Below are 576,716 nucleotides of genomic sequence, written 5' to 3'. Positions count from 1 at the left end.
AAATAACACGAGTAGTGGCTGGCCCAAGAACCTAACTTACATGTGGCCTCTGTTATGCTCCTTTTGCAGTAGTCTGAGCCATTCTTAATTCCTATGGGATATAAATATTGTATAATAAGACATTGACAGAGACAGGTTACTGTGGACAGGCACCTCCTAGATCCACTGCAGGTCATGACATCTCACCAATGTGGAGAAAACTGTGTGTTTACACTGGCGAACTATATCTAGAAAGATAGTCATTAGTGCTGCCTTTTTGCTCTCTTCAGGTTTTTTGGATTTTAGGATAGGAGTTGCTATCAATATTTAAAGAAGCAAACCCCCAATTATTTAAACATAACAGAGGCATAATTGACTGATCACCACTGGAATGACAAAATTAAGACATTCTGCAATAAGATTCAAAAAACTCTTGTAAAAAATATTTCTAGGTGTGTTTTTTTCTTATTTTTGATAATGTAATATTTAAAAAATTATAAATAATTTAAAATGCATAATGAAATAGTAGGGTGAACCACACCAAATTGACGTTTTTGTAGATGAAGAACAATTTCATCTAGTCCAAGCTGGTATATAACCTGGAAAATATCATAGCTGATAGCAAATATAACATTGAATCCATGTAACCAGCTCCCAGATAAAGAAATAAAACCTTACCAGTTATGGCTGAGCCCTTCACCAAAACAATTGAATTCCTCAGCCAAACAGCCGAATACCCTTATCTGCATGCCCCTTTCTGATCTCAATTCTACCTCCCTATCGCCATGGTAATTATCTTAAATATTGTGATTATCCTTTTAAGCATTCTTTATACTTGATTCAAACGGTGCCCTTATGGCCTTTCTTGCACAGATTTCCTTGAGCACATGCACAAGAGTTCCCCTAAGATAACACTAAGGAGTGAAGGTATTGGCTCCCTGGATATTGCTGATGGTTCTGCAATGCGGCTATTACAATTTATATTCTCACCAGCCAGTTAAAACTTCACATGGCTCCACACGCATCACCACATCATTGCCAGGCTTCTTAATTGCTTCCAATGTGAAGAGTATAAAGTGGTCTGTCACTGTGGATTTAATCTGGGTCTTCAAGTTCACTAGTAAAATAATTAACTTATTAGGTATAAATATCGTAGTTTCCAATTTGAGCATAAACTCTATATTCACTCCAAGTGTATGAACTGTCTTGGCATGTCTGTGGGGCTAAAGAAGGAGATCACTTGAAATCTAGTTGAATATGAGTCCTGGGAATCTCTTGGGAGACAGGGAATTCCTATTCCTATGCATTCCTTATGCACACACCTAGCATAATGCCATTTGAATACTATCTAAGGGGAGAAAGTGAGTCTGGATATTGTTTAGGATGGAAGCCAGTGGTCCTCACCATTCACTTCTCTGGACCAGCCTTACAGACTCATGAATGAATCCTAGAAAGAGAGAGAGAAAAAAAAAAGCAGTTAAAAAAAGAACACTTTTGTTCACATCTCTAAGACATAGGAAGAACTTCAAGGACACAATGCTTTGAAGCTCCCACAGGAAACTGTATCACAAATTTCACACACCATGGCGCCTGCCATTTTTCTCTGCGTTCCCACTCTGGCCTCGGCCCGGGCTCTGACGATGACTCCAGGGCTGTGTGGGCCTGTCTGCAGCTAAGCCCACCCATTGCCAGGCCCATACGAAGGCTTCGGACAACGTACTCCCCACGGTTCTGTTCCAGAAGTGAAACTAGTTTGGCTTCTCCTTATATTCCCCTGTTCTCTGCTTCAACTTCTCCCTTTCCATTGCCTCCTATCTTTAACAATACAACAAAACCTCCCCTTACACACACTAGAAAAGAATATAAAACCAGAAGGAAAGGGCACGAAGCATCATGTTCCCACGTGCTTTGTTGTCATTTTTCTTTTTTTTTTTGGCTTTGGTTTGTTGTCATTTTTAGTGAATGTACCCAAATAAGCAAAACAGTAATTATGTTGCCTTAATTATGGAGATTAAGAGTATGAAAGAGAAAAGGAAAACAAACAAAAGAAAAAATAGTAAAGCTTAACATTTTGCTTCTGTTTGTGGTGATTCATTGCACTTTACATCTAAGACAACCCCCCACCCCTGCCATATAGAACGTAAGCCCTGTCACTGCTAGTAGCACTTTCTGTGTCCTTTGTGTCTTGGGGTCCTACACATGGCATCACACATCCCCTATAAGTGTTTGTGACTAGTATCACCAATCAGCACTTTGAAGTCCACATAACTAGGTGGATATCTTGAAGAATTCACTCTTACCCTTTTGGTTTTGCCTAAGAAAAACTGATTGCTGTTAAGCAAAGGAATAATCCAACATATTAGATTACTTTTTTTGGAAAGAAAGAATGGGAGATGGAAAAAGAATGTGATTAGTTTTTACTTATAAAAATAACTATGAAAACTTCAAACAGTTAACAAAGGCTTTCAAATAACAATGATAACTAACACTTTGGGGCATAATTATGAGCCAAGCACTTGTGTCTCTGTCTCTGTCTCTGTCTCTCTCTCTCTCACACACACACACACAGCCAGATGTTCAGATCTCATCTGCCTGTGAATGCAAAAGCAAGGTCGTTTAATCTCCCTTTAGTGACTTTGAGTCCCTACCTATTAAATTTTCTAAGAGTTGACTCCCAGGGTTCTCCTCCTAAATATTCTCAGGTTTTTTCACTTGTGGAGTTGGTTACTTAGACTTACTCTCAGCCCTACACCCATCTTTTTCCTCTCTACTCTCTAATGCTGGGACTAGGGTTTTGTAAACTGCATTTCTCAGGCTCCCTTGCCAACTGGCTTGCTGCCTTTTTGCCTGTCCTAATAGGAGGGCCTGACAGGTTCATAAGCAAGAAGAATGAAGAAGGCGTGTTTCTTTCTTTCTCTCTGTCTCTCCTCTATATTCTTTTCTGTCTTGCTGCTTTTAGCAGCAGCTCCTGAAGTTGCATCAATTTCCCAGAAACCAAGCCTTTGCCTCAGTGCCCCTTGTCCACAATCTCAGACTGGCTGACTGCCCCGGGCCTTAGTGCACCATCTCCTTTCTTGTTTCCCTAGCTAGAGTAGCTGTTTCCTGCTATTATTTATCTCTGGATTACCTCACTTCCCCATTTGACATCCTCAGCCCTTTCAACACCGTGTAACCAATTCCCTACATTAAATTCCCTCCATTTGAAACACTTAAAGTAGTTTCTATTTTTCTGACCGGACCTTGGCTGATGCACTTGTCTGTTAATCAGTCTCCTCAGTCTTCTGATGGTTTGCCAGGAGTGTGGGAACTCAGAAACATCCCTCCACACAAGACTCTGCAAATGTTTGGTCTTATATGTATGTATGGTACACACACACACAAACACACACTCGCGCACACACACACCTTAAGGAGTATTCTCAGAGGAGCATATCTCAGTATAATTCCTTTTATGTAAAAATGTACACACACACACACACACACACACATGTTCATACGGATCATCACACCAACAATTATCTCATGTCATGGTAGAGAACATTAATGGTTTTTACTCTCATTTTTTATATTAAAAATAGGTATCATTTCATAAAGCTATTTTTATTTTGAAAAAATTCAAATATCTTAAAAGCACATGAATGCATTATAAAAATTTATATTCATTAATTTGATTATATTAATTGGACAGGATATGTAATGTGAATAATAGGGGGTGAAATATCAGATACAATGTAAAATAATGTGACCACAATGTGCCTTTCTAATAGATTTAATAAATGTTTATTAAATTAATATCATTTTGTTTAATTTAATTTTATCATATTGTGTGTCATTGTCATTTCTTCTATTAAAGCATAAGCTCTCTTAACTTTGATCAATTCTACTCTAAGACGTCCTTGCATACATTAATCTGGTACCAATTGGAGTACACAGTAAATGAACAAAAGGCTTTGAGTCAAAAGAAAAGAAAGCACCAAATGTAAGACTGATAATTACCTCTCCTGGGCACCTGTTTTTCTATAACTGAACAGCAGGATACTGCATGACTCCAATGTCTAAGAGGAGGAATGAAGCAATTTCCACACAACAAGTTAAACACTGAGGGACTCCATTTTGCTGGTTTGTGTTGCAAACAATGTTATTTAAATGTATTTTTTATAGTGTGTTAATAACAGTAATAAAGAGGAAAAAATGACAACATACAACTATGTTACAACAAGCAGATGGTGGCTGGAGATGGTGCGTTCTCCAACTGTGCCTATCCTTTTCCAATTCATGATCAGTAAAAGAAATATACATTAGGGTTCCCGTGGTCTGCCATAATATTCCAACTATAAGGCTCAGAACACCAGTGTCTGACCAGATCAAAATTCTATACAATAATTATTTACCATTCTAAATTCAGAATTGTTAAGTAAGTGATGATTTAGAAAGTTCAAGAGAGTCATTCTTTTGGAATTATAGACAAAATTTGTCTTCTGCCTCTATTAGAAAAGACTAACCAAGGGCAATAATTTACAGGCATAATTTATTAGCAAAGATATATTTTTATCCCCCTCAAAATTTATTTGGGGATAACTTGTTTTAACGAACATCATAATGGAATAGATCAGTCATAAATATTAGTGTACATGTTTGCAATCTGGTTTATGGTGTATTTTTGCCAACATGAATTGGCACTACTCTTTAAAATCCATCTGGGGACATATTTACATTTGGGGACACATTTAGAAAAACATACACTGTACGTCAAATAGACTCACCCAATCATGGTGAATTTGTGGTCTGTGCTTAGCAATTGGTTTTATGCCATGCAAATCAACATCTTCTCTAATTATCTTTACAACATCTAGATTTATACATTATTTTTTTTTGAATTTTTGAATTTTATTTATTTTTTTATACAGCAGGTTCTTATTAGTCATCAATTTTATACACATCAGTGTACACATGTCAATCCCAATCGCCCAATTCAGCACACCACCATCCCCACCCCACCGCAGTTTTCCCCCCTTGGTGTCCATACGTTTGTTCTCTACATCTGCGTCTCCATTTCTGCCCTGCAAACCGGTTCATCTGTACCATTTTTCTAGGTTCCACATATATGCATTAATATACGATATTTGTTTTTCTCTTTCTGACTTACTTCACTCTGTATGACAGTCTCTAGATGCATCCACGTCTCAACAAATGACACAGTTTCCTTCCTTTTTATGGCTGAGTAATATTCCATTGTATATATGTACCACTTCTTCTTTATCCATTCGTCTGTCGATGGGCATTTAGGCTGCTTCCATGACCTGGCTATTGTAAATAGTGCTGCAATGAACATTGGGGTGCATGTGTCTTTTTGAATTATGGTTTTCTCTGGGTATATGCCCAGTAGTGGGATTGCTGGATCATAAGGTAATTCTATTTTTAGTTTTTTAGGGAACCTCCATGCTGTTCACTATCTATATTTCATAGTGGCTGTATCAATTTACATTCCCACCAACAGTGCAAGAGGGTTCCCTTTTCTCCACACCCTCTCCAGCATTTGTTGTTTGTAGATTTTCTGATGATGCCCATTCTAACTGGTGTGAGGTTATACCTCATTGTAGTTTTGATTTGCATTTCTCTAATAATTAGTGACGTTGAGCAGCTTTTCATGTGCTTCTTGGCCATCTGTATGTCTTCTTCGGAGAAATGTCTGTTTAGGTCTTCTGCCCATTTGGGGATTCGGTTGTTTGTTTTTTTAATATTGAGCTGCATGAGCTGCTTATATATTTTGCAGATTAATCCTTTGTCCATTGATTCGTTTGCAAATATTTTCTCCCATTCTAAGGGTTGTCTTTTCATCTTGTTTATGGTTTCCTTTGCTGTGCAAAAGCTTTGCAGTTTCATTAGATCCTATTTGTTTATTTTTGTTGTTATTTCCATTACTCTAGGAGGTGGATCAAAAAAGATCTTGCTGGGATTATGTCCAAGAGTGTTCTTCCTATGTTTTCCTCTAAGAGTTTTATAGTGTCCAGTCTTACATTTAGGTTTCTAATCCATTTTGAGCTTATTTTTGTGTATGGTGTTAGGGAGTGTTCTAATTTCATTCTTTTACATGTGTCTGTCCAGTTTTCCCAGCACCACCTATTGAAGAGACTGTCTTTTCTCCATTGTATATCCTTGCCTCCTTTGTCATAGATTAGTTGACCATAGGTGTGTGGGTTTATCTCTGGGCTTTCTATCTTGTTCCATTGATCTATATTTCTGTTTTTGTGCCAGTACCGTATTGTCTTGATTACTGTAGCTTTGTAACATTGTCTGAGGTCAGGGAGTCTGATTACTCCACCTCTGCTTTTTTCCCTCATGACTGCTTTGGCTATTTGGGGTCTTTTGTGTCTCCATACAAATTTTAAGATTTTTTGTTCTAGTTCTGTAAAAAATGCCATTGGTAATTTGATAGGGATTGCATTGAATCTGTAGATTGCTTTGGGTAGTATAGTCATTTTCACAATATCGATCCTTCCAATTCAAGAACATGGTATATCTCTCCATCTGTTGGTATCATCTTTAATTGCTTATAGTTTAGTGTCTTATAGTTTTCTGCATACAGGTCTTTTGTCTCCCTAGGTAGGTTTATTCCTAGGTATTTTATTCTTTTTGTTGCAATGGTAAATGGGAGTGTTTCCTTAATTTCTCTTTCAGATTTTTCATCATTATTGTATAGGAATGCAAGAGATTTCTGTGCATTAATTTTGTATCCTGCAACTTTACCAAATTCATTGATTAGCTCTAGTAGTTTTCTGGTGGCATCTCTAGGATTCTCTATGTATAATATCATGTCATCTGCAAAGAGTGACAGTTTTACTTCTTCTTTTCCAATTTGTATTCCTTTTCTTTCTTTTTCTTCTCTGATTGATGTGGCTAGAACTTCCAAAACTATGTTGAATAATAGTGGTGAGAGTGGACATCCTTGTCTTGTTCCTGATCTTAGAGGAAATGCTTTCAGTTTTTCACCATTGAAAATGATGTTTGCTGTGAGTTTGTCGTATATGGCCTTTATTATGTTGAGGTAGTTTCCCTCTATGCCCACTTTCTGGAGAGTTTTTATCATAAATGGGTGTTGAATTTTGTCAAAAGCTTTTTCTGCATCTATTGAGATGATCATATGGTTTTTGTTCTTCAGTTTGTTAATATGGTGTATCACATTGATTGATTTGCATATGTTGAAGAATCCTTGCATCCCTGGGATAAATCCCACTTGATCATGGTGTATGATCCTTCTAATGTGTTGCTGGATTCTGTTTGCTAGTATTTGGTTGAGGATTTTTGCATCTATATTCATCAGTCATATTGGTCTGTAATTTTCTTTTTTTTGTAGTACCTTTGTCTGCTTTTGATATCTGGGTGATGATGGCCTCATAGAATCAGTTTGGCAGTGTTCCTTCCTCCACAATTTTTTGGAAGTTTGAGAAGGATGGGTTTTAGCTCTTCCCTAAATGTTTGATAAAATTCACGTGTGAAGCCATCTGGTCCTGGACTTTTGTTTGTTGGAAGATTTTTAATCACAGTTTCAATTTCATTACTTGTGATTGCTCTGTTCATATTTTCTATTTCTTCCTGGTCCCATCTTGGAAGGTTATACCTTTCTAAAAATTTGTCCATTTCTTCCAGCTTGTCCATTTTATTGGCATAGAGTTGCTTGTAGTAGTTTCTTAGGATGCTTTGTATTTCTGTGGTGTCTGTTGTAACTTCTCCTTTTTCATTTTTAATTTTATTGATTTGAGTCCTCTCCCTCTTTTTTTTTTTTTTTTATTTCTTCAGTGATCTCTTGGTTATTTAGTAACGTATTGTTTAGCCTCCATGTGTTTGTCTTTTTTACGTTTTTTTTCCCTGTAATTCATTTCTAATCTCATAGCGTTGTGGTCAGAAAAGATGCTTGATATGATTTCAACTTACTTAAATTTACTGAGGCTTGATTTGTGACCCAAGATGTGATCTATCCTGGAGAATGTTCCGTGCGCACTTGAGAAGAACGTGTAATCTGCTGTTTTTGGATGGAATGTCCTATATATATCAATTAAATCTATCTGGTCTATTGTGTCATTTAAAGCTTCTGTTTCCTTATTTATTTTCATTTTGGATGATTTGTCCATTGGTGTAAGTGAGGTGTTAAAGTCCCCCACTGTGATTGTGTTACTGTCAATTTCCTCTTTTATAGCTGTTAGCAGTTGCTTTATATATTGAGGTGCTCCTGTGTTGGGTGCATATATATTTATAATTGTTATATCTTCTTCTTGCATTGATCCCTTGATCATTATGTAGTGTCCTTCCTTGTCTCTTGTAACATTCTTTATTTTAAAGTCTACTTTATCTGATATGAGTATAGCTACTCCAGCTTTCTTTTGATTTCCATTTGCATGGAATATCTTTTTCAATCCCCTCACTTTCAGTCTGTATGTGTCCCTAGGTCTAAAGTGGGTCTCTTGTAGACAGCATATATATGGGTCTTGTTTTTGTATCCATTCAGCCAGTCTATGTCTTTTGGTTGGGGCATTTAATCCATTCACGTTTAAGGTAATTATCGATATGTATGTTCCTATGACCATTTTCTTAATTGTTTTGGGTTTGTTTTTGTAGGTCCTTTTCTTCTCTTGTGTTTCCCACTTAGAGAAGTTCCTTTAGCATTTGTTGTAGAGCTGGTTTGGTGGTGCTGAATTCTCTTAGCTTTTGCTTGTCTCTAAAGCTTTTGATTTCTCCATCAAATCTAAATGAGATCCTTGCCGGGTAGAGTCATCTTGGTTGTAGGTTCTTCCCTTTCATCACTTTAAGTATATCATGCCACTCCCTTCTGGCTTGCAGAGTTTCTGCTGAGAAATCAGCTGTTAACCTTATGGGAGTTCCCTTGTATGTTATTTGTCGTTTTTCCCATGCTGCTTTCAATAATTTTTCTTTGTCTTTAATTTTTGCCACTTTGATTACTATGTGTCTCGGCGTGTTTCTCCTTGGGTTTATCCTGTATGGGACTCTCTGTGCTTCCTGGACTTGGGTGGCTATTTCCTTTCCCATGTTAGGGAAGTTTTCGACTATAATCTCTTCAAATATTTTCTCTGGCCCTTTCTCTCTCTCTTCTCCTTCTGGGACCCCTATAATGCGAATGTTGTTGCGTTTAATGTTGTCCCAGAGGTCTCTTAGGCTGTCTTCATTTCTTTTCATTCTTTTTTCTTTAGTCTGTTCCGCAGCAGTGAATTCCACCATTCTGTCTTCCAGGTCACTTATCCGTTCTTCTGCCTCAGTTATTCTGCTATTGATTCCTTCTAGTGTAGTTTTCATTTCAGTTATTGTATTGGTCATCTCTGTTTGTTTGTTCTTTAATTCTTCTAGGTCTTTGTTAATCATTTCTTGCATCTTCTCAATCTTTGCCTCCATTCTTATCCCGAGGTCCTGGATCATCTTCACTATCATTATTCTGAATTCTATCTCTGGAAGGTTGCCTATCTCCATTTCATTTAGTTGTTTTTCTGGGGTTTTATCTTGTTCCTTCATCTGGTACATAGCCCTCTGCCTTTTCATCTTGTCTATCTTTCTCTAACTGTGTTTCTTGGTCCACAGGCTGCAGGATTGTAGTTTTTCTTGCTTCTGCTGTCTGCCCTCTGGTGGTTGAGGCTATCTAAGAGGCTTGATGGGAGGCTCCGGTGGTGGGTAGAGCTGACTGTTACTGTCTCTCCCTCTTTTTCTTGATGAGTCTGGCTAATGGTTTATCAATTTTGTTTATCCTCTCAAAGAACTAGATTTTAGTTTTATTGATCTTTGCTATTGTTTTCTTTGTTTCCATTTCCTTTATTTCTGCTCTGATCTTTATTATTTCTTTCCTTCTGCTAACTTTGGGTTTTGTTTGTTCTTCTTTCTCTAGTTCCTTTAGGTGTAAGGCTAGATTGTTTATTTGAGATTTTTCTTGTTTCTTGAGGTAGGCTTGTATAGCTATAAACTTCCCTCTTAGAACTGCTTTTGCTGCATCCCATAGGTTTTGGATCATCGTATTTTCATTGTCATTTGTCTCTAGGTATTTTTTGATTTCCTCTTTGATTTGTTCGGTGATCTCTTGGTTATTTAGTAACATACTATTTAGCCTCCATGTGTTTGTGTTTTTTACGTTTTTTTTCCCTGTAATTCATTTCTATTCTCATAGCGTTGTGGTCAGAAAAGATGCTTGATATGATTTCAATTTTCTTAAATTTACTGAGGCTTGATTTGTGACCCAAGATGTGATCTATCCTGGAGAATGTTCTGTGCGCACTTGAGAAGAAAGTGTAATCTACTGTTTTGGGATGGAATGTCCTATAAATAGCAATTAAATCGATCTGGTCTATTGTGTCATTTAAAGCTTCTGTTTCCTTATTTATTTTCATTTTGGATGATCTCTCCATTGATGTACATGAGGTGTTAAAGTCCCCCACTCTTATTGTGTTACTGTCGATTTCCTCTTTTATAGCTGTTAGCAGTTGCCTTATGTATTGAGGTGCTCCTATGTTGGGTGCATATATATTTATAATTGTTATATCTTCTTCTTGCATTGATCCTTTGATCATTATGTAGTGTCCTTCCTTGTCTCTTGTAAGATTCTTTATTTTAAAGTCTACTTTATCTGATATGAGTATTGCTACTCCAGCTTTCTTTTGATTTCCATTTGCATGGAATATCTTTTTCCATCCCCTCACTTTCAGTCTGTATGTGTCCCTAGGTCTGAAGTGGGTCTCTTGTAGACAGCATATATATGGGTCTTGTTTTTGTATCCATTCTGCAAGCCTGTGTCTTTTGGTTGAAGCATTTAATCCATTCACGTTTAAGGTAATTATCGATATGTATGTTCCTATGACCTTTTTCTTAATTGTTTTGGGTTTGTTTTTGTAGGTCCTTTTCTTCACTTTTGTTTCCTACTTAGAGAAGCTCCTTTAACATTTGTTGTAGAGAGGGTTTGGTGGTGCTGAATTCTCTTAGCTTTTGCTTGTCTGTAAAGCTTTTGATTTCTCCATCAAATCTAAATGAGATCCTTGCCGGGTAGAGTCATCTTGGTTGTAGGTTCTTCCCTTTCATCACTTTAAGTATATCACGCCACTCCCTTCTGGCTTGTAGAGTTTCTGCTGAGAAATCAGCTGTTAACCTTATGGGAGTTCCCTTCTATTTTATTTGTTGTTTTTCCCTTGCTGCTTTCAATAATTTTTCTTTGTCTTTAATTTTTGCCGGTTTGATTACTATGTGTCTCAGCATGTTTCTCCTTGGGTTTATCCTGCCTGGGACTCCCTGTGCTTCCTGGACTTGGGTGGCTATTTCCTTTCCCATGTTAGGGAAGTTTTCGACTATAATCTCTTCAAATATTTTCTCGGGTCTTTCTCTCTCTCTTCTACTTCTGGGGCCCCTATAATGCGAATGTTGTTGCGTTTAATGTTGTCCCAGAGGTCTCTTAGGCTGTCTTCATTTCTTTTCATTCTTTTTTCTTTATTCTGTTCCGCAGCAGTGAATTCCACCATTCTGTTTTCCAGGTCACTTATCCGTTCTTCTGCCTCAGTTATTCTGCTATTGATTCCTTCTAGTGTAGTTTTCATTTCAGTTATTGTATTGTTCATCTCTGTTTGTTTGTTCTTTAATTCTTCTAGGTCTTTGTTAAACATTTCTTGCATCTTCTCGATCTTTGCCTCCATTCTTTTTCCGAGGTCCTGGATCATCTTCACTATCATTATTCTGAATTCTTTTTCTGGAAGGTTGCCTATCTCCACTTCATTTACTTGTTTTTCTGGGGTTTTATCTTGTTCCTTCATCTGGTACATAGCCCTCTGCCTTTTCATCTTGTCTATTTTTCTGTGAATGTGGTTTTTGTTCCACAGGCTGCAGGACTGTAGTTCTTCTTGCTTCTGCTGTCTGCCCTTTATTACATTCTTAATATCCCATTATATTAGGCCATTGCAGCAAAAATGGTGACATGGAAGGAGCTGACCTTTTCCATGCTTATAGCATCATTTCTGGATATTTACCACAATTGAATGTACCACTCTTTCTTACCTACAGGCTCCTAACATCCTCATGCCCCTCTTCATTTTCCCTAAGGAACCCTACACTATGCATTAAGTCTGATATAAGTTCACACCAAAGTGTAAAGGACTGCTTTGTATATACATATTATAACTGTGGGGCAATGTGTATTTAACTGAGCCTAAAACCTTAAGCCAGTCCCCTCTTCTGTGACTACTGCTACTGTCTCAGCTCAAACCCTGACAAGTTCTCATCTGGTCTCTGACAACAGCCTCCAAACCATCTCCCTTTCTCCATAGGCTGCTGCCCCTACAATCCAAGTCAAACTACACCAGTGTAGTGTTTTTAAAAAGAAATGCTCATCCTGTTACACATCCCTGCCTCAAAATGTTCTCCACTCAGTATTTGATAAAACTAAACTGTATCTAATTTTCTGACCTTATCCCTTCCTATACCACTCTTGCATCTTACTCATCTTCTACCAATTTCCAAACACTTCGCAGTGTTTCATGCTGACATGTATTGTTCAGGGTTTGTGTTTTGGTTTTTTTTTTGTTTCTGTCTGGCTGGAATAAATTCTTCCGTTGATCCATCGAGTGGAATTCTGTTGGTCCTTCAAGTGGTGGAGAGATGAATTGGGAGATTGGGATTGACATATATACACCAATATGTATAAAATAGATGACTAATAAGAACTTGCTGTATAAAAAATAAAATTCAAAAAAAAACCCCAAAAACAAAAACAAAAGACTTAACCCTAGTCTGAACTCCTCTCTGAAGCCTCTCTTGGCACCTCTTGGCTACTAGATAGACTGTAAGCCCCTCGAGGTCAGCAGCTATATCTTAAGCTGTGTCTTATATGACTTTGTATTCCCTACAATTGATCTTTATAGGTGCTTTACACATGTGTGTTAGTTGAATAAGCTGAAATAACATAATTGCAATTTTTAAATATCAAACATCGTTAAACCATAGAGGAAGCATTTTTTGTGATACGGAAGTTTCACACTTGAAGGCAAATATGTATAAGCTTCTTAAGCATAAGGCTAGTGTATAGAAAATCTGTATTCCTTACATAGATGCATCAGTAGAGATTTGCTAGGTGTCTTCCCAGCATGTATTTTACTTCTTTCTCCCTTTATTAATGATATTCTGGGTTTCCCAGCTGTGTGATTTGGATGGAATTAATTTGTATTCATCTAATGAGGTAAGCCTTTGCTCTCCTTCCTCTTAGAAGAAAATCTCATCCTTCTGCCACAGTGGTTGGTTCAGAAGTAGTCACAAGACAGAAGGCAGGCCAATCAAAGCCAATGAAAATCACTTCTGGGATTCTATGTGAGTTATCAGGAAAGTGAATTTTTGTTTCTGTGTGCATATAAGTAAGAACAGACATAACCCAAGGAAATAGAGACAATTACTCTGTAGCATGGAGAAAATAACCAAAATTGAGAAATTGGAGCCCACTATAAAGAGAATCCAGGTCTTGGAAATATGTATGTGAGCTTTGGACCAAAATGCTCTTAGGTTTTCATTCCTAGCCAAACATTCCTTTTTTTTTGTATACTATTTTTGTTTTTAGATCAATTTTATGTTTATAGAAAAATTACACAGAAAGTACAGAGGGTTTCCATATACCCCTTTTCCCCCGCACACAGTTTCTCCTATTATTAATATCCTTCATTATTATGGTACATTAGTTAAAATTGATGAAGTATTATTGATACATCGTTATTAACTAAAGTCCATAGGTTACATTAGGGTTCACTCTTTGTGTTGTGTAGTTGTATGCATTTTATCAAATGCGTAATGTCAGGTACCCTCCATTACAGTATCATACAGAATATTTCATTGCCCTAAAAATCCCCTGTGCCCCATCTACTATCATCCCTCTCTCCCCCCTGCAAACTCCTGGCAACCACTGATATTTTTACTGTCTCCATCGTTTTACCTTTTCCAGGGTGTCATATAGTTAGCTCACACAATATTTAGTCTCTTCCAACTGGCTTCTTTCACTTAGAAATATACATTCAAGATTTTCTATACCTTTTCCTGGCTTAATAGCTCATTTCTTTCTATCACTGAATCATATTCCATTTTTTGGACTTATCACAGTTTGTCCATTCACATATGTTGATGAACATCTTGGTTGCCTCCAAGTTTGGGCAGTTATAATAAGGCCACCATAAACATTCATGTGCAGGATTTTGTGCGGAATAATTTTCAGCTCAGTTGAATTGCAGAATTATATAATAAGCTTATGTTTAACTTAGTAAAAAACTGCCAAGTGTCTTCCAAAGTGGTTGTACCATTTTGCATTTCCTAGCAATCAATGAGAGTTCATGTTATATTAATCCTCACCAATATTTGTTTCCTTTAGTTTTTAAGCCAGATTTAATACAATTTTTTTAGATACTCATAACTGATAGAACTCTAACCAATAGAGAAAGCATAAGAACAAAAGTGGGAAAAATACACAGGCATAATATAAGGATCCAAGTCCATGGTACTCGGATTGGAATTCTAGTTCTTTCATTTATTAAATGTGAGATTTTGGACAGGTTAATTAACCTCACTGAATCTCAGATTTTTTATTGGTATAGAAAACAGGGGAAATGGTCTTCCCAAGACTGTCATAAACCCTGAACACAACTAACCACTTAACAATCAGTGTATTTAAGAAAATCAAGACTTAGATTATCACCCTGGAAATTAGAAAAATATAAGTGAGAAGAAATGGAAGCATATCATTAAATCTTCTTTTGTTACAAACCTCAGATCAGTTTTAAATCAGTTTAAAATCTAATCAGTTTAATTTCCTCTTTTGTGTTCTTTGCCAATACAAAATAAAAAATAAAAAAATTAGAAGAAAGTTAAGGCATATGTCTCAGAAATCTCTCTTCCAAAATGGCAGATCTGAGCTCTAGTACTTTTTGCTTGCCTCTGCCTGATTCACTTCCATGCATTTAGTGAACTAATTAATGAAGCATAAAAATATCAGTTTAGTATTCCTACATACTGATTACATGAAAAGTGGTGTCATCACTTTTAAGTGGAAAAAACATGAAATAAAAGTAAGATGATGCTGAATTTTTTATTAAATAGATTTCCTCTGCACAAATAGAGAAATTCATGAGGAGACATTTTACTCTTACCTCAGTACTTTGTGTGCATCTTTTCCCATGCCTGTCTAAATGTTCCCTTTCTTTTCAATATTTTTTTTTGTCTTCAAGAAACAGATCTTTATTCACTAATCTTCTGGCTCACTTTTAGGGTCCCTAGCCACAAAACTTCCTTATATGTTCTTTTACCTTTCTTAGGCCAAATATAAGAGTAATGTGGATGAAGTATTAAAATATTTCAATATGTATCATTTCTTTATTTTGCTTGAGGAAGGTCTTCAGCAGACGAATCATTCAAAATGCAATATCTATCAAGTGGATCTTTTTGCTAAGTATATCGTAAGAATTCCTGGGGAGTTACAAAGAACTACAGAAAAGAAAAAAATCTCTTTTTTCTCTATTGTTTTTGATGTTCACTTTTCTTAAGGATTCCATAAGCTCTAGCTACCTCTTTAAACTCACCCAAATAACTGTTGGTTTCTCATGCTTTCCTATTTCTATAAAGCTTATCTTTTCTTTTTTCATTTTTGCTTCCTCTTCTCTGCTAAACATTGTTTTATTTATTTATGCCCATTAATAAATTTGTAATTATAAAAATTGCTCAAGATCTAGATTATAGTGATAAATGTAATGCAATTCTGAAACATAACATAAGCAAGTCATTGCATTTTGAAAGTATATAGGTTGTATTCAGCCAAGCAACTAATAAATGTATTAAAATGTATCAACAAATAGTTACGACCCATTATGTGTCAGGAGCTGTTGCATTAGATAGGAGAGATACCAAGCTAAAAATAGTCCATTCTCCAACGAAGTTAAGAGTCTGGTAGAATGTGAACATACAAACAAGCACAGCAATACTGTATCAGTCAGTGTCTACCCAGGAGACTAAAAATCACATTAAGTACAACAGAAGGAATTTAATGCAGGGAATTCTTAGATGGGTGATAGGAGAAGTGAGAGACAAACAAGGAACAAGTAGGTAAATGAGAGATTAACAACAGCAGGAAGTCACTCCATCACCGCAAAAACAAAGGGGCCAGAATCACCTTACAGAAACGAACCATGGCTGACCAGCCAAGAGACAGAGCTGGAGCCATGGAGGAAACAGAGCTCCTGCAGGGGAAGCAGTCTGAGGCAGAGAAGGAGGGGGAAATATCTTGACTTTCTCAATCCTCCCTTTTGGATTTTCAGCCAGTGTGTTCCATTGGCAAATTGAGCAAATCCAACTGGGATCTAGCTGACATGGGAACCAGAAAAATTCACCCCACATCAATTAAGCTCCCCTCAAGACAGAGCAGAGCAAGAGAGAGACACAGAATAGCTCAGAGGGTCATTGAGCCCAGAAATAGCACGTATACTATGATAATAGTCTGAGCAAGGCAGAGTGGAGGCATAAAAGAACTGATCAATTCTGGAGTGAAAGGGGAATGAGCAGTGAATTCCTCATACTAGTATCTCAGAATAGACATCGCAAGGATGGAAGGAAGGAAGGGAAGGGAAGGGAAGGGAAGGGAAGGGAAGAGAAGGGAAGGGAAGGGAAGGGGGCCAAATAAAAGTCATTTAATCTTGAGGCTTTTTTTTTTTTTAAGTGGTATATACATTCTCTGTTTGTGAAAAAGCAATGTTAGCTATTAAGATGCAAACTGACCCAGAGAGAACATGTCTATGAGGGTAACATCTCAGGGCATGTCACCACCTGATAGAAACTGCTCTCTAATTTAGCGTCCCAATGGTCATGCATGAAGATAGAACAATAAAAGGCTAGCTCATAAAAGGGAAATTTTAAGATTTACCCTTTAGGTTCCAGGGGACTCCAGGAATGGTGGTGGTGATTCAAGCCCTATCAAGGAAACTTTCATTTTACATGTTCATTACAGTACGGTAATCTAAACCCACAAAGAAATCCAAGTGTCAAATCTTTTACATATCATAATTTGTTTCATGCTCCAAGCCTGGCAAGGATCAAGAAAAGAAAGGAAATTGTTGGGGGCATGAGTTGTAGAAGAAACTAAGTGAATCAGAGACCCAAAACTTCAGAAACCACATTGGAACAAGAGTCTTAGGCTATTCAGCACAACGCACAATAGCCAAGAAGAAAATAAACTGAGAATCAATAACCTCAAATTCTGAAATCACCTGAAAACGTTAAACATGATATTTACATTTCCTTTTCAATGCAATGCACAACAGGGTCACAGAGCCACATGGAAACCACAACCTGGGAAATTTTATCTTCCCTGACAACCTCACAAATCTTATTTTGCCTTGTGCCCAGACATTACCAGGGCTGTACGCATCTCTTGATGTGAGAAACATGCCCCTGAAAAGACTGGAATTAAAGGTTGTAGTGCTCTATAATTCTGTCTGCATGTTTTTATTTCATTTATGTGTTCCAATATCTTTTTTCAAGATGTACCTGTTAGAAGGAAACACAAATCAGTACTTTTGATTTCCCAAATTTACTGTTTATGTCTTTCTCTGTTTTTGCCTTCTAGTAGAGAAAAACCTAAATTCTCAAAAGATTAATGAATTCACATTGTCAAAAATAGTTTACTTGAGGCCAGCAGATCTTTCACTAAAAAGGGAAAAACATTCCATGATTTAATCCCAAATCTTTGAACTTTATTATTGCCTCCTTTGTATTCAGTTTGTCTCTCAAAATTGTCAAAAGCCCTAAAGTCTTTTTTTTTTTTTTTTTTTTTGGCCATGCCCCATGTCACGTGGAACTTCTGCAACCAGGGATCAAACCCATGCGCCCTGCGTTGGGAGCACAGACTCTTAACCAGTGGCGCACCAGGGAAGTCCCCTAAGGTCTTTTTGATGGTCACAAATACCCATTTAGAAAGCATTTTACTTAGTCAGTGGACAAGAAATGGCATACTAATATTATAACCATGTCTGCAAATAAGATACTCCAGGACTACCTTTGGATGACTGGGAAGGGTGACAGGGAGATTCCTGCTTTGAATAGACCCTCAATCTTATCCAGAATTTGTAGAAGAAACGACATTTAGGATATTTTAAAAGATTACTGTATACACCTAAAAGTAGGTAAAACAAATAAATGTAAGGGAAGCTTTCTCTAAGGATTCTGTTTCTCTGAAATGACTCAGAAGTGAGATTCACTACAGACAAGCTTTTTGCTTCAACAAGACAGGACCGTGTACTTAACCTGCAGTGTACTTAACCCAGAGGTTGTCTAGCTGCTAAGTTGACTTACCATTCCTATCTAATTTATCCTAGTGTGGTCCCCATGATTCAAATGGTTTGCGAGAGTACTACTGGAGGTCTAAACAATGTCCAAGAGAAAAGTGAACAAACTTTCTCAGAACCTCTTCCTTCAAGGTCATCATTCCAGCTGGTTCGTTTTCACCCAAAAAGCTGACCACTTTTAAAGAGATAGAAGTGGAGAAGAGGACAGAATTGCAAAAGATCACCTGGTTCAATCCTTCATACTAGTAAATGTCTGACACCCAGAACAAATTCTTAGTTTCTTGAAAACCTCAGAGAGGGAAGGGATGGGAGAGAAGGGAAAGATTTATTGAGCACCTAACAAATGTAATCTCAACATCTGCAATATCCCTTGATACCGAATTTCATGACCTTCACATTAAAAAATTTCTTCCTTGTGCCTAATTCTAATCTTCCTTCCTTTATTTTTACTGAAATTTATTATATTTTTGTGGTCCAGAATTATAGAGAATAACTGTTGAGCAAACCTCCTCAATTTAATATATGTACAGATAAAGACAAAAATCAAAACACCCTTTGTGCTTCCCTAAGCCCCCAAACCATGTAATCATTTTCATTCTTTTAAGTATCTTGTAATTTTCCATTTACACATCTCTTTAAGTATAGAAAAATAAAATTAAAAGATTACAGCCTTTGGTCTGTTGCATTCTTTTCTGTACACTAAATCAGGTAGGCTTATTTCCACAATGGCATCACATTGCTGACTAATTCAAAATTTACTCAACCAAGCCCTAGGTCCTTTCCTTTGTATTCTCCTGCACAGACAGTTCTTCCTCAAATTGTATTTATAATGTTTATATTTCTGTCCCTAAGTAACTGAGCAAACATATTGTGGTTATAGCCAGGGGATGTAAGGAATGAAAGACAACAGGTTTTAGAGAATCACATTGAGAATTACTAGTTCCCTCCAGCACCAAATATTAAGAACAAGTTTCAAAAATTTTTGGAATCAATTATGATGAATATGTCCCAATTATTTTTTTAAAGTCTCACTGATAAAAGGTAAAATCTTGAGCTGGTCAACAAATTACCTCAGCTGATCTTAGTTCCTTAGGGAAGAGATGACATATAGAGGGAATTAAGCTTTAAGGTAGCAAGAATTTGCCAAAATGAGTGAACAAATAAAAAGGGTTGATTAATCAGAATATCATGAATAAAATCTGAAAATACTATATAAACAAGTATAAATTTTGATATTTGGATGCAAAAAAAAAAGATAAGCAAGAGACAGAAAGCTAGCTCCTCTCAGCCTCTGGGTAGCTTTCAGTGGGGATGTTTTATATCTAGGAACAAATGATAAAAGACTCAGCCTGATGGGGCAGTGGCTAAGAATCCTCCTGCCAATGCAGGGGACAGGGGTTTGATCCCTGGTGCGGGAAGATCCCACATGCCTCGGAGCAACTAAGCCCATGCACCACAACTACTGAGCCCGCGTGCAACAACTACTGAGCCCACGTGCCACAACTACTGAGCCCACGTGCCACAACTACTGAACCCGCATGCCACAACTACTGAAGCCTGCACACCTAGAGCCCATGCTCCACAACAAGAGAAGCCACTGCAATGAAAAGGCCGTGCACCACAACAAAGAGTAGCGCCTGCTCACCGTAACTAGAGAAAAGCCGCGTACAGCAATGAAGACCCAATGCAACCAAAGAATAAATAAGTAAATAAATAAAATAAAATATATATGGAATCTAAAAAAAAAAAATGGTTCTGAAGAACTTAGGGGCAGGACAGGAATAAAGACTCAGACATAGAGAATGGACTTGAGGACGCTGGGAGGGGTAAGGGTAAGCTGGGACAAAGTGAGAGAGTGGCATGGACATATATACACTACCAAATGTAAAATAGATAGCTAGTGGGAAGCAGCTGCATAGCACAGGTAGATCAGCTCGGTGCTTTGTGACCACCTAGAGGGGTGGGATAGGGAGACTAGGAGGGAGACGCAAGAGGGAGGGGATATGGGGATGTATGTATACGTATAGCTGATTCACTTTGTTATGCAGCAGCAACTAACACAACAATGTAAAGCAATTATACTCCAGTAAAGATGTTAAAAAAAAAAAAAAGACTCAGCCTTAGATCAAAGCTAAATGGATATTCCCTTGGAAACAGGTACATGTCTCAATAAAATTCAATCTTTATAGGATATGTACCAATGTACAAGTGTAACCAGTTTTTAGAAAATCTTAATTATATTAACTATAAGAAATAGCCATTATTTTACCTAGTAGGGCATAAAAAATTAATAAGCAAAAACCTCAATTAAGTAGAGTTGAGATACCAGAAAGGGAGCTCTCACACCCTGTGAGGATAGCAGAGCCCAACAGGAAGAGGAAAGACTCTTCTTGCCTGGCAAGGACTCAGCCAATGAAAACCTACGGACTCATTGTTTGCTATAGCCCTCTCAGCTTCCTTTTTCTCTTTATAAAAGGGGCTCTTGTTCCCTTGGGAGTGGGGACTTGCAGGTGGCTTGCCATGGTTGCAGACCCTGAATTGCAATTCTCTGCCAATCCCAAATAAACCCATTTTTGCTGGAGAAATAACTGGCAGTCGGAATGTTGTAGGTCAATAAGAGTTAGTTCCAACATGCCTACTGAGACATCGCTTAATTTATTCTCATAAAACCTAAGTATATACACTTTTTTCCAGATTGGAATTTATGGGTACCTTACTTAGCAAACTGCTGGAACTCAAACTTTACTCTTTCTTTGACACCAACATTCATTTGATCTCACAAGCTCAAAATTTCAAATATTTTTATTCTTCCTTTATTCCATATGGTCAGTTGTCACCAAAGCTTGTCAAAGTTGAACTTGAGTTGTTTCTTTTCTCCAATGACCAATACATGTGCACCTTCCTAATCTCAATAGTCCGCTGATCGATGTAACATTTCTCAGGTGATCTTTTGACACTTGTTGATATTCTTTTTGCTGTTAGAGTGATTTTTTTAAAATATTCTTTTGTAGTTTTACTTTTTTACTTCTTTTTGACTTCTGTATCATTTAGGACATTGGGTTACAAATTACAGGAAACTCAATTGTGTAAGAAAACTTAGTCACATGATTACACATAGCCCCTTGGGAGACTAGGAGATGTAGTCTCCATCTGGGTAGCCACAGACAAGCTAAAACCAGGGTATAAAATCTGTTCATCACTGAAAAGATAGAGAGACACATCCTGGTATTATTAGTATCTTTATAGTCACACAAAAAGACTTTGTAATTGTTCTGTTTTGTTTTTAAAGGCCCATAGTAATAGTATCTTTAAGTTTAAGTATATAGTATGATTAGTCTAGCAATAATTTTTTTTAAAAACTTGCTCTGCTAAGGTTTAATATTCTGCCAAGATGTTCCTAGGCTGCCTCTGGAGCAAAAAAATAATTGAGCAATAAGAATTCTGGCCCGTCAATTACTCTTCAACTAAAATAGCACCATCTTTACCTGATATATATATAGAGAGAGAGAGTGAGAGACTCTATACCGCACGGGTTAACCATAGACATTTTCTCATCCCGGGATAGATAAGTATTCTTCTTGACAAACCTATTTCCATAACTTGAACAATTATGTTTTTAAGGTCAAATTGTACTGAAATCAGAAGATTGAAATTCTTCTCAGATTTTACTGTATAAGAGAGAAGAAAACTGAAAAAAAAATAGTTTGGTATGTATGTGAGAAATTTTTTCTACTTGGAATGTGAGAAGAGAATTTGTTAATTTGGAATATGGAGAAGAAAATGATTTATGGATAGGTACACTCAAATAATAAGAAAGAACAACTTTGGTCTGAACTGAATGTTATATCCCAATATTTTTTACCTTCCTGTTGAGTACTTACAACTTCCTATGAAGTCGTACAGTGCCGGTGGAGACAAGGAATGGTATTCTTTGAATTCCCCAAGCCTTTTCCACACCCATCCACTTAATTTTTTTTACATTTGTCTGCTACATGTTTCTTGGTATTTAGAATCTTAGAACATTTTCGGTAGACAGAAAGCTGACCTCCGACATCTAACACACAATTATAATTTCAGTTCCAAGTGAACACCCACTCAATCCCTTTGACAGTAATCCTAGCCAAAGCTTTAATACATAGGGTGAAATCTCCCAAGGCTAGAACGTTTTCTTGGCAGAGGGACATCAAGGGGATGGAAAATGCTTTGAAAGAAGGACCTAAGTTTTGTTTTGTTTTGTTTTTAATTTTTATACACTAAAGCTTTATCTTTGCCAAGCGCGCTTCTTCGAGCACTTTGGCAAAGAGCGCTTTGCCAGCCTGCAATGTCTAAAGGATAGAAAGTATATATTCTTATGAGATTTTGTTACAATGGAACTTATTAAAGGACTTCATGTGGTTTACACCTTCAGAGATAGCCAAAGGACCTTGGCACTCATATTCCCAACCTGGCTCCAGTGATCTTTGTATTCTTTCCCTTCCTCTCTCAGAATTTAAGTGTAGAATCCATATCACTATAATACTTTTACTCATTTTTTCTTGCAATTTTGCTTTTTTATTTGTGATTATGCTGTTTTTCCAGTTTCAAAATTTATATTATTTCTAATTTTATTTCTTTTGCATTTTATCAAAGTACCCATTAAATTCTGGTTACATAAAGAAAAATTAAAAATAAACCATCCATTTCTTGGAGCTGTATTGATCTACCATATTAACCCTGTGTGAGGCATTTCTTCTGGTCAAGTCCGGAACTTATTTTTCTATTCTAGCATTCATTTTCTTTGTTCTCTTAATTCTTGTTTAGGGCTTTCATAATAATAATTTATTAACCTACTCCACGTAGTTTCCCAGTACTCATTCCTTAACCCTTTATCGAGAAATCTGTAACTGGGTAGTCTTTGTAATAAAAAATCTGGGTGAATGTATAGTATGTGGTGTGACTGATGTAGGACATATTTTAAATTTATTTGGCCCCCTCCAAAGAAAAATATTTCATTTTAGTAAATTGTCTATGTTCATTAATGTTTCTACTCTCCTCAAATAATAGGTAAAACAATAGCTCTTTAAGGCATTGAGTCTAGAGAATCAGGAAAATTTTGTGAAGGGTAAGTATCTCTAGGTGATCAGTATCAAAGGTAGAGAAATGTTGGTTTCAAAAATCTTAGTCTTCAGTAACCCTACATCCTCCTTTTCTGAAACCCAACCCCTCAACTCCCTCACATGGCTTGAGGGCATAAGGATCGGAACAGTTCAAAACCACATAATTTGTGAAAACTAATTAAATACCCAAATAGCATTTCAAAGAGTGAAGATCAAAGATATGGAACTACAATCACTGGAAAATATTTTTCTTTTTAAAATAAGGCAAATACATTATGTAAAGTAAAATGGAAGCATCTGCTACTGTTGTAAATAAAAATTGCCAGGGAAATTAAAATATCCTTTGGCATGTTTACCATGTGAAACCATTGGAAAAATTCTGGACATTTTGTTTAAGATGGTAACATTAGGGTGATTATATGTATTGTTCAAGCTAGGACACTTGTAAGAGTGAAAGCGAGCAGTATTAATAATTAGGTTGGGACTGTTTCCAAACAAACTGAGACATATATATGATCATTCTAAAAATATCACTGATGAACTTTATACACTTAGATATAAAAACAGCCCATAATTCCATAACTATTTTTTAATAAAAATGTTAAAAGATCCCCAAATACACTAAAAAATGTAGAAAGAAAAAAAATAAAGATAAATTACAATGGAACTAGTTTCTATAAAGAGCACCGAAAAGCAGACAGAAGAACTACCACTACAGATAAACAACAAGGTCCTACTGTATAGCACAGGGAACTATATTCAATATCCTGTGATAAACCATAGTGGAAAAGAATATAAAAAAAGAATGTATATATGTGTATAACTGAGTCACTTTGCCGTACAGCAGAGATTGGCACAAGATTGTAAATCAACTATACTTCAATGAAAAAAAAAAAGAACTACCTCTATAATTAGTGTCCTAGAATAGAAAAGACAAATGGACAACTGGAATAAAAGAAGTGTCCTGATTTTTCCTTCAATTCAAAATAAAATTGAGAAATAAAATGGAGATAAAAGAATGGGGATTTAAAAGAATTTTAATCCAAGTCAACATGATAAAATTAAATAACAGTATGAGCTGATCATCTAAAAGTGTTGGTTATCTATCTGATAATTTAGTCATTAGCAATGACGAAAACTTCTATGGCATGAAACTTCGGGCTGATATACTTAAGTCCCCCTTTGTTAACAGTCTATACGCACTTCCGGGATACAAGCACACACATAATTTATCAATAGGCTTAAAGAGTTTTTCTTATTAACTAAAAGAGAGCTAAAATTGCATAAAGAAGGGAAAGTGCTTCTTATAAATATTCATAACCTAAAGCATTTATTCAATGACTGTTTTCACATGAAATAGGTTAGAATTTGTCCTCAGAACATTATCAAAGTCTAGTTCTTGTTCACAAATAACAACAGCAATGTTCCTTTACTTCTAAAAAAGACAGGCCATAAAGGTTGTAAGAATCATAGAATTCTATAATAGAGGCCGAATCATAATTGCTTTTAAAGCTGTAAATACAATAAATCTATTGTTAAGAAAACACTCAACTTAATATTAAAATGTATTTGGATCATTTATAATAGCCTAACATTTTCTAACCTAATGTACTACTCATAATATTAGCTCTATTTAGAAAGGCTTGTAAAACAAAACTACAATATTCATTTCATTATCATTGGAAAAAAAATCAAACATTTAAAATGACACTCTCACAAGTTATTTCTATTTGCAAGACTCTGTCCTTGTTTATATAGTCTCACGTGTGTTTAGCAAACTGTAAACAATTATTTCATTCTCTAATAAATAAATTCAAATTTATGAAAAGAATATTTATAAACCTGCTTAGATTCCCTATATCTTCTAACTCAATTTTTAGAACTAAGCAAAGCTAAAGAGGCGCTTTTTTTTTTTTTACTGTAAATGCTTTTCAGCAAACACTGATTTCAGAATTTCCTATGTAAAATCAGATTTTTTTTTCACACAGAAGCAGACAGAGCTTCTCATTTTTCACTGATATAAGGAAACAAAATATGTTCTATTTTCCCTAGCATATCAATATCAATCAGTTATTACTTCCTTCATCAGAAAAAAGATTAATACAACCCAACTCTCACAGAAAGCAGGGCAGAGCTATCGAGCTGGGAGTTTTTCTTAAAGATCAGTACACTTACCATAAGGTCTGAATGCAGATATTTTTCATCTGAAATCCTATGGTTTTGAGATCAAATAGGTTTTAATGCTAATAAACTTGCCAAGATTTTTTTGGTTTTATACAAATAATTAGCTGTAGGGTCTTGTGAAATGAAAATCTTTTTTTTTTTTTTTTAATTGTTTTGCTTTGCTTCGACTTTCAAATGTATCTTTACTTTGTGTTTCCACAGTACTGCAACTCCTGGGAATGATAAACCACCCGTCACCCGCCACCCTCCACCCCACACCCCTGTTTCTGGCCTATTTAAAACCTCCCTACGTTGCTACCACAAACAGGGCTGTGGTTAAAGCAGGCACGATTCGGTGGGACCATTAATTCGTTTGAGGCTATAATTTTTGTTCCAGTAACTAACACGTCATTAAGTTGAAATAGTTTCATTATGAAAGGAAATATTCACAGAGAATTTAACCAATGAATGAAAATTACTAAGTTTCCAACCAGTTTGATTCAGACTAAATGTAAAGCTTACTAATAAAATTGGTTAACGTTTTGAATTTTTTTAATTTTTTTAATCGTAGGAGAATGAAGACAGGAGGTATTTGTAAGCTTTCAAGTTTACCACAGTGAGACAAAAATGGCACATAAAAATACTTAATTACTCTTTAAAAATGTGTCAGCCTCTATTTTGTTGAAATTGAATCAAAATATATGCTTTGTTTTCTTTAAAAATATATATTTCCTGGGCTTTATGCTTTCATTTAAGCACAGAAATTTAGTCTTGTTTTATATCGTTCATTCATTCACCAACTATCTACTGAGCACCCACTTTGGTCAAAGCATTGAACTAGAACAGGAAGGCAAATAAAACCGTCATCTGTTCTCCCCTGGGGAACTAACGTTACAGGCAGTGATACAGAAATTACAAAACCAAAGTCAAGATTACTTCATTACAACCGTGATAAGCAATGTGAAGGTGAAGTCCAGGGTACTAAGAATGCTTCTCTTAAGAAAGATCACTTAACATCTGAATGAGCAGGTTGAGTTAGGTGAGGGAGGAAGATAGGAAAGATAATTAATTTAATAATTTAATAAGAATAGACATCCTAAGGAGGAAAATAGGCTGGTTCATTTGAGGAAAAATAAAATAATAAAATAAAATAAAATAGCTACAGAAACTGGAACACAAAGCACCAAGTAGAAAAGTGTGCTTACTGGGCTCAGATGGTTTGGATTCAGATCCTAGCTCCACTGTGACTTCCATGTTGTCTGATCTTAGAAAACTTCCATTTCCTCATTTATAAGATAGGGAAAGTAACAGTATTGACTATCGTTTTTGTAAAGATTAAATAGTTAATTATTTAATCTTAAAAGCTTATGGTAGTGCCAGGCACATAAGAAATGCTACAGAAATGTAGCTGTTTTTACTATTAATCCCAATTAGAGCCTAAATATCTATGATATTTATTATAGTTTCCTTCTCTCAACTACATCCTCAGTTATACAGTAGGATGAGAACAGGAATTCTTTGTATTCCCACAGTAGAAGTTGTACAATGTAAAGCAGATGGACATCATGGTTGAAGCACCAGCATACATTTTCAAAAACTGTTTGCAAAGATCTCTTAAGTTCCAGTTACAGGAAATTCAGGTTTTTTTGTTGTGGTGGCCATTGTAATCATTATTGTTTGGTTTAGCTAAACCAAGTCTTTACTAAACTAAGTCTTTAACACTGGGGAACATTGTTTTCTGTATCTACCAAGTCTAGAATTAAGTTTCATTATTATGGCCAGACTCTTATAGTAAAAATTCTTTTAGGTTTTTTTAAAACAGTGCAGTCATATGGTACAACAGTAGGATCCATAATAGAGAATAAGGCAATACAAACATAGGTACGTGTCTTTGAACCAAACTGTATGGTTTAAGCTTTAATGTTGATTTTCAGTTTTTGTTCTTTTCTTTTCCTTCCTTCCTTCCTATTTAATGTCTTACTATTTTTATATATTTCTTACTATGTAGCTAACACAAGCTATACTGTCCTTATTTCTTTTGAGTCTTGACCACTCATATTCAATTAGCTACTTCTTATTTTGTCTGTCAATTATTTTTCCTTTCCTGTCTTTGAAGACTGTGATATTTAGGGCCTCTCCATTTTAGAAGGATTAGCAAAGCCAGTTATTTTAATGTCACTTGTTATATATCCAGGAGATGTTTCCAGCCCTGTTCTCTGATCCGAGGTCATAAAGTTCTCACAAATAGCTTATAAATGCAGAATTTACTATAGAGACCAGCAAACCCACTGATAGTGATGTTCTTAGTCCAAGTACTTATCTGACATTCCTAGTACAACAGAAATTCAGACTCTGGATAAATCCCTTTATGCTCTCTTGGAAAGATTCCCAGCTTTACTGATGTTCACTCAGGAAGAGATTCAGGATTTTTCTAAATTTATCAGAAAATGAAACTACTCAGGGGAGTGACTACAATCCATTTATAGTCTGGCTCTGCGTGAACATCTATCCTGAAATCTGCCTACAATCGTGAAAGACTAAAAGTATTCACTCCTGAAGCCCAAATTAATACTTGCCTTATTTGGTTTCCAAATTCTGTGTTAGGGCTTTCAAATGTTCATTAAAGGCTTCCAAGACCCATATGGTTCCCCAGTTATCTTAATTTTAAAATATGCGATGCTTTATTTTATTATAGGCAATATCATGAACTACCTCATTCTTAATTGTTTGCAGTTCTACATTTTTTCCTGATTATAAAATTAATAATAAGATCATTATGAAAAATTAAGAAAGCGGAGTAACACACATCTATCTCCACCCACGTCCCCAAGAAGACTCACTGTATTTCAGCATATTTTCCTTCTAAATTTCTAATACTATTTAAACGAAATGAATTTTTTTCTCATGCATTTGAACTCCAGAAAAATAGTATTTTCCTATTCAAAATGAAATCTTTAAGAGTCTATATCCACCTGCCCTTCCCCTAATAGAACACGTTAATTTTTCTCTCATCTTTGCAGCATTTTAACATATAAAGAGGAGCATATGTTTTATAGTTGCCGCCATTTCCAGGGCAATATAGTTTTCCAGTTTTAAAAAAGTGCAATGAGAAAGTTGCATGTTAGAATCAATGACCCTCTTTAGATAGTAGGAGAGAAAAATGCCTTAAGTTGAACGAAGATACAAGCTAATATTCTTTCTAGATTTTTGCATTTTGAGAAAAAAACACATCATATGAAGGCACTAAGCTCTCCTTGACTTCTTACCTTACCAAAAAATTTGTCATTCTAGTTAAAACATATTTCATTATTCTGGGTTTTTTAAAGTAAAATTGCACACCAAGTAATTGTGGTTGAATGTGAATCCATCAATTCAGGGCTTTTTGTAAACACTATTCTAGCACATAATGTAAATATACACATCAAAATACTGAACAAACCATATTAAAATAACAAAAATAAGTCCCCTCCTCTACATTTGACAATGTAATGTTCATAAAAAGCAGTGAAAGAGAACTGATGAGTAAGCTTGAGAAAGATGATTCAATCCTTATAGGATCTCAGAAGAATAGAAGTCAGTTTTCAAAGTGAAACATTTGTTCACTTTTCCAAATTTTGCCAAACATTCTAGCCAGTTAAGTTCTCCTCAATTCCAAAGTATCACAGAAGCATTAACACTCTGGTCTTCATCTATCTGTCAGTGAGAATAACAAAATTTATTTCCTACTTCTCTGAGATGTACATTGTTCTTTTTTTATATTTTACTTTCTTTTTGAACTTTGAGGAAAAACTGCTTCATAAAGCTATATGACTGCATTCATCCCATATTCCCACGGCACTTAAATATATTGTTTAATCTATATTAATCTCATGTAATCTAAGAAAATTTTCCAATTAGTTTTCCAAATGTGTTTTTTAATCCTCTCTCAGTAATCCAATTGATTCTTGAAGAAAGGGTGGTAGGTCTTGCTTTTCTTTTGTTGTTCTTCAGAATGACGAAAAATATGTTCCATATATAGTAAGGACTCAGTCAATAAATTTGGTTAAAGGAAAAAACAAACAGTAGACTTAGGTAAGGAATGACATTAATATCTAATATAGTCAAATAAAGTAAATTAGCCCAGATAAAATTATTCTATGGGTCAAATAATGAACACACTATCATAATAATGGGCCATAAATCTCTTGGTTATGTCCACATTGACATTATACTACAGTATCAGTATCAATCTCTACCAGATCAAACTCTTATAATCAGTTTTATAGCTATAATATATAGCCAGTTGCCCTTTTAATAGGAAGAAATTAAAAGATATAAGTTTGATTTTCTGTAGTACCATTAAAAATATTGAACATCTAGAATGATCAAGATGTGAGACATCTTACTTACATTTGAATTACTGAGTTTACATACCTATTTTCTAAGACCTGACAATCGACCTCTTTAACGTGTTCAAGAAGAGCACAGCTATCCAAATATTGGTATCTGAAAGAAATTTTGCCTATGGACCTGACAACATTTGAATGCAGTAAAATCTTCAAAATTATCTTTACAGTAAATATAATAAAAAGTTTTATACCATTTCTTATCAAGTCTTTCAACATAGATCAATAGTCTAAGTAAAAACAATTCTACAAAGGGTCAATGAAATATAGCCTACATATGAAGTTCTCTGATAATCTGGTTTAATTTAAATACTAATTTTGAGTTCTGGATAAATTAAGAAAATCCATCAGGATTATAATTTATTCCAAATAAATTTGAGGAAAGTATTGGCTGGCTGTGAGATGACTGAAGATACAGTGTTGTCTGTGAGCTACAGAGGAGGATAATAATCTTCTGTACCCATCAGCCAAGTACAAAGTAGGTTTGCTCTGCTCTTGAGATAGTTGAAAACTTTAAAAGATTCAATTTATAAATAAAAGCCACTCCATTTTGGCCCAGATTTTATCCAAGGGAACATCCATGGATATGGCAAATACACTAGACAACGATTGTGAATCTGCTCCAATACAAATGGACTAGACGTCCTTGAAATTCTACATCATAAAAAGACATAAAGATTTTAACATGAAAAAAAATTAAGGAAGTATTACACAATTTCAACCCTGACTACTAAAAAAAAGAAAAATGAACAAAATGTCTCTAACATGTGAACCCACGTTAAAATATTTGAAAAATAAGCTTTCCTTTCAGTTGCTTTGCTGTCAATATTATAAGCTATAAAACAATTAAAAGATGGAGAATCTCTACTAAGTACTACAAGATGAGTTTGGGCAGAGTTAACTATTCTTTCGACCTGTTATTTGTTACCAGAACCGTCTCTCTAAGAGCTCTCCTTGTTCGGGAAAAGAAAGCCACATCACCTGTACATGGCCACACCAGCAAATATAAATTATGTAGTAAAGAAGTAAATTATTATCTATAGATTAGGAGGAAGTAAGTTCATATTAAAATAGATAAAGAAAACACAAGTTTGACTTTACTATTTCACCTTGACTTAATAATAAAGGATAAGTTAACCATTATAGAGTGTTTACTAAATATGTGGCATTGTGCTAAATAGTTTTCAAATAATTTCTCTTTTAATCTTTCTCTTTTTACTGAAAAAAGCCAATGGACAGGTGATGATACTGAGGTTCCAAAGTTTTATGTAAATTGCCCCAGGTTACAGAGTTAATAAATGGAGGAGCCAGTACCTGAACTCACAATGATGGTTTCTAGCGCTGGGGCTTTTAAGCAAATCATTGTGCAATCTCCACCGTGGGGTGACTGTGGACGTTCTCACCCAATTAAATGAAACTGAGAAAGCAAGGGGAAAATCCAAAAGCCAGCTACCTAAAACTGGGGTCCAAGGAATGAGGAAGTTATATGTGTCGTAACCTAAACAAAAGAGAGATCAGGATAAAACTTCAAGGCAGGCTTACAGGTAGTAATGATGGAATAATGCCCTTGGAGGAGCAGTGGTGGTGATGATTTGTTAGTTCTAACATTGTCATCTTGTCAGAGAGATGGACAAAAGAACACATTTGGGGAGCAAAGAGGAAAAACAATAGAAACAGGGTCAGATATTTCTCAGAGGAATTGATCCTTGAAGTTAAGAGAAAGAAGGACATTCCGGAGAAAGAAAAAAATCGGAGGCAAATGCAGGGCTTGATGAAGAAAATAATCCAGCAGCTTCAGGTAATGGGTACTGGGGAGGGCAACAGAGGGAGGAATTTCCTGAGAAAAGTAATATCAGATACGAGGCTCATTGAGCTGCTGAAAATAATGTTTCCACATTTGTAAATTAATCTCTCTAGATAACACCTTGTAATTCTAACACTAGAATTAAAGTAGAAAATTTATAAAATTTTTCTAAAGTGCCAGAGAAGTCTCTAAGAACATGCATGACTTTGAACTGGTTGTGGGAGAACTTAATAATGATCCATTTGATTGAAATGGTGGAGATAAAAGCAGACCAGAAAAGGCAGAAAAGAAACTGGATAAGAGAAAAATAAGAAATGAGATGAGAAGGCCTATCACTTTTCAGCCTAAAAGACAGAGTTAGAATTAAGAAAAGTTTGTTTTTATTTTTTATTTTTACAAGATCTGGATAAAACTAGATGATTCCATCTGAAGACAGAATTTTTAAATCATGAATTGTGGTCAGTGTTTTCTAACCTGAAATCTCCAAGTCTTTTGAAATTCATCATTAATTGTTGACTATAATTCAGCCAGTAGTTAATTAACTATTGCTTTGAAATTGCCATGACCTGGGGGCCCAACACACAATAGGCTGGAAACTCAATGCTGTGGTCTGCTTAGAGAAGAGCAAATAACCAGGACTAGAAAAGTGCTTACCAACCCAGAAGAGTTTTATTCACAAAGGGATAGCTGTATATGCTGAAATCTGGTTTCATTTGGGCTAACATTAATATCCAAGGCTTTCAATCTATTACTGGGCATATAGTAGCAAGATTTCCAGTTTACTGTGCTAACCAAGAGCAGCTACATGGACTGAACAATCATGGTTTGATTAGCAGAAGGGGAGCATTTGTCTTCCTGGGAGGACTAGCAACTAGACCAATATCAGTGCTGATGTTTGCAATCGTATCCACTGATTATATCAAGAAGATTCCTCCCCTATTTAGAGTGACCTGAAGAAATAGGTGAAACTGAGCCTGCAGAGGACAAAAGGCTCTGAGCACAATGAAAGCAGCATCTGTGAAGTTACTTCATTTTTTTCCCTCTTTTGTTATTTAATTCTTACTTTATTACTACTAAAACATCTATTACTAGTTTCTGCAGTTAGATAGTAAATTTTCAAGAAAGAAGACCAGGACTCATAGGTTATTGTACTCATTCCATAGCACCAAGCCCTTAAGTGATATTCAAGATAAGTTGATTAATTTGTGTAAACACAAATCCTCTAAAGAGATGAAATAAAAAGATTGTGACATTAGCAATATGGCAGAATAAGAAGCTCAAGACCCTCCTTTCTCCCACAGACAGTTATTCAACAAAAACATGTGGAATAATTGTCTTTATGAGAAATCTAGAAAAGAGCTCAGGGACCCCTGCACCCCAGGTGAGCATAAAACCAGTTGCTTCAAACCCAGTAGGAAAATTGATGGAGCCTTCTCATCATGAGCTCTCTCACATAATCAGAATAAAACTCCCAGCTTCTGGCTTCTTCACAGAGAGGCAACCAGAAGACTGAAGAGTGTACATCCAACTTTCTGACCTTGAGCAGTGAGGGCTGCTTCTTACTTAGAGCACGGACAGGACCCAGCACAAGCTAGATGCCTGGGGGCCACTGAGAACAACAACAAACAAAAAAGCTGGGCAGCATTCTGCTGCTCCAGAGGACACACAGTACAGCAGACACAGGCTGGCATAGCTCAGCATCTGCATCCTCAGGGGGAAAGAGAAGAGTGGAGCATGCCTTCAATGTTCCAGGCTTCCAGGGGCTGCTTGAGGGTCTGGTTCTGTCTACTCCAACTTGGGGACCTGATGTGACCTGACATAATCTAAATGCCTACAGGCTGTTGAGAACCAAAAAGAGCTGGGTGTCATGCCACTGCTTCAAAGGACCTGTGGTATAGCAGACAGATGCCAGAGGGTGCAAGAGAGTACAAGCTCCTTTGAGAAAAACAAACCCCCCAAAAAACCCAAACAGTGTATCCCTTTAATCAGGAATCTACACAAAGCACTTGTTTGTGTAGATTTGTAGTTAGAGACACATCCACAGAAAAAGTTTGAAAGGCCCCTAGAATCTCTATTCAGGCTGATGGGTGAAGGTCTTTCCCTGTGTGGAGCCAGTCCATAAAGACTGGGAGAGGTGACTGTTTTTTCAGATGCACGGGTACCAACACAAAATTATTGATACAAAGAACACGAACAGGAGGAAATGGCTCAATCAAATGAAAAAAAAAAAATCTCCAGAAAAAAACACAAAAGAAATAAGGTGTATGAATTACCGGGCAAAGAATCCAAAATAACACATAAAGATGGTCAAGCTATGGAAAATGATACATGAATAAAATGAAAATAGAGCAAATTCAAAAATGAAAATAGAACAAAAGAAAACAGCAATTTGGCAAAGAGATAGGAAATATAAACAAGAACCAATCAAATTTTGGAGTTGAAGAATACAATAACTAAACTGAAAATTGTATTCAGTGAGATGATATATTCCAAGTGCTGAGTGAAAAAACTGCCAACCAAGAATACTATATCCAGCATAACTGTCTTTCAGAAATAAAGGAGAGATAAAGACTTCCCCAGATAAACAAAAGCTGATGGATTTTATCACCACTAGATGTGCCTTACAAGAAATGCTAAAGGGAGTCCTTTAAGATACAGGGAGATCAGCTCCGTGCTTTGTGACATCCTAGAGGGGTGGGATAGGGAGACACAAGAGGGACGGTATATGGGGATATATGTATACAAATAGCTGATTCACTTTGTTATACAACAGAAACTAACACAACATTGTAAAGCAATTATATTCCAATAAAGATGTTAAAAAAAATAAAAAATTAATTAAAAGTAAAAAAATAAAAAATAAAAAAAGATAAAATGAGAAGATGCTAAATAACAACCCCAAAGCATATGAGAGTATAAAGCTTGTTGTTAAAGGTAAATATATAGAAAAATACAGAATATTGTAAATCTGTGATAGTGGTTGGTAAATCACTTTAATTCTGGTATACAAGTTAAAAGACAAAGTGTAAAAAGTAACTATAACTATAAAAATATACTAATGGATACACAATATAAAAAGATGTGATTTGTGAGATGAATAACATAAAGTGAGGGTGAGAGAAGTAATCTGTAGAATTTTTGTATGTGATTGAAGTTAGGTTGTCAAAAAAAACAGACTGCTGTAATTAAAAGGCATTTTTTGTAAGCCTAATGATAAACACAAAGAAAATATCTATAGAAATTAAACAAAAGAAAAAGAGAAAGGAAGCAAACTATGTCACTAAAGAAAAAAATCAATGAAACAAAAAGTAAAACAGCAAGAGAGGAAAAGGGGACAAAAGAGCTACAAGGCAGAAAACAATAAACAAACGGCAATAGTAACTCTTGCCCTATCGATAATTACTTTAATTGTAAATAGATTAAATTCCCCAATCAAAAGACATAGAGTGGCTGAATGTATTTTAAAAACAAACAAAAAAAAGGCAATAGAATACATATTCTTTTCCAGTACACATGGAACATTTTCCAGGATAGAGTATATGTTAGGCTACAAAACAATTCTTAATAAATGTAAGAGGACTGAAATCATATCAAGCATTTTCTCCAAGTACAAAGGTATGAAACTGAAACCGTGAAACTCAGATTGGGACTTGAACCCAGCCAAAACCCATACTGGGACTTGAACCCAAGTTCTTTTAACTGAGATCACACACCTGGTCTCAGGACTTAATAAAGCTCAGGTTCTTGATGTCTCAGCGCAGAAAGGATTCAATGAGAGACAAAGTGATAGGAAAGACGTGGATTTATTTAGACAGAAACACATTCCACAGACAGAATATGGGCCATCTCAGAAGGTGAGAGCAGCACCAGGGTATGGGATTGTCAGTTTTTGTAGGGGTGGGTAATATCATAGGCTAATGAGTGGGAGGAGTATTCCAGCTATTTTGGGGAAGGGGAGGAGATTTCCAGGAATTGGGCCACCACCCACTTTTTGATTTTTGATGGTCGGCCTCAGAACTGTCATGGTGTTGGTGGGTGTGTCAGCATATGCTAATGTATAATAATGAGTGTATAATGAAGCTCAAGGTCCACTAGAAGCCAAATCTTCTGCCATCTTGGACCTATTTCGTTCTGATCAGTTTATGTCATGTCCTCAGGGTATGTCATTCTTTTAAAGGTTGTGCCCTGCCCCCTTCCCTCCTGTTTCAAAACTAGAAGTTAATTAAACAAAGAAACCTGGAAATTTACAAATATGTGGAGATTAAACAACAAGCTACTGACCAACCAATAGGTCAAAGGAAAATATCAAAAGAGAAGTTTTAAAATACCTTGAGACAAAACAAAAATAGAAATATACCAAAATTTGTGGGAAGTTTATAGTGACAAATGCCTACCTCAAGAAACAAGAAAAGTCTCAAATAAAAAGGCTAATTTACACCTCAAAGAACTAGAAAAAAAGTAGAACAAATGAAGCCCAAAGTTAGTAGAAAGAAGGAAATAACAAAGATTACAGCAGAAATAAATGAAATAGACACTAAAAAGACAATAGAGAAGATCAATGAACTAAGAACTGATTCTTTGAAAAGATAAACAAAGTTGACAAGCCTTTAGCTAGACTCACCAAAAAAGAAAAGAAAAGAAAAAGAAAAAAGAGAGGACTCAAGTAAAATCAGAAATGAAAGAGGAGATGTTACAACTGATACCACAGAAATACAAAGGATCATAAGAGACCACTATGAAAAATTATACATCAACAAATTGGAAAACCTAGAAGAAATAGATACATTTCTAGAGACATACAACCTACCAAAACTAAATCATGACAAAATAGAAAATCTGAACAGACTGATTACTAGTAAGGAGGATGAATCAGTAATCAAAAACCTCCCAACAAACAAATGCCCAGGACCAGATGGTTTCACTGGTAAGTACTACCAAATATTCAAAGAAGAATTAATACCAATCCCTTCTCAAACTCTTCCAAAAAATAGAAGAGGAGGGAACTCTTCCAAACTTTTCCTTTTACTTAATGAGGCCAGCATTACCCTGATACCAAAACCAGACAAGGACGCCACAAGAAAAGAAAATTCCAGGCCAATATTTCCGATGAACATAAATGCAAAAATCTTCAACAAAATATTAGCAAATCAAATTCAAAAATACATTAAAAGGATTATACACCACAATCAAGTGGGATTTATTCCAGGAGTGCAAGAATGGTACATCTGCCAATCAGTCACTGTCATACATCTCGTTAACGAAATAAAGGGAAAAAAATCATATAACCATCTGAATAGGTACAGAAAAAGTGAATGACAGAATTCAACATCCATTTATGATAAAGACTCAACAAAGAAGGTATAGTGGGAATGTACCTCAGCATAATAAAGACCTATATGGCAAGCCTTCAGCTATCATACTCAACAGTGAAAAGCTAAAAGCTTTTTTTTTATACCACAATAAAAAAGGATTTAAAAAATCATAATGGAAATTAGTAAGATAAATATAAATTTACTGCCACCATTTTGGAACTATAAGAAGGGACTCTTCTAAAGTTTTGAAACAGTGAAATTAAGACAAACAGTAAACTGAACAAACTATTGAATTATGCTCAGGAATTTGCTATCTGAAAACGTAGTTCAGATGAAAAATATAAATAAGTTCAAGAATTATTTTACCAAATGAGCAGAAAATAACCTCAAATGAAATTAGTTGAAATTACAAAATTTTCCCTATTTGAAATTGAGATCACAGAGGGTGATATGATCTCTTAAAAAAATAAAATGAATCCCCTGATGAACTTGACCTCTGTGTAGTTTACTAATTTTTATCACAAAGTCACTTAACCAAGCTAAAAAAAAAAGCCAGGGAGAATAATACTGACACTAAAAGAGATGAAGGAAGGAAGGAAACTTTCCAGCTCTTGAAAATTTTATGCTCAAAAGTGCTGATGACACAGCAGGAATTAAGCCTTTATTTCTGAAGCCAGGTCTGGTTAATATTTCATGGAGTCACCTCTCTTCAGAAGTAACCATATTAATTCAGTGGCTACACTGAGATCTGAGAGCACACAGCTTCCTCACATACACACTTTACAGAGGTTCAGCTTCCTGTGAAATCTGCTGGAGCTCTGTCAACACAAGGGAGTCGCCCAGTGGAAGAGGCTGTAATGCCATGCTGGTAGCAAACAAAAGGAGGGAACATACTTTGTAGAACAGCCCCAGGAAAACTAACACAACCAACACACTCCAGAATCCTGTCAATCATCGAATTTCCATTTTTATTTTATTTATTTATTTACTTACTCATTTGCAGACGATCTCCCTTTCCAAATGAAGTTCTACTTGGAAATCCAATATATAAAGCAGAAAAAAGAAGATCTAATCTGTTTGAAATGGGAGGGGGAATACAGAGGTCTGCTTACTGAGCAGAGGTCTGGAACTCCAGGGCTTTCCAGAACATAGTCTGAAAAAGAATAGATATAAGCCATTTCTATGAAGATTTCAATTTTCTTTTTTTTAAATTTAGAATAAAGATTACTAAATATTTTCATATAAATGAAATAAACATAATATTCACAAAAAATTTTTTAAGAAAAGTCATCATTCCTGGTGGTCAATCAACTTGTTAGGTAGCTAATCCAGGGAACCTGTGGAATATAATACATAAAAAAATTATTTAGCTATTTAAATTTATTCAGGAAGTATTTAATAGCATCCCAGATCTACCAGGCGTGGACAGGTCCTGAGGATGTATAGACAGCTTGTAAGGCCAAAAGTTCAAAAGATTTTGTGTATAAAATTGGGTCACGTTGATTTAATACCACTTCCTAAATCTCCACATTTTGGGACCCACCAGCTTGATCGGCAGGAGCCCACTCTTTCTGGGGAGCTCCTCCCACATATTTCTGGAGATTCCTTGGGATGCTTTCCTGTGTCTACAGAGCATACCTGGTCATCTCTTCTTACCAGTGGGGTGGAACTCATACATACTGCTTAAGGCTCTAAGTCACAAAAATAGCAACCTCAATGATCCTCTGAAAATGCTGCTCCTATTAACTTACCCCTTTCCCCCACCTGCCCGTTTACCTCAAGCACAGCCTATGATGCTGCTGGAGAAAGGAGAAACTTTTCATTGTTGGGGTCACTAAAGCATACTGAGCGTCTATGGGCTTAATCCTCTGCAGTTCATAGGGATGTGCCTTGTCTCGCTGGCCTTGTGCAATGCTGTCTAATTACACAGGTATGATGAATCCAGGGCATGAGAGGTGGACTGTGCCCTGCTTTTGTTTTGCACTCAATTAGAGGGTGAGATGCAGCAGTTCAGCCTGTAGGTTAGGTGGAATGGAAATTCACCGTCACACTCTACCTCCTTCCTGGCTTAGGCTCCATCTGCACCTGTGTTAAGCACATCAGGAGCTGTTTCATGTGGGAGGATGGAGAAGAAAGAGGAGGCAAGAGGAGATAAATAGAATACGAATTACAAGGAAGGAAAGAGCGAGGAAAGAAAACCCTTTAGGATATTTTATAGTAATTAAAATGAGAAACAATGAAGATCTAAATCTTGTGGTAGAAGGTATTGAGAAGAGGCTAAGATTTGAGTAAGATCTTGAGAGATAATGCAGTTGAATTGAAAAGAGTACAGTTCATAGTCGAAACTTGTTAGTGTGCTTATATATGTTACGATATGTGGCCAAGATGATAAGAAAGCCAAAAGGATTTTTTTTTCAGAGAAATTACTCACAACATTTTTATGAATTCAGGAAGAAGCCCCTTTCTGGAAAACGATTATGATCAGTGAAACCAATGGCTGTATGGCTATAAAACCAACTCTTGGGTTCCTTGGAGCCTGGCTACTCAAAGTTTGGTCTGTAGACCAGCAGCATTTGGGAACTTGTGATTAAATGCTGAATCCTGAGGCCCACCCCACCCCTTCTGAATTGGGTAATTCATTTGCACATTATAGTTTGAGAAACACCACCACAGAGGACTAGGAAGGCAGGATTACTTTAAAACACAAGGGGCCCCTACAGAAACATACAACAAATATCACAAAGAGGAAGCTCAGGTTAGTGTAACCTACAGGGAAACCTAGCTCAGAAAAAAACAATCACATCTGCTAAATGCAGCATATAAATATCTTCCTAACTAGACAGATTTCCATCACATTCAGCACTAAAATACAATTTAACAAAAGTTTAAATGCAAAATGTGAGCAATTGATGTCCAGTGAGATAAATGAAGAAGTATATTAGCAAGGTAGCATTAACGTGGGCAAAATGATTTTAAGGAAGCAGCAGCAGCAGCCCCTGTAGCCACAAAACTATACAAGACAATATTACAACCAAGAAAAAAAAAAAACCTCAAAAATGATGGATAAGAGAGAAAAGAGCCAGGGCTAGGACTTTGCCTCTGATCACTCATCACTGGGTTATTCATTCTTAATGAAAATAGCACTTGATTCAAAATTGGCATGGCATCTGTATAATAAATGATGTAATTAGGTATAGATACATGTAAATAAACTGCTAAGTAAATCCAAGTATCATTTACCTTATGGCATTCCTTTAAGTTATTTTTTTTTCCAAAGGAAAAACGCAATTCATGTGCAGAATTTTGCCAAGTCCCATATTTATTGCTCCTATAGCAGTGTTTTTTAACCCATGGTCCCTAGACAGATCACCTGCAGAATCACATGAGAGCACTTTGTGAAAATCAGTCTCCTAGATTCAACTCCAGACAATGATTCATAATCTCTGGGGATGAAGCCTAATAATAGATATATTTAATAAAATGCCTAGGTGATCTTCCTTCATTCATTCAAATATTGCACTATGTCTGGCATTGGGCAATGAACAAGAAAAATACTTAATAACTGTAATGTAGGAAACAAAAGAACAGCCATTCCTACATAAAAGGATCAGGAATACCTCTCTCAGGAGATGACTTGGATCTCTGGGATGCTCAGCACAGATTCAGAGGGGACCAATTTCAGTAGGAGCATTGAGCCAATCCTAAATGTACAGGTGTTGCGTTTGTGGAGCCCCAGAAGCAGGGCTGGTGCGTTCAAGCATTACAGGAATTAGTTCTGGACATTGTCAGTATTCGAAGTCATCATCATAACCATCCAGAGCTGGGAAGGGGAAAGAGAAGAAGCTAGAAGGCATCCAAAACGGCCATCCATCAAGCACACAAGATTCCCCATTAGGATCCTTAGAGCTATTTCAGGGAAATGTAGAACTAAAGGATCTTTAAAGCAGGTAGAGAAAGAATAAGAGAAATATGATTGGTAACTTCACGTGATACTATTCTTTCCATCCCTTCACTTTCCAAAATTGCCTCTCTGTCCCTTCTCTTCACCCAGTATATCCTCAGAAACATGAGTTTACCCTGATTTATAGGAACTCCAAAAATTGATTCTTAAGGACCTTGTAATTTGAGGGTAGGAGCGAGTTTTCAGAACACCCTATTGAAATACCTGGGCATTAGATTTTTAGACTATATGGAAACATATTAGCCATAGAATATTAGCCTTACCTTGTTAAAGGGAGGAGGAAAACCATGTGGAAGATTTATCAGTGAGGTTTTTATCTGTGGACTAACTAGAAAAGATACTCATGACGACACATTGGGAATTTTCAATACCTTTTTCAGGGTAGGCAGATACTATTTACAGATTTATACACAAACCTAGAACTACTTGGAAAAATGTCAAAATGTCTACCCTAGCTCTCAAAAATCACCTTATACTTAAAAAATGAAGGCTTCTTCAGTGTTTTTTCAATACAGTAAAAGTGCATATATTTCTTTTAATTTTTTCTCTTCCTGTAAAAGTATTCAGTTGGTCAATATATTCTTGAATGGAGCCATATATTCAGAATTGGAGCATAGGAAAACTATATGAGTCACAGTACCTAGCGCCCAAAGCTAGAAATTTCATGAAAGAGGACAATGTGAATTCTTCTATCCTGAGAGTAAAAAACAGAAGCAAAATTACATAATCAGTTAGTTATATCTCCTTGGTACTATAATTTGTACCAAGGAGATATAACTAACTGATTATGTAATTTTGAGTAAGGGTGAGTCAGGATGAATGGCATCTGTGGTTGTAGAAGTAGATCAAATTTGTCAGAAAAGACCAAGAGGAAAGATGAAGGAAAAAGAGTTCAGTAATGGTTTAAATGATTATAAAGCAGGATCAAGAGGCTTAGAATGTCATTCTAAGTGGAAAGTGCCTATAAAAGGAGAAGCATCGCATTATTATCAAATGCATAAGAAACAAACAGTAATTCCGGGTAGTGGGCTCAAGTGCTATTTGAAATGAGGTACAACAAAAAAATGAGTGTATTTAAGTCTGCAGATACCATAATTGGGTACAAATCTTATATTTGACTGTGAAGAGATTTACAAAATCATCCAAAAAATGAGTGAGAAAGATTATTCCTCTTATACTGACATAGAAGTAAAATTATATTGTGATATTCTACTGAATAAAAGGTAATTCTATTTGTCAACTTGGAAAGAGAACTATAAAAGAACTGAAACTGTTTAATAAAATTAAAGAAACGATATTTTCAATGTATGCTGGGCTTCAAAGGAATAATATGGAAGAGACAATAGTGGCAAAGATGTGCATTTTAATGACCAAATGAGCCAGGAGCTAAACATAATAAATTTTACCATTATGAAACACATGACTGAAAAGTGAATAACTAAAACCAGAGAATTCAATTTTTTTAATAACTTAATTTGAAAATAATTAAACTGCAATTATATAAGATTTAGGTCCTTAATATGACACAAAAAAGCCTACATAACATAACTGAAACTATTTAGATGCTACTTAAAACCACAGTCTAGATATTTCTTTCTTTCACAGACTTATAAATACTGACATTTCCCATACACAACTGATGTGTTTTAAAATACTTATGAAGTTGAAATTCTTGACTAAATAGCTAGTGAAATTGCCTGAATTAACAAAATACAATGAGCAAAACAATCAAATACACAGAAGTGAGATTTTATTTCTACAAAACCTCAGATTTGGGACAAAGTATAACTCTTTCTGAGAACACTTTTTTAAAAAGCATTCTAGGATCAATTAGGGCAATGAAATAATAAGGATACTATAATAAATGGATTCAAAACACTCTTAGGGGTATAGTGTATACAGCTGTCCCTCAGTATCCGTGGAAGATTGGTTCCATATAAATGTGTATCTTTTGCGCAAAAAGAGGTACCTTTAATCAGGAATCTCAGGAGTGAAACAGCAGGAAGGATTATCAGCAATATTATCAGTTTCCCCAATTCTTTAAAATCCCAGGAGTCCCCGTCAATTTCTCCACTAACTTCTTGGATATTACTACTCTGTGTCAGGTCACTAGGAATGCACCAACTCCCGCTTTCCTCTCCATCAACTGGAGCTAATTCTTCCCCTAGTAATTCTAGTACGCCCCACCTCAGTCCAACTGAATCAAAATCTCTGGAGAAGACCCAGCATTTCATTTTTAAAATTCCCCCCAGTGATTACACTGTGTATCCAAGGTTGAGAACTAATGTTTCATTTAACTACCATTTCTAAACTTTATTGTGCATATGAATCACCAGGAATCTTGTTAAACTGCAAATGCTGACCCAGTAGTTCTGAGTTAAGGGTCTGAGAATCTGCATTTCAACCAAGCTCCCAGGCGATGCTGATGCCAGTACCTGGAGTAGCAAAGTGCCCTTTAAACTTCTTGGAGGAGGGAAAATCCTTTTTCCCTCCCCCTTATTTTGGTCCACAGAGCTAAGTGACCAGTTTAGCAAGCTTTTTTTTTCTTTTTTTATCTTATACTCCTCCCAAACCCTCTTTGCTTCTTTTGTCTCAATAGACCCTGATGATCCTTTTGTCTTGGAGCCTGGCTCTTGGAAAAATAATTTTCACTTGTCTGAGGGAAGGAAGGGGATAATATTCAAACTCTCTCAGAAGATAAAAGGCAATATTTTATCTGTAGCAAATGTATAGAATACAATCAAGACAGTGAAGTTTCCATGTTATAGCTATCGAAAAGCCCCTAGCCAGCCACAGTTTGTTCATTTGAAGGTCTTATCCTACATCCTGTAAGATATAATCATAAAAAGAATTTGCTACTGGAGAGAGAGAGAGAGAGAGAGAGAACAAGTTTATAATAGTGAATAACATATTTTTTAAAGAAAAATATACACTCTTCTGGTAAAACATCCTTCTCCCTTGATCTTTCCACCTCTCTCCCACCACAAACATTTTTAAAGTACCTTTATGATAGTACTTCTCAACTCTAGGTGAAAACACCGAAGGAGCTTTTAAAAGTAGCAAAGCCAAGACCCCATCTGGAACAATTGATTCAGTCTCTTGAGATAGAGTCTGAGATCTGTGATTCTTCCAATTCCCCACTCAAGCACACGGAGTGAGTTATGAATTCCTGATAGAGATGGAGAAGGAGGATATGCCACGGGCTTTTGGGCACCCTACATTTCTAGGCCTCCAAAAGGAACGGCTAATGGAAATTAAAGAGTAAACAAAGCTCAAGAGATTTTGTAACTGCATTTGATAAAATTCAATACTCAATTGTGAATTAAAAAAAAAATAGTGAACAAAAAATGAAACAACATTCTCTAACCTAAGTATTCTATCAAAAACTTACATCAAATGATAAAACTTTCGAAGTTTACCCTTCAAAATAAAGTATAATTTAAGGGTGGCCCTATTGCTACTGTTATTTACCATTGTCCTGAAGGTCCTAGCTAAAGAACAAAGCAAGAAATAGAAATAAGCATGATAATTAAAAAAAAAAATACAAAAAGCTATTATTATGTGCAGACAATATAGTTATCCTCATGGAGAATCTAGAGAGAAAGTTTTAGATCTATTAGACTTCAGAAGGGCTCTGGATATAAGGACAATATTTTTTTAAAAACTCAATAACATTCCTATTCAACACCAGTAACAGTAATTGCAAAACTTTGCAAAAACTTGAAAAATTACTATTAATAAAACCATGGATAAATTGTAGTACTATAATTGTAGTACTATATAATGGAATACAGTTCAGCACTATAAATGATAAATTATTGCTGTTTGTCATCATGGATAAATTACAAAAAATACAATTTTGGAAAGTTTCATAATAAAGCATTTCCAATGATACCATTTATTAAAGTTTATAAGCAAATAAATTAATAGTGTATATATACAATTATTAATACCCATGTAATTAAAGTATGTGCAGGTGAATGAGAACTGTGTTGAATTGAAACAGCAACTTCAAGATAACTATTGCCTCAGGTAAGAGAGGGGAATGAAATAGGAGACGAGTAAGAAAGACAGTTTTAGCTAGTGTTTGTAATATTTTATTACTTTAAAAAAAGCCAAGCGAATAGGAAACCAAAATGTTGCCTTTACCTTGAATATTTGTGATGTGATTCCCTGTGCCTTTTGGTATGCATAAGATGTGTTATGATAAACATTATTTTTAAAACAGCAATGAGAGATGTATGAGGATAACTGTGGTCACAGGGAATCACAGACCATGAAGAAGGAGGTGTTTTGGGCAAGAAGGAATCTTATCCTTTTGAGCTGCTACAGCAAAATACCATAGGCTTATAAACCACAGAAATTTATGTCTCACAATTCTGGAGGCGGGGAAGTCCAAGGTCAAAGCACTAGCACATTTGGTGAGTGGTGAGGGCCATCTAGCTATAACTTTGCATGGTGGAAGGGCCCTGGGGTCTCTAGGGCCTCTTTTATAAGGGCGTTAATCCCATTCACGAGGGTTCCACCCTCTTGCCCTAACCATCTCCCAAAGGCCCCACCTCCTAATACCATCACCTTGGGGGTTAGGATTTCAACATATTTATTTGTAGGGTGGGAGGTAGGGTAGGGGGGTGGATGGACATAAACATTCAGTCTATAGCAGAAGGTCTATAGTATCAAGGGACCCATTTGACTGGGTGTTAAAAGCTCAATGATTCATTCATCGACATATAAGTAGAGTGGATAAAACTTTGGAAACAAGTATCAGATGGACATGAGTTTGAATTTCTATTCGGTCACATATTAGCGTGTGGACATGGTTGGTCTAAACTTCACTAAACCTCCATCTTTTCATCTGTAAATGTTAGTAATAATAGTTCCTACTCAGGGGATTTATTTTGAAGATCAAATGAGATAATGTATATAAAGAATTTATTATGAATATTGGTGACCTAGTCATTTGCATTACCCCTCTCAGGCCCGAGAGAATTGATTTAGTGAGATAACCTTCCAAGTATAATAAATTCAATCCAATTGGGATCCATCTGTTCTTCCAAAGAATTTACAGTATCATTAGGGATGAGGAGTGTGGGAGAGATTCCGAGTCAGATAAATGGAGTTTCTTGTCCAGGCTCCTCCACCTAAGTGACTTAAATCGCTCTGTTTTCTTTCCAAGACTAAAACAATGGAGATAATAAAACATTTTTCACAAATTTGTCCTAAGTACTGAATGAGATAAAGTATGCAAGAATATCGACCATAAACCATAAAAGACTTGCCCAGTACATGTTCATCGTCTTTGGAAAGACAAGAATAATAGGAAATGTGAGAATAAATCACCAGAATGGTTAATCAAATGCCAAAGTGAGTGGTACAGATAAGTGTCCCAGGAAGAATATGGGTAAAGTGCCTAAGAACGTAGGATGTACTACCGTTTTGTTCTGGTAGGATTATTCCAAAGGTGTACTACTTCTCAAGAACAGGCAAAATCGCTAGTTTAACGAAGAAACAACATAAAACTCTTCCTTCATCTCTCAGAGAAGCTATTGAATTTTTTTCTCATTACCTTTGAGAAGCTTCTTCATCAGTCTTCTGAAATAGGACCCCTTGAGGCTTCACTCTCATATCTTACCTAGCTCAACAAACCCGTTGTCTTGTCTTTTCCTGTTTTAATCTGGAGGTTTCTGGGCATATTTGCCTAAATTTTCATGCCTCATTTGCAAGGCAGAAAATTGTTGTTCAATAAGGCTTGGCAACAGACTGCATGGGTGCACAATTAGTCTGGAATCCTCTGAAAGAGCTGAGATAACCCCAGCAAGAGAGGCTTATCTGGCTTGTTTTTACAAATCGAAAACAAGTTGCTGAACACGGGTTTATCTAAACCAGGAGAGCTACTTGAACAATTCAGATAACTTCCTAATTGCCAACCAACTTTCTGTTATTGGGAAATACTACACCAAGAGGCTGACTGTGTAAAATATGTGGAAATTTTCATCACGCATTTATATTCCGGCTAGAAAGATGATGCAGTTTAAAGAACAGGCAAGTGTTGAAATGCCATTGAAAGTGTACAAAGTCCCTGCTAGTCAAAAAGCTGTCCCAACTAGGCTCAAATATCAACAGCATTGTGACTTTTTGTTTTGCCTTTATCACAACTTGGTGTATAATGAGCCATTTACCTGACTGGGACGAGGGCAGTTGCCATTTCCCTCTTTTGTTTGAAAAGGTATGTTTCAGAGTCGTGTACTTGATGCTCTATACACAAGAGCTTTCTATTCGTGGTGTTCCCAGAAATCTCCAAGAAATTCGGAAGATACATTTAGAACTCCTCAAGATCAAAAGCTTCCTGTAAAAACTGAGGGGGTGGAGAGAGACTGGAATTCCGAAGGCTTCAAAGGAAAGGAAAAAACATGCTAATTTTCAGCCATGGAATTGATTACCAAAAAATAAAAGTGGTTTATCCCACCAGAGAGGAAAGGTGAACGGCACATGCTGTTTCCACACTTTAGCAAGAGGGATCCTACATTGCTAGGGAAATACCACAAAGGGGAGGAAAAAATATTATTATGGGAAGATAGTAAAGTAAAGAAGGCTAGAGTCTGACAGTGGGAAGAAGCAGATGCATTCCAGTGACGGTCTGCAGGAAGTTTAATAAAATGTTGCCTCAGATCTGGCAACTACTAAACATCAGGTCTAATTGAGCGTTTATTCGAGTCTTCTAACAGTCACAGGAACAAGAAACTGGAGGATAGGCTGAAAAGTAAAAATAAACAATAATGAGTCTTTTGTATGTGGCAAACTGCAGATTAAAACCAACTCTGCTTCTTCTGGGGGATTTCATTATGCAAAAGGACTCAGTTCCACACGAAATAGGACACTTTTTTGAAATCAGCTGGCAGTAAATTTGGATAATGAAGAAGATGAGCCTCTCGATTTGAATACATTTTTGAAATAAGAGTGACAAGAAGGAAAAATGGTGTCAAGAACAGAGGTAGAAAATAGCTAAATCATTTACCAACAGGAAGTTTGGGAGAAAACAAAATGAAACTTTTAAAGAAATCTGAATCTATACTTAGGAACTGTGAGACTCTTAAAATACCTGTGAAAGAATTTTTATCTGTGAAAAGTCATTCTAAGCCTCTTACGTGGGATATAAATTCTTAGCTTGAGTTCACTCTAGAATTCACATGTGGTTCAAAAACAAGACTATGGACCAGAAGGAACGTGTAACCTTAAACAGCTTACTTCATGCTCTGAGACGCAGTTTTGCTCTCACAGTAAAATGGGAATGATATTGATCCCTTGAAGTTAATGTGATGATAAACGAGAATATTTATAAATACTTTCACACTTCCTTGGCATATAGTAGATGCCCAACCACAGGAGTCAGTCATTATTAATATTATCATCACAGTCACCAGGATCTTGACTCACTTTGCCCCAGGACCTAAGACACAAGGAACTTTGCCTGAGTTCTGAGGGGAGGACCTATAATTAAACAGAAATAAAAACTAACAAATTTTCTAACGAATATTTTTCTAAAGAAAAATGGTTCAGTGAGAGCAAGCAGTGTTGACAGTATTAATGTTACGTGCCAGCAGGGTTTATTGCCATGAAGTAGGAATAGTGCCAAATCAGGCAAAAGCTGGTTAGGATGTTATGACACCAAAGTGGCTACAGGACAGGAAGTAGCCAAACATGGCATTAAATGTCACTGACTTCCTTGCTGAGAGAGTTCTCATTCAGTTCTTTAAGTTCCTAATTAACTCAAGGGGAAAGTATCAGTAGGTACTAAAACCTCTGCCTTTTGAACATCTCTCTAGCACTTACTAACCTCTCTGTTAACAAAGAGAGAGCAGACCTCAGGTCTAGATTTCTTACAGGTAAGCATGTCTACCTAAAACTTATTAACGTGATTTGTTTTCACTGTCTTTGTTCTATGACTGCCTTTTATTTATAACAATATGTTGCTTTTCCAATTAAAGTTAGTGATAAAAAATTTGCCTTCAAAATACACATACGTGCATAAAAATGAGTGTATATAAAGAAGAATATTAAGTAAATAATTGCTCAGCCTGTCACTAGTTGTACATTCTTGGTAAGATTGCTTCAACTTTCTATGCCCTAGTTTCTTACTTTATTATGGGGTAATAATTGTACTTACCTCATAGGGCTTTAAAAGGATTAATCAAATGATATATGTGAAGTGTTAAACAGAATGCCTAGTGTGTAGTAATACAGGCTCAATAAAAACTTGCTATGATTTCAGAAGTCAATTCTTGAGTTCCAAGCATCATTCTATGTAACCAATCTTCTTAACAGCCTGGTTATCCAAATTATCTCCTACTTAAAAGGGGTAAGTTAATATTATTATTAAATAAATAGTACAAAACATGTACATCCACATAGCCATACAGAGCTGTCAATTATTTCACTCCCAATAATTGATAGACTTTAAAAAATTCAGCAAGGCCATCCGGTATATCAGAAAAGAGGTTCATATAGCTATATGTGATTGAATGATAACCAAACTAACACCAAGCATCCCAGGAAACATACAATAATGCTTCTGAGGTTCTCAGAGGTTAAAGAAAGCAAAGAGAGAAATGTAATTAAAAATTAAAGATAAGGGAAAGTAGGGAATGGAAGGGCCCTAGCAAAGAATTCCTTCTATAGTATGTTAACAACTATTCAAATTCCCATGACTGCACGAAACTCTGTTGACCAACTCTCCTAATCCCTCAGATGAAATGGAGTGAGGACAGAGAGGAAGTTATCCCATGTGTTCTCCATGACAGAGTAGAGGAAGGAGCAGGTCTATCTCTAGTGCTTGTCAGGAGGCCCACACACCTTAGACCTGACTTTTTTAACTTATAAATAAAGCTAACAAGCTGATAAATAAAAGGTGTTTAGTTTTACTAACATGTTACCAACTCACAGAATTGACTCAAATTTAGACTTACTGGATTCTGTGAAGTTTCACACCAAAACATGAAGGTGCTGATAGATTCAACTCCTACACCTTCCCCCAATCTTTCCCCCTTTTCTTACCACCCAGACTGCATCCCTAACTGTGAAAGGCCTCACAAACACACGTGTTGTTAAGGACTAAATATTTGCATCCCCTCTTAAATTCATATGTTGAAGCCCTAAATCCCCCAGTGTGGGCGATATTTGAAAGCAAGGAAGTAATTAAAGCTAAATGAGGTCATAGGGTAGGGCCCTGATCCCATAAGATTAGTGTCCCTATAAGAAGAGCTATCAGAGAGCACTCTCTCTTTCTCTCTCTCCATCCCTCCCACTTGCATGCGTGCACACACACACATTGAGGAAAGGCCATATGAGGACATAGGGAGAAGCTGACCATCTACAACCCAGAAAGAGAGTTCTCACCAGAAATCAAATTGGTCCGAACTTTGATCTTAGACTTCTAGCCTCCAGAGCTTTGAGAAAATTAATTTCTGTTGTTTAAGCCACCCAATCTATGGTATTTGGTTATGGCAGCCCAAGCTGACTAAGGCATGTATAAACAGTCTGCACTGCACATCCAAGCTCTGTCCACACTCCCTACAAACAGCAACCCTTTATTCACCCTGTACCTGGGGATGTGCACCGTGATGACACAGGATGCCATCAAGAGGAGAGTCCTGTTCATTGCAGCTCTATTTACAATAGCCAGGACATGGAAGCAACCTATGTGTCCATTGACAGGTGAATGGATAAAGAAGATGTGGCACATATATACAATGGAATATTACTCAGCCATAAAAAGAAATGAAATTGAGTTATTTGTAGTGAGGTGGATAGACCTAGAGTCTGTCATACAGAGTGAAGTAAGTCAGAAAGAGAAAAACAAATACCGTATGCTAACACATATATATGGAATCTAAAAAAAAAAATGGTTATCAAGAACCTAGGGGCAGGACAGGAATAAAGATGCAGATGTAGAGAAGGGACTTGAGGACACGGGGAGGGGGAAGGGTAAGCTGGGACGAAGTGAGAGAGTGGCATGGACATATATACACTACCAAATGTAAAATAGATAGCTAGTGGGAAGCAGCTGCATAGCACAGGGAGATCAGCTCGGTGCTTTGTGACCACCTAGAGGGATGGGATAAGGAGGGTGGGAGGGAGATGCAAGAGGGAGGAGATATGGGGGATATATGTATATGTATAGCTGATTCACTTTGGTATACAGCAGAAACTAACACACCATTGTAAAGCAATTTTACTCCAATAAAGATGTTAAAAAAAAAAAAAAAAAAAAGAGGAGAGCCCTGGGCAGAGACCCATGCAGATCCTGGAAGCCTACTCAGAACTATTTGTCCAGGGAATTTAGAAATTATGAGTACCCAGAATGTGGTCTGAAAGGGTGGGCACCGGCTCTGGGGGAGCATGCACCCTTGACTCTAAGGAATCCTCACCTTACAGAGAGGAGTATGAATAAAGGAGGCCCAGAGGGTCCTCTCAATGATGTGGACCTAATGCTCAGGGTGTACATCTAAAGACTCAAATTTTATAGGTCTGTGGTGCCTCAGAGAAGTAGAATTTTTCCTTTTCAGAATCTCTGGTGATTCTGGCAACCATGGCCCATTGGAAAACACTGTTCTGAAGAGGAAGTATTGTGTAGTGGTTAAATGCATGGCTAAATGTGGTTAAATGCATTCTAATCCAAAATATCCAGCTTTGAATACTTCCCCTATTATGCTAGCCATGGAACTCTACACAAATTACTTATCTACGCCCGATTTCCTCACTGTCAAACGGGATGAATATAGTACCTATTTCATATGGTTGTTATGAGAATGAGATGAGTGAATATATATAAAACACTTATTCATGTGTCTCATTCACAGTAAAAAAAAATCAAGAAAAGTTAGTAAACATTCACTCCTGTTTGAAATAGCCATGGGTTCAGTGTGCAGGGAAAAAAAGTATTTATCAAGTCAATTAATAAACTGCAAGCACTGGATAGGTAAATATATTTCAGCCAATGTCTATTGTAAGGTTTTTGACAGATGAGAAATTTTAAACCCTCTATGTATTCTTCCTATATTCATTATCTTTCTCTTTCATTAACTCTCATAATTGAAAGTTGGTTTGAAATATGAAATGCAGTTGGGCTGCCAAGGGGATAAAATTGTTGCCTCTACATAGTGTGAAAGTCATTCTGTCTCTGGTATGTAAATTCCCATTAGTAAAAGTGACAAGTCCATGTGCACCTAGAAGAATTTCCCATTTCTAGGATTACCAAATAGCCCTGTGAAAGAATACCTCACTGCTTGTTTCCAGCATACTAAATTCCTAATGACTTTTCCCCCCATGGAAATGGCATGCTTATTCTTCCAGACTAAGCAAATGCTTATTCAGAACACAGATCTAAAAAAGCATGCAGGCTAATGAAATAATATTTCAGATCTCACATTTCCATGTGGCAGAACAGGAATAGAAAGAAATCCTACTAAAGCTGGTACTGACATTCCCAGATGTGCAGCCATTAACACATGCTAAAACTGGCTTTTTAAAGAGTCTATGCATTTTTCTCCAAAGGAATATAAAATATTATTCTCCAAAGCAGCCCCATAATGCTCTGTCTTCCTTAACTTAGGAGTTATCAAAGCAGCAAGAGATGTTCTGGAACATTGCCACTGTCATGAATGCCACGAGTGGGGAAAAAGGAAGATGATGTAAATCAGTGTGGTATTTATATTCCTTCTTGGTTCTTTTGAGTTCATACAGAACCATACAATATTGATTTAGGGTGGGATTAGCCCAAAAGTTGTCCATGCATCCCTGAAAAGTTTAGTTGAGGGCCTGTTTATGCTTTATTGTTTACTGCAGTCCAACATATTTCTGGTGATAAAGATGGGATCCTGTCAAAAAGTTTAGTGATAGTAAGCAGTATAAATCCACTCTCCAGCAGTACTGGTAAACTATTAAGCACAGCCTCTGCCTGGACCAGTGGTACATGCTGTGATTGAAATGACTCCTTTGGGGAATATTGAAGAATTTTATGTCATCCAACCTTTCAAAATGTATTAAAATGAAGTCCAGACATTATCATAATAATTTACATCACCTAGAGTCAGAAGCTATTGATTATTCACCAGAGAATGAAGCCACAAGGATCATCCCATAAAGCCTTAGGACCTTGCGATATTTACCACAGTATTCATAAATGCCAAGTCCAAGATAGGTTTTGATTCCAACTCTGGCTTATCAAAAATCATTGATGATATTAAACAAAAAAAATTTTTTAGAAGCTTCCTTGACAAGGTTTCTGAGCTCAGCATCCACTCTTCAGGACCACATTGAGTTCACAGGTGTGCGTGAATGTGCCAATGTTGAAATTTCCCAATAAGCTTACATTAGGCATAAGAATGTCTTAGTCATCACTATATCCCAACTCCTTAGTACCATAGCTGACTCATAATAGGCTTTTAATTAAACATAAAACTAAAAATATGATAAATTTCTATTCAATAGTAAAACGGCCATCATCTTTAGTGGTTCATACCACTAACTTTATTTTCATCGATATAGTTTTACTACAGGACCTTTCAGCAGATTCTTCAAATGGCAAGTTACACGGAGGAGTGCAGTAGACTGACTGCATTAACGCAGCCTTCCCGTCCCCAGTTCACCCGTTTCTGTGTCCCAGATTTCTGTCATATAAACTTATAATCTCCCCAGCTCTGGCGTAGGACCTGATTATGTGACATGATTTAACTAAATAAATATTTCGTTTATTGTTGTACGCCACTGAAGAGTTGTGATTGTTTGTTTTATGACATTAGCAACCGATCAGGGAGCTAGTTTAGTGCTCCTATATTTGGTTTGTGTGCTAAGTCTTCTGGAAAATAGCATTGACCTTTCTGCTCAAAAGCAGGAAAAGCAGAAAGTTTGTCATCTACTCCACCTAAGTCATTCCTAGCTTACAGCTTTTTGGTAAAGTTTTACATAATATGCATAATAATCTACTTTTCCACCTTGAGTATTCAGTGCCATACCAATTTTTGTTTAAAAACCTTACTTTCTGTTAATTTAATCAAACAAGCACAGTGAAAACTTTAGTCTGACTAATCGTACAGAAAACAGAATTTGTAAGCAGGCCATGCCTTTTTTTTTCTTTTTAACCTCAAAATATCTATACTGCTCCTAAAAAAAATACATGTAAGCATGCTACAAGACCGTGAGTGTGAAGTTGGAGATGTATGCTTTCCTTTCAATTGCGGAATGGGGCTTTTCCCTAAGAACAAGATGGCTCCAAGAGAGCCAATGCTCACTTCTCACAATAAATATCATCTTCAGAGTTAAATTATGCCCAAACTGACAAAGCAGCTTTAGTGGTCCCACAAGAGTAGGGCATCACAATTCTGTTTAGGAGATGTACTGATCATGAACTTGTATAAGAATTGTTTTTCCCTAAGCCAAGAAAAGACTCTTTGGCATGTCACCAAATAGTGCAGAAATGTCTTTGGCTTAGTGCTAAAGATTATAACAGACTCTGAGCTCTTTGAAGGTGTAAGCTGGGTTTTATTTGTCTGCTTATGCCAAGTATTGAGAAGGCACTTGGTGGAAGCTACTTAATATTTGCCAAATGAATGGCTAGATGATTAAACACATTCATCTCTGAAGGCACTTCTGAAACAGCCTGGTTAACCATCATGGGAAGGGTAAAATTAAAAAGGGCAGAGAATTGAAACTAGACCCATCTATGAAGATTAGGTATTTTGCCAATGTACTTTGCTCCAGGCCCTCGAATTTCAACAAGAATCAGTACTGTCACAACTTCCCTGTCAATCTGCATTTAGACAGGTGAGTACGCTACTGCATGTACTGCTCTTGGTTAGTTTTTACTAACTCTATTCTTTATCAGGAATCATAATTGTTCCTGCCTGTATAACCAGACCAGACTTATTCATTCATTCATCCATTGATACAGTGAAACCTATTTGTATGCTCCACGTGTTCTCCAAGAATGTTCAGTCAATTAGAGTATGAGAGCTTTAAACGAATAACTTTAAAACAAAATAGTAAGTGCAATGCCAGAGAACATTGGAAAAAAATTTACTATTCTCTAATTTCTCTTCAGCTGGAGACATCATGAACTCCTTATAAAGGAGGTGACATTTATGCTAAAACTTAAAGAATGAAAAGGAGTTAATTTAATTCCACACTGGGTACTTAACTATGTTGGGATATGTGAATACCACAGTGAATAAGAAAGATAAGGTTGCTTCTCTCATGTGGCTCATTCTCTAATGATGGAGTAATAGACAAAATTACAATTACAATATACTTCATCAAATACAATGATATTAGGAAATTATCAAACCTAATAAAAGAAAAAATTGGAGGCGATGGAAGGGACCTTGTCTTATTCCTCTTTCTGCTATAGAACTGATGCAGTGCCTGGTACATGGTTCAAACTACAAAATCTTATTACATGAATAAATGAAGGTCACAAAATCTGTATTGCAAAATTCAAGATTCACTGACTTAGATAGGCTACGATCAGCTAACTCAGCTTTAAAAATGCCCCTCTCATATGAATCTGAAGCAATACAAATGTCAGGAGAATTTTCCCTAGAGCTTAAGCATCCATAATGTAGCAAAAAAAAAACTCAATAAAGTATACTGTCCCTCCGTCTGAGTGCACGTGGGGATTGAAAAGGAAAAGGTACGTGAAATGGTAACAACAGCTCAGTCAGAAAACAGAAGCCATTCCAGATAGTTAAAGAAGAGAGACATGAATACAGGGGATAGACTATATTGGTAATTGAAGAGCTGAAAAACTAAGCAGGGGATTGTGAAGTCACCCAGATGTCATCAACAGCAGGAAGCTTCTACCACTTACTTCTAAGAATGGAGGGAACAAGGGAGCTGGAGCCTCCTGCTGGAAGGAAATAATTCAGTATACCTGGTGGGAAGCAGACCTCACTGGAAAGTTCTCCACCCACAGCTGAAGCCACAGAGGAGAATCATCTCTGCTAGAGACAGTACCTGAAGCACAGAGAGACAGAGAGAGGGGAGAAATCCTCTGGTTCAGTGGTGTGCTGATAATCAGGTTCTCCCTCTGCAAAATAAATCCCCAATTTGTAGTATTTGCCAATTTCCATATTGTAAATACTTCCAATGTCGTTGATTTCAAAGTACCAAGAATTAACAACCCACTTGAAAAATTAATGAGGATTTCACAATCTGTTCTTGCAGCCAGTATCCAGTGGTTTCAGCACACTGCCGGAGCTTCTTCCTGCGCTTCTACCAGAGCTTCCTTCCCTGAAGCCAGGGGAAGAGGCAGCCTGAAAAAAATGTATAAAACGTTCACGGAACCCGGACACAGCATTCACAGAGATTACCATGTTATGCTCTAAGGAGTGCTATTCCCACTTTATTCTTTGTGAATTTTGCCCCTGGAATTCACCTTTCTGCTCTACATGTGCTCAACACAAAAAACACTTCTATGTTTTCTGGATGCAGGATCCATTGAAAAATATACAAATAAAAGTAAACTTTAGAGGAAAGCTTTGCACTAGAATTATATCAATAAGGATTCATCAAGGTTCAGAGAGTGTAGGAAGCAAGTGATTTTTTTCTGACCACTGTAACTGCTAAAGTGGAATTCCACTTTTATGCCCTAAGGAAAATACTCAGATTTTATAGCCACAGAGGCTGTTTAATGGTGTTACATATGGACTTTCAGGATGCCCATGATTTATGCACTGTAGGAAAGGCTTTTCAAATTTAACTCAATCTCAAGTTATTCTTTCCACCAAAAGCAACAAGGGTATAAAACCATCCTGTGACTGTCACAGCCTGGCAAAAAAATTACATTAAGTTGAGACATGATTCATCCCATCTCCAGTTTTTTTTTTTTTTTTTTAAGGTAAAAGCTTGTCTTTGATTGCTATTTATGTTTATACCAAACATTCCTTCTGGATTTTTCTTTAGACTTTCAATAGTCTATGTCATGTATATTTAATCTCTCAAGAAGTCTCCAAATATGTGTCAGTGAGATTGTCCCTGCTCTTCATTCACTTACTCTAAAACACAAATAAATTTTGTCTGAAATTAAAGTGGTAATGGATTCAGTTTGGAGAAGGGTTTGTCTTCAAACAGTTGGGATCTGAAAACAAGTACTACCATTGATTTTGTTTTTAATAGCCATCATTTTCCCCAGACTTCCCCTGGGAAAGGATTTGAAAGTTGTCAAGGTTTTCCACTTATATTAGAGTGAGCAGTTCAATTCAGCTGTTTTTATGTCTTGGAGCTATCTGGGGGATTATTTTTATGCTATCCTAAAATGTTCACTATTAAGACAATGGGTTAGTTTTTTACATTATCATAGGCATACTACTTTCAATAAATATTTATTAATATTCCTATCTTAGAGAATGTGTAAAAGAAAAAAAATAGATATACAAAGATTTTTCTGATGTACCAGTTTGATGGAAGTGGATTGCTATGGGATCCGAATTCCCATGCATGACTAACAATGCAATACTCACAACTCCATAATAGACACTGGAAAGCTGAGCAAGAAGAACCTTCTGGAAACATAGGAGCTGGAGGTAGATAATATATTTTTAGATGGCAAATTTGTTCATCTAGTAATTTAAAATAATCAAAAGACATGAAAATGTTAACATTCGCTTTAGAGTCTTAAAAGCCAATCATCTGAGACTAAGGTTTGGAAGAGGACTTAAAAATTTAGATGTTCTTATAGGGGAGCAAAATTTGCCGACCCAAAATGTATCTCTTTGGCATGAGGATTAACTTAGGCTGATTTTTTTTATTTTATTTTATTTATTTATTTATTTACTTATGTCTGTGTTGGGTCTTCGTTTCTGTGCGAGGGCTTTCTCTAGTTGTGGCAAGCGGGGACCACTCTTCATTGCGGTGCGCGGACCTCTCACTATCGCCGCCTCTCTTGTTGCGGAGCACAGGCTCCAGACGCGCAGGCTCAGTAATTGTGGTTCACGGGCCTAGTTGCTCCGCGGCATGTGGGATCTTCCCAGACCAGGGCTCGAACCCGTATCCCCTGCATTGGCAGGCAGATTCTCAACCACTGCGCCACCAGGGAAGCCCCTAGGCTGATTATTTTAAAAAAATAGCAGACTCAGAAAGTTTTTCTTTTTACACCCCCGCCCCATTTGCCTAAAAATTTGAATAACGGACCTGTTCCCAGAATAGAGCTAGCACCAGTGATATCTACAAAAATTATGGGGCAGATGTGATAGGGGGAAACTTAGCAGAGTCTAGAGATCAGAGTCCACTCTGTGTCCCATTTTCTCTGCATGGCTAAGCAAACATTTATTTACCAATCATTTGCTTGTCCATCTCCATGTGAATTGCCTTCCTCCCCTTTGAAGTCCCAAACCCCTATCCCCAACATCCTCTTTTGTCTTTAGTTGAAGATGGTATTTAAGTTGAGGGCTTTGGCCATTTTGTTAAGTTACTCAGTTTTCCTGGTTCTCTCCCATGTGTACATGTAATTAAAATTTTGTTTGATTTTCTCCTGTTAATCTGTCTCTGGTCAACATAACTCTTAGGTGAGACAAAAGAACCTAGAAGGATAAAGGAAAAGTTCTTCTTCCTTGACATTCTGATAGATCTACTCACGATACTTGCACTTCTGTTTTCTGCTTTGAATAAGTTATTTTCTACCTAATGAACCACTATAGTTCCCAAATTGTTCATCAAGTGCCCAGAATAGACCTTTGATGGGGAGATGTGTGTGTGTGTTTGCACATATCCATTTGTTAGGTAATGTGCATGACCATGCTCATTTGCTTTTTTCCCCTCTAGGAATTCTTTAACTTTAGATGTTCTGAGGCAAGCTTTGTCAGCAATTTTCTATGAAACCCTAAATAATTAACTTAATGTACTTACAGTTTAGTTAACTTATTTACAAAAGGGAAAAATAATATTGATGTAGATAACACTTTTATTAGAGAAATTATCAAGGAAACTATTTTCCAGCTATCTGAGAAAACAAATTAAATTAGTATTCATTCAGAGTTTTTCAGAGACTTTCAAATCATATAACTCTCCAGAGTAACTAAGTCTTGACTTAGGCAAATGATAAAACTAAAGTAATTTTTAAAATGATTCATTCCCATAATTTATGTAGCTTATATACTGAAAAAACTAGACCAATTATCAAGTAGATAAATTATTACTGTTAGGAGTATGTTATGGAGTGGACTTCCCTGGCAGTCCAGTGGTTAAGACTCTACACTTCCAATGTAGGGGGCATGGGTTCAATCCCTGGTTGGGGAACTAAGATCTCACATGCTGTACAGTGAGGCCAAAAAAGAAAACAAAAAGTCAAGAGTATGTTATGAAGTGTATGTATGTTTGTTATGTAACACGACAAATGTAACTATTGAAAAAGATTCTATACCCCACCCATGATATTTTATTTTCAATTAAATTATGTATATTTCCACTGCTGTCCTTGTATTTTTTCTACTGTTATTTTTCCCCCCAAAAGAATCACATTTGTATGCAGTTGCAATTACTATTGGAGTTATTCTGAAATTTAATTCTAAACATGTGCAGGTAATATTACAACCATCATTTACTGAATTAAAACAGCTTTTCTGATGTACAACATCCCACAAATCTCCATCACAAAGAAATTCCCACAAGTGCAGAAAGGTAAAAATTCAAGTAAAATGTTATCTTTCTTTCAGGTCAACAGCTTTACTATTATTCTCATTCCACATCTCTCTTTTAGGTGGGAATTTTTAATACACCTAATCATACATTTATACTTTTCTCAGGTTTTCCTTTTTTAACTTTGTGTGTGTATTTGTGTTCTCTTTCAAGGCACTAGTCACCATGTCACACAGTAAGTAAACTTCAGATACTTATGTAGACATATAAGGTTGGGAATTATTTTCCAAGGATTGGTAGAGGAGTTTCCCTTCAGGGTTTGATTTATTATTTGCTGTTAATGAATAAATAATGCAACAAAATCATGAAAAACTTAAAATTTGTACGTCAAAATAAGTTGCCATTAAAAAAGTCCAAACCTTCCTTTGTAAAAGACTAACTTCTGGGCTTCTCTGGTGGTGCAGTCGTTAAGAATCTGCCTGCCATTGCAGGGGACACGGGTTCAAGCCCTGGTCTGGGAAGATCCCACATGCTGCAGAGCAGCTAAGCCCGTGTGCCACAACTACTGAGCCTGCATGCCACAATTACTGAAGCCCATGCACCTAGATCCCGTGCTCCACAACAAGAGAAGCCACAACAATGAGAAGCCCACACACCACAATGAAGAGTAGCCCCCGCTCACTGCAACCAGAGAAAGCCTGTGCACAGCAATGAAGACCCAACACAGATAAAAATAAATAAATAAAATAAATAAATTTTAAAAAAAAAGATTAAAAAAAAATCTTGACCAATACAGATACTAATTAAAATGCAATTAAAAAAAAAAAGACTAACTTCTACTTTGTATAAAAATCTGTAAAATACCAGAGGCTATATGAAAATCCCCACAGTGCTTTCTGAGAGAGAGACTTAAGCATAGCAATTATTGCATCGTTGGTGGTTACAGTGCAGTTAACCTCTCTTTGATATGTCCTTAGGCACAGAAGGAAAATTGACATAACCAAGATTTTAGTGTTTTTCTTCCTTTCTTACCTAACATCTTTGCATTAATAACTTTATAGTATGGGAGCTATAGTTTCTTTTCTTTTTTAACAGCAGAGGAAATGGGTAATATTAAGCATATTTAACAATTCATTCAATATGGATAATGCTTAATCAGAATGTTGCCAAACTACAGAATGGATCCTGTCTGTAAATAGCTCATACAAATCAGCTGGATAGCAGCCTTGACACAGGCTCATAGTCGAAGAAATTTCCAGAAACACAGAAAGTTTCTGTTCTTTATTCCTTGTCATTATCTATAAGTGTATTCCTGATCTTTGGTGTTTTAATAGCTAGACTATGTGTGTGTGTGTGTGTGTGTGTGTATATATATATATATATATATATATATATATATATATATATATATATATAGTCTTAACAATATTTTTAAAAAGCAGCCATACAGTAAAGAATTACTAGGCCCAAATGGAAGGAAAATTGAGGACTAAGGGAAGAAAGCTGGTTTGGAATCTGCTTTTGTCCCAAGAGGATTTGTTGATTCAGGAAAATTACCATATTTGTTTTGTCAGCTTCACAAAGAAGGGGGGACAGAAATCAAAGCCTGGCATGTATAAGGTGGAAAGCTAAGCAGGAAACCCAGCTGAATAGACTATACTCTTAAGGTGAGGATGAATCAGAAATAGTGTATCCCACATGGATTTATACTCAGATTTTAATCTTCCGTGTTGTTCAGGGATATATTAAACCTTGAAAATGTATTAAAGTAGTACTGGAGGCTGTGACCATGGTCTTCTAGCAGAAACAAATGTCAATCTTCTCTGGAGAAAAGTATTTCCATTATAGACTTCATTTTATTTCTGAAAAGATTTTTATCAAATACATTGTGCAGCACACAGACAGTGATGATGATTCACACAGGGAAAGTAAACTTTATGAGCAATAACCAGAACAAATAACAAACAAGAGCAACAAATCTGCATAGAAATCAGATTTGGGAAATATTCAGCCCAGATTATACAATAATTATATGTCTACATTTAAAGAACTAAGACAGTGACTATAAAACTATAAGCTATAAGAAATGACATCAAAGATTTGAAAACAAAATACATTTTCTAGTTATTGGAATAAATAACTAATTAGACAAGTTGTAAAGGGAAACTAGATACAGTTAGGGAGAGAATTACTGAATTGAAAGATAAATTAGAAGAAAATATTTTGAGACAAAAATTTGGAAAATAAAGAGGGAGGATAAAAGAGAGACTACTGTGAGAAAGTCAAACATATGTTTAATCAAAATCCAGAAGAAGAGAATGAGGATCAAATAAAGGCATTATTTAAGGAGAAAAGAGTTGAAATTTTTAAAAAACTAATTAAAGACATCACTACAAATATTCAAAAAGCTCCAAGAAATCCCAAGCATATTAAGTAAATTAAACAGTGAATTTACTTAATATATAATGGATTATATTAAATATAAGTGTACCACATATATAATGAATTATATTAAATATAAGTGTACTACATATTCTAGTTGAGTCACAGATTGCCAAACTGGATTATGAAAAAGGAAGATATAAAACAGAAGAATGCCGAAAGATTAAAAGTTAAAAGATAGAAAAAGAAATACCATGAAAATCCTAATAAAAAGAAGCTGAAATAGTGTCAGGGAAGATAGATCTTATGGAGAAATACTGGTAGAATTAAAAGTCACTTCATAATGATGAACAGGAATCAATCAACCAGGAAGTTACCTCAATTTTAGATTTGTATGCAATAATAGTATAGCCTTAACATATATCAATCACAATTGATAGATACATAGAGACAAATGTACCATTATGTGGATGATTTTCATACACCTCTCTCAATAACTGGTAGGAAAATCAGACAAAAAGCAATTAAGTATATAGAAAATTTGAACAGCATAACTAGCAATGTGTACTTCAGGAACATTGCTAAAAGTTGAGCATGTATCAGGTCATAAAACAATTATCAACAACATCAAAGTATTGAAAATTACACAGACTATGTTCTAAACTAGGGCATAGCAGAAAACCCTATGAATTTAGAAATTAAAAAGACTCATGATGCTATTTCTATTGCCTCTGACTAGTCAAGGCAATTAACAGTGGAAAACCCACAACTATCAGGGACATAACAAATTTTTTGTTAAATAGCAGAAAATCCTGATAAGTTTAGAAATTTTAAAATATACTTTTAAATAACCCAGTGGATAAAAAAGTAATTGCCATGGAAATTAGAAAACATTTGAAACTAAAAAATAATGAAAACTACAGGTCTCGATTCAGTATTTTTTTATTTGGCACAATGACATTTATTCTTTTTTTTTTTTTTTTAAATCTCTCACATTCCCTGATGTTTCAGTACCTCCAAGTAATGGAGAGTGCACTGTCTTAAATGATATATTCTGTATTCCTCTCTTCTCACATCTAAACTATCTCTAAATTTTGTCTCTCTTTTAAGTGATCCTTAAATCTGTCCCTCAAATCTGCCCACTTCTCTTCATCCTCACTGCCATTTTCCTAATTCAGGCCACCATTATCACCTCTCTCCTGAATTACTGCAACAGTTTCCTATATGGTCTCTCTGACCCTGTGTTGTCCATCACCAACCAGACTGATATTTCTAAAATTAAACCTAGTCATGTCACTTCCCTGCTTTTCAAAGAAGAGAAAAGAAAGCAAAAAAGCGTGTTGGCTTCCCATTTCCCATGGGATATAAACTCTTTAATCTGTTTTGAAAGATTTAGAAAATTCCCTCAATCCATTTACCTCTCCACCTTCATCTCTCACCATTATTCTCCTTAAGCTCTAAGCTTTAACCATCAAAATATTTAAATTTATCTTACTATACCATGTCTCTGAGTACTTGTATTTTCTGCACTTTCTGACAGCAACTCTTCTCCTAACGCATCCCCTTTCACTTGACTAGTACATAATCATTCTTTAAATCTTGGTTTACACTTCACTGCCTTTGAGGACCCATCCTTTACCTACTGAGCCTAGGTTAGGTGTCTTTCCTATGTATTCTCATAACATACCCTAACCTACCCTATCATAGCACTTCATAGACCATGTATTGAAAATATTTTCTTACTGGTCTGTATTTGTCCACTTGACTGTAATCACAAAAAGGTCAAGATTATATCTAGTTAATATTATAATCCCAGTACCTAGTACTATATCAAAAGATTGGATCAAAGGTAATACTTAGCTATATTATTTTTGAAAATAAATTTTCAAGTTTTTCAATAAAAGGCAAAAACTCTCAGATTAGACTTTCCAATTGTACAATTTCTATTGACCTGAATCCAATGCACTGACACTTTCTTCTGCTATCTCAAATCTACTATTCACCCCCTCTAGTGAATTATTAAACATGATTTAGCAAATTTTCAGTAAAAATAATGCATTATGACCAAGTTAGTTTTATTTCAGCAATGCAAGGGTATTTCCTTCTGTCTCCCTCTCTCCTCCCACTAAAATGTAAGCTCTTTTAGGTCAATGATCTTTGTTTTATAGACTGATGACCCTAGAATTGTAGAATAGGGTCTGCCACAATCTAGGAGCTCAATAAATACTTTTGAGTGGATGGAAGAGTAAGTGAATGCTGTGCAATATCATAATGAAAGTCAATAAAAAATAAATAAAATATATTGGCATTGCAGATGACAGTCAAGTAAACTGATATTTACGTAGTTTGACCTTATAATGCCATATATACATATGTTTATATATTTATTTAGCTATACCTTTTTTGGGGTTTTTTGGCCTTACGGCTTGCAGGATCTTAGTTCCCTGACCAGAGATGGAGCCCAGGGCCTTAGCAGTGAAAGTGCTGAGTCCTAACCTCTGGACCACCAGGGAATTCCCATAGTTAGCTATATATTTTGAGAGAGAAAGAGAAGGAGGAAGAAACCAACATGGTGGTATGGGATTATTATCTCTGTTATATTTATTTCTCTTTTTAAATTTTTCTTAAATTAGCATATAACTTTTATAATCAGGGAAATGTAAATATTAACTCTCACCTCCACTAGCAATGCCTATACGATCACTCAGTCTGATGGAAATTCTCGTTTTCTCTGATGCATAGCATACCTGCAGATATTTAAACCACTGTGAGCTTGTTAATCTAGCCCTGCAGATTGTTAGCTCTTTGAGGAAAACGGTCTTCCCTTATTTTTGTGTGTCCTCACTATTCTGTACAGGACTTCATTACATAAGCAAGCCTCTGTCTCTTGATAATATGTTTTCATTTCTCCAGCAGATGAACCAGTACAATTTTAGAACTTTCTTTTATTTTTTTTTAAATTTTGCTACATCACTTAACAAATAAATATTTATTTTTATATGCCCAAATTCTGATCCTTGAATTACTCATGAAATCCCATATTTTTATGCCTTCTCAGTAAGGCATAAATTAGCTGATATGGATATTTTTTTGTCACTCAAATCTCTTATTATAATAATTTGAATTTTATAACAAAAGCAATACATATTCATTGCAGGGAAAAAAGCAAATGTGTTCCACTTTGAAAAGAAAAATCACTGTTAATATTTTTGCATATGTTCCTCCACATTTTTCCTGTCATAGAATTAGATGGATATTGATGCTTATTTAGTTAGTTATTGCAAAGTTAGAATCATAAACCTGATTTTCCTATCAACAATATTTAAGAGTAAATTTTCCCATGTCAATTACATATTTTTATAATATCATTTTAATGGCTCTATAGTGTTCCTTATTATGTTAAACATTAATATTTATGTTTTTACTCTTCCGAACAACGTAGTTTTGTACATACTTGCTTATACATAATCTTAATTGTTTCCTTAGAAAAAATTCCTAAAAATGAAATTATTGATTACAATGGATAGGGATGTTTTAAATCTTTTTCCTAATGAATAGTTTGATCATTAAAAGTATTGCGGTATCGTGTCCTTTGACCAATGCTCTCATTTTCAGTGTTGGTAGAAAATACTGATCATTTTTAACACCTTTGTGAGCTTATTGGTGAGACATAAATTTTGATATTTAGATTCTCTTTTGAATGAGCAATATTAAGTTCCTTTTAAATTACTCAAAATCTAGTCAGAGCAAGTCAGAAAACATCACAAATAGTTTCAACAATCAAATATGGTCTGTTGATATGTAAGAGGTGGTAGGTCCACATGAAGAACTCTGAAATAAATCACAATTACATGGTGCTGTAAGTGTGTCCACTAAGTGTAGGAGCACAATTAGGTGCCTAATTATATGGAAAAATGTAATCTCATCCCAGGCAGGAGCCTAAGCCACAAAACCTGTTCCTACTTGAGCCATTGTGTTCTACAAACCCTGGGGCTCTACAGCGGTTTCAGTGCTTTGCAGACTTTCCACAAATTTGCCCCAGTTTTTACTTTACATCTCTGTCCTTCATGCCCAAGCTCTCTCATCCTCTCTGTCATATTATCTTCATTAAATTCCCTGTGTAAATTTTCTTGATTTCAGACCATCTGTTCACCTAAGTTGCCCACAAACTTACATAGTCAAATCCTGCCAAAAACAGCATTCAGAATTTGACCTCCACCCTGAGACACCTTTCTGATTAAGAAACCAGAGGTGTTTGGCAGAAGATTCCAGCTCTCAACCAATCCTTCCCACAAAAGGCTACAATTAAACAAAACTCTTTCCTCTGTTTAACTTATAACCACAAAGCTGTATCTTTAAAAGATTCATGAAAGTGTAGAAGACACAGAAAACATAGAACCATATGTTTCCCACTTTATTTTTAGCCAATGTGAAAAGCTATAGACTAGAAAAAAAAGTTTTAATTTGGGAAGGATATATGGTGCCCATGGTCACATAACTCCAAGGAATCAATGAATATTATTTCCTAGTTGAGCCCATGAGGAGTTTTTGTGGGGGAGGGAGTGATGGAAAGAGTTAAAGGACCAAAAGCATTTAGTCACTTAAACCTATCTACTAACTCCATTTTATCATCTATTTTCATTTTAATTTCACTGTATAATCTAATCTGAGATAATGCAATACTATGCTTGAAAGTATTTTATTAAACAACATATATGCCATTGTAACAAAAATATGCATATAAATTGAAATTCTCCATTTTATTTTGACTTCGTAAGATCATGAAGCTCTAAGTTAAAAAAAATAGAAAAAGTGTTATTTTAAGAGTCCAGTTAAATCAGGGCATAACCATATAGTGGGATACTATGCAGCTTAAAAATCAATGGTGACTCTCTATGTCTCTATAGACTAATATAGAGCATATCCTAAGATATGTCAAGTAAAAAGCAAGGAACAGAATAATGTGTTAAACAGAGAGTAAAATAAGAATTTATATGCAGATTTGATTTCTTAAGCAAAAAAAAAATACCCTCTAAAATATTATTAAGAAAATATGAAGTCATCACATATGATACTCATATGGTAGAGTTGAGATGAGACAAGGGTGGTTGAAGAATGTTCACTAAATAACAATTAATTCTGGGTTTTGAAACTTTGAATATTTGCCATACATACATTTGTGTGTGTGTGTGTGTGTGTGTGTGTGTGTGTGAGATTATTACTAATATATCATGGCAAAACACTCTGAAATATTATAAATTTTGATAAATAATTAATAACCAAAAAATACATTTCAATGAAAATGTATCACTTAATGAGATGAATGGGGCTGGATTTTTCCAATTAAATTACATATGTATGAATTAATATTATTTACCACTACAATGTAACAGGAATAATTCTACTCCTACCCTATTTTTCATGATATAGTTCATTTGCTGAGAAACCTTCTATGCAATACAGCAAGTAGATGGGAGAAGGAATTTTGTATGGCCATTGCACCCTTTTTTAAAAAAATCTCTACGTTTTATGCCAAAAATCCTATAGTGAACTATCATAAAAATTAAGTTTAATTATCAGATAATAACTGAATTAACTCCTCCTTTTACTTTGTTTAAAGCCAATAACTGGACAACATCTAATTTGAAGAATGATTTGTTACCTGGACTCTAATAATAATGTCATTAACTGTTTCAATTTTGTAGAAGCCTATAAAGATGCTGTAAAAAGTCATCAAGACTATTATTGATACCTGTTACTCTTTAACTTAGAGGCACTTTTTTAACACTAAGAAAGAGTTGAGGAAATAAAATTATTGTTAATGTCAATAACTTTTCCACTGTAATATTTTTAATGAAATAGTTATCTTCTCCCATGTTTTCAATAAATGTTCTTTAAAACCTTGAAGCTGCAGATTTAGTTTATTTAATTTACTTAAATGTCTTACCATATAATCTAATTGGAAAGGCTAATCTTTATTGTGAGATTCATTAGCCCAGTATGATTCACTTTCTGCCAGAAAATGGCTAACTTGTTATTTCTATTCAGATAAGCATATACTTTCTCTTGACAATGATCCACTGCTGATTACCTAATTCTAAAATAGATAAGGCAGAGACCCTTGCCAGGAATTTGTCATCTAGATTAATGGGTCACATAGCATTGAGTATTTCTTACCAAAGCATTCTTTGTGTTGCTTTTACTGTATTCTCATTCAGGAGCAATGCATTTTCTGACAGTAGTCAAGGAATGGAACAGGCAGAAACTTTGAATCAATAAAAATCATCACTCCTATTGTCTCACCCTGTGCTTTCTTAATTCAGAACATACTGATATAGACAAAATTACGTTGTTTCTCATATCACCCTTCACCCTTGAAATACACACATATAAGAGAGAGAAATCTAGGACACCATGGGTTTTGTTCCTTTGTATAAAGGAGGTTTCATTGACATCCTACAAACTGTCCATCTGTTTGGGGGCCCCTAGACCTTTTTACACCCAGGAGCAAAGCACCAAGAAAGATTCAGGATGCTTTATCTTTGTAAGTGGGGGAAAGGCAAGATCCCCCAAGCCTCACAGCCAGGCAAAAAAAAAAAAAAAAATCAACTGCAGGAGAGTCCTCCAATGAGTTTTAGTGAAGAATACATATGAAAGATGAGACACTAGAAATTGATTCCCTTAAAAACTTTTCAATTCATTGGAGAATTTTCATGTGCCCTGCGTGGTACTTGTCGGGGGACCTATCTCCAGTTTACAGCTCACTGCACCAGAGAACAGCAAGACACCAGAGAACTCTACCCAAGATCATGATAGTATGCAAGCTTCACTTTATCTTGGGGAGAAAAGAACGGCAAAAGAGGTGAAAAGCTGAGTATTTACTCAAAGTTAACTAAGTTATTTTGGGAGAGACCAAATTCTAAAATGGATGGTACTGTGCTTCCTCAGAGTGGCTAAGATGTTTTTTCTGTTTTTGTTGACAAAAGTAGAAATGGATTGTGAGCACACAAGCAAGTTGAGTCAAGTTTTATTTCTGCAAATTCAAGTGATTCTGAATAAAATTATCCCTATTACAGTACAGATCAGAAATGGATTTGGAGATGAATTTTACTGAAGACAATTTGTCCTAGGAGACGGGGGTCCCAAATGCTGTTCTATTACAGTCTACAATACTGAGGGGAAGGGGGAGGTAGGATTTAAACAATTTTTAATAACAGAGCTTTTTTGATTTCCCTAAGGAAATATGACACTCAAACACACCACACACACACACACACACACACACACACACACACACAACCTATAAAATGAAAGGTATTTTGGTTGAAGCCTGAGTTGAGAGTCCAGATCTGCATCCATCTGGCCTCCTCTTTGCCCCTCAGATCCGCTCTTGAGCCCCCTTCATAGAAACTTTTGTGAAATGTTGAGCCGTGCTGATCTCTTTATGGACTTTGAAATCAAACTTGCAGCAAAGTCAACTTTGAGAACATAGCTGAGAAACTCAAAAAAGTAAAAAAAAAAAACAAATGTTTTCTGAAGTAACTGATTCAGCACTAAAAGAGCTAGGGAGTCAGGCAGCCTGGATTTGAATCCTAGCTCTGGTATTTATGAGTTGTATCAATAACTTGAATAATAAATTTAATAAGTTACTAAACATATCTGCAACTCAATTAGGCCATCTATAATCACCTAGTTTACAAGATTATTAGAAAAATTAGTGATGATACATGCAAAGCACCTGATACACAATAGGTACCTGATACACAGTAGGGGCTCAGCCAATGATAGATAAATTGACAGGATTTAAATTTTTTATTGTTACATTTGACAAAGTTCCTTTCTGCATAGCTTATCAATTCATCCCCTCTTCAACAAACATGTCAAACTTCTTAAAGCTTATTTGACTGCCCTTATCTTTGGGATACAGGGAGAAAAAAAAAAAGCATATAAGTTCAGATTTTTGAATATTCAGGTAAAGAAAAGAATCTTAGGGCAGATGACTTAGGTCTAGAGAGAAAGGAGTGTTGAGTCATTTTTATACACTTCCAACATTTTCTCTGATATTTTAGAACCCAGTGAAGTCCAAGCCCTAAATGAGAAAGGGGAAGATGGATAGAAAGGGTCACACTGCAGCAAAAGTGTATTCATATAGGAAAGAAAATAAGAACTATCTTAATCTATAGCAGAGGGTCATCATAATTTTTGAAATCACCAACAAATGATTAAACTATCTTCCACATTCTGTATTTAATAAATAAAGTAAATAACCTTAGAAATGCCACAATCGAAATTACATTCCATTTTTTTAAAACTTTGGCACTTAAAGTTTTTGGTTTCTTTTCTCCAGAAAATCAATTTATGGGCCCTACATATTTACTCAATAGTGATAGGAAGTATTGTAGCACAGCACTGAAAAGTTGATGCCCTGTGGGCATACCACATGATTTCACATGCAGTCAAGAGTAGTCGAGTTCAAATTCTACCTACACTTATCCTTAAGTATGTAATTTTGGGCAAATTACTTTTAACCCTGCTAAGGTTTATTTTACCAATCTGCACAATAGGATTAATAATAATAATCGACAGGTTTGCTGTGAGAAATGAAGATTATCCAGGTGAAATGTTTAGTGCAGTTCCTGGAATATAGTAAAGACTCAGCAAATACAGGGTCTTAGTATTACTACGCTTGCTACTAGTACTGTACTGTACTAATAGTGGTAGAAATAGTACTAGTGATTGTTCTAACATTACTGGCATTGCTGGTGTTACAGAGTCTAAGCTCATACTGCTCGTCACATGACAGGCCAATAAATCAAGAGATGAGGTGTTGGGGCAAGGAATAGCGACTTTATTCAGAAAGCCCGCAGACAGAGAAGATGGTGGACTAGTGTCCCAAAGAACCATCTTAGCTGAGTTAGAATTCAGGCTTCTTTTATATTAAAAGGGGAGGGAGTGTGGCTGATTGTTGCCAACTTCTTGGTGCCGGAATCTTTTGTTTTTGCAGCTGTCCACATAGGTCTGGTTATAACGTTCCTGTAAACTTCCAACAAGACAATCGTTATTCTCTGTTCTGCAACTTTTTAGCTCCATATGAATGGAAAAGTGCTAAAACTTTAAAGGTCAGAGCCTTGAGAATGAGCTATCCTATATATTTTAGGCTGTAGGCAACATTCTTTTGCAAAAGTGCAGAGCCAGCATAACTAAGCACAGGCAACAGAGCACAAAGTTTAGAGCTAAAGGAATAGATTCAATATGGAGTCAGGTTTGTTTTTCTTTGTTACACTAGTATTAGTATTACATGTAAGTATTTCAATTTCAAACATTTCAGATATTTTACTACTGGTTCTCCAGCTACATTATAATTTTCTTCATAATAGGGTCCATTTATCACTTTTTAAAAATCTGCCATCATTCCTAGCACAGTTCTGGTCTTGTAGTAGGCACCTAGTAAATATTTCTTGATTGGATGAATAAGAATTCATTTGCATTTCAACTCAACTTAAAATAACACAGCTTCACATTTGATATCTTCTTTTACTCAACTCTGTGTTGCAAACAGCTAATTAGTGATGATATGGCACTGTTTGAGTTTTGGCAGACTATAATCTGTGGATCTTAATACAACCAACTGCCTAATTTATCTACATTGGTCCACATGCCAGGAAAATATATTCAAATTGAAGAGTATTATTTGGTTAAAGAAAATCAGAGGAACGGACTTGACTAATTATGACTTTTGGAGTCAAAAATTTAGCTTAGAAAAATGGTTCTATTGATGCTTTCATTTATACTGAGCTTTGTTTATGTCATAAATACTAAAGAAACAGTATTTTGCCCCCAGGGATATTCACAGGTATAGCATTAGCCAAGTAAACATGTCATTAGTTGTGGTAATGTGTTCAACATTTTTCAAAGAAAATGGAACAAAAACATTTCAGTTAAAAATAAATTTGAATTCTGATGTCCATGAAAATACCATTTTTAATACACAAACTTTCAACTGATGGGGCTTTTTGTGGAAAAATTCAGAGGAGGCAATCAATATATGCTTGCTGAAATATTTTTTTACTTTTCATTTCTACTCCACACAATTAAAATTAGATAGGTCTCTAACTTTAACAAAATGGGACAGTATTAAATAATACATATCATCTCATAGCTTACATAAAACCATGGTATATAGTTTTGTGTTTTGTTTTGTTTTTGGACTGACCAGATGTAACTGGTGGAGTTAAACCCATGTGAATCATCTCTCAGAATCTCTTGGAGTATTCAATTGCACCAAGCAGTATTATACTATAAAATTATGTAAATTGAATACATGGCATAGATATTAGGTAGATGATAGATAGATAGGACAGTTAATAGACTGATGGGGCATAGAGACAGACTTCAATAATTAATATAATTATTTGTAATAATCCACTTCCTCATGTCCTCTCTTCTCTACCCCGTATACCGTATTTTTTTTTATCTGTCTGAATACACTAGAGACAATAAATAATCAGGTATGTAAATACAAATTTGTATTATGTTGATTTTATGATGGAGAAAATAGCCCCAGGAAAACTAAATTAGATTTCTCTTTTCTTTTAAGGAAAGTACAAAGAGTAGAAAGGAAATTGATAGAGAAATCTTAAAGACAGTTGTGAAAAGAACTAGAACCTGTTTTTGACAAGCTAGAATGGATGATTCGATACAGTGGCAGACATTATTTATTGCCATTCTAATATCTATTCTACTCTACCTTACTGATTCTGTGTGTGTCAATAATATTCCTTGCCTCCCTCCCGGAAAACAGCTAAATCCCACAGTCTTTCTTTTAGCTAGGAAAAGCCAAGTCCTGATCAATGAGGTGGGTCAGTGGGACAGGATGGTTTAAGCAGGGAGGAACTTCTAGGAAGGAGACAAGGCAAAGGAAGAGACTCAGTTGATGTGTCCCTTTCTCCCTTTGACCTTATCATTCTTCCAGCCTTGAATGACGCTTGCTGGAGGGTATGATACTGGAGACACAATAGCCCCGTCACCACAAAGTGATGAGCATTAAGATGAAAGCCACATGATAAGGCTGGATAATGTCCATTAAAAATCCAATTTTTTTTTTGTAAAAGGCTCTTTTGAGGAAAAGAGGGGCACCCAGCAAGGAGGTTACTTTTGGACTATGTTCACCCCCCCACAAGGAAAAGAGAGTTCAGAGAAACTTCTTTTAATGCGAGACTAATATTCTGTACCTTCTAACAACCCTCATCCTCATTAGTTTTAGGTTGACTCATGTTCATCTTTAAATAAGCATGTTTGTGACTTCCTCAAGGAAACATTTCTGACACCTTAATCCAGATCCACCATTACAGACTCTCATTTTTCCATGTCATTTTTTTCTATAACATTTCTTGCAATTTAAAAACTATTTTATCATGTTTTTCTGATCATCACCCTGTTCTCCATCATTTATATGGGGGGAGAGACATTGTGCAGTGCATCCCTCTGTCCAAATAATATCTGACATATAATAGGTATGTACACATGTGCACTGTGTAGACACACTCTTTCTGTCTCCGTTTTAGTTGAGGCTTCTTAATGCCTAGAACAAAAGAACAGGTTGCAAGTGAGCCCATCTTTCTAGTGACTTACTAGACCACCAAAGCAGGACTCGCAAAGGTAGTGGCCAAAGACCAATTTGGGACACTTGCCCAGTAGCCATATGAAGAACCCCAAAGGGATACTGGAAAAGAATCAGATACAGGAAAGAGTTCTCTTTCACCTTTAACCTGTGGGAAGAGCTCCAAGAACACCACTGGAATGATTAATACGTGGTCCTTGGAGTTTGCAGCACACAAGACTGTTGTTTGAAACACACCAGAGAAATTGAATTGTAAGAGGCTATGGCTATCAGCCTGGTCTGGGTTGACAGTGAGGATGAACGGCTATTTCTTGCCAGGCTGGAATCATTTTACATTCTTTGCAAGAAGACTTCCTGAAATGATTACCTGACCTTAACATACGGGGTAGATCCTTCATGTACAGGGTAAGATGCCCAACCAGAGGAGATGAATAATCCATATCACAAGAGATTAGGGTGAAATAACATTCCTAGTGAGTCTGCAGAAATGAAAGTGTTTCATGAGAGAATAAGTCCAGGAGGATTTTTCCTATGTCTCACATCAACTTCCTACACTTGCCCGATCTCTAATCCTGTAAGAGACAGAGACAGCCTAGTGGTGAGAGAGTGGAAGAGGAAAGAGGAAAAGATGATGTAGCAAAACTCCCCTTCCCCCTGCAGTTTCCAGCCTGAAACAGATCCTAGCTGAGGAAACAATAATTCCCTATTAAGTTCAGAATTCTAATTTTACACTGGAATGAAAACAATAGTTACAAAACGAGACTTTTTGGGGGGACACTGAAAATGCCAAGAGGATTTTTATTATGTGAAAATTACTGGAAAAGTAGAGATCTGTCTCAAAATTTCAAGATGTGAGAAGGAATAAGCCTAACAGAGTGGGTTTGATCAGACAGTTGTAATGGGGGTGGAGGAAGTTATTTTCTATGAAGTTACACTCTATAGCAATACACTCTTTCAACATAATGGTTACTTTTGAATGAATGAAAAAAATGAACATAAATAGTCCTTTTGTCAATGTTCATTTTAATAATTTATTGTTGAATGGAAGTACAACATAGGATTTTAAGTGGCAATCAGCTTTTCTTTTGTGCCTTAAAATTATGTATAAAAATTAACTAAATTGATTATTTTTCTTGTGTTATAAAATATAATAGACTGCTATATTTACTGCATTAATGACACTGAAAATTTGCAGGGCATTAAAATGTTGCTTGTAAGCAGAATTAATAACTTGACTATCTAACTCTTGTCTAGTTTATGGCATACTACATAGACCTAGAAAACTATTACAGCCTTCATTAAAGTTTTAAACAGTTATGAAATAGCAATAGCCACCAATGGTTTAAATATTTTATGCAACATCTTTAATCGCCTCTTTATAATTTACAGTATAGATTGTAAAATCATTACAGATGTGTGTTAATAATTAATATGTAACATTATCTTCTTGTAAATATATGTCATGGATGCATTTAAATCCTTTGCTTGCAAGGTGAATAACAGAGTTTCTTTTACAACTGCTACACACATTTTAATTTTGTTTTAAACTTCTGTTTCATGGTTAGTTTTTCAGTCCAATTATTGTCACCTCTTAACCATCCTGATAACTACCCTTTGGATTGTACAGATAATCCCTATGTGGTACTTATTAGGACTATTCACAAACATTCAAGTTTTCCTTCCGGTTATGTGACATTCCCTTATCCATTCCCTTGGAGGATAAGCAGGGTCCTCTGACTTGCTTTGGCTAAAGAAGTACAAGTGGAATTGCTGTGTCACTTCCAGATGGAAATTTTAAGGGCCCCAGTGCAATTCCCCTGCTCTTAGAAGCATGTATCGGGATGCAACTTTTGTCAACCTGGGACCCTGCCTTAGCACGCATGCCCACCCCCGTTAGTCATGTAAAGTGAGTGAGAAATAAATGTTCTTATCTTCAGACCAAGCAACTTGGGAATTGTTTATTTATTCCTACAGCACAGCCTACACCAGGAAGTGGCAAAGTTTTTCTGTAAAGGGCCAGATAATAAATATTCTAGGCTTTGCAGGCCATAACATCCCATTGCAACTGTTCAACTTTGCTATTGAAAAAGCAGTTGTAGGGGGAAGAAGATACAGGAATAGGTGTGACTGTGTTCCAATAAAAGTTTATTTATAAAAACATGGTGTTGGTGAGTCACGTTAGGTCTGTGGGGCCCTAATTTGCCAATCCCTGGTCTAGCCTACCCTGACGGGTAGACAGTTGGCCTTCTGTATGTGTTCCGCATCCATGGATTCAACCAACCACAGATCGAAAATATTCTTTTTAAAATCCAGAAAGTTCCAAAAAGCAAAACTTGAATTTGCCTCACACCAGCAATTATTTACACAGCATTTACTTTGTATGAGGTATTATAGGTCATCTGGAGATGATTTAAAGGATATGGTTGTGTTAGGTTATATACAGATAACGAAGCCACTTTATTATAAGGGACTTGAGCATCTGTGGATTTTGGTATCCTCAGAGGTCCTGTAACCAATCCCCTGCAGATAGCAAGGGATGACTATAGTCTCATAATGGAGTAATAAAAAATACATGGAGGTTAACTTAAAGTCATGTATTTTGATTGATTACCCTGATTTATTTTTAATATCTTGGAATTTAAAGTAATAGTTCCAAAGAATTTTCAGATTCTTTGTGGTTTTCATTTTCCATGTATTTTCTAAATAGTATTAGGACTGTGTTTAAGTTAAATAAAAAATAAGCATGTTTATACACCCTTGAATTGAAATATTCAAATTACTTTCCTTTTTCTTGGGCTATACATAAATATCTTGGCAAGGTTTGGGAAACATTGTTTTACATTTCAATTATTCAATTATAGGAAAGTGAGCCATTCCAATATGTCAGACTTTATATCTGGATAGAGATACAAATACAAATTTGCCTGAATGGAATTAGCAAAAAAAAAAAAAAAGTTTATCAATCCAACAGGAAGTCTTTTCCCTAAAACTTAATGGTACTATACTGGTGGGAATATGGCTAAAAATGCCTAGGTATGTATTAAAAAATACATATTCCCGGGACTTCCCTGGCGGTCCAGTGGTTAAGACTGCCTTCCAATGCAGGGAGTGCGGGTTTGATCCCTGGTCGAGTAGCTAAGATCCCATATGCCTTGCAGCCAAAAACCAAAACATAAAACAGAAGCAATATTGTAACAAATTCAACAAAAGACTTAAAAAAAAATACGTATTTCCACTTACACACATTATTCACACACAAACAGTTATCTATAGGGAAAATGGTTAAAAAGGAAAATATTTGAGAAAGCATCATTTCTCACCAAGAAAAACTGTATACTCTGAATTCAATTAGTAAATAAAATCTAGATTCCTCTTATTCCTTGTGACTTATATTGATTTTTATTTTAATAAAATGTATTCATATTCTTCATTCTTTTCTCTCAGAGTAACCTCTTCATCAACATTTAAAATAAATGAAATGAAAATGTTAAAATATATGTGAAGTATTTAAGCATTAGTGTAACAAGCAACAGCAGATTTCAATGAACATACTACTTTTTGGCTATTAGACCTGTAAAGAAGTCATTATGTTTCATTCCACACAATTCAATGAATGGATTTTTGACAAGGCAAACTGTAATAATTCCTTTCGATCCATTACTTTTTTTTTCCATGTAAAAGCCTTTCAGCCTTGGGATTATTAGTATAGTAGATTTTTATGCTTCTAAAATTGTTGATGAATTGGCTGGCCTACAAGAATACTCACTTAAAATTTTTCTATTCATAAATGATAAAAAAAATTAGGTCAAGTTATAGACTAAATGTTTCCCAAAGTCTTTAATTTTCATTCTGGTAGTTGTGAGCAAAGGTTAACAAAAGGAACTAAAGGATTGAACTTTCTTCTTTGTGTGTGTGTGTGTGAGTGTGTTTAAATATAAACTATATAAGCATGTAAAATATGCATTTGCTCTGATTTTCTAGATTTATCCTAAAAGAAATATTTAGAGTCTGGTATTAAACCAGTCAACATTGTGGGTTTTAATGGAAATGTTGCCCAGTCTTTCATGTACTACTCTAAATAATTAAATATTTTAAAATTCCTGGTTTGGTTTTAACTATGTAGATACATTTATTCTACTCATTAGTGGAACATCGTATAACATAGTCCAAATTAACAAAATGCAAAGAATGTCATCCCAGCAGGAACCCTGGAACGTGAAATGGATTTCTATCACTGGAATTTTTGTTAGAGCTCATTTGGGTACTCTCAATATGCTGTAGCAGTTACTTTTATGGGCCCAGTTCTCTGGCTTAATCTTATGATTTTTCTCCATAGCAGGGTAAAAAGACCTTACAAACAAGCAATGTGTGTGGATGACTTGTTTTGTTTTCTTTTGATACTTTTCCCCTTCGGGCTTGATTTATAATTAAAATAAAGTTACTTACATGGAGGTCTTGAAATTTCCTCCATTCTTTTTTATATTTTAGAAAAATCCCTTTGCTTCTGAAGGGTTGAAAAATTCTTATTACTTGGGTTTAGGTAAATATGTTACCCCAAAACTGGGTTCCTCCTCTTGGTGGGTGTTGAGCCAAAAGACACAACCAAGGCAAAGAGCAGAAGAGAAGATTTATTACTGGTAGCAAGTAAGGAGAACACCATGGATTTTTCCTAAAGCAGTGTCTCCCCAAACAGCAAGGTTGGGGAAGTTTTAAGCTAAGGGTACCTGCATATTCATGAAGGGCTTGGGCAGTAGACAGAGCCCAAGCATCAGTTGATTGAAGTCATGAGGGTCAGAAAAGGTCAATGTTATCATCCCTTAGATTCCAGTTGATCTGGTGGTTGAGCGCCAGAGGCGGGACTTAAATTGAGACAGTGCTTTAGGCTAATCTTTACCATTGAAATAGAACTGGGAGTCTTTACAACTGATTTGTTACTCTTGGTATTGTTACTTCTCTTGCCTGATAAGTTTGTCCTTTTGTTCCCTTTGTTGCAGGTAGGGGAACCCCTTCCAGGGCCCAAGAGTGGGCTCTTGTCTAACACTTGGGAATAAGTTGTCTGAGGAGACACACATACTGACAGAGCAAAAGACTTTATCGGGAAGGGGTGCCTGGGCAGAGAGGAGCAGGATAAGTGAAACCAGGAGAGCTGCTTTGCCACATGACTCACAGTCTCAGGTTTTATGGTAACGGGGTTAGTTTCTGGGTTGTCTCTGGCCACTCATCTCGCTTGGCCCATATTTGGTCTGACTCAGGTTCCTTCCTGGTGGCAAATGCATCTCTCAGCCAAGATAGATTTCAGCGCAAAGGATTCTGGGAGGTTGGGGGACCTCCCTGGCTGTCCAGTGGTTAGGACTCCACACTTCCACTGCAGGGGACGCTGGTTCGATCCCTGGTTGGGGAAATAAGATCCCGCAAGGTAAGGTGCAGCCAAAAAAAAAAAAAACACGAAGGATTCTGGGAGGTTGGTAGGACAATATTATGGGCTGGCGTCTCCTCCTTTTGGCCTCTCCTGAATTCTTCCAGTTAGTTTTCGGCAGCACCATGTTCCTTATCAGTCAGGACCTCCTGTTGTGAGACAACTCATGCAAGTGGTTATCATTGTGCCTGGCCAAGGTGGGCAGTTTCAATCGATGGTTCCCTAACACTTTAAGATCATTAGTTACTGAAATCAGTTTAAGGATAAGCATTGTGCTCAGGCTTAGCTCACAAAATGGCTTAGGCCAAAAATGGTTTCTCTTATGTCAAGAAAGCCATGCCTGGTTCTCTTTCTCTGGGGCCCCTCTACCCTATTTGCTTACAAATATGTCTCCTTTATAAGACCTATTACTTTCTTAAAAACATAGTCTTCTAGATGGAAAAGATAATGTTATAAAGAAAACTGTGAGATATGTTATTAATTTTTAAACCACATGTTCTAAAGGAGGAACAGAATTTGTCACCCCAAAATATGTCTCTTTGGCATAAGTATTATTTTGAACTGATTCTTTTTTTAAAAACAGTAGACAGAGGAGAAATTCTGAAAACCAAGTATTGATATGTTACCCTTTTGTAAGAGCTATCTACATTTATAAGGGAAATCTCTTTTTGCATGGATGTCTCCCTGTTCTGTACCAGGAAAAGAAGTATGACTAAATCTCTAGAAACGCTTATCAATGGAGAAGGAAGTAATTTAGATCTGCATAACAACCCTACCCCTGTTTACTGTGTTTTTCCTGGTAACCTCCCATAACTGGCTTCACTCACGCACCCTCCCCCCACTACACACACACACACACACACACACACACACACACACACAAACATCTTTCTTTTGTCACTAATTGGAAATGGTGTCTAAGGTGATGACTTGGGTCATTTCAGGGAGTTACTCAGTTTTCCTGGGTATCTCCCGTGTAAACATGAAGTGTACATGTTACTAAACATCTGTTTATTTTTCTCCTATTTATGTCTTTTATTACAGGAGAGGTCTCAACCAAGAGCCTAGAAGGGTAAAGGGAAAATTATTTTTCTTCTCCTGCTGTTTAAATTCATACAGTATCTACTGACTATCTATTGTAAAAATAAAGAAATTAGTCTCTCTATACTTCCTCTTATTTTTCCTCCTAAAAATTTCCTGGGTTTTATTAGCTATATTATAATGATATTAATCTACTTAAATAGATTCAATAATCTCCACTAGTTCAATTTCTATGGCTTCTCCTTTCCTAGATTCTTTGTTTGATTCATCTCTTGGTTGAAGGATTTTGTTGTCAAGGTGTTTTTTTCAAGAAGGATGCACGGTGCTTTCTAGTCCTTCCACACTTGACACCATTTGCTTCTTACCCTTTATGCCTGAGCTGCAACAACAACAAAAAATGTGTAAATAAAATTTTTTTTCTCCCCTGAAAAATTTGAATATGTTGCTCTGCTACCTTCTGGTACTGAGTCCTGTGCACTTTTGGTAAGTCTAAGTTTTTCCTATTGACCTGTTTTTATTTTATTTTTTCCCCCTGCTTGAATGCAATATAATTTTTCTTCATTGCTGATGTGGAATAACTCTACCACAATATTTCCTGGTTTCCTTTTGATCTGAAGATTCAAGTATTCCTTCATTGCAGGAATATTTCCTTAAGGAAAATTTTCATTGTTATCTGTTCTATTTGTTCTGCTGTCTTCTGTACCAATTATAGTTTCCAAGTTATCTTCCATATCTAAATCTCTCTTTTATTATTTCTATACTTTTCTTCTTTGGAGTTTTGTTTTATGTGATTTCTCTCGCTGTTCAACTTGTTTTACTGCACTGAATATGATTTTCTTCCTGCATCATTTTGTTTCTCTTCCAATTCTTTCATAAATTTTGCCTTTTTTTTCTTTTCTTTTGTTGTATTCTTGTGTTGCCTTCATCTTTGAACCCTTGTATCTCTTTCTTGAGCAGTTAATTTAAGGTAAATCACATCACCTACAATTTAATTAAGAACTTGGAATAAGTTTGTCAGAATGTTTCTTCTGTGTCCTTGAGTAAATCTTTTTACAATGTATGTTTATTCTTTATGTGACTTTTCTGCTTTTTCCTTATGTTTTTTTCTTGCATTGAATTTGTGTTGCTTTGCAGCACCTTGGGTAGAATCCAGTGAGGACTACTGTAGGTATTTCAAACAGAGTGGATTCCAATACAAATGTATTGAGAGGGCAGGAAAAGCAAATGGGTGATGCCAGTGCTACACAGATCTCCCTAACTAGAGGAAACCACTCCCATCTCTAGGGCTGGAGAAGCAAATGGAAGAAAATAGTCTTACCCAGAGCCCATAAGTGTGCTGCCACTGAGGTTACTGGAGTGACAGTTCTGTCACTGCTGTGATTAGAGGTCCCACTGCTGAGGCCAATGCAGCCACTGCATTTGCCCACCACAATATGCTTGCAAACACCTTTATTGCAGGAAGCCCCAGTCACCTGCAAAATACCACTTACCGGAACAAAAAGTGACTTCTCCTTCCCTCTTGCCTTTTCGTCTCCTGTCAGTACCTCTTACTGGACGATCCTCACTAGAATCCACCAACAAGGGACCTGTGAAGTAGAGATTATAGGTTTCCAGCCCTCAGAAATACAGGAAAAAGTATAGAAAGACAAAGTGTGGCTGGGGTCCAAAAGACAAAACCGACGTATGTGGTATCCAAGCATAATTCTGGTGCTTTCCACTTTGAATTGTTGTGTATGTTTGAATGAGCACAATGTGGGGTGAAGCAAGAAAGTACGAACAGGTGTACATTGTAGCTCTGATCCAGGATTTCAGAATTTTTCCTTTTGAACATTTTCTCACCTAAACTACTCTTTACTTTTCTCTTATGTCTCCCTTCTGATTCTTTTTTCCTGCTGAAGAGGTTCGTGCATTTCAATTAGAACCACTTAAGTTACAAGCACTTTTTGTTGAAATGTGGTGATAATTGCTCCTCTCTCCCTTCTCTACTGTCCTTCTGCTTAAAGACTGTCATTGTGGCAGAGAAGACTAGTGCTCACCCAATTTCTACATCCTCCCCACATCCCCAGTCTCCTTGCTGATAAATGGAAGGCATGTAGCTCTTTACAATGACTGTGTTGTGAGCAGAAGTTATATATGTCCCCTCCTCAAAGGACCCATTCCAGATGGCAAAGATAAAAGTGAACAAGAGTTGTCCAACCCGTAACAAACTTTACACAAGCAAAAAATTAAGTCATTGATAGTTATGGGTTTTCCAATATTAATTGCCCTGACTCGTCAGAGACAACAGAAGTCGCATCATGGGTCTACGTCACATACTTGCTCCTCCAGCTCCATCATTTTCCCAGTCTATGGGTTCCAGCTAGGCTTTACAGGAATAGTTTTCACTTATCTTATGAGCCACCCACATTCTCGGATTTCATTGATTAATGAATAGACCCTTATGTAGATTTTTTTGCAGACAATTTTAGGAAAATATTTTTCTGCTCTAGTTTCAAGAAAGAATGTTCCAACGCTCAGTACTTTCCTTCGCTAATACTCAAATGTAATAGTACAGTATTACACAGTTTTTGTTTTGGATTTAGAGCCACCTCCCTGTATGACTGAAGATATAATTTTCTCCATTTTTACCCTTTTTGTCTGTTTGTCTTTTAAAAGATTTTTAGTGAGTAAAAAAGATAATTTTTTCTCCATCATTTGTAACACTTTCCTGCGATTTTGTACTAAAATTTTACATGTACTATAACACGTAGTGGACCATGTTGGTTCACACACGTTTTCCTTGCCCCTTCCCCTTCCCTCATCCCCAGCATAAACCTCACACCCAAAACAGACTAAACAAACATTCAAAGCAATATTTATCCCAAAATTATGATGAAATTATGCATAAGAGAAGGGTTGGAACCATTATTTGAGTAAATGAATAAACTAGAAATACATTTAGAAAACTGAGTAAAGTATATTTTTGGTATTTTTAATTTCCCTTCGAATCTTGAAAGAGTATTTCACAATTACTATGTTCATAAACTCTTTTGATAAGACGTATGGTCACTGCTCAGAGTCTCGCACTCCTCTCCATTTCTAGCTCTCAATTCTTTTCTTGTATGAACACTCATTTTGGTAGTTTTTCACACAATAGGCAGAGAGAAAAGAAATGGTACCAGGTTTCTATGGGCAATTTTTCAACAAATAACTGCTGTAAACAGGTCAGAGTTGTTTGAACAACAATTTTGCAATAGATAAAGTAATACAATCATTTTAAATCATATTATGTCATAAAGCCATGTTTTAATTATGTTATGTTTAATCATATTTTGACATGAAGCCATATTTCTTAATGGTTCATTGTTATGTTTATATTAAGCAAGTATATTTTTATTGTACTATATTCCTATAAAGTTTGTCAGTCTGTATAGATAGGAAAAAATAATGAAAGCAGGATAGAAACCTAGTAAAATATGACTCATATTTTATTATTAATATGAATATAAGGTAATATATTCATATTTATAAATGTTTATAAATATGAATATATTACTTAGGGAAAGTTGCTTTGGTTACTCTACATCTCATTTCATGCCTCAATATTTTACACCAAAGTAATTAAATAGTTAACTCTCGCCACAGCCATCACCACCACCCCACACTGCCATTTTTTTATTCTCAGCTAAAATTAGTTCTAGCCACCGCCCTGACACCCGCTCCTGGGACAACATCAGTGAGACAACCCTTCAAATGTTCATCTCATCACTGCCCAAGACTTCCCTGTCAGCACTTTGTGACGCATCCTGTTACTACTAGTATTATTTCTTCTCTTACTATATTACTACTATTACCATTGTTATGGAATTCATTGATGAGTTTAGCAAAAGTTGTTCAGGTGAAATAATGGGAGTAGGACCCAAAATCACAGTGAGCAGGAGTGAGAATGAAAACTGAGAAAACCATGAACACAAGTAAAAATAATTATTTTGAAAAGATTGGCTGAAAAGGGGTAGACAGGTATAATGGGAAAGTAGATATGAAGTCCTGTGTGGTTGATTTGTTAAAACTGAAGATACTCAAGCGTGTTTAAAAGTGAGAAGGGTTCCCTTGAAGGGAAAGGGAGGGTGAACACAGACAAATGAGAAAGTAAGAGTGAAATGTGTGGTTCCTGAAAAGGCAGGAAGGAATTCGATCGAAAGCTTCAACCCAGGAGAAGGGATTATCGTTAAAAAGAAGTAAAAGCTCTTAGTTTTCTTGGAGTGGAGGAGGAAATGATCAAAGCAAATGTGGGCAAATCTCTAGTTTGGCAGTGGTGAATGGAAGGATTTTCTGTAGGAGGTTGTGTTATCCGCTGAGAGTGACAAGGAAGAGGCGGTGCTTAGGATGTTTAAGGAGGATGGAAAATATACAAACTGGCCATAGAAAAGAGCAGATTAGATATGTCACCAGAAAAATGTAGGGAATGGTCAAGCAGTATTCAAAACCCATTTGAACACAGTGATTCCAAATTAATAATAGAAAATATGTGCTCTCCAGGGTGACCATCTCCAGTAATGCTCAGATGTTCTCAGTGGTACCTGCACTGACAATCTGAAGGGTTTTACCAGGAGGTATGAGAAAAAAAAAAAAGTATTTTTTATAATGGAAAGAGTTATAGAAACAACAACATAAAAATCTGAGCTGAATGATAGGAAAAATAAAGAAATGATTTTAAAAAATAGAGAGATGAACACACTACCATTTTTGAAGACGTGGATATAGCTAAAGTTGTAGATTAATTCATCCTCGACTTTCTTAATTAAGCAGAAGCCTAGATTTTCTATAAAGCATGAGATTGGGGATATAATATAACTTGAACCATCTTTGTAAAGTACAGGTTATCCCTTGTACTACATGAATTGTTTGTGTGAGAGCCAAATTCACAATTTCACACTAAAGTTTGTGTTTGTTTTTGTAAGGAGTAGGCATTAGAGAATTGTTTTTTAAATTTACTGAAATGCATGTTCTCAAATGCACATTTCCTAAATGAAAGCAGATAGCTATTTGTTGAAGTAATCACTAGTTCAAGTTAGGTGGCCTTAAGCTTTTCATCTAAAAGTTCCAACCAGCTCTGATTCTGTACATCAAATAACATTCAGCATGGGTATATACAACGCGTATATGGATAACTAACATTATATATGAAACCGCAATAGTACACATTCCTTTATAATGAAAGGCATAATTCGCTGTTTTAAAAAAGAACAAAAATAAACAAACACAATAAAGACATTTATCTCCAAGTTTAACTTCCTTGTATAATTTGACTAAGGTCCAAGATTATTTTTGTTTTCTTCCTAAATGTCCATGAGCTTCTTGAATAAAGTTAATAGTATTTTTTGAAGAAGTGATTAAGTTCCTTCAAAGGTAATATAAGATGCAAGAAATATCAAATAGAGGTTGTAGTATTCTTTTTATGAACAGATAATGAAAATACATCAAACTGCCTAATGGTTTCATAAACTATTTAAAAATATCTAAGATCCATTCTAAATTAAAGAAGTTAACTTGGCTGAGAAGAAGAGCTTGGATGGGATGATAAGAAAAAAAGAGTCATTTCTAAATATGTCATTTCTAAATAAATATGTCATAGGACAAATTTATTTCTTATCTTTGTCTATCAGATTCTTCCTACTCAAGTAAATGTCTGGAAAGCAGCCTAGAGAACTCAACCATACACTGTTTTGTCTTCTATCAATAGAATGTCTTTGTCCATTAATTCCTGAATTGATTTCTATAACCCTGGAGTTTGCCAAGGTAGCACTACATAAAACAAATGATTGAAATCTTGGATACACATAAAAATATTTGCTGGACCGGTTAGTTTATCTATAACCTGTTAATATCTCACAGTGTTCAGTAAATAGATTATGCTTCTGTTCAGTGAACTGGTCTCCACTTAATGATTTGTTTATTTAATGGAAGCCTATTGTTCTTCCTAGGAAATGTAATATATCAAAACAATATTTGTTTTGTTTTGTTTTCTATTTATTTTTTAACATCTTTATTGGAGTATAATTGCTTTACAATGGTGTGTTAGTTTCTGCTGTATAACAAAGTGAATCAGCTATGTGTGTACATATATCCCCATATCTCCTCCCTCTTGTGTCTCCCTCCCACTCTCCCTATCCCACCCCTCTAGGTGGACACAAAGCACCAAACTGATCTCCCTGTGCTATGCAGCTGCTTCCCACTAGCTATCTACTTTACATTTGGTAGTGTATATATGTCCATGCCACTCTCACTTCATCCCAGCTTACCCTTCCTCCTCCCCACGTCCTCAAGTCCATTCTCTACGTCTGCATCTTTATTCCTGTCCTGCCCCTAGGTTCTTCAGAACCTTTTTTTTTTTTCTTAGATTCCATATATATGTTAGCATACGGTATTTGTGTTTCTCTTTCTGACTTACTTCACTCTGTATAACAGTCTCTAGGTCCATCCACCTCACTACAAATAACTCAGTTTCATTTCTTTTTATGGCTGAATAATATTCCATTGTATATATGTGCCACATCTTCTTTATCCATTCATCTGTTGATGGACAATTAGGTTGCTTCCATGTCCTGGCTATTGTCTAGCAAAACTCTGACCCTCACTAGATGTTAGCCAGTTAGCAGTAGTGCATGCAACAGGAGAGAATGGATACAGCATATCCCCAGACCATGAGAGTTGGAAAGAACCTTAGAGATTCTCAGGTTCAACACCTTCATTTTATGTACAGGAAATTGAAATCTAGGAGAAGCGACCTGCCAAAGTTTGCGCAAGTACTTATAAACTGGACCAGGACCAGAGCTCAATTCTCAGACTCCACATCCAATATTCTTTCCTCCAGCTGACGATATAACAAGAAGAATACCATTTCTGCAACATATTAGCTCCAAATAATCTCATAGATAGTTTTGTAGCCTCTTCAACACATTGGAGAGCTAAACTTGGACATGAGAATTAGCACTACAAATATACTTGTTATTTTCCCATTCTGAAGATGTTATAGATAACATACATAAAGAGTATAAGTTTATAAACTTATAATTCAAATTTACATATAACCATCACTTAGTCCCCAGACAATTCAAGGCACCATGTCTACTGAGATTATAAATCAACAGAGTAGGAAGCAAAAGTGTAATTGTTTAAATGGTTTTCAACTATTTCTTCTTTATAAACTTATGATAACTTTTCACTTGTTTTGGCTTGAACAGTAGAGAGTATTATATATATTTCATCAGTTGCACTATACTCATAAGGTATTCAGATGAAAAAAGAATATGCTACATATTCTATCAATAGAATAAATAGATGAGATTTTAACTTTACAATCTGTTGTTATATGTGTGTAGATGGTGAACTTCATAGGGAAGAGTGCGACATATTTATGACTGTAACCTATATGTCCTGTTTCATCAACTTGGGTATAAAATGAAGTCTCGTTTTACATAATAGTGCATTAAAAGAGCTAAGATACCATACTAGATAAATTTTGGTTCTTCCTATTGTTTTCTGTGATGCATTCAACAGTTCCCTGGGAGTGCTTCCTAAGTCCTGCTTACTGTCAGTAAGTAGAGAAAAAAAACAAAAAATGTAATCTACCCACCAGAGGGTCCCAAATGTTGCTACGGTCATTAGTGCAACTACACATGGCATCACTGTTGAAAACAGGAGCTTCTGTAGCCCAAATTTTCTTGCCTACTGCTGGCAACATCCAGGCACACTACACAGAAATATATCACTGAAGCAATTTAGTAAATTCTCTGTCCTCTACTGAAAGATTTCATGTCATCTGAGCATGATTCATAACCAAAACCAAAGTCCAGTCAAATTTCTTTCTACTGGGAAAACAACAATTGGTGTTGAGGAAAGCACCATGACACTCTGTGACGGTAGTTTCCCTGTGTCCAGTTTTCAGGCTGTTGGCAGCAGAGCCTCTTGCCCCACCAATTTATAGGCCTGAACTGCTAATAGTTGGGCAGCTTACCCAAGACTTGTCTTTCAATTTACCCAAGTCCTGTCTACAAGGTCAGTGTGGCTGGAATAGGCAGAGTCTTAATTTCAAGCTCAGGATATGCCTGAAGTAGCATTTCCTCACAGTCAATTAGGCTTTGGGGTTAAACATGGACCATCAATCCTGGTGGCTCAGTCCTGTCCTCCCTAAAAGCCAACTCCTATACTTAACTCATTACTTTTTCATTCCCATGCTTCTCCCGTCTCCTCCTCATATCATTTTCTTTTCTCTCCTACTGAATCATTTCCAACACTATGCAAGTATAATATTCCAATTAATTTTTTTTCTCTCAACCCTATTTCCCCCTCCATTCACATATCAATTTGTTGGTTCTCTTTTATGGCAAAAAGAATTATGGATTCTAAATGTCCAAGAAAAGTCTTCTCTGAGGTGGCTTAATATCTATATCACTCGAGATTTTTAAATGGTTGTCATTTTTAATAGCTTTGCTCTCCTTTTAAAAAGAGAAAAAGTATAAGTCAATCTATTAGGTCCTGAGTTATGAAAACAAACAAACAAAAATATTGTATCAGATCATTTCTCTCATATGGATCTACGAAATGTTTAAAAAGGTAAGTGGTTGGAGTTCACAAATATGCTTATGGGGTTTATCTTTGATGCATTTTTGGAAATAAAATAGGCAGCAGAGACACAGTGTATCTGCCTTTGCCACCATCCCATCAACCCCAAGCTCTATCCTTTGCTTTTTTCATTCAATATTAACTAATATTTATTAAGAATCTATTGTGTATTTGACCTTATAATGTCTCTTGAGAGTACAGTAATAGAAAGACATGGTCTCAGCCCTGAAAGTCTCAAAGCTTAGACAAATAGATATGCAAATAGCATGTATAACTAGTAAGGTACAAAGTATTACAGGAACAGGGATCTGATATTTGCAGGATGCATAGGCATTGACCAGGAGAGGTAGTAGAGAAAGGGATATTCCAAGAGGAGAGAACAGCATTTGCAAATGCAAAGAAAAGGATAGGGCTGGACACCAAATGTGTAGGTTGTTTCCTATTTCTGGAGTATAAAACTTGAAGCAAGAATGGCCAGGTAATGGTGAACAGAAAAGTGTGGAGCACATCTTAACAGCCTTCTATACTATGCTAATTTGAATTTTATCCTGTCTGTCAGTCACTCACAAATGGACAAAGGCTCTGGGGAGAAAATAGAAGAATCACATGGGAACACTTTTCTAAATACACATCGTTACCATATGTGTTCTGAAAAATGTCTCAGATGATTGATACAGCATCCCCTCCTTTCCACCTAATTTGAAAAATCACTGCTGTGGATTCTGGACAGCCATTGACTAATTCTGAGCAAAGAAATGAATAAAGAGATTTGCCTCCTATCCAGATGTATAGGTCCTCCATGGCCACTGGGTATCACTTCTTACCCAATTCCTACCTTGTAACTATATTTACCACTTTGACCAATTCCCAGGATAGATCCAACTCCACAACACATTAAACAGAGATGCAAATATTTTGCAGAAAATTTCATAGGGAAGCTTGTTCCATACAATAGTAATAATAAAAAGTTCACAGTTAAATATTTCTAGTCCCCTCTACTGCCATTTTGCCATTCTTCCTCTTTCCTTTGTCCAATTTCTAAAAAAAAAATTCCTCAGTCATCCTGAGCAATTTAATTTTTACCCTCAACATGTGTACCCCATTCAGGATAACAAAAGTCCTGCAGCTATCATCTTTTTTTTCAATCACTTCCTCTGTTAGTCTCATCCCTCTATTCCAAGTAGTTTATTAAATTATTCAATTCTTTTTAAAAGGAGAGTTTCTAAATTAATAAATTTTTTTCTGTATTTTTATATATATTAGAAACATCAACATAATCATTCATTCATTCATTGTATCAACATTTCTCAAGTGCCTACCATATGCCAGCTTAACTTAATTCATAGCTACTATCTAGTTGTACATCTTGCCATCGCTATCTCTCCAAGTCATAAGAATGTTCTTATAACACTCTGTTTTTATAATCCTTGTAATTATTTCACATTCCTAAAGTATAATAATTTAATAACCATAGCAAAGCAAAAGCATCTACCTAGTTGTAAAGATTTCGTCTCAACCAAGGATAGATGGTTGAAAGTCTCCTCATGCCCTGTTTTCAAAATGTTGCACTGTCATTTTTGAAACTAATTTGGTGAGCCTCAGTGTAGGACATGGAGAGAAACTGCATTTACTCTGAACTGTTTCCTGGCGAAATTGTTTAGCCCTCCAACAATAAGAAATTACAGGAGGACATTGAATTACTCTCTACTCAAATCTAAAGTTCCAGTTGGGAATGTTTTCCTAAGAAATGTATTAATCTGAAGAATTCCATCTTCATATCTTTTATTTATCTAAGTCAAATATTTGAATAATACATCAAAACTATCCTTAAGACAAAGCATGCTTTTTTAAAACTCCCTTCAGACACAGAATACTTGTCTATTTTTTTGCATGTGATCCAACTCTGAAGAAACCTGCTTTGAGTTATAGGCAATAGATTTCAGGAAAAGAGATTATTTAAAACTAGAATTTTATGTCAGATTTTCATTGTTGTTGTTTTTGTTAAAATGTTATATAAATGAAGTGATTTTACAGGGTAATCACATCCATCAAACAAAGAAAGGCATTAGCAAAGAGAATTACACATTTTCACTAAAACACCTTAAAATTCATTGAGGACTTTTTTCCTCTCAATCAGTAGGTGCATGTATGAGGTGGGGGATGGAATATTTTAAAAGAAGTTATTTAAAATTCATTTTAAATTAAAAAAAAAAACTGACTGGGCATGTGAATTGCTTTATTAAATACTATAAACTCTTATCCTTGTCTGTGAAATATGCACATAGTATATGTAAGGTTGCCTGATTTAGCAAATAAAAATACAGGATTCCCAGTTAAATTTTAATTTCAGATAAACAACAGACAAACCTTTAGTGTAAGCATACACCCTGAAACATTTGATACATACTTATTTAAAAATATTTGCTACAGCCTGTATTCCTTCTGGCAACTCTAAGTACGTGAATAAAATGTATTGAGACTTTAAAGAAAAATAATTGGACAAGATGCAAACCTTATGTTGCTTTGATGTTTGCTGAATCACTTATAAATTGTGGGTCCATCCCATTCACGTCCTGGCATAATGTGTTTGTGATTAATTTTTAAAGTTTGGACCTAGAGATCTGACTGTTGTCAAGGTCACAGAATTTGAGCAACCAGGATACCATGAGCTTCTGTATTTGTACTGAATACAACACATTGACTAACTAGGAAAATCTGTTAGGTCTAATCTCATTGTCTTCACTCTCTGTTATGATTATTCATTACCACATTCCCTCTGAGTGGCATTGGAGACAATTCAGTTTAAACAGCAGTGTTGAATTCATTTATCTAATTTTCCAAAGCACCCAGCCACTTTACAAATTGTCCCTTACATATCTGATCATTCTTTGTTCTTTACCTTAACATTGTCCATTCTGTTTCTGGGCTCTTGTAATATCTTCCACTTGCCTGTATGCCTAGTCAAACTCTACCGCATCACTTCTTTTAACAATGATTTTACCTCTTCTAGCACCTTCTCATATAATCAGATAAAGATCAAACACTGGTGAAGGTACAAATACATGTGGATGCATAAACACGCAGACACAAATTGACACAGGTGCTAAAGATGGTCTAATACCCCTTTTAATTTTTCTCCCACTTGAGTGGTTTGAGGAGAGAGCATCTATGAAGTATCTATGAGCTTTGAAAATATCAGGAAGGAAAGGAAAGGCGTTGGTACAATATGTGGTAGATTATAACTGGTCTCATTTGAGTTTCTCTCAGAAATATATGTAAAAGATTTAAGTTATTTTTGGCTATAGAATTAGAGTTTTTTTGAATTGCAGCACTACTCCAAGATTGTACCAAATATCTAGGAGATTACATTCAGTTAACATCCTAAAAACAACGAACAGAAAAACAGATTTAAATGTATCTTATGCACAAGGTACTGTCCTAAGCTGTGTACATGTTCAATCGCATTTAATAGCCAAGATAGTTGGATAAAGTAATTTCTATCTCCATTTTAAAAATCAGGAAAATGACATTCAGTGAGGTTTCATAAATTTTCCATAGTCACATAGCACTTCGGATTAATGCAGGTGAAATACTGCATTAAGGTGAATTTATTGTAATTCTGGCACTGAGTTAGATCTGAGGTGTCAAAACAGAAGGAGGAGAAGAAAAAGAAAAAAGAAGGAGGGGAGGGGAAGGACAAGAGGAGGGGAAAGAAGAGGGGGAAGAAGAGGAGGAGGAGAAAGAAAGGAGGACGCTTGGCCTCCTATATCTTATAGTCTATTAGGGGCAATATATATGCAAAAAAATGAATATAATCATATATTATATTGTATGAAGATAATAAAGAATATACAAATGGCTAGTTTTATGGCAGATGAGGAGGAAGTACAGGAGCAGTGAAATATTCACCCGGCTATTGCAAGACAAGACTTTGAATAGGAATCCATTAATGGATGTGCATATGCAAAGGTTTGTGATTGTGAAACCAAGTGATGTGTTGGTGACACTATAAGTAGTCAGTAAGGTAAAACTGGAAAAATCATGAAGGACCACATGTGCATATGAAGGTCTTGAGTTGCAGCTGGATGGGATGGGGAGTGTAATACCTCATTCAAAAAATAAGTCCAAATGCCTCCATATAAAATCCACACTCCTAAGTCTGATGGTCAAGCCTTTGAAGAAACGGGCCCAGACTGACCTTTAAAACTTTATCCTTGGGCTTCCCTGGTGGCACAGTGGTTGAGAATCTGCCTGCCAATGCAGGGGACACGGGTTCGAGCCCTGGTCTGGGAAGATCCCACATGCTGCGGAGCAACTAGGCCCGTGAGCCACAATTACTGAGCCTGTGCATCTGGAGCCTGTGCTCCGCAACAAGAGAGGCTGCGATAGTGAGAGGCCCGCGCACTGCGATAAAGAGTGGCCCCCGCTTGCCTCAACTAGAGAAAGCCCTCGCACAGAAACGAAGACCCAACACAGCCAAAAATAAATAAATAAATTAATTTTAAAAAAATAATAAAAACTTTATCCTCAAGTACTCCTGTAAATATTCCTTTCCAAACATATTAGTCTACTCATTCTTTCACAAAATATGCCATGCATACTTCTTCCTCTTTGCTTTTGGCTGTCACTTTTTTGATACACTTAATACACACACACACACACACACACACACACATACATGCATACACACAGTTTCTCCATTAAATTCAACTTAAATCCCTCCTTCTCTACTTCTTTATTATTCAGTTACTAATGAGTAGCCTCTTAAAACATGGTTTTGATAACTAATACGAGAATTTCTTTTAGGAAAAGAATTATCTACTTAAAGAAAATACCTCAGTGAGCTGTTTGGCAGTGGAAGATTAAATTCTTAGAGCATGAATTGAAAGCAAGAAACAAAATCTTACTTGCTTCTCAGATTCTACTTCCTTTGAGAAGCCTTTAGTGTCCCCTCCCCACAATTTTGTCATGTATTCCTCTCATGTGCCCCCAGAGTACTCTAGATCAACCTTTAGCATAACACTCAGCAACTGTATTGTAATGATCGGTTGACCAGGCAACCACACTTCCCACTAGACATTTGAACAGGGACTCTTTGAGGGCAGAAACTTCATAATAATTCCTACTGTTCCTGTAGTGCCTGGCACATAGCAGGTGCTTACAAGCTGTGAATGAATGAACAAAAGAACCTCACCGGGACAGATAACAGTTCATGATTATATATACTAGAAGAGTGAAGGATCAATAATTCCTTGATGACAATATAGTAACTTGAGAACATTAATAGAACTTGGAAATTTAGCTAACAGACTTCCTCGGATAGTTCATATGTCAGAAGAATATCGCATTACCCACCCAAGCCATGTCACACAGGAGAGTTAATGACCTCAGTTGACATAAATAGGTCGTGAAGGCAAATTAAATTTAAATTAGTGTAGTTGTTAGTGACTAGCCTGGGACTGTCTGTAAAATGGTACCTGGGGCAGTAAGATGCTAAGGATGCCACCACGTTGGCCTTTAGGTAGCAGAGGGATAATCAGATGGAGGTTGTGTTCTGAACTTTAAGTGACACTGGAGATCCACTGAGATTAGTAAATAGGCTGAAAGTCAAAACTACTGAGATAAATAATCCCTTATCTCTTTAAGATTTTCACCAAACAGCCAGAATCCCAGTCCTTCTAGATGAATGTGATCATTATTTCTAATGGGCTTTAAATAACAAAAGCAGGCAATTTTTTTTGAATTTTAGATTAAGACTATTAACTCCTACTGGATTTTAGATGTTTATCCCTTTCATTTATAAAATCATTCATTCAGGTATTTATTTATCTAATGTGTATTGAGTAACTACTATGCACCAAGCACTAAGTGCTGGGAATATAATGATGAACCACAAACATATACTTGGTTTCTACCCTCAACAAGCTTATAATATAGCAGGAAAGACGACATGGAGTAAGTAATTAAAAATGTGAAGAAAAATTCTGAAGTAGTACAGATGGCTTGGGCAGTTGAGGTAGTGTGATCTAACCTAACATTTAATTAAAATTTTTGAGGAATAGAATAGGCTGGAATACCACTGGGAAACTCAGTTGACCCACCCGAGATAAGTTTAGAGGAAGCTATGCTAAATGTATGTTATTTTGCTGTCCTAGAGTTTGAAGGGTAAAACAAAACAAAACAAAACAAAACAAAATAAACCTCTCATCCTCATAGATAATTTAGTCACAGGATATTTAGGAGAAATGGGGGCAATTGGGTCAACTATTAAAGCCTCAAACCCTTATTTAATAGCTGAAAAGAATTAAGACCCTATGTGGTCATATGATGGGCTCCAGGATTACATGGCTCATAAACAGCAGAGCTAAAACTCAAATCCAAGTGTTAAGGCCCCTGAAAGAGTGGTCCCTGTGCATAGAAACTGAGAGGAAAGGCCAGTTAATCTTCTAATACTCACTTGGTTTATCTCTCACCATAATCTTTTAAAAATTATTTTGGTAGGGGAGCCATCATGGTCATAGGTTTTCAGAATTGGGGGAATGGAGGTGAGGATATAGAAGTTCCAAGAAAAGGGACACTGAAAAGAAAAAAAAAAAAAAAAAGGAAAGAAGCCCAGTGTATAAAAATAGACTGGCGGAGATAAATAATGCTAATTCAGGCAGGGACACAAAGGTGTCCCTCTTTCCTTTTCTAGTTCTCTGAGCAGTGGTGGCACAGGGGTGAGGGGGTGACAAGGAGGGGGATTAGCAGAGCTTAAACTCTCTCATAATTTCTACCAGCCTCTTAAGTATCCTTTAATAAGGACAATTGAGTTTCTCAGCCTTATGTCAAGTGTGAGTAAAAATATATGTAGAATGATTTACCTCTTTTCTTTCTTTTTAAGCTATAACAGAAAATCTAAATAGAAACTTAGTCTTTGTTACTCAAAAGCATTTTTCAAGACAAGTTCTCTGGCACAATTCCCTTCCTTCACTGCACACTTCCAATTCCATTGCTTTTTCAGGATACCGCTATTTAGAAATTTTGGAACACTCAAGCCTGCACCAGCAATGAGAGCTGGTTCCCTGGATGACGATGTCACGATTTACCTTGTATTTTGCACCAGTGCAGCCTTCTTTTGATTGAGCAGGCAGTCACTGACTGCTTTCTGCTTCACCCTGGATGACCCCATTTATGACCCAGACTCTACTTCCCGGCAACAAAAGGAAAAAAATGGTTATCAGTTTAAAGAAGAAGTTTGCTTTGACCTACTTAATACTAAAGGTGGTGTTCAGTCCACATGCAGCGGGGAAGTTTAGGGTCTTTTGTTCCTTGGTTTAATGTTTGACCTTTCCTTGATATCTCTTCCTTTAATGGGCTTTAACCTTTCCCTTTGATCTCTTTTCTTCCTTTGTAGAGGAGAGAAGCCAACTTCTGCTCACCCATGCCACTCACCACCCTTTTTAGCAGCTTTTCCTTTGGTCTTCACAGCAGCTCCTAAGGTATTGGAGCCTCTTCAGCAAGGCCCTCCCCCCAGACTGCCACCTTCAGAATTGTCACCTTCCTGATTAACACCTCCACCATTCATCCCCATTTCCAAGTACTTGTGAGAGGTTTGTTCCAAGAAGAGAGATGCTTTTGTGAAATTTCTCCCCAAAGCATACTTTACTGACCTTCTTTCACCACGTTTCTTTAACAGCGAGCACTATTCACCCAATAGAAATTCAGATGAGAAAATCATATGAAACCTCCACTGTGAGCACATTGAGGAACTAACTAAACTATTTCAGACCATAAAACATCACCTGGTGCACCGAAGGGAAACTGTAAAAACCGGACCTGCATTGACTGCTACTTGTTGTTTTGTGCAAAGCGTTTTCACAGACATTATTTTATAACCGTGTAAGGTAAGCAGGCCGGAAGAGAGAAGGCAACCAAGACTCCGAACAGTTGAGTGACCTAGCAAGGCTAAGGCTGATATCCCTACATCAATCATTCAACAACCAAATATGGCAGTGCCAACCGGTAAACAGCGGCTGCCTTGAGACCCCCTGAGTGCCACCCCACCTAGAGCCCCGGCCCCTCCCAGGACCTTCCATTCCTTCCATAATGCCTGGCAGTACGGAATGGGTATACTATGTTATGGTCAACAGCTCTGATTGTCAACACCCAGCATGTTCCTGCTGTTAAATGTGCAGTGTCAACATAGGACTACATTAAGCTAAATTTTCAGCTTTTTTCGGGGGAGAGGGGTGGTTCAGGGAGTGGGGAGTGGTCACAAAAGCAGGGTAGATTTCAGCTGCAAATCTTTGGGAATGCCACGTTGTGGTTAGGAATCTTCAACGATCTCTTTTTCCCTGCTCCCAGCAATAGTCAACATTGGCACAGACAAGTATGCCTGGGCCTTCTAGATAAGAGTTTTTGTCCTTAAAAATAGGTCATCCTTTGGTGTCTGAATTTTATTCGAGGTTCGCCTTGCTCTCTGGCGCTCTGACCTGGGTCCTCAACTTTTGTCTGCTGTCCTCTGCTAACGTGTGCCTATTACAACTCACTCTAGACCAGTGATCCGAGCTGCTCCCAGGCAAATGCCAAACCTAGCACTTGCGTACACATCTGGACTTAAACATTTCTGGGCGCTGATTATTTCCTTTATTTTACTGCTTGTTCAGCCAGGCTCTTAATAAGATTTAATATTTAATCCAGCATTTCTTTTTTAGGTGTTCGATAACGAGAGGGCGTTCTCGGACTCACTGGTCCTCCCTAATGCCAGAAGCAGAAGTCTTTGACCCATAATTTGTTATGTTGTCCTTTACTGGCTGCCAGACATGCCATACACAAACCTCAAGGAAAAAGGAACTTGCAGAATTGGCATAGAAAAGTGGAGTTACGTTTCACGAGAGTGCGTGGAAATGGACCCCAGGGGGTACATGGCTGCATGGGAGGCTGTGAAGTCACTGAAATTGCTCTCATCTGGAAAAGATGATGTGATCATCCGCCAGACACATGGGTTTAAGCAAAAGGAAAGTTTACACATTTATTAACTAAGGTTTTCTTTAGACAGAGAGAGGATTTAAAAAAAAAAAAAAAAAGCAGCAGCTGCCATGGGAATTCTAGTAAAAGTACATTACAGGAAGCGGGGACCGTGGTAGGCCTCAAGCCAAAACAGATTGGGAAGCACTAGTATAGGGGAAAAATGCACTCATCTCCGTTTGGAAGAATGAGAAAATTTGACTTTCCCCTTTGTGCCAGGGAATACATGTTCCCTCGGGGGCCAAAAGAGAGATGTTCCCTCCAGCTCCGTCCACAGTCACCTTTTCAGGCAGATTTATTCTCAGCCAAAGGGAAAGATCCAGCTCCAGCTGCAAGGTATTCTATTTGCCTGCTGCTAACAGATTTGTTTATTAAAGCAGAATTACTTGCTCTATATGACTGGAAAAATCTTCTAAGGAATGGGTAGAGCAACAGTATGTAGAAAACATCTCAAGCCTAGGTATAGATGAAATATATTGGAAAAGACAAACACCACGTATTAATAGGAGGACAATTACACCAAAAAAATCTGTTCTAAAGCAAATACTGCATTTGAATACTATTGCAAGCTAAGATTCCTCTCAAGCACAAAGAGAAAAAAAAAAAGGCCGTTAAAGGTCAATTAGAGGAAGAATTCTAGCACATCTGGAAAAATAAACTCATAGTAATTCATTCACACCCCCCCCAGAAATATTTATTGAGCTCCTGCTATGTGCTAAGCAATGTGCTAACAAATTCATCAGTGAACAAAACATAAATTACTATAGCTGGTAATATATTTTAATGTAGGTCTTTGTGGATTTCTAATAATTTTTCTGCCCCTAGACTACACCACCTTCCCTTCTTGGATTTCCCAGAGCTTTGCCCTTCCCTGTTCTGTGTACATGCATGCCTTTGTGGATTTTGTGGCCAAGAATAGTTTCAGCAGGTTCTCAATCTACATGTAACTGATGGAGGAGGAACGCCTCTGTCCAGCTCGCATGGATTGGCCTTTGTGCCTGTGAGCTTATGTTCTCCCAAAAAAGATGATTCAGGATAACGATTCTGGCACATTATCTCATTAGGCCTCCTGATACTAAATGAAGAAGGCAGTTGAAAAATAACACTCCATTTCACAAGAGATAAATCTGGGGCATGGAGAGGTTAAATAACTTCTCTAAATCAAACAGCCAGCAATTGGGCCTGGGACAAGGACAGAGATCTTTAAAATTCACATCACATTTTCCATCCCTTACATTGCACTGACTTTAGATTAAGTTTAAAGAATTCTGGCAATAATCAAGGATATACAAAGAGGAAAATATAAATTTAAAGAGAGTTGCTATTTCAGAATATTGTTAAAATTTGGATATTGTCAACACTAATCCAAGATACAAAAATTCCATATGGAAATGCATTTTTTAATGAATTCTTATTTTCCTTAATTAGAAAAAGCTGTAAGATTATATTAAAAAAATGTTTATGTTCCAGATGCCTCTTTTTCTCCTAATACTGATAATACAGCAACAAACAAAACTCCCAGAAAGTATTTCACAATATTATGTTGCTATCTGAGCTTTTAAAATTCAAACTTGGAAAATAAAATGCATAAAGGAAAAAAGCAAAGGGAAACACATTTGTAAATAACCTGGAAACATGAAGAAAAGAGATCAAGCCGAAACTGAATATCCAGCTGTGTAAACACATTTAGATACTTTAAAAAAAAATCTCAAATTGATGGTATTCATAAGGTCTTCCTGGTGCCAAATCATATACTTCACATTAATTCTTCTGTGATTCCACATCATTTCCACACTGCATCAGTCTAAACTGTCTATTTCAGATGGAACCACTCGAATTCCATGAATGTTTTTGTTTAATCAAGGAACACTGTAAACTGTTGTTCTTGGTCATACACTCTACTCTTAAATAAAAATAAGATTTTTGAAGATGAAAGATTGAGGTGTAGGTGCTAAATATTTGCAAATACTTTCCTTACTCCCAGAGATCTGAATTACAAGTAAAGAAGTGGAGACTTCATTAGTTTCAGTTCAAAAAAGAGTGCTAAATTCCACTATTTAGAGGCAGAACGGTTTTCTATCAAAAAAAATAAAACAAAATGACTAAAATAGAGACTTCCCAGAAGACTTCTTTACTACACTGAAAGTCAGTAACAGATCTAGCCACATGCTGAAATTCCTCTTCCAATTAAATGAAATGAATGGTAAGGAGAACCAACACAGCGAGTGGCATTGCAGCAGAGGTTAATTTAATCCTTGATTTGTAACCTTCATAATGATGATGAAAACACCTACTTCGAAGAAATTGATTACAAGGCAAATTCACATCTGAGTTCTAACAGATGTAACTACCTTAAAGAATCCAACACCTCTCTCACCCCCAACACCCTACTGTGGTCAGTAGAGAAGTGCCAAATGGATGCCAACCCATCAAATTTGAGAAACAAGTCTTATTTGTAAATTGTAAAAGGTTTATTTTTGATATTAGTTGGCTTAGAACTACACTATTGAAGCTAAATATAGTTGAAGTCACAATACTTACTACAAATACTGTGGCTATCAAGCTTTTTTTTACCTGTCTAAGGTGGAAGACTTCCTATTTCATGATTCATTAAATCTATGCTGGCATATTACACAAGTGTACTCAATAAAAATAACCATTTTAAAAAAATCATACAAAGGTAGGATTGCAAGCTTTAACAAATAAAACTTCATAGTGCCTAGTTAAATTGGAATGTCCCATGCAGTATTTGGGACATATTTATACTAAAAATATTATTCATATTTTTGGAAGTTCACATTTAAGTATGTGTACTGTATTTTATCTGACTACCCAGCTCAAAGCCTTCATAATAACCTATACTTCTTATAGCTGCAGAGAATGTGAGATTTGGGGCTGAAACTATTCATCCCAGAATTGTACTTTCTTAAATTGAGCAAAACTCAACTCGCTTCCTTGTCACTTTTAGATTTGTGATCAAAGTGGAGTGTAGGATGATTAAGTGAATGAACTTCTGAACAAGTATAGTGACTAGCTTTTTAAAATTCAACTTTAAAATCAAAGATGAAACTATATTTCTTTTTTTTTTTAATGGCCTCCAGGAGCTTTTTTTTTTTTTTTAATTTATTCATTTATTTAATTTTTGGCTGCCTTGGGTCTTCGCTGCTGCACGCGGGTTTTCTCTAGTTGCTGAGAACGGAGGCTACTCTTTGTTGTGGTGCGCGGGCTTCTCATTGTGGTGGCTTCTCTTGTTGTGGAGCACGGGCTCTAGGCGCACGGGCTTCAGTAGTTGTGGCACATGGGCTCAGTAGTTGTGGCTCGCGGGCTCTAGAGTGCAGGCTCAGTAGCTGTGGCGCACGGGCTTAGTTGCTTCGTAGCATGTGGGATCTTCCCGGACCAGGGCTCGAACCTGTGTCCCCCTGCATTGGCAGGCGGATTCTTAACCACTGCGCCATCAGGAAAGCCCCGAAACTATATTTCTTGTAAACAGTTAAGCCTTTTAAAATACGGCTTTAAGGATAATTTTAAGACTATTATTTCACAAAAAGAACAGTGTTAATGAAATCTATTCATCTTCTGAAAGGCATAAAAACTATTAAAATTTGTGAAGGAAAAGAGGGCAAGAACTGTAATGTGGTAGTATTGATCAAATAAAATGTAAAAGTTTATGCCAGCTCGAAGGGACAGATGATTATTGAAAATAAGGTTAGTTGCATTTGTTTATTTACAGAAAAGATTTTATCATATAATACATATTTACACATAGAATTATTAAATTTCCCTCCATATACTGGAATTTGGAATATCCATTATTTTTTTTTAAATATCTTATGTTGAGATACTTGGATCCATGCTTTAAACATCTTTTCTTAAGAAATAGCTTTATAAATTAGGAAACAAAATGCTTTACATTAAACACATCCAAGAGTAGTTATCAAAATAATTCAACAGACAAAGTAGTCAAAATACAAAGCCTATCAAACATAAAATTTATGCCCGAAAAAGTGTGCTTTCTTGATAACCAATTCAAGTGTGCGTTACCAAGTGGGTCGCTGATGCTTAATCCCATGGTACCCTAACTAGAGCCTTATAAAATTAATCTCAGCACTGTCCCCTTAGGGAATGGAAGGGGAAAAGCATTCACCCAACAGCTTTCATGCCCCCATGGTCAAGGGTGATCATACAGGCATCAATTCCACTACATATATGAGTTGCTCAGCCATGCACGCAAGTTGGTTTCAAAATCAAGTCCTAAAAAATAAATAAATAAATAAAATAAAATCAAGTCCTAGGCTTTAAGACACATATTTACCTATATTTCAAACTGAGGTGATTTTTGTCTAGTAATATGAGTTAGATTCATAACTAGATGATTATCTAAAGACTTTTCCAATTATGATTCTAAAATAAATGTATGAATAGTGAACTTAGTACAATAAAGAACATTTTAGTTGGGTGTTTTCCCCATTTACAAGACAATGAGCAAATTGATTTAATAAACTTGAACTCAGGAAGATGTCACCAAGGTGGCAGTATAAAAGACTCCAGACTCCATGCCACTAGCAGAGATCAACAATTAGACAGCTATCCATGAACAAAAACAGCTCTAGGAGAGCTCAGGAATCCACTTAAGAAACTTCAGCAAGACAGCAGAATAAAAACCTGAGAATAACCATACAGAAAAGGAAGGAAGAACAGCTTCATTTTGCCTGCACAATCCCTTGGGACTGCTCAGCACCAAGTGGGAACTTCCCAGCTAGAAAGCATTTCTCTCCCTAGGAGAGGGAGAGTGGGTCAACACCCAACTTCCGAAGCCTTTCAGGCACTACACAAATGCCCTGTTTGGTTTCACCGCACCCACCCAGAGACCAGCAAAGCTGAGATGCCCATCAGCTACACAGTGGAGTGACTGAGGTTCCCAGTTACCTGCTCTGCCAAGAACCCCAGGAGCTTCACCACTGAAGAAACTAATGGTCAGTACAGCTGCCAAGGACCCTCTGCAGATCTCACTCCTTTTTGCCCCACAGGTCTTCATGTTCTCAGATGCCAGCCTGAGTCTCTCCCAGCTCCCTCCCTCACCTCCACCGCCAGCCTGGGAGGATTAATACCATGCAGCCATCCCTAGCTTCTGCAGCTGCAAAAGGGCAAGAAAGCAGCCTTGACCCCTGTGGCTGACCCTCCCCACTGTGCCCTCCAGTTGTGCACTGGCATGCCCTTGGCCAGCTTTTGACATGGATCCCGTGCGAGTGCACTCTGACAGCCAAGGCTCCCACAGTGCTTGTGGTCTCAGCTTCTGCCCTGTCTCCTGTCACTGGCCTGCACCACTCGCCTGCATCCTTCATCTGTGCGCCTGTACCCCACCACCCTGAGTCATTCACCAGCCTGCACGCCATGCCCATGGTGAGACCCTATGACCACAGGAGAGCACGCCAACAGCCAGGGCTTCCACAGCTGCTAACGCACCCACAGGAGGCCCTGGCCCTTGCTGCTGGCCCTGGCCCCCGCCACTATGTGTGTGACTGCAGACACCCGCAGGTGGCCCACAGCTGAGTATGTGCACACCACTGGCTCTAGCCCATGATCAAACGGGATTTATCTCTGAATTGCAAGGATAGTTCAACATATGCAAACCAATAAATGCAATACACCACATCAATAGAATGAAAGACAAAAATCATAAGTATTTTAATAGCTGCAGAAAAATCATTTGACCAAATCCAGCATCTTTTATGATAAAAACTCAACAAAATTGGGTATTAAAGGAGCATATCTCAACATAATAAAGGCTATAAATGACAAACCCACAGCTAACATCATACTCAATGGTAGAAGCATTAGAACTGTCTGACTCCAAAAACCCAAGTGAGTAAATTTAGTAAATACCAAACTATTATGCTTCCTTAACAATAACATATTGATTTCCACTACCTCCTGTATAATTCTCTGTGAATTCTTATAAAGAATGTATCTGGTTTTTTTCTGATATAATACTACAAAATTTTCGCTAGGGCTATACACTTCCCCCCACCTTCCTCATAATCTCCTGGGCATCCCACAACTCTTGAGCCAGAAGGGATAACCTCCCCTACTGAACCACTTCCATCCTCTGCTTCTAGCCCCAAATGGTCTTTGAATATTAATGACAGCAAATTCTAAGTTTTGCATTTTAATGTTGCAGAGTTTAGCTCAATTATGTACATGCCTAATTTCCCTCCTCCCATATCTCTCTCTCCCTCTTCCTATGACTTTCTTAGTAACGAGTTTGTTTCACATAATGGCATCCTGAACTCCCAGAGGAGAGATACACTTGTTATACAACATCCCCTAACACTTTAGGAAACAGAATACCGATAGTGAGCAAAACAATTGATAATGAGTTTAGACAGCTGAGTTGTGGCTGTGTTTCTGCCTCTAACTACATATTTGACTTTGGATAAGTCATCTGAACTCTCTAATTTACCAGGATGTGTTCAACCCTGATATAGCTTCTCTATATGAAACAATACAGTTCTTATCTTTTAAAATTTGTCTTTAGAAGGTGACACATGGTTTAGGAGATCCAATTCCACAATGATTGATTTTCCACTTGTGATATTTATAATTAACAATGGCTAGAAAATCATACAAGAAATATCGAACATATATAATTCAACTTGTCTTCAAGTTGAAACCATTTAAATACAAAAATATAATTATGGTGAAAATGATTATATAATTGCAAATTTTCCCCAAGTTAAAAATGTTTATCAGAAAATTCATATTTTCCAGTGAGTTCTAGTTTGTCAATTTATAAAAGGAGTTTCATTCAAACTGGTAGATACAGCCTGCTTAAGCAAAGGAAAAAAATCTCAAAAGGGGTAAAAATACAGTGAAATTAATTTTTATTTATAATGTATTATTGAGTTCAAATGCAATTGTTTTAAAACTACATAATAAATTGGTCTTGCTGCTTTTAAGTTCAATTTTTGTGCAATTTAATTGTTTTTAAGTAATCGTTGCTAATTTCACAAGATCACTGACTCATTCATATTATTTTTCAATCCATACATTTTTAAACTTATATTTAACTTCTTAAAATATTCTCTGTGGTATAAACTCCAAAAATAACTCAGACCCTTTTTTCTACTTTAGAAAATGAATCTGTTATTCCATACATCACCAAATAGATGACAGAAATATAAAGATGAATAAGATATAGTGCCTGACTTTAAGGAGTGGTGAGTCAAGTGGGGAAAATATGCAAACAAACAAAAACTCAGAATACTATAACATTAATTCACTTAATATGTATTTATTGACCACTCAATATTTGCCAGACTCTGCTGTAAGTGTTAAAGTGATTGCAGCAAACAACAACAACAGAATCTCTGCTCTAACAGAGCTTACATTATTATGCAGAGAGAGAAAAAACAACAAAGTAAAATATACCTACCACATGTCAAGTGTTGATCAATGCTGTGGAGGAAAACCAAACAAAAAAAGGAGTCAAGGGATGGTCAAGGAGGGTCAAACAAAGACCCTAAATGGTCAGGGAGCTCAAGGGCAATGACCCTGAGACAGAAGCACTCCTGGTTTCAAGAAAAGCCTGACGTAGCTAGAGCTGGTTGAAGCTAGTGAAGTAATGGTAGGTCATATAATGGGTGTCCTTTGGTGATAGAAAGTGTATCAGTTGGCTATTGCTGCATAAAAAATTATCTTAAAACTTAACACCGTAACACAATCAATATGTATTAGCTCACAAAGATTTTGTGGGTCAGAAATCCAAAAGTCATTTAGCTGGGTACTCTGTCTCCAGTTCTCTCAGAAAATTGCAGTCAGATGTCTATAAGCACTGCAGTCATTTGAAGGCTTAACTGGGACTGGAGGATCCATTTCCAGGTTGGCTTACTCACTGCCTGGTAGCAGTGCTGGCTGTTTTCAGGATGTTTTATTTCCTCGCCGCATAGACCTCTCCATAAGGATGCTTGAATGTCCTCACAACATGGCGGGTGGCTTTACCAGAGAGAAAGTGATCTAAGAGAATGCAAGGCAGAAGGCACTGTGTCTTTATGACCTGCTCTCAGGAATCACACACCATCATTTCTACAACATCCTAATGGTTACATAGGTCAGCATTATTCAATGTGGGAGGAAACGACTTAAGGGCATACATACCAGGAGTCAAAAATCATTGGTGGCCATATTGTAAGCTAACACCTCAGTAAGGAATTTGGATTTACTCTAAATGACATAGGAAGTTATCAGAAAATTTTTAGCTTAGTATTCATATAACTTACATTTTAAAATGACTACTATAGTTCCTAGGTTGAGAATGGACAGTAGTGGGAAAACAGTGGAACCCAGGAGTTAGGAGGCTTTTGCAATAATGCCAACAAGATGGCAGATTAGATGGTGATAGGGATTAGAGGGTCAGAATTAGTAAAATATGGTTATATTTAGAATTTGGAGATGTTTTGAAGACAGATCATATAAGATTTGTTGATGACTCTTATGTGAGTTATTAAAAAAAAGAAACAAAAAGGAGTCAAGGATGAACCAAGATTTTCAACCTGAGCAACTAGAAATACATTTGGTACAATAGAAATATTTATTGATTGCTAATAAAATATAGATATAGGCTAACTACTCAATCTAGGAGAGTTGGAAAGGTCCTCAGGAAGAGATCATTCTGAAATAAATGGATAAATAGTAGCTAGCCAGGCTAAGAGAAAAGAGAACTAGTGGCAAAAGAACAGCATGGATAATGGCAAAGAAGAAAAAATATTATGGTGTGTGTGAAAAGAAACAAAGTAATTCTATGCTGCTGGAGTAGCTATTAATAAGGTATTTGGTGGGAATAAACTTTGATTTAAAGCATATCTTTTCCAGATGTTCATTTAACAAATCTTTTCTTTATTACACATTTAAATTCCAAGCACTCTACTAGTTGCAGAGGAAACAGTGATTAAACAAACAAACAAACAAACAAAACATTTATTAACTCTGCTCTCATGAAGTTTACGACCTAAGGTCAGAGAGAGACTAAGTAAATAATCAAAAAATAAATGTGAAATTACAAGTGTGATTACTGCTTCAAAGGCTAGAGGCATGGTACCACCAAAGTGAATAAAACAATGAAGAGACATCGTGAAAGACATCAAGAAATTGTTGTCCCTAAGGAAGTGATGCCTGGGCTGAGATCTGAAGAAAGATTAGGAGATGGTTCAGTGAAAAAAAAAGTGTGAGGGGCACAAGGAAGAGAATTTGAGGCGGAGAGAATAGCGTGTACAAAGTCTTGTAATAGATGGGAGTGTGGAATGTTTGTGGAAGAAAGAAGTCCAGTGGTGCCAGAGAATGGGAAGGAAGGCTATGAGGATGGGGCAAAATGAAGCTGGGGAGGAAATTAGGGCCCAGACCACCTCAGGCATTGGAGGCCATGTTAAGGATGATATATACTCTACTCTAAGAGCCATAGGAAGGCAAAGAAAGCATTTTGACAAAGAAGTATAGGTGTGGAGGGCCGGGACAAGATATGATGAGATTAACTTTGTGAAAAAAAACCTGGTTGTCTATGGAAAATAGAAGAGCTAGAGAAGATGTGGGAAGACTAGTTAGGAGGCCTGGTGAAGCTGATGTTATTTCCATGTTTTGACAGTAGAGGTGAGGTGATTAGAGGTAATGAAAAGATAATTCAAAGGTTTTTTAAAAAATCGGAATGGACATATAGATGTAGGCCATGGTGGTAAAATTTCTAAAAAAGAAGAAAATTTTTAAAAAGAAAAATTAAAGATCTGGACAAAAAAAAAAAACAAAACCAACTTTTGTTGAAAACGTTTTTCCCTAGCCAGAAGACCATTTTTACTCAGGTGGTGTATGTATATGGATGTGTGGTTTGGAGAAGGAATGACAGACTTTACTGGGAATCTAAGTAACCTCCAAGTCCATCTTAGAGTTACTGTTAGATCATTTGTGACTCACACAATGAGTAGATATTGATGTCATTTAGTGAAGCAGGACACTTTGGAAGAAGTTCAGCTTGGGGTTGGTGGGAAACCATGAATTAGATTTGGCATAGAAGACAGTTCAACATATAGCCTCCTTTAATATTTTGTAAATAACTACTAATTAAATAAACAGAACCCATAAAGTTTTAGAATCTTATAAAATAAACACACTCAATAGTTGATAAAATAACATTACATGACAACACTATTCTGACAAATATAACTCTATTCCCATTAGGGGAAAAAAAGGCAAATTGACCTGTGTTTTAAGGCTGCATTGCATGTTATATGTCTTGTCCATATATAACCCTGATCCTACTGATCTATTTTCAACGAAGCACATGCTTCTTGACTTCCCTGGTGGCGCCACGGTTAAGAATTGCCTGCCAATGCAGGGGACATGGGTTCGAGCCCTGGTCTGGGAAGATCCAACATGCAGAGCAACTAAGTCCATGGACCACAACTACTGAAGCCCACTCGCCTAGAGCCCATGCTCCGCAACAAGAGAAGTCACCACAGTGAGAAGCCCGCACACCGCAATGAAGAGTAGCCCCCGCTCGCCGCAACTAGAGGAAGCCTGAGCCCAGCAAAGAAGACCCAATGCCGCCAAAAATAAATAAATAAATAAATAAATTTATATATATAAAAAAAGAATGAAGATGCATGAAAAAAAAAGCAAATGCTTCTTATATATCCAATACTAGTAACAGATTTATATTAATTCACCTACAGTTTCATGGCTAAATGAATGGGCATGTTGGGAGAGGTAACTGTTGATATTCCGGATAAAATCTGGGGCCATGGTCAGAATACAATTATTTAACCTGGGTGTTAAACAAACCATGCTAAACTGCCCCTCTTCTCTTGTCACTTGCTGCTACTGCTGCTACTGGTCTGTAGGCCTGGGACCCAAGTATGAAGCTTGGCAATTGTCATCTCCTCTAACGGGGGTGGTATGAAAAAGCCACCTAGTAAAAGCAAAAAGCTAGCACAGAGTAATGTAATTTTGGCAGGAAAAAAAAATTTGTCATCAAAGGAAACCATTTGCTATGTCTCTTTCTACTCAGTAAGAAATGTAGGTCTTAGATCCTGGAGAATCTCTTCTTGGCTGGTTGCTTCCAGTATTAAGTGATGGGCGTGAGGCTGGGAGATTGGCAGAACCAATGAAATGAAATTATTCTGTGTAAGGAAAAGGGAGAAAAGAAATGCCGTTGGAGGTGGGAGACTCTTAGAGGCTGTGGGTATGAAGAGGAGGGTCAGGAGAAGCCAAAGCTTAAGTGTGGCTTTGGGAGAAAAACAGACTGAGAAGGAGAATTTTGGAATGAAATGTTATATACTAGGCAATGTAAAGCCTTTGGTCTTTTCCATAAATTCTTTGGTAAAACATTGAACGCTAACTGCCCTTTGGAATCAAAAAAAAAATTTCTTTGGAAGGAATAAAGTGTGGATTCCTGCTCCAAGAAAGTCTTGCGTGGGCAAGAACAGCCCAGAGCCTTCCAGCCCACATCGGAATCCTTCTCTTTACTGGATACAGAAAACCTTTTCCTGTGTCCCAGTCTCTCTGCTTAGAAATTGAGTTCCTTTTACCTTTTTTCTTTTCCTGAATTCTTAATTCTAGGTACACATCTGCTTCAGTTTCTCCCTTGTCCTTCGCAGACTCCCAGATATCCAGTCTCCTCTCCTTTCCTCATCTAACTCCTTAATATTCTTATTTCCTCCTCCTAAAATACCTACACAGCTCTCACCTGTACTTTGTCCTAATGAGGCTGCTTGCAAAGACAGTATGTCTTCCTGGCTTTTTGTGATCTGCAAGCCTACTCCTGTTTGCATCCGAGAAGGAGATCCAGCCAAAGGAACTTAGAACTATACTACAGGAGAGCATATTTTTACAGTAGCAGCACCATTATGATTATATTTTATATATCATTATTATGATGCTATTATCTAGTATTATTATAGATAACATGTGTCGGGCCCTTAAAGAACTCTAGGAAATTAGTATTAATAGTACTATGTATGCATAAGGAAACCAAAGCCCAGAGCGGTGAAGTAATTTGCCCAAAGTTACAAAGCAGATGCCGTATTCCAACCCAGGCATGTTGATGGCAAACTACCATTAACCAGTATCACCTAGTAATTCACATTTAACCATCTTTAAGACTCAAAAAGTTTTAATAAATCATATTTTTATTCAGATATAAAAATATAAAAAAGTGCTTATGTTTTGTTTTGCTTTAATAACATACAAGAGAGATCACACAAGCAGGACTGGAGAGACTTGGGATATCATGAAAAGAATTTCTCAGTAAATTGAAAAACAAGCATACATATCGCTTTTGTGAGAAAAATCCAAAAAGCTAAACTTAACCACATGGGTAAAATGTAAAAAGTTAAAAACAGACAGTCATAATTCATGTTGTCAGCTTTCAAAAATTTCATCTTAAACTGGGTATTGTAAACTATACTGTGATGTCTTGCAAGAACATAAAAAACGTTTTGATGGCCGGGAAAAAGTGAAGTAAATTTGAGTATAGTCAGTAGAATGAGGAAAACAAAGGTCAGAAAAAAAAAAGAAGGGGGAGAGGAGGAGGAGGAGGAGGAGTTTATCTAAAGCTTTTAAGTTCAGAAAAGCCTGGGGAAAGTGGTTGTGGAAACATGATTAATAGTGACAAATTGACATCATTGATTATGAAATTAATGGAAGTAGGAATAGCCTGTCTCTGAGCTTTTATCCAAAGATTTCAAATGTTTTAAAAGAGTCCCATGGTCAATTCTTTCCAAAGAGACTGATAAATTGAACATAATAAAAGCACAGATCAAGACCCTGTCAGCCTGCATTCTGGGAGCATTTTGCTCTCCCCGAAGGATGACCCCCTCTACCATGCTAGGAGTCTGAGGCTGACAGCCGCAAAACATTACACTGCCGCTAATGATCCTGAAGATGAGCGGACTCAGCTTCCAGCCTACCTTCCCAGTGATTTCCTGTGCAAAGAGAAAGTTAGCTTGGCAATAAATAACCTGTTTGCCCATAGTCAGGGAGGACTACTTGACAACCAAATGAATAGAGACTATTTTGAAAAATAGAGGAAAAATTACCCTTCACCAAGAAAAGACTGATAAATGAGATGCTTATACTGGTCTCAGTTAACCATTTAAAAAGTAGGAACAGCCTGGATAGATCAGTTGGTGGTTAGACATAATCTCCAAACCATCTGTAGTGTCAGGCTCTGAAAATATCCACAAGGCACGGCAAAGCAAAAGGTAAGAGAGGACATGCATGGCACAGCAGAGGAGTTTGTAGCCATACCTGGGCTCAGTTTTGTACCCTGCGATGGTATGATTGCTCTTGATTTTTCATTCCAGTATAAAACTATGGCTAAATAAATAGAATTTAAAGAGCAAGATGTCTAGATGTTGGCCCAAGTTAAATCTCAGTTACACGTGATAAAGGGAACCTTGCAGAACTTGAACTCAGGTTAACCCACTGTGGCTCTTCATTAGATGGAATCTTGAGAGATGGTCCTTAAGCCATGCAGCCAGGAGGAGTAAGATGGTTGGGAAAACATTGGTTGTGAGGGACTCTTTTGAGGAAGGAGACAAGCCAGTTTAGAAGCCTGGAAGCCCCTGGCTAGTAAGCTTAGAAGAGCATTTGGCAATTACAAGTCAGTTTAGTAAAATTGCGGTTCAACCCTCATGTTTGGAACCAGAGGGAACCTTTATCACAGGCTTTCTGCATATCAGTAGAGATTCCCAACGACTGAGCTGAATCTGTCTCCCATCTATTAGACATCAAAATAGGTTCGGCTTGACTGGCACTCTGTGAATGTATGCCTCAAAGGTTTGACCTTCTGACGTGGAAGAGGAATACATGCCATTCAACGTATGTCAGCCACACACTCCATGTGAAAATCTCCATAACGCTCTTGAGGAGATACAAAATATGAGTATGAATTGAATTAAGGACGTAATGATCCCCACCATAGCAAAAGATTTTGTAACGAAGCACTGTGGATAATATAGTAATTTTTAAGAAAGATGATGAGAAACAATTCCTTATAAATAATGAAAGGCAAGAAAATGAGGATTGTTTAAAATCTTCCCGCCCTGCCCCATACAACCACCATACACGCACACACACACACACACACACACACACACACACACACACACACACGCATCCCACCCAAACCCATGATGCATAACTGTAAAGCAAAAATCTGAGCTGTTGGGCAAGGGGAATAGAGAGAAAATGTTAAAGTAAGATAAAGATCTGACTCTTACACACTACTGAAGAGAATATAAATTGGAATGGACTTTGTGGAGGGCAATTTGGCAGTATTTATGAAAATTTAAAATGTGCTTACTCCTTGACCCAATAATTCTACTTCTAGACTCCTAATCTAGAGAAATACATTTGCACTTGTGCATAAAGGCATGGAAAATGTTCATTATATATTGTTTACTAAGCAGAAAACTGGAATCAAACTAACTATCAATAGATTAGTAGTTAAATTATGATAAATTCTCATAACAGAATACTGTGCAAAGATTTAAGTGAATAAGGAAGAAGTGTATGTTTTAATATATGACTCTCTCCAAGGCATATTATTAATTAGAACAGGAATAGAAAAGGAAAAGACAGAGATAGACAGATGACAGATATGTATCATAGTATGATTAAAATCTATGTGTTTACATTTACATGTTTGTTACTTATATGTAAATACATTGAACAAAAATGTGTGAAAGAGTGTTATCAGTGGGAGTTCCCTGGTGGACCAGTGGTTAGGGCTCAGTGCTTCCACTGCAGGGGACAGGGTTTCGATCCTTGGTCTGGGAACTATATAAGATCCCTCATGCTGCGAGGCAAAAAAAAAAATCTGTTCCTCTCCTCCAAACCTGCCTGACTACCTCCGCTTGGTCCCATCTCCCCCTCTTTGCCTCCTCTTTTAAGCAAAAAAAAAAAAGAGTGTTATCAGTGGTCATCTCTGGAGAGAAACATGGTAAAGGGAAGTTTTTATTAATCTTTTTATTTTATAAATGCCTATATTATTTAAATATTTTTAAAGATTAAAAAGGGAAATATTTTTAAAAATTAAATGCTACTGAAAACTTCAACAGGATCTGCTGAGGATACACAGTGATATAACTCAACACCCAAATCCCACGGGATGTATGTATCATGTCTTCACAGCCCAGAGGAAGCACTGCTTCACCTGGTCTTTACTCTGGGACCCAGACTGACCAAGGCAGGTCACATGTCACATGGTGGTGCCCACATTCTCTCCTGCTCCTTCTCTCCCTTGCACTCACTGTCTGTTCTCCAGTTAGTGCCAGAAACGTAAAAGATAATTTGAATACCTTTCTCTACTGAATTCCCCTCTTCACCTCAGCTGGGACAATTCAACCTCAAAACTCTCTCTCTGATTTCCCACGTTCACTCCACCCTCAGGGCACTCCCCTCATTTAAGAAAGCATCCAAACTTCCCTAAACCGTGCGAGTGTCTCCCACTTTACTGCCGCCACACTTATCTCTCTACCTACTAAATGTTCTACCTTGCCTCTGGAGTTATCTTTCTGGAAAGTTAATCCGATCATCAGTTTTCTCCGTAAAATTCTTCCGAGTCAGACTTTCACCTGAGGAGACATCCTTAACTCATGAAGGTGTTAAAGCTGTTTGTGATTTGACTCATCCTGCCTGACTTCCTTCTCTCTGGTTGTTCTTGAATAAAGACTTCACACCACTGCGGGAATAGCAAACTCTCTAGTGTTGTGTAGTGTTCTAAGCTATCTTTGTTCTGCAAATGTTTCATCCTCTGCTTGAAGCTCTGGTGCCCTCCTCAGGAACTCTTACTTCTCCTATAAGAATCAGCTCAAGGCTCTCACCATTTCTATCCCGGATAGTCTCACGCTGTTACAGATGTACCCTCAAAACCTAGGGCTTCTCACTGTTCCTGCATGCGTCACAAAAGATTCTAACTGCTAATTTATTTGTCTGCTTTCCCCATAAAGCATGTCTCACATTGTATTCTTGTGCCTAGCTCAGTACTTATAAGATTTAAGAAATGTGAGTTAAACAAACACCTTCGGTACAACTAAGGTGGGAAGGGTATAGGTAACTGTTCTATGTGGTCCCTGCTTGGCACGCTTTTTAAATCCACACACTTACCCTTGAGAGCAAATTGGATTCTTAGACAGGAATGTCTGAAAGATCATGCATCTTTCAGAATCCTGGTCAAAGTGGCCAGAAAGGAAAGGCAAATTCACACAGTAGTGGAGCCTTTTAAGTCTTTCACATTTTATTGATGGACAGACAGGTGCTTGCGTTTACCTTAGGTTCAGAAAAACAGTCAACTTCTTCCCAGTTCGAATAATTTTTCTCTTCTCAGCTCCCCACTTTGGCCTTTGGAGAAGTGAGCTTTTTTCCACTTCTTCTCGTCCATCAAGCAGAGAGAATTCACCTGATTGGTGAGAGCCACTGGTCAAGTCCCAGGTGTGGGTGACTTTTCCTCAGACACAGGAGGCAGGACTGGCTTTCTGCCCAGGGACCACGTGAGTCTTGCATTTCCGTTCTCCATCTGTAGACCAGCGTCTCTCAAACTTTGTGAGCACCAGAATCTTTTGGAAGACTTGATAAAACAGATTGTGGGCCCCATTCCCAAAATTTCTGATTCAGTAGTTTGGGGTTAGGGTCCAAGGACTTGCATTTCTAACAGGTTCACGAGTGATGTTGATACTGTGGTCCTAGGACCACACTTTGAGAACCACTCTGCTAGACAAAACAGGAATGGCTGTTTTCACCAATTATCCAGATTTCCACCATCTCTGTTCTAACATCTCCTTCTCTGCCCGGGCAGGTAATTCAAGTAAGTCTCTTACCTGTGCAGGTGATTTTTTAATTCAAAGACAGGCTAATAGGTTCATTTCCTTTTAAGCCTAAGCCATTATCCTCCCACACAGGATGAACAGTGAACTTTGTACTTTGGATGATAAAACTGTTGCTTAACCAACATTTGGCTTACTGTGTCTTTTTTGCAATTGGTTAAAACTCATAAGGGAGGTGGAGTAAGTAATTTGATAGTCCTCTAGATCTTCTCCTGGTCTCACATTTTCCTCTTCCATCCTTAAGCAACAGAGACATTCTCCTGCCCAGCTACTCAGAGGTGGGCACATATTGTGAGATTTCTGCATCTGTAATTTGCTAAGAATTCAAGCTTTCTCTAGTAGAAGGTCCTTGTATCAAAGTAAGATATTTCAATGTCTGTCTTCCTGTAGAAAGAGCTTTACGGAGCCTTTTTACACATGAAGAAATATTCTCATATCCTTATATCATTTACACTCCACTACCACCAAACCCTGACACCAGAATGCACATTTATCACAGAATTTTTTTTTTTAATATTTATTTATTTATTTATTTTTGGCTGTGTTGGGTCTTCGTTGCTGTGCCAGGGCTTTCTCTAGTTGCGGCAAGCGGGGGCCACTCTTCATTGCGGTGCGCGGGCGTCTCACTATCGCGGCCTCTCTTATTGCGGAGCACAGGCCCCAGACGCGCAGGCTCAGTGGTTGTGGCTCACGGGCCCAGTTGCTCCGCAGCATGTGGGATCCTCCCAGACCAGGGCTCGAACCCGTGTTCCCTGCACCGGCAGGCAGATTCTAAACCACTGCGCCACCAGGGAAGCCCCCTATCACAGAATTTAATATGAGAAATTTTTGACCAATTTCCTGGTGTTCAAGCATAATAATCATTTTTTTCTACTGTGCTAAAAAAATACGGATGGTAATTTAACAAATTAAAAAGAAAAAAGCAAAGCCTGCATTTTTTCTTTGTTTTAAATTGAGCTATAATTGACATATAACACTGTATTAGTTTTAGGTGTACAACATAAAGGTTTGACGTATGCACATATTGCAAAATGAGTACCAGAGTAAGTTTAGTTAAGATCCATCACCACATCTAGTTACAAAATTTTTTCTTGTGATGAGAACGTTTAAGACCTACTCACTTAGCAACTTTCAAATACACAATCCAGTGTTGTTAACTATAGTCACCATGGTGTACGTTACATCCCCAGACTTATTTGTCTTATAACTGGAAGTCTGTACTTTTTGACCACCATCACCCATTATATCAGTCTATTATACTTGCTGAAAAATGTGGGCTATTACATAGACTGCCCATGTACCAATTAATTCTTTTAAATAGAATAGTTACTATTTTCATGTGGTAGTTTAAACTGAGATTTTGTTGAAGGCTTGGCTAACATTGAAATCGATGTAGTGAAATTTTTAAATACAGATGTTCATTGCATTATTATTTATAGAAGTGAAAAACTGAAATGTCTTAATTTTCACACATAAACAACCATAACTATTTGTTGATAAAATGAATTATGGTATAGTGTTGTGTTGGGAAGGGACTGAAATTGAGAGAAGATGAACTAATGCTCTGCTAGGAGAAGGGTTTCTTGTGGTCTACGTGGTTTTGTCAACCAAAGTCACCTTATCACTTTTGAGACTGTCTTCAGGCACTGTCTTTTTTCACATGTAACACCTAAAAAGACACTTACAGTTGATCAGTGGGATCTATCTATAGCTATATATGTATATATAGGCAAATAATGGTACCATTTATTTTACAGTTCTGAGTTATTTTAGTTATTCTGCAGTTTTTGGCCTATTTAGAAAAAGTCTGATGAATTCAGTCATACCCCTAAGCTATTTCCCCTCCACCCTTTATTTTAAATGTAATGAGCCCATCTCTATCTTCTAATAATCCGTTCATTCTCAACTTGGAGTGGGACTGAGAATATTTTCCCCAAGGGAGTGAAAATTGATTCTTGGGGAGGAAAAATATTGTAGTTATTACAATGGTTTGTGACACTCCAAAGGCCACAGTAGAAAAACAGATACATAGTGCAACTGTGGTGTTAAAATTTCATGAGGTGGCTGAGCTTAGAAAAAAGTCTTCAAAAAGTCTCCTTATGGCATTAATAATGAAAAAGGCTATGAAATACTGCTCTAATATGTTGCTTCCTAGGTAAACTCTAATCCACTCCCAAGACTTTTGTGTTGCTGTTGTTTCTATAGCATTTATTGAGGACTTCAAGTAATGAATCTGAAATATCCGTATTATTATTCTGCCTATTTACAGATGAGGCATGGGGAATTTTTTAGAAGAATTTTAAGTCACACGCACAGTAAGCAGCAAAGCCAGTGTTCAAGGTCAAGCTGACTGAATCCAGAACTCAGGCTTCTAAACATGATGCTCTCATTCAATTCAAAGGCTAAAAGAACACAAACAATTCTGTAAATCTAGTCCTTTCCCTGAAGTTACAGACCCTTATATCTAACAAGCTAACTGTTGTACTGCTCTAATCTAAATCTGATCTACTTGAATTGGCAACTCAAATTTTTTTCTGTTTACTTAACTGACTTACTGAGCCATCACCGACATACAATAAACTGCACATAGTAAAAGCGTATCATTTGTTAAGTGTTGGCAAGTTATACTCTCATGAAACCATCCCCCATAATAAAGATAATGAACATATGCAACATCCTCCAAATTTCCTCAAATTTCATTGTAATATCTCTTTCCATTTCCTCACTGAGACCTATCCCAACCACAGCAACTACTGATCTGCTTTCTCTTGCACGTTTACTATTCTCAATTTTGTTCATGGCTTTTACGTAGATCCAGATTTTCATCTGTTATCATATCCTTCCATCTGCTGGATTTCTTGTAACATTTCTTGTAGAGCAGTCTGCTAGTAATTCTTTGTATCTATTTTGTGTCTAAAAAAGTCTTCATTTCACTTTTGTTTTTGAAAGATATTTTCACCAAGGGTAAAATTCTAGGTGACAATTCTTCTTTCATTGTTTTAAAGTTGTTGCTCCACTGTCTTCTGCTTGTATTGTTTCCAAGAAATCTGCCTTCATTCTTATCTTTGCAATTGTACAAAGTTTGTGTTTTATCTATGGCTATTTTTAACGTTTTTTTAATTAATGTTTTTAAGTAATTTTATTGTGATGTGTCTGTGTGGTTTCCTTCATTTTTTTGTGTGTTTAGAATTGACTGAGCTTCTTGAATTTGTAGGTTTATAGTTTTCATCAAATTTGAAAATATTTCACATATTATTTACTTAATATTTTTTCATGTCTCATTTTCATCTCCAATTTTACATATATTAAGCTTCTTGAAGTTGTCTCACAACTCAGTGATAACTCTGTTCATTTTATCTTTTTTTATTGGTTGCTTGTGCTTTTGGTAGCCTGTCTAAGACCATTGCCTAATCCAAGATCATAAAGATTTACACTTAAGTGTCCTTCTGAGAATTTTATAGTTTTTGCTTTTACATTTATGTCTTTGGTAGACTTTGAGTTATTGATAATTTTTGTATATAGTGTGAGGTCACAGTTAAGCTTTATTATTTTGCCTGCAATTATCCCCAAACTATTTGTTCAAATGACTATTTCCCCCATTTAATTGTATTGGCACTTTTGTTGAAGATCAATTAACCATAAATGTGAGGGTTTATTTCTTTACTCTCAATTCTATTGTACTGATCCATATGTCTATCCTGATGGCCATACCTCACTGTCTTGATTTCTGTAGTTTTGTAGTGAGTTTTGAAATTGGAAAGTTTAAATTCTTTGTTCTTTTTCATGATTGTTTTGGCTATTCTGGGTCCTTTGAATTTCCATATACATTTTAGAATCAGCTTGTCAATTTCTGCACAGAAGTCAACTTGGATTTTGACAGGAATTGCATTAAATCTGTAGAACAAGTTGGGGAGTATTGCCATCTTAACAATTGGGGAGTATTGCCATCTTAACAATAGTTAAGTCTTTCTATTCAAGAATATGGACTATCTTTCAATTGATTTAGATCTTTAATTTGTTTCAGAAATTTGGTTTGTAGTTTTCTGAGCATAAGTTTTGCTCCTCGTTTGTTTAATTTATTCCTAAGTATTTTATTTGTTTTTCATGCTGTTGTAAATAAATTTATTTCTTAATTTTTTGGAGGTAGCTTATTGTTACTCCGTAGAAATACAATTGATATCTGTGTCATAATTTTGCTGAGCTTATTTATTAGTTCTAACTTTTTTAGTAGATGCAGTAGAATATTCTATATATAAGATCATGTCATATGGTAATAGAGATAGTTTTATTTCTTTTTTTCCATCTGGATGTTCCTTACTTTATTTCTTGCCTGACTGACCTGGCTTAAACCTCCAGTACAATGTTGAATAGAGGTAGCAGGAGTGGACATCCTTGTCTTGTTTCTGATGTTTGGAGGAAAGCATTAAATCATCTTTCACCATTAAGTATGATGCTAGCTGTAGGTCTTTAGATACCTTTTATTAGGTTGATGAAGTTCCCTCCCCTTCCTAGTATGTTGAATGTTTTTATCATGAAGAGGTGTTGAGTACTGTCAAATGATTTTTGTACATCGAGGAGATGATTATATGGTGTTTGCCCTTTATTGTATTGATGTAATAAGTCATATTAACTTATATTTGTATGTTGAATCACCTTTGCATTCTTGAAATAAATCCCACTGAGTCATGGCTGTAAAGGACTCTTAACTGGTCTGTCTTCCCCAACCTCAACCTCCATCAAATCATCCTACTAATAGAGGTTTCTTTATAAAAAACAAATCTGATTTAGTAACACTCTTTTATATTAAACTCCTTTAATTTCTCTTTACTGCTTTTGGTGTAAAACCCAAACTCAGCATGGCATTAGATAATCCTTGATTATCTCCAGGCCTAGCAGGATCTCCAGGCTGACTGCATACCACTTCCTCTTTCCAAGCACCACGAACTGCTTGTAATTCCTCATATATACAATTTTTATCTCCTAGTTCATGTCTCTGTACATGCTTCACCTGGAATGGTTTTCATCATTTTTTCTAGTTAGCTGCTGATGATATATCAAACCTAATTTCAGGTGTATGTTCCTCCCAGAAGCCATTTCTCATGTTCACTCTCCCAGTAGGGGATAGTTCCCTGTCCTAGGTACTCGCTCGGTTTATCTCAATCATGGTATTTATTGTGTCATATCAAGATTATTTATTTAAGTGGCAGTTTCTGAGGGAGACAATGAACTCCTTGAAGAAGGAAGGGATCATGCCTTAATAATGTCTTTATTTCTGGTGCCTAGTACAGGTCCAGACCATAAGACATTTAAAAAAAATTTTTTTTTTCTTTGGCTGCACTGGGGCTTGTGGGATCTTAGTTCCCTGACCAGGGATTGAACCTGTGCCCTCAGCAGTGAAAACGCAGAGTCCTAACCACTGGGCCGCCAGGAATTCCCCCGACCATAAGATTTGTTGATGTTCAATATCTAAATGTATGTATGATGAAGGCATTATTATATAGTATACTTTAAAGGGTTGTAAAATTCCCAGATACTTATCATTGATTCTATTGCCTATATAGAAATTCTCTGTAACATTTATCACAATCCTAAGTAACTGTTTACTTGTGATATACTTAACATCAAATCTCCCCTGAAGGCAGACACCATTTCTGTTTTGTTCACCATTGTGTCTCCACCACTTAACACAGTGCCTGTATGTATTTGTTGAATGTACAAATGAATGAATAAATGACCATTCTTTTACATGAAGGAGTTATAATCAACGTATCCTTTTAAAATAAATCATACTTGATGGAAGTATAGTATTAACCTTCTGGATAACTTATCAACTTTTCCCCCTCAGATTAGTTGGTTTTAGCAGACTTGGAGTCCTCAAATCATTTAGTTTGACATGAAATTGAAATTGTCTAATTTCACACTTCAAGCATTTACTCTTCCGTTAGTCTATAAAAATAACTTACTTCAGGTCCCTGCTCTAAGGAATCTGTGTGAAATAACTCTTTAGTACATGAGATATGTATAATTATTGTGGTAATCATTAGAGCCTTGTCACTGAATATTTCAGTTTCCCTCTTGTGCACATGGTAGAATTGCACTATTGGCCTTGGAGCTGCATCTGGCCAGTGATTTATGAGGGGAAGTGATATGGGTGGCTTCTAGGTGAGCACACTTGCTGCAGACACCCCTCCTGCGCTCTTTCCCCTGTGCTAGATGACTGGCAAGTTTCCACATAGTGACTGCTGTTTCTACCAGGGTCTTTGAGTAAGCGTGATGAGGAGCAGAGCCCCCAGCTGATCTGAGATGGGCGGGTAGTGTTAGCAAAAAGGATCACCTATTGTTTTATAAAATTCAGATGTGAGGGTTTTTACTGTAGCGCAATCCAGATCAACATGACAAGTCAAAGTATCATCCCCATTTACAGATGAAGACACTCAGGTAGAGAAAGGACAACTGAACGGTTTCCATCACACCCCCCCATGATGTAGCCGTGTGGGGTTCCAATCAGGCAATCTCCCCACAGACTCTGTATTCTTCATCCCCTGCTTCACTGCTCTGCATTAACATTAGCCATCTTCTGGTTGTGACACTTTTCCTCATGAACCCAGAAACACACAGCTGTCTATATTCAAAAGGAGAAGTGGATAATAATATAAAGAACCTGTTTAATAGGGCCAAACCTCAGAGAACCATTTTTGTCTTCTGATTGAGTACTCTGTCATTTTAATGGGACAATCATAGTTTCACAAATCATTTGGTTAGGACAATTTCTGGGATAATTACCTTGTCAGTTAAATTTTAAAATATTGAAATTAAAGTTGAAGTTTGAAAATTATTCACAGCTTTTGCTTTCTCCTTGTTTTATAAAACCACCAATAATGTCCAGAAAGACATGTATACTCTGATACCGTAAACCCCAGTTCAAATGAAGTGTAATCAATTTTTCACAGTGGTTAAAAAGGCCCATGGAATAAAGCATATTTCAGCTGACTACAGAGGCAGGGGCTTATTATTATAATATAAAATGACTTTAATATATTTGCTGAAGCAAATTATTCAAAAAATTAGTAAAAATGATGTCTTTTTTTAAAAATGACCCTTTTTGATGCTTAAGCATTAATACACATAAATATGAAGTGCTTATAATTAATTACCGAGCTTTTTACATAGAAACAAAGTGCAAGAAAGGATATTAAGAAAGGATATTTTGCCTACAGTAGAGCAGTATAGCATGAAATCCCTTTTGGGAAGAGTCTAGGGCTACACTGCCCTGTACAACAGAAACCAACCACATGTGGTAATTTAATTTTAATAAAATAAAATAAAATAATCAGTAGCTCAGTTATACTGGCCACATTTCAAGTGTGGCTCTCAGGTAGGGACGACCAGCAGTATGATGTGAGTGAGGAGAAAGGCATGTGCCAGGAAGTCCAGAGGAGGGGAATTTTCAGTACTCTTCAGAGAAGTCATGCTAGAGATCATTCCTGACCTGAGTCTTGACACTCCAGTAATGAGGAAGACAGGCAAGTAAATGTGGGAAGGGCACTCCTATCAGAGGCAACATCATAAGTCAGGATGTAGACTCCGAGAGACCTCGCTGTGTTTGTGAAATGAGAAGCAGTGTAGTTCTCCTAGGGAGTAGCATGTGTGGAGCTGTCAAGATTGATGGGGGTCAGGCATTGAAGGCTTTACAATGCAAATACACTTGCGTTTTATTCTGTAAAATAAGCAGGAAGCACGAAGGTTTTAAGTAGGTGAATACCAAGGTCAGCTTTGCATTTTACGGAGTTTACTTGGCAGTTGTGTGGAGTATAAATGGAGTGTACCCTTTAAACTTGTGAATCGCTATATTGTACACCTGTAACATATAATACTGTACATCAAATACACTTCAATTAGAAAAAAAGAAAATGTCGAGAACAAACTTGGGTTTGGCAGTTTCTCACGTGTACAGTTTAGTGATATTGTTCCCCTGCCTTCTAAATCCTTGCTTAAATACACCCAATCCTTGACCCTTCATGATTTAATCAATAAGTATTTATTCAGTGACTATTACATTTAAAATAATTTCAGTAGGTATTAAACTGAAAAGAGGAAAGCAATTTCAAAGACTTTTAATCCTCAAATATTTCCCAAATTTTACTTTCTTTTTTGTTAAAACCTCTTCCCCAGGAGACATTTTTAGAGCCATTAACAAGTGATTCCATTTTATCTAAAACAAAATGCTTATTGAATGCTCACTATTACTAGATACAATGCTAAAAACTAAGAACAAAGAAGAAATGAACTCTGTCTTTTCTGACTAAGCGGAAAAGCTATCCTAATACAGTTTTACCTCCTCTTCTCTTCCCTGCCCTCTTCTGGTAGATATAAAAAAGTTTTCTAAAATAGACCAAAGGCAAGTAGTTGGAGGAGAAATTGTCTGTAATTAGCATCTGTAGCATCAGTCCCTTATTTAAAAAATAATGGCTAGCGTAGCAGAGATAGGAATAAATAATAGTGGGTGTGAGAATTATTTTGTTGTCATATCCTAAGAGAAATATTGAAAATATTCTCTGTCCAAAGGAGAATTTTTGGTACATTCCTTGTGCTTTGGAAAAGAAGGAAGCTACAGTGATTTACAAAATATACAGTGAGAGCAGGTAAATTCTCCTGAATTTTAGTCTTCTGTGACATTTCAATGAGACATCACTCACCTCAAAGCATTAAAAAAACCTATTTACGTTCCCCATAAATATACTTAGAATACCCTAGCTTTTATCTTTATAATATTTTTCCGTATGGGATTTTTTTTATAACTGATCACAGAAATCTTGAGTAATCTCAGACTTAAATTGTGGTGAATTTAATTTCTATTATAATTGTGGAAAAGACTCCATTTATGTTGTTTGATATAACTGTAATTCATAGCTCACAGGGAGAAGTAACTTTTATTTTTAGAAAGTATGTATTGTGGAAAGATAAAAATGTTTAACTTATTTTTAGATTTTTCTATATTTTGTTTAGAAAAATAACCAACTTTGGAAATGGGGCAAAAATAACTGCTTGAACTTTCAAGGCCATACTAAGCGTGATCTAAATAAAAGGTTTATTATCTTAAGGTTTATTATCATTCTACTCTCCAAGAATGATTACTACTATAACAAATATTATTACTATTTTACATCTTTATAAAGTTACCTTATAGAAAAATGATGATCAGTCATAATTATTTTTTTGTCCAGAAGAGATGCCAATGATTCTTACCCAGTAATGAAAATAACCCAAAAGGTTATGATCATTATTGTCAAATAGAACATGAAGCATATGCATCTAATTTAGCAATCTTATTTCATCATTCTTTTTTTTTCAGTCTTTCATATCCTTTTTTGAACCAGCTTTGTCATATTGCTGGTTCCCTCTTTAATGAGTTAATTAAAACTTTTGCTTGTGTTCACTCTGCCTGTGAGAATGATGTTTTTGTTGTTTGTTACATTTGAAGTTATGTTTTGACAATCTGAAAATTAAATAGTGATCTAGTTATTTTATTTAACATCAAACCCATCATGATGGAACTCCATACATGAGGATCCCATCTGTAAAGATGGTGCCCATAACCAACAGGATTTCTAGAAATGTGTGTGGATAAGGTCAAGTTGATTTAGTCATCTGGGAAATAGAAAATTAACAGGTGTCTAGAAGCTGCAGAGCTCAATTCTTTGTATGAAAAAATCTATATTAAGTGGTAAATGGCTGATTATATGTAAACTGACTTGCCAAAATGCAAAGTATCACCGTGTATTTATTTCTATTAATAAACATAGTCAATAAACAAACATGCCTTTAGGGGAAAAAACACAGTTTAAAAAAGGAAAATAAGAATCTCTTTGATGGCTGATTGGATCCTAAACATTCATTATTAGTACCTCAAGTTTTTGATATCATGGGAACTGTTTATAAAAACCTTCCAAGAATTCCATGAAAATTGTGCCCAAATTAGAAGTCAGCAAGTTAAAACAACTTTTAAGGTTATAACTTTTTGCTGTTTTCGTTATCTTTCGTGTCTTCCTTTCAGACCAAAGAAATTTAAAACATGACTCAATGTCTTAATGCTTATAAAATGTTGATTTATATTGCCTTGGTCCATCTCAAAATGATCAGTTATCAAAAATCATCACAGAAAATGGCATGTGTCAATAGGCAGTACTCTTTACTCTGGTGTTTATACCTTTAAGAAATATTGAAAATCTATTTCTATGTAAAAGACCATTCTATAACTGAATTTAACTAGCAACAGAACTGCATATTGGTGTTTGTCTTGAAAGAACAGTTCTTGTTAATTTAAAAACATTTTAGAGTTTGTTTTTGAGGTTAAAGTGGTTGGGGGCAGGAAGGTTAAAAAGAGGAAGTTTTAGCGGTTCAATACTTGAGTGCATGTGAGTATCGTCTGGCAAAGAGACATTCAGGAGTGGGCCTTGTTAAAATGATGCATTTATTTTGAAATTAATTAATTGAAATGAAAATATGTCTGCTCAGAGTCTAAGTTGTTAAGGCCCCTGATTTCAATCAAAGAAAATGCTCCTGGAGGTTGTGTTTGTATTATACCACACTAGTTTCATGACATAAGGTTTACAATGGCAAAGAAAACTATGCATCACGAAGAATCCAGTGTCTTCAAAAGCAAATGACAATTCATTTCCTTTTGGATGTTAAGATGCTAGTAAGGTGATAGTATTTGACAGGAGCATAGATGGCCAAGGACACAAAAGCATCAAGTGAGAAAGGCTTCCCCATGCTTTTGCTGTGGACAGCTTCAACCAAACATATCAAGGAAAGCTTAACTGTGGTCTTTAAATGTAAGACTGTGTGGGAAATCAGGCCCAGCTGGCATCCATTCAGAAAAAAAAATTTTCCACTGCATTTGAGAATATTGAAATTGCCATCATTGGTCAGTCATGTAAGGGGATCAGGCAACCTACTGTAATCATGCTCTCCAATGATGGTAAAGACTTACCATTGCCTATGGAGCGGCTTGCTTTAGCTTAAAGTTTGCTTGCACGCAGGAAGTGTGATTGCTGGATTACAGAGCACAGACAGCTGCTGTTTGGCAAGGAAAACTCATCGATAAAATTGCACTGCCTGATTGCGGGATTACAAGTTAAAGAGCTATACATTGTAGGAAAAACGAAACCAATTTCATTGTTTAAAACATCTGTGGGTCATCACTTGATTTCAGTTTTCAAGTTTTGATTTTTACCCTATTAGATATCTAAGGTAAGATATCAATCCTGAAGCGCTTTCTTAGAAGTTACACAGTTAACTAAGAAGTTACATGAAGGTTGTACTGTTATCAAATACCACAGCCTTTCCACCAAATATATTATCTCATTTTTAAAAGTCATAGAGGAATAATAATAGATGAGTTTCTCCTAAAATTTCAATAAAATTTTATTAAGATAATGGGAAGACTTTTTGTCAAGGATATTAAAATCAACAATGAAATGAAATGCAACAACTAAAGTTCAGAAAATACTCCCACATGAGAAAAGATTTATAATGAAGCAACCTTAAAACTTAATCGCTGTACAGGCATACCTCGTTTTATTGCCCTTTGCTTTATTGTGCTTGGCAGATATTGCGTCTTTTGCAAACTGAAGATTTGTGGCAACCCTCATGCGAGCAACTCTATTGGCACCAGTTTTCCAACAGCATTTGGTCACTTCATGTCTCTGAGTCACACTTTGGTAACTCTTGCAGTATTTTAAACTTTTTCATTATGATTATATTTGTTAAGGTGATCTGTGATCAGTGATCTTTGATGTTGTATTGCAAAAAGATTATGACTCGCTGAAAGTTCAGATGACAGCATTTTTTAGCAATAAAGTATTAATTAAGGTATGTACCTTGTTTTTTTAGACATAATTTATTGCACACTTAGACTACAGAATAGTATACACATAACTTTTACATGCACCAGGAAACAAAAAACTCATCTGACTCAATTTATGCAATATTCACTTTATTGAGGTGGTCTGGAACCAAATCCGCAGTATCTCTGACGTATGCCTGTACATTTGTGGAAAAATTCAGAAGTATGCACTCATTTTAAACCTCTTTTATGTCTTTTACTGGTCTTGCACAGTTCTGGGTCCAGAATCAGTACTCAACAAACATGAATTAATTCACTCAAAAAATCAATCACAGTCACAAGGAAAACTTAGTAAAAACCTGCCTTTTATTGGGGGTATCTTCAGGAATTTATAAGATGGTATTAAGAGAAACTAAGAATGCTATACTTCCTGTGGTGATCCTTATTAGCATAACTAAGTGCATGCTGTCTTTTTAAAAGTAGAATTAAGAAAATGAGAAATAATATTTTGAACTAACTAAACAAAATCAATATGTTGGGGGAAATTTTTATAGGAACAGTTTTTGAAGTGAGATTCAAATACCATCTTCAGTAAAGTGAGTTTTCTGACTTTACCCAAATATCCAAAAACACCACGGGGATGTAAGGAAACTATCTTTGCTTATTTAATGTATAAATTGCCTTGTTTCTGAATGGAGTGCTTTGGAGTTCTGACTCGAGTAATGAGAAGAGCAGTGCCACAAGAAAAACATTTCATCAAGAAAATCGAGCTTTCGGGGACTCCACAATCACATCCACACATGTACCGACATCTGGGCCTACATAGTCTGCTTTGCCAACTGTGACTATGAAGGTGAGAATTATTCCTTTCTTTTCTAAAGCCATCCTCTCCACTTGGGCATAAGATTCTATCTCCTTTCACCTACTCACCTATTAAAGAACTATTTTTTCCTCTCTCTGCTGAAGATGAATAAGCCTTCACCTAGCAAAGGAACGTGTTCTTAATTCGCCCACCTTAAAACAGAAATAAAAAACTTTCTACTGATTTCAACATCTGTCAGTTATCACCTTTTTTTGTCTGATCTTCTTTACAGCAAAGCTCCCCAGATTGTTTCTACACTCACTCAGTTCTCCAAACCTCTTCCTATTCTCTTACATTTACTCTATCAGGCTGTCACACCCACGCCTCCAAATAAACTGCTCTAGTCAATGTCACCATCGACCAGGGCCAGCTTCATGGGCATGTTACCAGTGCAGCTGCCCAGGGCCCTGAGCTTCGTTTAATGCTCTGATGTCACCATCCTGAAATTCTTAAATTTTGAACAATTTGCTCTGGGCCCCGCACATTATATAGACCAGCCTGCTGGTGGCCTTCACGTTGCTAAAGCTAATGGCCAATCCTCTGTATTTATCCTACTTGACCTATCAGCAGTATCTTCCAAGGTCAGTCACTCCCTCCTTCGTGATACATTTTTGTTTTCCTTGGTTTCCAAGGTACCTTGATTTTCCTTTTACCTCAGGGGCTCCTCCCTCAGTCTCTGTGTCTCCTTTCCCTGATTACAAGTATTGGGTATATTTTCTTCTCTAATTGTTTACTCCCTAGATTATCTCAGTGAGTCCCATGATTTTAAATAGCGTCTATATGCTAATGCCTCTCCAACTCCAAACTCTAGACTCATAGACCTAATAGTCTGTTGGACCTTTCTGTTTGGATCTTAGACTTTAGTTTGTCCTAAATTTAACTTCTTTCCTTCCACTCTCCCAACTTGATCAATCAAATCTGTTCTTCCAGTGGCTCAGACCAAAAATCTTAGCCTATTTCTTGACTCTTCTCTTTCTCTCACATGCTACATCCAGGCAGTCCAGTTGGTTCTACGTCCTCAAACGATCTGTGGAATTTTAACTGCTCTTCTGCCCCTTACATCTCTTGCAGAAATTACTGAACTAGCTTCCAACCTGTCTCCTGGTTTCTCTCCTTTTATGATTTATTCCATAAATACCTCCCCTGATTTATGCCAAGCACAGGAGAGTCCCATTAAAACACAAATCAAGTAAGACTCCTCTGCTCGAAACACGAAAATACGTCCCTGCTTCATACAGAAAGAAAGCCACTATCCTCGAGGTGGCTTACGGTGTCCTAAATGATCTGCTTTCCTCCCACCTCAGTGTTTGTCTCTGAGTGAATTTCTAAATACTCTCCCCGTAGCTTACTCTGCCTGAACCACAATGGCCTCCTTGCTCTTCCTCAGACTCACCAGGTATACTCTCTCACCTGAGGGCCGCTGCACCAGCTGTCCATTCTACCGGTCCTTCCTTTAAGTCTTGGCTCAAATGAGGGCTGAACTGTTGTGTAGCTTATTGAATATGACAACTAGCCACTCATCTCCCTTTCATTCTGCTTTACTTTCTTCTCTAGAGCATTTATTACCTTCTAACATAAAATTTTATTTATATTATAATTTGTTTATTGTATATGTATGTTTTTTGTCTCTCTCCCTCCCGCAGAAACAGGAGTTTTGGTCTTTTTTTTTTAAATAGTCCAAATGTCTGGAATAATCCCTGGTACATAGGGAAAGCTCCATTAATATTTGTTGAATGAATGCATGAAGCCTGGGTTTGTACAGCATGTCATCACCAACAACCAGCAAAACAACGACAGTGATCATTTCATTAGAGAAAAAAAAAATCATCAAGGCAATTATAAAAGATAAAATTATAGAGAACAAACCATCATGATATCAAATTGAGCTTTGTAAACTCACTGTATGCTTTTTAGAATACATCGATTCATTAGGTTATGTACGCTATATAGAAAGAAAATATCTAAGGAAATTGAAGCTCTGAAGAAAATACCATTGCTTGCATATTACACTAACTCTAGAAACTGACTGATGGGGACTTCCCTGGAGGTCCAGTGGTTAAGACTCTGAACTTCCACCGCAGGGAGCGTGGGTTCCATCCCTGGTCAGGGAACTAAGATCCTGCAGGCCATGTGGCATGGCCAAAAAAAAAGGAAAAAAAAAAAAACCCAAAATAAAAACTGACTGATGTGTAAACTGCTTTCATGTAAGAGATGGTACAAGTTCTGAGAAAATGCCTGTTACGTATTGGTGGATTTTGAGTTCAAAAATATTCCTGGGAAATTGCTTATAGTTTAGTGCTTATGCAATTTTAACTTGGAAAAGTACCTTCCATTTATGGAAATAATTTAAAGAATTTCTATTATACTTTCTAATAATCCTTGCTCTCCTGGTTTCTATTGCTTACCTGAAGAAAAAAGTTAATATTTGTTAATTATTGAGCAGGAAGTTGGGTGAATGGGTTGTTACCTCACGTAAAGTATTTTATATAAATACAATTGACCCTTGAACAACTGGGGTTTTACAGCGCTGACCCTCTGTGCAGTTGAAAATCCACCCATAATTTATAGTTGGCCCAACACATCCATGATCCCTTCATATCTGAGGTTCTTCCTCCGCAGATTCAACCAACCATGGATCATGTAGTACTATGGTTATTTACTATTAAAAAAAATCCACATATAAGTGAACCCATGCAGTTCAAATCCATGTTGTTCAAGGGTCAACTGTACTACAACATTTATGAAAAATGGCTTTCAGAACTGACATCCTGAGTATATTGGAGAACAGCATTATAAATCTAACAATAAGATTTCATATACAAATTACCTATTTTTATTTAAAGAAATTCTACATAACATGAAAACGATCAACTCTACATAACATGAAAAAGCCCTCCTTCCTATCTACTGTTATTCTTTACTTTTCTAGCCTGTTATTTTTACTCTAAAATATGACCTGGAGAGGAAAATAAGGACATCTTGGACATTACTGGACATTAATTTTAGCAACTCTGAATAGTTTTTGAGATTTCTTTGTTCCTACCAGTGTGTTAAAAAAAAAAAAAAGAAAGAAAACTTGTACTTGGGGTTACAAAGATGGAGAACAAAAGTACAAAGTAATTAGCAGTATGCTAAAAAAAATAGGGCTTTTTTCTCTTCTGTGCAAATGTTTTTCGTCTTAAGCAAATATGGCTGCGAAAGAGTCAGGCAGGTGCTGCCACAGTGCTTTCGGGTTTCCTGGCAGAGCTGGTGATGAACTGGGACCTGAGACAAAACCCAGAGGAGCCACAGCTAACCTCAGCCTTTTGCCCAATTTCCTCCCTGCCAGTTACCAGAGTTCACTATTGTTCACGCTCCAGGGCTCACACTCTGCCTGTCTAGGGGTGGAATGTATTCTGAAGAAGTGTTTTGTTTGGCTTGCGGTATTAAAAAAAAAAAAAAAAAAAAAAAAAAAAGGTCAGTCACTGACATTCAAAATTAGATTTCATAGAAAATTCCTTTGTCCAGATTTTCTTGAAAACTGCAAATCTGGGAACACAAGTCAGCTTGGCAATATTCTTAGAGCTGAGGAAAGGCTACCTTTATATAGAGTTCCTGGCTTCACCCACACAGGCCACTTGCCTGCTCCTTTTGTGCACTGAGTTTCTGAGCCCAGCCCGGATATGGGATACCAAAATGTGAGGGAGGGATGTCCACGCTGCTTCAACTCTTCTTCCCTCCCCTCAAACTATGGTAAAGAGCTGATGGGCACATAGTTCTCCTTGAATGGGATTCTGACAGTCCTGGGTGAGAATAAAGTGTATTTAACTTTACCTGAAAAGTCTTCCCTGAGAGAAGAATCAAATTCTATATAAGGAAAACAAATCACATTAAGTGTTCTTATTACACTCTTATCTAGAGAATGTTGCCTCCAGCTGTGAAACAAGCTTATTACCATTATGATCAGCCCCTCAAAGCCTTTACTCTGCTGTTTTTCAAAACAGGGGAAAAGAGAAAGAACTAGAAAAAATAAAGGATTTGTTAATTTGGGTTCACAAAAATGAAGAAGTGAAGATTGGGCTAGGAGGGTAAACACTATTAATTCGAAATTTCCAAAATAAATCTTCTGCAGCAAGGAGTTATTTATATACTTTACATCCTGTCCTTTTGTGTTTTTCCTTCTGGCCATAAACATTTGGGTGAGTCTTCTTTGCCTACCTAGTTTTTCTTCTGCCTCTTCCCTCTTTCAAAATCAACCTTCCGGAAACCTCTCTGATTAATTTCAATCTTAAGGCAACACACAAGGCATGTAATATATTAACATAAACTTCTTGAGATGATTTATCAAGATCTTCACATCATATTCATGTGGGTATACTAAATTGAATTCAAACTTAGACTTCAAAAGCAGGATTTTTTTACATATTGTAACAATCATTTCCCAATACTCGACATCAATACGTGATACTCAATAAATGTTTTTGAAATAAACACAATTTTTATTGTTAATCTTCCTAAAGAAAACTTGTATAATTTTTTTTTACACAAAATCTATCAATAAGAGATTGATTGGTTAAAGGGAAAAAAAAAGCAAAGCAAAACAAGTTGAGAGAATCCAGGCTTTTTCAGTCTTAGTCATATTGTTTTGAAAATGGTGATTTGATTTCACCGTCTCAATTCATCAGAACCTGTCTATATGTTACAATGGTCTGAATTTCCTATTGCTACATGGATGAAAGTGAATCCATATAAAACATACCAACACCATTATGTATAACTGGTGGTAAAACTTTATTATTCAAGTTTAGATGTAACAGACATCTTTGCTGCCTGAAGATTGTTTGCATAAGAAATACACCAAGAACATGTTTGTGAGTAGAAATGAACATGCACTATGAAAACAAAATTAAATAAAACAAAAAAAAAATTCCATGTGTTGTAAGAACAGAACTATTATAGCCAACATTCTAGTATTCAAATCAGGACTACAAATTGAATTTTTTCTTAGCAACATGAAATCATTCCATATGAAAGACATTTTCTGCTGGTGAATATTGCTGTAGGTGAATTTTACATTGGCATTTTGAGATGTTTCCCATCCCATCCCACCCCCCCAACTTATTCATGTTGTCACCCAAAGAAATTTGGCATTTCTTACTGTGATACTTGCCCTGTTGGTAGCCATTAAGAAACTATGGTTTTATCAGCCTTGTAATAGTGTTGCCTCTCATAGTCACGCTATAGGCTGCCTAATATGATATTTACAAGCTCATATTTAAAAAATGACCCAACCTTTCCTGGCCCTTGGGAACTGAGAGTTTAAATAAGCCCCTTGGCCATATAATAATACTTGGCACTCCCATGGTGCCTTTCAACCAAGGATCTCAAAGTGCTTTACAAACAAGTACTACATTACCATTATTATTATTATTATTAATATTATTATTATTAATATATTTTTTTTTCCATTTTACAGGTGAGGAACCTGAGGCACAAAAAGAAAAAAGTGATTTGTTGCAGGTCATACAATTAAAAAAAAAACCAGGGGTAAAAAATCAGTATACAGTTTTTGGGACTTATGGGTCTTGAGGGACCATTTTCTCTGATGAAGAAAGGCTAAACGTTATTTCCTTGTAAAGTTACTCCTGCTTTTCTCTGGTGTAGGACGGAGCGAAGCTTCTAGCTCTACTTTTCAAGAGAACAACATGTGAGCATACATTATCCAGTTTCCATGTGTGGACCAATGTTGAATTGTCACATTTTCTTCATCCCTGACTTGACACACTTCAACCTAGCATCCTTCCATAGGTCCTATTACTGCAGATAACTGTTGATGTTTTCCTAAACCATTGACCGCTAGCAGGAACACGTGGGTCCCTGTCTATGAAACGCTAACTGAAAACCAAAAGGAAGTGCACTGCAAAGAAGCCATGCCTTCTGCCCTTGGCCAAGTCTTTCTTTGGGAAAATAACACAGCCCTTCCAAGTCCGGTGCATGTCTTTCTATCCTCTTCTCATTTACAGTTGCCTGCTGATAGAATTCCACTAGTAGTAACCTACCTTTGGTTAGCATCTTTAGTCTCACATTCAGGTTGGATTTCAATTTCCTCCATTTTCTCCTGTGATCTAGGACAGTCAGCAAGCTTTCACCTACTCACTCACCAAAGATGCCTCGCATTTTTTTTTGTCATGGCTCTCAACCCAAAGACAGGAAGCTGCGAGCTCAAAGTAAACTTTAAAGCAAAAGCTGGCATATGGCACAGAAGCTGACCACCAGCTCTTCATGCCTTCCACCACGGGTTGTCAGATCTTCTCTCCCTAGAATTGTGTTCATGTTCACTTACTAAACAGGCAGGGCAATTCAGAGGTCTTAAGACAGTCACCTGGTGGATGTTTTGTAGCCACACAGGAGGAGGCTAATCATTATTTTAGTAGCAGTACTGATACTCTTCAATTAATTAAGAAAAACATATATCCTCAGGCATTTTAAAAAAACATACACATTTAATATTTTTGGAGCTGTATTTGCATTGGATCATCATAGATTATGTGCACATGTGCAATCATAAACATAATGTGCTACCACAGGCTTCAACAAAGAGCTGTTAAAGATAATCACTTTTTTTCTTCTTCTCATTAATGTTACCTTAGAAAAAATCCCCATGCTTGCTTTCTAAAAACTACCTTTACTAAAAGAGAACAGTTTAGAAGAAAACATCACTATCTTAAAAGTTGATTTTTTAAAAGAACATCTCAATATGTCATATAGAAAGAATGGGCACACTCTTTTCCTTTTGAACTACAGAGTTATTAACGTGTTAACCGTGAGAGCTCCATCCTTTTCTCATATACTTAAGAGTCATGTAGTGTCTCTCAATCCACAATCTTCTGAGGTGGGCTGGCTCTTTATGATTTTTCTATCCCAAACAACAATATGAATATATGGGTGAGAGGTGAAGAGAGAAAGAGTGAGAAAAAGGAGAATGAGAATGCATGAGCTGGTTTTGGCCTAAAGTTTGATCCAAAGCCCAATTCAGAATATGGACATGTACTTTTAAAAGACTTACAGTTTTTAAAATGACATACAATTTTAGCTGGCGTATAGTTTTTATCATAGGGAAAGCCTTTTCCAAGAGGGGAAATTCCTAAGTCATTTTGAAAGTCCTCAAAAAAAAAAAAAATGTTAAGTACCTAAATAGCTCATTTAAAATCATAATTTAAGACAAAATGATTCAGAAATCTTAAACCCAAATAAAAATAAAGATACTAACCAATCAGTTTTGTAATATATTTTGAGAGCTGGAACAAAGGCTTTCATAAGTCAAAAAAATAAGAGGTATTTTAGTGTTGTGATAAATTTTCATCTTTTTTAATAGCCCAACCTCTTCCCCATCAAAATATGGGAAAAATAAAATAAAATAATCAATAATAAAGGAATACAGAATAAGATCTATTGTGTCAATGCTATCTAAGAATATTCTACCAAAAGTAGACTGACCATAAATATTCCAAGAATAGTGATATGTATTTCCATTGCTAACCATTACTACTTGTCTGTCTGAGAAAAATAAAAACAAAAACAAAAAAACAGATTAAAAAAAAGACATATATACCAAAAAAGAACAACCTATTTGTGTCTGACACACTGGAGAAACTGCTTAAGGAGTAGTTTTGCCCAAAAAGTCATACCTGTACTATTGCCCAAGTTAACCAAACTTCGGGTATTTTCTGATTTGAGCAGTCTACATATCATGTTACTTGCAGATTGCCACAGTGCACTTTGTTTCTAGTCCTTTCACTAAAAAAATTAAATATAGTTTTGTTGTTTGGGAAATCTCCTCTTGTTTAGATCTTTAATCACCACCTCTCTCCATCTGCCTGTACATTTTGAGATGCATTCATCAAATTCCTAAGAAAGATAAATGACATCACATAATTTGAATGTCCAAGCCCCTCATTCCACCTCTCTATCTCAGTTCATGTGAATTATATTAGAGCTACTTGACAGGTAAGATTGGAATAGGACCCTTTAAAAATGAAACTGAAGCAGAAGTCTTAGTCCTGATTTCTTTCTTTCTCTCTCTCTCTCTTTTCTTTTTTTTTTAACATGAAAATGAAAATGCAAGAATGGAAATGACAACACACATCAGAAGACATTTTTAACTTCATTCACTACAAACAGTCACAAACTGGTTGAACTCTACCTGCCATCCATTTAAAGAAACGAAGACCTGGCACTGTGAAAAAGAAACAAAACCCAAACAAAACAAAACAATACAAAGCAACTGCGAATTAATGTAAAAATGGAGTGCAAATGCGACTACAGAATGCAATAAAAACATCAGTGCTGCAGATTCCAGCAGCACTTATCAAAATAATTTCTGAAATGTTTCATCTGAAACATAGACAAAGCAATAAAAAGAGGATATATGTTATCACTTTAAGCATAACAATGTGAGTTAAGAGCTTAAAAATTAAAAAAAAAAAAAGTACTTGGAATGAATAGTGCTACCCTTTTTTTCCTAAGTAGGCATAAAAATATTTTCATTCCTTCTTGTTTTCCATACCATTATATCAAGAACTTCATTTGTTTCATGTTACCGTTTACAACTTTAATGCACACACACACACACACACACACAAAAGATATCTACCGCAATAGAAATAGTTGCTTCATTACCTTGTTTGCTACATTTGCAAATGTAAACAGCTAGGCAGAGCCAGAACTGACCTCTAATGCATGATGGAATATCTTTGTTGCATACGTACAACTGTAGAAAATAATTATTCAATATGTCAGGCACCATTATTTGAAATGTAATACATTAATATTTTACTAGAAAATAAGGTTTTTTTTTTCCTATTTGTTCTCCCAACTTCTTTAATGAAATAAGTTAATCTGACAGTGCATCCAGTAGCTTGTAATATCTTCTACATCTCCGTGGCAAAAAATAAACTACTGGTTGGGACAATATAATGCAAATTATTAAAGTCAGTCCTTGTACATACATCTGTGTAGCAAGCATTGAGGCTCGACTAACAGCACCTTTAACCAATTATTTAATGTTCAGTTATTTAGCCCTATTTCCCTGAGCAGTTATGCTGAGGCTTTCCCTTCATGGATAGTTTTACAAAGCCTTATGTATTAAAAGTACTATGAAGAGCAAACTTCTAAGAATCCTATTTAATGCTACTTAACTAAACCTGTATAAATCTAATGAAGGGATTGATTGGTACATATACCAACTGTCAGTCTGTGGTAACGTAACTTTAGACGCTGCCTGACCACAAAGTTTGGAAATTATACTTAAACCAAAAGAAAATAAATAAATACAGCAGGTTACCTTGTGGAGAAATACCATGTGTTCTAAACCAATGAAGCCCATGGTCTGAACTTTTGTATCCATCTAGTCTTTTGAACGGAGGGGATCCCTTTAGTTAGAACGTGCCAAGTGAGATTAGTGACCAAGAGGAAGCTTAAAAAACAAACCCAAACTGGTTCATCACATACAAGAAAGAAAAGATCTGGCTAAAATAAAATTACTACGTAAGCACTGAGGACATTGTTTTTAAAAATGCATATATATTTGGACAAAATGACCCTAAATTGCAAACAAGAGGACTATTTTTGAAAGGAGTATTTGACATCTAAAGGACAAAAATATCAGAGAGGGTGTGCATGTGTATGTACAAGCAGGGCTGGCCAAAATCATTGTCACTTTTCCCGCTGTTCTCTCCCCAAGCCTAACCACAGCTCGCATTGCTAGGTCTAAATTCGAAACATGATCAATGAGAGAATTCTCATCCAGGAAGGTGCCATTTTCCTTTCACTGCCCTGGAGATTAGATTTCTCCTCATCTGCCTAGGATTTCAAGACACTTCGAAATTGAGGCAACAATTTATGGTTTTTGAACAAATGGGCCAATGGCCAGCCCAATACTGCTTTAGGATCATAATATGTAAACCCTTCCAAATTCTAGACAGCTTTGATCTCTTTCTTTACAAACATAATAATTATAGTCTGGTGATACTTCTTATGGATGGTTTCCATAGTACACATTCACCAAGATGGTTCTGACCTACTAGGTTCTAAACAGGACCATATACCATCTTCCATTTTTTTCTCACTGACCATTTGTCTCACTTTTTAATCTTGGTAACCTACTCATCAAAAGAAAGAATAATAAAAGAAGGGAATTTCATGTTGGATAAGGCAGGCTCTATGAAGATTTTTTTTTAAATAGGGTCTTCATAAGACATTACAAGCTATTGAATTCCCATCAAGGAAAACCTATTTTCTATTTAATTGTGCTAAGTGCTAAGGTTTTACTCTTTTAGGTTTTCCATTTTTTTCCACTTGTGCATTGTTCCTATGCAGGCCCTCTGGATATGAGTTTGTGAAGTCATATTTGTCCGTGCAAAGATGCTGGCATATGCTGCACTGGAAAGGTCCACTGTCACCATGGCAACTCATATGCAAAGCATACATCACTTCATCCAGAAAGACAATGCCACAGTGCACACATTTTGTTGAAAGTTCATCTTGAGTACTTCTATCAACTTTCTCTGTTTTTACTACATTCAAGGGACCTTCATTTTTTACATTTGATGGTGCCTTCGTTTTCTCCTTGGAGGCACCGTTTGCAGTTGGCCCAGGTCTGGAATGCTTGATCGCCAAATCTAGAGGAATGTCATTGTCTGATCCAACAGCTGAAAAGTGAGGAGGCAGATTGAAGGTGGGGTAAGGCACATAGTTTTGGCAAGGATTTGGTAGGCCAGGCACGTGACTCAAGTAGTGCGGATTCCCAGGAACGGAGAGCTTATATTTACTCCAGAACCGCAGCCAATCAGCTTCACTCTGGAAGTCATTATGTACAAAGGGAAGTCCAAAAAGGGGGTACTGGTACTTTTCAATAGGGCTGCCTGGTGGTGAATAATTTGGGTGCTTCGCGGGTCTCATGTACTTTTCTATGGGACTGCCTCTCTCAGAACTTCCTTTCCCTTCAGATACGGATGAACTATTTCCTGGGTCTCCAGTACTTTCCTGAGGACTTTTTATCTGAATGTGCAAAGGTTGCATCCTTTTGTGAATATCCAGAGTTTGGCTGACCATGACTGGCTGCTGAGCAGAATGGCTTTTAGTCAATGAACCCTGGGCTTCGTATTTACTCAGGCTGGGGAGCGGAATTTCTCTCTGGTGACCTTCAGTTAAGTGATCTTCTGACCGCCTCTCTAAGGGGCTGCCATTGACTTGCTCTTCACTGCCGGCCCTCTGCTGTTTGTTGAGCTGCTCGGCCTGAAGTGCCTCTGGGTTAAGGCGCTTTCTTGTTCTTCTCCTAATAATCTGCTCACCGTTGTTTTGTTTAATGATGTTTAAAGGCCTGGGAGTCTGCGGGGAACACACACACAATACACAAAAGGAAAACATTAAAAAACACATTAAAATGCATTAACAATTCCTCACAAATATAAACCATGCTTAAGTTCAAAGCAAAGATAGGCTTTACGTTATAGATTTACTAAATCTCCTCCTTTTGCCCTAAGCAGGATCAGAGGAAGTAACCAAGGCACATTATTTTACCCTAATTAAATCATGCCCATCTTTACAGGGAGGACTGAAAAACTTTAAGCTACTTGGAAACAGCTTTTCCAAACTCAATAGATTTTGGAATTGCATTATTTCGTGATAAAACGGTGTTTAAAGTTACTTGAAGAAATGTGATTTTTCTGAAATATTCTCAACTTTTGAGTCATGCACCAAGATGTCAACATAGTAACATGGGAGATAGGTTTTGATGACAACTGTGGAAAAATGATACATGGCTGCAGTCTGAATTGTGTCCCCCTCTCCCCGCCCCCCCTACAATTCATAGGTTGAAGCTCTAACCCCAATGTGACTGTATCTGAAGATAAGGCCTTTAGGAGGTAAATATGGTTAAATGAGGACACAGTGAGAAGGCAGCCTTCTACAAGCCAGGAAGAGAGCTCTCACCAGAACATACCCAGGCTGGCACCCTAATCTCAGGTTTCCGGCCCCAGAACTGTGTGAAAATAAATGTCTGTTGTTTAAGCCACCCAGTCTATGGTATTTTGTTATGCCAGCCCCCAGCTGACAAATATAGAATATTAAACATCAGAACATAAATAATCAAAGACAAACTGACAGAATTGTAAGGAAAGATATCAGGTAATCAAAGCCATTATCAGTGAGAGGTTTCTTAAAAATCTCTCACTTTTTTTCTCCTTTAATTATGTAAGCACTCACTATGGAAGATTTTACTTGTTAACAGGTGAAGCATTTGTTTTCTGTTGACAATCTAAATTTATTGGTAGGCTCGGTTCAAATATCCTATCTGTCAGTCTACTCTGTACTTAAATAGAATGCTGACTTTCACTCAGCTTAAGTATTATATGATTCATATTTATGTACATGGTCAACAGGTGTTTATATTACATGACTAAAATCCATAGATAAGACTATAATAAAAACTTTACTTGCAGTAAGAGCTCTAATTTTGATTTATAAAATCAAGAGAATATGTTTAATAAACCAATGCATATCTACAGATTAAAAATTTAGGAGAATCTTTAAATGGGCTAAAATCTGATTTTTCTAAAAGATTACTGAAATCAGGAAGTAATCTCTACATAAAATATGAATATAAACAATACGTAACTTGTGAATTATACCTAGAAAGGATGCACCTCAATGCAGGAGAGTACTTTTTATATGTTAAACAAAATACAAAACCTTTTGCAGTGTTTTTATTGTCACAAAGATATTTTGAAGGAAAACGGATAACACACTTGTTACTGACAATCAAATTATTCATTTCAGAATGAAAATGCCACATCCCCTTGGATAGTCCATGTTCATTTACTTTGTTCAGAATTTCAGGTTTATAAAGAGCTCATATTCACATTATAAAAATATGCAGGGGCTTCCCTGGTGGTGCAGTGGTTGAGAATCTGCTTGCTAATGCAGGGGACACGGGTTCGAGCCCTGGTCTGGGAAGGTCCCACATGCCGCGGAGCAACTAGGCCCGTGAGCCACAACTACTGAGCCTGCGCGTCTGGAGCCTGTGCTCCGCAACAAGAGAGGCCGCGACAGTGAGAGGCCCGCGCACCGCGATGAAGAGTGGCCCCCGCTTGCCACAACTAGAGAAAGCCCTTGCACAGAAACGAAGACCCAACACAGCCAAAAACAAATAAATTAATTAAAAAAATATATATATATATAAAAAAATGCAGTAGTTAATCTCTATCTTCTCAAGAAATCTGAAATATGCGTTAATACCTTTTTTAAACTTTCATAATTTTTGTGGCAGTCTTTGACATGAAATGTGAGCATAACCTTTATGTGTTTAAATTTGTGATTTTAAAAAACCTCAGAATTGAAAACATCTCATCTCTGGAGAGATGAATATTAAAATAATTGTAAAAAAGTTTAGTTTATATCGCAGTTGTTAAATTACCACCATAACCTGGAAGAGCAACAGTTTAATTAATTTTTCGCCTTTGATTGGTCTGAGTTCAATTAAAATTATTAATGTCAGTACCCATTGAATGGAAGCTTATTGCTGTGCTTAAGTGGTGAAGTTTAAGAAAAAGTAAGGTGATGGTGGTGTGTGTGTGTGTCGGGGGCGGGGGGGAATCCTTCTATTAGCTCCATGCTAATAACTAAGGTTTTTACAGTTTACTACCAATTAGCATTGTTGGCAGCATGCATTTTTTAAAAGAGTGCTTCCAATGGTCCATTTAGGAGGACATTTTGTCTAAAATTATATTCTCCGTAGTTGTAATCTATTCATTGGCTGGTGCTAAGAGCTGTGGTAAAATGCCAAACAAAATGAAAAAGGCAGAGGGAAATAGATTTCTGTTTACTACATGGGGCATTCCTATTTTTTTTTTTTTTAATTTTTTTATTTATGGCTGTGTTGTGTCTTCGTTTCTGTGCGAGGGCTTTCTCTAGTTGAGGCAAGCGGGGGCCACTCTTCATCGCGGTGCGCGGGCCTCTCACTATCGCGGCCTCTCTTGTTGCGGAGCACAGGCTCCAGACGCGCAGGCTCAGTAGCTGTGGCTCACGGGCCTAGTTGCTCCGCGGCATGTGGGATCTTCCCGGATCAGAGCTCGAACCCGTGTCCCTTGCATTGGCAGGCGGACTCTCAACCACTGCGCCACCAGGGAAGCCCCGGCATTCCTATTTTTAAAGGCAGCTCTGGTCAGCAGATAAGCTATCTAAACTAAAAAAATATCCAAGAAGTTAAATGCATATAAAGATGGGAGATTTGTGAGTTTAAATTTTATTAGAGGATTCCACCTAAAATTTGGTTAGAAATAACTGAGGTACCTCAGAGAGCCCTAGAAATTAGTCAGCCAGAGATCTTAAAACACAAAGCACTTCTGCATCTTGCTCTGCTGTGTGCTCTTCAAGCCCTCAGATACCTCAGATACCATTGGCAGCACTGTAGAGCACTGGCATCCTGGGCCCCAGTTTAGAACCGCTCTTCTGAACGTGTCCAACTTCCAGCCCCCAAAGCAGCCCAAATGACACTTGCAAATTCCAATGGTAAACGGGAAAATAAGCATTTCCCCCCTGCCCTAGATGTTATAATGAATATGGGAGAGTCCCCCTTTTTATTTTAAACTTTTTATGTACTTCTGCATTTTTGAGGTTTCTCCTCTCTACCTAAATTAATTTCACCGAATTCTGATAACCACTTGTTCAACTATCTGTTATGTGACGTCCCCAGAAATCAATCTTTTTCCTCTTTTATATCAAAAGAAGCATAATGCATTACTAATGATCTCAAATGTATCTCCCCATAACCTCTAAGGCCGGTCCACCATAAATCACATGTGCACTCAAAGCGACTGCATTAAACTCTGCAGGGGCAGGCACTGCAAGCCAGGGAATGGAACTTATCACGCCACAGACCAGGGTGCTTTATAAAGCTTTTCCTGAAACAGTCTAACAAGTTCTTACCGAGTGAAGCTTCTGGTAGAGGCCACACGCATTGCATACATATCCGCCATTTGCATTCTTTCGCCAGAGAGAGGTCTTTGTGGTCAAGCAATTGGCACAAAAAACACCCGAGCCTCTACGCCTCTGAAATGGGAAAAAAAAAAAACACAAGGTCAGAGGTGAGTCACATGATCAGTGGAGTTAGACCAAATCAACCCAGGAGTTTTGTCTTTAGACTAGCAACAATGACAGTATAAAACCACACTGCCCATAATGAGGTCAGGTTCAATTGTGTTTAATAGGCACCACTGATTTTCATTATAATTAACCCTGCAGTGATGGATGAGGTGTGTGCAACACCAAAGGCCTTTCACAGAAACAGCTTTAACTTTTTGAACTTTGGGTTTTGTGCCTTTAATGATGGTTCCTAAATGCTGAACCCTAAAATATACCTTTTAAAAGTGTCAAAACAAAAGTCCAAAGACAGAGCCTGGCAATATGTTTAATATACTCTGGAAAGGGAGGCGCACAGGCTACCTGAGCTTTAAAATGTAGTCAAGCTTGGAATAAATGCGGCACGTAAACCACTTACAATTAAACCTGATGTGTGTCTCTCTGGATGTCATTCATGTAACATAAGTATTAAGAGACTGTAAGACACTCAGTTCTAATTTTTGGTTTGCAACTGTAAAATCTGAAAGAGAACACACCCTCTATCTCCCAAAGCTGAGAGGAATAGTAGAAACTTCTGCCAACTAGAAGTACAGTATTACTAATGAGAATCCTTATGAGGGGCCTACTTAAGCCAGACAACATAGTCCCATCAATGGCTATTTATTTATTTTATTTGACTCAGACTTGGAAATCACAAGCATTTCTGAACACAAATTGATTTTAGTGGGCTGAATTCTCTAATCACCAGATTCAAAAATAATCCAAGAATATTTGAAAGTAGATCATTAGTATTGCTTGTTCCATTCTTGCTATCAAGTAATGATTCCATTAAACTTCTCATTGAAACAAAAGTCAGGCTGTGTTCCTAGGCGCAAATACTAACAGGCAGGAAATGGAACTCTCTTGCTGAAAAAAAAAAAAAAAAAAAAAGAGCCTGAATTGCAACTCTGCTCTCCTTTCTCTAGGAAGTAAAGCCTTTAATGATAAAATATGCATGTTAGATAAGGAGTGGAAAAAGTCTTGCTGGAGCCCAATTTTGTTATAAATTTAAAATTACAAACACCATAAGTCAAAATTTCAGGGATTCATAAAATTTAGGCAATTTATTTAACTTGATGAGTCCATACTGTAGACGAGTGGTATCCCTGCCAAGAAAATACAATGGTTATAATTGTACTCTGATACATTTCAAATGGAAAGCTTTCTGCAGACATAATTTTGGCTTCAAGACTGGAACACTTTCTTGGCATTGAAAGGGCATTTGATTCATCGGGTGTTTCACAATGTATCACTAAAAAGACCTGGTGAGCAGCCAGTTCCCTATAGGGTAATTTTTCCATCCAGATGCAAGTGCTATCAGAGGCCCTCGTCAGCTAAACTAATTATGATCTTGCAATTGCTGATGCCTGCTCACTCTAACATTCAACATCCTCCATTAATCATCAATACAAAGAAAGTGAATGAAACGTAAAGAAATGAGGACTGGTAAGCTGCATAGCCATAAAAATCTGAAATGAGAGCAATAATTTAACAAGATTGGGGGAATGTTTGTAGTGAGCACAAAGTCAGGCTAACAATTGTCCTTTTCAACCAAGAACACAATTTCATTAGTGTAGCAGGTTGGGCTACTTTAGGTGATGTAATAAAAGCTCGAGTTTTTCACAAAGATAATCTCTGGCTCCCCTTTTTTCTTTACTCCCCCCACCCCAAATCAGGACCAGGAATGTATCATAAATTTCTCAGTCTCAATAAGAGCAGCACAAAAGTTGGGTGTTGGCCCTCAAAGTCCAAATTGGGATCTACTGCAAAAGTACAGACTGCCGTTTCCCCCAAATCAATGAACTATTAGAGGTTGTGTTTATCAAACACTCTGGGGGCCCCCTTTATCCGAGGTAAGTCGGGGAGCTTAGTTAGGTTATAATTGTGAAACTTCCCTGGGGCCATGCTGTCTTCTTTTCCGAGATCTAAATAACACGTTTTGCAAATAAACACCAGTTTGATCCATATAAAGGCAATGTAAATGTCCATTTGGAAACTGACCCACATATACGGCTGAGGCTCAAATCTGAATGTATAACCATTCACTGCAGCCTGCTTTTCTTTCCTTATGCCCTGGCTGCTTGACACAGCATGCCAAAGTGGGTGTAATCCTGGTTTCAGAGAACGCTTCAATCCTTGCACAACTTTGTGCTTAATTCTGTTGCAAAGAAAATGCCCTTCATTAGTTCGAGGGAAAATCCTGAAATTACAGGACTGGTTTCCACAGGCGTATCTTGCTTTAAGCAGCACTTAGGCTCCAATAAAGGCTGGTATATTTTACGTAAACCATATCTTATTTTAAATACATCAGGAGACCTTTGGATTCACTTACTCGGAGTCAGTATGGCATGGGGGGGTTAATAATCAGATTTAGGAGTCAGACAACTTGTACTCAAAACATGTCTCTGTCTTGAGTTGCTGGGTGCAACTTTGGGCAAGTTACTTAATCTGGCAATGCTTAAATTTCCTCATCTTTAAAGTGTGAGCTGCTGTGAGTATTAATGTGGACAAATGGATGTAATAAAACAATGCCAGGTATGTAGTAGGCGCTCAAGTTAGCTATCCATCAAGGGGATTCAATTGTATTTCTTTTGTAAGAGAAAAATATTTTGTTGGTTTCGTTTATATCTCCTTAATCTACTTATTGCACATTTTAGATATGCTTAAAGCATATAGTTGGGTATAATCACATGTATTTTATTTGTGCCAATCTTATCAAATATGAGAATGGAAAGTTGAGTCAGAGTGAAATGTCTAGGTGTTCACACCTAGAATTCAATAGGGGCGTGCCTGTGTGCGGGAGGAGAGTGGGAGGTAGGTGAGAAATATTTCACATAGTAAGTTACCTCCCATCTAAACAAATGTATCACTTTGGTAAGCACTGTAGAACCTTATGTTTGATGCACTTGGAATTACTGGAAGCAACAGAGAAGGTGGGAGAAGTGGGCAATGTCCTTAGTTGTGTGAGCACAGAATTGTACACTGTGCCACAACTCTCTAAATCACAACGCAGATGAGAGCCCTGACCCACAGTGAGAACCTGGCTGGATGGAGTAAGGCTGAAGTCACCAACATCCTTAGCCCAATCAAGTGCTGAGAAGCAGTCTGCTGCCGAAGGAAGCAGAATAGAAGTTTCCCCTGCCCCACTTTTTAAAAATGAACTTGTTAAAGAGAAAGAAAGGCACTAAAGATCTTATTTCATTCATAGTTTATCAGGTATAACAGAGTTTTAAAATATTCTGTCATTCTCCTTTTTACTATGTTAAAGACAGAAATCATGTCTCTTAACAGTCATTAAATAGTCTAAGTAACAAGCACCTAGGACAGTGCTGTCTTGAGCAGCTAAACATTAATAAAGTTGAAAATAATCTCTCTTGCTATTATTTTTATCACTAGTCATCACTCCTGTTTTTGAAAAAAAAGTTTTTAAAAAATATTCCTTTGGATTGACAAATCTATCAATCTGGATTTGACAAATTGGATTTGGATTGACAAATTTGGATTTGGATTGACAAATTTGGATTTGACAAATTTGGATTGACAAATCTATCTTCAGTTGGTCAGAGAGGGCTAATGAGGTTGTAGACAATAAAATCAAGAGAGTTAATTTTCCAATCCTACATCCACACTTATTTTTGAGAAATAGCTGAAGCCAGATACTTGCTATGTCCTGAGGACACAAGGTCAGGTAGAACAAAGCTCCAACTCTCCTGTATATGCATAATTAGAGTCATGCATTGCTGATGGTTCTATATGTGCGTGTGTATGTTTTAAATAATAAATTGTTTCTCCTTTTCCTACAGGCTGCTTTTAAGAGATGATAATAATTTGTACCTCCATGACTTTGTGCAGGAGAGAGGAGAATGGAGTGATATGGATAAGGACACTTCTGGGAGAGGAAATGATAGGAATAAGTAGTTAGTGGCTAACACCGGTGGCATACTTGACAGGTGCTCCTTTCAGGCTGAAGGAAAGCTGTCCTTTACACATCCAAAGCTACACACAGTCATAGCATCCTCTGCCCCTGGCCTTCTCTAAGTGCACCTTCTGTTTCTATGTGGTTTCAACAGAGGGCAAGAGTGAAGGAAGGTCGGCCGAAAACCCAAATCTACCTGAAAGCCATCTCAACTGAAAATTTCTACAGAGGAAATTCTGGAATCAACAAGGAACTGTTTGCTTTTAACTTCAAGTTTAGATAGTTTGCCCACTGACTTTTAGGTTGCATTTGTGTGGCCTTCATGTTATTTCTGTTGGCTGGTAATTTCCTGTGTGAAGAAGGATGGACCGTGGTAGGAACAGTTAATTGCAAGGAATTCCGAGGCCAGCCCAGTGATTGGCCTCGCAAGGGCTTTTCAATTACTGAGAATTCTTTGGATCACTTCTTTCCTTTCCATGTTTCAAATGTATTATAACCACCATACTGATTTTCACAACAGCAATTTAGGTGATGAATCTGGACAATCATCCACGCCAGGATTTGAAACAGAAAATGACACACCCATCTTTTAATATACGTACACTTTAAATCCAATGTAATTTTTTCCTTTTCCTGCTGTAGAGTACACCAAGAAGTGTAATGACTAACTAAAAAAACCTTTAGTCTTTAGGTTCACAGCTAACCACTGCATGGCATCACTATCATTAAATTTTTCTCAAAGCTTCTGATTGAAGTTTTGCTTCTATGGTGCTTAAATCCTCAGTCAGTTGCAGATCCCTCTGTGTTGAGCCCTGACACATATGTTGGTAAACCCAGATGTGTTTTTAGAAAAGAATAAGAATGGGAAAAAGAGTTTCAAATTGGTTCATCTGTTTTTATTGCTTATTTTATTTTATTATTTGAAGATCAGCCAAAAAGAAACATTTTAAGGTTTTCAAATTTCATTATTAACACAGAACTTATTCATTTGATTAATAAAAAGTAAATTTGAGTGAATTATTAATTCAAGTGGCTTAACATTTAGAGACATGGATATTCATCTTCAAGATATTAAAAATCCCTACTAGTGGAGTTATTTGTGCAGAAATGATGCTTTATAATAGTTTTCTATGAATAAGAACCATACTGAAACCATGTAATTACATAACAAGCCTTGATAGGCAGAGCATTTACTCACATTTTTTATGGTTTTATATCTTAGCCGTTTTAAATCAAATCAATCTGAAATTTGATATACATGCCGTTAGTCTGGAGGTACCTCAAGTATTTTTAACTCTTTAAATAATTTCTATGTTTATTCGATTATATCAAGAATCCTTTGAAAACTTCATTTTAGGGAAATGCACAGATGGCTATGATAGAACCTCCTGGTACAACTTTGCAGTAATAAAATTTCAGTGGTAAATTTAATTCAGTTCAGTTCTGGGAATAATTATTAAATGTCCACCATGTGCCTGACACTGTGCTAGAAGCTGGGGTTACAGTGATGTATATGGCAGACATGATCTGTAATCTCTCAGTTTCCAGTACCATCTGCTAAAACTAACTACGTGTTGAGTTAACGTGATACAAACTGAGATCGTTCATGAACACTGACAGTTTAATTCATGTAAATTATATGGAAACATTCCTGAAGAAACCAAAGCATCTCCCACGAATAAATCTCATGTAAAGGCTGAAAGTTATCTAATAATCAGAGGGCTTACTCTCTGTACTCCTTAATAAAAATGGGTAAGAGTCTAGTCATTTCAGAAGCAAGATCCTTGCTTATTGTCCCATCAGTAATAATGTCCTATCAATAACTTTGCCCTATTAACCACCAAAAGAGTTGATGTAAACTAATGTGTTCATGACTATCATATATAATAGACATTCAATAATTGTTGAATAAATGACAAATATTATTTTAGTCATTATCACTATTATTCACCACTAAGAGACATAGAGGGCCACTCTCCCCCACTTCCGCCCATTAAGGAATTAATTGACTAATGACTACACACCAATAGACCCTACAGAATATAAGGAATGCAGTACCTAAAACCACTTAAAACAGATGCTGGCTTGCAATGAACACCTTTAAATTAATAGCCAGAATTTTATCAGAAGCATGGGCTGGCCAATATTTTAGCAAGAGCAGGGAAAGAGCTCTGCCAGCAAAAAGCAACAGATATTAATACCTTGGATGGCTTTTGTTCCAAATAAAATCGTGAAGAATTGATTGAAACAGCAAGTCTATGCCTGCTTGAAAACAGCCCTCTATGCCCTCAGATTTCTTGCCAGAAAACTGAAGAGACTCTACAAGGTTCAGCCAAGCATCCATCTTGTAATTACCTATCTCAGAGTTTGGAAACAAAACCTGTTTACCTGCTTATTAAATTCACTTCCTCAACACATCAGCAAAGCTAATGGAGACCAGTGTAAACTAAACTGACATCCTTGGCTAGGAGCAATGGAAGAACTTCTGTTCCAGGACATGAGGCAATTCATACTCTAGTAATCATACATTGTACCCAGGTACGAATGTGCCTAAGACCTTTCCACTGACTCGTCACCACATGGGAGTTGTCCAATATATCAGGACACGCTAAAACACATTAGCTCCATTTCTTCTGAGACGCAATTGTTGACTCGTGGAGTGGGATTGCAGAAAATAAGAGTTCCCCAGGTAAATCTCACGCTTTAGATTATTCATATGGATTCTTCAAATCTTCAGATTTTAGAAATTTATCACACAGATATATAACCCATTACATAGGTCTGAAGGACCCCCATCTCCATACTTTGACTTACTCCATATTTAGTAAACGAGCAAACATCTGATGTCACACACAAATTACATAACAGACCAGGACTAGAAAAATCCAGATCTTTGGAGTTCTAAACCCATGCTGTTTCTATAACAATGTTCTGCCTTTATAGCAATATGTATTTGGACAGCTGAAAATATGGTTGAAGATTTATGTCTACACTGTCTTTTTTCATTTCACATGGAAGTCATTATTGTCAAAAGAACTGCTCATGTCTCTCACTGCTTCTATTTCTGCCACCACAGATCCATTTCCACCTTTCCTGCAGTAACAACAATGGTCTGAGAGAGTTTCTACAGGGACCTTCTTCTATGCTAGTGCCAAAATCTGACACTGAAAAGGAAAAAAAAAGGCTTTTTGGAGGCATAACTGTAGCACCTCTAAAGTAAACCTCAGCATGAGAATACAAGAATTGATTCTGTTTTAATAAATTTATTGCAAATTTTATTTAAACAGTATATTTAGCAAACATTTACTATGGGAATTCTTCACATTATAGAAAAGAAAAATCTTGGTGATAGGGACTTTTCTAGAAAAAGCCTGAAGTTCAAAAGGTTCAGTTTCTAAGCATTTAGTTTAAGAAACAAATATAGGTATTTTATGTATTACCTAAGTAGGATTGGTTATATGATAGTGATGGTGATATGGTCATTTTGAAAGAAACAGAAAATAACAGATAATAATCAGTAATTCTTTTTGTATCAGCTAACAGATAATAGCTGGTCCATGAGGTGTTACCATCCCTCAAGGCATTTACATCTATATCAATGGTTCTTAACATTCTTCGAAGTCATACACTCTTTTGATAAAATTTATGACACTCTCCCCAGATAATAAAAAAAAATATGTAAAGTATTTTACAAATAAACTTCAGGCTGTTCAAAAGAATGTCCTTCACAAAATGTATCCAAAGATTTCACATGGGTCTGAGTGCCCATGGATCCCAAGGTTAAGAACTCCTGACATATATTACCTCAGTTTAGATTCAAAATGAATTACCAGGGATTATTATTCTCTCACTTTATTGGTGAGGTAAAAGACTGAGAATGGTTCTTTGACTTACCTAGTATTAAAAAATACATCCTAGTCTCTAAGTCTAGGCAAAAGCACAAGACTTTTTCTAAAAACCACTTTTGAATCAATTATCTGGTAGAATTCTCTTGTTTGACTACTTTTTGTCCCTTTTTAATAATCACCATCATACATCTAATATTTATCAAGTATTTATTTTGCGTAGGATAATATACTAAAGGCTTAGTTTCATTATCTGACATCTTCAAAACAATCCTAAGAGATAGGAATTATTGTTACTATTATTATTATTATTATTGTTATTCTATCCACTTTACAGATGAGAAAACTGAGGTTTTCAAACATTTTTCAATTGTTAAATAGTCAGGCTAAGATACAAACCCAGGTCTCCCTCACTTCAGAGCTACAGTTCTTAACCATGTTTCAGGCCATATTACTAAAGAAGTGATTGGGGAATTTTTACCAAAAATATTTCACCATAGTTTGGCTTTGAAGAACCCTTATCTCTTCAAACCACCCTATAACAGCTGATCAAATTATCCAAGTTTTGAGGTACCAGAAAGAAATGACTCATCCTTGATCAGATATGGCAACGATCAGTTTTGAAGTTGGTAGATACAGCCGAAGCCAGAAGAAGAGCGCAGCGTTTGCCTGATGGAGAGGTAGTGGTGGGGAAGGGGGATGGGTGCAGTGCATGAGTTTTGATCCTGCTGTCTCAAAAAATAAGAATAAAAAAATATGTGAAAAAAGCCTCTGTTTAAAAGCAGAAATTAGTGCATTGACTTAGTCCCTAAAATGCTAGCATGAAGAGGCAGCTGTGAACCAGGATCTCTTTTGCATTCACCATAGCTAGAGATGGGGCAGGAAAAATGGTGCTAGGGTTTTCACAAGTTCTGTAAACACACATGTTCAGGTAAAAATTAACTAGATTTATATAGTAAATTTATATATTTGTATGTTCCTTGGCAGAAACCTTTTGCAATGTGTGGTATCCTCATTATTCAAGATAAAGTGCTGCCAATTCTGAAAAATGAGGTCATTTCATCAAATTCCTCAGATTTGAATAATACAAAAATATTTACAATTCTTTTCCCTTAACCATTTCCCCCATTATTAGATATAAAAGTACATGTTCTTCAGTGACCTATGGAGTCTATTTATACTTTTCATGTGTGATATAGTTTCCATTTCATTACATAACAGCAATACTAAAATATTATTAACTCTATAAACATGTTTTACAGGCTATTGAGTTGAGATCCGATATTAAAACATAGCATATAGTTTGCTCATTAGAAGGATGGTAATTGCTGCTTATTTCCTCTTAACAACAACAACAAAACTTATGGAAATACAGTTAAATGTACTGAAGTTTGAAACAGTTAAGAACCATGTTAAAAATCTGCAAATGTATCAACGAGAGACCCTGATACCAAATATGCAATTTGTACTAAATAACTAAATACTTTATAAGACTATATTGGGAATACTTCTTGTACTATTTCATTCTCTGTGACTTTTAAATACATGGGGTGGGACCTAAGGGAAACAAACCTAAACTTCATTTAATTTTTGATTCTATAAATAATTCTTTTAAAATGTTATCTCATTTTTTATTCAACTTTGTATTCTCTCAGGACCCATACAATCAGGTACTTAAATACACCTTTCCAAGAGTTATAATAAGTACCTAGTACATTTTGTTGCTGTTCAAATGAAAGATGTGTCTTTAAATAAGGATTCTGTGACTGTTATAGGTAAAACCCAGATCTAGCAGATAATTTCATTATTGAGGGTCTGGGCAGACAGGGAAATCTAAGCTGATTTTTAAAGTTTTAATAACATTATTTTAAAAAGACAACTTGGAATTATGCATTTCCTTAACAATAATGATGTAATTTTGTAATAACTGAAATCTCTCATGGGAAAACTGCTTCAATAACTCACACGGTCAATTACACAGGAAAGTACTGTAATCGGGCTGTCCTTCTGTAGCTCCCTGCCCCCCACCCCCATGGTCAAATAGCTCACGTACACGACTTCCTTTTCCATTACCAACGTGTCTGCAGTACCATCTGTGAAAACGAACACATACCTTGTGCTGCTCGTTTCTGCTTTTGCACGTCCATTAGTGGGACTGGCTGCAGCTGCTCAAGAAGAAAGCAAGGATTGTCTTTGCTTTTATATAGATGCATATATTCCCCCTCCAGTACTGCCATATCAGCGCCAGGCAATACATCGTCTTGGGTAGGGAACTGCACTTAAAAACCTTACTCGGACCTGCTTCTCTGTGCTATCTGGAGTTTGTTAATCACACTGTATCACGTACCAAAGCAAGAACTACTCTCTCTGGAGATGACCCCTCAGTCATTCCTACCAAAAGGAACAGTTAAAATCATTTCATACTTTGACATTTTGTACATGGAGCAGAATATAAGGAAACCAGTACTGAGGCCTGGCTGTACATCCTGAGACACAAACCTCTTGGTGAATGAGATTTTATGTCATGAGACATAAAATTACAACAGTGCGAACGTTTTTAAAACTTTATTTTCCCCTCCCTCATGTTTATATTCTTTTTCTGTTGGCATTATTTTTTCCCTGGGTGAACACTGTTAAACTGTCCACGATCTCTGCAGAAGATGCAAATAAATTAAAGCAAGAAATGACCTCAAATTATTATTTTTTTACAGTGATTTGCCTACAAAAAATAACATTTCTCCCTGTTGTAGAGTGACATGAATAATAATGGCAAAGAAAATGCCATCAATCACTAAGCTCTTAAAAATATTTGAAAAAAAGATTCATTGAGAAGCTGAAATTTAAAACACACAAAAGAAAAAACAAAAGAGATCCCCAAAATGGTTTAGTTGTTTTCCTGTGCTAATCCACACTTACAAGTTTACCCCCAAATATATCAAAACTACTCTTCTTCATAAAAGGCACTCTGTTGTCAGTGTGTAAGCTTAGCTTTTGGAACATTAGAATGCCAATTCTGCCTTAGAATTCAATTCATATATTGAATTGTCTTAAATCATCAAACAGCTCTGCTTTCTCAGCATTTAGGTACAGGAGAGAGAGCGCTGGATTCCAATTATTTATCGATACATATGCAAGTCACTCCCAAGGGACTGGGGACTTCTGAAGGAAGGGCCTTTTTTTTTTTCCTTTACTCTTTCATATTATCAGTGCATTGCACACAGTAGGCATTTAATTAATGACAGTTTAATTGAATTGACCTCTATCAGAAGAGAGGATACTGCTAATTTTAATAAACAGTCTGTTAAAATATGTGTGCATGTGTACATATACGTACATGCTGTGATCAAAGTGTTATCACTTTAAATGCAGCTGTATTCATGAAATATAAATGGCAGCCATTATCACAGAAAATAGGACTCAAATTGAAAACAGTTTCAGTTTTGTGAAACATAAAAGAAAATTAATAAATTTTGTACCATATTTAAACGATGCATTATATGACAGGAGAGAAAAGTAATGAGCTTTGTTTGCTTGAGCTTCTGAGCAATTTTCAGAACTAGTAGAAGTGGCATATGTTGGTGTGTGTATGTGTGTATACATGTACATATACATACAGATATACACATACACGTATATATGTGTATATATACACATATACACATATGAATCCATTAAAACATTTTCAGTACTAACACATGGTGAGATGTCACTAGTTACTTTTATTTTCATTAAAGCAATATAATATTTTATAAGTGAAACTAAAATACCAATGATGTTGTTAGATTAAAAAAATTCTATGAGTTTCCTGGAGAGTTGAGAATAAATATAATTACTTGCACAAAAGACTGTGAAAAAAAAAAAAGAAGGCAGTAAGAGTACCTAGGCTAGGAGAGTGTCTTATATGTCAGCCTAATAACTATTGATTTTATTAGGTGGAAAATAAGATATCAGTACTCTGTGATTTATTTTTATTACTATGTTAGAGTTCTGTCAATTCACATACACAATTAACAAATGTAATTATGTATGAGAGAATAATGGATGCCATGCTTAACATGTAGCAGACACTCAGTGAGCATTAAATTCCTTCTCTCTCAATTTCAGAAGATACTAAGTATCAATAGATATCAGATTTTAGAAGATACTGAATAACTGAATAAGCTTTGGACGTGTATATACATGCATAAAAAGTTCAGTATCTGTAGCTACATATTTATGAACAATATGAGCAAAACATATACAAAGGACCTCATATTTATTTTATTTTACAATATGAAAATAAGTATGAATAGTGATCCTAAAACTCTCACATATAGGTGACTGTCTTAAAGAAAGTTTATAACATTAATTATGCATTTTAAAAATAGAAATAGCTCTCTTCTCTCTCTTGACTTCTCTCTCTCCTTTCTTTTTTGACTGTGTTCCAAAAGACCTTTAAGGATTCATTACATAAAGCAGTTTGGTGGTGACTTAGTCACTTACACGAGTTTCATGAGTCTGTCAAAGATACATATTTCTCATCCTAAAAGCTAAGTGGAAATTTGGGGAAGGAATCAGTGGCTGTTGGAATCTTCTAGAACATAAAGAAATGCACTGTAGGTCAAGTTCCCTTATGCATATTACTCATTCTAGATGAATGTAGTGTTCTTTTCATATGGTGTGATCACATAGATTATATATGTTATCATAAAATATGACAATGTATATTTAATTCATGGATTACACAAAGTTGATTCATTTAGATTTATATAGATCAAGACTTAGAAATCTTTGGACAAGAAATAATTTTGGATAAATTTATGTCCGTAAACAACCATTTGGAATTTGACATCCTCTATTTATATATATATAATACATATACATATAGAATATATTCACATATATAAATATAAACACATATAAATAAAATGCACACATATATACAATATATTCACGTGCATACAAACATATACTTAAAATATGTATCTGTGTGAATACATGCACATATTTCCTTTTAAAAAAAGTAGTTTCAAGGTCTTCCAGTTTAATAACTTAAAAAATTCAGGGACTGATGGTCTTATATTTTAAAATACTTGCTTTTAAAAATCAGAAAGTTATACTTCTTTCCCAAGTTAAAGGGTTATAACAGGCTAGAAGATAAAATATCTCTGATGAAAAAGTGTAATGGCAGAATTAATGAATCAATGAAACTTAAGAAACCAGGAGGTAGATTTCATGAAGAATTAATAATTTATGTATGATTAAAGGAATCTGTAGATATTACATGCTCCAAAAAGTTAAGTGGCTAGATCTGACCTAGGTCATCCCTCTTTTTCTACCTATTTTCCAAGATTTTATTATTTTATTAACTGTTATTATATATACAAATATATACATACACACATATATACTTAGAATTATATATATATATATTTTTTGTTGCTCGTGTGTATATTTCTTTGGCAAAATAAAAATGGAAATAACCATCTTCCTTTAAATTCATCCCAAATGAAGGCAATAATTCAAAAATAAGCACAGTGGACTGATTGGTACCAGACTAATATTCAAAGCAATTCACATTTACCAAAGAGAAAAAAAAAAAAGGTAAAGAAAAGTGTGCCTTAAACATAAAAGTCCTAACTTTTAAAGAAGAAAATCACCATTAGCAGAGGTTTAGCTAATTAGTCAATCTAATGCAGGGCTTTTATGTTTGTAGGTTGACAAATTTCAGAAAATGACCAAATTATTCCACTTATATCATTAACTTGACCCTTTCCAGGATTCGACCTTCTTAATAGATTTGTTTTATAAGATATGACATCTTGAACAGCTGTGCTATTCTTTCTCGAACTTGACTTTTTTTTTTTTAAAGCATGAAAATAGACTGATTTATACTAAGGCATGAGTATTCTTTGGTGATGGTGGGGAAGGGAGGGATCAAAAATGGAAAAATAATGTGAGTTCCTGTATGAGCGAGTCATTTTGAAACTTAGAGAAGAACACTAAAGTAATACAAACAAACACCTGTGGCCAGTTAAAGAAATAATGTAGAAGGAATTTGAAAATATCACAGTGAACTGAATTCATTAATATAAGGAGGTATGATTATTAAAATAGAGAAACAATTCCTTTGAACGTTCAGATCTGCAAACTCCCACCACTGAGTGTATGCCATTATATACTCATTGCAAATTATAATATGTTTAAAGTTAAGAAGGCTCTCTGCAAGTTTTTACTTTTTAAAACTAAACATAAATCAGGATTAAGTTAGACATTTTCAGGGAAATTTTTTTTCTAAATTTCTTACAGGGCAAATAATTTGCAGGCACATTGGGAATTTTAATCTGTGCTAAAGATACCTCTGGACAGATACATTTAATGTAGCAACTAAATAGTTTGATTTAACTGGACTACTGATCTGACTCAGAATTCTCTTAATGATAAAAAGGAACACCGGATTTATGGAAGAAATATGGAGGGGCAAAACAAATGTTTAATAATCTCCGTTTCTACCCCTACTTAATTCTGTATCAAGTTTAACCTTTAGAGGTAGTTATGTTTAAGTGTTATTTTCCACCTTGGCTCCACATGGCATCTTGACTTAAAATTCAAGAAAGCACCTCAGACAAATAATAAATTGTTGCACAGTACTAAAAGCACATATGAAAGCTATTCTTAATTTCAATTACACCTTTAATACATTAATTATCTGTTTATCTGAGTACTGCTTCTGAAAGGTCCACCATTGCCTACTGCATCCCAAGCACACTGTTCTTTTCACAAGAGGCAGAGGCATTTGAGAGAAAAAAAAAAAAAAAAGAAATCAGACGACTCTGTTTCCAGTGTCTCAGGGATAATTGTTACCTTTCTCCTTTTCAGCTTTAGAAGAAAGCAGTGTCTATTTTGCTCAGGGCAGCTGTTTAAGGCTCCTGCTGTCAGGATCTTTTCAACTTGAGTAGATTTAGGATTATTTAAAAATGATTATTATATCACACTTAGCCTGCTATTGCTGTTGATAATTGAGCATGCATAATTAATGTCCATACATAGCACAGTAATTAACCCAGCATATATGCATTCACACTTACCTTTGTGTGTATGTATACACATATATATATTCTACATGGGTGATTCTAAATGGTTCATTCTGAGTTAAGAAAAATATTTAGACAAATCTGTGATGGGAATGTAATATTGAAAGTCTAAGGTATAATACAATTATTAAAAGTTTTGTCTTCTATGTATAGTTCTTAAATTCATACTTCAAAACAAATTCTGAAAGCAATATTCACTTACAATAGAGGGGCTTCTGGAAGCTGATCCATTCTTTTACTTTATTTTACTATGCAATATGCTATTGTAATGTAATTCCTGACTATTAGCAGGGAGGTTTTGCTTTAATAGTCTAAGAAAATAATTTACACCAGGTTATCATAAAATAACATTATGTTTCATAAAAAAAAAAAATGCCTTCATCACTTTATCACAAAAATCATTATTTTGAAAATATATTTTTCAGCTTGTAGCTTAAATGATTGGACATGCTTCTGTTATTAGATAAATATATAATTTTTAACTTGCTGATAATGGTATAATTTTCCATTAGAACTCCAAATAAAATTCATTTTGGTCCCAGCCATAAACATTGGTTTCCTTCACCTTCCTTCTCAGTTGATTTAGATTTTCCTTAACAACCAACGCACAGCCTGTTCCACCCTTTTATTTCTTTGAATTTTTATTGCCTGTTGAAATCTTCTTGGCTTGCAGAAGTCACAGACAGGAAAGGAAAAACTCACAATCTAAATGCCTGATATTTAATCAATAAAGGAGGGGTTTTCTCCATTAGGAATTTACTTCTCTATCAACTCTGCCTCCTCTCCTCTTTTAGGAGAAGAAATGAAAACTGTCTGCTTCCCACGGAATCAAAGCCGTCAAGTCACTGCAACACCCTGAGGAGCGTGAGAAACATGCTCTTATTTACTAGTTCATTATAGATTATTCATCCCTTATTTGTGAATACAATTGCTAGGCACTCTTTATTATACAAAGATGACAAGGCCTCTGAATCTAAACTCATAATTCTACTTTCTAAGTTGCTCAGAGGTATATAGTCATAACATTCATTCTACTGGTTCTCTCAGCTGTAGAAAAATTCTGGAGTCAATTTCATTTCTGGAAGAAGGCAACATTTGCTCAGAGGAAAGCTGATGAATAAGATGGCAGAACCACCTTGGTAGTACCCAAGGGTGATATTAAAGCAGTAACTGACCCATATGGCCTGGACACATCAGAATCAGAACCCCACTGGCTGTAGCACAGGAGCAGAATTCGGGGGGACCCTCCATGAGGACAGGTTCTGCCCCTTCATTACTAGATGGCAGTGGTTCCCAGGGAGTGCTTAGGGAGTAGCTGGGATACTAGGGGTATCAAGGCCCCTCAGCTCTGGGGACACAGGGCTGATGATAGTCAATCAGGATTGAAGTGTCCTGACCAGGTGGAACAGCAGTGCCAGTTGTGTCACTTTAGTACAAATCAGATGTTACTAGCAACTCACTGATGTGATCTCATGGCTCAGAAACTGGTGTTGATCATTATTCTAAAGACTTACAACAATGTTCTCTCCAAAGTCAGCAAAACCTGAATAAATTGGCAGCTTCCTCAGGTGGTGGTTTTGAAAGCCTACACTCACTTGGTGTAAGTTCTGGTATGTTTATTTATAAATGTCTTATTACTTCCAATTATCACCTCATGTAAGAAAAGTTCAGTGCCTTTGAAGTGTTTATAATTTTGAGGGGAGGTAAGGTAAATATACATGAAGCAATTAAGAGAACGATGCAAGAAAGGAGACATGTCTCAATCCCAAGACTTTTATGATTCCTTTGCTTCTAAGTGCTACAACTAATGTAAAATGTGAAACACACTCAAACACTCTCTTTCTTTCTCTGTACCTCTCTCAGCTAAGGAGACCATGCAAGTAGGTGGTGGACTTCAATAAGCTCTTTTTTTTTTTTTTTTAATAAGCTCTTAATCATTACTAATCACTGTATCTTTTACTTTCTTTCAGTTGCTTGTGGCAGAAAATACAACCCAAACCAGATCAATATGAAGATAAATCTGACTCATGCAACTGAAAACTGGGAAAAACACTAACTTAGGCATAGTTTAACTAGGATTCAAATGTTATCATGATATGCTGACTACAGTCTTACTCACATAACTCTTGTCCCTGGATGGCAACATCACTGTTGCACGTTGAGAGCCATGTACTCAACTGAACAAGCGAGGGGGAAGCACTGAGTCCACTTTCCTGATGGCTCAACCCAGTGTCCTCAAATAGGGGCCTTGTTGGCCAAACTCAGGTCATGTCCCTGTCCCACTACAGCCAGGTGGGATATAGGATGAATGCTTGGATTGGTTTATTAGGTCTAGAGCAGTTTCTCTAATGTGAGTTACAAATCACCTGGTGATGTTATCAAAATGCAGATTTGTATTTAGTATGTCTGAAATGGGACCTGAGATTAGGCATTTCTAATAAGCTTCCTGTCTAAGTAACATGGATCTTAGCACACACTTAAGCCCTGAATCTGGGGCAAAATCAGCTTCATATGAACTAGATGAAATAAAAGTGAGGGAAGTGTGGATTCTCAAAATAAAATTAAGGACTGTTACCAGAAGTAAGGCATTAAAAATGAGGTAAAAGATTAAAAAAATAAAACAACATGTTTCTTCTATAAATACACACACACACACACACACACACACACACACACACATGCGCACGTACCCGATCATCTGCATGTTATTTATCCAGAAGAGAATTCTTTTAGTAAGTAGAGCCTCTATACTTAAGTAGAGTCAGTACCGATCACATCTGAGTAGTCCATCCATTCCATCTAGTATTTTCTTTGGTGTGACTAATCCTTGAAAGAGTTCATCATTATCTACACTTCTCATGTAACTGTTCTGACAAAATCGATCCATGCCATTTTCTTTTTTTTCTACAAAAGCCACACTATGAGAAAATAGCATAACGATCACTATACCACCAAAGAGTCTGTTTAAAAGAACTTGGCAAAACGTTGCTGGCACAAAAAGCAAGGATAGCACCATGACGGACGCCATGATCAACGATCTGAGATTCAATCCATGCCACTTCCTTAGTTCACAATGAATATACAGGATACGTGTGGAAGGTTCACAATAAAAGCCCTTGTGGACAGCTCACCTGAGAACTCTCCTGAAGGTTTATCTGTACTCGAAAGACCAAAAGAGCTTTTCAGGTGTCACAATGATGACAAAGGTAGCATCAGATTGTTTTCTGAATGCATGTATTTACTATCCTGTGTCAAATATCAAAAAGTATTTAATGGGTCAATAACTGTTCCCATTGGCACATATGTCAAAAAAATAAATAATTGACAAAGTATCATCCTTATTTCTAGAAAGACTGAATAACTACATGAAGAAGAAGAAAGGCTTACCTTCTTTGATATGAGGTATCTAAATGGACTGGGAAAAACTATATACCTCTTCTGGTACTCTCTCATATTTACACTGTAAATATTAGATTAGCTACCATCAGTTTCAACTTCTGGTCTATTCACATCCTTAAGGAGTTGGTAGACTCTTCTGTTTGAATTCTGCATCACTGGGCATGTCTCTAGTTTGTCTGGGTTATAATTCAGAGTTAAGGAGACCATGAGACTACTTTTCCATATTCTTTCTAAGGTAAAGAAAAGCTATGAGTTCTGTTTTCCTCTATGAACTGAAAGCATCTTATAATCTAGCAAGTGAATTTTATAAGTGTTACATGAGGGTATTAAGGCCAAAATATCAAAATGTGGCATATTTTTTTCTGTATCTAAATGAAAGCAAACCAATATCATCCAAAAGAAACTCAAAAGTCTAAAAAGTAGAAACAATGCAAGGCTCACTTACTGCTAAAAGCATGTAAATCTACCACCAAGAAGTCTTCCATGCACAGAACTGCATAAGCACCAAGGCCATGACACACACTAAATGCGACAATCGGGTGGTATTTAGCTGTAATTCATTTACTCATTAATTAATATTTAATACCATTCACTGAGTATGAATGTGCCCTGTGCCCAGCACCATGCTGATACTGTGGACACACAGCTGTAAAAGACATGACCCATGGTCTCAAGCTGCTCACCAGCTATCAGGAAAGCCATATAAGTAAAGACCCAATAAGTGTTCTATCTAATAAAGCTATTAGATAGCTTCTGACTAGGTTCTGACTCAGAAAAAGAAAAAAGGAAGTGGCCAACCATTCCGAAGGGTCATGAATAAAATGCATGTAGAACATCTTGCATTGGGCCAGTCGCATAAAAGGTGTTCAATAAATTAGTTCCCTCCTTCCCTCTTTATATATTTATATAAAAGGGAGGGCAGAGAGTGTAAATAACAAATGGTCTCCAAGGTCCCTTCCAGCTCTAGTAATCCATGAATAGTTCATTCTTTTCCTAGATGATCAGGAGTAACCTCATTAGCTCTGAGACTCATTTCCTCTCTCTCCCCCATTCCTGGCTTCCTTTCCCTCGCTCTCCTTCTCTGATCCTCTTCCTTCCTTGTTTCTTTGTTTTGTTCATTTGTCATTTTTCAGACTACTAAGTTCCAGGCATTATACACTGGTGATTCGAAGGAAAACTTTATTTCTCAATAAAAGAAACACTTCAAGATCATCTTATGGCAGTACTTAAAACATGATCCAGATATACGACTGGTGACTGATCTGACCTAACATAAGACATATTCAGAGTCTATGCAGCAATAGGATGAACTAATGTTGATTTTGTTCTCTTAACAGATATTTGTTGAGTACTCAGTAAAATACACATCACTCTTTCCAGGTTCGTCTTTTGTTGGTTGAGGGGAGGGATTCAAATGGTCTTAACTGCCTGTGGAGATAGCATTAGATGTGTTCCTTTTGCTAAGCTCAGACAGTCAACAAAGTGCCTGAGCTGGAGTGCAGATGACGAGTTCCTTACTGGCTTCAGTCATCGCTTCTATAAACTAGGAATGGAACTCATCACCCACGGGGCATGGGGGAGCAAGAAGTGAGCCTTTCAGGATGGTAAGTGCTGTTGATTTCCATTCCCTGGCACAGCATACTGACAAGCACAGGAACCTGGGAGTCTGGAGACCCATATTCTAGCCTGCTTCTACCTGGGACTATTTTTGGACTGGAACAAATTGTTATTCTCTTTCACAACTTTCACTTTTTTTTTTTTAAGTAAAAAAAAAAGAAGGTATGATCTCATAATTATGATCTCATAATGTAGTTGTCTTCTCATAATTGCCACTGCCATTTTCAGGGACACTAACAAGATAAGAAAAATTAGGACACGGGAAATGGACGTGAAAGTAAAAATCACACCAACAAAGTCAAGGCATTTTAAAGAGTATCAAACAGACAGAAACTGAACTTGTTAAAATGGCAAATAGCGCAGAGACATGATGGAGTCATTAGTTTTTCAACTGGCCTGTAAGTTATTTTCCGTGCTATCATCTAGGACACATTTGGTTAACTATGTCATGTCCTTCAGGTCTTCACCAAGTTTGTTTTTAAAGTAAACTGCTGGTAAAACTGAAATGTATTTTCATATCGAAGATGTTACATTCAAAGAGCAGAGCTTTTGCTCATTAGCCACGGGAGACATTTTGTACCCTGTTTACGTTATTATTAGCACTTTGCAGCTAACAAGCAACTTTTAAACACTCCTCTGCAACAGCTGGAAAACTAAACCTTCCAGCCGTTGGTCTCTTCTGCTGAATGTCCAGAAATGCAGTGTTATGACATGTAAGAACATCCAGCCTAACTTCCTTTAAACTGAGAGAGCTCAAGACGGTAGGAAATGAAGGGAACCAACCAGAGTCCTCTCCCTGACTGTATACAGTGTCTCACCCTCTGATTAGAGCCCACAGCACCCTGGCCCAGGCAGCAACAGCTGTTTTCTGTCTTTTCGTTCCCTTCTCCCATTAATGTTGTTTCGATTGTGTTATGGGCTGCACTTTAGATCTAAAAGGAAACACTGAGTTTTATTTGAATGTTTAAATGATTAATGACCCTCTAGTGTAGTTGTCTTCTCATAATTGCCACAGAGTAAGCTGCAATTTACTTTGAAAATCCAGACCTCTGTGTATTATGGAGAGCAAGTGAGAGCTCAGGCATTGACCGCTATGTGGAAAATTCATTTTTTAAAAAGATGCATCCATTCCCCAGTATTCTTTGCAGACAAGTTCTTACATTTTTATGTCAAGTAAAAGTCTAAAATGTTGATTCTGGAAAAATCAAGGTATTGCCTCCCTGTTCATTGGTGCAAGGCAAGGTGTGTACCTGGGAAGAAGAAGATAGAAGGGGAGAGAGAGGCTCAAGTCAAGAGGAAGGGCTGTGTGGATGAGGCAAGACTCCACATTCTTCTAAAGGAGGACAAGCCTGGTTTCATCTGAGAGCCGTGCACAGCTGCCCACCAAAGAGGAAGGAAGTAGTTACGTGCTCCTATCGTGTAATCAGGAAAAGGTTCCTGCAAGTTGTTACAGACCACGTGAGTCTTACACTCTTTTATTTTATACAGAGAAAATCCCCACAGCCCAGTGAGAGTCAGAACAGCAGTCCACATAACACACGTAACTCCTAAAAATATAGATGTTTACATTTTTATAATGGAAAAAGACATGATGTTTGCTTTCCAGGGTTTTAGCCATAAGTCTTATAATAAGTTTGTATTGGTCCCCTAGCTTTTTTTTCTTTTTGGGAAAATACAAAAGTACATTAAAGAATCGATTCTGAGGCACTGCTGCAGAATGCATTTGGTATAGCATATGAGGATAATGGGCAAGAACAGTTTCAAAATTGACATTATCAAACCACCGCGCCCAAGAGTTACCTACATAGCGCTGTCAGTTTGTTGTGTTTTTCTTTTTATGTCTTCTGGCTAAAATGTTTTCTGACTTTTGTCTTGGCCAATTTTGGGCCACACTGAATGTTAAATAAACTATTATTTAATCAAATACAGGCATATTAGTCTCACTCCTGCTGACAACTTCAATTAGAAAATTTTTGCTTTGTTAAAAAAAACAACAAAAAAAACCCTCATGATCTTTAAACTGTTAAGGCCTCAACACAACATCTGGTAACAATTTTTGATATATCCAACCATCAAACTTCTATCTCCGTGAAGTGGTTTATCCAAGATTTGTTTTAATTAGGCCGCCTTTCTAACTTCACATGGCTTTCAAAAGGCAGAATCACTCAGATGTTTTAAGCTGTAAACTTACTGAAAGCTTCAGAGGCTGTAATTAGAGCTTGGCCAAGGTGGACTCTTTCTCTTTATTAGCTAGATAGCTAGGTTCATTCAGCTGCCTCTTAACAAAGACAGTAAACTATTTCTAATTTTAGTGGATGGGTTTTTAATTTTTATGAAAGCTTAGAGTTGGTCTTTAACACCTTGGTCTTGCTGGTGTTCATATCAAAAGCAGTTTGGGTCCAACCTTTCCACAGGAACCCACATTCCAAATGTATATTTCTCTGCTTGGGCAGCCCAGTTGAGTTTTAAAGTCTTCCACTTAGACCAAGTCCAAGTTAGAGAAACATATCACTGTGAAGATGCGATCGGGTAGTATAGCATCTACTTGAACGATGCATCTAAAAATAAATCTACTTATAGATTCGTTTGAATAAAGCATCTTCCCTCTATCAACCAGAGCATTCTGTAAGCTGCTGTTTTGAGTAAGAAATTACACTTACCTTGGATGCTTGTTTTTTAATGTATTTGCCTCTGTATAAACCTTCGGGAGTATAAAAATCTCCACTCATTTATTTGCATCAGAGGCACAGATTAACGGCAAAAGTAATGTGGAAACTTAAACTATTTATTTTATGAGGTAACTATTTTAAAATCCACTGGGAAAATAATGAAAAATGGCCTCATTATGCCTCTTCTTTGGTGAACCAGGTTTTGGTGAACCAGGCCTCATTCTACCAAAATAGTTCTCCCAACCAAGTGTGTGTGTGTTTTGAGGTTGATGGTAGCCTGTGGCTTTTCTCCACAAGTTTTTGATGTTACTCCCTTTGAAGCACTGACACAACTTTATAGCTTTTTATTATTATTAAACTTCTTCATAAATGCACAAGTTTCTTACCATGGTTCACAAAGCCTAAGAATGGACCTGTAGGATCACTAATATTTTAACTTTTCTGGGTAAAATTGAGTAAAAACAACTGAAGCAAAGTTCATTACTGAGTCTACATGATGCAAGGCATGTGGCTATTTGGAAACTTGGAGGACTGACTTCAAATGTCAGATTTAGATTCACTGGTATTATATAAATAGTCAAATTCTCTGAGTAGATGACACAGTGTGGGCAGCAACAAACATTTTCACCCATTGATTTTCTGAAGGAAAAACACACATCTGATTTTCTGTTTTTGCTTGCAGAAATGTGGGAGAAAAGTTAGTATGAATTTTCACCTAAAATTGGACAACAGTAGTGAGTTCTATATTTGAAAACTCTTTAACTCTGTCCATGAGAAGAAATAGGGGGCTTCACGTATACATATGTAATGTATGTAAAAATTTCAAAGGGTTTTGTTGTAAATCAGAGTTCTCTTTCTGGTGAACAGACGACTCAATCTGGGCAGTAGGTTGTGTTTTTTGTTTGTTTGTTTTGTGGAGGCAGGTAGATCACACAAGGTAGTATGACAGGAAAACTTCAATTAGCTATCAATATTTAAAAATTGGGTGATCTCACATAAATCCATTTTTCCCCTAGGTTTTATTGGCACTTGTAAAGCCCAGTGTTGCTAGGTTCATTTTCTCTCATGACAAGACATAGTGGAGGTGGCTGTGACCGCCTCTTTTAGAGACTGTACTTGCATTCCCCCGTAGGACCTCTGAGCCTTGGCATTTATACAACCTGCTTAGCTACCATAAGCATTTAATTTTGCCATGATAACTTTCAAGTCCTTTGATATTAATTATCCTAGGCCTTTTCTGTCTGAGCTGTCTTTGTAATCTGGAGGTACTGGAGCCTGCCAGCCTAGATACACATTCTGTCTCTGACCCTAGTTAGCTGTGTGACCTTGGGCTAGTTGCTTAAACTCACTTTGATCCATTGCTTCATCTGTAAAAAGGGTATAATAATGGCACCTAACTGACAGGTTGTTTCACAGAGTAAAGGCGTTAATTCAGTGCTTAGATAATGGTAAGTACTCAATAAATGATATTATTATAACTCCAGTTTCAGACTTCGGTTCTTTCCTCATACTAACTTAGCACACTTGTACCTCCTGTGACTAATGGATCCAACCGTTTGGATGATCATCTGAAGTGTATGGCCATGCCTAATCTATCTGTAAATAAATATTTTAACTTGGATATTTTGTTACCTTTCTAAAATATATGTCTACAATGTCTTCAATAGAGATCTAAAATACAGATCTCTCCCCGCCCCAAACGTTTAAAATTCTCCATCATTCAGTGAACAACATAACCAAATACCCGCCTTCCATCCCCGTTTGGTCTAGCTGATCTTTACCATCTTATCTTGTACAAACTCCCTCCATCCTCACCCCTTAGCTCCATCCACTTGGGATCACATGCCATTCACTCAGACTCTGTACTTGCCAGACTTTATTTTCTCTGATGGAGACTGTGCTCTCTTGCCACCCTGTTCAGTGTCCAACATAGTACTTGCAATAGAGCAGGTGCTCAACAAAAGTTCCGTTGAATGCATGAGCAAATGAAGAATGAATCCAACTTAAGTTCTTCCTATCCATCTTTTTAGGTCTAGCTCAGAACACTTCTTCTGCTTCCTCTTCCAAGAAGATGGCTCTGTCTCTCCTGTATCCTCTCATTTCACTTTGTTGGTAGTTCCACCATCTTCAAACTATACTTCTTCAGTGCTGTCTGTGAACATGGCTACTTCTTCCACTAAACTATGAGTTAATAAAGGACAGAGGGCACACTTTTGGGGGGTCATTTTTAAAAATGCAAATCATCAGTGCTCAATTATTCAATTAAATCATGCTTTTTTATCATCTCAAAACCCAATAACTGATTAAAGAAAATCTTTTTTATCCACAACTGGTTCCTCCTCTTTCTCATTATTTGTGTGGCTCCACTGCTTTCCAATCCATCAAGAGTACCATTTCGAGATTAATTATCTGAAGACAATCTTCATTCTATCACTTCCTTGTTCATAATTTTCATCATTTCACAACTCAGTGGATAAATTCCAAACTCCTTTGTTCCACATTCTTAATGCTCTTTACAACCTAGATTACTCAGTTACTTCCCCCACCCTTCCCTGAACCCTCCAGGTAAACTAGCTTACTCCAAGTTCCCTCACACAGATCTCGTACATTCCCCTCCTCTCAACCTCTGAAACCTGTTGTAACCTTCAAAGCCCAGCCCAAGAGTTCAGACTTCAAGAAGCTTTCACTGCTAAAATGTGGCTTCCAGCACTCCTTCTAAGGAAGCTCCAGGTAACTTGCTTTATTGCTCCTATGCTGTCAAAGCTGACCCCATCAGCTAAATAAACATTTTATTTTCTCTTTCTACTTATCCTTTTCTCCACCATCCCCCAAACTTCCCTTCCGTGAGTCCTGTTGAATCCTTCTCCACTCTAATCATGTACCTGAAATCATATACCTCTTTAAGGTGGTCCAGAGATGTTGGAATTAAATTGCACCAAAATCCCTCCTTCACTTAAGGAAACAAAGAGCCGATGAAAAAATCAAGTGTTTTTTTATGTATTAGATTGTGAATTCTAGGAGGCAGGAAACTATGACTTTGAACTAAGCGAAACTTTGTTCAGTAAAGAATTGAGAAGAATAAAATGACTCAATTTCTAAACTTAAGGAGGCCACTGATTTAACTTAAAGACAGTCTTTCTTTCAAAACATGGCTGTTTCAAAAGGCTAAAATTGTGTAAAGAGAGATGGAGGTACCAAAGAAAAATCACTAAAATAATACGTTATTGCTACACTGCCACTACAGATTTAAGAAATTTACCTGTAAATATCAATGCATAAGGCTTTTAATATAAAATGCAGCAGGTCATTAACCACAATTTCACTCATGTATTCATTTATAACAGGGTGGATAGATATAGGATGCATATATTTATCATGATGGTTTTCCCGTTAAGTAAATACTATTGTTTGTTGCAAAAAATTTTTCCTTTCAAACACTGACTACTTTAAAATTCTGAATTTGGATGAAAGTGCTGTAAAATGACCATTGGGCTAGCACACATGTGGATGTTGTAATGCTGGGTGTGGGTATGTGAGTTGCCCTTTGCTTCACCTTTGTCAAGTATTTCTTTATAGAGTTCATAAAAAAAAAATGTAAGGATGTGTATAGCGGGAATGTTTAAAACACTCAGGTGTTTTTAAGCTATTTTAGAAACACCATTTACATAAAAAGCAATGTGCCATGTATACATTACTATTACATGTTTATTACTCATTGTTTCCCCTATAAGAAAACACTTTCTTTTCTCACTTTGTTTCCTAGCAAACCAAAAGAAAAAGAAAAAAAGAATAAAGAAAAAAAAAAAACGGCTGCTTCCCCTGATCTCACACTTTTCACCTGCACCAGCTGCTTCCAATTACCTGCTTCCACCTGCAGGACCCCATCTAGTTGTATTGAGTTTGGTTCCTGTTTCAAAAACAACCAGGAAAGTGACCTGGGCCTGAGGCAGAAGGCTGCTTCAGTTAGGAGCAAGAATCTTGCATCAATTTAGTTTCCTTGTTTTTCCTCCTCTAAAATTCTTGGTTCTCTGCTGCTGGCGTGGTTTCTAATCACTTGTATTTTTCAGTGCATGATGTGAACATCCTCCCAATTTCAGTCCTACTCTGCATTCTCTCTATCCACGGCTATTCTAGAATCCCCAAATACTAGAACTAGTTTATAGATGATGACCATGAACCAGTCATGGGGATTACAAAATCTCATTCTGACAAAGCAGAATTATAGATCAAACCTTATGCAGTCGCCCTTTTATAGAGTTTGACCCAGTAGAATGTAGTTTCTCAGGTTGCCGATTCAGGTCTCCTTTCTGCTTTCCTCCGATGTCTTCCTGTGCTTCAACTTCAGTTTCCCTCCCTGCTTTCATCACTTAGCCTTGCCCTGATATTCGGGATGGTAAATCTCTTGATCTAGAATAGTGTTTCCCAAAGTGTGGTCCACCATAGCACTGGCATCAAAATCACCCAGGTATACTTGTTAAAAAATGTGGCGTCTTTTGCCCCATTCAAGACCCACTGACTCAGAATCACTAGCTATAAGGTCTATGAATCTGGAATCTGTATTTTTAACAAGGTCCCCTAGTGATTCTCAGTCATATTCAAGTTTGAGTCACTTCTAAGTCCTTCTAAGTCCTTCAACTTCAGTTGCACTATGACCTAGTCCAAGTCCAAGTCCAAGTTCTGCTACAAGTTCTTTACCAAATGTATACTTACTACACCTTTGCTCCATACCTGCTCCCTAGTATCTTAGCCTTGTGATCATCGAAATACGAGATAAAATGGAGTTTCCCTGATTTGCTATTGAATTACTAGAAGGTAATGGAATTTCATACATAGGAAATTATTTAGCAATTTAGATTATCTGCCTATACGTTGTTCTTGCTGTATTAGATTTTTGCCATGAATTCTACTCTACAAAACAAAACAACCCCCCCTGAATTCCTCCTTTATGTCCATAAGAAGCTCATAGGCTAATGAACTTTTGTATGAAAGACAGAAGTAATGAAAATTATCATAAAATATGCTAAAAGTAATTAAAAATATGCCCAGATGTAATGTGGGCATAAACAATCACCAATCAAACCCAGTTTGGGGTTTTAGTGGATTAAGCCAACACTTTTTTTTCTCAAGCCAACTCCCCTCCCCAATTTTATTGAGAAATAATTGACATACATCACTGTATAAGTTTAAGGCATACAGCATGATGGTTTGGTTTACATATACTGTGAAATGATTACCACAAAAGGTTCAGCTGGCATCCATCATTTCACAGATTCAATAAAAAGAAGAAAAGAAAAAAGAAAAAAAAATTCTCCTTGTGATGAAAATTCTTGTTAACTCTCTAAACAACTGTATACCATATAGCAGTATTAACTATGGCCATCATGTTGTACATTACATGCCTAGTATTTATTTATCTTATAACTAGAAGTTTGCACCTTTTGACCACCTTCCTTCAATTCTCTCTCTCCACCATTCGCCTCTGGTAAACATAAGTCTGATCTCTTTTTCTATGAGTTTGTAAACTTTTAAACATTTAGTGTAATCTTTAATAATTCCAGGTTTCTTTTTTTATGGGGGGAACAGGGGGTTAAAATTACAGTTACACTTCAGAAATAATGTGTTGTTCTTAGAATGCCATGTTTTATATATCTCAGAAGAAATGTCAATAGCACTATTCAAAATAATTCAGTTTTTTTTTAAACAAGTATTTTAACTGTTAACTGTTGTGATTAAATACTTAGAACAAACGAAACGTATGTTCAATGTCATCTACTATGAAATCGCTGTGTAGAGATCTGAGTACATTAGTTTACTTTCATAATTGTTGTTAAAGTTAAAATGTATTAAACCTTTGAAAATAGAAACTAAAATGTCTCAACTTTCTAAATCACATAAAAGAGAATACATTTTATGCTTGCTTTGCAAGCCTCTGATGTCTTTTCCTTTCAAGTACACTAAATTACTAACTTGCCATGATGACTAACATAAAAGAACCAAGCAAAATACTGTTCACTTACCAAAGAAGATATATAGACTCATGACAATAAAGTGCAATTAATTTTCATTTATGTAAACTAAAGAACAAGGATACTAGCAAGGACCATCTTAGCCATGCTCCAAATCTTTATTTCGGAAGAGTCCAAATAAAAAGGAGGTTTAAAAAAAAAAAAAAAAAAAAAAAAAAAAAGGAGGTTTACGGAATTTCATTAGTATATTTTATTCTTTTCTACCAACCACATTGCTCATATTGCTTTAGACACCTTCATTATTCTTGTGATGTTTGAGAAATGACAAAATTAGAGAAAAGGGATCTGATAAAGATAAAGCATGGCACAAAAGCTAGATGGATAATTGCCTTCACAAATCTAGTTCAGCTCTCATCTCTCCTAATTAGCCTCATTACCATACTTTAAGGCAGACTAGCAGTCACTCAAGACCCTGTTCCTTTTTTGTCAGAACAAGCGCTGACAGCCAAATGGACAACATATGGAAAAGTACCCTCTTTCCGGTTATTCTTCCATGTGCAAGGCCTTTGGTAGAAAATGTAGGCCAGAGAAAGTTTCCTAGAATCCACGCTCAAATGGGTGTCTCTAAATACTTCTCTTCATCCCCAACTTATCACAATTTTGAGAGTTTAGGTCCTACAGTTTAAGTGTTTTCTATAGGAATGTTGATCATTTTCTAAAAGAACATAAAGTATCTAAGCACACTAGTTCTGCTAGATAACTTCATTTTTTGGGAACTGTTCACCGTTAAACAATTATAATGAAACTTTTGGACCTCCAATGTTAGTTTGCCCTTGATATAACTGTGATATCTCCTGAAAAAAGAACTTGATTACCCTTTGAAAGTGAGTTTTAAATATCAATTTTAAAAATATCAAGTAATCCTTGAGTACAACATAATTGCCAATATTGACTCAATTGCTGGAGGAAAACCGCAAATCTATACATAAAAGAAGAAAACATTTGGTGACAGGCTGAGTTGTTTTTGTTTTGGGAAGCCACATCACATACGTTCTACCATGATTATCTCTGATTATTTTTTATAAAATAAATTTTGGTAAGCTTCGAAAAGTATGTTCAACATATCAATATTATAATATTGGAAAAGGTAACTGATTACATTAGTCAAAATACTTAACGGTATTATTCATTTCCCCCATTCTAAAGAGATCAAAATGCTTCAGCAGTTACTTTAGTTTGAACAGTTTAACTATGAAATACTTCTATAGATCCTTTCTAGGCCCATTTGTTTATATAATCACAGGTATCTTTCTTTTTTCCTGATCGCTTTTCCAGCGCTCTAAAGATTTTTGCTAGATTTAATTTTGCTTTTATACTGCAAAACTTATGATGCAATCTCAGTGGCAACAAAATCAGGGAAATGGATTTTCTTCGCTTTGCAGTTTGGGGAAACTAACAGTCCATTCAGCGTGACTGCAAAATACCCTGAAGGACAATATTTACTAAGTATGGCACACACACAGGAGCCTTGTTAAAAATCCACAACAAATCTCTCATTGCAAACAAATCCAAAGGCTTCAGAGCTTCTGCAACTGTCTGAGTAATGTTGATTCTGACAGCAGAAAGCTGCTTTCTTACCAATCCAGCAGCCAATTCGAGGTCTGTTGGCCTGACACCAAGATTTCATGATTTCTGGTCTGTATTCTTTGCTAGATACTTCTTTTGTAACAGGCTACCAGAGATGAAGAGCATAATATTAAGGTGAGCTTTTCTTATCTGCCTACTTAATATTCAAAGGAGATTGGTAAACACCAACTAGCTGTTTCACTTGATCGTTCCAATAAAGGCATACATAATTAATGCTGTGTTTCCATCAGACTGTTGGGAGAAAAATAATGGTCAAAGCAGCAGTCCCAAATAACAGGAAATACTTTGAACTTCACACATAACACTTTAAAACGCATGTTGTCTTCACGCGGAGATGCCAATACGTGATTTAAAAAAAAATACACACACACACAGACACAGACATACACAGGCACAATGAAAAAAGGGAGGAAATTTCTTGTGTGAAAAAAAGAGTCTATGGGAATGTGATGAACTATATACACATGCACATCTAGTTCAGAGCCACTAGTCTGTGTGTAATGGAGAATTCTGAGAAGCATGAGTCCAAAGTTTTCTTACAAAAATCTGATTATAAATTTAGCGAGTTATTTCTGAAATCCATTTCTTGCACCCACCTATGCAGCCTGGGAAACATCTGTTCTGATCGTGATGTAGAGCCAGAAACTGAATTCCAAACCCGATGTGATTAGATGATCAGTATTCAGAATCCTTCTATGTCCGCAGGAGCTTGCTGTGAATGGCACAGGCCTAGCCGACCATCTTAAATGCTTTGAACATGCTTTTCATTCTTCACGCTATTTAACTTTCAAATGCCTTACATTCCATTTCCAAAAATTAGATAATACAATTAAGCGCCAATGATTTTGTGAGGACCGCGTCCACCAAATCACTAGCTAATGCTCTGACTCTTTTAAAAATAACTTTTAACCTTGAACTTGAAGTCACGGTACAGATGTTGCTCTCTCCTACCTTTCCGTTTTATAAGTTTAGAATCTGACAGCCTGGAAGATCTGTGTCAGGAACTTTTTTCTGCTCCAGAGTTACGAACTGTAACTCATGTGTCACCCAGGCATCCCTGAACACCCATTACACGTGAAAAAACAGAGCAGGGAAAAGTGGTCGTGCTCACATGTGCCTCATTCTTGCCTCCCCTTCAATAAAAACAAATTAACCGCAGAGCCTTGGGACAGTTTTTTAGTATTCACGCCTTACAAAAATTTCAGAGATCCATAACATATCCTTTTGGGAACATAGCAAGTTATATACATTCAAGACCATGATGGAAACCCGCAAAACAACAAAGACAGCAATCAGAACTGAGATGGCACATCACAGATGAAATTTTTCCTATTGTCCCCCAAAGTGTGATGTGTTTGAACATGGAGGACTACCAGTGTCCAGCAAATTCCTCCTCTAGCCTATTCTTTTTCCTATATTTACTTTTAATTTTATTTACTAGAACTACATGATGTAATATAATTATGGAAGGAAGTTAAAAACTGCATATTGATGTTAATTGATAGATTTATACATGCAGTGCTCTATTTCAGGGCAGTGATGCTCTCCACTTAAACCTCTGGCACGCTGTTAATTCACAGAGGGATCCGAACCACTTGTGAAGAGCAAAGAATCCAAATACACTTAAATGTATTCTTGTTTCCCTATTCATTTCTCATTCATTCAAAATTCATTCTTTTTTCAAATTTGTGCATTCTGTGTACCAGACGTTGTGCTAAGTGTGTCATCTTTAATTTTAAGTGACTAACGGGGATAAAAGGAGAAAAAGTGACCTATCTCATGCATGGATACCACATGTCAAACAAGAATGGAACTGATGAACACATGAAAGAAACAGACAGCAAGAAATGCAACCACTTTCGCCAATAAACACTAGATGGTTTAAGGGAAGTCCCTCCAGAGTTACTGCTTCCTGATTGATGTAATCCTAACCACAGCCTGTGGTCCCAAAATTGCCAATCAATCATGTATACATTACAGGAAAAACTGGGTTAACATGTCTTCATGCTGGTGCTTCAATGATGTTCTGTTCCACCCTGGCATAAGATACCCTTTGCAGAAAAACAGCCGGGTGGTGTAGCGTTCGTTTGTTTTCACCTCACCATTTTGTTATGATGTATAGGCAACGAGCCTCCTGTGGCCTTCCTAATCTGAAAATGAGCCAAGAGAAAGAACGTGCTCAGAAGTGTTGAAAGAAAGGCCCATTCTGTGCCCAGGGAACTGCATCTAATACAGGAAATGAACACAAGTTTGCTGTAAGCTGTCCAGCTTCTGAATCAGCTGTTCCGCACTCAGTATCCTCCTCCCTCCCCCACCCTCACCTCTAAAACCAAGAGCTAAAAGCCAATATTAAAGTTTTGAAAAATGTGTTTCCCCCCCCCCCCCCGCCCCTTCTCCCGTGTTCTCTCAAAGCTGTGTAAATCTAACTTGAATGGTAAGCGGCTTTATTTTAACAAGTGTGAGTTATCAGAGTTCGCATATCAAATTAAACCCAATGAATTCTGGACTTGTTTTAAATTTCAAGCCAGAGGCCTTAACTCCCTGCATTTCACTTGGCGGTGAGCCAGACTTAGTAATAAAGTGCTAAGCAGAAGACAGGAAATACTAGAGAAGTCGAACAATGTTATGACAATGTTTATAACTTTTACAGTCAGGCCTGGGTGCACATCTGTACAACATCAGACTCTGGTCAGACCCGCAGAGAGGAAACCATTCCTTAGCTGGCAGCGTTTTGCTCCAGCCAGATGTTATCACTTTACTGGTATCTTTTCACCAAACACACAAAATATATATATTATATATTATATATTTACATTTCTGAGAGGAAACGGGGGAGAGGGTTCTCTTGTTTGGAAGAAATGGTACCTCAAATGAATTCTGTCCCATAATTGATTTATTCTGACAGACCTAAGACAGTTCACAGACAATGGCATTTTTCCTTTGATGTGATAACATTCAAACTGCTTTTTTTGTATGGGGCGGGAGGGTGGGAGAGCTGTGTCTGATGCCATAGACTGAAGTACAAAGAAACTTCCAAGGACCTTGGCCTTGGCATGCTTGGAGAAGGCTCAGAAGCCCGTAAAATTAGGCAGTCACCTGACAAGTATTTAAATAAATGAGATGATATTAGTGGCATTTCCTTGAGCACAGATGTAAAGTAAGAATTTATCATTTTAGTTGAAACTGAGGAAACTAATGTCTCTTTTACCTAAATCATTTCAAGAGCCTGACATATAAAATGTTGCATCACCATTAATAATGCTCTAGATGTATCAGTACGGAAATAGATTCTTAACAAACCTAGGCTAACGGAAAACAAAACAAACAAAACCAAAAAAGCTCAGTGGGTATTTGGAAGAGAGTATTAGCCGTCATAGAATTTTACATGTCCTTCACCCCCAATTCCTAAACCTCAGGTTGTATGTAGTCACATCAGTTCAGTGTTAACTGGCAAAATACAAAAACAAAATCCACCACATAAAGGTTCCCCCCATGATTTCCGATCCGTTTCTCAATTTTGCTAATAGGTATGTCAGTGTGTGTGTGTGTGTGTGTGTGTGTGTGTGTGTATGAGTGTGCGTGCACATGTAGATATCTCAGTGAACCTGTCCCACACCTGCCTTCAGACAATTCATCACGTGTCTTAGATAAAGTTGAAAGTCAGTTCAGAATGTGAAACCCATTGTGGGCTTGGCATCCTGGGAAAGCCACATCAACTCTATCAACAGTAACTACTAGAGACATTAAAATGAACGTGGTTTTCAAAACACCTGCACAGAGCCACGTACCTATTGCAGTGTCAACTATAAAAGACTGCCAATTTCTAAAGTACCCAAACTATAAACAGGCAATTGATTTGGATGAATTTGACTACATAATACCTATGAACTGCTGTTTGCACTGAGATCATTTTTATTGTGGTCTATACATCTGGCCCAACCCAAGTTAATTCACTTGAAGCCTGTGAGTAAGAGAAATCTTTACTTGCAAGGGAATTTATTTACTTGGTCATTCAAACTGAGTTAAGCTGAAATAGGGTGTCTAATCTGGTCACTCCCAAACTCCTATTTAATAGTATCACCTTGGTTACTATTAAGAAGTAAATAAATGCCTGGGCTTCATCCCGGGTCAGGAGTTCTAGGATGGTCCCCTGGAATCTTTGGATACTGGGGTGTACTTATTTTCTCTTAAGCCTCCCCACCCCCTACAAGTTTGCACTGTGCACTTACTCTGGATGGAGATGTACCACACGGCGTGTCTGCTGGACTGATCAGTGACTGTCATGCTGTCTATTCAATATTTTGTATATCACCCTGGATACAGCCATTCAAATTGGCTGGCCTAAAAACATTCAAATAGTTTCCTAGTAATGTTTTAAATTATTCCACTTGTACTACTGTACTTCCATGCTATGATTGTTTGTCTTTTAAGTTTTTCAAGTTTTTTGGCTTTTATGCAAAGTAAGCTCCACTGTGTATAAGCTGTTTTGACATATTTAATTCCACAAGAGGATTCTGACCACCAGTTCTTTCATCAGCATTCACACTACTGCAGTGATAGAACACTCTATTACTTAATATTTTTCCCAGAGCCCGAGACACTGATGCTTGATTAATCTCAATCTGATGTAGTCAACAGTGATATTATTATAACTGCGCTTTGACGGATTGGATTACTTGTGAATCTTGTAACACTCCTCATTAATTAACTCTGTGAGGTGGAAGCTTGCTGAGTTCAATTTTATTGTGTCATTTTCATGAAATTCACAGAATTCTCTTGAAATATAGAATATTTTCAAAGAAAAGAATTCTACAGAACAGAATACAAGAACATTAGAAGATCCTTCTTTCTGAAAATTGTTACATGCGTGAAACGTAAATCTTTTGTAATACAAACATTTCACCTTAAACTTTGTATACTTTAAAAACGTATTCCCATTTCCCAAACTTTTCATAATAATCCATTACTAGATTAGTTAGTAGAGTTGTAAGTGAGGTCTCTAAGCTTTTGGATTCCAGATAGTGTACGAATTTTTTTTTAAAGAACATTTATAGTATCTTGATCAAATTAAACACCATCATTTGCTCCAAGTTCTTTTGTGTTTTTAAAGGTCTTGAGAATTCATTCCTAGCTTTGAATGATGCCAAAGGTCTGTTGGTATCTTCACATTACTTTTCTTGCACTTTAAAGCACATAATAGTCTTTATATAGTTGTTCTCACTGCCCAGTTTTACACTAACCTAATTTAATGGCGCCAATTGCAACAAAGGCAAAAGAAATTTAAGCGACTATAAAACCTCAGGTTGTAGCAATGCCTGAATTAGGGCTTAATTCCACATGAGATGTGCTCCTCTGTGAGACATTTTGTCCAGTGACCTGAGATGTTATGATTTACTAACAGGAGGTTCACGGTTCTAATGTTTAATAGATTTAGCATGTATTACCAAATAATGGAAGCTATAATTTATGAGCACATGCTAATTTCTGGCTTATATACGTTATTTCTGGGGTTTTCAAGCTTTTTTATACCAGTGAAACCATTTTTTCAAACCTTGCATAGATGCTCAACCTCTATAATTAAGTGTAAGTGAAGTTGTGAAGGGAGAAGGTCTGATAAAATTCTTAGGGCTCCACTGGGCTTGCACAATTAAGATAGTTTGGGGAATCCTGGCTGAACACTAAAGCATTTATTAAAAAACTTAAACAGGTGAAACTAAACTCATTTTCCAGACTTTGAAACCGATCTGAGAGACTAGATAATACATCTAATAAGCTTCAAATCTGGGTATTTTCTTTTTCCTCTAAAGCTGGAATTGTTTTTTTCTTTGCCATATGGCTTCTTTTTGAAAGAGGAAAATATTTTCTTCCACATTTATAATACATGGACAATGTATTTTTATAAGTAATTGCAAATTTTTCTAGATTAAAAATTAGACAACCTATGATGAACGTCTGCATACATCCTATTTTATTTTAGCTGACCTTGAATTATATGCTTTAACTTCTCAGGGTGTCCCTCTGCTATTTTGGAATTTTTAGCCCTTTATTTCTTGATGATTCAGATTTGATATTGCTTTTTATTCCTAAATTCTTACTCTGATCTGGAACTTGAATTGTATGCTGAATATTTAATTAACCTATAAGATATTGTTAACTTTAAAGATGTGTTTTATACCCTGTATTTTACAGTATTCAAATTAATAATAGTTGGGGATTAAGAAATAAATTCAAAATATTTTAGAAATGAAGGGAATTTAACATCTTGTCCAAACTACTCACTTTGGCAATGGTCATCTTAAGATTTATACACTGGAAGATTGTCTGGACTATTTCTCAGTAAATTTGGGAAGATTGTCTGGAATATTTCTTAGTATATCTTTAAGCAAATCATAAAGAAATAATAAGAAAATATATGGCTCCTTTTTTTTATTCCCCAAGAAAATTCAAAGAAACATGCATGGGCACACTTCTTTCTTAGATATAATGAAATTCTCACCATTCTAGATCATTTGCATCTAAATTTGTTAAGAAATTTGCTAAGAGGATGACTTAGGAAAATCTTAATAAAGTACATGGAAATATATTTTTTCAAAAAGTTCTATTCAAATCAGTGCAATCTAGCATCTAGTAATGAGCAAACTTATTTGCTCATCTAAGAAGTGTTTACTGAGAGTCTACAAGCTATCCTGTGGTCTGGGGACAGAGCAAGAGACAAAATTAGACAAAAATTCTTGCTTTCATTCTAGTGGGGGAGAAAACACACTATTCAAAAGCTATGGAGAGAACAGTAATGCTAAAACACTGTTGTCCTAAAAAAGCCAAGAAGAGAGAAAGTACAGTGTGCACCCAAAACAGTATTGATGCAAACAAGAGGAAGTGGTTCATTTAGACTGATTAGATAAAGCATGGTAGCATTACTTTAAAAGGTAAACAATTTAGGTTAATTTAGATTGATTAGAATATTGGTAGCTTTACTTTAAAGGTTAAAAAAAGCAAAAACAAAAACGCCATTGAGTCTGGCTCAGATTCAACATTCATAAGGATGGGAATGGTGACCAGTGTTCTAGATTGCCCAGCAAGAGTTTAGTGACTGTCAAAGCTAGAAGGGCAGTGGGTTGCTACCCATGGGGAGAAGGGTATGGAATAGCGCAGTAAAAGAGTTGATGGAGATTACTTAAAGCAAGGAGGACAATTAAGGGGTTTTGAACAATTAAGGGGTTTTGAGCTGGGTAATATAATATAATCCTGTTTGTGTGTTATGCATATTCATTTGTGGGAAGTATGGACTATGAATTGGAGTAGTAAAAATTACAGTCCCTTTAGGAAGTCCACGAGGCTCTGATGACTAAGCCATGACAATGAGACAACCAAAAGGAGGGGTTAAATCCAAGAGAAATTTTGGCACTGCATGAAGTCACATGACTTTAAAGTTCCTTTTCAACCCTGGTGTTCAATGACTGGATGTGAGGAAATAGAAGGGGGGCAGTCAAAGAGGGGGCTCCCTAGGGATATGATCTGGTAGCTCACAGAATGGCTCACAGGAGGCTGTGCTCTTAGATTGTTTACAGGGATCCAAAAATAGAAGCACTATTGAGTTGCTCAGAAAACTTTGTTTTGTAAATGTGCATGGCATATTTGAACCTAGATCTCTCTTAAATGAATAGCTAATTTAAAAGACACACCATAGTACAGTCTTCTTAATATATATAAATCTATCTAATCATATCACTAATAACAATTTGAGTGACCAGCTGAACCAAATGGGCAAAATCTAAACCCAGTATCCAGTTGCTGTTGGTCATTCACTGCACTTCTGTGGGTCTCATCTGTAAACAGACAGGGTTGGATACATTATAATGATGTTCCTTCATTCTCATAGGCTATGATTCTAGTAAATAATGTTGCCAAACTTCAATTCAAATTTTAACAATACACTTGTAGAAAATCAAAGATGAGACTTAGAACATGAGGAATTACTTATTTAATGAGCAATGACTAAGGCAGCACCTGGTATGACATCCAGCACCAGGGAAGCATATAAGAACATAGAATTTAGTACTTAGAGAAGTTTTTTTGAAAGAGTAGAGAATCGCTTGATTATGGTAGACATCTATAATTCTATTTTAAATTAAAATCATTTATGGGGAGTTGAAAACTATTTGCCATTAAAAAGAAAATAAATCCCTTCAAAACTATGTTTAAATTCTATTTTTAAAATATAATAAAAGATAAAACTATTAAATTAATTGCTAAGGCCAGTTTTTAAAAAAATATGGAATTGTTAATTGCATGTTAATGCATGTTTGTGCTTCTCCAATGCATATTATTAATTTAAGCTAACTGTTCAAAAATGAAGCCAAGTATTGGTGTTAACCAGAGTAGATAAAATTAACTTGTAATTTACAGTAAACAGACAAATAGTTAATAGGCTAAGATCCTAAAAAAATCTTAAATACCCATTTATTGCCTTGTTTACATTTTACCTTGTTTAACATTTTTTCTTCATGGTAGAAAATAAAACTTTGGAGCAATGTAAGGTAAAATACCAGCATATCTGATTCTGAAAATGGAAAAGAACTTAAGACACTCTAAGAGTTAGATATAGTCCATGAAAACCTAAAATTTAAGAAACTTGAAAGTCACTGTGAATGAAAGTAATTAATTTGTTGCTATTGGTTTTCCAAATGGATTTCAATTCATTGTAATGCCACTGGCAAAATAAGTGCTTACTCATTAAAGATTCATAGCTTAAAAACGAATTTTGTTTACAAGTCTTAGAAGTTTTAAAATTTACCTTTTCTTTTTTAACCAATTCATATTTGAGGAGAGCTGGCAGTTCACTATATTTCTCAAAGTTCCAATTGGTGATATTTCTAAGATAGCTCCCCATTTATCTAGTTTTTGAGCCTTACTTCAAACAGGATCGACACCCCCAGAATCACACTGGGCTGAAAGAATTGTGTAATTTTCTTACCCCTAATAATGGGTTTGTATAATGACAAAGTTAAATGAGAAAGCAAGTGAGATGATAAAACTATAACCCCCAAAGACTATCAGACTACTGATTTAGTGATCTTTTAAGTAAAACTGCCTGCCTGCCTGAATTTTTGAATTGTGAACAGGTGTTTAGGTGTGCAGAGTTCTCATTGATTTTAATGGAGTTACACTATGAAATCCCTATACACTACTTCGATTATTTCACTTATGTAGAGCAGAATCAAATTCAGACCACTGAAGTTATCCACGTGTCTCTGAAGCTAGGATTTTGTCAGCATATTGAGTTATAATAAATGGATATCCATGCCTTTTCCGTATACCAGCAGAGTAAGTAAAAATTGTCAAAAATGTGGCCAATCATAGAGATATTTTAAAAACTGTTACATATGTAATATGGAATTATGTATGAAATACATATGTAATATGTAATTCAATAACAGACTAGTGAGCTCTTGTCAGACATTAGCTACCCATTAATAATTGGATTTTTAAAAATATCAGAAAGGTATTGGGCAGGAAGGGACCTCTCTCTCTTTTGTTTACATCAGTGCCTAATATATATCTTCAGTGCCTAAAACAGTGACCTACACGTAGTAGGAGTTCAATAAATAATTGATAAGTGAGTGAACCGCAAATCCCTAAATATAAACACCTGCTCAAATTTATGATCAGACTGCAGATTAAAAAAAATTTCCTTTTCTAAATATTAATATCTTAGTTTATACAGTATGTAAAACCACACACACACACACACACACACACACACACACACCATAGCAGATATAAAACATAATTATCTTGTTGGAAGTTCAGTGAGAAGCTCATCCTATCTGATTAAAATTGCTATTTGAACCTTAACTTCAAGTTTCTCTGGAGTTAAAACCAAAAATCAGGTTATATTTTTCTGTACAACCCTATGGTTTATAGAACTTCTACATTACAGATATTTTTCTCTTTATATTGATATTACATTCATATAATATATGCACTAGAAATTATATTTACTAGGGCAAGAACATTATTGTAGAGCAGAATTTTGCTACTAGATTGTAGGGACATTACGTGGCGGAGGAATCATAAAAGGAGCCAGTCATGTGATCTAGGAAGGAGTTGTTTTTAAGAGTTAAGCCTTTGTAACCAAGACAAGCCTTACAACCAACACCATGATATTCCCATTCTACAAGTCTCTAAAGTGCTTTTATTCAAAGAAAGGTCTAAGAAGCAGTTTGGACCACTTAACCTCTCTACCACTTCTCCCGCCCCCCATGCACTTGGCTGAAATCCTTTGTAAGATGCATTCATTCAAGCAACGAACAGGTATTCATTGATCACCTATTATATTCTAAGCCCTGATCATACACATATGAGTAAAGGACAGTGCCTTATATAAATGAGTTTATTTTGTAGTTGAAACCAAATTATGTAACAAATAATTAAATTATGGCCAAATAAGCATAGCTACAGGAATATTTACAAGGCCCTTCAATAGGAGAGTGGTTTATAGTTTTGCCAGAGAACTTTAAGGAAGGTTTCATAGTCTCACAAACATAAGGGCTGAACAAGCAATCCTGGCAGAATTCTCTCTAAATGCTATAAAATAAAATGAAAAATCTGGCAATTAGAGGTAGTAACAGATCACACAAATACTGTTTATTAAGAACTCTTTATGTTCCAGGTACTGTGCTAAATGCTTTATATGTATTAACGATAAACAGATGAGACAGATAAATACTTACATACATACATAGGTACATACATAGGTGATTGGTAGAGATAGATAGACCATCAATTCCATCTTTTGTTAAGGCAATTAATAGTTTGCATTATAATTATTTCTTTACTCAGATGCCTTCCCTCTAAAGACCATGCATGAATCCCTCACGGACACTGTCTTATTCGTCTATGTGTCCCCAGCAACACCTAAGGTTCCTTCCTCATGGTAGGCATTCCATAAAAGTTTCTTGAACTAATGAACACTTGAACCAAGTATCTTTGTGGTATCTCTCAAGTCAATTAATATTTCTATGCCTCAGATTTTTTCTATCTAGTTGGTCTCTAAGGGCCTTTTGAGGTAAAAAAATATTATGAAGTTTTCCTTCTAAGTCCATATTGAGTAACTGATTTCTATAAACCTCAGTTATATGGGTAAAAAAAAGAATATTATTGTTCCAGGCTATAAGTAAAAGCTGCTCATACAAACGTTATTCTTGAACTCATCAGTGCCAGGTTCAAGATGCTTATTGATTGTCTATAAATCCAGGTTTATGTTCCTTAATTTCTTTTAAAATTAGGAATGAGTTTGAACAAATATAAAAATAATGTAATGAAAGCATAATCTAAAGATTCTAACCTTAAAGCAAACAAACAATATGCATACAAGCAAACAAAGCAAACCCACTATCAATGGAGTAGAAGTCTCCTGTTTACCTGTTTCCAATACTTTCTTTCTTTCTCCTTTCCAAGGCATAACGGCAATCCTAAATTTGATGTGTATCTTTCTCTTCCCCAAAGAGCAAAGCTGACAGCCAGAAGTAAATAAAATTCATAATGAGGGTACCCTGAAGAAATATCTCATTCTCAAAGTTTCGACAATGTCGTGGGTCATCACAAATGGCCCCCAAGGAACAAGACAGTTCCCAAGCAACTCCAGTACCCACGGAGGACAAAGGATCGCTGCAGACAATCGAGCAGCTGCCTAAGTAGAAAAATCATTGTGCTCAGTCACAGCTCCTTCATACGATGACTTAAACCAATAGACTGGGAATGTATAAGGTAGCAAGGGGCAGTATAATGCAGTGGTCACAGCTGGGGCTTGGAGTCACTGCTGCTGCTTTGCGACCGTGGGCAAGTTACTTAACCTCCCCTGTACAGCAGTCATCTCCTTTATAGGATGGAGATGACAATGGTGTCTACCTCACAGAGCTGTTCAGCTTAAGTGAATTACTGCATGTAAGATGCTTACAAGAGTATCTGGCACACAGTGAGTTCACGGAAAATGTTAACTGTTATTAAATCCTAGGTTCACAAGCAAGATTTTACAAAGGGAAGGGTTATTTCCTTTTCATCATCTGCAGAAGTCTCTCAGAGGCAGGCATGCACTTCCTCAAAAAACAACACACACTTTTGGAGCCTAGAGGTCGATACCTGCAGCGGAAGATGACAGAGTCAGACTCTCCTGCTTCTAGTCTTTGTTCATTCATCTGATGCCCTTCTTGAGCACCAATGAAACATCATTCTGTAGGCACGGGGGATGCAGCGTGATGAACCAGACCGCCCCAAAGTCATGCACTAAACACACAATTGCACCCACATTGGACTAAATGTAGGATCCTGCATTTGCTACCCCAAAATGTTCACCCACTTTGAACCTCAACTTTTTCATCCATAAAATAAGGTCAGTAACACCTTCTCTTTCTTCTTCATCTTGCTGTGAGCTGAAATAAAATCACTTCTATAACCAAACTTGGTGCAAGCTGAAACACCATCCGAACCAAAGAGTTCATGACATTGACTTTGGCTTGGCTGCTGAGATATGTTCCCTTACAATTATTCACAAGTCTATTCAAGCAGGGCATGAATCGTGGAAGCCACGTGCCACAAAGCTTACGTAGAAACCTACCCGACAACCGCTATTTCCCTCACGTGGACTGAACATAAGCTAAAAACAACGGCTGGATATAAAAATGAAATTTAGTATAATGAACTCGAACACCGAGGAAAAGACACGTTCATTCTGTTCTAAGAAACTTAACTATTTTATCTTCGGAGGAAGAGTGAAGAGAAAAGTAATGTGTTTTACCACACTCCTCATAAATTCTAAGTTCCTAGACACAACAATGACAGAATTCACGTAAATACTCCTAACCTTAGAGGTCAGATCTGGGGACCCCACGGAGTGGTGTGAGGGAGTCTGGCCAGCTGCTGACCACACTCAGTGTATGAATCCAAATACCCATCCCCAGGCTGGCCAACCTGGAAACCCTCATTATAGGAACTCCCAGCTTTGCTAAAGGAACAGGCTAAAGTGTTTCATTGATTTCAGGCTACCAATTATTCAAAACAATTTAATTTTAAGTCAACCTTAAATTTTAAAACAGCTTTATAAATTAACATTGTAAAAAGGGAACATTCCCCAGCTTGAATATTAAATTTCAGTTTTCCTTCTTTCAGAAGAAGTAGCTTCCCTTCATAGAAATGTACTGTTAATGATTGCTTACAAAGTACACATTGCAGATTTTGTTCCAAAGCTAATATCTTACTAAAATATATAATATAATATAACACAATATAATGGTCAAATAAATTATATGCATCTTTCTCGAAATTAGTTCATAGCTTCATTTTAAGTACCTCTCTCCCCAATTTGGCATTTTAAATATTGAAATTGTTTGCACATGCTCAATACTTTGCCTCCTTACTGCTATGTATTTAGCGCCTGACAGCTGTTTATTATGGAAAGCAAACTAACCAAATAGATGTCCTGATATGTTTTTGTACTTCAGAGTCAATTAAGTCATTAATTTTCAATTAAAAAAACAGTAAAAGGCCTAGTACTAGAGCATGGAATTTCCTACTTTTATATAAACTTCTTGCTTTTTTTTTCATTACATCACCAGATTATATTATCCAAATGCTTTGTCCACTCTGGCAATCAATTTAACTATAGTGATATTATTTCCCGGTTTCAACCCTGTGTAAAAGGCTACGATATTGGGTCAAAAATTCTGTAACCTGCATATCATTGACTATTCCTAGATGGAATTTAGTAGAAAAATACAAAAATTATAATGAAGGATTTACATCAGAGTTGCAATATAATTGCACACAAACTATTAGGAACCCATTTGAACTCTGATGGAGTAGTTCATTATTTGTGCTTGTCTGGCAAGAGCACAGTATTCTCAGTAATATTTTATATGATATAAAAGGTTAGGTTTGAAAAATTAGCATTACAAATGTCACATTGACTTCCAGCAGGAAATGTGCAACAGTATGTGACAATACTGAATAAAATGTTGAAACATGTTTTCCTTTTGTTTTACTTTACTCATTTTTGTAATACAACACTGGTTACTGGAAAATGCCTTACAGCTTTATTCAAAACACATGTTCAAAGATTTGAATGAAAAAACTTTGACTCTCTCTGGAACATCTAACCGATATATCATTTGTGTGCTTTAAATTTTTTCTTACTGTCAGGAACACTTTTATGTCTTTAAGATTTATTTAAACTAGTTTATTATATAATGAAGCTTGTCAGATCATAGGAACAAAGTCAAACAAGATGTGCTATATCAAAGTATAACGTTTAACATATAGATTTAAGTATACATATCAAGTACAATGCAATCAAGCAAAGTTTAATCTGAAAATGCAAATGTTTCAGATTATTAAAGCCACATCTGTCCTTTGAAGCACAATTTAGACTGTTTATCAAAAAGCTATGTGTAATTATTCTCTCCCACCCTAGACTCTGTAACAACAGATTTCTTTTCTTAAGAACTTTTCAATTTCACTTTAGAGTTGGGGTTTTAAAGACCTAACCACCAAAGAATATAAGATCACAAATGGAAAATTAAAAATCTTTACAATGTGTCCTATTATAATTGCTATGTTTTGTTGGTAAATCGGGGTAATATTTCAAAAGGCATTCTCCAGGGCTTAAGAAAAATTCTAAATGCTTTTGGAAACCAATTCAACACAGTTCCAGGCATCAAAAATGCATGCTTAAACACATAATTAAGATTTTTCAATATAAATTTTTATGATACATTTGGCTTTCTCTGCCTTGGCCAACAGAAACCATCAAAAGTAGCAGTTCAGCTAGTTAGAATTCTGAAGCACTAAGTCCCTGAAATTCTCAAATATTAAATTTATACAAAAAATAAATGTCTTTGCGTATTCTCTTATATACATCCATTCACAATATATATAAAATATATACTTTATATATTATATATAAAATTTTTATATTTATATATATTTTAAATATAATATATGTAATATATATGTATATATAAAATAGAAAAGATACATAAACTATCCTCAGTAATATTCTTAACCCTAAACTGTGAGAATGAATTGAGTTGTTGTAATATTATTCTAGAACACATCTAATTTCTGTGCAAAGGTATGATCTATTATTGCACACATAAGAACTGAGAATGACACAGAAGCTTTGGGCTCTCATTTACAAAATCTACTTAAAGATGAGGGCTCATTTTATCTGAGATTATAAGGGCTCACATATACTAGTCTTATTATAAAAAAGCAACAATTGACAAAATTAATTGGAATCTCTGATGCCTATTATAGTGAATTTAAAAATTAAATATGTATCTTAAAACCGAAAAAAATCATTGAGCTATTTACTTCACTCAAGGGTGGAGATTCAGAGCTTGTGACTTTAGATCATTAAGGCTACCTCTAATGAAGTAGGTAGTTACAATCACATAGCACAAACTCTGCTTATACATTCAAATTCAATCCAGAACTCACAAACTGTTAAACCCATAAACTGTCTATACATTATCTCCTCAATATTTTAGTTTTAATTTATAAATTATAATCTGGCTTCAGTAATTAAAAGGGGACAAAGAGAAAATAGTAGCTAACGGCACTTCTGCTTGACTTTTTAAACTTTTTAAAAATGAATTTACTAGGACCTGCGTGACTCCACAGACAAAGCAAACACCAGACAGTGCTGATTTAATTTTATTTTTTAAGAAAATGCTGTCAGTAGTTTGATTGAAAGGGGAAAGGGAAACATCACTCTGTAATATCATAAACTCCGCCATAATATATTCGCAAAAGGAAACTGTCGACAAATGTATTATAAGCGAGCGCTTTTTTTCCTTTCCCTAAATGTTTGAGAGTTTGAGAATTTTTCTGAAACCTTAATGCAAACTCTTCAACAAAGTGATGAAGGATTTCTAATGAAACACAATCTAGTTTCAACATGAGAAACAATTAGTATGCCGAAGAGCTTATGCTCTAGGAAACATGTGAAATCACAAAACCCTTTTGGACAGATACTGGCTGGGGATGTAGCTTTGCTCAGATAGAACGGTCAGGGTAAAGAAGGAGCAGGATGAAAGCTAGGAGGAGGGGCAGAGGGCCGAAGGAACAGGCATTTTAGTAGGACTGCTCTTTTTCTTTCCCTCCCATTTCTCAAATGCCCAGAGGCATTTCTGCAGTGCAACATCTTTGCAAATTCTAAAAATAAAGTAATAAAGGTTGATTCCTCATCTTTCACAATATTTGGACAGATTCTTCCCACTTTAATTTCCTTTTTGTAATGGTAGTATGATTTGCATTATGTTACATTGCTTCATTTTACCATAAAAAAGTTCATCTCTAGAGAACTGCTCTGAAATTATGCACCACTTTAATAGACCTCCCCTCAGAACTGAATAAAAATAATTTTCTCATTGTAATCGTATACTGTAATGGTTAGTAAGATCTCACCATAGACCTGTATTTGAAGCCAGGTTTGAATTTTCCGAAATTTTGAATCATATTCCCATATTAGGTTCTTATTTCTCCCAAAAATCATTTACATGAAGGAAATGACCACAACAAATTTACTGAAAATTTGGAGAAGTTACAACACAAAAAAATCACATTTGACGTTACCTGATTCCCTCATACAGAGTGGTGGCGCCCTTTTTCTTCCCCACATCTTTAAAAATAAAAAAAGCAGCTCTGGCATGTGGAAGGCAAAGTGACAAGCACAACAGTGACGGTAAAACCTGCTGTGTCACAAAAACTGGTCCAGAAACGCTGCCTTGCTAGGAAATCAGTAGTACAGAGATGTGAATGGTGGAACCTCTTGACAAAAAGGAATTTGGCCTTTAGTTAAGAAAAAAAAAAAATCAATATTCCTAATTTGCTCTTTATATACAAATAAAACCCTCTAAACTCTTTTTTTATGATCTGAATTGATATATGTGTATCCGAGAGCCGAGATAGAGAGTAAGAGACATGAAAAAAACAAAAAACAAAAAAAAAAACGAGGAGGGATAAGTTAGATGTACAGCGCTGAAAATGATGTTAACAGATATGAAAAGGGATGGATCGCTGGCACCTTATAAAGTCACTCCGGGAAATGAGACCAAAGTTCAACAGGATAAGACACCAGCCTTACACATAAAATTCCTTACCACCGCACTTACCTCGCTGTGTAAATAACCCCGTTCTTGGAGCACACCTAAACCTTCTCTGCTACCTAAGCGAGAAGTGTCATCATTTTTCTCCAGGCTGATCATAACTGAACTCCTTCCTCTGACTGCAGGAAAGCCTTTGTAACCTTGGGTGCAACAGAAATGGTATCCAACTGTGGTCCTGCTGTACCGTGAATAACCCAGCCATCCTCCTCCATGGCTGACACTCTAGAATTTTCTCACCTATAGAAATTGCCCATGAAGATTCTACTACTACTTGCCGTAGATCACTTTACTGATGAGAAGTGACACACTAGACCTCTGTTTTTGTCTTTGAGTTTTACTTTCCAAAATACTCGTGCCACAGTAATTTAGGTAACTGGAACTCATCAAGATCTATCTATATATTTTTTCAGTTCATGCTTTTAAATAGTCAACTTTCCATTATCTTCAAAGGATCAGATGCCCTGCAGTTTATTTCTGACAAATCATCCGTTTTATTGTTTCTGACATTGTTACCGACTCTGCTTAATTAAACGTTTATTTACATAAATGGGATATTTGCTTAATCTAATCCAGGATTTTAGGAGGGAGAAATGCTCTAGGAATAAAAATGATTTCCCTTGCACATAGGAACAAGCAAATAGTACATCTGCATGAATGTAGACTCCCAGAATAAAGTGGCAGTAGCAATAAAATGGATTTCAAAGGACAGGGTGGAAAAATTAGGCAGTGTTTCCAGCCTTACATGAGCCACGTATGAGCTGTGTGGTTACAGTGTCTGAGTTATGGAGAATTTTCAGATTAGAAAGACTCCACTGAACAATAAAAAACCCTTGCCGAAGCTAAATGGAAATGACTTTGTAAAAAGCTTCATACTTCTCAACAGCACAAAAAAACGGAAGAGTAGAACAGAGAGGCTACCTTGCTAGCCCATCATTTTGAAAAGCAGAAGTAAAGTGCATGTATACTGATGTTTTCCCCCCGAAAGCATACATGCACACAGGGAGCAATTAGAAATTGAAGAACTCATGATACATTTTGAAAACAGGATATACAGAGTCCATTACTTGTTTGCTTAAAAGTCATTAGACTTTAGTTAACATGTACACATACTCGTGCACACACGCACACACAAAAAAACAAAACTCCCAATTGACAAGATGAAACAGTGTGAAGTGGCCCAAGATTCTTATTCACAGTTGCATAACAGGCTCCTTGATCTGCAATATGCTTGGTAGCAATAGCAAGAACAGATATTGTGCAAGCTGCAAATTAACGAGAATGTCATTAACTGGTGGGAAGAAGACAGTGCCTGGTGTTGTCTTCAGTAAATTCGCTATTTGAGGAAAAATTTTTTTCTAGCTATGACTTTGCCCATAATGGCCAAATGAATATAGCCAGAATGATATTATCACTTCTCTTCCAAAGACTATCTATGGGTTATATATCAATGTACTCAGGATTAAAAAAAAAATTAACCACTACACCACATCAGTGCTACCCCCTGGCCACAGCCCTAGTCCAATTCCGTTGAAAACTTTTTGAAATATAAACCTCTCCATTCATTTCATGAAAGGTTATTACTGAAACCAGATTGAGTATTTCCCTGTCCAGGCTTGTATGTGCTTTGGTCGTTGACAGCTTGACTCTCTTTATAATTGGGTGACAAGGACAGGGTTTTAAAGGATGACATCTCTTTTTACTCTTTGCTTCCCAAGTGATGAGGAATATCAACTTCAAGAACTTTTCTCCTTATTCTTTTTTTAGCAGTATTATTAGGGCTTCTACTCAGAGACTGGAATGTTCTATGGATCAGCAATCTTAAATCACACTTGCTTTAAACACAATGTCCTCTCCAGTACTGGACGAAGACATTGAAATGAGAAACAATACCACACAACAATTAGAATAATTCTATGCAAGATCTGATCACTACTCAAATTGGAAAATACGGAATTCTGTTTACTCATTCTTATGTTGCACTTATTTAAACATTTTAATGCATGCTTTTACATATCAAGAATATAATTATACATGTTGGGATACAATTCCACAAAAGATTGTTGTCTAACTATAGGCTTATCTATGAATGTTATGTGTATAATATGGACAGAATAACAAGTACTTGTGTGTTATTATAGTCAGGCATTAGTTTGGTTAAAAAAAACAGTGCCTTTGTTTGGTCTGGTGAATATAATTTTACCAAAGGCCAGTCATTTAAGATATTTTAACATTAACCACTGAAATGGAAGAATCTTTCTATTAAACATAATGATAGCAGTATATATCATTTAAGAAAGACAAAAGGTAAACAAATGTAACCAAATGGGTAATAGGCAGCTGCCCAATTAAAGTTAATAACTAACATATCTACGGCTCATATTCTCCATGCCAAATATGTGAAAATGCATTAGGTTTTATTAGTTTGCATCCTGGCGAAGTTCCTTTCATTTTATATTATAGATGATTTCATAGATAGTAAGCATTCCATTAGATGGAGCTGATCTTGAGCCAGTTTCTAACTTTTCAGAGTTTATTTCTGGGCATAGAATCTTTGCTTTAAATGTGGGCAGCAGTAGCTCCATAACATAAGGCTGTGCTCTTGTGATTGATGCAAAAGTCCCATAAAGACATGACTCACTTGTGCCAGGGTCGAAAGCACTAGTGTTATTTGTTTGCAGAGAACAATACAATTTCACTGGGAGTCAGATCAATCAGAAGTTTTAACACATATCTATCCCACCCTCAGACCCCTAGGATATGCACTACACATCATTTTGCTTTTAGTTACCGTGGATCTCTCCTTCCATGTTTCTTCAGATATTTAAAAGAGGGGGAAAAAAGCAAAGCCTCCTTAATTAAAGCATTCAAGATGATACCTGACCTTTCACTTGTGTTGACCAAATGGTTTTATGCCTATTTCAATCACTGCCATCTATCATCCTTAATTAGCATCTACCCAATAAAACAGCTCACTTCTGAAGTATATTAATTACTGTTTTATGACTTTGGTTCCTATTATCCTTGCTGTACAGCAATGGCTATAAAAAGTGTGGCATTTCCCAGCACAAAGGGGCAGTATATGTTATGTGTGATTCATGTAAGTTACATTAATATTTAGAGATGTGGTCTGAAATAAGCTATATGTTCTGACTTTGTGCTCTAAGGAGTTGTTTTGATTTTCAGCATTAGAAATATGCCTTTCTGAGACAGACAAGGAAGCAAAACTTTCTGCTATGGGAATTTCAAAATCCCAAGTTATGAGTGGCAAATCCAACAATAAAGGAAGATGCCAGGTTTAGATGAAATATTCTGTTCTATAAATTGTGTAACCATAGTGTGCAGGGGATAGTCCATAATTCAGAGAATTGATAGTCATTACACTGCTAGCTTTTAAATAAATCATTTTGAATTATTTTCATGATTTGGCCATGTGGAGTCCGGTAAGTAACAGAATTTCCTGTGATATTTACTGAAAATTGTTCACTATGGATTGACAGGAGTTTACTATTACAAGATCTTACTAAAATAACTTAGAACAATTCTGGTAGCCATGGTGAAATAAATATTAACCTCCTCCCAAAAAAAAGAAAGAAAAGAAAAAATCAGTTGAAAAATTTTAAATTACTGAAACTTCTCAAAAGTAATTCACAAAGCATACAGCTTATTTCCATCGTTGTATAATCATAATGATAGAAAGGACCTCAAAAGGTCTGTTTTTTGACTTTGTTTAGGACCATAAATAAATCCACTGAGTCAGGACAACATACTCCAGGATGGATGGATGGGAGGAAAGGATGAGGGGAGGGATTCCTAGAGGGGGAGAATTCACAGCCCTCTGCAAAGCTCCTTCTAGCAATTGATACTATTCTAGAACTGGCTTGTGCATTTCTCTTTCTTACACTGTACTTTAAATCTTTCTCCTGTCCCATTACCAGTGAGAAGACAGAATAGTTCTTTACTCTCCTCTTAGAACAGTGAAAAGTATCTATTTAGAAGTGGTTCATTAGTAAGCAGAAGTGAGTAATATAAGGTACAATGGTATTGCCAACTAAGCAGCACCTAAATTTCACTTATTAAAATATGAAGGGATACAAAGTATTTCTATAATTTGTATATGGAAAGTCAAGGCAAATTTTCAATTTTAAACAAAGAAAATTTAAAGAAGTAAAAAAAAAAAAAAAACTATGGGAAAGGGAGTATTTTAAAAGCCATGCATATGGATTTAGTACTCTACTTAAAAGACTAGAGATAAAAATAGCAGACCATAATGTTGCAGGCCTCTCTGGTCACTAAGAAAAAAGAAAAAAAGTAATGGCTCCCCAGATTCAAAAGGAAATTAAAAAGTGTAGAATGAACTTGCTTTCTTTCTGAACTAAAATATGGAAAACTAAAGACAATAACTTTTTACTGCAGAACTTTTTAAACTCTAAGTGCATAAAGCAGAGGATTAAGTGAAAAATCAGGTTCATAAAAAATGCATAAATGGTATTTAATAGAGCACCATAACAAAAGCATTACTTTATGAACTTTTCTTGTCATAAAACACAAATTTAGTCATGTACTATTTATAAAGCAAGCATGAATTTGAATAACTTCTAGGGATGATGGCAAGTAATTTTACAAGTTTTTTATGGTTTCTGTTATTATAAAGAAAACACACGCATGTACGCGTGCACGCATTTCCTACTTCCTTCTCCTTTTCCTTCCTTATGAAACCTGGATCGCTTTATTTTTACAGTTAGTTGGTACCAATCTGAAATTCCTCTTGGAAACTATCATAACTGCATAAGCCCCTGTAAAGTACTGCACACGCCCCTGTAAAGTACTGCACACAAAACAAAAGCCTAATAAGGTCCAGGAAATTTGAAAAGAAAGCAGTTCAGTCTTAATAAATGACATGCTAATAGAGTGACTATGTACTTTTTTTTTAAAAAAGCAAATATTATTTCAAGATTCTGTTATTCCCAGTTTATATTTTGCCCCAGTCATACACTTTAGCAGTGCTATCTCAATAGTTATCATTTAATACCAGGACTGTACCTTATAAATAAGCACAATAAAAATACTCCACGGAATGCTTCGCACTGTCATTTACCATTCAATGTAGTCACCTATCCTGCTCCTATGTGGAAGGAGTTTCATGTGTACCACCTTTTCCACATTTACAATCTATGATATGCCCTAGCTCGCAGCCCAATAAACTTGAAGCAGGGAGAGTTTAAAAAAAGAAAAAAAAAAAAAAAAAGACACAACGTTGTAGGTTTTTAATGATAATATACACTTTACCTCAAAGGGATCTTCAGAAAATACATTTTTGTTTAGGCACAAGGAAATATGCATAAACTGTTGCAGCTGAAGCAGCTGTAAAACAATTGTTGGCAATATTGAACTCAAGTTGGGACTAGTAATTAGCACGATAAACTTTCATAGAAGGAATTATTTCCCTAGGAAGCATGGCAGGCGCCCACTACTGAAGTTTGGCCAATTAATCAACCTCCTGTTGAACATATAGCCTGTGGTTCCTCTTTTGCTTCAGAGCATATATTTTTGAAGAAAATCGTACTGTAACAAAAAAGTAATTCTAATTAAAAATGCAAGGAAGAGTGAGGGGGAAATTTCGTTTTTGCCTAACCAGCAAGCAGCAGTTCTTGGTTTATATAGACTTTGCAAATCTAGGTCCTCAATATTTGCACAAAATTAGGAATTTTCATAAATGTTTGACTTTCAAAAGGACCAACACGATCAAGCAAAACAAAGAACCATACAACACTGGGAGCTGCAGTTGATATGATGCCCTTGATTTCCATCCAAAGTCTTAACAGGGAATAAAAAATATTACCTTCTATTTCTGAAAATACCCTCGAAATAAGACTCAAAGACTGCTTACCACATGCTTACTTTTTCTCTAGCTAATAAATATATTGTAAATAAAATAATTCCTTCATATGCCTGCATTTTTCAAAAATAGAATAATTATAGCCATTATCAAAAACATCACATCACAAAGTAACCTTAAATTTTATAGACCCTGTTAAAGAAACACAGTAATATGCTGAAGTTAGTTAGAATAGTTTCTTCAGCATCTGTATCTTTTCCTAGGTTAAAAAAGTGAAATAACACTTGAATAGATTGAGAGAAATGTGTCACAGAAATATCAGGACACTATTTATCATTTCCGGATATGGATTTAGAAAAAAATATTGATGTGGAAGAAAGCATAAAACTTGAAAGATTAATGCACTTATAATGAACAAATATGTTATAGAAGGAAAGTGATGAGTGCTAAGGAATGTACCTTCTCAGCATAAAATAGAGATATGCCAACAGGTACCAATATCCTACTGTGCTTTTCCAATGGCTTATACATCATTAGCTCTGGACTAGTTGGGTTGCTTTTCCATCTTGCAGAGGCCCTCAAGTGCCTAGAACTGCTCCTGTATTATCATCTTCTAGGGGAAAGTTGTTAGACATCTCTCAACTACCAGCCCATGACTTCTTCCCAGCTGATTAGAAATTCTAACTAAAGATTGATCTGGAAGCTCTACCACAGAGATGAATTTCTAACCACTGAACTCCAATATGTTTCAGTGTTGTAGATACATTGATGCTTCTCCAGCTTAGACCCACAATTTTGGAACCAAGTCATATCTTTTGAGCACAAAATATCCACTGTCAGTTCCTTAGGCTCAGAGTTACATAGTAGTAAGTTCCATTAGAACATGGTCTCTTGTTTCCATCCCTGTATCTCTAGTTCCCATATCTCAGAGCAAATATTCAAAAGGCAATAAGATTTTACTATAAAGACTGTTTCTTCAACCTACACTTTCTTTTCTCATCTAACATCATTTCAGGTCAGTAAACACAAAGCAGTCTACATTGCCCTTTTTCATGTGTGCGTAAGTATCCATGCTATGGTATCAATGGTATATTTAGCCAGCTCCAGGCTATCACATGTTTCAATTACTCTCAATCTTCCTCTCTCCCTTCTGTCCTTCCTCCTCTCTTTTCCCTTTTCTTTCTCTAATACAAACAATATGTGATGAGCATTCACGTTTCATATTTCTTTTGACTAAATTACTAGAAGAAGTGGACCTGCAGAATTTCTAGCAAGCTATGCTGATTAAAATTCTGCTATGTATTGTCAAAAAGACATCCAAAAAGATATACAGTAAGGCCCCTACATAGGGACCTTCAAGTTGCAAACTTTCAAAGATTCAAACGTGCGTTCCATCAGCGCCAGGCGTTAGTGAAATTGCAGCTTGCCCTCCGTCTCCTATTGCTGACGATCCTTCAGCTCTACCATCTCCCACCTCCTCTCCCTCCTCCAGTCAGTAACTCTTCTTGCCTGTTCACTCAATGCCAGCCCCTGTATGTCAGCTGTTGTACTGTACTACTGTACTTTTCAAGGTACTGCACTGTAAGATTAAAAATGTTTTCTTTATTTTTTTGTGTTTGTTTTTTATGTATTATTTGTGTGAAAAGTATTAGAAACCTATTACAGTACAGTACTATATAGCCGATTGTGTTAGTTGAGTACCTAGGCTAACTTTGTTGGACTTACAAACAAATTGGACTTACGAATGTGCTCTTGGAATGGAACTCGTTCATATATGGGTGACTTACCGTACCGATTTACATCATCAAAGTACCCACTAGCTCAAACTTATGCAATGTGGTAGAAAAACAGAATTTGATCTTTATTCAAATGTATATTCCTTTTACCAATAATGAGAATAAAACTGGTTTAATACGCTTAATTGGTCATCTGTATTTCTTCATTTTTTGAATTTCACTGGCTCAGTTTTAGTGCCATATATCCATTTTCCAAAAAATGTTTTGAACACATTATAAGTTGAATCTTAAACACTAGAAAAATAACTAGCCCTTTCACATTGTTTGCTTTCTATGTGTTTGCAGGTGGAGCAGTGAGATTTTCTGCATGAGCACAGAAGATGTGTTAAGAAATTCTACTCTAAAAATGTTAATTCAGCTAACTTTCAATAAACAGTTTTTGAACATATACTATGTGCAAGGCCCTAGTGTTTGGGAGATAGAATAATAAATCAGGCACAATTTTCTGACTTGAGTTTATCTTTTCAAGTTATGTAAGAAGACAGTTTTTAAAAATTAAGAATACTTTACACAATTAAGAGACTTATTACTTAAAATAATAAATACCCATCGATTCAACAAACACTAATTGAGCACTTACCCAAGATTATGGGTGAATTAAATGTTGATTTTACATAATTTGTGGTCTGGTGTAAGAGGCACAATGGGACAGATAACACTAATTCAGGTGAGAAAATATTAAGTGAGTTAAAGATTCCTTTGAGTTGGAAAAGCTCTCTAGAGGAAAAAGTATCTGGCCTGGATCTGTTTGACACAAAAAATATGAAGTGGTCTGTATGGCGAAAAAAATTAAATCAAGGAAAAAATTCTCCTTTCCCTGTGAAATGTTTATTTATGATCTAATCCTAAGAATGCAGATAATCAGTATTAAAAAAAAACCCACACATGCACAAAACCTACGACTTCTGTAAACTTCTTGAAGAATTTGATCTTTTCTAAAATCTTATCCCTAATATACCCCTTTTATATGCATTTCTCTATACTTAATGGCATCACAAACCACTGACAGCCAGGATATCAATATATATATTAAAGGAATAAATGAGTAGCAAAGAGAAGCTTTTATATTAACAAGCAGTAAACTTGTCACGGATTTTGCATTTAATAAATAACTGAAGCCAGAAAAATAAGCAATGAAAACATGACATAAACTCTAAATATAATTCTTAGAAGATTCCCCCAAAGCAACTGATCACAGCATCAGAGAGTCCTCAAAATAGTGTTGTGGGCAGAAAGGACTAGATAACTTTGCAATGCTCAGAGCCAGTGATGGTATTCATTCCCCAAAGAAGCAGAGGCTAAAAACAGCTGAGAGGTGGAAGAGAGCAGGGTCATAGGGATATAGTTTTATTCATATCTATCTACTCAAATTTCATAGCATTTGCTTCAATTTGCTTTATATAGATGATGCAGTTTAAATGTGTTCAGGGATTTTCTTTTGCTCAGACTGAAGATGAACATGAAAGTCAGACCACCAGGAACACAAATCCTGATTCCACTTAGAAGCATGTGATCTTAGGAAATTCACTTTTCCCTCTGAGCTGCTCCACCTAATCTATAGCTTTTAAAAGGAAGATTAAATGAAATACTATACAAAACACTTAGCAGAGCACTCAGCATAAAGGAAGCACTCAATAAGTGGTAGCTATTATTATTAGGATGTTTAAACATAAGAGCTCAACATGAAATTGGCTGAGTATCTATATTCTTTTATAGAGTTTAGAGGGGGAAATGTCAGTTCATAGATTATATTCTGAGTGGCTAATTTCAATATGAAGGATCAACGTTTATAAAGCATGGGAAACCTGATGTCTTCTAGGTATGTTGAGTTTTTATCTGGGGAGAGATTTATTTTATTTCCTTCCTTTTGATTCATTTTTTTCCTTTATTCTACTTAATTCTTTCAAAGATCAGAAATCTATCTGGAACATTCCATAAAATTGGGAAACAATCTATCTTAATGCATAACCTCTCATTGTAAGATGAATGCATGTAAAGGATGCATATATTATATTCAGAAACAATCTCCACATACATATATATCTATTTTTAAAAAATTCCTTTCATTAATAAGTTTTAAAATAGAAGCCTTCTTTGAAACGATTCCTTTCTATAGATGATAATACTTGTATGTGATGAACCTCCCCTGAAGTGCCAATTTAGCATAATTAGTTAACAGGACTTGCTGTTGTGTAATTTTTTCATGCTAATGATTTGATTCAATAAGAACACTAAATTTATGTGCATTTCAACCATTAAGATAAATAGACAGAATTATTAACATTGGTTAGAAAAATGGTTTACTACCAAATATTTTTAAGTACTTTAGATTCAAATAAATATCAAATGCTATGCTCCTTTTTACCATCATAAAGAGAAATATTAGGTTAGGTTTATCATTTGCAATGTGTTGATATTTGCTTTTTCTTATTTGCTGTTGATATTTTTCTAAGTATCATCCCTTTTCCCCAAGTATCAAGAGATAGAACAGATTCAGAAAAAGGTAACTATTTGGTAAATAAGATATATACAGGTTTGACTTGTTTGCCCATTTTTAGATCAGAAAGTTCAGGTTTACAAATAGCTCTTCAAAAGGCGGGTTGCTGCTGAGAATTAATGAAACAAATTAAGAAGCAAAGTGTGCCCTAGCCAAGTACTGTTCATCCAACACATGGAGTTTAAATTTCAATTTGTCTCAAAACTTTTGTGGTGTAGCAAGTGGAGCTCAGAGTGCTGTTTACCAGTCCCTCATTTTACCCCAAACAGTCCTTTGATCTTAACCAACCTCACCATTCTCCCCAAAAAATTCCAATACTGAGTAATTATTTTACTTATTTGCCCTGAACAATCACAAGGGTGGGAAAACATGCTGGAAGTGAAACGATATTGTTTCATAATTTAAGCAGTAAAGCGCCTCTTCTAACTGTACCGGATCTTTCCAAAAACTAGGGCATAAAAACTATTATGAGAGCTCGATTGATGCCAAAATCTGAGCAACTACTTTCACTGTTTAAGGAACCTCCTGTCGGCTTATCACAAATAAAGAGGATCACTATTTGCGGAACAGAAATTGACTATGTTTAGAACTGCTTTCAGGAACACAGTGGAAACCCGAATACGTATATCTGCTGACAAAGTGATTTTTTTTCCCTCCCTCTGAGTTTTTCTAAAATGTTTTGGTACAGCTCAAATATCAAACTTTTCCCTTAAGGCTCCGATTAAGAAAAATTCTACTGAGTACCACTTCAGATGAGATGCTACAAAAGGCACTATGACGAAGTCACAGATGAAAGACGGTCCTTGGGAAATTTCAGTATGATTAGGAAGAAAGTATAATGATGATACAAATAAACAGTACAGGGCAGGATAGGATAGTGTTTTTCATGTCTCATAAAATGCTAAGGGAAGGACAGAGGAGGTAAAGAATCCTTGGGGTAAAGATTGAGCATAAATTAGGGGCTCAGTCAGGACCCCAAACTGATATATTTCACTGGGCCATTCCCAAATCAGGTCGTTAGCTTTGCTGTTTGATATCAACTTTAAACGAAAACTAACCATTCAATGGGGATTAAAAAAACACATGATTTCAAATAGGGTAACATATAAATGTTCAGACATTTTTAGTCCTAGCTTGCCACATTTTGGTTATGCATAAGATGAAACCTACCTTATATATGAAAACTGATTCCACTGAATCATAATTGAATGTGCAGGTCAATTCTGACTTTGCAAAATCTTACAGTAATAAATAAAGAATTAATTTTGCACTTTACCAAGCAGTTTTCCTTGCTTCAATTACTAAGAACATCTAAAATATTTAAGGCAAGAAACAGTGCGTTAAATCATGAATAATAGCTATATCTACTCTTGCAAACATCGCATTACTAGGAGAGCACACCCACCTCCCAACTTTCAAGTCAAAACTGAGTAAACATGGGTCTTTTAGTATCAATTTAATTTAATAGAAGGAAGTCCCTAAGGCAAGGTGACTCCTTTGAATTCTTTCTGGCTCCTCTCATCAAACATCAAATCTAGAGAGAGTATGAAAACAGCTTCGGTTGACCATCAACACAGTTCTAGCAGCAAAGGAAATAAGAATATAACTTCAATAGCCAGCCTCCATATCCTGTGGGCATTTCAGATAAAAGAACCCCACCTTAACTGCAACCAAAATGAATGGAAAGCCATGGCAAAACCCAGAAAGAAGACTAATGTAATTATTTCCATGTGATCAATATAACTTGTAATATAACTTACTATCTTCTGTATAAACAGCTGCAATTTGACGTTTTCATGAGTATTATTTAACTGTTTTGAATTTTAAATGCATATACGTTGTTCTTCCATAGAAGTTGGTCATGCCCTCTTTGGGGGCAGAGGCCATGTCTTATGCAACCCAATACAGATTGTAACACAGAATAAATAGTACCTGTTTGCTAATAAATAAAGAGCTTACTATCAAAACAGACATGTAACCATGACTTATGAAAGAGAGGAGGTAGGTGGAAAATGCTAAGTATTGGTGATTAGAATGCCCTAGACATCGTGTTAGGTACTCATGCCTTTTTATTTCATCCTAAGTATCCCATGATAAAGAAATAACTATCCCCATTTTACAGATGAAATATAAGCTCAGAGAGGTTAAGAAACTTGCCTAAGCTCACACAGCTAGTGAGCGGCAGAGTCAATATTCAAATTCTGGTCTAATTCCCAAACCTTTGTAGATATACTGCAGGTATATATGAAAAGGCACTACGAGACAAATCACAAGCATGGAAATTCAAACTGTGATTAAAAATCTTCCAACAAACAAAAGCCCAGGACCAGATGGCTTCACAGGGGAATTCTATCAAACACTTGGAGAAGAGCTAACACCCATCCTTCTCAAACTCTTACAAAAGTATATATATATAGCAGAGGGAGGAACACTCCCAAACTTATTCTACGAGGCCACCATCACCCTGATACCAAAACCAGACAAAGATGTCACAAAGAAAGAAAACTACAGGCCAATATCACTGATGAACATAGATGCAAAAATCTTCAACAAAATACTAGCAAACAGAATCCAACAGCACATTAAAAGGATCATACACCATGATCAAGTGGGGTTTATCCCAGGAATGCAAGGATTCTTCAATATACGCAAATCAATCAATGTGATACACCATATTAACAAACTGAAGAATAAAAACCATATGATCATCTCGATAGATGCAGAGAAAGCTTTCGACAAATTTCAACACCTATTTATGATAAAAACCCTCCAGAAAGTAGGCATAGAGGGAACTTTCCTCAACATAATAATTAAGGACATATATGACAAACCCACAGCCAACATGGTCCTTAATGGTGAAAAACTGAAACCATTTCCACTAAGATCAGGAACAAGACAAGGTTGCCCACTCTCACCACTAGTATTTAACATTGTTTTGGAAGTTTTAGTCACAGCAATCAGAGAAGAAAAAGAAATAAAATGAATCCAAATTGGAAAAGAAGAAATAAAGCTGTCACTGTTTGCAGATGACATGATACTATACATAGAGAATCCTAAAGATGCTACCAGAAAACTCCTAGAGCTAATCAATGAATTTGGTAAAGTAGCAGGATACAAAATTAATGCACAGAAATCTCTTGCATTCCTATATACTAATGATGAAAAATCTGAAAGTGAAATTAAGAAAACACTCCCATTTACTATTGCAACAAAAAGAATAAAATATCTAGGAATAAACCTACCTAAAGAGACAGAAGACCTGTATGCAGAAAATTATAAGACACTGATGAAAGAAATTAAAGATGATACAAATAGATGGAGAGATATACCATGTTCTTGGATTGGAAGAATCAACATTGTGAAAATGGCCCTACTACCCAAAGCAATCTACAAATCCAATGCAATCCCTATCAAACTATCACTGGCATTTTTCACAGAACTAGAACAAAAAATTTCACAATAGCCGAAACAATCGAATAGCCAAAACAATCTTGAGAAAGAAAAACGGAGCTGGAGGAATCAGGCTCCCTGACTTCAGACTATACTACAAAGCTACAGTAATCAAGACAGTATGGTACTGGCACAAAAACAGAAATATAGATCAGTGGACCAGGATAGAAAACCCAGAGATAAACCCACGCACATATGGTCACCTTATCTTTGATAAAGGAGGCAAGAATATACAGTGGAGAAAAGACAGCCTCTTCAATAAGTGGTGCTGGGAAAACTGGACAGTTACATGTAAAAGAATGAAATTAGAACACTCCCTGACACCATACACAAAAATAAACTCAAAATGGATTAAAGACCTAAATGTAAGGCCAGACACTATCAAACTCTTAGAGGAAAACATAGGCAGAACACTCTATGACATAAATCACAGCAAGATCCTTTTTGACCCACCTCCTAGAGAAATGGAAATAAAAACAAAAATAAACAAATGGGAACTAATGAAACTTCAAAGCTTTTGCACAGCAAAGGAAACCATAAACAAGACGAAAAGACAACCCTCAGAATGGGAGAAAATATTTGCAAATGAAGCAACTAACAAAGGATTAACCTCCAAAATTTACAAGCAGTTCATGCAACTCAATCTCAAAAAAACAAACAACCCAATCCAAAAATGGGCAGAAGACTTAAATAGACATCTCTCCAAAGAAGATACAGATTGCCAACAGACACATGAAAGAATGCTCAACATCACTAATCATTAGAGAAATGCAAATCAAAAGTACAGTGAGGTTCACCTCACACCAGTTAGAATGGCCATCATCAAAAAATCTACAAACAATAAATGCTGGAGAGGGTGTGGAGAAAAGGGAACCCTCTTGTACTGTTGATGGGAATGTAAATTGATACAGCCACTATGCAGAACAGTATGGAGGTTCCTTAAAAAACTAAAAATAGAACTACCATACGACCCAGCAATCCCAGTACTGGGCATATACCCTGAGAAAACCATAACTCAAAAAGACACATGCACCCCAATGTTCATTGCAGCACTATTTACAATAGCCAGGTCATGGAAGCAACCTAAATGCTCATCGACAGACGAATGGTTAAAGAAGATGGGGTGCATATATACAATGGAATATTACTCAGCCATAAAAAGAAAGGAAATTGAGTTATTTGTAGTGAGGTGGATGGACCTAGAGTCTGTCATACAGAGTGAAGTAAGTCAGAAAGAGAAAAACAAATACTGTATGCTAACACATATATATGGAATCTAAAAAAAAAAAAAAAGGTCATGAAGAACCTAGGGGCAAGACGGGAATAAAGACGTAGACCTACTAGAGAATGGACTTGAGGATATGGGGAGGGGGAAGGGTAAGCTGGGACAAAGTGAGAGAGTGGCATGGACATATATACACTACCAAACATAAAATAGATAGCTAGTGGGAAGCAGCCCCATAGCACAGGGAGATCAGCTCGGTGTTTTGTGACCACCTAGAGGGGTGGGATAGGGAGGGTGGGAGGGAGGGAGATGCAAGAGGGAAGAGATATGGGGCCATATGTATATGTATAACTGATTCACTTTGTTATAAAGCAGAAACTAACACACCATTGTAAAGCAATTATACTCCAATAAAGATGTTAAAATATATAAATAAATAAATAAATAAAAAAGAAAAGGCACTACCTACCTCTTTTCTAAAATTGTAAGCCAGCTATAGATACAAATACACACCAAGTTGCAAATTTCATTCATGCACTTTAACATAGCAAACAAATAGCACTATAATTGGCTCACAGTAGCCTCTAAAATGAACGATGGTTTGAAAGGCATATAAGTGACAAGAACTGGATTTCCTCCAGACAAAAAACAGCTGAGAACAAGGGAGGCTACTTCCCAGTTTCAAATGTTCTCTCATGGAAAAGTGTGTGTTTGACTCATAGTTGCTTTGTAAAGTATGTTTTCCCCTCTTTAATCACTGTAATACTATAATTCTGGAGAAAAATATAATAATTTTATTCTTGCTATAGAATGGGATGAGGTCATCAAAAGTCAAATCTTTTATATAGTGAAAGCATCTTTTTTCATTAAGATAAACCAGCATCATTGTATCTCGAAACAAGTCAGACTACTTCCCAGTTAGAAAGTCTAAGCATTCCTTCCATCTTTAACACGATTAATAATGCCATGTATTTTTTGAGCTTAAGCCTAAAATAAGATTCTGGCAGAGAAAACGTAGGTAAACACAGTATCACAATCTGTCTATATTCATTCTATATCCATTTTAAGTATCTAATATTCAATATTGAAAGATTCAATAAAAGTGAGAATAGTCAATATTTCATATAAATTTGCAACTTTTAGTCTTGTAACACTAACCTGGGAGAAGCAAGTCAATACAATATTTTGAAGAAATATCTATAGTATCAAGATGTTAAAGACATCTCAAATATTGCCACAGGAAGCAATCAGAGACTAGAAGTCAGGTTTCCTAAATCCTTGTCCTGTTTCCTTTCAGTTCTTTAGAGTGTTGCTTCCATGTTATTTGCTTTGTAACATATTATAAAAGTATTCTTCTTGAGAATACTTCAGCTATTCAGCTTCAACTAAAATAACATCACAGAAGTAATACTTCTCCTGGGAATAAGTTTCTACAATGCCGTCTTCAAAATTTGGTATTTGAAGGAAGACGCTATATTAGTTTCCCAATTTTATCTCACTGATAGAGCCTTCAAAAACTCCTAGAGTAGTGCTTGATGCATTCTAAGAGAACTTCCAGAAATACCAGTTGAATGAAGAATGTGTCACCAATCTTGAAGAACCAGTTGTCCTGAGGCATCACCTCTAGAACTACATTGCCTTTTGAGACTATGGAATCTGGAACTCCTTGGAATAAGCAGAATCCTAAAATGAGCCTCCAAGACTCCCAGCCCTGGCTGACGCACACCTTCTCCGGTCACTCAATAACCCTGATCTTGGTGTTGCTGTGAAGGGATTTTGCAGATGTAAGTAAAGTCCCAAATCAGTTGACCTTATGATGGGGAGATTACCCAGGTGGGCCTAACCAAATCACATGAGTCCTATAAAAACAAAGAGATTTCTCTGGTCTCAGAAGAAAAAGAGAGATGTAGCCCACCTTGCCTAGAAGAAAGCAAACATTTATGGGGGCCAAGAGGGCAAGAAACTGCCAATAGGAGCTGAGAGTGGTCTCCAGCCAACAGCTAAAAGGAAAATGGTACCTCAGTCCTCGAGCTGCAAAGAAATGAATTCTGCCAACAGCCAGTGAGCTCAGAGGAGGTCTCTGGGCCCAGGTGAAAACTACAGCCCTAGATGACACCTCAGTTTCAGCCCAGTGAGACCCTAAGCAGAGTATCCAGTCTCCTGACCTACAGAAATGGGTGAGGGAATAAATTTGCCATATCTTAAGCTGCTCGGTTTGTAATTTGTTACACAGCAATTTGCTTCTTTAGTTTTTTAATGTATCCCATGCTTCCTGAATGGATATAGAAATACAATGTATATAGAAATACATTTCTATATACAGAAATGTATTTACTATATATAGAAATACATTTCTATATTCAGAAATGTACTTACTATATATAGAAATACATTTCTATATTCAGAAATGTACTTACTATATATTGTCAACTGATATAGTCAGTATTATATACAGCCACTCTGGAGGGGAATGGTAAAGAACTCTGCCATAATCCCTGCCAGGGTTTAGTGTGGAGATGAGGGAACAAGGCACAGACATAAGAAATAGCTCAATGACAACCCAGGTTACAGCACAAATCATCAGAAGAGGTTGACCTAGAACATGATACGATTTGGGAAGATAATCCTGGCAGAAACTGCTGGTGGACAGGAGAGAAGAAAGAGACCAGGAAGACCAGGTAATAGACCACAGGCACTACCATCAAAAGAGAAGGAAAGAGGCCTATGGTGAGCCACGGGAATGAAAGAGAAAGAATCCACTGTGACATAACTGAAAGAAGAAGACTAGACCCCACTGTCTTCTTCATCACATTGTGAGATGTTTATATCCACCTTAGAGGGTAGAGGAATCTTTGCAATCCATTCATGCAACCAAGTGTCTACTGGGTACCCCCCTATGTGCTAGGCACATTGAAGGTGCTAGAAATACAGCAGAGAGCAAGGCAAATGCCATGCCTTTAAGGAGCTTCCCTTCTGGGAAAAAGCAGAAAGTCAAAAAGCAGACAAATCATGTAATTCCAGAAAGCACTAAGTTTGGATTACTTGTTGCAAAGCCTAGCATTGTTGAATAAGCAAGAAGGATGACAGATGAGAGATGAGAAAGAAGGAAAAAGAGAGTGAAGAGTCAAGCACAATCTGAGTTTTTGTGCAAGAAAGACTGAACAAAAGGTAATACCAATGAAAGAAACAGAGAGCCTGAAAATAAACCTGAAACAAACCTCTCTGTACCTGTTTTTTCATTGATAAAATGGGCATAATAATGTTTGCCTCGTAGTGTTTGCCTCAATAGGGTTCTTAGGAACAAGTAAACTGATATATGTACAGAGCTTAGGATGGAGCCCAGTAGAGAGTAATCACTATGTAAGAATAAGCTACTGTTTTAATTATTTGCTCTTTTTTAAAAATTCACTAATGACTACTATCTGTACCACTTTCTCAGTCATTGGTAAATGTACACTATAAAGGAAACACATTATTTCTATCTTGCATTAAACAAAGGTAGCAGATTCGAAGATGTTATTGTTAAACCTGAAGTCAAGAAAGATGGATTATTTTTTTCAAAATTCATACTGAATTGTGTTTTCTGATATTTATTAAATATCAGAAATAGCGGTTCTCGACTGGAACATGGACGGACAGTCAACTGATGGGGCAGGTGGCGGTTTCCATATTCATCAAAAAAGGGCATGGACTAAAAAGATTGAGAAATATTGCCCTACCACATATGGAGAAATCTTTATAACCCAAGTACAGCCATGGATTTGACACGAATGACTGTTGCTAAAAAAAGAGTCTGAAAATTAATTCTTTAGGATAAATCCAATAAAGAATAAACCTGCCTGTGTAAAGTGAAATTTGCGAATTGCAGATCTCAGTTTCAGTATTAATGAAAATGTGTGCTACTCTTCTCAGTTTCCACAACTTCCTAATGACTCATACATTGAGAAAACCTGGTTCACCATCATAAATCTGCTCAAAAAATATGAAGTGGTTAAAATGACATACACAATAAAGGAGACTATTCCCAATGCCTCATTTCAGTTCCTGGTAGTATTAGTAGCAAAGGATATACTTTAGCCCTTTCAGGACACACTAAGGTATGGCTTACTATGTTCCCAGCAGCAATCCCACATAAACCTCACAGTCTATGACATGATACCCTTCCTTAACTGTGACTGGCCAAGTGATTATCAATTAATGACATTTTTTTCTCATAAAAAATAATAAAAGTTGTAACAGCTGCCATGGTTCAATATTTAAATGAAGAAGTAAAATTGAAGCAAATGAAAGAACGATATGTGTGTGTGTATATATATATGTGTGTATATATATATATATATATATATATATATATATGAATAGTAATAGCAGAAGTGTGAGCAGAGACTCTAGAGCCATATCTGAAAGTCAAATGTAACCAATAGCTAGCCTCTTTCCCACTTCCAGTGCTAGGAACAAGGCACAAAGCTAAAGTAACTCACTCAGGGCCATTCATACAGAGGATTAAAAAGCATGTTTTTCTCAATTAAAAAAATTGTTCTTTTTCTTTTTTTATTGTCATTGTGTATGTGTTGGGGAAGGGTCACGGTGACCCATCAATTAGGTTTAGTTTTAGTATAAGTAAGGCAGCCAATGAGTAACTGCCATTTTTTAAAAGAGCCTCTCTTGAATCTTTCAGAGACTAAAATTTTCCTTCTCATTCAAGATGCCTTTGGAGAATTCATAACCAAAGGTAGAAAGCAAGATATTTAATGACAGAGACTGGATAATTCAGAATTAAAATAATCAGCTCATAAGTCACTGAGGCTTATTACAATTGAGGTTAGGGTATGTATGTTTCAATACTTAAAAAATGTTCTCATAAGAATAACTACATGCTCTTTTTGGTAGGTCACAGCTACTTCTACTTTTTTTTTTTATTTTATAAATTTATTTATTTATTTATTTATTTATGGCTGTGTTGGGTCTTTGTTGCTGCATGCAGGCTTTCTCTAGTTGCGGCGAGAGAGGGCTGCTCTTCGTTGCGGTGTGAGGGCTTCTCATTGTGGTGGCTTCTCTTGTTGCAGAGCACGGGCTCTAGGCGAGCAGGCTTCAGTAGTTGTGGCACGCAGGCTCAGCAGTTGTGGCGCACGGGCTTAGTTGCTTCGTAGCATGTGGGATCTTCCCGGACCAGGGCTCAAACCCATGTCCCCTGCATTGGCGGGTGGATTCTTAACCACTGCGCCACCAGGGAAGTCCTACTTCTACTTTTTTAAATAGTGACAACATTTCTGTCCTCTAAAAGTACAACTCTGATGATTTTCACTCTCACCCCATCATAATAACACCCTTTGTCTACAGAAAAACAATCTATGTGACTTAGTTTGGCCTTTGTATCCTCCATATCCTGCTCCCATTCTGTCTAAACTTGGATACATATCTAGTCTCAAGTGAATTACATGGTGTATACGTTTTCATTTAGAAACAGATGAGATATATGGGATGCTATTAAAATGTTAGCACTTTTCATCACAGCACGTGGGGACGTATTTTCCTATTTCATTTTTGTGTGGCCACATTCCCCAGTTTCCCCCATCGTACAAAACCAAAACTAAAACTCTGGTTGAATCTTACTCTTAAAAAGCAACAAGCTTTTAAGGAAAAACAAATTAAACCTTTTCCCCATTCTGCTTTAGAGAAAAGATGCAGAATTATTCCTGTAGCATTCAATCTTTTCTAATTAAAAAAGTTTACAGCCTACCATTGTCTGACAGAATTCGGTTCAACAATCACATATTTCTTGGTTTACTAATAGAGAGTTAGATTTTTAAACATTACTTAAAGAGCGTACATTTTGTTTTCATTTACTTGTATCAAAAGATCATGAATTATGACGCTCTGAGGACACGTTATGTTCTGATTTCAAAGCAAAGTGTGGCTTTAAGCGGGAAGAAAAATTTGTCTATGACATTTTGAAGAGGACACTAAATGTTATCAGAAATATACTTCTGTTAGAATCCCTGTTAGTATGAATTAGGTTTTTTGAAAGAGCTTCTTTAAAGTTACAACTTTCTGAAACATTCACATTGTTTTTTAAAAACATTCGAAGTGTATGATATTTTACCATTCTTTTATATCTCTAGCAGCATATTTCTTATTTTCTCATATTAATTCCTTATAAGAAACTAATGTTTCTTGATCCATCTTAAACTTAATTTTTAAAAAAAGCCATTTCCTATGCTATATATATATAAAGATGCATTGTATTGTTTTGTGTCCCTCCATCCTCTGCTAGGGAAAAGTTACTGATCCTCTAATTTCCCTTTTTTACCTAAATGTAAGTGTAGAAGAAAAAAGGATGAAATAATGTCTGTGGAATTTGGCTGATGGCTATCTCTACACTCCATTCCCTTTTGTTTTTACACTTTTATTTTTATATAGGTATCAGTGCAAGGCACATACGGACGTTCTGTCAAACAAATTTTTATCTTACTAAAATAAGGGCATTTTACTGGGGCAACACCAAGTTTTATAGGGAATTCGTAAATGTCTCAATTCTCATAAAATCCAGAAATTATCATAAGCAAGTAGTAAGTCTGTAAAATAACTCTTTGCATCACAATTTTTCCTTAAGGTGAGGACAATTTAAAATATCTTTATTATGAGGCTAAAGAGGTTTAGTTAATTATGCCATTGCATTTATTCAAGATCTTTCAATTACATGCCACACCCTAAAATCCATATAAAACCTACTGTATACATGCACGTGCATGTAATGCATGTTTATGCATGCAAAAATAACTCTTTTCCTAATAGAGCTAATGAATAGGATTGTAACAATTTGGAATTCCAGAGTATAAATTCATATTTCTACTAGAAGCTGTACATTTCGTACAGCAATCAATATATTTCAGTCTTTTATTTTGTATCCTTCTTGAGTCAAAGGACTACCTTTCTGCTTTTAAAACTTGTGTTTGTCTTTTATTGCTGTTGCCAACGGTCACAGGTTGATCTGCCCACATAATTCCATTGTCCCAGACCACAGAATTAATCTCATGGAATTTGAAACTGTGATTATCCTCTAAAAAATCTTTCCTTTAAGTTGCTATCAAGGACTAAAAAATATTCTTCCAGCATTTTGGGTGTTGGTTTATTATTTTGTAAACTGGAAAGCAATTGCTCCTCTATCCAGATTAAATCGAGGATAGACTACAGCTCTTTGAGTACAAACCTGGCGGGATCCTTTGTACTCATAATCTAATTCCACCATTATCTAAACATGGCATAAAGAAATAAAATACTGGAACATATATTCTCAATTTTAATTTTTCAGAAAACTTCTTCAATATAGTATTCAGGATGCCATTTTTTGTTTAGTAACACTTTTCTTCAGAAGTGCTAACTGGAAGATAAACGAAGTAGCATCTGAACTTCCAGTGCAGCTTTGTTACTCACTGTCTTCTTTGATGAGACCTTTGTGTCTTTTTCATAATGTCACAGGTAGCTGAATTTGCCAGATTTTATCTCCAAATAAAGGAGTTATTTGCATGCAATTTAGATTCTAAGATATTCCACTGGAAGGAGAGTATGAACAGTCCCGTAACACATTATATTGTTACTCAATTCATTTTGAAGTACTATTGGTTTGCTTTTGTCCTTTAGCTTTGGCTTGGCTGTAGTTTCTCTCCTCACAGTGCCAACAGAAAGGAATCATGGAACAGTTGACAATGCTGCCTTCCCAGCTGACGAGAATCTGGCAGCAACGAGGCCATTAGAGTCACTGTCTAATGATCAATAACGAGAGGACAAGTTAACCCAACCTATTACAGGTTTAGCAGCGAAGAATAAAGCCAAACACAAAGTAGTTAATTCAAACTTTTAGAATAAATGAAATGTGTAGAAAGTTAATATCCGTGGGATATACTTTTTTGTATGTGATGTTTCTTTAATAAATAAAATACCTCAAGGAGGGCCTGATGATTATAAAGGGTTAAGAGTCTTTTAACTTCAAACCAGCTCTCCCTTGGCTTCTAATATAGACATATTTAAAAATTTGAAAAAAAACGAGAATCAAAAAATTGGGGGGAAGGAGGCTGGATTAGTGGGAAATACTTCAGAGACTGTGAATCTTAAAGAAAATATTGACCTTAGGTAGAAAAGAAGGGGCAAGGGTGCTCTTGAAAAGGGACCTTGCTTTAGCAAAGACTCAGAGGGGAGAATGTTCATAAAATATATTTAGGGGTAATCAGGGCAATAACTAGGTATATTTTGCACAAGTTAGTCAGAGAGGCAGAGAAGTTAGCAGCAACAGGCCAAGTTTCATTGCTAGAATATCTAAGCATTTTGTGAGAAACAGGAGCCACTGAATTTTTGGGGAAATAATTGTATTTACTGAATGCCATGCACCATGCATCACTAAATTTATCATTTTTATTTAATTCAATCCATGAAACTATGGGGTGGGTGCTCTCGTCATTCTATTTTATAGGTGAGGAAACTGAGTCTTAGACAATTAATTGGTCCAAAGTCACATGATGCGTAAGTGGCAGAAACATGATTTGGACCTATATCTCTCTGAAAAGTAAATGAACAAAACAGTATTGTGAAGGGAAGAAAATGGAACAAAAGTGGTTTTGATGGATAGGACGGGTAAGATATAAAAAAAGAAAGCCTGGTTAAGACCACAAGCTCCCTTTGAAGTGTAGAATATGATGGCTGGCTTCTCGCCTACACTAAATATCTGTTGACTGGACCATTAGCAGAAGTCTGGGACTGATAACATTTTGTCACTTTCTCTTTGAACTTCACAGGTTTCCCCCACATCACCATAATAAGCCACTCGTTTTTAACTTTCATAAATTCTTTCCAGTTTTAAAAATTGAAATCCACTGTATGTCACATGGTCTACAGCCCACCTTTAAAACATACTGGGCAGCTTTGAATTTCATGATTCTATAATGACATTTTTAAAAGACAGACCTCACATATAGTACTATCATCTATTTATACTGTTAGAAAGCATACTGGTACGGATCTTCTAATTACTCAAACATTTGAATATTAATGTCATTTTTACATATTTAAACAAAATATAATTTTCAAAGACATGCTCTAAATGGTTATGTACTACAAAGGTAATTAAAGATTAAGATGCAGGTATTAGTTGACATGGAGTGCTAGAGCACAGAATTATTTCATTTTAGTGGAAAACACTGATTTATAAAGGAAACTAAATATTTCTGTAGCCAAAATGTATTTCACATATCTTTTCACAAGATTCTGTCACAGTGCCGAAAAAATATATTCGATCATTTCATTAACAAAGCTTGAACTCATGCTGGGGCATCACATTCTCAAGCACTAGATTTAACAATGGGACTGTGAACTCCAGTGTCCATGGCAACAGTAGCTAATTCTTCTTTCCAATCATGGTGGCAATTCTCTCCCATGGCTTGAATCAGTTACAAAACAAAATACTCTCAAAGACCTTTCTGAGCCAATAGTCTTGCAGCTAATCTGCTAATAGGAAATAATCTGCAGCTAATACACACATTCCAGGGCAACAGTGTGTTTTCTTAATACTTTGTTTCGTGGGCCTCTTTCCAAAGAAAGCACGTTAAAGAATAGAAAACAGACATCCATTAAAAATAGTATTATGCTACCTTGCCACTATTAATGCCTAAAACTTGCTGCAACTTGCAGAGTTTGTTAAATAGCAAGTTGAGAGGAGGCAATGAAGCAACAAAGAGAATGAGAGCAAATTGCTTACGCCAAGAGGGTAAGGGCTGAGTTAAGAGAAGACATACTTAAAACGGCTGATTTTTAGCAAAGTTTTACATTTAACACATTTAATTTTTTCCAGTCGCTACTATTTGTGGAATCTGTCTTTGCTTGTATTCCAGCAACAAATATCTCAACTGCCTTGCAAAGCTCTTTTTTATTTTTTTTGGTCCCCACTGTGTAATAATGGAAATGGTTTAGCATTGAAATTAGTTTTTCACCTCAAGGGTCAAAGTTTAACCTCTTGAAGAAGTCTAATGACCGAAATCATTCTAATAACAGAGAAGAAACAATCTTCCCCAAAGCCTGATAAAGTTGATGAATCAGCTCCCAATGCTCAATATTGCTTTTTGTTCGGAGGAAGATTGGGATGTTTTTACTTGAGAGAAAAGCGATGAATAATCATAAAAAAAATGAAATACCTTTTCAACTCCACTTGGAGTGAGACTTCTGCCTGCTCAGGGTTGGGATGGCTTGACACAGCAGTTTATCTGATTCCGTGTTCCTGAATTCTACCTGGCTCAAAGAGAATGTGACGACTTAAACCTTTATGCTGCAACTCTTCATTTGGGAAGAAGTATGGGTGGGTTCCCATTATTCCCCCTAGCCATGCTTCCCCTTCCACATTTTACAAAAAACAAGCAAAATGAAATAAACAGAAGTAGAGAAGGAATGAAATCTTTAAAATTAAACAAGTCACCACACTGAAGGGTATCTCTTCATCCTCTTTAAATCCATTTAATAATTCTGGTTGCTATGACAACATAATGCAACTCTGTATTACCATGACAATCTGACACAACTTTCAAAAAACAGTAAGTACTGTTTTATTCTGTTGTTCAATTGCTCCCAAGGAAACATGCTGTTATTTACTTCTGTGATGAAACCTGTACTATAGTCTAAGAGATATTATGTCAGAAAAACAAAAGCTAAATTATGGCGGAAATTGGAGGAGAAAAAATAACATAGGTCTAAATTAACCACTTATTGAATGGGATTTTATTGAAACTTTTTCCTATTCCTAAAGAATTTGAAATTGGAATGTTTTCCATTTGAAGAATGGAAACAACTTCTTTACACAGAGGGTGACTGCTTACACAAAGCAGTATTGGTTTACCTTCCCAGCTACTAAACATGTTTCGCCATCACCTGTGCAACATGAAATAAAAATCTATGAAAGGGCTACAGGAAAACCAGAGGACCATGTTAACCCCAAGTAATGGATTATACTGAGCTAATCATACTGTTCAAACAAAACTCTATAGAGAGTCCAAATTCTAAGTTGAATTGTGTTGGGGTATCTTCAAAAAGGGAGTATTTGGAGCCCCTTGGTTCCTTTCTTGGATGATTATTTCCAATTGTCACTTTCTAGTAAAGTCAATGATGCAACATCATAGAGTCTTCTACCACCGCCACCTCATCAACTCCTCCTACTGTTTCCCATGGCTCATATAATAAATTAATAGCTATATCTGTTGAGCAACTACATGTCAAAACCTGCATCTGAAAAACCTTACAATAATTATGCACAAATTTTCCACTAGGTGGAAAATAAAATTGCAACTTAGAAAGTCTAAGGAACTCTCAACAAGAGTCAGGTATCAATTAGCAGATCACAATTTTAATCTACCTCTTTAATCTCCAAAGCCCAAGCTCTTTCCAAGCAATGGATCACCTTGGAAATAAGAGCATTTTCCAGTTCTTGTATTATGACAATAAGTAATAAAGTCTTTAAATATAACAAGCAATTGTTAAATATAAAAAGCACAGCCTACATCTGGATAAGATTTCTTTCCTTTCCAAAGGGGTAACTATTTTGCTACATTGATATCAACATTAATATTAAAAGACAGAAATATAAATCATTTTAGGCTGAAAGACGATAAAGACTTTAAATGTGATTAATATCCTATAATGTTTGTCTGCATAAAAAGTATGCAAGTACTTGGCTTTTTCAGTCTGAAATATAACGGTCATCACTTACTACAAAATAACCAGGGGAGAAGAAAATCTAGTAAATTAAACTTTGCTGTCAGCAATTTTTCTGGTCAAGTCTTATAAAAAACATGAGGTAGGGTGAATTTCTCAATATTGTGAAGAAAGGATGATGCCAACTTCATATCCAGAAAAAGCAACAACAACAAGAACAACAAACCCACTGAAGCATGAATTTTCAACCTGACCAGCAGCACATATACGAAGTTTCAATAAATATTTATTATAACAGCAGCTTCCAACATTTTTTAAAATTTTATTTTATTTATTTTTTTATACAGAAGGTTCTTATTAGTTATCTATTCTATACATATTAGTGTGTACATGTCAATCCCAATCTCCCAATTCATCACACCATCACCCCCCTCCCACCCTGCTTTACCCCCTTCGTGTCCATACGTTTGTTCTCTACATCCGTGTCTCTACTTCTCTACCATTTTTCTAGATTCCACATATATGCGTTAATATATGATATTTGTTTTTCTCTTTCTGACTTATTTCACTCTGTATGACAGTCTCTAGGTCCATCCACGTCTCCACAAATGACCCAATTTCGTTCCTTTTTATGGCTGAGTAATATTCCATTGTACATATGTACCACATCTTCTTTATCCATTTGTCTGCCGATGGGCATTTAGGTTGCTTCCATGACCTGGCTATTGTAAATAGCACAGCAATGAACATGAGGGTGCATGTGTCTTTTTGAATTATGGTTTTCTCTGGGTATATGCCCAATAGTGGGATTGCTGGGTCATATGGTAATTCTATTTTTAGTTTTTTAAGAACCCTCCATACTGTTCTCCATAGAGTTTCCTACATTTGTATCTCAATTTTAGATCACACTTTTTAAAATATTTTATGTGTGTATAAAAATGTATTTTTACACACCTCCCACCCCAATTGCTGCTTAAAATTCTGATGCTAAATCACCAAATATCAATCTCAAAAATACCTTTTATCTCAAGTAGTGTTTTCATGGGCCCAAAGCAAGGAGAAAAAAAACTGATGATACAACATTAGAAAATGAAGGTAAAAAATATAGGCATCAAATATTATCTTCACCTTGCTCATGGAATATTTCTCTAAGTGAACACAGTATTAATATAATTCAGTGTTTGTTTGTGCCATAGAAAACATTCATTCCCTCCTTCCCTCAGTTATGCTATTTGCAGCTTACATCAAGTCTAGAGATCGTAGGCTCGAGTGCCCTCAAGTTCTTAGTCTTCTGAAAAACAGAGGAAATTATACAGAGGCAAGATAGAAAAAATGGTTAAAGGGTAAGGGATAATTCTACCAGTTCTGCTTGGGGAATAATTATCTGGCCTGAGCAATAATTCTCCCATTTCATGTTGCTCAGGTTCAAAGACAAACCACCTGCTTGCTCAATTTTTGACAACATATATGACACAAAAATATCAGAGTTTAAAATTATGTTACATGAATAAGCCTTTGTAAAAGGCATCTATTGCAAGCTTAGGCTTTGATGGTGGGCATATGCCAACAAGGTGCATTCTTGTGATATTAAAATATTACCTGAATACATATTAAATCAATATTTATTGAATGTTTATAGATGCCATAGGCACCAAAAAAAAAAGAAGACATTCTCGATGGTGTCAAGGAACTATGAGCCTGGATGAGCTCAATCAATATCTGAGCTTATTCCATATAAAAACCCTATAAGAAATATGGGGATATTTAAGAGATGGACCTTGCCTACAAGGAGTTTAGCATCTAGGAAGTGGAAGATTTATAAAATTTTATTTACAATAAATACAAGAGTTTGCCAAGGGCATTAAGAGAGATACAGATGTTCCTAGAGTACAGATAAGAGAGGAGAAAAGACTTCACCAAGAATAGCATTTACTACTGTTTGGTCTTTTTCAGTTAGCTTTATGATCTTAATCTGAGCAGGAACAAAAGCATTCAAAGAAGAAGACCTTATATTATTGGTGATGTCTCCGCATATAAAAGAGCTCCATAAAAGTTAGGATTTTTTTATTCACTGTATCCCCAGTGTCTTCCTAGAACAGTGTCAGATTAGTAACAAATGAGTTTTGTTAAGTATCTAACGGTGGAATTAAGAATTCATGACCTAGGCATGCTTCCACCCGGAGTCTATGTTATACTAAGATACTTGAAACCAGTGTTTAAGAACTACAGACAATGGTTGGCAGATTATTATGAAAATTAGTAAGTGAATGTGCTTCACCTGAGGTTTCTTTGCTCTTTTTTTTTTTTAAATAAATTTTTTTAAATTAATTAATTAATTTATTTATTTTTGCTGTGTTGGGTCTTAGTTTCTGTGCGAGGGCTTTCTCTAGTTGCGGCAAGCGGGGGCCACTCTTCATCGCGGTGCGCGGGCCTCTCACTATCGCGGCCTCTCTTGCTGCGGAGCACAGGCTCCAGACGTGCAGGCTCAGTAGTTGTGGCTCACGGGCCCAGCTGCTCCGTGGCATGTGGGATCTTCCCAGACCAGGGCTCGAACCCATATCCCCTGCATTGGCAGGCAGATTCGCAACCACTGCGCCACCAGGGAAGCCCCCTTCTTTGCTCTTTTGAAAGCGAAGTCTTACTGTTTGAGAAGACAATCGATCCCAAGATTAAAAGTTATATTGGTTCTCTAGCCCTATTCTCCGTAGGAATAATCTTGAAGTTCAAAATCAAGGATGAAAATAAATTCTTCTCTCCAAATAAGATAAAAGTCCAAAAGATAATAAAAGCTTCCCAGTCAAAACAGATGGAAGGAAACATGAAGATCATGGCTTTATTAAGAATAAAATTGACTGGGTCATGTCCTTCATCAGATTCTCTTCTCCTTATGGTTTTGAAGCCCTCAGCAGATTGGACACATCAAAAGAGAAAGCTGAGGTGACGGGTAGGGAAGGTCATCTAACATGACTAGCAAGGCAGAAATATTAGTCACATGTTGAATTAAAAGACAAACAAAAACAAAAACATAGAAAACAGGTGCAAAGTAAGAAGAGCAATGGGCACTGCTTGCTACCTTATGATACTAAGAATCAATGAAGTCACAAAAGAAATTGCAGTTGATTCACTGACTTCAACTAGGTAGTTTACCAAATACTTTAGGAATACTTCACCCCAAAAGCGTTGAGTTTTTTTTCACTTTTAAGCTTGGAGAATAATTTCAGAATTTGGAGAATTCACTTATGTAGGACTTGGTAAGCCAGAAAAACATGTACTAGAAGGCATGAATATATATTTGAATCCTGTAGTGTGGAGTTTAATGTACTTGAAAAAAAAGGTTCATGTTACACAAAGTAAAGAAAATCAAACCTTGCTTGAAAACACAAAAGGAACTTCATGCCATGTAGTTCTTTGAGGAAATGCCAGGGTTGATGGAACTATGATTCATCACAATACACTTCTTGTCACTAAAAGAAAATACATATAACCCCATACAGAAATGAGCCAGTCCTGGTTGTTTACTGAAATTGTAATAAAGCAAACTGTTTCTATCACAAGTAGTTACCACCTGGCAAGTGTGGTAGACCTCAGAATAAATTTCATAAACTAGAAATGTTTACTCATCCTTTTAGCCTGCTCATTACTATATTAAAGTTTTCTGAAAAATGAAGTACCTTTATATCCAAAACAGATAAAAGTTCTCAGAAACTACATAGTATTTTTGGCATTTAATAATATTCTTATGTCTCAAGCAGAACCCGTGATATAATTATTATTATTCCCATTTTTATTTAATAGAAGAATAAATTAAGGAATAGATGAAGAGCTACTTTGACACAAGGATTATGTAAGTTCAGAGATGATACACTTCTTGGTTATTTCCTAAACTCTGAAATTATGTTGATAAATAGTAAAGGGCAATTGACTCAAATTTACTACAATTTATCTACCAATAAAATTCTTCTTGCTTCTTTATAATGTGTTTGAAGATTATTGAGCAAAAATTTTCAGCAAGTGGAAGGTGCTACGTTAGTGATATGTATGTATTATCGATGAATCAATTTGCCCTGCTTCTTTGGAAAACAAAACAATTTTTGGTTATTTTCAAAATGATACACAAAAATAAGACTGACCAGGGCCAATAGCTTTCTTGTGTTTTAATACCAGGTTTTTTCATTTTCCTTCCTTTTTTTTTTTTTGCTTGTGTGCCTTCTACCCTCCAGAGGACATTCACTTTAGCTGTTGTAGGCAAAGTTTTCTAGTTTTTAAAAATCTAAGATTTTCAAATTGAGATCTTTTATAGATCAGGCTTTACTTCTAAACAAAAACAAAAAAAAGTTAAAAGTAATGAGAATGTAAGAAGAATCCTTAATCAAAACCATAAGTTAGGTGTGTCTCTTGAAACACACAGTTTTCTTTAGTAATGGAGTCGGTCTGTCTGAAGTGTTTCCATACCATTTCCTGGGGGCAGAAGAAATGCTGTTTCAGTGTTCTTGTAGGTTAAAAAAATTTTAATGACACAGATTAAGATAAATTATTGAGTTTGTTTTCTGTGCCTGAGCAACATAACTGATTAGACAGTATAAAGATATCTGCACACAACTGTTGCAGAATATAGGAAGCTGGTATATCATGTGAAGTTGTTTGTGACACTGGTATGACATGAAGGGCTTTGAGAAAATGCTGGATTTATTTCTTAAGTTATTTAAACAAGTTCACTGCCATCCTTCTGTCATTGCAGAACAGTCAGGGCAGGATTTTGTCTAATCAGATTTGTCTCAGCGATCAACCTCCACTATTGCAACAGCAACTAACTAGATGCTCGGCGTGCTCTTATTAATACAACCTCACTGAATTCTGCAAGAATCTTCACGCTAAACGTGTGCACCTTCAAATAATTTCTTCAGATGTAGAAACAGTATTTTTTAAAAACATTCCTGCCAGTTGATCATTTGATGTGTGGAAAAACATAGAAGAGGTCGTCAGTATTCAGGTAAATTGAATATAAACACAAGATGAACTGGGTTTTAATGCCAATATAGTCCAGTCACGGCATGTGTTCTTGACGGTGACAGACAAACCCAAATTTCAAGCATATGAAACCAAACATCCTCCCAATGTGTGTACAGAACTAGTTATGGGGTAATTTCTTCCATTGCTCTTTCTCATGGAGTCAGGGGTGCAGGAGTTAAAGGAGCTTTATGACCAGGAACTCTGAATTCTTAACTCGGCTGCAACAATACCCACCAGTCTCTTCTAGTTGTCATCAATATTGTGAGACTACTCTTCAGAATTAGCACTGCAATTCCAAACCAGAGTCCCTTCTCACTTTGTGCTTCCTGGGTTTACTCATATATTTGTTTATTTATTCATTCACTAAACACATAATTGAATACTGCCCGTGTTCCAGGTCCTATATTAGGGGGTTAGAGACTTTGAAAGGAAGAAAGACGATTCTGGCCTCAAGGTGTTTACCAGCTAGTGGGGAGATTAACATGCAAATACAAAAGATAATATAGTATAATCGCTGTAACCTAGGTATCCACAAACTCCAGTAGGAGCTCTGAACCCTGAGAAATCTCATTTATGCCTATGACTTCAACTAATACTTAAATACCCCTGATTTCCAGGTCTGTACAGTCAAAACAAAAATATCTACTGGAGCCACATTCTCACCTGCTTTGGACCCAAACATGTGGATTTCAAAGACAAACGAACAATATCATTATCATCAATATGATTCCCACCCATCCACACACACAAAAGAACCCATACGTCTTAGTTCTCTATCTTTGTAAATGGTACAACTTTTCACACCATCAGTCAGGGAAAAATAGGAAGTCATTTTTCCTTTTTCTCGTAGGATGTATCTAATCTTTACCAACATTAGGTAACTTAACCTCTTAAATTTCTCTGAAACATCACCCTTCTCTAAATTTACTCCATTGCCTTAGTTCAGGTCTTCAATTGATTTCTAACTGGTCTCCTCATATCTGGACACCTTCCTCACTGCCAGCAGAATCCTAAAATGCAGAAATCTTGTCCTTCCCTAAAATTTTCAGTGATTTACTATCAAGCAAAGTTTTCAAGTCTACCTTCCTGGCATTACAGAGCCAACACATACTTTAAACTGTATGGGAAATAAATTCTCCTATGTGGATTACAAGTGAGTTAAGAATGGAATCAACTAGAAGAATAAAGTCACCCCCTTAGGATATGCTGCAGATTTGAGCCCATTTTTCCTTGATAGAGCAAAGTACAGTCAGAAGATCAGGGTAAGATCATTTAAGTCACAACCATTCCTCTGAGTTATGGTTTTAGTCTTCTAAAGGACAGTGATAAAAACTGGAGAAAGTCCACAGACGATAGAATCCAGCAGCTGAAAGCTGATGAGAACATCTTGGAGGCCTGGGCACTAATCAGCCTTAACTTCAAAAACTAGAATAATGAAAGGCTTATTACTACCAATCATTGACTCCCTCCCCCTTATCTCTTTGATGCAGGATCCAGGCAAAACACAAGGGACGGGAACAGAGAAGCCACAGAACAGAAATGTGGACATTTACAAGGCTTGAGGTGTCAAAGCAACCAAAGGCTCTCTGATACCCCAGCTTATATGGTATCCAGGCTCACACTAAAATCCAGAGCTGAGATAAAATATCTAGAAACAATACACTGTGTCTGGCCCACAGTAGGTGTTCAACAAAATGTGGTGTATGAATCATTATATAATGAAACTGTTAAAAACAGTAAGTCAATTAATCATGCTTAGAATATTTATAAATACACATATATGTACATGTACACATTTTTTAAATGGCATCTCATTTATTTAATATTTCATTAGTATGATACATACTCATCATTATTAATAGTGAAGATTGTTTTTAGATAATTTATTTTCATTAAGTCTTCAATGTAAATACCAGAAATAATCTGGTTTCCTTGATTTGTAACATAATGCTAAAACCCTACCGGATGGCATTTCTCTTTGTGTGTAAAATATTCTAAGATTGACACTTAAGATACCACACAAACGCAAGTGAATTACTAGAGAATTCAACCACAGTTTAGTGTTAGCTGTCAAAAAAGCTATCATCAAATAAATAAATAAATAAATAAAGACACAACAGTGAAAAGAAATAGTTCAAATCTAATCATAGATTTGGATAAAGCTCTCTTATTTTCTACATTTTAAGAAAAAGCACTTTTTGAAATTACTAGGAATAATTGATAAACACAAAGGAATAAATTTAAATACCCCGAAATAGAGCAAAATATAGGGTAAAAAAAATACATACATATATATATGTATGTATATATATGATATCTTAGAGCATAATAGTCTCCAAACTAGAATATATGACAAAATTCAGTTTTATTTAAAAATTAGATGGCTGGGTCAGGCTTCTTGAAGTTGCCTCAGCTCTAGAAAAATTATAATTCACGTTGACAAAATGAAGAGGTTAAAAATAACTTTGAAAGAGGCAAAATGTATTCATTTATTAGCAAGGATGCAAACCTACAAACAATATGCATTTTGTCATCCTGATTGATTCTGGAGTTATTTCTGGGTTGACAGAAAAGAACAAACATTCCTTTCTTAGCATGGTAATATAATTTGTACCACCAACTTATTACTGCAATGAAAACCATGTTTTCCCTTATTTGGTATTATCATGACAGTGGATGAAAATTATGCACGCTTATTATTATAGGCGACAACTTACATATTTTTCCAAGAGCCTTTGTAAAGTCACAACTTGCTTATAGTCCCTTGTTTCCTACCTCAGGCAGGATAACCTCCTTCCTTGCATCCTTTTTTATCATCCCTCAAACCCTTCTCATTGCCAACTGGTCACGAAATCCTGTGGGTCAATTCCACTACAATGCTCCTACTTCAGAAAGTTATTAGATCTTACCTAGACTATCAGAAAAAGAAATATATATATACAGTCTGGTCTGTTTTTAGCCTGTCCTGTGGGAAGAAGAGTTGCGGCCCAAGATATCCTAGGACACAAGAAATGAGAACCAGGCATAATGGGTTGAGAAACTGGAATTTTGGGGGACTACCATAAAGACAACCATTGTCCACAATTCTTTTTTTTTTTTTTTTTCTTAAACTACTGAATGATACACGGGTAGAACAAGGCCAGGAGCTATGACTCGTACTGCCTAAAAAACAAAGTTCAGATGACTTCAGCGTATTCAAGACCCCCTCCATCATTAGAACTTAAACAACTTTTTATTCATGTCATTCACTGCTCTCATGCAAAAAACCCAAAGCACTCAACTGGAGAGCTGGTTCTTTCCCCACCTTTAAATACATTTGTTAAAAAAAAAAAAAAAAAAAAGTGGTAGAATAGGCAGCTTCAGTAATCTTGTTAAGGGAAATAATTTTCTTAGCATAGGTCAGGCCATGTGGTTCTGAGTGATACTGATAGCGCTGAGTCATTTTCCATGAAATTATTGTCTGTTAGGCATATTTATTTCTGAAATCCCCCAAAGATTGTTGCTTTTGAAATGCATGAACACCTACCTCAAGAATTCATTCACGGCTAGTTCATATATATTCAAGTTACACCTCAAATAAAACAAAATTAAAATAAAGTAAAAATGAGAACTTATTCAGGTGTAAGAAAATCTTTCACTGTCAAATGACCATAGGATAGTGTATTCTTCAAAGATACAGCAATCGTGTGGAGGTCTTTGGTTGACATTTTTGCAAGGCACAAGATACATGCCATCACATCCAACTTGAGAGCCATATCATCTATTATTCTGGCAAAAAATTTGTCTTACCACGTTCAACAAGCCTCTGTAAATAGAAGTGAAATAAAAGACAGTCCTCTCAGGATATCTGGAAGAATGCTCTGAAGGTTATTGTCATTATCAATTAGTATTTATGGATGATTTCAGTGAAAGAATTATGCCAAATGAACCAATGTACCAAAAAGACAAGAAAGAAGTGTCTTGAAATATAAAGCTGTCCACACCATGTCTGAAATATAACGAAAACCATGTTTAAGCACGGCTGCTGTTAACATGGTTTCACTTACAGTGTAGACAGGACGGTAAATTATCACACATTCCCCTAACAGGACTTGGTCTCACTTTGAAATCATGGTGGTAATATTTTTAATATGCAAGAATTCTTACCTGAGGCTAGTCGTAAGAGACAGGAAAATGCATGTGTGCTGAAATTGTTTTAATGTGTGAGACAACCACCACACATTTCTCCTTTTTCTAAAATGTCAATTGCATGTGATGTCTTGATAAGGTATCTTCTATAATAAGAGTTATGTGTGATTGTGTTATTTAATGGTCTGAAATTATAAAGCCTTTTGGCCTGCCCATTTCTACCTATACATACAAGCATTCTTTCTTAAAACTTTCTCTTAATCCTTTTATTTTTAACAAATAAATAATCTAACTACTGACCAGAGGTATGCATTTGGTTCCAAAGTCTTTAGACATTATTCTTAAAAAGCGATTTTGTAAAGCATTTGGCAAAAACTTAGGCACTTTTGTTTATCAAAGTTAGATCTTAAGCCCTTATGGAGGAAATTTGAAAGATTTTGAAAAACTAGGACTTACCGACTGAATGCTTGTTTAGACTTAAAAGCTTCCTGATTTGAAAAAAAAAAAAATGCATGTTTAAGTGTCTGAAAATGCTTTCCTCTCAAAGTTATATTTCTTTATTTGGAAAGTTTTACATAGGTGGAAAGGAGTACATTTCAAAATTATAATGAAAATCTATAAACATTAATCCATAACTTAAAAATGTATTTTAGAAAATAAAATGTTTGATTAACATGTGAGCATTTTTTAGGAGTCAAAATAGTTTTTGTTTTTCAGTGAGAGCGGTTTATCTCATTGATCAACTGCAAAGATTTACATGATGCCACTCATAGCTTTCTAAAATGTTATTGGTAAATTATTCAAAAGAAAATGGAAAGGAAAGAATGCCATATATGATGTTGATAACCTAAGTGACCAGGAGGTAAAATCAGAAGATCCTGACTTTTCTCTGAAGAAACACATTTTAAATTATAATTTACAAGTTGGTATGGAAAAAAAATTAAAGGAGGGAGATGACTTTTCATATACTGGTTAACAAGAGGCCCAGCAAATGTGGTTCTGAGATAACAGAAGAGAATATAGTTTAGTAATAAATTGTCAGAGATAATTAAGAATTGAGAATTATCCCTAGAACTGATTTCACGAATCAAATTTCTCTAGGTGGAAATCAAATAGTCTTAATGGAGCTCATATCTTACAGCATTATAAAAAGACATATTTACGGAGCTGTCTTGTTACTGTTACTATTACATTGTCTGGCCCATTATATATAAAGCATTTAGAGAGGTTTTGCTCAAATAACTCTTATTTAATTGGAGGAAAAATTAAATATTGGTTTAGATACTTACCTAAATAAGATGACCTAAATTCAAAGTAAATGAGTCTGTATCTTTAAAACTGGCAGCAACAATCAATTTTTTAAATTACATTTGGACCATTATAACTATTTCTTTTCTTCAAACATCTACTGTTAATACAGCACAGGTAGTTTCCTTTGTACCCAGAAAGAAGAGTGAGACCTATCTGTAAAAGGTTTACAATCAACATCTGTCCTGTTTTAAATCTTACAATTTTTTTCTTCACGATTGTGCAAAGCGCAAACATGAAATGATATCTGCTCATTCTCTGGGTTCGATCTCTGCTCTAATAATTGTAAAATGTGAGGAGAAGACGGGAAGGTTGAGAGTCTAATTCAGTTTTTATAAATATGAAGAAAAGAATGGTTCAGATTAAAAATAAAGATGGCTTAGTTTTCCCTCTTACAGTAAGTAGCAGAAACGTGAGGCCGAAAACCCATGGAAGCTGTACTCATTTCTACTCACAAAGAACTGTTCTACCGTCTGTCTGCAAATAAATCTCCTCAGTAAATAGCTCCAAGGTTGAGCTAAAGAATATTGTATGGATCAAAGAATTCATGTCTTCCTGTGTAAAGTGAACAGGCCGCAAGCTCACTTGTTTGTCTAAAACAATTAGAGCTAGTATGAAAAGGAGGTTGGGACAAATAAGTTACAGCTGATTTTACTCTGCAAAATATTTAAGGGGGGTTTCAAATTAATAACCACCCAGGCCCCCAAACAGCCTAATCTTTGTCAATTGGTGCCAAATTATGCAAGGTGCTGCCAATTCGGGTTGTCTAACAAATCAAGGCCAGTGTATGTTACTCCTCAGCTGAAGTCTGATTGATTCTGGTCATTATATGGGCTGATCTCATTTTCACACATGGAATCAATATGTGAGCCAGATGTTCATTTACAGAGAAGCATTGAAACGACTCATCTACACGCAACTTTATCCCGGACCGCAGAGCCCCACAGACCCATCGCCTTTCCTCACCCATACAAAGCTTCACACAGTACAAAACCTATAAAACATTCTGCTAATATTACTGTCAGCTGAATGACTTTTACAGTACTATATAAAGTTGACAGATAATACATGCCAGTCCTAATTTGAGATAGACCTTTTCTTTTGGGACCTCAACCATGGAACAAGCAAACAGATTGAGAAGTAACATTTATTACAACACATAAATCATTTTCTTACAACTACGATAGGTCTGGCCCGAGGGTGAAGCCTCTGCATAGGCTGTGAATCCTAATGACTGCTTAAGTTACTAAAGTGTCTTGCCATTCCACTGTTGGTGTACAGGGAAGAGCTGGTCTAGCTTCTCAAGAGCAAGTTCTGATCACAATGATTTTTGCATTCTCTTCCCTGGAAAAAAATTCTAACAACTTGCCTTCTTGAAATAAAAAAGCAAAACATTAGTTTCCCTTGAAGAGTAATGACCACCTTACCATATTCATTTAAATTACATAGATAGGTCCCATATTTCAGTTAATGCAAAAATTACTGCATGGTCCAACACAAGGACTAAATCCAAGTTTACTATAAAGATATACAAGGAATTTGTCATTTTAAAAACAAAAAGTATCACATATTACAAATATAAAGGAATCAATGTAGATGGCATGAACTTTCTTTTGAGAAAAACAATGTCATAATACAGATTGAAGGGGTAGAATATTCAGAGAGAATGATATGCACAGCTTAAAGGATTCCTCCATTCTTTGAGGAGCTAATTAAAAGCAAAGTTCTCCAAACCGCCTGAAAAATACTGACTTAATGCTATACTCAGCTGATGAATCTAACGTGCTCTTCACGGCATAGTCAATTGCGCTAATACTTTTCCTATAATACTGTTTTGAAAACGCATGGCTTACCTAACACGGTGAGACCATATTTCATATGCAATAGTTTTTCTGTGATTCCTCAACCATCTTGGCCTCGGTGGAGTCTTCTAATTGCATTTAGTCCTGCTCAGTACTGCATGAGGATAATCCAAAGGATGTCTGTTTTTCATCAGGTAACGACCATTAAATTTGGCTGCATTTCCTTTTCAATCTTGTTGAATGACATAAGAAACAGAAGCTAGAAAACCTTTCCTTATAACTCCGCTATGGTTTCTGAACCTAGACCTTTCTAGAATTTTAGCATTTGTGCAGCATTTGGGGCCTGCCTTTCTTTCCCTTGAACTAAACAAAAACACTGCCCCATTAAATATTCTCCTTTCTGTCTTAAAATTCCTCTCATTGACTCCTTATGCTGAGTTAAAACCTTAGTGTGCTAGGGAGTAGTAATAAATGTTTCTGAGTATGGTAACATCCAAGAAGAGTAATGCTGAATGAATCTACATGATGTTTTCCCCAAAGCCAAATTCTCATCATCTCTTTAAAGAAGTAGAACAGCTCCTAACAGAACAAGGCCCGCTCCAATGAGAAGGCTTATGACAAACCAATCAATGCTGGAAATCATAATATGGTTCCACTTATTTTTGATTATCATTTATGGAGCGTCTGTTAGGTTCCAGGCATGAGGTTAAGGTTAAGAACTCAGAGACAGATAGATCTCTGTCATCAAGGAATTTGCTGTATAGTGTGAGGAAGGGCTTGATAACTACCACAGGACCTTACAATGTTGGTGGCACAGAGCAGGTGAAACATATTTGTTTAGGCCAAATATTAAACCTAGTAATCCCAATTCTATTTTTTGTTAGTATTGTCAATTTTCTGTCATCTACAATGCAGTACATTGTTCCTGCAAGGCTAAAGTTCTTGTCTTTTTACAGAGAAGAAAGAAAGAAAATAACCAAAACAGAATTTTCACTTGGGAAGTTGATCCATTTCCAAAAGAAGTGAATTACAGAAAACAGAGAAGGAACCTGTTTATACCCTAGTGAGTGGAACTAAACCTGAGGGATCTTTTCTTCCTAGCATTCTCTTAATATACAGTGCCTCTTGGAGTCCTGGGAATTCTCCTCTCATCTATGAAGCTTCCTTGCCTTTCTCTCCAATGCCATGGCCCCCATTCTACCACCTTGCTTGTGCTTTATATCAGTAATACCTGCTATTCAAATGGGTTTCCAGGGTCCTGCTCCCTCCCCCTGATACTGTGGCAGGGTTCACCTGCATGAAACACTACTCTCATCTGCAAACATCAGTGGCTTTTCCCATAAGTAAAGTTCAATTCATTCAGCTTGATACGCAAGGTTTCTACCTCTGTGTCTTCAACTCTATTTCCTTAAGATGAAAGATCTCCTAGATCCAAAATAGATTGCAACTTTCTCCAGTATCCACACTATACCCAATCCATCCCACTTATCTTAGTCTTCTCCATCCTTCAAAGCCCAGTTCAGTCACATCCCCTCATACAGATCTGGAAACCACCTTCCATGTGCCATTACCCCTTGCTTCTTCTCTTTAAAGAAACATTGGACCTATACAGCCACATAAACACATATACAAAACTTGGCTTGTGACAAATTTATCATCAATGATGCATTTTTCAGTGGCCAACGAGGAACCTTTAAGAGTTCTTAAAGTCCTGCAGTTGCAGACACTGAACTCATTGATCACTCACGCCAGAGCCCAGGTCATCCCTCTATAATTCAGGCTTTACTCCAAAAGCTATTAATCTGCTCTTCCCAAGCCATAAATTTTGAAGTAGCTATTAATACAACTCGGTTCTCTGGGACTTTGTCTCTTAGGCTCTAAAAAGAATGTTAAACTTCTGACAGTGACACTGCTCCTCAACTGTCAATTTCTTTTTGAAAGAGATTTTCATTAAGATTGAAAATCTTTTGCAGGGAGTCCTGTTTCGGCTTTGACCTTGGCTTTTCCCAATGCATTTCACATCTTGAAAATAAGTCCTTCGTTCACCTCTTACACAGTTCAACAAGTCGATTTGGAATTCAACACAGATGTCACATTGCTTTATTTATCAATATTAGATAATTCTTCCTGCCATATTGAAGCGTTTTGAGGAAAGCTATCTATCCTTTATCTCCATTTTGAATGTCAAGGTTATCAGAATTAGTTCCAGATACAGATGTTAGAAAGTTTCATTCAATTGAAGAAATAAATGTAAAGGATTTTAAGGATGTAGTCAAGCAATAGTGCATCACTAATTCATGTACCTGTTTCAAGGACTAAATATTAGAGTAGTCTGTTTCACTTTTTTTTTTTTCCTTTAAACTTGTCCTTCATCAAACTGCTTGGTCTTCTTTTAGGGGCACTTGTGCCAAAGGCTAGGCATGTCAAGAGTTTAAAAAGCATACCTCCTGCCAAATCTGAAATTATTGTCTTTCCAGTGGAGGAAAAAAGCCACAGACATGTACCAGGAAAAACAAGGACTTTTGTCTCTTTCAATCTGAATTATCTGCTACAACAAAACTTATCAGAGGTCTGTAAATTTTCTACATGACTAACATTCTGCTCTATCAGGTTTTGTTCAAAGTAAATATTTATTGTTACTTGGAAATCTTTCTTTTCGGGAGATAACCAAAATAGTATGCATGTATTTGATTGGTCTTTGTTTGGCAGTATGTCTTCAATTTTGTTTAGGTTCATGCAAAAATAACCAACTCTCCCTCCTGGGTATCTGCTTCCCAGCACTGCACGTTCTTTGTGCCCAAAGTTTCAATTAGTTACTCTTTCCCTTCTGTTTGCCAGTCTAAAATTGACCCCTATTTGTGGTAAAGTACCACATGCTATCACTATGGAAGTGAGACTTTGGGTTCCAATGGCCTAAAATCCCCACGACAGGTTTGGGACACAATAAAGGTCTGACATACTCTGGGTTCCCCCAAAGGACAAGGGACCCTTTGGTTTACATGATAAAAATGAGAGGAGAGAGACTTTCATAGGGGAACTTTTATACTTCCAAAGATATTCAGCCATGATTAATTTGACCACAACAAATCCAACTTCCACAGTGAATCTAAACCACATTTAGCAGTTAACTCACAAGATATATTTAATTAACAAGTTAAATTATATGTGACATTCACAAGATGGATAAGACAAAGGCTTCTACACATAAACTACACTTGGTTGAAGACAAATGCGTTTTAAAATTTAAAAATGTTTTATCACATGCAAAATTTGACATATCAAATGTACAGCTAAACAAAAGTTTTGTCCTTAGAAAAACTATGATGACAAGTCACTGCTGCCTTCTTTAAACAATGAAAAGTTACCTTCATTCTCAAAAGGTGGCAAGATTTGTAGCCCTTACTAAGGGTGTGTAAGGATTTCCACTTAAAATTTTCTATTTTCAGGGGTTTATAACAGCTATAAAAATTCTCTCCAAGCTGAAACTTGGCAAACAAGAACTCAGCATGAGGACATTTTTTTTAAAGCCTAAATTTAAAAACAGTATGTTCATGTACTTTTTTAAGCATAAGAAGACAAAAAGGAGAGAATTTTTGAGGTTTTAGTTGCCTTTTAAAAAAAAATCTGCATTCCTCAGAAACTACTTTGTTTTTAAAAATGGAAATCTGCAGACTATAAATTCAGAGTTTGGCCCTGTTTCTTCATAATTTTATATAAATTAAAATAATTTAAAATGGAGCCTATCACAAAGGGAAGAAACTCATTGTTCTCAGAAGACTGTTCCCAGAAATAACTATACCGACCATCCCTCCAATATGGATGTGAAAGATAAATGCATCACTTCTTTTTTTTTTTTCTGAGCTAAAGAAGCTATTTTCATGGGTGAAAAAGTTCAATGAATCACCATCATATTTTTGGTCGGAGAATACTATATTTTCTATCTCTGCCTCCACCAAAAACCTATGTGTGTGTGTATATATATATATGTGTGTGTGTGTGTGTGTCTGTGTGTGTGTACATATATATAATAAATAAATAATTTTATTTATTTGTCATTAATTACCATAGCCTTAGATTTTGGTCAAAATTTAGCTCCCTTGAATTTTGTGTGCATATGTTAAATTCCATAAATACATGCATACAAAAGTAAGGTTATTGTATACCTATGTATACAATACATGATTTATCTTACATATATGTCCTAATAAGGCTGGTCTACTATTGCATTAAACACATCCCAATATATATGAGAATTTTAATTATTATTTCATCTCTCAAAGTATCTAACTACTCTGTCCCAAATGCTGTTATGAGGAATGGGAATGCCACACACAAAAAAATGAATAAGGCCTGGTTCCTATTTCTAAGATGTCCATAATCTAATTGTGATCCAGACACAGGAAATGAAAACACTTGTATCCATACCCTCTTATACAAATTCCCTATGAAATATTTTTCAACAAACATGTCCTCCATAGGCCTATTGTCTTTCTTCCATACCTGAGTTTTAGAACACTTCTGTAGTTATGCAACCTTATCACCACAGTCTGGTTTTAGAACACTTTTTATCACCCCAAATCTTTGTCTCACACCCATAGCGATCCTTTTTTGAAATAAGTCAATCCTGCTGACACAGGGGCCGACCCTCCCTTGCTCTTCCCAAAATTCACTCTCCTTCCCTTTCAGAGGTGTCATTTCTGCCTTTGGGACTTTGCTATCAGAGTTTAGAACTCTAAAACCTAAAGTCCATTTTCCCGTGTGATTTTTCTAATTTATTCTCTTTCAATGGCTCTGTCACATGCCACTCTGCAGTCTGATAACCCCCTTCCACAGTCTGACCCATACAGGGCCAGCCTTCAGTTCCTCCCGCTGGCCTGGCGAGCCGCTTGGTCTTGCTAAGTATCTAAGCCCCAGAGTGTCTGCAAAAATGCAAGGCTCAAGCCTAATACTTTCACTGTAGAACCGTGAGCTGAATTAGTTCACAACTGCCACTTACCTCCTACTTATACTAGAAATCGGTTGAAAATAGATACTATCAAGAATTAAACTGAATGGCAGATCAACATCTGAAGAACCTCAAAACAAGAAAAAGGAGGTGAACGTGTTAAAGATAAATCAAAAACAAAATACTATTTTGATTGTAATAATCAACACAAAATTAGCGTGAAAAATATCTTGACCACTTCAAGGATCTTCACTGAAAATACAGCAGTAGGTGTAATTAGTCTTTAAAATTTGCTTTTATTAAGATAAAGCATATGTTTAAAATGAATCTCCCTTACCCTTCTTTCTTATCCATGGTCCTAGTCCCATGGTCCAAGCTATTACGATTTTTAATAATTTCATCTATATATTAATATTTTAAAAATTCCTTAAATTATTATGATTATCATTACTTTATATATTTGAGTTCACCATACTGATGCTATTTCTCATTTGTATACATTATAGTTTAATTCTGCAGTGAAACTTTACACACCATATTCTAAACACATTCCACTTTAGCCTTTCAAATAAACAGCAAGCACACGAAAAACAGTTCAATAGGAAAAATTACTTCTTAGGCAAGTATAGGAAATGGTTATGGTTCCATTAATATTCTCATGTTCAAATGCATGATGTCTATCATCACAAGATCTTTACACTGTAATGTGTCAATTCCAATATAAGAAAAAGAGGATATATTTTGATGTTTTTTTTTTAAATGTTATTCTTGTATGACAAAGAATAGTAGAGCCAAAGGCTAGAAGGAATCTCCAGAGATGGCATACAAGTACATACAAGTACATATTGGATATAATTAAGCTGGTATATAAGGGAAATTTGTTGGGGACTTGAGAAAAATGAAGTAACTTTTCCAGGGCCATAGAGTAAGTTGGAGAGAGTCAAGCTAGAATACAAAGACATATCTTCATTGTCCAAACTCTTTACTATTCTATGTTGCCTAAATGACACAAAGATCTTCTGTTGTCACCCCCCTGTGACAGACATGTTGTAGAAGTCAAGGAGATCTGACATTCTTAAAAACCAAACTCCTCGTTCAGACTTCCCTGATGGCACAGTGGTTAAGAATTTGCCTGCCAAAGCAGGAGACACGGGTTTGATCCCTTGTCTGGGAATATCTCACATGCCACGGAGCAACTAAGCTTGTGTGCCACAACTACAGAGCCTGCGCTCGAGGGCCCCCGTGCTGCAACTACTGAAGCCCTCAGCGCCTAGAGTCCATGCTCCGCAACGGAGAAGCCACCACAATGAGAAGCCCGTGCACTGCAACAAAGACCCAATGCAGCCAAAAAAAAAAAGACTAAACTCCTCTCTGAGAGTCATTATCCAAATAGATCCAGAAATTTAATGCAGTGACATTAACAAGTTTAGTTTAAAAGTTAGAATTAGCTTACCATTTAATGTGGAAAGAATTTAATAATCTGCAAGATTACTCAAATCTGTGCCTTTTGCCATGAAGAATAAATAGAATTAAATGCCAATACCTTTTCCTATGACTTTAAATGTAACTGTTTGGCATGTAGCATTAGTAAACACAGATCAACCCCCGTTTTTTAACGTAACTGACCTAAATCAAGATATAATGAATCTTTTAATAAGCTTTAAGTGTTCATATTCATAATGTATAGAATCCATGCTTTGTAATTATAAGATATTCTAATGTTGTTTTATCTTCTTTCTTGAATGAAGGACTAGTTTTTGGATTAATAAATAATAAATAAATAAATAAATGTCAAAAGTCATGTGTACCAAGAGAGGCTTATTCTTTCATATGAACAGTAATATGAGGAAATGTCTGTTGCATAGTAATTGTGGGTACAAAAAGCTAAATAACAAAGCAGCTGTTTCACCTTTGATTATGCCTTAAATATCTTTATAAAGTAATGAAAGAGAATGTACGTACCTATGCCCATGCTGTCTCTAGTTACCATGTAAAATGGAAGGCCAACATTAGCTGATAGACATTAAAGCTTTCCTGTCAGTTACCACTCATTACTCAACGGAGTAAAAATCAATTTGGGTTCTAAGACCATTGGCTTCTTTTTTTTTTTTTTACTTTTGGGTTTATTTATTTATTTATTCATTATTTATGGCTGGTGTGGGTCTTCGTTTCTGTGCGAGGGCTTTCTCTAGTTGCGGCAAGTGGGGCCACTCTTCATCGCGGTGCGCGGGCCTCTCATTATCGCGGCCTCTCTTGTTGTGGAGCACAGGCTCCAGATGCGCAGGCTCAGTAGTTGTGGCCTCACGGGCCTAGTTGCTCCGCGGCATGTGGGATCTTCCCAGACCAGGGCTCGACCCGTGCCCCTGCATTGGCAGGCAGACCTCTCAACCACTGCGCCACCAGGGAAGCCCCCATTGTCCTTCTTTAACTCAGTTTTCTCTGATTCCCTGAAAACTTCCAAAGTCTTCCCAATGATATTGTGTAGGACAAATAACCTTGGCAAGCATCCTTTAACCAAGCATACTAGAGCACATCATTAAATGACAGACACACCACTGGTCTCTGAATCTATGCTGGCATTCACTAAGTCATTACCAAATGGTACACATAGTGAGGGAAAAGGGAAACACACACACATCCATTTATTATAAATGTGTTAACAATGTTAAGACAAATTTTAAAGAAATATATGGCAGTAGGCATTTTTAAAATATCTGATTACAGAATGAATGAATTTTGCTATAGGTATTGAAATTATTTGAAGCTTTTTTGTTCAGATGCACAAATGAATCTAAAATACCTAGTATTGGATCTTAAATATATGTTTATTCTTAACTGTAAATTTTATATTTCACGTAGACCTCTAGTCAGTACTCCTAAGAACATTAAGAAACTGATATTTGATATTTTTATGAAAAGTAAGTTAAAATCTTTGAAAAGACTTGAAAAAGACAAGCTGCCACAAAATTAACATTGGTTTGGATACAGATGATATGTATAAAAAAATAAAGAAACGTTATAATATCTGGAGGCTAAAGGGGAGCAAAATATACCACCCCAAAACATGCCTCTTTAGTATACTGATTACTTTGCACTGGTTATTTTTTAAAAAACAGTAAACACAGCAGAAGCTCTGAAAACTGACTGTAAGTTACCCTTTTGTAAAAGACATTTACATTTCTAAGAGAAATCTCCATTTATAGGTGTGTCTGCCTATAGGAAGAAAAGAATAACACTAAATCTCTGGAAACTCTTACCAATGGAGAAGGCAAGGACTTGGATCTGCATAACAACCTTAGCCTTGTTTACTGTGCTTTTCCTGGTTTCTCTCAAAACCGGCTCCCCCTTTCCCCTCCCCCCTCCCCCCCACACCACGGACCCAATCCACTCCCCAAACATCTTCTGTCTTTAGCTGGAAATGGTATTTAAAGTGGTGGTTTGGGCCAATCTGGGGAGTTACTCAGTTTTCCTCGGTATCTCCCATGTATACAAGAGGTCTACATGTTATTAAACTTCTGTTTGTTTTTCCCTTGTTAGTCTGTCTTTTATTACAGGGGGGTCTTAGCCAAGAACCTAGAAGGGTAGAGGGAAAATTGTTTTTCCTCTCCTACAACTTCTACCCTGAAATTATTTCCTAACTGCCTTTCTGTTTTCATTCAACTGTTGAAAATTGGATATCCCAAGCTGGAAAAGACACATTAAAGGATTGGTTTAGGAAAACAGGAGGTAAGACTACAATCAGTAGAGCTGACTCAGAGAGAAGATTCTACTTCAGCACATGTTCTGTTTGTTTCAGTTGCAATAACATGCTTAAGGTATTCACGTTTTAAACAGTTGCTTGCTTTAATCCATTTTTTTTGTTTTTTGTTTTGGGGGTTGTCTGTTCAATAACCAACTGACCTAAGACCTATCACTTTATAGTAATCCAGTGGCTCTCAATCTGGGGTGATTTTGCCATAAAAGGACATTTGGCAATGTCCGGAGCCATTTTTGAGTGTCACAACTGGGGAGGGAGGGTGCTACTGGCCTCTAGTGGGTAGAGGCCAGGGGTGCTGCTAAACGTCCTACAATGCCTCCATCTCGCAAAAAAGAATGATCTGGGGCTTCCCTGGTGGCGCAGTGGTTAAGAACCCACCTGCCAATGCAGGGGACACGGGTTTGAGCCCTGGTCTGGGAAGATCCCACATGCGGTGGAGCAACTAAGCCCGTGCGCCACAACTACTGAGCCTGCACTCTAGAGCCCCATGAGCCATAACTACTGAGCCCATGCGCCACAACTAGTGAAGACTGCGTGCCTAGAGCCCATGCTCCGCAACAAGAGAAGCCACCACAATGAGAAGCCTGTGCACTGCAATGAAGAGTAGCCCCCACTCACTGCAACCAGAGAAAGCCCACCTGCAGCAACGAAGACCCAATGCGACCAAAAATAAATAAATAAATAAATTTAAAAAACAAAAACAAAAAAAACAGAATGATCTGGCCTAAAATGTCAGTAATGCTGCTGTTGAGAACTTAACTTTACTCCAATAGCAAAGAACATGATTGGGGGACTTCCCCGGCAGTCCAGTGGTTAGGTCTCTGCGCTTCCATGGCAGGGGGCACGGGTTCCATCCCTGGTCGGGGAACTAATATCCCCGCATGCCGCTCCACGTGGCCAAAAAAACCCCCCAAAAAACAAACAACAACAAAAACAAAGAACATGATCAATGATAAATCATGTAGAACAGCATTTAAAAGTTTAATCATTGGTGTCTTGCTAATATCTCAGTAACAATAGTCATTGCAGGGATGACATTATTAATTGCAATTTGCTTGTCCTTTTCACACCCATTTTATCATTGGATCCTCACAACAAACTTAGAAGTAAGCAAGGTATATATAATTAGTCCCATTTTCGAGTGCAGAACACTGAGTCTCATCAAGGGGAAAGAGTATGAACAAGGTCATTTGAGACTCAGACTAAAACACTGATATTCTTAATCCCAGTCCAGTGTTCTTTTGACTATATAACATTACATCACGGATTGAAGCAACTTTATAAATATTTTATAGAATGCCTGAAAAATTAATAGACTCCTACAATTAAAAAAGCAAAGGGTGGGGAAGAACATTCTATTTCATTCTTATCTTTGCAGGAGAAAAGAAGTGGTAAAATAAAATCATTTTCCATAGTCTTTGATATGTACATTCCTAATGCAAGAAGATAATCTGAGACTTTTGCGCTTTTAAACCAAAATCTATGATTGTTCATCTAAATCTAGAACAATCACCTTGTCAAAAACAGGAAAGATTTCTGCTTTGATATTTCTAACAAATTGTTTTAAAATATGAAATCTATTTCTTCCTATAAGTTTCAAAGTGCCAGTCTGTACTCAATGATTCTTATTATCATTTAGATAGGTATTCTAATTACTTTCTTATTCAAATCATGCACTTCACTTTTAAAAAGCCCCTGAAAGGCTTTGCATAAACACACACCTTCCCTGGAAGATGCTTGCTTTTTTCTGCCCATAGGAGGAAAGAAGATCAAGGCTCTCAACTTGAGGATCTTTTTCTCACATAATTATGATACAATAGTTGCTATTAAAATGAGGCAGAGTAAAGATGCCAAAGGATGTCACACGGGTTCTGAAGACCTAGTTAGCAAGGACAGCATTAAAACAGTAACAATAGGTGTGAGGAGAAGCTTCCAGGACTCAATATATAGAGAAAAAAAGTCAGATAAGTGGTTTGAATTAATGTAATCATATACTAAATATTTTATCTTTCTGCATGAAAGAAAACAACCTTAAACATGTCTGGTATCCGAACTATATTAAAGTTTAATGCTCCAAATTCTGATTTCCAGACCACTTTGGAGAGAAGGGGAACTCAGAGACTTGACAATCTTTCATTCGTTTCAAACCGGGGTCAGTTGACTCCAGACTGTGCTCTTCACCATGACCTCTTTGGCCTCATTGGTTGTTGAACTACTTAGCAGTTACTTCTAGGATTGTTTTGGACCCATATTTGTGTTAATTATGATTATTATTTGACTATTTAGTATGACTCCAAGAGAGCATAATAAGACTGAATCCAGTAGAAGCAAAAGGAAATCTCCTATAACATCATTCATACATAACGAATTTTGATTATCCAGGCTAAAGCAAAAATTATTCTCTCTCTTGAAAATGTTACAAAATTCTTGTCATGTGATGAAGTGTTCAAAGATCATATAGACAAAAATGTGAGAGAAAGAGATTAGAGAGGTGGTCAGGAAGATAATTAACACAAATATTATGTTATTTTTCTAGATTTTCATGATAGTTATGGGACTTGTCAACTTTTAAAATTCTGTAATGTGCTGTGATTTCTTTTCTCATTCTAAACAAATATTCATTTTTAGCCTAATTGTGTAGCCATTATTATGAATTATTTTTCTTAAAGGAGGTCCTCTAAATTTTGTAAGCTTTAACTAAGGTCCCACAAAACCGAGATCCACCCTGTGGATGCTAATCTAAATGGAGAAAATTATTAGGGACAGGGGATATACTTGTCATTAAGTTAAAGAAACAGTATGGCCATCTGAAAAAAAATTAAAAATTAATAGATTAGAAGAGTGATAGTGATATTTTCCCTGTAGTACTTTCTTCCAACTTCAAAGTAAATAATCAGATAGAAACACAAACTTATTTTCTCATAACATCAACAGACACAAATAACTGTTCATACACAGATATAATGTGTAAAGATGTCAGTCATGAATACTATTGACCTTTTGTGATTGCCAAGGTCATGTGTGTTATGTGCCACTATGCAGCATTTTCCTAAAAGGCAGGAACCATTTCAATGTACATACGTACTCGTGTCCACCGAAATCATATGATGAAAAATCCATTAAGATTTCTTTGATGTATTATTTTTACAGTAATATATTTCAACTTTCTCTGCTTGCTATTTTTGTTGTTGTTGTTATTGTCAACTTAAAAGTAGTATTTTCATGGGCACTGAACTTGACAGGAGAAACCCGAAAAACCAAATGTGTCATGAAAAATAAGTCAAATTTCAGTCATAAAGGCACACACTGTACAAACTATGTAGAAACACATCCTTCAGACGAATGTAACTTCTTAACAATATTCCCAGGGAGGATTTACTCTCATAAATGCTCATTAGAGTGATCCTTTGAACTTAAATTTTTAATTAGCTTTGAAATCCACAATGTAAATTTGAAATATGTTGCCTTTAGAAATCATGTTCCGGTTAAGGGCTTAGAATAAACTAAAATCTAATAAAAAGATTCTCTTTCAACATAATTTATTTAGTGACTCTAAGTCCATTTCGATAAATGATCATTGGTTTAAATAAAAACCTTAAGAGCTGCAATTTTAAGTATGTGCATTTTGCTCTTTCCAATGTATTTAAATACACACTCGATGTGAAGCCAACAAAAATTACTAAATTATTTGGCTATGAAATCCAGTACACGTAAAAATGTTTTCTATGTTATAACTTTAAATTGAAAAAGCTTTGCCTAACATTGTGCAATTATGATAATGTAAAAAGAATTAAAACCAAAACAAAACAAAAAAGTAAAGGATGTTACTTGAATTATATATTTATTTAAAACATAGATTAAGGAGTAAGGTTCTATGACACTTCTAAAGAAAAGAAGGGTCAATTATAATGAATACAAGGTTTTTCCAAAACTCAGAAATACTAATCATTAAACACAAAAACCTAGAATGCGCTTCTTAAGAAATACCTCTTGGGCTTCCCTGGTGGTGCAGTGGTTGAGAATCTGCCTGCCAATGCAGGGGACACGGGTTCGAGCCCTGGTCTGGGAGGATCCCACATGCCGCGGAGCAACTGGGCCCGTGAGCCACAACTGCTGAGCCTGCGCGTCTGGAGCCTGTGCTCCGCAGCAAGAGGGGCCGCGATAGTGAGAGGCCCGCGTGCCGCGATGAAGAGTGGCCCCCGCTTGCCGCAACTAGAGGAAGCCCTCGCACAGAAACGAAGGCCCAACACAGCCATAAATAAATAAATAAATAAATAATAATTAAAGGTGCTAATAATTAAAAAAAAAAAAATACCTCTTATAAAATTCCTAACTATACTTTGGCATTTCTAGTTCCCACTTGATTCCATGTAAACTATTCAACTCAGCAAAGGGTTGATCTAGATTCTAGACAGTGATGCATATAGATACCTCTTTACTGTCAATGTAATCATGATTGTTTTGCTAATTCATCAACAGAAAAGGTGGAAACACTTTAAAAAAGCAGCATTAATATATGTCCTGATTGTGATTGGCAGTGTTAATTATACGGGGTTTTTACCCTGTCAGCAGTTTCAAAACGATTATCCTTAAGTTTAAATTCCAGGAATGCTCTGTATACATGCACAGACATACACTTTGTGCACTAGGAGACCAGAAGAAATAGACTAAGGAGCAGGAAAAATCAGGAAGAACGAACACAGGACTGGGTGTTATCCTGACTCATCTCAGATCATGTATCTTCCAACTCTCCTTCCCATAACTAGCCTGTAGATTCTTGATTCTCCGTCAAGCCACCTATGTTGTGTAGACGGTAAGGACAGCCTATTCAGTAGACAAATTTATTGTTTATGGAGGCCTTAAGAAAACTGAAAACCTAATTTTAACATGCACATTTTTGAGCTGACATCTAAAAATTTTTCTCCATTAGCCCTATTATGAAAAATTATCCAAAACTTGGGAATAAGGCAAAAAAAGGAGTAGGCATCATGTTCTTTCAATTACATACAGGGGAATTACTTAAACGCTCACACAAGGATTGTTGAATTATCTAGGGGAATGTACCTGTGTTTGACTTTGCTATTTACTGCTAATTAAAGGCTCAGATTCTGTGAAATTATATGTTAATTTTCTGTCTAAAAGAAAAGATAACCCCAAAGGTTAAGGTTCCATTGTCCTATTGAACACTATTAACTGTCTTGTCCCTAAGTCAGAATGTCATTCCTGAGGGACTATATAACTCACATTCCTCTAATTTTCCTTCAAAGCAGTTTTGCCATCTTACTGGCTCTTTTATTGAGTTAAAAAAAACTTTAACATGTGTTTATCCTATATTTGTACAAGTACGCCATTTTAAACTTTTCTAAAATTATTCTTTGACAGTTTTGGAGATTCCACTGAGATACCTGAGTGCACTCACCTTCCAGAAGTAGTTAAGCAAAGGCACTCTTTTTTTTGGTCCCAGGAGTGAATCCCAAACAACAATAAAACTTTACCTTCAATAGTTCTTTCTTTCTTTTTCTGGTTTTGTTTCTGGTTCTTGGCCAAGTTATTTGATTCTGGTTCTGATGTGCACATAGCAAATAACTTATTCCCCTTTGGAGATACCAATGACAGGGAATCCTATTACTGACCGTTTGGTGATCTCTAAGTACTGGGGTTCTATTCTCTGTTGGATGTGAGACAACAGAAATTCTGTTTTGTCGGTCTCTTATGTTAATTTGTTTGTGCAAGAACACATTTCATACCATAGAAAATAGAACAAAAATTTCAGATCTCTACCAGTGAGTTTTGTGTTTATTTACTCTTGACCCTTGCCTGAGGTTGAAGAATTGAAGCTGAAAACTCTGTGTTTCTCTGAAAAGGGACTCCATCAATTTGTGTAAATTTATACAATAAATAATTTCCTATATTCAGAGTGTATTAACAATTATATGATAACGTCTAAGTTAAATGAGTTGTGTTATTATTGCTTTTGAGAGATGTATAATGACATTCATTCTAATGTTCTCAGATTCTAAGAAAATAAAGAAATTGAACTTCTAAAATTTAAATGAGCTGGTATTTTAAGAAAAAAGTGTAATCCACATAGAATCTGCTAGCTCAGAGTATTTTTATATAAGAATATAAATCCAGGTTTATATAATTGAGGTACAGTCTTAGATTACCATGGCTATTGTGATCATCTTGGTTTGAAAATACTACATAACTTTCCCTAATCTTATTGATGGTAATAAGTGTAATTCAAGCTTACATTTCATTTTATATAAAATTTAGTTCTGTGTCCTCATGAAGAGACCAGTTAATCTGAACTCCTAATTTTTTTTTTTTACAGATTTAAAATATTGCTTTTATTTTTAAAGACTCTAGTTTCATTGCTGTCTTAAATTTAAATGTTAACATTTTCCCAATATTATGTCTAGGATTGTGAAAAATGTAAAGCTGTGTTCAACCAAAGGTTTTTACATCAATAATAACTACATTCTGTAGTTTGTCAGGCTAAACGTAATTGAGTTAATGAGGAATCTTTAGATAACTGGTGAATATCTAAGTAAGATAGGGTATTACTAAACTAATCACCAATCCGTCAAAATTTTAGCATCACTATATCTGAGTCATTTTAATATAGGTATTCATTTTTTGCACTTAACAAAAGTGTAAAATCAATGAATGTGAATGCAGGAGATTGTGTGATGGCATTTGCGAGCTCTGCGAATCTGCTAAAATGATTGTGAATAATAGCCATACCTTATATCAACCTCTTAGCACTCTTTGTGAAACAGAAATTACTTAATCTGGTTAAACATTATAGTTAACATGGGCGATTAAGACTTCATATAAGCAACAGTGACAGAAAAGTCTAACCGTGTAAGCAAGTTGTGGAACATGTTCTTTGTCTACCAAGGGGAAATAATAAAAAAAAGAAAGTAGTTTCCAAAGTGAAGTGTCTGGTTGCTTCATAATATGACCAACTACAATAAAAGATAAAACTTGAGTGTCTGCAATAAGTTGTGTAAGAGTTGAGGGCAGGAAACGTTACTTGAGTTGGTTTAATAATACCAGCAAATAAAGAGCCTGAAAAGATAATAAAATGTGTTAAATTTTGGCAAGTTGACAGACTTACTCATAAAACAGTATAAAACATAAAGGAGCCTGTGAATCCTTTGCCACTATATATTCTATTGATGCAAAATTAGATCTATTTCTTATCTCTGCTAAAATGATAAACTGGTCTTAGAGCGTTTAGTCTGTTCTGAGCAAAGGTTAGTAAAAGGTTATTTTTTACCTTCCATGTAATAAACCCAGATATCACAGATTCTGTTCACCAGAATAAGTTTCTATGCTGTGAGCTTTCTTTGGCATGCCCTTGATTCTAAAAGATGTCTGGTTCCTTACAATTATGTTATTTCTATGTTTATTTAGGAATTTGTACTGTCATTTTGGTCAACAGGTAGCCAAGCTACTGTTTCTCAGGCATCTTGGTCCTATCTTAGTCACCCAAAGCTTCTCTGATACCCTTCTTGTTTTACTTTTCAGAGATCAGATCCTATATTCAGGGAGAAAAGAGATTGTACTCAGAACATACAACATAGTCCAAAATACTTAAGCTTTACACAGCAGAAATATATTAAAAATGTAAAAGACAGGGAAAAGCAGGAAGTTTTAAGGTTTAAAGTGCTCTGCTAAGTCTAAAGAAGCATCCAAGAAGACCAATGCTTGACTTACCCCATGGTTTGGTGTCCAGGGGGTGTCATAGCCTAGAGAGAGGTATCATGCTAAGATTTTGGATATGTGATGGCTATGCCTTTCTTTTCTAAAGTGATTATAAAAGCATACATACTATCTAGAAACCAGGTCCCTTAAAACTGTCTCTGCAAACCACTTGGAAAGTTGTCCCAAACTCTAATGCAAACTCTAGTTTGAAAGACCACTGATCTATCCCCCAAATCCCATTCTGAATATTAGGATGTCTCTCTAGAGACTAGGGCTTTAACACACGGCAAAGCTGACCTGAAAAAAAAATCACTACCTGAAACAGTATCATAATAATGTTATCTGCCGGTACATGGGTAAGTCTCCAGTTAGGGTTTGGCTGGTAACTGAGGAGGCTTCATTTCCAGCTCACCAAGGAACCACCAGGAATGGTACTCAAATCAGTTGTGAACTGTAATGAATGCCACTAGAAGGTTCAGAAGGTTATTGCTAAACTCAAGATACATAAAAGAATCTTCCATTCTCTTTCTAAAATTATCTTAAGAATGGTCTATCCTCCATTTTTTTAAAAAAAGAATGCATTTATCAGGACCCTTTATATGACAATATTTTCATAACCAAAAAAACTGTAGGTCGAGAAAATTCCTTTTATTCTAGCTCCTTAAAAAGCTATAAAAATTGGATTTATTGAATCATTACTATGATTAGGTTATTAAAATAATCAGGTAAGTGGGTAAAATTTATTTTACCTGCCCATATAGATGTTAAGTACATACATTAAGCCAGGATTTGGCTTGAAGTGGGCACTTTATTGTCTATTCTTCAGCAATAGCTGGCACTGCTGACAGACTACTGACTTGTTTCATATCACAAAGTTCACACAATCCTAACATTTGTTTTGGTTTCATTTTCTTCACATTTCTAAGAATAAAATTAGAAGAGGCCCATGTCATCTGCATTAGTATCAACTCTTCTCAAATACAAATCTGTACTAAATAAACAATGGATAGAAAGTTCTCAGATAATATAAAGATGGCATTAAAATGTTGGTTACATTCAAAAATGGTGTACAAACGCAATTAAATTAACTAGCACCCAATAACTATCTTAATGTCATCAACAAAACTGTACTGGCTCAGACCAGTGATCAGAGTTGACGACAGCTTTAAGTAACCTTACTACAGAGGTGATAACCCCTTTCTAAAATTTAGAATTTCTCTAACTTTTACACAGATCTCAGTATGGCTTCTAACAAAGGAGTCTTAAGTTCAAACAACTCTGCCCTTTAAAGGTTGTTTCTTGCCAATATATAGAAGCTCATCTATTAAAGATAAAAATGTATTCGGACTTCTTCGAAAGCATCTGATGCATTTTATCTGAGCATTACATCTTTCCGTTTTACCAGAAATTGAGTGTTAAGGACAATCTTCTGGTTAGGTATTTTGGTGTACTCTGGATTCAGTGAAATCAGACCTGTTCTTCTCCCTATGTGCACATGGGGCTGTATACAGTTCAAAATTTTCCCATAAAACATAGAAAACCTATGAGAGAAAACACTATTAACTTAGTGCCCTACAATTGAATTCAAGTACAATTCTAACTGACTTCTAAACACAGGTACAGTAAGGCTTTGCCTGCATTACTAAGAAACCAGGAAAGCAGAGTCTGTATTCCAACAGGCTCATACAGTGTTCCCCATCCTGGTGTGACGATTATGTTCATAAGCACAGCCCATTTAAAACTGCGGAGAAGATATTTCCTCCTAAAAAATGGTGGTTGTGGGATGGAAAATAGCAACAGAAACACAATTTATGGGTTTATGGGTATAATAGTAATAACCATTCAGCCTGATTATGTGATAGATTCCTGAAAACTATAGCTTTCATTTTTGTTAACACCTTAGTAACATGGGAAAGTGGGTAGAATCAAAGCTTCTGAAGGAAGAAAAATGATGTAACAGCAATAATTATTCCTTTTATGTTGTCTTCACAGTTATCTTCAAAACTCTGATGGCAAACACACGTGCTATGGATTTTGACCTATTAAGCCAAATACCAGTCATACGTTGCTCAAGATTAAAATGATTCAATTAAATAAATATAGCAATAATTTTTAAAACCCAATAATAATTTATTATTTTCATAAATAAATAAGAGAAATTGTGAGAGTAAACCATCGTAAATTGTAACTTACTTCATTTGCGTTTCACAAATACCAACCGTAACATCAGTGAAAGTCACTCATTTATTCAACAAATACGAGACAACTACTATTTGCCATGTTTTACAATTTGTTCTTTAGCCTATTTCAGTTTATTACAATACATTAGTCCATTTTTCCTCAGTTTATTCCTTTATAGTTCAAATTTAAGAACAGAAATTATTTTCTTTGTTTTTAGGTATGAAGAATGATTTTCAGAAAAGTTAAGTTTGAAGTTGACTTCAAAGCCATGTCTTTATACCACACTGGGTTAGAGAGTACTGGGAGGGGATAACGTTTGTTTGTTCATTCACAACATGAATTGAACTCCTGCAATAACCCAGGCACTGTGCTAAGCCCTGGGGCCATAACACACCCAACACAGTCCCTGCCCTCATGGAGTTTATACTCTCCTTTGAATAATAGGGTCTTATTAAGGTATTATTAGAAGAGGTTTTATGCTGGTAAGTGGGTGAGAAGGGAGAAAACAAAGATACAATCAAGGGATATAATTGATGCAGCAAAATCTCAGAGAAGGCAGGAAAAGAAAGATCAAATGGTATAACGGGAAGGAAGAACCTTCAATATTTTAATTACATTTAACTACATGATACAAATATCACAGGTGTTACATAGATCATCAGTGCTTTGTTTCTAAAAGATGATTAAAAGATTGTGAAATGTGTATTAGTCTGAGACTACTTGAGATTAGGTCTTATAAACCTACCATATTGTTTTGAGATCAAAGTATTTGATGAATTGAATAGCATGGACACATAATAGAAACAGTAGTAATAGAGATTAATTTTCTAGAGCTGTGATCTCCAGTATGGTAGCCACTAGCCATATGCGGCTGTTTAAATTTAAAATAATTAAAACGAAATATAATTAAAGATTCCATTCGGTGTGATAGACATATGTGACTAGTGGTTATCATATTTGGACAGCACAGATTCTAGAAAATTTCCAACATCACAGAAAATTCTATTGGAGAGGAGAGATAGAGAGCATAAAGGTACTGAAATTTAGAGGGGTTTATAGGAGTGTAAATCAAAATAGGGCTTCATTTGTTTGATAGGACTAACAGATAAAACTTAAAAAATGACAACAATGACAATTGTCTATTAAGCAAGTCTTTTACCTAAAATAGTTATGGTGAGACTGACAGAGTAAACAGTGAGAAATCATGTAGGGTAGGAAACCAACTGCAAAGACTTGACAATACCAGGTTAAATCAGGCTAAAATGGAAACATGTATAATACTCAAGAAATTTCTGGGTCATTTAGTTTATAATGGTAATGCTATAATGGATTTTATTTGGGTCTGTTTTTCTATAACCTGAAGATGTTTGAACTAGTAGGTAACGCAGAAATAAAGCACCAGTGTTATTATCTTTCAACGGCCTAAATCTCTTTTCCCTTTGTTCTCTTTTCCAGCAATACACTACTTCTATAATTTGGACAAAGACAAAAAAGTTAAAAGGGGGTTAATAGAATTAGTTTGGAGAGAGTGCAGAGAGAGGAGACAGTCCGGGCTAAGTACTAGAAATTTAAAAATAATGAAATCACAATTAAAAATCACAAATGCACGCCTCACTTAAGAGAAGGCAATAAACTATGTGCTAAAGACAAAACATTAGTTCTAGTACATTAGAAAAGGAATCCCCAGCTTGCCCTGCCTTAAATTATGTGGCAAAGAACCAGACTATTTGTTTCTACTAGCAATAAATTAGCCAGTCACATAAGGATTAATTGCAAAACTGACCCTTGAAACACTGCCCAGTAGCCCAATTTTGAACAATAATTCAAATTTGGTCTTCTACCAAGGAATTTTTAGTAAAGAGAATCTGAATGGTTTAATTCATAGCAGAGAGATATTGATGTGAGGCTTCCTGTTACAAATTTTTTTCAGCTACCTACCTACACTCCAAAGTGTGTATATTATGTATTTCTCTCAAGGGTCCAGCACCCTTTGGGAACATAAGAAGACTGTGCATTTTGTATCCAAGTATTCCAGGGGATATCAAGTTTCATAAGAAATTTGAATTTTCATTACTTGTGGATTCAAGAGTTTGATGAGAAGGTGTTGATTATGTAAGTGATGTAAACAGAGATTTCAACCCTCAGCCATATTTTTTTCATTCTGACTTCAGCCTCCTTTTTAATTTTTAGCAGTCACTTAAATCCTTATTCTCTAATCTCTAGTCTCCTAAGGAAATGTGGGCTCTGCACGAGAATGACATCATTTAGGTAAGTATATCACCATCTATTTTTCAGATAGACAAAATTATACTTCATGCAGAAGGTGAAATAATTTAACCCCAAATGTGTGAAGCTTTGTTCACCACTGAATCAGAAAAATGAATGTTTAAGAATCATACTTTTTCTGACAATCTAACCAATTAATGCATTCAATCTCCCCACATCTTTCATGCTGAGTTCCTATATAAAAAAAAAAAAAAAAAGGAAGAAAGAAAGAAAGAAAAATTCAGTGGCAGGCTTGGAACAAAGAGAATAAAAGAAGTTATAATTGTACTCCTTCACTTCGTTTCTAATACACTAATGGGCAATTTATAATGAAACTGAAACTATATGAGGTAAAGGTCCCTTTCACTAGCCAATTATACCTACCTTCACTTGAAAATGGTCCTGAGGAGAAAAGTCAACTTAAAAAAAAATGCAGTTAACAGATGAGGAGATATTTACCTCCGCAAATGTTCAAGATAATTGAGCATTAATAAAAAGAAGCCATTCTGGTATTCTATTTCAGCTGACATTACCTTCTTTGAGCTAAGAGAGTTGAGATAAACTGTTCCCTCTACATAAAAATCAAATGGTCACTGTTATCCATTCTCAAAGTGTCAGAATCTGACTAAGGCATCCAAAGTTAGAGCCTTCCTATTCCTTTACCAGGAAATAAGGACAATTTTGTTTCCAGCCATCTTGAATTTCGATGGATAGGTAAAGCTGGAAAAATCAAAACATAAATAATTACTTGTTGGTAGACCCCCAAAACCATAGTTTGAAATATGTCTGATCTTCTTCTTACTCATCTTCTCTCTGCTTTTAGCATTAAGAAGCAATCATTGGGGAAAAAAGTAAATAAATAACCCAAACAGACAACATAAAAGACAACTATGTCCTTTTAGAGGAAAGTAAAACTCAAAACTAACTCTTTACTAAGCATGATAACTTGTAAGCTGGGAAATTCAAGTGACAAAAGTTGTTACACTAATCTTTTGTTAAGTAACTATAAGCCTAATGCATATCTCTTTATAATAGGGAATTGATTACAATAATAACTAACATGCCTTGAACACTTAGCCTCACCAGACACTGCATTAAAGTGAGTTTTATACACGTTCTCTCAATTCTCACAATACTCAGAGAGTAAAGCCCTTCCATAGCCAGGGAGGAAGGGTGTCAGGATTACAACCAAGAAAGTCTGACTCCATAATGATACAAAAGCAAAACTGACTTTCATTTTTAAATGATAATAAAGATTCAAACACTCTTGATCTCACTTTAATATTTGGATGATACATTCACATGATACTTTCAACTTCAATGACGATTATTAATCCAGCTACTGTCCTCAGAATGGTGCTAAAATCCTAGGGGGATAAATGATAAGTAAAGAACAAAATTCAAAACTAACACAGCGGGGCTTCCCTGGTGGTGCAGTGGTTAAGAATCCGCCTGCCAATGCAGGGGACACGGGTTCGAGCCCTGGTCTGGGAAGATCCCACATGTCGTGGAGCAATTAAGCCCGTGCACCACAACTGCTGAGCCTGTGCTCCAGAGCCTGCGAGCCGCAACTACTGAAGCCTGCTCGCCTAGAGCCCGTGCTCCACAACAAGAGAAGCCACCGCAATGAGAAGCCCGCGCACCGCAACGAAGAGTAGCCCCTGCTCGCCGCAACTAGAGAAAGCCCGTGCGCAGCAACAAAGACCCAACGCAGCCAAAAATAAAAAAGCAAACAAACAAAAAAAACACCAAAACTAAGCCAGTGGATAAACAGTGGTCTAGCTAATAGGTAGGTCTTCAACCACTAATCACTTTAACTCTTATAAAAGTCAACTAGAGCTTTATATCTAATACTATTCAAATGTGGATATGATACAACATGTAGTATATAAAGGTGATGTAATGAGTTATTTATTTATAAATCTTGTAGAAGCTATTTCAAAATAGGATTTGAATGAAATTAGAATGGAATCACATAACAGAGCAGTTAAATATTATGAGCACAAATCAACATACAGAATGGTGACAGTTAACAATCAAATGCAAAGAAGTGGAATTAAGAACAATATCACTGGAGGCAGTGGGTTATATCACTCAGGAAGCGATGCTAGGAAGGAGATGATTAAGTGACACAGGGATTGGGGCAGTGACACAGGGAATAAATGGAAACGGATATGAACACAGGCAGACAGAAGACATGTTGGCCAACTGGCTTTAAGGCAAGAATAAAAGAAAACTGAACTTTCTAGCAGGGAAAGCACAGAAATGGTGTACATGAGAGGGGTCGGTGAGCAAATACGTGAAATCTAAGAGTACACTTTCAAACACCTATGCAAAGTTTTACTGTGGCTTTAAATAACCTGCTCTGAGTAAAACTTTAAAATAACAATTGCATATACAACATGTACATTGAAAATTACACATATATATTTTGCGTTAAAACTGTCCCCATATTTTTATAGTAATTTAAAGACATGGTCTGGAAATTGGTGAGGAAGAGATGTCTTAAGCATTTAACTTATTCGGAAGAAAATAAGTGCCTTTTTAGGACACCTTCATGCAGTAAACATCTACAACTAACTCTCCTGAATAAGAATAGAAAGCTTATCCTGCAGAAAGATTTCACACCAATTTTGTACCACATTCATGAGGGAGTGGAGCCATCCACACGGTGTTCCCACAGCATGAAATCTGTATTACAGAAAGTCTTTGGTGTATTTATTTTGTGCAAACAGTACCCATGATGTTGACCAGGACAATAGAAAGTCAGAGATCAATGCCAGGTAGTTACTTGATAACACTAGTTTTCAGCATCTGGTAAACCAGCTTGTGGAAAGCACAGGTCCTCAATATGCACAGGATACAAAGCACACAAAAACAGACATCTAACAGCAACTGGCAGGGTAATATAAAGGTGTTTTGTGTATAGAAGATCTTTGAAAAATTATTGGGTTGGCCAAAAAGTTCGTTCGAGCTTTTCCGTAAGACATTATGGAAAAACCTGAACTTTTTGGCCAACCCAATAAATCAGCATAAATACTTAAATGAGCATTCAAACCTATGAGCGCTGGCGTAATGAAAGAATAACATAAGGAAAAGCTGAGATTGCTTACCTGGTTCCTATATTTTCCCCCTAATCTGGAAACATCAATGGTAAAGAAGAAAAAAATTCCTCATGTTTTAGTTTTTGAAGGCTTCTTTTTTGAATAAATTTCATAATCTGACCATTTTCTGTCATTAATTATTCTCTGAAAACCTGACTTTTAATGCCATCATAATATTCTATCACAAAGAATATATCAACATTTATTTTACCTGACTTTGTTTTTAGATATTTTCTAAAGATTGTGACATATATCAGCAAGTGTCAACTCCACTTTTAGTACTATGCTGGATATTTTAGAGGAGATAGAGGAATTAAAGATAAAATCCAGCCATGGTAGAACATGCAGTCTGATTGGGAAAAATTAGGCATGAATAACCCAGGGAGTTGGTATAGAAAGAGCATTTAACCAATATGAGGAAATAAGCCAGGTGTGGTCCTTGGTAAGTAGGAAGAAAACTGGAATGATCGTGCTTATCACACTTGGATACATGTGCATATCAACGTGAAAACATAAAGTAATATCAAGATAAAGGCAGTAACTACGTGAGAAACATAACCCCTTTATTAAGCATGCCTATTGCCCTAAAGAATACATAATTAATTTTCATATGAAAACATATAGGTGCTTAAAGAACTTCTGGTTGAGTGATTTTATGAATTAGCAAAAGATAGTCACTAAAAGAAAGGCAGAGAAGGAAACAATCATGTAGATTGAAATAGAGAAGGTTTCTTGAGGACATTAGACTGTCTAGTTCCTAACTTACTACCGATATTAAACTAATACCAAAGTATTCTTGTAACCAAAGATGTTTGTAAGTAGAGCCACCTGACAGACTAGCCAGTTTAAGTAACGTGTTGATGACATAGGCCTGGCTGAACCCATTAGCTATGATACTAAACTTTCAGGAAACTTTCAGCTCCAGACATCTCTCGAAATGAGAGAGGCTGGAAACTGAAGGGAAAAACCAAAAACCCAAACAATTTCAGAGCAAAATGTTAATAAGATAGGGGATAATTTAATACATTTTTATGCAGATGTAAATGCATTGGTAGAAAGGAAGACTGAAAAGGAAGGACTGATGAAAGAGTCAGGAGAGAACAGATCAATGGAATTAAAGAGCTAGGTTAGAAAGAAGCGGGAAAGCGCCTCTTCCTATAAGGATGAGATGAAGCTCCAGAAGCTCTTATAATAAAACAGAAGCAATTATTTACAAAAAAATGAGAAAGTTTGGAATGGATAGCTGAGACGGGTAGAATAAAGAGAAGACCCTCATTTGTGAAGAACATCGTAGGCAATCAAATAAAGACCAGTATAAGAACTGTAAATACACATGGAGGCCCAGCAAGGGATAAAGAACGTGAAAACATTTGATGATGCAGAGACTGGGCATCCTTTCAGAAAGACTGAGAAAGCTGATAAGGTCAAAGAAAGAATGGGACGATGTGGTCAAAGACTGGGGTTTTTGAGTTCTTGGTCTTAAGGGGATGTCTTTGTACAGAATGATGAAATCTGAGGAATTGCATGCCTGCGAAAAGCTGAAGAGAAAGGAGTGTAAAGGTTACTGACACTGAAGAGGTTGACCTTTTCGGAGAAAAAAATATTGGAAGAGTCACAAAGTATACAAAATAATCCACAGATTAGATAATCAGATCCTGATTATGTTCATGTTTGAACCATGACTTTCTTTTGAAATTAGCTACAATTGACCCAATATTTCTAAAACAAGCCTATACGGTCTAGGAAGGAGGTGGAATTGAAATTGGAGTGTAATTTTTACAATTTATGGTAACAATACACCAAATACTTTTACTGATAAAAACTATAAATCAGAGAATAGATGAAGAAGCTACAACCCAAAGACAGGCTTTTCAAGCATTTTCCAGTGCAATAAATTCTACAAACATAGACTGAGAGACTACTTTAGTCAAGCACTAAGCTTGGCATCAGGAACATATGGATAGAGCATAGCCCCTGTCTTAAAAGCTCAGGGTCTAGAAGGGTGACAGAGCTGTAAACAACTAGTGACAACATGGTGCAATTTTAGAATTATCAGTAAGGTCCGTAGGCAGAACTATTACCTAACAGTAGGACCAGAGAAAGCTTCCCCTTGGAGGTGAACGGTTGGGCTGAGTTCTGAAGCATGAATATGATCATACCGCCACCATTCAGAATACAGGCACAGTGTGTTAATTATCTTAGTATCCTTGGCCACGCAAAAAGGGCTTAAAATTTTTGATTCGTAAATGAGTTCATCTCACTGGGCTGCAAAACATGAAAGGGGGGATTTCAGGAGATAAGCTGCATGAGAAGAGAGTGGCCAGCCCATGAAGGGGTTTGTATGCCATGTCGATAAGAAGGCAGTGAATGGCTTTCAGCAAGAGCAAAACAGGATCATGATCCGATTTCATAAAGATTACTCTTGTTGGCAGAGTGGAGGACGGATTACAGAGAGCGAACCCAAAGGCAAGAAGAGAAGCTCACCAGTTGTGAAAGTTGAGAAAAGAGAACAAGGTCTAAAGTAAAGAAGTGGATGAGAAGACACATTAGTGATTGATTGGATGTGAGATGTGAGTAAAGATAAAGAAAAAAGGTGAGGAGTTCTAAGTTTTCTGCGCTCTAATTATACTGGATGATCCAAATTTTTATATTGCAGCAACAGTGGTGAACGCTGGGATTTGAGAGTAAATTCTAGCTTGATAAAACTTTTAGCAGCTTGTTAATGGTTCAGAGATGAAAGATCCACAGCCTTAAGCTGTGAGGTTATCTGCTAGGTTGTCCAGTATACTCTTAAGATTATACCTTCCCTGTACCGTTCCACCCCATTGTGAACACATCAGTGGAAAATGAGCCCCAATATTTGAAATGTTGCCAATGATTAAAATCCATCTATAATGTCACACATGGAGTACCTATATGAAAGCTTTGACACTGAACAGGACCAAATTTTAAGGGCCCCGTTTCCTATATCTAACTTGTCTTTTTTGAAAACAGTTTCCAAAAGACAGTGAATAAGTTAAAATAAAATATTTTAAGTGTTCAGTTGTCATGAGGATATAATGCTTACATAATTAGAATTAAAAGCATAAGGGTTTCCTACAAACTATGCATGTATTTTTTTCCTAGCTAGCAAAAGTAGTTACATTATTTTGTCAATTTAAAATTTTCATTTTAAATTCCCTCTGAACATGGTATCTTAGCTCAGGCTGCCATAAAAAATACCATAAACTGGGTGGTTTAAACAACAGAAATTTATTTTCTCACAGTTCCGGAGGTTGGAAAATCGAAAATCAAAGATTCAGCAGAGTTCAGTTTCTGGTGAGGGCTCTCTCCCTCGCTTGTAGACAGTTGCCCTCTTGCTCTGTGCTAACATGACCTCTCCTTTGTACGCACCCACGTAGAGCAAAAGCAAGCTCTCTGGTGTCTCTTCCTGTAAGAGCACTAATCCCTTTAGACCAAGGTCTCACCCACAAGACCACATCTAACCTTAATTACTTCCCAAAATCCCCTAAATACCATCACATGGTTGGGGAGGTGGGAGGTTAGAACTTCAACATATGAATTTAGGCAGGACATAAACATTTAGTCCACAACATATGGCAAAAGACTTCTGAAGATAAAAACATTTTCCACACATGTAAAGGGAAAAAAGACAATGCCCCAAAACTCAATCCCTTTCTTGCCCTTTTTCTTTTCTAAAGATCAAGGTATCTTAAGTAAATCAACAACAATGATTTCAGAAAGTGTTAAAGACATATGATACTAACTGACATGAATTGAATCTGAAGGGAGAAACATGCAGAAATAAACTGCATTATACATTCCTTTCTTTTTCAATTACCAGTTCTAATAATTATTTAGGTAAAACAGAAATACTCTTTATAAAGTTAAAAATTCACTAGGAACTTCCCCTGCTGCCGCCCCAAAAATGTCAGGTTTTAAAAGGTGAAAAAAAAAAGATAAAAAATGTAATATCTAGAGTAAAAAGTTATTCACACATCAGAGTCAAGACTTTTGATTCACCTGCTTTAGATATCAGATAAAATTAGTGCTTCAGCTCACTGTAAATGTTAATTGTTATCAAAAAAAATTTCAGAGTATTATAATCTGAGTAATATTTCAAACCCCAAAATTTCACATTTCAATTTGGGTGATGATTACATTGCCCACTATGACACAAATAGATACATATAGTCAAGAATTCTACCATTTCTCGTCATAACAGAATTTCTTAAAATTAAATTCTAAAAGAGTAAGCTTAGATGATTCTTACTCAAAATATGAAATTACTGAGGTAACTAAGGTAAAGTACTAAGGTATCTGTTTCTGAAATCACTCAAATGCATACAGGGACACGATACAGGAAAAGGCTAATATTTATAATAATGCAGTTCACTGAACCCTAAACTTTTAAGGCATATTTAAAAAATTAACCTAGGGTACCATAAAATAGTATTTCACAGGATTATAAAATATTATTTACATAATTTCAAACTACTCCTCATTTTCACCAATACATTTTTTTGTGTGTTCATATTTTATTTCCTTATTTTAATTAATATAAAAGCCAGTATGAACTCAAATGGCTAGTTTGCCAATCTGGTCACCAATATAATCCAAATTGATTCTTAACATGATTAAACCCTGCATTTTATTGTAATGTTTAGAAGTTAAGTGAGTGCTTCCTAAACATAGCTGAAGTTTCTTTCCATCTCATTGGTGAGAAATAGATGTACTTTAATGTTTTCATCACTTTAAATATATTAACACGAATTCAAAGATCTGAATTTTACATTGTGAAGGGCTTTCCTTTAAAATTTATTAAAATAAAATTATAAATTGCCTTTGGAGAAAAGTCAATGTGTTTTGACACGTTAGCAAAAAAGTTTCCATACCACATCATATAGCATGAATAAAATGTTATTACAGAGCTACAGAGGGAGCTCACACATATTTGATTTTCCCCCATCTCCTCCTTCTCATTAGACAAATGAAGGTTGTTTTAAATTTTCTATTAGATGACTCCTTAAAAATAAAATCTTTTCTTAAAGAGAAAGGGCCAGATATAATTTTAAATCAACTCGGAAGCTAACTTCAAACACCTAAGTTCCTCCACTCCATAAGTCTTTTACATGTAGCTTAGTTTTTCTTTTTATAAGAACTTATCCAAGAAATGCCTTTGGAAATGTTCATAGTTATGACTCATTTTGTTTACTATATTGTGCTAAATAAAATGTGTTCTCAGAATTATACATGTAAATGTTTGAGAATGGGAATCAAATCTTGTTAAACACAAGCAGTCAAAAATTTCAAAATCAACTCTTGCCTACAGAGGACTATACAGAAATCCCATTAACAATCACAAAAACTCAATAAAGCTAAGAAACTCAATCATATATAAAAAGCCATCAGGGAATAAAAACAACTTTTGCCTCCCAAACTCTTAAGTCTAAGTAGGTCAACTACTTATGGGTATTTAAAACCCATATTTATTTATTATAAAAAATTATTCTCTGATCGCCATGCTTTGGGACTCCAAATTAAGTCTCTATGAAACAGACACATCTTATGACTTCAAAAAGATTTTTTTAACATAGGTGAAAATATGTCCGTAAGATATTAACATATAATCCAGAAAACCCAATCATGTAAAATTTTTATTTATTCACCGTTTAAACAAAAGGTCCAGGCTTTGTTGAAACTGACAGGTAACTGAGCTAGATGGACTTCAAGTAACTTAAAAACCGGACAGCCGATCATCCTTGCTTCTAATTTGCTCTTGGTTTAATCTTACTCACATTTCACAAAGCTAACACTTATCCTCCAGTGTTCTACTAATTGCTTGGTGCTATGTTGACTACTGGGAATGAACCACAAGATACATCACTGTAAACTGCAGGGAGTGCTTCAGCGATCAGGAGGTTAAAAACTCCCCATTAGCAGAAAGGGAGAATTCTTTACTAACTCACTGGTACAAATTATTTCCAGGTGGCGATAATTATCACTTGCAGTGTTTGATATTCCTGACTTTGCATCTAAATTTATACTGGACAAGTTAAACTTTTCATCCTGTGCATTTTCCCGTAATCTCTCAAAGGCCAAAAACAAGGATACATGGATTAGTGATGGGTGAAACCAATTCCACCCAAAATGGCAACACTTAATTACAAGCCTTGTTGTTTATAATTAACTATGTAAATCACTAACTTGAAAGTTTCTTTTCAAAGTATTTAAAACCAACTCTTTTCCCAGGGGGATTTAATACTGTATATTATTACACAGTTAAGTATTATTTTGTTTGTTCTATGAACAAGATGTGCAAATGACACATTTTATAGACTGTCTTGCCAGCAAATTTGGGAAATGTTCATGAATTGCATTAGTATTGCCATTTTGTACTTCTCAGTATTTCAGGCCTCTCTTTGCCATAAATACATATAAGTATGTGTGTATGGACATATATATTCAATATATACATATATATATGAAATCATAAGGAAGATAATGCAATTACCTAAATGACCATGAGGAAGTAATGTTTAAGAGTGGAAGCAAGTGTCAAATTCTCCACAATTTCAGAAAACAAAAAAGTGAGCTTCCAAATATTTCTTCTGAGATGCATTCATTTTTCTGCAAGCAATACTTAGAATCAGAAAACATTTACAGAGAACATACTATGTGCCAGATAACATATGCCTTGTAATATTCTAATTTAATCATTTCTATCCATAAGTATTAAAAATACTGAAAGGCAGGAATAATAACTCCTATTTTACAGATGATTAATCCAAAGTAACCTGTTTATGGCCACTGAGCTAGTAAGAGACAGACCTATAGTTCTGACTCAGTTCTTCTAAATTGAAGCTTTTGTTTTTTCAACCAATCTTGCCAACACAAAATCAAAAAAGTAAAGCATTCACTTACCATGAAGATCTGCATCAAAGGAAACCACAAGGAAAAAAATAATGCACATACTCAAAATTCTAGATGCCTATAAATATCACATCGCATTAAAACTGAGTCAACTAAAAGTAAGTATGTAAAAACAATTCTCTAGTTTTTGATTTCTTGCTGCATTTAGCTGAAATTTACTGATGGCCTATACTGTCTCAGATACTAGAAATAGAAGGAAAAGGAATCAAAGAATCCTTCCTCACTCCATCTCGGGAGATGCTTCAGCAAAGAGCTGTCCATAACATAGCACAACAGGTTCACTGGAAAGGTATCAACAATGGTTACAATGAAAGGTAAGGGGATCAGGATCGAGCTCACTCTAATTTCCAATCTAGAGCTCCAAAAATCTCTCTGGATTTTTTAGCTTCGATTATCCAATTTTTGCCACCACTTCCAAATCCTTATGTCTAATCCCAACCTCTTCCAGTTTCTCATTTTCCTGGATAATTCATGCCATCTCAACTATCCATCGTCTAGCATCTGAAAACCTGCTCCTAAGAATCACATTTCTCTCACTCTTCAAAGTTTGTGCAAATTATTTTTCGGTTGAATGAGAATTGGGTACCGTTTGGCAAGAGAAACCTTCAAATTCCACACACCACCTCTTGACTGCAGTATGTTTGTTCTGTTTTTCAGACTGCCAATCTCCCTTCATCTCTCAGAATCTAGAATTTATCATCTGTCTCTTGGATTACAAACTCCATCAGGGAGGAAATACTAACATCTTTAAGTTTTTGTACAAAATAGCAAAACGGCATAATGGACACTCTAAACAATACTAATATTCTAAAATACACAAATGTTATAGTCAAAGCAGAATATTATACTAGTGAGAAAGTATATAATTTGTAAGAAAATGTAGTAAATATCAAGGGATGTTTAAAAATCAGTACTATTATAAAGCTAAGTCCACTCAAAACAACCAACTGATGACTGGTGATTTTACACACATGAAGTAAAGAAGACCAGTGAGTAACATTTCTTGATCTTCATCACTGTAGAAGTCACCTCACCAGCTGACAGAACAGTACAATTGAAAAAGTCAGTTGAAGTGGGGAATCATTAAAAAGTGCCATATATAGTATTATTTTTTATTTTAATCAGTTATCATATTATTCAATTAAACCATCTGTCATATGTTAAAACACATAAAATATATTTTTTGCCAATCTTTGCATTAGATACCAAGTTGTCTTTCTTACATAAACCCATGCGCAAATGGATCCTCTAAGATTTCTGAATGCTTATGATCTTTTCCCTAATCTTTTATAATGATCTCATCCACACTTAATTTGATACTTCAAGTGATACACTTTATTAAATCTTTCTAAAGTATTCATTTTTGCAGTCATGGAAGAACTTGCTTTTCATTTCAGATGTCATAACTTTATATACTTTTTAATGTATTTATGTGAATATAATAATAAGTTTAAATGCCATAACAGGCTTGGAACAATCCCCACAGACTCTTGGTAGACACACAAGTCAACTAGTAGTTCCAGAAGTGTCTACAAATTACATTACTGAATACCGTCTACTATCTGGAGGCCCTCAGCATGCTCCGGCCATTAGAGGATGCATTTTACAAGAGGATCCAGGGAGCACTAGTTAAATGGAGATGGGTTAAGAGGGTTTCTACTGTACTTTCTTAACATCCATCTTTCTTTATCATCCTAGTGCAAAATTTTCAACTTCACCTTCACTCAATACACATTAATGCTTTCACTAGGCACCATTAAAAACAAAAAGTTATAATAATCTTTATTCTAGTGTACCCAATTTTCATAGGTTATGCCAAGGCAGTAGAACCATTTCGCACTGCCCAGCTAGAATGTAACCTCTTTATGTAGACCCACTTCCAAAGTTACGTGCACAATTCATTTGTGTTTTAAGATGAAAACTCAACAGCTAGAAAAATTAAATAAGTACAGAGGTCAACTTGAAAACACTACACTGTCTAGCTCTGACAGATACATACGTTGCCTCATACCCCAAAGCCAATCTTGATTAAGCAGCATTCAATTTCAGGTTCCTCATTTGTAAAATGAGAGATAAGACTAAGAATCCACTCATCCTTGATACATTTTATGATTCTGATACAGATTTTTTTTAAGGACCATATTCCATTTTAAGATATATCTGACACATTATAGCTAAAATTCTGGACTGTAACATAATATTAAGTGAGCTGTCAGGCATAAACTGTGCCAGAACCCCTTCTATCCACACACAGCAGGGCCCAACATGAGTAGCACTGTCCTGAATTACACCAATATGAAAAGTTAGAGGTCAGAGAAGCCACACAGAGCCCTGCAAAAGCCAACAATGCAGCTTAATGTTCTTTCCATATCCAGAACAATTCTCCATGCAGCTTCTGCAAAAGAGATTAATGGTGATAGTAGCAGCTAGTGGAGGAGAAATGCACGATATGGAAGCCCAGCCAATATTCCATTTGTAATTTGTCACATCTCAGCACAACAAGACTACTGCAATTTACGATGTTGGCAATTTACAATTCAAATGAATGCTCTGATTTTTCAAAGAATGGACTGTGTACACATCAGTCAGGATGACACAAAAATGTCCGGTCAGGTTCATTTTAAATGCATGTTTTATTTGATACTGTTAACTAATCACTATCATTACTTTTACTGTTTACGGATGCAATATTTATTAGACAAAATGTAATTTGGAATCCTTTCTTGCACCCAAACCTAATTCATTTCCTGACTTTCCGAAATATTTATATCCTGATTAGACATATTAGGTCTTTAAAGCTGTTATACTAAGATGATTTATTTATTTCTGGGGCAGTGTTAAAAAAACTACTCTCTAAGAGGAAAACTGAAAAGGAAAACACCACACAGAGTCCCTTCAGGACTTAAAAAAAAAAAAAAGAAAAGATGAGAAGATGGGGAGGAAGAGAGAGGAGGCCTAATTTAGGGCTAAGGAAGGGGATTTAGGCACCAGCCACTCCTGCATTTGCATCCTGGTTTTAGATCCTGACTTCCCACTATGGCCAATGGCAAGACTCTTAACTTGCTTGCATCGATTTTCACATCTGTCAAATGGGGATGATGATACTTACCCACCTCACAGGCATGTTGTGAGAACTAATTAGTGCTTAGTGAAATGCTTTGAAATTAGTGAAATGCTTTGAAGATGAAACAGGCTGTATAAATACTATTATTATTACAAGAGAACTGTCAAACGCCACAATTAAACAATTTTCAGTCTCACAATATGACCTACTCCAAAATGATCATAGTTCCACAAGGAGAAGCACCAGCTCTAGCTTTCTCTTTTCAATTTACTGAACAAAAACCAGGAACAAAACCTATGCCTTTTATTTATTACTTGCAAAACGCAGAGAATCCATACTCTCCAAAAGCTTGACATAAACAATTTCATGAAGTCATTATATAGCAGTTTTTTTTTCTAGCTACGTTTTTTTTTAATATAAATTTATTTATTTATTTATTTTTGGCTGCATTAGGTCTTTGTTGTGGTGCACGGGCTTCTCATTGCGGTGGCTTCTCCTGTTGTGGAGCACGGGCTCTAGGCGTGCGGGCTTCAGTAGTTGTGGCACGCAGGCTCAGTAGTTGTGGCGCACGGGCTTAGTTGCTCCGCGGCATGTGGGATCTTCCCAGACCAGGGATGAAAACCTTGTCTCCTGCATTGGCAGGCGGATTCTTAACCACTGCGCCACCAGGGAAGTCCCTATATAGCAGTTTTTGAAGCAGGTTGGCATCCTAAGGATGTGGAGGCCCAAAGGAGGGAGAGGGAAAAAAATAAAAGACTCAGGATATTTTCAACAGCACTTGAAGCATGTGGGGAAAATGAGCAAGTACCATCACTCTCCTAAGGAGGTAGGCATGGTTCTACAGAAAAGATACATCTTCAAAGATCTCAGGGTACCACACTGAGGTGATAAGGATTAAATTAAGTTTGAATTTATGTGAATTATGTTGCGTCTGTTGTTGGGATACGTATATCCACATCTAATATCAAGTTTTTGTAAATTTTGTTTCATTGAAGATTAGGAATAACTTAAAAATTGCCAAGTCATTAGCTTTTCAAAGACCCCTTAAAATTCCTTTTTAAATTTTTTAGCCATCTATGATTTTCCTTCTGAAAGAACTGAGTGTTGATTTTGTGTTAAATACTAGGTCTTTGATTGTAGTTTATGCAAATGAGAACAAAAAAAGATTTCACCAAAATAAAGATTTTAAAAATTGAGGCTGCCTCTTTATCAAATTGAAAAATGGTGATGCTATGTTTTTCTTCATTAAGACTCACTTTAGTAACTTGTTTAAAGCCAAAAGTCTTTTCTCTTTCCATGCACGATGAGATCAAATTAAAATGAAGCAAAAATGAAATGATACTTCAAGACAACTAAGAGTCTAAATTAATTTATTTTGGATTTTAAAATGGCCCTCTCATCTGTGTGTAGATCATTTACTCATCTTATAAAATCCTCAGGTTTTTCTCTGACAAAAATAACTTGAGGAATGATTTCCCTGAAACTGCTCTAAGAGCATGTTCTAGACGCTCCTGTCTGTTCAACACAGTACTGACAGCGCCCTCAACAATAAAACATGAAAATGCAAATAGCCTCAACAGTAGACGGGTTTTTTTCAAATCGTTACTTACAATTCATCAAGGCAAAATGAACAAAAAATGTACCTTAAAGGTGAAATAAAATCCTAACAAGATATCAGAGGATTTAAAGGAAATTTCAGGCCAAAAGAAGAGTAATTCTTAATCCCTGAAGCATCACTTTAGTGGCTGTAACAATGGGAAGGAAGCAGAAGAGACTGGTGCTTAAGGGGAAAGATCTAGTACCAAATCTCAAATTCAAATTCCAGCCCACCACCAAGTAGCCCCTTGCCTTCTTCACACCTCATTTTCTTCATCTGTAAAATGGGAGTAATAGTATCTAACTCCTGGGATTGCTGTGAAGATTTGATGAATTAATATATAAAATACTTTCCCACCTGGCCCTCAGGAACTCTGTAATCATGACCTATATGATGCCGGATTGCACACACGTAGGAGTATCAGGAAGGCACTGAATTCTAATTCTTGTGTCTCCCCAGCACCAGTTGAGATGCCAGCTAGTGCTATAGCTAACATCCCAGTGTGGGAAGAATATCTTCTAATTATACCTGAAAAAAGTAACTAAAATTTGTACTGTACTCTTCTACTCAATAAAATTAATAGGCGTCCAGCAACCTCAGAAAATCCACTTCATGGACAATATTTATAGTAACGTCCAGTTATTTATACCAACATAAACTTAAGCACAACCATTTTTGTCTGACAGAGGCACTGAAGTCCACTAATGCTTTAACATCTGTATTAGTTCAAATGTCTCATTTTTTACACTTAATCACTTCATTCTCCAGGAAAGTGTAACTTTTGTGGGATTCTTGGTTTTTGCTTTTTGTGAACCACAAAAAGACTTCAGAACTTACAAGTAAGTGAAACTAATTGGAGGAGCAGGAGAAGGGGAAGAGAGTGGAGAGGAAGGAGGAGAAAAAGAAATAACTTTTTTGTTTCCATCTTTTCATATATCGTTTAAAGTTCCTACGGTTAAATACACTCATTCTAAAATACAGATAAACAGTACATGACATCTGAATGCGTATGTACTGTCCCTTAAGATAAGTGAGAAAATTTTCCTTTCACAATTGTTTTTATGAGAATTCTCCAAACAAAATCCGCTTTATCAATCTCATCATTTGCAGTTCTTATATGTAATTTCTGAAGTGGATGCTTATGCATGATTTGAGAAGGTATTTCCTTACAACGCTTTCACTTTGTCACTTTTTCACTCTGTCAGAAACTACTTCTATCGCATGCGGTCCAACACAAGAAATAGCACCTTGATGAGCAAGTATGCTGAAATTAAGAAACCTAAGATGCTGCTCTCCGTGGATCCAATATTAAAGTTCCTTCTACTGATGTCAATGTGGTAACCTGTGTAATTAAACCACACGAATTATACTTTTCTATCCTCTGTTCAGCAGTACTTTGACTGGATGGTCAAAGAATTCAAATTGATTCAATAGTTAACACTGTGTTTTCTTAAATGTGTCTTTAATTCTCATCTAGATAATTCATATCCCTTCTTTACTATGCCTAAGGGCCTTGGACATTGCTGGTAGACACTATCAAATAATCTTAAAGAACAGATAGTCAGTAAAATACCACAAAACATTCAGTGATATCAGTTATTTTACTCTTGAAACTATTTGAAACTAAAGCCAAAATAAAAACAACTGAACAGATCTATACAATATTCTATATTTACTAAAAATGATTATATTAACACAGGGTAGTCATTTCATTATGCATATTGTAGATGATTCAGTTAGGATTTATGAAAATAATCCAAACAACCAATAATCTTTCAACAGTCAATCTCAAAGTATATTTTAATGATACATTATAAATCCATTATTCAAAGTTAGTTTTAGGACAAAGGGTTTCACTGTTCATTTCAAGAATAGATTCAAAGAAGTGAAAATGAATATAAAGTTATATGAGTGAAACACACATATTACAACTCACTTCACCAATTTTGATTCTTTCATCTCCAGATATCACAGAATACAATAAAACCTGAAAACAACGTAAGACATTTTCTAATCTGAAAATATACATATACAACAATAGCATGATAATGCCTTTAATTTATTATCATCCCTCCCTTAAGGAAAAACAACAAAGCCTTTTCAAATTGTCCAAATTGTAAACTTGACCTGACATTATTTATATGCCAGAACCTATTTAGAAAATGCCAAGAGTAGGCAGAAAGCAACTTTCAAAAGAAATAAAATGTCATGAATTGAAATATATATAATATATAATTAAATCATTTCAGGTAATTAAATACATATCTATGTATAAACACATGCATAAATACACATATATTTAAAAGGCATTTGCAATATGTTTTGAACAAAAATCACTGCTACCTACAAAAAATGCAACCCAAACAAACAAAAAAACATAAAAACCCTGTACCAATCAGTGACTTTCCTCTAACAATCAAAATCAGTATTCCCATGTATGTAAGTTACGCTTGGGATACTACTTGTTTTAATTTCAGAAATACAATAGCTCGTACATAATAGTATTTGTTTTATAAGTCACTCTGAATTTGACATGTTTTATCCTTAGTGCTTCAAGAAAAGAAAACACTGTACGCCTATTGGATAAAGGAGGAAAGAAATATAAATGTAATGATCTTGGCATGTAAAAATATAGCTAACCCACAGAGTTTTTAATGTTTAGCTAGTTAATATTTCCATAAATTACTTTACAATTCTTTCAAATTATCTACAATTATAGTTATTTAATACAAACAGACATCATAAACTTGGGCAAAGCAGTTATCTGCATAACTCTCCATGACTGTGAATGAATTTACTTCTACTTTGATTGAAATTGGCTAACTTTTAAACACGGAGCAGAGGTTTGTTCGTTCTAGATCTAGATCTAGGGGGGTGAAAAGAAGGGCAGATGCCCACAAGTACAGACAAGAGGCAGTTATTAAATAATTCTGAGAAAAAAATTCGAATCCCATGCTAACTCTCCCCACAAAGGCCCAGTTCAAATGCTTACATAATAAAACTGTCAGTACAGTTGTCAACTACATTTGAAGTTTATCACTGACTTTGTAATTTCCTAGAAATTAGGGTTTTAACCTAGCATCCAAATTACGGGAAGTTTACTTAATTTTACTTTTTAATTATATTAAGAAATATATCAAATAGTATAATTCATGTCTGATAAAATCATGAAAATGCCATATCAAACAGCAAACACTCAAAAGATATTTTTATTACCCATACTTTGTTAAAATGACTTTCTAAGTATCACTATTTTTTTTTTTTTAAATCAAGGAAGGAAGAGTACAAAAGATGACTGCATTCTCTGTTTCCCCCTTCTCCCTTTCATTTTATTCTCTGTGCTAAACTGAAATCCTCCAGTGAGTCTCTCTAGCTTTCACTGGGCCAGTGAAGCATGGGGTTTAAGCTCATGCACTATGCTGCAGAGTGACTTGGGTGTGAATTCTTGTCACTAGCTCTGGGATCTTAAGCAAGTGACCTGGTTCTCTGGTCATTAAAAGCATAGCACACTGTTAAGTGGTCCAGATGGGAAGCAATCATCATAATCAGCTTCAGGAAAATCAGAACTTTCTTGGCCCCCTCTTCTTACCCTGCTTTCTCCCATCAGGTTCCCTGTAAAGAGATCTGGATCTACGGTCATCCCAGTAAAGGCTTAACCCCTGAAAAGTGGTAATCTTTATGTTAGCCATCTCTTCATCACTTTCCTTGCCTATTGCATTTAACTGGATTTTTCTTTTGGATCCTGTTCTCCGCTTCGAACAGCTAATTAATTACCTAATAAACTAAACTGTGCTGGGGTATAAATGCTAGAAATAAATTAACATGTGGCTCCTCAAAGGATCACTTCTATTTTCACAGAAAACACTTACTCATAACAAGCTGAAACCTAAAGAAATCAAGTCTTAAACTGGGACTATTATAAACCAAATCAGTAAGATTCATTTGGAGGAAGAGGAACGTATATTTCAGAAACCTACAAACCAAGACATAAGGGGGAAGGAGGCAGGTAGAAACCACATTTAAAAACCCTGAACTCTAACATTAAATTCTTTTATCTTTCTAACAGGCATATTACTTTCCAGTAGGGCTATAATTAAAGTTTCAAGGTATTGTTAAGTAAAACTATATTCAAATTCATAAAAGAATTAGTAAGGGATGAAAAAATATTCCCAGCAAAATCTCTGGTGTGTCTTGTTCAGAATGCCAGTCTTAATCACATAGGCTTCTGATTGCTAAAAATTAAAATCCTGATCTCCTTTTTTTTCCCCTAATAGATGAAAGATTTTGTGAAGAAGATGTAAAATTTGCCCTGTCATATTACTGACAAGTGGCACTGAGCTGGTAAAGTAGTGTATTAATACTGATTACACTGATTAATAGTACCGTAAAAATTGATTCAATGGCGCTTTAACATTTTTTAAAGGAACAGATGAGAGATATACTGGGCAGAATATATAATTGGTTTATCTCACTCTATCGTAAAGAGAAATCTTTGAAATTTATGAGTTAAGGTGGAAGCTGAGCTGTTTCTAGTTTTAATCAATAAATTTATTTAGAAATGAAAATGTCTAATTAAACACCTCTCCATCCTCTCCCAACTCCCAACTATTAGGAAGCTTTAAGAAAAAATGCTCAAGGCTTAGGCCAGAGCCTTTTAAATTTAAGCACTGTCAATCTTCTTCATGAAAATGAGTATATATTCAGCATTATACCATTGCCACAAGAGTCAATATTGATTGATTATGTTTCCAATATGACAGGTCATAGGGAAATGTCATACTGTATAAGGTGAGGGCATCAATACCATAAGCACTTCTAAGGAAGAGCAAAAAGTTTCAATACATACACTGATAAAAAGTATTCTCATATATAGGCGGTTTTATTCTAATATCAACCCCAGAAGATGGGTAGAAAAGGGATTCCCCCATGCCCCTTTTGACAGCTAAAGGACTATATGTCCATTGGGTGGCTCACACAAGTTTTTCCATCTGGTTAAGACAGATTTAGGCATCTTGGTCAAGTAGACTTTCCACTATACTACCTTGTTAAAAGCAGCCCTTCAGAGTAAGACTTAAGATACATGAAGTATTAAATGTAAATTACAGCTTTACTGGAGAAACTCAAGGAAGCCGCTTGTTTTGGGCAGTGCTTTTCATGTCACAATAACAATCTGATGGGCAATGTTGACTTCGGAAGCCTGGATGGATAACAAATGTTGCTAAAGTCTCTCCTTGTTTAAAAAAAAAAAAAATCAAGAACGATTTCTAGTGGTAACACATGATTTGTGGAGTTTTAAAAATCTCTAACAGTGGGCTTTTGGAAAGGAATGTAATCAAAAATAGCTTTGTAACAATGACACAGAGAGGGGCAGCTGTGGTATGGGTTTAGCAGCCAAGCATTCCAGCTCTTGAGTCAGGCACACATGGACCCCGTGCCAGGGGGTCCACTAATTAGCTGTGGGACTTTGGCAAGTCACTCAACCTCTCTAAAGTTCAGCATCTTTAACTCCAAAAAGGAGGTGATAATAATTTGTGCCTCAGTCACTTAAATGAAAATTCATGCACAGTACATCTCGTTTAACTGCTATGTGCTATTGTTATCAACTGGAGTTGCCCAATCTAGAAACAGCTGCTTTGCAAAGTAGTAATCTCCTTAACACAAGAAAATTTCTACCATGCCTGGCAAGGATCTGTTAAAGAACATCATGTAAGGAATTCCTGGCATTGGGCAGGAGGTTGTTCTACTTGACTTCTACAGCCCTTGGTATTCTTGGAAATCTATAACTATCCCTGAAGGTCTCTTCTGCACCTTGACTAAGTTAAGTTTAACCAACTTGAACTGAGCTTCAACCACTGTTAATGCATAAAAACATTAACAAGAATCAGTCCCTGCCCTTCAACTGGGGGAGAGAGAAACATAGACAATTTCATTCTAACATGTTTTTTTCAGTGATACAAGCTCTACAAACTTCGGGTTCACAAAGAGCCTCCTCAAGGCTAAATCCTGAGGACACATAACATGGGGGGACCCCTGTGCTAAGCTAAAGACACCAGCCTTAGTTCTGAAATCTTGTAAAAGACACATACATCCCTCCAGCTGAAGTGTGAAGGATGGATTTCATAGAGGCAACACGGGAAACAAAAAGGCCAGTTCACTTTTCTCCACACCCTCTCCAGCATTTAGTGTTTGTAGATTTTTTGATGCTTGCACTGATGGTGGGAATGTAAATTGATAAAGCCACTGTGGAGAACAGTATGGAGGTTCCTTAAAAAACCAAAAACAGAACTACCATACGACCCAGCAATCCCACTACTGGGCATATACCCTGAGAAAAACATAATTCAAAAAGAGTCATGTACCACAATGTTCATTGCAGCACTATTTACAACAGCCAGGACATGGAAGCAACCTAAGTGTCCATCGACAGATGAATGGATAAAGAAGATGTGGCACATATATACAATGGAATATTACTCAGCCATAAAAAGAAATGAAACTGAGTTATTTGTAGTGATGTGGATGGACCTAAAGTCTGTCATACCGAGTGAAGTAAGTCAGAAAGAGAAAAACAAATACCATATGCTAACACATATATATGGAATCAAAAAAAAATGGTTCTCATGAACCTAGGGGCAGGACAGGAATAAAGATGCAGATGTAGAGACTGGACTTGAGGACATGGGGAGGAGGAAGGGTAAGCTGGGACGAAGTGAGAGAGTGGCATGGACATATATATACTACCAAATGTGAAATAGATAGCTAGTGGGAAGCAGCCGCATAGCACAGGGAGATCAGCTTGGTGCTTCGTGACCACCTAGAGGGGTGGGATAGGGAGGGTGGGAGGGAGATGCAAGAGGGAGGAGATATGGGGATATATGTTTATGTATAGCTGATTCACTTTGTTATACAGCAGAAACTAACACACCATTGTAAAGCAATTATACTCTAATAAAGATGTTAAAAAATAAAATAAAATGTAAAAATAAAAAAGAATGGATGTTACATTATATCAAATATTTTTTAAAACACCAATTGATTTCTTTATTTAAATTTGACTAATGTGAATTACCCTATTATAAATTTCTTAAAATTAAAACAATTTTATTTCTGGGGAAAAAAAAAAAAAGGCCAGTTCACCACTCCAAAACACTTTTTTTCCAAAACCAGATTACAGAAAAAAAAATATGTTCAACAAATTATTTGTCCTACTTTTCCAAAAATACTAGGGTATTTCATGATTCCATGATGGGTTTGCAAAAACCGTGCCTATCTAAGGCAAATTTCAAAAGAAGACGAACAAAAGAGTTTCATGGTTTTATGATTCAAGTTCCCATACCATTCCAGTGCTAAAAAGTATGGGTTGTTCCAGAAAAGCCCACAGCTTTGCTCAAGTTGTGATAAATTTAAATTCCACACATACTCTGTAGTTTTTTCTTCTAGGTTTCTCCAGAGCCAAAGCTCACGTACATGTGCTTTGGTTCACGCTAAATATACATTAAAAACTTCCATTTTTGCAAAGTAAATGTGACAAATGTATGCTGCTAAAGCCTTTATCGTCAAAGCTGGATAACTCACATGCTTTACGTGCAGGGTATTGAGAGTTCAAAGAAGCAAAGCAGATTTTGATTATTATGATGCTTCCAGTAAAATGAATGAAATGATTACCCGTATAAAATTTTTTCAAAGTGCTTTTGAATAGACTTGTATCTATTTTCTAAAACATCGTATATAGCATAAAAACATAATTGAGCAGAATATGATTACATGGAACAAAATTATGTTCAAAGGCAGAAGTAAAATGCATTCTAAAATGGAAGTTGAGGAGAATACATTTGCAACACTTAATTTAGTGCATCCCTTTTAGAGCTGGACTGCTAACACAGCAGAAAAGCAAGCCAGTCCGTCCGCTCTCACCTCCATGCAACGCCTGCCTTTTGCAGGTGTGCCTCAAGGACTTCTCCCTCTTACTCTTTGAATCATCTTGCAGACACTAATGAGCATCGCTCCTCAGCTTTAATTATTGGCCCCTGACAAGTCAACATAATAGGAATCAGCTTAACCAAGCATACTCCCTAGTGACATGTTCAATTACTCAGGTTGTACTTCTCCAGGAGAGGTCTGAGGGGTTGCTAATTTAACACTGTCAAAAAAATAAACATAGGTATCACTTACAGTTTATCTTTTGACCTTTATGTCACCAAATCTAACAGGATATGCTTCTCCCCCACCCTCCCGGAAAGGATCTGCAGATTAAGTGTGCTACAAGGCCTTTCCAAAAAAATTAACGAATCTGTCTGACATCCATGCTAGTGTATGATGTTACATAATGTGCTTTATAATCTGAAAATGCTGGAATTTCTTGGGAGAGTTACTTCATCTCTCTTTAAAAAAAAGAGACACATCAGATACGCTCCGATCTGCTGTCTGTTGCTATCACTTTATTTGTTCATATCAGAAGAAAATAATAATTCTGCCACCTTTCATGCAAAGATTAGCTATCATGAGTGTAAAATAAAATGCATATTAAACTAAGAATTTTAAGGATAATTGCATATTAAACTAAGAATTTTAAGGATACTTTTTCAACAGAAATTTCTCAGTATATTGCACAGTAGATGACAGTGGTTTATAGTAATACATCCCTTTCTTAGGGTATAGAAATAAATTAGTATTTTTAATTCAAAACTGCAGCACAGTAATTTTTAGACAGTTAACTAAAAATAACCCACAAACTGCACTGTCATTGAGCTGTACCATTAACACTCTTCTTTTAATTTCTGCAATAATTTGGTTGTTATAAAAAGTGTTCCCATTAGTTCTTATAAAGCTTACATTCTCCCTTTCACACAACTGATTGAAGACATACTATTTGTCAGCACTTTTTTTTTTTCTTCAAAGCACTCTCACCTTCAAACTTTAATCCTGACCATATCCAGAGGGGAAGGTCCATCCAAGAAATGACTAATTAAATCTGACCTAGTACAATGGTCACAGACTACAACCCCTCCACCCTGGTGCCAGAATGTTGAAGCATAAAAAGGCATCACTATCTAATAGGGAAATGAGGTGTCCTAGAGAATGGAAGGATCTTTACAAATGTGTTGCATCTACTGCAAAAGGAACTCAAAGCGTGTGTCCTAACAGTAATGGGACAATTGTAACTTTATATAAAAATTATTTTTAAATAATATCAAATTATATATTTTCTATTGCATTATTATAGTTGAGTAAATACTCTTTCAAAAAACAATAGTCTTTTACAAAGATTATTGTGATGTAACCTTTATAAGGATCAGGGACTTTGTATATTTGTATATAACAACTTGTAATGTGCAGATCACTGTCTGGCTCATTTACAGGAAATGCTATAAAAACTGTTTGTTAAAATAAATAAGGAATGAATGAGTAAAGGCTTGTCCATATTCCTAATGTTTAACTCACTCTAAATATAGGTATATGTCAATTCTTCAAAAAATAGTTCATATTTCTTCCTTTCTTACTTAACATACTAATACACCAAGATGAAGTTTAGGCTAGCATGCTGTTAAAAACCTTTCTAGAATAGGAAACCATTATTGCTATTTATAGTTTGTGATAATATATGTTATTTTGCAATATTCTACTTTCCTCTTTAATGTGGAGGTAACCTTTATAAGTAAATAGCAATAAAAATAAGTAAATAAACAAACTATTTAGGAGAGTGTAAATATCACTACATACATTAAGTGGATTAATTTTCAATTCATTTATTTTTCTAGGTTAAAATACTATGACAATAGGTATTACTGATATTCAGAAACTTTGACTGCTTTTCCTCATTTTCACAGCATAGGAGTAAGTAAATTCATATTAGAATTACTGAATCCTTTAACAAATAAGAGCTGGCCTTTGGAAGACAGTATCTAAATTTCTGATCTGATTATAAATGGGGAATATTTGGGGTTCATGATCTTCCCTATACAATTACTCCTTTAAAAAACTTATTACCAAACTCTGATAACTAAATATTTGCTAAGCTCAATTTCTAAATTTATAGACTTTATTAGCACTTATTTTTTCCTAAAGTCCTCAAAATTTCTTTGTATAACAGCACTTTTAGGAAAACATTTTTAACTTTAAAGAAATAATGCTCATATTGTGAAACGTTCAACAGTATGGAATATTAACAAACACTTCCATGCGAGCGTTTATATGTTATTCCTCATTCACTAAACTAGTTCCTCAAAAGCATTCTTAAAGTTAATGCAAAGTAAACAAATGAAGGAAAATCTGTAAAACTGGCTCAGCATTCCTAGGCATTAATGAATAATAGGAGCGGATTTTTCTTCCTCTCAATCCCTCAGAGTAGACTTAAGGGTGAAGCCCCACCTGTCTTAAAAGGGAGCTTTTTAAAATGACAGGCCAGTCAGACCTCCCAGCCCCATCCAGAGCCCCACTCCTAACCCAAGGCACCTGTAGGAGGGCATTGCTATGGCCCTGAATTCAATGACCACTCCTTTCTCGGAATCAATCCTACTCCAAAAACATGAGAAAACAACATGCCAAATAAAACGACTGATTTAAGCTGACAAACCTGAACTGTACTTCATTTTTAAATGTTAAACTGAGATACAGCTACGATTATTACAACGTGCAAAAGCAGCTACACATTATGGCAAATGGGGGCGGCAACACTGTCTCGAATTAAAGGTTCACATCAGTTCCATAGCACACCCCTCAGCGTCTGGTTAAATGTGCGAGTTATCAATGTAATAATAGAAGCAGAAATAAATTAAGAGCGGAGGCCAAAAGAAGAGATAAGTCTTCCAAAGAGATTAGAAAAAGAGGCAAGTCAACGGAGCTCTGAGATAAGGGGTGCCTGCTCCAGATGGCACAGGTTCAGAGAAGGCCCTTTGAGAGGTGTGACAATGTGACAAGGGAGAACAGGAGGCCCGGGGTAGGTGAGGAGAGGGACAAAGGAAAGACCAGGGAGACGGAGACCAGCTGGATAATGAGTATAATGAAACAGGGCAAAGGGGTGAAAATAAATGGTTCCACCTCAAACACTGAGCTATTCTTCCACTTCATGGTTACAGATACCTTCTTATCTCTTCCCAAAATATCTTCAGGAGTCTCATTCCCTAAACACCCAAACCCTAGAGCTATTAACTGTCAAAAGCGAACACAGTACAACAGGCACTGAGTTTTCACAGGTAAAGCTCTTCTAAACGGATGATTCCAAACTAACAATTTAGCTAAAATGACACAGTTTTTGTTCCCCCAGCCTCTCTGCTAACCTTGCTGTTAAAACTTTCAGGAAAGTACCAAGTAGAATTTCAATTAGAGTTTTCATTACCAGGTTACATGTTCCAAATGGAGGAGCATATAGAGTAAATGAAACAGATTATTTCGACATTTGTGTTTCTCACTTCAACACCAAGATTTCTTTTGTAATTATCAAAAATGAGAAAGGAAAACTCACAGTTATTCATAACGTTTCCAATATCTTATCAAGCACTAGTGACCTCTTCCGCGGATTTTAAAAATCAGATTTGTTTGGCAAGTATTTATACCCCTTCCCTCTCCCCGCCAGCTGATACATTCTCTTCAGACAAGACCATGTGAAGCAGGAGGCTGATGGGGCCAGGATAACGACACATAGCATCAGCATATGGGCAGGTAGGTGGAGCTTATACCAGTCTATTTCCACATATGCAAACCAGCCGCCAGCACACAACACCTTCTGCTAAGACGATGCTTAAACCTCTCACAGAACTTTAAAGAATAAGTGTGATCTCAATATGTTCCAACCACTCTGTGTGCTGATCTCACATAGAGACAGTAAAAGATTAACCATTCAGTATTTTTTAAATAAATGTTTACCAACATTAGGGGGGAAAAAAAGATTAACCATTCAAAGACAGAACACCCAGTATATTGGCAACCTGAAGATATCAAGGTTCATGTTGGCTACTATTGCTTCCCCCCAAAAGTTTTGAATTTGTCTTTTGAATAATGAGGTCTTTTTAAAAACTAAAAGTTGACAAAATATTTGTATAATGGAAAAACTGGTTGTGGGGTATACTTTTTTCTGAATGGTCGCTTTGAAAAACCTTGATATTCTGAATCCCCAACTTTTTTTTACTGACACATAAGTAGCCTATTTGTATTGGCTACTATTACACTTACAATGCCTCCACAGCCAGTTCGTAGGACTGACTCTCGCTCCAAATCCCAGAGTCAATTGTACAGGTCTTGAAAATTAATGTCCTTCTGCTGAAAATCAATGTCCTTCTGCTAAAAATCAATGTCCTTTATTCTGTGTCCTTTTGACATTTCTAGGTGCACTGATACCATAGCTGTCAAAAGGGATGGCCACTGGCATTCCTGTGCCCATCCACGGGCCTACGTTCTTCCTTCCAAAAGAGATGCACGCTTCTTAAGCCACGAAGCACATCCGATTGTTATACATTCCTAATATTTTTGCTACTTTACACACAAACATCCGTTTAGCAAATCTGGTAACCTAATTAATTTGGGAAATATTCTGTCCAGGATCTCTAGAAATTCAATCATGTCTAGTGGCATTTTAAAATTTTTATGATGCTAAGTACAGCAACATGCCATATTTCCAAGCTGCTTATAATCACAGCCTTGGCACCTCTGACCCCAGTAATTAATATGTCAGCCCATGCAAAGGACAGGTTCAGCACTGAAGTTTACTGGTTACTTAAGACCCTATTTCCCATTCTCATGTGTCTCAAATTCACAGAAGGATAAATGAGAACCACACTGTCCTTTGTCCCCTCCAAAATGTAAAAGTGTGCACCAGATCCAAGAAGATGCGCAAACATGACCCTTAAACAGAAAATGCTATTATTACCCCCAATCCCAACATCACAGCACATTTCAAGCATCATGGCTATTGTCTTTCATCTCAGAGTTGGGAAGAATAATATATTTCTAAGAATGTTTGTTTGTCAGTGACACTAAGACATACAAAAGCACTACTTCTAAACCCTAATGTAACATTAGTAATTATGGTATAATTAAGTGGGGATGACCAAGAAAATCTTACATTGGTACTCAAGTAACCAGATTCCTAACCACAAGGGCAATCCTAAATTCAATCCATAAAACAGACAGAAAGGAATGGTTTTGCCCTTCTTACTGACACAACTGAAAGATTAAGTGTTATATGCTTAAAATTTCTGGGATAGTCTGTAAACTATAGCCTATGACCAGGGATAAATGGGCACATGATGGTAAACAATATTTGAGTAACTTAAATTACAGTATTGATAAAGACAGAAGTTAGTTATTGTTAACACGGGGAAAGGTTGATAAAATAAAACCTCCTACTGGCTTCTAATGAAAGCTCTCGAATTTTTAGATTATTATAAACGGAAATCAGAAAACAAGTGAGGAGGGGAAACAACGGCAGCTCAGTGTTTAAACCCAGCTATTCTAGCTCTCCCAGACTGAGAGAAAGTCAGACCCAAGAGCAGAGACTGTGCCACCCAGGCACCCTGGCACCAGACATACATGGAATCCAAAGTTAAAGTCTGGCATAAGGAGCCTTGTACCTCAGTATTTCTCACTGCTTCAAAGCATTTTAGCAATAAAGTACAAGAAAACACTCGTGATACAAAAGATTCACTTTATGGATTTATATTCCTTTATTACCGGCCTGTACTTAATCACTGCTTTTTTTTCTCACCATCTATCTAGTCAGTGGGGGTCTGTACAACTAAGATTTTTCAAATCCGTAAAAAGATATTTCTGTAACATACTTTTATGACAGATTGCATGTGCTTTTAGGGTTATCAAATTATCTAGAATCAAACCTGCTAGATATATGAAAGCACCATGCTAATTTAAAAATAACTGCTGGCACTAGAAACGATAAAGAATCTTTGGAATGCTAATATGGTATTTTTTTTTTTTTAGAAAAAGGACAGGGAGGTGAGTTTAGAAACAACTGTTTTTACAAAGACACTCTACCTAAAGATGTAACTTGTAAGGATAATGTTCCTGCCAGAATACCTGTGGTCTTCAGGAGCTTGAGCTTTATTTAAAATATACCCATGTTTTAAAATCTACTAAACACTATAAAATCTCAAGATAAAGCCTGCGTTTACTCCTTCGTGTTAATGCTTCAGCGCTGCAAAATACATTAATATTTATGAATGACAAAACCCATTTTGAAATCCTATGAAGATGCTTGAGCCATTTATTTTCCTATGAAGATGTCTGCGCCATTTATTTTATCCATTTTATTAATATGAATAAAAATACCCTATTTATTATCATCCATGGTTGGTGTCCACATAGCAACATGTTACCAAGCAGCCCTTGGAGTATTGATACAAAAGTGAGAGCATGTTACTCACTGGCCCTCTATTGTAAAACCAGGTTTTAACATTTTAAATCTAGATATTCACTTTCATATTGAATTATTCTTTGGATAACACCAAATTCATAAAGCGTCAATTTTAGGGCTATAATAAGAATTCAGTAGGTGTGAGTTCATTTTGATTTATTCCTGAGCCTCACGCACCACAAGTATTTTATGTTTATTAGCCTTGAATGTTCATATATACAAAAACAGAGTAACTACCAAAAGAGCAGGGATATTTCCATCTGGTTTACTCCCGACTAGCCAGTCCCCAGCCTAAGGCCCTGCTCTTAGTAGGCACTGATATGTATTTATTGAATGTGTGAATAAATACAGCATTAACCTATCTGAGGCCACATGAGGACATTATTTTTAGGACAATGCCGTGTTTACAAATAAAATAAAATTTGACATCAATTTCCACACACTTAAAAAAATGCAAATTCCTGGAAAAATCTTACAGTCGTGTTTTAAATGCACTTTTTTTCTGTGTGTGTATCCTTAGTATGAAACTGAATCATCAAATTGTTAATTTTAATAACAGCCAGTGATGGATAAGCAGCGTTGTAAGTCTCTTTATACAATTCTTTTAGTAATAGTTTATACTTATATAAGTCATTTCCCAAAGATAGAAAAAGGATTACTGTGGGCATTCAAAATGTAACAAGGCTACTTCCCCAAACTATAAAATGGGTCAGGAAAATACAAGCAGTAAAATCAGTGATCAATATCTGGCCTGTCCCAAAAGCAATCCATGGAGAAAAATTTTATTTAGAGTCCTTACAACATTAATGAGGCAGAGGAATCTTTGCTGACTAAAGCCAGGAGTTAGCAGAGAAAAGAAACAAAGACTGTTTTCATAAAATCGTAACAACCACGTTGCTAAGGTGTAAAGAGGCCGTTTAAATATCTAGGTTACTTTGTGCCTCAAACTATTTTGAACATTCCAGGGAATTGCTGCTGAATCCATTTTAGGGATGTCCCAAACTCAAAATTGCACGCACTGTGAGAAGAGTTAAAAGAAACGCTGACAACCGTGAGTGGGTAAAATAATTTGTACACTGGTGTAAACTGCCTGTTAGGTTATAAAGTTTACTTTTATCAACTCTAGGCAGAACTTCGGGGCCTTCTAGAAACTAGACTGGACAAACGCCCTGAAGTGATATGCATATTTATGTTTTCACAATGCTACCTAGCAGACAGCGTGGTGAGGAAACAAATAACTATTTTCACTCCCCTTTTGACTGCAGAAGTATTAAGAACCATCAGCTTAGCAGACAAAAAGTCCCTGCTGAGTTGGTAACATGGAAAATACCTCAGCCCAAATGCAGAAAGCTTGCTTTAGGAGGTAAAGAAGAAGGTAAAGTGAGGTAAAGAAGGTGGTAAAATGAATCGTATATAACTGATTCACTTTGCTGTACACCTGAAACTAACACAACATTGTAAATCAACTATACTCCAATAAAAATTTTTAAAAAAGAAGGAATCTAACCCTCCTTACCATTTTGACATAACATTCTCTTCCCTTATTACCTCTAACAATCTACTAAAACTCAAGGTACAAAAGGCACAGCTTTATTTTCATAAAGACTAAAGTAACATTAACATTTATCATGCTACGATTACTTTGTACTAACACAACCTTTTTCTATCTGAATGTTTCCAAACATTTTATAAACAGAATTCCAAATGGTGCAAAGTGAGATAAGCGTGAATGTTAGACCTATTTTTGAAATGCTTATTCCTTGCTTTTGACACTTATGAAATATTAACCTATATTCTGGTCATTGAGTGATGGCTTATCTTCCCTAATAGACTAAAAACACCAAGAAGGCAAGGGCTCATCTTGGCTATTTGTATATTGAGTCTGTGGGGTCTGGCACGCACAGAAACACACACACACACACACACACACACACACACACATGACACTTGCTACTTGTACAAGGCCAGGTGGTTCAACTTTAGGAAGCCTGTCTGAATACAGGACAAGCCACATTCTTCTATATTAGCTGTATCAGAGGAAAGGTGATATTTTGCTCTCAACTTCCTTCATCTTGTTTTTATTTTTTCCTCAATTATTGCAGAACTCCAGTAGCAAAATGAGGTGCAATTTTGAGGGCGTATAAAGAAACAAAAACACAAATTAAGTAATGAAAATAGAATTTTACCCCTGGTGAGCTTTCGAATAGAATGGATTAAATGAAACTTGCTAAAGGTGAGAACAATAGCATGAATAATGTCTCAAGATCCACACCCAATACACATCTTTAAGTTACTGGCTCAAATCACGCACAGCTACTAAAGGAAGAAAGCAAAAAACACAAGGAAAAGTACCTAAACTGTTCTGATCACCGTTAACAATACTCCCAAGCATGTCCTGAAGTATTGAAAAATATATACGCCATCTAAAAAGAAGGTCTTCAATTGCTAGTAAAAACAAACACCTGATGGTTACCAACCTACACAGAGCTTACCAAGGGAAGGGAAGCCAAGTGCCTTAATCACGTGCAGATCTTGATCAACAAATACAAAAATATTTTTCAAAACTTAATTACAAAAAAGGATTTAAATTTTCCTGGTGCTTGTGTAAGTGCTCCCTGAGTAACCAGCTATGACAATACATCAAGACTCTAGCAGTGTGGACAAAAAAAAAAGTTGATACAATAATAAAGGGGTCAAAGAAGGTAATTATGAGAAGGTATTGTTTTGCAGGCAGGTAAAATCCATGCTCTTAAACATTATGATTTTTTAAAGTAACTCAATGATACTAAAAGTGAAAATCCTAACTCATTAGGACCCTTTAAAAGTATTTATGTGAAACAGAGAGACCATTCCCTGTATTTTCAAGCTCTCAACATCCCCTTTATTTTGACTGTTCTGATGGATAAAGAACATGGCTATTTACCTTTGTCATGGTGTTATTTTTGGGGGGGGGATATTTTTGACCACTACTTTTAAAAAGTTTCTTATTAAAAAAACACTTTTTAGTGTTTGCACTTATTAGAATTCTGTAAGTGGACTTATCAAAGAATTATTCCCTCTTCTCTTTCTCCAAAAAGAACTGAAACTCAAATCAGTTGGTCAGTGTGACTGCCAAAAAAAATGCTTCACCGCATGCTGAACTGAAGTTTATATAAGGGGAAAAATATTTTTTGGTTGGATTTTAGGAACATGATTTATTTAAAACAACTTTCAGACTAACTGGAAATAGACTGTATTCAGGACTAAACAAAATTTTGAATTTTTTTTTAAAGTTTCCAAGTACAAGTCAGTGCACTGATAAGAAAATATACTTCTCTTTCTGAACAACAAAGTACCTGCTTTAACAAAAATTAAAAGAGAAAAAGAGTAGCTGTTTCAAAGGTGGGGAGGAGACATATAATTTATCTATGCTCTAGGACAACACAGACATAAGCAGTGAAGGCATGCCTACAGTTCCTGTGTGTGTGCGTGTGCATTTTCTCTCTTTCCATTAGTCTTATTAGATTGGCTAAGATTTACATTAAAGGTTGCTGATCACCTAAGGCAAACAGCACGATCAAATGGATTCAATGAAAGGCAACCAGCCTCAACAAGCACTGCATAAAATGTGGGTTCTGAGAATGGAACTCTTGCCTACTGTACTGACATACTGTACCCACTAGCAATGACTGGATAGTTTCTGAAAAAGAAAAAAAAAAAAGCAAAAATAACCCACCCAATACATACTTATCATGAAACCGGACTGGGAGTCCCTCAAAGGGAGACAATAAGCCTTTCGGAAGTAGGGGGGTAAGGGTGTGCTTTGGAAGATTTTTTCCCCCTACTTTTCTGTTGTCTGCACTTCTTATTCACCCCTCAGGAAAGGCAACTTGACACTGTTTTCTGTAACCAACCTGGTCCGGCAGGATTTCTCACACACCCAGCACAAAAGGCTAACCCCCTTACAAAGTACTTATTTCAGATTTACGTCAAGGTTGAGTGAATTGCAGCCAGGGAACTGAGCTCAAAACATATATAAAAGTCTCCTCTGATAATCACTAAACCGGTGGTTTAGCTGGAAGGGGGCGGGGTGGAATTAAAACTTTGTACTGTTTCATTTCCTCTTATGCAAATGTGAAAGAGAAAGAAATAAACTCATAGAAATTTAAGGAGAATGATATACTTCTTTGTTAATTTACTTGGAAAAGCTAAGGCTTCCCAGTGACCATACACGTTTACTGTAATAATTTAAATCTTCTATGGGATCCAACTGCGTGATTTTTAACTTGTATACACAGGCCCTCCTAAGTCTTTACTGTACTCACTTTAGTCCCCTAACTGTCATAATGCTTAAACTCCAGCTGAGGTATTAGGTGTTATGATAACTCATGCAATGATAATGGGTATTTCTGGAGTATATATCTCCTACGGGAACCAATGCAATCTTGGGTCTACTTAACATTGCCGGAGGTAAAACATATTCAGGAACCAGTGAATCAGTTACCAAGAAATCTGCTTTTACTACCACTGGAAAAAAAAAAAAAAATGTGCACTTTCCTCTTAGGTTACACACCTCCTAATGCCCCACAGAATCCTCTAGAGAACTGGAAGCATCCTACACATTCTTCAGATCTTGCAGAGAGAAGTGCTCACACCTTTCTCCTATCACCCCCAGTTACGAACTGAGCCTGCCAACATTGCCAAAAGGCCCAGGACTTTATGTCAAATCACACTTTACATTGTGAAGAAGAAGAGAGAAAAATATCAGTGATTAAGTGAGACACCATGAGATATATTACTCGGATTTACAATAAAGACGTACTATGCTCTTCTTGACTCATCTCTACACATTGGAAAAGAAGCTATGCTGTCGTTTTCACAAGGTGTTTTTTAATCCCACATCAAGTGTCTTTAACACTTTCTTTTAAATGATGTGGCCATCTGCTATACCTGTTTTTTTTTTCCTTTTTCAAATATGCAAAAATTGTGCAATAAATTACTGGTAGGGGAAACAAGCACAGAAACAAATAAACAATAGAGCCTGATGACACAGGTCTATTTACACAAAAGTTTAAAGCAGAAATCAATTAGGACTATATCAGTATATACAGAGAGAAATGACAATTTATTTCATGTGACTGGACAATATGGTGACAGATGGGTTTGGAAAGCTTGAAAATAACTGGTGTATGTTTAAACAGCTGATAGTACCCATTACACATACCGTATGGGCCATCAATTATCTCTTTCCAGTTTTTGGTGCCAAAATGCTGAATTCAACCAACCCCCTCATGATGTTGGGACCCCCAAGATTTCTGTCCATTCGTGCAGCAGGTTTGGATGAAACACGTTTCGCTACAGCAAGGGGCCACAATACACGAACTTATTAGATAGTTCTGTCCTTTTGAGGAAGGCTATTTCTCTGACCACTGTCTACACCCACGGTTATCTTTTGAACATTAACGTCACTGGATGTAACTTGCACAGGTTTCTAAATAATGGCACATACCCTTGAATGTTGAGAAAAGGGTCATACCAAAGACAGTCAAACACTTCCTCATGCCCTTTAACATAGAAATAGAGGTTTCTAATAAACATCTGGGTTTCTAGAAGACAGCTGAGTGAAAGGAAGATTCTTAGGGAAAAATGACGTTTAACACGTTATCGCCACATGGGTATAAGATGCCCCTGGGTACACATTGGACCGCTAAATTGGCTCGGTATTTTAAAAATCCTCATCTTCCTTCGCTGTTGAAATTCAAGTTAGAGACGTTGGGCTTTTATTCTGACTTCTGACCTGACAACCCTCAGGTGTGAAACAAAGACTCCGGCTGACAGAGCGAAAGTAGTTAAATGACGCATGACAATGCGAACTGCTTGTTAGACTGGAAGTAGTGCTGACAGCACAGGTGTTTTTCTTCTTAAGTTCAGAAGGCGCTCACAAGTGGTTCCTCCAACACCATCTTTTAGCAGGCTGGCCTACAACAAGATTCAAAGGCTATTTTCAAAATCCCAACTGGGTATTCTGCTGGGAAAGTCTGACAGCATACACACATGTCCAAAGAAGTGGATGAAGATGAAGTGTTCGCATTGCAGAGACGCTAATTAGATAAATGTAATATCAGCGGTCTCTTTTTCTTTAATTGCATTGGAAAAAATGACAATGCATTTTTGTTTTCTTTATTGCGATACATACTGGAGTTTCCTGTTTTGATTTTATTTTCCATGTCATGAGCCTGTGCTTTCATATGTTAGTGAGCTCGCCAAAGTACTACAAAGCAAAGGATCGCAAAGTAAATCAAAACGAAAAGAAAAAATTCCACCCGATTGTCTCAGCTTCTGTAATTTGGTGGAAACTGCAGAAGTTGTCTTTCCAAGGTGCACTAGCTGAGAAAATGATCCTATGAGCAAAAGCAAGGTAACTGAATCATGGGTTTATGGACTGCATTGACAACTGAGGTAAGTCACAATGTCCACCTGAAATACCTATTTGGTGTAGTAAAAATAACAGCACCAAGAAATGAAAAGCATCATATGCTCCATAATTCTGATTTCTCCAAAGGGCAACATTTTTTTTATCACACCAAGTTAAAGGAAACAAAAACATTTCCTTGAAACTTTCAAGGGAAGGTATTTCTAAGTTCACGTATGAACAACACTGTCTACCTAATCTTGCAATTTCATTTTCTCATAAGGTATACCTCCACTATAACACATATGTTGGCAAGTGCGTGGTCAAATGATATACTAAAGCCAAATGGACATGCTGAATTGTGTGCATGTGTATCTAGCCATACAATCATTGGCACAAGTTTGTGTGTGCATATATATGTGTGTGTCTGTCTGTCTACATGTCATATAGCCCCTTTGTTTAAGATCTTAGCAGATGATCGGAAGAGCTGCATGTAAGCAATCTACAGACAGGCTGGCTTCATTAAATGAAGTCTTCAACAAGACTTCCCCAAAGCAGGGAGATCAGAATTGTGGAAAGAAGCTGCACTTCCACTCCTCCAAGCCTGGAGTAAAGAGGAGAGCAGTTGATCTACTGCCCAAGGCCAGTTGGCAGAATAGAAAATGGCAAGGATCCAGGTGAAAATGGCAAGGATCCAGGTGTGCAGAGTATCAAAAGAGCAGAAAGAGCCTGGCCAATGAGCTACAGGCTATAGGGCACTAAGGGAGGGGCTGCGTCCAGGTTCCCTAAGCCATGATTTCAGGTTTTCTGTTGTTGTTTTTGCATTTCTTTTTTTTCTTCTTCTTTTTTCAAACAGCCAGCTGGCATTCTTAAGGCCAGGGGAAATGTGGAGAATGGCAGTGCTCCAGAAATCAGAAAACAGTGAGAAGAACCAGAATGTCATCACTTTTGCCACTTATTCTTCCAAATAGGGATGACGACTCTTCACAAAGTCACGGCAATGTGATCCTCTGACTATCTGTAAAAATCTAAGACAGCTACGGAAGTGATAATAAAATCTGGGCTAGTCATACACTTTTGGTTTGCTTAGGTTTAGTTAGAAATCAAAATTTTTCCAAAAGATGAGTACCTAAAAATGGATTGGTACCTATAAATTCATCAGACTGTTCTATGAAAGAAAAGAAATAAGATGGAAAATGGAGGAAAAAATTGGGAAACTAAGACAATTCCATTGCTTTGATATCTGAGCTAAATATAATAATCACTGCAGAACCTTATGTATGTTTGCTGCATTTATGTTTCCACTTTTTACCTTAAATCACCCTGCACATCTTACTCATCTGAAAAAATCTACATTTTTTTCCTGAATATTTCTTAAAACTGTAGCAGTTGGCACCATCGAAAGGTAAGGCTGGTTGACACTGTTAAGTCATATGTATCAGTCAAATCCAAGATACACTCTTTCCAAAGACAGAGAGATAGAGGGATAAAAAGATTCACCACGTCATGAAAATAAGTGGTTCCCAATAAATGCCATCCAGGGACTAACATGACAAAAAATGTCAGTACAAGAATTCCTAGTTACACTTTTTCCACACATTGACTCTTCACTCCTACCTTCATTGCCATTCTGATCTAGCAAAATTCGGAAGAGACACAATTATTTTTCAAAGCATTTGCTGATATCAGAAACAGGAGAGTAATCCAGCATTACCTGCCCATATGTTCAGGTGCATATCGTTTGATGTAGAAATTCCACTTCTAGAAGTCTAGCCTGGAAGCATCTATGAACAAGATATCTTTGACAACACTCTAACAGTGATGGAAGTTGCTCAGTAAAGAGTATTTTAAAAAAAACTTATAACTCTCCATCCAAGACAAAGTCTTCCTATATATTCAGAAACATACTCAAGGCAAATATAGGAAAGAGAATTTGGCACACTGGTACAGTGACTTAAGCTCTAACTGGCTTGATAACATAAAATCTTCCAAATCCCTGAGGCAAGTAGCCTGGCTAAGAAAGGTACCACCTACCAAGTTACACCTACATAATATGGGCAGAAGAGGAGAGCACGTGCCAGCTACCTCTCACTACCAAGGTGGCCTTCTCAGGTGATCCTTGGTTCCATTTCTGTTCTCACTATAGAATCCACAACGTGGATATGATTCCCCATACTTCCTGCAACTCTCTCAGGATGGCTGTGGAGTACCGTTAAATAACTCCTCTTTCAGTGTTCATGATGGGGCAGAGAGGAGAACATTGGGAGCAATGATCTTCTAGTTCTAAGGGACTAGGCTTTAATTCCTCTCAAACACTGAGTTTCAAATCATTCCTTTGCAAAGGGAGCTTCTGGGTAGTTACAGAATTACTCAATGTAATAGCTAAAGGGAAGGGAGTGCAAGGAAGAATGCGGATGGGAAAGAAAAAGGGGGAGACTAGGAAAAGCATTTACTGTGATTGGGCCATCTGCCATCACCAACATTAAAATACTGACATGGCAACCTGGTTTTTTCTCACTTAAGGAGACAGGAGAGTGCTCTTCTCTGATATATAAAAAGGACATGACTATAAATATCAATCAAATCTATCTGGTCTATTGTGTCATTCAAAGCTTGTGTTTCCTTATTTATTTTCTGTTTGGATGACCTGTCCATTGGTGTAAGTGGGGTGTTAAAGTCCCCAACTATGATTGTGTTACTGTTGATTTCTCCTTTCATGGTTGTTAGCATTTGCCTTACGTATTGAGGTCCTATGTTGGGTGCATAAACATTTATAATTGTTATATCTTCTTCTCGGATTGATCCCTTGACTCCTTTTGTTTCTTTTTCTTCTCTGATTGCCATGGCTAGGACTTCCAAAACTATATTGAATAAGAGGGGCAAGAGTGGACATCCTTGTCTTGTTCCTGATCTTAGTGGAAATGCTTTCAGTTTTTCACCATTGAGTATGACGCTTGCTGTGGGTTTGTCATATATGGCCTGTATTATGTTGAGGTAGGTTGCCTCTATGCCCATTTTCTGGAGAGTTTTTATCATAAATGGGTGTTGAATTTTGTCAAAAGCTTTTTCTGCATCTATTGAGATGATCATATGGTTTTTATTCCTTAATTTGTTAATGTGGTGTATCACATTGATTGATTTGCATATATTGAAGAATCCTTGCATCCCTGGGATAAATCCCACTCAATCATGGTGTATGATCCTTTTAATGTGTTGTTGGATTCTGTTTGTTAGTATTTTCTTCAGGCTTTTTGCATCTATGTTCATCAGTGATATTGGTCTATAATTTTTTTTTGTGATATCTTTTTCTGCTTTTGGTATCAGGGTGATGGTGGCTTCATAGAATGAATCTGGGAATGTTTCTCCCTCTGCAATTTTTTGGAAGAGTTTGAGAAGGATCGGTGTTAGCTCTTCTCTAAATGTTTGATAGAATGCGCCTGTGAAGCCATCTGGTCCTGGACTTCTGTTTGTTGGAAGATTTTTAATTACGGTTTCAATTTCACTAAGATCAGGAAAAAGACAAGGATGTCCACTCTTGCCACTCTTATCCTAGTTTTGGAAGTCCTAGCCACAGCAATCAGAGAAGAAAAAGAAATAAGAGGAATACGAATTGGAAAAGAAGAAGTAAAACTGTCACTGTTTGCAGATGACATGATACTATACATAAGAAAATCCTAAAGATGCCACCAGAAAACTACTAGAACTAATCAATGAATTTGGTAAGGTTGCAGGATACAAAATTAATGCACAGAAATCTCTGGCATTCCTATACACCAAAACAAAATATCAGAAAGAGAAATTAAGGAAACAATCCCATTTACCATCGCAACAAAAATAATAAAATACCTAGGAATAAACCTGCCTAAGGAGGTGAAAGACTTGTACTCAGAAAACTATGAAACACTGATGAAAGAAATCAAAGATGACATAAACAGATGGAGAAATATACCATGTTCTTGGATTCAAAGAATCAATATTGTGAAAATGACTCTACTACCCAAAGCAATCTACAGATTCAATGCAATCCCTATCAAACTACCAATGGCATTCTTCACAGAATTAAAACAAAAAATTTTACAATCCGTATAGAAACACAAAAGACCCCAAATAGACAAAGCAATCTTGAGAAAGAAAAACGGAGCTGGAGGAATCAGGCTCCGCAACTTCAAACTATACCACAAAGCTACAGTAATCAAGACAGTATGGTACTGGCACAAAAACAGAAATATAGATCAATGGTACAGGATAGAATGCCCAGAGATAAACCCATGCACATATGGTCACCTAATTTATGACAAAGGAGGCAAGAACATACAATGGAGAAAAGACAGACTCTTCAATAAGTGGTACTGGGAAAACTGGACAACTACATGTCAAAGAATGAAATTAGAACACTCCCTAACATCATACACAAAAATAAACTCCAAATGGATTAAAGACCTAAATGTAAGACCAGACACTATAAAACGCTTAGAGGAAAACATAGGAAAAACACTCTTTGACATAAATCACAGCAAGATCTTTTTTGACCCATCTCCTAGAGTAATGGAAATAAAAACAAAAACAAACAAATGGGACTTAATTAAACTTAAAAGCTTTTGCACAGCAAAGGAAACCATAAAACAAGATGAAAAGACAACCCTCAGAATGGGAGAAAATATCTGCAAATGAAACAATGGACAAAGGATTAATCTCCTAAATATACAAACAGCTAATGGAGCTCAATGTCAAAAAAACAAACTATCCAATTAAAAAAATGGGTGGAAGACCTAAATAGACATTTTGCCAAGGAAGACATACAGATGGCCAAGAGGCACATGAAAAGATGCTCAACATCACTAATTATTAGAGAAATGCAAATCAAAACTACAATGAGGTATTACCTCACGCCGGTCAGAAAGGTCATTATCAAAAAATCTAGAAACAATAAATGCTGGAAAGGGTGTGGTGCAAAGGGAACCCTCCTGCACTGTTGGTGGGAATGTAAATTGATACAACCACTATGAAAAACAGTATGGAGGTTCCTTAAAAAACTAAAAATAGAACTACCATATGACCTAGCAATCCCACTACTGGGCATATATCCTGAGAAAACCATAATTCAAAAAGAGTCATGTACCACAATGTTCATTGCAGCACTATTTACAATAGCCAGGACATGGAAGCAACCTAAATGTCCATTGACAGATGAATGGATAAAGAAGATGTGGCATTGTATATATACAATGGAATATTACTCAGCCATAAAAAGAAATGAAATTGAGTTATTTGTAGTGAGGTGGATGGACCTAGAGTCTGTCATACAGAGTGAAGTAAGTCAGAAAGAGAAAAACAAATACCGTATGCTAACACATATATATGGAACCTAAAAAAAAAAAAAATGGTACTGATGAACCTAGTTGCAAGGCAGGAATAAAGACGTCGACATAGAGAATGGACTTGAGGACACGGAGTGGGAGGGGGAAGCTGGGGCAAAGTGAGAGTAGCATCCACATATATACACTACCGAATGTAAAACAGTTGTCTGGTGGGAAGCAGCAGCATAGCACAGGGAGATCAGTTCGGTGCTTTGCGATGACCTAGAGGGGTGGGATAGGGAAGATGGGAAGGAGGCTCAAGAGGGAGGGGATATGGGGACATACGTATGCATATGGCTGACTCACTTTGGTGTACAACAGAAACTAACACAGTATTGTGAAGCAATTATACTCCAATAAAGATCTATTAAAAAAAAGAAGGACATGACTAACCCATCAGTAGTTCTGGGGTGGTTTGTAATAAATCAATGACAATATTGTTCTGCTAAACCTAACTGTGGTCTTTCTAAGAGTGAACGGTTACAAAAATAAATAATAACTTCTTTTGAGAAAAACCTTCCGTGTCTTGAGACCTGGTTGTGGAACCCGGCAATGTCAACTGAATGGGGTTCATTCAGTACCAAGTTGCATCACATAATCTAAGGAAGGAGAGCTTCTCGGGAGACTCTGCAGTGCTGACCTGTGTTTTGCCAATCACATTGTAAGATCTTGTTCTCAATTAGACCCCCGTAAGCTCCTTAGTAAAGAAAACTAATGTAGTAAATTTCATGATAGGGGAGAAAAAAGTTGGCACCAAACAAAGTATAACAGAAATTTCTGAGGTTCCATGTCTTGAAAATAATATACTTTTGCAAAAAAATGTTTAGAAAATAATTAAGTTCAAAACAGCAATTATTTCAGACTAGAAAAAGAATAGTCTTAAATATCTTAAAAACCGCAGACCTACCTGCAAGAAACTGAATGAAAAGTTTCCAAATTAAAAAAAAACGAGTTCTAAGAAATGATGTACTATGTATACGATTTAAGGACCTCGCTTATATTTTCCTGTGGAAATAAACTGATGAGGTGCCCAGAAGTTTCTTGAATAAAGCCAACGCATCCAAAATCTGTCAACTCAGTTACTCAAATGCACCAACAAAACAATATCAACAGAAGCAACAGTATGCAGAAATTCTAAGGTTTCCAAGACACCAAACCATCTCTGATTTGTTCAATCAGTGACTCAAATTCACTGAATCAAAGCAAACCTGTTAAATATAGCTACTGGAGTTAATATATTTAAAATATTATCATTTCAAAATGTAATTAATATAAAATTGTATAATGTGATAGCTTTAATATTGATTTTTTTCAGACCCAGTCTTAGAAATCTGGTGTGCATATTTCAGTTCAGACTAGTGGCATTTCAGGTGCTCCATAACCAAGTGTGGTGAGTTCCTACTGGACTGCACAGTATTGCTCTAGATAAACTGCTCGGATATCAGTTCATGACTCCAGCACCGGACACATGCTGTGATTCCTTGGCCTCTTGTTCCATCTTTATTCATCAAACCAAAATTCAGCTTAGACATCATCTTCTCCAGTATGTCTTTGAGGACCTCTCAGGCCAAGATAGCTACCTGCACTCAGCACCGCCTTCTCTGCTGCTGTATTTTCTGCTTTGCATAAATCACCCTGTTATGTTTCTGGCATCTTGTAGATTTTGTTCAAGGGCAAAGACTTTGTCTTATTCATCTTGCACTTAGCACTGAACACAGAGCCCAATGCACAATGGGCTTCTGCCACATAACCTTCAAACTTAATTCAACTAGCTGCACGTTATCTTGGGGCAACTTACTCAACTTCTCTATATCTTTGTGCCTTCATTTAAACGGGGTTGCAAATGTTCAGTATCACAGTGTTGTTCAAAGAATTAAGTGAGATGATGCTTATGAAGGCTCTTGGCATAATTCTGGACATGGTGAAGCACTCTTTACTGTACTTCCTCCCAGGAGGCAGAAACTATGTGTATATTGACCCCTGCATCACCACAACCATAAGTGATGTGCCAGACACATGTTTTATAAAAGAATGACAGATTAACTTGAAAACTTTTTACTTATTAACAAATATAAACCCGGTGTGAGGCTTAATCAAAATTATATAGTCATGTATAATATATAAATACACATATACATATATATGCACATACTTGTATATGATTCAAATTATACTATATTTCATAGAATTCTTAATGCCTAGATGACTTTACATTCTTGAAATTTTAACCTGAAACATACATATGGCACAATTATAGACTTTTCAGCATTTTATCATCATAAAAACAGATATTCTCTTTTTCTTCTTCTAATCTCTCCAAGGTTAAAAAGGATTTTCAAAATGCAGTTGACAATAAAAATATTCAACAAATGAGCACTGTATTAAAAGAATAAATTATGGTTTTTAATTTCTAATTAATTTATCTGAAAAGTTGATGTTTTATGTTTTGATTTCTGGCATGAGATATAAAATGTACCATTGCTCTAAAATGAATGAATCAGAAAGGTTTTCCCACAAATGACAATTTTAGAAAAAAAAGAAAAATCTACAATTAATGGGATCAAAATTTTGCACTGCCCCACATCTCTACACTGATATATAAATTTAATGATTATATAAGTTGAACCATTCCAGCAAATATACTCCTTTTACTAACACATGTCAATATAATCCCAATTAAAATACTCTGTAAGATTGCCTACAGTATTTCAGATTGAAATAGCTTCTACTGAAATAGACTTTCCTGCCACTCTGATTTAGCATCTCACTTTCCCTTATCAGCAGATGGTAAGCCAAGTACTATTTAAATCCATATGTCTTCCATAGGCATAGTTCAAATACTCGATAAAAAAGATGAACAAATGTTTTAGAGCTAATCACATTAGCCTTTGAGTGAAAAAAAGTAACAAAGTAGAATTTCACTTCCGGCAAATGACTTTTATTTACTACATCACATTTAGATGATTGAAGGAGTTACATCTCTGTAAACCACCCAGACAAAAATAACTGACTGTATAGAACAAGACAACAGTAAAAGACTATGATTTTGATTATTTCTTCATGAATCCTTCCTCTCTGCATGGATTCCAACCCTGAAAGGCAATGAATCTGGTACCAGAGGGATACCATAGTGTAGGTACAATTCAACAACATCAGGGCCAAGAAGAACAGGGTAATTCACCAGTTTTCTTTTGCATTACAGCTATACCCCTTTTCCCTCCTCTCCCCCTACTACTTTCCTAAAGGGTCAAGAAAACAAACAAGAACTCCATTTAAAGAACAAAGCTCCCTGACTTCGTAGATTTCAATTCCATAGACAAAACCCATTCTTTTATTCATTTCTTCCAGGCAAGGAGATTAAGATGATGATTTTGGGTTTGTAGTAAAAACAACACATGTATTCCTGAGTTCACAAAAGCTTTCGAACTCTCCTTTCTGGGTTCGTCTCTAGCAAATGGGATGCTGCAGGCTCAAGGAAAAATATTATCTATGAATATCTTTCTCTTCTTCACATCATATTTTCTAGTCTTGTAGGCCTTTGATTCCCTGACTTGATCATAAAATTATTGGAATAAATGGTCCCACTGCCCATTCCCTCTTATTTTGAACCCAGTACCCGATGTTCTAAAACGTTTCCCTTCCTTAGAGGGAACCGTAGAGAAGAATAGTGAAACTTTCTTCCCACATTTGAGATTCAGCAGTGTTCAGCATCATGCTCTATAAACCATTAGCTGTGCAGAAGATTGATTATTTCAACCAAAATGGGATTTAGAGTTATTATTTTAAAAAGAATTTACACAAAGAAGATAAATTTTGGATAAGTGAATTAAAAATAAAGATAAACAGGTTTTACTGGAACTCTTCTAAGCCTAGAAACACATTGGCAGATTGCTTCTCTAGATTCCTGTATCAAAAAACTCTGTCAACCCTGAGAAATCACTGTTTCACCAGATAACTCAGAAAAATTTTCAAATTTATAAATGGTCCAGTAAAGCTCAATTTTTAAAATGTGAAACCAAAACTGGTATAATTTTATGATGTTTTTACCCAGCGTAAACAACTCACCAAATAGTATTATACTTTAAAGGCTATTGGAAAAAATTGCATGTAAGTAATAACTTACCTAATCCTTTAGTCCTAAAAAGAGTATTCAAATATTAATGCTTGCAATTATAAACTTAATTAACGGTAAAAATTATACTAGCAGTATTGTAGGCTCACACAGAAATTAAAAGGTAGTTTTCCAATTTTTAAAAAAGTGGATATATAGTCATAGAATTCCATTCAATTAATTAGGCATTGATTCTAGACTTCCTAAGAGATGAGCAGTATGGCAAGGCCGATGACGAATAGAAATATAAAAATGGCATAGCCCTTCTCTCTCAGGAGCTCACAATCTACTGAGGGAGAAAAATTCACAAAGGGATAAACTATAAGATCCAATATTTGCTGTTTCTGTCATATCTTTGCTCTATTGTGTTCCAAACTTGTCCAAATACCCCTTGCTTTCAGAGGAAAAACCTCAGACGCGTGCGCGCACACACACACACACACACACACACACATACACACACACACACACAAAACACAGACACGTACTTCAGTGGATCTCAATTTCAGGTCCAGAGAATATCACAAAAATCTCAACATTGCAATGAAATTCATACATTAAAATCATAAGGACTGGAAACTACAGAGGTGCCAACCCAATTCCACGCGAATCCCAACTCAAAGCCATGTTTAAAACTCATCTGATTCGTTAAATATAGAACAGTTAAGACATCTGACTGAACCTGAATATTGTGCAGTCACTGTCTAGTCATAGAAAGGTGGGAGCGGTTTGGGCTGGTCACAAAGATGGATAATTAATGAATCTAAGCTTGTGGGTCTAAGTGTAAACTTCAAGTGCATTATGACTTTTACCTATTTCAGAGCCTTTATCCACCTATGGTTTGGTTAGATATTATGAAGCAAGTGAGATTGATTAAGTCATGATTAGAGTTCATGGTCCTGCAAGTGTAGAAAGAATCTCTTGGAAACACTCTAGATATAAAACTTAAAAGGCTTATCTTTAATAACGGAAAATCAGTACACCAAAGACAGCTCGTTTACTTTTAAATGATGATGTTGTGTCTACAGAGAGTTTTTGAAAGAACTGCCATAAATTCTGTGATCATCACACAGTGGGCTGTGGTTGATTTTTTTAAAAATGCATTTTAATTTATACTTATTACCAAAAAAATAAAGAATAAACTTATGATTTTTTCTTAACATTAAATCAGTAAATAGACTAGTAAAAAGACATAAGCCTATCTCTCAGATCTAAATTGTTTACAGAACTGAAAGCCTTGAAGCTTGGGAGATTTTAATCAAGACTTCCATTAACCCCCTACCAATATCCCAGGGACTGTAGGAATTTTAAACAAAAGGGAAAGCAATGCTTTTAAAATGACTTAATGTAATACAGTATAAAGATATGTAACAGTTTTAGCCATTAAACAACAGGTGACATATCACAGGCAAGGATTTCTCTTTCTTCTCAATGACTAAATAAGACATTAAATAGGACATGAAAATGAGCCAAGGAATCAAAGCTAAGAGAAATGATTAGTGAATAAATCAGAACATCAATATATAAAACCAAAAGACAATAGTTCTTATATATAATGAATCAATCAAATGAGTATAGTATGTATGGCATACACTTTAAACAGGTTTTCAAGAATTTTTTTCATTTATATTTCTTTTGAACCTATGTATGGTATGGTCCTATGTAGAATTATTTTTAATTTATATTTGAATAAAAGAGTAATTTACATATATACTGTGCATAAAGTATATATATATATATTAAACGTAACTTTCTGATGCTTATTTACACTAATTAAAGATTTTATTAAATTCTTCCTTCAGACTTTGATTTAAATAACCCAACTCTGTTCTAAAGCTTATTCTTTCCTTTGGGTTTATCGTGCAAATAATAAGATCTTGAGGTATGAATGTTTCTGCAAATTTCTGAACCCTATCAATTAACAAAAGATTTTTCCATACACAGAGGATCTTAAAATTTAATCTCATAAATGTCAAAATAGTAACTGTCACTCTAGAGCAGGACTCATCTACTATGTTATTTTTTTAAGCTGCAGTTACAAAGCTCACCTTTGACTTGGATTATCTTTAGACTTTTGTACTTTGATTGTTCCTCAAGTTCTCCAAACACCAAAGTTCTTTTTTGTTGGTTTATTTCGTTCTTACACCCCAGTAATCCCCTGCCCCATCTATCACCACCTATGCAAACCCCAACCCTTTTTGAACCAACCAATAAGCAACCTCTTCCAGGAGGCCTTTCTTGATGGCTCAATTAAGAATAGATAATTTCCTCCTCTTAAAAAAATTAAATTTGGGATTAACACATGCACACTACTATATATATATATATATATATATATATATATATACTATACATATATATATATATATATACTATACATATATATATAATATATAAAATAGATAACCAACAAGGACCTACTGTATAGCACAGGGAACTTTATTCAATATTTTATAAAAACCTATAAGGGAAAAGAATCTGAAAAAGAATATATATATATAATCACTTGCTGTACACCTGAAACTAACACAACACTGTAAATTAACTATACTTCAATTAAAAATGCTAAAATATTAAATTAAATTAAATACTACAGCTTACTTGTTCCACTCCATGGCACTTGGCACTCCTTTCCTTATACCATAATCATGTTTCTGAACATTATCTCCCAGACTGGTTTACAAATGGTTTAAAGAATCGGTGTCCATAGCTTGTCCATGTTGGTATCACTCCTAGAATATTCTGTACAAACTAGGTTTTCAACATCAATTCAACTATTAAAGAAATGTCAGTTCATTTAGAAGTCATTCCAACTCCTCTGTTGGAGTTGGAATGTTCCAACTCCTCTCTCCTCCTCCTATGAGAAATGCCATTTCTTGCTATCCATTAGATATTTTCATCTGAATGCCCTGCAAACTTTGTAAGTGTTAAGACTACCTTATTTAACACTCACAAAAAAGCTCACGCTAGAGTTCTGCTAATGGCACTACCATTCATCAAAAAGCAATTTAGAAAAGTGTGGACTCTGAAGTCAGCCTATATGGACATGGTCTAGCATGACCCAGTCACTTACTAGCTGGGTGACTTTGGGCAAGTGATTTAACATTTCTGAGGCTCTATTTCCTCTGTAAAATGGAATTAAAGATATCCTCTATGGCATGGGGTTACTTGGAAGATTAAATGAGTTATTACAAATAGGAGAGCCTGGCCCATAGTTGTTGATTATCAAATGTTAGCTATTATTGGTCTCCTTGGCCAGTCATCCAAACTTAAAGCCTCATTCATCATAACCTCCCTCCTCTTGGTCACCCACACATGTCAACTTGGCTACCTCTTGAATATTCTACATCTAGCATATCTATAAAAATAATCTCTCATTTTCACTATCCTAGTGTAGCCTTTGTTATCAGTCATAGGATAAGGGATTAACCTACTAATTAATCTCCTTTATCACAATTCTGCCCACCTATCCACCCCCTTCCAAGCCATCCTATGTAAAATGGGATAGATATTAACCTTGTTAAAGGTTTGATCAAGATATCTTTGATCTAAATCCTGTGATGGTTCCCTATTTCCTTCTGAAATAAAAAATTTCAAATAAGCATTTAAGGAAATTCTCCTAACCTATATGTCAGGTCTTAGCTACACAAACTATACTGCACATACCTTTTGATCAAGCTTTTCCATCATCTATATCTTAAAAATGCCCTCAGCTAAACTCACATTGTTCTCTCTACAGAGCTTGCCCTCCATGCAGTCATATTCACTTGCTGAAAGCTTAGTCTTTTTTTCAAAAATCATCTCAGAAAACTCTATGTATGACAACTGTTTTCAATCACTCAACTGAATGTGATCTGTTCCTCTTTAAACACCCAAAGACCACTGCTCTCCTCTCCTTGTCCCTTTTATGGAGGTCTCACTTTTATTATCATTGTCCGTATACTTAGCTTATCACTTATACATGATTGTATATTACTTGAGGGCAAGAACCCTGATTTACTTATATCCATACTCTTTATAGAATCTTTCATGGTTCCTGAAACAAAGTAGGTGCTAAATTATTATTTATGGGACAAGAAAAGTTAGAGACCAGTACATCAGGGAATGATTCTACAAAAGTTATCTTTTGCTTTGGATTTCTATTTCTTTCAAGTCTGAGTCTAGGTTAGTTTGGTTTAACACATGTTGGTTCTTTGAAAATAAATCCTGAACCCAGATGAGTATTAATGTATGTAAATTTAGATACAACCAATTATGCATTCAAATCCCCCAAACAAATGGGTATACTGTTAAAATTTCATGAACTATAAACACAAATAGTTTCTAGTCTTTGAAAGGACTTTGCATATAGCAGTGAGATGCTTGAAAAAGAAAATGAAAATGGGATTTAGAATGGTTTTCTACACTTCCCTTTAACACCTGAGTTTCATTCTTACCTTACCTTAAACTATGTAAATGACCTTGAGAAATTTAAAATAAATTCAAATAGTTTAAAACAGAGTTTGTGTGTGTACCAAGAACTTCACTAAATAGCTGCTGGCACCAACTTTATGTGATCACCAAAACATATTAACTTTAAGAATCTTTTTGGAGATAGTGAAATTTATATATTAAATACATATATGCATATATATTAAGTATACATATATACATATATATACATATTATATATATATTTACCTTGTAAGACTCATTTCAGTACCTTACACTATTTAAATACTCTTTGAATGTCAAGGTGACTAAGGAATGTTTTGATTGTAAAAGTGAAATAGATACTTCACTGAATCTATGTTGGTGCTTCAGAAATGTACCTTATTCAAACCTTCATACTAACTTTTCCCCCATAATAATGTTTAAAGAAAATGTTGGGGTTTCTATTTCTTAGCTACCACTGTGAGGCAATTCTCACCAATAAAATGTTTTCCCATTTCCCAAGAGTATATATACACATAGCCTGGTAAAGTGACCAATACTTGACGATAAACTCCACTACTGTGTCACCCCATGGAGGAACCTGATTATAGGGAAGCCAGTTCGAACAATTTAAAATTGCAAGCAAGACAGAATTATTTAGCTACAAGGATATTCAATGCAGCACTATTTACCACAGCAAAAACTGGAAGTAACTTAAATGTCTGACAACAAGGAATCAATAATCATCTTTTCTGGTACAACTAGTACAATACATAATGAAATATTATGAAGTCAATAAATGTGATATAGCAGAATAAACACTAATATGAGAAAATGTTTACAATTTATTATAAAGTGAAATGGAAGGCTATTTAATAATAAACATATAAGTCTATGTTTGTATGTGCATGTCTTCGAGTGTGTGTGCGCCTCCAGAAAGGGATAGATTAAAGTGTTGAGTAGTCATTTTCTTCTTTTTTGCTTATTTATATTTTCTAAAATGTATGTAATGAACATATAATGGGAAAGAAAATGCTAACAAATACTAATTCGATATACTTTTCTCTTTTCATAGACTCTTCCATGGGAAAGAAAATGCCAACAAATACTAATTCGATATCCTTTTCTCTTTTCATAGACTCTTCCTAATTTCTTTCTTGTTTTCATCACCAGCGCCGCCCTAGAGGCCACCTTCTCTCCTGAAACCCACAGGAACTGAGTGGAAATATGGTCATTTTCATCATGACCACCAATACTTCAAATAATTCATATATGAATAATGAGGTATTAACTCTGAAGGAGCACAAAGAATCTAAGATAGGTTTATAGTTTTACGACTTCAGTGAGGCGAAACTGAATTATTCACATCCATTAAATAGAGTTTGAATGATTCACAGCCAATTTTATTTTTATAATTGTAATGAAACAGCTGGGATTAGAGTCTATTCATGGACTCATAAGAAATTTGCACCCCACCTACTAAAATTAGTTTCTGCATCCAAAATTCTGATTTGAACATCTGACTGTGAAAAAAACAGGCAACATAGCTCAATGCCAAGAAACTGAAGAAATAGACTTTGAACATGTCATATTCTCACCAGAATTATTTTATTTCTCATTGTGCAGACTTCCCTTTATCGGGATTCATAAGTGTACCCTTAATAGCATGATTCCCTGAAACAAAGTTATTTTCAAAGAATGAGCTTTCTTGTATAAGATAAGCCCCTGTTGAAGATTTTAGACTGTATTGTGACAGTTGTTTATAATTTATGGGTTCTTAGTCATTAGAGGGAAATCTAACTTAGGAACTTGGACATCAAATACATGATATCTCTTTGGACACTAGCATCACTAAGTCTACAATAGAAGATATTTGTCTTAAAGTTGCCTTGGGTATCAATTCACAGACCTAAATGTTTAAGGTTTTATAGAAAATTTGCTTGGCCCCAGAGTTTGCAATTTTAAAGAGATGTGAGCAATTGTATGCTTCTATCTCCATAATTTTCCAAAGAAGGAAACAGGACATAAGGACTGAGTGACTCACCCATGGTGGTCACACGGCCAGTTAGTCACAAAGTGAGTCTAGAACACAAAGCCTCTTTTCCTCCAATCCAGTACTCTTTCCACTACATCACAAGGGAAGAGTAAAAAGAAAACATAAAATATAATTTTACTGGAAAATACAATCCTGTCAAGCCTGAATCACAACCAGAGACACTCCATTAAAGGTGGAACACACCCACCTCTAAACCCAGCTGTAACCTCCAAGGGCTCGGCACACTACTAAAGAATAATTCAGATATATTTTGGAGTCTTGAAAAATATTTAAATCATATGTAAATTTGAGGTAAGCTCTAAATTTTGATTTGATTTTTTAAAAAATCCTACATGAGATATATTATCATAGTATCAAGTTTTGAGAGGCATATTAAGGGGATAGTTAATTTGTAGACCATAGACTGCCCATTGCGACAGTCTTCATTTTAAAAACCTCCAGTTTTCTTTGAATCAGTTATATGATTCAGGCGAAGTAATGGATTTTCTTGAATTATCAAGAAAAATTTAGGTTGTAAATTCCTGACATTAAGAATTAGATTAGCCAAACATGTGTATCTTCTATAATATGACCAACGCTGCTTCAACTGTAGCATGCTTTGCAAAACAGATAAGCTTCTAAAAAGTTATAAGTAAATAAAAACATTTTCATTTTTCAAGGTATCAGGGAAGAAATTTTAAAAGTCCCATACTGAGGTTCTGGGGTTTTTTTTAAAGCAAATGATTATTTTTAAGTAAAGCAAATAGCTCTCTCAAATGTAATATTTGTAAACGTTTAGATTCCCATACATAAATCTGACCTAACTTGTGCATATAAATAACATCAGGGCATGTTTTCATAAACGTCATTAGTGGGTTAAGAATGGCCTGAGAGGGCTTCCCTGGTGGCGCAGTGGTTAAGAATCCACCTGCCAATGCAGGGGACATGGGTTCAAGCCCTGGCCCGGGAAGATCCCACATGTCGCGGTGCAACTAAGCCCGTGTGCCGCAAGTACTGAGCTTGCACTCTACAGCCCGTGAGCCACAACCGCTGAGCCCACGTGCCACAACTACTGAAGCCCGTGCGCCTAGAGCCCGTGCTCTGCAACGAGAAGCCACCGCAATGAGAAGCCCTCACACCCCAACAAAGAGTAGCCCCCACTCCCCGCAACTAGAGAAAGCCCACGCGCAGCAACGGAGACCCAACACAGCCAAAAATAAATAAATAGAAAAAAAAAAAAAAAAGAATGGCTTGAGATTCTGTATTTTTAGCCTATAGCAATCACAAACTCAATGTTAATTGAGAAAGTATTCTTTCCCTTGTCTTTTTAACACGTTATTAAGAAATAATAAAGACTATTCTATGTGGCATTCTGATAATCCTATGAAAGAAAAATACTTTCTAATGGAATCAATGTAAATATTTCAGCAACAAATAAAACTAAAGATCATTAAATTCCATATTTTAAAGAGAAAAATCAAGTTCTCTCTTACATTCCCTCAAAGCCCACACTATTACCCACCACATCCAACACACATCCAAGGAAGGCAAAAACTGGGTTGAGAAATTGTGAAGGGTGGTAAAAACATCATCCAGGGAGGCAAAAGGAAAACAAGGAAAGAGAGAGTTCTCCCCTAAAAAAGATAAGCCTATCTGAGTTGACTGCTTTCCCTTAAGAAACATGACTCAAATCTGCATAAGAACATAGGTCGTACTTGGAAATAAATTCCTCTAAAAAATAAACTGTGCTTCACACATAATATAAGGGAAGCATATCATACCATTATCTGGCTATTGGATATCTGTCATATTTCATATACATAAGAAATAGCTCTTAAAGATTATCATTTGCTTGTTCCTCGATTATCTGCGTTCATCATTAAATAAGTCAATTTAGTTTAACAGCTCTCCTTAATTACGTATTTCTAGGATATTATTCTCTAAGCATTATTTATGAGTGAATTTATTTTGTATCTTAAAAATGACCCACTTCGATGACAGTGACTTGGACATGGGACACCATTTATTATCAGTCGTATTTTCTCATTTAAATATTATACAGTGTATTCTGCCTTTTAGAAATATATCTGTATATCCTTAGTTTTTTCTGATTCATCAAGATGTTACAGATAGGTAAATTTCCAGGGCATGAAATGGTTCATCGCTTTCATAATTAATATGCCCAAATTAAATCTTAGAAATTGAGAAACTCTTTTTAAAAAGGCAAGTTAACATGTAAAATTATGTGCGAGAGCTATTTGATCATCCTAACATGAGAGATGATACCACTCAACTGATCACATCACAAATGTCCTGTACTTACAAAAACAAAACGAAAGTAAGATTCCTTTGCCTTACTCCTAATCACTGATAACAACATAAAAAATATGCCGTAAGATAAAGTGTTGTGGATTTTTTCCAAAATGACGTCATAACCCCGATTCTGTTTTACTTGTAAATTATAGTTAATTATAAACATCTATAAATGAGAATGTTACTTCGCCAAAATGAAGGAAATAGGTTCTTGGAGCCTCACTGAAACTATCTGCATCTCCTTGAACTAGTAGCCAACCACACGCGGCAGTATCCTACTTGCCAAGCTTCCTTGAGTTTATTGGTAGACCATCTTAGTAATCAATGTCCTTGTCTATAAACACTTAATGAAAGTTCACTAACAGAGTCAAAGGGAAGGGAGAGTAAAAGAATATGACAAAGGAAACAATATTCACTTTTTTGGTGGGAGCAAATACCAAAACACAGAAATCCAAGGTAAAAATTTTTCCTGGATTTTAGGTAATCAACACTTCTGTTAAATCCACCCATCAGACTGGACTTTGCCAGAAAAATACTAGATTCACATCGAGGCTGTGCAGCTCATGGCTGACACACTTTTGAATCATTCTGCATCTGTGCTCCTGAAACTTGGGCCACCTTCTGTATACTCTTCACTTCCAACATCTAAGAACACTCAACAATAGGGTCCTTCTTGGGCCCTGTTATCTTCTGACTCATGCCGTCCGTGAAAAAAAGGAAGCCAAGCAAAAGATAGTTATACAGGAAATAATTAACAGATACCGTGCTGAAGGATACCATTTCACAGGGACTACAAACTTACAGCCCAATTCACTAAAAGATACATCTGCTTCCCCTGCCTTAGAAACCTGGGCCAGCAGAACTATGCCAGACTTCACAAAAAGCCTAAGTTACAAAAAAAGAAAAAAAATGTGCTTTTAAAAAATACTTTAGCCAGGGGAGTTGACTTAAAAGAAAGAAATCAGAATAATAGAAAATCCCATTAGTCAAACATATATGTATCAAATTGATTTTAGTAGTGATCTATTGTCAAATGTGGTATACCAATATAAAAGATGAATAACCAATAAAGGAAAAAAAAGCTACTTAGATTTTATTTAATAAAAACAATTAAAATGGTCATGTTCACTATTAAACATAACTAAGAGGATGAATAATTGTTATTTTTAAAATAAATCTATTATATATTTGAATTTAAACCATACCCTTTTCTAATAGGTGACAATAGAAATGCATCTATCTAGGGCAGAAGCACAGAGATATACAAGGATTGTTAATCTCTGGATACAGTAAATGGTTTTTAACATTTTATTCTTAGGCAAAATAAATATCAGCGGCTACTTAAAGAGAAACTTTACCAACATGGCCTAAAAACTACTATTTCATAGCTAATGATTAGGGAGGTGTATACTTCCTATTTTTCCTGGTATAGACCTTTCTCTTTGGTATTCAATATATGCAAATATAAAAAAATTCAAATAGGGTCAGGAAAATGGTTATGTATGTAAACACTATGTTTAGACAACAGTACCTAGATGATAGCTGCTTTTATTTTCATTAAACATGAAGCAAAACAATAAATATCAGACTTTTCACTTGAGATCATCTTTAGTTAAAAAAAAGTTCCTGCGGTCTTCTGTCAATGGTTGTAAAGGCATTCAACACTGTCGCTTGTTTAAACGTCTCTTTGACTGCCAATGGACTGTCCTCAAAAGAACATTTTTGCATCTCAATGGGCTGTCCGGTATCAACAATCTTTAAACTATAAATTTAACGCCGCTGAAGAAAGGGGGAAATAACATCTGCTTTGTACTGTCTTGGTATCACATTTACAAAACGAACAAATAATCATACTACTTTGCACTTATCTAGAACCCTGCATCTGACGATCTCAAATGGCCTGACAAACATTAATTAACTAAGCTGCGCAGCACTCCTGGGAGGATGGCTGGCATCATGATCCTCTGTAGCAGACAAATGAACGGGATCCTGGGAGGCCCTTTCTCTGAGCCAATGGCTCAACTCGGATCTCAACTCCAAGAACCTGAAACTCAACTCCACAGCCCATGGCTAGGCATCTCTGCCCAAACCAAGCAGTGCAAAATGTACATGTTAAAACGGACAAATCCGTAAATAAATTTACACTGCAAACCGAAATCAATCACAAAGAGACTTATTTTTCCCCTAGGTGCATGTGGAAAGTGGACTGATAACTAGGGCATCTGAACTGGTGGAAGAATTAGAGCCTATGAGTTATCTGACTGTGACGTTCTGTCCTGACATGACATGCAGAAGTGTATTACATAAGTATAGATTTGCCAACTAAACAATTATACTTCTGCGTTTCACTGAAAAATGAAAAAAATGCATTTGATATTGGCAAAATCTTTGTGAAATTTAATAACAGGTGTTTGCTTCCTTTTAATGGGGTTATCAGTTAAAAGACAAAGCTTTCTGTGTTATAAAATCCAATCTAACACGTTAATTACAAGAATGAAACCTAGAATTTCTCAACCAGGAAATAATAAAACGAACACAGTTACATCTGCGTTAAGAAGCTACCAAATAATTAAATAAATAAATGCCTTTGTTAAAATAAAAATTTTACAAGAAGCTGATCAGAAAAGAGCACCGACTATACTGAGTTCTGACTATACTACACTGTTTAGTTTAAAATGAGAAAGGAACATCTATTTGAATATAAAAAACCAATTAACTTTTGCTTTTAGCAAGACAGTACTAAAGACGTTAACCTCTTCATGGAGCCCAATTTAAATGCTGCGTTTTCAAAACATTTTCAGGAGCTTATTCATGTTTTGTAAGATCTATTCTAGAAGTTTTAAAAGAGGAACAATTAAACTTTACATATAAACTTGGACTATTTCTAGCAAAGCATCTAAAGGGGCTAATATTTCTTTCTACTCATAAAAAGAAAAAACATGATTTTATAGAAATACTGTTAGTGCACACAAAACCCTGATTTTCATAAAGCAATTTACAAGATGAAGCTTATGTTAATGTGCTCCCTGCCGTACTCAAAGCACAATCATCAACACAGGTCACATACACAATTTAGAATTTTTTATAACAAGATCAATTCCATTCTAGTAACAAGGAAAGTCTAAAGGCATTCACCAAATGAAAATACACATAAATGAGCTGCCACTGAATGTCAAACTAAAAGCCAAACACTGACCTAAGAAAAAAAAAAAAGAAAAAGAAAAGAAAGAAGTGAAGAAAACTAATGAATATTTTGAAACTTGAGCTCTTCTCTGTGATTCTTATATTTCCTTCCTCACTTTGAGTGCAGCAGAATTTCATAACTACAACCAGTTAGAAACATGTAACAGAAAGACTAATATTCTGAAAGTGATATTTTAATGATGTGCTTTGTGACATGACCCTAACTCCATTCAGCATACTCTTGAAAATGTTTCCATTATTTAGCAACATAGTGTTAAACTATTTTAAATTAACATTTTCTGTTGGACACATTTTCCACACTTAATTCTCGATATCACTCTGCCCAGTAGTCAAAGATGATAGTCAAGTTTTTACTTTTAGTATTAGAAACTACATGTATAAATGTATTTATATTTGTCCTATTAATGCTTTACTGGATGCTCTAATTAAAAAATCGCTTTTAAAACCTATTTTCCATTTCTTAAATTGCTTACTATTTCAAAACAAACATACCAAACAGCAAGTTAATTTCAAGTTTCATTCTACTATTTAAACTCAAACATGAATATTACATTCTGTAGATATATACTTACACAGACCCCTGTTTTTTCATTTAAAACATGGAAATTGTATGTGCATATTTCACTTGTGTACTTATAAATTTTTACAGGACACCTTTGTTACTAACTAGACCTCTAAAATTACAAAATTAAAGTACTTTGGTTTTGCCTTAGTAAATATGATGGCAATATTCTTTTGGGTTTCCCCTGACTGATGGCAGAGGAAGGAATGAGAAGTATATGTTTGCAATGATAACTTAGCAATACCAATTTCTACCACCAAAGTAGATTTCTTGTCAAATTCACAATCAGAATTCACCAAAATAGAATTCTTGTCAAATTCACAATCAGAATGGGCTCTTACTTCTCTCAATTATCTTAAAAAGCTGATCAGCAAGATATGTGTAAATTAAAACTTTTAAATTCAGTTAATATACTAAATATTGGGTTGGCCAAAAAGTTCATTAGATTTTAAGTAAAAATAAAAGCCACATTTTTCATTTCACCAAGAACTTTACTGAACAGCATATTCACTAACCAAATGAACATTTTGGCTGACCCAATATTTCACAATAAATCAAATCAGCTACACCTCCTTAACGCAAATGTCCAATAAAATGGGTGATTTCCAAAAGCACTATTCAAATGCAATGAAAATATAAATTTTAAAGATCAAATTTTACTAAAATCACAGAAGAAAGATCCAGGCCACTTTAAAATATGCCATATATATATATATATATATACTTTTTTGTCAGCTCTCAAAATTTAGTAGACGATGGCCTTTAAGTATCACAAATCCTACAGTTAGGAATCTGATATTCACTGTAGAACGCAGTTAAGTAGCCTCTTGCTGAAGATTTCCTACTTCAGCAGCTAATGTGGAGGAACTGAAAAGACAGTTAAAATGATGCAACAGAAAGTTGAAGTCAGGGAATTAAGGAAGTGGAGGAATTGAGAAAAACAATTTTTTTAGAAAAGTATTATCATCCTCAGGCTGCTTAAAGAATAGAACTATCCTGCTCAGGTTTTAGATTGCACTGCTTCATAAATTACTGCTCGTTCCAAGTTCTTAGTGTTTACAAACAGTGGCAGAAAAGGTAACATTCCAGAAACAGTCTAAAAGAGTCACACAATTTGGTATCAGATGAAGATGTCATGGATGAAAACAGTTTTAAATGGAAAAAAAGAAAAAAGAGTGGGGAGTTCTAGTGATAGAGATGTAAGGAAATCAATTCCACCACGCTCTCAAGATGCAACATGAAATTTAAAAATCCTAGGACACGTCTTTCCTGACTTATAACCAGAAACCATAAGAGCCACTTGAGATCAGAAGAGTCCTCATATACTAAGAAAATGATGAGCATTTACAATGATAAAGATGCATAATATATGAAAGAAGCTCCCTAAATTGAACACTCACTTGAAAAGCACAGGAACTATTTCTCTTCTTTCCAAAGTTATTTATGATAAGCTTGCTCCTTCCGGGCAGGAAGGATTCTTTGTTTCTCAGTGTACAAGGAGGCATCTCCTCTTCTGCATTCAAGCCCTTCTCTTAGCTCCAGGGCATGACTGCGGATGGGAAAGGTAACAACTTTTATAATTAACTGTGCTCCTCCAAGGGGCGTTTCTCAACTCCACTAGGGAAAGCCAGAGAAGCACAGATAAGCTTCGGAGAATCTACACGAAATGAGAGCAGAGTAGCCAAGCTGACATTGGCAAGAGTAATTTTTCTCCCCAGAATACATCCAGAGAGAACTCGGTGGTCTCCTACCTCCAGGTCAAAGCACTGGGCTGGCTGAACTGTATTTCCTAACCAGCTCTTTTGTAAAGGTTAGCTGGTTTCTGATCCTACCTTCCATGAAGGAACAAAGCTTTGAAATCATCCGGAAAGCTCAAAACTTCTCAAAGTCAAGGTGAGATGTTGAAGTGGTAGTGCCTTAGGCAAAAAGCAAGCATCACTCAACTGGGAGCTCCTGAATTTTCAAAATCTAAAATATTTCTCAACAATTCACAGTCTACACAGCATGAAGAGAGTGAGCAAGGATCTTATCTTACAGAGCTTTTGTTTAGTTTCTTTTTCACCCAGGACTGTGTCTTTCTCCCTACAAGAGCCCGATAATGTAAAATTCATGGTTCTCTTCTTTGGATGCTCTTCACGCCATTCACACTTAAGTCTATCTCATTTTCTCCCCCCTCTTGGCAACAAAACAACAAGCATTGTCATTTGTACATAATTACGCTGTGAGTTTTAAAAACACTACATTTCTGTATTAACGTCTCACTGAGGGCTTTGCATTCTTAGCGATTTAAATCTCTGCTAATTTCCTTATTAACCATAGACGGTGCCACACCACCTTAAAATTTACAAGTCATTTCATTATTTTAATGTAACAAATGTGCATCCTTCTGGGATTCTGAGCCTCCCTTCTCCAAAAGTGGCCTCATCGTTTTGCATAATCACCAGGAATGATTAACAAACATTCAATCGGAGCTGAGAGTAGTGACAAACAAGTGACTTCTACCCACTCGATCGAGTATGTGTAGAGTACACACAAACGCACGTGAGCTGCTTTCTACCACTTTGGCCTTATTAAGTATACATCCCCAGACTGATACACATCATTTAGTTGCACTTGGTAAGTCATGATACTAACTCTAGAGAATGTACGTTCTCCCCATTTTCCCTTCAAGATATAGGAATTATTTTAAAAAAATAAAACCTTCCTACCCGTAACAGGGACTGGGATTCATCCTTGGACTTGTTTTCTCCGGATGCAGGATACTGCTGGGTGAGGGCGCCAGCCTTCTCTCCGCCTGCAGGCACCCCCTGCAGGAAGCCCTTGGTCTCCACAGCCAAGCCATAAATAGGGCGCGCCAGGTGGGCAGCCTCTACGTTGGGGCTATCCCTTAAAGTCTTTGTCTGCTCTTGGGGGCCGGACACAGGGGTCAGAAGCCCCAGGCTTGCTTGGGTATAGGATGGACTGCCCCGTAGGATGTCCGCCCCTCTCCAAGTCACGTTGCGAAGGTCATCACTTGAACTCTCAGCCCAAGCTTTTTCTTTCAGCCCGTCCTTCTCTTCTAGCTTCTCCCTCTTCACCACACTCTCAGCAACCGGCTCTCCCATTTTAGAGTCTGGATTGAGCAGACTGTAGACCTTGAGGTCAATCTTGGGCTCCTCCTTGATGGTGGACACGGCATGCCCGTCCTCTTCGCCGTTGGCTGTAGTGCTGTCCTGTTCCTGGCAGTGAACAGTGTTGAAGTGCTCCAGTAGTGACTGAGTCTCGGCAGCTGTAAAACTGCATTGACGGCATTTGTAGCAGCTGTGTGCTCTCCTGCAGAAGAAGAAAACCATTACTCGAAATCTAGCATTCACGAGGGCTTTAAAAAATAGTCTTCAAGCACCTGAATTTTATCTCCTGTAATGTAATACGTAGAATGAAATACAATATTCTCAATACCCAGAAACTGGCATGTAATTAACTGGCATCTTCAGTTCTAGGTAAGGAATGCAATATTCCCGGTTTGTTATATTAGCAATAACAGGTACCTGCACACACAGACACACTTATGCGTACACACTCCAGACAAGTCACATTTAAAACTGGTTGATTTGCTTTATTATTGAAGGACCTGCTCTGTTCATTTTACTGTGACCGGATAATCATCAATTCTATATTATTTAATAGATATTCATAAATGTTTACACCTGATTTCATCAATGGACTTTTCTCTTTCCGCTTATTTAAACTAAACTGGGATATTTTTCACTATAAATATATATACATTGCTAGTGCTGAAGTGCTCTATACAGCTTTTTTTTTTTTTAATATTTTATTTATTTATTTATGGCTGTGTTGGGTCTTCGTTTCTGTGTGAGGGCTTTCTCCAGTTGCGGCAAGTGGGGGCCATTCTTCATCGCGGTGCGCGGGCCTCTCACTATCGCAGCCTCTCTTGTTGCGGAGCACAGGCTCCAGACGCGCAGGCTCAGTAATTGTGGCTCACGGGCCTAGTTGCTCCGCGGCATGTGGGATCCTCCCAGACCAGGGCTCGAACCCGTGTCCCCCGCACCGGCAGGCAGACTCTCAACCACTGCGCCACCAGGGAAGCCCTACAGCTTTTACATATATTAAAATAAATTCTACTGAACTGATTACAATGTTCTTTTCTATCATAAAATCTAAATCCATTTAATCAATGAAATGTGGTTGACTGAGCTACATAATCTAGTAAATAAGATATACCAGAGGCTCAAGATTTTTAAGACAAATTTTTTCTATCTGTAAGGACTTACGAACATTCAACAAATGGAGTGTCTGTTGGGTACCAAGCAGCATGATAGGCGCTGTACAGATATATTCATTAAAAGAGTGTGTGTGAATGTATGTTTATGTGTGTGTTTTCTTTTTATAAGGCACAAAACAAGGAGACCTTATTGTTGGATTTCATAGCATCTCCTGCTGTTAAAGACAGAACGGTAACTGTTAAATTAAGAAAAATGTTTGATTAACAAAGAAGAACCGAGGCACTGTATCCTAAAAGGCATACCGGAAAGGTACACAAATAACTGGGAATAAGGCATACATTCTTTAACTGTAAAAACCTTGTATGGCTCTCTAATTAAATAACCACATGAAACACTTGCTACTCCACGATATAATGTGTTAGGAGTTACAGCTTAAAATAACAAAATAAGTTTTGAGAGCTGTTACTTAAAGCTACTGCAAAGTGGGTACCCCTATATGTAATCTGTAGATAATCATCACAATATTACTTTGCCAGGCACTGGGTACACATTGGTGAATACAAGGCACGTAGCCCTTGTCCACCTGGTGTTCAGAGTCTAGTCAGGAATGACAAGCTTCACATTAGTCTCTAAATAAACATGTAAGGGCAAAGAGTAATATGTGCTAAGAATGAAAAGGATGGGATGGTAAGGGGGTGGAAGGGCTGCTTAAGGTCCTCAGGAAGGCCTTTCTGAGGGCGATTTATCAAAGCAAAGGATGGAAAGGAGCTATCCTTGCTGGAGGACGAGGAAGGGGAAAGGGCAGTACATTCCAGCAAGCCTGAGATACTGAAAGAGGCCACTGATGCTTGAGAGGAATAAATAAGAGGAAGCATCATAATCAACAAGCATCATAATCAACAAGCATAATAATCAACAAGCATCATAATCAACAAGCCGGAGGGTCATCTAGAGCTTTGTGGACCACGGCAAGGAGGTAGGTATCTTCAAAGGGAAAGGGAAGCAACTGCAAGCTTATAGGCAGAGGAGTAGCATAGTTAAATGTGTGCTTTAATCACTTTGGGAGTGTAAAAGTTTCTCTATTGGGTGACTTCATTCCGAGACCTGTCTGATGGCTGAAAATCCAAAAGAACGTTCCTATTTTATAGAAGCAAAATTCAAAGGTATTAAGACATGTAACAAAATCTCAGCCAACATTTGTGGAGAGTACTTAATTTGGTACATGATTATCTTCTTGTGATTAAGAGCTTACATTTGGTTGAATAAATATGGATATTTAACTTCTACTTTTTACAGGAGGTTGTTTTCAATCTTTTGTCCTATTTTTCTTCATGAAGTAGGAAAGATAAAAGGAAATACAATAAATGAAAAATGATTTGATGATGAATTGACCATAAAAATATTAAAATGAATTTTTCTCAAGAGAAAGAAACCTAACTCTTAAGGAGAGAATATACAGGATGACGAGTAAGAATCTTGCCACCAAAGTCGAGGCCAGAAAACCCAAAATGGAATTAAGATCACAGAGGACAATAGGCAAGACTCAAAATATAGAACCTAGAACCTCTGGGAACCTCATTCAGAGAACCTTCCTACCATAACTATATTTGAATCTGAAACAATGGAAGATAAACTCCTAAACTCAAAAATTGTACCCCCAAATTATTAGCTTAGCTTTTATGAAGCTCGATCAGACAGATGAAAATGGATTTATCAGAATGGTCAAAGCTCAAAACATACTCAGGAAATACCCTACTGAAGATATACCACATAATCTATTCAGTCATAAAAGTTAAACATAGGGGCTTCCCTGGTGGCGCAGTGGTTGAGAGTCTGCCTGCCAATGCAGGGAACACGGGTTCGAGCCCTGGTCTGGGAAGATCCCACATGCCGCAGAGCAACTGGGCCCGTGAGCCACAATTACTGAGCCTGCGCGTCTGGAGCCTGTGCTCCGTAACAAGAGAGGCCGCGATAGTGAGAGGCCCGCGCACCGCGATGAAGAGTGGCCCCCGCTTGCCACAACTGGAGAAAGCCGTCGCACAGAAACGAAGACCCAACACAGTCATAAATAAATAAATAAATAAATAAATAAATAAATAAATAAATAAATTTAAAAAAAAAAAAGTTAAACATAAACAAACAAACAACCTTCAGGAAGCACATTCACAAGCTCTGATTGACCTTCACCCCAAGACAGTTCTAATGAGCTCACTACCCACTGTGGCAGAGAGTTTATGGTTTCCCTGACTTGGTGGAGTCCCTGCTTGAAAACTGTGATGGGATCCCTGCCCATAAATTAAGACTATAAATGGCCACTGCTACTTCTACCAAAGTACAGAAAAATTCCAAAGAACAAACATTCCCAAGAATTACAGTGACATTATTTCAAGAAATGAAGACAATTAATTCTAGAGCAACGAGGAAAAAGTTTCAACATACAAGAGAAGAAGTGCGAGACACTAGAGGACCACGTGACAAATTATTTTAAAACAGCAGATTCATAGTTCTATTGGAGAAGCAATTTAGTTCTCTTAAAAGTAAGACTCTAGAACCAGAATGCCTAAGTTTCAAGCTTGGCTCTGTATTTTACTATATATGTGACTTCGGATAATTTACTGAACCTGCCTCAATTTCCTCACCTGCAAAATGAAAACAATAGTGCCTCTAGTATGAGTTAACCAATATAAATCCTAAAATTAAATAAAGCCCCCCTTCTGTGTGAATCTGCACTCTGCACTCTAGTCAAAGGAGCTAAAACTTACCAACTGGCATTTTGGTATCATTCTTTTCCACTCCCCCAGGTACCTTAACCATGACAGACATCTTTCTTAAAACCATGTTTATTTCCTAGAAGATCCTTTGTTTTAAGACATTACCAGGTGGAATATATTTTTTGCATTTTCTGCTTCATCTAGTGGTGTTCAATGGCCTGAAAGATGGAGCAGTTTAGCAGTTAACTTAATTGTCAAGCCTTACTCCTTTTTCAATAATAGTAGTCAGACCCATAATCTTAAAATTCTGAATAACAAAGACAGAAAGGGCATTACCTGTGTTTTCTTGAAGTCTTCAGAGGTAGGGATGCTTTGTAAGTGTATTCAGGAGGGTGGTTTAGAACCATAATATATCTAGTAATATATCTCAGTAATTAAGATTATGTGCCTTCAATATCTACTTACTCTGCAATCTAGAAATGTCCTTGAGCCAACCTATTCCTTCACCAAAAAAAGACGAATACATCCAACCTTTAACTGGTATTTGACTGACATGTCCTCCTAAATATACAAGGAGTTCTGGGTGTGTCCTGTCTAGGCAATGAATTCATCACAACGTATCACTCTGAAACAAGGTGTCTGGGGGCTTCTAGGTTTTCTAGTTTCAAGTTCCTGTCCCAACGGACAACTCCCTGACTCCTTACAGGTCTCGGCAAGAGCTGTTCTGATCTGCCCACAGAGGAGCTCTTATTCTGACTGATCAAGGCAAAACCTTCCGTGATACAGGTGCTGGAGGACTGTCCGAATGCAGAGGACGGTGAGGCTGGGTGTAAAGCAGAAAGGAGACAGAAACTGCAGAGATAAGTTTTCAGTGAGAACCGGGTTTTACATTGAAAAGAAAAACACATACTAACAGGAAGGATATTAAAACGAGGTGGCAATAACAAGCTCAACGCACACACCTTTTCTTCTGAAGACTTCAAAGCACTCACACATATGTGATCTCACATTCCACTGAGGTATAAAGCCCATTTTATAGATAAGTAAAATGAAGACAGTGCCGTGTCCATTTAGTCAACATCAAGTCAAGAATAAAGGGCTTCTACCTTCCAGACTGATGTTCTATTTTTCTATCCTCTGTTGCCTGAATTTTTAACTTTATACAAAAATAAATAAAATTACTGACAATACCGACCATGAAAAATGAGGGCTAAAAATTGAAAACATGAGGAGAAGGGAAAGGTCTTCTAACTGACAGAAGTGAGACTGACTACAGCAATGGTTTGCAAAACGGGCTGCAAGCAGCGCTGCAACTGAAGGAGTTTCTTAGCAATACAGATTCCAGGGCCTCTCGGTTGCCCTATTGAAGATCTGAATCTCCTGGACATAACCTGAGAATCTGAATTTTTAGTAAGGTCTTCAGGGGACACCCATGCAGGGACCAGTCACAAACTGCATTAGTAGATATATCCTGGTTCAAAACAACTGAATGAACACACTCAAAGACATCCTCTACCACCTGTGACTCTAATAAAACACAGGTAATGCCCTTACTATCTTTGTTATTCAGAATCATAAGATTCTGAGTGTGACTCCTATTAATGAAAAGAGCGTAAAGCTTGACAATTAAGCAGTAAACTGCTAAACTGCTCCATCTTTCAGGCCATTGAACACCCTGAGGTGAAGCAGGAAAGGCAATTTGCTGCATAATACTCTAGAGAACTGAAGGACTTCTTTCTCCATATAATAGTCATCAAATAAATGATAGGAAATATATTAAAAAGACAACATCACTGTACTTTCAAAAGCTGGGAGCAACATGGAACTTTTCAATCACCTATGCTAACATCTAGAGCGGTGCTTCTTAAACCCTAACATGCAGAAGAATCATCTGGGAATCTTGTTAAAATTCAGATTCTGATTCTGGACATCTGGGGTGGTACCCAATAGTCTCTATTTCTTACAAAATCTCAGATGATTCTGATGCTGTTGGTTCCCAGACCACACCTTAAATAGCAAAAGTCATGAAGCCATAGTCAGAAATACGTCAAGATGAGTATTAGATTGGAATGAACTCTCAGTATGTATACTCAGTACTTGAAAGAACATTCCCAAATGAATTCTTTATGATGAGTAACATCGTCTTCCCTCTTAAAGCACATATTCCCACCTCCGAAAGTCAACCCTAACAGCTTTATAAGCTAAAACTATACACATGACATTGTCAAGCATAATCCCCAAATAGTCATTCATCTTCTTTATTTCACTGTTTGGGGATCATCTTTTAGTATTCTTTAGTTCTAGGCCATTTATATATATTACTCTACAACAATCACACATAGTACTTATTTCCATCCCTACTTCACACAATAAGAATGTGAAGCACAGACAAGTCAATTCATAAAATAATACGGAGCGCGTGATGCAGTATTTTAGCTCGTGTCCATAGTCATTCTTGCATGTATGCTGTTTGGTAGTTGATGCAACACTACTAGCTTGTTCAGGAATTAGTTCCTGAAAGATTTGGGTATATTTCTGACTTGTGTCACTCTCAACAATAACTGAAAAGCCCTTCAACTTAATGCCATGTCCCCCCAAAATAAAAAGATTATTTTAATGCCTAGTATAAGAAACGTTACTGAAGAATTAAAGTTTAGTCATTGAGAAACTACATTAGTTTGGACTCTGCTCTAACCTACTGAATGCATTTCATTTTATCAACATTAATATGAAAACCTCAGAAGGTTCAGGGAGTTTTCTCTTCATTTTTCAAGACCCACCTTAACTACCTTCTCATCCGTAAAGACTTCCCAAATGACTCAAACCCAAGAGTAAACCTACCATCCTCTGAGCTACTCTGAAACTCTGTCATCCAGAGGATTTTTTTCACATTGCGTTTTATTAAAATGAATGGCCTTTGATTTAAGTGATGGCATAAAAAGATTTATTTCATCATTTAAAAAGCTCTCATTTACCAAATAATCATGTATGTCTTACTTTACAGTTATATTGTAATTGCCTTAAAATCAAGATCAAAGCCCACACATCTCTATATCCCTTCCAGCTCCACCCCGAACATCCAGACAGTAAATATCTACTTAATAACCAAAGGAATGAACCACCACAGCTCTGGTAATGCTAGACTTAATATGTAAAGTCATAAAGCAGCAGAGAAATATTAAGAAGTACATAGATATTTTGCAGATGGTATATTTTGAATGGTTCTCTGAATAAACTCTTCATTATTTAAAAACTCCTAGAACTTCTAGCTACATTAAGCCCAACTAATTTTAAAGACACTGCAAATATATTTGCATTAATTTAAATTCTATACTCTGCTGCCAACTGGATAGCAAACATTCTCTTCATGCTACCTGAGGAAAAAAGACGGCAGTCTGTAGATCTCCCTACCATTATCGGTGCCAGATAAAATACAGGATGCCCAGTTAAATGTGAATTTCAGATAATAAACAAATAATATTTTAATGTAAGTATGTCCCATACAATGTTTGGGACATACTTACATAAAATCTCAATTTTTCCAGTGCAAAACTTTAGACAATGAACACAATCAACTTTGATAAAAGAGATAATCATCTTTTGCCTCCAGAGAAAACTACATCAAGCTGCATAAAAAAACCAAATTGTACTTAATTCAAGTGACTTAAAATTTCTTTGAGAAAAGATGTTTTATTCCTTATCCTACTTGACAGAATTTTCATGTGCTATAAAAAAGCATTTATTTCAGATCCATTCATATTTCAATACCTTTTACCCTAGGAGTAGCATTTTATTCATTAGTAGAGATTAAAAATTATTTTCATAATTCATAAAGAACTGAGGTTTTCTAGATTCTAGAAAAAAATCAGCTAAAAGGTGCTAGTCTTTTGCTCTACTCTGATAATATTTCTATATTTCGATTTTCATAACAAACAGCTCACAGTATTTGTGGAGTCAGCTCTAAACAACGCTTTGTTTTTTCCTTTTAATGTTAACTTCCAGAGATTTATGCCATGACTTAAAAAGCTCTCCTTCACCGAATAACTGTATTTCACTTTCAATAGTTTTAACCATGGTTTTTCTTCTTCAATGACTAAATGGACATCAAAGTAAATGAATAAATTATAAATACTAATCAATTAAGACTTCAAAGGTATTTTTTGGTAATTATGGAAACAAATACCTACAGATAAATTGTCACAAAGAAAGAGTAAATGAAGTGATTTAATTTAAATATAGTTCAGTATATGTGACAACTAATTAGTCATTTTTTGTGTCATAAGAGTCTACAGGTGTGGCACTGGAGGTCACTGGCACTGTTGAATGTTGGAATGAAAAGCATCTGAAGAAAGTATTTGAGGGACAAAAACAGAAAAGGAATTACAGATGTATAGGTGGGTAACCGATAATCAACTTTTAAAAGTTGAAAATTTAATATTCAGCCTTAGTCAAGTGCAAAGGAGTAGTCTACAAAATATAATCTAAGGAAAATTGAAATTCTGAATGAATAAGATTCTATTCAATCCACTCATCTTGTATTTTTATACTGAAATAATATGATGAGTATTTACTCATTTGGAGTGCCTGGGTTTTTTTAGAAGGGTACGGGGTGATTTCACCTTCACGTGGTAGAAGAAAACACAACTAATGTCATAGCTGAAAAATCTCACTTTATGATTCACTTTCAAAAAGAAGATATCCCTACCAAACATTCAAAACAGAAAAATAAATCTTCCCATGAAATAGACAGTAAACAAGAAAAGGGAAATAAATTATATAATATGAAATGTAAATCATGGCTAAAATTTATCTTATTCTAAGACTTGATAACTGTTCCTATATAAAGTCTTCAGGACCATTAAATCTGAAATTTCTAATAAATAATGTATCCAAATAAAGGTAGTGCAATTGTGGGTTATTTTCTTGATGGACTATAATACCTTGGGTAACTTTCTCTCTCACAATGGGAATTTTCAACTTGAACCATGATGTCCATTTCAAGGTTTTACAGGCAACTGATTTATTAGGTATTGTTTAAAAGAACATGACACATAAAATACACAAATCTAGATGTAACCATCTTGGTACTCACCCTTTTAGAAACTCTGTACTAATGCACTGTGTACTTAGCTTTTTCAGATGTGCTGATAATTAAGTGCTTATCATAAAATCTATTCTTCAGAACTAGCAGAGCACACAGTTCATGTTCCTTCCCAGAGCTCTTTTAAGGTAGAAATTGTGCAGTAGCTACATTAATTTAATCAGCTGCTGCATCCAATGTTATTTGCTTTAGCCTGAGATATATATTTTATGTATAAAATATTCAATCACTGTTTAAAAAATTTTAACTAACAGACAGATGCTTGTCATCACATACACTACCAAAAAATATATACATTTTCCCACATTCTAGTCAATTAGGTAGATAATGACTATATCATTGATTTTCAAGTAGTTTTTTAATAATAAGGGAAGTTGACTATTTATTCAAATATTTATTGGATATGTGTATTGATGAGAATTTATGCCTCATTTTTATTTTAAAATTTTATCGTGTAATATTAATCACACACGTGTACACACACATATATACACATTCATATCTAGGTTTAGCAAAAAATGAAAATGAACATAATCATAGGATCATAAAATATGATTGATATATGTATATATATTCTTTATCTATAGAGAGATACAGAGTGATAAAGAGTCTATGTACACATATATATATACAGAGAAAGAAAGAATGATATTATTTATGGAGGGAAAATAATGTCTATGGTACAGTTCAATATATGTATATGAATGTAACAAATACACATGGTGTATACATATATAAATATATATGAATATATGTACACAGTTTTGTTTTGCTAGTTTTTATGAACTTCTTTTATGAACTTCTATGAAGTGGTATGAAGCTACAAATAGTTGTCTTTGATTTGTTTTTATTCGGTCAAAATTATACTTATAAGACATCCATGTTGTATTCAACTGTCATTTATTCAAATTCACTATTGTATAATATTCCACTGTATGACAAACCTATAAGTTACTTAACTAACCTCTTATGTATAGTTGAGGTTTTTTTCTTATTTGTTTTGCTTTTTAATTTTTGTTTCGGTTGTTTTGCTCTTTAAAAAAATACTACTTTGAACATTTTTGCACACGTTTCCTAGTGCTCCCGTACAAGAAGTTTTCTTCTGAGGAGTGAAATTACATGGTCTTTGGGAACAAGAGCATCTGATATTGCCAGAATTTGCTAAATTCACTTTATAAAATCATAAGTACTGGCAATTTTTATCCATTTTTTTATCCATTATATATTTTTTGTCTTAACACCTATGTTTCCTGGAATAAATAAAATGACCTCATTTTTTTCTTTGGTTAATATTTGCCTTGTGTGATTTCATCTATCCTTACCTTTCTGCTATAGAGGTCTGATTTAATTACACTGAGTATAAGGGTATGTTCTATATGATACTGTTTTTTTGAAATCTGATTTCTTATTGGCTTAGTATGTGTCAAATTTTATAAGCATTTTATATCTGCTTGAAAAGCATGTGCATTCTCCAATTGTTGGGTGTAGAATTTATGTATTTTAATTAAATCAAGTTAAAAAAAAAAACAGGGAGTTCCCTGGTGATCTAGAGGTTAGGATTCTGGGCTTTCACTGCCGTGGCCCAGGTTCAATCCCTGGTCAGGGAACTGAGATCCCGCAAGCCACACGGCACTGCCAAGATAAATAAATAAATAAATAAATAAATAAATAAATAAATAAATAAATAAATAAATACTTTTCTTAATTTGTTGCTCAAATATTTTATATTTTGAAAAAATTTTTTCTGTTCAACCTTTAATAAGGGAGGTTTCCTAAAATGTACAACTGTGATTGTGGTTTGTCATATTTTCCCTGTAGTTCTTGATCAATTTTTGCTTTACATATATATTTATTTATATTTATATTTTATATATTTGGAATTATTATATCTCCCTGATGAACTGAACCTCTTATCATTAGTAATGACTTTTCCCGCATATGCTTTTTGTCTTAGGGGCTAAATTGTATGAGATTAATAAAGCTACCTCAATTTTTCTTTGGTTTATATTTGCACCTATAACTTAGTCTATTTTGCTCTTTCAAACTCTCCATAGCCTTATGCTTTGAGTGTGTAACCTATAAACAGCTTATAGTTAAATTTTTTTTTAATATGTCTGATAATATCTTTTAAGTGGAAAGTTTAATCCCCACAGGTTCATTAAGATTTTTGATATCTGGACTTTTTTTTTACCATCTTCCTTTAAAAATTCTATTTGTCTACTTTTTTCCCATGTATCCTCTAAAAAAGGATACATTAAAAAAAAGATTGAATTTTATGGGTGTTGTTTATTTTGTTGTCCATTTTTCTCCTCTAAAGCTTTGGAAGTTATGTACTCATTTCCTACTCTTTCATTAGTTATCCCTAAAGTTATCAAAATATGCATAACAAAGTCCTAACTCACTAACTCCAGACAATTCAAGCACTTTAGAACACCTTAATTCTGATCAATCTCCCTGCAAACTCACATAATAGTGTTGCCCAATAACTCAGTCTATCCCTTTTTAACTGCATAAATTAGGCATGCTATGGCTGTTGAGACTTACTCACAGTTCCCTGGTCTTTGTTTATGTGAAAATGTCTTTGCTCTTATTTTTGGAAGGTAGTTTTGACAGGTAGGGAATACTAGGTTGACTTTTTTTTTTTTCCTTCAAAACTGAATAGTATTCCTCCATCTTCTGGTTTCCACTGTGGCTGATATAAAGTCTACTGTTAACCTAATAGTCTTTTCTGAATAGTTGAGCTGTTGTTTCTCTTTAGCTGCTCTAAGGAATCTCTCTGCCTTAGCATGTCAATTTTTACTACAAGATGTCTATGACTGAATTTATTTGTATACAGATGGCCCCCAACTTATGATGGTTCGACTTACAATCTTTAAACCTTAGGATGGTGCAAAAACCATATGCAGTCAGTAGAAACCGTACTTTGAATTTTGAATTTGGATCTTTTACTGGGCTAATAATATGCAGGATATGTGGTACGATACTCTCTCATGATGCTGGGTCGAAGCAGGGAACCCCAGCTCCCAGTCAGCCACATGATCAGGAGGGGAAAAAACCAGTACATTTACAACCATTCTGTACCCAGACAACCATTCTGGTTTTCACTTTCAGTACAGTATTCAATAAATTACATAAGATAGTCAACACTTTATTATAAAATAGGCTTTGTGTTAAAAGATTTTTCTCAACTATAGGGTACAAGTGTTCTGAGCACATTTAAGTTAGGCTAGGCTAAGCTATGATTTCAGTAGGTTAGTTGTATTAAATGCATTTTTGATTTACGTTATTTTCAACTTATACTGGGTTTATTGGGACATAAACCCATCATAAGTCGAGGAAGATCTACATATTCTGCTCAGCATAAGCTATCCTATTTTGTATCTGTGTGTTTATGTCTTTCATCAGTTTTAAGAACTCATCTGCCATAATCTTCTCAAATATTGATTGCTTATCTTCCATTCAATATTCTTTTCTTCTGGGACTCTAATTAGATGCATGTCAGAACAGCTTCTTGTATTTTCATATCTTAATATCCACTTTTGATATTTTCCATCCCCTTCCCCTCTCTTAAGTATTCTGGCTAATATCTTCAGATTTAACCTCTGATTAACTCATTTGCTAATATATTACTTAACTTATCCATATGTTTTAAATTTCAATAATTAGATTGTCCATTCAAAAATGCTATTGTTTCTTTTTTGAATATTCCTGGTTATTTATAGTCTCATGTAGCTTGATCAATTTATAAGTGTAATTTTCATTTCTTTAAACATTTATTAATTATTATTTTCTAAATGAAAACTGCTGATCTGAAGTTCCTGGGTATCTAAAGCTATTATTTGCTTTTCCTACTGATTTCACATGTAGTGATTTACATCCACACTCATATGGTAAACTGTTGTAATGTGGAAGCTCATATAAGGTTTATCTTAAGCCATACGTAACATGGAGGTGAAAACTGGAATAATTTCCTGGAGATAAATCTGTGTTTACTTCTGACAGGAGTCAGAGGAAGGCAGTAATGTTGCATCACATTAGCCAACTTCAAGGTGCCAGCTTAGAGTGAAACCCATGGATTCAACGCCCTCTCTCTGCCAGTGACTCTGGGCTTAGTCTCAATATAACTGCAGTATCAATGTCAGCATTTTTCATCCATGCAAACTTGCATTCCCTGCTTGCTCTCCCCAGTCTGGGTTTAGCTCACTTTTGGTGAAGGGGCGAAGAGAAAAGCTTCAGAACTTTCACTTAATTCATGGAAGTCTAACAAGTCACTAAGAAATTATGTTTTATCTGGTATAGTTGCTTTGTAAGGAGATATTCCTCCCACGACTCTAGAAACACAAAGTTATAACACTGAAAATGTTGATTAGGAGAATGGTAGTCAATTAGAGAATGGGTACACTGGTTAATTAAATAATATATAATAAAAGAAATGGAGTGTGAGAAACAAACATGAGTGGAATATGACAATTCTGTCATGATGTGAACTACGGGGTATCATAAGTAAATATGAAACATAAAGAAAGGAGAACTGGCCAAGTTTCACTTACTAAATGGATAATGTTGGCAGTTCAACTCAGGTTAAACTGGTTCTTTAGGAAAATGCCCATGGAATGAAATCCACACTGAGGTTTTTCTCTGATAGCTTTAAATCAACTCTCTTGCTTCTTAGCTGTAGTTATTTTATAGCTACATGATTTCACACATTGTACAGCTCTCTGTTTGTGCTATCTTTTTTAGTACACTGTAAGTCTTGTACATAAAGTACTCAAAAGCCTAGAATATTCCCCAGTAATAACAGAGTTGTGGTAAAAGTTTCCCAACATGAATAATATGAATAAATATAAATTTAACTAGAAAGATAGTATTGTGATGTGGTAAACTTCTCTCCTCCTACACTACCTTCAAAATGTAGCATTTGGGCGAAGTGCTTTGATAGCAGATTAAGTTTTCAACATTCATGAGACTATTTGTTTTCACATCCCTGGAGCCTCCACTGTTCAACTTTCAGTAGAGTTTCTTTATACTTCTTACCAAGCTGTGGCTCCTGAAACAGTAAGTCTCCAAATTTCAAATATTTCTAAAAGAACTCAAGCAGAGCACCTTAAAGGACCTAGGATCACACAAACTACATCAGGTTTTAAGAATAAGTGCGAGAGGATTATAATGACCTAGAGACAAGTGCTGCTAATTATTTTTAATCTAATAAAATACTGAGAAGGTTGACTTAAGTTGACTTAAGTTCAAAATGTACTTTCATTTTGTGTGTCCTCAGAAGGGTTCCAAGACCATACAATAGTCAAAGATTAAATTAAAACTCACCATGGAGATTTTGACTTATTCATGAAGTCACTTATTATACTGTGAAGTCAAAATCTCACAGGGATCTCATTTATTTAGATGTACTCACTGAGCACCTATTACCATCCTGGCACTACTACGCTAAATCGTGCAGATACAGCAATGAACAAAATAGGACTAGTCTCTTCCCTCTGGAGCTTACTTTCATTACTGAATATTAATTAAACTCTGAGATTATTCAGTAGTATTTTTATTCATATTTATTTCTTAGATTTTTTTTTGTTTGTTTAACCAAAACATATGGAATCTCTATTTTTCCAGCCAAGTTTTCAACCAATAGCCTCAGCTTCCTCAAAAAAAGCCACTCATCCAAGGGACCTGGTATCTACATGCATCAATGTGTGTGTGTGTTGGCTAATTTCTTCATGATTAAAAAAAGCCTCCTCCTTCAAAAAAAGAATGGGTTATCTAATTTCTACATCGCTTAAGAAATGTACATGCACAGTATACACACAAACAAGGCTCGGAAGAAAGCTAATGTCTGCTTGCCCCAGAAAAAAATAAGCATGCAGCTAACATCAAAAGAGCCAGAAACACTCACTGCAAGTGTGAACACATATTTGATCGCAGGACTGTGTCTTTCCCAGGGCTGACCTTATAAATTAAACAGTGTAAATCTCAAGGAAGTGTTTTCTGAACGTTTAGATCCACTGTGAACATTAGGATGCCCTTCAAATTAACATGTAACATTGTTAGCCTATTGTTGGACATAAACTGCTTCGTTACTGGTGACTGAGAAAACAGACACACACTGGTACTAACACACAACCTTTTAAAAGAATAGGAGGAACTATTTAAAATCTCGGGATGTGAACATTTAAATAACCAGATTTTTAAACTAGGATATTGAGTTTGCATATGGAAAAGCCCTTAAAAATAGTAAATAAAGCTCTTGACTTTGATGCTTAGAGGCATGATAACAAGAGTACCCAATACTCTGGAAGTAATATCTGAATGCACTATGCTACCAGGATTTTACTAAATCATAAGTTCCATAAGGGCACTATGTTTATGTTCTTTTCTCCTATTTTATAATCAATGCCTGGCACTATGTGTATTTTTGGAGTTAATTAGTTAAGAAATGAATACATAAATGAAATAAAGATATGTATTCTAAACTCATCTCTAGAAAGTATGAAAGATGAATTGGGAAAGTTAATGTCTATAACGAGAATAAGATGAAAGTAGAAGGAAAACACTAACACACCCTACATCTATTTACAAATCTGAAACAACTTAAGCAGCTTTACTCGCTCAGAGTGTACAGAAACCCAAAGTCACACATATTACAGAATTCTCTGCTTCACATTACTGTCTGTACGCAAAACAAGGATGTTGCTTAATTTTTTAAAACTAGAAGAATGTCCGATTTCATTTTAAAAGAAAAACGAGCAACATGTTCTCAAGCGGATTCTTTCCCAGTTGGAATAGAGAATAGTACATATTATAGTGGTATCTTTCATTTGGAAGCCGCTCCATCAAAAATCATGGAATATGGGTTCATACTTAGTGAGGACAAATTAATGAATTGCGGTAAAACCATCAGCAATATCAGCATCATTGAGAATTTTAAAATATATTCAGTAGATGGTATGAAACATAAGAGTAAACAGTTTGAAACAAGTGACCAAATTAAAATCTGTGGTTATTACATCTACCAATATAGAATCTGCAGTCTATGATCTTACAGAACATGATCTTGTTCTATAACTGCCCAAGGTCACCACAATCATTCCCAACAATTCTTGGGTCAGCCCTCTGGAGACTTTCTATCATTTTCTCACTATTTTTCCCCCGTATGGCTTACCTGTAGTGTCGGGAAATCTCTTCTTCCACCTGGGTAATGAAATCACATTTGGTACATGAGTGTTCTTTGCTTTCCTTGACAGCCGGCTGCCCATCCGATCCTTGCAGGTGATTGCCTTCTTGTTTGACGTCCGATGCTTGGGACTCATGCACGCTCTCATAATGAAAGAGGAGCACATCCACGTCGGGGGTGGAGAAGGAGCACTGGTGGCACTGGTGTTTGACTCTTGAGCTTCCAGCCGCCCCCGGAGACAAGTGCAAAAGCAAGAGCGCACAGTGGGAGCAATTACTTTTTCTGCAAGCAAATGGATAAGTAATTTCTCCAAGGTGCTTTTCTGGGCTGCAAAGGCCTCTGGGACAGAATGGACAGTGTTTAATGGTACACTTATGAATGTTATGGAGCTGTTGATAATGACGGAGAAGTGGCCCCACTACAATAACGTCGGGGCCATGGCTTTTGGAATATCTGAAGTCGCAGAACTGACAATTGTAGCTCGTGACCATATTATCCTCTGCTCCCTTGCTGGAGAAGTCCTTCTTCTTCGCCCCACTAGAGCCCTTGTCTGCCTTGGTCATTGGCTCCCCTTCTGCACTTTTGGCTAGATCATTCTGATTAATGACAGAGCCCCTGGACAGCTTGTCATTCAATTCTGGGTTAAGGCCACCTGACGGTGCTCCTCCATGCTGCTTGCCGTAATGTTCTAGCAGCTTAAGTGAGCTCGATGACTCGCAGCTGAAACTACAAAATTTACACCAGTAGTAACTGGTGGCCTCTGTACCATTTTGTCTGGAATCAAGGGGTTTGATGGGCACCGAGTAACCAACAGGAGTGTCATCTCCTGCCTTGACTGTGATCTTGTCCTGCCACTTTCCCAAGTCTCCGGAATCACTGGACCGAAGTGCAGGGATGGATTTGTTAGAGTTCTTCTCCGAAGGTTTTGCACCCTCAGAGGAGGGGAGAGAAGCTTTTATTTTGTTCGGGTGAGTCTGAAGAAAATGTTGTTCTAGTTCCGTTGATGAGTTGCCCATATAAGTGAAATTGCAGAATTTACAGCGGAAGTACTTGGTGTTTCCTTGGCAATCTGGTGTTTTCCGTCCAATGCCAATGAATGTCCCACCTGAAGTGACCTGGCATAGAAGAAATGGATGTTACTTTAAAGGTATCATTAATTCAGTGCTTTTTGTGGGAGGGAGGAGGTGACACTGCCAAGTATTCCACATCCAAAAATACAATAGTACTTCTGCTTATTATGAAATCACTTGAATAATCAGAGCCAAAGAAATTCACTCTTCATTACTCAATAGCAACTCTATGAGAGGCTCATTATGCAAAACATTTTTGGCCAAAGTATCTGATGAAGGTAAGTAATAAAAGTACTATAACTAATGCAAAGGATTTAATAATATATACTTAAAAAAAAAAAAAACCTATGAAGAAGACTTTCAATTAAAGAGGTTTTACTACTGCCTCCTTCAAATCCCATTCCCACGGAAGCAGCCAAATCACGTGGGGATTTCTTCTCACAAAGCTAAGGGTTGCCATCAAAACCAGGGGCAGTTGCTCAGAGATTACTCAACGCAGGTGTCCTCCAAGGAAATCCTCTGTTCAGTTCCTACAGCAATAAGGCTGCAAAGATGAAGTCTATCTTTTGGGTAAAATAAAGGTGCTAAGTGACCACACAAAATGGCTTATGGTTAAAGCCCGAGCATGCACAATTAGACTGAAAGTAAAATGAAATCATCGGTGGGCTTGAAATCTTGGTGAAGGAGGATCAATGTAAGGAGTTTAAAATGTTTCCCAATCTAGGACAAATGAAATAAAGAAAACCTTCCAGGGCTTTTTTTTGATTAAGGCTCTGTCTCATAGAAAAGACTCAGCCCCTCCCATGAGCGGGTCATGGGGACAGTCAAGGGCCAAAATAAAATAATTTCACCATAAAAATCACCACAGCTCTGTTTTCTATCCAAAATTATAAAATTGTGTATAGTGTTAGGGCAATCAAGGCCTTCAAAGGGCATTTTATCTAAAACTCTTCTCTGGGTGCACCACATCAGGCAGCATAACTAAGTGCCACCACCCAGCAGCCAAAATTCATTGTTTAAAAGAGTTTTTGACAGAAATGCTCCAAAGGGGGAGAAATTTCCTCTTTCAACAATCAGGGAATTTTTGAATTTTTCCAGCAACCAGATGTAATAGATTAAGCACGTGGCATAATCATGTTCTTCCTTCTTCCACAGCTGCTCAAAAATGACATGTGTGATCACTGCTCACATCCAAATCACTCCATGAGAAAAGTCTCGAGCATCTCAAAATCATTTAAAAGATTCTACTTAATATGCAAATAATATTCTTTTAGCGCACTGAGAGACATAGTTGTTCTCTACTATACAGGACGAAGATTGAAGTCCGTTCTGCCACTTGAAGAGAGGTGTGACCTGGATCAAATTATTTAACCTCTCTGGCCAACAGCTTCCTCACTGGGGGCCACCTTTAAACTTACTTCCAATATTACAGTTGGAGGAAATGTGCATGAACGCATCAACAGCTCATTTACTGTACACTAAGATTAATAAATTATGAAGTTCTCCCACAGCCGTTAATCGAAGGATGACAATATTCCACTTTAAACAGTGTCTATATTCACCACGGCAAACACCCAGATTTCAGTCTGTTGACAGCAGAGCATTATCTAAGCAGAAGGGCAAGAATGGGGGGCACCCTCCCAGGCAGCAACCTGACAATTAATCACTGGTGTAAAGATTGTCAAAGCCAGACGACACAAGAGAAGTCTAACACCATTCTAACCTAACACTTTAGTGACCAAAGCAAATAAAATTGGCACTGAAATGTAATGCATAATATTGTAAAATTCATCCATTTCGCAATTCGCTAGAGGTGAGAAGAACCTTGTTTTCAAAAACAAAATGAACCTTTCAGTGGGATGCCACCTACTCAGGTACTTGGTTCAGGAACTTCAACTTGAATCAAAAGGAGCAAATTCAGAACTATCCCAACCTTCTCTAATGTGAGCAAAGAAAGCTAGTGTACAAGCTCTAGACATGGAAATTTGCTTCTCTGAGCTACCACATTGCTTCAGAGTTGCTGAGTTTCCTTAACAGAAAATGTTTCGAACTTCTGCTTGTAGAACAGGGATTCCTGAGAAACCATGACACATCATCACGATTTCTTTGATTTTGCAATCTTCAAGCCTCATGTTCCATGCCCACACTGAGAGGGCTGAGCAAAGAGCACATACAATCTTAAGAAAGCCCTAAACTTATGATTTTGAAGGGAATTTAAATTATTATGAAGCATCACAACATCCCTTTCAGTATTTGACATCAACTTTAAGAGTCAGAAAATCCACGCTAAGAAAGACTAATATCAGGTGAAGAGAACATTTCATACCAAAAACCGCCAGTAAATCATTTTGGTCTGGGATTAACTAAGCTACTAAGAAAACTGCATTAAATCTTTAAAGTTGGCAGTGTCTATGTGTCTAAAGGTTGTGTCTTCAGCCAACTCCATTGTTTAGTATGCTTTTAATGCTTATATACTTTATGCTGAAAAGTGCCTTCAGACTACCCACTGCCCTTTCAAAAACCACCCAAGCAACCAAATAACACAAGGATCTAACTTAATGGCAAGAACAAAAATACTGACACTTGTACAGATTATCTATTTGCCTTCCTGGTAAATAGCAGTTAATCATATTAGTATTACCTATTATTAAAAGCTAATATAATATTAGAATTACATATCTTACATATTATAAAAGCCAACTTTGGAAAACATAATTACTCAGTGTTCTATTCCTTTTCTCTTTCCAAAATAAGGTTTTAAGGTTACATATGTGGCCATTTCTATGCTATCTCTATAAGAGATGTACCTTAAGTCATGGTGAAATATGACTGTTGTACAATATATCATTTAACTGAATTCTGAAATAAAATATAATTTATTATTTTAGGACACCATACCTAAGACTAAACCATACCCATTTCATGTTCATGACCCACAAATGCTGACTTAAAACAATTCTTTTCTAGGTTACACCCAAATACACAGCAAGAACAGTTAATGCAAAATCAATGTTTTGCAGCAACAGTTTATTTAATCTTATTGCCAGGAAACAGCACCTACACATTCAGAGAATTATTTCAAACTTTCCAAACGGTTGAACCCAGCAAGGAATAGAAAAACTTATTCCCTAGCTATGGCTATACTAAAAAGAGACCACAAGCAGAACAAAGAGTGTAAACTTCAGTCTTTCTTCTTTTGCTAACCAGAACTTTAATGATAACCCGTAATCCAGCAGTGCCTTTGATACAGATATCCACATTTAAAAATTCCTATTAAACTGCAAATTCTGTTTGGACTAAAAATTACACGTATTCATTCATCTATTTAGTAGCTACTGGGTATTTAGCTTGTGCCAATCTCTGTGACAGACATCAGGATACAACAGTGAAAAGCTAGACCGCAACTCTGCTTTTAAATTACTTATATTTTAAGATCAAAATTTGTAGGTAAAATCCTTTATTTATTTGTGTTTATCTTTACTTGCATTTGTTTGCTCCCAAGGGAAGTTCTCAAGTTAAATCCTGTAGAAAGACACACTATTTAACCTTCTGGCACCTCAGTTTCATCATCTTTGTGGCTATAAATAATATTGTACACTTTGCCATTTTATAGGATTATCGTGAGGATAAAGTGAGAGAATGCATCCAAAAAGTGAGCTGCAAAAGTCTACATTACTGCTGTCCAACAGAACTCTGAGTTGATGGAAATGTTCTGTAGTCTAACCTGTCCAATACGGCAGCCACTAGCTAAGTGCTACTGAACACTTGAAACAGAGCTAGTGCAACTGAAGAACTGATTTTTTTAAATTTAATTTGTCGTTTTTATGAATTTTTCATAAATTTAGTTTTAATGAATTGAAATTTAAATAGCCCCATGTAGCTGGTGAATACCATATCAGACAGCACACTCTACAGTACTATTCACATGAATGGGACTATTATTTAATAAAATGAACTATCTCTTTGAATTTCTCCCGCCAATGAAATGAAAAGACTAAACAGAAGGGGAAGTGGTAAAGTCAAACTCAAATACTTGTCACCCCTAGTATTCTTAGCTGTAAACGTAAAAGATCAATTCTGTTGTTACTAAGCTAATGCTTCCATTTACATTCCTTCTTGGACTGAAGGAATGGTATTACATTCATCTTTAGAAGTAAGCAGGAGCTCGATACACTTTGGTTGAATGAACGAACTAGTTATTGGAGATGTGAAATCTCCCACTTACTTGGGCTACGGGAGCTATACTAATTCACGGCCCTATTATCATTGACTCAACCTGACATATGGGCTTCTTCAAAAGACAAGACAAATTGCATCTTTCAACCCAAAAACAAATGACTATGGGGTCATTTGCTTGTGAATTAGAGCTATACAGAAACACCCAAGATACCTGTTAAGGCATGAAAAAGAACAAATTTTAAGTTGTTTTTCACTGATTGGGGACTCTGATGCATTTTTATTCTATTTTAACCTCAGTTCTAAAAACTCTTCCTTCCATGTAGTTTGTTCCATGCCTTTCATTTATAATTTATCTACATATGGCTTTTCACAAAAATGTTTCACTACAGAAGTTAAAAATATAAAAGGTTGGCTTTTTTTCAAAGTCTTTAACCTCAGTTTAGCTCTTTCCTCCTAATAATATGGAACAAAAACTAGTAAGAAAAGTATCTAAAAGAATATGTCAAAGGGAAAGATCTTTTAAAGCCTCAGAACTCTTAAAATGACACTTTAGCAAATGTACTTATTTTCAATGGAACAAAAAGAGTTGTTTGAACTAAACACAAACTCTTCCTCAGATGTGGTTCATATTCAAGGACTGTAATTGATAGCAACAGAGACAATTAGGAGGGTACTAATTTAAAAGGACTTGAGGTTACGGGCTGATCGTCAAAAAAGTAAAACCATGACTGTAAAAAACTAAGTTGTTAAAAATCACTGTTCAAATACTGAAGTCACAAATAACGTGAAGAAATCTGTCAGGGCCAATCTTGGCTGAAAATAACTAAATTCAGAATCAATGTGCTAATCTACATAGGGAATGTTTCCGCGTTGTACAATGCTTCAAAACACACTGCAGAATATAGAGTGTGCCTCAACGATGTACCTTTGATGGAAATTAAGTATTTAAAAATTTCAATAACAAATCTAATTAAACGGCAGTCAGCTCAGTCGCATGCTATCATAGCCTATTCTTTGTGTCGCTGGAATAAATCCCATATACATCTTTGTCATTGGATTTATAAGAGCCAACTAATTTTTTGGGGGGTGAGGGCAAAACCTAAATTGGTAGAGGTGCAAATATAAGGGTAAAATACTGCTTATCCTTAATTATCTACATTTTTATAATAAATGTTTTGCATTTACAATAATAAACAGTCTATCCCAAACTGGTTTTCTCATTTTACTCAGCATAATATCAATCTAATTTTCTATGGTTATTTGGTATTTGGACAGATAGAAAACCGGTAAACCTTGAAGTCAGTCTCACTAATTTAGAAGGTAATCTCTTAGGGGAAAATATGCAAAAGAAAACTGAAAATGCAGTGCAAGTGGAGTACATTATCCACAGTGTTCCTCTCCTCCAGCTGATCTGCCATTGCCGCTGGCTCATAACGGAGATAAACAATAATTGCATGTTTGTCCTAAAGAGGGTCTTAATGAGAAAACAGAGTTGAATCACTGTGGAACATCCTTCCTCCAGGGAAGGGTGATTTGTGGCATGCCTACTATGTGCCAAGCACTGGGAGACACAAGGAAATGACAAAGTCCCAAACCCCCAACGTGTCTGCAATTTTAGTGCATAAAGTTTCCAGGTAAATAGATGACAACAGTGGAATATGTGCTTCTGCTGAAAGCTGTACCAAGTTCCATGACCACACAGAGGAAAAGCACCTAACCTACACTGACTGGTCCACAAAGGCTTCCGGAAGGAGGTGACAACTGAGCTGTGGACAGATGAGTTGGCATTTGGGATGAGCCTCAAAGGCAGTGATCTCAGAAAGGTTTTTCAGGTGCAGGAAACAAAATGAGTAAAGCATAAATGAGGATGAAACAGTGCAAGTTGCTTTCAGGAAATGTGGAGGAAGTTTGGGGGTGAGAGAGAATTTGGAAAAGTGATGTCTTAATGGAGAGTCTACATTGAATTATACAAGTCTAATTAAAACGATCTGCTTTTTTTTATAGAAAGTAGACCTATACTTCCTACAAAACACAGGAAGACAGATCTCTAAGTGGAATTTTTAAAAATTAAAGAAAGGAAGGAAGGGAGGGAAGGAGGATGGGTAAGAGAAGAGATGGAGGAAAGGAAGGATAAAAAGGAGGGAGGAAAAAGAACAGAAAGAAACAGAAACCAAAGGAAGGCGAGAAGGGGGAGGAAGGAAGGGAGAGCAGATGAGAAGAGAAAGAACAGAAGGGAACAGAAAGAGAAAGTAAATAAGTAAAGAAGCCACTAAGAATTTACTAAGTAAACATTAAGGGTGGTGCCGGGGGGACTTCCCTGGTGGCGCAGTGGTTAAGAATCCACCTGCCAATGCAGGGGACATGGGTTCGAGCCCTGGTCCGGGAAGATCCCACATGCCGCGGAGCAACCAAGCCCGTGCACCATAACTACTGAGCCTGCACTCTAGAGCCCACGAGCCACAACAACTGAACCCGCGTGCCACAACTACTGAAGCCCACGCGCCTCGAGCCCATGCTCCACAACAAGAGAAGCCACCGCAATGAGAAGTCCGCGCACCACAACGAGCTCACCACAACTAGAGAAAGCCCACACACAGCAACGAAGACCCAACGCAGCCAAAAATAAATAATAAAATAAAATAAATTAAAAAAACAAAAAAGGGTGGTGCCGGGGAAAGAATAAAGAAGGAAAGACAGGACAAATCACTCCATTGTTTGGACAGAGATACAAATCAGAAAGACATCCAGGAGAACTGACATTTCCAGCCTGACTGACTTGAAAATGGCAGTCTAGAAAAAAGGAGAGGAACACAAAGTTGTTTTAGGGAAGGAACTAACAACTTTACTTCTACACATGTCGACTTTGCGATGCCAGTTGGAATATCGAGGTGGAGCTACCTGCCCATCAGCTGGAAAAACAGGTCTTAGAACAAACCACTGTTTATTATTAAGATTCCCAATATGTTACTGGACTCATGAAAGAATGCAGGTGTTCTTTATCTTACATCAACAGGTCATCTAAATATTAAAGGAGAATTGCTGGACAATTAGACTTTCTTTGAATTCTCAAGCCCCTCATGGTAGCCCCCAGTTTCTTCACTTTCAGCATCCGGGGACCTCACACAGCTCTGAGCATGGCTGGGGAATGAGTACACTCAAGTTAGACAGTCTAAAAGTATTCTGAGTTCCTCTGCCTCCACACCCATTCCATTACTTACTCAAAGGCAAAGAGTAAAACCTTAATTACCCAGCCTTGGAGAACATAAATGGAAGCTGGGTGCATCTCCTTAACACTGAATCTTCACAGAAAAACCAACCTAGATTGTGCCTAGTAATCAAAAGAGGGGAATACAACTCTCAGACCATCTACTGAATCATAAAATCCTAAAACGAAGTCCTTCAAACAAGGGGACTATGAAGTAAATCAAATACATGGATGAAGTGTCCCTTAATGTGGGGATAAAGCACTGCATCCTTAATTGATAAAATCAAAATTTGGCCCTTATGCACTCTATCAGAACTAGTTTCTGCAGCCAAAGTACCAGTGAAAATGAATCACAGTAATTAAGAAAAGACAAATCAGCAAAATTAATTCTCTTTTCAATGATTTCAATTATAAGCTAGTAAGTTCAAATAAGGCAGCATTACACTCCAGGGTTTGGATAAGAGATCATCTCAAAGAAATCGCTGAAGTCCCCAAATTCAATGCAATTCACAGAGTATGCATCAAACAGCCCTGGTGTACCAGTCTTATATCTCCTCCCTTACATGCGGCTGGTCTGTCTTCCATTGCTTTTCTAGTTGCAGTAAACTCAGTCTTACAATTGGGAAGGCCATATATCATAGTGGTTGTGAAGACAACTTTCTGTAGCCTATCTACCCTGGTTTATACCCCATTTACCCCACTTCAACTCTGTGAGCTTGGGCAGGTTACTTTCATCCCTCTATGTCTGTTTCCTCATTTTTTAAAATGGACATAATAGTAGTGTCAACTTCAAAGGTTTTTATGAAGATGAGTTAATTAATACACATAAAGAGCTTAGATCTACATATACACATAAGAAACCCTTAATAAATGCTAGCTCTTATTAGGACTGAATCCAAAATTGGGGGAAAAAACAGGACATATGTGTAATTTTGATTATGGAAGCTAAAAAATAAAAGAAGGATAGATCATATTTAAAGTAATACAGAAAAATAAATTTTATATTTGATTTCCAATTAAAATTAAACACGATCTTCTCTGATATTCTGAACATGCATAACATTGACTTTAAACTTCAGAATCATATGATGAAGAATTCAAGAGGTCTATGGTCTAACGATTTTCAGACACAGACTCCAGGAAGGAAATCAGAAAATGAAAGAGAACGGCTCTTTCTCCCCACTTTCCTGGAGTTAGCATACTACTTATGTATCTGTGTTTCCAACAGCTGCACATATGCTATAATTACAATGACCCAAGAAACAAAAAGCACTGAATAATCTGCTGACTTGATATGGTTAGCAGAACATGCCATTTGGAGATAAAATTTTTATTGAGTTGAATAACGCTAAATTCGATTGAATGCACTGATAACCATGATTCCTTCTTCTAAACATTCTGCTTAGAGAGAAATACAGATATTCAAGAAAGTGATACATGTTCTCTAAACGATGGCAAATAGACTGAAAATCAAAGAGGGACTGACATTTATCATACTGACCCTCTTGTAACAAAGCCAAATGGAGATTTAACCATCATGCAGGTAAAAGGATTAGTGAAGATGGTCAAACTGTTCCATCCGTGTGGCTACATTATAAAGCTCAGCTATCTTCATGATGAAAATAACCTGGTAAATGCCAGAACACTGCTTTGCTTTTATGGCCTTAGGGTGAGCATATGTTTTATTTTGCACACTTTATTACTTGTTAAAGAGACACAGTCCTGAAAATAAGTATGGGTTCATATGCCAAACATTCCGTACTCTAGAGAGAGTCTGAAGTGATTCAAGTCTCATTCACCAGCGTTTCTAAAGAGCAATTGTCCTCAACTCAGAAGAACAAAGCAACAGAACCTGCTAAGATCTACAGCTTCCCTCCTGCTCCAGGATCAAAGGAAACAGCAAGGCAAAAAATAAATATTTGGAGGTTAAAATTCAAGAAAATTCAAAATAGACCAAAATAAGATGAATGTTCTCTGGAGTTTTCTTTTTTTCCAGACCAAACTGTAACCCCCTGTTCAAATGAATGTACAGGCACATGTTAAGAATTTATAAAGCTCATGGAGTTAAATATGTTGAAAATGCAAACACAGAAAATGACTTCCTAGCTCGAAAATCTGTTCTTCCTGCTTCTAACATGACATATTGTGCAACTCTGATAAAAAATATTTATAAAACAGAAACGCAGGGCTCCTAACTCAAACACAAGACAATCACTGAGATTCTTCTGTTAACCTTAAAATTTCATTCAGGGCCAAAATGAATTTAATAGCTGGCATCCTGTAGCTCCCTTCTTAGAGGCCTGAATAATGCAGAATAACAGGAAAGGTTTCCTAATATGTAAAGGCACCATATACACTGTGAGCATTTATAAACTTGGGCTAGCTTAAACACTTTCCCGTGGGAAGCACAACTTGACAAGACTCCGACTTTTATAACTTGATCTGAGGGCTAAGAGCTCCCCCATAAAGATGATGCAAACACCCTAATGCACCACACATTAAGCCCTAATGAAACAGCAAAGTCCGCGTTTAGCAACGCAGGCCTCCATTCAGCGATGGTTTAAATATAAGCATAATAAAGCAGATTAGAAAGAAAGAGGCTGTAATTACTTTCTGAAGAACTCAATCTCTTGTCCTATTATCGGTCTATACATGAGCCTCAAGGGCTGAATACAGGTAGTAAAAATTGCATGAAGGGCTTAGCCACCATGCCACATCCATTATTTTTAAAAATTTAAGCACAATAATTGATAAAACACGCAGGGGAAATTTAAAAATTGAGAAACTAACATCCGGGTCAAGTCAATGAGTCCTAAGCTAGCCATTGTATCTTTCCTTATTTTTTCTTGGTAAAGGTCTATATCTCTTCTGATTTCAGGGCTGGGTATGCTACCTCATGGTGTGTGAGGGATCTGAATTCAACAGACTCAGAAGTGACAGTCCAGATTTTATGATGGCCCTTTAAAATGACCTCCATTATCTGGCCGGGGCTTTGTCGATTATGAAGTACAAAGAAACGTTGTTTGACACTATTTTTACAAATTCGTAATTCTTTGACTTCATGATGTGTAATAAAACTTACACAGAAGTGGATACCATCAGTAAAAGCAGGTCAAAACTTCAATTATATATGTCAAATAATCTGAACTTGGAACTAGAAATCTTAAAATTTGTTTAAATTATTTCTTTTTCCCCAACCGTATATCTCATGTTTGCACTCAAGTCAGTTTGAATTATTTAAAACCATCCATGCCAAACCAAAATATAGATCAAAGCCACAGAGTCCTTAAGTCCTCCACTTCTGGCTTCTGTTCCTTTTTTCTTGGCCTAAAATGTCATAAATCTATCATTAACCACCAACTGTCCTGAATGTTAAAAAAAAAAAAAAGTTTAATTGAAAAAGATTAATGAATCGCTCATCTATTACTTCAACGAGCTTAAGTTACAGATTGATATCAATAATTCCTGGAATGGAATGATTATTTGTCTTTAATCCTCGTATTTACCAACATCTTCTTTATCAGAATACACACAAGCCATTAACTTGCTATCAATTTCTGACAAAACTGCATTAAAGAAATTCTGCAGTCAGCATTTTACTTCCCACAGCTTTTAGTCTCCACACAGCACACATGCCAAGGAAAGAACCTCTCAAACGGCATTTCAGCAACACAAACATATGTGGGTGAAAAAGGGGGATTTCAGATGCGCTTTTATTCAATTTACGCATATAGCGAAGCTGCCTGATATTTATTTCAGCATAAAAATATTAATAAGTTATTTATCTTCAGACATGTTTCTGCATCAACATCTGGTGTGTGTGTAAAGTATTCAAGATTAACATTTGGCCTAAAGTACATTTAGTGTGCTTTTCCCAAACTGAAGAAAGTTAACTCTCTTTAGGTTTCTTTCTCTCTCCAATTGTTTCTTCGAAAGAATCAGTCACTTTTTCCATAGATCGCTGTTTTCTATTTTTAGCCATATTATTTCTCTTTGAAAAAAAAAATTGATTTTAACAAGATTATCTCCCTCCGTGCGATTTCCTACCATTTCTGTCTTCTTTACTGGGCACTGCTGCGAGGATTTAGGAGACAGCAGAGTCTAGGATCAGCTGTTTTATTTCTAGTTCTATTAGTTCAAACTCAGATAGCTCCCACATCTGTTTTATTTCTAAAATCACTGCCCAGGAAAAGTGTCCAGCTCGTTCTACCCAAACATAAACTTTACTATAAATAACTAGGAACCTAACAAATAACTGTTTGGGGGAAATGGAAGTGTGTTTAAAAATCTGAATTCTTCCAAACTATAGGCCCTTAGTAATCTTCGTTTTAGAGCCTTCCTGACAGCCCAGATCAGCTTCCCTCAGAAGTTGTCCCCAGAGTGAACAAACTGAAACCCCGGCCGGAAATCCAGGTATTAACATCATATTCCCCGCTAATTATAAAACACCATTTCACATACTGACATTATTCACTTCTAACCCTTTTATCTAAAACACGTATTTGCTTTCCAATCATAGTTTGACAGCAGAGTGTATCTGACACAAGCCAGTGAAATGATCTTTAATAAGACAGCAGTTCAAAGCATGTAGCTTTCATGCATAATAACTATGTTGGCTTAATTTGCTGCGCCACAGAAATCATTCTATTTGTGGAAATTCACAAAGTAAGATGGAATTTTGAGAGCTTTACAAAGATGAAACTGGCTTTTTAAGAGTTCTTCTTTATCTCCCTTAAAGTGAAAAGATTGCCATTCTGACGTTTTTAAAGGACTTGGAAATTTCTCTTCTGATCCTTCTTACAAGTATTGCAAAATATATTCACTACCTGTTATTTATAACCCCTTTGCCTGTCTTTCTTAATTGGCACTAGGTCAAAAGAGAGGTCTAGAACAAATGTGCTGTAGCCACTGAGTTGATAAAAATGATTGATATTTTCAGGGATTGAGGAGGTCAAATAAGTGTGATGTGATTTCATTAGTTCTCAGGTACTTCTTCTAATCATTCCTAAAGAAGGTTAATATTAAACCGAATATGTTTTGAAAACCCTGGCCTAATAATACAATAAAAATCTACAGACTGTAACAGAAACTAATACACTTTCTCAAGCTGATTGTCAGTTTCAACTATACTAAAATTGCTAAAATGAAATGAATACATTACTTGAGTCCGTTCTGCATTTCATTCTATTTGAAATGGTAGGTTTTTTTTTTTTAATCTCACATATGCCATAAGCTAACACAGAAGGGGTAGATCAAAAAGGTATGCCAGTTTTAATAAAAGTGGAAATCTAAATTACTACTAAATGCTTTCATAAATTATGATTTTCTTTAAATGCAGGAAGGAATGCTTTATTGGTCCACACCAAGGTCATTCTGGTGTCCCTAGTACTTAACTCACATTGACTTCTTTTTAAATCAATGTAAAATTTTATTCCCAAAGTTTCATTTGCAATTATGTTGCCTTTTCAGTAGTACATCTCTGCAACCATCAGTGTGACCCAACTCTGGTCCAGTTTGGCTGAGTGTAAAATTAAATCCTCATCCAAGACACAGGAAAGACCCTCCCTGAAGTAAAGGCTATAGCAAAAGATTTATAATCTAAAACTAGAACAAAGCACGAATTACTATCATGTAGAACCATAAAGATTAGTGCCATTTTTGGAAGACTCTGAAAACATCAAATTACCATGAAATATGTCCAGAAATATGAAGCCAAGCTAATTCCATGAAAATACTTTTCCCAGCCTAATAGAAATGTTGGGATTATTTTCCATGATGAGAGGCTAAAGATAACTCTGAATACACATTTGGATGAAACAGCTACAGACTGCATCTCTCTTCTGCTCCATTGAGCAGGCTACCCCTTTGGTATTGGGAGCTTGATTTTAACGAACATGTAAAAATTCACATTTCGTTACTAACAACATTTTCTGTACAAAGAGATCACAATACAAAGCACAAACCTGTACATCATAGGTCCCATTTAGTAAAACAGGCCTTGAGGAATTGATATCCTGCAGCACACCAGAAAGCACGGAACGGTTGACTTTCTGGAAGTCTTTGGAATGGCTGAACTGCACCATGTTATGAAGGGCCAAGATTTTGCTGTCCAGCTCAGCATCCTGCCTGGTGCGGTTATGCAGTCCTAAGTGATACTTTCGGAAGTGCTTAATCAGATCTGTGGGGTCGTTGCCATAGTAACCGTATCCACAGATATTGCATTTAAAGTCCTGAAGCTCTGGAGACAGAGGTGCCGGGTCTGGGTTGTCATTTACCAGTAAGTCGGTTTTCGATTTATTCAGTCTTACACCCCCATCTGAAGGCACTTGTGGGTTTTTTGAGGCCACTGAAACTGGGCTTGAGCCTTGACAATTGGCATGACCACTCTGCGCTTGCCCTGTTTCCTCCGTAGCCTTCGGTGACATCTTCTGATCTTCCTTTGTCTCCAAGGAGTCCCCTGATGGGGTGCAGGCCATATCTTGAGGGTCATCTGCCTCTGCTCTTTGAGGAGACTTCAAGGGCTCACAGACTCCCCCAGCAGCTGGAGATGAGAAAGCCAACATATTTCTCTCTGTCACCTCATCATGTGGGTAGGAGGGGAGGTTTCCTCCCTTACTGGGGCCTTCATAATTGAAGCCAGCCTTCTCACTCAGGATTGAGCTTTTTAAGTCCTTCTTACTGCTAGAAGACGGATCTTGGACATGCAAGCTATGTTCCTCCTTATTATTTAGTTCTGCAGCATCACTCTGATCCGTATTTTCTGACATCTGATCTACAGAAAATTCTTTGTTCTTTCCAGATCCCTTGCTTTCTGTACCGACAGGCTCCAGGGTCTGGCCCTCGCCTTCACTAGCAATGTTTCTCAGAGGGGGGTTCTTTTTCCGGACCATATCTGTTAAAATACAAGGAAAAGGAAGATACAGGGTTATTTGAAATTTGCAGGCATGTAATCTAATCTAGAACATTTTACTTACTCCATGCAAGGCTTTTTTTAAGGCACATAATAAAAAATTTTCTCTAGGAAAAAAAAATCTGCTATTTTTTTTTAAAATAGCAAAAAATTGAGACTGATGCCAACGATTTACATTTAGAATTATTTTTGTCACAAAGGGTGACTCATTTGTTATTTTTAAATGGTTTTATGAATACCAAGGTATTATTATTACTAGCTCTATCATCATTCCTATTACTTAATCTTGGCTGCCAATTATATTTTTTGCTCAGCTTCTTTCTTAAGAGTTGATAGATAAATGCTTCTATATTTATCCGTGTTATATACTATGTGTAATATGTACACGTTATGTTTATAGAATATATACACCTGTTTATGTTTATAGAATATACATTACGTGTTTATTTATGATACGTATATGTGTATACAAACAACTATAAAGTGAAACTCGATATTGTTACACACTGTGCAACCAAGATACCAATATAGTTTCAACCAAAATATCCTCACAGTCAAAAGACAGAAAGAGCATGTTATAAACAAAGTGAAAACTGCCCCTTTACTTCCAGAAATGGAGGATAACAAATGTTTCATCTCTGCCATACCAATAAATTACTTTAAGCCCCCTTTGGGAGACTTGCCTGAAAGAAGGGGGACCTGGTACACGTCATAGTGGCCAGGTTGGGTTTTACTAGGACTCCATCTGGCATGATGAGAACCTACCTAAGGCCAGGGTTTCTAGGCACAGCATGCTGGAAACAGTACCTATCCCACCATCAGGAGCACACTGGAAATTGACTAAAGTAAAATATTCAATTGAACCATGTGACATTGCCATTTTGTAGCTCAACATGGCAAACTGTTAGCAGTTTCCTATGGTTCACCTTCACATGCTAGCTCAACTGTGCCTTTCAAGTTAGGGTCCACATAAGAACATTGTGGGGAGTCTAATGAATCAGAACTCTAAGGGTATACGGAGATAAGAAACAAATTGTACAGTGTCAATAAAAGAATGCAGTAACAAAGGCTTGTGGAGAATTGACTTTCATGGCCCGTGTTCCTTCAGCCTCCAGCCGAAAAACTGCAAGGGCTCCGTATGTCGTCACCCCAACTGTCTCTTGGAAAAATCCACCTTCTTTCTTTACTAGCTGACGCTACCACAAGGGCAGATTTAACAGAGTTAGTTACACCATGATTATCCAAAATGTCCTTAGAAAATCTAAATTAATAGCATGTTTTAGTCATTCTCATCTATAATTTCCCACAAGTGCTGAGGAACCACACTGGCTTTGGATATATGGGCAAATCTTCGCTTCTGAAAAGCTGGTCAAGCAAAATTTGTATAATATGAATCACTGAACTAAGATAATGCACTAGATACAGGATAAGGAATCAGTTACAAGGTAATAATTCACTTTCTTGAACAATGTCAAAAACAGTGTAACTGTACTTAAGAGAGTATACTGCTCTTCTTATACACCGAGAATGTTAGTCATCAAAATATCCATAGAATCTCCCACTTGGAAAGAGAACAACAACCAAAAGAAAAACCATTTGGGGTTTCCAGTGAAGGTGATAGTCATGAGGCATGTAAACCTGCCTGGCATGGGGGCAAGGGAGGCAGTATGGTCTTCACCTTGGTGTCATTACCATTAGCTCCTAAAATTAACTCAGTCAGGTAACCATCGCTAAAAAAAAATGGAACACTAGCTAACTAATTTATCTTCTAATGTTTGCATTTTAATGTCTTATCTGTTGCTGTTGACATTTTAGACCTCTATTCCTCTGTCAGAACAGCCAGAACTTGGGAACTTGTACCAACACATGGAAGATTGGAGGGCAATTTTACTGGTAGTCAACAAAGGGAAAACTAAAAAGGAAAGAATAAAAGGGAAGCTTAAAAGAAATAAGTTACAGTCTAAAATATAAGAATTTGAGTAAAAAATATACTGTTTTAACTTGGCCTACAGAAAAGGAAATACTAGTTTATAGAGTATCAGTCATTCCTGCATACAAAAATGTGATGATTTGGTACAGCATTTCATGCATTTCCCTCCAGAATTTCCCGTTTGTTTGTTTTTCCATTGGATTTTAACATTTCCTCCATCATATAAATAAAATCTAACAGTGATGCACCAAGATGAAATAAATAAGGCTACACAGAAAAGATAAAAATCTGTATGAAAGGCAGGATTCATGAAGAAAAAAGGATGAAATAATCCAATTCATTAAGATTATCCTTCCATTCAAATGAAAAGAAAATGGTTTATGCCCATATATTAAGGTCAAGGCGATGAGAAAAACACCGACATCTTACACAGCAAGGGAACTAAGATAGAATACTTAGAAATGAACAGATATAAATATGTCAATAATTGAAAAAAATTAATGTATTTTCCAGAACCAAAAAGTTGGATCTTGCTGATTTATTATCATCATGAAGAACAGTAATGGGTCATAGTTTAAAAACTACTCAACCAGTATCTATAGTGACTGAGACAAAATATGATTGGATTAAATTATCATCCTTTCAAATTTCAGTTCATTCTTTCACCCAAGAACAGACCTTTACAACCCATATGACTCACTGAATAGGGCCCTTAATAATATACATTGCAAAGAATGTTAAACTGCTAAAACTTCAAAGAAGTATCAGAAAGCTCATTTGGGTTTTATTTTTTTTGTTCTGGGGGGAAGGGGCATGTTCTTTTTAGCTGCTTTTAAAAAAATGATGGTTAATTTAGTTGACTACACTTTGAAGTAGTTAGAGAAAAAATAATTTTTTACTGGAATTACATCGCTATAATTTTTCAGAATGACATATTATGTAAATATAAGCACATTCGCAATACTTCTAAGTGGAAGAAACTCCCCTAGCAACTCATAAGTTAGATACCGTAAGACCAGACCCACCCTCAAGTTATTATCTCTAAGACAAATAACAGATTGCATGACATTGTACTGTGTGCCAAGAACTTTTCCAGTTAACAATTTCACTTGAAAAAATAGATCACATACTTGTAAAATCATACCCAGCATTGACTTCATAAGGCATGTGGCTTTAGAGTGCTTTTTTACAATTATTAATTCTATTAGTCAACTAGCAGGAGGGCTAATGCAATTGTCTTAGAAGACGCTCAGAAGACACAGAAGACATTTTGAGAGCTGATCTGTACATCTGCAAAACAAAACAAAAAATATTTTCCTTCCTAAATGATGTAAACATATTTTAATGGATCACACCTAAAACACATTAATATGCCAGCACCGCAAGCTGCTTGAAAGATACCTGATAAAAGCATGAGTAAATCTTGAGCAAGATTTTTCTCCCTCCCCTGGGTTTTAATAAAGCAACAGGAGAAGGAGGAACCATGATATAAAAGATTATAGAAGTCATTTTCACAGCAGACTGTGCTGTTGGCAAAATTAGTTAACCTCGAACTCCCCCTGAACCTTAAGGAACACAATACTTACCTACTCTGGGGTGGGGATAAAACATCTTAATTAGTAATCATGGAGGTAGCCTGCTTCTGGAAAAGATACAAAGTGCACTTGCCTATCTGCACGGTCACAGCTAAACACATGGAGTGGTACCCATAACCAGTCTCCTCCAGACTCACAGTACCAGTGTACATATACCACGAGGCTGAGAAAAGAGCTATTTCAATGCCATCAGGAATTCTGCATCAGATCTAAGTACGCCTTACCAAGAGTTACAGAAACATTACATATTATAACATGTATTATCTTTTTAGCTATTTTTAAGTCATATTTTCACTCTTGATAAATAAGATTGTAAAGCTATGATTGAACCAGCATTCAACCATCCTTATATCATTTTTTTTAATCTGAATGAAATTATTGAGGCAGATACTGCATTAATGGTCATAATATAATTAAACAGATGTACTACATATATACACGTGTGTGTGTATATATACAAAAATATATATAATCACATCAATGAGCCTTACTCATCAGTTTTGCCGACTCTGTTTTAAACTTTTTCATTCTATTGTACAGCAATATCCCTCACACTGACTACCACAAAAGTTCAAAACGCCAGTTACAGAAGTTCCACTATAGACAACCGTTTAGACAACGGGGCAAAAAATGAACGAAAAGTGAATTGGACAAGGAGGAGCTGAAGAACCTACATGAGCGCTACGAGGCTCAAAAGTGCCCACTTCAGTTCTCTACTTCATTATGCGACAAAAACCGACCTGGGGGCTGGCTAGGGGGCCAGAGGGTAACAGTGAGCGTTTCCACATTTACATCATTTTCCACCTGTACAAACACATGAATGCATATCATGTGCCAAGATTGTTAAGCAGGTTCAAAACGTATTTAGCTTCCTAAAAATGCTCTAACTGTATTAATTTTTATTACTGAGATATAAGACATTCCATTTGCAAAAATCTCAATTCCTATTCTTATCTCCTCCTAAACTAAAACTTAAATCTATAAGTCTTCTTTGCATTTTTAGTAGAAGAATTTATTAGAAAAAAGCAATAGCGTACTGCACTGTTTCTGTGTTACAGTATCACTGAGACAGGTTTATGCAGTGGAAACAATCAGCATTACAGCTTAAAATATAATTCCGGTAACTACATCATCTCACTGATTAAAATGCTTAAATATAACAAGAAAAAAATGGACTTATGTTCCCAGAATGGCACCTTCACAGCAAAAGGAATCTAAGTTTTCTATTATTACCCAGATATTTTAAACTGACTATTACTTATTTAGTTTTATTTCATCTATATGAATATATAAGTACGTATGTATATAAATATGTATGTATAAAAATATATACACACACATACATTTATGAAATACTCTTGCTCAAATAACCTTGCCATAGATAATCAAATGCATTATTCCACCAAAGGAATCAACTATCACAGTAATTTAAAAAGAGAGCTGAGATCACACAACCATCCAATGCAAATGAAGTTAAGAATTTATTTCCATTAGATGAGAAACTCCTTGAAGGAAAGAGATATAAACTCTATGTTCTTTGTGGCATCTTGACCCGAAACACAGTAAAGAATCAAAACCTAAGAAGGTAGAAGGGTACACAAATCACACATCCAGTTTCTGACCCTGATTCAGATCACCAGCTGATGTAATCAAGGGCAAGCCCTTTCCCTTCCCAGAGCCTCTCTTATCCGTATAATGAGGGAATTACAATAAATTATTTCTAACCTGCACTCTGCCTCTAAGACTCCATGATGGTTCTGGTTAATAGCTTAAGCACTTTACTTTTACCTTAGAAAAGCTTTACCTAATTTTCTTGAAACATTACAAAATATTAAGCCATCAACAACTAAGGGTAGCATAAATACCACTGACACCTACCATTCACTGTTTTCCATTTTTTCCAACTTTCATTCATCCATTCAACACATGTATATCCAACGACAGCTATGTGCTGAACACATCCAGCAAGAGGACTTCATTTTATTATTTGTCATCATTTTAAGAGAGGAAGGCTATTTTTCAAAAGTAAAGAAAAAATTATAAGGAACTCCTCTTTCTAAAAAAAAGCTGAAACTTTCGAGTACTTTTCCAAACAATAATTTCAAGTAGGTGCACTTTCAACTGATACTTTCTCTCTCTCTATGTATGTACATATACATATATATGTGTGTGTGTATGTATATCGATATATATACACACACACACGTATATATAAACACACACATCTTTATATATATATATAAAACCCGAACAAGACTAAAAAGATAGGGAAGCAAGACTATGTAATCTGACCTCAATCTCTAATTCTGCTGAGTATGATTTTTATTATAAGTAGCAGCTCTTATCATCATAATATATAATACCAGATGACATTTTCTTATTGTTTTTCCAGATAATAAATCTTTCAAGGGTTTAAAATCAAAGCTTTACACAAAAAGAAAAGATATCATAGTCTTCTCCTTAATATATGTTTCTTCCAGGCTTCTTTGTATCAACAGCCCAAGAGTACTGAGTTGTTAATTACACATTTCATGTAGCTTTTATTTTAAAAATGAAAAAGAAAGAAAAAAGAAGAGCAAATTGTTTCTTTTGATCAAAAGTCCCCCACAAAGAATTTAAAGAATTAAGCAAGTGATAGCAAAATAAAAGGAAGGTCGAATCTTGGGCTCATGGCAAACTAGATAGCTTCCATATGAACAACATATAAAGTTCAGTTTTTAAAGAACATATGTGTTTGCTCATTGGTTTAGGGAAAAAAAAAAACAAACTTGAATCCTGTCTACTCCATATATACAGATCAAAATCAGATTGCTTAAGTGAACTATAAAATGCAAGAGAACATTGTTTATCCAATTCACAAACCCAAGAATTGTTGAAGGAGTTTAAATGTTTTCTGTTTCTTCAGATTCCAGGGCAATACTTCAATGGTAGATCGCTTTTTCTGTAAACTGCTTCAAACTTCATAAATCCAGTGTCAGATCCTATTCTTTGCTATCCATGTCTATTTAATTTGCTCTCTCTGAATTGATTATTCCTGAATCTTTAAAGGTATTTCTGGACATCTTAAATCCTGTTGAGATTTAAATGTCATCACCTTCAAACAACTCCCATCAAATAAATCTCTTATTAATTCACATCAAATTAATCCATAATGATCACTTCTATTAACATATGCTTCAGAGCACAAAGCCCATTAACAGTCATCTGCACACTAGAACTAACCCGAGCCTTTCTGAGATAAAATGCACACTATTTAGATATCTGATTTCAAAGAATTTTGATCCTGGCCCAAACACATTTTATTAGGCTTTTATTTCATCATGCTGTGCTCTCTATATTTTAAATATCTCATTTCAGATGTACTAGTTTAGGTAAAAGGAGATAGTCTGGTAAATAAGTAATAATGTCATATTTGCCAAAATGAGTATCCACGTATCCATGTACACCTTAGAGAAAGAATTTCATTAAGTACTTACTTTTATTAAAAACATTACAGGGCTTCCCTGGTGGCGCAGTGGTTGAGAGTCTGCCTGCCAAGGCAGGGGACACGGGTTCGATCGAGCCCTGGTCTGGGAGGATCCCACATGCCGCGGAGCGGCTGGGCCCGTGAGCCACAGCTACTGAGCCTGCGCGTCTGGAGCCTGTGCTCCGCAACAAGAGAGGCCGCGATAGTGAGAGGCCCGCGCACCGCGATAAAGAGTGGCCCCAGCTCGCTGCAACTAGAGGAAGCCCTCGCATAGAAAACGAAGACCCAACACAGCCAACAATAAATAAATAAATAAAAACACAACTCTGCCTATGCTATTTCCCTGCTGAAAAATTACCAATGCGATAAAGTTCAAGTTCCATAGCATGACACAAAAAGTCTAAAAAAAAAAAAAATTACAAAAAAAATTTTTGGGGGGTTGCGTTTAAAAACTTTATACTAGAAATCTAAATGAAACTGTAGGATATATCTGAAAAAATGAAGCATCTGCCTACTTCACTAAATGGGATAACTTAAAAATAGAGCAAGTGTACATCATGGAAAATCAAAGAGAAAGGGCATTATTTTTCCCTTCATAACAGGTGAGAGGCAAATGTATTAAAGACTCTGATTTGAATAAGATTACAATTTCACTAAGCAAATTAAGAAACGTTACCATTCACTGCCCATACATAAGTCATTTTTCCTTTTGTATTCCTCTCCAAGAAAAAAAAATAATTAAAATAATCTACAATGACAACTGTTGATTCAAACAGGCCAGTCTGACTTTGCAAGTGTGCATGGGCCAGGCTCAACTTTATCCTTTCTTCTCTGTTAAACTGAGAATATTTCAACTGGTCCACGGGCAAAGAGCCAAACACAGCACTTAAATTCAAAAAGAATAGCTCATAGAAAAGTATACATGCAGTTCTTTATCTTGATGGTTATGATGGGAATTGACATTTTATTTGTATGTAAATTAGATTTCTACTGATAACAAAAATAATGAGCTCTGTGCTCCATAGGAATGCCTTTGACTTTCTTCCCAGCATTTGCCAAAAAAAACTTTGTATATTAAAGGTAATTTAATTTTAATATATCGATGCTGCTTTGACTGTTTTCTAATCTGTTATTCAATTGTAAAGAAAATCTCAATTATTACCTCAATCCAGCTATGTAACTGGCTTACAGCTGTCTGTGTCCTCCCGTAAGAAATCTGTGTCAATCACTGCCAATCCATTTGGTAAATTAACATACATGTACAATATGGTGAACCTAACAGATGCATTCCATGACAATTCAAAACGAATGCTCACTGTCTTCACAGCATTGTTTAAGTGTATTAGGCAAAGTTTTTGCTCATTTTTTTAAGAGTGCCAAACTAGATACAAGATTAAAACAATCGCCATGAAGGATACTGTGAGCTTATACTGGTTTTATATACACACACACACATGTATTTTAAACACATGTGTATCTATGTGTTAAATATACTATCTATCATAATATGATATTTAACAAATGTCATATATAATACATAACATAATGTATACATGTATATGTGTGTATGTGTGGGGGTATATATATATATGTATATAAAATAGCCAAAGTGATGGGGAACATAAATTTGTGCCACCATATTCAACAGTTCTTGCTTACAACTCTGGTAAGTAACTTGCAAACCACTAAGGTACCACTTGCTCATCCCTAAGGTACCAAAGGAAGCAGCTTAAAAGGTCTCACCCATCGGAGACCAATAGTCCAATGAGTACCTACCAGGTAAGGCACAAATATCACGAGGAATCAGCAAATGCATACAGGCAATGAAAGGAAATTATGAGTAAGTTCAGAGTGTTGCTCTATATATAAGTTCCAAGAGGCCAGGGATCTTTATTTAGTTTTGTTTTGGTTTTTTTTAGATTCTTTTTTTTTTTTTAACATCTTTATTGGAGTATAATTGCTTTACAATGGTGTGTTAGTTTCTGCTTTATAACAAAGTGAATCAGCTATACATATACATATATCCCCATATCTCCTCCCCTCTTGCGTCTCCCTCCCTCCCACCCTCCCTATCCCACCCCTCTAGGTGGTCACAAAGCACCGAGCTGATCTCCCTGTGTAGTATGTATTTTTAAAAGTTCATTTAAGTTAACAAACAGTACAAAGATATCTTTCACACTGTGTAATGAATACACACTAATGACATGAAATTTGGTTTAGACACCCCCTTAGTTATTGCTAAATGCTTAATGTAAGCAACTTAGCATCATTTTCCCTTCTGATAAAAGCAAAAAACAAATTATACACACACAGGTTGGAATCATTTTTCTCTTTTGTTAAGTACACTGAAATTTTTCAAAGAAAACTGGTCCTGTTTTAAATGGGAAGTATTTTAAAACTGGAAAGCAACTTCTGATAGTAGAATAGGTTAAACCACTTTTTCCTGACTCCTAGGATGAGAAAAGTTTTATGTATGAAGGAAAAATAAAGTACACACAGAATTCCTTCGTAATTTGGGTAGGTAACAGGCTTAGAAATCTTCAGCTGTAGGAACTTTTTTTGAATAAACCATTATTTCTGGACACTGCCTATGCTCACCCCAAATTTAGCTACGCTCTATCTGGAATTTTACTATGGTAACTAGTTAAGCACAGATGACAAGAAATTCAAGAATTTTCTCTACGTTCTTTCCATGATATTAGCTTCAAAAAAAGAAATGTAAGGAGGTTCCTTGGTCAAAATAAGTTTAATGGAAATTGTATATTACTTTATACCCCTTCTTCATAGATCCACAATGTACATTAGCGATTACAGCTCTGAAAAGTCCTGGGAGTTATACAGTGGGGAGTCCGTTCAATTTGGACTGGAATTTCCCAAATCTCAATTGGCTTTAAGTCACATTCTACCACTTACCAACAAAACTAATGTTCCGCTGAGCACAGTGGGAGGTGCTGCTCTGGACGGTAACTATCTTCTTGCCTTATGCATACGGAATATTTTAAAATATTAAATAAAAGCATAGGTAATGTTTTTAAACAAAATAAGTATTCTATCATCAATTTGGCAAGGAAACTAGGATGCTTTGATATGAAGTTGACAATTTTGAAGGGTTTTGTTTTGGTTTTTTTCCAGCATGGTTATCAACACTAGAAGAAGATCGGGCTCTGTTATCATGAAAGATTTAGATTCAGTATTTTAAAAGAATGTGTAGGGCTTCCCTGGTGGCGCAGTGGTTGAAAGTCTGCCTGCCAATGCAGGGGACGCGGGTTCGAGCCCTGGTCTGGGAGGATCCCGCATGCCGCGGAGCGGCTGGGCCCGTGAGCCACAATTGCTGAGCCTGCGCGTCTGGAGCCTGTGCTCCGCCAACAAGAGAGGCCGCGATGGTGGGAGGCCCGTGCACCGTGATGAGGGGTGGCCCCCACTTGCCGCAACTGGAGAAAGCCCTCGCACAGAAACGAAGACCCAACACAGCCATAAATAAATAAATGGATAAAAATTAAAAAAAAAAAAAAAAAAAAGAATGTGTAATGGCAGAGGGTAAGAGTCATGCTAGAACATCAGGGGGAAAAAAAGGCAGGAGATAAACATCAATGCACACTATGATCTCCAATATCCAAATCATATATGCATAAGCATGTATGGCTATAAGCCCAGTGTTATCTCTGAGCTAAACAGTTTACACAGATATCATTGCATTAAAAAAGTCCTATTTTTTCAGTTATTCTTTCTAATGCTGTGCACTACAGTTCATCAATTTAAAGCACTGCCACCTTGTACACTAAATGTGTCTCAGTCTTTTATAATAACTTAAAATGTATCTGATTAAACTTAGGAACAGAAATATGGCAGGGAGTTTAAGGAACTATGGTGTGTGGAAAGCAGTCAGAGACTGACCCAGGACTGCACTGAGGGGACTTACAGCATCAGTAGTTCTCAACTGCTTGAAGATACCAGAGAGAATACGTCTAGCCCACATGCTCCTCTCTGGTTATTAATAAATCCCATTCCCCCAAACTCAGCCTCTGCTTCCAGATTCATCTGTACCCATAATAAAGAATAGAACACCGGTGTCTGGACCACAGTCAGGAAACATGTGTCTTAGGACTGAGTCTGTGACTGCATCCTTTCTAGTATAGCTTAATAGAGTCTAGTTCGTGTTTCTGGGTGTTGCAGAAGAGCAACGATATATATAGAGAGGGCGGCCTCTCTACCTCACCCTTGCAAATCTCAGCTCTTGCTTCATGGGCTCTTGGATTTTGTTTTATTGCTGTTGCTTTCCCCCTACCCCCAAAGATGAAAACAAAGATTAAAAATAAATTTAAAAATAGAAATAGGCTGGGTAGATGCCAAAGTAAATGTGAAACAGGGAATTTATTTGAAGTTAATTTTAAATGCAAAGTCAGACATAGTGGTGAGGTCATGGTAAGGGCCAAGTCTGAGAGGATGACCACATATTCAGGATACTCATGGACGCCACAGCACCTCCTTTACCATTCACCAAGCAAGAAAGAACGGCGGTATGATGCATATAAGTGGGGCTCTAGAATCAGTGAGGGCAGAAATGAGCTCACTCATTAAATATTTTGTATAGCTAATCTACTCAATCTTCCCATTTAAGTTCAATATAAACCTAAGAATCTATCTAAACACACACACACACAGACATACCCACACATACCTTTAGAAAAGACTTTCACCACCTGCACCCCAATTAGTAATTTCTAATTACTCTATACTTGTGTCAAGCAAATATACAATCTTCCCAATATTCTCATGGACTACTGGGTTATTCTAATGTTTGAATTTTCCTCCTAACACCTAGCACATCACTAAGGTTATGAAATTATTCAAGTCCCTAAATGGATTCACTTCTACAAAGTCTTTACAATTCCCCTGAGCAAAAGTTGAGTCTTTTCTACTATCATCTGTGGCAATGTATGCACATCTCCTTTTTAAGTGCTTGTCACACACAATGTAATTATGAGTTTATGCTTTAGGCTACCTCCCTAGACTGTGAAGTCCTCCAGACCAGAAAATATCATTATTAATATGTTAATGTCAATTCAAAGTATTAATATATATCCATTCTTGTATGTGACTACTTAATAAAAATGGATAAAAAATGAATTTATATATTCAAATATCTATATGTTATCAACGATTCTCAGAGGCTACAACACACTTCATCATTAACAGTGACACACTATGATAATGATTATTAGAGGGAAACAGAGTAGCATACTCAGGCTAGGGACATACAAGTTTTTTAAAAGTTCAATGATACTAACATGGCCCTCCCCACTGAGACTAGCCTACTACCCAGAGTAGACACTCACAAAAGTTCTTATTGGATAGATGAATGTTAGCACACTTAGAAATCTCTGCTTAGTGTTTATCTTTTCGAGGAAGGCCTGAATCTCTGGACATTAGATAGTCTCTCAAAAATAAAAACTAGAATATTGTTACAGTTGTCTCGTTAACATAATTAATAACAAATAAAATCAAGACATACAGAGACTCAAAGTATTAATTTTGACATTGTTTAAGCTGAACAAAGAATCAAATATCATAGTTCTGGATCCATAGTCATAGAGCAATAAATGCATAAGTTGTAAGAAGTAAGAATTATTAAATTTGTTTTTTGAAACTGTGAATCACACAACTATGTTGGTTTGATTTGGGTCCTATATATGTCTATATAAATTTACATACTGAAAATATTTGTGAACTGAATTACATAGAGGAAGGTTCATTAAAAATCAAGCACACTCTATATAGTAATAATTCTATAATAATGTTACTATAATCAGTAAAATGAATTTTACAAGTTCATATATCTGCATGATTATTTCTATTCTATATGTGAATATCATATGGTATTTAATGTATTTACAATATATATTAATATTTACTATAACTACATGCATTTATATATATAAATTTTATTTACAAATTTTTCACCATGTATCCTCTAACATTCCAAAATTCAAAATATTCTGTACTAATAGCATAATATATAAAAATAAATAAATGTCTGTCTTTAAAGGAACAGACTGGAACATAAAAGAATACAGAAAAGTCTCAAACATCTGGATCAGACTCCTAGCAACTTAAAGCATCTGGACTGACAGAAAGCCAGAAGTTCAATTTAAAAATGTGTGCATGCGCGCACACACACACACACACACACATTCACAAGAATGCTCACATCATTATTTGAACTGTCAAAACTGGAAACAACTCAAGTGTTCATCAACAGAACAGGTTTAAAAGTTGCAACATACAATGGAATGTGTGGTCATACAATAGAATATTATACTGCAATAAAAATAAATAAATTACATACTACAACATGGATGAATTTCACAAACGGGATGTTGACTGAGAAGTCAGACATAAAATAATGCATACTTTTAATACATTATGAATGCTGTGCTCTAACGCACTCAAAGCCTCAAACAAGCAAAACCAATCTAAAGTGTGAGCAGTCAGGAGAGTGATTAACTCCTGTGGGAAGGAAAGGAACAGAAGAGGAGGGGGCACAACAATTGGGCTTGGAGGGCCCTAGCGATGTCTCTGTTGACATGAGAGATAGTTACACAAGTGTATTTATTTTGTAATAACTCACTGAAGTACAGACTTATGATTTATGCATTTTTCAGATAAAAAGTTAGAGTGTGTGTGTGGTTTTTCGGTGAAATAGCAGTTGCTCTGCAGGGACCACGGAGTACATAATATATTGAGAGGAATTCTGTCAGCTGATATTTTTTATGGGCAAATCAAGCCATCCAATGGAGTGGAATGTCATCATTGACCATTCAAGCCAAGTTGCAGGGCACAAAGAGCCCAGATGTGCCAAGTAGGCAACAAGGTAGTAGAAGAAAGAACAAAAGAGAAATGAAGGGAGAAGAACATAAAGAGTTCTGGGAAAAAGAGATTTGAAAGGGTGAAAGGTTTAAAAAGAGGTCAGAGGTAAAAACAGGAGCAAAAAGCAACAGACACCCTAAGAAAGGAAAAGATAATATCCAAGGAAACAGGAGAGCGATCTTGGTCTTGGACTCTGGTCGTAGTGGAGGGGTGTCAGAAAGGTGCAAAGCAAAGACACATATCTGTAGTTGTTAAGTGTATCATTAGGACACACTACATGCATAAGACCACAGAGACAGGCTAAGGAAAGGTGGAAGAGAACAAATATTTGTTGAGTATCTATTATGTACCAGCCATTTGCTTCTTGGCTCACATAATTTTCTCATTTAGTCCTCACTGAAACCTGCGAGGAATCTATTCGCCCTATTTTAACAAACAGGAAAACTGGAATTGAAAAGGGGTTAAAGTAACCCGCTTACCTGAGAAGACTGGATTGGAATAAATGAAAAACAGCCAATCAAACAACACTGTGGCTTTTTCAGAGAATCCACACATTGAAATCCTGAGTATTTTTATAAGGCTGAATAAATGCCCTGTTTAAATGAAGTGTAGCAGATTCTACCTTGATCTAAGGTAGTTGCTCTCAGTCTATGTAATAAGGTATTCCATCTCACACATCGAACAATGATAGGTGTTTCTCATCTTGCACAAAAAAGATAAGTTAATAGGTAAAATTCTATCAGTTTTAAACTTTCCACCTGGTTAATATTTTCTTAAGACTTTGGCTTCTATCATCACGTGGCTTCCAAAAAGGAATGAACGAGCAGCATACAAACGTTAACAGAGAAACTCGAACACAGCATTTCTTAAATGTATTTCCTGGGACGTTTAGTATTTGTTTTGTAGGTACAAGCAGACATATAATACAATCACATTTTATCCTACGGAAATCGCTCCAGGTTTGTGTGATATGATAATTTAAGACTATTTCAGGGAGTTTCTCAAAGAGAACCATAAAGTCCGAGAATATAGTCATCTAAATGAGCTTAAGAAGATTTGGTTGAAGCAGAACAAGAACTGGTTGGCTGGCCCCGCTTTGTATGCTTCCTGTACATCAAAGCATTAATGCTCTATATATTTACCTGTTGACTCCAGGAAACAAGTTGAGGTATGGACGGGAAAAGCTGTTTGAGAAAGGAGCAACACAATGCCTAGAAAACAGTGGCACTCTGTTGTATTATTTAAAATTAACTGCTTCCATGATTCTTTTGAACTTTTTGTGACCTGACATTTCACAATGACAGTTTTACCTAGTTATTTCAAAATCAAGATTACTGCAGAGTTCACCTGAACAAACAACACTGGGATCTGGTAATATTATTATTATCTTCATACCTGCAAATGATGCCTTGGTTATTTAGGCTACAAATCAGGGTTTTATTCAGAAAATAAAATGCTGTTACCAAAATGACTTCATGAAAAAGTTAATATATCATGAGAGTGACATACAGTCCTTCTAATCTTATTATAATATTAAGAATGCCCTGTTTTAAGGTTGAAATAGAACAAATTACAAGTGACACATGACAGAAATCTCTAAGAAAATTGTAGCCTACTAAGTGTATACCATATTCTGGAGGGAAAAAAAAAAAACAGGCTGTAGGTCCCCAAATATCCTGCCCTGGTTTATGAAAATAAACATGGAATTCTCCTTCACAAAGTATCATCAATATGATCCAAATGAGCTAAAAGAGGAGGTGGACTCTGGCAGGTAAGGCCCACAGTTCAGAGTATCAATGGCGAAAAAAATACAGGAAATACTTTGGATAGTGCTAACAAGTTAAAAGATAGCACTACTCAAGAATATTTTTTGATGACCCAGAATATTGCTTGAAAGAGAACCGCTTTAGTCTGATTCAGTAACTTATACTTAGAATAATGTCTCATAATTTATCCCCTTGTGCATCTTTCACCTCACTCTCATGAAAAAATTGCAAATGATTACCCAAACAAGCGACTACCAGAATGTTTTTCCCAGCAACCCAGGTCATGCGTTTCTGCAGGCATCAGTACCCGTTTAGCACTAAATCTTATTTTTTTGTGCAACTATGACAAAAATGACCATATGCTATGATTACGGATACTTATACTCAAGAATAAGTGAACATCACATTTATTCATTCAACCTGTGTTTTTGTGGGCATCGAGTTAGGTGCTAAGAAGAAGCTGGGAAGAAGGCAAGCAGGAAGCCTGCCCTCCGTGAGCTTCCAGTCTAGCCAGAGAAAAGAAAACCAGGACAGAGAGGTGCCTGATCCAGATTTGGTATAACAAGAGAGGGTCCTGGGGGGAAAAAGGAGTGCAAACTGAAAGAGCAGAAGCTGGCCAGGCGAGAGCAGAGAACTAAGGGAGTCAGGCAGGAGAAAGAGCAAGTGGAAAAGGCCATTCTCCCTCAAGAGGGGACGTGGCTTCTTAATGCAACTGAAGGAGGTTCCGAGGGGTTAGCCATTTCAGTGGTGTTCGGTTAAAATTTTCAATTCTGTGAAATAAAGGATTAAAGCATAAATCCTGTGGGAAATTCCTATTTTTCTGAAAAGAGTACACAATTCACTTATCATCCATGTTCACAAAACTTTAGATAAACTCTTCATTCAAACTGTTTACTACTGGAATATGGATAAATCTTCTATATAATTACGTTATGGAAAAAGCATTACTGAGATAAAAATAATTTAATATTAAAAATACTGTCTCTGACTTCAATGCAATTTTTTTTACCATATGATAAGATAGTGCCAATAGTCCTATAGTTTCTTATCATAAGCAATTAAGTATAATCCTGGAAATAGGACTATTATATTCTGAATGAATTTATGTTCATTTATATATGAATATATTAATGGTTATGTGTATATGTATAATCTATTGAAAATTGATCTCTTCCCAAAAGCTTGATATTTAATTCTCATTTAATTCACATTTAATTCTCAATAAGGTTCCTGTTTACTCCGCCACGAATGCAGAATATTAATGGTTTAAAAAACGATTCTGGTTCATCAGTCTGGAAAATAAGGTACCACAGCAATGCTGAATATCATATATACATTCTGCTTATGGGCAAAGGCATTTCATACTAAAATTTCTAATCAATTAATTCACTCATACAGTCTAAATTTATTGAGCACATAGTATATTTTAAACAATGTTGCTGATTACCAAAAAGAGAAGAAATTTTAAGAGAAAATTATTGCTTTCTAAGAAACGAGCTCCCTCTGTCAAAGAAGGAAAGTTCACAGTAAGCATCTCAGTAACAATACAGGATGAGATAGGGTTATGCACCAAAATCAGCAGTGCAAACAATAAATTCCTTTGGAGGCAAACAGTTAGGTCCTAAATGTCTGCTATTATTTTTATGAGTATTATTATTATTTCCACTATTTATTTCACTCATAATAAAAGAATGAAATGTGGCCAAGAGCAGTGGAAACATTTAAGGGAGATGAGAGTGAAGACGACCCTGAGGAAGAAATAAGAAATGCACAGCTCTGGGGAAGAGAAAACAGCGCTTCAGAAAACAGGATGTAAGAGAAACAAAGGGTTACTCTCCAATACAAACATGTCAAGGGAAGAGTCGGAATTACTAAAATATGTGGTTGCAAAGGTTAGTAAGACAGAATCTTGCATCCCAGTTGATGAGGCTGGAGCACTTGTAGAAAACAGGAACCCACTTGAAGTTTCCAAGTAGAAGAGATTAGGAAAACTGAACTAGACCTTGTCTGAAGTGTTCATTGAAGAAAAGTGAAAAATGAAGAATGCTATGTATTTCAGACAATCAACTATGTTTCAACTCTGATCATAAAAGAAGGGTGAATTTGTAAAAAAACATCAGAGATTTCTTACCAGTTCAGATAAGAGGATGGGGTTACTGACATACCTTTGCAAGACATTAATGATATGGATTATTTAAGCATTTATGTGTCACTATATCTTTCTATAGTTCAAATTGGGATAAGAGGATGGGGTTACTGACCCCATCAGATAAGAGGATGGGGTCACTGACATACCTTTGCAAGACATTAATGATATGGATTATTTAAGCATTTATGTGTCACTATATCTTTCTATAGTTCAAATTGGGAGTTATTACTACTTTATGTATCTGCTTCCAACTTTAAATCCTTGCCTGGACGGTGTTTTCCTTTGGTCATTCATATTGATAGTCTCATGACCAACTACAGTACCCATAAATGAGTAGGTGCTACTTAGTAAATATTTGTTGAGTGGACTTACTGAAGTTACTGAAATTTAGTGAATAAGTTTCTGAAGCTTATTGAAAAGACAAAAATAGTTAATCGGCTAACTAACCTAGCTACTTGACACCCATTTGTTTCTGAACTGCCTGCCCATATTTAGTGTTTTATTTTAGCCCTGTTTCTCCTGACTCCATTCTAACTCTTCAGTTCTTAGACTTGCGGCCTTTTATGAAGTTTTCCAAAGTAACTTAAAAACAAGCCTTCCAAAATGATCCCAGATCTTCATAGTCCCACTGGGAACTCAGTCAGAATGTGGTCAGAAACTCTGTAACGATCCAACTAGTACATTCTGATCCATGGAAGTCAGTAGTTAAAATAATGGCCAGGAAGACCCCAACACAACACACCTTTAAATAAAGATTTCAAGCCAGATCTACACAGAGGAAGAGTTGGCAGACCTCAGATTTAAGTACTAAAGATCCATCTAAAATTTCGTTTCACAGCACTACTTCCTGGTCACCACTCAAGTGTCCCATTCTTCTAAATCCAGATGGAATTTGTTTTTAAAGTAGGAACACTCCAAAATCAGGTCACTTTTAGGCAGAGATCAGCCTTCTTTGTGCCCACTCAAAACAATTCCTCTAAGACTATAGCAGAAAACCTGAAGAGTGAGCACAGGGCATGAAACAAGGTGACATGACAATCTGTATTAAGGCCAAGAAGGTACCCTTAGGCACAAGACACACTGCATTTTTAGCCAGAAAATTTCAGGTTACAGGTTTGAAGTAATAGAGCTTGCAAAAAGTTGTGGGCAGAGATCTCCTTGTACTTCCAAAAACAACCCCTGGCAAAACTGCTTCTTTTTCGAGGTTGAATAGGATAAATAGAGAACTGTACACACTTAAACACACACAGTTACACACACACACACTCAAAAGGATTACAGAAGCATATAAACCACAATCAAGAGTGGTTCTAGCCAGGTTTTATCCTCTTCGAGTTTACCTGTATTGTCTTTATTCCTGTAAAATATGTGTCACGTGTCTATTCTACAAAGTTATTTTTTAAAGGAAATGAAAAGAGAAGCGGATACAAATTAAATGCATAAGACAAGAGACTGTAAAAGGCAATGTGGTATAACTGTTGGCCTGCATTCTACTCTTCCCTGCTAGACTCCAGGCTCCTAGCGCAGACAGCACACAGGGCAGGCACTATACATACTCTGAATGAAAACTGACATCAAGATGCCAGTATCTATTGGGAGGCAAGATGTACTTCTTGAACAGGTAAATTCACAGTCATTATATGATTTTTTAAAAAGCAGTCAACCAAACATTTTGGGGTAGAAAAAGAAAAAAAAAATAAATTTGACTATATTTCTCGTTTTCACTTTTTTCAAAAGTCACTGAATTTTTTGCTTTAAGTCAGCATCTCTCTTAAACAGTTTGTGTACTAGAAGTACAGGCTAAATCAAAGAGTGGCAGCAGAATGTCTGTCGCCTATGTCACTTCATGAGGTAATCAGTGTAAGCATTGTCTCGTTTAACAAATTAGAAGCCCTTAACTTCTTAAAGCAGTTAATACCCAGTAGTAGCAGAAAGTATATTTATAGAATCAGAACGCCTTAATTACACAGTCTATTACCAGGGAATGTCTTAAGCAATAAGAAGATTGGAAAATATTATTTAAATATAATCATATTTGCATCTCATTTAATTATCAAGTTTATAATTGCTTTCAAAGAAAAAACATCCTTTATAAAAGGCATTTTGTAAAAATTCTTCATGATAGATTGTTAATTTTACGTACCTCCCTCTCCTAATATCCAATGATGTATGTTAATTGGAAAAAGAGAAACAGTTTCATTACTGAGATGATAAAACAATGTTCTCTGATTTTGAAAAAGGTTATCTTTTTCCTTGACAGAAAATATGCACTTTTTTCTAAATCACTGAAGGAAATAAGACCCTCTCCCCCATTCCCCAGCTCCTCTCTATCCCTGCCTTTAAGAATCTTTGCAACAGCAAAACAATGAGTGAGTTCTAAGCTCTAAAGGGACACAGTCAAGCCTACAATTCAAAATTAAACCCACCCATTTGTTAGAGCTCATAGCTCTACAGAAATCATAGTGCCAATATGAAAATACAAGAGAGACCAAGTCTCTGGGAAAGGCCTTGGAAATGAACTGTTGATAACAAGTCAAATCAAAGACTGTCCGCAGTACGTGTTCCAAAGGGTTGAAAGCAATACAACTTTACTTCACTGTCCTGACTTCTAAGGTGTCCATCAATGTGGAGGGATATAGTCTATTTCCAAATGGGGTGTAGCTCTCAGGAAGAGATAAACTGATGTACTGAAAACCAAGTCTTGGATACTTAAGGTTCAAGGGGTAACTCTCTCATCTATACCCAGTCTCCCTTACATGGGAGGCAAGCCTCTGAGGTTCAGAGTCTGACAATGAGAGTTAGGTATCCAGGTACTTAGGATAAGGCAGTCCTGAGCAATCTGCTTAACTAAACTCAGCATTACTGCCTAAACTGGGGGATGGGGTGCAGTGGGGAACAGTCTGGATTCATTTGCAGCAAGTTTGCTGTAGAACTTAAATATTTTTGAAGAAATATGGTAAAGTGATTATCCTTCTGGAACTAGATCCACTGACACTGTCACATTAACTCACAGCTTGTTAAATACTGTGCAATCTTTCTATAACATTCTTTGTTTGAGACTAGAATCAGCATATGGGAATTGCTCTTTTCCTGTTAAACTGAAGTCATTACTAACTACTCATCTGTGACATGTATGCTTTCTTGTAACCAGGGATTTTAGCTTCACAAAATTTAGAAACTGCCACACTGTTGCTTGGCATCGCTTTCAAATGTGACATCATTTAAATTTTAGAAAACTCCGTTTTAGTAAAAACACAAGTGGGTGCCAGGTTAAAGATGGCCCAAAAGCAGCAGCAGGGTCTCTACAGGGACCAACTATGGTTCATTCTTTCAATCTTTACCTTCACATGCCTTTCATTAGAATCACATGGAATTACGATGAGCTCAACAAATGCATTTCAAAATGGGCTATCAGATTACCAGAATATAGAATGGCTTCCAGTTACTGAAGATCTGTATAGGAAAAAAACTGACGTGGAGAGGAAAAAGTCCCATTTTCAGTTTCCTTAATTTCCAAAGCCTAAGGAATATGAGTATTTTTAAATAGACACATACTTATTAACAAACACTATATATGTGCATAATAATCAAAATACAATATAAAATACAAACACAAATATAGATACGAACCTACTGAGTCATGTAGCGCAGAACACAAAATAAATAGGGAACTGTGTCAAAATGACAAAGAAGTTTGCAGAGACTCAGTATCATTCAGACCCTCTGAAAGTCCCATTTGGGAAATTCTTGAATGATTTCTAAAACTTCCTCCATTATTTGAAAATTTGCATAGCAAAAAGAGAAATTCAAGTCACCTCATCAATACAAGCCCCTAGTCAGAACTTATGAATTTTTTATTCCAAATATAATTTGACAGCAGCACTTGCCAACAAAAATTTAGGATTAGTGCTCTTAGTAGGGATCTCTTTTCTATCAAATAAAAAACAATTCTAATGGTTCATTGTAATTTCCCCTAGAAAATATAAGTGGCATCTTATGTGTCACTGTTAAGAAAATGCTTTGGGCTTCTAACCTTAAAAAAAAAAAACCTCTATTAATTTTAATCATTTTGTTATTTTTGATAGACATATTTTGTAAATAAATATCTTTACCGCTGATGTTAAAAGCATGCTTACTTCTTGGAAAAAAAAAAAAGAGAACACACACACACACACACACACACACACTTAGCTTGAAAACTTAGGATATTTGGTTGCAAATGATGCCTCAGAATCACTGTACCATGGAATACAACCTACAGTGGCTATGAAATCATGTAACTATTTATTATTCTCCTGCGGAAAAACTGGGTGACCTCAGTAGTAAAAAATCATTTTTATTCACAAAGTGTATATGATCATGTAGCACATATCCCGTATATGGGGAAAAAATGATAAATTCTGAAATGTCCAGAGAGAATCACAAAATATTATCTGTGAGAAACTACTCCTCAGGAAAGGGTCTGATGCATTCTGAACAAGTTACCACAACCTACTTACAAATAAGACAGTGATTAATTCTGAAGGGGAATTCTGTAAGACTCACTTTGGAGAAGAGGAAGAAATGTCATAAAATTGATACGAAAAGTAAGGTATGAGACAAAATCTCTGGCTTTCAAAAAGTCATGTATTAACACATGAAAGGATGCTCAACATCACTAATCATTAGAGAAATGCAAATCAAAACTACAATGAGGTATCACCTGACACCAGTCAGAATGGCCATCATCAAAAAATCTACAAACAATAAATGCTGGAGAGGGTGTGGAGAAAAGGGAACCCTCTTGCACTGTTGGTGGGAATGTAAATTGATACACTATGGAGAACAGTATGGAGGTTCCTTAAAAACTAAAAATAGAATTACCATATGACCCAGCAATCCCACTACTGGGCATATACCCTGAGAAAACCATAATTCAAAAAGAGTCATGTACCACAATGTTCACTGCAGCTCTGTTTACAATAACCAGGACATGGAGGCAACCTAAGTGTCCATCAACAGATGAATGGATAAAGAAGATGTGGCACTGTATATATACAATGGACTATTACTCAGCCATAAAAAGAAATGAAATTGAGTTATTTGTAGTGAGGTGGATGGACCTAGAGTCTGTCATACAGAGTGAAGTAAATCAGAAAGAGAAAAACAAATACCGTATGCTAACACATATATATGGAATCTAAAAAAAAAAAAAAAATGTTTCTGAAGAACCTAGGGGCAGGACAGGAATAAAGACGCAGATGTATAGAATGGACCTGAGGACATGGGGAGGGGGAAGGGTAAGCTGGGACGAAGTGAGAGAGTGGCATGGACATATATACACTACCAAATATAAAATAGATAGCTAGTGGGAAGCAGCTGCATAGCACAGGGAGATCAACTCGGTGCTCTGTGACCACCTAGAGGGGTGGGATAGGGAGGGTGGGAGGGAGACGCAAGAGGGAAGAGACATGGGAACATATGTATACGTATAGCTGATTCACTTTGTTATAAAGCAGAAACTAACACACCATTGTAAAGCAATTATACTCCAGTAAAGATGTTAAAAAAAAAAGTCATGTATTAAAAAAAGTCATATATGAAACTTAAGTATCAGTACAAATGCAATTTAAAATAAAAATGATGGCATAAGTCATTAATGACCCAAAGAATGAGGCACAGATGGACAATGTGAAAAAATAACCCAAAACATTTCTTTCAAGAACTTTTACAATTCAGAGTGGCCTCAAACACCAAAGTTTATACAACAGAAATCCAAACAGAAGAACTGATGAATTAAGCCATATATTTTTCCAAGGGAACAATGCCAGCTAGTCTTTTGGAATAAATTGATGCCACACTTCCCAATAATACCTGACAGCTAGAATTCCGCTCTGTATCTATCCTAATTATAATTCTTTAAGTTAAAAGTTAAAATAAGGCCTTAGAAATACCATTTTTGAACAGTCTAATGAGTACTCACATAGTTGATGATATATGAAAATTATAAAGATTAGAAACAGAACAATGATTATAATTATTATTATAATAATAAATATTCACACAGCCCTTTGGCATTCACCGAAACCATTCTACATGTATTATGTAAACTGACTCTTCCCCTCTCAGCACAACCTGAGCCCAAGTAATATGACTCACAGCCTATAGATGGGGAGGCTGTAAACTAGAGATGTTAGAGACTTTAATTCTGATTTTATTCCAACAAAGCCACTCCACAGATAAGAAAACACAGCTACCACCTATGGATCTTCCGAACACAGCTGGACATAAACCTATTCCAGACAATCAGATGGCCCTGGAGGCACTGAGATGGCTGAAACGTCTTTATTTTATTTTCTACATAGCTGGTGAACAAATAAGCTTGGAAAGAGGACAAAGTCCTCAGATAATAGAAAAAGACAAAACAAAAAAAACACCAAAACCAAAAAGGTTAAAACATACTGTGATGCATGTTTATGACCGCTAAAGTAATAAACACCTCTTAAACTCCAGGAATAGTGGTTCCAACAATAAGAAAAATGTATGGTAGGCTCAGTCTTTATTATTTGTATATGAGAACCAGTGCTCCTGGCGCTGTGACTTCAGTACTTTGTTTTCATAGAGTTATTATTCAGTTAAGAATTTTGAGGACAGAACAGTGCCTACTAATAATTGGGTTTAGTATGTGTTGACATTTTTATCATAAGATTATCATTTTCTTTGCAATGTATTACTTTTAAAAGATGTGTTGTATTAAATCACTTCACATATTTAAGGGTCAACTTTTTTTCAAACATCTCGAGTTCCATACTGTCTTATGAAATCAATTTATGATATCAACTTACATACTCTCCCTATGGAACTCAATACTAGAAGTTAATTTGTTACAAGTTAAAAAGGAGGATCTAAGTTTCCTTTTTTTTTTTTTTAATTTTAAAATTAACCAAGGCATCAATATAGAAATCCTATCATCTACAAGTTAAAATGGACCCCTCAGATCCAGCTATATATCAACTCTTTTCTTCATGTCAGGCATACTGGAACCATCAAGGCAAAAATGAAGCAAATGGATATAAATTATATGAATCAATAAAGTTCAATCCTTATTAAATATCTCTCGCAGTAGGGAATTTAAGAGCAAGTTTACTAAAAGTACTGATGTTTCATGATATGGCCATAATAATAGGGGCTTCCAGAAAAGGAAACAGAAAGGATATAAAAAGCATGGCTCTAAAAAGAATTAATTTAAAAATAAACTTGATAATGTAGAGAGGGATTAAACTTGATAGGGATCCATGTAGAGCAACTGTCTCCAAATTTGTAATTCAAGAAAAATATAAAGGCCTCAATTCCCAGAACACCAAAAATAAAACAGAAGCCTCTGGCACTCCAAAAAGGCTTCATGTGCTTATGAAGACTACTAAATTATAACCTGAATTGTGACTTGGTGCATATGACTTTCTTGTGTTCATTTTATTCATAGCTTTCTGACTGAGAATGCAGGAGATCCAATCCCTCCATCTACTCGAGAAGGTCTGTGTAAATACACATACTTCAAAATATCAGCAACAGAGGTTTAAGCAGCTCCTTGAAAACTCTGTATGAGAAAGTATGTAACTGATTGAAAGGCTCATAATAGTTTTCTTTTTTTTTCAATTCATGAAAAACGAGAACTTCAGTTATCTCCACTGGCCACTGTCTCTCCATGTCAATTGCACAGGTACACTGATCACAGGTGAATCAGAAGATCTAAAGCGGAGTGAGGGTTTGAAAAACCCATCTGGGGATCGGCAGGCAGAAGCAAGTGAAATGTGAGCGTCACATCCAACAGGGGCAGCAGAAGAAGAGGATGCAAAGGAGAAACCAAGATAGGAGAAAGAGTTCGTGGAGAGAGGGAACCAAGTGGGGAAGTGCGGAGAAGGGCAAGGAGACGGGAGATGCACGAGGAGGAACGCGAGGAAGGCCGGGCGGGCGGCGGGCGGGTAGGACGCGGGTCCCCGTGCAGCCAGGGCGCAGGGAGGGCGATGGGGAGGCGGCGCGGCGGGGAGCTCCGCGCACCGGGAAGCGGGCGAGGAAGCCGGACGGCGAGCGCGGCTGCTTCCGTAGGACTTCCTGCGACAACACGCCCACAGCCCGGTGGGGAGCACGCGTGGCTGCAGCGGCCCCGGGGCGCAGGGGACAGCGAGCGCCACCGACACACCCAAAGCTCGGGTCGGTCGCTGCAGCTTCAAAGGCAGGGCCCCTGGCAGCAAGCAGCCTCCTTCCCAGACACCAGCAATTCACTCTGACTCGAGCTTCTTGAGAAGCCCTTGCAAGAAAATGGAATCCTATTCTTGTTACTGATCTGCGGTTCTGATTTTTTAGTTCTCCTTCAAAATAAGAAGGCAATTTTACTCTTGGCTTTTAATTCTGGGGCAGTACTAACCACTAAAACACACTGGGGCTTTAAAGCTCATTCATAAAATATAAATTACTTTTTTTATTAATCCAACAGAGACAAATCGGCTGATATTCAGATGACGAAAGGTTTTGTTTGTTTATTTGTATGTCTCACCCAATCCAACCTTTGCTTTTTATGTGTTTGTAACAAACAGAAGCCAAGCCAGAAAGCCACGCTGTCAAGACCCCATCTGGTGCAGGGGCAGTTACCCAGGAGTGCAAATAATTTAAGAAACACAAAGCCCAGAGGATTTCCAGGACAGCGCCACAGCCCCACGTCAATCAACAAGTTCCCCCTACGAGAGTTTGCTGATCACAGCCTTTTTGCTGTAATGGAGCCAAGAAGAGGCAGTCACTTAGACTAATATAGATTTTTTAACGGGAGATTACAGCTATCGCTATAGAAAGAATGCAAGTTGAACATGAATTATGACGCAAACCAGACTTAAAATGTCTTATATATAAAGGCGATGGTTTTATCTCTCAGACAATAAACAAAGGTAGATGAGGGCTTAAGTAGAAAGCCGAATGGAACACTGCTGATATGACAGTCACCTAGTGTTTGAAATCCCCGGAACATACAGCATCGCAAATCCGTGCTCACCGCAGATGAGAAATAAAGCAGAACTGACCGAGCCTGAGTGCTCCAGCCAGACTGCCTGGGTTCAAGTCCTAATGCTGTGACTGCACCCTGTTGTAGCCTAAGCAGTTGATTAAACTTCCCTGAGAAATGGGGATGACAGCAGTTCCTGTCTCAAGTGGAGACAAGCCACTCAAGCAGTGCTCGACAACTGTGAACCATTATCATCATTTGCAGGTGGCCCCTAATGGAAAACTAACCTCTTGGGATGCAGCCTTTCCCCTGCAAAAGCTAGCTCACCTGTGGTCGGTGGTGGCCCTCATTTCTTTTTTAGTGATCAGTGCTCGCCACGCACCCACCAAATCAGTTGTTGCTTCGAGTCACTCGTTTCTATGCAAACTGTGGCCAGCCTCTGGGCAAAGTTTGCATGCCCTCTGCACCCTGATTTTCACAAGTGAAAACACCACGACCCATTTAATAATGTGCTCCTGCCCATCATTAAAGGGCAGCACACAGCTTTAGCAGACAGGAAACTCGCCCAGCGCACATGCTATCCAGCTGGCAAACAGAGGCATCTTCAACAAAGTCCACTCCTCCTACATACAGTCTGATAAGCTCCATTTGAATGGAGCCAAAACATACATTTCCTTCCTCTATTTCTGTATTTAGCAGACACGAGAGCTGGACAGTCATGTCAGGGATTATAAAACTGCAATAAAGAGATTTCTAAACCACCAAGACTACCAGAACAGCAGGACTAAATTTCGCCTACTCACTTTCAACCAAAAGTATGCACCCCTTCAGTTGTGGAAAAGTACAGAAGATTTAAAAGCCCCTACTCATTAACTAGAATGTACTCTTCGAGGAAACGCTTTCTCCTGTCACTTAAATAGTTTGTAAATCTCAGACAGATATTACTTTTAAAACTCCAACTATCTCCTTCAAAAGATTTTTAAAGTTGCTGATAGACACAAGGTGACATCAGAAAACTATGTTTGAAAGATGCAATTAGCTACGGTTTCTAGGAAGCTTTGGAATGTTTTGTTATTAAGGAAGAAATAGACAAATACCAGGCCTACAAGTAATGAGCTGTCCTAAAAGTAAAGAAATTCATCAAATAGATCCTCTCCTTGATTTCGCCTTCATGGCTCCAGGTCCATACAGATTTGGGAATACACAATAATAGCAAGTCTTAATACTTTCCCAAAGCTGTTTAAAAGAATATTTAAGTGCTTAACAGATTCACACATGAAATCAAAGGGACTTCCCAATTCTCAGATAAAAGAAAGTTTTTTAGTTTAAAAAAGAAAAAACTACAGAGAGAAGAAGGCTAAGGGTATGGTCTTATAAAAAAAAAAAAAAAAGCTTCAAAAATTGTTCCTTGGCTTTTAAGATGAAATTAAAGTGATTAGTAAAAATCAAGTATTCAAAGAAGTCTCAGACACTCTTCTTTCAACATGAGAAATGTCTCAGCAGCTATTATTTAGTTATCACTTTACTGGTCATCTCTCAAGGAGACATGGATATTAAAAAGAGCAAAGAGGGGTTCAATATCCTCTCACTGCCATAAACCTGAACTTCCCAAAGCAGCATTACTTATGGTTCTTCTCAGCTCCTGACAAACCCTACTCATCAATATCCTCGTTAGGATATCTCCTTCTGAAGGTCTAAATCATCCTCGCCCACTTAGCATCCAAGTATCAACCACTTACAGGTAACTTTCACCATGAAGCCAATACATAAACCACAAATATCAGAACACAACATCTGGCTGACAAATATTCAACACATGGAAGTTAAAACTATACATTCCCCACTCATGACCTTAGAGGCTAACACTGTTATCCCTCATATTTTAAGAGCACAACATTTATCAATTTGCATCTTTGATTACTTTGTGGTACCTCAACTGCAATATCAATAAAGCGCAACAAGGTGGTGTGGGTTTTCATTTTTTTACGGTTCGCCAATGTATTTGGGTCTCCCTTTGCCTCGGTTTCACTGACCCCGTCACACTTGGTTCAAGGACATTAATCAGTAAAAGACAGAATTTGAAACCACAGTGCAAAATACAACATAAGTTGTAACCAGCAGTATGACACTTTAGGAATAATACATTAGGGCAGACTTCAAAAAATGTCTATCAATTATGCAACATCAGATAATCCTTTTCCTCTCTGAAACCTGACAATCCAATTTCACAATTTTCTCAACCCCTAAAAGTCTTATGCTCTTCTGGCCAAAGTGTACTTCTCCTAAGTGCCAATGTAATACAACATGTTTGAGAACCCACTGTATCCAAGGCATTGTAAAAAGAACAGAAATTGGGTATGCTTTTACTCTCCTCACACTTGCAATGCCAAGTGGATTCTGGTATGGGCTATACTAAAGCCATAAATAAGTGAAAGCATAGGGCAAGGATGTTTAAATCTAAATGAGTGGAAATGGAAAGGCTTCAGAAAGAAGAAATACAAAAGTCAACATCTGAGGAATAGGTAGAATTCCTATAGTTAAGCCTGGTTGAAAGAAAGGCATTTCAGAGAGGGGAGAACATGAAGGAAGGTAGGTTTGGCCATGTTCTGGAACTCAATACTACTTTAAGGATAGAACACATGGTATTGTAAAGATGGAACTGATAAACTGGGAGCAGAGTTTAGGGTCCCGCATGCCAAGCTAATGATGACAAACAGGTGATAAACCCGAACTCAGAGTCAACTTGGGTCTAGAGATAAAACACTGGAATGATTTCATTCAGATCAAAAGGTGAAAGCATATAATCCTCAAGGAAAATTGCAGAGATTAAGAGGAAAGTCAAGCACAGACTAGAACGAGTGTGGCAGGGATGCAGTGCCCGGAAGCCAAGCCAAGAGAGATACTCATGAGAGTGGCTGGCAGCATCCAATTCATTTAAGAGGTGCAGTCGGATGGAAAGACCATTGGGCTTGGCTGCCATGAGGCCACTGGTGTCCTCAATATAGCAGTGTCCACAAATGGAGGAGTCATGGAGATGTACATGAAAAGAGCCCCAGATTCAGGCTTTCAATATTTTCCCCCTCTAAAGTTATTTTTATATATGAGTAGGTAGGTTTACCTTTTATCTGAAAAAGGAGACAGGATTCCATATCTGGCTTAGAAACATTCTAATTAATAAACCTCAAAGAGCAGCGTTTTGACTTTGTGCCATGCCAAGTAGGAGATGGAATCCATCTGGAAATAAATAAAAAGTAGCCTTTTGTTTCATTTTACCTTGTATTTTTCTAAACTGTCAAGGGAACTACCTTCATTATTTGCCGACTGTTACCTCAAATCAATAAATACAGTGCTTAAACCATAACCTATCTCTCAGCTTCAGTAACCATACATTAGCTATATAACTGCAACTGAACTTTTCCTAGATTCCAAGAACTGCAATTGGATTATAATCCAAAAGAGTAGAAGATAAATGTCATTTAACTACCTTCTATAAAATATCCAGGATAGTTTTTGTTCACAAATACGTGCTGTGAGAACAAGTATAAAATGGTTTAAAGTTGTTTGAGAAGGTGTTTACCAAAAGTAAGTGAATATATTCAGGGAGAATAGTTTTGATTCAGGGGGAATAAAATAAAATTAAATGTATACTGATTTATCAGGAAAGCAAATCCCTTAATAAGTGGAAAGAAAAAGTGAAATACAAAAAACTCATTTAAACCTTATCTGGATTTGATCTGTTTTAAAAGCCAACAAAAAAGTACTTTCTGATAAACAAAGCTCAGAGTAAGAACCACTTTAAATTTATTTTGATCTGCAATGCCAAGAATACAGGATAAAGTTCCAATCTCCTAAAGTCAAAGGACAAAAATAGATAGCTGGAATATAAAGGAGAGAATCAAGTAGAAAAATAAATTCCAAAATAACATTAAGAAAATCATTAAGAAAGACTAGGGTGAGAGCTTCCCTGGTGGTGCAGTGGTTAAGAATCCACCTGCCAATGCAGGGGACACGGGTTGAAGCCCTGGTCCGGGAAGATCCCACATGCCGCGGAGCAACTAAGCTCGTGCGCCACAACTACTGAGCCTGCGCTCTAGGGCCCACGAGCCACAACAACTGAGCCCGTGTGCCGCAACTACTGAGCCCGCATGCTACAACTACTGAAGCCCATGCGCCTAGAGCCTGTGCTCCACAACAAGAGAAGCCACTGCAATGAGAAGCCCGTGCACCACAACGAAGAGTAGCCCCCACTCGCTGCAACTAGAGAAAGCCTGTGTGCAGCAACGGAGACCCAGTGCAGCCAAAAATAAATAAATAAAATAAATAAATAAATAAAAAGACAGACTAGGGCGAGATAGGCACTGATAGTGTTTCCTATGGTTCGATTAGGTATACATTGGATGTTAAACTGTAATTTACAGCCGGGGCAAAAAAAAAAAGTAAAAAGTAAAACCTATATAAAGAAATAATAGCCAGAGGAGGAGAAGGGGAAAAATCCTAGATATTTATATAATAATAATGGAAGTTTTCAGCCTTGCTCTGTATAGTATGCTCACTACACCAAGAAAGAGATTTTTCGCTCTGTAGGATGATCAGCATAATAGTCAAAATGGTTCCTTAATCCATTTTGGAAGAACTGCTTTTTAATGTTAAAGATCATTCCATTACTCTCTAACTAACTGAATATGATAATCTTCCATAAGCAAACTATATCCTTTTACAGGAATAACTATCCACAGCCATTTATAAAGGGTTTTCACCTGAAAGAAACATTGAAGAAACAAAACAACCATATTTAAAGGAAAAAAAAAAAAAAAGTCTGCCCTCTGGCTAAGAAACAGAGGAAAACCCAGACAAACAAAAGCCAGACCAACAGGTATCTTCACCTTGCAACTGAACACGCGAGTTCAAATACAGACCCTGGACCAAACCAGCCCATTTCAGCGGTGGACACACCTCCTCCTGCTTTCCAAAGCCACTTCTGAAGCTGTCTTTTGAAAGAGTTTGGGGAGGTCTTGGGTCCAATACCCTTCTGCATGGCATTCACCACAATTCTTTAAAACAGAAATGGAAATGGTGGCATGGGGGGGTATAAATCACAAATTTCACTGAATGGGGGAGTTGCATTAACATTTTAAATTATATAATATAGCTATTAGGACTGAAAGCTAAAAAGAAACAAGAGATTTACATGAAATACCTCAGATGTCTAAAAAGACAGAGATTTTTTTTCCCGTTTTTCCAATGCAACAGATTAAATGATTAAAATTAGCTTAACTACAACCGATAAAGAAATGTTAATTGCATCCATATTGTACAGCGGCGTCATAGATAAAAATGGAATGTTAAAGAAATGCTAAAAAATATAGATTAAATTTATATTTTAAAATAGTTCATTTTCACTACATGTAGGTTGAAATTTATCATTCAAAAGACAGGATAAGAAAAGCATTTAAAATAAATGAGGTTCCTTCATTATTCTTTTGTTAATTTGTTTTTATAAATGCTGAGGAGTCTATGTAAAATGCCACAAATGGTTTCTCAACCACATTTTAATAACTCACTGCACATTTCAGGCCTAATCTCACAGATGTTGTCTGTAGTTTTCAACCTGCCAAGGGGCTTATGGGTGTTATGAGTAAAGAAAAGTCCAGTTTCTCAGTTTCTTGGAAGATAAAAAAAGTCCTTAATTCAAATGGATTGCTTTTTTTTTAACTGGTCTCAAAATAGATAAATGTTGGAGGTATTTTAAGTTAAAAGGAGAATAATAATACAAAGTTAAATTCTTATTAATGATCATTTTATAACCAATTCTTCAGACCAACTGGATTTTATATATATGAACCCAAAGAGGCATCTATTGCTCAGGTGTGTGAAAGAGACATTAAGCCTAGATTTTCTGCAGTAACGTTTTAACCTTCCAGGGTAACCTCTAGACTAAATATTTGATTCCCATATCTTCATAAGATATTGATAGAGAAATAATATGGAATATACCAACTGACTTATTATATGATCATCAATTCCCCAATGCATACTAAATGGTATTCTAATTCTATTCTCCCATCCATCCACAAAAGGAAAAATAAAGATGAGTGAATAGCAAATAGCAGGCAGATTTCCTCAACAAATGTCAAAATTGTTTAGTGTTATAGATATAAATGAGGATGGTGATCAAACACGAATTCTAGTTCAGTCCTTTAGTTAACTAGCTGTGTGATCATGGAAAATTCAGTTAATTGTCAGTTTTCTCCTTTGTAAAATAAGACGAGTCTGCTCAAATGGATAGAGGTCATGCCCCTTCTATCACTCAAAATAAAACAGGACCCTATGGTCACTCTGAACAATACCTGAATTAAAGAAAAACAAAGAAACAAAATTTAAACTTGAGCAGCAGATACAAAACGGACCATCCAAGGAAAGTTCAGCCATTGAGGAAAGAAGTGTTTCCTTGGCCACGGTCTACTTTTCCTCAACAAAAAAGTGTTAAAAGACTCTTCAGAATAGATCCACATGTGCACATGTATGCGGGAAGCAGAACCTTGTACACTCATGCACATGATGAAATGTACCCGCCAGCCAAGGAAATGGGGCACAGAGCTAAGAAAATTCTCTCAGAGACTAAGCAGTTCACTCTACATCTAACCTCCAACAGGAGATGAAATTTATTCTTTTCTTAGTTTCCTTTTGTACATGGTTTTATCCATGTTACCTAAGGAACTAAAATGCACAATATTGTCGGGCTCAGAAAGTTTGCTCCAATTTTATACAATCATCTTTGGTCGAAATAAAGTTGACCAACTATTTCTACAGAAGTGTTTATGCAAATAAGCCCCATTTTCTCCTACATTAGGAAAAGAAGAAATATCTGTGGAATTTTGTCCTTCTTGATCTGTAGCTAGAGGCTTGGAATCAAATCTAAAAACACTGCCCAGGCTCTTCCATTATATTCCAAATAGGTGAATTTTTTTAAAGTATCTTTTCAAAATAACACATTAAACATGATCTGAAATCATCATATTAGCCTAATTCCACAACACGGTTTGATTACACCAGACCAAAAGTTCTGGCAAAATGTTCACCTGACATCACGGGAACCAAACAAGGAGGTGGTTGGTTGAAATGTCCACGTTTCTACCAGTGGAGACACCAAAATACTGTTAAAAACACTACACTGCGAATGGAAATAATGTGCTTTCTCAGAGTCAATCCCACTTTCAGTGAATAGCTGGGTGATGTGTTTGGGATACTAGTTTGCAATTTGGTACCTATTTCTTTAGGGCTTGATGCACTTGTTCCAAATGAAAATATTTCAAAATCGTCTTTAAGATGAATGTGCAGAGCCGCTGCTTCTTTAAGTAGCAGCCTTATTTGTTTTACACAAAACTATAATTTAAGGATGCCAATCATTTTAAGCAAAGCAGTTTGCAAAAGAATAAAATACAGGCAAAACCAGAGGAATTTTTCTTTATACTAAAACAGTTTTACAGTAAAATATGTCAGGTTAAAGTATCCACTATATATGCAGTTTAATTTTAACCCTGTGCATTGAAAATATTTCACATTTTCTTACTAATTTTGGAAAATTCCGTAGGACTATCTTACACTGATTTCAAGGCTGGTTGAAATATTTTTTCTTTTTCCTTCAATCAAATTTTTAGATACAAATTGCCTCAGACGCAAATGAGAAACAACTAAATGTCATGTTATTTTATACTGTTCATAATTTTTGCAATTAACCTCAAGGAATAAATATATGCTTTTCGAATACCACTCATTTGAAGTAAAACTAAAACTGTGCAAATGACATAAGAAAGGATTTATCCTTAGTGACTCCTTAGAAATGACCAAAATATCTTATCAGAGGAAGGTGTGAAAGGGAAGCTCAAATCACTGATCAATTTCTGATGCCTCAAAATGAGTTTCTGAAAAGATAACACACACACAAGAATAAAAAATGAATGCAAAATTAATTTGCATTTTATGGGAGATAAAAAGGGTACTATAATAAGAAAAGCCTCAAAAGATGAAGTATTTCCTCTCCTTTCTGAAAAGCTTAAAAAAGCAAAACTCAGTATTTCAAAATCAATGGACTTAAAGCAATTCAAGAGAATTTGGAGAACATTTCTCTAAAAACCAATCCAGAACGCAGGATGTCAATTTGGAGATAATGGAAGCGTACTGTGCTTTAAAATTTGAAAACTTTTTAAAGACAGAAAATCAAGTTAACATCTCAGTGATTAACTTAGGGGGTGCATAGCCAAGAACAACTTTCGGCACTTAAAACATAAAACTGTCAGTTTCCTCTGCTTGGAGACAAAACATACAAAAAGCAAATATTCACTGCTATATTTTCCTAGACATTAAAGACAGAACTAACTTTTATAAAAGGAGATCACTGAGTATTTCCACCTATTTTATACTTACGCCGTAGCTCCTAAAAATCAGTTACAAATTCCAAACCTCAGAACCATCCTTAGCAGATGGCTACTAAGTGTTCATTACTCCCCAAACCTTGATGGAAATACAATCACTTACTGAACTTCACTACAGCTCAAGGCACAAATATGATAAACAGTCTGTGCTTGATGTTATTGAATATAAGCTACCATAAACAAGTAAAACTCTTTCCTAAAGATCTCAAAGGGCTGAAAGCATGATGCTTGGCATTCTATTTCTTGCAAATCTAAAGCACATTGATGGTGAGCATAATTTAAGTACTCTCTTCCCTGAATCAAGATACATTCATTTCAAGCATCATCCATGATCAAACGATCAAATTCATATTTATAAACTTGGAATACAGAGTTTGGTGGAAGCACTGAGTATCTAAAATTGCCTTAATTTTTTTGCCAGAAATATGTCACAGTTGGTGCTTAGAATTGTTGCAAAATTATACCACAACTTTATTTAATTTCATTGGATGCATTTCCTCATAGAAATGGAATGGCAAAGGCCTGCTCAAGAGCAAACAATAAAATCAAATTATTATTTTACAGTATATAAGTTCTTCTTCTCATGCCTCTCTCCCTAAAAATATAAATATTATAAAGAAATGGAAGTAAAAATCCTAGAGCTGGCACATTTTTCCACTGAAAGGAGAAAGCCTCACTCCTCCAAAACCTGAAATATTAGATCCCAAAGAGGAAAAAAAAAAGGTAATAAAGCATGGCAGAATAATCCAGAGGAAGCATGCTTGCTCTCAGCATAATTTTCTTTAGCATCCTGAGATGAACAACATCACGCTGCCCATGATCTCTGCTTACTCCTCTGAAAACCATCCAGAGGATTTTCAAAAACGAAAAATTCTAGTTGTGCTTTCAAATGCCAAATTAACTTACAGGGCTTCCACTCCTGAAGGGAAACAGCACAGTAGCACACCAGAAGCTAGAGGATGCTTTTTGTCACGCAAAGCCAGAACTGATGAGTGGGACCCCAGTGGGGTTTATCTAAAATTCCCAAGTACCACAGGCAAAGAGGTCAGAGTTTTCCATGTCAAAAATATATAAATAAGGAAAGCCATACACAGCAACAGTTCCTTATGTTATAATGGATTGTGCAGTATCCAAATCCCTCTTCTGCTCAGATATACATACATAAATCTTTTTAACTAGGAACCGAAAATGGGAAAAACAAAAAGGAGGGAAATCTGCTTACGCTAATATCTACCCCCCTATTTTCCATTTCTAATCATCACTGGTCTCACATTTTAATTTTTATTATTGCCAATGGAATTATTCAGGGAGTGAGACAAGCATGTATACACATAATTAAATGTTAACAATGATATACTGAACTATGCTGGGAGTAAAAAGTACAAGACAGGTGTGTACAGAGTGTACACAAATATGGGGAATGCTAAAGAGTGGAATGTTTTGACAAAGTGAACATGCAAGATCATACACAAACATTTACACATCAAATGTGTACTTTATGATTTTTTACTACTGGCCTGAAATCTTGAGTGACAGCTTTCTTATTTAAAGCTTATCAAAGTACAAAGGAAAAGTAAAATGTAAATAATGAGGACACTCTTTCAACAACATAAATTGTCTTAAGAACGAGACATTTAAAAGTAGAATAAACAGTGATGGGACAGAGAGTAAAATAAAGAGTTTATTGTAATTGGGGTTTAGATGACAGCGAGCTTCTTAAAGTAATTTACTACATCTTGCATCCAATGAATGTAATGCAAATTCATTCTAAATACAAAAGAGAAACATCTCCTTACTATCTGCTTGTAAATTACAGAAAAATGAGGTTTCATATTACTCATTACTTAAATGTGTTATTGCTTACACTGGCCACTTGTACCTAAAGTTAGCTTCTAAAACGTACCTAAGTTGGCAAACCTGAGGAGTAAAATTTGCAATAATCTTTAAAAAAAATACTTCCAAAAATAAGTTAAAGACAGTATTAAACATAATCATTTGTGTTTTTTCAATTTATAATTTAATCAATTTATTAACATAAAAATTTAGCAGCCAAATACAGAAAAATACATGATTTTAAACAATCTCAAAGATATATCTATAAATAACTGGTAAAGAACTATTAATTATTTAACAATCAGACTAATATGCATTGAGAAAATTTAATAACATGGGCCTTGATTAAAAGTTTTATATATATATATATATATATATATATATATATATATATATATATATATATATATATATATATATATATATATATAAATATATATATGACCCGTCTTAACTTCCATCAGTTGAATGGTATTTTAAAAAATTAAAGCCAGCTAGATTCTCTTCTCAAAAATATTTAATGGTATCAAAAAGTAAAGCAGAAACAAATGCCAAAATCTCTTTTAAGAACTTTTATATGTTCGGAGCTACTTAATAGTATTGAAAGAAAAAACAGGCTGATGTATTTCTTTCTGCATCTTTCAGAGCTAAAGATGTGTGGATACTGACATCACAAAGAAGTCACAAGTAGAAGTTAGTTTTAATTTGTTTTGCCACTCTCACTCTCATTTCAGAACCAAAATTCTAATTAAATTAATCCTCAGATAGGTGTTGGGATGCATTAAGTAATTAAAATGGATATTACAAAGACTAAAGTCATTTCAAAAAAAATATGTACTATGTTAAAATTCCATTCGGTGCCTGTAATGCGAAAACATTCTATACGAGTGAGAATACAGACATATGCATGTACATGTACATAGTTCATATGAAGTCACTAATTCATATGCTACACTTGTGCATAGCTCAGAGAAAACAATAAAGCTAAAATAGATTAGTAATGCTTGATCCCTTTACACATGAAGTGTATCATGTAATAGAGAAATCAGATTCCACAAACTAACGTCTGCCGTATAGATTTACACTATTTATAGCTGTATCTGATCTCAGATATAATACATGCTTCTATAAGGCGAAACAGAAATACTGATTCACAAGGATTCACTGAAAGCCATATTGTAGAATCTAACCAAGAAACACATGTTATAGTAAAAAATGTTTGTTGATTTGTAAGTTTCATAAATTCTGTCCAAATTCTACAAGTGAAAAAAAATTTTGAGGCAAAAATCTTTTTTCCTCTCCTTTTTCTACAGCTAAAATACATTTAATGTCTAAATAGCAGTTGTGGTATATCTATCATCCTCTACTGGGTTCATTCTTGGTTACTCGAATAATTTAATAATGTAATATTAATGCTTTTTTAAAGCTTGGGACATATACATTAGGTAATATGAATATGTTTATTATTCTTTATAATACTACTCACTATCATGGATACAAATAATTAACAGATAAAGCAATTATAAATGCAAAAAAGAGAACCATGCTCCCATTAAATACAGGAAAAAAGAATCAGAAAATAAACTATGGACACTTGTATATTTCCCTCTAACACTGTCTATAATAGAGGGCTTAAATAGCTGACAGTGAGTCACTTGTTTATTCATGTTAAATAAACTGAATCTATAAGTTAACTTCTGACTTACTTAAAAGTATTTAGAACATTTTCCAGAACGTATTTTGACCGTCAATTACCTAGATACCAAAGTTGTTGTATTGTGTTGCTTGATGAAATAGGACATACAGCAACCCTCAAACCAGTATTACAAGCCTGGCAAATAGCATCACATTTGGGTGACGCACAGAATCCATCACCCTAGGGATAAACGCATTGGATCATAGTACAAAGTCTTTACATGTTCCATATTATTTCTACATAACGTTTTAAGATGACAGAATCGTAAACTATAAAGTGCTATCCATTAAAAAGATATATTCAGAAACAGCACCGTCACTTAACTGCTCCTCTCAACAGAAATTTGGGATTTAAAAAAAATTATCTGCAGAAGCATTTCTTAGATACACTGAAAGGTGGCATTTTGATGTACAGTTTTTTTGTCATTTCTTAAATTTCTTAGTAAATTCAGCGTAGGTATAAGTATTATGATCATGATGGCTTCATTATGTTTAAACTCCAAACTCATTTCAAACTTCGAGACTTTATAAAGTAGGTCATGTAGCTCCTTAAAAGATTTATGTTTTAAAGTGTAGAGTTAATTGTTTAGCAAAGTGGATTCCACCACCAAGGTGTATCTACGTATTGTCCATCCGCAAATACTACATACATAACACATACCTGCAATAGCATGCACACATATCAGCAGTAATTTAAACATACCGTGGATACATCAACCATTTGCAAGCATTCACAATGCTAGATTTCCTCTCATACTACAGACATCCTACTGCTAGTTACCAGAATATCACACAAATCAAAATACATTACCTTTGTTCAAACAATACTGCAGTTCATTATATAACAGAAAGGGTCATCCTTAATTGCTCAGGAACCAAGATAGTGGTGGATTCTTGGAGCAGAAGTGGTGCGGAATGGCTTGAGGCAAAACCGAAACATATTGTTTAAGTAAACCTTAAGGGGAGGGGATCCTATGCGCAATTGATGGATTTTTTTTTTTTTTTTTTTTGGTATCATCTTCCACAAAGCCTCTCCAACCCCTCCCCACCACTGAACAGTAAACAAACTACTGATATTAAAGGACTGCAGCTCTGAACACCTCTCTCTTCCTTTTTTTTCTCTTCTCACCAAACTTTATTACTGTTCCCTCAGTTTTGCAGTAATAAACCAATATTCATTCAATAAAAACGTAGTGACGGAGAGACCCATCACCTGAAATTCCTGTTTGAAAACTTTGTAAAAAATAAATCAAGACTCACTCTAAGATACTCTCTCTATGCTGATGCGAACAAGTTATAGCTTAAGTTCCTACAGTTTTTCCTGACACATCCTTATGTAAAGGAGTGGTTAGCAGAGAAAAAATGCCTGATTTGAACTGAAATCTGTAGTTCTCACAAGAAAAAATGAGAAAAACGTAAGGTAAATCAAAACCATCAAATTTCCACGCAGGGAACTCTTCTACTTCCCTGAATATACGGAATGCTTTTCATGATAATTACTAATGCCCTAAAAGACATTTTAAGGTATCTGTATGATACCTAATTTTCAGTATGTATTATTTCTAAAACACACTCTGTGTAAAAGGAAAACAAAACAAAAACAAAAACCCTCAGAACAAATTTGGGGTTAAAAGCAAAGTCCAAGACAAGTAACTGTAAGATTTAAACCAAGACAAGTAACCATAAGATTTAAACCTTCCGAACAATTCCTACCAGAAATGTCGATAGTCAGTTCTGGCCCACCAAATGGGGCACAGGGCCCCATTTCTGGGTGGAACGTCTTTCTCCAAGGAAGGAAAAACTGGCACAAATCTTTTTGCCCTCTGAAAAGATTTTCCTACTTGCCAGCTTCTGAAGTTGCCCTGATGTCAACCAACATCACCAAGTTATCTCTTAACTGGAGAAAGTTCTGTTTGCCTATACAAGACCAGGAAGAGAGAAAATGACTATTAAAAAAAAAAAAAAAAAAAAAAAGGAAACTAAAAACACTGTGTGATAATAGGGTTAAAAACTATCATCTGAATTTGTGAGCAAAAAGGGCCGCCCATAGAAACAAAATGACCCTTAAAATTAACGCTTTCAATCTAAAAATATATTTTTGTAAAGTTTCATCTATTTTCCTTCCTCTGCACATAAAAATGATTAATGTCACAATTAAACTTCCACATTTCAGACTCCTGCTAACAGGTGTAGCGTTCTTTATATAAACGTATTCATTGACCTGTCGCCATTGATAATCTTAATTAATTCATGTCAAATGAAACAAAAACAAATTTTTTTCCCCCAAATAAGAAAGAAATAACGCAACACAAATACCCACTCTCCCCAAAACCCAAAAACTGTTTAAGTTACGGTAACCTGAAATGCACCAGCCATCACAGAGAGCAATTGGAGAAATCCAGCAGGGCTCAGCAGGAAAGATTTTTAATAACAGATTGAAAAACAGAATAAAAATAACTGCATCAACAGAGCCTTTCTTCCTCAGGCCACAAGCCCGTTCTTACTTGAACTTTTTTTTTTTTTTTTAAATGGCATTTTGGCCACTAAAACCAATCCAGAACATTATTAAAAGTTAAAAGCTACCAATTACTTCTGTCTGTTCTTTTAAAGCAAAGTTTGGCATTACGTCAGTTGGTTTAAAGAAAACAAGAAAGAGAGAGAGAAAGAGTAAGAGAGAAAGTTTCCTGCTTGTATAAACTAAACCACCAGGGAAGGTGTCTAGCCACTTGTAAAGTATTTACTGCAGGTTTTTAAAGAGCTAGAAACATTTTAAAAATTAAAAGTTTTCTTTCTTATTTTTAATGAAACATACTTAGGAACAAAAAGCGTATCCTTCATGTCTTTCTTTGGGGTGTTTTGATGTTATTTGTATTTCGATCATAACTTTGAATCAGAAAATGATTTCCACTGATGCTTCAAATGTGAAGTACATAGATAATTGCATCTTCAGTTTGCTGCCTGGATTTGTGCTCTTTGGAAAAAAAAAGTTTAACGACAAAAAGTAGACATTGCTACCATAACAGCTACTACAGCTGCAGCGACCAGACAGCTTCTTCATCTAACTCACTCTTAACAATTTAGATCATTTTCATCCATAGATCCTTCTGCAAATTCAGCAAAGGGGTTTCCGTAAACCCAAAGCTCTTTCTAACCTAAACCAAGTTCTACGTTATTATATCCATCAGAGAACCAAATCAAAGGCCAACGAATTTGGTTCCCAGGGATCTGAGAACCACTGAGTGACAGGCCATATATAATTAATAGAATATCCTATACAAATAAACAAACGGCTTAAGACCCACTTACACCCGAGGATAAATTTTTAAAAGTGGTTATTCCCTCCGCAACACTGTTTGCTACTGAACAGTGTATAAAATACCACTTGGTATTTTAACATATTTACTTTAATCTACTGGTTAAAGCTTTTAGGAGGTAAATAATTTTGATAATTATAAAAAACTGTTCTCAATTTTTTTCAACATAAAGAACTGCAAAGTGCGTTAGTATTCTCTATCCATGATGATTACAAGTGCCCTGAGAGAATCAGACTAAATTTCTACTTGACAAAGGCTGTAAGAGTTGCTTCATATTTTATCTAAGCGGGACCCTACAATTCCATAAATCATAACTAGAATAGTAACAAAGAATTCACTTATTTCTGTATGGTGGTATCAAAAGATGAATATAGAATATGTCTATCTATGTTATCACATAGATAGTCAGTAAAAGTAAAACCAAGTCTAGACATGCTGTCATTAATGTCCCCAAATTTCAATCAGCAATAAATAAGGAAGCTAAATGAGTAAACAAGACTCAGAATTAGTTATCAAGGCTATTAGTACTTATAACCAGCAAAAGAGGGGAAGAGAAAGAACCCTCTGTTACCTGAAAGCTTGACCAAGGGTGAACAACAGAAAGCAAGTCCATAAAACTTGCCTGTTTTTATCAAATTGATTGTAACTTGTGAGCTGCAGTATTTGGGACAAAACTGTCTGAGTTTATAGTTTTCTATGCCTGCCAAAAACAGAGGCAGACTACCACACTAGCTGTCCTGCGGAAACTAAATTAAGCAAAGGCAAATACCAAGTGGAAAGTTGTCAGCCTGTTGAATGAATGGCTGCATTTTACACACCACAGAATATCTTAATAAGAATATGTTTTAATGTGCACCAGTCATTTTATTTTAAGTGCATCACTTTTTACAAAAATAATAATTTTCCCTTTAAATCCATTATAAACACCTGCCCCTAACTTTCTTAAAGTCTGTTTTGTTTTGCACACAATAGTATAGTGTTGTTACATTGTTTGCTATCAAAAGGGGTATTGAAGGAAAAAAATTTTTACATACATGTATTATTAAAAAAATTTAAAGGCCTGTTATCAATATCTGTGCTCATTTCAAATTCAAAATAAAGTTCTAGCTCAAAAACAATTTGCTGCAAGCCCTTTGAAAACTTTCAGTAATGTTTATTTACTTCAACAAAGAAGGTAAGACAAGAGTTTATTAAAACTTATCACCCTATGTATTTAGTACAAATGTGCAGGTCATTAATTGCAAACTGTAGTCTGTATTTCTTCTCTCTCGCGCGCGCGCGCTCTCTCTCTCTCTCTCTCCCTCCCCACAAGACACAGACACACACACACACACATCAAAAATAATAACAACAATAATAATAGAAACATCACTGAAATACTAGAATTTTAAAAAGCAGCTTTTCCACAGATGAATTCATTTCCCTGCTTTGAAGGTTTTCCTTATGAATGAAGATTTCCTTGTGTGTATTAGCGAGACCTACCCTGTGGAAATCAGAGGAAACTCAGGAGTGGTATGTGACTTAAAAGAAAAGTAAAAATAATACTGAAAATATGGTAGGGCCATGTGTAAGTCACTTATGACTAGCACACTTATACGGATTCTAACCTATTTTTAAGCAAGTATGTAGAAGATTTTATAAAATCCTATAAAATCCTACTCTCAAAATGCTGAGCTCTAAAATCAAGTCAGGCTTCCCAGCTACTATGACACTTTTCTCCTTCTTTTAATGTTACCTTTAAGAGACAAAGGACAAAATCTAAAAAGCAGCAAAGACCCTTGCAGCATCTAAAATTCAAGAGTGACTAACTTTTTTGTGAGGAACTTGCTATGTTCCACCATTTATCTGGAGAGGGTCCGACTTTGTTACTATGAGTGGAAAAGTATTCTACACACACATATCCTAACATATAACAGATATATCAGGAAACCATAAACATCAACTCGCCGATGGTAAATAATACTTTGCCAACAGAGTATTAATGAAGCTTGGGAATGCCTCTCATTTAGAGAAATCAAGTCATAATGTTGGCACTAAAACTCTGTTTCCCCTTTAGGAGTTTTATTTTCACGTTACTGATATCCAGAAATAATTGTCAAACTTTAGCACGTTGGTGGCCCTGTATATTAACTGAATCTAGAGATGTTTCCATCCAAGGGTATAGCTTAAAAAGGAAGTTATGAAATCTGAGGACAGAGAAGCTCTAAGAACGATATGTTTGACTTGTTAAGATTAAGCACGTCATTAATAAACTTTCACTTAAAGGTAAAAAAAAAAAAAAAAAAAAAAATCCTCAAAATGTTGGTATCGTTTCCAGAGAGCATCACAAGTTACAGGAAACGATTCATCTTCCCATACAAACCCTGTATTTATTCACAACCCTGGCATACTTGGGGAAAGAGAAAAAGCCCACACCGTTTTAGAGCTAGTTTGCTTTTATACATTAACTGGTGGAACATCCGAGAAAGTGGCCTAAGCAAATGAGTAGCATGTAAGAAACTTTACAACACTGAGCTCAGAAACTTTCATTCTCATTTTGTCCACGTCAAGAACTGGCCGCCCGCATGACTTTCCTTTGCTGCCCCTTGCATTTTTAACTCTGGCAGACTTTTCTAAATGATCAACTTTTCCTAAAACCAGCAGGAAAAGTAACATGATGCCAGCAAGAGCCATAGGTTTTAACTTAAGAGCTGGAGGACTCGAAAGAGGTGGCTGGAAGCTTCCTATTTTATTTTTGCTTGGAACAATCAAATTTTTAAGCCAACAAGCATGCCTAGAGTAAGCATTTCTTGGTAATTTTGTCTCAGGCCCTATCTGCATTTTCCCTTTGTACTTGCTGTGCTCTCAGACCCTTTCCTGTTCACCTGGTGCATTTACAGAAGTTCAATGAATCTATGAAAGTTCAATGAATCGGCCTAAGTGGATTTAACTTCTCCGCTAAGCTTCTCACTTCACTTACCTCACTTAAAACTCTAGCTGTGATTTTCCAAAATAGGATAAGGATGAATACGCTACCATAATTTTGATTCATCATTAAGATCCATCGCTCTTACTCACTTTCATAGTATCAATTCTGAGGCCTAAAAAGATATGAGGAAGTAAAGCAAGACCTAAAATGTAAGACGTCCAAGATGCCCTCTGACACCCACCAGTCCCTCTCGCCCTCTAACTTAAATTGCTTTAGAGTCTTAGGGCCATAAAACAGTTACTGACTTCCCTGGGGGAAAAGGGGAAACACCACCATCTCACACAGGTACTAACAAAAAAGCTTTCCCAGCCACAAAAACAGCTTTGCACTTCAAAGGGCTCCCACCTCCGCCTCACCCTCAAATTATTCATGGGGTCCTATAATCCTGGAGTTATTTGAAGGGACAGCGGTGTTTGCCTTGGCCTTTCAAAGATGCGTTTCTCTAGAACCCAAACAGGAACTAGACAGAAGGCGAAGCGCCCGTCCGCCTGGATGTCCCACCGCTGTCAGGCATTTAATCACCGGCCAGTGTCCGCTGACCCGCGACACAGGGCGCACCATCCTCACCGCAGAGGAAGTCTGCCCCTTCCTCAGCCCCTACGGAAGCGCCCTGGCTGCAAGGCCTGCCACATGGCACGGACAGGGCACAGACCCCTCGGTCAAGCTGCCCTGAGCCGCGCAGAGGCGGGTGCATCGGGGGATGCGACACCCTCCATCTACAGCCCAGCTGGGCCTTTAAGGGAAAAAAGTTTGAAGCCTGGCTTTGCAAACTCTTCAAAGCCAACGCCAGTCCTGTACTGTTTTCCCACTTTGGGGACCACACGAAGGCCCCTCTCTGAGACCCTCCCAACCCTCCCAAGTTCGCCCAACTTACTACTCTGCATGCTGGTGCCTAGTCTGCTCCCCGCTTGTCAGGAGCCCCAGAAAACTGGCGGCGGCGGCGGCGGCGGCGGCGGCCCCTCGGGTCCTACCACCCCCAGCTCCTCCGCTGCGCCCGGTAGGAGAGAATTAAAATCAGCCAGAAAGAGACAGCGAGGGGGAGTGGGGCTGCGAGGGGGAGGGGGCACCGGACTGAAACTTCTTTTTTTGGCAAATGGGGATTTGTTTTTCCTCCTCCCCGGCGGCTGAACTTGACCCTCCTGACTCCAAGGGCTACTGCAGTTTGAAGTCGTTCGTTTCTAAGACTCAGATGCCTTAGACCCACCAAAAGGAAGGGAGGAAGGGGGCAAAAGAGAGCAGAAAAGAAGAAAGAAAGAAAGAAATCACACGCGCAAAAAAGGAAGAAAGAAAATGCATGTGAAACCCGAGAAGCCTGCGCTTGGCTTTCTGCACACTCTCCCTCTACGTTTTTTTTTTTTTTTTTTTCAAAGAAAGTCACTTTTAATTCCCAGGGCTCCCCGCTTGCGATCGCCCACATTTTGCGCACACACGAGCGGGCGCAGCACTCGCGTCGCGGTTCCCCGGGCCTGGCAGAGGGGCACCCGCGCCCCCCGAACCCCCCGCGGCCCCCGGCCCCGCGGCCCGCCCGGGCCTCCCCTCCTTACCTGTTGATTAATCGTCAAGAACACCCTCGGCAGCCCGAAAGATGGTGGCGCGGCGGCCAGAGCCATGAACCGTCTTCTGTTGTTTGCAGAGTTGATCTTGGATTATTGGGGGGGGGGGGGGGAAAAAGGTCTTTCCTGCCTCCCCCCCCTTTCCCTTCCCTCCCCCCCCTTATAAAAAAAGAGAGAAAGAGCGAGAGAAAGAGAAAGGAAATAGAGCAAGGATGTGCCCGGTGCCGGGTGGGAGAGGGGAGGGGGGGTGTTGTTTTTTGTTTAAAAAAAAAAAAAATTAGGAAGGCGAGAGAGCGATCGAGAGGACGCGGGGTCTGGAGAAAGGAGCAGCACCAAAAAAGAGGACGCTTAAGATTGCAGTGAGATCGGGTCTTTATCAGAAATGTTATCGCTTGTCAGGACCTCAGTCTCCGCGCATTACGTCAGTTTCAAGACACCAACACTATTAATATCAAAGGAGCCTTCGCGGAGGAAAGCGCCACCCCAGACCGAGCTCCCTTAAAGAGACAGCGCGCGTCCCCGCGCCGCCGCCGCCGCCGACGCCGCCGCCCCGCCCGGCTCCGAGCACCCGCCGCCGCCGCCCGCCCGGACCGGCCCCGGCCGCGGCCAGCCGGCTGCGCGAGAACTTCGCCCGAGTCGGAGCGAGGCGAATGAGAGCTGCGCGGTGCAGGGACCCGGCTACCTTCCCGCCCCGCCTCTCCCCCCTCCTCCTCCCCCACCCCCCATGTGGGAACGCGCGAGCCGGACAAGGAGGAAAAATCCGCAAGCTTTAGGAATAATGTGATAAAGACAAGGACCTACCTTGGGGAGTGGCGCGGGGTTGGGGGGGGAGGTGGGGGCCAGTGCGCGGCGGCCCAACCGACGGTCCCCAAACACTCGGAGATGCTCTCCTGAACAATCAAAAGAACTCTAAAAGTGTTTACCTTTTCAGTTGCTACTTTCTCTTCTCGCTCCCAATTAAACGACGCAGGAGTGTGTGTGTGTGTGTGTGTGTGTGTGTGTGTGTGTGTGTGTGTGTGTGTGTCCCCTCCCCCGCCCTTCTTCTAGGACTTGAAAGTCTTTGGACACCTAGTCGGTGGTCAGGGTTTCCCTTGCGTTTGATGGCAAGAGGGCTGGAGGGGAACAACTTGAACTCTATCCTGAGTTGGAGAAGTGAGGACTGAGGTTGCTATGGTTTTCTGAGCTGGAGAGAAGCTAGCAAGCTCAATGGGTGCTTAAAGGGGGTACTACAAAATAGATAAAATGGGAACATTATTCAAATGCGGCAAGATTAATACCTGCTGCTCTTTGGGGTTTTAGTAGCAGATAAGGAATTCTGACTTAAGCATGACATTCTTTTTACCAATTCACATCTTCAGATACTCTCATTGTTAAATAAAATGCTCTCAACGTGAAGTTACTGAATTGAGAGAGTTTGTTTTTTTCTTTTTTCTTTTCTTTAACTTCTGAAGATCAACAATACATAAAAGAGGACCAAGACAGGATTTGAAGTATGGTAGGTGTTAAAAACTAAGTAAACATTTCTTGGGCGTTTGGACTTCATTTTCTTCAGTGGGGTGACTTTAAGTGGCATGTTTTTTCTCTAGTGAAAGTCAGTTTAAACTCATTTTGTGCTAAAAGGAGAAACATCCTTCCTTCTCCAAACTATAAAATGATTAAAATTAGAGTTTTAGAGAGGTACGAATCATGAATCTGTGAGTTGAAGATGAAGTAATTTCCTCTAAAATATTTTCACTAAATGATTCTTGCATCTTTTCAGAGAAAAGATGAGTATATTTTTGAAACATACTATTATCAGAAGTGAAAAAGCCAATCATTAAAAAAAAAAAAAGTATATGCTCTTTAGAACTTTACTGCTTTTTCTGTAAGGTCTTCATTTCTGCTTAATACACCTAGTCAGGCAGACATGTGATTCCTTTTGTACCACTTTTGTTCCAGAATTTTAGTATCCTGTCCCATACACTCTTTAGGAGTAGAAAGACAATAGTACTTTTGCAGTAGAGAAATTAGTCAGGTAAAAGAGTAGTCAAAATACAGTTTTACAATGAGGCAAACAATATATTCCCTAGAGGAGTGAGAAGACAATGGACCTCATATGCATGGAGTTGTTCATATGTTATCATCAATTTAAGTGGATTTGGGAAGAGAGTTAGATTTACATATAGTCCTGCTTGCAGAGAAAATTAATATCAAAATCTTCAGTAAATCTCATAGTCAGCTACTAATGACCACCTGCGTATTGCCACACCAGAGTCATTTAATACTGTCCACCACCAATTTCCACTGTAAAAAGTATTCATATATTAAATATAGAATTTTATTTTCTTTTTTAAGCCGAAAATTAGCTTACCAACTTTTATGGAAATATGCACGGCACAGTGAGAAGCATTTTTATTCAGGAAAAAAAAGGATCTGAGTGAAACCATGACTAACTAGCCATGACTAACTAAAAATATTAGATCAAATAAATTTTGAAATATGTATCTGAATAGTAAAACCGTTTGTGTATTTAAAGGGTTAATACCACCTAAAACTGCTGAAGCTGGTATGTAACTGATAAAAACAGGCTACAGCATCTTAGCAGCAAAGTTAAATAGTACAATCTATCACAAGGATTCGTCCCCTAATCTCCATCTGCTCGCCAAGATTTAAATGATATATTAAAAAGGGAAGTGATCTTCCTCTCTGTCACCCTCAAGTCTATGGCAATCGTCAAGAGTGTAAATTTACTCACATGAAACAGTCATTGATTAACTTGGTTCAAAAAAACAAAATTACACGCTTTTGCGAGCACAAAACCCTTGAGATGGCTGGTGTTTTTCCACCTGTAATAATAAAAAATTTCACCATTAAGTGTACACCAAATTATATATTATATAAAAAGTTAAAGCCAAAGGTCTGAGGGTGAATTATGTCCTTTAATTGAAAAGATAAAGTTACACTTCAGGTACTAAGCCAACAAATTCATGGTCAGTTAAAAATGTAATGAATGAAGTTTCACGGACTCAATTTTGCTGAAGTTTGCCTGAGAAATGAAGAATCTCTTCATTTTCCTTTTAGTATTTTGAGTTGGAATATACGGCAGATCAAAATGCTGTCTGTATCAATCCATTTACATTAACCACAAAAGATCTGTGGAGAACTTAATAGAAGCACAGATATTTTTTGTAAACTTTTTCAAGCAAATTACTTATTTATTTATGAAATAATTTATGAAGAAAAATTTTACCTCATGGTTTAGATATATTACATATGCTCTTGATTGACACAATATGTTTAAGCTCAAAGGCCCTCGTGGCATTAGCATTTTTTAATTCTAGTAGGAATATTTCAAAACAACCAGCTAATACATGAGGTCATAATTGTTTGACAGTTGTTTTTAATATATAAAATAAGCTATGTATATTGTTTTCCTTCAAATGTTTGTTGATTTGTTTTTATAGTCCTGACATTTGCATGGCACAAACTGAATTAGGGGAAATATTAAAGATTTATTTACATTTATTATCTTCTGCTGTCAAACATATGCAAAGCTCTTAAAACCATTCTATTCTTTCGTTTTTACTTGCAATGCATTTCCGAACAATGGAGCCTGGATGTTAAAATGACAACCTGCCTTTTTGTAGGATACATCAGAAAATAAAGAAAAAATTAAGAGAAATTTAAAAAAGCAAATAAAAGGAATAACTTCCAACTGAAATAACTTCTTTATAATCTTCCTTAATTCTTTGAATTCTGGAATTTTCTCTCATGGCTGGACCACTGATGAAACAATTCCTTGCGCTGTATTAATGCTTATTTATTTCTCAAAATTACATAATATACTTTTTTCTGTTTTATTATTGTAAACATTCTTCCCCCCCCCCCTTTTCTTGTAGTTTATTCAGCAGAGATACAAAGACGGATTAGTAGTTAAGCACAAGCCTACTTGTTTTACATTTCAACCTTTTAGCACATAACTTACTTACAGCTCCAGTGCCTGTAATCACAATGATTTTACCTGATGGAACACGTGTTTCAGAAATGTAATCCAACTGTTTACTCTAACGCATCATAAATTGCAATTCCTTTCAGAAACCTCAAAGATTGACAGCCCTTGTCCTAAATGCCAACTGCTTCAACACATACTAACAAGAAAATATTTATGTATTATCTGCTCTCAAGACCGTACTATATCATAGGAAATGGAAGACCATTTGGCCTTCCAGCATATCAAAAGCAGTTATTGAAGCAGGCTGCCCTACTTCAGAGTGAGACAAGCAACAGAGTGTGTATCAAAGATGAACTTCCCTGAGTCCCTTTCTTCTTGCAATCACACACCACGCAACCTTTTAGAAAACACACTCTTCTGCAAAATTATGATCATTTTGCAAACTACCTATTCCTGAACACCTCTGGGTGAATTTATTAAAGATAAATTCAGCTTTAAATAGCCTGTATCTTGTTTTCAAATTCACACTTAACACTTGCCAATCCTCCCCCTGCAACATCAGGCAACTGCCTAGTTAAACAGATGGGCCTTGCAGCCCACCCTAAAAGCCAACAAATATGGGCTTTATTTAATTAAAAGAGGAAACAAATTTCTGAGGTGTAGACACACACACACACACACACACACACACACACACACACACACAGCATGCATGCATACACATGAACATACACACAAAATCCCTGCCTGGGTGCCTGAGAATAATAATAACAATTCTTGCTTTTTCATTAGGCTTTATGAATGTCCAACTATATACTATCCATTGGAGTGACAGTAGATTTATATAGGCTAGCTCAGCACTGTGTATCCAAACCAAGCCATTGCGGGAAATAGCTGGACTCACTACCCTTGTCTCACATCAGAGAGAGCATTTACATCTGATTCACCATCTGACCCTGAAAAGTAGGTGTTTTCCAATTTTCTCCATATTTCTAACTTCTGCTCTAGGATCTTCTGCCGTGATACTTTCTCATCCCATTCACTCTTCCAATTTTGTGCAATGAACTCTCAGTTGTATATAAGCAAGCCCAGCACCCAATTCTGCCTAAATTTCAGACTGAAATATTCCACCGGAAATTCAAACTTGTGAATCTGAATGATGTGATACATATTGAATATCATAATTTAGGAAGAGGAGCCTATAAAGACAGACAACATGGAAGGAGGAAGGAAAGAGACAAACCCTATCTCCTGTAAAGGCATGAGTCATCCAGACCAGAAACCTTCGACACTTGACATCTTTAGCAATACCCTCCCCACAGGGCCCACGTCCAATCAGTTGCCCAGTCTTCCCATTGTTCCCTTTCTAAAGACTTTTGTACCTCTTACTGCCTTTCTTTCCATCCACATGGACCCTTCCCAAATTAAAAAGTCATCATCTCCCCCAAGACATCCCATGGAGCTTTTCCTCCTTCCTTTCTCGCCCTCTGTTCATTATCATACAGAGCTACCAGATCAGGTCATCGCCCTTCTGCATTTTTTATTCCTCATGACAAAAATCCCGCGACTCCCAACTGCCAAAAGAATTACACCAAAAAGGGCGGAGGGCGTTCAAGGCCTCCCATAACCTAGTCCCCAACACCTTTCTGGCCTCATTCTTCACTCCGTTCTTCCACACGGTCCTGACCCACTGCTTGCGCCCTTCCCCAGATCCATCTGACATTTCAAATGTCTTGTTTTATCCTTACCACCACCTTCTACTTAGAAGGCTTTGAAGGGCCCTTTCATGCCAGATCTCCATGCTGAATACCCTGTCTTCTTCTAAGACCAAACTCAGATTCTGCCTTTTGCATGAAGTCTTCCCAAATTCCAAATCAGAATCAGCAATGCAGGAAGTAAGCTTCCACAGGCTTGCTTCTCTCTCTAGGTGGCGATTCAACACAGTGACTTATATAATGGCGTTTGTTGACCTAACCACCTCCCCTGATAAACTGTAAGATCCTTGAGGGCAGAAGACCATTGAGTCATAGGTACTCAGTAACATCTGTTAAATTGAATTTGGAGGTTGGAACAAGCTCTTTACATTTTACTTAGAAACACACTATGGAGTGCAAGTTTCAAATGCTCCATGTGGCCTTTTCTTCCTTTCTTTCTGTTCTTTTTTTTCCTTAATACATATGGGCTGATGCATTATGTGCCAGTTGAAGCTTCAGGGTGGGCTTCGTCTCAGCAGCATATTTTTGGCACTGTATCAGAGAAGATGTTTGTCCTGCTCTGAAATATTGTCCTCATTATCGTTAAGTTTGGGTTCATAATTCCATGTTGCTCTAAAAATAGTGAATTAAATTATCTTTAACTAAATCCTAGGCATTAAAATGTGGGCGTATAGAAAATGAGGCTGAAAGCTGAGAATTCTTAGATGGGAAGGGATTATTTGTAGTTTTAGGAGCCAGAAGTATACATTAGGAAAGTTATAGAAGTGAGGTAGAGATAAACAATCTCTTTAAACATTCACAGTGTTTTTTCTCTTTATTGTTTAACATAAAAATATTGAATCAGTTTAGCATATGCCAATCTACTGATAACTGTTCATTTTTCCATATACTAAATTATCAAACACATGTGACATTTAATTGAGGGTATAGATCCAAACCTCCAGGTTCTCACAGGGATCACGTTTCACAAGGTCACATGAATCCCGTGGAAGTGTGTGTGTGTGTGTGTGTGTGTGTACATGTGCATGTGTCTATGAGTGTGTGACCACCTGGTAAATGAAAACTTCCATTTAGTTAACATTCCATCTTGGTGTACACACAATTGATTCATCCTTGGTGTATCTAGACAATTTGAACGGTCTGGTGTACAGACATCCACGTAGACATGGACAAATGATCAAATGAGAAGTATTAGTTATTACTCTGACTCCAAACTTTGTTCATCAGTATTTGTACACTGCTCAGAGGACAGTAAACTATCAGCTTCTGGAAGGAAGCAACACTCCACATTTTCTCTGCTCTGTGCCATGAGAGGAGAACCACTTCATCACCTGGGCTCCCTTGCGATCTGGATTCTGGAGGGATTTGACCAATGACATCATGAGCTCAAAGAATGGGAGGAGAGACAGTCAGGGTACTTATTCCCTTGACTTTCTCTGTCCAGCAGCCCATCTGCCATGGATACACTCTCATAGGGCTCCGGTAATAAGCCCTCCCACCCTGACCCCTTGTGATTTTAGGCCCAGGAGCAGCTGCTTCTGGTGGTTTTTAGGCCCTGGATGCTTCACAACCTCTTTTTGCGTCCCTAAACTCTGCCGTTACTTTGTAAATGATCCTTAATGAAACACTTTTCAAATTTTTCTTTGAGTGTGCCTCGTTTTATCTCCCTGGACTCTGATTAATAAAATCATCTTTGTACCCTAGGGTCTAGCAGAGTCCTTATAATTCAATAAACTATAGCTCAATAAAGTGAAACAAATATATGTTGAGTATATCGTGTGCCAGACACTGTGTTAGGTGTTGGGTGCCCCAGAGGTAAGTGAGCTGACATGCCCCCCATCTTATGGATTTTATGGTCTAATTAAGTACTTCTTAAACTAGCTTGGGTGCTTTTTTTTAAAAAGTACACATGTATGGGCCGCACCTATTGAATGGAGGTGGGGCCTGAGAATGCATTTAAAATAAGGACACCATGTGATTTTTGTCTTCACTGAAGAATGAGAGAGTGATCCTTTGACTATGACATATATTAAATAATTCATTACAACTGTGAAGATACAAAGAAAGACCTTGATAAAGTTTAGCTGGGTGAATGCATGAAGGCATGAACTTTTGGGAATAAGGTAGTTCAGATATGGGGGGCAAGGTCATGTATTTGCAGTGCTTAGGCACTGGGGCTACTGCATCATCGTGGGGTGGTCAAAAGTTAGGGGTAGACAATGCTTTACAAACTGTGATAATTGTCTTTGATCATTGTGCTCTACTGTATTAACTCCCACGCCCTCCTCCTTCTTCCACAGCCAGCATCCACAAATCTGCTGCAGCAGCCCCAGCTGCTGGGTTTCCCCAGCAGAGCAGAGCTCTGCACAATTGTTGCAGTTTGCTCTAGTCTAGACTCTGGAGCTAGCTCTGTCTGGAAAGAGAAGCACAGACACTCATAGTTCAAAGCTAATTAAGTCAGTAAGATAAACAAGGTAAGACTCCTGGGAATAAGGGGAATTTCTTGAGCCCCAAGAAATTCACGACTTAGAGATTGAGAACACTGGTAATATTTGAAACTTCTAACTATATTATTCACTTCTAACTATATTATTCACCTCTTGCAAAAATATCTGAGATCTTTAGATAAGGGGCATGCCAATGACTACAGACGACAGCTACATGATCAGTGTGAGTAGCTTTTCATTAAATGATTTAATTATCTTTTTTTCCTATTATTCTTAAACTAAGTTTTTAGACAGTACTACCTAATATGTTTTCAACCTTCTTTAACTTCTATTTTAAAAGCAGTCCTGGGCAAGATCCTTGAACTACTCATGTCAAATTATTTAACCAGTCACGCAGAATATCACAGCACAATACATATATGTTCATATACATATATTCACATGTCTATTGACGCCCTTTCAACAAGGAAACATCATCAAACATATCTCCTATTCTGTCTCTCAAACATCAAAACATATGAAGAACGCAACTACTACTTCAATTATGCTCTGAGTTTCTAATTGCTGTATAAGTTAAGAGTCCAGTGCAAATTCGAGGTACTTCAAACCAAATCTTATTTTATTTAAAGAGACATGTCACTTCATATCTTGACCTCATGTTAGGTGAGTAAAGGCAATTCTATCTTTAGACCACAAAAGTAAAAATGAACATAAAGTAACCATCTAGAAACAACCCCGTCTGTGAGGTACATCTGAACAATGTGTATAGATTAATATACGGAATATGTTCTAAAGATGGTTCAAGTACTGGCTACAGTTGTTAACTCTATGCTCTGCGCTACTACACTGCATGCACTGCTCAGAATACTATACTGTGATTTTTAATGTCATTAGTCAAACTTAAAATCTTGCTCAGTGTTTTGTCATGTGTCCAGTATGATACTCTATTGATAGAGCAGAGTGAAGTGCTGAGGATCATTTTGCTTTATGAAGATATTTTATGACTCAACTACATACAAGCTATTCTAACACATACATATTCCTTAGCCGTATTTTTGACAGTGGGTTTCGTTTCTCATTCAGAATATAATTAGAGGAAAGTTATGTAATTTCTACTGAGGTCATGGTAAAATTTAGCCCCTTTGTGCCGGGCTTTAGGCCTCCTGCTTCAAAGTTTCCTTAGGAAAGGCTATTTAGAGGGTATGCTTCTGAAAGCACAGTTATGGAGCATTGACTTTCCATTACAGTGTAGATCCTCCCTCTCATTTTACAAATAAGGAAACAGAGGCCTAGGCAGTGAATGACTGCAATGCTCAAGGACACACTTAAGTGATAATAATGGCTAACACTCGTGCAGGGCTTGTTATGTGCCAGGCTCTAAGTATTTCACATCTATTAATTCATTTAGTCTGAATAAACACTCTAAGAGGTAGAGTGTTTTCCCGTTGTTTCCATTTTATAGATAAGGAAACTGAGGCATATGCAAAGACATAGCCAAAGTCACATGTAGTCAGGTGTAGAACTAGCTGGGTCAAGGGTCTAATGCCCCACTATACTATATTTTAATTCTGGTGGCAGAACTGGGAAACAAATTAAAACCTATGATTTTTGACTTGACACTTAACCTTGCAAATACGAAGTGTGTGTGTGTGTGTGTGTGTGTGTGTGTGTGTGTGTGTGTGTCCCCACTTGTGGTGAGCATTTGCTATTTTTCAGCTACCAACAACCTTTCTCTCTTCCCTAGCAAGGTCCACTAGTTTCCCTCTGAAGGAAGAGAAGCCCCCGTTTCTAATCCATAATGATGATTCACTGCAAGAAAGCAAGCATCCGACTCTGGCCTTGCTTATCAGAGCTTCACATTCAGGAACCTGACAGAGTCAGAGCCACGGACACCTGGGGGACAATTGGAGAGAAAATCTGGATCTTTCATTCCAACGCACTTGGTCCTGCGAAGATGCGAGGGTGGAGCTCTTGCAGCTGTCTTGTCACCACAGAAGGTTTGAGTGAATGCAGAGAAAACAGACTTTAGACACAGAGAGAGAGATTTGGGTTCTGCAACATTGCTGGGATCCCTGAATTACACTGCACCCCAAGTCAACCTTAACCCCTTAGTTCTCCCGTTTACTTATGGCTTAAACCAATGTGAATTAGTATCACAGAACTGTTCTATTATGGAACTTAAAAAATTATAATTGCATTTCTAGCCAATTATAAGAGAGTCAAACAAATAAATTTTCATGTTTTACCCAAAATTGTATTGCACAGATCGATGAGCCATTTTACTTGCCAGACTTGGCTCTGTGTAATTTTTGACAGTATTCAACATCAAATCCACCCTCACCCTCGAATGGCAAAGACGATGACGATGTTAGAAACGATTTGGAAATGCAGTAGATATCTCCAAAAACAAATTCTAATAACTGCTGTGAACAATAGCAGAATGTGTGAGGTACCCTGTGCTCTCTGAAGCTCTGAGATATTTGTTTGTTTAAATCAGCAATTGCATTTAATAATCTTAAATTACATGTGTCCTTGACTTCACAAATTACTATTATTGAATTAATAGAAGACTGTTTTTTGTACAATACCCTTCAAAATATGCTGAAGGAAGTAAGAGACTAACTAGGCAAAATGTTTCTCATAACATGTTGATAATCCTTCTATATTTGAAAGCATCCATAAGAAGATGACCAAGGAATTCAAATCCACATGTGGGAATGGAGATTTCATAGAAAGTCATTGGTGGCCACAGAATGATGAGGGACAAGATTAAAATCTGGTGCATAGGAAACAAAATTATGGTTATCAAAGGGGAAAGGGCAGGGGGAGGGACAAATTATGAGTTTGGGATTAGCAGATACAAGCTATTATATATAAAATAGATAAACAAGGTCCTACTGTATAGCACAGGGAACTATATTCAATAAATTGTAATAAACTATAATGGAAAAGAAAAAAAATCTGTTCAGTGCAAGAGGTTTACATTTAGTGTTAGCCTCGGTGTATGAATGATGATTACATATATCATGTCTATAAGCTTTCAGCTCTAAAAGAAGTTTATTGTCCTAAAGATATCTAGGGAGACAGACTCAAATGATCTTTCTGATCTTTCTGTTATCATTTTTAATAGGGATTAAATACCAACCCCTTACATTGTATTTCATTATTACTTACTGAACTCTATGCAATGTGGCTCTGATGGTGTCTATTTTATGTTTACCTATAAACACAGCACATATTAAAACATGGTTATTCTGTGACAATGTATGAGACACTAAAAGCACAAGATACCTAGACTCCGGATATTATGCCAAATCTAAAAAATCTGTTAAGTAAAATATTGGAATTCTTCTGACCTTCTAACATATATTTTCCAATTTACCCATGAAATGTTGTTTATAAAAAATAAAACTGTGGTGTGAGGCAAGATGCAACATAATCTTACTCTAGTCCAAATACAATCATAAAATGTTAGACCTGAAAGGTTCTTTAAAGATTCTTTCATCTGATTGTTCCCTCTTAAATGCAACAACTTTAAAATAAGCAACGGTAATAATAATAATAATAATAATGATAATTATTATTATAGAACATTTACTCTGTGTCAGGCACTGCGTTACGTCCTTTATTGTCAAAACAACTCTTTGAAGGAGTTATTATTATTCACATTTTAGAGATGAGGAAATTGAGGCACACAGAGAAATTACTTGCCCAAGATTACATGGCTGATGGGTGACAGAGCTAGGATTTAAATGTAAGCAGTCTGGCCCCAGAGTTTCCCTAAAAAAGTAATTAAGATATTTCATATTATATTTTATACTTAATGATGATATATAATTACTAGGCTAAAAATAATCTTTTCACTCACTAAAAATTAGTCAGTTATATAAATACTGTGTTTATCAAGTGACTTTTTCTTTTTAGAATTAATTGTTCTAAAATAAAGAAATATAAGTACTGTAAGTGCTCTTGAGCATTATTTCATTGTCTTTAATAGGTCTTTATTTTTTTGCTTGGGCCAAAGTATCAGAAAACCATATAACTAACATGCTCTAAAGTACATGACTGTAATGAATATTTGTACAAGTTCTGTAATTAAGATAATTTTGAACCTGGTTTATATTGGCATCACTCAACTAACCTTGCAGGCTAATCAAAGTGAAACATATTTTATGATCCAGTTAAAACCTGAGCCAGATCATGTAACACACTTCTATTCAGAGTATTCTAATAGCTTCCCGTATCATTCTGCATTAAAGCCAAAGCCCTCACTGTAACACTGGAAGAATCCCACCACCACTCCCCACTTTGCCTCTCAATTAATTTCCTATTACTCTCACCTTTGTTCCCTCCACTCCAGCACTGGCCTCTTTGATATTCATTTAATATGAAAACACATTACCTCCTCAGGGCCTTTGCACCTGCTGTTCCCTCTGCTTGGAATGCTTTCCCCATGGCTCTCTCCCTCACTTCATCCAAGTGTTTACTTAAAAGTCAGCTCCTCAGCAAGGCCTTCCCTGGCTACTCAAAATGGTAAATCCCTCTCCACACGTTACACCCTCTTTTCTTGCTTTATTCTTTATCCTCCATGTTTATCAGTATATGATACACTATGAATATTACTTATTTACCTGATTTGTCTGTCTTCCTAACTAACTGTAAGCTTTATAAGTACTGGAGGTTTGTCTGTCTGGTTTGCTGCTGGATTCCTGCATTGGTAACAGTAACTGGCATATAATAGGTGCTCAGCAATTATTTGTCATATTAATCAGTTAATTAATAGTAGTTGGATGTATTAAATTATTTTAAGAGCAATTTCCATTGCGAATGAGATAAATTGCAATGTCATTAACATGAATGTACCTCTCAGTCCACCTACTTTGAATATTCCATTTTATCATTGAAGTTCTTTAGCTGGCAGCTGTGATAATGGGGATTTTAATTTTATTTATAAAGCATCCAAATCCGATTCATATCACCATCTGCTGATTTTTCCTCAGCTTTCTAGAACAAGTTAGTGCTCAGCTTGCTGCCAGTTGAATCTAATCAATTGTATATTACTATGTATAAGGCACTGGGCTAAGAGCAAGAAATTCAAGACCGACAAGAACCCGTCTGTCATAGAGCTTATGATCTTATAGGGAAAAGCCATTGGAGCCAAGAGTTGAAGCATGAGTGGTTATAGGGCTGTCAGGGTACTTAGTACTTTAAGTAAGAGATTAGGGTAGTGCCCAAAGAGGCCAGAGAAGTGAGCAGACTTGAGACTTAATCTACGTGCAGAATCAGTAGGTGTTTCTGATGGACTGAGTATGAGAAATAAGAGGAAAGGAGGATGAAAGGATGCCTTCCAGTTTATCTACTTGAAGAAATAGGGTGATGGCGGTGCCATTTACTAGGAAGGAGAAGGCTAGGGAAGGAATATGTTTTAGTGGGGCAAGTGCAACTTTTAAGTGGAGATGTGACATCTAGAACTCATAGTAAAGAGATCTGGGAAGGAAAGAATATGTATATATCTAGATCTAAATCTAGATCTAGATAGATAGATATAGATATATATCTCATCATCATCATTATCATCATCAGTATGCAAGTGACATGTCAAGCCATTGAAATAGATCACATTATTCCTGGAAAAATTACAGAAAAGATGAGCACCTAGGACGGAGACTACAGAGATCAACCAGGGACAAAAATTTCTTCTCAGCCAGAAAAAGGAGATTGGGAAGAAAACAACCCATGTGAAGGATAAAAAACAAGGGCAAGGTGCAAACAATCCAAGAGGAATGAAACTATTGCAAGAAAGGGAAAGCTAAGAGGTTGAGTTACATAAGTTTGATTGTATGGCATTCAGTTGTTGGAGACCTTGTCACAATCTGTTGCAGTGGAATGATGAGAACCGAAACCATAATGGAGAGATCTGGGAATGAGTCAGAGGTGAGGAACTGGAAGCAATGTGAGCACATAACCCTTTTAGGATGTTTGGCAATTAAGGAGCCAGAGGCTTGGTTACTTGAAAGTATGGGGGCAAGACACCTTTTTTAAAGATGGCAGATCCATCAACATGTCTGCATGTTCACAGGGAAAGATTCTGTGAAAAGGGAGAGATTGATAAAAGAGGACATAAGGCGAGAAGACAAGTCCTTAAGGTTGTGACAGATGGCATATCTGTAGCATATCCTTTTCCTTGGATAGGGGAGGGCATCCATGCCCCCTGGTATCAGAGGAAAGGTAAAGATACAGGTATGTGTGTACATTTGATGATGGGAAGCAGAGAGTATGAGTGTATCAGGTAGAGTCCTCAGGTGCAAGCTGAATGGATGATCAGGAAGTAAATAAATTTATTACAAGTGTTCTCAGTTGCTCAATCATTGGGAGAGCTTGAAAACCAACTCAAAGCTTAGCTTTCAGAAACAACACGTGAAACTGTCTTCAGAACTAGACTGATAAAGAAATCTCTGTTGCCACTACTGATCCCAAGGTGCGACATTAGCTCAGCTGGCACTTTTGCCCCCAGAATCTTGCCCATGCAGCCATCACCACTGTTTCTGCCACCAAGAAAGAAGGAGTATCCCTCCTTACTTCCCTCTTCTTGCCATTATAGCCCCTTAAAGTCTGATGCAGGAGTGTCTGATGGTAGAGGCTGTGCCTTCTCTCCAGGGATACCATAAAAGAAGTATCTCACATGATTAGCTTCTATAAGGAGAGGTTTTTCTTTACTCCTTACAAAGAGTCACATAGTGAAGAGTGGGTTCAAATGTTGGACAGGCAAAAGAAGTATCCCACAAGGATTATCAAGGAAAGACAAAACATACTAATTAAAAAAATCACAACAAAATCTTGCCTTCAAAGCTCAAGCAAGTTATCATATAGTATAATACCTGATAGGTATATAAGTTCAGAGATTTTAAGCCAGAAAAAAAGGGAAATCCTTTAGTTACAATAATGTGACAAGTACTTAAGCACAGTTGCAGACATTGTAATTCCTGATACTGAAGAGTTTTCTAAAAACAAGGCATTCCCAGTTTTAATATTTCACAACTTACCCATGATCCAAAAAGAATGCTCACCACTGGTATAGCTGTTACCCAGGTGTTCTTCTGTATTCCTTTTCAGCTCATTAGGAGCCAACATTATTCTTTATTCATTTTACTGTTTTTGAAATATTGGTACATGTTGATTCTAAAAAATTCAAGTGCTATAGGAAAGTTCCAAAACAGAATTTAAAAATTCTGAAATCCTACCAATTCATTATATATATGTGTGTGTGTGTGTGTGTGTGTGTGTGTGTGTATGTATACACATACAAAATTTTTCATAAATGGTATATCAGGCATCTAGGTCCTTAATTTCCTTTTTATACCTGATAAAATATCCACATTTTCCCATTCTATTTACATCATTATTTTAATGGCTAGAGTTTTCATCTCCTAAATTTTAGATTTTTCCCAATTTTTCACATTATAAACCACACCGTCATGAACATTTCACCCATGTATTGTTATCTTCCTAGGTGAAATTCTTAGAAGGGGGATCGCTGGGACACAGGGTGTACACATTTTAAATTCTGGTACATATTGCCCAAATCGTCTCAAGAAATAAAGCACTGATAATAACTTTACCAGCATGGCATAAAAGTGCCCATGGGAACCAAGACTATTTTGAAGACACTGGGCAGGGCTCTATAATTTCATACCTTCTGAGGCAGCTAACCTTGATCCTCTAGAGCTGCTGGGGCGCTATAATCAAGTTTCCATTTAGTATTCCTCTCAGAATTTTTCCCTATGTATTAGTCAGTGAAGAAATGTAGTAGCATGTAAAAAGCAGTCAGCCAGTAGCTCCAGACTTTCTTGTGTTGATAGGGTTCAGAATCAAAGTTCATGGGTTTCTGTTCAGCCTGCTTGGCCACCTACATAGATTCCACATGATAAAACCTCATAAAATTTAGTTCCATGAGAGAGCATCGAGTCTAATCTTTTCCCTTCACAGCTAAGGACGTGAAAACCCAGAGAAATTTAGTAACATTCTCAAGTTCACACAGCCACTTATTAAAAAAAAAAAAGAAACGGAACCAAATTTAGTTCCTGCGCTATGATATTTTCCCCATCCATTTCTAGGTTAGCTTATGTCATATGAGTTCAAGCCATTCTTAGATATGTCAAGCTTTTGGAGAAGTAGGTTATCTCTTTCAGGATTTGACTTTAAGCTATATATCACATGGCATAGCTCTACATCCATGATTTGAGAAACAGCTCTCAAAAATTAGCAAATTAAAACCAAAATGCGAATTAACACAAATATCTTTCCTCACAACTGCGCCTAAAACAAATTCTTACAAGTAAAATACATTTAAGCATATTATGGGAATATGTGACTAAGTCTCTGATGAATATTTCTATAGTGAAACAATAGTATATGACTAGTAATTTTGACCTTGTGTACCTTGGATGTTCTCTCTTGAGATAGTGCTGTATATAAGATAGAGTCAATGATAAATTTTGAGGAAGAGGGATTAGTTTCACTGCTCTACTTGGTGAATGTTTTTTGACCAATTTCCCCATTGATAGTCTTCCCAAATGTTATAATTTGGTGCCTAATTTATCTTATGTACTACTACCCAAAGTGTCACAACCTAGTAAGAAAAATTTATGATTTAAAAAGCTACGTTTTTAGGAGCTGTGTGATCTGAAGATGAAAGACCTCATTTTCACATGGTCCATCGGACCACTTCTGGACAAAAAAAAAAAAAAATCAAATGAATACTTTCCTTTTCAGTGGAAACGTTCATTTGGAGCTCTCCAAAGAGCTTCCACTTCTATATGTTTGCTATCAAAAGTATATATGATCTCTGCCTTTTAGGAACTTACACACTCAACCCTTGTAATGCATTTTGGTCAAGAAAGTGTAATACATCCACCCTTCACTTATGCAATATAAGCCACTGAAAATCATGTATTCTTTTCTTTAAAAAAAAATCACCAGTCAAATATTATCAATAATTATAATGAATCACCTCTATCTTAGATATGTTTTTCTTTTTTCCAAGTCTACCAACCAAACATTCCTTGTATTCCTTCCACTCCATTTTGGAGTATTACTCACTCAGAATACACAATCCGTTTGCTCAATGATCCATATTCCACAAGTCAGAGAGGCATATGCAAAGAAAAAGTACATTTAAAAAAAAAATTTATTTATTTATTTGGCTGCACCGGGTCTTAGTTGTGGCACATGGGATATTTGTTGCGGCACGTGAACTCTTAGCTGTTGCATGTGGGATCTAGTTCCTTGACCAGGGATTGAACCCGGGTCCCCTACATTGGGAGTGCAGAGTCTTACCCACTGGACCACCAGGGAAGTCCCCAAAAGTACATTTTTAAGTTATGAGACTAAACCTCTCAGTCTCCCAAGCTCAAAACTGTGTATTCATCTTTGATTCATTATCAACCATATCCCATATGAACAAGTCATTAGGCCTTAATTGATTTTTTTCCTTTATCATGCCATTTATTTCTATCATTTTTCCTTCCTTACAGCCATTTCCCCTTATTAAGGCCTCTATCTCATGCCTGTTGGTTTGCTCCATTGTCTTTTTTCTCTAATCCAGATTTACACTTTTTTTTTTTTTTTTTATGCTGCTGGATTTGATTTTCTAGTATTTTGTTGAGGACTTTGCGTTGATTTACAAGGGATATTGGTCTGTAGTTTTCTCTTTTTTTAAAAAAAATTTATTTATTTATTTATTTTGGGGTGTGCTGGGTCTTCGTTTCTGTGAGAGGGCTTTCTCTAGTTGCGGCGAGTGGGGGCCACTTTTCATCGCGGTGCGCGGGCCTCTCACCGTCGCGGCCTCTCTTGTTACGGAGCACAAGCTCCAGACGTGCAGGCTCAGTAGTTGTGGCTCACGGGCCTAGTTGCTCCGCGGCATGTGGGATCTTCCCAGACCAGGGCTCGAACCCGTGTCCCTTGCATTGGCAGGCAGACCCTCAACCACTGCACCACCAGGGAAGCCCCCAGATTTACATACTTCTTAAAGAAATTTTTTAAGCCTTTAGTCCAGTTGTTCTTCTTATTGAAATCTTCAGTGACTCCATACTGCTTTACCCACAGATGAGTTAACACTAGTGTGCATTCTGCATCATATGGCCATTACATTTAAGTCCACATTCACGGCACTCTCTCCAGCTGACTCTTGAAAATAAATCCTTCCTAGAGCCAATTCATAATCTTTGTTAACACAAATTTCAGATCATCCTCTACAAATCAATCTATCTATAGATCAATCAGTAAATCAGATGTGATACCATGATATTTACTGCCCTAGACTTTCAGAATGAAGTTTCATCTCTTAATCTAGATTCAACAACTGTCTAAATCTTTCTCCAGCAACCTTCCCAACATTTTTTCCCAGAAACTCTCCATGGACTCTTTATTCCAACCATACCGTTCCATGAAAGCACCTCTTCCTTTCCACCTCTATGACTTGTCTCATAGCATTCCTCCAGTCTAAAATGCCATTCCTGCTCCTGTTTTCCTAACACTATGACTTTAGGAAAGTCTGACTTCTTTGTTACAACATTTACTAGTCCAGGTTAATATATTGTGATAAATTCCATGCCTAAATCTCTAGTCCTTTGGGTCTATATGACTCATATGGTAACTGACCACATGATAGCCTCGACATTTCTTGTTATTTAATCTTATATAATTATTTCACTCTTCATTTCTTTGTGTCTTGAATCGTGAAGTGGGTTGTAGGTTTCTAAACCATATTTTTTCTCCTTACTTTACTGTAGCAGGAGCTCATAAATACTAGACAATGTTCTAAGTAACTTTTTCTTTATTCCCATAGGAGGAGGAAATGGTAAAGGAAAATATCAATAACACAAGAATGAAAATCGAGTGGCGAGAAATAAAAGAAAACAAGAAAGTGAAAAACATAACTAAAGTTTAAAAACAATAATAAAATGCAAGCTTATGTGTTGTGACCGAAGAGGGAGGTCACCATGCTAAAGATAATCTGACCTTTTGGAAACAGAAATCCTATCTGGCATTTATAAGCAAGAGCATGATATACACTACAGCAGAGAGATGAATTACACTAACTCTTCTTTCCCTTGGAGATATATTATCCAACTAACTGCCTGTGCTCTGTTTAGTTTTATAAAGCCAAATGAGATCATCCATATTCAGGCTTGTTCAACTCCACTCTCTCAAGTAGCAATCAAACAGCTGTCTTCAGTTGCAACTTTGTGACTCATAATACATTCATCCCAAAATGTCCTTGTACATCTTGTAGATCGTATCATCATCATCATAATAATAGTAACACTTAAGCATTGTGTACAGTCTTTTTCATCTTCAAAGCTTGCTTAAATTCTATAATGCAGTGAAAACGTGACAAGTTGAAAAGGTATGGAGGGCTTTATTGTTCTAGGAAAAGAATGTTGGACAGTGCAACCCTGATTACAGTGTGCAAACCCCCGAGATGGTCTACAGGTTGGCAGTGTGCACCCGAAATGATATTTCAGAGCTGAAAACGATCAGGTTGAAATTATCTCTCCCTTCAGTGTAAATAGAACAGAAGTCTTAGCTATTAGAGAAATAGCAACTGATTATGCGGTTCATTTCTGAAAGTATAGTACTAAGTTATTGTCTAAGATTCATCTTATGAAGAAATGAATGTGCCATCCATCATTTGAAAAGCCTATATCCAAGCTTAGATGTTTAGATGCTCATCTTTTGGAAATAGTTCTCCGTTTATTCAAACTAAATTTTTAGTGTTAGTTACAATGTTATTCTTACCAGTCACCTGAACTGCCTGCCACACTCATTTGTTTGCAGGCTTCTCGTTCTGCGGCTTAACTGACGCATCTTTTTTCTCCTCCAACATATCCTTGGAGCTTCTTCATTATTTTAGTTGTTCTTGGCTCTCAGTCAGAAAAATCAAAATTGCTCTGAATTTCCTCATTTGAATCCCAGAAAGGAAAAAAAAACACTGCTTCCTTTTTGGACCTCAGTATATTTCTTTGTGAACCAACTATTTCCCCTCAATTTCTATCATCTACTACCCTGCTTCTCAATTTTCCCTTAAGGAAGCTATAAACTGGTCATCACTATGGTTTCATTGGCCAGACTATAAAAGTTACTAAAAGAGTTCCGCCTATTTGCGCTATTGAAATTAATACATAACAAGGATTATTGTAATGAAACATTGTGGGTCATTGGCTTCCCTGAGTCCCAGGTAGACAGTGAGGATTATGGATGGCAGCCAGCTCTAGAAAGGAAGGTATTTGTGTGATGTTGATCTGTAAATACTGGTTGCCAGCTCGGATGCTGTGGCCCAGAAAAAGACTTCTCAGCATCCTATTTTTCCTCCCTACTATTTCCTTTTTCCTTGGGTGGAGGGAACTCTGGGGAGGGGCGGAGAGAAAACCAAAATACACCTCCTTCTCCTGTGCCATTCTCTGTTTATCCAGGAGGTCAGGGAACACATTTTCCCCCTGAGGATCCTTCCTGACCCTTCTGTAGACCCTCAGCAACCTTAATCTGGGTCACGACCCAAGGAAGGGAACCAATGATCTATGACAATTCTTAAGTATCTTTTAGGTTCACCACAGAATAGTACATTTTCAGTGATTTTCCACAGACATTTTGCTTTATATTTGTTTAATTTATATCATTATTTCTGTAACCATTTCCAGTTCTTTAGGACGACTCATATTTTAACATATTTCTTAGTGCTGACAATTTAATATAATGTTGGCATCCAACTGCAAACTCCATTAATATAGATGCCCTTCTTCAATCTTTAAGAAGCTAAAGGAAAATATACTTGTAATGCCCTTTAAATACCTTTATATAACAAAACATACCTTCACAGAGCATTTTTTTGTATTTTGGTCCCTTTTTCTTTCATGTATTCTTATCTTGTTGCTTAACAAATTCATCGAGAGTTATTTGGGAAGGAAAATTAATGCTTTTCTGAAAGATAAATGTTCTCATCTTATGTTTTATCTCATTTGGCATTCTTCTGAGCAATGCTATGTTTTTCCTAAAACTAATTTGTTCTTATATTTTTACTCTGTTTCCTAAGGTTTTATACCCTAAGATTTTTCTTTTCTTTCATATCTGTTTGATTATTTTAATCATAAAATTATACATGCAGTAACTCTTCTCATTTTTGAAATACCGTGAATCACTCACAATGTTTGGATATAGGATTTAGGAGTAATACCTCAAAACAAGGGCTAAAGAGGTGCATCAAGTTCTTTCTTTTTCTTTTTTTTTTTGTACATAGTTCATATAGGCTTGGGGTTGAATGGTGGGTGGGGGTCTTATTTGCCTTTTGGCATATATGAATCCTTGTTATAATGCGATGTATTATATATGAAGTTTGCTGTACAACATTATTTTTAAAATTCAACTACATATAGTAACTTTTGCCAATAGTGTAATTCTCCTATAAGCACTTCATTATGATGATTAAATTACTTCCCCACAACTTGAGCAAGCATTGAAATTTATATAATGAATATGTAAAGTCATGTTAGCTAAGTTGCTTATGTTTTGCATATGTTCAAAAATATTCCTTGATGTTATCAGTCCATAGTTAAGTAATTAAATATTTATGGTGTAGTGAGCAAGATCTGTAAGACAATAGAACTGCTTTCTCTAATTTTGAAGGAGAACCTTCACATGTTTCTAACTGGTAAATTAATTTTTTCCATATCTTAAAACTTCCCGTTCCATCTAAAATATGCACTGAGGTACTAGCATTTTTCAAGGGAGTGCTCTGTTTTAGAGAGAGTTTTTTTTTTTTTGCACATGGCTCATTGATTTGAATATACATTTCAAAGATTTTTTCTTTAACCAACATGCAAATTTCCTTCATTAGGAGTCCAAAATTTTTATAGGTTGTCACTTGTGAAGACATATCTTACTACATTGGCTGAATTTGAGTAGCTCATGGAAACAGAGTAAACATGGTTGTATTTTTCACATTATCAAATTATTTCCATCCTGTCAGGAGCTGTGGCTACAGTCAGTCTTCTTTGGTTGGGAGTCTTTACTTTCTCAGTCATAAATTTTTAGCACAAAAGGCTCTGAGAATCATCAACCAATTGCTCACTTCAGAGTCTTGCAATCTATATTTAACTAAATCAGTAAAGAGAAGATGATGCTGAGCTTGTGTAAGTATACAACTTAAACATGTTCTTTTATAACAACAAATCAGATAAAATGGCAAAATATATATTCATCGTTAAGATGACATAAACGTTGTGCCTATGCTAAAGAAGAAAGCTAAAATAGAGCTTTTTCTGGGATATCTTGTATGACGACATCTGAATGCATTTCTTCATGGTAGTGAAAAACTACTATACTCAGTCAACTTTTTCTAAATATTTAGAGACTGTTCAAGCTATTTTGTCTCTGTTTCTTTCTTTTACTTTTTTTTTTTTTTTTTTTTTGGTATCCAAAGAATACTAAGTGGTAGTTAGAAATACTTAGAATCAAATAATCATAGAATTGAAAGGAATCTAAAAACTTGATCAATTGCCCAAACAATGTAGAAGTTCCTTTGTTCTATGCAGTCTCTCCCTGAACACTCCCAGAGAGAGACAGGAAAATGATTGCCTCATAAGAGAGACAGATCCATTTTTTGGTATTTCTCGTTGAAAGAAACCTCTTCCCTGGTTTCCTGCAACATCCACCAATTGTTCCTGCCTATGGGCTCTGTATCTGCTCAAAACAAGCTATTCACGACTGTGTCCTTCTACTTACATCATTGAAAACGACTCTTTCAATCTTTTGAAGTCCCTCAGTGGTTTGCCACTCTCAAGTGCCCTTCATCAGCCTTTTCACTCTTGTTTGGACAGGCTTCACTTTGGCAACATCCTCCAAATGTTGGTGCCCCCAAAACTGGAAATGAGAAGTGTCACGATGAGCTCTGATTAGTTGAAGGTGCAACGGTAATACTGTTTTCCTTCACCTGAAATTAATAGACCCTACCACGTTGTCACCATTTCAGCATCGCTGTCACCCAGCCGCCTAACACAGCGTGTTGGCAATTAAAAACCACAAGTCCCTTTCAGACAGCTCTTGATATATACATTTTTATCTCTCCTGAACTAGTAAATAATTTTATCACCTAAAATACCCTACTGCTTTGGTTTAAGTTGTTTTTGACAATCATTTTAGTTAATAGTGATTTGTACTGAAATTCAGAAATGAGGTGAGTTGGGCAATATTTGTTTTTAGGTTACCCATGAAAACTTCTAGTATTACTGCATTTTTTTCTTACTTACTTATAAGCCATCTATTTGATAACATAATCTTGAATTTGACTGGGGGCTGACAAGTTTGCCAACATGTAGTTGATGCAATTTGCTTTTACCCCTTTCAGAGAACTGGGATATTTTCACATTTCCAGTCTTTTGGCACCTCTTCTGTCGTCTGTGATTTCTTAAATATTACTGACACTGGTTTCATCATCACATCTGCAAGTTCTTTCAGCACCATGGGATGTTATTCATAAGGAGACTTGAACTCATTTGAAGTGCTAGGTATTTCTACTATCTGCTCATCTATGTTGGAATTCAATTCCCTCTTCACAATGTTTGTTCTAACTTTTCCAGTTTGAAGATCATGCTCCTTGATAGAAAAGTTGGAAAGAAAGAAGTTGAGTGGTTCTGCTTATTTTTTGTTGCCTATTAACATTACAACATCTTTTCTTAAGCAATGAGGATAACCCTTCCTTGTTCGTGTTCTGAAATAAAATGGTAACATTAACAAGAACAATAAAAATCTATTTTTATTTTCAGCACTCTGATCATTAGTAATTAAAAGTCTTAATAATATTAATCAGTGTATGGAGATTTTCTTATGCCATGGCAATTGAGAGCTCCCTCATATAGAAATCACATGGGATCAATCCAAGATGAAATCTGAATTCCACATTGTTCCTTCTAAGTGATGTGAAGATCACTAAAGATAGTTTCCTTTTATTTTATTTCTAAAGTTAAGTAAGTTGCTGTAAAATCAGGAGAAAGGTTTGTTTTCAAATCATATAATAAAACTTGACTCAAAATCAAGTTCTTGGATTTTATTAGCAAATATGCTCATTTTTGTGATTTTATAGTCCCCTTTTCAAAAAATTCTGCAAGACAGGAAAACTTGTTTTTCTAAACTTTGCAGACTTTATAATGGTTAGTAGAAGTTCTATGAAGACAACATGGATACGTGGTCCTGTAAAAGATGGGAAACTATCTGGCATTCAGGTTTAATGATCCTGGAGGAACCAGTGTTTTGAGGTCCTTAAAATACTTTGTAACAGGTTACAGGGCATTTTGGGCTTCTCTTTTTTGTATTTAGGAGGTGATATGTATTGATTGTTTAACATATGGCTAAGTAGATTTATTTACACAGGTTTGCCTGTACTAAATACATGTCAATATGTACACATTTATGTATTACTCTCAGCCTAAGGAAACATTAATTAGCAGCTACGCATACAAATAGGCACTTTCACTACATCACGTTTTAAACCGTACATATGAAAACATTTTAGGTTTGCTATAAAAGTACTAGTGCTTCAGAGAAATGTGACTTTATTTTTGTATATAAACATCTGCCAAAACAGTGTATTTTCAGACACACTAGTTGAAAATTTTCAACTAATTAAAGATAAGTTACAAATGCACACAACATGTTAGTATATCAAAAACAAGAGTAATATTACTAATATTAATTTCTCAGGTTAAAGAATTACTGTTAACATCTTCTAGGGGAAAATCTTGACAAATTAAATGGTAATTACTCAATCATTATTACTCTAAAAATGGAAAACATATAGAAATATGGAATCACATTTCACAATTAAACAAAAGTTTTAAAAAACACTTTATAAATCATCACTGTGTAACAAAATTATTGTTACACAATAAATAAATAGTAAAACAACCAGTGGGAATAGCTATGAGATGGTGTTTCTAAACATATGTGAAATACTGTCCACAAAATAAAGGGGGGGCTGATAAATTATGGAAAGGCTTACATACATAGTGATGAATATCTTCCTGGGCTGTAGGTAAGGGGTTATCACCAGACACCAGGAAATACAACTAAACATTCAGCAAGGGCCCATGGGATTTAAACCCATTGCTTGCAAAGACATTCTTCTGGATCAGGCTCAGTCCAAGTAGGCTGTCAACGTGACTTATGTCACCCTTGCTCTTTCACCGCCCTTGTGATTCTACCTCTGTGTGGTTTTATTTACTTCTCTTTTTCCTTCTCTGCTTGCCTGCATACTTTCTCCCTACTTGGTCTGGTTGCTGATGGCTACAATGGTAGACTATAATCTGTTTTGTTTATCTCAAACAACTGTTAATTGTCAGGAAGGAATTATTCTAGTACTAATTCATCTTCTGCAAACCACTGTCTTTTGGTAACCTTCAGTGGAATGGGACTAACTCTAGTATAGATTAGTTTAATTCATTTTTTATCATGGTTATAAACTGCAGGCTATCTCCCGGCCAGCCATCTCACATTTAATGCCACTGGGTACAGGGATACAGAAGAGAGGGTGAACTATAGATCCCGTGAGGGCAAAGCCTGTATCAACTTTGTTTACCAATTCTCAGTGCTTAGCACACAGTAGGTACAAAAATATACGCCGAATGTTCTCTACCTGGACTATTAATGACAGCCCAGTCTCAACAACCTAATAAAAAATTATATGAACTAAATGGACAGTTTCATTGCTCCTGCTCTGATTTATATATACAGTTGTCTATCTCTTGTAGTCTGTCCATGACTGTAAAATTATGGAGTCTTAGAGCAGAAAAAGACCCTAGATACCATTTTATAGATGATAAAATTGAGGTCTACAATAATTCAGATGTACAACAAAAATTTAAAACTCTTAAGGACCCAGATACATATAGATATTTGAGTGTTCTTACTATATGCTAAGTTACAGCAATGAATTAAAACAACCAAATCTCTTCCCTCATGGAATTTACATTGTTTTTCCTACCAAAGAACTGATCTACAATGAGTGTGCTACACATATGTTAGATAAATGACTATTGCTCACTTAATTACTTAGGAAACTGAACTTTCCATCCAGGTCTCTAAATTCTTAATATTTGTAGTATTTCTGATATTACTAATACTAAATACAATTACAACTACTATGTTGCCCTCTGATAATCATCCAAACTATAATTTTCTAAATAATTTCAAGGTGAGATAAGGAACTTTTTAATTATACTTACCTTTTGGTAATAGTCACAAAATCAATGTGATTCTAAAGGGGTGGGGAGGAGAGGATGATTGAGTCTGCCAAATTGCAGGACTTCTTTCTCCTCTTTCTCTCCCTTAAATAATTCAGTGATTCCACAAACATTATTCATCCCATTTTCCAGATGAGCAAAGTTAGTAATTGACATAGGTGGGTTTTGACCACAGAGATGCCTGATTTCAAATCCCAAGCTCAGGATCCCACTACCTACAACTAATATTGCACTGCCAGCTAATCTGCCAGAAAATTAACCTTTAGCGTGTGACTCACTCCCCAAGGGATTTTAGGGCTACCTGTGCTACATCGCACCTGGATCTTCAGGTGTCATCTTAGGGAATCCCACTGAAACCTGATGTAATCTTCAATGTCAGGAAGAAAATTAAATACTGGGTAAAACCACCAACATAGACTGCATTTTTGACTCTGACTCAGTAATGATTGCTATTTCACTTATAAAAGTAATATGAGCTAGCTAGCAGAGTCTGTGAATTTGAGTCTCCTTAAGAAATGAATGTTCCAGCTTTCGAACTAAAACGATTGCCAAATCCCGTAGACATAAATCTTCCTGGAACCCTGCTGCATTGGAATTTGTTGAACACAGTCTCTTGAAATACTCCTTTCCCTGGGCTCCTGGATGTTCTCAGGAATCTTTGACTTCTCTTTCTTAATTTCTTTCTCTCAACTGGGGTTGTCCTCAGGAATTCTGCATCCTCTTTCTCTTTTAAGTCAACATGTCCCCCCCGTGTTATTATGTCCCTCTATCATGATTTTAACAACCAAATATAGACTGATGGTTCCCATATCTTTAGCTCTATGCTGACCTTTCCTCAGATCTACAGATATGTAAATCAAAACTCCTAATGGACATTTCCCTTTGAATTTCCCAGTTATCTCACATTTTGCTTTGCTAAAATTTAAAAATGTCTTCTCCCATATCCTCCTTGTCACCTGTTCTTTACTCTGCATTTGCTTTGTACTGTGTTCGAGCTAAGTTTCTCCAGCCTTTGAACAGATCATTTACGCTCATACTTATGGCTCGTTAGTGTGTTAGCCTCCAGTGGAAGGCGTGCAAGACACCAGCAGTGCCTCTCACCCCTTCAGGCTTAGGCTCCTCCTTCTCAGTTACTCTCAAACTCTAACCCATTGCCTAGCCCCACTCACTCTAGTCTAGATCAGTGCTTCTTAAACTTCCATGAGCACGTGAATAACCAGGAGCTCGTGATCAAACAGATTCTGATTCATTAGGGTTTGGGTGGAACCGGAGGAGATTCCACTCCCAGGTTATGCCCATGCTGCTGTCTGCAGATCACACTTTGGAATCATCTCATTTTTTTTTTAACTTTTACTTTATATTGGAGCATAGTTGATTAACAATGTTGTGTTAGTTTCAGGTGTACAGCTATGTGATTCAGTTATACATACACATGTATCTACTCTTTTTCAAATCCTTTTCTCATTCAGGTTATTACAGAATATTGAGCAGAGTTCCCTGTGCTATACAGTAGGTCCTTGTTGATTATCTATTTTAAATACAGCAGTGGGTACATTGCCTCCATATTTGTCCTCTTACGTCATCCTCCCTCTACGTTGACTCTAGAATGAGCTGGAAAACAATCTATGTCTGCTGCTTCAAGCCCTTCTCAGGCACTGGAGAAAATCCATGCTTCTTCCTCTAAAGACCTAGTACCCACCTGTCAACCTCTCAAGACCTATCCCACAACATCTCACAGATTTTAATACACCAATAATACAAGACTCATCTTAAGTGCCCCTTCCTTCAGGAAGTCTTCTCAGATCTGTAGCAGCTGCACTTTTCATTATGATATTCCCCATATGTTCCTGGATATTTCTTTCTATGTGTTTATTTCCTGTTTTTATATATCATAAGCTCCTTAAGGTGAAGGACCATATCTTGATCACCTTTGTACTCCACTGTGCCTAGGATAATGCTTGCATATTATAGATGCTCAGTGATTGTTTGTTGAGTTAACCTGAACATGTTTAAATTTTCCACTTTTCACTTTTAAAAGTGCATCAGCCTCTTGAAGGCAAATATGAATATGCCATCACATTTTTAGTGGAAAACTGTAGTGTAAGCTTTGAAGCCTTGGACCACTTTTAGAAACAGTGGCAGAGAATGATTCAAGAAATTAATTAGGAACTGGTTGCTTTTAAGTCCTGTCTTTCTTTGTAGCACATTTTGTTCATGAACCTTAGAAAATATCCTAAATTTTTATTATCTGGAAATATGGAAAAGCCTATCACATTATCTGCCATATTGCTTTGATGAACTGATTTATAATTATAAATGCCAAATGAAGAGGAGAAGACATTGAAACACACAGAAAGTACTAGGTAAAGCCACAGATTTAATGGGACTGAGATGTTTAAAAAAAGGATGAAAAATAAAAATTATAGTTATGTCCAAAATACATAATTGACTTTGTTAATTTATAAATTTATTAATGTTATTAAATTTTAAACTATGTCTTCTCATTTTAAACATGCAGGTGTCTTATTTGAAGTGAATAATACATTCAGCCAAAACACTCTGATGTCAGCTACAATCACAGATGAGGTAAAAAAACAAAGTTTGGGTTTCCTTCTGGCTGTGTTTAGATGACTTATTAAAATGTGCAGGTATGGGAAACCCTCCTATTGGTAGACCCACAGCTGCGCATTTCACTGCCTGCTTCGGCAACATACCAGGGAAAATTCATGATTGATGACCTGTGGAAAGATTAGAAGAAGGAAAAAAACATGCTACACTTGCTTCTCTGCAAGCAGACTGAATTTCCCTTGTTTTCAAATAACTGTTTTATCCTCAAAACTGTTTGCATGTAGGCAAATTCAGCTGATTTTAAAAGTTTCTCTCTATGAGAAACCATAAAGTTAAAAAACTTAGTTTATGGAAAAATGAACCTTATTAAATTACTGTGATGTCAAAAAATCTACAAACAATAAATGCTGGAGAGGGCGTGGAGGAAAGGAAACCCTCTTGCACTGTTGGTGGGAACGTAAATTGATACAGCCACTATGTAGAACAGTATGAAGATTCCTTAAAAAACTAAAAATAGAACTACCATATGACCCAGCAACCCCACTACTGGGCATATACCCTGAGAAAACCATAATTCAAAAAGAGTCATGTATCACAATGTTCATTGCAGCTCTATTTACAATAGCCAGGACATGGAAGCAACCTAAGTGTCCATCGACAGATGAATGGATAAAGAAGATGTGGCACATATATACAATGGAATATAACTCAGCCATAAAAAGAAACGAAGGTGAGTTATCTGTAGTGAGGTGGACGGACCTAGAGTCAGTCATACAGAGTGAAGTAAGTCAGAAAGAGGAAAACAAATACTGCATGCTAACACATATATATGGAATCTTAAAAAAAAAAAAAAAATGGTTCTGATGAACCTAGGGGCAAGACGGGAATAAAGATGCAGACGTAGAGAATGAACCTGAGGACACGGGGAGTGGGAAGGGTAAGCTGGGACGAAGGGGAGTGGGAAGGGTAAGCTGGGACGAAGGGGAGTGGGAAGGGTAAGCTGGGACGAAGTGAGAAAGTGGCATGGACATATATACACTACCAAATGTAAAATAGATAGCTAGTGGGAAGCAGCTATATCGCACGGGGAGATCAGCTCGGTGCTTTGTGACCTCCTAGAGGGGTGGGGGACAGGGATGGTGGGAGGGAGACACAAGAGGGAGGGGATATGGGGACATATGTATATGTATAGCTGATTCACTTTGTCATACAGCAGAAATTAACACAACATTGTAAAGCAATTATACCCCAATAAAGATGTTAAAAAAAAAAAAAGACAACAAACTGAAAAAAAAAAATTACTGTGATATTCAATGTTCCCTTTAAGTTAATGCATTTTGGGGCTGGTTCAGTTGATTTAAAAAATAGGTGATACTCTTAGGAGAATTAATAAATGTGTTACAATCATAAACCAGTTTCTATTGAATAGTTTACATTACTTTCTGACTTGCATATTTTTCTGCGATAGAAAAAATACATTATATAATTTGCTCCTACAATGTAAGGATTTAGTTCCTCTGATTTCCCAGGTGAAACAGTCTTTAATTCTCCACACCTACATTCTTTAGAATAGGTGAGGACTGCCCCAAAAGATCTTCTCTATCTTAAAGGAACAGCTTGTCTTTCTTTTTTTTTTTCCTTTCCTTTTCTTCTGTAGATGGCTGTTTGTTTTTTGTTTTTGTTTTTTAAAGATTCTTACTGCACTGTAGGATTTAAATAAGCGTGATTGGCCCATTTGAAATTTTTACAAAGGATCATACTGTTTTGGAAGCACACAACTTTATATTTACTCTGAGCTCTTTGAAAGTTGAAAACAGTGCTGCATTCTAGCCAAAGGACATTAAAATCAAGTTATATATTGAAAGGAACTAGCAAAGCTGGACTTATTAGAAAACATTCTTAGTGAAGCGCTGAAATGGGGAATGCGTTAGAGGCCAGTGTCTGCATGAACTCATACCACCGGCAACTTACTTCTGGAAATGATTCTCTTCCAGGACATGCAAAATAATGAATGTTCACTCACCTCATTTTGGTAGAGGAGAGTTTCATTAAAGCATATTTGCGTTTACAGGACAGCTTTTATTACCCATGAATATTTATGGAGTATCATTATGAGAAAAAATAGTCAATAAAAATGAAACAGGGAAGAAGGAAAAAAGGGATTCTTAGAAAATTATTTGTACCGAGATTAATATTAGGAAATTTTAGTAACAGAAAAACTATCCTCAGTAATAAAATTTTATCCATAAATTGCCACTGCTAAATTACCTAAGAAATATGGAATCAGCATTTTTAAAAAGTTGAGCTGGGGGGATTAAAAAGCTCTATTTGTTGGCCAAAGGGTTAAAATTAAGCTCAACTCAACTTAAAATTATTTCATCTGTGAAAGAACATAAAAAACAAAAATGAATTCCTGGAAGTGTGGAATAGTATCAAATGACATGAAAGATAAAATGAAATTTGAATGTTTTTCAGGTGCAGTCCTTCTCCTAAAGTTACACAATAGAATCAAAATTGAAATGCACAGTTTAAAGAAAATATTGCTAACATTGGGGTTTTTCCTTTCTAAAGAAATAATTTTTAGTTGGGAGGGAAATATATGGCATTTCTAAAACAGGCCTCAGAATGCTCAGTTTTGTGTATGTTTGAACACTCACTGAAAATAGCATTCACAATAAATTGCATTCTTCTACATGTAAGGAGAAATTTATAATGAAAATAAGTATCGTATTTGAAAATAATTCCATTCCCTCCAATCTAAATAGAGGCTACTCTCCTATTTCTCCCCATGCAATTATTTTTACCCTCCTCCTTCCCCACACCCTCCTCCCACCAATATCTCCTTTTCTACTGGGCACTGGAAAGAACAAGGGAACAAAATTGTTAAGAGTTTTTTTTCCATTAATTCAAATAGCGACATTAAATATGTGGACCAATATTGTTAGGTGAAATCTTCCCACCAAGAGACAACTTCACATTAAGACATCCCTGATCAAGTGCTGATTTTATGAGACTTTCCTGGAAGTGAGAGCTAAATAAAGAAATGAAATAATGCACATAATGCACTTAGCACAGTGCATCACACACAACAAGTGCTTGGAAAATTTTCATTATGATATGACGATGATGATAAAATACAATGATATATAGAACAGGTAGTAACTACTGTAGTGTATCCTAACTGCAAGCAATAGTTACTTATGTTTTAATGCATAGAAAACATTACAAGCTTACACTTTAAGATCTAGGGCACTGGGCTTATAAAAAAGATTATTAACAATGAATTAGAATGAATATTTTTATTATTAGCAATGAATATTTTTGATATCTTCATGAAAATTACACTTTTAAATTAAATTTACAGAAATTTTGTTTTCTTTTTCAAGTTAAGCATTTCATTTTGAATTTTAAGGAAAGAAAACCAACATCAATCCTCTATGAGCAAATCGAAAATGCCTTGATAATCTATTGGAATAAAAACTTAAAAATTGTGTCAAGCGGCTTAGGAAAATGTAGGATGTATACTTCACTAGGGGAACATGAGCGTTTTGTTTACTAGAAAAGTTAGTCTCTGAAATGTGGGTCTGATATGTTAACTAGTTCTACAAAATACATTTTAGAACCCTCAAATATAATCTGGCAGGTTAAAAACACTTTTAGCATCCTTAAGAAATCACAACAGTGAAGACATTTGTGTGGTGGAGGAATTACTGGTTTTTGTGACATTTTTTTTTAGAAGTTCTCTTGGAATCAAGTTTCCAAATCTTTCCTAAGAGCCTTGTTCATGGGGAAAAAAATAATTGTCAGACCATAAAAATGAATGTTTGGGAATTGCTTACTTGTGCACCTAGCAGAGCCCACTTGTCTCAATAATTTTTCAAAACTTGTGATCCATGAGACCCAGAAGTAAACACTCTCCCTGCTTCCTATGACGATTCTTAAATGCAGAAATGAGACATCCCTGATCCTGTGATGAATCAAATGTTTGTTGTATCCATTTTATCGACTTAAAATTTAATAAGAAAATAATACCCTTTGCTAGCTACGTGAAAGAAAAGTAGCATAGCAGTAATCTGGCTCAGAGAAAATTCTGTGCCTATCTCCTATAGTTCAATTATGGTAAAATCAGGTCAACATAATTCTTGAATTATCAGTCATGAATTTTCTGTTTTATTTTCCTCCTGCAATTATATTTAAAAATTCAAAAGAACAATATGGATAAACAAGGAGAAATGGACCCTTTTTTATTCTTTAGGGGAGTGAGAGATAATTTGGCAGTCCTAAGGATTAGCCAACATTTAAATTTCAGATTAAAAATATGACAATGCAGTCTTTTTAAGGAAATACAACCTTTTTTTTTTTTTTTAGTTTTTATTGGAGAAAACTATTTCTGCTTAAACATATCTAGTGTTTGTTTTCTTTGCTAATTCTTTACACATGTCCATAAATAAATAATCTTTTTTCATCTTCAATAAGTTCCACATACCTGGTCTCAAATTACTAAATCAAACTGGTCAGTATGTTTTAGATAAAGTAACTAAGCCAATCCAGAAAACTGCTTCTTGAGAAACACCAGTGTGACATGGTCTTTTGGTAGAAAATAACTCAAGGATCTCTAACAAAACCATATTCTAGAAAAATGGAGTAGTAGCATTGATCTTTGATTAACTTTTAGATCCAATTAGGATACTTGCCGAAATGACTATTCAGAAAATAATTTCCTTTGCTTTTCCAGAGGTGCCCATCTCTTTAAAACGTTTGCCACTGCAATGTGACTGCTTTTTAAATGTTGTCAGCTACTTAGAATGATGGGGCACTCTTTGTTTGTCAGTTCATTAATTTATTTAAGATGTGTGTATGGTCAGATTCATGAAGGTAATAAATCTCTTTGGTAGAGACAGATAATTACTTTAACATGGCAAGACACAATAACACAGGACTTAATACAAAGCAAGCTTAGCATATGCATGTTAGGAAACAATAGAATGTAAGTATTAATAGAAAATAAAAAACAGCTCTCAATTACATAATCATTGAAAAGAACACATTTAGAAGTTGAACATTTGATATTTTCTCCCTCTAACAAGCTTGCCTTAATGCTAGATACTTTCCCACATTAAAATTCCACTAATGCCACCGTATTCAGATCTCTAGGGAACCCTTTCTCCTCTTGAAAATATTTTGGGGTTTCACAAAAATCGTTTGCCTGTCTCACTGGATTGAACCTCAAAGACTCCTTTGACGCAAGTGTTATTTTGACCACGTGAACATGGTTTCCATTTTTTAACTAGATTAAAATATGCATGAACAAACTGCTTATTGAACTTTAATGTTGCTTTGTTGCTTTGATGGTTTACAGATTTCTGTTTCATAGATGGTTTTCCTCCATACATTCTAAAAGTGAAATGATACACTGTAATTTGAATGATAATTTTGTTTTGATGATTTAATTGATAGCAGACAGAGGGATACGATCCCTGTTTTTCCATTTATGTTTTTTCCCCTGCTGAACAGATGAGACAACTAGGAGTTTCATAAACATCTGTAAATAATTAAGGGATGTTACACTAAACTGTATTTCCTTTACCTTCACCCCGGCTTTTCTTGGGGAACTGTATGGTAATCCTGGTTTAGAAAAAGAGCACTTTCCTCTCGTCACTCAGAAATCCTTGCCCTTTCTTTTTGTCAGTTTAGGTGATGATTAAAGACAATCTGCCCACGTTAATTTTCGTGATGCCAGGGAAAGTCTTCCCACACCCTTTATTGTTATCATTCCTACAGTCTTTGCATCCACTACATCTTCAGCAGAGCATTCTAATGCAGTCTTTTTTTTTTTTTTTCAACTAGGATTTTCAAAACTGTTCCTATGTTTTTACAAACCTATTTTAAAAAAAACATCGTGTAAAATGCTGCGGAAAAAAAAAATCAGAACATGGTTAATAATCTGCTTGCTTGATTCTCTAGCCATACCATATTTTAGGAGAGCTGTTTGTCTTTGCATGGACATGTAAAAAAAGGAGAATGCCAGCTGTTCAAACCTGCTGCACCTCTGTTGCATCCAAGAAGCTATTCATTTCCGTTTATCAGCTATTAAAAAGATTAGATTACATCCCAAATGGACTCCGACTTGACTTTCAGTGAGGAGCATTCTCAATAGATGGAAAAAAAAATTAATTCAGCTACCAAAATATCTCTCTTGGCTTCAGTCCTAACAGGACCTTACAGCCCAGGAGAAAGAAAAATCCTATCAGCAAACTGAAAAACAAATCAAAACACTCTCATTGAGTGCTGTTTGGTTATCCTAACACATACAAGGTCAAAGTTTGAGAAGCTACTATATATTTATTTTGACCTGCTGCCTTGGGTTGTGCAATGTTGTTTTGTATATATAGAAAGTCGTAGCCTCGGGAAGTCTTATGGCATTCCCTAGATAAACTGTTTTTCTCTAAATCCACCTTCTAAATTCCTCCCTCCATGTCTAGCCCCCAACATGAGCACAGTTTGTATTTCTGGTAGTTGATTCGGCTTTTTCACTGAAAAGTTCAGGAAAATCAAAGAATTTTTGTTAATCACTAAGAGATTTATTGGAGTTAGAAACAGAGTTGGGGTGAAATCTTAGTAACTGTTTTAAAGACTTATGAGAAGTCTAGTTTTGAATTTTTACACTTTGATTGAAATATAATTTCCATATAAACTACTGTACCTAAGTAGTCAGCTGGAAGAAGTTTTACAAACTGAACAAACTCATATATCCATTACTCTGATCAAGAAACAGTGCAATGCCAGCATCCCAGAAGTACCTCTCAGGCCGGTCCCTTCTCTCTACCAATGGCACCAACTATCCTGAATTTTACTTAACTTTTTTACAGAACTTAGTGAATTATTATAAAGTCAACACCTTCTTAATACCCACCACCCAGGTCAACATTCTGAACTTCTCCAGCTACTCAAAAGCCCCTCCACGTACCTCATCCTAACTGTAGCTGTTCCCTCCCTTCAAATGTAACCACCGTCCTGATTTTTATAGTAATCATTTCCTTGCTTTTACTTTTATGGTTTGGCACCCAAGCATGAATCCCTAGACATTATACTTTAAACTGTATTTCATTTTGATAGTTCTGATAGCTCTCAGAGCATTTTCAAACAATTATATAGAATATTGATTTGTCTTTACTTGCTATTGGCACACTTCAACATTTTCACTGCATGCTGAAAATCTTGGTATTATGAAGCTTGCAGGAGAAACAAAATGTGTTAGTCAGTGGTCTGGGGAAAGAAAGAAATCAGTAACCAGAACTCAACTCCCCTTCTGAAGAGGCCCAGGAATGAAGCAGCCGGGAGGAAAAATTAACTACCTTCACTTAACTGAGTCTCCCCCCAGGCCAAATGTGTGATTACTGATAGAGCTGCATTTTGCCTGTTTGCACCTCACCTAGTGTATGAATGAACAGAGCAATCCAGTCTTTAGCCCTGATAGTCCCTTTTTCCTTGTAAAGTGCATTTATTCATCACCTCATTAAAATGAAGCAAATGAACAGAGTATAAACAAGTTAGATGGGAGGACAGTAAGGGTGGTCTAATATTAAATCCTAAACCAGAAGAAGATATTGCCCCGGGAGCAGATGGGGGGAGCGGTGAGTCTTCATGGCCATTGCAAGCCTGTCTTTCCTTTATCTTTAGTATTTTGTTCAAAAAAGGGTCCAAGACACAGGGGCGGGGTGTGTTAAGTGGAAATTGAGGAGAAACAAAAAAATCACAGACACACGTACACAAACACGTCTGTAGGAAAAACAACCCTCCCCATCAACAGTGCTCGATGTGCACAGTATTTCTTTTGGCAAAGTTTAGACATGTCTTTCTAGTTAACAAATGCATTCTGCTGTCAGCTCCTTTTAAGAATTATACTCCATGCTTCATGCCAAATAACCTCTTTAAATATTAGTAAATAACTCAAGGTATCTTAGAGAGTCTGTGCTTGAGGAATTATGCTAAAACTTGGAATAGAAATGACAGGGGGATTCCCCCCTCAGATATCTGCTCCCAGGAACCGGCTTCCCCAAAGTCGGCCTCCAATCTGGTGCACTCCCACAAGAGGGGAGAATAAAAAGAAAGTCGATTTAGTTGATTCCTTTGAGCTGTATTGTGCACAGATCCACTGTAGGTTCTTAAACAGTGAGGTTTCGTTGTCAAAATTCTCCACGGTTAATCCAAATCTGGCCATCCTGGTCATAACCGTACAACTGCCATCATGGCGTTTCCTGCTTAAACAAGAATGAAGAATCCTAAGGAGATGGTTAGAAGAACTCACTGAATCTCCTTCTGTTGCCTCTGACCACGTGGTGGGACCTTGATGGAATCCTTCGATTAATCCTGTTACTGTGGGGCATGTCTTGTGGTTTCATGTGCAGCCATCGTAAACTGTGTGTATATATGTTTTCTTGGCTTTATCCCAGTCAAATGATTTTATTTCCTAGCCAAATGTCTCAGAGACCTTCTCTAGGCATGCACCGAGGCAAAAATGATTTTTCTCTCGGTTACCTTTAAAATATTCCAAATCATCCCTTCAGCAAATCACCCTTCCCATGTGGACTTTGTCCAAGAGATATAAACAGCTTTGTAGTTGAGATATTCATCAACTCAGCTTCGTGACATCAGCAGAGGCTGAGGTAATTTACAGAGGAGGGTGAGGATTAAGGAGAACGAGCTTATGATATGACAGTGTCTCAGCCTTCTTCGCAGGGGAGGTTAAGGGAATATTGACTTCAGCCCTTGATTTCCTCTAAACACAATATCGAACGAGCCTTCTAGCTATCCCCATGCCGTTCAACTGAAGTAGAATTAAATATCTAAGTTTGCTGCTATTTAGTTGCATTATCCTATCACTTTAAATTAATGTTGCTAAAACAAAGCAGATCCTCTAGTTACATGTTTCCAATCTTCTTTCATTCTGAATTAGGGGTATAGGGCATACAGAATGTTATAAAAAATCACTAGAAAATTACTCTCCTATAATACAGAAAGATATATAATTAGTTAATACTTAGGTAATGTGTGTCTGTGTGTATACACACACATAGGTATGTATGTACCTGCATGTACACACATCTATATGTATGTATGTGCATAAATACAGTCATTATTTGAGCTAGTTATGTTCCTAGAGTTGTTGATAATACTGAATTAGCGAATCCTGAGCCTTTGCTCCTAGGGGAAAACGGGGTTAGATTCCTGGGATGCTCTAGTCACAACACTTTCATCAGCCGATCAATACATAACCTTGTGTTAAGTGTGTTTCTGTTTAAAGAGAGCTTACTTAATATGTTGTTGAGTCATTGACATTGAACTCACAGCCAATAGCACTGTAACTCATGCCTGAACGAATCTTATCTAACACGTGAATTTTCTCTGTAAGTCACACCACAGCCTTCTTGGGCTAAGGATCACTAGACTTCACCTCAGCACTTTCACTCTTGGGGGTCATTTTAAACAGCAAAATCACCAAGAAAAAAAAAGCACAAAAATGTACAAAATGTGGCATTAAGTTTAAATGACCTTAAGTGTAAAGGACCCTTGTTTACTGTATGAGGGCTGAAAGGATAAGGCAGAAAGTGACCTTGTTAACCTCAGCTGGGAACGTATGTCTTTGGTGACTCAACTTTTTTGCTGCTCTCTGCATGTCGGTGAATGACTGTAAAGTGCATGAGGATTGATTTGGGGGCTTACAAATAAATTTTAGTGAGTTGGCCAATTTAAAATTATGGAATCCATGGGATTGACATGTGCACACTACTATATTTAAAATAGATAACCGATAAGGACCTACTGTATAGCACAGGGAACTTGGCTCAATATTCTGTAATAACTTAAATGGGAAAAGAAATTGAAAAAGAATGGATACTTGTATGGGTATAACTGAATCACTTTGCTGTACACCTGTAACTAACACATCATTGTTAATCAACTATACTCCAATATAAAATAAAAATTAAAAAAATATGGAATCCACAAATAATGAGGTTCAACTCTCTATAATAGTATAGCAATGCTGTATCTCACATTCATATTGAAGCACCATGACTGGCTGAACTGTCGTCCCTCTGTTGTTAAGCATTTAGGTTTTTATAAAATTTGGTATTATAAGTAAAACTTCAGTGAATAACTTTGGGGATAAGTCTATGTCTACATCTCAAATTATTTCCTTCAATGGAATTTCCCAGAGGTGTCATAAGTATGAAATCAAAGGGTATGATAATTCTAAAGCATTTGTAGTATGTTGTTTAAAGACTTGGCTATATTTACACTTCCACTAGTAATGTGTAGGTGTCATTTTTCCAAAAGGCTGAGCAGCTCTTCACAATCCAGCCCCAGAAAGATCTAGATTCTCTCTCTAGAACTCGCCTCTCTCACCACCAGTAGGATAACCCTACTAGGCAGCTGTACTAAACTACTCACAGGCCCACCAATATCCCACGTGTTCTCGGCCTCCTTGTCTGTCTCCCTGGGCTTCACTGCTTTCTCCTCGGCAAGCACCCCGTTACCTTTCCCATTTCATGCTGGAGGCTGCTCCTCCACTTGCCTTCCCTGACCCTCTTTGCATTGGATCAGCGGCTTCTCTTATTTGTTCCTATAGATCCTCTCCTTGACTCCTACCGTAGTATTTACCTCAGTGCCCTGAATTAGCCTGTTGACCCAAATTTCCCCTCTTTTAGATTTTAAGCTCTTTGAAGACAAAGATTCTCATTCATCTCATATCTAAACACCTGGCACCACACTTGGCATAATAAGAATTTTGTTGAAGGGATGAATAAATGAATAATGTGTGAATGTCTTGCATAGTTTCTCATCAAATTCCCATTGTGAAAATGAGTCAACCGGATGGAACGACTCCACATGGTCAGTGCTGAGGGTCAAGGATGACAGCCTGGTCCCATCTGCTCACTTCTTTCTCCCTGGGATCCCAGCGTAGGGCAGAGTTCAAGATCACAGACTTTGGAGTCAATGTCAGGATTGAAATCCCAGCATTGCCAGTCATCAACTCTATAGCTTTGAAGAAGTCATTTTTCTTTTCTGAACTTTAGTTTCCTCATCCTTAAAACTGGAATCATGACACCTACCTCTAAGTACCATTGTGAGGAGTAAAGGAAAGAATATACATAAAATGTTTTACGTTCACATGAAGTCCTCAATATGCACCTGGGTATTTAAAATCACCTCAATTCATTCTGAATTCTTTTGTCAGATTAAACTTTCAAAACCGGTTCCTGGATATTTCATCTCTAGGTTCAAAAATGCCTTTCCATCTTCAACTGGTCATTCTGTGTCCTCTTCAACATGTCCTTATTCCCAGGACACATCCTATGACCACATCCTCTCTCCTTGCAGCTCCCACCAAACTGAATGAGGTGCCTCATGCTTGCCTCCCCTGGTCTTACTGCCTAATGACAGCTCATATGTAATCGCTCCACCATCATATTCTCAGGTCCTTGCACAATGCATGGCCAAAAATACGCTCATGCTGAATCTCAAAGAAGTGAATGAATGAATTCTGCCTTTCTTCCTCCTTATCACGATCCTTCGAGGTCTATGTCAGATGCCACTATGACAATCCTCTCTGGGAGCCAAACTACACTACTACACTATCTCACACTCCTCTGCCTTCCTATAAAGCTTCTGGATTTTAATGCAACCAAGTTTGATTCTTCCCTCCTTTGAATCCCATGGCAATTTGTTTTTACCCCCATTATGCACTTGGTTTTTTAATTTACATCATATTTATTTGTACATATTATCTACTTTTCAGAATGTATGTTTGGCCAAGGATTACATCCTACGTTTTGGTGGTTTCTCTACCTGCCAAGTACAATATCTTGTGCATAGTCACTAATTAATCGGTATTTGTTGGGTTGAATCTATTGAAATTGTCATGAGACTAAGTCCTTCTTTAATACCATAAAGCAGTACCACCATAAAATCCTATTATTAGATATTATTAAGTTCATTTTACAAATTAAGACATAGAAAGAAATAAATTATGGAACACAGAACTGTTGAGATAAACTCAAGAAAATTTGTCTCTGCATTTCCACACCCAAAGGGAAATATACACTGACCCAGTTAGCATGCAACTCAATTTTCTCATACCTACAAGCATGCATTCATATTTACATATTTCATATTTCTCTCCAACCTCCCTGTTATTGTCCAGACAATTGTGACCTTCTACTTATGCTCCTAAAACTGTAATTTTCAAAATTCTAAATGCTTTATCTTTTATGGTCTGAGATAAAGACAGCCAAAAGATAACACATGATCTTTGTTAGCCTTCCTGAACCTACTAAAAATAATATTAATAATCACAGCACTACCTTGTCCTTGTACACTACTTTATAGTGTACAGACTTCCTATAATTTGATCCCCACATCCACACAATGAGGCACTTAAGGCAGGTGTTATTATCCCTGCTTTGCAGATGAGGAAGTTGAGACAATTACATGAAAGGTTAATTGATACTCACGGTTATTCACTTGGTAAGTGGCTGAGATGTGACTCAAGTCCAAGTTGTCTAACTTGAAATTCTTTCCAGTCCATCCAAGTGTTTTCCCAAGAATGAGCAAGAGCAACAGTGAGAAGCAAAAGGTAAAAAGGAATGGGAAAAAAGACAGGAGGAGTATTACAGAGTTATGGGGATTAATTAGATTAATTTGGGAATACTTCAAGAATATTCTAAAATGTCTGTGGGTGGAAAGAGAGAGTTCAGTTTTGGAAATGATGTTTTGTGCACACCAATGAACACTGCAGAAATTTCTTGCAAATTTGTAGAGGAAAGTATGCACCCTCAAATCTGAAATCTGGAAACTAAAATCTGTAAAATCCATATGCAGGACCTATTTGAGTGTCTTATTTAAAGACTCAGAATTGCAATAGAACTCAGGTTTACACTGGTCATTTTTAAATGTTAAAACATAAGAACAAAATATTAATGCTATTTCTTGCTCAAAATTGTCCTTAATAATTAAATATTCAAATTTGATATATAAAAGATTCTCCTCTCAATAGCTGTCTACATCATTTTCCTCCAAAATGAAAACAATATAGATATTTGTACTGATTATGTTTCAGTAAAAACAATTCAAGCACAATAGAAAATATAGAGAAGGTTTTAAAAAATCATCTCCAAGCTCACTGCCCTATTCACATGCATGTTTAAACACATCCCTTTCTCTCTCTCTTTTTTTTTTTAAACAAAAATTGGATCCTCCATTCACACTATTTCGTGCTGCTTCCCCCTTCCCCTGGCTCCTTCCAGCATCCTTCAGAGAATGCAGCTTAACGTCTGACACCTGTATTCCTTTAGCTCTTTATATATTGAGTCACAACCAGTAGAGCCCAAAGGAAACCACATGTGTTGAATCTCTGACATGTGAATTAAACCCAAAGTGGGTTGTTATGAATATGGCTACCTTCTGATGACAAAATTGCTAGGGATTAAATTTAAAAACACTAAGCAAACTGATAAATATAAACTCTCGTGACAGATGCTCTGAAATGTCAATAAAAAATTTCCCAGAGAAACAAAAAGGATACTCTCTTAGAATATATTAGGAAGAAAATAAATTTTAATTCCTGGTTTGTTCCTGTCAAAAGAGCCTTAAATGTCACCTAAGATATGAACTTTTATCAAAATATACAGAACTACAACTTGATTCAATACATACATCTATAAATATAAAGGCTTGTCCAATTTGTTTGAGATTCATACAGTTTATGTGAAATAATTCACTATGCCCAAGACAACCAGTATTTTTTTGTTTCTTTCCATACTTTAAATATTTTCAGATTATAATGATAACTCTTTAGTGACATATTTAAGAAGGCTAAGAGGGAGGCTATGGGCTAGAAGAGCATCTTAATATCAGCAGGGCTACCAAAAGGCCTTTTGCCTACTATGCCCTATGGTAAGATAAAATCAACGTCCAAGACAAAGTCTCTCAAGGTATTTAAATTAAGTTGATAATTTTAATTACGGTCTATAAAGCTTTATCAACTTATCATAAAAATAAAGAGAAATTCTAGCTAATTAATGAATATTCTAAATTAAATCATTTTAATGAAATGTAATCATTGCTTTTAAGCACGAGGCATTTTCTAGTATGATATTAAAAAGTATTAATAAGAATATTACAACAATGTCTCATTCACACAACAAAGGTATTCCTAAAACAACAACAACAACAAAAGCAAATAAACAAAAAAACAGGCTTAACTGCCAGAAATTTTGGTAAAATAAGGGTGAAAATGAAAGAAAACGAATGTTAAATTCCTGGGAGAGGTCATTATTTAAAGGAAATAGCAAATATAATAATTTACTAAAAAGAACTTTTGAATTTGTTTCTTTTGAAAGTTTAAATTTTGAACTGTAAGATAAATTTAGAAATATACATACAAAATGTATAAATATTTGGGAAAAACCTTTAAATAATTAATGATAGTTTAAGTAATAATTGAATTATGGTGTGTCCAAATTATCTCCAATTTTGAATTACTAAGTGCCTATGACATTTGTCCCAGCTACTGCTGAGCATTTTAACAGATGGGCCATTTTGTCACCCTGAAGAGGAAAAAACAATATCTTCCATTGCCTTAAGGTCCAATCTTCTTTAAGGCCAAATTCCTGGATCTCTATGAAGTGGCCGGGATGGGGCAAAGCCAACTCCAGAAGAAACAAATCCTGAACCTCTTCCTTGAATAAGCTAATATGTAGCTGAGTTACTGAGCCAGAGTAAAAAACTCTCAGATTCCTGAACAGGAAAGTATTTCTTTCTCCTTTGCCATACATGGTTGCTTTGTACCAGCCAAATAACACATACATAAAGTAGAACAGTATTTTTCTTAATGCCATTGTTAAAGTGAATACCTCAACAAAGCATTCAAATATGAATTTTGCCTAAAATTTTTAAAACCAAATTTGCAAATCATTTAGACAATAACATTAATTTTTCCTTATTCTCCAAGTGTCTGCATGTAACCTAGCAAGAACTTCCGTATTCTCCTCTGTTGAAAGTTAATTACATGCCCATTTCCCCCACTGGTTAGTTAGCTCTTTGAGGGTGACGTCCATGTCTTGTCATCTCTGTATTCCCTAGAGTCCTCAGCACAATTTCTCCTACACAGCACATACCTGAATTGACCTCTCAACAGAATTCAACACTTTGGATCAATTTTTTCCTCCAAACTCTCTTTTCTGTGGGCTCCCCTCTTGGTTTTCTTTCTATGACTCAGACTACTGCTTCTCAGTTTCTTCTTCTTGCTCCTCTCCGTCTGACTTTTAGGTAGTGGGGTTTCTCAGAGCTCTGTCCTGTAACTTCTTTCCTGCTCATTCTATACAAAATCTCCTTAGGCAATCTCATATACTCACATGGTTTCAATTACCATCCATAAAAGCAAATCTGAAATTTATATCTCCAGCTCAGACCTCTTTTCTGAGCCCCAGATCATGTTTTCAAATGCTTACTTGTCATCGACAATTGAGTGTCTCACAGGCACCTTAAAAGCAGCATGCTCAAAGTGAGCTCATCTGACTTTCCCTGAATTTGTCTTCCTGGTCCGGTTTCCTCAAAAATCCACCATCTTCCTAGTTGCCCAAGCCAGAAATCTAGGAGTCTATATCCACATAGCTAAGCTAATAGCCACGTCCTACTGGTTGATATTCTAATTATCTAAAATCTACAACCGTCTCTCAATCGTCACAGCCATGCTGCTGGTCTGCGTTATTGCTTAGACTACCACAATAACCTTATAACAGTCTGTTTCTTTCTTGCCTTGCATCAAATTGTTCTCCACACTCCATCCTGAGATTGGTTTTTCCTATTTAACACCTTTCTCTGGCTTCCCATTGCACTTGGTATAAAATACAAAGCCCATACCACGGCCCCTAAGATCCTGCACCATGAACCTCCTGACCAGCTCTTGGAGACCTTATCTTATACTGTTCTTCCGTCTGCTCGTCCTACGCCTCAAACATCCATCATCTCTCAGGATTGAGGACCTTCAACCCATGTCTAAAATGCTCTGTCTGTTCCCTCTTTTCTTCTTCCAACCTAACATTAACTCTTACCCATTCTCTACTTCTCAGCTTACATGTCACTTCCTCATGAGAATTTTTTCTCTTTGCCTCTCAGATCAGAAAGAGCTGTTATAAACTCTAATTTCAATTTTCCTTTGTCTTTCATAATCTTCTCCATGCCCTCTTATCTTTTATAACATTCACCACACTTGCACACCTATTTGATGTGGAACTCCCCATGTTAGACTGTAAGCTCCATGCAGATGGAGGCCATCTAAGGTCTTCTTCATTAACGTGTTCTGTGTGTCCAACACAATGACTGATACATAGTAGGGACTCAAAAACTTTTTGCAGGACAAACAAAGGAACAAATGCATGAACAAAAGCTCTTCAAGAAATGCTTATTGGATGAACAGTTTGGTGTCCCGCTATGTATTAAACAACTCAGTTTTAAGTGCAGAACCAAGGAAATGATCAATTATATTTTATTCTTATTCTTGTTTCTACAAAGGATTGAATGTGACTACTTCAGTAATATTAAGTCCAGATTCAATAACATAATTCATATGCTTAAGAGAAAGTGGACTTTTTCAACAAACGCTAAGATAGCCTAACTTGCTCATTACCGGTGGACAAATACTTGCAAAGAAGAGATTTATTATTGCAGAAATGACTTCATTATCTTCAACTGTTCAGATGAAAGAAATCATCTGTTCAAATTTAAAAAGGCACATTAGAAACATACATTTAGTTCTATTCTAAATATATTAAGAGGAATTGCTTTAAGTAACTCAGGGAAAAAAAATCTGGTTTACTTCCTTGCTTTTGCTGAAACATTAAATACTAAATTTTCAGAAAATCGTATATTTTCTATTGTATTTAGTCATGTATGCATAGATATAATCTATTACATCTATCAACCAAAAACTTAACGTGGCAGAGAAAAATTATATTAGATGAACTGATTTGTCTATGTATTTTCTTCATCTTTATTTAAAATGATTAGAATTTAGCTATTTTTCTCAGATAATAAGCAGACATGTAATTTCCAAATAATTGAATTACTACTCAGAAGGAAGGCCAGAATAGCTTATTTATTTCTCCAATGTGAAGAGGAAAATGATAATGTGATCAGCCTGTTTTTTAGTAAATGTCACTTCTCAACTATTATATGGAACTTTTTCACTTTCTGAAATCATGGAAACTTTTATTTAAAAATTGTTGAACCTGACTCATTTAAGGTCTAAATATATATAAGGTAAATGGAAATCAAGCTAAATTTATCTCTTTGGTAGCTAAAGGTCTATACTGGGAAGTGTGCTCTATAATAAGTAAACATCAGACTAGGAAGGTTAGGGTTTAAAGAGTTTTATTGCAAAAACCCTCACTTTTAACTTTTATATTTTCCATTTATATTTTTTCATAGATGTTTGAAGCACTTAAAATTTGTTTTGGGGCATGACCACTGACTGGGGACAAGCTTTTTTAAAATTTACTTTTATTTTTATTTATTTATTTATTCATTCATTCATTATTTACTGTCATGAAGAATATAAATGGAAAGGAACTAGAGTCATAAATAATAGCCACACATAAACTTTAAGCAACAAAAAGTAAGTCCACCTCTCACACACACTTTATAAAGCTAGTTCTGCTTTTCAAAATTGGGCACCAGCACATTTCCAAGACAATTAAAAACAAAAGATCAGTTTGAAAGCTTTGGCATGGAAGACTGATCCTTGCTAGTACTACCAAAGGCCAGTAAGTTCCAGGTAGCAGAATTCAGACTTAAAGCTATGCAAAGTTCTACAGGGGTTTAATATTTAACATCATTAACTTGAGTGAAATATCAATACTATTGTACAGTGGATAATTTTCAGTTTTATTTTTATACAATATATTCAAATACTATTATATCCTCAATTCCTCTTCCTTTTAACTTTAGGTAATAAATCAAGAGAGGTATTTCAGTTTACCTATTGGAAACTATTTCAACTCCTACTCACCAACAGATTAGAACAGGTTAAACAGGTATTTTATAGAAGTATTAAAATGATAAAGCCAAATATCAATCAGTTTAACTGCCAAAAGCATAATGTAGCTTCACATAATGATTGGGGAAGGTGTATTAGTCATGTCAGGAGATGGGGCAGCTCTGTTGGTATGACTCAGAAGGTATTACATGTCTACATCACCATGTACATATAGGTTATATTTTAGAAGCAAATCTTTCCTTTGATAATAATTATTTATGTAACATATCTTCTTTCATAGGCATTGAAGGAGGAGTTTCTGAAAAAGGGATCACATAATTTGCCTCTAGTGGAAATATGCACCAGTTCTGTGTCAGGAGCCACTGTCTGCCTTTGGTATCTTGCCACTGCCCTCTAAAAAAGATCTTAGCTGAGTCATAAAAGCAAAAATTTTCATAGGTATAATCTACCTTAGTGGCAACCTGGTCCAAATCTCTCATTTTACAGATGGATATGTGAGCATCAGAAAGACTCAGTGAGTGGATTCAGGCCACTGAATGTGTTTTGTTTTTGTTTTAATTAATTGATTGATTGATTGAATATAGTTGACTTACAATATTATATTGGTTTCAGGTGTATGACATAGTGATTCAATACTGTTATTGATTACACTCCATACAAAGTTATTATAAAATATTGGCTATATTCGCTGTGCTGTACGTTACATTCTTGTATCTTATTTATTTTATATGTAGTAGTTTCTACTTCTTAACCGCTTTTCCCTATCTTGCTCCTCCCCAAAACCCCTTCCCACTGAAGCACTAGTTTGTCCTCTGTAACTGTGAGTCTGCCATTTGCAACAACGTGGATGGACCTGGAGGGTATTACGTTTAGGGAGATAAGTCAGACAGAGGAAGACAAATACTGTATCTTTTCACTTATATGTGGAATTTAAAACATAAGACAAAGGAATGTTTGTAACAAAATAGGAATAGACTCATTGAAGGTGTTTGCAGAAATAGGACTTGAACTTCTGATTCCCAAAATAGGTCTCTGTCACCTGTAACAGTTGTCTCTAGACTTATTTTCATGATTTTCATATTTCAAACAGACATTTTTAAAGAATCAATATACATTTGCCAAAATTTATTTTGTCATGGGAGACATTAAAAACACATCCACCAACAATATTACTAATATTTGATAGAAGAGATGACTTTTTGACACACAAAAGAGGAAAAACAGACAATCAAAATAAAAGGATGCACTCTAACTTAAATACATTTTACTTTATGGAAATCTCACTACATTTTCTTTGTTCTGCTCATTTTGTTGGAGGCCAGCAAACCCTTCACCATCAGTCAGTATTCACCTTTACTACTGTGTCCTCATTTGTAAGCTCTCTGCATTTCACACAAGGAGAGAATTCCCTCGTGAGAATAAACTTCAACACTGGGTTAGAATGATTGTAAGATTGAGGGATTTTTTGCACCTCCTTCTCTTTGTTCTTCTTCAACCCTGATGAGCTTATCTCAGTGACATTCCATGCTTATTTCAGAATGAGAACACCTTTCTTGGCTTAAAAGGTTTTGTGAAAGGTTAGGGTACCTCAGGGTAACCACTAACCACATGTAGTTATTACACAATTCAAACATGGCTAGTCCAAACTGAGATGTGCTGAAGATGTAAAATAGATACCGGATTTTGTACAAAATAGAACACAGAATATACATAAATAATGTCTATATTGATTACTTGTTGAAATGATGATAGTTTGAACATATTAGAGTAAATGAAATATATTATTAAAATGAATTTTGCCTGTTTATTTTTACTTTTTTAATGTGGGTACAAGAAAATTTAAAATGGCATATGCAATTTAAAATCACATCTTGGCTCTCATGACGTTTCTGTTGGACAGCGCTGGTCTGCATTGAATGAATACTGTGGCCAGAGTTCTCAGGTTCCCCATTTCCTCTCTAGCTCCCCCTGTTGCTGTCCTCAGATGTCACGTGGCTTTGTCTCCTTTCTCCCAGAATGACCCCAACCTAACAGCAGAATGTACATTCCATATCTGATGAGACAATCATTCAGGAGACATCACTCACTAAACCATGGGTGTCACTCCTAGAACTATTCTTGCTCCTTGGTGAATTATTTTAGGCAAGTGTAGGTTCTGCCTCTCCTGTAAGATCTAAAGGGATAAAGCAGAGAGAAGCACTAAGTTCTCTGAAATGCCAGGAGCATCTAAGTAAATTCAGCTGCTTATCCATATAGGCTCCTAAAGTAGATTCTGTCTACCCTGTAGAATACCAATAGGAAGAGTACCTCTATCCTGGAAGCCTTTATTACACTGTCCACATTAGTAAACAGAGCACACAGGCAGAAACATTCTGAAAAAAGCAAATAGAAAAAGAACGTGAATCCAGAAACATTTGAAGTACTTAACAACATTAACATTTTTTCTTCCATTTTCCTACATTAAAGACATTGTCTGTGACAGCAAATTGAGGGATTTTCCCTGTCATTTGAGAGTGACCACAGAAACTGCTGCTTTCTCTAAATCTTGATAAACTCAACCTTTTTTCAATTAGTGGAACCTATTGACGTGAATGTACAACAGTAGATGACTTTTTTTTCTCAACATGCAATTCCATTTGCTGGTTGGGTCATAGGCTGCAGTTCTATAGGTTGAATGGCTGGTTCATGCATCACAGAATTATTCAGCACAGTTTTTGACGATAACCTTGCCATACCTTCCAGGTATACTGCAGCTGAATACAAAGTGAGACTGTCTGAATGCATTGTTTAAAATGTCTCCAGTGACTCACTGGTCCATGGCCTCTGTCCAGTGAAACTGGTAATCTCCAAGTTGGCAAGGCCATGTTTTTGTATTATTTTCTGAAAAGCTTCAGAGACATGACTGTTGCAATGAGTTTTGCATAATGGATAAAGAAAGTCCAGGCTGTCATTATTCCACACCTGGATTATTATTGTTTCTATTCTGTCCCTTCCCAAACTTAATCCATCCTGTATATGGCTGCCAGAGGAATCTTCTGATATTTATCTTTTTCATCATATCAAAACCTACAGCATATCATAACTTATAAGGACTAGCACATCTGGTGTAAGCTCTATTTGACACCAGAGTCTTTCATATGTAAACCCTTTACCCATATCCAATCTCATTTCCTGTAACTGGAACCTCTTCCTATTTTAGTCACTCTTTATGTTCCTGAACATTCTAGATCCATGTGTCTGTTCTTGCACTTCCCACTGTCAGATTTCCCATCACCCCTGCTCATTGGCTATCTAAGTTCTATGTTCAAGGTTCTTTTTTCATGACTCTTACATCTCCCAAAGATCTCTTTAATTCTCTAATTGAATGTACTACTAAATTATATACACCCTTGACTTCTTCCCTCTTTGTTCCCCCATCTGTTAGTTTTTCCTCCCTGGTTGGATTGTAAATTCCCCGATATTGCACATCAAACTCAGCACAGTTTTAGACCTGTATATTATACCATGTTTAAGAGCAAGTATGTTTGTTCCCAGAGACCTGTTTCTGAAGTTCTAGCTCTAAAACTTACCTAAACTCTGTAAGGCACAGTTTTGTTGTCTGTAAAATCGTGATAATAAGACTTATTCATGACGTCTGTTGGGTTAAATGAGATGTCTATGAGAAGTTTCCTTTCTCCAAGAGAAGTTTTTGATAGAGGAGGAGGAAGCAGAGTGTATGGGGATACTGGGCAAGTTGTATAGAATAAAATGAATATACTATAGAGGGGAAACTGGGTACAGAAACAAAAATGATGGGTGTGGATAGCAAATTCATTTCGCATAGGCCTAGCTTTCATTATACCTATTTCACTACAAATATCCTTTAGTGTAATGTCACTGGCATTTAGCTATGTTACGTACCTTAAAAACATCCAATGTTATCATTTGTCTGTTTAAAAACCTCATAAAACTCCCCATTGCCTCTAAGATAAAAGTGAAATCCATTAGCTCTACATGACCTACATGCTTCTCTAGCTTTATTTCCCACTTCTCACCTACATTGTACTTTGTGCTCCTGCTGAATACAGCTATCTTTTCCTGAAGATACTATATTTGAGTCTGCATTCTCCTTCTGCATGGAATACACTTATTTCTTCCTCTCTTTCCTTCATTCTGTTCTTAGGAATACCCAACCAATCCTTCAAGTTCTGACTCGGTCACATATCCTCCAAAGATACAACTTTCCCATGATGGTCTCGGGAGTACCATATATGTCTGAATGTAAAGTGAGTTTCCTTCTCAAAATCATCTTTCAAAAAAAAGGAGGGGCACGTTAATTCTTTTAAAAGTATTTTCTATTACGGGAAATTCTTTGCATTTCTATTTTGAATAACAATTTATTTGGGGGAAGTCATATTAAGCAGAAATAACTTTTTTTTTTTTAAAGATGTAGGCCATTTCTTTTTAAAGTCTTTATTGAATGTGTTACAATATTGCTTCTGTTTTATGTTTTGGTTTTTTGGTCCCGAGACATGTGGGATCTTAGCTCCCCGACCAGGGATTGAACCCACACCTCCTGCATTGTAAGGTTAAGTCTTAACCACTGGACCACCAGGGAAGTCCCACTGCTATTGGTCCTTAGAGACGCCCCTGATGAAATTGGGTAATAAAAGCTGGCAAATACATTTACACAGATTTTAAAATTATTTTTTCCTGTGTGATATCATACTTGAAAAATTATATTATTGAAAATAAGTCTTTTAACAGTCACTTAAAATGTAGTATAGGAAGTGGTTATAATGTGGAGATCCCAAAAATATTATTTGTAAAGGATAAATATTTTTTAAGTGATTCCAATGTTTATTTGCATAGGCACTTGAGACTTTGGATAAAATTTTCAATGATGACATTAAGATTAAACAAATGCTATACCTCTAATAATTCAGACAAAATGAAGATGGCAAGTTCCCAAAAAAAAACAGTTTGATGGGTCAAGGAGCAGCTCTAGTGATGATAAAGATATTGATGTCAAAGTGCGAGGAAGAGTTTGAAAAAAATGCTTCATGGAATATGTGAATGGTATAAAAACAGAATTGCTAAATTGATATCTTATTTTAAATAGATTTTATAATCTGGTCAACAAATTAAATAGTGGAAATTGTTCTTAACTAATTCATCATCATCCTAAAATGTTATTAATTCAGGTTGGTCAAAAACGTTGTTTAGTTATTTTCTTTCTTTTTTTCCTTCTTATTGTGAAAATGGGGGAAATCACCTTACATTTCGGTCACTGTACATTGGAGCAGGCACGGTATTTGCTCCCTTCCCTGTGCTCTCCTGACAGTGAGTCGATTCCATTGTATTATAATTACTTGTCTGTCTCCTTTCTGGACTGTGAATGCCTCCGGCACATGGTCAATTCCTTATCATCTTTCTGTCCTGAATATCTAAGCCAAAGCCTGGTTCAGATATTTTTTCACAGAACGTGAAAATAAGTCAATTCTTAAAGAAATGGTTAATTAATACTAGTACCATAATAAAATGCTAACTTTTATTTCAATCTTTTGTTAAAATGCTGTAAATAACTGTGCAACCTAAAAGAAACTAAACCTAACTTTATCTTGACCATTTGAAATTAGTGCTCAGGAAAAGTCTTTTTTTTAAATTTTAACATCTTTATTGGAGTATAATTGCTTTACAATGGTGTGTTAGTTTCTGCTGTATGACAAAGTGAATCAGCTATACATACACATATATTCCCATATCTCTTCCCTCTTGCGTCTCCCTCCCTCCCACCCTCCCTATCCCACCCCTCTAGGTGGTCACAAAACACTGAGCTGATCTCCCTGTGCCATGCGGCTGCTTCCCACTAGCTATCTATTTTACATTTGGTAGTGTATATATGTCCTTGCCACTCTCTCACTTCATCCCAGCTTACCCTTCCCCCTCCCCATGTCCTCAAGTCCATTCTCTACATCTGCATCTTTATTCCTGTCCTGTCCCTAGGTTCATCAGAACCATTTAAAAAATTTTTTTTAGATTCCATATATATGTGTTATATAACAAATACTGGTCACTGTATATTTTTCTCTTTCTGACTTACTTCACTCTGTATGACAGACTCTAGGTCCATCCACCTCTCTACAAATAACTCAATTTCATTTCTTTTTATGGCTGAGTAATATTTCATTGTATGTATGTGCCACATCTTCTTTATCCATTCATCTGTCGATGATACTTAGGTTGCGTCCGTTTCCTGGCTATTGTAAATAGAGCTGCAAGGAATATTCTGGTACATGACTCTTTTTGAATTATGGTTTTCTCAGGGTATATGCCCAGTAGTGGGATTGCTGGGTCATGTGGTAGTTCTATTTTTAGTTTTTTAAGGAACCTCCATACTGTTCAGGAAAAGTCTTCTGAATGAATGAGTGAATGTGTGAATGATTCCTTTCTAAATAACTTTAAATATGTATATATCTTTCATTATAAAACACACTGTTTTTTATATTTTAACATTCAAGAACTAGGGTATGTCTTATAGTCTATACTACATAAAAGGATAGCATTGTCTCACAATTTAAGTGGTAACCCCTTCTTTTTTTTTCTTTATGGTACATAAAAAGGGGTATTTCTTACAAAAAGGTGACTGCCAACAGAGAAGAAAAGTTAGGACTTATTAATCACTTTCTATGTGTGAGGCATGACAACCTTGTTCAGTAAATAATCTGATCATTATTTTATAGATGAGCTCCCCAAGGCGTAAGGGGTTAAGTAACATGATGTAAGATCACAGCTGGCACCACATGCTCTACCTTTTGGAGGGAAAATTGTTTGACCTTTGAAAGGGGAGTGAAGAAATTATGAGAGCTTTGACTTCACTTCTTCAGATTTATGCTATGGTTTAAAATGTATCATTTATATGACTTGTTAATCACCATACCTGAATGTATCATAGCAATTCAACTATAATAGTGATTATACTTAAGAAACTGCGTTGAGGAAGCTATTCAAGCTATTTGTGTCACTTGGTTAAATAAAGCATGTACTTCTAAATTTTATTTTATTTTCATTAGAAAAGTAAAAAAAAAAAGACATATGCCTGCTGGGTACTGGAGAGAATTACTATGATAGACATGGCTTGCCTCCCTGACTTAACCCAGTTTTCAAAATAACTCCATGGCTATGAATTTAAACATTGAAGTCAGTACAGCAGCCCTCACCCATGCTATTGTCTCAAAGCTGCCATCCGATGTCCTTTTTCCCCATCGAACAGAAACAACAGCAACACATATTAAGTGTATATTTTTAGACATCTTACTTTGTTTGAAGGTGAAGCGAGGATATTCTGTAATGATAGAAATGTTAAAGTTTCTTCAGAATGCTTTATGTATGTGCATGTATCAATACATAGGTATATGTGAGGGCTCACACACACACACACATTTCTTTAATTCAATAAATATTCATTGAGCAGTACTACTACAAGGCAGGCACTATGTAGGTCTACGTTTTTTAGTGTGGAGTAAAATAGGCAAAGTCCTTGCCTCCAGAGAGCCCTTTGTCTAGTGGGAAAAAAGAAAAATACATTTAAAAAACATAATTTCAATTATAGAAAAAAGAAAGAAAAGATAGAAGAGAAATGGATGTTAAATATAAAATATGAGAAATCTTCCCTCTCCTCATGTTGTAAGAATTTGAAAATGTCCTTTGAATTAAACTAAATCCAAGCATGATGATTGTGCTTGTGTTCATTAGAAGCAAACCAAGGTAAACCAAGTGGGGGTCCCTTAGGGTGCAATTAAAGAGGTAAGAGACATTTAAACCTTCCATCAGGGTGAGCATGAAGTAATCCCAGAGAGGGAGGACAGAGTTTTCATTTAATAAGCAGAAATATAATCAATAGAATAGATTGGGAGATAGACACAGTGATCAGAAAGGGCAAGACGCATTACCAAGTGCTGCTGGGGAAGAAAACTACCTTGGTTAAGGGAACTTGAGGATTACAGTTTCCTCACCAAGGGATAGCATAGGGTGAGAAAATTTAAAGCTGCCTTAGCTGAGAGGATTTTTTAAAATTTTTATTGGAGTAGAGTTGATTTACAATGTTGTGTTAGTTTCAGGTGTACAGCAAAGTTAATCTCTTACACATATACATATATCCACTCCTTTTTAGGTTCTTTTCCCATATAGGTCATTATAGAGTATTGAGTAGCATTCCCTGTGCTCTACAGTAGGTTCTAATTAGTTGTCTATTTTATATATAGTAGTGTGTGTATGTCAATCCCAATCTTCCAATTTATCCCTCCCCCCTTACCCCCTGGTAACCATAAGTTTATTTTCTACATCTGGAACTCTATTCTGTTTTGTAGATAAGTCCATTTGTATGCCCGCCTTTTTTTTAGATTCCACATATAAGTGATATCATATGATATATGTCTTTCTCTGTCTGACTTACTTCACTCAGTACAGCCATTATGGAGAACAGTATGGAGGTTTCTTAAAAAACTAAAAATAGAGCTACCATATGATCCAGCAATCCCACTCCTGGGCATATACCCTGAGAAAACCATAATTCAAAAAGATACATGCACCCCAATGTTCATTGCAGCACTATTTACAATAGCCAGGACATGGAAGCAATGTAAATGTCCATCAACAAATGAATGGATAAAGAAGATGTGGTATATATATATATATGATGGAATATTACTCAGCCATAAAAAAGAATGAAATAAAGCCACTTGCAGCAACATGGATAGACTGAAAGGAATTTTTTAAGTTCACATAACTCTCTTTATTCCGCAGCCATCTGATCCTTGGCTATATAACAAAGCCCTGAGACGGTGCTTCTCAGTGGGAACTATTCGTCCCTCAGGAGATACTTGACAGTGGTAGGAGACAATTTTGGATGTCACAGCTGAAGCAAGGGTGATTTTACTGTCCCAGTGCCCAGGACAGCCCCCTCATGACAAAGAATTATCTTGCCCCAAATGTGAATAGTGCAGAAGTTGAGAAATCCTGCTTTATTGTAAAAAGGACTCTCAGCAACAACAGAGAGGTAGAGATAGAGATAGAGATAGAAATGATAGAGATTGAGGTAGAGATGATAGATAGGTAGATAGATAGACAGATAGAGCATATGCTTTGCTTTTGAGGTACAACTGCTCCTGGAGGGAGTTTTCTAGGAGCTGAGAGTGCTCCCTGTCTGAAAGCCAGCAAAAAGGGAAGAACCTCAGTCCTACAACCTCCAGGAACTAAATTCTGCCAACAAGAATGAGCTTGGAAGCAGATTTTTTCCAGAGTCTACAAACAAGAACTCAGCTTGACTGACACCTGATTGCAACTGTGTGATACTCTAAGTGGAGAATCCAGCTACAGCAGGCCATATTTCTGATCCACAAAAATGTAAGCTAATAAATGGGCATTGTTTCGAGTCACTAGGTTTGTGGTAGGTTGTTACACATCAATAAAAACTAATACAACACATGAAGAACAGATATCATAGTCTGGCACATTCCAATACAACCAGTTAGATTGCAAGCTGCCTTTGGGCAGGACTCAAGCTTGTGGTGTTCATTATTACATTCCTCAGCATCCACATGGTATCAGGAACATGGCAGCCTTCAATACATATTTGTGGACTCACTCATTTGTCTTGGCTTCACAGTTTTTCTTCATTGTCAAGGTACACATTGGAATTTTGTGTACATAAACATAACTATATTTATACAATCTGTGAATTTGCTTAATGTGAACCTGAGTCAAAGAATTGAATCTGTGTTGATTATACCTGTAAACATAAGTTTCTTATCAGACAAGGTAGGTTAAACACCCTGAAAAGAATAAACTAACCATGGTAAAATCCCCTTTGTAGAGGAACTGACCAGCTGGTCCATTGTCCTTAAACACATAAATTTATATTTCTGGGTAAAGGTGATGGTGCATGTTATGTGTCACCTTGACTGGGCACAGTGTCCAACTATTTGTTCAAACATTATACTGGATTTTTTGTGAGGGTGGTTTCAGGTGAGATTTACATTTAAATAGATGACATTTGAGTAAAGCAGATTGCCCTTCATAATGTGGATGGGACTTATCTAATCACCTGAAGTCCTGAATAGAACAAAGTCCACCTATTTAAAGCCTTAATTGAGTGCACTAGATTACGTGACTACTATGAGTTGCTAAGGGTTCTATTACTTAAAATCATAAGAAAGATACTTGATAAAAAAAATATAACCCTTTCCCAAATCCAAACTATGGTTTCCCTCATATAAAATACTAGCACATGCTAATTTATTTCTGTAAAATTTTATTGCAAATGTGAAATATACAGTTCCATTATATGTGAGTTACAAGTGACTCCTTGGTCAGGTTCATTAGAAAAAGTCAGATTTGAAAAGATGAATTGAAAGGGAAGAGATTCCAGAAAGCAGAAGGGAAATAGAATTTTCTTTTTCAATGTATCAGAGAGAGAAACAAATGAAGATCAAATGAAGTTAACCTGACTATGCAAGCATTGTCTGGTGTTGGAAGAGGTTGAAAATTGAGACTGTTTAAGAAGGACAGACTGTATGACCTTTGGCATTCTGTCACCCATGTGTGGAATGAGGCCATTTAAAGCTCTCCTTTGAGGAAAGAGATGGGAAACTTCCAATTTAGTAATATTTAATAGAGTAAATACAAGTGACTGATGTTGTTTTTATCCTATTATCTTGGGAAGAATATAGAACAGGACTCAGTTGATAGGTACCAATAACTCTGATTCATTAAATTTAAAGTTTTGAATATTAAATAAAGAATACTATTACTACTACGATGACTATGACTACTATTTAATAGTTGTTGAGGATTTACCATGTGCCCAGCATTGCTCTGTATACTTTAGATGTAATTATTATTCCTCATGAATAATCCTATGAAGTAAGTACTATCTTTATACCCATTTTATAGAATAGGCAACTAAGGCAGAGAAAAGTCAAGTAACTTGTTCAAAACTAGCATATGTGGGGGTTGGAGCCAGGGTTTAATCCAGACACTCTAATTTCAGAGTCCATGCCCTTAATCACTAGCACTTATGTCTCTTAAAATGAAAATTATTTACTACAAATCAGAATAAATTCACCAATGTATTTTAAAACTATAATATCCTTGTTAATAAATAAGAACTTGTCAATAGAATATCAGGTTAAACTGAAACATACACTTTGTAGGTCAAATGACCAAATATTGATAATCTCATATAGTTCAATGTGCTTCAAATCCATTGCTATTAACCTAGTAAGTGCAACATTCATTGACCTCTTTAATATTCTACCTTTATTATTTAATTTTAATTAAAAATTCAAAAAGGCATCACATGTCTTTTCATGATCTTGGCCCTATTAATCCTATTAAAAAAATAAGATCTTAACATCCTGCACCACAATCTTTCAGAAAATTAACACCAGTAGTAAGGGAAAATTAATAGTATTTATTGTCATATTGAACTTGGAAATCATTAAAAATATTAAATATCTCATCTACCAAGGAAATAATGAGTATCTATTAAAATTACTAGCAATAAATGAGTTTATTCTTAATTAATTCTGCTTTAGCAGACCATCAAATTCAGAATACAACCCAGAAGAGCACCTTTATAAGAGAATCTTTCTTGGAAAGGTATTGGAAACATTTTTAGCAGCAAATATAATGTACCTTCAGTAGATATAATCATCCACCACATTAAACTCAAACTTTGGGGCTCTGTCACACAATGGATAGTGCATTGAACTTCTAAACTCAAACTTCGGGGAACTTTTCAATCTTTTTTTTCCTATAAATGTATTACATTTCTATTTTACTCTCCCCACCTGGAATGTTCCCTTTATAATTTTTTTTTATGCTTGCAGCTATCTCTTCACCTTGGTGCCTGTCAAAATTCTATTTTCTATTAAGTTCTATCTCATATATCTTTATATTATAAAGCATTTCCTAACACCTATTTCTGAGAAATGAACTCTCTCCTTTGAGTTCGCATAGTCTTTTGTTTGCACTTTTGTTGTAATTATTACATTTTCCCTCTTACTTTGTGTTCATGTTTTTCCCCCATGTTAGTTCTTTCCTCTGTATCTGTCCTATTGATTAAATCTCTTAAACATATAATCCATCTTTCCTCTCTCCTGTGGTCTCTCATTTAGATTATAATTACTATAGGTTTAAACTGATTTCTTGGTCTCTCTTCTATCAGTTAGGATGCTTTCAGCTATGGTAGCAAAACCTCTCACTCAAACTGGTTTAGATAATAAATACATTTATCATCTCACATAAACAATTCTAGAGATAGAATGAGCTCCACCAGAGTATCAGGGTATGAACTTCATCAGGGCTCAGTGCTATTGTCGTGGATCCAGGTTCCTTCCATCTCTTGATTCTGCCAGATTCAGTGTTTCAGCTTTGCTCTCACGTGTGTTTCCTTCACCTTTGCAAGATGGCTGCCCACAGGTCCGTGTGTCACATCCAGACTCAAAAATGCCCAGAGGAAGAAAAAAACAGTTGCCTCCCTTTGTCTCATTCTTAGGAGTGAAGAAACTACACTGAGAAGACCCCTGCCAGACAGGGTGTTCTTTATAGACTTTTCATCCCCTTCTACAGACTTTTGATATCACTTGAAGTTCAATGGAAAGGGCTGTATTAGAGAATTGGCTATAGGGAGACTGTTACGGAATCATTCCTAAATTTAATAGGAATCTGTAATCTAGGGAAGAGATGATTTTTTGGGACTAGGAGGCAGGCAGTGGAGATGGATTTAAGCAGATGAATGATAAGTATATTTCATGTGTAGACACAAAAGGAATTGATGATTGTTTGTAGGGGTGTAGGAAAGGGAGGCTCCAGGGCAGACCCCTGGCATGAGTATCTTGGGGAATGGGGGTGTCACTTATGGAGAAGGTTAACACTAGAGGGAAGGTCTTTGGGGGAAAGAGATGTTGAAGATCAAAGAGTTGGTTTTTAAACATGTTACATTTGAAATATGCAAGTAGATATTTCAAGTAGGCTGTCACTTATACCGGTCTGAAGTTACAAAGAGAAATGCAGGCTGGAAATACGAAAGTGGTGTTGCTCTTTTACAGATGTATTCAAAGACATGGGAGCAGATGAAAGTACCTAAGATGTACGTGGAGAGTGAGGATAAACAACACCGAAAGCTGAGGCCTATTGAGCACCAGATAGAGAAGAAGGAGCTGACAAAGGAAAGTGAGAGGAGTGGCCAGAGAAGTAGGGGGAACATCAGCAGAGAATCATGTCACAAACGTCAAGAGAAAAGAGTGTTTCACAGAGGAATTGCTCAACAGTTGAAAGAAAGAAAGAAAAGACGGATGGAAGGAAGGAAGGAAGGAAGGAAGGAAGGAAGGAAGGAAGGAAGGAAGGAAGGAAGGAAGGAAGGAAAGGAGGGAGGGAGGAAGGGAGGGAGGGAGAAAGGAAGGAAGAAAAGAATGGTGATTAACTCCTACGTAAAATGTAATCCATTGATACTATTTGAAGTCAAAAAGAGCTCACTCATGGGAATATGCACAGTGAAAAGGACAGAAATCTCCATTACAATGTCTTCTGACTGTCTCCTTTTTTGCCCAATTTGGCAGTACCTGAAGCTGTAAAATATTTAGAAACTGATCATTAAATGGGATTTGAAAGCTCTTTTGTGATGGTCTGTCTGCTTGCCTTTTATCTGATCTCTGCACCCAGTTCTGTGTTGGAACATGCACTAGTCAGAATGTCCATTATTATCACAAATAATGAATTAGATGATTCATGAAGGCTGTGTCTTCAAAGTCAGACTTCTAGAAGAAAAATAAAAATTTCCATCATCTGAATGTCTGACAATGCTCTCCAAGGAATGAGCATCTAATGATAGGATTTCAGGCACTAGGGACCAAGGAGGGGAGGATATTTTAAAGTAAAGGTATAAAAATCATCTCACATAGGCAACTGCCTGTACTGTTTTGGGCTTGAATTTAGAATATAAAATATATATATAACTTATTTTTCCCAAAAGTAGATTATGCTTTTAAAATTTTAAAGAATATATAAACTATACCAATGATGATGAAACTGGAGTAGTTTCATGTGGATAAGTTTGATGAATTTAATGTATCAGTCTTTGAAAGCCATTGGTGAAGCTTCCTTCCCATTGTGCAACTTCTCTACTCCCCTTACCCCCAACAGGGAGTGGTCAACCTTCAGACATTTTACTCCAAGCCCAAGGAAGAGGCGTGACCATACAGATTGATGCACAATGCCAGAGGGGAAGGACTTTGGCAGTACCTAAAGTTGGAATGTACTGAGTGTGGTTTCCCTTTGGAAATTAGGAACAAAATACATCTTAGAAGTTAAGACTACCGGCATTGTTGTCAGAATAAATCAGAGTTCAAATCTCAGCTCCAATACCTACTAGCTGAACTGACTTGTATAATACTTAGCCACTTTAAGTCTCATTTTTCCTTACCTGAAAAATGGTGATAATAATATTATCAGTGATTACTTGGATATCTGTAAATTATTGTGAATATTAAATGTGTTCCATACAAAGCAGTAGGCATTAAATACATGTTATTATTACTACAATTATTATTGCTCATAACAGCTTTGCTATTCCTTAACCTGGGGAGATCAATGAGGGAGCCGAAGCTGCTCACCAATGAGACAACCTCCAGCCATTGCTCTTTCTCTCGACTGTGTTTGTTTTCTGAAGCTGTCAAGCTGGTCTAAGCCCAGTGCGTGCCCTCTCTCTCTCTCTCTCTCTCTGCAGGAGGAATCCAACTACAGGTGCGTGTCTTTCTCCATCCATCACCACGCCACTGCTATCATTTTTTTTCCCCTGGGTGTTGGCTTTGGGGAAAGAGTCCTGTAGAGTTGGCTTTGGTCCTCGTCTGCATTAGCCAATCTAGTCAAAATAAAAAGGAACTCTGATAATCCAACCTAGATCACTGAAATTCTACATGGAGTTTGGGTCAAAAACCCAGCTAGTAATGAAGAGTTCACTGGCATCCATATTCCTTGGGTTTCTGAGAGGAGTGGTGGCTTTCAAAGAAAAGAGTTCAAAACGCTCACTAGTTCCTGTTTTCCCTCTCTCTATATAAATACCATCACCCCTTTTCCTAGCAAGATTTGCAAGTGTTATCTTCCATTTATCTACCAGATATATCACCACATTTATTTGACCATCGGCTTGAAGTCAGGTATGGGATGTATATATTTCAAGTTGGCTAATAATCCCGTATGGGCAGGCATGGTATAATTGGTTAACGGAAAGTTACATGGAAAAGAAAATTTGATGCATTTAAATTTCTCAGCCTAAAACTTTAACTAATTTTGTATATCATATTTATCCAAACTTTTTAAAACCTGGAATGCTTTTTCCTTTCCGAGTGATTTCACACACACGAGATCACCTTGCGGCAACCCTGTCAAGCAGTAGGTGTTATTTTCATTCCTTACTTTGCTGATGAAGCTAAGAGTTCAAAAGATTAATAGGAATAGGATTATGGGGCCCCATCACACTTAGAAAAGATTTAAACTCCTTTCTATGGCTTGAAAGACCCTAGGTGCTCTGTCCTACCAGGCTCTCTGTCGTATCCCTACAGCCAGTCCAAAGCTACTCTGCTCTGTCACGGTAGCCCTCATGTGTTTATTGAATATCCTGTGCTCATCCTCACCTATGGGCTTTAGTACTTAGTCCCAGTTACCTATTGCTGAATTACAATCACCTCCAAAGTTGGTGGCCCAAAAAACAAGCAATTTATTATGCTCACGGTCTCTGCAGATCACAGATTTGTACAGGACATGGCAGCAACATGCGTATGCTCCGTGACATCTGATCTTCAGCTGGAAAGACTCAAAGGCTGGGGGGGGGACTCTGGTATCACCTGGAAACACCTCTATGCTCATGTCTGGTGATTGATGCTGGCTATCGGCTGGGGACTCACTTGCGGCTCTTGGCTAGAACACCTGCTTTTTTTCTCTCTGTGGCCTGGGCTTCCTCACAGCGTGGAAACTGAGTAATAAAAGCAACCATCCCAAGAGAATGGGAGAAAATTGCATAGCAATTTTAGGACCTAGTCTCAAAAGTACTTAGCGTCACTTCCACCAGATTCCAGTGAGGAGGAGTCCATCACTAGGCTCTGCTCAGGTTTAAGGGAGGAGCGTCAGTGGCACACTGTAAGTAGAGCATATTGGATGGCACATATTGTCTTGGCCATCTTTGGAAAATACAATCTGCCACACACCTGCTATTCACTTTGTCTAAATAGGTTTTTTCTTCCATTCTTTGTATAACTGGCTCCATTATGTCATTCCACTTGTTTCATAGGTACAAATATCCCCATCTATGAAAATTATATCTAAAATAGTATCATTTTCTTCTCTCAGCTTTTTAAAATTCTTACTTAATATATCACGTATCCTGCTTCATATTCCCTTCCTTTCTTCCTTCCTTCCTTCCCTCATTCCTTCCTTCCTTCCTTCCTTCCTTCCCATCCTTCCTCCCTCCTTCCCTCCCTCTCTTCTCTCTCTCATCATCAATCAATCCATCTATATCTACTTATTTCTTCATCTATCTGTTGACCACTGTATTCTAAGACATAGGACAATGTCTAACACAGAGACAGAATAGATAGATACTCAATAAATAGTTGTTGAATAAATAAATGCATGAATGAATCCACTGAAATGAATAAGGTTATCAGATCATTCTGTTTGGAAACTCAAGGCACCTAGACCAGCAATAAGACCCTTGAGACTCGGGAGAGGGGATGGGGAAAGGGGAAGCTACAAGGGCTAGTGGAAGGAGGTCTAAAAACCACATTCTGCTAACTCCATGGTTTTGTCCTAGGTCAACTTTGACTCTCAAAATTCCCAAATTAAAGTCTTCTGAGGAATTTATCAGCCTTTCCAACATATGCAGAATATAAGAAGCATGCCATGATACATCATTCCATTGTTTAAACTTGTTGTTAACTCAATCTTCACAGAACTGAGACTTCCTTTAACCTATAAATTTTACTGCACCAATTACTCATTCTCAGAAATGCTTTACCCTCCTTTGATTTGTTCCACTTCATGACTATAGATGATGAAACCAGAGTTTGAGAATGTCACCTCCAATTTTGCCTGACATGGTATCAGGAATTGAGATTACTTACGTAATGATCTTCAAACTGCTCTTAATAAATTACTAATGTTTGTGGTCTTGCTTTAGAGCTAAGCAGTTGAAAAGAAGACTTGTGACTCTCTCACAGAGCAAAATTATCTTCTGTATTTAATAACTAGGTTCAGATTTCCCTCTAAGTCATTGCCATAGATTTAAATCTAAATGATCACCCTTAAATTATCTATTTCCAACTCAGACTTCTCTTTTAAAGGCAAGACTTGTATATCCAATTAGTTACTGGACATTTTCATTTTGATGACTCACCAGAACTTGACATATCTAAAATTTATTTTATCACTGACCCTGAAAATCTTCTCATTCTATATTTTCTCTCTTAGTGAATAGACCCTCCAGGAGAATCAAATTTTCCACGAAGCTGATGAAACCTAAACCTCTGGATCTTGTACTTGCATGAGTTCCTTCTAATGTTCTTATCTTGTAGTCTCATATTATTTTTATCATCAGGATGCACGTCCATTTTCTTTGTCAATAAAAGGTGAATATCCCTTTTTAAGCATATGATGCAGCTTTATTACCATGACCTAGGTTGGCCTTAAAAGAAAACTGGCCCAGCTGGATAACATTTGTCCCAACAAGAGGCCATGGGTCACTATTTTAAAATAAAAGCCATCATTTTAATCAGTATTTGACAACTTTTAACTTTTTTTGTTATCAATAAATTCATTGATCAAGTCACCCCATACAGTTCCCTCAGTGTCAAGGGTATATATGAAAGTTACATTACTGTGTGTATTTTACTAATATATTTTAAGGACCTAGGAGAGTCCTTACCTAGGTGGAGAGTCAAACCACCTTTTACATTTTTCAGACTATAGCTCCGGTCATGTCATATTATGTAGAATTTTGTGTTAGAACACATATGTGAGTATCTTTTCAGTGATGTATTGGTTTTACCTGATGTTATTCCTTTCCCTTTTGCTTATTTCTGGATAGAAAAGGAATTTCCTTATATCCAATGACTATCCTAGTTAAGCTTTACAGTAGTCTCAAAGGTTATCAGCTTCATGCACAGTTTGACTAAGGGCTTTAACCTGAACTGGACAAACCAAATGGCTGCCTAGTAGATAATTGTCAGAGAGTCTAATTCTAAATTCACTACTGCCTGATACTTGGCATGGCTTGGCAAGGAGAAATAATATTTCTAGAGGAATTCATGACGTTTTTTAGAAGAAATTCATGAAGCTCTTCTAAAAGCTATTCTTAGATTATGCCAGACTATTAGAGAACAGAGTAGATAGCCCATAATTCATTTTTATTAAGTTACTTTTTGGTATGATATCTTAATCCTAAATTTAGAGTCTTATTTGAAATACCTTCATAAAAACTCTTGCTTGGTTGACTCTCAGAATCCTCATGAAAATGCTGCTCATTAAGATAGACTGAAAATTGTCTAAATTCCTTCCTTTTCTTCTCAAGGTGGCAAAGTTTGATAGAATAATCAGAAAGTTTGGTTTTACTATTCTCTTTTCAGGGAATGATTGTGGTTGAAACATTAATCTCTCTGATAGATTAAATGGTTGAGGGATCCCATAGATCTATTCTATACTGGTCTACTTTCACCCAGCTTTTATTTATCTCACTTTTGGAGAAAGAATACTCTAATTCATAATTACTTATTTAATCTCATCCATTCATTCATCCATGTGTTCAGGAAATATTTATTGATCCCTCCCTGGATATATATCACTCTTCAAGTCATTGAAGATAGAGCAATGAAAAAAAATCCTTATACTCATGGAGTTTGTTTTAACAAAGGGTAAGATTGTTCCTGACTTCCTGTATATGACTCTTTAGTAGATATTCATTCAAATCATAGCACAAGGACAATCCTGATCAACATGTTTATCTTATGGATATATAAATCATTGGCTCATAGGAAGCTGAGAGCTAAATTTGCCTCCCTTAGATGTTGATTATAAGTGCATAGTATACTTTTTTTTTGTTCTATCTCATTTCATGTCCCTACCTTCATTTTCCCTTTGCCTTATTTCTAACATTACTTAATAATTTATGTCACTGGGCTGTATGTCTTTTTAAGACTCTAAAATCTTTTTTAAGAGCAACGTTGAGTATAAAACATAAAAGCATACAAATAAATAAAAATACTCACCTCTTTAGACCCTCCCCTCCCATTTCCCTCTGTCTAATCCATCTTATTGGAATAAATTTTCTAAAAGGCTACTTCCATCACATCATAAGCTTTCTAATACCTTTGGTGGCTCCCCAGATATGTCCTTCATAATCCATCCCTGCTGGGCTACCTCATTTCAGCTGTTTTCCACAGTAAGTCCCTACTTTAGTGAATGATGTGTAGATTCCCACAAGTGTTTTGCTCTCTCTCACCTCTGAGCCTTTGCGTTTGCTGCTTCCTTTGTTGAAAAAGCCCTTCTCCTCCACACCCTCTCACCTGGCTTGCTCCCTCTTTCCTAGTGTCATCTTTCCTGGGAAGCCTTACCCGCTGCCTCAGGCTTAGTTGTGTGCCCCTCCTTGGGGTTGCCATAGTACCCTCTGCTGACGTCTGCCCTGTACTTATCTCGCTGTATTTATTGTAAGTGTTAATTTGTCTGTTCTTGTCTGTCGCTAGACTGTGACCTTCTTAGGGAGGGAACTCTCTTTCATCTGCATGTCCTGGGGCCTCGTACAGTGGGTGCCCCACAGACAGTGCTCAGTACAGGTTTGTTGGATGACTCAGTGAAGGAGAGTCAGATTTCCAAAGGTTGCCTGGCATACTGGCTCTCCTTCCTTAAGTGATGCTTGTTTCCTTGAAGATTGAAAGCAACTTAAGATTTGCTTGTACCTTTTCAGTCAATGACTGGATAAATATTGGTCTCTCATACTCTCACATCTTGAAAGCTGGTTCAAGAAAACAAGAGAGGACCCCCAAAGAGAAATTTGGTCATTTCCTTATAAGTTTGCTATTTTCTTTTCAGATTATGATGACATTGACCAGCACTAAGCTTAGCGTACAAAAGATGCTCAATAAATACTGGTTAAATAAATAGTGGTTAAATGAATGACTCACAAAACTGAATGAATGAATGTAGAAGTTTTGCCTACATGGGATAGTTGGTCTTACAGTAAGCAGAGCTGATTGTATCTGGTGCTGGGAAACTTCTGCTCTACCTGCTCTGTTCTACACCACTGTTAATGATTGACACTTTGGGGTTAAGGATTAAGAATAAAGGCTGCAGTGATGGTATAATACTGAGTAGCCTTAGTCCATAAAATTACCTATTTTGTGAGTACAGAGCAGGATCCATTCACTGGAGTGCCATGGGTGATGGGAGGGCAGGGTTCAGAAGTGGGAAAAAGAAGTCTGAAATGGGACAAACACAAGGGCACTGAAGGCCAACCTTGGAACCAAACCTCACCACTTTTTTCTAAAACAGGCTCTGCTAACCCCACACATCACTATTTTCTTCTCAACCTGTCTGCGTCCTTTCTTCCACAAATATTTACTAAGGACTTGTCATGTGCCAACTGCCTTGGAGATGCAAGGGGTAGAATAGAGAGCAAAATAAACGCAACTATTTCTTCAGAGAGCTCACAGCCTGGCATAAAAGACTAACAATCCAATAAGTAATATCACAAATTGCAATGAATGCTCTTAAAGAGGGATTTTTGGAAGTGTGGGAACACATCAGGAATACCCACATTGGTTTCCAAAACTTCCAATATCCACATTGGTTCCATGGGTGGCTGTTCAAGGTTTTGTATCCAGGTAGTAGTGATCCTTGAAAAAGTTCTTGTGTTTTTGTAGAAGGTTGGAGCTGTGTAAACAACTCTTGTAATGACCAAAATGTGTTGGCTCCTCCCACACGTTCCTCAAGTTTTGTCTAGACTCAGCCACTGTTGATTGACTGTGCGTTTGTCAATACCTCTCATGTCATTGAGTGCCTGGCTGGAACACATCAAAATATTTGATCTCAGGAAATCCCGCAAACACCACATTTCTCTTTTTAGCAGTGAGAATAAGGGCGGATTTATGTGCATACATGGAATCTATTTTTGAATTATCTATTCTATTAACTTACCTGAAAACATCATGACCAAAATGTAAATCATGCTCTCAGCATTTACCAAATCAACCAAGAATATTAAAATTGAATGGTCACTTTTGAAAACCTCAACATAATAGAAATAATTCTTAGACACTCAAAGCTTGATAAAATGGCTATTGGTTTAAGGATTTTCATGAATCAGCTGTGGGTGTGTAAAAACAGGTTTATCAAGATTCTAAAATTTGTTTCATTTCTTTGTTGAAAACATTGTCTGGGACAAAGTGGTATGCTAGTTGATCAGAGCAAGCACCCATTTTTTGCTTCAGTTACCAAATTATTATATTATCGAGAGCTATTATACATCTTCTTGTAAACTATGAGATTAAATACAGCATCAACTAAATGGGGCACATCAGCATTTGATCTTGTTAGCATTATGTCTATGTAGTAACCAAAAAAATTGACTGCTTGTAATTAAGTCAATTGCTGATATTCAAAAATGAATAATGAACTAACTAAACAAATGAAGATAAAATTTACATAGCACTGCTCAACAAAATATCTAGCTGTATGACTAAAATTTGACTTTTCAAAAGTTGGGATGCTGGAGTGTAAATATAATCCAAGTGCCTGGATTTTGGCACAAACTACCATGGAAAGGAGAATTCATTCATTCCTTACCTACTGTTTGTCAACGATTTTATATGAAAATTTAATAATGAATAAATATTTATAAAACTAAAATTCCACAATGTGAATGGTACAGAGAAGTTATAGGACCGTCTGCTTACCATCTAGCTGGTCAGAGAAGACACATAAAATCACATGAAAAATCCAACTAATAAAATCAGGTGAAAAATGATAAATTGCAATTGAGTAGACAGTCCATTAGTATTGGCTGAGTTCAGAAGAAAAGAAAAGAGAGGAGATTTTGGCGTGGCTACTTAATTTGAAGAATAAATAGATGAGGGCAGAGAATTTGAACAGGAAAGCAGTGTTGAAAAATGCTAATATGTTTTAAAAACTGAGGGTAATTTGTTAATCTTGAGCAGAGATTTTGTTTTTTGTTTTTGAGAGTAATGAAAAAATGCTGGAAGGAATTGTAGGTTGATTTCAGGCTACAGAGATTAATTTTTCTTCCCAAATATTCAAAGACAGTGATCTGCTTAAAGGCCAGCCACTGGGTAAAATATCGATTTAGCAATCTCAAATCCTTTTTGGAAATATGTAGGTTATAAACAACTTGTATATACTTATTTATACTGTACATGAAAATATATCTGATAGTCCTGATTCTGCAAAAAACATTTTCTATTTTATAAAAAATTACTGCTGTTGACATTTATCAAAAGAGTGCTACCTCTGTATTATATGCTTAACACACTTGATTTCGAGTAATCTTCACATCAAAGATGCATTATCTTACTTAACTTTCAAAATAAGCCCGTGAGATAGGAATTATCATCACCCTCATTTAAATGATGAAGACACTGAGAATCAGAGAGATTCTGCAATTGCTCAGAATCATAGATCATGGGCTTGGGGCCCGTCAAGCTTGATTCCAAAGCCCACACTGCAACCACAGTGCTAACATCAATATACATAACTCTAGTTAACTGGCTACGACATACATTGCGTGAAATCCAGCCAATGCCAGGCACTATGTCCGTACTTCAAAATGATCTCTCTGAATCAATTATTCCAAGGTGACATATTTTCATTGTACAAAATCAGGTAATCAAATTTCAGAGAACAAAATAAGTAATGATATACAAAGACACCAAATGAGATATGGAATTGTTGGTTTTCCAATGTCAATGGATGGAGTTGGTAGTCTACAATTTGAGAGGTCTCAAAAACTGTTCCAGGAAATGTGAAACGATTCCCTTGGTCTTTCCCAAACTCCTTCCAGGCCTCAGCTTCTATCGGTTCTAGTTTAGTGGTTAGGAGCATAAACCTGGGAGCCAGATCGATGTGGTTTCCCCCTAGCTATGCTCCTCTCACTAGGTGACCACAGCAGAACTGTTTTTACTTCTCTGCGTCTCCCAGTCTCAGTTTCTTCTTCTGTAGAATGGGGATAATAAAATCTCCTTCAGAGCACTGGTGTGAGAGTGAAATGTAAAGATGTATAGAAACTACTTTGTGCAGTGCCTGGGACAGAATTAATGTTCAATAAATAGTAGTGATTATTAGCCATTTTAATCAAACCAACACTGTTCCTAAGAAGAAAGAACTGTTCAAAGCAAACAATGAAATCAGAGAGGATTTCCTGTTCTCTGTCTTTTAAGCTTTTCATCAAAGGCAACACAATGTGGCAGAGCCTCTGAGAACAAGCCCAAGACTGAAGCCTCCTTCTCTGATTAATGCAGTGCTTTGAGCATGAGCAGATAATCTGAAGAAGGTTCAATTCATGCATGGCTTAACTTGAACCAAAGTGTCAAGGATCTTCACAGGCTCTTTAAAGCTGAAGAATTCCAGGGAATTGGTTAACTTTAGAATTTAACCTAAAACAAATTTAAAGGTTATCTTCTGGCATCATGGTGACATCAGTAGCATATAAATTTATCTGATAATTTGACTTATTTATTTATGGATTATACCTTCATCCATTTACCAAGTTCTCTTTCCACCTCTGGGAAAGCATCAGCCTGGTAACAGAATAAGTTGCTTACCTTTCCCTCTCATCTGTATACATTTTCATGTATATAAATGAACATGGGAGATCAGGGATAAAGGCAGTGAGGGGAGTGGTTCTGCTCTATACAGACAAGTGATATATTCCTGTATCGCTTTACAGATCAAGTGCAAGCATATACATTATCTCACTTTATTCTCACACAGCAGAAAAGGAGAATGAGGTACAGAGGGTTACATACTTGTTCAAAGGCACATGCCATATGAAATGGCAAAGCCCCCATTAACAGTCTGACCTTGAACTCAGGGTCAGCTAATTTTGCATCATACCACAGTGCCTGAGCAGTGACAGTCACTAACTTTTATATAGTGCTTTATGGTTTATAAGTCTTTCTACATACATAATTCTACTTTATTCTCATAGTATCTTGGAAGCAGAAAAATTCTTGTCCTCATTTGGAGGACCAGGAAACAACATCAGATCTCAGGCAATCTAGGATTTGAACTTTATGGCTGCAAAATATCATTCATTCATTGATTCGTTCATTCATTCAACACACGCTTACTGAGCATCTCTTCTATCCTAGGAACTTCTCAGGACCATGAGGGTAGAGTGGAGAATATGACAAACTGCCTTTGTGGAGCTCAGATTCTAGTGGAGGAGATGAACCATAAAATAATAAACCAATATAAATAAAAGGTAATTTCAGTCAGATAAAGAGAAATAGTTTCAAGAAGAATAAAGAAGAGAGTGGTAGGGAGAGGGAGGGGGCTATTTTAGACGGAGTAGAGAGGCAGGACCTTTCAAAGTGAGACATTAGACTAGAGATCTGAATGAAGTGAGCAGCAAGCCACAAGAGCAAGGTCAGTTTTTTCAGGAAAGGGAATGTCAAGGTCAAAGGCACTCCAGCTTAGTGTGCTAGAGGAACCACAAGATGACCAGGCAAGAGATGGCTTAGGCTAAATACAGCAGACGGGTATGAAGTAACAGGAAGAGGTAGGGCTTTGTCATAGCACATTATGACTTTCTCAAAGATCTCACTGGGTTGGAAAAAAACAACTCTAGCATAATGGTCATAAACCCTTGCAACTTCCTTTCACTACCAATGCATTTCTCTCCCTGTCCTTGGTACAATCTTCCAAGCCATTTCCATTCTTTTTCTTTCCTATTTTTATTTTATTTTATTTTTTTTAACTTTTTATTTTATATTGGAGTATAGTTGATTAACAATGTTGTGTTAGTTTCAGGTGTACAACAAAGTGATTCAGTTATGCGTATACATGTATCTGTTCTTTTTTGAATTCTTTTCCCAATTATGTTGTTACAGAATATTGAGCAGAGTTCCCTGTGTTATACAGTAGGTCCTTGTTGGTTATCCATTTTAAATATAGCAGTGTGTAGAAGCAACCTAAATGTCCATCAACAGAAGAAGGGATAAAGAAGATGTGGTACATATATACAATGGAATGTTACCCAGCCATTAAAAAGAATGAAATAACGCCATTTGCAGCAACATGGACGGACCTAGAGACTGTCATACTGAGTGAAGTAAGTCAGACAGAAAGAGAAATATCGAATGATATTGCTTATATGAGGAATCTAAAAAAATAATGATACAAGTGAACTTATTTACAAAACAGAAACAGACTCACAGACTTAGAGAACAAACTTATGGTTACCAGGGCGGAAGGGTGGGGGGAGGAATAGTTAGGGTGTTTGGGATTGACATGTAAGCCATTTCCATTCTTACTAGCTCTTTTCACATCCTATGCGGGCCAGCTGAGCAATTGTCTCAATATCATGATTTAATGAGACGTGTAGCCATCTCATAAGCAAGAGGTCATGTGTATTCTATTTTGACTTTGTGTCCACTGGTCATGAGCAAACAGTTTTCAAGAGCAGAATACGGGGACCTGAATTTTGGCAACCTGAAGTCCTTCTAAGGAAAGTGAATAATTTGAAACAAAGTAGAATCTATGAAAATAAAGTCATTTATCTATGCTTGAGGAAAAGTACTACAGTTACATCATAAATTTATGTAGATTCATTAGAAATCCAAGTTTTCATGAGAAATTGCTAGTGACATAAACCTGATTATTGTGCCAATGGGTAGAAACCAGACAGGTTCCTGAGAGTCAGAATTATAAAATAGGACCATCAGTTTATTTAATAAAATTTTAATTAACCTACTACATATTGCGTTCTCTTCAGCATGTGTATGGCAAATGTTGCAGTAACACAAGCCCTCTCTATCGACTAGACTAGCTCTGATTGTAATATATCTACTAATAAAGAGTGAATTGGGCAATGCCAAATCAGCCTCTCGGTGTCTTTGCAATTTCATCAGCAAGTTTCCAATCTCACTTCTTAAGAAGCCAACTATCATTCCAGGTGCATAGCTAAGGAGCACCTCAATAGACAATGCTCTGTGATAGGAGGTGAAGTAGTTTAAAAAAGAAACAGGCAGCTGCTGGAATGGAGGAGGAAAATATTTCTCCAAATCAATTAACTTGTGATAAATGACATGAATATCTGTCTTTTAATGGCTTCTTATTCCACATTATTTTTAAAGTTTGCTCTAAATACAGGAAGTGTGGGTCCATTTAAAACTTCAGGATGACCTTAGAGCCCTTTATATTTGCAAAAGATTTCTTCAGAGGGATCTCAAATCCCTAAATCCATAGATACCTCTATAGCTTATAATTTACCCTGTAAAGAACAGTAGGCAATAAGTGATGATTTTTAAGTGATGCCTTCAGGGTTTGTGAGGGTGTTTCTGACCAATAAGCCAACTGATGCCTTGGCCAGGGCTTCTTCCCCTTTCCTTCAGCCTTTCTGACTAACTGACTCATGCCAGCACTGTGCTTTCCCGACTCTTTAACCACAGAGGACAGTGCTTACTCAGGACCATAGGATTTCAGTTCCCCTGAGGGTCTCTCTTCATCATCCCCATGCAAGGATATTAATATTTGTGATTGCATTTGGAATGCAAGAGGGACACACTGGGTTAGTTCCCTTTCTCCCCTCCTCCTCACTCCTATTACATCCTATCTTCAAAAATATCTACTAGCTATGCGATTTAGGTACACCATCCTGGCAGTAGCTAAATATGCTTTTTAAAATAGCAGAATCTTTTTTACTTAGGAACCGTGTGGATTCAAATTTGTGTTTAAACAGAATTAGAAACATATTCATCCTAAGGACCTCTGGGGCCAGTTGCAAATAACTAAATTTATAAAAGTCAGAGAGCCACTAGGTTTGGGTTTTCACAGTCCTTTCACATGCAAAACCTCATTTGATTTCAAAGGATCCATGCCAGGCATTGGGAAGAAGCATTCTCTTCCATTTCAAAAGTGAGATAACTAAATCTCAGAGATGCTCCCCTCCCCCCACCAAAAAAGGCAAGTTCTTACCTCTTGCTTTAAAGTGTGTTTCCCTCTTGCTACATTAATTTCAATTAAGCTATTTGGGGCCCACTTATAAAGAAAACAAGTAATAGGATAGGAAAAATAATTGCCTGATTATAAAAAAATAATAATGTCTAAGGTTTATTAAGCATTTAGTACATACTGTGCAGCTTCTACATGCTTTACTCTGTACTTCATTTTTGATGTGTCATCACCAAGGTCCTTAAATAACATGAGAGGTTGTGACAATCACCTAACAAATATATCAAATATAAGAAATATTATGTCATTTTATTGCTGAATTTGAATATATTTAAAGGCTTAAAAATAAAATGTAAAAGAACATTGGATAACCTCTAGATTTCTCTCTAAATATAAATGGAAGTTGTTTCAATAGCTCTACTTGTTACCTCTCTTGAGTGATCAATTCAGTAACTATTAAGATTTAGTCTTTATTATTATTAGAACCATGTTACACTTTTTCTCACATAAGTTTTGTGGATACAAACTATACAATTTGATTCAGATGTTTGTTATTTTAATCCCATTTATTGATGACAAACAAAAAATTCATTTTAAGCCAGACAACCACCTCAAGATTGGCTTTTTAGTATTTCTTGGGTTGAATTTCTTCTCAGTTTTAGCCCTCCAAATTAAATGGGATCTGAGTTAGAAATAATGTAAAAGTGAAGAAAGATGGAGAGGAATAACTATTCATGCTATAAAAGAGAAGTATGGGGAAGAGAATGATATGGTGGTGGGTAAATACTGGTAGATAGAGAACCAAAGTAAGCATTACCCTTCTTACTGGGCACAGACCTGGACCGTATTTCCCAGCCTTCTTTGAATTCAGATGTGGCCATATGATTGAGGTCATCCCAATGCAATGTGAGCAGAAGCAATATGGGCTACCATACTCCTTCTGACTTCTGAAGACTATAATGGAGAAGTCTATGATGGAAGCCATGTGTTAAAAATGGCAGTGTCCATCTTAGTCAATTTCCCTGAAAGCCTATGCAGGGAGCAGAGATGCTGCTGACTTAAAGCTGTTGCCCAGGCTTGCTTCCTAAGAAAAAAGTAAACTCCTATTTGTTACCTTACTGATTCTTGGGGGTGTAATAGTCTCAGGAGCTTAGTCTACTCTAACAAAAATAGTTGATGTTGTTAGTCTAGAGAAAATCAACATAAAAGGCATAGGATAAAAATATGATATTAGAAAGTTGAATATGAAAACACAGTTCATAATAAAGCACAGAAAAATATTAGATGCCTTTAAATCCTTTAGCCATGTTTGAAGAAAAAGAAAACTAGTGATGATGAATCTGAATTAAAATGTACAGTGCAATGATAACATGTATTCTAGATCTACTCTTCTGACTAATGTAGACATAAGTCAAATGGTTATACTCATATTTGGAAACTTTCAATGATTGCAAAAAATGTGATATTAAACATTTGAAAGGGAAATATAGGACAAACACATTTTGCTAACTCTAGGAATTTGTCAGTCTTCAAGTTGCCGAACATCTTCAAGTCTAGTCTCTTGAGAAGGACTCTACTTTGCATTATTTCCTGCCTCTAGAGTAATAGACTGCCTTCTTTTCTAAGGTAGAGAATTCTTCTAAATTCTATCTGTGGCCTTTATATTCCTTTTTTATTTTTTCAATAATTACTTTTTAAAGAGTCTTGTTTAGGACTTCATATTGTAGACAGGTATTCTTTACATATTCAAGAAGCATTTTTCATACTCTTAGAGATAGTCCTCTCACCTTTAAATTTAATTTTGTATGTTTTTATATTTTATTGTTACTTATTCTTTGGTTTTACAAACATGTATTCACTACTTAATCCATGTAAGTGACTTATGCTGGATTGGCACCTAGAAAATTCAGTTCTAGTCGTGTTTACTTACATAAGACCCATCCTTTTAAGAAAATGATCACTCTAATATTAGCCCGATTTCTGTGGCATATTTCACATTATTTCACTCAATCCAGTATTTTATATATGTTTAAAAGCTGATGAAGGTAAGTAAGAAATATGGTTTCTTCATGATGGATCAAAACAGAGTGTTAAAAAGCCAAAAATGTTGCCTTTCTTCTGGGAATTATTATAATATTAGTCAGAGAAAACATGTTTGGACATTTCTAAACATAGACTTAAAAACACCCCTTAATTCACTGGAGGGAGGAGAAATCTCAGCATAGTGATGCTGGTACCAAAATACAAGAATCAAGTACTTGGCAACTGAAGTCATGGAAGCAGTTGATAGGAAATATACACAATTGACGTGAAGTTCTGCCCCTCAGACGTAGCAAATCCTCCGCCTTCAATAACAAAACAGATTCCCACTGGATGTGTCCTCCCTTGTTAAAAAATGATGAAAGCTAATCATTTCTGCCCTCTGTGAACACACACAAGACAAGACATTAGGAAAACACACATGAGTGGAGAAAAAGAATGAAATTCCATGAAACTCTCACACACATCAGCATAAACTTTAGATGCTGCTACCTGATCCCCCAATCTTTTCAAGGTGCCAAGTAAGATGTGGAGAAGAGTGGAAGTGTTGACTTTTCCAACCAGGATATCAGTGAAGTTGCTGAGTTAAAATCAGATTGTAAAAGCCAGTGTGAAGACAGGAAGTCATAGTGAAGAATTTTAAAATAAAGCCACCGGTACAACCTAAAGTATCTGAGCAATACAGAATATAGTAGTAATGGTGACTAATATCAAAGTCTCAACACGATTGCCCTTTACTTCTACCTGTTTCAGTAACTAATACTGATTAAGCACAATCAAATCCAAAAATGGAGGAATTGTATTCACATACCCATTTTAGCTCTAGCTTTATTGAAACTTTTGAAACATTGATAATAGAGCTTAAAGGGATCTTAGACAGCAGATCTAACCTGTTCACCATTGAGGATAAATAATATGAAGCCCAAACAAGGAAACTGACTTGTCCAAGGTCACCACAACAAGTTCTGGAACATTGACTGACTGAAAATTCACTCCAGCTTAGTGCTCTTTCTTCCATGTCTCTTTCGCATCTTTTGAGCCCATCTCTAATAGCAGATCAAGGAATTTAAGAATAGTTACATCTTTCTTTTTGCTTATAATATTGTCATTTTTAATAAGAATAAAAATAAAAGAATAATGGCTACTATGTTTTTGAGCACCTACCATTTAATCTGATAGTCATACAACGACTCTAACTTGTTATGTAATATTATAACCCAGTTTTGCAGATGGGAAAACTATGGCTTAGAAGATTAAATAACTTTCAGGATATCACAAGGCAGAGCTAGCATTCATATACCAGTTTATCTTAATCTAAAGTCCATATTCTTTCTGCTTTACATCATTACCTCTTTTAATGTCTTAGTATTTTTTGAGGCTTGTCAAGAACTCCAAAGTTCTTGGATAACTGAAACTGAAAACTTGGCTAATAGCTGAGCTGAAAACTTGGCTAATCATTCCAGAATCTACTATTTGGCCATTCAAACACTGTCCGAAGCTGATTCTTCTGGTCAAGATGATTATATATCTTGCTTGTAAAACAGCCATCTCAACAAGAACCGTTAGCAGCTTCCTATACAAGGAAGTGATTAATTGAATTTTATTTTTAAAATGATGATAAAACAGTAGTCACTGAAAGAAAGGCTGGTGAAAATTTTATGATCTGGTGAAACTCTCCGCAGTCTGGCGATTGTACTATCTTAGCTGACATAGATTATGTCAGCTTTGCAGATGGTGTTAAAAAAATAACCCTATGTCCATATGAGATCAAAACACCAAGATCGAATTTAACCCAGATGCTTGGCACCGTGTAGACACAACCTATGTCATATCTTCCATTTTCTGCTGGAGGCAGTAGAGGAAGGGTGTGACTACACACAGTTGTTAAAGGAATGACATTTCCAGGCAAGCTTGCATTAATGCTTTAGGTGGTTTTTTTTTTTTTTTTTTTCCTTCTCTTCCTCCTCTGTTTAAGTTCCTAAAATGCATCAGACCTCATGAGTTTCAGGCAGACATACCCTGTTAGGAGTTGAAGGAAGATTTGCACATTTCTTCTCTGACATGTGGACAAGCAGACGCTCAGTTGCGTAGCTTCGACTGCTCACTGGCTTTCTTTGTCTTCATTCACACATAAGCCCTTGCCAATTTCCCACTGAAAATGCCACTGCAGATCCTGAAAAGTGTTTGGAAAGAGTCTCGTGGCTTTCAATCTCCTCGACAGAAAGAGAAAACTTAGTCTTATTAAAAAAAGAAGATTGAAGGCAGGGTTGATCATCAGTATAGGCACCACGAAAGCACTTAGAGATAATGGGCTAAGTGTAACTGAATCCGAAACATACCGATTTGGCAGTCATCTCATTCACAAATGTTGGAGTGGTTGGAGGTGATGCCAAGTTAAACAGGATGATGGACTCAACACAATACATGTTTGCAACACTAATGGGTCGTCAGCTTAAGGCCACCCACTTCCAGGTGGCGGGAAGCAGGGGCAGCTGCCCCATCACTGGAGAGTCACAGGGTCTTCCTGCTCACATGGTCAGATATCTGAGGCCATGAAAAAGAGAAGGAGGGTTTGCTTGTCCTTGGTGTTTCGTGATCCATGAGGAAAGGGACACTTACCCTTGCACTGGAGAGCTGAGATATATGGCCTCTAATTCATTTGTGTTTCTTGGGGTAACCCAAGTGATAGATGGGTAGTAGAAGTGTCTTGCACTTGTATATAGCAGAGTAACTAAGAGCTGTGGTCTTAAAGGGTAGAATGTTGAAAGGCAGCCAGGTATTTCAAAGCCATTTGACATGTATGGTGCCTCAGTCCAGAACCCAGATATTTTCTTTTGCCTCTTTCCAAGTTCCTTTCTACCTCCTATTTTGTATAGTGTGCTGCTTTATGCCGAGACCAGATAACACCCAGTGAAATGTGAAGATTTTCTGACTCATGATATCTTCAGGCTGATGGTCTCTACGCTGTAGTATGTTAGGGCAGACCCAGTGGCACAGGTAGTAAGTAATGACCCCATGGGGAGAGCATTATTTGAATGTCCTCCCATATATAAGTTGAAAAAGATCACATTTGTAGAAGGTGACTTTTAAAAATGTGATTTCAACTTTGAGTTAAAATGATGATGATTATAATTTAAAAAGAACAATAAAATAATAAGTTAATATTAATTAGTCAATTCTACTTGAATAACTAATATACTAGTGAATACAATGTGCCAGGCTCGTTTGTAAGCACTTCACATATGTAAACTCATTTAATTTTTCACAGAAACCCATACCATTTTATGTTATTTTATTATTTCATTTTTTAATTAATTTGTACTGGAGTAGAGTTGATTTACAATGTTGTGTTAGTTTCTGCTATACATCAAAGTGAATCAGTTATACATATACATATATCCACTCTTTTTTTAGATTCTATTCCCATATAGGTCATTACAGAGTACTAAGTAGAGTTCCCTATGCTCTACAGAAGGTTCTTGTTAGTTGCAGCACTATTTACTATAGCCGGGACATGGAGGCAACCTAAATGTCATCAGTGGAGGAATGGATAAAGAAGATGTGGTACGTATATACAGTGGGATATTACTCAGCCATAAAAAAGGAAGACATAATGCCATTTGCAGTGAAATGGAGGGACCTAGAGGTTGTCATACTGAGTGAAGTAAGCCAGGCAGAGAAAGACAAATATACGATATCGCTTATATGTGGAATCTAAAAAAATGGTACAAATGAACCATACCATTTTAGAGGTGAGGAGACTGAGACACAGAGAGGTTAGGTTACCTGTCCAAGGTCACTCAGTTGGGAAGCAGCAAAGGCATACCTCAAGCCCAGGCAATCTGGCTTCAGAATGTGTAGTAGTTTCTATTTATAACCTACTGCTCAGCACTGGGCTAGAAACATAAACAGAAGAACTAGGATGTATGTGTATGAAGCAATAGGACCAATTTCTTTTTTTAACCAAATGACCAGGAATTTTGTTCACAGTTAGAACCATCTCCTTCAAATGAGTCACCTTTGGAAGAAATACGCTTAGAATAATGAAGTGTCGTTCTTTAAAACATGTATCCCTACACCCTTGGCGTTGCCATCACAGCTGGTTTATAAATAACACACAAAAAATCAGTGTCCATGTTTTAGAGTCTTACTTTATTCCTCACTAGAAACTGTGACGCCTTCTTAATCACTGGACGATTCATAATTCCAGGCCCCAAATGACTCCTGGCCGTTTCCAAAACCCAAATCCACCTTCAAAAGTCAAAGATTTGTCATCTTAGGGAATATTCCAAAGAATCTGCTTGGTCATAGATTCTTAGGGCAGGCCCCCAGATATTTCTGAGTGGTGGCAATTTCCTTCCAATACAAGAATTCCATAGCACAGTGGTTGCTTGGAAGGTGAGGGCTCTCACTTGGATGACTAAGTTCAGGTTTCTTTATGAGACAAATCATTTCTATAGTTTTATAGTCAAATATTATCTATACATATCCCCCAGGGACTTTATACTCTCACAGGGGAGAAAATCTTAGACATAAAAAAGGAATCAGGCAACAACATATGGCAGATGAAAATCAAAGGCCAACAAATATGGCAGAAACAAAAAGTGCTATGGGATTTCATGATGGTGAAGAAGAACATGGAAAGCAGCCAATAAGTCAGGAAGGCTTCCCGGAAGAGGTGGCACTTGACCTGAGCCTTAAGTCAAGAGGAGAATTTGGACATCATTTAAATCATGTGCTAAGAACTATTAACATGGTGGATGGCTGATAAATACTTGATGACTAACTCAATTCCTGACCCTCCCATGTTTGCTGAAACATTAAGAGACAGGAATGTTTAACTTTCATCCCTAACCAGTCTGAAAACTGTGGTAAGTTTCTCTTCACTGAAATAGAAAAAGCAGAATACAAAGCCAAATAATCTTAAGAAAAAAGGAAAATGAAGTTCTTAGAAAGGGATTAAGGAAACTTCTGTGTACTTGCTATTTAGAATGTGAGCCATACAAAGGAGAGATAGGACTTACAAGCATTCTTTACAACCTGCGTCGTGCTTGAAAATATTTGGTAGAGTTGTTATCCTAAGAGGTGCTGGGGGATGCCAAAGACAACACTTTCAGTGCTCGATACTAAAAAGAGTTATAAATACTCAAGGATGAAAGTGACTGCTGCCTTCCAGGGACAGACCTTATTCAGATCCTACAAGATACAAGTTAATTCATAGCAATAGTGGCATAATTTTGTTAACTATTAATTTCCAAGTTGACACCAACATCAAGATTCAGAGAAACCTTTTGCAATAATCTGTTCATGCCCCAGTAGATTGAATACCAATGACCAAATTCCTCACTCTAACGTGTAAACATCTTTGAGGCGAAGTTGGTCAGTCTGCAGAATTAACTGACCAAGTTTTGAGGATCTTTAAGTTTCTCTTTATTTCTTCAGGTATGCCTTTCTGTATATAATCAATTTGGTTATAAAATATAATGGGACTACTAGATCCTATTTTTTCCTTCTCTTTCTCTCCTTCTTCTCACTTTCTTCCTTTTTTTCTCTTTTCCTCCCTCCCTCCCTCCTTTCCTTCCTCCCTTCCTTCCTTCTTTCCTTCCTTCCTTCCTTCCCTCCTTCCTTCCTTCCTTCCTGAGACACCTCCAAGACATAAATGATAAAAGATCACTAATTAGAATATGGTATATATCTAATCCACTGGCACGCAAACTAGTTTCATGCTAATACAGTTTTACTGGTTGGACCAAGTTGAAAGCAGTCTCAAGGTTTGTAAATAACCATTCAATATGATGAGTTGCCATGAGGTGACCACAAAAAAGGGTGGATGAAAGAACTGTTTAAAGAAACACTCTGTCAGTATGGTATCTTTTGTGCTGCTGGCACACAAGAGCACATGCACCAGCTCAAAATAAAACAGTACAGTGTAAGAAACTCCCAAATAAGAAGAATTTTAAGGAATTAGACTATGGCTATAATTGTAAATAAAAAACTATTCATTAAGTTCTTACTCTGTATAGGGTGAATGATGAGGGGATATGAAGACAGCAGAACTGTCCGTCAAGTTTCTTGTAATACAGCTGGATGAATAATGTATGAAGTCATCCTTAAAGTGAGACTCGTTAATATACAGCAGTTAAAATGCTCACTAGACTGAACACAGGACTAGGGTATGTTTGGGGACACTTGTAGCGGGAGACACAACACAACCATAGATGAAAAAGATTTTTGTTAGCTTTTTGCCAGGAATATATTATTTTACCCTTCTAATCCCAGTGGAGGCACCAACAGCTTCCTTCCAACTGTCACAGAAGGTAATCCAATATTTGTGTGTGTGTGTGTGTGTGTGAATGTGTATTCTGAGGGGTCACAAAGGGGACCACATCTTTTACAGCCACTGTTATATGGAAAGGTATAGATGATGTCAGTCAAAGGCAGTCCTCCCAGAATTGAGAAAACTAGGCAAGGGTCTCTCATTAAATACCATTTGAGTAGGCATAATAAAGACATAAGGAGGAAGAAGCAATTTGTGTCCAGTGTTTATTAAGCACCAATTTTGCTTTCGGAAAACGGACCAACACTGTTAACAAAAGTTCACCTCGTTAGTCTTATGGGGTGAAAAAAAGTTTCCTGCAGTTTTGGGGATAAATGTTTGGATGTAGTAGGTGTGTTCTTTTATCTCATCCTTTTCTGCCTTCCCTCAGCTCAGGCATTAAAAAAACTACCAACAGTTGATTGTTACCCCTCTCTAGTTCTTCCCGGGCCGCTTTCCTCTCCTCTGGCATAGAAATCAAGATTGTGGAATTAACAGCTCCATCTGCTTCACACGAATGTCTTTAGTGTGGTTATCTCATGCTTTCCCCTAGTGAGGCTCATCTATGATCATTTCAAACCACTGTCACTTTCTGGTCAACCCTTGCTGTACTGTGAAGCCTGGGCTAAGAAACAGTGCAGTATCCAAGGGCATCCATCACGTGGGAAACGTGGATCCTGAATTAGACTTGAGATATGTGTACTCCTTGGGTAGCTAACGCAGCTTCCCTTTCTTACAGATAGACCCCCATGCCAACAGTGGGAACCTGGGTGTCTAGGAGCTGGGTTATTTCAACATATTAACCTAGGATGGGGAACGTCACTAAGACCAGGACTGGGAGTGTCACAGAGGCCAAAATGCTGAGAGACTCAGACGGAACACCTACCGTTTCCTCACCTTGTACTTCTGTAGCAACTGCTTGAGGAAACTGTGAGTAGCTAGCACAATGGAAACCCTCTGGGTTTAAAAATTGAGAAAGAGATGGAGAATGTTAGAGTGGGCATTTTGGAAATTCTAATATTGCCACTGAAATGAAGAAATGTCTGGGAGAATGCAGATTCCTTTGAGGTGCACAAGTAGATATGTGAGGTTGGCAATAAAAAAATCAGGGTGATGGATGAAGTGAAGAGGTAAGTCTAGCCCAGTGACTTCTGGCTAAAGATGTTACCAGTATCCATGTTAAATTATAATCACACAGGGCCTGCATATTATTCATAATTCACTAAACATTTTGTATATGCCTACAGATATAATAGATAGTTAGTAGATAGTAAATGAAGATCATACATTACGTATAAATTGGGTTGATGGTAACCTTGTGCATAGCCTCGTTATGTAGTTTACTTTCTTCTCAGTTGTTCTTTTGGTCATATTAAACGGTAAATTAAAAACATCCTTTTAGAGTACATCCACCCAACATTTGCTGTTTCTCTCCTAAAGAGAACCCTGAGTGAGTTGATTAGACGGGCAATCCCTTGAGACTTTAACTGTGCTTGATTATTGTGGATATTCAATAAATGCTGGTTCAATAAGATCAATAAGCCGGAAACACACATGCTATCGGAGTTCAGAGGAGATGCAAATGCTACAGATGTTGAGAGGTGAGAAATTAACTTTACACTAGTGGATCGAGAAATTTTCCAGAAGGTAGTGATGACATTTCACCTGAGCCATGCAGGAGAGGTAACATTTGGATATGCAAAGATGGAAAAAAATATTCTGTGTGGTGGTCCTGCAGGATCAAAGGTGCAGAGTTGGAGTTGTGAGTAAACAAGGTCAGGGCATTGATTACTGAATGACAGAAATAATGGGGAATGAAGTGGAAAAGGTTAAGCCAAAAAGAATGTGAAAGTATCTAGATTTTAATATGTAGGTAGTGAGAACTCAGTGAAGATTTCTAAGCAGATAAGGAACAAGATCAGTGTCATGATTTAGGAGAATTTATATGGAAGCAGAGTATACTGCTTCTTAGAGAAAATAAAACATAACTTCTCCTGATAGCTGGAAATCAAAGTTCGATTTTCATACGTGCACGGTGTTGAAACATCACATTGTCTTTGCCATGTGTTCATGTGTGCGAGGGTACAAAACGAATATAAATGATCAATATATGTGTGTGTGCATATATGTGCTCAAAATAAATTATCACTCATCTGAATGTTGCTATCATACACGTACACTATACACACACGTGTGCATACACACACACCTCTACTGGGAAAAATTAAATGCAACCTAATGTTTATTTAACATAAGTGTTTACTATGTACCAGGTACTATTCTAGAAGCTGGAGACAAAGATGAATAAGATCCCTGCCTTTTAAATTTGCCATCTATCTGGAGAAAGACAAGCAAACGTAATAGCATGTGAAGAAAGCTCTGTAGTCGTGTAAACATAGTACAACGAAAACACATAGAAGGTGAACAATAAATAGTCCTCTGGGGGCAATAAAGCAGGGACCTTTTAGTAATTAGATGTCCTACATCTTCATCTGGGACTGACAGAAAAACACTGTTTGAAGAGTCCAGTGAAAATGGCCCACACTTAGGAAATTAGCAAAGCCTAGAAGATATGTGTTTTCTCTTACTTTTATTCCTTTTGGCTACTATTACGGGTACATGCGTTTACATTATACTGATTATTTGCTGCAGGTCTATGCTTTTGTGTTTTCCTAACATTCACAACGGGGAGCAGGTAAAAAGAACCAGATTGATGACCGTGCAAGAGTGAGTGAACGTTCTATGATCTGAACAAAGCTTTTACAGGAGGAATCGCTGAAATGAATATGTGTGATCCTAAAAGTATTGATAGAAATAGAGATATATGTAGCTGAAATAGTAAAACCTCTTTTCAATAAATTGTACTTTCAACTTTAGAAAGGACAAAATAACATCTAATTCTCATTTCCTGCTTTCTTTCAATTTCGTTCCTTTCAGGGAACATAAAGCTCAGATGAAGGTATTTGAAGTTAGGATTCTTGGGAAGCAAGGGCAAGAAGGGGGAATATTTCCTAGAATCTAGGTGCTTTGAGATTACAGAAAACCTGTTCTCACAAGAACGCTCCTCCAGGGGTTTGTATGGTAGAAAACTATGCCCGGAGTCACTGAAACAACAAAGGCGGGTACAATCTCTAGAAGCAAAAATATTGGTGTAATTCAAGGCTATTTTGAAATTAGTTCATTAAGGAAACCAGCAAACTCATTCTGCTTCTAGTTACTAAGTGGATAAGAGATGCTTGGACTCACTGTGAAGTATGAGAACCTCAAAAGGAGAAAATACATCCACTTAGATGACATTTACCCACATAATTTTGGATTAGCACCAACACCATATTTACTTCTTCAGCTTTCTTTTATATTTGCTGGCTCGTGGGGTTTTTTCTCAGCAAAACAGTTTTGTTATGCTTGCTTTTATTGAAGAGCTATCCAGGTCATGTCTTCAACAGATGAATAAGATTTGTGAACCAGTTATATTGTAGCGCTATTTATATTGCCAAAGTAAAAAATTCTGCAACTCATGGAAGAGAGGCTCTATTGAATTAGTGCCCCAGAATAAAGCACTAATGTGATGATGCAGGAACTATACTGTCAGTGTATATTTAGACTTGTCTAATATTTTTTAAAACACATGGGAGATGACCTTATTATAATATTGTCCAAAATGATTTTTTTTGCTGGGATTTTATTTGTTAACATTGATTCCTTTCCACTGAGGGAAATTGGATATTTTCAAACACCTTCTCTTGGGTTGTGGCTGATTTATAGCAATAGGTAATGTACAAACACTCTGTATTGTTATAAAAAAATTCCTTATAAAAAGTTAAATGATTACCCTTTTAATCTCACAACTTGTATTGCAAATATAAACACTAGATAAATTTAGCCAATGAACCTAAACCTTCTATCTTAGCTTTCTCTTACTATACATCACTGACTTTGGACCACATAATCCGCGTTACATTTTAAAGTTAAAGTGCTCAAATATATTATTAACCTGAATCTTGCTGTCATCTTGAATAAGCCTTTTAGTCCGAGGCTTGAAGAACATGGTTCTAAACAGGAATCCTCGTGTTAGTGGCATTAGTATGAGCAACAGAGGCTTTTTTTCTTTCCTTTCTTTTTGTATTTTTTAGCATTAACACTCTTTATACCTGAGGGTCCTTGAGCAAGAACAAATCCCTCAGGTGAGAAGACATCAGAGAGAAAAACCCGGAAATCCGTATGGAGTTAATTTCACTTTATAATTCTCTGTTCAGATGGCACAGCACACATACCAGGGTGTAAAATTCTAAGGAGGAACTGCTGATGTTTTTTAGAGGAGAGATACTAGGCACCTCTTTATTTTCATTGACGTACACTTGCAGGAGGCTGTCCTGGATACTAAGAGCCTTTGGAGTGCAATGCCGCCACCAGACCAACTCAATGGAAGAGGAAAAGAAAGTGAAGCCAAGAAAAGAAAGGAAGAGAAGAGAGAAAAGAAGAGGAGAGGAGGAAAGAAGAGGAAAGAAACTTGAGGGAACCTGAAGGAATCCCGGTTCTGCTGCATGGAGTAAAGCAAAGCGTTTCAGTGGCAGGGACTTCACGATCCCCCCCTACCAGCAAGCCCGCCCCCGACACACACAGCCCCTGCCACCGGTGCTGGATCAGTGAACTGAGAATATATGGCTTGCTTACAAACTCTGTTTCTATTTTTCTTAAGAAATTTTAAGCCTCTGTCAGCTGAGAAGATTAAAAATTCTGGAGCTCGTGTATACAGAGAAATCCAATGAGGAATTCCACTTGACAAGCTTGGCTCCGTAAATTTTATGAAATAAGAGGACTCCATGTCACAGGATTATGGGAGATAAAGCCAGGATAGATTATGTGATAGACTCGATTTCAGGTAGATAATCAGCAATCCGTTTTAGAAAGGGCGGTGTGTATCTGGTCAGTATCTCCAGGAATGACATTTAAGAAGTACCTGATTTCATGTTCACCACTGAACTTTTCTAATTTATACCTGCCAATTTGATTTCGCTAAAATCAGAATGCCTAAATCCCACCTGGTCAGACCCTGGTCAATTTACTCTAGTTCGGACTGTCCTAATTGTCTGCGGTGATCCTAGGTGGGCAGGTGAATGTAGAGGCTTGGCTTGATCTCCTTTCAGGGTAAAAGTCTTCAAGATGTGCTTCACGGAACCCAAGTTCTGTGAAAAGTTAATAGATGTCTTGTAAATAGAGGTCATATGTTTAAGTTATCTTGGAAGGACTTGGGTTAATCAATGACAAGTGAGGTTTTTACTACGGGACTTCTCAGAACATGTCACGGGTATTCCTATTTTCTCAGCTGGGCATAGAGGATGGTATATTTTTTAAAGGGAATGTTTTTCTCATGGAGCACCAGGTTTTCCACACAAGATTAACTGCAGGGCACCATTTCAGGTGGCTCCACGCCGGTGTTGCTCCTTTTATACCTCGCCAAGGAAATCTGTGAGAAATTCACAAATCTGTCAATATTCTAGAAGAGTGCAGTCGGATAGAATTTTCTGCTCTGAGGAAATATTCTGTGTTGTCCAATATGACAACCACAGCCTCACGTAGCTACTGAACACGTGAATGTTGTCAATGTGGCTAAGGAACTAATTTTTTAAAAATATATTTACTTTTAATTAATTTAAATTCAAAGAGCTACGTGCGTCTGGTGGCTACTGTACTGGACAGTATGGGTCTAGAATATGACACATACCAGAGGGGGCTCAGCAACTCATGCACGTTTCCATGGGGCCCTGAACCTTGCAGTGATCAGTGATCCACTGGGTTGGGAAGTGGACTTTTGAGTCGACACAGGCATGGAAATTCAAACTTTTTCAAGTATAGAGTAACTTTCCCAATGAGTGTTGCTCTAAGTTATCTTTTTTTTTTTTTTTTTATAGCAGATCCCAACATGGGCATTTGTTCCTGCCTGTTTTCCTTCTCCTTCTTTTCCAGATGTTTTGATCCACAAGTTACAGGGAACAACAGACATTCCAACCTTTCCACTCAGATCTTGAGCCAGGGACAGTCAGCGTCTACCTCGTCTTTTACTACAAAAGACTCCACCCAAGACGAATGTGCTTCTGTGGCTGGGCTCCATGCCTTCTCCACGTATCTTGCCCACTCATCAGAGAAGGCCGTTTCAACAGTTTTGTGGCTCTCTTATGCCCCCGAGGCTTCGTACCGCTTGGCCCCACTACCTTTTCCTGTTTGAGCCTGGGATCACACTGCGTCTGCCGACTGGCATCACATTAAGCTGTTACTGGCAATCAAATGAAAGAAAAACTTGAACCCTTTGGCGAACTTTTCCCAGTAAAGAGGACAACACTTCTGTTCCATTTATAAGGAGAAAAAAGGGAGTACGGGCGGTGGTGCACTTTGGTTTCAAGCCCTGTAAATGCGGAAGGTATAAGGAAGAAGATTTTCAAGGAGAATATTTTCCCTTCTCAGCTCAGGCTGTGGTCAAACAGCTTAGAAGCTTCACAACTGTTCTTTCTCTTGTTGGCTGATCAGGTTCCAGGACATTGCAAAAGATTTATTTACAATCACCCAAAGAGCCAGAATAGCCTCACCTTCATCTAAGAAATAATAGCTGTTTTGTGCTATTTCTTTCAACAACAGTGATTCATTATGTAGCACTAGGCCTTCCCTGATACTTGTAACTGTCAGGCAGATTTCCTATGGCTTGTTCTCACACAATAGACCTATTTTGTCTAATTGAACCTAGAGATGTAAAATTATCTGCATGTGTAGATGTGAGTATACTGGCTTATACATATATAAGGACACGAATGTATTTATTAACATGTGCTTCTACAGTGATGTCGTTCTAAAATGTTTCTCGCGGCCGTCGTAGGGGTGCTCACCTGAGGACCCTTCCCCTTGGTCATCTGCACATGACTGACAGACAGAGCTCCAAGGGATTGATGGCTTCTAGTTGAAACGTACATATTTATTCCTCTTCAGGGCATGGAGGTGCGTTGCATTGCTCTATGGCCAGGGAAGACAGAGACAACTGGGGTTTCCAAATTTCTGATATCGAGGTTCAGCAAACTGTTTTGCACCCAACCCTTACTGTGAAGGAGTTAATAAAAGTACCTAGAGGCTTATCATGTTCGGTTGTGAGGATTTGTCCCATGCTCCCTCCTCTGTATGTCCCTTTCTTTTCTCCTCTAGATCCAAATATGCATCCCGTGACATGCACGCAGGGGGAGTATCAACTGTCCTCCACATGTTCAGGGCTTTATAGACCTCTCTTAACTCATTATGGGGCTAAGTCTTGGACTTGGTATTTTTAGTCAAATTTTATTTGAGAATTCATTTCACTTAACCTACAAACAATAAAGTAGACCACCATCTTGATTCCTCAACCTTCTTTAGAGCAAAAATAGGAAAAGTAATATGATATAAAATAATAATGTAAGGCACTGATTTCCTAATCATCATTTATCAAGAAATGTGCTTCAAACTTCAAGAAAATGATTTTTTTTGGAAGCAAAGCAACAAATCTGTTTTTAAGCAAAAGCCTATCAGAAAATTCCAAATCATTTTTAAACTACTTGCTTTATACTAATTTGGTTTAAACTTTATATGGTGCTTAACGTTAACAACCAAATTTCAAATGATTTATAGATTCCCAGTGGTGCTTAAAAACTCTTAAAACCATTCAGCAAATCTAGTTTGTAAAGACATTTTGTGGCCTGATAACAATACATTACTAGTTGAAGATAGTGATTTGTCTAAAATAATTATCTAAATGAGGTCAGGTATAAATTAAAAGTCAGAACCACTATAGATGCAACACGTAAATGTGAACCAGATAATTTCTTCAATGAACTTGAAACTCAAGATTAGCCTAGACTAGGTTCCACATATCTGGCTCCATATATGTGGAACCTAGAAAAATGGTACAGATGAACCGGTTTGTAGGACAGAAATAGAGACACAGATGTAGAGAACAAACGTATGGACACCAAGGGGGGAAAGTGGCGGGGGGTGGTGGTGGTGGGATGAAATGGGAGATTGGGATTGACATGTATACAGTAATATGTATAAAATAGAAACTAGTAAGAACCTACTGTATAAAATAATAAAATAAAATTTAAAAAATTAGCCTAGACTTACGTTTTTAAAAAATCAGCTTTAACTGTAAAAATAATCTTTCCCAATTCTCTTTCTGCTCGAATGTCTTCTAATAGCTAAGCTGCTATTAGTAAGAAAGACATATATCATTTTCAAGATCTTTGCATTTTTGCTTGTATTCATTCATTTATTTGTTCAATTTGATGGACTAGAGCAACTGTAGTTACCCAGAAGCATATATAAAAAATACCTCAAGACTTAGCTTGATTGGAAACTCAGTGAGTCAAATGTGTAATGCACAGCCAGAAGAATTAATGCAATCACAGTTGCATCAAAGACGGTGTCAGGTAGGAAAGTACATAAAACTCTCTGCACAGGTTAGGTCATACCTGGAAAATTGAGCTTATTTCTGGGTGACACATTTTCAGAAGGATGCTGACAGACTGATTATACTCAAAGAGAGTAACCAGAATATTGAGAGACATGAAAATCATGACATATGCAAACTTGGGTATTATAACACACAGAAGAAATGATTCGGGGTTGGGGATTTGTGTTTGTCTGATTGGGTAAGTGTCTTCAAATATTTTAAAGGTTTACGTTTATAAAAATGTTGTTCTTACAGAGGGTAGAACTAGTATCAAACATGATGAACTCCAGAGAGTCAAACTTCCTTGTATCATAGAACTTTCTAACAGCACATGGAACAAGGTACAATGAATTGCCATTTTTCTTGAGGAATTCTAGGGGAAACTGTACATGAATCCCCTATGAATTGCAATTACACATGAGCCCTTAGATGGGGCAAGCAATTGGTTTGGCCATCTGGAGAGGTTCTTCCTGTCTTACACTCTTTGAAATATCTGCTGAGTATCTGTTGTACATTCCCTTTTTTTTTTTTTTTTTAGAAATTACGTTGGCAAACTGGTTCGAGAAGGGTGAGAAAATACATTTGTCAGTGGTTCTTGTAACTGACATTGTGAACTTAGAGTATGCTAAGACCTTTGAAAGTTCAGTGACAAAAAATCAAAGATGTATGATCACTGCTTAAGCAAGCAGAGAGAAATTATGCAGAAGAGAACACATTTCATTTGTTCCCACATTCATGGTGCAGAGAAGGAAATCAATGGGACGAAGGAGAGACACTGGGAAGCTCTGCATTAGTCACTTTCATGTCAGATGAGCGGCAGGGCGTTATCAATGTTCTCGGGATTTACAGATCGTTGGAAAAATATGTATCAATTTTCAAGGAGCCTTTAAGCTCTGCTGACTGTGGTTCCACAATAGCTTTCAATATAGCCCGGGTCAGAAGCTGCCCAGTAAAGGCAGGTGCCATCTTTCAGCTGACTGTGAGGTTCTGGGTGCTCTTCTGTTCTCTCCTTTTGTCATCATCTATGCCTGCTGCAGCAGTAACATCGTCCACGTCTTCCTGTCTGAGTCAGGGCTTCGCTGAATTCAAGGTGGCTATGTTTCTGGAGCCATGAGTCTGTACCTGCTTTCTCAGCTGGGCACCTTGCTTTCATTCACTGCATGGCCTCCATCACTTTTTAAAATAGCTTTGTTGAGGTATAACTGATATACAAAAACCGGCATAGACTTAATGAATGCAATTTGACGAGGGATCTCGGGGCCATACCTGCCCCTGGCTAGGTGCCGGCTTTTTCGTTCTCCGCTTTCTGTCAGCTTTGGGACACTGGTTTTTTTTTTTTTCCAGTTTGGAAAGCTTAACTTTTAACTTTGACTTCCTCAACTTCTTTTTTCCCATTTTCATTCTTAGCCTGAGTTCTATCCATCTTTTGCCGCACCTTAGTTTCCCTAATCCACTGCTGTTCTCGGCCTGATTGTAGCTCTTCCTGGAAACAATCAGATGTAGGTCTTTTTAAGTGAACAGCATCTCAACCAAATGCACTGTCATCTCCCAGTACCTAGAAGAGTTAAGGCTCATCTGTGATGACAACTTCCAAAGAAGGCGTGCATGAGGATTTCAGGAAAATGCACACAGATTTATTCAATAAGCATTTCATGAATGGACAATGTGCTAAGCTCTATGTTAATTACTAAGAATAGTGTATTGGATGATGAGAGCTCCCTCTTCTTAAGGAACATCTCACATTGGGCTCATTACAGCATGTAAGTCCTTCAGTTGTCTCCGACCAATTTACTAAAATTCCTGTGATATTGTATTGGTTTACCTCTACTTGTGCTATACTACCCTCATTTTTCTTTTGCCTTTTATGCTGAACTAAGAACTCTGCCATTTCTTCTCACATTTTTAAGAATACCCCCCCCTCTGATCTTCTCAGTCACTCCTGAACACTCATTCGCGGTTAAGAAAAGCATCTTAAACTCAAATTTAAATATGGGTGTGTGAGGGTGGTAAATCACATACAAAAAGCATTTGACAAAGCAATTTATCACTTAATTTTTAAAGACATATATATTTCAAGTGAATTTAATTTGCATATTTCTGACTCATTTCCATTCCATTATCTAAGCTCTTTTTAAAGAGTTGCTGCATTTTTGCATTTTCAAAGGATGCATTTGTGTCATCTATGACTTCCTAACCTTTGCTTTCTGGAATTTGACTATCAGAAAATTCTTCCTTTGTCTAATCTCAGTGTCTCTTGCTGAGATGGAACATTCAGCCATCTTCTGGAATTGTAAGGAATGGGAGAATGTCAAATCCAGTTGGGTTTCACATCTGTGTGAAAAGCCACACTATTGCCTTTGACCTTTGGTTCTAGGGTTTTCATTAAATTTTTTGCATCATTTCAGCACCATCTCTGACTACTTCACATTTATCGAGTTGTGAAAATAAAAACCATCCTTGATGCTTGGTTGGTTAGGATATAATGGGTTGTCTAGTGGCAACATTGAGGTATTCCTTCCACATCGTTTTATAACACGTCTATTAATTCATCTCAGCATCATGCTCTCACTAATAAACACTATTGCTGACTTGGGTTTTGGAAGGAGCCTGTTAAAACTTATGTCCTATTGCACTTTACATAAACAATGTCCATGTTGAAATAGTGAAGTGTCATAAGCTACATTTAATTCCAAGACAGCATTTTAAAACAACTGGACTGAGTATTTTTTGTGTAAGGATACCATATTGTATGGACTTATCCCAGTCCCTGGCACAAAGAAGGTATTCAATATTTTTACCTGAGTCAATAGACAAATGCTAGCAAGTGTTAACTTCATTGAATGTTTACTGTGTGTTAGGTATTTTGCTAAGCTCTGCATATGGACTGTTTCACTTAATGCTTCCCAAACCTCCATAGTACAATTATTATCTTCAGTTTGCCAATGGAAAAACTGAAGTGCAGGGAATGTTGTTCAAGGAATACATACACACACACACACATATATGTATCTACATACGTACCTATATATACATATATATATACATATATATATGTATGTATGTATGTATGTATATGAATGACACACATTTAAAGAAAAGTCAACCTTGGGTTCCAGGAAAAACAGTGACCAGGAGTCAGGAGCTTGTGAATTTCAGTTCTTCTCTGTCTTTTTAACAACAAAATACCCTTAAGTGAATCACCTTACTGCTTCCATGCCTCAGTCTTCATCAGCAAACTAAGTGTTGAACCGGAAAGAAAACTCTTTTGGCCCATAACCTTCCATGACTATTGGTTCCATGTAAGAGTCACACAGCTGAAGGTGTTTGAAGGCGGGCAGGCCTCTGGGTTGGGTGCTGAGCCATGACTGAGGACAGAACACAGAGCTGGGGTCTGTTCTTCCTGTTGGTCTTAATGCTGGGTATGGCTTGTCAGCTGCTGCTTATTTTCCTTGCTCAATCTTTTCTTATCAGAGGCAGAAGGCATAAAGGATGCCATCTGGGATTGCTTGTTTAGATACAGCATGGTGTTAACAAGTTTTTCTCTCTCCTTACTCTTTCTTGTTTATTGCTGGTTGCAAGGAGCAGGGATACACATGTCCAAATGCAGCTGTTGCCCAGGCTCTGTTCTTCATCATGAACTTGGGGACCACAGGGAAGTGGGAGGCACAAGCTGTGAGTGAGCTGGGGGGAAGGCAAGTAGCCTTGGGGCCAGGAGTGGGTACTGTATTCTGCAGCACCTAGAAGAGCTCTGAGATCATGTCATTTTCAACTGTGAAGAAAAGGTATGAGATTTTATTGACACCTTCTCTGGGAGTCAGTATAAGAGATTGCATATTCCTGGGAAGCGGGAGATTGATTAAAAAACATGGCACTTTTTAACCCTGTTAAGAGATTTCATGTTTACAATTTAGCACAGTATTAAGAGCCTGGGTTTTAGAGTCACACGGGATTTAAAGCCAAGTTCTTCTGCTTGTTAACTAGTAGTGGACGCTGTGATCGCCACATCAAGATTCCCTTTACCCAACCTTTGCACGCACGGCATCTGCTATGAATATTGGCTGCCAACCGTGTTCAAACCACCCCATGCTTCAGAGAATTGCCTTTGGGGAAAATGCGAAGACCTCCTGAGAGCCAGAGGCTGGCTGTCAGCCTGGTACAGAAGACCTCTTCTTGCCTCAAGGTGGGAACAAATCTATGGTGTGCCTTGTACTTCAGAACTCCATGTGGGATCAGAGTGACGGTGGACGCCAGCTGAGGCTCCAGTCTTCTCCTAAATAAGTGACTACTTTGGCTCTACTTCTAGGGAAACTGACCTGTGACATTAGGTGAATTTGGGAAGTGACAGCCTCTCTGCTTCTGGTCTCTCCTCTGCTAAAATGAGATGGCTACTAACTCGGACCTTATCATTTTGTTGTAGGTACGAAGTGTTCTTGAAGCACTTCGCATAACACCTGGCACACAGTGTAGCTATTTGTATTATCAGCTATACTATTTGTTATATTACTTGCTACATGGATTGGGAATTCTGATAACATGATGCCTTCTCAAACATTTGGAAACACCAGAAAGAAGAGATTCACTCCCCTGCTATGGAATGAGCATAATTATTATTTAAACATCCTGCTTCCTAATCAGATTTAAAAACAAACAAACAAACAAAGGAACAGTCTAAACCAATCCCAGGAAAGACCCTGAGTCCCCAGGGCCCAGCCTCATGCCACGAGGTGATGCATCTGTGGGTTGTGTGCTGCTCTGTGTGCCTACTGGCTCCTGGCAGTTGTCCATATTTGTGCAACAGAAAACATCGCTCTTCTCAGACAGGAAAAAAACATATATGTATATACATATATGTCTCCATACCGCTAGTGTCTAAATTAAGAAACGTAAAAGCCAATTCCTGTAAGCCAGAAGGCAAAACCAACAGCAGTGCCGGCTGTGAAAAGAGCAGACTTCTCAGACTTGGAGCCTCCAGAGACGCCTCCCCCATCGTGCTCATGGGTCCTTTCCAAACCGAGCATCGGAAATTGCACGGTACCCTGGAGCAGATGTTCATTCAGAACGCAATTAACTGAGTGAGGGTCAAAGAAATCAGGGAGTTTTAAAGTGTTGATAGAGCAGTTGAGGAATCAAGAGACCTATGAAGAGGGATTCTGGGGCTGATCCCAAAACCCCCTCCGCACTTTGTGGCCTTGATGGATCCCACCTACTATTAACCATCTGCTGTTGATATCTTCCCTGGGGCCTTTACCTTCGAGCAAGAAGAATTGCATCCATTTATTCATTTATCCAATTAACACATTCCCCCACCCAGACTACTCCAGACACTATGTGGGGTACTCAGGATGAAACTTGGGTTCATCAATGTTGAAAATCAGACCTGGTGATTCCCAACGTGCTCGTATCCCCCAAACATGAGCTACCATCTCCCAGGGGATTTTGGTGATCTGTAAAAACTTTCTGTGTGCAGCTAGACTATCAACTTCCTAAGGTCAGGAGAGCTGATTATTGTCTGACCTCCTAGCATGGTGCTCAGCATATAATAAGGGCTCAGTTCACACATGGCTTGAGTTGATTTACCAAGCCATTTATAATTTCTGGAGGAATTCATATAGACATGTATTATAATCAGCTCAAATCAATCCATGTTGCTTTTTTTGCCCCGTCCCATCTTCAGCACATCCAGTCCTGCAATGCCGGCTTTGAAGAGAGTCCGTCTTAATGTCCTAGGGCTGCTGTAACAGATGACCACAAACTGGCTGGCTTGAAACAACAAATGTATTCTCTCACCATTTCCAGAAGTCTGAAATCAAGGTGTCGGCAGGGTTGGTTTCTTCTGGAGGCGCTGAAGAGAGTCTGTTTTTGCCTCTCTCTTAGTTTCTGGAAGCTGCTGGCATTCCTTGGCCTATAGTTGTGTAAGTCCAATCTCTGCCTCTGTCTTCTCATGGTCTTCCCCTCTGCGCATTTTCTCCCCCTTTTCTTCTCTCATAGGGACATGTGTTGTTGGATTTAGTGCCCATACTAACCCAGGATGAGCTCATCTCAATATCCTTCACAGTTATATCTGCAAAGACCTTTTTCCATAGAAGGTCATAGTCACAGGTTATAGATGACTCTCTTCAAGGACTGCCATTCAATCCAGTACTGGGTCCTAAAATTTCCAAGTAAATTACTAGGAGTGGCAGTTGCTTAGTAAACCACACACCAAATACCCAGAATCAGGCAAGGACTACTGTGTGGTCAAATGGGACTTGGAATAAATGAGTCACATAAACCATGTGAATAAGTATTGAAATCCAGCCAGTTGATCCTCCCCATCTCACCTGGGGCTACAAGCAGTCCAGTTTGTCAGGCAGATCATCCAGACTTTCATCCTCATTTTTGTTGCTTCTCATGGCCTTCTTATTTCAATGGCAAGATGGTGGGCATTTGGGAAGATGTCACCCGATGTTTTCTTTTACTCTTTGAATTAGAGGAATTCCTAGTTCTACTGATTCTATGTTCCTTCCTCACACCATTCTCTGATATTCTGATCATATGCTTCTTTTCATATCATTTTCCTATTGAAGCTATTTATAATCTTTTAGGATTAAGCAGAAATGAGGCTTCCGTCCTTAACTCTAACTTGCCCTCTTTTAACCTCAGTTTGCTTTCAAGCACTCATCAGAAGGCCTGCCGAGGAGATACTAGTTCCTTCTCACACGGAAACAGAATTTCAAAAGAGAGCCCCTGTGAAAAAGAAAATATATGTTTCTCTTCTCCTTTTCTTAGCATATGCCCCTTATCAAGAACATATACTCCACAATAAAAATAATGTGTCAGAAATCCCATTAAGTTTCTTTTGAGGATCCAGTTTTCATAAGCTTATGTGTGAATTGGATCCAAGAGGAAAATTATTCTTCTTGAATCAAACCTATCTGCTTACCTATCCAGCTGGCATGGACAGGCAAAGCAAAAAATAAAACAGCAAATCCAAACCTTAGACCTGGTTCCAGCCTCTTTTCCTTTGCTATCAATTTGACATGTTTCATGAGAGCTGAACGGACCAGAAAAAAAATCGTTGGGAAAATTCTGGAGACCAAGTTTTTTTCCCAGAGGATGGCTGTCACCACTTGCTCAAGGTTTTTTCACCTTAGAAACTCTGCCAGGATTGGACACACCCAGGCCTGAGCTGATGTGCTGTACGCGCCTTCTTGCTTGTCATGAACAAACTTGATCATTCCGGTGTCTTAACACTAAGCTTCTTTCTCACTCACAACCTCCAGTCTGATGGATAAAAGACACAAACTCGATTTTCTTCTCTGTCCAACCAGACTGATCATTGCATCATCTCAGAGATGCCTTCTTCATATGGGATGTTAAGGAGAGAGTATCTTGGTCTTTGCTTTAAAATGCTGATTGAATCAAATCTTGTTCCTTTCTTCCTGTGATGTCTCCTCTCTAGCACTTTTCCCAAGCCTGTCTTTGTTTTCTCAGCCAAGGTGCATTTTGCATCTTATATTCTACATGTCTATAAGTTTCCGTCTTTGAACTGAGCAATGTACACTAGCAAATGTTCCACAAAATAAAACTGAGATTGCTGTTTAACACCTACCTTTAGCTGAGCATCAATTTTCTCCTTAAACAACTGTCCAGAGCCAACGGGAGTGGCATAATAGAATATTTCATAAGTAAATTTCCCCCATGTTGTGTTATGTTCTTGACAATTTGGATTCAGAGTTGCTTCTGAGATTATCAGTTCAGATAGTAACCTCTCCTGTTCTAAGGGCATCATAGGAAAAAGCAAAAAGCAAAAAGCAAAAAAAAAAAAAAGTTTGCACTCAGAGTGATTGTTTCTTTTCATCAGTGTGTTTGATCACAAATGAAATCTGGAAGGACCAAGTAGTACACATTTCCTCAGGGCACCTGAGAGTCAGAGGACAGAGAATTTATTTTCTTGGTTTGCCCTAATCCTTCTGCTGCCTGTTTTCATTAGATACCAAGGCCATTAAACATTGTGTTGCCCAAGCAGATTTGAGACTCACAGAGATGGGCTTCCTTTGGCCCATCCAGAAAGCTCTTTCAGAAATGTGTTTTGAGCTCTTTGACACACTCTGGGCATCATAAACTCCTGCTGCTTTTCCTCTCTTCCCTCCCCCTCAGTAATCTCTCCCCTTTACTCCCTCTCTCTTACAGCGAGTTCCCTGTTTTTAGCTGAGTCACAGCAGCTGGCTGGCACCTCCAGGGTCATACTGTACGTAACACAGAATCCTCTCTGTTGGCTACCATGGTGCTTCTAAAGAGGGGCTGTGGCAGCCGCTGCAAAGCATCCTGGGTCCTCCAGCCCAGCCCTCCTTTGAAGCCCTGAAGCGAGCGGCTGGCAGGAGCCTGGGGCAGTTCAGGGCTCCAGAGTTCCTGGCTAACATGGCTTCACTGAATCCCAGGGCTCCTGCTGCTGCCGAGATGCTGCTCAGAAGTAAGCCCTTAAGAAATTCAGAACAAAATCCAGGCGGACAGAAGCAGAGTCATATGGCCTCTCAAAGCCAATGGCTGCCAGGAAATAGTCTCAAACCTGCCAGAGCCTTGGCACCAGGCCTTGAGCCCTGCCAGTGGGTGAATAGTGGGATGGGAGGATTGGTCACATTCTCCTTTTCCAGTCAACTGGATTGTGCCTGGGCACAGAAGAGCACACATGGAAGCAGGAAGCCACCATCTATCACTTTCTCTCCTGAAAATAAATGCTGGCCTGTTTAAGTAAAACTATACCCTAACCAGGAGGAACAGTACAGATTTTCATGGGTAAAAACACAATCTTCTGGCTTTCAGATACTTCAAACTGGATGGCTCCTCACTTCCAAAAAACTGTCTGGAGGCTGACTATTTTACAAACTGTAGATTCTACAGCTTTCAGGTTGATTTATTTATTCTTTTTTCTCCACTCCTTTCCACATTATTGATTCCTATCTGATTCTTGCTCTAAGAAATGATTTTCTTTTACAAATAATTTAATAAACCTAATGTTATGCTAATGATGATGACAATGATAGCTAAGGCGTACCTCGTTCTTTCTGCAGCTTGGTGGGAGAAAATCTGCAGATTATTAACATTTCTTAAATGTATGGGTTTTTTTGTTTTTTTTTTAACACATATACTTTAGCTTCAAGGTTAACATAAAGGAAGAAGTAATTGATCCTAAATGGCAAATTTTAAATCACTAAGAAGCCCCGCATCACATTCAAGGCATGACTTGTAAGGAAAGTTAAACTGATTTAAACAAATGCTAAGCGACAGAGGAATTTAAAAAGATAAAATGAGATGAAGGCAGCAGCTGCTTTTTGTAGCTTTATGGAGACATTAATACAAACTTATAAAGCCAGATTATTTATTATCATAACCATGGTGCATACAGACACAAATTAAAGCAAATAATAAAAAGACAGAAATGGAGCACATCATCTCAAAATATTTACATTTTTCAATTAAAGAGGCTCAGTGAAATACACGAGATAGGCTATTTCACCTCAAAAGCCAAACTTTTTAATTAGGATGGTTTTCTTCAGCTGTCAATGCCAAAGAAAGCCAAAGGTAAGCAAAAGTATCACTTAGAAGATAGAGAACAGCAAAGGAAAAAGTGACATTTGAAATGAACCCCTGAGGAGTTATTAGTAATTGTTTTTCTGAGAAGTTAAGACCTACAATATGTGACAGAACAGGTTCATTTTGGATTCAGTGTGTTAAAATGTTTTTATTCCTGGTTAAGCCATTTTTAATAAACAAAATAAATTATAATTCATTTGCTAGAAGCCAGACGATTCATCAGTGCAACAGGTGTAAATATTTTAGAGAATATGATCAGCCTGTACTTTTAAAATTCTGAATTATTTTTTATTCCTTATAACAAAATCTATATTCTTGTTTCAGTTGGAAAGAACTGATGGTTTAGAGGCAGGATTGAAATAAGAAAAAATACCCACAATTCTCCTGCAACGAACAGCACCTGTTCAGAAACAAAATGGAAAACTACATATGGAGAAAAAGTAAATGTCTGCTAGATCAACAACGGTAACATAAACCACAATGAAAGAAGATGACTTAGAAAAACAAGAGTTGTTGATGGAAAGAGATGAAGAGGAATGAACGGTTTGACTATGAGGCAATGAATTGCTTAACCTGAGATTATGGCGTAGGTGAGAAATCAAAATGGTTAGTCTAGAAATGTCAGAAGAGTAGACATCATCAAGAACTTCTACTAGAGCGATAGGTACCTAGTAGTTACTCAACTAAAGCTTTACTGTTTAAAGACAGGCCTGCTTCGGATGTTTGCAGAGCCTGGAACAAGAATATAAATGGTGGCCCACTTGCCATGGATCTAAACATTTAAAAGTTTTAAGAAATGGTTAAAGTAAAATATGTTCTATCCACATCCCTTGACAAATATACTTCTCAATATCCAGAAGGCCAGGTTTGAATGTAGGGTTCTTGGAAGACTTGGAGACCTGTGGCCCAATGTGAAGAGCTGCTCTATACCCCTGGCTCACCCATTCTCATCCTACCCACCCTTATCTCACCCTTATCTTCCTTCCACACCACAGGGTCTTGTGCCCATGCATATAGACACTTGAGCCTATAGGTTCAACATCTGAACAGCCCACAGCAAAGGGAAGCCCAGGGCCAACCCAATGGCCTTGAAATATTCATACTACGGTACAGTCCACCCTTAGAAAGACAGACCCAGGGAAGAGGCCCACTCAGTGACCATTTGGGGCAGGGTGTTGTACCCAGAGTGTGGTCTAGAAGTGGGAGCAAGGGCTCCAGGAGGGCATGTCCTCTTTGCTCCCCAGTGTGGGAAGCGGTGCAGCTGGAGATGGGGTTCAGGGCAGAAGTTCCTGACCCAGGTCTAAGGGCAGTATTAAAATCACCTCATTTACAAACTTCCAACTACAAAATAATAAGTCATGGAGATGTAAAAATAAAAAAATCAAATCACCTACTCTAACTCAGACATTTAATAAGTTTACAAAATACAGTGCATGTAAAACATGGCTTCAGGTGGGATGAATTTCGGTGTTAGAGTCTGATTTAATTGCTATTATAGCAACTGTTTCACTGTAAGAACGACAGGAAGACAATTGATTTTGGATATTGATCTTGTATCATGCAAAGTTGCTAAACTCACTAGTTCTAACGGCCTTTGTTTTGTTTGTTTTTGTTATATTCCTTAGGATTTTCTACACAGACAATCATGTCTTCTGAGATAAAGACAATTTTACTTTTCTATTTTTCTTATGTCACTGGCTAGAACTTCTGATACAATGTTGAACAGAGATGGTAAGATTGGATACTCTCTGGTCTTCTTGATCTTCAGGGGAAAGCATTTAATCTTTCATCACTCAGTGTGATGTTAGCTGTAGGATTTTTGATGATACCCTTTATCAGGTTGAGGAAGTTCCCTTTTATTCTCAGTTTTCTTTCTTAAAAGTGTTTATTATAGAGCGACACTGAATTCTATCGAATTTTTTTTTTCTGCATCCATTGAAATAATTATGCTTCTTTTTTATCTTTAGTCTGTTAATATGGCATGATTTGAATTTTTGTTAAACCAACTTTGTATTCTTGCGGGGAATAAACCCCATTGATATATTATTCTTACTAGAGTCAATTTGTTAAAATGTTAGAAATTTTTGCATCTATGTTCAAGAGGGATATTGGTTTGTAGGTTTCTTTCCTTGTAATATCATTAATTTTGACAGTATAATGCTGACCTCCCAGAATACATTGAAAAATAGTCCCTATTCCTTACTTTTCAATGTTTACAAGAGTTTATGTAGAATTGGCATTATTTACTCCTTAAATAGTTGGTAGACTCCATCTAGGAAGCCATTTGGGCCTGAAGTTTTTTTTTTGGGGGCGGGGGGAGGAATAGGACAATATATTCAATTTATTTAGTATATATAGATTGTGTCTTTGAGCAGTTTGTTCACTTCATTTAAGTTGTCAAATGTATTGACCTAAATTATTCATTATATTCTCTTATTATCCTTTTTATGTCTGTAGTATTTATAATAATGTCCCCTCCTCTCATTTCTGATATTGGTTATTGGTGTATTCTCTTATTTTTGATCAGTCTGGCTAGAACCTTATCAATCTTATTGATCTTCTCAATAGCTTTTGGTTTCACTGATTTTTTTTCTATTGGTTTTATGTTTTTTATTTCTTTGCTTTCCGACCTTTTATTATTTCCCTTTATGTCTCTCTTTACTTTTTCTGTTTAATTTCCTCTTATTTTTCTGGTTTCTTAATATAGAATATTAGGTCATTGATTAGAAACATTTTTTCTTTCTGTTATAGAGGTTTAGTGCTGTAAATTTCTCTTTAAGTATGACATCCTGTGAATTTTATATATCATGCTCTCATTTTCATTTCATTCAGTCCAAAATACTTTTTGATTTCTTCTTTAACGCATGGGTCATGCTTCCTTTTATAGATCGTACTTTTGGAGTTGTATCTAAAAAGTTTTATAGTTTTATTTTACAGTTAGGTTTTTGATACATTTTGATTTAATTTTGATATAATATATGAGGCAGGTGTTGAAGTTACTTTTTCTACAAAAGGATGCCCAATGATTCCAGTACTATTTGTTGAAAAGACTATTCTTTCTGTATTATAATGACTTTTGAAACTTTGTAAAATTTCAGTTAGACTACACTTTTGTGGGTTTATTTCTGAACTTTCTATTTTGTTCCATTGACCTTTGTACCTGTCCTTTCACCATATCACATTGTCATATTGTAGATTTATAACATCTTGATATTAAGGAGCATGAGTTCTTCAACTTTTCCTTCCTATTCAGGATTTTTTTTTTGGCTATTCTAATTCCTTTTTTCCACATAAAATTTAAAATCATCTTATTGATCTCTAGATAAAACTTTCCTGGGATTTTGATTGGGGTAGTGTTGAATAAATCAGGTTGATATCTTAATAATATTGAGTCCTTCCAATCCACAAAACAGATACATCTCTCCACTTATTTAGATCTTTTAAAAATTTCTTTACTCATTTTTTGTAGTTTACAGCACAGAGATTCTGAATATATTCCTTTAGATTTTTATATGAGTGCTTCAATTTTTTATACTATTTTAAGTGGTATTCCTGGCTCTGTATGATATTTCAGTATGGTTCAGCCTGGTCTCTTCCGGTGGTTCTTTCTTGGTGTTAGGCGCTTTCTTCAGATTTCTGTAGATTTTCAAATTATTTCTCTGTGTGGCTCTCCCTTTTCTGTGTATCTTTCTTTTCTTTTCTACTCTGCTGTCCCCAATTTCTCAACTCGGTCTCTTCAATTCAGAATCCTGCAGGCTCTGTTTTGTTTTTCCCTCCCTGCCTTGTAGCCTGGATACTCTCTCTAGGCAGTAGGTGGGGCCCATAGCACCTATCTAGTTTGCTTCCCTTCCTGTAGTAATTCTTGTGCTGCATTGCCTGTTGAGCAATGCCTGAAAAATCACTGTTTCATATATTTTCATCTCTTTTTATCATTGTTTAAGGTAGGAGGGTGTATCTAGTCCCCATTACTCCATGGTGGCTGGAAACAGAATTTTCCACTATAGCTCTTGACATGAATTATATGTAATATAATTGTACAATATAACCTTTCCACTCTGCCTCTATTTCAGGCACACTAAACTTCATTCAGTGTTCATATATACTGAGCTAACTCCCAAAGGGCCCTTGTACATAGTCTTTCCTTTGCTCAAATTGCTTTTTCCTCCTGCTGTCCACTCAATTCCTACTCACCCTTCAGATTACATGCAGTCATCACTTCTCCAGTGGAAGTGTTCTCTGACTTCCCTAAATTGTCAGATTCTCTGTTATATACTCTCATAACATTTACTTCATTTCTAATTTTACATTTACATATAACTATTTGATGCATGTCTGTTTCCTCCTCAAAACTGTAATAAGCAGAGGGACTCTGTCTTTGCCTATCATTTTATCCAATACAGTGCCTGGCACATAGTAGGTGCTCATCAAATATGTGTAGGATAGGTGAGCAAAATGAGACTACTTCCAAATTCATCTTCTGTGCAAAGTTTTATTATTTCCTATATTTTCTTTCATAGGGAATGCACCAATCAGTTATTATAGCTTTTCTCCCATAAAATTAAAACTTTCTGTATCCCACCAAAGCAAAATTAACAAAAGGACAACTGCTCTATCAAATTGTAACATCATTCACTATTCGGAGACAACTAATTTAAGTCTTATTGTTAAGTAAACTGCTGATAGGAGAATTCTGCAACGAATTAGTGCGCTTAAATTGCCATTTACTCATCACAGATGCAGTAAAGCCCAACTTGGCACAATCAGGCAAACAGAATCTGACTCATGAGGGATATCAGATTTCCTTACTTCCATTTTGGTTTCATCTTTCTAGTTTGTTTGAAAACTCATAAAAACCATATGATGAGTTTTCAAATAAAACTAGTGGTAGTTCCATGCTGACTTTTTACCCCCTATAGTTTGAGTTTTTACTTGAGGGTTGTGATCCTGGTATCACAAACAACCATCCCAAGGAAATATTCTTGCATTGCATATCACAGTATGAGGAAGATGCGGAATCTGATGGCTAATTGCTTTCCAGGGGGTGGTTCTGTCACTTGCATTTCAAGTCAATTTAAATGTTGATATCCAAAAATGACTTATTTGATAGAGTTGTTGTTAATTTGATTGAAACAGTTGCCAGAGTACCCCTGGATATTTTTTGTAGTTGTAGGAAGAACACACAAATTGATTTACTTCTCAATTTTGTTATAACTCAGAGTATACCTCAAGGTTAGTCATTACTAGTTCCCACTTAAAATAGAGACATACTTTATTATAATCATCCTCAAATACAGCAAATGCTCCCAAAGTTAAAAATAAAATTTGAGATCTATTGAGAGATACATATAAAAGATTTTCCTCCCTTTGCTTTTGTTTCACTCTCTGAAAAATCTGAGAAATAATTGCTACTTACCTTCCCAGCAGAAAAATTATGAGGACTATTAAAATAATATATGTAAATTACTTTGCTGTCAGAAGCCCTGCATACCTGTGTAATATATTACATTGTTAGAGACTCATATTAGTAGACTTTAAATTTTATCTTAATGCTCAAATAAGTAATTCCCGTATACAGCTCAATGTATTGGCCCTAATTTTTCTTTTTTAAGGAGACAGGTGCTGCTTTAATTAATTTGAATGGACACAGATTTAAAATTGCGCCTGTAAGAAAGCATTGTTGTATTAATGTTACTAATATTAAACATAGTTAGAAGCTTGTTCTCATTTCCGTGGGACTTCTACCTGTTTTGAATGTAGCACTTTTATTTAATAATTCTGACCTCCTGATAGAAATGCAGCATTCTTGGTGATGTACAATAATAACGTAAAATGCCTGGGTTTTTGGAGTCAAACATTTCTGGATTCAAATTCCATCTTTGCTACACATTAACTGTGTGACCCAGAGCAAGTTCCTTTTTCCCTCTGTGGGCTTGCTTATGTTCTCTCTGTGTCAAATGAGTGATAATCCCACAGGGTTTCCTGGGGATTAGTGACCTTCACGTAAAACACTGAGTACAAATGGGATAGTCACTGACTGGCAGTTATCATTATTACTAAAAACTGCACTATGCATGCAATAGTGTGATTTGGCATTAATAATTAAGGAAAAAACCTATACAGGCATATCTCATTTTAGTGTTCTTTGCTTTATTGTGATTCGTGGATATTGTGTTTTTTACAAATTGAAGGTTTGTGGCCATCCTGCATCGGATAAGTCTATCAGCACCATTTTTCCAACGGCATTTGCTCACTTTGTGTTTCTGTGTCACATTTTGGTAGTCCTCACAACATTTCAAACCCTACACCAGCAAAAAAGATTAGGACTCAATGAAGGCTCAGATGATGGTTAGCATTTTTTAGCAATAAAATACTTTTAAATTAGGGTATGTACATTGTTTTTTAGACGTTGTGTTATTGTACACTTAATAGACTACAGTGTAGTGAAACATAACTTCTATATGCACTGGGAAACCAAAAAATTCATTTGACTTGCTTTATCGCGATATTTGCTTTATTACGGTGGTCTGGAACAGAAGCCGCGATATCTCTGAGGTCTGCCTGTACTTAGAGATGGTTTTCTGTGTTTGGTCACCATGTGATTTATAGGCATTGTTTTATGTAAGTCTCACAAAACTGTAATACTGTCTTTTTATTCCCCATTTTGCAGATATGGAAACTGAGGCTAAATGAACTAAAGTAATTTGCTCCAGGTGGAAACAGGATTTGAATTTAGATGTGTTGGATTTCAAAGTCTGAGCAACAAGCCTTAATTCTGAAACTGAACTGTTCATCTGCTGTTTAAGTTTCTTCTTCAATAAATGATACAGATGACTCTCTGTATTTAGGTATCTCTTTTATTCTGTATCCAGGATTTTTTGTTTGTTTCCTTTTGCATTGTTTTAACAGCTTTTGAGGTAGGAAGCAATTTTGTGAGTTTGGTTAAATAGGAAAATGCAGGATAGCTTTCAAATTTGCTTATGTGTATATGTGTTTTTTCTAGAATTTTGAATATTCATTCATTACCATACATTATCACCAAAGTTATAGTGAGGGGCAATGGAACTGCTGCCTATATTCCAAAAACATTTCCCTAGGAAGTACAAGGTGATTTGCAATTTACTTAGGAGGAGTTACCACCCCATTTTCCTTCTCAAAGTCTCTCTAGTATTTATTAGGACATACACATAGTTAGATCACCTCTAATATTTATCATCTTTTGCCTGTTACCTCTCCTTCCAAAATGCTAATTTATAATTGAAAACCACTTGACAGATAAGAAGGCCATTGAAGACCTATAGCCTTGCTCCTAGTTTTATTATAAATGACTGAATTGATAAGTAACATGGGATATATGAGGGTAATACCACTTGGAATATTCTGTGAAGAGTTCATCAATTGTATTCTACATCTCTGCTCAACATTAATAAGCTTACAGACTCCCAAAGGATATGAAAGAGGTCAAAGGAAGACTGCACAGTTTTAATATTATTTTAATTTTAATTAAAGCAATACATGAACATATTTTAAAAAATCAATTTGTTGCCACAGATTTATTATAGAAGTATTACCCCCTGCCTTCTCTCTATTTAGTCCTGTCTCTGAGACACAAAAAACATTTAACTCTTTAGATGTTATTTTCTGGAATTTATCTCCATATTTTTAAGTAATATACTTATAATTTCTTGATATATAAATTTTGGTACTTTTAACTTCTTTTTGATAGATGGGAATTTAGATCACTTATACCAACCCTCTTCTTTCTTCCCATGCTTCTTATTATACTTATAGCAATATTTTAATTAGATTAATAATCAGTGTTTACATGCACATGACCACATAAACACCATTTGCTTCAAGTCATGTAGATATTATGTTTATACATCTTTTTTGCGTGGCTGTTTGTTTTGCCAATAGTTTTTAATCACTTTTATTATTTTCTAGGTCTATTTGTCATGATTCCCTATTTAATACTTTTTTCAAATGCACCGTTATACTAGAATTTTTTTGTCCCTTTTTCCTGAATCCCTCCCTTCCAGACCCAAGAGGAGAGTATTTGATCATTTTAAATAATTAACCGTTTGCTTATAAGCTATGGAACAGTGGGGAAAATGTCTATATGGATTACCTTTATGTTTCCAATGCCTAGGATAGTGCTAGGCACATGGTATATTATATACTCAATACATACTTGTGGAATGAATGGGTATACAGTGTGGTTTAAATACACGCACTTTGAAGAAAGAGGGAGCTAAATATCACATTCATTATCACAAGCTCTTAAATGATCCTCAGCATTGAACAAGGAAGCAGAAGGTAGTAGAGTACTTTCGGGCTTCCCTAGTGGCGCAGCGTATAAGAATCCGCATGCCAATGCAGGGGACACGGGTTCGAGCTCTGGTCTGGGAAGATCCCATGTGCCGCGGAGCAACTAAGCCCGTGCACCACAACTACTGAGCCTACGCTCTAGAGCCCATGAACCACAACTACTGAAGCCCGTGCGCCTAGAGTCCATGCTCCACAACAAGAGAAGCCACCGCAATGAGAGGCCCGCACACCGCAACTAGAGAAAACCTGCGTGCGGCAACGAAGACCCAACGCAGCCAAAAATAAATAAAATAAAATAAATAAATTTATATATATATATAAAAAAGAGTGCTTTCACAGTTTTCCTCTCCTCTCTATTGTTGCTAAGGAGGTTAACAGTTCTTTATGGGATGCTTTTGTCCCACAGACTGGTTAAATCCAACTCTCTCTTAGTTTTTCTGTTTATCTAATTAAAATTTTAAAGACGAATTCAAAATACTTTCTAAGTAGAAAAATAACGCCACACTTTCTATCTTAAACCTCAAGTTCATTCCCCCGACAGGCAGGCATCTATCTCATTTTCAGGCTGAAGGACCGTGGGAAGTACAAAGAGTAGCAAAGTGTCTGGAACAGAGCAAACTGGCTCTCTTTGACTCATCCCCTATTCGTCCTCTTCTGCTCCTTGTCAGTGAGAACTTGAGTTCTTCAAACTCTGCTATTTCCAAAGCAAATATTTTAAACCCTCAGTGGCTATAACTCTCCTACGACAGTGTAAACTCAACCAACTCATAAAACACAAATATAGATTTGTCTACATTTATTGATAAAGTGCTTGCAGCATTATCCAGAATTAAGGTGCTGAGATGAGATTTATAGCTTGCCCTTGGAGTGAGAAGAGAGGAAGAAGAAGTTTGGCTGAACTCAACATAAATTGACGTGAGACACTGACACGCAAGAGTCGACATGCCGCCATCGCCTCCTTGCTCACTCCTGAATTGGTTTCTAACACACCTGCTACTATTCGTTTTCCTTATTTACCTGTGATAGTACAAGGAAGCAGGGATACATCTTTCCCTGCTTTGAGCATAGGGGGAGGCCATGGGAATTCTGGGGAGTTGCTTTACTCTAGAAAAGGAAGGCATTTTCCCTGAATCTGAAGTTTCAAACTCTTCTCTTAAGACACACTGTAATTAAACAGCTTGTGTGTCACTTCATAAAACATATGGGAAACCGTCGCTTGTTTTATTCAGGATAGGGTGCACTTGTGGGGAAGATCTATCAAGTCTTTGTCTAAGGCTTTAGTTATGAACAGAAATTCACTGGCAAATGTCAGGTGACAGAAGAGAAGGTTAGTCATAGAATCAAATGCAGTGCAAATCTGAGGACATTTAACATGGTAAATATTGTCCCCTGCACGTGAATTTCAAAACAACAAAGAATCAGGACGGGGAAAGCAAGTGTCCTTGTTACAAAGGAAAGCTCTGAGAACGTAGAGAGTGAAACTCTCTTTTGCCTTGAAAATCTGCTGTGAGCCTGGGAAACTAAAGATGCTTCCTTTGGTAACTCATCTTGGCCTCTGATGTCCCTTTAGTCAATCTATTTGCCTTTGTCATGTCTCCAACGGTACATGAACAAAAGCATAAACTGAAGCTAAATCCAATTCAGAGCACAGAGGCAAACTTCAAGCTGCTGTCAGAAACAACCCTTAAAAATCCCATCTCCCAATAATACTCTGTATTTTAGCATCAATACTTAATAACAAATGCTTAGAATGACAGTGAGAGGAGCGGCATTTTTTCATAGGGAAAACAAAAGAATGGGAAACCCCAGAATGTACTGAACTCTGAGTTGCCATTATTTACCTTATCAAGATTTCTTCTGCAATTGTTCTCATTAACAATTTCAATGAAAGCCTAGTTTTCCCAAGTCAAAATAGGGAACATTCTCCCATACTGGCCATGAACATTTATGAACTTTAAGATCTGAAAATGTAGGCAAATGTTCAATATTTGAATTAGTCTTTTCTAAAATTACCCATATCCCAAAGCCTTCATTCTAGGTGAGAGGCAATGAGCATAAAAAGGAATTTAGAGTTAACAATTTGAAAGGATTTTAATTCTGTTATGTAAAGCTTTTTTTTCCTAATAAAGAAGAATATATTTTCATTCATCTTCTTGTTAATGACAGGGTTTCTGAATGTGTGTTAGTGCCATATCCTCCAAGGCTCACCGTATTTCAACTTCAGTGATGGTCTCTCATCATCTAAGAAATTCATTTCGCAGTCCCTGAACTTGTTCTTTCCTCTGCCCTCAATACTTTTTACTCAGAACCTTTACAAGGCTCACTACTTCCCTACAAACTGATAAACTTTTAGGTGTTACCTTTCTTAAGAAACTTCCCTATCCACTCTTTCCATTTCACATCAGTTCCTTTCTCCTTACAGCATTTTAATTTTCTTTATAATACAATATCTAAAAAACACATTATTACTACAAATATATTAATATTATTGTTTTAAAATTATATCAATTGTTTACTTGACTAGTTATTGTCTTCACCCATAAAATATAAACACTTAAACAACACGGAGTTTTATTTTATTCGCTTCTATGCCTCCAGTGTTTACTATATTACCACCACATAGTATGTACTCAGTACATATGTGTTCAAAGACTGTTTTGAATGAATACATACATTATTGAACCAACATGATAAAAGTCCAAATGCTTTGCAATGTATATAATCCTCAACTCAAGTCTTCATTATAAACTTTTGGTCCCAACTGACAAAACTTCTACATGCATGGCCTATGTTTCACCCTTATTGAATTACTTCTTATTAACCATGATACTTTAGAAATCTCCGCCTTTGCCTATGAGGCTCAGTTCTTGTGGAGAGCTATCACTCGATTTCAAATGTCACTTGCTGTGTGAAAATATTTCCAGCTCTTCTGGACTGAGCTCTCTCCCTATGTTTTCATAGCATGTTATATAAATTTCTGTTATAGTATTTACCAGATTCTAGTGTAATTTTTTGCTGTACAACTGTCTTATGACATTTTATGCCTAGAGTCTTGCGAAATGCCTGGCATATATATATTAAGTACTCTGGACATGTTTACTGAATAAGTAAATCCTACAAACTCAGCAACAGCCTAATTTCTAACCACAAATCATTTCATAACATATTTTTTTTCAAATTCAATATTATGCTCTAAGGATGTTTCAGTTCCTTCTGGACTCTCTAAGCAATTGTGAACGGCAAAGTGGGCAAAAAGAATGTTGGTCATGTAACCTGGAGAAGGCCGTAGTTGACATTTAATAATATTCAAATACTTTCAAGGAACAAAGCTAAACGATCTTATTATTTCCCTTCAAAATAGCCAAATGAGAATACACTGGTCTTTTTATGAGTGTGTTTTTTAGGTAAGCCTCTTAATAAAACTTGCAGATTAGAGACTTACGAATTGTATTTCTACGAAAGGGTGTGGAGTCTCATTCTCTGCCAGTTGTGAAGGATATACTAGACAGGTATCTTTTTAAGAAGCCTACACGAACTAAAGGATGTTTTGCCAGCCTATAATTCTACGAAATCTACTTTTCTAAGACCAAGAATCAAGATCCACAAGAGAAATTACTATAGTTAAGAATAAACATATCCTTAAAAACTGAGAAAACCTCACCCTATTTTTTTTTTTTTGTAAATGTGCTATTTTATGATGGGTAAAGGTTAACATTTAATCAATATGCTTTACATTTGGGAATCTTTGAAAGAACAAACAGTGTTAAAAATTTTTTTCTCTAAAGGAGGAAAACCAAAATAAAAGCAACATTTCCATTATAGATTTAGTGGTTAGATCCTGCATGTAGAATTAAGCTGAGCAAGAAATCTTAAGTATTTTTTACTAATATTCTTTTAAAACCATTTTTCTTCTATTATCAGGTAGCAGCAGAGTTACAGTGAATGTTAATGTGACTTGATTCCTTGTACAGTAGAGAAAGTGTTCTCTTAAAAGGGATTTACATTCTCTGGTTACTTGCAAATCTGAGTAAAGAAGACATCTAAAAATAAATTTGAAGGGACTTCCCTGCTGGTCCAGTAGTTAAGACCTTGCGTTTCCAATGCAGGGGGCATGGGTTCCATCTCTGGTTGGGGAACTAAGATCCCACATCCCACATGATGTGCAGGGTGGCCAAAATAAATGAATAAATAAAGATAAAGTTGACGTTTACTGCATCTGACAGTGTTATTATATTAGTATCTAATACCTTTAAATATTAAAGATTATTGGGTCCAATTTGCCCCTGTGAGTGTGGGAGAGCAAACAGCAAATCCCATCAATGGGAAGTTTAAGGATAAAGGTTTTCTCAACTCCCACCTTCTGCGAAGACACCAGGTGGAACCCCTGTGGTGCCCAGTGCCTGGCCCCGCTAAATGCTCAGAGAATGTTAGCCTCTCTGGGGGCCGGTGACCATTATAAAGAATGGCTGAGAAGAGCAACCAAAATCTGTTTCTTTGATAGTCCTTCCACTCAGCTTCCCCGAGATGTTGTTGGAATTCTTCCCCTTGGGAAAGAGTCCTCTCAAGCTGAGTGGAAATGGCAGTGAAAGTTCTTAGGGGTATGGCCTGTGAGAGATCGGAGAACCTGGAAGGAGGCTGAGGGAAACACTTCTCTGTTCCATGGCTCAGGAGGACCCATGCTTGCCTTCAGCCATGGCTCCAAAAGAAGAAGACAAGAGTTGGAGAGAGAAGCTCACTCTAGAATGGAGATCAAGCAGGAAATGAAAGCCACCGAACATTTTCTCACCCACAAGGTCCAAATCTTTTCCTAATTCAGACACACGATTGGAGTTTATTTCCAGTTCAATAGCAATGCTTTGGCTTTTAGAGAGAAGTTGACACCAAACTGTCTGTTTTCAGGAAAAAGAACGTGAACAAGGAAACGACATGATCATTGGATCCATGTTCACTTCTGAGAACAATTTAATTCTTTCAACCCTTGCCAAAGTCATAGATTCTACTTTAGTCCACGTAGTATTTAAAAAGTTACACTCTGCTACCTGAGTTTTCATATTTCCTTATATTTACTTGCTTAGGTTGAAAACTGACCCTTACATTGCTCTTTATATCTTTACTAGATTTACTTTTTTTTTTTTTTTTTTACTATATTTACTTCTTAATGTGCAGTTACACTTGCAAAATGGATTGTAATTGGCCAAGAAAAGTACTTTGATAAAGGGAAAAAAAATCAACAAATTGTAGGATAAGAGACAATCCTGGCAGGACTCCTCTCCTCCAATTCGAAACCACACTTGTGACTTTCACGTGCATCCATTTCATGTTTAGGTACATTGTGCATCAGTATCTTGTAAAGTTTGTAATGGTGTAGGACATAATGCTTTTCTTCCTTAAACAGGGAGGAAGAAAGAATTGGAGAGAGGGAAGAAAGAAGGAGGGAGGAAGGGAGAAAGGAAAAAAGGAAGGAAGGAAAGAAAGAAGGAAAGAAGGAAGGCAGGACAGAAGAAGGAAAGAAAGAGAAATTAATTAAATGAAGAATATTCCTCCCTGAAAAATATGTGGGCTCTTTTCCCAAATAATCTGCTTATGGAAAAAAAAAAATTCCACCTGAAAGAGGAAATGCTTCCTGAAAGAGGAAACTAGGAATTCCCTAGTTAAATTTGTATGCATTTATATGAAAGTTTTAGGTTGACCAGTGAGAGAATATCTCTGAGTAATTATCCCAACATTCTAAGTAAGTTTTGTTCAATGGCTCAGCTCACTGAAGAAGTGGGATTTCATTCAATAAAATGTTTTTAGAGTCTTTTAATACATTTTAGAGTTATGGAAAAATAATAAGATTGTGACTATGTCTATATAACCAAAATATTTTGATAAAAACTGAAAATTTCAGAGAGTAAATTGAATATCCTATTTTCCTATACCAAAAATCTGCATATAGAAGTTTGATAGAAACTGTCATTAGGTAACTTCTCCCTGGACAAACCATCACACTCAAGGAAACACACACCAGCTATGTGGCCCTTTTTAATGTTTCCAATTACATTGTTTCAGACCGTTTACTCTTCTCTTACCATTCAATCCTACTTTGCCTACTTATCTTTTCTACTAAGCTACTTAGGTTATAAGTAGTAGGTATGCCTACTAACCTACTTAGGTTATAACTTTTTTGATTAACAATGCAGCCCTCATCTTATTCTGATAGTATTAAACTATCAATACATTTGAATGATAGTGAGCTAGTAAGATGAGGTCTCTAACGCATTTGTGCCTTTTGCAGAGATTTGGGCAACGGTTTTCATCAACAGAGATTTTGTCAAGTGATTTCAGCTCTTTGGTTCAGCCTTCTTTCTGGGGAAATATGGAGTAGTAACGATGATAATAATCATATATCTTCAGGCAGAGGGCTTGTAGAACCACTGTCTCTAATATCCATGAAATTAGTTCTTTTACGAATAGGAAAGCCCCAGCTTCCCACTCACTAATATCATATTCACATAAGAGAGTCCACTCCCGTCTCCTTATCATCTTCACTCATCTCCCTTTGCACCAAATTACTGAGGATGATTAACAAACACAGACATGAAAACTGGACCAACAGCTCTTTAGTCCATGATTTGAAATGGTATTAGAGATGGTGGGTTTCATATGCATTATCGGAGAAGCTTGGACTTCTTTGGGGAAGGAAGGAGGCAGAAAGAAGAGAAATGTGTATGTTCCATTTCATAAAATGTAAAGTACAGTAAAATAAAAATCCCCTAGTCTTCTGCAAAGCAAGATAAAGAATTTCAAATTCTCTTGATGGATCAAGGTACAGTGTGTCGATTTCATTGTAAAACCATACCATTGCCAAGCCCGCATAAAATGTGAGGAGGCAAAGATAAGTAGACGTGAAAGTATAATTTATAAACTAGACCTTCATCTATAAAATTGGGTGAAAAACAAACTTACCCAAGGGACATTTGGAAGGTATTATTAAATATTATAGAACCCATCCTCACATACATTTGGAGAAAAAGAATTTACAAAATAAATGTGACTTTAAAAATCATCTATCCCTATAACCCACAAAGGTAGAAAAGTAAGTGAAATTGGGACATCCCTCCATTGTCACATGGGCAAGTGATAATTTGTAATAATTATGCTATTATTTACATGTCCTCTCTGAAATAAACTCTATCTAAAGAATTCAGTTTGTTGCTCTGGTCCCATGAAAAGCTTTCTAAAATAGAAAACAATGGACATATCATCAACACTAGAATGCTATTTCAAAATATATGGATGTACTGGAAAGAGTTCAGACAACATCAGAAGGAAGAGTTTGACTTACTGCATGAAAAAAGATTAAAAGAGTATGTATAACTTGGCTAAGCAAGGACTAAGTGGGAACATGATAACTGCCTGCAAATATTTCAAGGGTGTGAACACAAAGAAGTGGGGTGAGGGGGGTGTTTGGTGGCTTTAAAGAGAAGACTCAGATTCACAAATCTAGTTCATCTCTTTATTTTTAATCCTATTGGGACTGAGAATCTTATAGTGTTACAACATTTAGGTAGAAATTTCCTAACAAAGAAGTTTGCAGATTTTTTTGGGGGGATGTTTTTTTGGAGGGGGAGCATATTATTTGGGGATGTGTTAAAACTAGATCGGAAAGTAAGAGAAACTACATCCATAATTGTCAGTCACATCTGCCTCTAATTAGAGTGATAATTGTGTCATATTAAGGGCATAATACATGTAACTTACACAAATTGTAAAGATCCAGAGAGGAAAACATCCCTGGTTTAGCACACGTCAGAAACTATATTACAGTTATGATTCAAAGAATATTACCAATGTATTTAAAACAAAATACTTGGAAAGGAGATGAATAAAGATGTAAGTTCAAAGAGTTGTTATTAAATCTTAGTTGGATTAAACCAAAACCCTTGAGAAGGTCATGATGTCCTTAGCAAGAAATTTAGTGCTATCAAAGTAACACTAATTTAAAATAATTAGGTTTCTATGTCTTATTATATAGAGTAATATATTTCTATATTACCCAACTTCATATAATTTAACTGAAAGCATATTATCATTGTGCTACCAGGGGATGTTCCAGTCTGACTACCAGAGTTTATGAAATGTTTTAGTCAACATTAGGAAACATTATCACTTAGCTAAATTAAGTAATATTATATAACAGGTGTAGTTGAATACACAGTTGCAATACAGTGACATTTTTTTCCTTAGGATATAATGAGTACAATAGAGGAAAAGGGTAACACAATACAGGAAAAAGGCAGTGCTCAATAACTTCTAGTCTGCTGCCAACCTATTTTCAATGTAAACAAGGTAAAATTCCTTACCTAGAAACGCCTTTATAACTCCAACGTATTTTTCACTTACTCTCGCTCAATATTTTCTGACTTTCACTTTGTGTTTGAAAGTTGAATAAGTCATTTAACTTGTACGTCTTGTACTTCTGTTCTTGAAATAGTTTATATTATATGTAGAGTCAAATCCTTCTTTGAAAAGACACTTTTAACTGACAAAGAATAACTAACTTACATTGCATATAATTACTTTTAGCCTTAAGACTTTGGCATGCCATCTACTAGAAAATCCATGCCAGGGAATACCAGCCACACCTACCGATGAGATGGCCTTAAGAAACACACTCATTTATTTTCCCCTCTGATATTTGATAAGTCAAAATAAATGATGACTGTGTAAAGACATTTTGATGTCTGTACAGATAGGTAGGGAGTATTTATTGTCAATGAAATTTTGAAAAATACAGCCGACATTTCAATACCCTAAAGAGTGCCATATAGAGAGTTGTCTTCATCAAAATAGTTCAGATTTAAATTCATACTGAATTAATTATGGAAAAATTATATAGTATATGTGTATTTAATAATTGTTACTGACAAGAATATGGTTACTTGTAGACATGGACTCTAAAATGATATGCAAAAATAAAATTTGGTTGGTGGATTATGGCTGATAGCTGATATTTTTCCAAAATCCAAATTTTTGTCATTCTTCTAAAAAATTAAAATTTAATATATATTATTCATTCAATAATAAAGTTGTTACATGAATTTTCTTGTAGTAAATACTTCCAAAGTAAGTAAGTCAACTTACCTTTTCTTAGAAAAGATAACTCTTTTGCTTATACATCCCATTTTATGGATGTGGTATTGCCATTTGTCCCTGTTTACATTTTAAAGGTAACTAAGCCTTGCCCACAAGCTGCATTTTTCTCTGTGTCTTTTATTTTTGCCCTAAATTTCAGAAGATAAAAACTTAAAAAAAAATGAAACCATGCATAACCCTGCCAAATGCTAGTCCTTCCTCTTTCATACAGGTTTTCTTTTCAACAGTATTCTACACATGCAGATCCCTCACTGCGGACCATTTTACAGAGGTAAGTGCTTATCAACTAATGCCTATAATCGGGATCTAAATAATTTTTGAGTGACCAGCAAGCCTCTATTGTTTACTAAGTATGGATATGTGACTATCTTTTACCAAGAGAAAGACAGCTGCTCTGGGAACAAAAGTGATTCAGACACAATTGGGCTCAAGTGGAGAACAGTGTGGGTTCTTCAGGTCTGGCAGAGTCCACCCACCCACAAACTGTCAGGACATTCCTCTCTTTTATTGTTGCTCCCATAGCAAGGAGAGAATTGGAGCTGCCATGCTCCCCCAAAGGAGATTTGTGACAAGTCCAAGTACAATCTGGTTCTGAAATATCTCCATCTCACGCTTCCTCTCACCTCCCCTGGCATCCTCCACAAAACAGATTCAAGTTGCCTCTACCTGTAAGCAATCAAAGGCAGGCAGCATCATGCCTTTGGCATCAAGTACAGAAAGAACAAAACAAATGAAAATGCTTTAAAATGCTTTTGAACTTAGAGTTTGCTTGAAAGATGTAATTTTTAAAGTCCTTTGTTCACTAATATAATATTTTTTTTCCCTGTAAGAGATTGAAATGAAGGAATCATTCAAGGGAGGAAAAAGTTCATTTGCTAAACAACTGAGTGTCTACCACGAGCCCCAGACATCATAGACGTTACGGATACTGAGGATACAATGACTAAAATATCTTTTTCGCTGGGAGGAACATTTCAAGTGCCCTTGGTGTGGGTGGTATTGTATTTCAGTAGGATTTTTCTGTATGCTTCTAACGGTTAAAAGTATACCTGGGGATACACTGTATAGTTTAACAGAAAGTGGTCTTATGCCTTTCTTTTATACATTAAGAAAAATCATATTTAGATCTGATACTGACGTTTGGGCAGTACTAATCTATAGGCACTTCAAGGAAGTAAAGTAGTATTTAAGCATCTATTTTCCATCTGTGCATATATGTATCCCAACATAGAAGTGTGCGCATACATACATATATGTTTCTATTTCAGCTAAGATCCACTGTAACTATGTGTCAGTTTCAATCTTAATTATGATATGTTATTATATAAGATGTGGGTACCACAGGATATGTTTTTCCTTTCCATTTCATTCCCTAGAATAAAAAGAAATGAAAAAAAACTAGATAAAACAAAAAACCCAAATCTGATGGAAAGATACAAAAAAAGAAAAATTAAAAACAAAACCCTAAGCCATGAGTGTTTCAAGCCAAATATTTACAAAGATACCTATATACTTATGAGCTGGATGGGAGGTTGAATAGGGTTGAGTAAACCTTTTTTAGCCTGAAGTTAGGCAATGGGGAGAGGAATCCAGAAGAAGGAGATCTAGGGCTCCAGTGTAAATGGTGTTGAAAGAGGAAATACAAGACTTGGATCAATTTCCACGTACACCACAAAATAACCAGGGAGATCTTGCTCAATCCATCTAATCCCCCTGCCTTGATTTCCTCTTCTGTAAAACCAGGGGGTCTAGACAACTCTTATGCATACAACAAACATATATTGAGTGCCTGCTGGTGGTCAACTCTACAGTTTAGAAAACATTTTCACATAAACTCTTTATTTCATCTTGGTCTTATGTTAATCTGGTATAAAACTGATTACAAACCTATTTCACATGAGTGAAGAAAGAAGTCAGTAGGATTTAGGGGAGTTTATTAAAAGTCTAAATGCTCTCTAGATTCTCTTCCAGATGCTAAAAATTAACTTAAAATTTTTAACTTTAAGTGAGGCAGAGGATCAAAGAGTAATATGTACAGTAACCATGTGGACACGATTCTCTTCATATTCCTCTTCCACCTCTTTCAACTCATTGCCCACCATTCTCTCCCTGTTCTCTAATCTCTTCTTTCTATCACCACATACATTTATTTTTTCCTGTTCAGTAAATATTTTAGGCTTTGTAGGTCTTACAGCTTCTGCTACAACTACTGGACTCTGCCGTCATAGCATGAAAGCATCCGAAGATACAGAAATAAATGGGAGTGAATATGTTCCAATAAGACTTTACTTACAAAGAGAGGGAATGGACTGTATTTGGCCTGTGAGCCATGGTTTGCTAACATCTAAGTTGACCTTGAAAAATAAAAATATCTGGTAATAATTCCAAAGTTCATGTAAAATATACAGCTTAAAATAGTTTAATTACACTCTAAAGTCATGCATTTTATGTTTGATGGGAGCATAGGGTTATCCAATAAATTTATAATATGATCCTTTATAATAAATAAAGGCACAATAGTATGTTAGCTGGTGCTACCTTTATAATTGTATGTGTGATTGAAACTGTTCACATTTGTTGACATTTATCTTACAAAACTTGTTAAGACTCTTGAAAAAGGCCTGAAGAATTTGTTTTGTTTTGTTTTGTTTTTTTGGTGTGCGCAGGGGCATGATGGAGCTGGAGTCTTGTATTTGGATATTAGATAAAAATTCTATCTTTTTCTTCATTAAATTAAGTCTAGTATCTGGAGCTACAATAAGTTATTAAAGCAGAAAATAAAATTAATTAATTATTGACCCCGCAGTCACAGGTAATCAAGGATATGTATGGAATGCCATCTATCTTATTTGTTAGGTATGATGACTGATATCTTGAAGTTTCTTCTTCTAGCATCATATGGATATAAAACTGACCTCCTAGCCAAACTTGAAGATTCTTGGAGTTTGTGCTCTTTGCTAATAATATTTTAAGTAAAATATACCAGGAAATCAATCAATAAATGTATTTAAGCAATTATTTTTCTGCTTTGCAATTTGAATGAGATGTGATACTAATGACCAAATATGGGATTTGTAGCATCTCAACAAACACCATCTCTCCTCTTTATATCATCATGTTTGCTACAACTTTTATCTTCTGCAGTAAATATTTGTTAAAAACTCTAAAGGGATAATGGAGGAATGCGGACCATATTTAACCTCCTGTTTTAAAAAACAGGAACTTGGACAAAATATATAAAATAACTCTTTTCAGACTTTGAAACACTGGCAATGCAGGACCTTAATCCCTGAAAGAAAGAGAAAAATGAGGTAAAACTTAAGACTACGTTGTCCTGACTGGGGACACATTCTGGGCTATGGAACAGGAAGCTGGAATCCTAAGTAGAAAGTAGAGGTCTTGTTGAGTTGAGAAGTCTGAAAACTGAGAAGAAGTCATCAAGTCTGAGCTAGTGGGAAGTTGTGTGGCATAGTTCTGGGGAGGAGGGAATCATGAAAAATATTTCTATAATCTCTGGAATACAAACATGCATGTATGTATGGTAGAAATCCATAAGACTGTGCAACACTATAACTGGTGTTCTGTGAGTTGAATTGTTCTCAGAGCTCACACAGGACTGAGAAGCATTTAAGTTCCCACCAGTCAGAATGGAAATTGCTTCATGGTCAACTGGAAAATTTGGTGGAAATTGTAGAAGGGACTGGTTCTTGTAGTGAGCCTAAAATATCCCAAGAGTAAAGGCTATTTGAGACCCACACAAACAAAGCTTAGGAATTAAAATTAGCCTCAAAAGATCAAATCAAAATGTGAGTACTTAACTGTCTCTCAGAACAAAGCCAACAGCCATTAAAGAAAGACAACAAAATCCAGAAAGGTAACATTAAAAATCCACAGTGCTCAGCATCCAATGAAAGATTAGCAGCCATTCCAGGAGCAGGAAAATGTGACCCATAACTAGGTGACAAAAATCAGTCACTAGAAACAGATAAAAATAATAGCAAAGAAAAAATTAGTAGACAAAAGCATTAAACAGCTATTGTAATCATATATAGTAGTATTTAAAGGAAAACAAAGAAATAGAAATATGGAGGCTGTGAAAAGACACAAGAGGAATGTCTAAGAATGAAAATTACAATAGCTCAAATGAGATATTTACTGAATATGTTTTTTTCTTATTGAAGTACACTTGATTTACTATATTGTGTTAGTTCCAGGTGTACAGCAAAGTGATTCAGTTATACATATTTTTTCAGATACTTTTTCATTATAGGTTATTACAAGATGTTGGATATAGTCCCCTATGCTATACAGTAAATCCTTCTTGTTTATCTATTTTATATATAGTACTGTGTATCTGTTAATCTGATACTCCACATTTATCCCTCCCCCTTAAATATGTTTTCTTTAATTGAAGTATAATTTACAATATATATATATTTTTTTAATAAATTTATTTATTTATTTATTTATGGCTGTGTTGGGTCTTCGCTTCTGTGTGAGGGCTTTCTCTAGTTGCGGCAAGCGGGGGCCACTCTTCATAGCGGTGCGTGGGCCTCTCACTATCGCGGCCTCTCCTGCTGCGGGGCACAGGCTCCAGACGCGCAGGCTCAGTAGTTGTGGCACACGGGCTTAGTTGCTCCGCGGCATGTGGGATCTTCCCAGACCAGGGCTCGAACCCGTGTCCCCTGCATTGGCAGGCAGATTCTCAACCACTGCGCCACCAGGGAAGCCCTGTTAATTTACAATATTGCATTCGTTTCTGGCATACAGCATAGTGACTCAGTAGTTTTGCAGATTACACTCCATTATAAGTTGTTATAATATAATGGGTATAATTCCCTGTGCTATACAGTATATCTTGTTGCTTATCTATTTTATATGTAGTAGTTTGTATCTCTTAATCTCATACCCCTAATTTGTTCCTCCCTCTTTCCCTCTCCCCTTTGGTAACCACAAGTTTGTCTTCTATTTCTGTGAGTCTGTTTCTGTTTTGCATATACTTTCATTTGTATTATTTACCGTATATAAGTGATAACGTACATTATTTTTCTTTCTCTGATTGATTTATTTCACTAAGCATAATATTTTCTAGGTCTATCCATGTTGCTGCAAATGGCAGTATTTCGCTTTTTTATAGCTAATATTCCACGGTATATCCCAACTCACACTTGTAGAAGGCAGACTTCAAACACCTCAAATTAGGACAACAGGAGTAACTGAGATAGGAATTGCCTCACCGGAGGTGAGAGTGAGACTTTGCAGTTTAGGCGTAAGCAAGCAAACTGTCTGCTGAAACAAAATGCCGACCCTCTTCAGAGGAATCTAACAAAATTCAAATTTTGAGTCTCCACAGCACAACATTCACAATGTCTGGGAAACAATATAATATTATTCTCCTCACAAAGAACCAGGAAAATGTGAAGTGTCCTCAAAGGAGGAGACAATCGACTGAGGCCACAGGCAAGATGAATCATATGTTGGAATTATCAGACAAGGACTTTAAAGCAGCTGGTAGAACTATCATCAGTTGGATGCAAAAAGTATATTGGTAATGAATGAAATATTAGAAACTCTGTGCAGAGAAATCGAAGTTATGAAAAAATTAGCCCAATGGAAACTTTAGAAATGAAATATACTCTAACATTAAAAATTCACAGGATGGCCTTAATAAGATAACTAAAGTGCTGAAGAGTCAGTAAACTTGACAAGAGATCCTGACAAGTTATGTAATTTGAAATAAAAGGAGAAAAATATTGAAAAAGTAAGCAGAGTCTAAAGGGCCAGTGGAACAATATCAAAAGTTACAACATGTGTATAATTGGAGTGTTAGAAAGAGAACAGCAAGTAAAGAGCAGAAAAAAACAGTTAAATATATAATGGCCAAAAACTTCCAAAATTTGATGGTAGACATACATTTACAACATCAAGAAACTTAGCATACCCCAAACAGCATGAATAAAGGGAAGCCAACATAAGCACATTATACTCAACCTGATAAAAATTAAAGATATAAAGAAATTCTTAGAAGAATCCAGGGAAAAAATGATTCAAATGGCTGAAGACTTCTCATTTGAAACTATGTAAGTCAGAAGACAGTGGACCAACATTTTTCAAAAGTTGAAAGAAAAAAACAAATCTATCAACTCAGAAATGTTTAGTTTCCAAAAATATCCATCAAGAATTAAGGCAAAATAAACACATTTTCAGATAATAGAAAATTAAACAAGTTGTCAATAGCAGATTGACAGTACAAGAGATGATAAAAGATCTTTATTCTGAGGAAAATGAAACAGGAAGGAACATTTGATCTTCATAGAACAAAATGCCTTGAGGGTGGCAAATATCTGTGTAAATATTAAAAAAAAAAATGTTCATTCTAAGTTCAGTTAAATTTCATAGAATTATTTAAAGCAAAATTTATATTTTATTTTGGGGATTGTAGCACATTAAATTGATTACATTTGACAACCTTAGAATAAAAGGTTTCAAGTAGAGGGAATAAACAAATTCCCTATATTTTATTTGGGGTGATACAATATTTACTGTAGTTAGACTGTGAAAAGTTAAGGTTGTATATTTTAATCCCTGGAGCAGTCATTAAAAAGATACAAAGAAATATATGTTAAAAAGGCAAATGATAAACTAGAATGGAATTTTAAAAAATATTTAAATCATCTCAAATAAGACATGAGAAGGGAAGAAGGGTACCAAAGCACAGAGGAACAAACAGAAAACTATTAATAAAATAGTTGATCTATATCTAACTATATCAATAATTATATTAAATGTTAATAGAATATAATTATTACATTTTAAGGCAGAGGTGATCAAAGTGGATAAAAAAACAGAATCAGCTATGAAAGACAGTACCTGTGTTCAAGTAACCCTTATTTTACTTAATAATGGCCCCAAAGCATAGGAGTAGTGCTTCTGGCAATGCTGCAAAGAAGCTGTAAAGTGCTTCCAACTTCATTTGCCTGTCTGTATTCCCGTATATATAGATGTATGACCATTTGCCTGTATGTATTCCTACCAGACCACGTGATAGGCAAAATTAGCATTTCTGGTCTCTTGTTAGTCTCTGTAATACATTTGTTATTTCTTTACATCACTTAATCAGAATTTGCAATCATATAATTATTTGTATAATTAGTTTTTATCTCCCCTCCCACACACAGTGTATTATAAATCCATCATGGAAACACTACATTATAAATCCAAGATAGAAAGCAATCATTTCACTTACCAGTGGTAAAATGAGAGATTGGTACCTTGCAGTCATTCAGTATATGTTTTCTGAATAAATAAATACATTATAATATCCATGAATGGATTTTAACCATTTGCTGTTACATTTAACATGAGCTTTCTGAGGGCAGGGCACTGGTGTGATTTGGGTCTGTATGCCTTAGTAACTGACATATAAGCCTGTTCAACAAAAGTTTAAGAATGCAAATTGAAAGTGAATAAAAATTGTGACAAAAGGACAGACATAGGAAATAGTAGAGGGGTTGAGAATGGGGTGAAGAACCAATGAGCTATCGTTGATAATTCTCCTTTTGAACTAAAATATTTTCTAAAGTCCGTAAATTAAGATTCACAAAACCAAACAGTATTTGAAGGGGATATATTAGGGAGATGAGGAAAGGGCAGAGAGGCATGACAAGAGGATTAATCAGGCAAAAGCAAAGAAATGGTTGAGTCAGGGTGGACAAAAGACAAAGTCTACCTACTCCTCCAATTTTTTTCCTAGACATACAGTACTAGACCCCACCTGAACACAGATGGCAAGAGAACAGATGAGGAGTGCTATCTGAACCACAATGACAGAAGGGAATCATGCATGTCAGGAATTACGGCTACTTCCAACCCAGCCTTAGGCATTTGAGGACCAACGCCCTTGAGGGACAAAACTTGTCTAGGACACGTGCTTTCATGAGAGGCACCTTAGCTACACGGCAAACCCAAGCAGCGTTTCCATCTTCTCTTTCATTCTTGGGTAGTTAGAGTTTATGTTTCACTTATTGCCAATTTTCCAATTCTCAAGTCACTACCACAAATGCCATGTACTTCAAAACTGTTTAATGTGCCAGCTGCTTTGGCATTATGTTTCACAATCCCTGTTAAATAGGAGCCCAGATATCTAAATCATGCATTGCTGAAGACAACACAGATAGTAAGTGAGGAGCTGCAATTTGAACCAAGTCTAAGCCTTCAAAACTGACATCTTTTTTAATGCACCTCTTTGCATCCAATGAAGAAATTGTGTTATTATTTCTTTTAATGCCATCGTTCGGCTAGTTTTGTGGGCTTGCAGTGGGGTGTTGGGCCTAAAGAGTGGTTCTTTTCAGTGTAGACATTAAGTAGGAAATAATCTTTTGGGCAAAAGGAGTTCAAAGCATCTATTCCATTGCCTACACTGCAGAAGATTACTGTACAGCTCTGAAGGAGGGGATCTCTGATCACACAGAGAGAAAGGGAAGCAAGTGCTCATCAAATGGCTGGCTTTCAAAATGCTTTGCAGAATGCTGAACTTCCCATTGACATCAGTCGATGAAGGTTTCATATTTAAAGACTCTTTTAAAGCAAGCACATGTGCTAAAACCAAAACTTACACATAAGGCCTTAAAGGAAGAAGCAGTCATTGTAACACAGACCAAACAGCATGGAACAGGAACTTAGTAGGACACACACAGGAGGACCCTTGTGGGCCAAAACATGCTTGGCCATACTTGCTGAGGTTGTCAAGGCTCCCTTTGTCGGAGAGCTAGGGACTAATGCCAGACTCTTGTGCAGTTTAATGTGATTCTTCCTATTCAAGAACAATTTACTCCAACATGTTTCTTCATAGGTAAAAATCTATAGACGTGATCATAAATGCCCATGTGGACAAATGGATTCAAATTGATAATAGAGCATTTGTTCATAATTACATAATAAAGATCACCAAAAACGCTATTGACACACTAATAAAAGTTTTTAAAAACTCTGAAGAAACCAGCTTCTAGACCATTAACTGGATTCTTGGGAGTTGAGTAAATTGGCACAAACTGATATAAACACTCGAAATGCAAGTGTCACAAGTAAGGATAATTTTAAAATACAAAACTGTATTTCGATGTAAGAAAATGAGATAGCCTATTAAGGACAGATCTTTATCAAACCAGCCGAAGGATTACATTGCTTGATATGCTCCCCAAGAGATCACAATCAGACTCAGCTCCTACAGATGCAAAAACCAGGTTAAGAAAAACCCCAAACAAACAAAAAAAGAAATAAACAAAACAAACCAGAAACATCACCTCATTTTCACATTATGTGGATGAGGCTCATTACTGCTCAGGTATGCTGTGTCTTCCACAACCATGCTGGCCATAATGTTTTCTAGTCTGGTAGATTTTTTTTCCCCCCTTGTTCAGAAGATTTGTCTTTTCTGTACGATATAAAGCAGAGCTGCTCACATGGCCAGTGCAGTTTCTTTGAAATGTAGCCAAGTGAGGGTTGAGGCATGTCCATGCCCTTGTCGGATGGCTCTTTTAAATCTTTATGCTATATACTTTAAAGATTGAGGCTGACAAAATAGCCTCCAGGACTGAGGGTACTTTGTACATAATGTGTCAGATGTCTGGGAGAGGTAGCTGATTGTTTACCTTTGAATTGCTTTCCCTCTGAGGGAAGTGTGAGTTAACATTATAACATTCCATGGGGAGGGGTGCTGAGACGCAGTCATTCTGTAGGGTATCCTTTCCCACTGAGAGAACAGCATCTCTTTTACATGGCTAGTAAATCTGAAAGTTAAGTCTGGAAGGATCATGGCTTTAACAAATCAAGTAAGTGGATTATTCTAGAACAAGTCAAACCATACATAAAGCTGGTATCACCAGCTCATTCTCCTGTCTTAAAAGGTGGTTCACACTAGTGAAAAATAATTAAATATCCAGATAATGTAAGTAGGATAGATGAAGACAGAAGAAAAAAAGCAATTAAAAAAATGTGTTACATCATATCAAGACTGGTGATGGAGTGAAAAAAGAGTGAAGAAGAATAAAAATGTGGTTTACAAGCATTCTGTTTTCCTAAGATGACTAAAAAAAATTTTTCCTAGAGTTTTCCCTATATTAGAGTTCTCAGTCTCACTGAAGTTCATATTACTAGTCAACAAATAAGAGACTTTTTTCCACTCCCAGGGTGAATATTTTATACATATTCTGTATTTAGTTGGATTTAACCTTCTGGAGTTTTAGGTCACTGAGATGAGAAATGTGAAAATCATCTTCCTCTGTTTGTTGTATGTACAAACCAACTAAACCAATATTTTCTTATTAATCTATTTGCATAAATAAGGTGATTGGCTTTATGTCTACTCTTATCTCATAATCTATAATTTCCCTATCATGTTCAAACATTGAATCTATTTAAGCATATCTAATCCAAAACCACATCAGTTTCATCACGTAGGCAATATCCTCCCCGCTGCTAATGAAATTTCAAAAGTCATTTTAAGCATTTGTAGAGAAGCATAGTATAAATACATAAAAGTATGAACATGAATGTACTAAGTATAATATCTGGTCTCTATTTGCTCCACATTATAACTTAATTACATGAAAGTAAGACTTCTATCCCTATCCACATTCATTGTTTATTATTTTCTTATCTCAGTATGATCCTTTAGAAGCAACCCTGGATATTGCTTCTTACATCTTACAAGTCATCGAGTGTCACCACAATCTCTGCAAACCATCCCAATTGAGTATTGAAGGGACTGGCTGGGGTAAGAATAATGAAGGGACATTTATCTAATAGGTTCACCGGTTAAATCACCCATCTTCTTTCTTTTCAGTTTTACTTTTTTTTCCCCTCAAATGGAAATGAAAATTCTAATTAACGGCTGAACATCATTGCCACTCAACATTATACATTATAGTCTTAGCAAGTCTAAAAGTAATTTCCACAGAAAATTACAGTTGCTTTTGTAGACCATCTGCACCCTGCACTTATGGTCATCATAACACTTATCCCATTTTATTGTCTATGTTCTTGCTCTTTGCTTGTTTTGCTTTCCTATTTTTCCTACCAGACCATCTTGCTCCTGGAAGCAAGATTTATGTTCTAGGAATCCTGTACTTCCGTGTCTATTGACCATATTAACAGTGTCTTCTAATAAATATATATTGAATGACTATTTAAGCTCTTAAAGAATATGGTCAAAGAATAAGAGAAAACTTAATGTACTGACTTGGGTAGAGTAAAAAAAATTGCTCAAGACAATTAACAGAAGCACTTTATAGATAGATATCTGGTGCTGTTGGAGGGCATCCATTAAGTTAACTGAAATACGACATTATAAATATGTCTAAAATGACTTTTTAAAACAGATCTTCATTCTTGTTTTACATTCCAACTTATGAAATGTTAAATTTCCACAAGCCTTGCATAGACTTAGTGAGATGAAGCCAACTAAGAGCTGGAGAGTTTGGAAACGCTCAGTGGAAGGAAAAGAAATGTTTCCTGGGGCAACTGCAGTGCAGCTCAAGAAATTGATTATGTATCAGAAGATAGAGGGGATTCGGGATGAGGATACTTGAGATTTCCTCAGTGTCTTCTCACTAGAAAGGAAATCCATATAATTTGTGTTAGGAAAACATGATGATTTTGAGGGCTGAGTAGTAGACTCATTGTTAGTTGACTCATTAGATACATATTATTGGAATGATCTTATCATCGCTTGAATTTCTCTTTATTATGCTAATTTTAGCCCAAGACCCTGAAATTTCACTCTTGAAGGAAAATATTCAGAAGAATTATCTTAAATAATCAATGCTTTTAATGTTCTAAAGTTTTGTTTTAGCCTTTCAGGGACCCCACCCCCATACTACAGTAGAAGTCTTGAGAATTTTTATTATGGTAGCAACATGCCCATGTAAATGCTTCTCTAGCCCTTCACTTATTTTCTTTTAAGACCCATGCTATCCAACACATTCTTCATCTAAGTGATTCCAAAATTATGGGTTCACATCATGTTCCCTTGATCACACATTTTCTTTTCCCTGATCTATGATAACCACTTTTTATCCTTTGCTCGGAAGGGGCTTCTTATGCCTGGTAGAGCAGAAGCTCTGCTCTGGCACAAGAAGCCCTTTCTTGGTACCTCTCACTATGGGATGCTTCAAAACCTTTGATATAACAAACAGATTCCTGTAACATGTAACTGCACAAGACTTTTTTTTTTTCTCCCATATGTCTGTTTTCTTTCCATTCCAGACATTTGTTATCTAAATAATGACATGGTACCTTGATTATGGGTGTATATACATGGATATGTTGTCTAGAGTCTGGATTTCTGCTTTCAAATATATAGCATATGAAATTTAAAAAAGAACACACAAATTTTTTAAAACGGTTCATTTGTTTAGGGGTAGTAATAGCTTAATGAAGAGAATCACAAGAGTGAAAAGCAAGTGGTTATATTAGACAATAGTCATTTAAATAAGACCTTAATTAGCTGTTTATGCTTATTACCAATGTTAATATTATTGATATTTTCACCACATTGATAATTTAGTGTAGAGATGTTCTTTTAGAAAGAACAGAAGTATATACGAAATGTTCTTTTCTTGGGAATTTATACCTTGGTACTAAGTTTGTGTACCTGACTGAGAAAGAGATTCTTGTCATTATAATTACTGGTCATTAAAAAGTAATATAAATATGCCATTCATAAAAACCAAAACCAAATACAAAGCTTTCAGATAATAAAGCAGATAAATTCAGTCATGAACATTTGCATTACAAAAGGATACAGCTTCACACAAAAAAAAGATTAGCTGCTGAGTTCCCTTAAATAGTCCACTTCGCAGAGTTTTAAAAATAGGATTGATTTATTTTAAAACCGATTAACTTTTCAGGAGCACATCTTTCTGTAAAGTGAGGCGAATCTATATATTCCCACACTTTATAATTTACCAAGCTGCTGACTTGTACACTGTTGGCTTATTTGGATTTAGGGGGAGTAAAGTAATAAACGCTACTGCAGATTGTTTTGGAGGTTTGAAAGAACGCATTTCTGTAAGGCGGAGTTCAGTAAATGCAAAAGTCACTGTTTCTTTAAAGAGAACTTCAAAACTATGTCAAGACTTCATGAAATTCCATCAAACCAAACATGAAAGTACATTACCTAGAAAAATATTATTTCTTGGTTAGTTGTGTATGACAGTGCAAGAGATCAGCGAACAGCAAAGATATTTTTCCCCTTTCCAACAGATAGGGAGACAGTAAAGCAAAATGAAAGAGGGTTGCCTGAAGCAGCCCCCAAAGCAATAACTTTTATGTCTCCCTTCATGTCATCCTGGCAGCTGGATTAATTTATCTCCTTAAACACACTGCTGAATTAAAAAAAAAACCACACAATTAAGGAATAATATTGGGCTATTAGGAGAATGAGTCCAAATTTCATGATTATTATTTTATGTATCTTATTTCCTTTGAGAAGGGAAGGGTGAGGAAGGAGCAGGGGAGCTAATGGGAGGGGAAAATAGAATGATCCACCATATTCAAGTGCTATCTTCCAGAGACTCATAAAAAATTGAAATGGAAAAAAAAAAAATCTTGTAGAACATAAGAAGCATATCGAATGAAGACTAGCAATTGTGTCATTTGGTCAAATAAATGGGAAATATTAGAGCTGGAGAAGCCTATGATTTATGGCCTATAAATCTTTCTACAGAATATTTCATGTCCATCTAATTCTCCCCATCTCCATTACCACCACTTGGTTTAAGCCTTTGTCATCTGTCACATGGATTATTTAGAGCGTCTTCTCCCTGTAGCCACATTTGCCTCTCCCTACCAATTACATCACTTCCCAATTGCCAACTTTTGGACAAATTCTTACTGTACTAACAATAAACACCTTAAACACCAACGTGGCCTGGGAGCCTGGTTTCAATCTGCTTCTCCACATTGCTTCTTTACCATTGGGCACTATGGGTTTGTGCTAAGGAAGATCAAAATTCCCCACATGTTCCTTTTCTTTCATCAGTATGAATACTTAAGTCACAAGTGACAGAAAGCCCTGTTCAAAGTGGCTGAAAACAAATAATAACCATGCTGACGATGAGTTTTTAAAAAAAGGAATCTCAGTGTTCATTGCAGCACTATTTACAATAGCCAGGACATGGAAGCAACCTAAGTATCCATCAACGGAGGAATGGATAAAGAAGATGTGGTATGTATATACAATGGAATATTACTCAGCCATAAAAAAACAAAGTAATGCCATTTGTAGCAACGTGGATGGACCTAAAGACTGTCATACTGAATGAAGTAAGTTAGATAGAGAAAGACAAATACCATATGGTATCGCTTATACGTGGAATCTATAAAAAGGGTACAAATGAACTTATTTACAAAACGGAAGTAGAGTCACAGATGTAGAAAACAAACTTATGGTTACCAGGGGGTAAGGGGGGGAGGGATAAATTGGGAGATTGAGATTGACACATACACATTACTATATATAAAATAGATAGCTAACAAGGACCTACTGTATAGCACAGGGAACACTAATCGATACTCTGTAATGGCCTATATGGGAAAAGAATATTAAAAAAGAGTGGATATATGTATGCACATAACAGATTCACTTTGCTGTACACCTGAAGCTAACACAACATTGTAAATCAACTATACTCCAATAAAAATTTTTAAAAAGGAATTAATTTTTCTAATGTAACAGAAAGTACCCATATAGTCTTCAGGAGGGGTGCTGCGTGTTTGAATGTTTGCGCTCCCTTACCTCCCCCAGTTTGTTGGTTGGAATCCTAAGCCCAATGTGATGGAGTCAGGAGGTGGGAACTTTGGGAGGTGATTAAACTTGTGTGATTATGTCAACGTATGTTCATCAGTTACAGCAAATGTACCACTGTGATGGATAATGTTGATAATGGGGGACATTTTGCATGTGTTGGAGCAGGGGCTTAGGGGAAACTTCTGTGCCATCCTCTCAATTTGGTTTTAGCCTAAAACTGCTCTAAAAATATTTTTAAAAAATCAACAGATTATGGATTTTATGAGGCAAACTATTTTTCATTTTGTATAAAATTCAGTGGGAAAAAAAGTTTCATGTTTAAATCAATTTTCCAGGACTACATCTATTCTATAAAATGGGGAGTATCTCTGCAAAAACTAGTTTGTAGAAACGTTGGTTCTAGAAAGTGCCAGATGCTAAGCCTTTCACTGTGATGTGATTGTTTTTATTTTTGTTATTGCTTTTCCCCGCAATGAGTACATAAATAAAGTATATAAATTTAGCTAAATAAAACACATAGAAATTATTCATAGGGAGAGGATAATAGTGTACCATTTCCTAGGGCACTAGGAGATAAACCAGGAGATAAAATGATCCCAGTTCACAGATGAGTCATCATTCCCATTCTCAGTAATTCAGAAAAAAAATTGTTTCATTAACATCAGTGCAAGTGCTTCCTTCTGAATGGTGGTTCCACTGAGCCTGATCATGGCTTTGACTCCTTGTTTAATATGTAACAGTAGTAGGGAAATCTAGCAAGTCACTGATCCAGGTGAGATGCTTGCTGAAAGGCAGTATTTCCATTCATTTATTTGCTCTGAGTCAGGTCTTTGCTAAGATACTTGATTGACAGTCTTAATCAGAATTAGCCCTGATGCTTCTAAGTCTTGAGGAATAACAGTGGCCAGAATGGTAATATTACATATACCCTTTTATAGGATATCTCATAATGGAATACTATGCAGCCTGTAAATGGATGAGGCATGGAGATGTATGCTGTTAGAGGAATTAAAGAAATTTCATCTTATTCAACAAAAGGGAAAAAAGAAAGTATAGGATAATATGCATAATTGTATCTGTGGTTCTGGATTTACTATTTCTGAAAAAACACGTAAGAAATGGTTAACACTAGTTACTTTAAGGGCATATATCCGATGGTGAGTTGGAATAAAAGGGGGCATTTACATATCACCCTACAACCCTCCATACTATTTGAAGTTTTTAAACTTCATGGTTATGAAAATAACCATGAATATTTTCATCTTAAAAAGATGATTTTATATAGATTAGTAAGTGCCACCTACAGTGAATTCATTCAAAGATGAATCTAAAAATCCCAAACTGAATTCCTAGTGAAAAATGTAAGCAAAATGTCTCTACGTGCTCCATTCTGCTTCAATTCTTTTTCTCCAGAGTGGCAGACCACCCTGAGATGCTCATTGCCTGGTGCTTTAGGCCCATGCCATTCAGCTCATCTTCTGTGCCTTAGCATGGTATGAGCACTCATCCTCACACTTCTCTGTAGTGTATTATTTAGAACACCTCTCTCCCCTGACAGGACTCTTCCACTGGGCCTTCTGGAACTCATGGTCCATCATCAATAAACCACTTTAATCTTCTGTTTATTTTATGGACATTTCCTTCATCCTGTTGCTTTAACTGAAACATGGTTGTGCTTTGAAGATGCTCTGTTCACTATTTTTCTCTTAAGCAGAGTTTGATTTTTGTCCTCAAGGCTTCATGTGCACGGGTGTCCTCCTTCCTTCATATTACTGCTCCCAAACTCTCCTTCTTTCTTCCTCCTTCAAAACTTCTTTGAAGTATGTTACCACGGACCCCTTCTAAGTCATCCTCATTCATTGATTAGTTTTATTAGCATCCAGCTCACTGATTCCCTCAGCACTACTGCTGATAGTACTATAATTGGTGACTTGAAGGTTCACAGTCTCTGACCCACCCATCTCTCTGACCTCTTTAATTAGTGACCTTTTAATTCCAATGATCTCAGCTACCCACTCAAGTTGCCCTTCCCTTTTCCTAACAACATGGGAAATTGGAGCAAATCCAAAATCTCGAAGTCAAATATCCTACCCTTTGGCTTTCTTTACTACTCTTCCTATCTCACTTTCTCTAGTCTTCCTCGAGCAAGTCTGATACCTGGTTGGTACTTCTAATCCATGGACTGTACTGTGTTTTCACTGCATCATTCTCCTCATATCCTCATTCCCCACTTTACCCAGCCTAAATTCTGTGATTCAGCATACAACGTCTCTTTGCATATAACCTGGATTTCCTTTAAACACTCCTCTCATCTAGTCTGGAAAACATCCAAGCCTAGCTTTTTATGTGCTAAATCTAACTATCCCTGTTCTCATTACTGTACCAGAGAAGTTAAACACTAAGGATAAAAACCCCAAACATGCATCTGTACTGATTGCTCTCACTTTGCACATTACTGCACTGTCTGGAGATCTTACTGCATTTAACTCCCTTCACTTGCTTTCATGTTTTCAATCTGGGGTGACTATTTCATCCTTCTCTCTTTTTTTAAGTCTCCACTCTCCCATCCCTGATTCACTCTCAGGTGATAACTTCATTGCATATTTCACAGAAGAAAATAGAACCACTTTATCTTCCCACTACTGATTCTACCATCGTTTTGCATCGGAATCCATATACTTTACATTCTTCTTATTAAAATAAAAGAAATATTCTCTCTCTTGTTAAAAACCTTGACTTCCACCTTGCCTTCCCAAGAAATTTGTTCCTATAATGGAACGCTGTCTCTCCAGCATTATTAATGCCTCTTTCTGAACTGGCTCATTCAATTTGACATACAAATATGTCTTAATATTACACATCTTAAAAAACAAAACAAAACAAACAAAAAACTTTCCTTGACCCACTGTCTCCTTTGGCTACTACCCATTTTTTCTGTAATTCATCATAACGGGAGTCCTCCAAATGGTTCTATACATTTATCATCTCTCTTTTTCTCCCCTTCCGTTTTTTCTTCAACCAACACCGACCTAGAGTTTTTTCTCACCACTTCACTGACCTTATTGTGGTCACCAAAGACCTATACTGGCACCACGCAGAGATAACCCATGAGATTTTGTTGTTGTTGTTGCTGTGTCCTTTTTTATTTAATACTGAAAATCCCAGAGCTTCCCTTATTCCTGCATTTCTTATTTAAAACACTCTCCATTCCATGGGCTACTCAGAAAAATCTCTGAATTAATCACTTCACATGGCTGTTGCTTGCAACCAATGAACTTGAATGTACATAATCATATGCTAATTTCTACACATGTGGGTCATATTTTGTATTCTCCAGTATATTACTTAGATCCATTCATCTACTCCAAAACCAGTTGTATATAATTTATATTACTACAAAATTTTGTTTGTTGGAGAGCAAATGCTCTCTTGTTCTTTTTTTTTTTAATTTTCTTCGAAAATTATCTTTATTCTTTTTGCCTAGTCTTCCATATGAACTTAAAATTTCAAGTTCCAAAAATATCATTGGCAGTTAGATTAGAATTTCAAATAATTTCAAATAATCTATAAATTAATTTTGGAAGAAATGACATACTTACATAAGTCCTTTTATGTAAACATGGTCTGTTTGCCTTCCCATAGATTCAGATATTTTTTCATACTCTCTATTAAACTTTTTTTTTCCTTCACGTTGGGTTTCCTTCCATATTTGTTATATTTAGTTCTTGATATTGTAGATCTCTTGTTGCTATTGTGAATGGGCTATTTCCCCACAACTTGGCGTATAATGGGAACTGTTTTAAAAAGGAGGGAGATGTTGGCTGAGTCTCTGGAGACTTTTGGATTAAAGAGAAGGTAAGCATGAAAAGGGTAACTGGCCTGGACAAGAAAAAGGCACTGAAAGCAGAATGGTAGAAGGACTTAGTAAAGCCCTTTGTCAGTATCTGGTGTGCTGCATAGTTTGTATTCTCTTCTCATTGCCCCTAAAATGACTCATTAGGACCAAGAGTTCAAACTTCTATATATGAATATTATCATATATTAAATGTTAAACTCCATAATGAAAATTCAGTCAAGACTAATTGTACTCTAGTTCTTGAATATATTGCAAGCCTGTTGCTATAATTTTGCTGATTTACTACTTAGTATGACTGAAGATGTTATCTTTGAGTAATGAAGTGTTATGTGATTTGGGTGTTTTTAGAAATGGATTATTCCCCTCACAGTTAGATCATTTGGAGCATTCTAGCTAATGGTTGCCAAAATGGTGAGAATATAGTCATGGAACTTAGAGTCAGATGCTTCCATCTATGGCTATGTTTCCAGATAAAGCTTTTCTCTTAGATATTGCCTTTTATCTTGGTGCAAAGGACTTAACTTATTTTCCTTTCTATACTAATCTCAGAGGATATCTTGGCTCTATTTTACTGAAAAGTTTCTCACCTATCTTTTTCCCACCTGATTCTGAGGTTTTCCCATAATGTTCAAGGCATCTCTTTTTCTTTTTCTTTCTTTTTTTATTTATTATTTTTTTTTACACACACACACTATATTTTATTTTTACAAGAGATAAATAAACTGACACCAAGCATTGTAAATGGATGACCACAACAAAAGCAACAATGATTGCAATTACAAGGCATCTCTTTTTCTATGGTAACCACTGACTAGACTATAATGTCTTCAAGTATAGAGATGATATTCTATGTCATTTTATAGCCAGTGTCTAATATAGTACCTGATACTCAGAAGACACACAAGGAATATGTATGTTGAAAGATGTATACTTTAAAATACAACTTCTTAATGAGCTGTATTCTTTTTCAGGTATTCAGCAAACATGTATTGATCACTTACCACGTGTCAGGTACTTATATTAGGTGCTGCAGATAGAGCAGTGAACAAAACAGACAAAATTCTCCCTTCCCAGAAACTATATTTTAGTGAAAGCAAACAATAAATTCCTGAACAATTATATAAGTAAGATCATTTCAGAAAGAGGCGATAGATCAGTGATGAGGGCTAAGTTCAGAGCCCCAGGTAACATGTAGAGGATGAAGGAGGATGGGAAGTGAGCACAGGAGACTGAGAAAGGGCTGCCACTGAGACAGGTGGCAGTGCAACTAGATTCAGTGGTGTGGAAGACTAGGGAAAAGGAGTTCAGGAAGGAGTGGTCAAATATGTGACGTGCTGCTGAGAGAGCAAGTGAGAAAAGGCTAAGGATGGTCATTGACTTTGGCAAAATGTTGGTCATTGGCTCTATTTATTGTCTTTTGTCATAGTGTGTCAGCTCTTAGAATTCAGATTCCTGACAGACACAATTGGACTGACCTGGATTGGTGATTTGACCATCCCTCTTGCCTCAGCAGATGGAATTATATCATTGACAACTCCGTGAGAACTGTGTGGAAGCAAAGATTGACAGTACCTCCCCAAGAAGGTGGAGCTATTGTTAGTAGAAGATGGCTGGATATGACAAAAAGAGCAGCTCTCCAACACAATGATAAAGACAGTGGTTAAGTTAGTGGGGAAAAAAGGGACTTTGTTAACTTTGTTGGGACAATTGGTTGTTTTTGTAAAATAATCAAGTTAAGCCCATACCCTATAGCACACACAAAAATATATTCAGTATCTAACAGTAAAACAATGACAACAATAATGACAAAACAAAGCTGGAAGTTTGGAAAAAATATATTAGAGAATATTTTTATGACCTCAAGGTGGGAAAGGTCTTAATTAAATGACAAAAAAAGCTACACAGGGAGAGAGTGATACATTTGAAGGGTAAACTTTTAAAATTTCTATAAAATAATAAGGATGAAGGACTTGGCAGGGTGAAGTGATGAGAAGAGTTAGATGTGGAAGAACTGCAGGAAATAAATAATGATTTTTCACTTTTTGATCCATGAACATCTGCATTTAAAAATTATATATATATTTACATATATAGATGTATACACACACACACACACACACACACACACACACACACACACACACACTCCAAGGGCAACAATTGATGGTGACAGATCTGTATGTGTATCTACCTACAATCAGTTACTAGGTGATCTCATCCAGTTCTATGGATTCAAATATCAGGACTCTCACATTAATTTCATTAGCTTTGCCACCCTGCCCATCCCTCTTACTCAAGTGTATGAACTTAATTCTATGTAACAAAAATATCGTTAAATTCTCAGTCTCTGCTCAGTCAGGCTATATGTAATTCCTTTAATCATTTTTTTCTGAAATCCATGGAGCTTGTTTTTTTTTAATTTTTCTTTTCTGAATTCTCTCCAAATTGGTGATCCTTTCCTGTTCACTGATCATATCTCTTCAGCTCTCCTAAGTAAAATGTTTATAGGAAATTAAGATAGATTTTTTTTTTTAAAAAGGACAAATACTAAAATAACTTTTAACTACTGGAATATTTATTCCTGTCTCATCTATTTGGACCCTAATCTGTCCTCTTCTTACTGCCTTTCCTATAAGGTCAGAATCTTTTGTATATAGGAGCTGGTATACAGTAAAGGAAAGAGAACTATATGCCTGCTTAGTATAGGTGTGCTTGACATAGAGAACAGACTTGTGGTTGTCAAGGGGGCTGGGGGGCTGGGGAGGATTGGATTGGGAGTTTGGCATTAGCAAATGCAAGCTATTATATATAGAATGGAAAAACAACAAGGTCCTATTGTATAGCACAGGGAACTATATTCAATATCCTGTGATAAACCATAATGGAAAAAAATATGAAAAAGAATATATGTATAACTGAGTCACTATGCTGTACAGCAGAAATTAACACAACATTGTAAATCAACTATACTTCAATAATATTAAAAAATATGTATAGAGTTGTGCTTTATACAACCCTGGCAATAGATAATACTGTATTGGCATACTAATCCAATCCTCTTTTTGCCCTACATACATATTTATAGCAGTTTACTCATACATTCATTTCATTCAGTAAATATTTAGTCATATGTTCCTCAGCATTAGTCAGGAAGTCTGAGAACGAGGTGAGATTTAGCTATTTTATCCCATCTTTGCAACGGCAAAGTGCAGCAGGTCCCTTGCAAGGTACTCATACCACTTTGCTATCTTTTCAAAAAGGGTGGGCAATGCAGACTAGAACACCAAAGTGTTAGAGCTAAATGGAATCTCAAAGATTACATAACCCAATTTTTTTTTTTTACAGGTGATAAAAGTAAGTCCTACAAAGATTATGTTACTTCTTTATATCATATAGATATTTAATGACGAAAGCGGCCCCTAACCTATGCTTCCTGATTTTACATCAATTTTATACTAGACAATATCTCTATTCACAGTTCTGGAACTGATTTAAAATAGTGCCAAAAGAAAATCTGGGTGCTTCCAAATGGGACTTTAAAAATCTTGCTTTTGAATTTTGGGGGAGAAGTAGGATTGTTTTGGTGCTTTGTAAAATAATCTATGGTTCATGGAACAACTCAGCTAGAACTAAAAGTTACACCCAGTTTCTTACTAGGCTCAAAGTACCACATTAATGCAACTATGAATTTAATAGTGAAATATATTTGAATTAATGTAATTTTCTGTTAGCCTGGCTATCTTGTAAGGAGTATTTCAGATTCTTGATTCAATCGCCTCTTTAACTTGGATTGCCTAGAGCTAGTGAAAAACTGGTTTAATTCCTTTTTCTAAAGGTCATGTAAACATGTATGCTTAGTGAATTAGATGCAAATTCAATTCCCTGAGCTTCATACTTCCTAGTTAAGTTCCTTTCCTATTCACATATAAGCTCACATCTGACAGCAGAATATTGACTTTGAGCTATGGTAAAAATCAAAATAAAGCAAAAACATTTGACATCTGCTCCATAAAGCAGACTTATAGGGGATCAAGTGAACAAAAGTGTTCTTTATTAAAACGTTTTTTTGGTACTATTATTTTATCTTTCTTTATGAGGCATTTGCATGACTTTTTCTTTTTCCGTTCTGCCTTTAGAAGAACAGGTCTAATTCACCACTTGATATTGAATTAAATAAGGCAGGTTGATAGAGACTGTCATACAGAGTGAAGTAAGTCAGAAAGAGAAAAACAAATACCGTATGCTAACACATATATATGGAATCTAAAAAAAAAAAAAAAGTTTCTGAAGAACCTAGGGGCAGGACAGGAATAAAGACGCAGACATACAGAATGGACTTGAGGACATGCGGAGGGGGAAGGGTGAGCTGGGACGAAGTGAGAGAGTGGCATGGACATATATACACTACCAAATGTAAAATAGATAGCTAGTGGGAAGCAGCCCCATAGCACAGGGAGATCAGTTCGGTGCTTTGTGACCACCTAGGGGGGTGAGATAGGGAGGGTGGGAGAGAGACGCAAGAGGGAGGAGATAAGGGGATATATGTATATGTATAGCTGATTCACTTTGTTATAAAGCAGAAACTAACACACCATTGTAAAGCAATTATACTCCAATAAAGATGTTAAAAATTTATATATATCCATAAAAAAAAGGCAGGTTTAGATACAACCCAGGGATTAAAAATTATGATGCAGCAGAATATTTAATAAATGCACAAATACATCATGTTATGTAAAAGGCAAAGAAAGGTTTTACAAAACATTTTTGCACGTTTATGATTCTATTTTTGTTCATAGATATAGAATGAGTAGAGGCCAAAATATTTATAATGGTTATCTTGGGGTGATAGGAGGCTGAAGATTTTATTTTTTTCTTCATTTCTGTTTTTTTTCCAAATTTACTGCAGTGATTATGTGTTACTCTTTGATCATAAAAAAGGGATTCTTAAAAAACAAGGCTTAAAAAAAAAAAAAAAAAAAAAAAAAAAAAAAAACAAGGCTTGCCCAGCCTAAATATTATTAGAAATCTGTAATAATGTCTCAGCATTGTACTGTAAAACCAATCTTGTTTTGTTTAAAAGCAGAACAATACTATATATGAATTAAGTGGAAGAAATAGCAATTAATGTATTTTTCAACATCATGACAATTCTGAAACCAAAGCACTATTTTCTAAGCTATATTTTAATCCTTGTATAGTATTTGTTCACTCTATTTTGAGCAAATTTGCATAATAAAATAAAATGATCTTGATTAACGTTTTGATAAAAAGAAAATGAAGAATCTTGTTTTAAAAAAACTTAAGCTTTAAGGTTTTTTTAAAAAAACTTCATATACAGCACAAGAATAATGTAAAGTAAAACTTTTAAAGCATTTAAAATATCCACTGCTCTTTAAAATCAACAGTTTTAATTTGCTCTGTCATGACAACTTTATCCATATGACATTTTCTGCCTTTTTGATTGTTTTTCTTGGGATAAAATTCCAGAAATACTAGGTTAAAGAATATGACATATGTTATGGGTTTTGAAACATAAAGTAACATTTTCTTTTCCTGAAAAAGTTGCTCAATTTAAACTGCCAATAGCAAAGAATGTGTGCATATTACTTTGAAAACATCTACGTTCATACAAGGTTAAAACGATACTTGAAATTTTTACTTATTTAATAATATAAAAAGGTAGCTTGTTATTTTTTTCAATTTACATGCTTTTAATAACCAGTGAGTTTGAGCATTTTCCCATATGTTTGTTTACTAATTATCAACTGTCTCTTCATCTTTTTTTTTTTTTTACCATATTAGTGTCTTGATGTTTTCTTATGAATTTTTATGAGCTCTTACAGATGAATTAACCCTGTCTTACAATATTTTCTTGGTGAGTTTTAATTTTATATATATTTTTCTATGATATAAAATTTTAAATTTTTTACAATTGAATATGCTAATATTATTCTTTATTTTTCCTATTCTTTTAGACTCTAAAGCATTTCTATGCTTCCACAAAATCAATAAGCATGCTTCTTAGATTGACCAGTGTAAACACGGATGTGGTGTGGTCTTGTCTTATACCAATCTTGAAACTGGATTCATGATTCCATTTCACCCCTCAAAATACATATGGTTTTCACATGGTATTTCTATAGATATTGCTGTTCTTCCCCCCAGTTCCCTTTGTGTATGTCAAAAATCTCTTCTTTCTTTTCTCCTTCTTTTTATTTTTATTTTTTTTTCAGTATCTGAAATCCTTTCTATTTTCTGAAACAATTCAGTGCTTGCTCCAATTTTGCATACTTACTCTGAGTTAGGACAATAAAAGCTCTTAATTTAACTGAACTTGATTTCCTAAATCTTAGCAAATAACTATTATTGCTCAGTCTTGCTTTTAGGGTCTTATCCCATGCAGCTATCAACAAAAACTGGTCATTTCTTAGAGGCAAATTCAACTGCTAAGAAAAACACATTTTCTTCCTGATTCTTACATTGATATTTTCATTATAGTATTATTATTAACATTCGATCCTTTGTTTCAGCTGTAATTTACTTTATATAACTTACGGAGTGAAATTAATTGTCTTTCAAAATGCTAACTAGTTTAAAAACATTCACTTAATACATATTAATTGGTTAATTAATTCACACTTATTGACGAGCTGGGTAAGGCCCTGGAGGTCTCTGCTTTTAGAAAACTGAGAGAAGGAAAGAGACATAGAAATAACTTGATATAATAAAATATGACCAGTACTCTAATAGAGAGTACAAAATGTTATAGGAAACACTGAGGTTGCTTAACAGAAATGGGAGGATAATGGGAAGGCTTCATAAGGTGACAAACTGAAGGGCAAGTAGAAATGGGGCAAGTGAATGAAACAACGTATGGATTATCAATACACCCCCTCGTTCCTTCAAGAAAGCAAAAATCCCTGCACACATCGAGAAGAAAGCCAACTGGAAGTATCTTCATTACTACGGCTTGGCCTTCCTGAAACTTAGGCAAGGGCCTAACTTAGGCAAACTTAAACTCTTCTGTATTAATGCTTGGTTAATACAATAATACTACAGTTTGACAAGACTATTATGCTGCTGCTGCTGCTGCTGGCATGAAGGTAGGTTTGCTCTTCCCCCAAAGCAAAACCAACAAAGTGGAATCATTGCTAAGAGATTACTAGAGAGAACAATTAGCTTTAGGCAAATCAACATAATTTAAAATTTTTTGATAGCAAGTATAAGGAGGAGATTTTGTAATGGTTTTGTAGTCTCCTAATATCTTATTTTCAATTTAAAAACACAAATAACTGAAGGATCACTAGGAATCAAATGTCAAAGAATACATTATAATGTGTTTCTCTAAATAACATAATGTGGATCAATTGGAGACATAAAGATTATGCAATATCCTATGCACAGAATAGAAAGAAGCTGAAAAAAATACTTTGTGTCTTGAAATATTCACAGAGGCTCACAGGGTATTTTTTAGAACACATTTTTTTTTTTCTAGCAGGCACACACACAGAACCTAAATTTTATTTGGACATTGGAATAACAAGTAATAAATTATTTTTTGTTTGCAGAAGTACATATATAGATCTGCATTTGTGATTATTTGGTGAGTTTAAGAAAGTAACTATAGAATTCGAAAGTTATACCATTTGTAAAATTGTTCAGGCGTATTCATAAAGACTTATTTCCTTGGACTATCTTTAAAAACATATGTGTATGACTGTGTCTTTTTCCATACTTCACTTTTCTTATATATTGTGACATAGTAAGGCAATTAAAGAACCAAAGCAAATGGTCCATCAACAAGGAGAAAAAAAGTGTACAATGAAAAAATAATTTCCATTCATTCTTTTTTCTACAACAAGCAATTGTTTTTTCATACTACTTTTAGTAGAAATTTCTTTTTCTACTCTCTCTTTTTCATTTAAACTCAGAGTTGTTGAGGAAAGATACCGTACCAATGGAATAAAAATATAGCTAGCTTACAAAAATTAAAAATGATTTGCCTGGTGAGTTTGAAAATATGGAAAATGTCCATCATATTGTCCACCAATTCATTACGTAAGTCATTTGCTTTAGGTGGAGGGAAAAATAGCTCAAGCAGAGACTTATCGGAAAGATCTGAAATACAATTTTCAAACTTGCCGGGAAGTGCAGTACATTTTATACAACCAAATAGAAAGCAATTCATACATTTATAAATCCATGGAAAGCACAGCAGGTCCAGAAGGCACCAGTTACTAGTGATGTCTAGACATGGAGAAACTATGACCTCAGTTAGAGCAACCCAATATTTACTTTTCCTTTCCAAAGAGCAGTGTACCTCATGATCTCAGTATGCAGGGCAGCTAGGAGATGGGCAAAAAACAAATTCCACACTCGGTGGCAATCTTCAAACACAGTGAGGGCCTAGACATTCCAGAATTGAGGAAAGTTTTCATGAGGATACCTACTTAGACTGCATGTAAAAATATTTCTGTTGGAAAAGGCCTCTTTTTTTCTATTTTCATCGCAAGAAAAAGGTACATATCAAAATCAATTCATCTCTTTGAAAAAAAAAATGTTCAGTTAATGAACTAATGAACGTTCCATACCATGAGGGGTGAAGAACATCTTTAAATATGTTTTGTATTAATACTGTGGATGCTAACTTTTGATTCTCTCTCATGTCGCCTCTGAATGGTTTGGATCAGAGTTCAATATCCTAAGATCAGGGCATTTTACGTTTGACCTCAATTTGACAGGTTTTGGTGCCATTCAACCAAGTAGTTATTCATTTTGACTGAGAAATCATAGTAAATCACCTCCCCTTCCGAGTTTTTTTTTTTTTTTTTTTTTTTTTGACATTAAAATCAGGATTCTGGGATTATACAGCTTCTGCATAGACTTGAGTGATATCAAGCAGAAGTTTTCTGAAACTCCATCTTAAAGTGTCTTAGCATCTTAGCACCACCTGAGGGGTGCCACTTGTTTGCACAAACACCACACTGAGAACTTCCTTTGGAGCTGTGCTGTCTGGGACCACAGGTTCTGTCATGCCAGGCTTCCTAGGGCTGAGGCCTGGGGCATTTCATGCCAGGATCTGAGCTGTTTAATAACAAAGGGGCTACCTTCACATTTTTCTATATCTCATCAAACTTGTGTAACACTTTAAGCCAAAAACATATACCCCATCATGGTACTTAAGAAACATTGAAAAAAGTATAATCAAAAAAGAATTAAAAAAAAAACAAAAGTAGGCCCGCCCAACTAACCAATCAATCAACCAAATAAAAAACAAAAACAGGTCTTTAGGAGTTACCAGCAAGGTGATTTTTTAAATTTCGTTTCATACCAACATCATACATATAAGGGAGGATGCAGAAATATGAGCATTACCCTCACACAAGAGCAGAACAGGCAATTGAGATGGGATTGTGAAGTCCAACAGTCAAGCAAGAAGGTGAGAGGGAGGCAACAGTTCTTTCCTCCGGCCATATGAGGACAGAAATGGAGAGGAAGAAAACTGGGGAGCCCCGAGGGGTGGCTATTTTCTCTGAATATCAACTTACTATATTTGCATGGACTTGAGCCAAGCTTTTTAATGATGGCAGCAACACAACAAAATAACTTTGTTTCTTTTGTTTTTCATCCATAATCGCCAAGGCCATTCTTTAATGAAAGGAGTTATGGCTCAACATTTTCCTGTGAGTGATCAGAGCTATGTTACCTGGGGTTGGATTTTGGAAAGCAAGTATGAACAGAAGCAGAAAGTATTGTTATAGGTTTTGGGGCAAGGCACTGTCCTCTGTGAATTTATAGTCAAAGATGGCAGGAAATGTTATTGTCCCCTTGTCTTTTTTCACAACTGATGAGGTCCATATGGAAACTGCAATTTTCCCGCAGCCAAGCTTATATCAAAGGAAAATAAAAAATGAGGAGATATGCCCAAAGTCACATAACTCATGAAGAGTAAACAGGGATGCAACAGTTGACATTTTCTCGTTTGTCAGGTGAGAGCACCAATCAGATCATGATTGACAGTCAAATCACCCATACAGTCTTTTTCCATGGTGGAGATAAGAATCGCCAATTCCGCCAGATCTCTTTTTTTTTGATGTTAAAATCAGGATTCTGGGATTATACAGGTTCTGCATAGACTTGAGTGATATCAAGCAGAAGTTTTCTAAACTTCTGCGCTGTCTTGAACTGGGGCTGGTGGGAGGATTTACAGTTTACTAGGAGAATCTGCAGGTGTTTCCACTGACTGCCCATTCCTCCAGAGAACTGCCCACCAGAGAACAAATCTGGTGTATTTGTTCCACTCCTCACCTCAAACATTATTTCTGACTTTACTGAGGGATCTTTGAGTAATCTCCTGAAACATTTCTTTTGTTTTTCTTAGAGCTGGTATTTTCGCTTTTCTTAGATTTAGGATGAATAAAGCCTTGGTTTTATAAAGACATTTCAATCTCTCTTTGCCACAGATAAAAATACTCATATTATGTCTTAATAAATTCCAAGACCCTTGGGGGTTAAGAGCATAGCTTTGAGATGAGACAAATCATGGTTGAAATCTCAGGTCTCCTTTTTTAGGCAACTGACCATACCTACCAGAACCTCAGATTTCTCTTTTGTAAAACAGATGTTGATGTATGTAAAAGCATTTGACACAGCCTATTGTGTACTGTATTTTAAAACTTATTTTGTATGTTCATTTAATCTTGTAGGAGTACTGTATGATTAGAATGAAACTGATATTTTTAAACTATGTGTTGAGAGAGGGCTAAGGTGTGAGGACTGGGGGTTGCTGAGTTGGGGGCTGTGGAACCTGTCCAATGAAAGCAGCTTGGCTTATTTAATAAATATTTATTAAGTGTATACTATATTCACATTTTAGACACTGTGAAAAATAGAGAAAAATAGACAATGAACAAACCCAACAAAATCCATGCCCACCCGGAGCTTTCATAAATAAGTAAATTAAGCACCATATTAAAGGTCACAAGTGCTATGGAGAAAAACAAAACAGAGGAGGGTGATAGGGAGTGTGTGGGGTGCAATTTTTGAATGAATAGTTAGGAGATGACTGCAAATAAGGTGATCTGTGAAGTTAGAATTTTGAGTTAAGAATTAAAGGAGGTGAGGGTGAGAGCATTACAAATATCTGCACATGGAGTATCCAAGTTTCCAGTTTTAAAATGAAAAGAGAAATCTGGACTTTCATGTGAAATCTTCTCATTAAAAATTAATTTAAATATTGGATGGGCCAAACAAACAAAACATGTCAATAGACTGCATTTACACATAAGATATCCAATTTGTGTTTTCTGTAAAATTCAACCCTTCATCCATTTATTATTCATTTTCTATGCAAAAATGTCAGTTCTGCATCTTATGGCTAATTTAACCCCAGCAACCCACTCTCCATCTTCCCTTCACATATTCCTCTTCGTTGCATGAGATACAGCTGTTTCTCATGCCTTTCATGTCTGAATGATGGTCCTGTGTTTGTTGCAGCTGATATTTACATTCTCAGCACTAGGACTTGGGCAATACTTTGTGGGAGATAAAAACGAGGGTGTATGTTGTGTACTGCCTACTGGGTTTTATTTTTCTGGAATTATTATAGGTATAATTTGCCTTGGTTATTTATGCAGTAAACTTTACTGATTATTCTTATTATCACTGAATATTACCTAGTTGGAGCTATTTAGCAGAAAGGGACAAGTAATATGCCTCTAGCTTGCTGGGTTGTGGTTTTCTTTCATTTGGTTGTTACTGAATGTCCTGATGGATCTAATTATCCCGATGCCATCAGTTCCTTATATTATGGGTTTCGTTTATTGTTCTAAGACCTTTATGTTATATCAGCAGATTGTATCCAAACTCTACTGGCATATTATTGTCTCTGAATCAGTTGGATAGTTATGCCTTGAAAATTTATACCCCACTTAAAAAAAGAAAAGGAGTCCATATGGTTTTTTCTAGCTCCACTAGCTTTAATTGGATCAAAAATGGAAATGTTTATCATATTCATCTCAGAGAGTGATTGATGGCACTCATGTTAATACAGGTTATATTGCATTACAGCAATTCTCTTGACAAAATAAATTTCTCTATAAGAAAAATTATTTTCAGGCCCCAGCATACAAGTATACTTTCAAGTGATATTTAATTTATTCATTCATCAGGGAAGGAATCAAGAAAGATTTGACATTTGAGCAGAGCCTTTGAAGGATTAGAGGACTGATAAAATGTGGGCTTGGGAATGGAAGAGAGAAAGGATATTGAGGGCTGAAGGGGCATTTTGAGAAACACATTAAATACAAAAAAAAAAAAAATCTTACAACATTAAAAGATTTGTCAAATCTTTTTTGTTTAAGTTCCAGCCCAAGTAAAATCTCCTTTGAGATGCCATGCACAAAACTTCCATACTCCCAACTTCCAGACAGAATTAATTAGCCCCCTCTTAGAGCTTCTATCTCACTATCTTCCTTATAGTACTTAGATTATCTTGTAATTGATTACATGCTTGTCTCGACACTAGCTGATGCATTACTTGAGGGTAAAAACCTTATATTCCACCTCTCAATTCAAGAATAACAGCGATAGTATCATTTCATTTATTGAATGCCTACTCCGAGCTAGGCATTGTGCTAAGCAGTTTACATACATCAATATCCGATAATCCTTGCTATCCTTGCTATGTTATGAAGAATACTATCACTTTCGCAGTTTTACAAATGAGATAAATGAGTACTAATGGGGTGGGGACACTTGCCCTGAGTTCCTTTACTGAGTGGCAGAGCTGGAGTGCCACGTAAGCATGTACTATGGCTCCTAAGCATGCAATCTCACCCACCAAGATGCTTTGCTTCCTTTTCCCTAGCTCAGTGCCTGGTTCATGCTAAGTGCTCAAGAACTGTCTGTTGAATAAAGAAAGGAATGCACGAAGAAGAGTGTTTCAAGTGTATGATAGAGAGAAGTATGAAAAAACTTGTAAGACTTCCATGTGGTTAAAAAAAAAATCTGTCTGTGCGTCAGTGAAGAACCTTCATAGTGTTGGCAAAGTAAACAAGCTCTTGGAGTTTTCAAAATGGGATTTGCCCTGCATGCATTTCAAGTAGAAAGTCCTCGGGGCATCCCTGCAATTGTGCATCCACCCAGACTTGAAAGGCAAGTCCCTCTCATCCTTCTAACGATGATAGGACCTAGACCTACTCCAGAGGCACGACATTCAGCCTTCTAAACAATTTCATCAGCGTCATCCCCGATCCTCATTTCTTACACAGTAAGAAGGAGCCCTGACAAACAGATTCTGGAACACAGCCCAGGCCCCAACAGTGCTTGCTGCAACAGGTTCCCATGATGTGCGACACGTGCTCGGGATGGATGACGGCGGGGTTCGCAAGCACTGCTGTAGAGGATGCTGAAGTGAGGAGCGCATGGGCAGAGTGAGCAGAAGAAACACGCGAACCGACAAGTTGGGGCCAGACAGAGGTGAGGAAGACACAGCTAGGAAACCACAGCAGCACCGGTAGCGGCGGCGGCGGCGGCGGCAGACTAACCTGTTGTAGGCTATTTACTGTCAAGAGGGTTTGGCAGAACTTCCAGAGCTAGAGGAGAGATTTCAGAGGTGGAACCAGAACACTGGAGGTCACAGTGACCTGCTCGGTGAAGACAGTCTGAGGCTGCTTCTGCACAGCCTAGCAACGGAGAAGTCAGCCCTGCTCAACAGCTTTGAAACACTCACCCAGCCGACCCGGTGTGTTTGGGTGCTCACTGCTGGTGAGTAGGTGAGTGCACGCAATCCTTTCTGTAGCAATCATAAGGAATGGAGAAATGAGTCACTCACTTCCTAAATTTGTAACTTACCCATCAGAACTAACACAGTGATCGGCAAGTTTGTCTGAATGAGCAATTCAGTGGTTTTTGCCTGTCTTCTCTTTACTTAAATATCTTCTTTACTCATTCTTTTTCCTCTACTATTGATAACATCCAGTATGTTGTCAAAGCATTGGCTGTGGAATAGTAAGTCATTATATCTCAAGTTCCCCTGAATCAGAATTCCCCAGAATGCATGGTAATGGAATCATATCATGCATTCAACTTGTTCAAATGTATATGTCATCAAAAATGCATCAATTTCCCTACAATTCAACAACAAAAAACCTCTTGATTAAAAAATGGGCAAAAGGGCTTCCCTGGTGGCGCAGTGGTTGAGAATCTGCCTGCCAATGCGGGGGACACAGGTTTGAGTCCTGGTCTGGGAGGATCCCACATGCCGCGGAGCGCTGGGCCCGTGAGCCACAATTACTGAGCCTGCGCGTCTGGAGCCTGTGCTCCGCAACAAGAGAGGCCACGGTGGTGAGAGGCCCGCGCACCGCGATGAAGAGTGGCCCCCGCTCGCCGCAGCTGGAGGAAGCCCTCGCACAGAAGCGAGGACCCAATGCAGCCAAAAAAATAAATGAATAATAATTAAAGGTGCTAATAATTAAAAAGAAAAAAAATGGGCAAAAGACTTGAAGATACATATCTCCAAAGAAGATATACAAATGGCCAATTAGTCCATAAAAAGATGGTCAGTGTCACTACTCATTAGGGAAATGCAAATCAAAACCACAATGAGATACCCTTCACAGCCATAGGCTATTATAAAAACCAAACAACACAAAACCAGAAAATAACAAACGCTGATGAAGATGTGGAGAAATTGAAACTCTTGTGCTGTGCTGGTGGGACTGTAACATGATACAGCTACGGAAAACAAACTGGTGGTATCTTAACAGATTAAAAACGGATTACTATATGATCCAGCAATTTCAGTTCTGGGTATATACCCAAAAGATTTGAAAACAGGGACTCAAGATATTTGTACACACAGATTTATAACAGCATAATTCACAATAGCTAAAAGATAGAAGTAAACCGAGAATCCATCACCAAATAAATGGATAAACAAAATGTGGTATACACATACAACAGAATATTATTCAGCCTTAAGAAGGAAGGAAATTCTGACATCTGCCATAACATGGTTGAATCTTAAAGACATTATGCTGAGTAAAATAAGCCAGTCACAAAAAGACAAATATTGTGCAATTCCACTTACACGAGCCACCTAGAATAATCGAATTCACAGAGACAGAAAGTTGAATGGTGGTTGCCAGCCATTAGGGAGATGGGAGTTAGTGTTTAAAGAGTACATAGTTTCAGTTTGGGAAGATGGAAAGAATTCTGGAGATGGGTGGTGGTAATGGTTGCACAAATATGTGAACGCACTTAATGTCACTGACCTAAACATTTAAAAATGGTTAAAATGGTAAATTTTGTTATGTATATTTTACCACAATTATACAAAATGCATTTGCTAATAAATACTGTACTTTACACATTACATATGTACACATATTGTATGAGGTTGTTTATATAAATGATACACATTTTATTATAACTCATGGGTAACTTAAGAGGTTTTAACTGGTAATTTTTATTGTGTAATTATTGATTTTACAAGCTGAATTTCTAACCTAATCATTGTGTACGATGCAACTGCACTGAATATGCTCGTCAAATTTTAAAAAGACTTGTTATGGCAGAAGGGTGAAACAAGGTAGCCTAGACATATGTTATGGACGAAAATATAGGGCACAGTATGATAGATAATTGTTCAAATTCCCAATAGTTTTCTCTGAATTCATTAGGTCACTAAGCATCCAAATCTCAAATGACATCTCCATTTCAGTTTTGACTGAGTAGCTATGGGTATCTGGGTGCCTTTTGTTTGTAAGAATCATTGGTCAAGATTCCAGCCAAGGACTTTTACTTTGTGGAAGAAAACGACAAGGTAAGTCAGCTTTATGTGAGTTCATATTGCTTTATGGATTTTTGCTGACAAAACACATCAAAATAGATTGCACATAAAAATTGGGGGTAAGCATTATAACCAGCAGTTTAAAAGGAAAATGCATGAAAGCCATAATAAATTGGAAAATTCAGTTTTATTACTTTCAAAAATTATGTCAATCATCTAATCAACTGTCAGTTTAGCCATCCCTTTGTAATATGTTACTGAAAAGTCTACCATTGTCTACAGCCTCATTCCTAAAGCACCCACACATTTTTCTCTTTTCAACATAAGGAATTCATTTTCTACTCATAGTACCTTTTGCTGCAATCACATTCAATTCTGTGGGTCTTGGTGACAAAGTAGCCCTGAGAGCTATTACTGGAAATAGAAATAGGAAACAGTGGGATCTCTGAGCCTGTTAACTTCCTTATTTCAGAATCTTAACAGGAGAGTGCAGATGGGTCACTGGGAAAGAAAAGCCATGTTTTGAAATGGCTAAAACTTCTTCTCAAGCATAACATCTACTTTGCAGCCACAGGAAAGGATATAATCCTTCTTTCCAGGTAAAAATGGTAGAACTCAGTCACAAAAAGGCTTATTTCTGGCCCTTTTTAGAGTCAATTAAATTCATTTCTTTTGACAGTCTAGAACCAGAAGAAAACCTCCTGTGTTTAATGTACTGCGCAGAGAAACAAGGAATGGGCATCGTGTGTGTCTTTAAAGGCAATGGAAAGTATTGGCCATTTAACACAGAGAAACCTCAGGGGCACATCAGAAACCCTGTAGCCAAAAGAGGAAGGGCTTATCTTGCCAGTCTTCCCATATCCTACATAGAAACTCCTGGCGGTGAATATGATCCAGCTCTAACCTGAGGCTTAGTTATGTGATTGCCATCTCTCTCTTTCTATGAAAGACAACCCTGGCAGGATATTGGAATGATGTTTGATTCTGTACTTAGAACTGAGATTTCAGTTGATAGCGTTATCAGAAAATCTGAAAACCATGCTCCCTGGTCTACCTGGAAACTTGATTTTTTACCAACAGGGGTGTCCATCAAGGAGTACCTTTCACTTTAAAAGCACCGGAGTTTCAATACATTGAAAGGGAGAGAGGGGAAGGAGAACAATCATATCTATATCCAGGTTTTGCATCTCATCATTTTACAATTATTTATTTCATAAAATTTTAATATTCCTAAACCTTTCTCAAGTCCTCTACATGAGATCTGTTCTATGGAAATAAACGTGAAGACTTCTCTCCCCCAGGCATCTGTCCAAGTGCCAACAACAATTTCTGCCTCTCTACATCTCGTCACAAAATATCTAATGTCAATTGGAGGCATTGCGACTGTCACTCTTAGAAGACAGGGAGTCTGTCTTGTTCAAGCTTTACCTCCTCAAGTTTTGCATGTGGCTTTGCCAAGGTGGGCAGTCATTCATTGCTGGCTGAACTTGAATCTTATCGCAATATGCTTTATTTATTTCAGCAGCCATCATCTTAGTGGATTTCTCTGAAAAAGCTGCTTGTTCAAAACATTATAATAATGAGGATTCCAAGAGTTGTTGTTGTTGTTGTTTAAGTAACCTAAATCTTAAGAACTTTAATTCTTGGCCTTATACGTATCAACGTCAATAGCTATAAGTAATTATTTTCATTCTATAGGTGCAGACAATGTTTATTGGCTTATACAAGGGTTGGAAATGTTACAGCTAGGAACATGGCCCATATTTCGTGATGCCTACTCTTATGATTTACCATACTTTTTAATATGTTCAATGTTTTATTTTCTCATATTGGGGAAGAATTAATTTGGTGATATTCTATGATTCATGATACTGGACAAGACTCTGTACGCAGCAATGTGGAGAGAAAGTTCCCATAATTCTAGGCAATGAGTCAGATTCCAGCAGGTCTCTGTGGCTTTCTCTCCTGACTGCTAATGTGTAGACAGGATGATTAACTCAGCAGTTACTGCAGGCTTGGTGGTATGTAAGAAGTGATAAAAGCAGTGTCTCTGATTCCCATGTTCAACACAGCTTATCATCTCACTGGTGAGACCAAAAGAACAGATAGGAAACAATAAGATACTGAGAGTTTAAACCATGAGGCACCAGCTATTTCAGCAAGGACTGGGCAAGCCTCCTTGAAGAAGTGAGATTTAAATCAGGCCTCGCAAGAAGACTATACTTTGAAAATACAAAAGAAAACTCACTACAGGACATAGAGAATAAAATGTAATATATTGTGCTATTTAAAAATAAATAAATAAATAAAATATACATGTGTTTTAATTTCCTCGTGTTTGAAGAAAGAAACTCAAGAATCTAAAAAAGTGGCTAATCATGAGAGTGATTGATAAGAACAGGATAGAAAAGAAAAATCTAAATATAACGTTTTTGTATTGTTCTGATTTTTGAATCATATGGATTATTTACTCAAAAGAGTAAACTAGATTTTAAGAAGAATGAGAGAATGCATCCTAAGAATTTTCTCCTCTAAATGCAATGAAGTTTAAGAATTTTGGAAGAAAAATGTGTTCTGTGGGCAAAAAAGTATGGAAAAGACTGGCTTAAACAAATTTAGGAATTCTTTACTTCCAGGTATTTCAGAGAATTCTGTAGGCTAGTTATCACTGTTAGTAACCAATGGGTAGTTAATATTTGACAGCATTTGCCAAATGTATCCAAATTTACTTTCTTCTTTTTCTTTCTTTCTAAAAGCACCTATTAATATCTTAAAGAGCAAAGTTTGAGAAAGTCTATCCTATATATTAAAACGGCATGTTAATAAAATGTTCAACGAGGCAAAAAAAAAAAAAATGTGTGAGAGTGAGAAAGAACATGGCTGCTGTGAAGAACAAGAAGGACACTGATTTGACTGAAGAGGTGAAGAGGTCAGGGAGTGATGGCCAATGACTTTGCATGTGAAGAGTAAACACATCATCCTTCTTTTCATCCTTGGTACCCTGAATAGTGCCTGGTACACAGTCTGCCCTCAATTACTGTTTATTGAGTTCAACTGAAGCAAATTAGGAAAGGTTTTTCAAAATCAAACAGAGGAGTATAGATTCAATATGATGAATTAATGAAGACTTCTTGATCATGGAAATGTCAAGGTTTAAGTGATCCTGCTTTGGGAGATTGAGTGTGGGAGCAGGGAGCACATCAGCTTTGGATACAGGTGAGCCTGTCTGTTTTTATGACCATGGGCAAATTGCTAAACTCTTCTGAACTTCATTTTCTTCGTAAAGAAATGGGGAGGTAACACCCACCTTTTAGGATTAATGTGAGGATTAAAGGAAATAATACATGCCTAGTTCCTAGCATGGAGTCTTATAAATTCTAGCTATTTTTGCTAGCTGGACAATGACATTATAAACTAGCTGAAAAAGGGAAGAGGAAATCAATAGGGAAGTAAAGACAGCCTGGAACAGGGTGAGGGTAGTGTAAATGCATAAGAGAGACTCAAAGGAAAAAAAAAAACAACAGGATCTGACTTTTAGAAGGGACCTTTCTACCTTTAAACATAATCATATTTTCCCAATTACTTTCTTAAATATCTTTTAGAGGGTTCTGACTTGATCAGCAAAGTCTTTATGGGGTTTTCTTTTTTCTTTTTTTTTGACCATGTTGGGTTTCATTGCTGCACGTGGGCTCTCTCTAGTTGCAGTGAGCGGGGGGCTACTCTTGGTTGCAGCACGCGGGCTTCTCATTGCAGATGCTTCTCTTGTTGCAGAGCACGAGCTCTAGGTGCGCAAGCTTCAGTAATTGCAGCACTTGGGCTCAGCAGTTGTGGCGCACGGGCTTAGTTTCTCCGAGGCATGTGGGGTCTTCCCGGACCAGGGCTCAAACCCATGCCCCCTGCACTGGCAGGTGGATTCTTAACCGCTGCACTACCAGGGAAGTCCTATGGAGTCTTCTTAAAAAACAAAGAGAACATATTTTCTGGGGCAGAAAATAAACATAAGAAGTGATATTCTTAATAAAGGGGCACTTTGAAAGGTCAGCACTGTATTCCAACTTCATGGATTAATTTACAAATGTAAAATGATAACGAGTTTTCTAGTGAATTAAAAGAGCATTGGTTTATTTTGGCAAATGATTATGTGGAGGATTCCATTCTAAGAACCAGCACAGCCCACCATGCAGATTTATAAAAAATAAGTATACTTGAAAAAAAGTTTAAATATGAATTTATATTAGCAACTAATGCTTGCTTAGAACGGTAGTGATAAGGAAAGAAATGTGAATGTGTCCTATTAAAGGAATAATAGCAGACTTACTGCCAAAAGTGGAACTGTCCTTGCCTGAAGCCTTTTTAAGTAAGATGTGTCCCACCTTTACTTCCCCAAACAGGAAAAGAAATAGATAAAGATGAGTCATTATGTTCACTCTGTTAATGAAATGATAAATTTAACTAGAAAAGAAGCTTACATGAAAAGTTTATTTTTCCTGAAAAATCATTTTAACTTTTGGCTTTACCTAAGTGTCATGAGAGATGATCTATCTTTCCTGAGTCATACAGACTCAAAGGAAACGGAACTGGTCTTTGTTGCCAAAAAAAAAAAAAAAAATCAGAGATAAATATTCAATGAGGCTGCAGAGTAATCTAAGCTGAAATAGTGTAGAGCACATGTGATTCCTCCACAGCCACCCATGAATAATTGCTGAGCAGAACTGGGTTTTTCTTTTCTGTCTGATGATCAGATCCCAACACAGAAACCATGTGCGGGTCTCCACCGCTTTGGTGAATCTGCTTTGAACAACGGTTCTGACAAACTAGTGCCATTGTACAAACTCTTATCCCCAAGCCTCTTAGCAACCTGTCTCCAATCATAGAAGGAAGAAGAAGGATCTAACCATGCCACTCTCTTATTTAAAATCCTTCAATTAAAATCCTTTGAGGATAAACTCCAAATACTGGAATATGTAAAGGAATAGATTTGATTCCTTTCTACTGCTTAGGATCTCACATTGTCCCCAGCAAGTAGCTAATAAATGGCTAATAAATGGCTTGAGGTTTTCTGATTTTTCCTCCTGGTCAGGTTTGGAACACCCTATCCCTTCTACATTCATCCTAGAGCAATCAATGGTAGTGCCATGCTATTCAGAAAGTGTTCTTTGATCATCCCCTGCAAAGCCCACCAGACTTAGTGCTTTCGTTGCATCTCTCTTATACTACTTATCTCTTCTAATCGCATTGTGTTTAATTGCTTTCTCTTCCACTAGCTTATGAACTTTGTGAGAGCAGGACTCCGTTCCTGTATCCCTAGCACACAGCACAGTTTGTGGCAGCTAGTAGATACTGGCAAATAAATGAAGTGAATGAAACTCAGTTAGATTTCCACTACAAATGGCTTAATCCAGGTTTCAGGAACAGCTGAGATCAGTGACAATTCTTAGGTACATCTAAGTTTTCCATAGATCATTGAGGCTGTTCAGTTTCTCAGTCTAGCTCCCTTGGAATATATAATACTTTTTAAAAAATCTTTCTCTTTACTTCAAATTCTTTCCCTACGTAAGAATCACCAAGAAGACACTTGAACTCTAGATAAACCAGGAATTTCACATTCTTGGCAAACACTTCAAGGTTCTTTCTTCCCTGAAAGGAACCCTCTTCTATGAATCTGATAGAAAACTATGGTCCTTTTCTTATTCTCCTTGCTAGAGGCTATTTAGTGAATGCAGTGTGGCTTTTCTAGAGAAATCTGAGTGATCGGTGGAAATAAAACAAAAATACCACTGGAATGATATCAATCAGACTTATACCAGGAATATAAATTTCTATTCATCAGTCCCCTCATTTCAACATGCACATTGAAAAAAATGGTTTAAAATGGAAATGTTGGGGTGTGCCTGCCCCTTTCGTGGTTTGTAAACTGCTAAGATGCAACAGAGACAGGGAATTTTTTACTACTTTTGGGCTGAGTGACATAGAGATGAAGAAGGCAGCTTCTTTGTTTAATGATAGTTTGATAAAGCAACTTTATTGTTCCTACCAGTGGCTTTAGAAAAACATAATCCCCACTTAACTGCAAAGTACATATATTCCCTAAATAAACTTACTATTCTCTTCCTAAATAGAATTGTCTGAACAGTAGCACATTATATTCATCAAATACACACACACATATATGGTATTTATGTATGAGTGTCTGTGTGTGTATATAATGAGTTTCCATGACTGTAACCCAAGCCTGCTCCCAAGATTATCCAAAACTTGTCACATCATGTTGTCAGGAAGAATTCAACATTCTAGAGTCATCCTTTTTCTGTTTGTACAGTCTAACTATATGACAGTGATTGGGGTCTGTAGCTATCATTTGCCTTCTGAAATTACTTTGTCAGAAGCCGTACGGCTTTTTGTACCTTCAGGCATTATTTTTCTTTTAATTAAAAAAAAAAAAAGTTTAGGTGTCGTATTAGAAGTTACCACTCAAGAGTATTCAAAGAGACCACATTTAATCAGAGTGAAAGGAAAGAGTAACATGGGGTAAATTGCTCTAGGCTTATCCTTCATGTTGTAGCCAGACTGGACTAAATGTCTCCTGTACTGGAGCTCTTTTTAAAAGAAATTTTTGCTGTCACAGCGTGTGTGGAATATGAGGGTCAGATCTCCCCATGGCTGTCTCCCTCCACCATTCCTAAGCTTAGATATGGACCATGAACCTGTAGACGGAAAGTGCCTCTGATAAAAGAGGAACCATCCAGAACACAGGCTTGCCAACAGAGGAAGAGTTCTGACGAAAGAGCCAAAAACCAGGCTCAAATATCCAGCCCCTGCCATGTGAGTCTAAGGGAATGGGTTTATTCCTGTCGAGTTAAGAAATAACTCACAAGGCAGCAGGGGAACCAGACAACTCTGTTTCTTCCAAGAAGATAACTGAACTATTGGCCGTTCTTCTGGAAAATAACCCCACATTGGAAGGGTGGGAAGAGACCCAGAATTCCTTACCAAAACGCTGCCAAACTTGAAAAATAGGAAATTCTGTCTTGGAAATTTTATTGATTTAAAAACATATTTGGATGACATTTAAAAAATCAGGGTCATGTTTGTCAGAAATTGAACTCAGGTGATCCTGAGTATTTTCATGGCAATAGATTTTTAAAAATACAGAAAAAATAATTTTATTTATTTTCAAAGCTAGGGTTGTAATCTCCTGAAACCTAATACATAATTTTGGCCGATATTTTCATGTAGCCTCTTTCTTCTTCAATGCCTAGAGATAGGCGACTATAGTAATGATAAAGTCCTTCCATGCAAAATAGCTTAAAGTTTAAAAATATTTCACAATATTTTTTCAAATTAAAAATGAATTGAAAATATTTATCAGACTATTCCTCTTTTTTGACCAACATGTCTTTGTCCTCGGGAGTGAGAAAATGAAATTAGTGATGATTTTCCTAATCCAGAATAAATTTTCCTTTTGCCTTGCATGCATTCTAGCCAGATGAGTGGGCAGTAATTTTGAAGGTTAACAATCTGCTTCAAGTCTTAGAAAGCAGGCAAGTCTCTAAAGAAAGAAGAAGAAAAAAAAAGCCTGGTCAACACAGACTTGAGATCTCAGTTTAGAGTTATGGGAAGTGCATGGACTTTAGTAATAAAGAGGAAAAAAAAAAAATCCTGGCTCCGCTATTTATTAATGTTGTAATCTTAGGCAAATGGTTATTTTTGGCTGAGCCTCAGTTTCTCTATTTTGAAAATGGAGAAAGAAACATCTCCCAGAGAGGGCCTGACAGTTAAATGAGTTATTGTCTCTTAAATACCTAGCTTGGAGCCTGACTCATGCTGTGGACTCTCAACCAAAATTATTTCCCTTGCGCTCTTCTCTCCTTCACACTATTCTTGCTTTTTCTTGCTTTCTGACTATACTGACTCCTCCTCGTTCTTTTTTTTTTTTTTCAAACTGAAACTAAAGGAATGAAAAGCTACCCTGACTTCTAAAAGTTAAGAAATCTGTGGTGCAACAGGCATATCCTGTCTCTGTGTGGCTTGAGTTATTCAGCATTATTCGTCGATCCATCGCTGCTTCCAAGCACAGGAGCATTCCTGAAAGTTACTCAGTAGAAGTCCTTTTAGGTAAAGCATTTCATGAATCCCAGCTACTCCACTGCAGAGTAATATGTGATCACTGAATTCTGCTGACCTAGCGAAGTCATCTCTAATTTTATTTCTGATAGGCTTCAATTAGGATGCTCCAAAACAGCCTGAAAATATTTAATGCCGACACTCTTCCCCAAAAGCAAAACCTTCTGTAAGGTCTTTTCTGGGATTTGTCCTTTTATGTCAGTAGATTTGACAATCTTTCAGCATGGAAACACAAAGAGGGAAAAGGGGAGGGGGATAAAGAGAGAACCCAGGAGGGGAGCTGGGGAGAGAGGAAAGAAATCACAGAAAATTCTCAGCTTCGTGAGTGTTACAAATTGTGTTCCAAGTCATTTGCCCAAATTTGTCGCCAGATAGCTGAGATCTGTGAGTAAAGGTTGGAAGAAGGACTGTCCTAAACAAACAAACAAACAAAAAACCTTTATGTCAACACAGCCTCTGTTTTTGCGACTGGGGCTTTTAAGAACAAAATATCACTTTTCTGAAAAAGCGAACTCTGAAAGTAACAGTATTTTCAACCCCAAGTGTCCCCCCTCCCTGCCCCTGCATCCAGCAAATAAAGCTTCAGAAATGCAACACCTATCAAATATTTCCTCAGAAATGCCAGATTGCTAGGATTGTAAAGAGTTCTACTTTTTTTTTTCTTTTTGACATTTAGACAGATTGAGTTTGAGAGAGGAAGTGACTCTGAGTCCAGACTGCCCTGCACCACTGTCAGAGGAAAGAACTGAAGTCAAATGAAGTGATAATATACTGTAGAATATTTAACAGAGCGCAAGGCAGAGGAAAATGGCAATCTGGGAATATACAACTGATCCCCAAAATAGACAGTCTCCAGTGCCAGAACAGATGCCAAGTACAGTAGATCATAAAATGGTAAAATTACCTCTTCCCTGTGGGCTGTGTGTTGACACAGGGGAAATAGCTCCCCAACAGTCAGAGTAGCTGGGTCTCAGTTCCCAGTCACAGGGATCATTTGTCATGGACTCTGCCAACTTTCCTTTCTACTCCTTTCTGTATATTCATTGGTGAGAAAGCTGTAAGTAACCCCCTTAATGACTGCTACATGCTGCCGTGGGATTAATGACAGATAAAGTACTGCTCTGAGCTCTCATGTCACGTTATGAATGAAATCAGAGGGTTCTGTGGAGGATATTTGCAAAGCTCTTTCCATTTCGTGGAAGACTCAAGGTGACAAGGGACATTTAGATTTCTCTCTCAAGGAAAGATAAATAGAGTGACAAAGGAAAAATACACCCCCTTCTGTGTGCTTAATAAGCACCTGCCACCTTCTGGGGGAAAGGGGTAAGAATGCTTACGTGGTGTCTCAGAATGATCTAAAGGTTGAACAATAGGCCAAACAAGCCTTCGTCATGTGCTGAAAGCCACAGAGAGAGGAATGATGCTTCCAGGGGGAGGCATCTTTCCAAAGAGACAGCTACCTCATATTCATAGTGGAGTTGAGATTTACATTTGAAGAAGTCCTGTTTGTCTTTTTGCTGTACGGGGAAAAGAGAGTAGTCCCTCACCTCCTGGCAAATTTTCACTGAATCTTTGTGCTGTGCACTTGACTCTTTGCTAACCAGCCATTGAAGGCTGAGATAATCACGAACAGAAAGAAGTAAGAAAAGTTTTTGTCGTAGGTTTCTTTTTCTTTTTTCTTCTTTTCCCTTTTTCTGCCTTTTTTCCTTCCATCATTTCTTTCTATTTTTTTTTCTTTCAAACTCAAAGACACTCCGTAATATCTTATACAAAGGGCAAACAAACAAAGAAAAATAAACCAAGTAAAAGAGAAGGGGTGGATAAATGAGTAAGGATAAATGACCCAAAAAAGAGCCAAAAGAAATCAATGCAGAAAGTTTTCCTGGGACCATTATGTTATGAGACGGTATGCATTCAAGAATATATATATACACACACTGTGGAAAGTTTTCTACTAAAAAATGATTACTCTTGGTTCTTAAACTTACAAAAATGAAGTGATCTTAAACCCTGGCTGAAGTTTTTTCAGATGTGTGAATCTATACAGTTTCAATGAAAAGTTGCTGTTAGTGGAAAGTTTAAACTGCTATGATGTGAGGCAGAAACTAGAATAGGAAGAATGGTTTGCCCAGAATTTCTATTCAAATCTTGTGGTTTTCAGAATAGAAGTTTGTTCAGTCTTGATGAAAAGGAACTTCTATTTCAAAGAAGAAAATTTATAAAAATTTCAGAACATTTCTTCATCAAATAATTCTTAATAAGATGTTAATTGATAAGTTGAAACTAGTTTTCTTTCAGATTCACAGAGATTTAAAAAGTGTTAAGGAGATAATTATATCGGCAGATTAAGTTGGATATTTCTCAAATATAAAATGTTTAAAAAAGCACTTCCATATTTTATATAAACCAATGTATAATTTGGATTATCTTTTCCTGGTAGAACATATTGATAAGCATAGAAGGAATTTTTAGTATAAAAACGGAAACAAATGTTTTCATTAACAGTGAAATTAAATTTATTAAATAAAATTCAGAAATATATGGGAAACTAGAAAAAAGGCTTCTTATCACATAAATACAACTGCTGTTGACACTTTGATGTGGATCCTTTTCTTTATTTCTCTATGAATTCATTCTCTTAAATATGTTTTAGTTGTAATTATACCACTTGCACAATTTAATAATGATAATGATAATAATAATGATGATATCAATAAGTTATTAGCATCCATAACATCCCAGATACATTATCTACTTTACATTTAACCCCTAAATTAACCATATAAGTAGGAAGATGAAGGAACCGAAATTCAAACTTGCCAAAGATGACATGGCCAGTCAACGGCATAAATGAACTTGAACGAACTTTTTTCTTTCTATGCTCATTCCACATCATTACATCTGTCTGTGGAATTTGAGAATATTTAAGTTTCAATATGAGATATAAATGACATTGTATCGACAAGAATTTCCCAAAGATAAGTTTCAACACAAAATTGCAGTGCTGTGATAGAACCGTGGTGGACAATTCACCTTTGTGACAGCTTCAACTAAAAATCCAAGTAACTTTTTGTTTTCTGTTTTTTGGGCTAACAAAAAGGATTTGGGTTCATGCTAGAGTATGCCCACTTGTGAAAACAGACTTTTTTTTTGCTCTGGGAACTCTGCATTTATTGCTAATCCTTTTTCTTACATACTGTTATGATTTTAATTTTGATGGAGTTGTAAGATCCCATCAGGGTATTCCCTTGTGCTGTGTTCTTGAACGTTAATTATATAAAAGTAGAACAATTTTCCTGTACAAAGGAAAAGGATGGGAAAAGAGAGGCTATCTGACAGTCTCAATTATTCAGTTTCTCGATGATACACAGGGCACTATTTGAACCTGTAGCAATTTGCTGGCACTGAGAGTATCAAAAGCATATTCAAATGGATGAGAGGAAGGATAACAATTCCTTCTATTAGACTGGCAATTGACCATCTGCTTCAGAAGGTAGTGTTTAACCTGCAGGTAATCATGGGGAAATAGCTTGATGATGTGTGTCAGACTTTATTTTTTCTTGGGTGGGGGCAGGGTGGGATGGGAGTGGTTAAAAGTGCAGACAGACAGCTGCCCTCCCATTCTATTAGAATCATGGGCACATTCAATACGTTTTAAAGCACCTTCTCCCAAAACCAACCAGAAAAATAAAGGTACTGTGTTCAATACTCAGTTAAATAAAATCAAACTTAAGCTCTGTTCCCTAATATTTCCTTAGCAAGATAATTTCTAGCATCAGATGAAATCTACAGTGTGTTACTGGTGTTCTTCCATTCCTCTTAAAGCCGCCATCTGAGGGCTAAGATGTTTAAGGCCAAAGGAATTATTTTGCAATTTTTATTTATGTATTATTTCAGGTTTTTTGGAAGTTATTCGGAGCTTTAATTGGATATAGTAAAATTCTGTGCACTTTTGTGAGGGAAGTATGCTTTTGTCAATTAGATTTCTATCCTCCTATGTAGCGCAGCATAAGGGAACATAATACTGTTAGATAACAGACTTCCAGGTGGCTGCAGCTGAAGGAGTAGGTTTGATTTTTTAAAATAGTAAGTGATCATGGAGTCATTTTCTTTGTGTTTAAATGTTTCTTTTTTTATTATTAACACAAAGTTGTAAATCAACTATACTTCAATAAAATACATTTAAAGAATTTTTTGTTTTTAGTAATGGGAATTTTTTTTTGACCCAACCTTAAAGTTTTTTTTTACTGACAAATAAATAGTTGGACAAAGAAAGAAAAAGGGTATTCCCAGATTCCCAGCTCGAGCAAAATTTACACAGGAGTATTACACAGGCCTGTGCAGTAACTTACAGCATCAGGAACATCTAGTGCCTGGAATTATAGCAGTTCCTCCTTGAGCTTGGGTAGTGCAAAACTCAGAAGCACAGGGAATTTTAGAGGAATTGAATTATTCTATTATTTCCCCCCAATACCCTCAGCAAGTGTCACGACCAACACAAAAGTCATGATGTCTGTTTTATAAAGAATTAATTTATAGTCATTTACTCATTCAATTAGCAAATATTTGGGGCAACCTGCTCTGTGCCAGACACTGTTCTAGGTTCTTGGGAATGCAACAGTGAATGAAAACAAACAAAAACCAATACAAACAGAGAAAAACAATTCCCTGCTTTAGTGGTGCTTACATAGTAGTGAGGCAAACAAGCACTAAAGAGATAACTAATACACATAAAGTATAGTAGATAGTGATAAATGCTAAGAAGAAAAAAATAAATCAAAGAAGGGGATAGAAAATGCTGAGAAAGGGGGTGCAAAAATTTTAGGTAAAGTGACATTAAAGACCCCAAAGAGGAAAAGAATGAGTAACGTAGCTAAGGGAAAAAATGGCTCTAAACACATACTGTACAAATACAGTGGCTCCTAGGCTCACGTGGATAGCATACTGGACAGCACAGACGTAGGACAGGTCCATCATTGTAGAAGATTCTAGTGGACAGTGCTGCTCCCAGCAAAAGGAAAAGCCAACACAAAGGCTCTGAATTGGAGAGCAACAGAGGGAGCAACGAGGAGGTCAGAGTGGTTGTAGCTGAGTAAAAGTCGGGGAGGGAAATAGGAAACTTGGTCAGAGAGCTAATGAAGGACCAGCACACACAGAGCCTCTACCAGGTAAAATTATATATATGTGGAACAAATATTCAGTTTTATATTGAGATTACATTAAACGTATTTTGCTGTTTCATTTTTCAGACACAAATAACTGCAGGTGAGAATTTTTTTTCCCTTTTTCTGTTTTTTGTTTTCCCTTCATTACCTTGGAAGGTAAGATGAGATTAGACTTCAAGGAGGAAATTGCAGGAAATGCATTTAAGAGAAAGAAGAGGTGAAGATGAATCAGGCTGAAATGAATAATTACATTTTTGCTTACAATCTGGCATAACTGCTCTCATGATGTAACTATGAGGAAAAAATGCTTTTAAGTATAATTTTCACATAAATCAAGTAGCAAACGAAAAGAAAAAAATAAACTTAATATTGCCTTTAGGATTATCTACAGATAGGTGAAGGACCACGTAGGAACAGACTATTGGAAAGTAAATAGATATTATGGATAGGCAGAGAAGATGAAAATTAAGGATGGCTGAAATTTCCCTTTCAATACAATTTCTCTAAAGGTTTATTATTAATGATTTTTTTCTTTCGTTTTAAACAGACCTTAAATGTACCCCAGGGAGAATAAACTCATGTAGTCACAGTCATTTCAATGTAAATTAATTGATCAGATCACTTTTCTTCCTGGCAGAAAATCCTGGGAAGGCTTTAAGTATTTGATGTCAGAAGTTTGAAAAGAAAAGGATGGAAACAAAGACAATAAATCTTACTATTTTTTAGGAGCCAATTCAGAGAATAGTAAGAATCTGCATAGATAAAATTTCTGGAAATCCAGGTTGTTTCGTGGCATGTTCTGAAACATGGATGAGTTGACTGCACCATTCCATCAATTCCTGTATCTTTCCTTGGACTTGATCCATAGGGAGGTAGCTAAGAGCCTGGCAGTCTCTCCGGGAGCCAATGGTATTGCTTCCTGAGCTTCTGGGAAAATGCTTTCTATTTTATTCACCCCTCCACATTTGGCCAAATAAGTTTATAATGGGAATAAGGATGGCAGAGAAACTTGGGAAAGGCAAGGAAATGTAGGGTATGAGGATAAGGAAACCTGGAGAACCCATCCTTCTATTTTTTGGTCCCATAACACCCCTAATATTACCCTTTGGATTCAGCCATCACTAACTTTTATCCTCCCTGTCTGTAATAACCATTCCCTTTCCAATAGTTTGTTCCCATTAAGAAGTCTTTAGGAGCTGGCTCCTGGAAAAATATTGAGGGCTTTACTGTATTTCTGAGTGATGGAAAGCATTCCTTTAATATATATAAGTAATACAAGAACATGTCTTGGGAGGGACTTTGTATAGGAAGCCGTGCAAACAGTGAAAAAATGAGTATTTCCCCAGAGGTGAAATGGTAGTCATATTGCAGTGGTAGCAAAAGGGTATTTGACATACCAAAAGGAGCTCTCACCAAGCAGGCATGGGTGTACATTTTGTCTATAAAATACCATATCTTGTGTCTTAGACTAAATTATTTGTCATGAAGGTAGCTTGTCCCATTGATTTTGATTTTTCAAAGACAATTTTAAGTGCCTGGAATAGAAAACAAAACAAAACAAAACAAAAAAAAAACAACAGAATGTTCCTGGAATGCTGGAATGTTTTAAGTATTCTGTATACGACCCAAGAGTAATATATGCCCTAAGTATTTCTCTATAAAGATACTCCACTAAAACTTCATTAAGCAATAGTGAAAATGGAGCGAAGCATTCTATTCCAAGTGATTCAAGTTCCATCTAACACTAGCTAAAATTTGGGGACACTTACTCTGATTAGCACTTTATATGCATTATTTCATTTAACAAGTGCCTCAACTCTATGAAGTATGTGTGATTATATCCATTTTTTTGCTAAGGAAACTGAGCTACGGGATCACACAAGTAAGAAGCCAAGTCAACATTGCAATCCTAATACAGTAAGTCCCCTACATATGAACGAGTTCCATTCTGAGAGCCCTTTCATAAGTCCAATTTGTTCCTAAGTCCAACAAAGTTAGCCTAGGTACCCAACTAACACAATTGGCTATATAGTACTGTACTGTAATAGGTTTATAATACTTTTCACACAAATAATACATGAAAACAAACAAACACAAAAAATAAAGAAAACATAAGTCTTACAGTACAGTACCTTGAAAAGTGCAGTGGTACAGTACGACAGCTGGCATACAGGGGCTGGCACCCAGTGAACAGGCAAGAAGAGTTACTGACTGGAGGAGGGAGAGGAGGTGGGAGATGGTAGAGCTGAAGGATCGTCAGCAATAGGAGATGGAGGGCAAGCTGCAATGTCACTCATGCCTGATGTTGATGGCACAGGTTCTGGTTCCTTGCTGGATTCAATTCTATCTACCCTCTTGAAAAAATGATCCAGTGATGTCTGGGTCGTAGCATGTTCGCATCTTTGAAAGTTCACAACTTGAAGATTCGTATGTAGGGGACTTACTGTAATAGAATTCGGTTCCCTTGTAGCTTGGACTCTGGGAGAGGGTCAATAAAGGGCAATCAAAAACCACTATGGCAAATATCATATGATATCACTTGTATGCGGACTCTAAAAAAAGGGATATAAATTAACTTATTTAAAAAACAGAAATAGAGTTACAGATGTAAAAAACAAACTTACGGTTACCAGGGGGAAAGTGGGGGGAGGGATAAATTGGGAGATTGGGGTTGACATATATACACTACTATATATAAAATAGATAACTAATAAGGACCTACTGTAGAGCACAGGGAACTCTTCTCAATACTCTGTAATGACCTATATGGGAAAAGAATCTAAAAAAGAGTGGATATGTGGATATGTATAACTGGTTCACTTTGCTGTACAGCAGGAACTAAGACAACATTTAAAATCAACTATACGCCGATAAAAATTAAAAAAAACAAACCACCATCGCAAATCTACTCTGATACCATCCTGGACCTCCAGTGGCTCAATCAGTTCTGCAATAGACACAACTGGGTAAAAACTTGACAATTCGAGTTCACTCACTCTCCAAGGCTCTCACTGACACCTTCTACTCCCCACAAAGACTGTCATCGTCTCTGGTCCCCACCTGTTGTTCTTGTCATAAATGTCCTCCCCTGGAACTCCTGACTGTAGACCACCCTCCCTTGCTTCTTGCCTCTGGAACACAAGTTTCATTTAACAGCTTCTATTATAGCCTCCCAATGTTGGCAGAGGACTCTTTTTCCTTTGCCCTCAACCGGAACCTAGTTTTCCCTGAAAATTTTGTCTCTGTGGCTTGTACAGTTGAGGCTCCTCTTTCTGCCAGACTTCAGGGCCAGCTGCGTGGTTAGCACTGTCCTGGGTCCCCATCACTAATGGAGAACTTGTTCACTTCCCTCCATGTTTACATCTCCAGCTCCATCTCACCCCCAAACCTCCTCATGGCTGTCACCCAACGCACTTCCAGTGACTCCCCTTTAAAATCATGATCCTGAGACCAACATACTTAAAGTTTCTTTAAAATAAATTTACTGATGTAAAAAGAAGGATAAATGGAAAGAATATATTTCAGGAGATGCAGAGCTATGACAAAAACCATGAACTCTGGGACACCCAGACTTAGAATAAAAAAAAAAAATCCAAGCTCTTTAATAAGCATTCAAGAGCCTACATCACCTGGTTCATGCCTGCTCACCTCTTAAACATCACCCTTCATCACTCCATTCCTGACCTTTAACATCTTAGCTGTGCAGAACTCTGAGTGGTTAAGAGAACATTCCAGGCTCTTTCTTACCCCTCTTTGACCCGTGCTCGCACTCCCTCTTCTTTGCCATCCCAATCCCAGACCAATTTATTTGGCTAACTCCTAGCCTTAAGACTCAGTCAGTGATTATTTTTCATAAGACCCTTGACCCCATCAGGTTAGCAGTGATGGTGGGAATAGGAATTTAACTCTGTAGCCATCTCTGTCATGCTCTCCCTTCGTGGTTTCACAGTCATCTATTATATGTCTGTCTCCCCACTAGACTGTTTAAAGGGATGAACTATGGTGTAATTTTCCCTTTCCCCCCAGCACGTCGTGGAGTGCAGAGCACAGAGCAAACACTGGATGAATGCTTGTGCAATGAATGGAAACCACCAATGTCTTCAGGGGAAAAGACTCGCTTAGAAAAAGCTTTCCTTTTATTATTCCTTTTAAGTTCCTTCATCATTAGGACAAGGTCCTAAATGTGATTTCCAAGTTGTAATTTTGCATTTCAGAGACCAAATTGATGTTGTGATTTATTTTTTCCAGAAGCATGATTGCCTTTTACATCTAGGGCTGAGCTGAGGAAGCACACACTTGAAAGTTTTGTTTGCACACTCAGGACATCTAAAAGTGCCACATTCAAAAAATCACATGCTCGGAAAATCTCTAGCTCTTTCATTTTAAAGGACATTCACGGGAGGTTCCCCCCTGAGTAAAATAAATGCAAAATCAGTATGTATCGGAGGGTACATTTAAACATTTTAATTGAACTGCTAACCTAATCAACTCCATCATCTGATATATGCCCTCTCCATTCTCATTTCCTGAAGCCAAGAGCAAGAAGTATGTCTTGTTCCAAGATGTGCATTACGTGAGGGTCGCTTAATCAGCACATATAGGTTTTTGTCTTCCAATATACTTCCTTCATTATCTTGACTCCACTTTGCCTTTATTCTCTCATAATTTCCAGAATCTTTGTTAGGCTCCTACTGAGAACTCCAAACGTAAAGGGGGGTATGTTTGGCCTCAAATAAGAAAAGTTCTGTGATCTCAGAGGCATTTGCCATATGGACTCTTACCTAGGCAGACACTGGAATGCTGTCTTAGAAGGCTCCGGAATGTTCCCAGAGATACAGGCATGCAAATTAAAAGTTCGGCCAGGGCGGGGCTGATGTACTGTATGCATTTGCCAGAGGCTTTACCAGAACACTTTGCGGCATGAATTGTAAACTTTCTTTTAACAGCAAGAACAAGGAGGACACTATAAGCCTCATTGTTATAGAGACAAGAGTTAGGAGAGATAAAAGGATATGCTTTTAACTTATGTTAATTTATGTAAAGTGTGCCTCCTTTCATTTCTTTTATTGTAAAATTGGATAGCAAAAAGAAGAGAAAAAGGTTTTCAATAAAAGAAGAACATAAAAAAAAAAAAAAAAAGAAGAACATAGTATCAGTGAGGAGAAGGAGAAGGCTATTTTTTGGAGGGGGTAGCTCTGTAGAATGCTATCATTGGCACCATCACCATAAAGAGAGTAGTCTGCAGTCTGATCTCATTGCTGCTTTGGAGGTTCAAGTGTTTACCATGTTCTCAATATGCTGTAAAATGGTAGCATGGCATTACTAGGGTGCCAGAAGGCAGCGCTGGCATTTCTACCAGTGGAAGGTTTGCAGAAAGAGACCGAGAGTCTAGCCACAAACCTATTGAAGTTCAAGCAGGTGCTGCAGATTTAATGTAACTTAAATTTCCATAGCTACAGGTCTCAGGGAAGTTAATGAATTGTGGTTTTACAAGAAAATATACATATAAATCATCACCTGGCAGTTCCAAAAATAAAAATGAACAGTGAGTTGATTAGCAAAGACTGTTTCCCTACCATCCTCCGTCCTACTTCTTAACTATCCCCAAATGTTAATACTTCATACCTAAAGCGGTCATCTAAAAAATTATTTACAAACGGCTCTTTAATTATTTACAAACGGCAGAATCTATTGCATGAACCTGAATAGACTATACATAAAATAACTCCCCAGTAATATTTATTGACTAGCAACAATTTAAAGAGTGCACAAAATTGCATGTTGAAAGTTCATAGAGACAATCATCTTTCAAAAAATCTAATGAATTGGAGAACCAAATGTGGGTAGATCACATTTTTAAAATCAGAAAGAGAATCATTTGTAGAGCTGAAATTAATTCTTGGAAACAATGCTTTTATTACTTGATATCCTGGACCCAATTCCTTTAATTCAATAAATAGTACAGTAGAAATGCCCGACAAAATTTTAAATGTGTCATAAAAGTGTTTAGTAATATTTGAAATATCCTGAGGGATATCATAAAATTATTAATTTGGCTTTTATCTGAGAAAAATCAGAGCTTTTAAAGCTATAGCTCTAATATTAATGTTCTAAGCAGAAAAATATGTAATTAATTAGACAATAAAACTTTGAAAATAAAGTGGATCAGAAACATTTTTTTCAAAAAGTACTCAATAATTCAAAGGTAAGAGCAGGACACATTTTCCCCCAAATGCACATAGACCAAAATAAAAATCTACGCTCACCCATTGTCGGTCACCAACCTAGTTGGCATAGCATTTGTAAAAAATAGGGCATGAGAGTTAAAAGTGTGAATAAATAATTAAAGACTAAGGACCAATTCTTAATGCTGAAGTACTGGTTACTAGTATTTTTTTACTACCAGGAATGTTCTTCCTATAAACATTTTACCAGAATATTCTACTTTAAATCATACATTACTTTAAGCAATAATTCATCCTCCCAACACCTGTCAATTCTTCTATTTCCTAAATCTCCATTATGCTTTAATTCTCTGCTTTTGGCTGCTGTGTACTTACAGCTGTTGATCATTACGGTTACAGCTGGCCTGTAATGAAGTAGTCTTTACAAAAAGAAAACTTATTTATGTTTCTTCTCATGTTCCAGTGGACATTAGCTAAAGCAAGTCCAGAAGTAGATAGCCAGCCCTGTCCATGCAGCTGGTTAGCAGAGTTACACACTGGCCTGGAAATCACTCTTTCTGCAGCTAATTTGAGTTTACAAACATCGAATAGGGAATATCATATGTTGTCAGCTAGATTCCCTGGGATTTACACATGTGGCAAAACTACTTGTCTGTATAAAAAAACAAAAAAACAACCCCTCCCCCCCCCAAAAAAAACACACAAGTATTCACATGTATTTGGAATAAGAACCTTTCAAAATATAGGTATGTAGGTGGTGGTAAGTTCTGGTTGCCAGTGTCTCCCTAGATTAATATCAGGGTGATTTTATGTACAACTGTTTGACAGTAGACAGTGGAACAGGTTATTACATCAGTGAAGTAACCCCAAGTATGCAAATTGAAACAAGGGGGCTTTTTCTCTTAAATAAAATAGAGAATCCCTGGAAGTCCTGAATCAGGATGAAAACAAATTCCATCTCTATCAAAACTGTTTTCTAAAGTGATGTCATTGTTTCTCTACATATAAGTCCATGAAAGTCAAAGAACTGATACAGTAGAATTTAAATAATTAATCATACCTGTAATCATGATTTGTCATTTCACAAAGTAGGAGTCTTTCTTCATTTCATCCCATCATCAGCCCAGTTACCCAACAATTGTTGAAAGCAGTAGGGAGAGCAAATTAAAATGAATCTACTTAGCATTTGCCAGATAAGCCACAAATTAAATACTCTCCTAAAAGAAAGAAAGCATTTCAAGTCTAAGAAGAGAAGTCAGTGCTGGATGATGAATATTTCCACTTCAAGTTACATGTATGTCATAAAATCTTTCATTTGCCACTGTGAAAATTGTCAGCAATCTTTGCCTTTTATCTGGTTCATCTTGAAAGCCACAAATGGCACGATTTAACTGTTACATGGCCTTGGCATGGTAACAGTGGAAAAGTAAACTGAGCAAAATAAAAAACAAAGGCAATGATAAACTTTAAAACAACTAACTCATCTCCAAAAGGATGGGGGAGAACTAGAAAGATCTAACGACAAAAAGACAAAACAAATCGGAAGCTATTTTGTAAAACAGATTCTTCGGGAAAAAAAAAAAAAAGATGTCTGAAGAATAGAGCTAAGAACCTGTGACAGCAACATATCTTAGGCTTTGACATCAATATTCTTAGCAGAGTTGGCTGCCCAGGACTCTGAACAGAAAGCTGAGGCTGCTGAATGCAGCAAGCATTCACCAGTGTAGCAGTAACCGACTTGGGATGTGGTATCTCTAGAAGTGGGTCTTTTTTTTTAAGACAAGTTTGTTTTGTTTTGTTTTTTAATTCTTAATACTTATTACAGATATTAGACATTTCTCTAGTGTGGGCATGTTAACTCTTGATGTGCTGGGCAAATTCCAGTTTGGGTACTGTACTTTAAAAGCAATCGAAAAATCTGGAACTCCATTTCATGTAAGACAGCATATGGCTTGAAACTAAATATAGTTTAAACATATGAAGCATATTAAATTAATTATTATAATTTAAGCGATTTGAAAAATGTCTTCAGTTTTTATGACATATGCTTCTAATGATTCACATTACCTGTAGGTACTTCAAAAGCATTGGGATTAAGATTATCTTCAGTAATTAGGGGGTCAAATGATATGCTGGCTATATTAGGGAAAAGAGCCCTGTGAAAGTGGGCCATGGACCAAAATCATACCCTTCAAGACAGATGGGAACCAAGCCTCAAAATGTTCTGCAATTGTACCATTTCTGAATACCATGCTTTAATGCTGTGAGAAAATATAAGGGCTGTATCTGAAGAGCTTCATACAATATTTGCACCTGAGGTTAAACAAAATGTACATCTTTGTTCAAGGGTAGTCCTACCCTTAGAGCCCTCATTTCTACCTCCTAGACTATTTTATGTCAGATGTGTTTTCATGCTCTACTATGTCTGAATGTCCTAAACTGAAACAGGCATGCTATTTATTTATTTACTCACTCATTTATTTATTCCACTAATGTTTACTGGACACCTATATGTTCTAGGCACTGCTTTAGGTACAAAGGAAATGTAGTAAAGAAGAGAAATAAGGTCATTTTCCTCTTGTATTTTCTATTCCGGTGGTCAGATGGACAATAAAAAAAGAAGAAAAGAAAATTAAGTAACACCAACTATGGAAAGAAAAATCAGGAGAGAGTGATTGGTGGGAGACATGAGTTTCGTTAGTTTGGGTCGTTCAAAGAAGCCACGCTCAGCAGCTAGGTGACATTTTGTTGAGACTTCAAGAGTGAAAAGGCAGCAATGGTGTTTTTTAATCTTGGGGGAACAGCCGGTGGATGGACCTTGAGCTGGAAATGAGTGGTTCAAGAAAGAGCAAGAAAGCCTTGGCTGCAGCCAAGTACGTGGAGAGGGAGGAGAAGAAATGAAGTTGAGCGTTGGGTAGAAGTGAGATCATACATAGCCCACAGTAGGGAGTCTGTATTTTATTTAACCTAAAATAACAGCAATAACCGTAATGATGCTAATAGCAAGAGGTAACTCATTGAGTGTTGCTATGTGCTGGGCACTGCGTTAAGTACCACCCATAACCTCATCTACTCCTTCTCACCATCCCTACTTCATAAATGGGAAAGTGAAGCACAGGGGAATGAAGGAACTTCCCCCAGTCACCCAGCTAGAAAGAAATGGAGTCATTTAATGATAAATACTCTACCCCTTAAATTTCACAGAAGTTGCAAACACCCAGATGATAATTCTTATCCTTCCTTTTAGCTCAGGCCATCAAATATGCATTACATACCCACTCTCTGCAAGCCATTATATTCAGCACAGCTAGAGTGCTATCTCACACTTTTATATTTGTCTGGACTCATGTCTTACAGGGACAGGCCATGTAGGAGATTACATGGTAAAATGGGAAAAGCAATAGACTCAAGCATTACCATTCTGGTTTGACAGGCTGAATAGAGTAGTGGTTAAGAGCACCTGATTTTGTGGCCTCAGACAAATTATTTGACCACTCTAAACATCGAATTTATCTATTGCTAAAATACAGATAATAATAATATTGCCTACCTCATGCAGGTGTTTATTCATTCATTCAACAAATATTTATTGTCGTCCACTGCTTTATGTAGTTTACATTCTATTGGGACAGGCAGAGCTCAGCCATGATTAATATATGGTAAAATGTATAGCAAATGTATGGTATGTTAGATAGTATTAAGTGCTATGGAGAAGAAACTAAAGCATTAAGAACAACAAGCAGAATCAAGATGGGGAAAATGACTGCCTTTTAGGTGGGGAACCCAACTGAGGAATCACAGACAAGATGACACCTGTGGAAAGATCTTTAAGGAAAAGAGATGACCAGAGGCAGAGACTGAGCTGAGAGAGAGCTTGGTGTATTGTAGAAGGTCAGGGGAATGGACTGTGTTGTAGGATCTACTAAGGCAGAGTCATAATTGTGGTTTTTACTCGGGAGTAAAATGAACAGCCAACGGAGGGCAGTGAGCAAATGAATGATATAATCCGACCTGTGTTTTGACAAGATCACTCTGGCTGCTGTGTTTAGAAGGGACTGTGGTGGAGAAAATACAGGCAGGGAGACCCCTTAGAGACTGTTGTGATATTCCAGGTAAGAGACTATGGTGGCTTGAATCAGGATGGTAGCCATGGAGGCGGTAAGAAACAGTCATATTCTGGATATATTTTGAAAGTAGAACAGACAGCATTTGCTGAGGGATCAGCTGTGAGATGGGGAAGAAAAAGAGGGCACGAGGAAAACTGCAAAGACTTTGCTTATTGCAAGACATACATATGAGAACCAGCACATAAAGCACAGAGTGCAGTGCTTAGTACAGAGGGCGGGATCCAGGACTGATAATTCTTATGTAAATTTCAACATGGACATTGTTATTTCTTCATCCAATACATGGCCTTGGTTCTATCTGTATAACAGGTTTACAGTCAGAAGCACAAATGTAAACTGCAAAGTGGTTTATACATTTAAGTCCTTACAATAGATGTTTAACAAGGATTTGGGGGAAGAAGTTTACCCTTGGCCCCCATGAACAATGGGTAACAACTAACTGTACTTGGCATTTACAGAGCCTTTATAGAAGTTCCCAAAATGCTAAAATGAGGAGAACTAGAAGCATTAGGAAGGGAGAACATAAAAATACGTTCATACACCAGAAGGGTTAAGGCTTTGGGGAAGTGACTGAGATAAGTGCAAGGCAAAGTCCCCTAGAACAAACCAGGGGAATGTTAACGCAAATGGGCAAAGCTCTCAAGGTTTATTTTTGGGTTACGAGAAACTAACAATGAACTGCAGTTTTCCAATAATAAAGTCATTAGTCGAGGGAAGCAAGATTAAACACAAAAGGAAATTGTAGGTAGAGTCCATTTTAAACTCACCTGCTTAGAAAATATTTTAGATAAAATGCTGGCTAAATAAATCAAGAGGTAGATGTTTTATTTCATCTTTTTAATCGCTTTACAATAATAATGAAGGGAATGTTATTGTCTGCCATTTTACTGCCTTCAAATGCAAATCTTAAATTGTTTTCATATTTACTAGATAGACTAAAAGGGCCACTTTTATGAAAACTGAACTATTTTGTTCTATTCCTATTGTTATGAATCCTATTAGATCCCTCTGTAACACATACATTCATGTGAAGTGTCTTTTTATATTTTAAGAAGTATGTAGGATGTCTATCTGATTACTAGCTTCAGGATTTCACAGAAACATATTATGAAAATCGCTAATTTTTGAAGAAAGCTGAAGAACTGAGAAAGTTGTATCACTGAAGAAGGATATAATTTGCAGTGATTAAAATGGTGGCTACCAGAATGAGTGAGAGATTATTCTAATCATTTTTTAAAATTTTTCATTATATTACCAGCTTTATAATGAAGCTATTGACAGACACATGCTGTGAGAAAAACTGTACTTCCACCTGCTAAGAAATGGCACTCGTGGTTATGAAAACTGCCTGGCATTTTTAGAATCAGGTGATTCTGTGACTTTCTTCTGAAAGTTATTTCCCCTTGGAACTTGCATTTTAATTACTGATTATTTTCTCTGCTTTACTTCTATGTAGAGATCAAGGTACTTGATTGAGCTTTATTTAAATAGGACATATGCATTGTTTCAAAGTAGTTTTGCATAAAATGTGAATATGAATATAGCAACTAAGCTATTTATTTGAATCTCAAATACATTAGCATCTATTACCTTCTGTCTTTCATTTAGCTGTCTTGCAATAATATTAAAAGAATATTACATGTGACTGAATTACTAAAGATTTTTTCCCAACTCTGATTTACATATTATTCACTTAAAGCTAGTAATGTAAAATTGCCTTTAATGTTTACTGTTTCAACTTTAAAGTTTTTCTTTTTAATCAGAGAAAATCAAGTTGGCAAAATACAATTACGATTTTCTCCAATTACGTTACCTTTAGGCAATACTGTCTTTTAGATTTGTAACATCCTCTGTTCTGGTACTATGGAATTATGGAATGTACAGTGTTTAAGTGTATGTTTCTAAAATCAACAGATTAGAGATTTTTAGAAATACTGTATACTTTATGTATTAAAAACATTTCTAGCACCTAAATGTATTTGTTATATGTTTAAAGTTCCAAAGAGCAATAATTCTTTGTTGAATTAAAGACCTTGGGAAAGTTTGACATGTGAGGGTGTATTTTGAATTATTTGGATAGTATTTTAAATGTAAGAGGATATGTCAAGTCCCCTTTAAGAATCACCAAAATAGTGTTATTAATTTCTTCCTTAAATATTTTTTAAATTACAAGAAGTTACTATTGGCCTGAGATTAACGATGGAAAGTTTTAGACTGAAAGGAAAATTATTCAGAGCACTGAAAGCAGTTAGAGTTATAAATGAGAATCTTTAGGTCAACGATGTAACATCCTAAGTCCCACATAGAAGAGAAAGCTTTTATTTAGTTTATTAATCTTAATCTTCACTTTCAAGGTGGATTAAAATGAAGGTGTTTTATTTTTTCCAGAACTGGCTTAATTTTACTATTTTGATTAATTTTTCTTCTGTTTAAAAAACTATTTTATGATTTGGAACTTGTAACTGACAGAAATCCCAGACTATTTTCCTATAAAGTTTCAAAACTATTGTTTTTTTAATTACAAGCTTGAACTAACTGTTCAACCCTTTCAATTACATTTTTTTTTCTTGTTATGAAAATCACCTTTTATGTCACAGGCTTATACATTCTGCTATTACTGCAATATAGCAAACAAAGTTAGTTTTTAAAAATGAATATTTCTAGAATAGTAGAGTCAGATTTCAGCATAGAGATCCTGAGGTCTGGACGATGTGCTTGTATTATTAGTCTAGAAACCCTGAAGCCATCACTTAAGAAAACTCCTAAGTGCAGTCTACACTATACATATTACCATTTAGGGAGAATGGTAATGCAGATATTATTATCCAAACATTTAATTAAACAACAAGGAAAAAAAAAGCTATATAGTCAGCACTTCTTCCACTGATAGAATTTTTGGCAATGGTATAGTTGGCCCTTGCAAAAGTCTAACTTAAGCTGTTTTTTGATTAATAAGAAAACTCAAGTGCAAACTGGAAGAGAAGCTTTCAATTGTATCAGCAGCTATAGGTGAATTAAAACTGGGTTAGGAAATGATCTAACATTATGAGGTCAGTTCCGCCTTTTACAGATAGAAGTCATACCAAATAACCTCGTTCTTTCATGTTAGAAAACTGAAAAACAAGCTCGCTTCTCAGAGACAGAGAAGTTCATCAGAGATCAAAATCATACACTGGGAGTTTTACTCTGGCTTCGTGTCTTACACCCAGGCAATGGCCAAATTACTTAAACCTCAGAGGGTTCATCTATAAAATGGGGATTACAATAATCTCTTGCCCTGTGATGATTCACAGAAATTGAAGGCTTTCTCTCAGTGCTTTTTCAAGTTCTTCAGTAAGCAGTAAGGCATTATTCAGACATGTGTAGAGATTATCATCTGGAAGAAAATAGCATTGAGAAAAAAAAAATCAAATAGCTCTGTGACCAAATGTGGTGACTCCGTTAGAGATTATGTAGATGATTTCACATACACATCATATTACACATCATATTACATTGTATTAGTTCTGTCGACTTCAAGTGATATTAAAAATAAAGCAAAGCTTGAGAAAGACATTACACAAAATAAAAAATTAACAGTAAAAGATGGAGCAGGTCTGTCTAGAATAGATCGATAAGAGTGAAAATAGGGGAAAGTGTTTTGGGGTTCTAGTAAGAATAATTGTAATAGATGGATTACTTGGGCAGAATTGAAGCAAAAGTCTGTTAGGGAAGCAAGGAAGAAGCCGGGGTCTGTGAGCACTTTCAGGGCAACTTTAATTATGCAAACCTTTAGTCACACGGTTTCTAAAAAAGGGAATATATGCCAGCTGAGAGACTCCTCCAAGCCCCCTGCTTGCAGCATAACTCATCAAATACCTGTTTTTGAAAGGTGACAAGGACACTCAGCAAACCCAGGTCTCCACTGGGCTAAGTTAAAGGAAGATTCCACTCTGTCAAAACAACAGCAGCAACTACCACCAGAATAACAATAAAATGAACAGTTTCAGCTTGATTTCCATTTTTAAAAAGACGGTTGTAATAACTTCTGGTCTGGTTCTCCAATCTCCGTTAGAACATATTTCAGAGCAGGCAAAGGTTTTTTTGTTTTTTTTTGTTTTTTTTTAATCTTATGGCTTCCTATAAGAGGGACACAATTTTCTTCCAGTTTTGAAGCTTTCAATACCTTGTCTTAATGAAAACCGTTCAAAAGTGCTTTAAAAACAAACAGGAATAATTCAGGCTAAACAAGCACTCTATCCTGATAATTTAACAGGAGAGAATGTTCAGGAGTAATAAACACATAGTTCTTTTTAATATCTTAAATATATCTTTTTCTTCTCCCTCCATTTGGCGTAAGGAGTGCTAAATGCAGAGAGCAAGGGGCTAATTTTCATTTACAAACACAAAATTTTCTGTCAAGAAGTGTGTGTTTTCTTAATCACTGATAACAAAAGGCATCTGTGCCCGTTTCATCTTGCAATTAAAGAGTGAGAAATTACGACACACGCGCGCACACACACACACACACACACACACACACACTTCTCTCTTCTCTCGTATGTCAAAATCCTATTAGAATAATCATCGGGCACCTACAAAATTTAGCCACAAGCAGATATTTTATTTAAAAAAAATCTTTCCCTGTACATCTTATACTATTAAACTTAAAAGATCTCAACCGACGGGGGTGGGGATTGCCCAGAGCACATACATTAGTCAATAAGGAACAGAGAGCTTTGATGTGTTTTGGCTATTGCAAGCCAAGTTCCTATTAATTATAGGTTGCTTTACTTTTCCACACATAATTTACCTTTATTAAATGTAAAATATATTTTATATTATGATTATACCAGAGTCAGGCTAGCTGATGATTCTCTTTTTCTGCATTATGTGATGACAATAATTGCTATTACAAAACTTAACATATTTTTGGTGAGGATGATACCTCAAATACAAACATCTCAGAAACACCTTTGAGCGTAATCCTAGGAGGTATAAAATGAAACATTTTAAGATTGTTCCATTCAACCCCATATAATTCCTTTTGCTCACCTGAATTCGATTGAGGTCAGTAGAGCTTTTGTTTTCTATTTTACCTAAAACCAAATACCCCAATCCAACCACGATTTATACCCATTTACACAAATTTGAACTTCGCATGGTTAGATTTTACTAACCAAAAAGTACTCAAAATCTGGTGAGTCAATCCAGTTCTTACTTGAAACTCTATAATACATAAAATTTGAGCAGAAATATCAGTTTGCAAAGAAACGTACTTTTTATTCCTTCAAGATTCATGGTGAGTTCATGAACGACTTGTATCTGAAAACACTCTTAAATTTCTTCCTGCACTTTCCTGAAAGAACCACTAAGGTACAGAGCATAGAAACAGCAAGGAAAAATCCCTCCCGGAAAATATGATTTTAATTTTAAAAGTCAAATCTGTGAACTAAACAAACCTTTAGTTTCAGTTTACTTTAATCAAAGGATAGAGACTGAAAAATTATTTAACTCCCAACTGAACAGTTGACTTTTAAATTGGATAATGCAAGAAAAGAAGATTTTGGCTCTGCCACATTTTAAAACTTAATTAAATTAATATCAAAATAGAAAGTACAGCATTTTGCTTATTTTCATCATTATTAACCTTGTGACCACTAAATTCATAGAGTGTGATGCGTAAAAGGAAAAACTCAGCCATCTATCTGTGAGGATTTTACCTGCCATAAACATAGTAAGATTACCACTGGAAAAGTGTAACACTTCTCCACTTCCCACCCCCTTATTTTTATAACATAAATGTTCTTGCAGATAACACAATCACTTTAAAAAACACAAGTTCTTCTACAAAAAAAAAAGTTAATTTGATAGATGCCAGTGCTCATTTATCATGGATATAATTCAAGTGCAGTAACTGCAATTAACTAAAATAATTAAGGGTTGTACTTCAATTTCAAGAAAGCCAACCGCGTTGAAATGTGTGTGTGACTCAAAGATTGGTGATACTCAGCTTCAGGGAGGGCTTGTACATCTCCCTGAAGCAGCCACATCTATAGAATCAGTATCATTTGTGGCAGTAACATAAAATACAGATCACAGGACAAACGCTGCCCATATGGCTTTACAGAACAGAATGTGATTGCTCTGATCTCTTGTATAGTTGCCCAGACTAAGGATTGGGGACAGCAGGATCGATCAGCCCTAGCAACAAACCATACTTTACATGCAAGACACAGCCCTTCTTTTGTTCAAACCATGTCAAGGCATGGTCCCTGCTGGGGACCTAATCTACAACAACTTTGCGACCTCCTGCTTCTACAGCTTAATTATTTAGGATCAAATAGACAGCTAGGTACATTAACATGACCCTAGAAGCCAAACCCGTTACTCTCTTCAAATATTCAATTGACCTTCCAGAGTAAATATTTTCCCCTGACCCCTCTACCACTCATTTTCTCTTAAATTGGTTGCTAATGCTTTGAAAAGTCTCCTGATATTTTGCAAGCAGCTTTAAAGTAAATAAACCCCTGACTGTATAATTTTAGCCTTATTGACTGGGGCACTGATAGAAACTGAAGCATGCAAGAGGTCCAGCAGATTTGGCATCATGTTAATCACACCAACTTTTCTGGCTCAAAGATAAGTTAGAGATCTTTGCAGCAGGCTTACAAATCTGCAGCTTCTATGTTAGCAGAGAGCTTGCTTTGTTTTATGCCAAGAGGACTTATTCTGAAAGAATGAGGCAAGAGTGAGGGGGAGAATATCAGCACCCTAAGCAGAATAAGGGTTACTTTGAAGCATGAAAATATAGGTCACGGCTATTTCCATGGCATAAGTACCACTAGCTACATCACTTACACCCAGATCATTTGGGGAAAACTACCAGCAACAAGAAGTGCTTAAGTGGACAGCAAACACATCTTGTCTTAACAAGGTACTTTGGGTTCCATTTACAATCTGTTGAACTTAACATCACTCAATTATATTGTTTGCCTTAAAAAAATAATGTAAATGAGCTGGAAGTTGAAAAGTTGCTTTGCCTGTTTTTTTTTTTGTTGTTGTTGTTGTTTCTTTTTTTTTTTTTTTAAGTTTAGGTGGTAGGGCACAGAAAAGCAAGAATGAATAGTGAAAGCCAGCTGTATTACTTTAGTATGTCAGGGGAAAAAAAGAACATAATTAGGTTTACAACATCAGTGGCCTATTCTAAAAGAATGCCTTTTTGAAGCAAACACAAACACACCCCGTGTGAATCCATTCCATTTTCAATGAATTGAAATGGTGGTAACGGGGAGAGTAATGCATCCACTCCAGTTGTAAACAGACATTTTCCTACATGTGAGTACATAATCCCTGCTGACATTAATGGGAGTGACACACAAGCAGGGAGGAGAGAATAGCCCCTTTTGTTTGTTCTCACTCACATTACTCTAGAGTCCATTTTACAACTCCAGCTTCAAACTGGTGGAAAACACACCCTGTGCATTGATAATGGAAAAATGAGATTAACCAAGTGAGCAAACAGCCTTCCTTCTTTCTGTGATGTGGGAAGCTAAACAATGCAATGGAAAAGGATCTTGATTTTAGCTTTTCTTTTCATTCTTTCTTTTTTCCTGCATTACCCACTCTATTTAAGAACCTCTTCATGCTTGTAAAATTCCCTTTCTTAGTTCATGTAAAAGAGTAATAAAATCATTATAGTTTTCCTTCGCCAAAAGGTACTTTAGAGACTAATCTTAATTTAGATCCAGACACTGCTAAGTCAAATACATCAGTGTTGGGAAAACGAATTAGAAGAGAGGTCATTTTTCTTACTAATTTTTAAAAAAGGTGTTGCAGATTGAAAAATGCCTAAGGAATCATTCCTTAATGCTATGGCTACATTACAAAGTCATAATTCTCCCACTTTGACATTTGGGATTTCCAGTGGCTTACTTTAGGAATCTACATTAGGAATTAATTTTTTACTTACTGGTTCATACCAAGGCTGAGATTCCCTTCACTGAAATGGAACAAAAAATAAAATTTTCAAAATAACTATGTTCTAAAGATTCTCACCAGGTAGAGATGGCCCCAAATAACAACATAGGCTTTTAAAAATATCCTTCAAAAAATATTTGCACATAGTCAACATTACCTTCCTCACAGAAGTAAGCAGTCTAGAATGAGTCCGCCAAGTCATCCAGTTCTTTGTGTGCTTTATTTACATCTTTTTCCCCTTAAATGAAGCAATATGTTCGTTTATATATTTTGATCCTAAGGGGAAACTGACAAGATCTCAAACTAGAGACTACAGCCTTATTCATAGATGAAAAAGAAAATGAAACCCTCTTTCGATTACTAAAAATCTGTTATTGTGTGAACACAAAAATAATGGAACGTAATGAAGTGAAAATTCTTTTTTCATATTACTTTTGAATCCATAAAAATCCATAATAGCTAAAAAGTTGAAATGCTAGTCAAATTTGGGAAACAAAGAAAACACGTCTTAAGGGCTGGGCACGTTACAATGAAAGATGAGATGTTAAAACCAAGATACTGATCTGAGTTGTTAACTAAATCCATTGAGATGGTTAGACCCAAGGATGCTTACTGGTGTTTTTATTCCCAAATAACCTACAGTGTGTGTAACTCTTCGTAGTTTTTTTTCTTTTTTCTTTTTTTAGCTATAAGGACCCCCAGAGGAATCTCTGAGATTGCTTCGGTGCATTTGTAACCCAGCAGCTATGAGGAACCCATAGAGCCTTCTGAGACAGCGTTGTGCAGATTCTTCGTTCATGAACAATTTACTTCATAGGACACCCGTTTTGGAGGTACTTGTCATCACTCTGACTACATAATGTGAAAGGTTGCCAAGAGTTCTTTGCTGCTTTTCAGATTCACTTGTCATGAACAAAATATGTGATTAAGTTCCATTTTCTGTAAAAGGAGCTCTGATTCTCTACTTGGGAACATAAAGGGAGTAAAAGGGTATCAGGTCTTAATTATTCCTTGCCTTTTTAATCCCCAACATCTGGAATTATATGAGCACAATGAATATGTAGGTTAAATTGGGTAGTATTGTCATATTCTTAAAGGCACTATTTTAATTTTTAAAGGAGTATTAGTGTTTTTCTACAGAATGCAACAATGTAAAGCAACTTTCATAGATATATTATTATCCCGATGATTCAGCAGATAATTTTTAGTTTTCATAATTTAAACATGGTTGTAGTAGATTGCATTTTCCAAAGATGGCTGCAACAATATTCACAGCCCCTTCTTACGGTGTGACTTTGACACTCCTCCCATCAGGAGGTAGACTCAACCTGCTGCTCTTGAAACTGGGTGGGTTTTTGTGACTATTTCGACCAGTAGATTATGGCAGAAGCCACCCTCTGTGACTTCTAAGGCTAAGTCATCACAGAAGTCTTCAACTGCAATGTAGGCAACCCAGCTATCCTCAGACATCCATGCTGTACGGAAGCCCAAACTACCACATGCAAAGGGACCGCATGAAAAGGCCTGAACTTACAAGAAGAGAGAGAGATGCCAAGACAATTCCCAGATATTCTGCTCCCTTCCACCTCTGCTATTCTAGTTCCAGCCATGGTCTGACTGTAACCACATGAGAAACTTTGAGTAAGAACTGCCCAGCTGAGAGTCCTGCCAGAATCTCTGAGCCACAGAAACCATGAGAGATACTAAAATGATTGTTGTTCTGTTAAGCCACTAAGTTCTTGTGTGATGAGTTATACAGAATTAGATAAACAGAACAGTGGTAGATAACTTTTAGAATTAGGTCTTACAATTTTAGAGCACTTTTAACATCATATACAGGCAGAAAAATGTCTTTTTTGCTTTGTAAGTTAGTCATTATTTAAAAAACAATATTATCATTGAGTAGACCTTGCCATAAGTGGATCCATAATCAATAAACAAATACTTATGGTACAGCCGAGGCATCTTTCTGTCTCCTGTTCTGCATATGACAACCAATAGGGATGCATCCAAAGTAAGTGCTCTATAAATAACTGCTCTATAAATAAGTTGAATTAATATTTTCCACGAAATAATTTTATTTTAACTACATATGGTAAAAAGACTTTAATATATTGTAGTATTCATTATCACATGGAAACAGAGTCAATCAAACATAAATTTAATTTTATCATGGTGCCTTTAAGTCATATTGTGAAGGTTATAGGAACCGGTTACTTCCATAATGAGTGACCCAAGACTGCTGGTCCTAATGGTGAGGTAGCCTAGACTCACTTACCACTTTTCAACCTGTGGCCCTAGTCAGGTTTCCACTTGTAATCTGGTTACTTCCATGTCCCAGAAAGAAAAAAATCAGATATCCAATCTCATTAAACAGGAATGGATTTAACTGGCTGTTGATATATTCCAAAGATATTCTATGTATGTTTAGGTTTTCTAGGTTGTTTGAAACTGTTGAAAAATTACCTAATAAATAGAGCTTTACTGTCCTGTTAATGTCTATTTACTTGCTTCACGGTACTATTGAAATTCTACTCTAAGATTCTTCAGCCAATAGTTGTCCAGTTTATGATTGGACATATTAAGTTAGTGAAAGTAATTAAGTATTCCATCCTTTGAGTTTGATAACCTTAGTACTTCCCAAAGCTCCTCATATGGCACACTCTAATTCTCCTTATTATGTTCATTAGTTCCAAGGCCCAGGTCTTATCTTACTAGATCCTTAGAGACTCTGACTCCCTCAACATGCCTAGAGGGGCTTGGTAATAAACCTCAGAAGTGCTAAGAATGAACATCCTATGGGGCAATCTGACCACTAATAGGTGGGCGAGGGGAAAAAGCTGAGCCCGTCTATCTTAGCCTCAAGATGTCATGTATGACTAGCAACCGACCATGTTTTTTGTAGTGCTATGTCCCAAATAAACAAAGTATATGGGTCTAGGAACCAAGTGGTGGAAATAGGAGATAATTAGTGCCTGTCACCATCATTCTCAGAGACCCACTTGTACAACTGGTGCATCCCATTCCTGTAGTTAGGTGTCCGGTTCCCAGGAAGGATACTTCCACAAGAGGACACAGCAATGGCTGTACTGATGCATGAGTTGAGACTACCACCTGGCCATTTTTTACACGTCATACCAATGAATCGGTAGAAAAAGGCAGGAAATTCTGTATTGGCTGGGATAATACATTCTGATTAACATGAAGAAACAGGTTGCTACTACACAACAGGAGCAGAACAAATTGTGTCTGGAACCCAGAATATTCACTAGGGGAACTCTTGCTTCCATGCCCAATGATAACCGTGAATGGGTCATTGAAGGCCCCTGAAAAGGAAGGTTTGTGCCACTCTACCTGGCAAGAAATCAAGACCAGCCAAAATATTGGCTGAAGGTGAGAAATTACAGGAAGAATAATAAAGGAGGATGACAATAATTATTAGGGTCCCAGGTACAGTTATAGCAGTGAAGGGCTAGGGCTTGGTGGGCTAATCTTTAAGTCTTTTTTTAAATTTAATTTACTTTTTTTCTTATTAGTCATCCATTTTATACACATCAGTGTATACATGTCAATCCCAATCTCCCAATTCATCCCACCCCCACCACCACCCCCTGCTGTGTTCCCCCCTTGGTGTCCATATGTTTGTTCTCTACATCTGTGTCTCAATTTCTGCTCTGCAAACCGGTTCATCTCTACCATTTTCTAGGTTCCACATATATGCGTTAACATAACGATATTTTTTTTCTCTTTCTGACTTACTTCACTCTGTATGACAGTCTCTAGATTTTAAGAGGTTGACACTAGTCACTATCTTCCTAGAATGTTCTTGCACCTCTCATTTTAGGAAGAAGTAAGAACATCTAGTTCTTATACGGAATATGGATATAATAAAGGGTGAAAATGCATATGGGTGGCTCAAGTAGTAAATTATATCAAGTAGTGGATTATGTTGGATCCAGTGCCTCCATATTTTTACTTTGAAAAGCCTGTTCCCTGGGCCTTGGGTACTTGCTCAATGGAGAGCCCCCATCACTGTCACCATTGTCTTATCTCCTAAGATTTCCAACTCTATCCTCTTGCCACTGGGTCTGGGCTTCAGCAGGATTTCATTGTATCATCTACTGCTAAAAGAGTTCCAGCAGCTCCAGAGCCCAAGGTCAAAGCAACCAGGTCTATGGAGTCTCTGGGTTCCTTAGTGGCTGCCCAGAGGGCTTGGTAAATTCAGTTTGGAAATGCAGGACACTTAATGGTTTTGTAGAACAATTTTTTTTTTAATTGAAGTATAGTTGATTTACTATGTTGTGCCAGTCTCTGCTGTACAGCAAAGTGACTCAGTTATACACATATAGACATTCTTTTTTTCATATTCTTTTCCATTATGGTTTATCACAGGATATTGAATATAGTTCCCTGTGCTATACAGTAGGACCCTGTTGTTTATCCATTATATATATAATAGTTTTCATCTACTAATCCCAAACTCCCTGTCCACCTCTCTACCTCCCCCCTCGCTTAGCAACCACAAGTCTGATCTCTATGTCTGCGAATCTGTGAACAAGTTTTAATCCAATACAGACAAGAGATGGGAAGGAGTCACAGGTAAGTTCGTCTTTCTCTCCCCTACTGATTGTTCTATGTATCTCTCTAAAGACATCCCATATGACTGAGCAACTGGCTGGGTTTTTTGTGA

The 576,716-nt window shown here is 36.4% G+C and overlaps 1 protein-coding gene across 3 annotated transcripts; it reads right to left on the bottom strand.

Annotated features, from left to right (window-relative positions):
• Nucleotides 1–132,409: 132,409 nt before the first annotated feature.
• TRPS1 (transcriptional repressor GATA binding 1) lies at nucleotides 132,410–388,404 on the bottom strand. Of its 3 annotated transcripts, none has more exons than XM_036830713.1 (7): nucleotides 387,919–388,404; nucleotides 344,449–344,608; nucleotides 340,442–341,370; nucleotides 326,013–327,139; nucleotides 309,518–310,121; nucleotides 142,274–142,396; nucleotides 132,410–138,676 (listed from the first exon to the last, which is right to left on the bottom strand). In XM_036830713.1, the coding sequence occupies exons 2-7, from the start codon at nucleotides 344,483–344,485 to the stop codon at nucleotides 137,606–137,608; spliced, it is 3,891 nt and encodes a 1,296-aa protein (XP_036686608.1). In that variant the 5' UTR covers nucleotides 344,486–344,608; nucleotides 387,919–388,404; the 3' UTR covers nucleotides 132,410–137,605. The 3 variants fall into 3 exon arrangements, with proteins under 3 accessions (XP_036686608.1, XP_036686609.1, XP_036686610.1); XM_036830714.1 differs by lacking the exon at nucleotides 387,919–388,404 and adding an exon at nucleotides 387,249–387,364; XM_036830715.1 differs by lacking the exon at nucleotides 344,449–344,608.
• Between the last annotated feature and the right edge of the window lie 188,312 nt (nucleotides 388,405–576,716).

The sequence above is a fragment of the Balaenoptera musculus genome, chromosome 17, assembly GCF_009873245.2.
Source record: "Balaenoptera musculus isolate JJ_BM4_2016_0621 chromosome 17, mBalMus1.pri.v3, whole genome shotgun sequence".
Taxonomy (NCBI): Eukaryota; Metazoa; Chordata; class Mammalia; order Artiodactyla; family Balaenopteridae; genus Balaenoptera; species Balaenoptera musculus.
The sequence above is the reverse complement of the archived record's forward strand: the minus strand, read 5'-3'. Positions and strand labels throughout refer to the sequence as shown.

Bases quoted from the DNA above. Each gene is read 5' to 3' on its own strand.
- TRPS1 (XM_036830713.1), bottom strand. From the start codon at position 344,485: ATGCCTTATGAAGTCAATGCTGGGTATGATTTTACAA. The intron at 341,371-344,448 runs GTATGTGATCTA...GTATTTTAACAG, and splicing joins TGCTGGGTATGATTTTACAA to ATATGGTCCGGAAAAAGAAC. The intron at 142,397-309,517 runs GTAGGAAGGTTT...TTCCCATTTCAG, and splicing joins AATCCCAGTCCCTGTTACGG to AGGCGTAGAGGCTCGGGTGT.